The sequence below is a fragment of the Canis lupus genome, chromosome 4 (assembly GCF_011100685.1).
Source record: "Canis lupus familiaris isolate Mischka breed German Shepherd chromosome 4, alternate assembly UU_Cfam_GSD_1.0, whole genome shotgun sequence".
Lineage (NCBI taxonomy): Eukaryota > Metazoa > Chordata > Mammalia > Carnivora > Canidae > Canis > Canis lupus.
This window is the reverse complement of record NC_049225.1, coordinates 71,140,195-71,655,994: the sequence shown is the minus strand read 5'-3', so window position 1 is coordinate 71,655,994 and position 515,800 is coordinate 71,140,195. Positions and strand designations below refer to the sequence as shown.

General features: G+C 42.4%; 3 protein-coding genes, 5 long non-coding RNA genes, 1 other non-coding gene and 1 pseudogene across 13 annotated transcripts; 5 read left to right on the top strand and 5 right to left on the bottom strand.

The window, feature by feature from the left end:
• Positions 1-30,552: 30,552 nt before the first annotated feature.
• Positions 30,553-153,135, top strand: LOC111095629. 2 transcript variants are annotated; one of them, XR_005358557.1, is made up of 5 exons: positions 30,553-30,665; positions 46,575-46,729; positions 53,226-53,367; positions 92,523-92,698; positions 153,025-153,135. It is a non-coding gene; the product is annotated as an uncharacterized LOC111095629 (long non-coding RNA). The 2 variants fall into 2 exon arrangements; XR_005358558.1 differs by lacking the exon at positions 30,553-30,665 and adding an exon at positions 34,592-34,749.
• A 12,641-nt stretch (positions 153,136-165,776) lies between these two features.
• On the top strand, positions 165,777-347,574 carry EGFLAM (EGF like, fibronectin type III and laminin G domains). 4 transcript variants are annotated; one of them, XM_038535273.1, is made up of 23 exons: positions 165,777-166,387; positions 228,901-229,010; positions 230,074-230,157; positions 233,039-233,065; positions 241,397-241,514; positions 242,755-242,890; positions 261,697-261,863; positions 292,675-292,790; positions 293,372-293,690; positions 294,361-294,461; positions 295,559-295,659; positions 297,874-298,018; positions 301,298-301,487; positions 309,838-309,963; positions 311,320-311,563; positions 314,881-314,992; positions 320,569-320,685; positions 323,488-323,668; positions 331,759-331,837; positions 335,416-335,559; positions 342,265-342,348; positions 345,500-345,603; positions 346,405-347,574. In XM_038535273.1, exons 1-23 carry the CDS (start codon positions 166,291-166,293, stop codon positions 346,557-346,559), a joined length of 3,057 nt encoding a protein of 1,018 aa, XP_038391201.1. In that variant the 5' UTR covers positions 165,777-166,290; the 3' UTR covers positions 346,560-347,574. The 4 variants fall into 4 exon arrangements, with proteins under 4 accessions (XP_038391201.1, XP_038391202.1, XP_038391204.1 ...); XM_038535274.1 differs by lacking the exon at positions 165,777-166,387 and adding an exon at positions 183,181-183,204 and having other exon boundaries at positions 346,405-346,910; XM_038535276.1 differs by lacking the exons at positions 165,777-166,387; positions 228,901-229,010; positions 230,074-230,157; ... (13 more) ...; positions 320,569-320,685; positions 323,488-323,668 and adding an exon at positions 328,650-328,689 and having other exon boundaries at positions 346,405-346,910.
• Positions 205,617-211,331, bottom strand: LOC111095628. Its single transcript, XR_005358556.1, has 4 exons — positions 210,826-211,331; positions 208,939-209,131; positions 207,966-208,060; positions 205,617-205,723 (listed from the first exon to the last, which is right to left on the bottom strand). It is a non-coding gene; the product is annotated as an uncharacterized LOC111095628 (long non-coding RNA).
• Positions 276,368-277,411, bottom strand: LOC119876205 (proteasome maturation protein-like). Its single transcript, XM_038535277.1, is given in 2 exon segments — positions 276,368-277,299; positions 277,301-277,411. Coding segments are annotated over 2 exon segments (426 nt in total). The 5' UTR covers positions 277,397-277,411; the 3' UTR covers positions 276,368-276,969.
• Positions 347,575-363,132: 15,558 nt separating the features above from the next.
• Positions 363,133-410,298, bottom strand: LIFR (LIF receptor subunit alpha). Its single transcript, NM_001005760.1, has 19 exons — positions 410,157-410,298; positions 408,191-408,305; positions 405,254-405,393; positions 399,256-399,419; positions 393,543-393,717; positions 392,080-392,334; positions 387,481-387,610; positions 386,259-386,428; positions 384,254-384,399; positions 382,898-383,060; positions 380,283-380,353; positions 377,379-377,592; positions 374,996-375,175; positions 371,966-372,067; positions 371,107-371,274; positions 367,072-367,233; positions 365,867-365,960; positions 364,139-364,217; positions 363,133-363,756 (listed from the first exon to the last, which is right to left on the bottom strand). Exons 1-19 carry the CDS (start codon positions 410,296-410,298, stop codon positions 363,133-363,135), a joined length of 3,294 nt encoding a protein of 1,097 aa, NP_001005760.1.
• On the bottom strand, positions 379,259-379,450 carry LOC119871715. Its single transcript, XR_005358707.1, has one exon. It is a non-coding gene; the product is annotated as a U2 spliceosomal RNA (small nuclear RNA).
• On the top strand, positions 381,504-408,348 carry LOC106558746. The gene is made up of 3 exons (XR_005358554.1): positions 381,504-381,645; positions 382,951-383,021; positions 406,873-408,348. It is a non-coding gene; the product is annotated as an uncharacterized LOC106558746 (long non-coding RNA).
• Positions 410,299-434,376: 24,078 nt separating the features above from the next.
• On the top strand, positions 434,377-436,076 carry LOC119871561. The gene is made up of 2 exons (XR_005358555.1): positions 434,377-434,514; positions 434,814-436,076. It is a non-coding gene; the product is annotated as an uncharacterized LOC119871561 (long non-coding RNA).
• Positions 436,077-479,521: 43,445 nt separating this feature from the next.
• Positions 479,522-514,513, top strand: LOC119871648. Its single transcript, XR_005358553.1, has 3 exons — positions 479,522-479,701; positions 505,419-505,464; positions 514,166-514,513. It is a non-coding gene; the product is annotated as an uncharacterized LOC119871648 (long non-coding RNA).
• On the bottom strand, positions 500,243-500,790 carry LOC612529 (ubiquitin A-52 residue ribosomal protein fusion product 1 pseudogene; annotated as a pseudogene).
• Positions 514,514-515,800: the final 1,287 nt, after the last annotated feature.

Below are 515,800 nucleotides of genomic sequence, written 5' to 3'. Positions count from 1 at the left end.
GAAGTATAGAGTGTATTAATTTAAAGCTACAATTTAACAGATCTAAGCCAGCTGTTCAATCTTAGAAAATATCAGATCCTAAGTATTCTTTCCTTTAAGTTTTAGGCATCGTCCAGAACCATGGAGGGGTGGGAAGGAAAACGGGGCTTATCCAAGTCATTAAAATTTGATTACTGTGTTACTCAGGACATCCCAGCCAAATGAATGCATCAAGTTGTCATTGGCCAATGGCTTTGATCCCAAGATGGGCTATGCCCAAAGATGGAGCTATGCTGCCAAAGACTGTAATCTAAAAACATGGTGGGATTATGTCCAGGAACTGAGCTCTCGCTGCCCCTCAAGCTGGGCTTGAGTTGGATCTGTGGTGACTGCTGTTGTCTAGGACTGTTAGCTTATTAATGTGACTGACGTCACCAGGATTGAGGAGAGCAAAGTGTGCTTTTGCCAAGAGTGAGGCAGTTGCTAGGGGAGGTAGTTTAAGGAGGGGCTCCTGGACCTAACTTCTGTGAAATCTTCTGAAGGAAGGCTGATTAGAGTTGACATGCCATTGTCCTCTAGAAACCTAATAGGACACATATTTTTTTCCAGTAAGTGAGACAATTGCAGAACCCGTATTTCGTAAAGGCTCAGAAGGGGATCTCACACATACAAGAAAGTAAACTCATAACTAATAGCCCTTTGGGGGGAAAATTGTATTTCAATTACCATGCTCAGATGGCCTTCCACTTAATCTTGAACACTGTTGTCGGAACTGGGCTATGAGCCAATTCTCAAAATAGCATAAATGGGAAATAGTTAGGCAAGCCTTGTGATATATACTAGGTGTGTTTGGTTATTTTAACATGTTTCCCTTTAGTGTTTCCAGAATATGTGTGATGGATTATAGGGCTTGAGATTATTATAGTAGGTGTCATTTCCCCTATATGTCATAGCTGGGCTAGAGGTCACAGGAATAGGAACTCACTATTAGCGAAATCAGGGTACATAGGCCTTACTTGGGGAGTGTGCTCAAAAATAACAAAACCTCCAAGTGGAGTAGAACACATGAACATATTTTTAGCTCATCTGTAAAATGATGAGGGTTCATCTCTTAAGTCATTTGCAGCTCTAACATTGTATGTGGAAATAAATTTTCAACCTATTAATTGAAGATTGTCTGTAAGAGGGACAATAGTAGTAGGCACCTTGGGTATCAACCCTTTGCATTGACATGACAGTTAAATGAGTTAGTATATGAAAATAACCTGCTTTGGTGCCTGGCACATAGAATGTGCTCAGAAAGTATTAGAGGTGGTGACTATTTTTATTGGTATGTGTTTTGAGACTTCTCTAAAACCAACACTATAGCCTGTACTTCTGTCCTACTGCCTCATACATAGCCTCATAGAAAGTATATACATTTCTCTCAGTGATGTTGCCATTGGTCAAATATCTCCAAATTTTATCTCTAAAATGAAGAGTTGCTGATAAATTAAGATAACCAAGAAGATGTAAAAAAGATATTTTTTTAAGCAAAAGAGGGCTATTCAAATATAACAAAAAAATTGGAGGCTGGCTATTACTAGTATAGATGCCATATTAAAACTTACCCACTATCCCTTTTTTTTTAAAAAATAGGTTTTATTATTAGTCAGATATGGTGACTCCCAACAGATCAGGAGGTGATGGCTGCTGGAAAGACAGTTTGTCACTCACAGGTCCAAGAGGAGGGAGCATGCCATGTTTTGTGGGACCATATAGTTAAGTACCAGCTAGGGTCATTCAGAAGACTGAAGGAATGAAGGGAGAGCATAAGCAAGAGCTTTTATTATGGTTTTTTTGTTGTTGTTGTTTTGGGTGTTTTTTTGTGGACAGGAATGGGCAAGGCTGAGTAAACAGGCTAGACAGGTTTAAGATTGACTAGTTTGAAGAATTTTAGTAGGCTTTAGCATGTAGGGATCATCCCTGGTTGCCAGGTAGCAGACTGTAGAGTGATTAGGGCAGGGGGATAGTGGGTCAACTTGCAAGAGCTCAGTAAAGGAGTTAGTTGGTAGGTATGGGCTCTAGATTGGTTGGTTTGTTATATTTGAATAGCCCTCTTTTGTTTATAGAATATCTCATGTACACCTTCCCAATTGATTTAATTCTATCCCAATTGCCTTCACTTTAGAGACCAAAATTTGGAGATACTGGGTGAAAGACATGTTCTCAGGGGAGTCATTTGTTATTTTGGGGAATTCTCTAGAGCCCTGGGAGGGGCAGTTTCTCCAGAATAGACAACAACTCCTATGATGCCAGATGCCAGAACACCAGGAATATAGAAAATAAGAAAATACAGTTAATACATCATTTCTTTTTCATTGCATCTTTAGTTTTGTTGTTTGTACCTAGAGGGGGCCAAAGGAGTTTGGGAATAAAAAGAGAATTTTAGCTGGGCTGATTTTGAGCTCCTAGTGAATAAAAGGTATGAGTAAGAGAATCTGATGAAACTTCCCTTCTTTAGCCACAATAGATGTGTATCGGTAAGGCAAGTAAAAACTGTGGCATAGAGTTGGAGAGGAAACCGCCCTTCCCCATCTCTTCCCCTGGTATCTTTATGTGGCTCAGCCCTGTTCAGGTTCAAGAGGAAAGAGATTTGGAGCATCTAGGACACGGTTGGGTCTTGGTGTTCTCAGGATGGGTGCTGACAGTCATGAGACTTTTCCCAGTGGCTTTACAACAGGTGTGAAGAAGTGGGAGCCCGAGCAGAATGAGAACAAGACTGGCACATGTGAGTAATCTCCTTGGGCATTCCCAAGAATAACTTGGAGATCTATCTTATGCCCCTGAACAAATACACATTTAGGCCAAACTATAGAGAATGGCATTATTTTATTTCAGACCTTTTTCTCATTCAATAGTTAACTGGATTCAGTGAGCCGTTTTTAACTGTTACACAAGAAAATTCATCTTATTTTATAGCCATTTCTAGCGTTTGCCCGAAATATGTATTAAACAGATTAACCACCACCCCCCTTTCATGGCACCTGGTGAGAATCAGATGCCAAGAAGGTATTAGATGTGCAAGGAAAAGGAGGATGTAGGAAAGGCAGGAAGAGCCTTCAGACTGCATTGCAGGTATGACACTCGTAGGAGAGAGGGAAGGAAGAAGAGCTGGGTGGGAAGAATATCAGACTGTAGCCAAGTTATAGGAAATGTTCAGCCAGACTGTAGGGGAGGCCTTGAGTCCCATGTCTTGCTGGAAGGGCCTGCCTTTATTTTCCACCATGCTTAGTCATTGTCTGGGAGTTGCATGTCAGATCAGAGGCAGTAGCTGGGGCCATCAGTCATTCATGCTCCCAGCAGCAGGAGATCTGAATGGCACATTTTCATTGCTGCCACCTCTGGGATCAAAATCTGTTTCTTTTTTTTTTTTTTTCTGATGCAAACACACGAGGGTTATTTACAAGCTCGAGCTTGGGTCCAAGTATACCCGACACAGCGGAGCAGGGACTTGGACCCCGAGGTGGGTTTCAGCTTAGTTTTTATAGGCTGTTCTAGGGGATCTTCAGAAGGGGTGGAGAAATTTCTCAAGTTCTGTTTACATTTTGATATGGGGCTTTCAAGGGCGTTGAGCTCCTTTCTTATTCTAATAGGGGCTTAGTGCCCTTGGCTTGGGCTCTGTTCTCATTCTAATAGGGGCTTTCTAGGACGTTAAGCTGCAAGCTGTTTTCCTCCTGTAACTGAAGTAAGGTAAAGTTCAGCTCTTATTCACAGCCTGGGATGGCTGCACTTGTGATAACACTGAACTCAAAGTGGAATGGCCTTAATTTTCTCGGCCTCCACATTTCCCCCTCTCAGAGGAACCTAAGGAAGGACCCAATCATGGGTCCAGGTTGCTCTCAGAGTGAGCCGGGGGAATGATTAAACCAGGATTCTAACCAACCTTGTTGCTATTCTCGCTCCCATTTACATTCCAGGGAAGAAGCAACATCTTACGTTTAAGGCAGCACATAACCATCCCCACCCCACCCTTTGTTGTAAGAAGACTAAGTCTAATCCCCTTCTATTTTGAAAGACAACCTCAGACTAGGGAGTCTTGGAGGTGGGAAATAAGTGAGAACGGTGCAGTCTTAGCTTTAGGGGATTGTCCTTGTCCGGTTGGCTTTTCCATTCTGGAACAGTCCTTGAGAACTGCTTGTGGGTCAGCTGGCCAGACGTGGGTGTAGTGGACCCAGGGAGTAATCCCGTCGACCTTGAGAGCGGTGGGAGTGGTCAGGATCATGATGTAAGGTCCCTTCCAGCGAGGTTGAAGTGTCTGGTGTTGGTATCTCTGCACGTACACCCAGTCACCTGGCCGATATCGATGGGGGACTGGGGTCCGGGGGTGGCCCAGTCTCATAGAGGGCCCTCAGCTTAGGCCACACCTGCTCATGGGTTCTTTGTAACATTTGGAGGGAGAAAAGAAGTTGGTGATCATCAAATTCAGCAAGCACCTCAGGTTTTAAATTGGGGATAACAGGTGGAGGAAGACCGAACATGATCTCGTAGGGAGTCAATCCCATCTTATATAGGGAGTTCCTCACCCTATATAGGGCAAAGGGGAGGAGAGTCACCCAGTCCCCACCAGTCTCCAGGGCTAATTTAGTTAAGGTCTCCTTTAATGTTCTGTTCATCCTCTCTACCTGTCCTGAGCTCTGGGGCCTATATGCACAATGTAATTTCCAATCTGCCCCAAGTACTAGTGCCACTCCCTGTGTTACCTTAGAGATGAATCCTGGGCCGTTGTCTGACCCAATCTTAACAGGAAAACCATACCTCGGTAAGATGTCTTCCAGCAGTTTCTTGGTCACGGTCTGTGCCGTTTCATGTTTGGTGGGAAATGCCTCTGTCCATCCTGAAAAAGTATCTACAAACACTAATAAATACCTGTATCCGTATTTTCCAGGTTTTACCTCAGTGAAGTCCACTTCCCAGTAGGCTCCTGGGCGGTCCCCTCGGAGCCGGGTGCCTGGGTTAGATCCATGGGTGGTGGCATTCGTTAACTGGCATGCGTGGCAGCTTGCCACAATCTGCTCAATCTTTGCTTGAGAGTCTTTAATAGTGATCTTTGCATGTCGTATGAGGTCTTCCATCTTCCTTGTTCCCATGTGAGGACTCCGATGCATTTTGGATAGGACTCGCCGTCCTAGTTCCTCTGGCAAGATGATGCTGGAGTCTGCGGCCCTCCACCAGCCACGCAAGCACTGGGTCACAGGCAAGCGTTTGATCCAGTGTAAGCCAGCATCAGTATAGTTGGGGGTGTCAGGCAGGGTCGGTGCCCCTGGATCAGGTCGCGTGGTTGCTAAGACCTGGGTCACCAAAAGGGCTGCCTCCTTTGCTTTTAAATCAGCTAGCCGGTTTCCCCTGGCTACTGGTGTGTCTGCCTTTTGGTGCCCAGGACAGTGGATGATGGCTAGGGCCTTGGGCAGCCAGAGGGCCCTCAGGAGTTCAAGAATCTCCGTTTTGTTTTTAACAGTCTTTCCCTCTGCTGTCAGGAGCCCTCTCTCTCTATAAAGGGCTCCGTGGAGGTGAGCGGTGGAGAAGGCGTACCTGCTGTCGTTGTGGATGTTTATTCGTTTACCTTCCCCCATGGTCAGCGCCTTGGCCAGTGCGATCAGTTCTGCCCGTTGAGCAGATGTTCTGGCTGCCAGTGGCTCCGCCCAGACGGTCTCCGTCTCCGTGGTTACAGCTGCCCCCGCATATCTGACTCCTTCTTGGACAAAACTGCTGCCGTCCGTGTACCAGGTGGCATCGGCATTCAGCAGTGGCTGGTCCTGCAGATCAGCTCTGATTCTGTGCACCTGTGCCAAAATTTCTTGACAGTCATGCAGAGGCGGGTCCCAGTCTGGGTTAGGGAGTAGCATTGCCAGATTCAGGGTTGTTGGTGGCTTAAGTAAAATTCTGGTGGGGTTTAGCAGCAGGCTCTGATAATGGGTCAGACGGGCATTGCTGATCCAGCGGTCTGGGGGCTGTTTGAGTACCCCTTCAATAGCATGTGGGGTGGTAACATGCAGTTCTTGCCCCATGGCCAGTTTGTCTGCATCCTTGACCATAGTGGCCACTGCAGCAATAATTTTTAAGCATGGGGGGCATCCAGCAGCCACCAGGTCCAACTTTTTGGAGAGATAGGCTATGGGTCTCTTCCAGGGACCTAAGTACTGGACAAGGACCCCTTTTGCCACCCCGTCTTTCTCGTCCACATACAGGTAGAACGGCTTGGCTAGATCGGGCAACCCAAGAACCGGGGCAGACAGTAAGGCCTGTTTAAGGTCATTAAAGGCTCTGTTCATGGCCTCTGTCCATTCAAAATTTTGCTGGTGCCTGGTGGCCCCTTGCACCCATGAAGTTTTGTTTGCCAATTTCCCTTGGGGTTGTAATAAAACCGAATGTTGTGCCCCAGTGTCCACTAGGAATTCAACAGGTTGCCCCTCCACTTTAAGAGTTACCCTGGGCTCGGGGAGGGGTGCCGAACCCTGAACTCCCCTAATTGTCCAGGTCCTCCATTTCCAAAATCTTGGCAGGGGCCTTAGATCTTTTGTTAGGGCAGCTTTTTACCCAGTGGCCCTCCTCTTTGCAATAGGCGCATTGGTTTTTGTTCATCTTAGGGCACTCCCAAGGCGGGGACCAGGGCCATCCTCCTTACTGGTCCCTGAAGCCAGCTTCTTGAGGTACCTTCGTCTTTCCTGTGGGTCGTCCATGGTTGTGGCCAGCAGGATCTTGGCCAGGTTTCGGGTCTGCCGGTCACTTAGTTTGGTTTGTTGTTCTTCCAGACTTTCTCTATTATTATAGACTCGTTCTGCTACTATCACTAAGTCCTGCAAGCTCTTCTCTCCCAGTCTCTCTACTCTTTGCAATTCTTTTTAATGTCTGGAGCAGCCTGGTTAACAAAAGCCATGATAATTGCGGCCTTTGTTTCCGGGGCTTCTGGGTTCATAGGGGTGTACTGTCTAAAAGCCTCTATGACTCTCTCTAAGAAGGCTGCTGGACTCTCATCCTTACCCTGTCTTACATCATAGACCTTGGCCAGATTGGTAGGCTTGCACGTGGAAGCCTTGAGACCTGCCATTAGAGTCTGGCGGTAGACCCGGAGTCTCTCCTTACCTTCAGCTGACTTGTAGTCCCAGGTGGGGCGGGATAAAGGAAAGGCAGCGTTTATGAGGTCTGGGTTTTGAGTCGGCTGTCTGTCCTCTCCCAGGACAGACTTCCGGGCTTCCACCTGAATTTGTTCTCTCTCCTCGATGGTGAAGAGAACCTGTAAGAGTTGTTGGCAGTCATCCCAAGTAAGCTGGTGGGTAAAGAGAACAGTATCTAAAAGCCCGATTAGATCTCTCGGATTAGGGGATCCCTGGGTGGCTTAGTGGTTTAGCACCTGCCTTTGGCCCAAGGCGTGATCCTGGAGTCCCGGGATCAAGCCCCACATCAGGCTCCCAGCATGGAGCCCTCTTCTCCCTCTGCCTGTGTCTCATGGAGCCTGTCTCTCTCTCTCTCTCTCTCTCTCTCTCTCTCTCTCTCTCTCTCTCCGTCTATCATGAATAAATAAAATCTTTAAAAAAAAAAAAAAAGATCTCTCGGATTATCAGAGAACTTTGCATTTTGGGTTTTCCAATTATATAAATAACTGGTGGAGAATGGCCAATATAACATTAGCTGTTCGCCAGTCTCGTCGGGGGGCCCCATGGCGTGGAGAGTAAGGGCGGTGGAGTCGGCCGGCCCTGCATTCAGAGGTGGGGCCGTCTGGTGGGTCTGACTGCGTGTCCCCGCTGCTGGCCCACGCACAGGGACTCCCTTGTCAGGGAGGGGTGGCGCCCCTTCTGTAGCCCCCGGTGTCTCCAGTGGAGGGGCAGAAGGGGGAGGGGGTGCCCGGTAGGGTGGCGGGAGAATCAAGTCCTCCGGGAAGGAATCCTGGAAGACCGGATGAAGGGGCGCTTGGGGTGTAGAGTCGGTCTCCTTCTCGGCTTTCCGCAGGGCTAGAATCTCGGTGGGTCCTGCTTTGGCGGTTAAAAATGGTTTTAGCCAAAGAGGGGGATTCTCGATCATGTCCTTCCAGATCAGGATGTAGGGCACCTGGTCAGAGTGGCCATCCGGTTTGTCCCTGAAGATCACGGCCTTAACCTGTAAGATAAGAGGTAGGTGAAAAGTTCCTTCTTGGGGCCATCCCACGTCAAAGGTTGGCCATTCTGATATGCAATAAATTTGGAATCTCTCTCTCCGTATGTCTATGCTCAGAATACGAGCTATTTCCCTAACATCTGAGAAGTGGGAGAGCATAAGAGACAGGGGAGTGGTTTCTGTCTCCCCCATTATGTACCCGATCCGCACCAAGATACAGACAGTAAAGACAATTAACAAGGAGACAACAACACAGACAAATGCAAAAAAAGTGAACAAGGACATAGTAACACAGACAAACATTCCAGTGCGGCCGCAGAGACAAAACAGAAAGCAACCCGAAGGGCTGGCAGTCGGCCCTCCTTACAGATGAGGACTTCTGTCCTCCTTACAGATGAGGACCCTGTCCTCCCTGTGGGGGCGAGGGATGTCTCCTCAAGACCCCCGGTCGACGGCCCGCCAGCGCGTCCGCTTAAGCCAATGCCGACCTAATACAGATTGGAATTCCTTCAGGTTAGAGCTCTCAGAAATATGCGCGCAAAAGGTGGAAAAGTTGAGTGCACTCACCACGCGTGAAACCCTCCAGATGGGGTCCTGGAGGTTTCTTGGATCCCGGACGAGCCCCCAAATGTTGTGCCCAAGATTGCGAATCCGAGAAACCACCAAGGAGCTGACACTGATGCAAACACACGAGGGTTTATTTACAAGCTCGAGCTTGGGTCCAAGTATACCTGACACAGCGGAGCAGGGACTTGGACCCAAAATCTGTTTCTCAAATTAAATTTAGCTTGAGTAGTTGAAGATTTGGTACTTTTAGAAATAGTAAATGAATGTTCTCTAGAGTTTGAAGGCAGTTCTGGAAGAGGCATCCTGAACAAGGATAACTTTGAGTTAGTAGAGTTCCAGCAGGGCCACTGAGGATGCTGAGTAGTCTATGCACATACATAGGGCAGCTGGTAGAGGGGGCTGAGACCTCACCCCTAGTTTGCTCACTAAGCTGTGTGTCCTGGGCAGGATTATATTTCCCACAAAGATCTCTCTTTATCATTTGTGCAAACATCAGCCTGGGTTCTAATGTGTTCAAAGTTCAATCACATATACTATAGAGCCATACTTGCACATCTCCTTCATGGTGACCTACAAAAAACATTTTCAGTCACCCACAAGACCTAGGGACATCTGTGAAAGAGCTGCCAGTGTCTACCCACTTCTTTCCTCAGTACCTCTTCTGGCTGATAGAAATTTTCCTTACTCACCATTTCTACCCCTGCGTCAGTGTCCCTCCTCTGCTGGTCCCATCTAGGGCTGCCCTGATGTGCTAACCTTTTTATACCGAGACTTGTGTTGTATCTTATCATATACAACCTGGCCAGCTAGTTCTTCACTAGAAGAAAGTTGGACCATGTAGCTTCACCAGAGGGCTTAAAGATTGACACCACCACCTTCTGAGGGAATAGTAATAGATAGCATTTATCTAATTTACTTTGTGTTAGCTGCTATGCCAAATGACTTCATTTCATCTTCACAAGAGTGATGAAGGGATGATGTCATCCCCGTTGTTTTCAGGAGGAAAACCAAAGTTACAGCGTTTAAATAACTCTGCTGGGGTCACATTGTTACTGAGTGGCCAAGCCAGATTTTGAAACCAAGCATTTCCCCTACAGATTCTTTGCTCTTACCCATTGTGTAATACTGCTTCAGCCACAGAAGCTTCTGACACTGCCCCCTTGGCAAATCTTTAAATAGAGAAAACTTCTCGAAAGGAAAGATTTTGCTCAGTGCTTCTTACACTATGCCATGTAAGTCACTGGTTTTCAAAATAGTTGTTCAAATAATATTTCCCAACCAATTTAATTGGTCACAAGCAGTATTTCAAAAAAAGAAAATACAAATAAAAAAATACAATAGAAGAAATATCAGAGGACATCATACATACAAAAGGTAAGTATTGTTTCAGAAATATTTTTTCAGTTTCATATATGTGCACATATGTGTGTGTTATATGACTAATTATATGTATATGTATGTCAGTATGTATGTGAGTACTGAGTTCTATAAACTGCAAAGGCAGTATACTCTTACCATTGATCAAGGTCAAATGAGTTTGTTTCACACTTGGATGCTGAATTAATCTGCTTCCTCATTTATCTGGCCCTAGAGGAGCAGAGAGCTTAGTAGATAGCCATACAGGCCTAGGGTCTGTGCCCTAGGGAAGAGGCCTTGCAGGCAGAGCTGTGCTCCCAGCACATGTTGTCCCGACTTTTCTCCCTACCCCCTCCATTTTAGCACAGCCTGAAGGCAGTGTAGTCATTTGGCGCAGACTTAACGAGGCCTCACCCCGGGGTACCTTCAAATCTGTAGGGTGCCAAAGAAGTGAAATAATTACTTCAAAATATAGTTTATAATTTAAATATTGGTGAAATTCATATGTTGACAGTATATGTTTTCAGTGAATTAGATCCTAGTTACCAAGAAGAATTAAAGCAAAGCACAACACTGTTACCAGGACCAATCTGTGAACAGTATCACAAATTGCAAAGTGAATTTGAGGAAACATGAGGCTGACATTCACATTCTTTGTCCTGAGCATCAGAATTCCTAAGGAGTTATGATTCTATCTGTAAGATAGTTAAGATTAGGGCCACTATGATCAGTTGTTAGGCAGTAATTATGAGTGCTAAGATTGGTTAGTACTTGTAACTTATCAAATGAAGATATGTATTTGTAATATCTTTGACATAGACCAATACATATATATAAAAACTTATCAGATTTTATTATTATCCCCATTTTGCAAGTGGGGAAATCAAAGCTCAGAAGTTAAATAACTTGCCCATCGTCATATCTACTAAGCACCTCAAGCAAGCTCTATTGCTTGCTGTGATTGATTATAAAAATGGCTCCTGTTCTCCCTCAATTTTAAACACATCCCTTGCAATGTGATTGTTGCTTTTCCCATAGAGAGACAAAGCCTTTTTCTCTTCTCCTTGAATTGGGACTGGCCTTAAGACCTTCTATGGTCAATAGATATGGTGGAAGTGACTACGCATAGGACCTGATCCTCAAGAGGACTTGCATGCTTCTATTTTCTCTTTTGAGCCTCTGCTTCCATCTTGGGAACAAGCCTGGGCTAGTCTGCTGGAGGATGAGAGGGTAATGGAGCTGAGATGAATCATCCTAGCTGAGGCTATTCTAGACCAGCTAGCCCCTAGCCAACCCTCCAAACTTCTGACTAAGACATATGAGCAAGCCCAACCAAGACTGGCCAACCCTGACTCAGATGAACAGAATTGTCCAGCCAGCCTACAGGTTAATGAAAAAATAAGAAATTGTTGCTTTTGGCCACCCACTGAGTTTTAGGGTGTGTTGCTATGCAGCATTATTATAGCAATTGATAACAGATATAGTTGTCTACCTGAAGTCATTTCTTCTCTTTTCTTTAAAGGAAAAATCTGCTTCCCACAACAGAGGTTTAAATGGTGTGTGTTCACTTTTCAAACTTTTTTTCAGTTTGGGTGATCCATTTCTATCAGATGTATGGTGAGATCAACTTTGTAGGAGGGGTTTGGGGAGAGAAACCATTTTGAGAAACATTTTCCTTTCTGAGTAGAAAGAAGCTGTCAATGAAACAGAGGCCTTCTCTTTTCCTTCTGTCTGCTTTGGGCACTATATCGTCAAAAACAGGCACTTGAACAATAGCAGCCATCTTGTGACCACTAGGCAACAAGCCTAGGAACAGCAATCTAATACATTGGAAAGAATGGAAAGCTGAAAAGAGCCTACATTCCCAATCATATCATTCAGTTAACAGAACCAATCCTGGAACTCCCTCACTTTCTGACTTCTGTACCATTTAAGCTATTGTGTGTCAGTTACTTTAAGTGTCTCAGTGTAGGAACCAGAGTCCAACTATAGGCAGTCTAGTTTGTAACTATTATAGCTTCACTCGTGGAACACTATTAAGTTATTAATCTATTAAGATTAATAGAACTCTGGACTTGAAAGGCCCAAGTGAATATCTAATGTGGTCGTTGACAAGATGTTTTGTTGGTAAATGCTGAAGTACAGTCTGCTAACCTAGCATGGGCTGGAGCACATCTACAAGGATTTTCACTCTCCTGGATAACAGTACCACTGGGATAGGGTATGAGCTTTCATGGGGGAGTCAGAAAGTTTGCAAAGATTTTCTAAAGATTCAGAACCCGTAGAGGAAAGAACCATAAACTCTATCATCTACCACAAACCTTACCCAATGCCCCTTCCTTGCTCTTATCCCTGGTCCAATCTCTATAAATAACTAGAGTGATTTAGAGATTCTAAATTTGGTTTAAATTTTAAAATTCATTCTTATTATCTTGATTTATGAAATTGCCATATTTTATTATGTTTGTTTCATCAAAGAGTAATACAATATCTTTGATCACATAGATCTACTTAAGAAAAACAGGCTTTGTCTATACAGAAGAGCCCATATCAAACTTCCCACTGGATCCCATGTTTATTACTGGTTTTACCATTTCTTCAGAGCTAAGCCCAGAGACATTTCTGGCCTGGCATTCTGTCTTGCTCTCTCACTATTCCATATCCCCACACCCTCAAGTGGTGGTGTCCTTTGGTCCAGGCATTCTTCTTGCTTTCCTGAAGTCTAATTTCTGTTGACTCTCTCCTGAGGACAGTGGGTCTCTCAGTCCCTATCTTTTCATGCATCATACATAGCTCCTGATGTGCTTCACACACACCTATCTAATTCCTACTCCTTGCCTGGGTCATCCCAGCCAGCCTTGTCTTTGGCTACCTACAACCCAAGTATTTCCATTAGTGTATTCATATATCCCTTTTCTTGCATAGCTAGAGGAAAACCTTGGGTAGATCAGTCATAGTTTTCATCTTAAAAAATATTGTCCTTCCATCTCCTTCCTTCCCATACCTGACCCCACAACACACATAAAAACTCCAGCGTGAAAGTTTCCAAACCCTTTCCGAACTTCCCATAAAATTTTACATTTTGAAACAAAAATTGATATATAGCAGATTGGACAGGGTCTGGTGTGTTTTAGCCTTACTTGCCATCTAGATATTCTTTGTAGGCCCTCCAGATGGTCCTGGATGGTAAGGTCTCTGCTGCAAAGGGAAAATGTCCTGTGGTTGGCAGGGCAATTACACTGCCAGAATTAGGTTAATAGCATTGTGTGTGGCCTTTGAAGAGCTTGTAGTCAGCAGTTTTGTGTCCCCTCTTTTTTCTTTTTTGATAAAACCCCAGGCTGATGATTCTAGATTGGGAGTCCATTTAGCTTTTTGTAGGTAATATAGAAAAGAGGAGCCATTCCTTCAAAATACCCACATGAGCTAATGCTCCTTGAAAGGTCTTCCAACCACAAGATACTTGAAAAATTTTCAAGTTTTTAAGGGACATTGTCTTATCAAGTACTGCCAGTGGGTCATCCAACTGTCCTTCTGCATGGAGGTCAACATGTGGGCCCCACTATCTCTTAGGTGTCCTTACCAGCTGTTATTTTGATTTTTGTGGTTCTGTTTTATTCTTGGGTCTTTTCAAAAGCTGTGTAGCTTCACAGGAAGATCAGTGTCCCTAATATTTCAAGTGCAGTTAGAGATTCTCTATACCTGCATGTGGCTAGAAAACTTTAAGGAACTCTGCTAATTGTTACCATTGACATTTCATTTGTATCTTCATTGCTGCTCAGTAATTATTTTGTTCAACTCATTCCTTCTCCATAGAATCCTCCTCTGAACAATTTCCACAAGCTCTAATTTTCTCCAGCTCTCAAACTAACTTCGCTGCCTTTTGTATCTCAATGGAAGAGTAAACGTCTCTTAACATGAGCTTTCATGTCCATCCTGGAATTTCTTTTTTTTTTTTTTTAAAGATTTTATTTATTTATTTATGAGAGACACAGAGAGAAAGAGAGGGGCGGGGGCAGAGAGAGAAGCAGGCTCCGTGCAGGGAGCCCGATGTGGGATTCGATCCCAGGTCTCCAGGATTACAACCTGGGCCAAAGGTGGCGCTAAACCACTGAGCCACCCAGGCTGCCCCCATCCTAGAATTTCTATCATCTGCACCTTCTCTTTTTTTCCCAGAGGAAGAAATTTCCTTCCCTCTTTCAAACACTAGTCTCACACTATGTGTCCTTGATCCTGTATTTTCCTCATTTTTCCAAGATTTTGTTTCATTAATCTTCCTCTCTTGAGTTTTCAGTTACTCCTTCATGGGCTCCTGCTCCTTCCTTGGCTTAGAAACAAATTCAGGCTTTCCCCATCTAAGAAAATGTTTTTACCTTAACCCTCTACTCTCTTGAGTTAGCATCTTATCTCCCTGCCCTATCAGTTACCTCCAACAGTTTAAAGTGAGTCTAATTGCCTGTCTCCATTTTCTCACTGCTTTCTCCTAATCCCTTTCAGTCTGGCTGTCATCCTCACTGATATACCAAAACTGCTCTGTGGAAGGGAAGAAGGAAAGAAAACAGGGCAAGAAGCTTCATGTTGTGTTTAGAAGCAAATCTATTAGAATCATGAATTTAATTTTAAGAACAAGTTTTTGAGGAGAAAAGCAAGACAAGGAGGTGTGCCTTGTAGATAGTGAGTTAGAGAATGCAGTTAATGACTTCATAGAGTTGGTCATCATCCACACAAAACTGATGTGTATATTATAATTTAGGAGAGTAAAATTCCATTTACTACAACAAACATATTCTAGCAAAAATCACCTTTATAATAAACATAAAGTGTCCAAATATAATTTTTAGTACAACTATGTAAAGGAAGATTTGAGTTATCATAGCTTTGTAGTCAAGGTTTACATTCCATGGGAGATAACTATAAAACTTTTGTGGTTAAAAGCAGAAAATCACGGGAGAGCTTCTTGCCTTTTTCAATAAACAATTCAATTTTATGATGACAAGATACAGAGAATGTATAGATTTAACTTAAACAGGAACTTCCCCCCACCTGGATAATACTTCTTATTTTTTGGTCTTATAACTGGCATGTAAAATTCTCTTCCTTATTTTTACAACCAAAGATGATTCTAATCAAGAACCTTGATATCTTTAAAGAAATTTTGTCAATGGTCTTTTTCTTTCCAAATTGCTTTATTAGTTCCTACTTGTTATCTTACAAACAAGCTCAGATCTTCAGACTCTCAAAAAGACAAAAAAAATCTTACCTCAACCCTGTTCCCTCTTGAGTTAGTATCTTATGCTTGCCTTTCTTTATTCTTAAGATATTGAAGGTAAAGGCTACAGTGCTTATCTCCACCCCCAAATTTCTTATTAACCATTGTGATCTATGATATATAATTCAATGATGATTTTAAATGAGACTGAACCCGTGTTTTATAGGGGCTTATAAATGTTTATTTTTATAGAATTAACTTCAGTACTAACTATGTATCAAATGCTTTGTATATGGTATGTTGATTAAAAATCATAACTGCACTGGGGTGGGTACCATTTCTTTCATTTAATGGTTGAAGAAAATGGTGTTAAGAATCTTGCATAACTGGGTCGAAGTCACCTATCTGGTACATGTGGAGCTTGGCTGTAGCCTATCACAGCCAGGACTCCTAGTTGCGAGCAACAGAAACTAAGTCTGGTTGATTTCAGTAGAGAATTAATTGGTCATGTTAAGTTGTTCACAGAACACCAAGCAAGTCTACAGACATAGATTTAAGGTAGATTTAAGGTCATTCCATAGCTAGGAATGACCTTCATCCATCCCAAAGAGAATGGGTAGTACACTTCTGGCATCATTGTAGCTTTTACTACTGACATCGCCAACACTGTGAAATGGACACTTCATGCCCTCATCAGCACCGCTTTCATCAACTACCCCAGGAATTTAATATTCCTGCAATTCCTGTTATCACCAGGGTGGATTTCTTGTCGTCCCCTGAAATGAGGTAGGTATGTCTATCTACCAGATACTAGATCGTGGGCCTATACTCCTAGCTACAAGTTTTCTTAAGAAAATATGCTGGAATTTTCCATGTATAGTGGAAGATAGGTTTTACTGCACTTAAAGTATTGTGTGATTGTGTGTGTGTGTGTGTGTGTGTGCGCGCGTGTGTGTGTATTGGAGGATGGAGGGGGCTCTCAAATCAAGGAAATCGGATTCATATGTTGGATGGTCAGAATACAATTAGAGATTCCATTACCAGATCTCAAATGTGTCTGATTATGGGTCTTTCTTTTATACAATAAAACATCTTGAAAGTCACAAATGATCTCCTATTTGCCAATTTTAATAACTATAGCTCTTATTCTTTTTATTAGCAGGTATAAAGATTCAACACTATTAAATATACTGCTTTCCTAACTTTGTTTATTCCTTCCTAAAAAGAAATCAGTTTGTTTTTGCAACACAAAAACAGTAGAAGGAAGGAATAATAAAAGAGCAAAATTCGTGGAATAAAAAATAGGCAAAAATAGGGAAAATCAATAAAAACCAAAATTGTTTTTTTAAACATACTAATAAAATTAATAAGTGCACAGGAAGACTGATCAAGAAAAAAAAAAAGAAACACAAGTCACAAATTAGGTGATATCTGCACAGACCCTGTAGACATTTGGAGAGTGATAAAGGGGATATTATAAACAATTTTGTGGTGATACATTTAACAATTTAAAACAATGGACTTTTTTTTTTTAAGATCACTTTCTGAAACTATCAAAAGTAAAAATAGAAAATGTGAATATTCCTGTATTTGTTAAGGAATTAAAATCTATAATTAGAAATCTTCCCAGAAAGGAAATCCCAGGCCCAAATGGCTTCATTTGTGAATACTAACAAATATTTATTTTTTTAAAAGATTTATTTATTTTAGAGAGAGAGAGAACACAAGTGGGAGGGGCAGAGGGAAAGGGAGAGAGAATCTCAAGCAAACTCCACCCTGAGCATGGAGCCCAAGTCAGGGCTTGATCTTATGCCCTCGAGATCATGACCTGAGCTGAAACCAAAAATTGTATGCTCAGCTCAACTGACAGTGCCACGCAGGTGCCCATAACCAAACATTTAAATAAGGAAAAATACAAACATTAAAACCTTTACAGATAATAAAACAAGAGGGAATACTTTCCATTCACCTTATGAGGAAAAAAAAAAACAACCCTTGATATCAAAATTTGACAAGGAAAATACAAAAATGAAAACTATAGATCCAGTGAACCTCATAAATGTTAATGAAAAATTCTAAACAAATAGCAATATGTAAGAAAGATAAAATATTATGACCCAGTAGGATCATTCAAGTTTGGCACAGCATTAAAAATCATTAAATAACACATTGAAAAATAAAGAGAAAACCTATGTGACCATATTAATAGATGCAGAAAAAGCATTTGATAAAACTAAACATCTGTTCATGAAGAAAACTCTCAGAAAAGTGGGAATAGAAGAGAACTTCTTCCATTTTATAAAATCATTTATGAAAACCTGAAGCTAACCTAAAACCTGATAGGGAAGTATTATTTTCCCTGTAATACAAAAATGTTCCTTCTCATCACTTTAATTCAACATTGTGCTGGAGATCATAGCCAGTACAATAAGGCAAGAGTAAGAAGTAAACAGTATAGACATAGGGAGGAAGAAGTAAAACTATTCAAAGCTATCAAACTGCTACACAGAAAATCCTGTGGAATCTAAAAAAAAAAGTTACTGCAAGTTTATCAGGTTCAAGGGATACATAGTATAACAAAGCAGTTTGCATCTATTTATTAGCAACAAACAATTGGAAAATGAAATACTATTTACTTATTTAGTGAAATATGTGCAAGACCTGTCTGCATATTGAAAACCACAAAACACTACTGATAAAAATTTTAAAAGACTGAAAAAAGTGAAAAGATATGATGCTTACAGATTGGAAAACTCAGTATTGGGAAGATGTTATTTCTTCTCAAATTGACATATTGACTGATTTCAGTTCCAATCAAAATCCCAGCAGGTGTTTTGAAGTAATTAACAAGCCAATTCTAAAATTTATATAGAAATGCAAGGACTCATACTAGCCATTGTACCTTGAAAAAAAAAAGAACAAAATTGAAGGAGTCATGCTAACAGATGTTAAGATTTATGAAAGCTTCAGTAATCAAGACAGTATAGTTGGCATAAGGGTAGACAGATAAATTAATAAATTAATGAAACAGAAAAGAGAGTCTGGAGTAGGACTACATATATACAGTCCATTAGATTTTAAATGATGCCAAGTCAATCCAGTGAAGTAAAAAAGGTCTTTTTAATAAATGATGCTGGAACAATTGGACATTTATATGGAAAAAAAGAACTTCTTACACAATGCATGAAAACTAATTCAGTGAAAGCTTAAATTATAAAGCTTCCTAAAGGAAAGATAGAATATTTTTATAATCTTGAGGTAGAGAAAGATTTCTCAATACATAAAAGCACTAATTATAAAAAGATGATAAATTATACTTTATCAACATTAAAAGCTTCTGTTCATCAAAAGACATTTGTTAGGAAAGTAAAAAGCCAAGCCATAGTCTGGGAAAAAGTACTCATAAATATATATCTGATCAAGAACTGATACCCCAGATGTAAAATAACTCCTAAATTTTAAAAGGGCAACAGTCTAAATAAATCATGGCAGATGACTTGAACAGGCACCTGACAAGATTTATGAATGACTAGTGGCATGTGAAAGATGTTGAGCATCACTAGTCATCAGAGAAATACAAATTAAGACCATGATGAGATGCCAAAATAATTAATAGTAAGAAGATTGCTATTGTGGTTGTGGAGCAATTGAAGTTTTCATGTATTTCTTGTGAGAGCGTAAAATAAAACAACCACTCTGGAAAACTTGTTTCTCACTCTCAAAGTTAGACACACATCCATCCTATGACCCAATATTTTCATTCCTAAAAATATTACCGAAGGAAAAGAATGTATGCATCTATTCCTACAGGCTTTTTCAAGAATGTTCATATCAATTTTATTTATAAGAGTCCCAAATTGGAAACAACCCAGTGTCCATGAGAACTGAAAAGCTGGAGGGGCACCTGGGTGGCTCAGTCATTGAGCATCTGCCTTCAGCTCAGGGTGTGATCCCAGGGTCCTGTGATTGAGTCCCACATCAGGCTTCCTGCAGGTAGCCTGCTTCTCCCTCTGCCTCTCTCTCTGTGCCTCTCATGAATAAATAAAATAAAATCTTAAAAAACAAAACAAAACAAAACTGAAAAGCTGGAGTTTGCCCTCAGAAATAAAAAAGAACTACTGACATACACCACCATTTATGTTGATAAATGAAATACAAAAACACTATTTGGAGCTAGAGTTAGATAAAATAGTAATTCTGTATTATTTCCTTTAGATGAATTTTAAAAACAGGCAAAATTAATCTATAGTGATAGAAGTCAGAAAAAGCATAGGGATACTTACCAGAAAGAAATACCAGGAAACTTTCTGAGGTGACTGAAATATCCTAAATTTTGATAAGCTGTTGGTTATACAGATTGAGGTTCACTGAGCTAAACATTAAAATATATGAATTTTGCTCTATATAAATTAAATCTCAATCATATACTCTTAGCATTGAAAAAATCGAAATAAGAAAAAACTGATAAAACCCTATTGTAATAATTCTTTCACATTTGAAAATGTTTATTATTACCCAATATCTTGCCTAGTTCTGATATTTTGAGACACTATCTCTCCGAGCTTTGTGGACATTTTTACATTATCTTCTGACATCCAGTGTTGCTGTGGAGAAGATTGAGGTCAATTTGTGATGGTCTTCTCATGATGATTAGTTTTTTGTTGTTTTGTTTTGTTTTGTTTTTGCTGTCTAGGTATCTGAGAATTATCTAGAAATTAATGATCTTAGCAGTATAAGTGGTTTCCATTAATTTTTTTTCAAAACAGGATGATGTGATCTGCAGGCTAAATTTTTTCATTCCATCAAAATTTGCTAGTATTATATCATCTAATACTTTTTGCATCCATATTTAATGTTCTTTCAGAAACACTATTCTTATGTTGTAACAATTTTATTCTCTATGTCAGTTAACTTCTTTATTGCATTTGCCTCTACTTTTTAATTTTATTTTTTGAATTTGCATTCACTTTCCTATATACTGGAAAGTTTGTTTTTGGGTGTATTTAGCGTGTTTCTTGTATTCTCAAATTTAATCATAGATGATCCTGTTTTCTCCCTTGATTTGTTTTCTTCTGTAACTTAGCCTTTTATTTCATTTTGTTGTTTACTCATCTTGAGTAGGAGCCCTCGTTTTATTGAATTTATCTTCTGATAGGTTTTCTGTACCTCAGAACACTTGTGAACAATTTTCTTGTGATTTGTTTTGCATCCAAATTGGTTTCTTTATCATTTGCATTTTAAATATGTGATTGTGTGTTTATGTATATGTGGATGGATGCCAAGTTGCTAATTTTCATCTTGCTTAACTGTTTGCTTGGTCCAGACTTGTTATTTGCCCTAATGTTGTGTAGGTATATTCTTGTTTTCCTTTCCTTTTGACACTCATCTGTTTTCCTAACAAACTATAGTTTTAGGGCTGAGTCTTTTATGTTATTTCCACTTTTTCTATAGGCATAGCAGGAGAAGACAGAGCCTAGTTGAGGTGCTATACAGACTTTGTTAGAGTATCAGTGTTCAGAAGTCATTTCTAAAGTTGTTAAATGTTTACTAAATGTACGGGGTTTTCTTTACTGAGTTGAAGGTGTGTTCTAGTCATATAGGAATGTACCCTCAAACATGGAACCTGTGCTCCAATTTCATTTTAGTCTTGGAGCCTTCAATGCCATACATACCTCATTATTCATTTCCAATATGTCCCAACATTTTCTGTGACTTCCTGTTTAGAGAATTAGCTTCTCAGTAAGCTTGTCTTCCAATTTGGGGATATTAATGAGATGTTCATGGGTTTAGTTGGCATGCCTATATGGCTCCAAGGGATAGAAATAGGGTTAGGAGCCTTGCCATGATGAACTGTGTCACTTCACCACAGAATTTCCAGGTCTCATTCATTGGCCAGTACTTTTTGAAGTTTATGGCCTAAGGCTATCCACTTCTCCAAGGGATAGAAATAGGGTTAGGAGCCTTGCCATGATGAACTGTGTCACTTCACCATCGAATTTCCAGGTCTCATTCATTGGCCAGTACTTTTTGAAGTTTATGGCCTAAGGCTATCCACTTCTCTGGTTTGGTTGTTGCTACAACATTTTGGAGGCCTGTTTTTTAATGTATCATTTTGTTGATTTAAAAACATACTGGGGCGGGGGTGGGGTGGGTGGGTAGATTCTTACCCTGTGACTTCATTCTGCTTCTGCAACCTTAGAGGTCTTGCCTTGTCTTTCCTCACTTCACTTCCTCACTTCACTTCGTTTAAAAGTTATTTTCCTTCTCCCCACTTCCCTTCCTTGCACCCCTCAGTCTTCTTTCTGGCTTCTTTGCCCATACCAATTAAATTAAAACATTTTCAAAGGTCATTTTGTATTCTTCTTCTTTTTCCAGTCCCTTCATTTACATTCTCCTCCCATGTAATCTCTTAATATGCTCTTTTGTAACCTCCTAATTCATTCCCATGCCTCATTAGTAATGTCTAGGCAGAAGTCACTCACATCTATATTTCATGTCCTGACCTGTCTTCTGTGACCAGGTTTCATTTCTACTCTCTGCTGGATGTCTTACTACAGTCCTTAAAATACCCCAAAGCAAGCTCTTGTGTTTTGTTCCAAACCAGTGCTTCCTCCTATCTTGTTTGCTCTTACTCTTTGAGGCACAAAAGCCTGGCATCTTTGTTTCCTTTCTTGGGCCCCTCCGTTCAGTCATTAATGAATCCTTTCAATTGGACTCTTCCTCCCCTTTATTTCCACTGCCATTCCCCTGGAGTAAGTTTGTACTTTTTTCACTTGAACTTTGTTATAGACCTTTAGTCTCCCTCCTCTAATTTCCTCTTCCTCTAATAAATGTTTTATACAGCTCCAGAGATGTCTTGCTCTAAAACCTTCCATATGAGCACCTAACACTTTCCCCAATATTCAAGGACCTGTATAATCCCGCTCCAGTTTCTATGTGAAGCTTATTTTCCATTGTACCCTTGCGTAAGTCTTAAATTCCAATCAAGGCCAATTGATAAGCGTGTCCTTATTCTTTCCAATTTCAGAAACTCCTCATGACGTGACCTTTCTCCCTTCTCCAACTCTGAACATTTTGCCAGTTTTCTAAAAATGCAAATCAAATATTACCTCCTCTATGAATTCTTCCAAATAAATCAATTGATTTGGAAATGATTTGATCCCTCCCTATTCTCAACTTCTATCATTCTTTATCATTAATCACATGATTCTTCAGTCATTGTGAATGTATCTTAGCTTGTCCCAAGATTGTCATTTCCTTGTCAGGTGGGGATCAAGGTTATGAGAAGTTGTAACATTTAGGGAAAGTCATGATATAGAAAACTTGGACTCAGGTATCACAAAACCTCAGTTCAGGCTCAGTTTTGCTACTGTGTGTGGCTGGGTGAGTCACTTACCTTCTTTGAGCTTTACTTTTGTCCTCCTTGAAAGAGATTATGTGAGTATTAAATGAAACAGCATGTGTGAAAGTGCTTTATATACACACACATATATGCGTGTGTGAGTACATAGACAGGTAAATGAAATACAAATTAAGGTATTACAGGTTTCTTCCAATTCCCTGCAGCACCAAGCCTGATAGTTTACATGTAGGATAGTAATAAATGTTATTGATTGAAAAGCATGAAATATATCTAGCTGCAATTATGCCTGCCTGCAGAACACCAAGGAGATGCTAATGGATAAGGATAAGCATAGAGGAAGTTGATAGTTTGTGTGGTTATGCCAGCAATTTGCCAAGCTGGAGAACTGCTAAAGTGCGTCATCTCAGATTTCATGCACGGTGCAGAGGACCTGCCTAAATGGAGGCAAATGGATTAAATGGTTTGTTCCAGTCCCTCCTAGCCTTTGGCGTCTAGTCTTTCACAGAACAACACATAATAGATGTCATATGTAAAAGTAAAATATTTGTTTATCAGTAGCTATTTTATATACATGCACATGTATACATTTCAGATGTGAGTTTACGCTAAATATATTTCACGTAAATATAGACATTTATCTCCTTAAATGTTTCCTTATATAGTCTTTGTTGACATTCATTCAATCACCATTGTTTCTCTTTTCCAAACTCCCAATTTTCCAGTAGTCCTCCGTTTATAATCAAAGACAGCAAAGCTGGTGTATCCACATCAAAGCTGGGTAGAGAGTGACAAAACAAGTACATGAGAATGGCCATTAAGTAATTCCCTTAATGATTGAGATCATCTGGATCAAATCCTGTGAATGTTCAGATTTTCCATGCCAGCTTCTCTTGCTTTTCCTCCAGGACCACATGCTCAACTGTTTTTAAAATATTCTAATTTTATAGGTTTTTTTTTTTTTTAAATCATACTTCATAGAAAACTATTTTTTTTGGAAAGGATATTAATAAAAGCCAAAGAATGTATTCTGAGAATCTGCTTGTGATGTGATAAATTTAAGACCATGTGTGCAAAGTCCAACTGAATGTTCACATTCATTCTGCACCTGGACAAAGTTTTGGGCAAAAATGTGTGTAGCATCTTTTGTCCTAGACTGAACCTAAGCTGTATTCCTCATTCAGATGCCTCAAACAGTGCCTCTAAGGGCACATTTGCGAAAGTCTATGTGCATAGAGGATAGAGACACTTTCTTAGGAAGCATTTATCCTAAGGGGAGAATGAGACAGGACAAGTGTGTCTTAGTAAGAAGCCTGGCAGCTCTTAGCTGGTCTCTCCATGAATTCATATCTAAGTTCTGGGGACAGAGGAGACTGCACATGAGCATCCTGGGACACACTGAGGTGGCAAAGCCACCTCACCACAGTAGAAACTGCCACCTTCAAAACATCGACATCCTGGAATTTGTAGAAGTGGAAGTGGTGGCAGTGCCATATGGTGGGATCCAGATCTAGAAGGTTCACAGGGCAGTGCATAGGGAGGTGGCAGAGGCAGCCAAGCTCAGCAGACAGGAGTGTTTGCAATGGTGGTGACATACCTTTAGGCACTGGGAACAGTGGTACCTGTACATGGCTTAGCAGGCTTGGCAGGGAGGGCAGCGGCAGGGTCAGAACAGTAGAAGAGAAAGGAGAAAAAAATGTGTAAAAATAATATTTGAAAAATGCCCACAGTGTTTAATATGATTGGGAAAATTATTCAGAACAGAGGGAGCAGGAAAGACAATTACTAATCTGTGAAATTTATCAAATATTTAACAATTTCCAATTCATTTATTCTTTAAAAAAATACTTGTTGGAAGCATTAGCTCTCAAATAGGCACAATCTGAATCTACTTATGTAACTTTTATTAAGTGCATCACAGTTTATTAAATGTTTTGAAGGAAACTATTGAGCCTGACAAATCAAATACTTTTGATTTCCTAAGTAAAAATGGAATTTATTAACATCACTAATAATTAAGATATCTTAAATGATTGCAAGTTTTATTTATTTTTTATTTATTTATTTTAAAAGATTTTATTTATTTATTCATGGAAGGCACACACACAGAGGCAGAGACATAGGCAGAGGGAGAAGCAGACTTCATGCAGGGAGCCCGACGTGGGACTCGATCCTGGGTCTCCAGGATCACACCCTGAGCTGACTAAACTGCTGAGCCACCTGAGCTGCCCTGATTGCAAGTTTTAAAGAAAAAAAAAAATCTCACTGTTGTCACAAATGATCAGATTATGAAACTGTGAGTGTCCTACTGGAAGTGAAGAGGGGTGGCATAACATATAATGAATATGTAAGGGAAAATAAAAAATAAAGACGGGGTGAATTTTACAAAGAGGGCAAAATGACAAAGATGTAGTAACAAAGGGTACTGCATAGAGTTTTTAAATACATCAACCAGCTAAGCTAAGTAGTCTTCTACAAGAGGTGCTGCTTATGTGAGTTGCCGCCACTAATGATATCTGTATTTGAATGTTTCTGCATTAATCACCAACTCTTTGTCACTGAAGACTAGGGAAGATTCTTAACCAACTGCATTCTGGTTAATTGGACAGAGGATGTGAACAGGCAATGTGACTGAAACACGGTGAGGGGTAAGATAGAGGTATGCCCAGAATACTTGCTGACTCACACAGGAAAGGCTTTATTCTGAGTTTAGGTAAAGTTCTCAGAATGCTTAAGTTTCACAGGATAAGTGTAAGTGAGGCAGGCAAATAAAGGTGGGAAGGGACTTGTAGCCAGAGGAAAAGGGAAGAGGAAGGGTACTGAAGTGTGGGGTTATATATATGGTGTGTGTGTGTGTGTGTGTGTGTGTGTGTCTCGGGGTGGAGAGGAGGGGGCAGTCTAATGAGGAGGGTGTAGCACCACATGAGAGGAAATCAGGGTGTGAGGGATCAAGATGAAGAGACTGCAGAATACCAGGCGAAACTGATGTTGCCGGTGTTGAAAACAGATGCTGGGGACGCCTGGGTGGCTCAGTGGTTGAGCATCTGCCTTTGGCTCAGGGCATGATTGCGGGTCCTGGGATCGAGTCCTGCATCGGGCTCCTGCATGGAACCTGCTTCTCCCTCTGCCTGTGTCTGTGCCTCTCTGTGTCTCTCATGAATAAATAAATAAAATCCTTAAAAAAAAAAATTCTGGTTCAAAAAAAAGAAAAAAGAAAACAGATGCTGGAAGACTGACAGAGGAGAAAATCTAAAAATTGGATTGTGTAATGCTATGTGAAGTCATTCAACTGACCTAATTTCTATTTTTGCCTAATTTTTGTCTGCCGGCAGGATGTATGTATATATAATACATATCATGATATAAATTATATATCACCAAATTTACATAGAAACACTACACTAGTTGATTATATATAATTGTATTATATGTTATATAATTATATGCCACAAAATTTGATAATACATATCATTATATATATTATATATAACATATAAAAATCACTAAATTTGTCAAGTTACCTGTATTGTAAATTTGATTGGAATGCAACAATAAGCACCATACTCCTAGGCTAATATTATTTTCTTAATTGTTCAAGTAGTATTGTCTGTTCAGCCATGATGATGATTTTTTCACGGCTTAAATATTTACATGGACTCTTGCAAATGTATAATGCCTTTGGTCTTGCATAATAAATACCTCCTCAGGACAATTTAGTTTTTATGTAATTTATTCCTTTTTGGTAAGCAGGGAGAGTCTTTCGACTGCAGAGTCACAAGGCTTGGGCCTCACTCATTCTCTGCCCAGCTAGGTGGGGGGCCTTGGTATAGTCTGTGCCTTCTTTTTCTCATTTCAAAAAAAGGCAGCTTTGGAATTAATGTTTTCCGGGTGCCTTTCACAGGCAGCACAAATATGGTGGCAAGATGACAGGACCAGGACCTACGACTCCTGGCCAGTGGTTCTGACTCTCCCCTAGCGTACCATTTGTCACAGTAGGTTGGGAGTCAGTCCCATCTTCTGCTCAGTGGGTATAACAACACCCGTTCTGCTGGTTTCATCAGGCTGTCACCCAGATTAAATTAGACTGTGTTAGAGAATAAAGTATTTTGTAAGTATCAGTTCGCAACAGTACTATCCTGGCTGGAAGTTTTATTTCCAAGGCCTATGGGGCTCAAGCAACTTTCCTAGAGTTTTCCTTCTTCCAGTTCCTTCCTGCTTTTTTAGATGAATGTTATAGTGTTAATATGACATATTAATATGCAAGTAATATATATAATGACAATATTATATATTATTCATCCTACAAACTTAGCATGTTCATTATGTTCAGTGTCCTCTGCAAGAGCCAAATATGTCCTTTACTCTGTCATATGATGTGTGGTTTACAACAAGGATAGAACAAAAACATGTTTCCTTTAGTTAAGCAAAATGGCAGAATATTAGTATGGTCTTTTTGCAGTAGGAGCTACCTAAATAATACATACATAAATTAAAAATAAATAAACACCACTTTGAGAATAGAGGTCACTGTTTACCCTCAGAGTGTCTGAATAGGGAGAGGTGAGACTGACTCAGGAAATTAAATTAAAGAATAAATAATGGCAGACCCTGATCCCGTCATCATTTCTCACCAGACCCAATAAGACTTTGAAAGGTGGACTCTGTGGAATTCACTTTAAGTCTTGGGGAAACAAGATGCAATTTAAATATTTGCACATAAAAATTTTGGGGGTGGGTAGGTTAGGCGATGTCAGACAGCATGGGATCACAACCTCACTCCCCAGACCTTTCCCCATTAAGTACAATTATATGTAGTCAGCCCTAGTGGTGACAATGGTGTGATTGGAAGTTCCTGGAACTACCTGTTTGGGGAGATTTTTCCTATGTAAGTGGCAAATCAAGCTTGTCAGTATTTTTCCAAATTTATATAGCTAGAAGAATTATATTGCATTTGAGCTAGACTGTTGAGAGACCTTCAAGAGCTCTCCTTTTTCAAGAAAGAGAACAAGACCCAGAGAGGTGAAAGGATCTACTGGACCCCTCCTGCATCCCTCCCCCATCCTCTCCAATTAAGAGCAGAGTGGAAAATTGAAATGCAAGATCCAGCTGGCTGTTTTACTCTTTTTTTTTTTACCCCTTTGCACACATATTTATGCCATTCCTATATTATGGAAGGCACTTTACAAACCCTGTAGAAATGCAAAGCACTCCCAAGGAGGCTTCCAATATAGACAAGTACAGAAGTAAATTCCAAGGCTAGAGTGAGATAAATTCACCCTTGGTGATGCAAAAATCTACAGTGGAGCCTGAAGGAAAGAAAGATCACTCGCCAGTGAGGCTCCATGGAAGAGAAGGCATTTGAGAAGAGCCTAGAAAAATGGCAGAAGTCTGAGAGATGAGGGTGGATGGGACTTGATAAAGTATAGAAATGTGAAAATTATGTTTATTTCCATTTTGGCTAAAGAATGGCTGAGTAGCAGGGGATGAGACTAGAAAGGCAGGTTAGGGCTTTGTTGTATATAGATGGATTTGTGCCAGGCTGCAGGGTGTATATTGGGTTCGTAGTCAACAAGGGACCACTGAAGGCTTCTTCAAAGGATTGAAATGATTGCAGGATTGAATGATGAGAAAGAGGAAGCAGGATTGAATTGGCAGGCTGGAGTCTTTTGAAACTGCTGGGATGTGGGGAATTAACTGGGGCATTGGTAATACCAACTGAAACTGAAAGGAAGAGAGTTATTTAAAAATTATCATGGAGATGAAATCAGCAAGATATGGCACTTAGCTTGATGATAGGCAGAGAAAGAGGTGGGTTTAGAAGCCAAGAATAGTTGCAAGAGAACTGTGATACGTGGAAGGAATATGATGATGAGTATTTTTAAAGATTTTATGTATTCATGAGAGACCCAGAGAGAGGCAGGGACATAGGCAGAGGCAGAAGCAGGCTCCCCGTGGGGAGCCCGATGTGGGACTCGATGCCAGGACCCCAGGATCACGACCTGAGCCAAAGGCAAACACTCAGCCACTGAGCCACTCAGGTGTCCCCGGTGACGGGTTTTGAATGCCCCTAGAAAATGCTTCAGGAAGAGGGTCTTCAGCAAGAGAGAGTAGCCACAGGAGTTCAAGAGTAGGTATTTATATTGCATTGATCTTTCCAGTGAGTGTCAGTTGCTCTTGGAGGGGAGTGGAGGGAGAGGAGAGCCTGGGAAATTCTCAGAGTCAGGAATCTGAATCAGATAGCCTAGACAGGGCATTGTTGAAATAAGTGCTTTGAAATCCAAGCTGAATAGGGACAGAAATGAAAGCAGAGAGGCCAAAGGAAAAGAACAGTAGGGAAGCCTTGGTGTGGAAGGTTAGACTTGGTAGGAATAAAGGAATAAGAGAGTTAGAAGACAGACAGATGGTGGTCTGTGAGGACAGTTCTTGGTGGTGAAGTTGTTTGGGGTGATGTAAAGGACTAGTATGGGATTGGGCCATGTAGGTGAATATACACACTGGATTCTGAATCTCAAAAGAACTGTGAGGCTGTCAGTGATGAGTGAAGAGAAAATCCCAATAAAAACATTCAAAGAAAGTTTGTGGAAGGCATTTATGGAGTTTGTGTGTATGCATGTGTTTTGGGGGCAAGATGAGTGCGGAATAAGGGAAGGTTGTCGCTGTATCCATGTTGTCTCATACTTTTATTGCTGCTTCCTTAATTCTTCATGAATTGAGCCAACTTGGATCTTACTCTTATTTTATACAATCCATGTGTTTTCTCATGACTTTGAAATATGCCGGATGTAATGTCTTTTTCTTTTATTTTTCTTTGTTAATCCTGTTCCTGGGGAAACATCTATGCGATGTCTTCTGCCAACTTATATTTTTTCTGAAATTAATCTTTGGTATCTCTGCCAAGGTTAATCTAAGTACCTCACACCTGGCCTCAAATATCCAATACAGAGTTCACTCCTCTGGCTACAATAGCAAAGAAGGACAAGGAAAGCAAGAAAGAGAGGCTTCGTTGGAGATGGGGAGAAAAAGGCAAGCACAGAGTTTAAGCCATTGTGGATACCATTTCTTATGAGTTCAACATCTGAAGATTATATTAAATCCAGGGTTGCTTGGTTTTTGTTTGTTTGCTTGGTGGGGTTTTTTTCCTCCTCAGATGGTCTTGATGCAAAGACATGGAATAAAGGCAGAGTTTTGTCCAGACAGGATGGGAATTAAGAGAGAAAAAAAAGAATAATTCAGACTTTATGTTTTGCTTTGGTTCTTCAGTGCTGAAGTCCTGCACTCACTGCAGTTGGACTACAGCCATCCATGTGTGTGCTATGTCTACATACACAAAATAAGGGACCCTTTAACCCTCCAAATCCCTTTTGAGATAGTATCAGATCCTCCCTTCACCGTTTTAGATTTTCAGTGATTGCTAGGAGAGAGGCAGGAAGCTGAAGATGCTTAATTAGGCTAATGAACCCACTTATAATAGAAAGCTTGTCTCATTTTCTTTTTCAACATCTCTGCCCTTCCTCATTCCAAATCTCTTTCAGGAAGATTTTATTGTGGGAGAGAAGTTAGAATGACAGTTTGGTCCTACTCTCTTTCCTCCAAGTTTTTCCTGCGAGAGCCAGAAAGGTGCAGCTGATTTTTTTTTTTTCGGAAGAGGCATTTTTGCTGGAGGAGCTGGCTGGGTGCAGCTCTCATTCCCGTGGGTGAGTCATGGACTGGAAGAAGAGTCAAATTAATGCGAGAGAGAGAGAGAGAAGAGGCTTCTAATGAACAGACCCGGAGAAAAGGAAAAAGTCAAAATCTGAGCCTCGGAAGCTCCTGTTTTCAGCTTATGCTCTGGCTTTCACAACTAAATTTTAGCTTTGAATGCAAATAAAGAACATTAATTTTGTTCATCTTTGTAAACTTCTCCTGCATTTATTTATTTATTTATTTATTTATTTATTTATTTATTTGCAGAGAGAAGAACCTGAAAGGAGGAACAAGCAGCTTCTAAAACATGCAGCAGTGTCATGACTTAAGCTTCATTATTTGAATTCTTTAAGACAATTTTCCTCTTACTGAATCCAGGGTTAGGTGAGAGGATTGTTGTTTGAGGGTTTTTTTTTTCCCCTTCATTCTAATGAAATATCTTTTTCTATTTATCTTTCATAAGCCATGTTTCATCACTTATAAAATGGGATTTACTTTGGTCAGATGAATTTGTGTAACTGAGCTAACCCTTGAAAGGTAAGGGGAAAGAAACTTAAAAAAAAAAAAAAAACCTGTGTTGGGCTGTGCTTACACACACACACACTACGTTTCTTTCACCTGGAGACCACCAAGATCGTATGGATGGTGGAGACCTGGTCTGGTTTTTGTTTGGATTGGGTATTTTTATTTTTAATATTTGTCTTCTGAGTCAGAAGTGGTTATCTCTTAAAAGAAAAATTTGATGGCTTGAAAGCTGGGTGTTTGTGCTTTCCCCTTCGAATGTTAACATTTAAGTAGCCTTCAGTGTGCTTCAAAGTTAGCACCCCACTAAGATAAATTAGTGACCTTCCCCCCACCCCACCCCTGCCCCCATGCACTGGTGCAATTACCTCTCTGAGGCTGGCTGGGAACCCCCTCTGGCCTGAAATGGGCGATTTGGTAGGAGACTCAGTCGATCTGGGTGGCTTGAATGCCTTGCCAGGACAATGGTGGCTTTTCATGAGGATTTAGTAATCTGAAGAATGCAGCAGCCTGTCCTTGAGAGGAACCTGCTTCTGTTGATATGTTTATGTGGTTTCCGGAGGTGGGAGGTGGAGAGGGTAGGGGTTTGGGGGTGGGGAGTGACATGTGGATTGCCTGGAAATTTACAAGTTAGTTTGAACCTAATTTATTGGGACTTTATGAAAAGTTTAAAAAAAAAAAAGTCACCTATCCAGTTTCCTGACACATTAGGTTAAAGATTGATGAAAATGAGGTTTTTCTGTTCAAACACTGACCCTAATTACTGAAAGACCCTACTCCTATCACAGCATACATTTCATAGTAGTTTCAAACAGCATCTTTTTGTAAAATTCTAAACTCTACCTTTTTTGCTTTGCCTGCCTGCTGATTGAGACGCTCTACTTGGTACATATTTTGCCATCTTGGGTGTTTGTGGCTTGTCTATTCCAGAATGGTGCCAGTGGCACCAAGGTTGGTATCTATTAACATGCCTTACCCACCATCGGAGGTGGTAATGTGCCTCCATGCCAGGTTGCCAGGGTGAGGTATGGAGTGGTTCCATGGAGTATGTTCATCCCTGCTGCTGCCTGAAATGCAGTTCAAATCAGATGACCTCCCAGGAGTGTATCCATTGCTGTCTCTATGCGTGGGTGACAATCCTCGTCTCTGCGATTCTAGTACAGAACAAGTTATCAATATCCCCACCACCCCAAGCCTCCAAGGAGGAGCTCTTTTTACAGGATGCTGCAGGCACTCCCATCCCAGGGCACTGTAGCATTTGTAGTAGATACCACACAACTGGGCTCAAATTTCAGCTTGGTCAATCACTTACCCTCTCTGAGCCCCAGTTATCTGTAAAAATGAGGAGGTTTACACTTCGTAAAAGGGCTGTTTTGTGCTTTAAGTAAGATAGTGAGCCGTTTCCCTGGCATATAGTGCCTGGCAAAAAGTAGGTGCCTGATAAATGTTAGTGAGAGCAGTATAGTAAACAAGTACATCTTTTGATGATTCAAGATAACTTTATTTTTGCTTCCCTTGGTACCTTTAAACTCTATTTGAAGGTGGTGTTGATCATGTTCCCTACTCAGGTGAAAAATCAGGCAGGCTGTGACTTTTATGCTCATCCATAGGAAAGTGACAACCTTGAGTTCCCTCGAGTCACGTAGTCTTGAATCAGAAGACAGAAAGCCTCCACTGTAATAATAAATATTCTGCACTTGACCCAGCAGCAAATCTCCCCTCCACCTTCAACACCTTTCAGTGGTCCTGCAGTTATCCTTGCCTCAGCAATCTTCCTTCCCTACTCACTGATTACTTTTTCTTTCCCTTGCCAGAGTGGCAGGATAGAGTGGCATGAGGGGAGAAAATAAGGGGCAGAGCAGTTCCTAGTCAGATTGTTGGGACCTGGCAGGTGGCTAAGGCTCCCTAGAGGGACATTGCCCCGTCTCTGACTCTGCCTTGTGCTGCCTCTGTCATTCCAGGGCAGCTGGCCATCCCCAGCTTCCTTCATCTGAGGCTACCTGCTTCCCAGGTGACTGCATAGCCTCCCACAGTTCCTGGCAGTGCAAACCCTCACAATCTTGGGATCCATTGGGCTCAGTGAAGGGGATCCAGGAAAGACCTCTCATGGTGTACTCCTCAAACCTCATGAAAAGGTAGAGGGAGAGTTCAGAGCACAGTTTTCTTCTAAGATTTCTGCAAATCTTCTCTTCTCTCCATTCTCTGATTCCTGCTTTATATTCCAGGTTCTCTGAGCTGTTACGTTGAGAGAGAGAGAGAGAGAGAGAGAGAGAGAGAGATGGTGGAAGACTCTGTCTCATATCCGCCTTATTATCCTGATATTTATCATATTGACACCTCAGTTTCAAGTTGAAGCAGGAAATTTCCCCTTCCCACATGAACACAGTGACCATAATTTACCATAAAGGAAACTTTAACTGATGGCAAAGATGTAGCTGAATGGAACCTTAGCCATGATTAAAAGCTGGTGTCCCAGAGCAGACAAAGTTAATGGTTAGGGCAGTTAAAATAAATTGGTATTTGATATTTCAAATAGCGTCAAAGTCATCATGATGAGAAAAGAAAATTAGAGCTTTGTTGAGTTTCCTTTAATTTGTTATTCAGTTTTGTTTTTATTTTGAATTTCATGGGTTTCGGGATGAGCAGGGCAGCTTATTCTTACCAGGTCCTGAGAGGCTGAGAAGGTACCAGATTTTCAGGTTCTACCCTGCTAGGGGTTTGGTCCAGGCCACATATACCCTACTCTGCACTTCAACTCTCAGTGGTATTTGCAGCCTACCTCTGTGGGCTGATGTCTGTTATGTGGCTCACGGGGCCCTCACTTGTTTTGTGCCCACTGTCCTCTCGTCCAGAACCCACCCACTGGTCCCTCAGCCTAGGCAGGCCTCTACTTGTTGTGAGGTGGGCACTACATTCCCTAGAGCCTGCCTCACTGGTTGCCTGGGAATGCTTTGGTGCAGCCACATGTGGCACTTTCTCCCTGAGCCCTGCCCTTGCACGGCATGCGCAGAGGTAAGAGGTCAAGGTTTGGAGGCTCTTGGAGTTCTGATCTGACTGCCCATGAGCTGTGTGACCTTGGACATATTACCTAATCTCTCTAAAGCCTCTATTTCCTCAAGCCTAAAACGGGAAGAGTATAAAGAATATCAAGCACATGGAGTTTGTGTGAGGATGCAACGAGGTCAGGTGTGGAAAGCAGTAAGCTCAGTGCTTGGCACGTAGTAACACTGAAAGCATTAGCAATTATTCCATGACCTGGTAAAAAGGCCGTTCTCTGGCTCCCACCTCAGGAGATTCGGATTCTGGACTCTATTTTTCACAACTTTGCCTGGATGATTTGTCTGGAGAGTCAGGTGGGAAACACCTTGTGCCACGTGGCATCATCTTTATTTTCTGTAGCCAAATACCGAATGTTACTTAGGTCGTTGAGGCAGCTGTGCCTCATGATTGGAGCTGGGCCTCTGGAGTAAGAACGTTTGGGGTTAAATTCCTGCTTTGCCTTGAGCTGGTAGTGTGTCCCTGAGGAGGCTGTTCTGTGTCTCTGTTTCCTCATCTGTAGAATGGGGAGAATAATGGTGCCACCCTACAGGGGTGAACATTTAGTGAGTTAATATATCCAAAGAACTTAAAGCAATGCCAGGCATGCAGTATGTACTCACTAAATGTTAGCTACTATTTCTTGCAGAGCTGATTTGGTGTTCACATATTCTTTCAGTTTCTGCCTATCTTGGAAACTCTTTCTCTCTCCTATTCTGAATGACAGCCTTGCTGGATAAAGTATTCTTGGCTGCATGTTCTTCTGTTATAGTACCCTGAATAGATCATGCCAGCTCTTTCTGGCCTGCCACAAGATGCTACACTGGATGTGTACACAGCCATCAGAAAGGACGAATACCCACCAATTGCTTCGACGTGGATGGAACTGGAGGGTATTATGCTGAGTGAAGTAAGTCAATTGGAGGACAATCATATGGTTTCACTCATATGGGGAATATAAGAAATAGTGAAAGGGATTATAAGGGAAAGGAAGGAAGATGATTAGGAAAAATTAGAGAGGATGACGAAATATGAGACTCCTAACTCTGGGAAACAAACAAGGGGTAGTGGAAGGGGAGGTGGTTGGGGGGATGGGGTGACTGGGTGATGGGCACTGAGGAGGGCACTTGATGGGATGAGCTCTGGGTGTTATATGTTGGCAAGTCAAACTCCAATAATAATAATAAAAAATGTTAGCTGCTATTATGTTTACTTACCTTGGAGCACTTACCACATACCCTGAGGAAGTCTTAAAACTCTCAACAAAAATTTAAATTCTTTCAAAAATTACCTTCATAACCAGTTGATTCTTAAGTAACGTACACACCATAATTCTAAATATGAAAATCCAAAATTTCAGAATTTAAACACTAAATATTAAGTAACTAAGGGTTAAATAGTAGTAACTGTAAAACAATTCAAAAATCTAAGACATCACAGAAAGGCCTGCTGCATACAGCTCTCTGGCCCAAGGTTTGCTTTCTCCCACATTTAAACTCTTTCATGGCTTTAGTTTAAAAGGCTTTTTTATTTTTCTTTTTAAATTTGTAGCACCTGTAAGTTCATCTTAAAAAATTTTTAATATCACCTTTTAAGGTTAATTTTCACTAGATGATCCCATTTAAAACATTATTTTTAAAGCATTTTTTAAAAATTTGAAGGTGAAGGTAATTTTTTCTTTATATGTTTTGGTTATTCCTTCTTACAAAAGGATCATGGAGATTATCAAGGAGACTTTTATTCTAAAAACTAAACAGAGCGTGAAAATTTAAATACTCTTTTATTTTTAAAGTCCACAATTCATAAAATTGTAATAGGCTCCAGAACTAAGTCCAGCTCAATTTATAGTTAACTTTGGTGTCTGTACTTGGAATCTACTGAGTTTCAAGTGCTGTTATAAGCAACGATAACAGATTGATTCAAAACATCTTTGCACGTGCCCTTGATGATTTTGAGGGGGATAAATGATTAGAAGGAGAATCTCTGGATCAAAAGATGTGCCCCTTATTAAGGCTTTGTTGCATATAAGGAAATTGCATTCCCAAAATCTCAGCCAGTTCATACTCTAACCAGCAATATATGAGGATGCTTATTTCCCACCCACTCATACTAACACTTGTTAATATTACTTGACAATTTAATAAATTAAAATTGCGGTATATTGCTTAAACATACAACTTTATGCACTCTACTAGCAAGGTTGAACATATTAGATCTATTTATTGACAGTTTCCATTTCTTATTTTTATAACATATCCTCATGTTCTATGGCCATTTTTTAAGGTTGTCCTGTTTTTCTTATTGATTTATAAAAGCTTTCTATGTATTAAAGAACAACATTCTCTTAAAGATATTACAAATATTTTTCCTAGTTTTTTTATCTTTTAACATGTTGATTTTGAGTGTGTTGAAATTTTAAAACTTTTTGGCAACTTGAAATTTTCCTTTATGATTTTGTTTCTTTATGATAGGTCTTAATAACCTCAAATTTCTATAAATATTGTTTTCAAAATATCTCTTTAATAGATTAGGCATTTAGTTACTTTGCTCTTCCAAGTAGTTGAACATTGATCTCAATACCACGTATAAATCACACCAAGAATAGTTGCTAGTACATAGTAGGAACTCAATGTTTGGAATCAATGAATAGATAACTTAGGTAATGTTCTTATTTAGGAGTTAATTTATTGGAGTTTAATCAAGCGTTGCTATATTTGCAGAATGAAGAATAGACTGAAATACTCACATATTATAAAAGATCACAAACCTTGAAGAAATTCATCTGTATGTAGAAGGACTGAGACCATGGATATGGAGTCATTTCTTTATATGACAAGAGCCACTAGTTATCCAGTATACCACCAGTAATATCAAATTCTGAAAAGAACAGGACTATTTTGACAGGATGCAGAACCTGTTGGTTGCCTGCCCAATAACTACTGCCCACTGTTTCTTTTTAATAATAGAAACTCAGAATTATTAGACATGGGTCAACAACATACTAGGAGAAGATGGTTTCAGGACAAAAATCATGAATCACCTAACCATACAATGATATTCTTTATTCTTTTTGTTAGTAATTGGCTTAAGGATAGGCATGTAACTCAGTTCTGGTTAATGAGACTTGAGGGAAAGTCTGCTGGGGGCTTCTAGAAAGTATTTATGTCCCTATAGTGAAAGAAAGCTGTGTAAGGGGAGTTTTCTCCCTCTGCCTTTCCCAACATGTGTGCACATGCATACACATGTGCACACATACACACACCTCTTCCTCTCTTTGGTTATTGTCCTGTGCCAACATGAGATGAAGATCTGTGTCTTAATAATGTTGACTTTCTGAAATAGTCTGTTCTCTGGAATTCTTATTATGTAAAATGATGTAACCCCAATTCTAAAAACCATTTGTAGATTTTTTAAAAAGATTTTATTTATCTATTCATGAGAGATGCAGAAAGAGAGGCAGAGATATAAGCAGAGGGAGAAGCAGGCTCTCTGTGGGGAACCTGATGCAGGACTTGATCCCAGGATTCCAGGATCATGATCTGAGCCGAAGGCAGATGCTCAACCACTAAACCACCCAGGTGTCCCTATAGGGTTTTGTTTTGTTGTTTTTTTTTTTAATGGTGTCTAATACTACTGTCTTGGGGGAGTTACTCAGCCTTTCTGGCCTTTAGTTTCTGTGAAGTAGCATGGATGAGCTGGATGGTTATCTTGGTTCTATCCAGATTAAAAAGTACGATTCCAGCTAATGAGTAGTTGCCCTCTGGAGGATCTTTTTTTTTTTTTTTTTTTTTTTTTATTTATTTATGATAGTCACACACACAGAGAGAGAGAGAGAGAGAGAGAGAGGCAGAGACACAGGCAGAGGGAGAAGCAGGCTCCATGCACCGGGAGCCCGACGTGGGACTCGATCCAGGGTCTCCCGGATCGCGCCCTGGGCCAAAGGCAGGTGCCAAACCGCTGCGCCACCCAGGGATCCCTGGAGGATCTTTATCATCTTTATTCTAAGAGAAATGTTTTAAATCCTGACACACAATGATAATTCACATCTGTAGAGTACTTTTCAAACACATTATCTCTTGTGAGCTTTATAACAACTCTGAGAAGTAGGCAAACCCATTTTGAAGATAAGAAAATTGAGATTCAGAGAAGCTAATGTCATACCCAACATTTCTCTGGTAGGTTGACTGAGACTTAAACAAACCCAGCTTCTATGGCTCTAATTCCATTTCTCCTTCCCCTGTGCCTCACAGCCACAGGCACCATTATCTTCAGTTGGTTTATAGCAGCAGACAAACCTCCAATGTGATTAATTTCTCCTTGCTGTCCACATGATCACCGATCACTTTGAAAACAACTCTGTGAACAGCCAGAGAGTCCAAAAGGAATTTTACCACCCACCAATGGATTCTTTTTTTTAATGAACTTACGGGGTCAGGCTCTGATGTTTATATGAAAGGAGATAAAGCACACCTGTTCTTCTGGGAATATACTTTAAGGAAAGGAGAATATATGACTTATTTTGGATAGGATATTTATAACCTACTAATCTATAAACTAAATGATGAATCACCAAAAGTCAGAGTTCTGCAGGCCTTGGCAGGATGCAGTTTACACCCTGATCATGCTATTCCAGCACCAAGAGGTAGAGGGGAGATCTAGGGATGGGCTCCACGTTCATCACAACCCATTACTGATGAGTCACTACTGCAGAGCTTGGGGACACATACCTGCTGTCTCCATCTCCAGAGCACACAATCTTTATAGCAGGACAGAAGTTGACATAAGCTAGGCCTCCTTTTCACTTTGCAGATGAAGGGATTGCCTTTATGGTTATATCCTGAGCATCCAGCACATAACCTGGCCATAACCTGACTCATAACAGGCACCCAAAAGATGTCTTCTGCATCCAGTTGTTGATTAATGAAATTGAAACCTAAAGAGGTGAAGTGACTTATTCAGAATAAAATAACTAATAAACAGCTAAGCCCCGACTTTCTGTCTCCTCAGTTTCATCTGAATGATTTAACTCCAGTAAAACTGGAAATCTGGACTTTGTTCGAGATCAGAAATCATTGTTTGAATTCTGTCTCAAATGTCTGGGATCTAGTGTAAATACATCATTCACTAAAAAAAAAAAAAAAAAAAAAAAGCCAAATATATCTTCCTAGATAAGTTGCAAATGTGGGTTGAATGACTGGAATAGCTCTGGGAGTATTTAGTGATGGAAATCTGCCTGTCTCCCAAGGCTGTGCATAGGGTCCATGGTGGTCCCTGGTCAGTCTGAGCTGAGCAGTCCCTTCTCTATGGCTGGCATGGCCTTAGTCACCCTTGGAGAGATGCCCACCAGGACACAGTCATAACTTCTTTATAGTTCCTCAGTTTCTAACCACATGTTAATGGCTTAAATGTGATCCTCTGAGTTACCTTAAAGACAAAACAAAGGTACATACTAGAAACATAGATTCCAAGGAGGTTATATCAAAGATAAGGGAAGGATTCAGCTACTTTGACTTGGTAATAAAGGAGAGGAAGAAAAGTGAAAGCACTATGCATCTCTTGAAGGTAGAGACTGAATAATGTTCTTTGTATTCGGCACATAGTTTGTTGAGCAAATGAAAATTACAGTCTTATTATATACATAAGCATATATTAACTCTTCACATGCATGTATATGTGTGTATATTTGTGTGTGTGTATGTACATAGTATGTATATTATATAATTAGATGGAGCAAACACTATCTTCTCTGATCTCTATTAGCTGAATCGTTGGTTTTCTTTCTGTTGACAGTAGCCCTGGGTCTCCCAAACATAAAGTCTAATATGATCAATACAAATGGTCCCATTCTGTGGCTTTGACTAGCAGACAAAATGAGATCCACAAATGTAACAAGATGTTTCCTGAAGGCTACTTGTAAAGAAGTTTCCTCTCTTTTCTATGGAAGCCATCTGGAGAAAGTTCCTCTTTCTGGTGGACAGGGCCATTGCATTGCACAAATCCAGGGCACTGTGGTATTGTGATTCGTAATAAGAATTATATATTTGGTCTTCATGCCCATTTCTGACACAGAGCTTCTAAATCCCTTGGAATTTCCTAAGAGGTGAGTGCAAGAAAGGTATCTTTTATTATACAAATGAGTGACTTTTGGAAAGCACCTGAGGTTTGGGGCTGGTTGCCATGTGATTACAGGGTTGGCACTTTCAGTACCCCCTCCCCCTGCCCTATCCTCTTAATGAAGCCTCCATAAAAACCCAGGACAGGATTTGGAGAACTTTTGGGTTGGTGGACACATGGAGAGGCAGGAGAGTGGCACTCATTCTCAGAGAGGGCATGGAAGCTTGCTGCCCTTTCCCCCTATGTTGCCCTATGCATCTCTTTCATTTGACTGTTTCTGGATTGTGTGTGTGTGTGTGTGTGTGTGTGTGTGTGTGTATACATATTGTAATATATGGTACGTATATGATATATATATATGTACACACACACACACACACACACACACATATTCTAATAGACTGGTAATCTAGTAGGTTAAATGTTTCTCTGAGTTCCGTAAGCCACTCTAGCAGAAAACAAAAAACCCCTCAAAAAACAAGGAAGGATGTAGCCTTTAGAACCTCTGATCTGTAGCTGGCTGGTTGGGAGAACAGATGATAACCTAGACTTGCAACTGGCATCTGAGGTGGGGGGAGCAGGCTTGTGGGATTGGACTCTTAACCGGTGGAATCTGATGCTATCTCCAGATAGATAGTGTCAGAATTTAGTTGAATTATAGGGCACCCAGGTGTCTGAGAATTGCATGATGGTGTAGAAACCTGCCCCCCACCTCCATCAGAATTGGGTGCTCAGAACCTTGTAGGTATCTTTGGCATTATGATTAATTCAGTTCTATGAATGGTGTACTCTGGAGTTGTGCAACATGGTGGACCTGCCAGTGCACGTAAATGAGGAAGCATTTATTCCCCAGTAGCTGCTAGTAGCTTACAGTCACTTTGTGACCGTAAGTGAAACCAGCCTTTGGGTTCAACACAGCATGTGGAAGACAGATTGGAGACCAAATGAAATTGGGTCTTTGGTGACACTGTTGAGCTACTGGAGCAAGTCTTGCTGAACTTATCTACGTCATTATCAGGTGGCACCAAGTTCCCTTTATTGTTTAAGCTGGTTTGAATTCAGTTTCATATTACTTATAACCAAAAAGGTCTGAACAGACAAAGAGCAATGGATACCTTGAATTTGTAGCATTAGTCTCATCAGTGTAGACACCCAGGTCAGACCACTGGATCTCAGAGAGTTTATTTTGTCCTGAGTGTCCAATTTCACACCCTATTTATAGTCACCAGATAATTACTGAGTGTCTGTTTCAGCTTGGAATAGACATGGGAATGTCTATACACATTTAACAATTCTCTTTAACAAAACTTTAGCAAAACTTCCTTTACACGAGGCACTTTGCTAGGTACAAGGTCATAAAACAGAAATGTAAAATATTGAATGTGTTTAAAACATGAACAAGACAAGAATCCGGCCTTCAGGAACTTAGAGTTTCATGGACAATAGGAGCTTGTAGGGGAGGTAGGAGAAAGAAGGAGGCCACAAATGCCTCCTATCACATAAGGCACAATTGTTAAATACAAAAAATGAAGGGCAAATACATAGCCTAGGAGGGAGAGACTAATTCCAAGATGGGCCATCAGTAAAGGGTCAAGGATAAGTTTGCCTATGAGCTGGACTTGAAGAATTCACAGAATTTCCATAGCCAGCAGTGAGGATAAGGGCATCCCAGGCAACAAAAGGGTAAGCAAAGGCCAGGAGGCAGGAAATTACGAATGAATAATCTAGTGTGGCAAATGCTGGTGTGTGGGAGTGACGTAGTGAGGGATCAGGCTAGAAGGTAGAAGGTCCAGAGTGTGGGGAGCCAGAAATGCTTCTTAAAGGAGCTGAACTTCATTTACTAGTAGAATAGCATGTATACACATAATAATAGCAAGTATTTGTTTTGTGTCAGGAATTGGTCTAAGAAGTTTATAAATATTGATTAATGTAATTTTTACAACACCTTCATGAAGCAAGTATCATAATTATTATTCCCATTTTATAGATGAGGAAACTGAAACCCAGAGAGTTTAGGTCACTTGTCCAAGATCACACTGTACTGGTGGAGGTGGGAGTCAAACCCGGGTAGGCAGGCTTCAAGGTCAGGTGAGTAGTTCTGTGTCTAGTGAGGACTCAGGCACTACTGCAGAAGATACATGACAGTCAGATTATTGTCCCTAGTAGCTCAGGTAAGAAATGAGAGTCTGACTATGTCAGTGGCAAAAGGAGAGAAGACAGAGTCAGGAGAGAGATACAGAGGAGGGAGACTCCATACAAGGATTGTAAACTGGGGCATTGACCTGTGTGTTTTACAGATTGAGCTTTGAATGCATTTTGATGTTGAATGTGCTTTCTGTTTTCCTGTATCACACCCAGACTCTTGCTATATTTCTTTCTTTGGGCTGACTTTTGAAAGCTGATACATTTATAACCCATGGGTCCATAGAATTTGATATTAGGGATAAATGAATGAGTCAGAGATGAATTAGAGATGTTGAACTTGGGAGTAGCATGGGTGGTGTTGTAATCATTGATGTGACATGACAAGAGGCCAGGGAGAGAGGACCAGCTGGCAAGTCTGGGATATGGGGAGTTGAGAGATCTATGGAATAGACTTGTGGATGGCCAGTAGCTATATGGAAATATAGTTTGTAGCTTGGGAGCTAGAAATGGTTCTAGTTGTAGGGGTAGATAAACTAGTTAAATTCATGGAGGAGGTATAGGGTGACACATGAGGGCTGGGAAAACATGCCAGGAATGGATGGATACCTTATTTTCATCAGTTTTTATCGTTCATTTGATCCATCATACTTAGCAGGCTTTAACTCTACAAGTTTAATCCAAAGAAACCAGGGGTTCTAGACTCTGCCTGTACATCAAAGTCACCTGGGGAGCTTACAAAATGCTGACTCCAGGCTTCCTCCTCCCCACTGATGAATTAAATTAGAATCATAATTTTGATGCTCCCCATGTTCTAACAGGCAATCTGACAGGTAAGCAACACCTGGGAAAGTCATCAGTGGATCCTAAACTTTGTGGTAGAGAAAAAGAAAAGGAAATGGAAGAGACATCCCAAGCCCCAGTTCTAGAAAGACTTTGGTGTTTTGCCTGTTGCCTTGCCTGGAGCAAAAGAGAGTCAGATGTTTGGTTAGTCAGGCAAAGCACATTACTAGACCTGGATAATGTCTGTAGTAGACAGTAGCAAGGCTTAATGCTTAGACCCTAAAAGTTATATGGAGCCTAGTTCAGCCCTTGCTTCTAAAGCCAGGATTGGCCCCCATGACAGCGGTGGGACTGAGCATTCAGCCAGGCGTGAGGCCCAGCTGTGAAGGGGGATGGGCTAAAGATGTCAGGAACCTGATAGAATATTAATAGTTTTTAGTGAGCACATGGCGAACTTAGCTTATTTTTAACTTTGGAAAATAAAGTCCTCATCAAAGTAAAACAGTAAATAGATAAATAGCTAAAAGTGCTCCAAGTGACTTTAATATGAAGCCAGGTAGATGCTACTGCCATAGCCTGATTGAACTGCATTCCATTTACTATGGATGAATGCAAGTAAAACAGAGTTTACCTCATTCTAAATGTTTAAGGTATGTTTTTTTCTGACTTTAGAGGTAATAGATGTACATTGTTGAAAATTTGGAAATTGGAAAAGGATAAAACACCAGAATAACTCAAAATCTTAACTACTGTGGATAACTATTTTGTTGTATTTTTCCTTCCTGGGGGAGCCTCTTTTTTTAAGTTTTCATTTTAATTCTAGTCCAGTTAGTTTCAGGTGTACAGTATAGTATTTCAACAATTCCATACATTACCCAATGCCCTCACAAGTGCACTCCTTAATCCCCATCACCTGTTTCACCCATCCCCCACCCACTTCCCCTGTGGTAACTATTAGTTCTCTATAATTAGAGTCTGTGTCTTGATTTCTCTCTCTCTTTTTCCCTTTGCTTATTTGTTTCTTAAATTCCACATGGGGGTGAAATCATATTGTGTTTGTCTTTCTCTGACTGACTTATTTCACTTAGTGTTCTACTCTAGCTCCATCCATATTGTTGCAAATGGCAAGAATTCTTTCTTTGTGGCTGAATAATATTCCTTGTGTGTGTGTGTGTGTGTGTGTGTGTCTGTCTGTCCATTCATCAGTTGATGGACACTTGGGCTGTTCCCACAATGTAGCTGTTGTAAATAGTGCTGCAATAAACATAAGGAGGGGTGCATGTATCCCTTTAAATTAATATTTTTGTACTCTTTGGATAAATACCCGGTAGTGTGATTGCTGGATCATAGCATAGATCTATTTTTTTTTAAAGATTTATTTATTTATTCATTCAGAGAGAGCGAAGAGAGAGACAGACTCCATGAGACACAGGCAGAGGGAGAAGCAGGCTCCATGCAGGAAGCCCAATGTAGGACTCGATCCTGGGTCTCCAGGATCACACCCCGGGCTGCAGGCAGCGCTAAACCGCTGTGCCACCAGGGCTGCCCAGGATAGATCTATTTTTAACTTTTTAAGGAATTTCCATAGTGTTTTCCAGAGTGGCTGCACCAGTTCCTATTCCCAGCAATAGTCCAGGAGTGTTTCTTTTTCTTCACATCCTCATCAACACCTATTATGTCTTGTGTTATTGAGTTTAGCCATTCTGACAGGTGTAAGGTGATACCTCATTGTGATTTCAACTTGCTTTTCCCTGATGATGTTGAGCATCTTTTCATGTGTCTGTTGGCCACCTGGAGAATGTCTTCTTTGGAGAAATGTCTATTTGTGTGTTCTGCTCATTTTTAATTGGATTATTTATTTTTGGGGTGTTGAGTTGTATAAATTCTTTATATATTTTGGATACTAACCCTTATCAGATATGTCATTTGCAAAATATCTTTTCCCATTCACTAGGTTGTCTTTTAATTTTGTTGTTTTCTTCACTGTGCAGAAGCTTTTTACTTTTGCTTTAGTTTCTCTTGCTTCAGGAGACATATCTAGAAAACAATTGGCCACATCCAGTGTCAAAGTGGTTACTGCCTCTGTTATCTCCTAGGATTTTTATGCTTTCGGGTTTTACATTTAGGTTCTTAATCCATTTTGAGTTTATTTTTGTGTATGGTGTAATAATGTAGTCCAGTTTCATTCTTTTTCATGTAACTGTCCAGTTTTCCCAACATCATTTGTTAAAGAGACTGTCTTTTTCCCATTGTGCATTCTCTCTGTTCATTTTAAAGTGCATGCATATATAACATATGACTAACATCATACTATAATTATCATTTTATTTTTCACCGGACATTGTATCATAAGCATTTCTTCATGTCATTAAAATATCTTTGGAAACATAGTTTTAAATGGCTTCATAACTTTTAGTTTGTGTGGCTGAACTGTAATTTACTAATTATTTGCCAACCTTTGAGCACATAGATTTTTTTGCTTTTTTATATTATAAATGGTCCTGGTATTCGTCGTGTCCAAATTTCAGATTAATTTCATAGACCAGGTTCCTAAAAGTAGAAACACTGGATCAAGGAATATAAATATTTTTAATGTGTTCACAACTGTGGCTAGTTATGCAAAAATGGGATTATTGGAAGGAGCTTAGGAGGAGTTCTGACTAGCTGAAGTCAGACCCAAATTAGTTGGCAGATAAGAGACACACACATATACACACTCACACATGCACATGTGCCACCAGAAATGGCATTATGAGCATAGCATCCACCTAAACCTGTATCTACTTCATGAAGATACCTAGAAATGACTTTCTGGGTCAAAAAAGTATGAATATGTTAAAAGTTCTTAATAGAAATGGCCAAATAGTTTGCCAGAAATGGACCAATATATACCTTTTTATCAAATCCTGTATCTGGCATTGATTAATATATATATAATACATATATTTAAATACTTATGCATATTTTAATTCTTCCAAAAATTGATATGCAAAGAATTACATCTCATTTTGTCATTTTATTTTACTTTTTTTTTTAACATGCAAGAGTTCTGAACATATTAGTGTTCAAATATTTGTATTTGCCTTCCTTGAGCTGAATCGTTCTTTCTGTCATTCATTTATTGATTGAGATCTTGGTTATGTGAATTAGTCAAAAGCACCCCTCTCTACCCTCGCACCAAAACTCCTTACTAGGTTCTGAAATGGCCATATCATTAAGCAAAAGTATTTGTTTCCTTGAATAATGCAAGTGGTTTCAGTTTATACTTCATGTACCTCTTTAGTGTGCCAAAGATTTGAATCTTATTCCAAAGGAATGTTTAAAAAAACACAAAAGCTCCGTATAAAAGTCTTAAATTTTCCCTTTATTAAACATGATTTAAAAGCTTTTGATTTGTAAAGTACTAAAAAAATCCCTTTGGCTTGTGTGGGAGGTGGGGACACTGTCTTTCACTAGCTGCCGGTTGATTAGTACTTGGAGAAGAAAAATACTTTCCTCGTGTAGGCAGAGGAATAAACCTATCAAAGATTAGCTATCAGCCTGGACTGTTTATGGGTAAGTCAAGGAAGATATCAAAATTATGGGGTTTTTAATTATCGTTAAATAACTCTTGATGTGCCAAGTCAGGAGGTCCTTATTTTTATGTTTCTAAAGAAAAATCCTTTGGGGCTGAACAGTTATTTCTTCTCTCCTCAGAACTTAAGATCATTACCTTAATAAGGAGAAGAAATCTATAAGAAAAGAAAAAGAACCTCACCATTAATAATTAAGCAAAAGAAGACATGAAAGATCAAATGGAAACAAGACCCAGACCTCCTTTTTGACCCTCATTCCACCTTTTGTGGAATTCTGTAAGTTTACATGGCCAGGTGGTTCAATTCATAGTGCTTATCACAAATGTACTTTTTTGCAATAGGTTTGATAAGTCCAAAAAAAAGAAAAAGAAAAAAAAAAAAAAGACTCCAGTTTGTTGAGTCTGAGATCTCAAAGCATTCCTGGTGATCTCATTAGTTCCTAGAATCATGTTGAGCTTGTAAATAGCTGGCCTGTCAGGAACCTCATAGAGATAGGCTCTGTTTGAATTCATGTCCAGTCCTGTCCCAAGGTTCTGTCTGTCAGCTTTACAGGGTGGATGAGGGAAGAGGAGCAGGAGAGAGGAGTGCTGCACACAGCACTTGTATGTCATTAGATTGACCCACTTGGGCTGCCCTTAAAGGTCTTGAATGGAGTGAGGGTAATACTACAGGCATTTGCAATTAATTTGGATATGTATTTTTCTCACATCAAAAAGTTAGAAAAGAAAAGGCTCCAAGGTAAGTTGCCAAGCTCCAGAAGGCTCTCTGCTATCCTCTGTTTGTGAACTACATTTCCCTCATGGCTACAAAATGGCTGCAAGGCCTCTAAAATCTTCACAGGGCATCTTTAGAAACAGAAAGGGATAGAAGAAGGCAAAAAGTTTTCATTCTGTGACTGGCTTCTTTTTCAAGAAAAAAGTCTTTCCCAGAAACCTCCAGCTGACTTCTTATATCTTACTGAGTCACCTGATTTAGAACTTGGTCACCTGACTGCTACTGGTTTCGCAGGTAAAGCTGACTTGGCCTCTTATACTTGGTTTAGACCAGTGGCACTCCTCTCCTGGGGTGAGCACATTGCCACCTAGACCAAAACTGGGGGCTCTGCTAACAAGGAAGGTGAAGGACTGGCTGCCAGGACGCAACCTCCGGCGACTGCCCTGGCTGTCATGGCTAATAACACCTTCCCCTGGCAAATCACTTTACAAGGTATCCTTCAGTATGTGAGATGACTTCACATTATACAATTATAATTGAAGAACCAGGAAGGAGAAAACATGTGGATGTGCTAGTAGTGGTGGGAAGAGGCTAGAGATTAAGAAAAAGGAAGACTGTGTGGACCATCTCAAAGCAAAGAGACCAGTTCACTGAGTACCTCATATGCCTGGTGTAGTGCTAGGCTCTGGTCTGTTTCAAAAGTGCTCTAAATGTGTGTTTGTCTTATGTGCAAGGGACTGTAGAGGCTGCTTTTAGGCAAACAGGCTTGAGCCCTGGAATACAGAAAGGGCCCACGGCGACCACTTGGCTGAATTGACAGGCCCATCAGGCCACCCACCTCAAAATATCCATAGGCCCTAACTCACCAATAAGCTACTTAGAACCAGGCACAGTTACCCAAAAAAAGGGAGAATTCTCTATGTTGCTACATCTCCCCACCTTCCCTCTTTAAAAACAGCCCCCACTCCCACTGCCTCATTGTAGACAGCCTCTCCTCTGCTGTCCTGCCTGCCACTTTCTTGCAGTGCAGTCAGTAAACTATCTCCTTTGTCCTTTTTTAAAATATTTATTTATTTATTTATTTATTTATTTATTTATTTATTTATTTAAGTCACACACAGAGAGAGAGAGAGAGCGAGAGAGAGAGAGAGGCAGAGACACAGGCAGAGGGAGAAGCAGGCTCCATGCACCGGGAACCCAACGTGGGATTCGATCCCGGGTCTCCAGGATCGCACCCCAGGCCAAAGGCAGGCGCCAAACCGCTGAGCCACCCAGGGATCCCCCTCCTTTGTCCTTTTTAAGATTTTATTTATTTATTCATGAGAGACACACACAGAGAGAGGCAGAGACATGGCAGAGGGAGAAGCAGGCTCCATGCAAGGAGCCCAATTAGGGACTCGATCCTGAGACTTCAGGATCACACCCTGGGCTAAAGCCGGCACTAAACCGCTGAGCCATCCACCCAGGCATCCCTATCCCCTATGTTCTGCCTCAGGTGAATTCTTTCACCTCCCACACCGCCAACTTCCACCTGATTGTTGCCCCACATTCGGAGGCCAGCAGCCGATCAAGAGACAACCTCATTTAGACACCACAGGAATTACAAGCTGTCTTGGTACCAGTGAAAGAACAGTAGGAATCATAACATTGCTAAGGGCTAAAATGTGATGTAGAGAAATGGATAGAGGAGATCAAGGTGAGGAGACATCACTGCAGTTTGGAGTCTAGAGATGGCTTCAAGAGTGATGGATTTCAGGGCTGGGCGGGATTTAGGTGAGCAGTGAGGACATTCCAGGTGGGAGAACGTCGCCGATCTGGGGAAAGGACATGTCAAAGACCAAATTAAGAATGAATGTGTATTTGAGGGTAGGAGGACCCATCAGGGAAGAAACCTGAGTTCGGAGCAAATTTGGAAAGCAACTGCTAGAATTCTTGGAATGCTAATGCTCAAAAGTGCACCTCTGAGAGCAAAATGGTGTCTGACAAGTGAGTTTTGCTTCACGAATGTTCCTGGAGGAACATTTTTGTTGTTGTTGGCAGCACAGTCTTGCCTCTAATGCTTACAAACATGAAGCCCTGAGTTCATTGGTTAAAAATGTCACAGATGAGGGTGGGGCCGGACTGCCTCCTTCTGGGGACAAAGGTCCATTTGTTGTGCACGTAGATTGCACAAAATCAGACATTCCTTGTAGCTCTGAACTTACATACCATTGCATTCAAAGGTATAGAAATCCTGCTCTGGGCCCCCCTTGAAGAATAACATCCATCGTTATTATGGGTTTTCTTTTTTCTTTTTTAAAGATTGTATTTATTTGTTCATGAGAGACACAGAGAGAAGCAGAGACACAGGCAGAGGGATAAGTAGGCTCCCTGTGGGGAGCCTATTGTTGGACTCCATTCTAGAACCCCAGGATCACAACCTGAGTCAAAGGCAGACATTCAACCACTGAGCCACTCAGATGCCCCTGTTGCAGGTTTTCTTAAAGAGTGCCTACTGATCTCTTAAGATAGCTTCCCCTTACCCCCCAAAGTTCTCCTCACAGTAGCAGCTGAAACCCTCTTCTTCTCTGTCCGCAAAACAACATGCTTCCATCCTGTTGACTGCCCCCCCCATTCCTTCTTCATACACATGAAAACTTTCCGGAAAGCCTGCCCCCCCACCCTTGTGTACAAAGATCTGCAATTTTAAACTGGACTCCAGAAATCTACCTGGGAAAGGAGAGTGGAGAGCTGACCCCTTCTACAGGGGTTCCAGGGATGGGCGACCATGAAATTCATATAGATCACTTTTATCTCAGTTCATATCCAGTCTACCAACCTAATAGACCTCATTTTTTTTATTGTGATAAAATATACATAACATAAAATGTGCCATATGGACATTAAAAAAAGATTTATTTAGGGATCCCTGGGTGGCGCAGCGGTTTAGCGCCTGCCTTTGGCCCAGGGTGCGATTCTGGAGACCCGGGATCGAATCCCATGTCGGGCTCCCAGTGCATGGAGCCTGCTTCTCCCTCTGCCTATGTCTCTGCCTCTCTCTCTCTGTGTGACTATCATAAATAAATAAAAAAAATAAAAATAAAAATAAAAAAAGATTTATTTTGAGGTGAGGAGAGAGGTAGGAGGAGAGAGAAAGAGAGTATCTCAAGCAGACTTCCCAACATGGGGCTTGATCTCATTACTCTGAGATCATGACCTAAGCCCAAGAGTCGGATGCTTAACTGAGCCACCCAGGCACCCAAATTTGACTGTTTTTAAGTAAACAATTCAGTGACCTTAATTACATTCACAGTGTTGTGCAACACATCACCATATCTATTTCTAAAACTTTTTGATCACCCTAAACAGAAACTCTGTACCTCTTAAGCAATAACTTGACATTCTCTCCTCCCTCCAGCCTTTGGTAACCTCTAATTTACATTCTGTTTCTCTGAATTTTCTTATTCTAGATATTTCATATAAGTAGAGTAATACATTATTTGTCCTTCTATGCCTGGCTTTTTTCACTCAGCATAATGTTTTCAAGGTTCATCCCATATCGTGGCATGTATCAAAACATTTTTTATCACTATATTCCATGTTCATACCATATTTTGGTTATGCATTTATCTATTGATGGAGATGGGTTGTTTCCACCTTTTGGCCGTTTTAAATAATGTTGCTGTGAATACTGGCATGCAAGTATCTCTTTTGAGTCTCTCTTTTCAGTTCCTTTGGGTATAATACCTAAGAGAGGAATTGCTGGAGTGTGTGGTAATTTTGTTTAACTTTTTGAAAAATACGAGACTGTTTTCTATAGTGACTACACCATTTTATGTCCCCACTAGTAATGTACAAGGGTTCTGATTTCTTCACATCTTCACCAACACTTATTTTCTGTTTTTCTGTTGCTGCTGCTGGTGGTGGTGTTATAGCCATCTTAGCAGTTTTAAAGTGGTAGATCATCATGGTTTTGATATACATTTTCTTAATGACTAATGATATTGAACATTTTTTCATGTGGTTATTTGCCATTTATATATCTTCTTTGGAAAAATATCTATTCGTCTATTTTTTAAATTGAGTTGTCTTTTTGTTGAATTAGAGGAGTTCTTTATATATTCTGGGTATTAATCCCTTATCCAATATATTATTTGCAAATATTTTCTTCCATTCTGTGAGGTATATTTTCACTCTTATAACAGTGTCATTTGATGTATAAAAGTTTTTAATTTTAATGAAGTCCAATTTATTTATTTTGTTGTTGTTGCCTATGCTCTGATGTCACATTTAAGAAAACATTGTCCAACCCAAAGTCATGAAGATTTTCCTATGTTTCCTTTAAGAGTTTTACAGTTTCAGCTTTAAATTCAGATCTTGGACTCATTTTGAGTTAATGTTTGTAGATGGTATGAGGGGATTGTCCAACTCCATTCTTTTACATGTGGATATTCCATTTTCCTAGTCCTTTTTGTTTGAAAAGACAGTCTTTTCCCCATCAAATGTTGTTGGCACCCTTGTTGAAAATCAACTGACCAAAAATGTGAACGTTTATTTCTGGGCTGTTGGCCATTGTTCCTATTCTGTTAATCTACATGTCTATCCTTATGACAATACCACTGTTTTGATTATTGTAGCTCTGTAGTAAATTGAAATAAGGAACCCGGAGTTTTGAATACAAAGAAGGCCTTTTCCATTTTGGAAAGTCATACTTTCTTTACCTAAAAATTGTGCCAGTAGTGAGTACAAATATTCCTACCAGCCTATTTACTTGTTGGTCCCTCTACCTGTTACAAGATTGGCCCTAGTTTAGGTCACAGTTGGGGCAGGGGAAAGTCCATCATTTTTAGGCAGCCCAAAATAAAAGCACCGAGGTCTTTCCCCAGGAATTAGGTTGGTTTCATTATTGTTGTTTGTTTATTTCTCTAAGTACAGCCAAAAAAGAATTGAAGATTCAGAGCAAGCCCAAATAAGGGAGAAAATATTAATGAGAGGGCATGAGTATCTGTCAGGTTCTAGCCAGAAATATGGAGACCGCTTCAGATACTATCACCGAATTGAATTCAGGGAACAGTTATGAAGGGATGGAAAATTGGGGAAACTAAACATAGAGGTAACTCAGAGATGAGAAAGAGCAGGAAACTCATGGCTGCTCCCTAAATGGTATGAGCAAAGGAAAGAAGCAATGTCACCAAAGCCTGGGGTTTGGTATCACTCCATGGAGGCTGGGGATTGTCAGACAGGAGGTGGAACCACAGAGGAGATGCAGAGTCAGCAAGAAATGCCACATAAGGCCAGCAGGAAGGGGAGAAATACTGTGACTTTTCCCAGGTGCAACCCCACCACTAGCCGAACCCAGCCAGAAGTCACCTCTGAGGGCCTGGGGAAAGGCAGTCTGAAGGGGTTCTCCTGGTTCCCCTTGCCTTTCCCAACCCCAACCCCCATCAGTGAAGAAGAGGGAAAAATGCTACAGAATGGATCTGAGGCTATAAATAGGCTCAGGAATTGTGCACAAGGAAAGCAGGACCTTCCCCTCATCAGAGTGCAGGGACTTGGAATGTGCCATTAAAGATAATAAATTCAGTAATGACAGCAGTGTTAGGATTATTGAGTATGAGATGTGTATGAGGCAAACTGCTAGGTCTTTGCAAGTTATCTGCTTTCAATTCTGAAAACTTCAATGAGGTCAGTATGATTGACTAATTTTTAAGACAGGGAGAAAGAAGCTCAGTTAACTGGCTTGTCCAAGCTTGTAACCTGCAAAGCCAGAATTGGTATCTGGGCACATCTCTCTCCCCCAACTCTGTTACTCTTAACCATGAGGTTTGCTGCTTCACAGCAAAGAAAAACAAGGCTAACAGTTCCGCAAGCATTGGGATGTGCCCTGCTGCGCTGCTGCTCTTTCCTACTTGGGTGACTGTGACCCCCTGAAAGTCATGGATATGTGAGTTACCCTCAACCAAATTATGGACAACATAGGAAGAGGTGGTGCAAAGGGGAAAAGGGGAATTTAAAGAACATTCTGCCTTCTGGGTCAGCTTGCTGCTACTTCTATAAGTAATTTTGTCTTCTTTCCAAGATGAAGGAAGAATGAGCAACCATGATGAAAATTCCTGCCATTCCTTGGATGTGAGGAGTGAGCGTTCATCTAGATACCATGGCAACCAAGAACTGTCCCGAGGAGGCCCATGGACAGCCTAGCCAGGTGTCAGGCTACTAGGGTGAGTATCTGGGGGAGTTCTGAGGTGCCCATATGAGTTTGACCCATATGTGTGCGTTTCCATTCTTTTATCCTTTTGTCGTCAATCAGTTCCCCATGACTCTTCCTGTGGCAAGTGACTGTCTTCACGAGTCCTTACGGAATGAGATCTGCTGGTCCACCAAAGTGTCTCTGGAGTGAAGGGAAATGTTTTCTTCATCTAATGAGTTAATCAGGTATAGGTGCAACAGGATCTGCCCCCCACACCCATCCCTCTTTACCTTTTCGCTTCTCTGACTTTGTTTTCTGGCACTCTTGCTGGTTCACTTGCTCAAGCCACGCTGACCTCTTTGCTGTTCCTTGGGCACATTAAGCATGGTCCTGCCTCAGGCTGGGCCTTTGCACTTGCCCTTTCACTTGCCCAGAATACTTTTTACTCATATATCTGCTTTATTCTCTCCCTTATCTCTTTTAGGTGCTCTACTCAAAAGTCACCCATGTCAGTGAGATCCTTAGTTCTTCTTTTAAAAATGACAAACAGGGCAGCCCGGGTGGCTCAGCGGTTTAACGCCACCTTCAGCTCAGGGTGTGGTTCTGGGAACCCGGGATCGAGTTCCACGTGGGGCTCCCTGTATGGAGTCTGCTTCTCCCTCCTCCTGTGTCTCTGCCGTGCTCTCTCTCTCTGTCTCTCATGAATAAATAAATAAAATAAAAAATAAATAGATAAAAATGACAAACATCCTTCTCCACTACATTCCATTCCCTTTCTTTTTTTCCCATAGCACTTACCATATGTGCTCAGACCCTGGCAGGTATCAATCACTTAGGATGAGAAGAAGAAACGTGTTAAAATTCAGATTGCTTGCCCCAGTCCCAATTTCTGATTCAGTAGATCTGGAAAGGGGGCATGCTTTTTTTGTTTTGTTTTCAGAAGTTCCCAGGTGGTGAAACTGATACTGATCCCAGGACCACATTTTGAGAACCACTACCATATAACTATCCATTTGTCTATCTTTCTATTAGCTACTTATCTACTAATATATATATTCCAAGTTAATTGCCTTTGTTTTTTGTTAGTAATTTTTAAAAAAGATATTTCTGGGACCCTGAGGTGGCTCAGTTGGTTAAGTAGCTGCCTTTGGCTCAGGTCATGATCTCAGGGTCCTGGGATTGAGCCCCCAGTCTGGCTTCCTGCTCAAAAGGAGTTTGCTTCTCCCTCTCCCTCTGCCTCTGCCCCTCACTCACTTGTGTACTCTCTCTCTCTCTCTCAAATAAATAAATAAATAAATAAATAAATAAATAAATAAATTTTAAAAATATTTTTATCATTTTATTCATTCTCTCTTTATATTATTTGCAATTTCTTCCCCCATTTAATCAGTTATATGAACTTTTCAAAAAACCACCTTTCATTTTTTCATATTCATTATTCTCTCTCTCTCTTTGCCTCATTATTATTTACACCCCTTCTTTTTCTTACTTTTTCCATCTTCTTTATGTATATGCTCTATTACTCCTTATTTTCCTGAGTGTGTGTATATGTACTGTATCTTAAAATCTAAAATTGTGATACCTCTGGTTTTGTCCATTTTCTTGATAATTAGCTATTCAGACTCTTTAGTGGTTCTATACAAATTTTAGGATTATTCTAGTTCTATGAAAAATGCTTCTGGTATTTTGATAGGGATTGCATTAAATCTGTAGATTGCTTTAGGTAGTATGGATATTTTAATAGTACTTGCTCTTCCAATCCATGAGCATGGATTTTTCCATTTATTTGCCTCATTTTTTATTTCTTTCATCATCAGTGTTTTATAGTTTCTAGAACACAGGTCTTTAATCTCCTTGGTCAAATGTATTCCAAAGTAATTTATTGTTTTGGGTACAATAATAAATGGGATTGTTTGCTTAATTTTTCTTTCTGCTACATCATTATTAGTATGTTTCATTAGACTATACAGAAATGCAATGGATATCTGTGTATTGGTTTTGTATCCTATAACCTCACTGAATTCATTTATTAGTCCTAGTAGTTTTTTTTTTTTTTTTCCTAGTAGATTTTGGTGGAGTCTGTAGGGTTTCCTATACATAGTATTATGTCCTCATGTCCTTTGCAAATTGTGAAACTTTGACTTGTTCCTTACCAATTTGGATGCTTTTATTAATTTTTCTTATCTGATTGCTGTAGCTAGGACTTTCAGTACTATGTTGAATAAAAGTGGTAAGAGTGAATATCCTTGTCTTGTTCCTGATTTAGGGAAAAATCTCTCAGTTTTTCACCATTGAGTATGATGTTAGCTGTGGGTTTTTCATATATGGTCTTTATTATGTTGAGGTATGTTCCCTCTGAACCTATTTTGTTGAGGATTTTTATCATGAATGAATGTTGTATTTTGCCAAATGCATTTTCTACATCTATTGAAATGATCATATAGTTTTTATTCTTTCTCTTGTTGATGTGATGTAACATGTTGATTGATTTGCAAATACTAAACCACCCTTGCATCCTGGAAAGAAGGCCCACTTGATTGTGGTGAATGGTTTTTTTAATATGTGGTCAGATTCATTCTTCTAATATCTTGTTGAGGATTTTTATGTCTATGTTCATCAGAGATAGTGGCTTATAGTTCTCTCTCTCTCTCTCTCTCTTTTTTTTTTGTACTTTTTCTGAGTTTGGTATCAGGATAATACCCTCATAGGATGGATTTAGAAGATTTCCTTCCTTTTTATTTTTGGAATAGTTTGAGAAGAATAGGTATTAACTCTGTTTTTAAAGATTTATTTATTTTAGAAAGAGAGCACATGTGAGTGGGGAGGGGCAGAGAGAGAGGGAGAGAAAATCTCAAGCAGACTCCCCACTGAGTGGGGAGCCTGACACAAGGGCTTCATCCCAGGTCCCTGAGATTGTGACCTAAACCAAAACCAAGAGTGGGATGTTTAACCAACTGAGCCACCCAGGCATCCCAGGTATTAATAACTCTTCTTTAAATATTTGGTAGAATTCAGCTGTGAAATTGTCTGGTCCTAGACTTTTGTTTTGGGAGTTTTTTTGATTACTGATTCAATTTCATTACTGGTTATTAGTATGTTCAAATTTTCTGTTTTAGTTTTGGGAAGTTATATGTTTCTAGGAAATTATATTTCTAGGTTGACAATTTATTGGCATATAATTTTTCATAAAATTCTCTTATAACCCTTTGTATTTCTATGGTGTTAGTTATTTCTCTTCTTTCGTGTTTTTATTTATTTGCATCTTCTCTCTTTTTTTTTTATGAGTATGGCTAAAGGTTTTTCAGTTTTGTTGATATTTCAAAGAACCAGGTCCTGTTTCAATCTATTTGTTTTGTTATTTTTTTAGTTTCTATTTTGTTTATTTCTGTCTTAATCTTTATTATTTTCTTCCTTCTACTGGTTTTGGGTTTTGTTTGTTCTTCTTTTTCTAGCTACTTTGAGTATAAGATTAGTTTGAGATTTTTCTTGCTTTTAGAGGTCAGCCTCTGCTGCTATGAACTTTCCTCTTAGAATAACCTTACCTGCATTTGAGAGATTTTGGACCATTGTGTTTTCATTTTCATTTGTCTCCATGTATTTTTTTTTTTTTTTTTTTAGTTTTCCTTTTTATTTCTTTGTTGACCCATTCATTGTTTAATACCATGTTATTTAATCTGCATGTATTTGGTGGCTTTCAGATTTTTTCTTGTGGCTGATTTCTATTTTCATTGCATTGTGGTCAGAAAAGATACATGGCATGACTTCTGTCTTTCTGAATTTGTTACAACTTGTTTTGTGGACTAATATGTGATCTGTTCTGAAGAATGTTCCCGGAGTGCTTGGGTGGCTCAGTTGGTTAAGCTTCCAACTCTTGGTTTTGATTCAGGTCATGGTTTCAGGGTCCTGGGATTGAGCTCCACATTGGGCTCCATGCTCAAAGTAGAATCTGCTTGATATTCTCTCCTTCTCCCTCTGTTCCTCCCCCCTCCCTCCCTCTCTCCCTCTTTTTCTCTCTCTCTAATAAATAAATATTTACAAAATAAAGAGAATGTTCCATGTGCACTTGAAAAGAATGTGTATTGTGTTTTAGGATGGAATGATTTGAATCTGTTAGATCTGCCTAGTCCAATGTGTCATTCAAAGCTGCTGTTTACTTACTGATTTTCTGTTTGAATAATCTATCCATTGATATAAGTGGGATGTTAAAGTCCCTTACTATTATTGTATTACTATCAATTACTTTCCTTATGTTTGTAATTAGCTGCTTTGTGTATTTGGATGCTCCCATGTTAGGTGCATAAATATTTACCATGATCATATCTTCTTTTTAGATGGTTCCCTCTATAATTATATAGTGTCCTTCTTTGACTCTTGTTTCAGTCTTTATTTTAAAGTGTCTAATATAAGTATCGCTACCCTTAAGTTTTCACTTTCTTTTGCATGATAGATAAATGCTTTTGCATCACTGCACTCTCAATCTGTATGTGTTTTTAGGTCTAACATGAGTCTCTTACAGACAGCATATAGATGGGCTTCGCTTTTTTTTTTTTTAAGATTTTATTTATTCATGAGAGACACACACAGAAAGAGAGAGGCAGAGACACAGGCAGAGGGAAAAGCAGGGTCCCTGCAGGGAGCCTGGCATGGGACTCGATCCTGGGACTCCAGGATCACATCCTGAGCAGAAGGCAGATGCTCAACCACTGAGCCACCCAGGTGTCCCGGGCCTATCTTTTTTATCTATTCCATGTGTTTTGATTGGAGCATTTTGTCCATTTACATTCAAAGTAATTATTGGTAGGTATGTACTTATTGCTCTTTTGTTACTTTTTTTATGGTTCTCTATTTCTTCTTTTGTTCTCTCATAATTTGCTGGCTTTCTTTAGTGATATATCTGTATTCCTTGCTTTTTTTGCATATCTATTACTGGTTTTTGATTTGTGGTTACCATTAGGTTTGTATATAACATCTTCTGTATATAGCAATCTATATTAAATTGGTGGTCTCTTAAGTTTGAACACATTCTTTATTCCTGTTTCCTCTATGTTTTAGGTATACAGTGTCATACTTCACATTCTTTTATTTTGTGAATCCTTTGGTGGATTTTTATAGATATACCTAATTTTAGTGCTTTTTTGATTCCTACTTTTCTTACTCCTACTTTAATTAAAGTCTTTCCTCTCCACTCAAAGATTTCCCTTAAACATTTCTTGTAGGACTGGATTAGTGGTGATGAACTCCTTTAACTTTTGTGTGGGTAACTCTTTATTTCTCCTTCTATTTTTGGCTGCAGGTTTTTTTTCCTTTCAGCACTTTGAATATATCATGCCACTCTCTTCTGGCCTGCAAAATTTCTGCCCAAAAAATAAGCCCATAGTCTTCTGGATTTCCCTTATATGTAACTGTTTTCTTATCTCTTGCTGCTTTTAAAATTCTCTCATTATCATTACTTTTTGCCATTTTAATTACTATGTATCTTGGTATGGACCTCCTTAGGTTGATTTTGTTTTGGGCTTTCTGTGGCTCCTAAGATCTGGATTTCTGTTTCCTTCTCCAAATTTAGGAGGTTTTCAGCTATTATTTCTTCAAATAAACTTTTTTTGCCTATTCCTCTCTCTTCTCCTCTGGGATCTCTATAATGTGAATGTTATAACACTTTACACTGAGTTCCTTAAGTCTATTTTCATTTTTTATCATGATTTTTCTTTCTTCTATTCGGCTTGATTGCTTTCTATGACTGTCTTCCGGGTTGCTGATCTTTTCTTCTGTTTCTTTTAGTCTATTATTCCATCTAGTGTATTTACAATTTCATGTATTGAGTTATTCATCTCTGATTGGCTCTTTTTTTATGTTTTCTGTCTCATTGTTGAGGGTCTCACTGACATCCTCCAGTCTTTTCTCAAATCCAGTGAGTATCTTTGTGACCATTACCTTAAATTCTCTATCAGGCATATTACTTATCTTTATTTCATTTAGGTCTCTTGCTATGATTTTGTACTGTTCTTTCATTTGGGACATATTCCAATGTCTCATTTTATCTAATTCTCTGTGTCTGTTCCTATGTGTTAGGAAAGTCAATTATATCTCCTGCTCTTGAAAGTAGGGGCCTTACAAGGAAGAGGTCCTATAGTGTCTTATAGTGTGACATCCCCTCTTCACCAGAACCTGGTACTTCAGGGGTGTCTCCTATGTGTGTTGTTAGGCCCTACTATTGTAGTTGAGCCTCTTTTCCCTTTAGTCACCTGCAGTGGCTCTCTCTCCTTGTTGTGAACAGGGTTTGGTCCCTTTGTTGTTATTGGGCCAGTTTAGGGCCACCTTGGGCTTGAGTTCTGACAGGCCAGAGATTTTCCAAAGACATAGTAGCACTGAACTATAGCATGCTTTCCCTGTGTTTTCCCCTGAAAATTTTTTGTTGGTAGGCAAGGCCTATAGTCAGATCAGATGTCTGCCCCCAGCCCACTACTGTTCTACAGTCTGATTAGTGTGTGTGGTTCTCTTTCCCTCTTCCCAGGTCAGGAGTCATTTTGGAGTGGGCCTGGCCCCTCTCAGGCCTGCTTATACACTTCCAGGCTTGTGACACTACTTTGGATGGGCTCCAGCTAAGAGTGTATTGGAAGGGGCAGGCTCATAGGAGAGTGTAGGGGTAGAGCTCCCAGTACCAGCAAGGTTCATGCAGGTCTGCTGCAAGAGGGGCCTGCAGCTGGTGGGACCTAAGCTGGCTGGATTGGGGGTGGAGTGGGGGGAGTGGATCTCTAGAAGCTTCAGTGGGGGTGGTTGGGAAAGACACCTGGTAGCAAGGTTTGCAATTGTCTGCTGTGGGAGGAGACCAAGGTCTGGTTAGAGGGATGCTGTTAGCAAGTTAGGTAGTGAGTGTTTGCACCACACTAATTTCTGCAGGCATTTGTGTACCTGGGTTGGTGGTATCCCCCAGCTCCTTTGTTGCTGGACCAGTCTCCCAAGGATCAGCCCCTCCTATGCACCCTGAGATTAGTAAACAATCTCCTATTTGTTTATTCCAGGGGTTTTTCTTTTCTTTTTTTAAATTTATTATTATTATTATTATTATTATTATTATTATTATTATTAATTCATGAGAGACACACAGAGAAGCAGAGATATAGGCAGAGGGAGAAGCAGGCTCCCTGTGGGAGCCCGATGCGGGACTTGATCCCGGGACTCCAGGATCATGCCCTGAGCCTGAGCCAAAGGCAGAGACGCTCAACCACTGAGCCACCCAGGCGTCCCTATTCCAGAGGTTTTTCAAACTGCTTCTTCTATACTGTATCTTCACAGGCTGCTTGTTGTGCTGTCTCTTTAAGGGTGGGGACTCAGTTTCCCACTGCCCTCCAGCTCTCCCAGAGCTCAGCCTGCTGATTTTTTTAAGTTCCATGTGTTAAGCCCTGCTGATGGTAAGAACTCACAAAGTTATGCCCCTCTGGTTGTCAAAGCCAAATGTTATGGGGCTTTGTCTTCCCCGCAGGGGTTTCCTGGTGTGAGGGTTTGTTTCTCTCTCCTCTCCCCGCTGGTGGTATTCCTCCCTGCCATCAGTGGTCCTGCAGGTCCCTTTAGCTCCAACTGCATCTTCACTCTTCTTACCCTCTTCAGTGTGGCCTTTTCTCTACATTTAGCTGCAGAGAGTTGCCAGTCTTCAGGTTGTTTGGAAGGTTATTTATATGGATGTGGTGTTATGTAGTTGTATCTGCAGGTACGGGTGAGCTTAGGATCCTGTTACTCTGCCGTCTTCCCTAAAAGTTAGTAGTATCTTTTTAAATTTCCAGTCACATGGAATTTTTAAAAAACTATCGTTTTTATGGATTTTGACATTTACTGCACTGGGTCAGAGAAGTTAGCTGATGATGCCTTGAAATGTCTTGATCTTTTTTTTCTAGCCCAGAACATAGCCAATTTTTGTGAAATTTCATATGAATTTGAAAGGATATGAATTTTGTTTATAGGGAATGAAGGTATACATGTATATATGTTGGTGCTTATAGAATATATATAGGGTTGAACTTATTAATATGTATTAGCACTTTTTATTCATGTTACTAAAATCTTCTGTATATATGCTTATTTGTTGTCTATTTGATCCACCATTTCCTTCCCTCTGTTTCCTGTCAATGGAATTCCTGTTAGAAAGATGTGATGCTTCATGTTTACCTTCCATGTTTACCATGTTTATCTAGCTTTTAATCGTACCTTGAATCGTGCCATCTCTTCAGTCTTTCTTGATATCTACGGGGATAATTTTCCAACCTAAACATCAGCTTGCAAATTCAGACCTTGTATCTGTTTTTTCCTGTCCTGCAGTGAAGACGGGTAGAAATCATGCCAGGGAATGTGAGGGAGAGAAAATGACACAAAGAACAGCTCTTTCCCAGAGGCTGGCTGGTGCTTCAGCTGTGCCCCATGTTCTCTCTAGCATAAGGTCATCATTGCTTACCCACCTCCCCCCCCACAACAATCCCAGCCAGCTGGGTCCCAGTCAAGACTTTCCCTGAGGGTTTCCCACAATGTTTGTGTTATTTGGCTGAGCACACTTGAACTCCATCAACTTCCCCATCTCTCCTGGAGCATCTACAACCCTGGGATCCATATGGAAACCAGCAGCCCATGAAGAGTCACTTCATGTCCATCCCAGCTTATCTGTGGGTCCCAGTTCCCTGTTTTAATAGCCACTGCTTGTCTTAATTTTAGCCTTTTCAAAATACTGCAAGAGAAAAAAATACCAAGAAGTTTGGGATCACTTTATTAGCAACAAATGTCTGTCAATATTAATTTATCCCATGTGTGATGTATGAGTGAGGTAAGTGCCAAACTATTAAATTCAACTTAAATAACAGGGACAGCTAAGAATGAACTGAAATTCTTGGCTGGTAGAGTAGCCACATTTTTTTTCAGCAGACTTGACCTGAAGTTCAGAGGTCTGAGGTAAAAATCTTCAACAGAGGCTGAGATAAGTACTGAATCTGGGATGACAAATTTCTTGGGATTAGTCCCCAGGATTTTAGCAGAGTAGTTCCTCCATCGAGTTGCTAGACCTCACAAATAAAAATATAGAATACCCAGTTAAATTTTAAAAATTGCTTTGACTGCCAAATTTTTGCAATCTAGTAAAAGAAATGGCTGAATACAGGACATTGAAGGGATCTTGATGAAGCCAATATATGACACAGGACAAAAATAATTAAATACAGGCCATACCCTGTATACCCTGTAGTTGCCGTCTGGCAACTCAATTTCATTTCTCCATTCACTAGTGTTACTGGACATTAACAGGCTTAATGGTGGCTTAGGATCATGATGAGAAAGGCTTTTTTTCCAAAAGTGTTATCTGTGACCACAGTGGGAGAGAATATTTGACATCAGGACCATTCAGAAAATTCCAGGGCAAGCATTTGCATAGAACTAAGCTTTCTTTATGGTAGACGTTCTCAACTCTGGATGTATGTACATTAGCATCACCTGGAGATTGGGTTACCAGTTAAAATACAGATGTCAATAAGATTTAAGTTTCAGGTAAATACAAACAATTTCTTAATGTAAGTATGTCCCAAATACTACATAGAATATATTTGCAGTAAAACAACAACAAAAAAAAAAAAAAAAAAAATGAACGGAGGATCCCTTGGTGGCTCAGTGGTTTAGCGCCTGACTTTGGCCCAGGGCGTAATCCTGGAGACCCAGGATTGAGTCCCACATCAGGCCCCCTGCATGGAACCTGCTTCTCCCTCTGCCTGTGTCTCTGCCTCTCTCTGTGTGTCTTTCACAAATGAAGAAATAAATAAAATCTTAAAAAAAAAAGAACGAACCAAAAACCTCTTACTGTTTATCCAAAATTCAAATATAACTGAGTGTTCTCTATTTTTATTTGCTAAATTTAAGGAACTTTTGAGACATACCCTTGCCTAGGCCACATACCTCAAAGAAAATAAAAATGTAACAGTGCAGTGGCACCTGGGTGGCTTGGTTGGTTGGGCATCTGCCTTTGGTTTAGGTCATAATCCCAGGGTCCTGGAATCAAGCCCCACTTCGGTTCCCTACTTAGCAGGGGTCTGCTTCTCCGTACTTGCTCTTTCTTTCTCAAGTAAATAGATAAAATCTTTTTAAAAAAATCTAATGGTGGGACCTATCTTTTGCTCTAGTTAAAGATGTCTCCAGGTGATTCTAATGTGCAACCATATGACTCCTCTGGAGTCTAGAACAGAGCTCAAGCCTAGATTTTATGTGAATCACCTGGGGTTTGTTCAAGTGCTGATTCTATAGTCTGGGGTGGGGCTTGGGATTCTGCATTTCTCACAAGTTCCAGGTGATGTCCCACAGGTCATGGAAATTCTTGTTGACCAGATATTTAAGAGCACCTGTGGGTTACATAGTGCTAGAGGAGCCTGGGGTAAAAAACTATAATAATTGAGAGAGTGTCAGTTCCCCGGCACTACCTGCACTACCTATAATGGTCAACAGGGGTTTGGTGCATTGTCCATGTCTTCTCAGTACTGCAGTGGCACCAGGTAAGATGAAGAGTTCTTTGTTTCAGTTTGTCTTTAATAAACTCCTAATGGTTTTCTTGCTGAGTATAGGATGTGCCTGGGTGCAAGAAGGAAAGTCTGGTGTGTGTGTGTACTTGGAGAGGTGAGTATTAGGATGGGGAGGGCAGTGGCTGATGCAGTGCCTGCCCCCTGAGGACCTAATCTCTGGTTCCACCTGACTTGACAGCCTCTGTTGGCCCAACTGAAGCTAGGGTTTGATCCACAGAAATAATCTGACACAGAAAAGATTTAGACTCCTTAGAATAGCCACTATAGCCCCGCAGAAAATCATGGGATTTCTTAGGGGTGCGTACATATGAAACAGATGGTGTAGAATGGATGTGGATAAAAGTGTGGCAGGGGAATCTGTAGAAATAGGTTATGAAGTCTGTGGTACTAGCAGTGGGATGTGTGTGTGTGTGTGTGTGTGTGTGTGTGTGTGCATGCACAAACTTCAGGTTTTAATCCTATTTCTGAGTGGAGTCCTTGAGGCCTTTGCTCCTTCTGTCATCTAGCTCCTCCCCATCCCTGTTGCTTTTTCTTTGTTTTTGTTTTTTTTAAAGATTTTATTTATTCATGAGAGAGAGGCAGAGACCTAGGCAGAGGCAGAAGCAGGCTCTCTGTGGGGAGCCTGATGTGGGATTCGATCCCAGACCCTGGGATCACACCCTGAGCTGAAGGTAGATGCTCAACCACCTAGCCACCCATGTGTCTCAAGTTCTGGTTGCTTCATGTCATGTCTGTTGTATACACATGTGCACACATACACACACATGCATACACTTTCTTTTTTCAACTCTTTAGGGAAACTTTGAAAGTTTAGATTATTAAGATCACCAGGGAAATGTTGGCTTGTTCTCTGGATTTGTTCAGCCCAGGTTACAATCTTTAAAGCAATGCACATGACAAGGAACTGGTCACTGTGAAGTCTGACAAGTGAGGAAACTGGAAGAATCATTCTGAAAGTTATTACAGGACCATCTGCTAGACCTGCCATTGGAATGCTACAGAGAAATGGGGCCACGTGGGTCCCTGTTCTCATCCTGCCTAGGAGCTGGGGGTAGATTAACTGGAAAAGCAGTGCTGCTCAGAGGAGTAACATTTGATTCCCATCTCAGTTTTGCCAGCCTAGAAGCCATATGACTTTAGGCACGATGCTTGACTGGTCTGACTCAGGTTTCTACTCTAAGAATTGGGCTGGTGCTACCCAAGAGGGCTACTGGAGAGTTAATGAGAGAAGATGCTGGCAAACCCGGCACAGTGCCTGGCACCAGGCAGCTGCTGATCAGTATTAGCCAGCTCTGCCTACGAGGAGAGGTTCTGTTTCCACGACAACTTCGTGACCTTTGCATCTCCAGTGCTTATTCCCAGACACGTGCTCTGAGGGAAGAAGGCCGTAGAAAGCAACAAAAGTGCAGTTCAAAGAGAACTGCAAAGCCGTGTATCAGCAGCCCAGCTCATGTTTATGAAGAATGGCATTTATAGCTGAGCATTTTCCAGGGTAGCATATTTCAATAACCCAAAACAAATCACCCAAAAATACCAGCACACACACACACACACACACACACACACACAGCCTTAAAAAAGTATTTACTATTAATTTTATGAGAAGTTGACTGAACTGTTGAAAGAATGTTGAAATGGAAAGCCACTTCTGAAACATCCCTTCATGCTCAGAAACATTTTGGTGTATTATTAGCATTATTCTTTCTAAGCTGGAGGCTCTTTGCCGCCCCCGCTTGCGTGACTGAATGAGGAAATGCTCCAGGTTGGTGAGCAGGAGTATTGCTGGTTATCTCCTTGGCGAACATTTGTCAATTCCAAATGAATCATCGCTTGGGAATACCAAGAACTGCCATTTACCTATTAGATTCAGCGGAACTGTACTCAGTGAATTAATTATTTGATTTTCATGCCAATTAGGCAGAAAGAAAATTTTTTCATAGGCTGGGGGATGCCCTGATTTTTTTTTAATTTATGATTGCAAAAGTGAGTTCAACTCCTCATTTTTAAACACTGCAAAGTGAGCAAATGGAAGAGGGAGATTTGTTTTCAGTCTGACCAGTGTAGCCAGACGTAGATTGTATTGTTTTTATGAATAATGACCAAGTTCATATAATCCAGATTAAATGTATTCTGGTGTGTGCATACATGTACGTATTCATGTTAGACTATAAATATAAATTATACATATATAATATGTTAAATACATTGTGCTATATATATACTATTCTTTTTCCATATATAGGACTAATGTATAACCCCTAAAAATGAGGTAATTAAAGAATATTCAATGAATGACAAGGGAAGATCGTAAAATAAGTTGAAAAAGGTTATAAACAATATTAGAGGGATGCCTGGGTGGCTCAGTCAATTAAGCAACTGCCTTCAGCTCAGGTCATTGGGTTCCCTATTGAGGGAGGAGTCTGCTCCCCCCCCCTCTGTCCCCCTGCTTGTGCTTTCTCCCTATCTCTCTCTCTCTCAAATAAATAAAATATTTTTTAAAAAACAGTATTAGAGTATTATTCTAGCTTTGGAAAATTACACACGGAAAACATACACAGCAAAAATTATCTGGGTGTTTGGAGGGTGGGTGATTTTGTTTTCTTCAGGTGTTCTGTATTTTTTTTCTTTTGCATTTTCTTCAATAAACATGTGTTATTTTTAAAAACCAGAAAGAGAAATCCCACAACAAATATTCTCAGGAAATGAAATAGAAGCTCTGGTATATTCTCTGGCTGAGGGTCAGTAAGCTGCCGAGACCCTGCCAGCCCTTCCACTGGCATAGCCAGGGCCAAGGGTGACACCTGCCGCAAGATGGTGGCTCTTGTAGAGTTGCCTCCAGCAGCGGAGCCTTGTCCAGGGAAGAGATGGAGGTCCAACTGCCATTGGGCTTTGTACCTAAAGACGCAAAGGATGAGTGGCCCCCGAAGCCACAGAGTTGAGCTTGCACTTGGCGGATGTTCTATTATCCCCTTGCTGAAAGTCTTACCAATTTTTGAACAGAGCCCTGACATTTCATTTTTCACTGGGCCCCGCAAATTCTGTAGCTTGGTCTTGCCTGAAACTCTGACCTCTCAAAAGCACAATCAAAGATAATAAAAGAAAAACAAAAAGAGAACAGCTTAGCATTCCGCCTCATCTGTCTGTTCTGCAAGAACACCACCCAGGTTGTGTTTACTGGGAACACCACATTTCCTCTGCAGCATTTCGCACTATTTCTGATTATTAAAAACACAAAGCAAACCACCTCAACAATGTTGGAGGCTGATGGTGCCTTTCACTCGGCTTGTGGATTGATTTTGTTATCCTCTTTCAGTTATGTGGTTGCTCTGGAGTGTGGCTGTGCAGGACGAGTTTTCTGGCCAAGCACCACCCTGATCGGGGCTGTGGTGGCAAGTGGGTGGCCCTTCTCAAAGATTTTGGAGCTACCCTATGTCATCAGCCGCTGGGCAAGGCTGCTCTCCACTCTCTAGGCCCTGTGCCCTTCAGATTTTTGCCCTAAGACAGTGCTCCCACTCTCTCTCTCCTGCTCTCTTTGGTTAAAGAATGATTTTATTTAAAAAAAAAAAATGCTGTCAGTAAAAATTCACCTGCTTTGTTGGGTTGATGCACTCTTTAAGAGAAAAAAATAAGTTTGCATTTCATATTGAACTAGTTCAGTTAGGGCCACTGAACGTTTAAAATAGATAACAAACAACAGGGTCTGTATTAACTCAGTGCTTTTCGAGAAAGAGGCAGAAAACCAATAGTGAAGCCACCTCCATGCTTGCTGCTATTTTTGGTTTGCAAAATATTTAAAACTGCATTTAAAATATTTATACTGAATAAAACACCAGCCTGCAGCGTGCACCATGTTGCGCTGGCTGCATGCTGCTCCCGGGCTGAGGCTCGCCCGTGGCTGCTGGGCCGGTGGGGTCTGTGGTGGTGACCTCCCGCCTGGCCGCCCTGCATTCTCGCCTGAGCCCCCGGCTTGGGCTTGTCATCTCCGCGTGGGTTCACCAGCTCCGGAGCGCTGGCTCCCGGCACAGCATTCCCTGATTAGTCTTGGTCTCCCTCGACCCTGGCCCAGGAATGGGCTTCTCTTATTACAAAGTATCATCCCACCTCAGCTGTTGAAACCTGGTCATTTCGCACCTGCTTCCATGAATTCTGAGTGACTCGTGTAGTCGACGAACTGCCCCACCTCATAAATTCACCCTCCCCACTTATCAGCACTCGGTCACCACTCAAGTGGGTCCCCGCTCAGCCTTCACGGCAGCCCCAGGAGGAGGCCACTTTGCAAGCCTCTGCTCACGTTCAGATTCCAAAATGATGATGGTTCAGTCTGCCCGAAACCTTTAAAAGGCCTAACTAAACAGAGGATCAAAATTGGACCCGCAGCCTGACCCCGGGGACAGCCACTGACGCGACGTGCCTGCACGTGCTGGAGCACCAGCCAGAGCAGAGGCAGGATTATGTTTTTTCCTAAAATTAAAGTAGAAGTCCGGTTCACCTTCTCACCCTCTCTTGGGGGATTTATTTGTTTGTTTTCCCTTTGTGAAATCACTGCCTGGGTTCTTTTTACCCCTCAAGGATTTTCAACACCACTAATTGCTGGAAATACCAAAATGCCAGGGGTTCCAGGGCGCTTCTGGCATTTTAGGATCGGCTCGGACCAGGAAATACTTCAACTTTGGGAAGGGAACCTGATCTCTTGATGTTTCTAGCCCAAATAGTTTTCGAATCCCAACCCTCAGCAGCCTTGCTGAGGACAAAGCTGCCCTGCTCCCTCGATCTCCTGGCTGAAAAAGAATCTTCCCCCAGGGCAGATTCGGGCAGATTGGCATCGACTGGCTCCTGGATTCTCTGGAGCAGCATTCATAGTCTCTGTGGTCTCTGTAGTAGATGATGATGCGTATGTGTGTGTACGTAGGTGTCTGAGTGTGTATGTGCCGTGAGTGCAGACTATTTGGGAGTCTTCCAAATAAGAAACTCACTGGGTTTACACTTAGGACCCTGGTGGGGAATTCAAAATGTGAACAGTCTGTAGTGGCACAACCCTGGCTGCTACTGACTGACAGCCCCAGGTATCAGTGGTTTGAGAACTCCTTTCCTGACTCTCAGGTATCCTTTTCCAACTCCTTCTAGAGAGAACCAGAAAGGCTCCTTCCTTGGAGCCTTGGGTGAAATGTGGCAGGCCCAGGAAAAACTCAGTCGGGACATCTCCCCTCAGAGTAAGCCCTTCCCGGGGACCAGCCCTGGGAAGTGCAGGGCGCATAAGCTCCCACCCTGTCTGTCTGTTTCCCCTGGCCCTGGGCCCTCACCTGCCAGGAGATAAAGGGACCCACTTCTCAATAAGATGTGCAGTTACCAGCTGGGATCATTTTCTGTTGCATTCCAGATGTCATCTGCCTTCTGAGTCTGTCCACTTAGGGCTTCCACACCAGCCCTTTGAGGACTAGACCTCCAGGCTTCATCAGGGTCTCTTATAGGATCTATCTATCTATCTATCTATCTATCTATCTATCTATCTATCTAATCAAAGCGTGTGAGTATGGAGAGGTGCAGTAGGGACAGAGGGAGAAGAATCTTAAGCAGGCTCTATACTCAGCGCAGAGCCCGACACAGGGCTTGATCTCACAACACTGAGATCATGACCTGAGGTGAGATCAAGGGTCAGATGCTTAACTGGCTGAGCCACTCAGGGGTCCCCATTGTGTGATTTTAGCTCAGAGTCACCTCACTGGCTCCTCCTGCCTTGGACCAGCCCTTCGGACTCTGAACCCCACCCTTGACTGCAGCCATTGGGATGGGGTTTTGGTCACTTGTGTGGGGTTCAGGGAAAGGAATAGTCATTCTCATCATATTGCTGCTACTGCCACAGACAGCCACAGGCTTTGGGGACCTCATTCTCCCGGTAACAGCTGCTCTCTGCTCCCCACTGCAGTCCTTCCCAGAGTGTTCTCTATTAGGAGTAGCTACCTCGTTGTCACCTGCCATCAGTGGGGAAGTATACTTTGGAGTAGTGGCCTCTGGGTGTGATTCTTCTGTAGACTTCTGCTGTTGCCACTCTTGGAAGCCCCTCTCTATTGGGAACTGGGAGATAAATCCCTGGGAAACTCCCTGATACCGCTTCTCAGGGGCCACCATGCCAGAGTTCGTCTGCACTGCTCTACCTGAAGAGCTAAGTTGGCAGGCCCACCCTAATAGTTCCCTGCACTCCAGCATCACAGCCCTTCTCTTGGCCTCTCCCAGGTCTCACACATCAAGAGTATATTGGTATAGTGTGTATAACCCAGCCCACCTCAAATAAGATAAGGGGCCTTGGCCCTAAGATTCTCCTTAATAAAAGAGCTGCTACCTATGCTGTACAGAACTATTGCTTCTCCCTTGCTATCCCCATTCAGCCCCCTTGCAACCCTAGCTGGGGTTTATATGCAAACAACCTCGGAGGCAGTGGACCTGAGCTCTCCCACTCTTCTCCAAAAGCTGGCCAGGCTCAGATACATACTCCAGGGGTGATAGTGGAGATTATCAAGTGTTCGGGCACACCAGACTCACCTCTTATTACAGTGCACATTCCTTTATTTCACTTCAAGAGATTACAGTATGAGTGGGGCAGGGCATCTGATAATTAGCAAGCCATTTCTCTTCCCAGGTGGTTGTGAGGCAGATAGCTTCCAGACATCCTTTTGAGAAATGATGCCTCATGGTCTTTAGATTACATCCTTATTTTTAAGAAGTAAATACCAGGTAGTAGTCTTAAATATCAAAATAATAAGTGGTGATTATGAGTTTCTGAGTTAACTGAGATTTTTGAGAAGTCTGAGATTTTTCTTTTGGCTGGGTGACTTACTCTCTTTTCTATGATTGGATCTCTGAGTCATGGGACCCTAGAGAGAAAGAGACCAAGAAGGTTATAAATGGTTAAAACCTAACTGTATGGGTGAATATAATAATTGTTCTTATATCATGAAAAAATGATAGAGAATCTTTTTTCTGATGTTTGGGGTGGTCTGATTGGGCACTTCAGGAGTCCCCAGAAGAGATGCTAACAAAGCGATGGACAGTGAGGGACCTGGATGGCTCAGTGTTTGAGCATCTGCCTTTGGCTCAGGTCGTGATCCCGGGGATCTGAGATCAAGTCCCATATCAGGCTCCCCATAGGGAGCCTGCTTCTCCCTCTGCCTATGTCTCTGCCTCTCTCTGTCTCTCATGAATAAATAAATAAATAAATAAATAAATAAATAAATAAATAAATAAAATCTTAAAAAAAGAGAGAGAGAGAGAGAGAGATGGACAGTTATCTTCCAGAGTCACCAAAACTATAGTGAAGAACCAACTGGCAGAGACATGCTATTGATATTAAGACACCATGGACAACATGATCATGAGCGTTGGCAAAGCTGTGGAGAAGTCAGAATCCTCCTTCATCGCTGGTGGAAATATAAAATTGTGAAAGTGCTATGGGAAAACAGTTTGGCAGGTCTTCAAGATGTTAATCATAGAGTTACCATATAATGCAGAAATCCACTCCTAGTTATCTACCCGAGGTAAATGAAAAGTTGTGCTTGCACAAATCCTTGTGTGTGAACGTTCATAGCAGTATTGTTTATAATAGCCCCAAAGTGGAAACAACCCAAATGTATCTTAGGTGATGAAGGGAGAGACAAAATGTGACACACCATGGTGTATTATTCAGCAACAAAAGGGAAGGAAGTACTGACACATACCACAATGTGGTACCACATACCACAAGAGAAGCCATAAAGATGCTGTGCTACTTAAAGAAGCCAGTTACATGAGACCATATATCTCAGCTCTGCTGAGACAGAGATCCATAGAATAGACTAGTAACTACTTGGGGTCTGAGAGTGATAATTAATGGGTATGAGGTTGCTTTTGGAAATGATGAAAATCTCTGGCATTAGATTATGGTGATGGTTGCACAACTCTCAACATACTAAAAACCATTACACTTTAAATTGGTGAATTTTATGATGTGTGCCAGTTATATCTCAAAAGGCTGTTTTTTAAAAAGAAGACACTCCAGACAGAAAATATAATCATTTCAATCATAAGCCCATACAAAAGATCACAAGGGCAGACCTTCCAAACTGGAACTATTGATCTAGGCAGAGCTGTGTAACTTGGTCCAGGGTTTTTATTTGGTTAAAGATTCGGCCAAGCAGTGCTGTGTTCACAGCTGGTCTAGGAGAGTAAGTTTTCTGGTGACAGGCTTCCTGAACCAAGGGGCTCAATGTCCCCAAGTGGTGGGACCTTTGCATCCCAGAGGGTAAGCATCCACTGCAGCTCAAGCACACACTTGAGAGCAGAATTTCAGCAGTCCCGTGCTGAGCTCAGAGTGCTTTGCCTCTGACCTGTTAGCTAAATCTGGCCCAGGCAACAAGCCATGATCCAAAGACGATCTTTGTGAAAACTATGTTACTTGTATAAAAACCTTTCCATTTTGAAAAATTGCTCCAGGTGCACTTGCATTTGTAACTTTATTTGGGCCATTTGGCTGGAAAATGGATGGAATTTTTCAACATGACCATTTTATTGCTTGAAAGATAAACTTTTTCTTTCTTTCTTTTTTTTTTTTTTTTTTTGTTCTTCAAATATTATACTTGTTGCTAAGATTATGCCAATGAAAACTGAGCTTTACCCTTAGAATTACTTACATGGTCTTCTGTAAATCACTCTGAGTATTGTCCTAACCTTAGAAATAGAAACTCAAACTTGGCAACTTTGGACTCTGGGATTGTAACATCCTCTTTTTTTGTTTGCTTGTATGTTCTTATGAAATTTTGCTACTCCTCAGCAAAGAACTTGGACGTGATTCTGAATTCTTCCTCAGCTCTATCACTAAACTGTGTGTTCTGTTGAGAAAATATGAATTAAAAGTTAAATAGTACTGGACATGACTTTAGGGAAGCCTCAGTTCACCCTTTCATTCTACAGGTCAGGGCAAAGCTCCTTTGGAAGGCTGTGTCCATGTCTAAAAGCTAGTTATTTCAGGCCTCTGTTGATTCACCTTTAAAATAGGATGGATAATATTGTCCCTTCATTATTAATGTTGCTTCATTCATAGACTTGTAAGGATAGAGTAAGGTAATTCGTGTGGATGTGTCTTGAAGAAAACTTTTTAGAAGAGCTAAGTAAATAGTATTTTTAATAAACACATGGAAACTCAGTTTTTTTTTTTAAGATTTTCTTTATGTATTAATGAGAGACACAGAGAGAGAGAGAGGCAGAGACACAGGTAGAGGGAGAAGCAGGCTCCATGCAGGGAGCCTGATGTGGGACTCGATTCCGGGACTCCAGGATCAAACCCTGGGCCGGAGGCAGATGCTCAACCACTGAGCCACCCAGGCATCCCACTCAGTTTTATTCTGAGAAGGTTTTTATCTCTACTGAGAAAGTGAGACCCTCGGGGAGGTCATAATGCAGGTTAGATTGGGAACCTGTTGCTTTCATCTGATAAACATCTTCTAATGAGAATAGCTGAGTTGAATCAGTGTCTCATGTCCAAGAAGGAAGCTGTATTTAATAAACTGTGTTTCCACATGTTTTAATATTCATCAGCTTTATAATTTTTCACTGAGATTAGTTTGTAGAAATTGGAGCAATGGGAAAAGCTTTGATGTGATTTCCCATATAGAAAGAAGGCTTGAAGTGAAACTTTTCTCACCGTGTCACCATGGGTAAGAGTTGTCTTGAAGAAACCACAGGAGAGGGTTTGAGACAGGCCAAAGAGTTGGTTCCAGAAGATGATATTGGAAAATTTGAAATAGATGTAAACTGTTGAGCTGAGTATTGGGAAGATGGGCAATTTATATGTTCGTGGTTTTAATTTGAATTGAGGGAGTGTTTCTGAGGACTACATTATGTTATGAAAGCAGTGAGATTTCCAAGCCAGTGCAATCACGTAAATTGGGTCAAACATACCCATAACTAAGTGGGGTGATACATTTTAGGAGAGAAATCAGGCTGAGGAACTATAAAAATACTAATAAGACTCCAGTGGAAAATACATGGAAAAAACTTGAATGAAGCTCAGGAATATGCACATCTCTTAATTCATTCTTAAAAAAAAAAAAAAGTGAGATGGTTTGTTATGTTCAAAGAAGTTAGCTCTTCTTAGAGAAGCAAGCAATGAATTGCAACTTTTCTTCCAGCTAAAAGAGAGAAATTTGTTCTGGTAGGTTTTCTGCAAAGTTGAGTGAGGTTCAAAATTAGGTGATTATCTTTATACTAAAGCCCACAACTGAAGATTTTTTTCTGTACAGTTCAAGTGGAGAAAAAATTTGGAGGTGGCAGCCGAACCCATGCTCTGGGTCTCTGAGAACCTCTCCTGCTAGACCCTATGGTATATCTTTATTGTGTAAACTCTCCCTCATTGTCAAGCTGATTGGATGAGTGAGGGACACTCAGGCTAGGTTGAACCAAGCAAATCTTTTTCCCCCAGGATGCAGAATTAGGATTCTAAGATGCTGGCCAGATTCAGCTGAACTTTTAAGCTGAACTTTTGTTGTGAAATAAGATGTCAGGCAGAAGTGTTAAAGGTTAGTGTGCTGAAGGGAAAAATAGAATGCTGCTCCTATGCAGACAAAGGCAGAAACAAGAGGCCATGTGACCCCAGGTGGAGGAACTGACTTTGGGTCTGATAGCTCTACTGTTTCCGGTCTAATTCCTTGTAAGGCTACACTTTTTTTCCGTTATTATAAAATACCCTTCTGGATCCTGAAAATAATGTATCTTGGGTATTTCGTTTCAGAAAACCTTAAACTATAACACATTTTTAAAATGTCATATGAACATCATTCACATTATTACATACAAATGCCACTTTAGCCAGGGAAGGCACGATTCTTAAATTCCAGCATAGTAAGGCTCACTAAATATTTGTTGTTGAATGAATGAATCTTTCTTTGACAGATATTTACTGAGCCCTATTCCAGTATTGAGATAAGTCACGTATTAATCCTCTGTTTCCAAAATTAATGATTAATGCTCTTGGAAGATTGTTGTACCTTTCATCAAAAATACAAATGAAACCTTTTTATGGATTTGCTAGAACACATGGCCTACATGTGCCATGCAGTTATATTTGCATTATTCCCATATAAGAAATTTATTGTCTCATAATAGCAATTAGGAGAGGAAAAATGATGTTGGGCCTTTGTAGATGTAGTTTATGGAAAGAACCAGCAGTTGAATTTTCTATGTGGGAAAGATTTTGCCTAGAATTTATTCACTCCCAATACTGAGATGCTTCGTAGATACCTGAATGCAAGTTAAAATTATTTTCCTTCATTTTAGAATTAGACCTGAAATCACATCCTGTTCAGTGTCTGGGGAGATAAATTCAGTGCTTGTCTAAATTGCATGATATTGTTTCCAGAATTACCTTAAAATTGTTTGTGATCATCATCTCAACTGCCCAGGAGGAGAAAAAGTTCATCTCTACTGGATACCTTTACATTAATGAGTGACCCCACCTGAGGTTGATTTATAAGCATTCTTAAGGACATAGGTGTGGTTCATTAACCTCAGCTGGCCTTCAGACTGATAGAAACCAGTCATTTGATGGAATAAATGGTGGCTTCTGATCATTACCGCATTAGCTACATAGCTTTTTGGTCTAGACAATTTCTGAAAGTTAACAGGGCAAGATATTTCCTGAAATACTCAACTGTAGCTGCCTATTTTAAGCTCCAAATAATTACTCTTTGGTGATTTTTATTTTATTTTATTTTTTTAATTTATGATAGGCACACAGTGAGAGAGAGAGAGGCAGAGACACAGGCAGAGGGAGAAGCAGGCTCCATGCATAGGGAGCCCGACGTGGGATTAGATCCTGGGTCTCCAGGATTGCGCCCTGGGCCAAAGGCAGGCGCTAAACCGCTGCGCCACCCAGGGATCCCTCTTTGGTGATTTTTAAAGGGATAGGTGCTATAAGTTTTCTAAAGCTGTTTGCCATTTGAAGGCTTTCTTATGCCTAAATTTATCTAAGCAACTGTGATTTTTATTAGCAGTACTATTTTTGTTAAATAAAATTTAAATGATCAAAATAATGAGAGAGTAATAAACTTAAAGATGTGAGGAAAAACCACAAAGACAGTTTTTTATTTTATTTTTTCCTAACATGCAGAGTCAAATTCTCATTTAGTTCAGGGAAATAAATGGGTCCGTATTTACCACCAGTCATGGCAGCGAAGATGTTTAAGGGAAAGCAAAGGGGATTTATTTTTCTCATCTTTCAAAAAGTCCAGAAGTAAGTGGTTTAGTGATATTGGCTCAGTAGCTTAAGGATACCAAGGCTGAGGTATCTGGGAAGATCTGGGAGGAACACAGAGGTACATGGTACAGACCTTCGAGGCCTGGCCTCCTTTAAGCTCCACACACAAGCTCTCCTGCTCACACCTCATGGCCTATAACTCTATCTGGGAGTTGTGGATTTCTTGCTGGGTGTCTCACACATCCCAACAAAATGATTTGTGAGAAACAGGAGTGGTGACTAGCAAGTCTGCCCCACTGTCTCTTCAAATAAAGATGAGGGGAATGGCCTCCACATCACTAGAAATGAACACTTCACTGCAGATATATGGCCCCAAATGTAACTAAAATTTGTTTGAATTTATTCTGTCCTCAGCCAATCTACTTAATGCTATGATCAAACTCAAAAGTGGTTGTTTCCAAGGTAGTATTTTTTTGGGGGAAGATAGGAACACAGTGGTCAGACAATTATGAAACTTAACCATTTTGTGGTTCTTGCTCACTTCCAAAAGTACAACATGGGATCATGAATACTTGGAGAGACCTCCCTGTCTCCCCTGCTCCTCACCCACCCTCCACACACATATGTGTGTTTAAACCTTTCATAGAAATGAAATTCCATCCCCCCACCATAAGCCATACTCTGTCGCTGAGGCCACTGGTGTTCCAAGGTCTGGCTCCTCTCAGAGGTTCAGGATATACAACAATTTGTGATTGAACTGCAGCAGAAACTTAAACCCTGTACAGAACACTGGACTAGATTTGTTTTCAGTGTTTCTCGAAGTTTGGTTCAATGACCAACCAGCATTAAAAATGCAAGTTCCTAGACTCCTAGGACACATTTGAAACCAAATCTCTGAGGGAGAGCCGAGGAAAGGTGCTAGGGTGCTGTAGGCTTCAGGAGGGCAGGGGTGATCTGTGTTCCCTCCCCTACTGCAGCACTGCTGTGTGGCACAGTGCCTGTTGAAGGTCGGCACTCAATTATTTGTTGGAGGTGAGTCTTAATGCTTCCTATGTTCTGGGCACTGTTCTAAGGACTTTCTTCTGTATCTACTCATTTAATTCATAGAACAACCCTTTGAGAATAGGCACTGTTGGAACCAGTGGGGAAACCGAAACACAGTTTCATCACAGATGAAATGACTTGCCCAAGGTCTCCACTTGTAGGTGGTGGAGCTGAGGTTTGAACTCAGGCTGTCTGAATAAAATTAATGATGGGCATTGAACTTAAAAATATTAACCTTAGAAGAAAGAAAAAAGAAAGAAAGAAAGTTAGTTACTGACAAATCTAGAGATCCATGATGGTCTCAGAATATCTCTCTCAAGACTGACAGGAGATGGTTACAGTAGACACTGCAGATATAAATATGAATAAATGGGAGAGACAGACAAGTTAATAGGCAATTACAGAAATTGTGTGACATATGTGGTGCGAGGGAGTGGCCCATGTGCTGGAAGCTCTTGCAAAGCCAGAGGAAGGGGTGTGAGAGGAAGCTGGGGTGGGGCCATGGGCAGAGTTGAGGCTGGAAGTTGATAAAGGAAGTTGTTTGCCTAGATAAGGACATACATGGAGCATCAGAGAGCGTTCCAGAACAGAGATGGGTTGCTCAGGGCTTCTAGAGGACATAGGGAACAGAATCAGAAGATGGATGAGCTCAGGAGCATGCATTCACCCAATACCCAGTCATTCTTATGGCCATTCATTAAGGCCAGTAGTTGTTGAGCATCTGTCTGTAGTATACCAGGGACACATGTGTGCATTATCTCACTTCATCCTTGCTACAGTTCTGTGAAATTGTTAGCACTCCCATTCTACAAATCTGAAAAGAAAAGATGACAGAACAATTGACTTAGCCATTTTCAGAAAGAAACCAGATCATAAGGTTGAACCATCAAATTAGCAAAAAGAAAATGTCCAAATGCTTATTATGAGTAAACATAAATGGCATACCAAATCTGATGAAGTCATCCTTTGAACACAGCTCACTGTCTTTTCTCATTCATGTACGCATTTGTCAGTGCATTCTACTGAATGTCAATTTCATGAGTATTTCATATTTCAGATAATTCTGAGGACTTCTCCAAAGCTGAATATTTCATATATGAATGGGATGACGTTCCCTTAAATGTAATTTGATTCTCATAGATGAAGTGGAAACTTTCTTTTGTCGGAGGGACAAACCAAGTCTGTATGAATGTGAACGTGAAGTTTGCATGTGGGCCCGGGTGCCTATGTGTGTATGAGTGCACACAGGGCTGCTGGGTATTTGTGCATGGAGGACACATATGTAAAGGTATTCCTAGTCACAATTTCCCAATTCCCACACAACTGGTTAACTTTTACTTCTAAACTATTACTTCTCTGTGAAAGATTGTAGATATAAAATTGAACAATTTTTGGGAAAAGACCTTTATTTTTTATAAAATCCTTGAAATTCATTATATGTTCAAAGTTAGCAGAAACAAGGAGAAATTACCCCCCCATTCAGTGAACTTTAAAAGGCTTCATAAAAATACAAATTGGCATACATCTCTTAAGTAATTATTAGAAACAAGTTTTAAGCAAACATAATTTAGCAAATTAATTAATGAATGGCTTTTACAGAAATTAATTTCTGGATAATTGACCTAGAATTCTTTCTACATGTATCAGTTAGAATCAAGTTGGATAGCTTACAACAGAAAACACAAGTGACAGTGGCTTAAGAAACAGATTTATTTTTCTTTTTTTATAAAAGAAGTAGGTCTGTAATGCAGACTGTTATGAATGCTTATAAGACCATCAGTGTTCCAGGTTCCTTTTATTCTTCTTTTTAATCATCCTTAGATCTTACCTTCCATCCTTGGGGTCACTTCATCGTCTCAGATGGCTGCTAAGGCTCCAGCCACCACTTCTAGGGTTTAGACAAGAAGAAAGAAAAAGGGAGATGGGAGCAGGGGACAAAAGGGCATATACCAGCCGTCTACTACTCTTTTAAGGAGTTTCCCTTTAAGTCTCACCTGACAAATGCCCTTATGTCTCAGAGGCCACTCCTAATTACAAGGGAGGCTGAGAAATAGTCTTTCAGCTGGTCACATTGTTTCCTGAAATAAAATTAGGGTTAGTTTGGTAAGATAGGAAGGGATAATAGGTGGACAGTCTCGGCCACACTACACCAAAATCCTGAATTGTTTCTGTACATCAGGACCCAAATTTTAAGGAAGGAAGGAAACCTAATGCTGTCCTTTGGGAACTTCCAAAAAGGATGAGTTCTCAGGTCCCTGGCCTAAACAAGGCTTGCTGACAACCCAGCAGGCATCTATTAATCTAAAGTCACAGGAACCTTCCAAATTGGGGTGAGTAGTGAAAAGCTCGCTCAGAGATCTCTCTGGCCTCTATGCTAATGTCTGCCTGGCAATCACCAGATTTAACCCAATCCCAACTGATACGTAAAGGGTGACAAAAGAAAAGACAGAAGAAAGGAGATTACTATTAATCCCCCAAACTTTCAGGGATGACCATGAAAACATGTGATTTTTTTTTCCCCATCAGATTTGCCGAGGGGTAGATCAGATACAGAATTACTTGTTATGCCGTGTAAATGCTTATATTAAGCTACAGCATAAACTGTTGGATCCTTTGAGCTCTTGGTTGAGTTGGCCGTGCTTTGGGACAAGGACGTGGGTTTTTTTTTCACATAAAGCCTCTACTGCTTCAGTACGGGAAGTGCCATGAGTGGAAAGTGCTCCGTGCAAAGGATAAGCTTCCTGGCTGATGAATAGTTCATCCAGAACAACATGGTGCCACTGGCCCATCCTGTGTGGAGCATCTGATTTGTGCCACATCTCCTGTAGTGGTATAGAGTTTCCACTCCAGCATTTGTATTCATATTCACATTTGAAATGGACCTGGGCTCTGCTATAGCTCCAAGCAATCCTGAAAATAGGTAGACTGTGCATGTGTGCTAGAAGCTCCACCATAGACAGTCCCCCACTGTCTGTGGCCTGTAGTGACTTTACAAAGACACACCAGATGAATCTAAGCCATTGACAATTGCCTGCCTTCTTCCAGTTCTACTTCCTTCCCCTTGCACTCTCCTTTTTCTTTCCACCTGGAGCCTTTTGTCATTCTAATCTTTGCTCCCAAATCGCCAAAAAAGTTTCTGTAGCACCCTAAACATGCTCTAGTCCTTTGATGTATTGTGGTCTATGAGTCATAAAAGATTTTTATCCTTTTTTTGGTTTACCCAAAATTATGCTGAAAGTACCTATGTTTGAGAAAATGATAAATCCTTGGAAAGGTGGCTGGGGGAGAAAATACTGTGACAAGGAGACTGTGAGGAAGACAAAGCCAGGGGCCCCTGGGGCTGAAGTGGGGAGTCTGGAGTCCCACAGGCCCCTGAGAGCCTGGAGCTGCACTCAGCAATTGCACAGGGCAGGTCTGAGGACAGCCTTATCTGATGGCTCCTGTGTGTTGGCCATGGACCTGCCTCCCAAGGACGAGAAGCTGCTAGACAGATACATCACCTGCCTCCCCAAAGAAACTCCAGGCATTGACATTGCTGTTAAAGGGTTTATAATTGTGTCAGGACTTGAATTTCAGACTGAGAGTTTGGGGATTGTTGTGGTAGAGATGGTGGAGGGAATAGAAGCCATTCAACCACTTCTCCTGAAGTGTAATAGAAACATAACTTGTTGGCCGCTTGGGTGGCTCAGCAGTTGAGCGTCTGCCTTTCAGCTCAGGGTGTGATCCTGGAGTCACAGGATTGAGTCCCACATCAGGCTCCTTGCAGGGAGGGAGCTTGCTTCTCCCTCTATGTCTCTGCCTCTCATGAATTAATAAATAAAATCTTTAAAAAAATAAGAAGAAACATAACTTGAGCCACATATGTAATTTTACTTTTTCTAGTGGTCACATTAAAAAATTAAAAGACAGATGAAATTAATTTTAATAACATATTTAATGCTATACAGTTAACCTTTGAACAACATGGGTGTTAGGAGCACTTACCTACTCCCCCATACAGTCAGAAATCCACATATAAATTTTGACTTCCAAAAAATAAATAAATAAATAAATAAATACATAAATAAATACATAAATAAATACATAAGTAAATAAATAATTTTGACTTCCCACAAAACTTAACTGCTAATAGCCTACTTCAGACTGGAAGCCTTACCAGTAACATAAACAGTTGATTCACACACGTTTTGTATGTTCTATGTATTATATACTGTGTTCTTACAATTAGGGAAGCTGGAGAAAATAAAATGGTATTAAGAATATCATAAGGCGGGATCCCTGGGTGGCGCAGCAGTTTGGCGCCTGCCTTTGGCCCAGGGCGCGATCCTGCAGACCCGGGATCGAATCCCACGTCGGGCTCCCGGTGCATGGAGCCTGCTTCTCCCTCTGCCTGTGTGCACCTCTGCCTCTCTCTCTCTCTCTGTGTGACTATCATAAATAAATAAAAATTAAAAAAAATATATCATAAGGAAAAAAAAAGAATATCATAAGGAAGAGAAAAAAGATCACGAGGAAGGGAAAATATGTTTACATTCGTATACTGTATTTACCAAAACAAATGTGCATTATATTTCAAATCTGTGTTGTTGAAGGGTCAACAGTACATCTGAAATATTATAATTTTAAAAGGCAATCAATATGAAAATATTAATACTTTGCAATCTTTCTTTTTTCTTTGTACAAAATTCTTCAAAATCTGGTGTGTGTTTTGTACTTACAGCACATTGGAATTCAGACCAGGTGCATTTCAGGTGCTCAGTAGCAACACATGCTAATGGCTGCAAAATTGATCAGCTGCTTCTAAGGAGATCATTGCTTCACTATATCAAAGCTACTTTCATCTGCCCATGTCCCACTCCCTGATCATTCTCCAATCTCTCCTTTCTTTCTGCTTGACCCTCCTTTCCCCAGCTTCTTTTCCAATATTCCCCTACCTTTCTCTCTCTCTCCTTTTCTTTCTTATAGCAATGACCTGATTAAGTCATTTCTAGAATCATTAGAAATGAGAGTTAGGACCAGAAAGAAAGGGACAAAAAAGAGCTTAAATTTTATGATAGAGTAGAAGGAATCTAGAACAAATGTTATGCAGTTCTAGCCCAAACCATGCCACATCAAACTCCAGGAAGAAATAATATTTATAAGTGAATTTTGTATGGATAGGAGTTTATTAAATTAATTTCATTCATAGTGAAAAAGAAATATTAACTCTCCTCTATGACCTAATTACTTGATGCCCATGTCTTGTCACGTTTTCCAGTAGCAACCATATGGGATCTTTCAGTTGCATAGAATCTATTTAATTGCTGAGTCTCTGACTAGCATTCACGTTCATGCAGAACATGTAGGGAACATTTTAGATGCTACCTTTCTCTTTTGCTACTCAAAGCCTTCCAACTCGTATCCCTATTTCTTAGAAAACAGGGAGAGGACATACCCTTTTCCTTCTTTCTCTTTGATGTTCAAAGACAGTTAAGCAGAGCCTGGAGGCTCATGTAATGTGGTGGTTGGCTCTAAACTGACATGTAGGTTTTTTGGAACTGAAAGGTGTTTTTCAAAGTCTTGAATGTGTAGGAAGTCTAGGTTGGGCTCCCAGAGAGATTAGATTTTCCCCCAATTTCCTAATTTCGCTGTGGTCCTATAGTACTCACTAGTACCTATTGTTAAGTCCATCAAAGATGAATTTTGGTTGATTCTGGACATTTTTCTTAATTATCTCAACTCTTCACTCTTGTTGGAATGCACTATATCTATAAAGATCCTTTCCAAAGTTTAGATTTGAGACCCTATTGACATGCTGCCTCAAGGTCTTGATCCATTAAATAAAGATAAGTCAAACCATTGTTCTGCTTCTTAAATAGAAATCAGTTGGTTGGTGGAATATTTTGATTGCTCATTCCTACATTTAGATATAATTTTGCTTAGATTGCCTTTTCCTACCATGTGCTGGCTTGACATTAAACATTACTCTCTTTTTGCTTTAGCTTCACGGGCTATGCTGAGCCAAAGCTTGTGTTGTTTTCTGTCTAGCTTATCCACCACCCACTTCATTTGACCTTATAAACATGTTTAAATAGATTTCTCGGATAATGACCATTTTAGCTGGCAACTTCCCGTTTAGATATTATAGCAGGCACAGTGCAAATTAGAGGGCAGCGCAAAAGCACTAAGAATCATGAGACCCTAGATAAATATAGTAGAACCGCTCAGCCTCGGTAAGACAAGGCTGGGTTCTGATCCCAGTTTACCCACTGACTCAGTGAGTGACTCTGGGTAGGCAGAGTAAAACAATCATTGGTTTCATCCACCGGTGACTAAGTCATGTTGATCTCAATAATGGGGGCCAAAGAAAGAGTTTACTGTCACAAAGACACCTCATTTCCATCCTGGGTGTTTCACTGTTCCCTGGACTTGCCTCTCAGTTCATGCTGAGGAAAACAAAGATACTCTTTATGTACTACAGAGGGGAGACAGGGTGATCACCAGCTGACCTTATCAGCAATAAGAAAAATATTTCTAAAGGTTAGCAGATGGGCAAAATAGGAAGAGCGGGTCAACCTGATATTAAAAGGGGGACTTTAAAAGGTGGCTTTGTTCAGTTTTGTGTTCTCTTGATATAATGCGCTTTACTGCTCTGTGATTTCAGTAATAGCCCAGGTCCACAAATGATTCAGACTTTCAGTAAAAAGCCTAATAATGTTCTGCTCAGCACCCAGCCCCAAATTTTGCATACACTAGTTGCCTGATGGATGTTGAGAGAGTGAGTGAATGAAGAGCTGAAGAATTAGGTGTGAATAAATTGCAAAGGACCTTGTTTACCTTCTTCGACAGCAGCTTTACTTGTGATTTTCCAAGTTGTCAGAGCTCTCAGATCTATCTGAGCTTCAAGTCTTCTTCCTTTTTCTGATTCCCAGAGTAAGGGCTGACTTAGGAAGCACTTTCAGCTACTTGCTGGCCATCTGATGGATCTTTTACATTCAGTTATTTACAAGAGAACATACTTTTTTGACCTAGAAGGGAAATATTTGGCATAAATTTTCACCACTCCTTACTAAATAAACTGAGCACATGCCCCTCCTCGTTCCACAGAAATACATTTCCATATTTTGAGTTGGAACGAAGGAATGAGAAAATATATAAAACTGTACAGCAGTTTAATGAACAACTGGATTTTTTTTTCCCAAAATGCATATAAACAAATCTTTGTATTGGGAAAAAAAAAAAAATTATAAAACAAATTCCAAAAATGTTCACCAATCCATATTTTTCCTTTGGAGAGAGAAGAAGCAAGTTCAAATGGGTGAATGATATTTCTATGGACTAGTTGATAAACATGTCACCTTATACTATTTAGTTCTTTTACACTTTTTTTTTATTTACCCCAAATATCTTTATGTCTTCATAAAAATTGCCTGAGGCAAGTGGGACAAAGGTTAAGGCTCTCCTTGAGCAGAAGTGGTTACTGAGCTTTGCCAGGGATCTTGCAGTTTGTTTGTGAAATTAATAAATTTTTTTGTGTGTGTGTGTATATATGTGGGGGTGGGGTGGGTGGGTGCATATACAAAATTAATAACCTGGGGCAGATTCTGAATGTTCATTAAATGGTAGGAGTTCAAGCAGTGGTGCTACCAGGGAAGCCTTTTTGAAGGAGAGTGTGTTTATGAATGTAAAAGATTAGTGAAGCTAAAGCAAATGGAGGGAATTGGTGTTGGTGGACCAGGGCCGCAGAGAAAGGAGCAAAACCAAATACCAGTAAGTCTAATGGTTTTTCAGGATTCCTTTGACCAGATCAGTTTAAAGTACAGACTGTAACTTATGATTTGTATGTGTACTGATTATATTGAATTTGGGTTCTGTTACGACTGTCACAAAAACCAGATTCTGATAGTTTCCTGAGACAGGCATTGACATCTTTGGAACAAACTTTAGCTAAAGAATATAGCATCTCTGACCAGGAGAGTAGGGGACCTGCACTGCTCTACTCAGATCCCTCTGATCCATTTTACCATTTTGGTGTTCTCTTCTCAGGCTTCTGAGTGTTTTGTGTATAGGTTCACACTTGTGACTCTCTCAGAAGACTGCCCCTTCATTTGTCTGCATCCTGGAAGCCAGAGCACCTGAGGGATTATATCTCCCTGTGGGACCCTTAGCCAATGACTGACTGGCAGAAGAGAGTGAAAGTCCAGACCTATGGCCTCAACTGGGGAGTCTTGGGGGTTTAATCCACACTCCAGAGTTCTCCTGGAAGATCAGACTCAAAATACCCTTTGTGAAACTTTCCCTAAAATCACTGTGGTACTTGGCTTTTCCCTCACCCTGTCCACCATCCAACTCCTCTACCCCCTTATAAAACAAATCTTCAGAATCTGCGTCTGGGAGAATCACCCTAAAATAAAGAAACATGCCTATCTTCCAATGTGGGTATAAGGTCTGTAAAAGATAGCCAAGCGGGAGAGGGTAATGATGAAGCTGAACCTGAAGTGAATCTCTTACTATTTTCTAGCATAGGAAGACTCTGCTGTGCATCCTTTCTTCCTCCAAGTCTAAAGCAATAGAAGTTTGGAGATGATAAACTCTGATAACTATTCCCTGAATAGAAATGCACAAGCCTTTCCCTCCATCCTCAACATCCCCAATACAATCTATGTTCATAATATGCAATTTGGAAATGATGATGACCAAAAGCATAATCATAGTCAAAGCCCTGTATCACTGCTCTGTACCCACACATCCTCTTGCTCATCCCATCGATGTTTACCAGGAGGCAGCTTGCCAGAAAGGAAATCAGCTGTGGGGGCTGCACAATTCCAGGAGCCAATCCATCAAGAAGGCATTTGTGCCTTTCAGGCGTGGGGGTGAACTAGAACAAAAGTAGTGTCTGTTTGCTTGCGTCATGGGAAAAGCAGTGAGAGAAATTGCTGCTGACCAACCAGTGACAGTTGGTGGAGCCCAGACTTTTAACACCAACTAGTTGCCAATCGGAAAGGATTTCCAAGAGATGAACCCACCACCATGACTCTCTTTCCTTCTGTTTGATTTTTTCAGAAGGAGTGCCAATCTGTAATAGGCTGTCCTCATGTGATGATTACTCTATTGTGCATCCACTTACACTTATGATGTACAGGCTTCCCAAAGTTCAGCTATTCAAAATTAATACCATGAGCATTTCTGGGAAAAGAAGGGGAACCACTGTGACATATGGGCAAATCTAATGATTTGTCTGAAACTGATCAGCTGAATGTTTATCTCCTTTGTCCCCTTCTAATCCCTTAAGAAATATGAATCACTCAGTGTTCCATTGTCCAATTATTTCAAAGCAAGGAATAATCAATAGCACTGTATACTTAAAAGAGGAACTTTCAAAGTTTGTCACACAGAATAGGACGTTGTGTAGTCATTGGAAAGTAAGTTTGTATCTCACGAATTTTGACTTATTAAGATGTCAGCCTTAATAGTCATTACTTTTAATTAATGACTGAATTCTAGAATATTTTGTACAAAAATTTATATTTAAAGAAGTGTCACCTAGAAGATTTTTTGAATGCTTTGGTAAAATTAGTATGTGCTATTATTAGTGTCATCATCTACCATTGTAGGAGAAAGTATATTTTGTTTAAAAAAAAGATTATTTTGATACAACTTGGTCTTATTGAATCTCTTATTCCTCAAAGATGGGGTTTTATAATCACTGCTGAAGGGTCCTTATTAATTCTTGATTAGATAAATGAATGAACAAATTATAATGTCATAGATCCATCCATTTACTCATCATTTTATTTAGGACCTCTTTATGCTTTCTAAAATGTTATTTACACTGCGAATTGGTTTTGTAAGATTCTTTTTTTAAAAAAAATTTTATTTATTTATTCATGAGAGAGGCAGAGACACAGGCAGAGGGAGAAGCAGGCTCCATGCAGGGAGCCTGATGTGGGACTCGATCCTGGGTCTCCAGGATCATGCCCTGGGCTGAAGGCGGCACTAAACTGCTGAGCCACCCAGGCTGCCAGTTTTGTAAGATTCTTTTGAAGCAAAGGTAAAATTCAATTAAGTCATTGTCTTATTGAAAATAAGAAATCAGTAAAGCCTAAATTTATGAGATTGACAACTTTACAGTAGTCAACATCTACAGAATAAATAATCTAGACTTTTATAAGTTCTATACGACATCTATAGGACATCAGCAGAAGATAGGCTGCCTTTCCCATGTTATTTGTTTTTATCTGAAAGGAAATCTCAGAATCCTCTAAGCAAGTTCTTATGTAACATTGGTCAAGATTGGATCCATGCTTCTTTCTAAACCAATCACTGGCAAAGGAGATGAAATTACTGTAATTAGTTAAGATTAATCAAGATTTGCTCTCTGAGTCAAGGAAAGGGGGAAGACCTGAACTAAAAGAAAGGAAGGGAGATGCCTGAGTGGCTTGGCAGTTGGGTGTCTGCCTTCAGCCCAGGGTATGATCCTGGAGTCCTGAGATGGAGTCCCGCTTCGGGCTCCCTGCGTGGAGCCTGCTTCTCCCTCTGCCTGTGTCTCTGCCTCTCTCTCTCTTTGTCTCTCATGAATAAATAAATAAAATTTAAAAAAAAAAAAGGGAAGGAAAGGAGGGATGGTGGCCAAGAGGCCAAGAAACCAGCAATGCCTGTTTCAGGTATTCAGCTTCTCTTGCCACTACAATGGGGAGAGAGGTGTTCGAGGAGTGTGATGAGACTTTTGTGAGGGTGGTTTATAAGTGAAGATATGGGACTATTAAGCTATGATTGATGGATGAACCTGTTTATCTTTGCTTCTCACTAATGAGTCTTCGGAAAAGTCTTACCTTATTCCTTTGGGTTAAATTATCTTATCCAGATTACGTGTGCAATTCTGCCAAAAATACTTAGATCTTTATTTTGTACTTCAAAGGTTCTTGGTGGCAGGTCCAGAGTTCTGGAATTCACTTCCCCCAGCTATTTTAACTATGAGTAGAAGTTGTCACCGGGATTTATGCACGACCATGCTATATATGATGGATTCTAATTGAGGATTGGGAAGTGGGAGGTGTTATAAAATAGCAAAATGAATTCTTTAGACCTTATCCATATACATATGCAAAAGGAGATATCTGTAATTTTTAGGCCATTCAATATCAGGGCTGACTTTTATCTGGTGTGCCCTGGTAGAGAATACTGGCCAGCATCCATTCTGTTATTGGTAGTGACCCATATTGTACAATGAGTTAATTGTTTGACTATCGCATTGCACAAAACACTGAATTGCAAATTTAAAGAATAAAACTAATAGAAAAAAATAAGTTGCAACTTCTAACTTGAACACTTTTATGTTGGTATACTCTGTGTTAGAAATGTCACCTACTGGTGATTTTTTATCTATAGATCATTAGGTATTAATACATAGACAAAGAGGAAATTAATGTGGTTCAGAAAAGTAAGTGGTGTGTTCAAAAGATCCTTGGCTTATTAAACATTCTTCTCAACTGGACTTGATAGTTCAGTACAATCAGAAAAGTTTCCAGAAAGAAAATTAACATACGGTTGGTATAATGGTTTCCTATTGCTTCTGTAACAGGTTACCAAAAACTTAAGTGGTTTAAAACAACACAAATTGATTACCTTATGTTTCTGGAGGTCAGAAGTCTGAAATGGGTTTCAGTGGGTTTAAATAAGGACGTTAGCAGGCTGTATTCCTTCTAGAGATGCCAGGGAAGAATCTTTTTCTTTGCCTTTCCTAGCTTCTAGAGGATGTCTGTATTTCTTGGTTCATGGCTCCTTCCATCTTTAAAGTCAGCAATGACTGGTTGAGTTACTCTCACACCACATCACTCTGACACTAGCTATTCTCTCTCCCTCTTCCATAATTAAGGGACCTTTATGATTACATTGGATCTACCCCCCAAAATCTAATAATCTCCCCATCTCAACATCCTTAACTGAATTACATCTGCAAATGTACGGTGATGTATTTATTCACAGATTCTAGGAATTAGGATGTGAATGTCTTTGAGGGGACCATTATTCAGCCTGCCACAACGGGTTTACAAATGTCAGTATTCAGATTTTAGTGTTTGATCTTAGAATCCACCCTGGCCACCATCTCAAGCATTTTCTTTCTGAAGTTTGCAACTGAAAGACAGGATTGTTTTGTCTCTGAGAGTCATGGTGATGTTGAATTGGAAGATGGAAATAAATATGAAAAATAGAAAAAAGTTAAGTGGGCTGGCATCAAGAAATAGTTATCAAAAACTTACTGTGTGCTAGGCTTATGCTAAGTATGATGGGGCAATACAAAAAATAGAAGAAAGCACAAACCTTACTTTTAAAGAGCTTCAAACCTTGGAGGCAAAACACATATATATAAATAATTCATTTGTACATTCACTCCTCATTTGCTGGGAGGTGTAGACTTCCTTGTGTCCTCCAGATAGACTTATACCCTAGAGCCATGTCTTGGAGCCTCTTGATCTTGGGGTTGTGAGTTCAAGCCCCACATTGGGCATGGAGCCTACTTAAAAAAAAAAAGAAGAAGAAAGTAGCAAGCATTAATCTGATTTCTCCTTTTGAAAAGGTGTTCTCTCCAGAGTCATACATCACCTGGTTTGCTAGGATGGAATGGAGGAAAGGAGAGAGCAGAGAGAGGGAATTTACATGGATCAGTCACCTACTGCGTGCCAGCACGGTTCACCCAGCATCCTTTATCCTCCCTGGGAGAGCTATAATATTACTCATGCTTTTATAGATCTAGAAACTGAGGATCAGAGAGGCTTTTAAAAAATACAGGAAAAAAACCCCCCCGACCTCCATCTAGGAGGTCATGCAGTTAATAAGTGGGAGGCATGAGATTTGAAGCCAGAGCCCTCTGATTCCAGAACATGTGGTTTTCTATGATTTCCAACTGCCAACAGGACTTGTAGAAATACTTAATTGAAAAATATATCTTTTTGCATTATGTTACTTTAGAAACTTGGAGAAGCATTTCTTTTTTTTCTCCCAGTCCTACTGTAAGTATCTTCCCCTCCTTATAGGATGTCTGTCTTTTGCTGCTACAAGTAACAAGCAGCACAATTCCCTTAGAAGTGTGACTTGCTCTTCTATAATAACCCAGAGACTATTTCTTCTTTGTGTGCCTTTCAGCGCTTTGTCCCTTGCCTTGCCTCTGGCTCTCATTGCAGTCCATTTAGAGCTATCAACATCTTTATTTTCATTCAATAACAACAGCAATGACCTTGTAGGCTAACTGTTTTTGTGCCAAGTGCAGTGGTAAGCTCTGAGGACACTGCTGTATTCCTTGGACTGCTAGAGCTTATATTCTTCATAGTGAAATAGTTTAAAGCAGGGGTCCTCAACCTTGGCTACACATTTGGCAACGTAGAAACACTTGACAAGTATTCTTTTTTTAAATGCCTGGGCCACTCCCAGAGGTGTAATTGGGTGGTGGGGGGAGGGGGTCAGAGAGGGAGGCCTGGCATGAGCACTTATTTTATACCCAGACAATTCCAGTGGGTAGCTGCCATTGGACGCTCTAATTAATCGGTAGACTTAATGTGTTGCCCATCAAAGGAACAGTCAAAGGATGTTTGGGGCAGGTGCCAAAGGAATATATCCTGAATGTGGAGTTTCAGACATTGTGGCTTTAGATAAAGAAGGTAGTTTGGTGTTTGAAGCTGACAGCTCTTCCCATTGCGCTTCGGTTCACACTGGGTGGTGACTTGAAGTGACATCGATGGTTAAGTCAACTTGGCCCCACGGCCTTTGGATCACAATTCCCCCATGTAACCTGACTGCAGATTATGTGTAGCATTAGTTGCCATTTACTAAGTGCCACCTGCCCATCATTCTCACAATGACCCCGTGAGGTAGGCCTTATGATTCTCATTTTACAAATGAGGAGACAGGAGGGCAGGTAACATGCTAGAGGCCACACAGGTTGGAGGTAAAAAAGCCAGTTCCAATGCTCCACTCTAAGCCATGGTGCCACCTCCCAGGGCCACGAGTGTGGTGCTGAGCAGGCTGGTCCCCTGTTTCTAAGGGGACCAGGAGGTATCATTCCCAGACCCAGTCAGCCTGGAGGCCCTGCAGACCATGCCAGGCTGTGGCCTGGGTAGGGCCAGCTGCCTTTGGGCCTTGACTTGTGCTACACACAATTACCAGTAAGTCCCTCTCTCCCTTCTCAACATCACTGCTTGCTCTTGGAACCTTAGCAGCATTTCCATTCTGCACTATCTGTCTTTCTGGAAATGAGAGTCTAAGAAAGACCTTATGTGTCACATCTTCCCTCCTGCCTTCCACCTGCTTGTTAAGCTGCCAGGGAATTTAGGGCTGGGCACAATTGGGAAGTGACTGATCTACGTCTTTGTCATCACCATCCTCTCTTCTGTACTTTCTTTCCCTTTGTGGAATCTAGGACGTTTAGGCTTTTTAAGTAAAACTTTTTCTCAAGCAAGGGTAGAGTCAGTTCATTAGTCTATGGTGTAAATGACTGATAACGTCCCACATGCCACCTTTTCCAGAGACAGTCACATTTTAACAGGGGACAAATTTCAATTTGGGAGCCCGACACACATGGACTTGAATCTTAGGCTGCTTACTGGTTATGTAATGCTTGGCAAGGAACCTAACCTGTCTTAGTTTCAATTTCTTCATCTCTAAAAAGAGACTGACATCTCAGAGGAGACATCATTGAGGATTAAGAAGATTGGAGGATGAGACTTGCACAGTGCGTGGCACAGAGTAGGTGCCTGTTCAGCGTCATTCCTTTTTCCCTCCACCCAGTTGCAGAATTCATGCATCTGTTAGATAGGAATAAAGTTAGGCAGGGACACATTTCTGAAATCTCTCAGCAGCGAATGACCTTCTGTTACCTTTACTCCGTAGAAAACACAAGGTGTCATGGAGGAATGCTTGAAACTTATCCCCAGTGAGTTCTCTCTCTTTTGCTCTCTGTCTCTCTCTCTCTCTTTTTTGTCTCTCTCTCTTTATCCATCCCTTCCCCCCCTCCATTGCTGTGTGACATACTGGGTCACAAAGGAGAGTTGTGACTATACTTTGCATCCAGGCTTCCTTTTTTTTTTTTTTTTTTTTTTAAGATTTTATTTATTCATTCTTGAGAGGCACAGAGAGAGACAGAGACACAGGCAGAGGGAGAAGCAGGCTCCATGCAGGGAGCCGGATGTGGGACTCCGTCCCAGGACCCCGGGGTCATGACCCGAGGCAAAGGTAGATGTTCAACCACTGAGCCACCCAGGTGCCCCTGTGTCCTGGCTTCTTATCAATCCTGCCTTTCCACCCTGAAGCCTCCCCCAACATGTAAGTGTAAAGATTCATACCTCATCTCTGAGGTACTACACATTTGGATACATATTGGACAAAACAATCTCTTGGTCTTTCTTTCTACAGAGGCTGAAATGCCACTCCTCTGAATGGAAAACTAGCTGCTATGTTCCCGGATAGAGTGGCTGAAATGCAGATGCGCTCCCGGGTTTGCAGCTTTATTCCAGTGCACTGAAGAGCTGGCTGTCATTGAAGAACAATTCCAGCCGCCGCGAATGACCCAAGCTTTCCAGGGAGCCCCGGTGAGCAAGCCTCACTTTCCGTGTCTGTCTCTGTCATCCTCATAAAACATCCCATTAGGCTTTCTACTGAGACAGAGAAACCGAGCTGACAGTGGAAAGTGAGTTGTTTAATTGCTATTACCTTTCCTTTTTTTTTTTTTTTTTTTTTTTAATTTTTTTTTATTTATTTATGATAGTCACAGAGAGAGCGAGAGAGAGAGAGGCAGAGACACAGGCAGAGGGACGAAGCAGGCTCCATGCACCGGGAGCCCGACGTGGGATTCGATCCCGGGTCTCCAGGATCGCGCCCTGGGCCAAAGGCAGGCGCTAAACCGCTGCGCCACGCAGGGATCCCTGCTATTACCTTTCCATGTTTGAAGTGCATTTTTTCATAATTGTTCCAGAAAAAGAAGCCTGGATTTGAGGGCCAGGTTAGGTGAGCTAAGGATTGAGGTGGAGCTGACTGCTGCCATCGAAATTCTGCTGATGTTGCAGATCCTGCCCAGTTACAGCAGGATTCTGACCTCACCTTGACTGGGTGTACAGACCCACGCTGGTACCCTGAGCTCTGGGTTCAGAGTTCAGCTGGGCCACTTACTGGGTGGTAGACTTTGGCCATCTAGTAACCTCTCCATGTCTCAGTGGCCATATCAATAAAATCAGCAGACTGATAATACGTTCGAGGGTCTTTGTGATGGGTAAACAGAACTTATGTAATTCCCTGTCATATTGCCCAGAGAAAAGTCAGCAAATGCTCCTGCCTCTTCTCTTCTCTATGCAACCAAATGTAGTTGGTCCAGAGGAATTACATTTGATGAAATCACATGAAATGGGCCTCAGGGGCCCTGCAGAGGGAAAGAGAAGTCACAGAGGGAATATACCTTGTGTGTGTGTGTGTGTGTGTAAGCCCCAGTTTTTGAAACTCAAAATATAAACTGAAACTCCAGTGCATTTAGGAAAGCTACCTTATGGCAAAGAGTACAAACAGGAGCTCCAACACCAGTGCTAGAAATAAGTGCCATTTACCTGGCCTGGCTCTATTAACTCCCTTCAAAGATGTCATGTTCATAGCACAGGATTTGATGAGTTAATTCAAACCAAGTCAAGGCATCAAATATCTTGTGGAATAAATAACAATGGGTCATGCATTTCTGAGACATGTTTCGCGCTTTTTTTTTTTCTTTTAAACCAAAGTAGTCCTTCCTGGCTCCTGAACACAAGCCATCCTCATCTATTTCCTAAGATAATCCATTATAAATTATGACAGGCTCCCAAGAGCCTGGCGGGCAGCACGGCCCGATCTGTGCCCTGGTCTCACTTTTCTGTCCTGGTCATCTCCGACAAGTTCCATGCGTGACCGGTCAGGAGACGGCTAATTCCAGTCCAGGCATTTTTCAGATGAGCCTCATTTTATTTTTAATTTCCCCACAAATGCATGCCAGGCGCAGATTTCGTCAGTTACAGACATAGCTCTCTAATCTGTGCCGCCCTTCCGTAGCTCAAACTACCAAATGAATTAAGGTCCAGTTACATATAAAAGTGATTATGATCAGCGAAATGTCTGCCCAGAGTGGCCTTCCCCAAAAAGGGCAAAGATTTGAGGCTCTGACACTCCTCTTTGGGCATCTTGGGGCCATACACTCACTGTAAAATAAAAATGAACCCATTGACAACCTTCTCAAACATACATGGCCTTTAGATTTTATGGCTCAGTGACTTCTGGCCACCATATAGTAGAGAAATAAATTATTTTCTCACGTTGGGAGAAATTATTTGTTTTCTGTCTTCATCTAGTAAGATTTCTTTTCAGGAGAACTCACCTCATCCTTTTGAAAGCTTCCTCTTTCACCTCTGCGGGCATCTGGCTTTTGCTTAGAGGCAGATGACTACTCCAAATCCTAACAGTTGAGGGGCAGGACTCTACGTAGTCTTTAGGATTCTTGTTAGGCTCATCCACACATTTTCAGGCTGTGCAGACTCTGTTTTCTCCTCAAGCTGTCAGGAGCCAGGAGCACCTGGAGTAAGCATTGCACAGAAGCTGTAAGTTAATTTAGGACCAGAGAGTGAAGGAATAAAGGCCATCCCCACTTACAAAGAGTTCATAGTCTACCTCGGGGAAGAGGAAATATTCCCAAGGATGCATACTGTGCTTTATCATCTCAATATGTTAACGGGATATGTACAAGGTGAAACAAAAAATCCTGTAGCAGGAGGATAATTAGGCACCAAGGGGAAGTAGGTGGTCTTGGGTGATCTTGATCTGCCTCTCTCTCTGGGCATTGGTCCCCATGAATGTAAAATCTATAATGTATGAGGCTTCTGCGATGAGTGGCGAAAGAGCCAGGGAAATCAAGAAAGCCTTCCTCCCTGGAGTTTCTAGAACAGTGATCACAAAAGCATAATCAGGCTGATCCTGAGGGGGAGATCTCAGTAGCTCCCCCATCAGGCCTCTTTCTGTAGCTTTTCCCCTCCACAAAGCAGATATGGCAGGGTTTGTTCAAGCCCTGTGACACAGTTCTGTTGGAGGGAACCAAGTTTATAAAAGGTCCCACAAACTCAGATCTGAACCCAGAGCAAAGCCTGAGGTGTGGTGATAAAGGCAGGGGGGCGTGCTGCCCCCAGTGGCAGAAGCGTGTTTACACCTGCTTCCTCCTGCCCGCAGGGCCAGGGCCAAACTGCCCTGGGGACAAGCCAACCTTGGTAGGCGCCCAACCTGAGAATCTTTTGAGCTCTTCCTGTCGCCATGCCCCACCCCATCCCATTCCACCCTCGCCTCTCTTTTCTCCTCCCTGGCAGCCACTCTGTTTTCAGATGTTTACCATGAGTTAGAACCTCAGTGGCAGGCATGAGGCCTGGTGGAGGGCGGGTATGTGGGGTGTGTGTGTGGAGAAGATGGTCCTGAAAGAGGATTCCTCAGGGAGGCATCTAGGGCACATCATATGGATGCCTCCTCTTTGTCTCTCTGAGAGATGGTACATATGCATTTTCACTGGTTGACAGTGGTCTGTTTCTCTGGCTGGCAATGTTTTAATCCTAGATTAGCCCAAGTCAGATGCTCTTGGGGAACACCAGTGTAGCCTGTGCTCCCAATGCCCCCATCTCAGTGGTCTCAATTTGATCAGGACATCCGGATTTTGTAACCTCGTTTTGTAACTGTTCCCCCGACCCTGGTGCCATCCTTCAGAGCTCTGAGGACATGTAACTGGAAGCCACTCCGGCTCCTCTCCCCCTCTGCAGTGGACCCGTGTCACCTGCCGCCCTGGCATCATCACCCAAGCATGCACTGTCACACTCCCAACCGGAATGTCAGCTTGCTGTTTGAGATTCACACCGACACGCGGTCCCCAGAGGGCTCCTCCTGGAGCCAGGGCGGCCTGCGCTTGGGAACACATAAAAGCACAGGAGTCCCCTGGCTTTTTGGCAGCACTTCAAGCGCTAGCCCAGTGAAGAGATCTTGACAGCATACTTGTAAACTCCACAGGCCCCAAGGGCTCAAACACCACCATATTTATGCTCGCAGGCTGGAGAGCCAAAATAGTTGGGTTGTTATGCAGACATGGGTCTCTTAGTCCAGGCCAGCATTGCTGACACCTGTTAATTGGCATTTGAAAGAACTGAGTCGAGGGGGATGGGGAGCCTTTGGAGCTGCTGCCAACCTGTACCTGAACAGCAGGGAGTCCAGCAAGATTTTGACCTACCCCTCGGGTAAGAGATTCCCTGGTGGGATGAGCAAATGAGTTGAAGCCTTGCCAGAAAGGATAATCAGAGAAGGAAGAAAATAGAAAGGAGGGTGGGAAGAAGAAAAGGGACCAGGAGGGAAAGAAAAAAATAGAGGGTAGGTATTTTTAGATTTGCTAGCACAGAACTTGGTGTTTGTAGCACCCTGGCCCTGTGTCTGCAGCACCAGTTCTTCTGGCCCAGGTGGGAGCCAGCCCTCCTTGTCCCCTTCTCTCTTGAGGCTGTGGACCCACCCTCCTTTCAAGGTCAGTAGCTGGACCACCTCCTCCAATGAGCCTTTTCTGAAAACCCCAGAGACCCCACTGTCTTCCTCCTTGGTACTCTTGTCATAACATACACTCCCTATTCTCCTGTGTGCCCCTTGGGCCCCTCTCCATTTGTCCCCCTCCCCATTTTGTTGATTTCTTAGGATCTTCCTTGAGAGACTCTCTGGCCCACACTGCCCAGCACAGCCCAAGACTCCAAATAGGGTCTCCGTTTCCAGGCTCATGGGTTGGTGTTCTTCTTCTGGATATCTTTCTCTCTTTTATAGCTCTAGGCCTCCTGCCACAGCTCACTCAGCAAAGCTCTATCCCACTCTGTCCCCACACAGCGTCAAGCTGACTCAGGGGGCCTCAATAAGTCTTTTTCCTTGTATCTGTCCCAAGATGGTACACAGCCTGACCTGAGGGGAGAGTAGGCTTATTAAAAATTATTTCTGTATTTCAGTTATTAGTATGCAAAACATTTCCAGAAGGTTCATATTTATGGACTGACTTACATTTCAAAAGTCAGCTTGAAAATCTGTTGTTTGAATCTGGAAGTCCATAGAAACAGTATTGTAAATGAACTGGTTCATTCATTCATTCATTCATTCAGCAAATACATCTTGAGCATCCTATACAGCAATACTATTCAACCTGCTGGGGATGCTGCAGGGAACAAAGCATATAAAACCTCTCGGCTTCAAGGAATGTGTACTCTGGGCAAAGGAGACAGATCTGCTGCAGTTAAACAAGTAAAGTATGTGATATGTTGGGTGGTCCTAAATGCCATGGAAAGGAATAATATAAGGAGGGGGAAGGAGGAGTGCCAGGATGGGCCTGGGATTATAATTCAGGAAGGCTTTATTTGAGAGATCTGAAGGAGTGAGAGAGGTGGAGGAGGAAAGTTCAGACTCACGAGTGAACTTGGTATGTTCAAGGAGCAAGAAGGCCAGAGTAGCTAGAGCAGAGTGAGCATTGGGGATAGAAAAATGTGGGTTGGTTTTCCTGGCCAACCCGCAGGTGGTTGATTCAGCCCATAACAAGTCTGAGCTATAATTCTAATTCAGTGCGATACACATCTACTGACTGCCTTCTTTCTACCAGGGATTAGTGCTGGGTCCTATTACTAATTCTCTCAACTACCATAACCATGGTTCTATGGGAATATCTCTTTTGAGTGTCAGCTGGGGAGGGTTAGGGACATACAGAGCCCACTCAGAGTAATGTGGGGCCAGACAAGTGAGATACATTGCCCAGTAGACAAAATCTCCCTCCTAGAAGCAACTTGGAACATTAGAACCATCTCTTCTTGATTTGCTCTTATACCAGATGGCTTTAGCCATTCAGGGTGATTAACCATCTCTTGATCTGGAGACCCGGGCACTTGATTTGTTGGTGAGTGTTGGTTTTTGATGCCTTATATATCCGTTTTGATTCTTGATTTCCTGGTAATGATAATGACTGCTTTACCTTTTTTTTTTTTTTTTTTTTTTTTTTAATCAATTGAGGTTAGTATATATAACAGAACCTTGTAAAACCAGTCTACTGTCTGAGTTGTGATTTTAGAGCAGTCACTCTGTCTTCTGCCTCAGGGAATTCAGGGAAAGGACTCAGAAATAGCATCTTTCAGTGACACCTTCATAAATGGAAATTGCTGGTAAGTTTTCTGTTGGCTGTCTAATCTCCTCTGGAAAAAGTGATAAGGATAGAGAATCTCAAGATGGCAAGTAGCTCTGCTCTAAGATCCAAGTGGGAGAAGAAACAGGTTAATGAAAGCAAATTGCCTGACTCTAGGGGAGGTTGTGGAGTAGAAATTAAGGAAAGGTATGTAATTCATATAGAAAATGACAAGCAAGGGATCCCTGGGTGGCGCAGTGGTTTAGCGCCTGCCTTTGGCCCAGGGTGCGATCCTGGAGACCCGGGATCGAATCCCACATCGGGATCTCGGTGCATGGAGCCTGCTTCTCCCTCTGCCTATGTCTCTGCCTCTCTCTCTCTCTGTGTGACTATCATAAATAAATAAAAATTAAAAAAAAAAAAAGAAAATGACAAGCAAGAGGATAGACCCAAATGAACCATTACAGAGGTGAAATCACATTTCTCCTTTGGACACTGCTCTTTTCTCTCCAATTGCCTGCATCTTCAGGCTCCATTTTCCAGTGTTTAAGCCACTTAAATAGCCCTGATCCTACCACCTGGGCCCCAGCCATCCAGTACCTCCCATGTCTGCCTACCTTTCTTCCAGTGCCCTTGAGAATGGGAGACTTTATGTAGGAAGGAAAATTTCTAGTGACAGAACTCACTTCCTTATTTAAGCCAAACCAGGCATTCTGGGAAGTCCTTGTTATTAGGAAGTTCCTCCTTAAAGTCATTTAAAATCCGCCCCAGAGGTTCTGGGTCACCCTCTGAGGGGCTCAGAGATATTGCAACTAACTCTTCTTCAGAGACACAGCTTTTCAGATATCTGAAGACAGGTCCCTATCCCCTTCAGCTTAAGATTTTCTTCTTATCTTTGGCATTCTTCACCTTCATCATGAAGTATCTGCTTTAGTTTTGTTTATTTTTTTTAAATGCTGTCCTGTATACAGTATGTGCTTTCAGAGGATTCATGACCTTCTTCAGTTCTTAAAAATTCTTAGCCATAAAGTTCCACTATTGCTTCTCCCCCAACCACCCTTTCTCTTGCACTGAAATGATAGACACTATGTTGGAACCTATCAGTCTACCTCCCAGTCTCTTGTAGCTCTTTCATGTTTATCTCTTTGTCTTTCCGAGCTATGTTCTGAGTGAATTCTTCAGAACTGCCTTCCAATTTACAAATTCTCTCTTTCATTGTGACCAATGTGGTGTACTCAAAACCATTTAATATAATTTATCTATTTTAATTTCCTATTATTCCACAGAAGCTAAACTCCAGAATTTTCCTTCTAGCTGTGGGTTACTTTACCATTCTGTTTTAAATGTCTCTTGCACAGAAATGTCTCTTAATTTAGAATATAGCCTTTCCTTTTGATGTTCTCCTTTTACATTTTAATTTCCATACATATGTCTTCAGAAAAATAAGGGCCTCAAATTGGGAACTTAACTCTCTGTCTTGACTTTCTCCCTTTAGTCCTTGAGCTAGCCTCATAGGCTTGACCTCCTGAATTTCCCTTATCAGGATCACTGTCCTCTGAACTCACTCTGTGATACCCAGAGTGGAATGCAGAGTATTACAGTGAGTGCTTTGAAAGTCCGAGACAGAGAACACTGAGCAAGCAGTTTCTAATAACACATGTTCTTTTACAGACGTGTCTATAGCAGGATAAAAGGCAGGCACCAGAGAAATGTCTTTGAGGCCTAACCTGTGTAAGTATTAGGGATAGTCACAGGGTCTTCAGGCTTATGATAAACAATGCCTCTTGATCCAGGGGAAATTAGGCCAAATTCTAGGGAAGAAGAAAGGACACTGCAGCAAAGAAGTCATCAAAGGCCAGTAAGAGGGAGCCTGTGGAAACAGGAAGGCCATCTATGCATTGGCTTTGGAGGTGATAATGGTCCAAAATAATCAAATGAAGCATATCCATATGTACCTCACAGCTTCTTGACACTGTATAGGCCCATGTCTGTCTTCTCTCTTGTCACTTCATCATGGTCTAACCATAGGTAAAGTTTGATGGAGAGAAGCTAACTTCTCTGCCACAGGGAAGAAGAGTTTTCCCTGTTCTCAGCAGAAGGATGGCTTTGCAAGGAAAAAGTGATCATGGGTCTTTATGATTGTTTTTCAGTTTTTCAAAATACCTGAGGTGAAGCCATCTGGTGTAAAAGCATAAAGTGCCAACAGTTATTAGCTCTTTTCAAAATAGTGTATGAAGTTACCTGCTGAAAAGAGCATGAGTTCTTGATTCCAAGCTTGTGAAGTCACAGCTTTGTCACTTACTAGCTGTGTGATTTTGGGGTAGTTTCTTAACCCTTCTGAGACTCAACTATTACTACATAGGTTTATGGTGCCTACATTATTATAAATGTAGATTAAATGAAATGATGCATATAAAGAGCATAGAGTTAAGTTCAGTTAACATTCTTTGCACTCATTCCTTTTTATTGGGTGTCATTTGACAGAAAAGGCAATGAGGAGGGAAGCAAGAAGGTGAAAAAAAATGAAGGGGATTTTTAAGAATGGGAAGAATTATTAAGGATGGTTACAAAAGGGCCTGAAGCCACTTTGGCCATGAGCCATGTATGGAATGTAATGCTAAATATTGCCTCCAACATTTAGGGGCAGGTGGATCTTCATGTCTTCTTCCTATACAACCTGGCTATGGGGTGGTGGGCAACAATAAAAACAAGTCTCAGGTCCCATTCTACCCCATTCTGACATTGACCATCAGTCAGGTCCCTAAATGCCTATGCAGTGTCAGATCTCATAAGCTCAGGATGTCCCCACTCTCAGTTTTTTTTTTTTTTTTTTAGGCAATCTGTCAAACACATTTCTCCTTTTAGACAGATTGCCTATTCTCTAGGTTCCCTAGCGTCCAGTGCCCTTCCATCTTTCAAGACTCAGCTCACATATTACCTTCTGTAAAGTCGGAAGAGGGGTCAAAAGCTTACAAGTCATTTTTAGAACCAGAGTAGGGAGGAAAGTAAGGGCAGTTGGAAAGAGGTGGAACTAGAAAAGGAAGTCTTTTCCTCACTCTTGGTTTCTACAAAAGGGGACTACCCACACTCCCGACTGCTGTCTAGCTTTAGGGAGGTGCAATGACTTCCCTGATTGGTGCATTGCAGAAGAATACTTGGGCATGTTCTGCTTATCCCTGTACTCCTTCATCCTCTTGGGATAAAAAAATGTCTACCACATGGAAATCCGCTCCCTTGTGCTCCAGTCCACATGGATGGGGTTGCATGTGAGAGTCTGTCTAATGGGAGGTGGGGGGTCAGTTGGTGGGCCCACTGGTTCTCATACTAGGCTATATTCTCCAGTTTAGCCTTTATCAGTAGTAAAGGTGGTGTTCTGGCCATGTTTGTACCCATGTAGCTATTTCACAGCTTTCCCAGAGCCCATGTGGGGAAGAGGGATGCTATGTGTTGGGTGCCCCATGAGGCAGATGACAGCCAGACTATGGAGGGCTTGGAATGCTCTGCCTTGTGTTTGGAATCACGGGAGGAAAGGGCCTATAGACAGAAGCAATAAATGCAGCCTTTGCAGGAAGAATATGGATCCAGGTGTCAGGAGAACTGGGAGCCAGCCCCAGCGCTGCCACTAACTATCTGGATGACTTTAGGCAAGTTGCTTAAACTTCTCAGGCTTCAATTTCCTCATCTGTAGAATGAGCTGGTTTATAAAAATCTCTAATAGCCCTCTCCAATTATATAAACATTAGAAAGGGAGGATTCCCTCACAGGAGGAGGTTATGGAATTTCTTTCTTTGGGAATCTTGAAGAAGCAGCTGGTTTAGCATTCAGTTTGGATAAGAAATGTTATCTCAAGCATTTTATTACAAGCAGAAGGTGAACTCTGTCAGTTCATCTTCATGCCAGCCTACGAAATAGATGATATTATCATTCTTCATTTATATACAAGGAAACCGAGACTCAAGAGTGAAGTAACTTTCCCCGTAGCCTATGAGTAATAAATGCCAGTTCTGGGCTTTGAACTTGGGTGGTGTGGCACCATAGCTGTGCTCTCCAGCACTCTGCTGCACCACCCCCATGTGAAGGGGTGGCTCTGGGTTTTTTCCCAAAAGCCCATCCCAATTTATGGTGTCTCTAGAGGGACCCAGTTCACAGCTTCTCAGACACGTGCAAAAGGCAGGTGCTTGGCTAGTGAGAGAAACCAAACTCCTTTTGGCTCTCTCATAGCTCTGTGCCCTCAAGTTTGACATTCAGGGGTGAGAAGCACTTGTTTGGCAATTAATAATGCACAGCGTGTGACATCTCTTGTATTGATGTCTTTATTGTTCAGTTTCTACGTGCTTATGATTTGTCTCCTTCCTTAATATTGACACCCGAGCACCATACCAGGAACTGTTCCACATCCTTTAAATGTGTAATTCCATTTGACACTTGCCACAATCCTTCAAGGTAGGTACTATCATTATCTCCAATTTACAGCTGAGAAAACTGAAGCTCAGAGGGGGGAGATACTATTATACTATTGGTAGGGCATAGACATTGACTGTATATCCCAAGTCCTAGATAAATATTTTCAGATGGATTAATTAGTCAAGGTTCATGTTTTTCAGAGATTCTCTTTGCCTAGGTCTTGTATGGTCTTCTATTTTTTCTCTATTTAGCTCTATGTTCCTGTATTTCTTTTGTTGGCTGTGTGTAAGATGCTGATCAAAAACCGAAGCAGCCATCCAAGTTTGAGCTGTTCCTAAATACCTATTCTCGTCAGCCCTGGGGAAGCTACAGGAGGCTTCCAATCCAGAAGATGCAGAGTATCATGCACTCAATAATTATGTAGTAATTGACTGACAGATTGATGGCATTTTGGTTTGCTTTATGATTTTCTGGTAAACATGTTTATTCATTCTTTTATGAATTTTAGGTCTGATAGAATGTTCCTTGCTTTTTGTTGTTACTGTTCTTCATTTCCCCTGACTTTTGGCGTTTCTTGCTACTGAGAAGTAGAAATAAAATAAACTGAACTCAGCAGAATGGGAGCTGCATGGGACAGCCTTACTTTTCTGAAGTGTGTGTGTGTGTGTGTATACTTATTTTTGGAGGAGGCAGGGGGGCTGTGAAAAATAACCTCTCCTCTTGAATGCCCTATGAATTGTGTCTCAATGTCAAAACCACAACTTCTATTTTTTTTTTTTTTTTTACTTTGGGTTCTGTCAATGGGCATTTAGTCTTCTCCAATGGGAATGTATCCACTGTGGACATTCCAGTCCACATTAACATTACACTTTGCAAACCAACCAACCTAACTATAGCTGGGACAGCAGTTTAAAGTGACAGCAGCAATGATTCATACAAATAAGAGGCTAGACAGATTTGCAAACTGAGGTCAGTTTTTCCTGTGTGCCTAGTGCCTCGTGTATCCTGACTTTTTTAAATCCCTGGTGGACAAAATTGGTTTTCCATAAGAAGAGTTAAACAAAAATTCACACAATAAGCTTTTTGCCTCTTCATTGCTGACCCTTCTTTGGTGAACACTGTGCTCCAAAATTGCAGTGAGAGAAATCCCAAATTCAACCTTGGGCATTTCTTTTGGCTTCATTCACTGTGACATGTTGTTAAATAAATGTTAGCATTTTGCAACTGTGAAAAATACCAGGAATACACATTTCTTCATAAAACCCAGGGAATTCTGAGTATTAGAGCATGAGCCATAGCTCCATGACTCTTGCTGTGGAGAATTAGTGTGTACAGCCTCTATCCAGGGCATGCTTAGGCCTCTCCAGATCAGGTGATGCAGGTGGCCATCTGGATAGAATCAGCATCAGCTCAGCAACAAGTGCCATGAGGACCCTGAGTTTCAGTTCTCTAACAAGAGACTCATTCTCCACCTGCACTGGCTGGTGTCAAGAAAATATGGATACACTGAACCTAAGGAAAGATGATGCTTGTCTACAAATTCATGTAGTACAAGTGGGAGCTATGTTATTAATTCCCCACGAATGCATTGCACAATAGTGAGATCTGGTCATACAATTCCTGACTTGCCTGGAATGGAGAGTAAATACAGTCCATCCATGTTAAAACTCAAAGGTAGGCAAAAAATATGAAGAAGCAATTCACAGAGGAGGAACATGAATGAATGACTGTTAAACCTATGACAAAATGAACTAATATGATGGTTATCAGTAAAACACATGTGAAACTACAACGGACTACCATTTTATGTCCATCAAATTGGACATAAGATGCCTGACTTACCAAGTGATGGTATGAATTTTGCACGGTGGGAAGCATTGTGCCCTGCTGGTAGGAATATATATTAGTTCAATAACTTTAGGGGAAAAAAATAGCATTATTTAGTCAAGGTGAAGATGTGCATTCCCTATACCCCAAGTAGTCCACTATTATAAGAAGTATCACAAGTGCTTTGTTAAAAAAATGGAAACAACCTAATATCCGTCAACAGTACATAAATGGTGGCACCTTCATATAATCATTGCTAGACAGGGCTGAAAATGACCAAGTGTTACATGCATCAACGTGGATGAAGGTCACAAATAAGATGTTAAAAGAACAAAAATCACTTGTAGACTCATAAATACGATATGACACTACTAATAGAAAGTTAAAAGCAGGCAAAAATGCCACATATTTTTCATGGATCCATATAAATGTGTACAATAAAAGTGTAAAGAAATGTGTGAGAATGAAAAGCATACAATTTAGGATAGTGTATTTTTCTGGGATAGAGAACACACTTGGGGAAGGATACACAGAAGTTTGTCTATGACACTTATAACCTTTATTTTTTAAGTCAGATAGGTATTTGTGGTATTCTTTTTTTATATCATTTTGTATCTCAAATATTTTATAATACATTTTTAAATGTTCCTTTGAGGTGCCAAAGAATTTGAAAGATAGGCTTTAGAAATAGAAATTAGAAATTAGAAATTTCTAATTAGAAATTAGAAATTTCTAATTAGAAATTAGAAATAGAAATTAGAAATTAGAAATTTCATCAGAGATGAAAGAGGAGACACTACACCTGATACCACAGAAATACAAAGGATCATAAGAGACTCCTATAGACAATTATATGTCAACAAATTGGATAACCTAGAAGAAAGGATACATTCTTAGAAACATATGACCTACCAAGACTGAATTATGAAGTAGAAAATCTGAACTGACCTAAAGCTAGTAAGGAAATTAACTCAGTAATCAAAAACCTCTCAACAAAGAAAAGCCCAGGACTACAGGAGAATTCTACCAAACATTTAAAGAAAAATTAGTATCAGTCCTTCTAAAACTCTTCCAAAAAACTAAAGAGGAAGGAACACTTCCACGCTCTTTTTACAAGACCATCATTACCCTGATACTAAAGCCAGACAAAGACACTACAAGAGAAGAATACTATAGACCAATATCCCTAATGAATATTGATGCAAAAATCCTTAACAAAATATTAGCAAACTGAATTCCGTAGTACATTAAAAATACTATATAGCATGGCCAACTGGATGTACCCCTTGCTATAAAGATGGTTCAACTTGAAAAAAAAATCAATGTAATAAACCATACTAAAGAAGGGAGGTCAGAAATGACATGATCATCTCAATTGATGCAGAAAAAGCATTTGATATAATTTAAAATTCTTCCGTGATAAAAACATTGAACAGACTAGGAATAGAAGGAAACTACTTCAGTATAATAAGGTCATTTATAGAAAGGCCACCACTAGCATCATACTTAACAGTAAAAGCCTGAAAGCTTTTCATCTAAGATCAGGAGTAAGATAAGGCTGTCCACTACTTTTATTTAACATAGTACTAGAAGTTCTAGCCAGAGCAATTAGGCAAGAAAAAGAAATAGAAGACATTCAAATTAGGAAGAAGTAAAAGTATTTCTGTTTGCAGATTACATGATCTTATATGTAGAAAACCCTGAAGATGCCACAAAGAAAGAAACTGTTTGAACAAGTAAATGAATTTGATAGAGTTGTAGGATATGAAACCAGCACTAAAAAGTCAGTTGCATGTCTGTGTATCAACAGTGAATGATTCAAAGAGGTAATTAAGAAAAAAACCTATTTACAGTAGCATCAAAAAGAAAATATTTTGGAAAAAAAGTTAACCGAGGAGGTGAAAGACTTGTACAGTAAATACTGCAAAATACCGATGAAAGAAATTAGACACAAGTAAGTGGAAAGAGATCCCATGTTTATGGGCTGGAATACTTAATATCATTAACATATCCATACTTCCCAAAGCCATAAACCTATTCAGTACAATCCCTATCAATATCCCAAGGGCATTTTTTCCATAAAGAGAAAAAAATGCAAAATTTATACTGCATCTTAAAGGACTCCCAAATAACTGAAACAAAGTGGAGACAAAAGAACAAAGGAGGCCTCATACTTTCTGATTTCAAAACCAGAAATATTACAAAGCTATAGTAAACAAACCAGTCTGGTACTGGCATGAAGAAACATAGACCAATGGAACTGAATAGAAATATAAGTAAATCCTCACATAAATGATCTTTGACAAGTATACTAAGGCTACACAATAGGGAAGGAATATTTTCTTCAACACATGGTGTTGGGACAGCTGGGTATCCACATGCAAAAGAATGAGGATGGATTCTTTTTATTATACCATATACAAAAGCTAATTCAGATGGATTAACAACCTAAATGTAAACCTGAAACTATAAAACTCCTAGAAAACAACATAGAGAATATCTTCATTACATTGGAATAGGCAATGATTTCTTGGATATGACACCAAAAGCACAGGTAACAAAAGCAAAGAAAGGTAAGCAGTACTAGATTAAACTTAAAAATTTCTGCCCAGTAAAGGAAATAATCAATGGAGTAAAAAAGGTAATCTACAGAATGGGAGAAAATATTTGCAAACTCTATATTGTTTGCAAATGAGGATGAGGGATTAATATTCAGAATATATTAACAAAAACTCCTACAACCCAATAACAAAAAACCAAATAATCTACTTAAAAATGAGTGAAGGACTTGAATAGATTTTATCAGAAAATATGCAAATGGTCAAAAAGCATATGAAAAGATGCTCAATATCACTAATCATCAGGTAAATGCAGATAAAAACCACACTAAGATACAATTTCACACCTGTTACGATGGCCACTATATATATATAAAAGAACAAAACAGAAAATAACAAATATTGGCAAGGATGTGGAAAAATTGGAATTTTTGCAAATTGTTGGTAGGATTACAAAATGATGCAGATTGTTATGAAAAGCGGCATAGGGGTTTTTCAAAAAATTAAAAATAGAACTACCTATGATCTAGCAATCTCACGTCTTAGTATATATCGAAAAGAAATTGAAAACTGGATCTCAAAGAGATATTTGTACACTCATGTTAATTGCAACATCATTCACAATGGCCAAGATTGGGAAGCATCCTACTACCCATTGATGGATCAAAGTACAATCCCATAGAAAATATGGCATATACATGCAGTAGGATGTTATTCGGCCTTAAAGAAGGAAATCCTGGGGCAGCCCCGGTGGTGCAGCAGTTTAGTGCTGCCTGCAGCCCAGGGTGTAATCCTGGAGACCCAGGATCGAGTCCCGTGTCGGGCTCCCCGCACGGAGCCTGCTTCTCCCTCTGCCTGTGTCTCTGCCTCTCTCTCTATCTCTCTCTCTGAATAAATAAATAAAACCCGTTAAAAAAATGTTTAAAAGAAGGAAATCTGGGGATCCCTGTGTGGCTCAGTGGTTTGGCACCTGCCTTTGGCCCAGGGTGCGATCCTGGAGTCCCGGGATCAAGTCCCAACATCAGGCTCTCTGCATGGAGCCTGCTTCTCCCTCCTCCTGTGTCTCTGCCCCTCTCTCTCTCTATCATAAATAAATAAAATAAATAAATCTTAAAAAAAAGGAAATCCTGGCACATGCAATGACATGGATAAAACTTGAGGACCTTATGTTAACTTAAGGCAATCACAAAAAGATTGCATGACTCCAGTTATATGAGGTATCTAAAGCAATCATATTGATTGGAAGAGAAAGTAAAATAATGGTTGCCTGTGGTCAGGGGAAGGGGAAAATAGCTGTTGTTCAGTGGATATAGTTTCATTAACATAAGATAGAGAAGTTCTAGAATCCGTAGTACAACACTGTGCATGGCATATGGCTTAACAATACTGTACTCTACACTTGAAAATTGTTAAGAGGGCAACTTTGTATTATGTGGTTTTTACAATTAAGAAACAAAACAGAATGAAAGCAAGGGCCAGAGTGACGGATGTCTTGCCCAAGATCATGAACTAGTTAGTGCTGGGACAGAATTGGGGCTGGCCGTGTCCAGATCGTTGGCCTCTTCCTACAGCCTACGCCTCTCCTTATTTGGACTTCTGTTTTATTTGTGACACCATTTCAGAGATGTGAGATGGCCTTTTCTGGTGATCGCTCTAGAAGAGAATCCACTCTTTGTTGAACAGTGATGTGTCTTAATGTTTGCTTATTTTTTTTTTTTGTGAGGCTTGCCCATCTAGCTTCCATAGGCTCTCAAACCGAGTTCCTGGTTTTTTTTTTTTTTTGAGTTCCTGATTTTATTGCAAACAATCACACGTTAATATATTGCTCCTCTTTCTGTGCCTTTTGGATGTGGAGCTCGAGGCCCTGGGGAGGCAGTTAAGGGCCATGATTTGCTTACTGGGCAGACCTGCGGCTGCCCAGAGCTCTATTATGGAGAGAAGAACTTGAAGCCCAGGAAGGTGAAAGGCCTTCTCTAGCATTACAGGCCCATCATTGAGGGGAGCAAGCTGTATTTTAAGTTCACATTGGCTTCTCACCCTCACTTCAGAGCATGATTATCTACTTCATTCTCTAGCAGCAGAAGATGATTGAAATATAGAAATAAAGAGGCTTTAGGATCTGCAGGCTCACCTTTTGCCCTTGGAAGTGACCTCCTTCCCTACTAGCCTCTGCAATACTCAAATCTTAAGGGTTCGGTGAGAAAAGCATAAGGCATTTCCTTGATTCTAAGGACACTTTTCTGCAGATTTTCATAACCTTGGGGAGCCTTTCAGGGGAGAGGGAGCATGGGTAATCCTACCCAGAGTGGGGATGTTGGCATGTTAAAATAAAAAGCCCCTGCAGATGAAGTTAACAGTCAAAGGCATCCTGAGTCATAATTCAGTCCTTGCCGTGGCAGTCATAATTCATGATTTCCCGAACACTTCGTAGGTTCCTGAGGGTAATTAGGGCTGCCTTCTCAGGGGCCCGTTTGCCCAATATGGGGCACAGTCGGGCACACAGCCCCTCTCTGAGGTTGGGGGCCGGGCGCCTGGTCTGCCAGCCTCCTGGTTCAGCTCAGATTCTCTGTTTAGAACACAGAGGCTGCCAGTTGTTTACACCGCCTTCCCTGATGATTTGCTTCCTTTTTGGTGAACTTGCCTAAGCTGGGTTCCAGGAAAAATGCCACTTTGCAAAACAGAAGCAGTGGCGGAATGGGGGTTCTGGGTGGACCACGTCCCCAGGACCCTGCTGCCTTGCCCTATGGGAACGGCAGGAAGCCCGCCCTTCCCTCCCCACCTCCCAGGAGGTGTCTGCTGGCACCCATTGGGCTCCTGTGACCTGAGCGTTTGTGGAAAAGCTGTGTGCCCTGATGGCCAGGGATCTGGCCCCTTGCATTCCTCATTCTCAGGGCACGTTGATCCCCTTCTGGGCCTCCAGCCTGACCTCTGGGTCCTGGGTGTTGGCACGGATTTATGACCCTGAGCTGCTTTTTATCTCTTCGGGAAGTAAACGTTTTGGTTGGGAAGTTTTTCAATTTCCTCCTGGCCTGGACCAAACTGCTCAGATTTCCAAGGGCGAGAGTCCTCTCTCCTCGTGGGTCCTCCGGGCACTGAAGTGTGATCAGGAGCCTCCCCGGGCCTGCAGACAGGCCCCGGCCAAGGCGTCCACGGTGGAGCAGGAGACCTGCGGCTGCCCAGAGCTTTGGCTGGTGCAGCGGACGTCAAGCCTCTCCCTGCAGGCTTGCACCTTTGTCCTCATGGGACAAGACCTTTCTGAAGTGCATGGGGGTGGGGTCAGGGGCATAGCCAGGGGCCTTCCCTCAGGTCAACCACACATTCTCCCAAGCCACACCTCCCAGGATGGGGCCAGAAACCGACGCCTCTCCCAGCTGCCCAGGCTGTTCTGATACACCCCACGTTCCAGAGCCCCTGGTGTAGAGACCGTTCAGTGGATGGAACAGGGTGCAGCGAACTACAGCCCTCCTCCTCTTAATCCTCCTGAAACCCTATAGCATCTTTCCCAAGAGAAGATGAACCCCGGACGGTCCAATAGTGCCATACGTTGGCTTCTCACCAGTGATATTGCTCTACTTTTTTGTTCCTTGTGTGAAGACATTTTCATCCAATTCCACATCTTTTTCCCCTCCACGGGATCCCCGCCTTCTGACTCCCGTACTCACCCTCCCACGCAGATTGCCCTCTTAGCCCGGTGCCCGACACGACACGATGTCATTTGAAAGTCAGGGAAAGCAGTAAAGTCGAGGCATCCCTTTTATACCTTCGTGAATATCTTCCGTTTGGATGGGCCCTTTTATCCTGAAATGCTTCACCCACTTTATATCCCAGGATAACTTCACCCACCACTGAAGTACCGCCAGCCGGCTCAGGAGGGTGCGTGGCAGCTGTTGCTCTGTGCAGGGCAGGAAGTGAAGAACATGATATTCAATTAAAACCGCGGGGGGAATTCAGCGAGACGGCAGGGTCTAACGGAGACTCGTGGCCCGGGAGATCTGCCGGCCTGAGTTCTATTCCCATCTCCGCCACCAGCTCTCCGGGGTGACCTTGGGCCCCTCACTAAAACTTTCTGGGCCTTCATTTCATCTGAAACACGGTGGTGATGATACCTGCACCCTCACAGGGATAGTGCGGAGGATTAGGGAGATTAGGAAAATACACAGGGCTCCTTTGATCCCTTCAGAGTTAGGAGTGAGGGGTGGACGGATGGCCGTAGGCTGGGTGGAATCGACTGCCAATTACAGGATGTGATTTGAGGTGTAATGAAAAGTCGGCCAGTGCCCAGACACCTCCCAGACCAGTGGCCGTGGCTCTGAAACGTTGCCACTCCACCCGCATGGGGAGAGCAAGCGATGGGTGGGAGGCACAGCTCACCCCACAGCCTTCTCCCAACTTAGTTTCCCAGGAGGGAAAACAGGGCCCTGAGCGATTGAGGCACCAGAACAGGTCCGTGTGAGTGGAGGGGGGTTTGGTGCAAAGAGTGAGAGAGCCAGCATTGGGGTGATCATGGTGAGGGACCCGGTGGGGAAGAGGGTGTGGTAGAGAAACTGACTTGAACGCCACTCTAATGTATGTTGTGTGATGACCAACAGACAGCCTTCCTGAGGCAGTACTTTCTGATGTCCTGTCTAAGACTCTGTACCCGTCATTTCTTACTGACCTTTGCTCTTCGTGGAACTGGCTGTGCTGTACATACATGTTCATGGCACCAAGGAAGACTTGTCCTCGTGAAAGCCACGTGATGGTGATGATTGGGCCGTGCTGGTGTCCAGTAATACCATTCTCATTCCTCCCATCCACTTATTCACCAGCAAGAGTCATACGAGGGCAGGTGGTAGTGTCCTGGGGCTTGCGTTGGGTGATTCCCAGCTCTGTCACTTTGCTCTGAGGCCCTGAATACTTGCCCTTCTGGGACCCCGCTTCATTTTCTGGAAAACTGGGGTAATAGTTCTACGTCACGGCACTTTGGAGAGGATCGAATGGGGTGGTGGGATGTGGGAAAAGCATGTCTGCATGGCAGAGGTGTGCCGGTCACACCACAATAACCCAGTGTTTAATGGCCTAAGGCAACAAAGGCTGATTTCCTACTCATGCTGCACATCTAGGGCAGGTGAACATAGGGATACCCTGCTCACTGAAGCCACAGTGGGATGCAGGCTGATGGAGCAGCCCTCAACTGCATTGGCAGTGAGGCCAAGTCAGCATTGGCTCTTACAGCTTCTGCTTACAGTTCATTAGCCAGAGAAAGTCACATGGTTATATGGACTTTAAGAGGGCAGGGGAGGGCAATCCTATCGTGTGTCAGAAGGGGAAAGAGCCGGAGTAATTATTTCCAGCCCTATGGCAGGCATAGTTGCTAGTCTATAAGGATGGCTAAGATGTGGTCCCTGCCCTCAAGAAGCTTCCGCAGAAATTACCTCCAGATCATTCCCAGAGGCCTCTGAAACATCTCCAGAAGAGTGCACTGCACTTTCTGCTGTGAATCCCCCTCCGCCTCACTGTCACATTATTAGAGCCTTTGCTACAGACAGCTAAGACATCCACCTGTCTCCTTGGCCTCTGCCCCGCTGGTTGTAAAAGAACTCCACGGCCTCACTTTTCATGCTGGTGTCCTGCCTTTGTCCTTCACCTGGACTGTGCGGAGAGGTGCCTGGGCAGCAGGCACCTCCCCAGGCTTCAGCTAATTGCACCATGCTTGAATGCTGCTGGGAAGAACAGCTCTTCACTTGCCTCAAGCCCTTCTTGTTCCAGACACCTGCTGGCCTGCCCATGGCCCAAGCTTGGGTCTGTTGTTCTGACTTTGGGGAGAAACTTAAATCAGGCTTTGCCCCTTCCAACTTCCCTAGGATCATTTTCTTGCTCTCTTGCTGGAGGGCTGACATCTCTGACACCCCCTTCTCCGTCATCCAGAGAGTCCTGCTGTGGTCTGAGACTCACCAGAGTTTTTCCTACTTTCTCCTGAATCATGTCCCTTCTCCTTGGGCAGTTCAGTTGGGACCCTGAAAAAGAAAATTAAAAGATTTAAAATAATATTATTAATAACAGCAACAAATATAACAGCCTTTGATGTGCCAGGTTCTGTTCTTAGAACTGGAGAAACGTGAACTCATTAAGTGTTCACAACAGGCCTACGAGCTAGGGATTATTAATAACCTTATTTTATAAACAAGAAGGAAACCAGTCCAGAGAGGTTAAGTAATTCATCCAAGGTCACACAGCTAGTAAGTGGCGGAGCTGGAATTTAACCCAGCCAGCCTGACTGCAGAGCACACGCAAATCGTTTTTCCAGCACAGCAATTATTTATTCCGTGGTTGAAGTTCTAGATTGCAAGAGGCCATTCACTCCGATGCTCATTTTGTGGATGGAGGCGAGAGAGCGTTCCTGAGGCATTATGAGGGCACGACTGGCCTCTGGTGGTCGTTGGCGTGCATTGCCACTTAGAGTGCAGCGAGCCCAACCAGCCCACAAAGCGCTTCACAGGACACTTCAGAGAATGAACTGGCAAATATACGTGCAGCCTGCATGCAGCGATGGCAGATTGACTGTTTCTTTCCCTCTGGTCTGATGTGTTTTACATTTTTTCCCGGGGGGGGGGGGGGAACAAAGGCACGCAAGCAGCTCTCTACCTCTGTGAGAACAAGCAGAAGAAAACCACAACTATGCAACTATCAAATAGCAAGTCTATGTGTTTCTTGTCATGGAAATGCTATGTAGGGTAGATGCCCATGAAATGTCATCCTAAACAGATGCAAAAGCACATTTTCAGTCGTTTGTAACTAAGTTAGGGTAGAATGCTTTCCTAAATTAATCAGGGTAGTCTTCCACTATAAAACGTTGCGTGCAGAAAGATTTATTTTTCAAGTTCAGCCGTTTTAGATTATCTGTGTTCAAATAGAAAACTGAGGTCGTTTTTTGGTTTGATGTGGAAAGACAGAGATGGCCATGTCTGACGAGGCTGAAACTGGGCAGCTTGGCTTGAGAAGTAGCATTTCAATACTATTTTTTTGCGGAGGAATCTGGCTTCTTAGAAAGCCCTAGCCAAGACCCACCAGACAAGGTGGCCTTGCCCAGTAAGTCTTCAGGGTAGTGGAGAAGGAAGGATGAAGAGGAAAGGGGATCCCCACCTGTGCACACGGAAATCTGATCTTGGAGGCTATGCCTGGAGATCGCCCGGATGAAGCCCCGCTAACAGGTGGCTGACCTGAGGAGTCATGACTTCTGGAGGTCGTGTTTTCAGCCCTCCAGATGGAGAATCATCAGCATTTGCAGCTCGTCACTTGGCTATTTAAAAATCTTGAGAAGATAGAGCAAGGTATTCACATACGGAAGTCACACCAAGAATAGTCCTTCGTTGGTCAGAGATCCTCTGCGTGTTTTTCACCCCCTGCCAACACACTCCACTTCAATTAATGTGGAAATCACAAGAAAATTGCTCATAGGAAGAGTTAGTAAGGGAGACCTACTTTTAGGACATACCTTGGGGTCTGTATGTACTCACACCACCCACAGGTCATGCCTGGACCACATACATTCATCTCCTGTTCTTGGGTAACTACTTCTCCATGACCATGCCTTCAAATCATCATCTCCGTATGGGCAACTAGCAAATGCATTTCCTTACTCCTCCTTCTGTTCTGGGGTCCTGACTTATATCCAACTACCCGACAGAGAACTCCATTCAGTTGTCCCTCTAGACCCCCATGTAACATGTCCAAAGCTGACCCCAGCATCCTGTCCTTGGGAGTGCCTCTCCTTGACTTCTCCATTTATTTTAATGGCATCACCATTCTCCATGTGATTCCAGGGCAGAACCTGAAACCCCTCAACTTTGCCTCGTGCTTCTGTCCCACCCAGTGGACCTAGTTAGTCACTTGCTGACATCTCTTACATCTGTCCTCTTCTTACTGCTATGTACCTTTCCCACCCCATGGCACGATATAGGGGGCAAGTATGAGTTTCAGAGTCAGACTTGGGTTTAAATCCCAACTCTGCTGTTTGTTACATGTACAAATGCAAACTTCTTATGGAATTCATTTAAACCTCTGTAAAATGGAAGCAATATGTGATTGATTCTTTCTGTTCAGTGCTGGTGTTTCTCACCAGGGCTGACTCAGCTTCCTAATTAGTCCTTGCTTCTTGGCCCTCAGTCATAAATTTTGCTTGGGTACTCACTGTTTGCCAGGCCTTGGGCTAATCTCTAGGAAAAGAAACATTGAACAATTCACAAGGCCCTGCCCTCACGAAGCTTGCAGTCCAACAGAGAGCATAAATTCTTTCCTTCCGGTGATTTATTTTCACTTTTCTGTTCAATGAATCTTGCTGAAGCACAGATCACATCATGTCATTTCCCTACTCAGGACTGTCAATGGCTTCCCATTTCCCATCTCATGTGATATCTATTCTTTTGTCTACATTCAAGCCCTCCTAAATTAAAAAAATCTTTACCTCCTTTTGTAGCCTGATTTCCTATACCCTACCACCCAACTTCCTTCTTTCTATCAAAGCAGAACTATTTTCTAGGAGACACTTGTATTTTTAAAAATTACTGATCACTGTTTCTGTTTTGGAGAAATCCCATGACCATGGGTCTTAGTGAGAGGCCCCCTTCACACAGAAGCAGGGGCACACTGTACTTCTCCTCATTGTGTGGATCCTGAGATGTAGGCAGTGACTCAGGCACCAGCAGCCGAAAACTCTCTTCAGGATTCTGAATTTTGAGGGAGTGACAGATCCCTCAAAACACTCAAATGGTATCAGATGAAACACTCAACTGGTTAGCTGCAGATTTCTTAATGAAGAGACTATTTACAGAGGTATAGGCAGGGTTATGGGGGTTAAGAAAGCCAGCAAGAGATGGTGAAGTCTCCTCCACCCTAAGAGTAGCAACACCCTCGGGGGTGCACTTATAAAGGCAAATCTAGATAAAAGCGTGTAGACCTCCACCCCAAAATGTTGCACTTTCCTACATTTGTCACCAAAAAAATCTGGAGAATAACATAAGAATGTATTCTTGGGTTGCCTGACCAAGGAGGGAAGGGGATCATTTTAGCCGGACTGGGTTTATCAGTAAAAGTGCACTTACCAGTGACTAGCTCAATCATCTGGACGTGATCCTTGTTGTTAGCTTGGTCAATAGATTGAAGCTAGTAAATGACATCAAGGTGAGACACATTTCTTTACGTAGAAGAAGAAGTCAAAATGGGAATGCTGGAGTACATTTAGCATGTTCGATCAGTATCCATTCTGTGTTTCTGGAGAGGGTCAATTTAGCATACTCTTCACCAAGGCCTTTGGAAATAACATTGAGAAGGAGATCTACAAAAACAAAACAAAACAAAAGGAGATCTACCATCTTTGAGTGATGCTTTTATGGCTCTTGAATGTGGACTGGGTATGCTAGTGGGAGGCATTACAATTGGAATGTGTCCCCTGATTTCAGTGGGGTTGGAGAGCCACTTGGGCTCTCCATAGAAGCACTTATTGGACACAGACCAAGGTATGATGATGTGTTTACCATACATAATAGACAATAGAGCTGACTTGGTAATTGCAATGATCAGACTAACAAGAATCTTTGGCAGAAGATAATTGATTCTGAAGTTCCATGAATATATGGATAATTCATCAAAGTGCTACTTGATTTGTATAAGTAAAAGTGACTTTCAGACTGAGAGACTATGGATTTGCCCAAAGTGGGTATTATAAACACATGGCCGGAAATTGACCTCTGATCACCAAAACACTCACAGCTCTCTCAAACCCTGACTCCCATCAGGGAATCAGGCCTGAGAATGGGAGTGCCACTTCTATGCGGACAGAGACTTGACACCAGAGAGGCATGTACTGTGCCCATGCCTGACCACTGCCTGCGCTTCAGCAAAGCCAAGTGTCCAACTTATTGGGAAGTATCAGCTGTGACAAACAGAGACCTCAAAGAGCTCAATTTAACTGAGTCATGGGGAAAGTCCGTATTTTTTTCTTCTTGATTTCACATTTTTGCATTAAACGATTAGTTTAATGACAGAACTGAGACTCTATCTAGATCTGTAAACAGTGAAGTGATAGCATGCCCAGCTGATTCACAGTCGACCTATTTAATATAAGGGAGTACCCCTCACATACAAAGAGACTTGGATCTGGGAAGATCTCACTTCTTTCAGATTGGATCCATCAGATCTCAAAGAATCATAGTGCATGGAGAGCATAGGTCAGTCTTCAAGGTCTCCTTACTATTGATGAAGAAGGATGGTATCTAACAGCACTTTGTAATGGATGAGGCTCCTGTTGGCAGTGTGGCCACATGGAAAAGTCCATTGTGTTGGAAACCTGATGGTAAAGCGACATCCCTGACTCAGCTGAAACCTGAAGTATTTTGATAAACTAAATGGAAAACTACTCTCTCAAGCTCTGATGCTTAATTTGAAAGTTATCAATAAGGTGCAACCAACATGATATTAAATAAGCAATTTCCAGGGATGCCTGGGTGGCTCAGCGGTTGAGCATCTGCCTTTGGTTCAGGGTGTGATTCCAGTCCAGGGATCGAGTCCTGAATCAGTCTCCTCTTGAGGAGCCTGCTTCTCCCTCTGCCTAGGTCTCTGCTTCTCTCTGTGTGTCTCTCATTAATAAATAAATAAAATATTAAATAAATAAATAAATAATAAAAATAAGTAACTTCCAGATCTTGTGACTGCATGTCTGACTTAAGCTAGGCCCCCCCATGGCAGAAAGGGATACCAAGTTGAGCCATAGGCAGCACATAAAGGAATTGGGTGCCTTTATGAAAGTCTCTATAGAAACACCTCCAGGACACACTATGGCTTTTCCTCCTGGCTTTCCAAAGATACCTAAAGACCACTTACTGAACTTACCGGGTGCTGGGGAAGACACTATTTTGACACTGATTATAAGCCAACAAATTCTCAGAGACTGAAGAGGGAGCTTATGGAGGCCATTGATCCACGTCAAATACAGCTTAGTGGGATCCCAAGCACATCCTAGTTACTTCACCAGTGCTTGGGTATATAGTTAAAATCAATATTTCTACAAAAGAATCTTTACCTTGGAGTAAGATATTTCATGTTTGGAAGGACCCCAAAGGCTCCAAAAGCCCTGCCAAAAAATTTTTTTTTAAGATTTTCTTTCTTTGAGATAGAGCTTGCATGCAAGAGAGAGCACAGGCATGGAGAGGCAGAGAGAGGGAGAAGCAGGTCTCTGCCTGAGTAGGGGACCAGATGTGGGGCTCCATCCCAGGACCCCGGGATCACGACATGAGCCAAAGCCAGACACTTAACACATTGAGTCACTCAGGCACTGCCCCCAAATTTTTTTTAAAAAGTAATACAGCATTCCTGGGTTGGTGAGGAAGATATTTGCATAAATTACTGCTACTTGAAAGACGCAGGGGTGGTGATTCCCCTCAGGAATGTCCCAGTACCAGCTGTGGGGTCCTTGTGGTTCCAGGACTGTTCCAAGTAAAGGCCCCTGTACCCCCAGCAGTGCAGGAAAATGAGCTTCTTTCTGGCTATGGGTAAGATGGCCCCCTCTTGGTTTATGCAGCCATAGGGATGGAAACTTCTTCCTTAAGTTACAAATCTCTGGTTCATCTGGCCTTCCTGTTTTTGCTTTCCTGGCTCATTCAGTGTTTTTGTAACTAATTCCTGAATTAAACCCTCTATGTTAGAAATGTTTAGCTTGGTATCTGTTCTCCACATTAGGCCCAGAGTGATATGCTATCCATTCTTCAAAATACATCCCTAACGCACTCTCCTCCGTGAAGTCTTCTCTTTGATCTTGCACCCACAGGTAATCTCTGAACTACTTGTGATTAGTTATTGCTTTTTGAACGTTTTTTGGCACTTGCAATTTTTCCTCTTGTATAAAATTGACTTATTTTATCCCATCCGATTTGCATTAGATTGTAATCACATCGAAAACAGCCACTGAATCGTAATCGTTGTATTTTCTGCAGCAACTAGCTCAGTTCCACTGACTCAGCTGATGTTCTTCGCCACCACTGGTTGACTTGAACTGATGTCCCAAATGGTAACCCTAAGATCTTACAGCATCGTCTTTCTTCAGTGATTCTACTACTTGTGCTGTGCTGCAATAGTTGTACTCAGAATGTAATCATTACATGTGTGGGTTTTTTTTTTTTTTTAACTGCAGTTAAATTGCAAGGAAAAAAAATTCTATCCAGTAATTCCCCAAACTGAAATGAAAATATTTGCTCTATTTCCTGTCTTATACTCATTCATTGATACACTTAAAACAGTACTTTCCACAAACGTTATCTCATGTAAACCTCACATGATGATGTAAACTAGGAATTAATACCCTCACTTCACGAAGTGCTGAGTAGCAGAATTTGGCCTCCTGGTCCAGGTCCTTTGACTTAAACGTCCAGCACTCCTCCCCGCCCTTTGTTTGAAGCTGTGGTCTGGCAAGCCAAGGATCATAATTCTCTGAGTGCTTTCTTGCTGCTAACAAATGCCATTAGCCATACAGACTTCCCTGTTTTATACAAAGGTACAGAATAATAGATGATTTGTGATTCCTCTTTCATATGAAATAAAGGGGAAAATGACCGTTTTATTTCTTTGGCTTAGAGAATGTGGACAATCATGTGCTCCATTTCACAGTTCATTGCGCGTGCATTTATTAGATTAGCACTGGTTTAGAAACGCACCGTAGAACCTCCCAATAACTTGGCAACCACTTTCTGATTGCTTTTCAGAACTGTACTGTCTTGTTCTCCCAAGACTCTGACCAAGGATTAGTGAGTTAAAACTGAAATGCTGCAGGCAGAAATTGAATCCAATCCAGGCAAAGCTCAAGTTATTACTTTGCTCCACCTGTTTATTATTTGGTTTTTCATTGGTGCCACTTCTCATCTCAGGGGCTGATGTCATAGAAGCAGATCTCCTTTCTAGGCCAGGAGACGAAGAGCAGCATGTGTGCCTTGGTACAGAGTGGGGAGGTTCCTTCCATCACTATCCCTGTGTTGGCCCCCAAACACCTGAAAATATAGCCCCAGTAAGTTCATCTTGTACTTGGCTGCAGAAGAATTCTTCTCTGGCCAGCTATATGAGGTGTTGTTTGAAGGATACTGGAAATGTCCAGGCATAAATGTCATTCTCTGCACCACACCCCTTGTCTTACTTTGTTGTTAATACCTAAATTCTACCAACAATAAGTCATTCTTTCCTTTCTAGCTGGTTTGTAAATTTGTCTTCCTGAGGAATTTAATACATTGATTCTGCTTCTCTGATCTTATCCAACCCCCTCATCTGATCATACAGCTTTGACTCCAGAACCTTAACCACCGACGTTATATAGGCAGATATACATAGAATACTGCCTGATAAATAATAAGTCCTCAAACAATGGTCATTATTACTGTTGTTATTATTATTACTATTATTAAATTTGTTTTGTTGGTAAAATCAGCAACTAATGGCTACTGTTCATTGAACATGTACTATTTTAGGTATTGTTCTATGTGCTTAATTTACTATTTGATCATTGCAACCACCCTATGAATGATGTGCTATCAGTTGCCACATTTTATAGGTAAGGGAATGGAAGAAGCATCTTTCCCAAAGTTAAAATTTCTAGAAAGTGGCAAAACCAAAATTCAACGTTCTGCACCCTGATAGTGGAGGAAATGAAGACAGAGGGCAACAGAAGTATCTCAACAAGCAAGAGCTCAGAGGCAGAGGAAAAAAAAATTGAGGAAATTTGTCTAGACAAAAGGAAAGATTCACAGGTCTGGGCCTTTAAGGAATGGTGTGGGCCTTCGTTCTCCCCAAAGCCTTCAGAATGAGGTGTACAATATTATGTACCTTGGGAAAGCTTGGAGGATGCATTTGAAGGCAGAGGATGCATTTGAAATATGGTTCTCAGCCTTTCTTTGCATTGGAGTTATTGCTTGGTGACTCCCCATGGGTGTGCTTGGGTCTGTGGACAGCTCCCAGCCTTGACTTATGTATCTCCTCTTTACCCCTCCACTCTGGGGAGCACACTGGAAATTAAGTGAATGAAAGTGATGTCTTTTGGCCAAATAACTTTGGAGAGCATTATCTGGTGGCCCCAGTGGGCTATGTCTGAGGAGAACCCAAACATCCATGCTTCCTGCAGGATATCTGCGGGTGCACTTGCCTTGAGAGTTGGGAGACTTCTGGATCAAAGTATGGGAATGAGGAAAAAGAACAGAGGCATAACTATGCAAAGCCAGATCCCATGAACACAATTTAGATGTGGTAGAGAAAATGGTGGCCATGTCATCTACCCACTTTCCAGCCCCGCAGACATGCTCCACTCCCACCCTCAGGCTGCAGAAGGGAGTCTAGCCAACCATGGGCTCTGAGTGGGGGCTGGGCTGGGCTGACAACTAGCCAACTCCTGTGGCTGCGGGAGCAGGATGAGTGACCATCCCGCAGTGACCAGTCTGGCTGGCTCTTCTTTCTCTTTTTCTCTTTTCTTTCTTTCTTTCTTTCTTTCTTTCTTTCTTTCTTTCTTTCTTTCTTTCTTTTTCTTTCTTTCTTTCTTTCTTTCTTTCTTTTTTTTAGATTTATTTATTCAGAGAGAGAGAGGAGAGGCAGAGACACAGGCAGAGGGAGAAGCAGGCCCCATACAGGAAGCCTGATGTGGGACCCGACCCCAGGTCTCCAGGATCACACCCTGGACCACAGGCGGCACTAAACCACTGCGCCACCGGGGATGCCCTCTCTTTTTTCTCTATTCCTCAGTCATCACTTCCCGGTATCAACACTGTTGGCAGTGGGAGCAGTGGGAGCCCACGTTGCCTATGTCATAGCCTGCCTAGTTCCAACATATTGTCCCAAAGGTGGGCAAGGTGGGTTGGGGTGGACACTGTAACTGTCTGGAATGTACTACAGCATGAGATACCAGAAGTACATGAAATATGCTGCATACGTTATGAAACACAGTTCAGAAATTTAGTGGTTATGCTATATCACACCTTTTGTTTATTAAAACAAACATGTGGGACACCTGGGTGGCTCAGTGGTTGAGCGTCTCCCTTTGGCTCAGGGCGTGATCCCTGGGTCCCGGGTCCTGGGTCCCTGCAAGGAGCCTGCTTCTCCCTCTGCTTATGTCTCTGCCTCTCTCTCTCTCTGTCTCTCATGAATAAATAAAAATAAAATCTTTAAAAAATAATAAAAATAATAAAACAAACATGTCAGTTAGCACTCTGTAGTGGGGAGAGCTGCCTTCCCAGTTATTTTCCCCATCCCTAGCTCCTTGGTGAGAAATCTGTCCCTTTCCCTATCTGTCTGGACTTTTTTCCTGGCCTCCCTGTCTCCCCTCCTGCTCTTACCTACCCACCTCCTTCTCCTCGCTCCTTCCCTCTCTCCATACTTCACTTTGCCACTCCTCTTTGTCATCTCTCTTTTACAGCTGCTATGCGATGGTAAATGAAAAACCCCAAATCCGAGTAAAAGTGACTTCCTCCCTTCTCCTAACTTTTCTCCAGAGTGTTGGAATATGCATGTAAACATTTTTCTCTTCCCACAAGGCTTGTGTGTTTTTAATCTGAAATGGCACCATTCCAAAGCTTGCGTGTGGAGCTATTAGCTGAGTTCCTCTATTATCAACAAGTTCTATGGTGCCCTATGTTTAGGAGAAAGGTGGATGACAAGGAAGCAAGCATAATCAATTTTTTAAAATTAGTTTCAGAGGTGGAATTTAGGGATTCATCAGCTTTCAAAAGGACACTTCTCTACAGTGACCTATTGCCACAAAAATGCTGTATAACAAATAACCCCCAAAATTAGTAGGATTATTTATTTCTGCTCACATGGCTGCAGGTCAGCTAGATGGGACTGATCCAGCCTGGGATGGACTGGGCTGGGCTCGGTTCGGCTCAAGGCTGCACTTGGTTGCAGTTCTGTTCTGAGTCTCTCCTCATCCTTGGATCAGTGGGATTCTTGAGCATGTTCTTGTCATAAGCAGGACAGAAATCCAACTGGTCAAGCACAATTCAAGCCTCTGTTTGCATCATGTCTTCTAACGTCCCACTGGGCAAAGCGTGTCACATGGCCACACTCAAAGCCAGAGGATGGGGAAGTAACACTCTGCTTCTAGTAGGAGGAACTGCAAAGTCACATGATAAACAGTATAAATATGGAGAAGGATGAAAAACTGGGGACCCTGAATTCAACCTACCACATTCCCATCTCCTGGGAAGGAGCTGTCACCCTAAAGCCATGAATAGCCAGGATTTGGATGAAAACTTCATTTTGGTAACTCTGGTGGCATAAGGGGCCCTTTTGATGCAGAGGCAGTGGGGCATGAGGGAAAGCAGGCAGAGGAGTGGCCATGGCAATGGGATGCCACGTGAACATTCTGAACTTCTCACAAAGGATTTCTTTCCAGGATACTGTCTGCCTCCTTCCATGACCTTCATGCTGTCAGTTGTCCACTTAGAGCCTCCATTTTTCACCCATAGAAACAACATAAGGGGAGAGAAGGGCCAGAAGGAGCTACATGGTCTTGAGTTCCCTCAAGACTTAGAAGTTTACTTTTTTTTTTAAGATTTTATTTATTTATTCATGAGAGAGAGAGAGAGAGAGAGAGAGAGGCAGAGATACAGGCAGAGGGAGAAGCAGACTCCATTCAGGGAGCCTGATGTGGGACTCGATCCCTGGACTCCAGGATCACGCCCTGGGCCGAAGGCAGGCACTAAACCACCGAGCCACCCAGGGATCCCCAGAAGTTTACATTTTTGAAAAAATATTAAAACATCCTTACCTCCCTGGCCCCTCCCTCTCTCCCAACACTGTATTCACCCAGCAAGACCTCAACCCAACTTTCTTTTTAAATTTTATTTTTTTAAGATTTTGCTTGTTTGACAGAGAGAGACCACAAACAGGGTGGTGGGGCATGGAGGGAGGGGGAGGGTTGGTGGCAGGCAGAGGAAGAAGCAGGCTCTTGCTGAGCAGGGAACCTGATGCAGGGCTTGATCTTAGGACCCTGGGATTGTGACCTGAGCCAAAGGCAGACGTTTAACTGACTCAGCCACCCGGGCACCCCTCAACCCACCTTTCTGCCTAGTGCATACCAGAACCCAAGCAGGCTCAGTGTTTCTGAAGGGAGTGTGATTCCAGCAGCGTTGGCTAAGCCCACTTCAAACTTATGATCAATAGCCCAAATGACTCTCACCACTGAACAACATCCTACATTTTCCTAGTAAATACACAGTCCAAGTTTATCTCTCCTTGCATTGCCAGTATTTTTTCCTTGCCACATGGTCATTAGGTGACCTCACCCCATGACTTCATAGAAAATATAGAAGTCATCAAAACAAAAATACCTCACTTTCCTCCATTTTCAGCAGGGGACCCTCAGGTCTGCTCCCTTCCTCCACCCGCAGCTGATACGATTAGCCACAGCTCAGGCAACCTGTGAAAGTTGTGTAACAGGAGAAAAAACAGGCCCTTGTGTTAGGTGTGCTGCTAAGACTTTGCAGATATTTGCTACTTCAGCATAACTTAGGGAAAGCTGGCTAATATCTTTTGCTCTTCACCAGATTAATACATACGGCAAAAGCAACTGTGTCATTGAAAGAGTCCATAATCTAGAGTTAAAAGACCCACATTTGAGATCTAGATCAGACATTGAATTTGTTATTTTGGATAGATCACTCAACCTCTAAACCTCATTTTCCTAGTTTGTAAATTGGAAATAAAATGTCGTGGGGTTTTGCTTTTTTTTTTTTTTAAGCATTGTTATTTTTTCTACTATAGTCAATAATCATAATTCCTCCCACTTTTTGTTCTCCCACAGTTGAGTGCTTGCTTACCGGGCACTGGGGCCCAGCACCTTCCATGGGTTTAGTCGTCACTGTAATGTCATGAAATAGGTGTATTATTCCTTTTTACACACTTAGAGCTCGAGGTCTTGCAATATTAAGGAATGTTGCCAAGGTCACACAGTAAATAAGAGTAGACAGACACCAGTACATTTGCAGAAGCTCAATGTGTTGAATTTAGCAAAAATTTCAACTTTACAAGTAGAAAGAAACTCATAAAAGGAATATATAAACTCCAACTCATACATTTTAGAACTGTAATATTTTAAGATTCGTGTTATTCATTAGAATATCTAACAGCAGCATGTGCAAAGTATGAGAATCACACTGTATTTGGTTGTGTCTAAAGACCATTTTTCTCTTGCTTTTACCACGAGATGGCGCCCAAGGCCAACAGCTCTAACAAGTCGACCCTTTTGGTCTGATCACTTCCCAGCACAACTTTGCCGAATATTCTGGCACTTTCAGGACAGGCCTCACACCATGCTCATACCAGAGGGTTCAAGCTAGAACAGCTGATCAGCGTCCTCTTGGGCTGCAGACATCTGGATACCCTAGGCCAACACTCAGACTACATTTGGAATTTTTTCCTGTAGGTTTGTTAACATTTTTCCAAGTAAATTTACCTTGAGAACCTCCCTTTAGAAACTTTAGAGGTCCTCAGCCCAGACACGACACACCTGTCCCTTCTGACCAAGATATATTATTATGAATGTTACCATTTAATGCAATAAAATAGATATTTAAACCACTTTTTAAGGTTTATTTATTTATTTATCATAGACAGAGAAAGAGAGGCAGAGACACAGGAGGAGGGAGAAGCAGGCTCCATGCCAGGAGCCTGACGTGGGACTCGATCCCGGGACTCCAGGATCACGCCCTGGGCCAAAGGCAGGTGCTAAACCGCTGAGCCACTCAGGGATCCCTAAAATAGATATTTAATGTAACTTAAACTTTTAAGTCTATTGTCATGTTAAAAATTGCACTCTATGACTCAAGCATGGTTCAGCGAGAACATGATGGGTAAAACCTGGGAGCATATTAGAAGTGTGGAGTTTTTGGGGTCCACTCCTCACCTACTGGGTCAGATCCCCCAGGTGATTCATACCACCTTTGAGTTTGAGAAGCACACAAGAGCCACAAGCCAAGTGGTCTTCCTGTAAATTAATTTTTAAAAGTGCTTCCCTGCAGGCAGATGTAGCCACAAATGTCTGAGCACAGCAGAATGTCAGCACCCACTAGCACTTTTGGCCAGGGGCTCCCATGCTTGGATTAAATCTGCACAGCAACCCTGATTACTGATTTATCGATGGTCATATTGTGTTGTCTCTCCTTCCCTTCCTCCCTCCCTCCCTGTCTTTCCTTGTTCCCTCCTTCCCTCTCTCCTGGCCATCTCCCATGCCTCTCTACATGGAATCTATACCCAAAGATCCACCATAATATATAGATCATGATAGATACAGTATGTCATTATAATAAATGTATATCTTATACATAATATATGTGTATATAATATATAATACATCATTGTAATATATAGTATGTGCTATAAAGTATATTCATTATATATGATATATGATATATAATATTTGTTTAACCAGAACACAACAGTTTATCTTACCAGTGCTTCTATGGAAAGCACTTAACAATTTTTGGCTACTTGGAATATTTGTGTTATCCCCATTAGCTCTAGTAACCAAGAGTTGGTTCTATCCTAAACCCTGGGATAAACACATGCCTATTCACAAACTCACATGGCAAAGAGGAGGGAAGGGATTGATTAGGCAACCATCTTTTCCCCACCACACTCCCATCAACCCAGTACAATTTGCATATTTCTTTAAATGCTTTGGGATCTTGTTTATAAAATGACAAAATATTCTTGATGGTCTTTTCTTTAATTCTCATCTTGTTCTTTGTAAGTCTTTTCTGTCTGGTGCCGAGCATCTGAGGAATTAGGTTAAATCCTGGCCTGGGTCAACATTCCCTTTGGCTTATTCCCAAGGGCAGTGAGCGACTTGGTTTCACATGCCACCAACTGAGCTAAGTACTACCCAAAAGAAGATCACAAAAGGGCTCCTAGAGGAGCAGAGATAAAGAGGCATAAGTAGATGGGGGAAAGGTGGGTGGAAAGACCAGCAGGGAGAGCAGAGATGGGAGGAAGGCAGAGTGATGAAAAGGTGCACAAAATCAATAATGATGATGATATTCCCCGTCTCATGCACCGTCTCATGACATCCAAGTCTTCACTAGGATCTGTGCCTTGTCCTCCTCACAGTCCCCTGACTCAGCCTTAACCCCGATAGGCACCCTTTCTCCTCTGGGAACACAAATACAGGTTCCTGCCTCTGGCATTTTGTACTTGCTCTGAGCTCTGTTAACACATGCTTGCCCCCTGTATCTCCAGGTATCCACATGGCTTGCATCCTCCCTAGGTGGAGTTTTCTGCTCAAGATCTTGCCCCTGTCCCCACCTCCCCCTCCATCCTGTTTTATCTCTTTTTCAGCCCCTATAACCTCTTGACGTCTTACACATCTGCTTGTTTCTTTGTCTGACTTGCTGGACCAGAATACGAGTTTCAGGAGAACAGGGACTTTGTTTTGTTTGCCACCCAACCTCCAGCCCTGGGGAGAGTGGCCAACGCAGAGTAACGGGCAGTGATGCTCCGCAGAAGTGTCTTGAGGACTTGCCATGTACCAGGGGCTCTCCTAAGTGCTTTATACATAGTGACCTGTTTGCCCACAACGACTGTGTATGGTAGGTTTTGTACTGAAGAGGAGCCCCAGGCAGAGGAGCGAGGTAACTTGCGCAAGCTTTCTTTGGGTTTGTTCTGACTTTCCATGGACTGGTCTTTCTCCAGTGAAGGATGCTCTGGAAGAGAGTTGGGCAAAGTACAGCCTGCTGGCTAAATCCAGCCCGCTGTCTGTTGTTACAAAATTCTAGTGGAACACAGACATGCTCTCTGGTTTATGTATTGTCTGTGGCTGCTCCGTGCTATGGTGGCAGTGTTGAGTAGCATGACAGGGACCATATGGCCTGCAAAGCCTAAAATGTTTACTAACTGTCCCTTTACAGGAGAAGTTTGCTGACCCCTGTTCTAGAAAGTAACCCCCTATGAAAACAAAGCAAAGCTCATTGTGGCCATCTAATTAAATGAATTTGATGGTTCGATCATTGTGTTTGATCATGTCTTTTCTAGGCATTCAGATGAACTAAGAAAAAAAAATTGAACTCAATAAATAGATATCCTCGTCTTTGTTCTGTTCTCACTTAGCTGAGTGATCTTAGGTCATCATTTCATGTTGTGGGATCTGTTTTCCCATAAGTAGCAAGAACAATAACAATAGCTCTTGCTAAATGCCAGGCTCTGTTCTTGGCATTTTACTATAAAATGATAGTGTTTGATACTCCAAGTTAATCCGTTGGGATTTTCATAAATATTCTGACTGTCCTTCCAGGCAGACAGTAGAATTGTGCTTACACACCCACTTGGAAGTAAGTGTGCCCATTGGACTTGCGTTGGTGAATGAAGTGTTGGAGGCATGGTTATAGGAACTTCCGACTGTATGGTAAGAGCTTGTGCACACCCCCTCTCATTCTTCCCGGCTCCCTGCCCCCAGGTCTTTCCTTTTACCATGGCAACCAGAAGTGTTCCAGAAAGTGGATGCTCTGTCAACCGAGTCTCAGAATGTGGATAATGCAGAGCAGAAACCCTGGTTGATCCTCATGGAGCATAAGCATTGAATATACTTGTTTTTGTTTCCCAAGCCACTGAGATTCAGGGCTGTTTATTACTGAAGCAGCAGCTTAACCTGCAGACCAAAAAGACAGCCACTAAGATTGTCTCCAGGCCAAATTCTGGAGTTTTAAGAATTAAAGGGCCTCTTCCTTTTCAGGGTAGGATCTTCATTATTTTTGCCACAGGGAAGATAGTCCCCTGTGATGTGGAGAAGTGATAGGTGACCGCTAGCTGTATCTAGGACAGGGGACAGGAGAGAGAATGGGAGAGGGTTCTTTCTGATTGAAGATGGTACAGTCTAGTTTGCCCTATTGTTATTTTATTTACAGTTCTGGATGATCTTAACCCCAAATATCTGCATCTGTGGCCACTTTAAAATGTCATCACTGCTCATTCCTATGGGTAAAGTACTAAATAAAGGTTCTTATTAAAATGTGTGTACATGCAAATGCATGCAGGTGCATGGTTACAGGAACGGTAATACATTAAGTTATTAGCAGTCATAAATAAAAACCAATGCATCAAGTTTTATTACCTGGAAGGTAAATGAAGGAGGCCTGAAAGAGATACATTTTGGAAAGCAGTGTAGGAACAGTTTATACATGAACATTTCCGGGAAATGGAGAAACCAAAGCAGCCAGGGTTCAAGGTTCCTGGGCTTGTGGGAGAACTGGAAGGGAATTGAGAAGGATGGAGCAGGTACAAATGTTGATCACTCGGACTCAATTTTGAATCTAAGTCAGACCCAGTTTTATTTTTTTTAAGATTTTATTTATTTATTCATGAGAGACAGAGAGAGAGAGAGAGAGAGGCAGAGAGAGACAGGCTCCATGCAGGGAGCCCGACGTGGGACTCGATCCCGGGTCTCCAGGTTCAGGGCCTGGGCTGAAGGCTGCACTAAACCCCTGAGCCACCAGGCTGCCCAGTTTTAAATACGAGAAAGTACAAGGGAGAGGCTGAGCATTTCATCAGTTTTATCAATGCAATTTTTAAAGATTCAAATTGGCACAGAAAAAAAATGTATGGAGAGGGTGACAGGGATTATGTGAATTGTAAACATGGTGTATTGTCTGCATAAACCTTTTGCTTTTTTCCCATCCCATTCTTAGAATAGTTTCAGATTGCACGTTAGATTGAAGGTGTAGGACATCTGATGTGTGGAAGAGTTTGCTGGCTCAGACTGGCCAACTTTCACCACATGTGGGCCTTGGGTGGAATAATTTTACAAGTGGGAGGATTTTTTTCATTGTCTTAGAAGAGACAACTGGTGTCTGTTTTAAGATGAGCCACAGGTCATTCTAAAGTGTGGGTGGACTTCTTTGTAACCAGCATAGACAAAGCCAAGTGGCAGCCACGTTAGGAGGCCTGGCAGCGTCTGAGCAGTGGATGAGACTCCACGGTATGAGCGTGCACTAAGTGCAGCAGAGAGCATGTGCCGAGTGCCTACCCTGTGCCAGCTCACGGTCCTCCTCCAAGCATGCTGGCCACCAAGCCAGCTCTTCACCCAGCTCCCGAGGTACCATCCCCTTCTGTCCAGGGCTGTGTGGATGCTCTTTACGCAGTGTGCTCCTAGGAGTTGGACAAAGTGGTGGACCTTCTTTTTCTCTAACCTTTGATTGACCTATATGCTGAGGAGATTGACCAACTTTTACAAGGCACATAGGTCAACCTTTTAAGGCTAACTCTTCTGGGGTCAAGGCAGGAAGGAGTGGGGTCTCTCAAGAAGCTGAGTGGCTAGGAAGAGATGGAATGCAACCTTGAACTCATGTTGTATAAAGGAGACAAAAGAGGCTCTAGGCCAGAAAGGGATAAGGGGCTTTGAAAATATAGGAACTCCCTTCCCTGTTGGGCAGAGCCAGAGAGGAGGGGACCCCTCCGCCGAAAAGTCTCAAGTCAGGACTCTATGTTTCAGGGAATCCAAATGAATAGTACATATGGTTAACACATTTCAGAAATCTAGAAGGATGAGAAAGATTTGTAGACTAAATATTATTTCTTCCGATGTGCTTTGCTTGCTTGCTTTTTCTTACTTTCTTTTTTTTTCTTTGAGTATATATTGCTTTTATAATCAAAGAAGTCAAATAGCTATTTCTTTTTGACAAAATTAACTCAAGTGTGTTGAAGAAAGGAGGTGGCAGCATCAGTACACACCATTAATTTATTATTAATTATCTGAGCTGATAATGACAATAATTTACATACATATGATCATACAGTAGTTATCATTTAAAGCAATTAATTTACACTAATTATTGATGATGTGGAGAATGCATGAGCATCAGGCATGGCATGGGATGTAGTCACCTCTTTCTAGATGCATGTCTAAAGGTAGGACGTATTTCTGGCATCTGGACCATCAGGACATGAGAGCTTCTTGTTTCCAAAAGTTTGTCATGTTAACATCTGTGCTTGGTATATCCAACCCGTTAGTAATTATTAACTGAAAAGCACCATTTTGATATTCAATAAACCTCTGGTTTGAGGCCAGGTTTTTATTACGAATTTTTTTTTTTTCCTGATGCACCAGTGTTACTTTGATGTGTTCTGGTTTGAGATTCAGAGACCCAAATGCTACCCAGGTTTCTAAGCTTATAGACTTTGGAACCTGCAGCATAGCCACTTGAAAATGTGGACTTTCAAATTAATAATATTTTTGTCTTAGCTGTTTGAATTCAGAATACATGCAGTAGCAAAGAGAACAAGTCCTGTCATGTCTAAAAAGCCCTTGGGCAGTTGGGATTTTTAGGCTTACCTTATTCTCTAGTCAGGGTAGAATTTCTTTAGATCAGTATGTAAATGAAAAATGTAGGAAAAAATTCACATTTCATGTCTTTTCTTCCTTAACATGTTCCTCAATCTCCTTTCCCCCCGTCTCTGTTATTCCATAATTGTGTGACTTAGAGAAGCTCTGTAAAGTGCTTGGATATTCAGTGTATAGGAAAGACGTCATATAAAATGAAGTTGCTATGCGGGCAGCTCCGCTATTTCCATGTGAAGCATTTTGAGCATGAGGAGCACAGACTTTTCGACAGCAAATGAAAATGAGATGAACCAAACCATTTTTTTGATTCATTCTAATAATACTGGCAAGTGATTTCCTGTAGCACTCATGCGGTTAAGAAAACCATGCTTAGTTTCCTCTGCAAGATGAACCAGAAATGTAAAAAGAAATATTAGTTCTGGAGTGGTAGTAACTTCTAAATTTGGAGCTTTAAAGCAGTTTGCATTCATTCAACTTATTCAGAGATGAGAACACATACCTAGATAAGTTAAAAGGTTCACTGAAGACCATCCAGAAAGTGGAGGAGTCAAGCTCAGAACCTGGTCTCCAGTTCCTAGCCACACATTTATTTCATTAGATTTTATGGCCTTGTTCTGTCTCCAGTGACGGTTTGAGTTCATCCAACATCTCTCTTCCACTAAGATCTACTTCACCGTAGCATTAGAATTTGGGTGCCATTTTGACATAAAGCTTATGTCTTCTACTTTCTGTAAGTTGGATAAAGAACTTTGGAGAAAGAAAGGCCATTCTGCTGGCTGAACCCACATGAAGGCAAGCATGAGGAAGAATTATAAAGAAATGAAGACTTTGGATTTTAAGAAGTACTGATAGGAAAGTTTTGGTTTATGCTCATGAGCATATTTTTAAAAAAATTTTTTCTGATTCTACCTCTTTGCAGACTGAAATGTTGAGCAGTTGGATTCCATTTCCAAGCTAAAATTCCAATTCAGTGAAGCTGAGATGAAGCTCTGTGTTGACTCTTGTTTTACTATGACCTAAGTGTTCTATCTATGCCAACTTTTTCATTTTTTCTTTTCTGTGCATTAATGATGCCTTCTTTTTGCCTTGAAATTTAACTCCATAAAAAATCCTATTTAGCTATTCTACTTGCCACAGTCTAAACAATTCTCCAATCAAATAGTCCTGCCTAGCACAATACCTCCTCTCAGAAAGCCAAAAACATAGATATGGAGCAGACAAAGTGCAACTGTGTTAAAGCTGTTTAATAGCCCGCCAATGCACAGCCCACCAATATTGAGGGGGGGGTGTGCAGAGGAGAGGGGACAGGGTCAAGAGGAGGCAGAGACATCCACAAGTAAGAACAACAATTTTGCTTTCAGAAACAAAGTTAAAAAACATGTCTTTTAAAATGATATACGTGGGATAAGAAAGCAAAGTGTGATCTAATAATATAGGCTCCAGCATCAGCACTCCCCAGGGAGAGAAAACTTATCTGGAAAAGTTAAGCAGTTGGATGGCTGTTGCCATGGAGATTGTTAGCTGCCTAGAGCAAAGCTCTCTGGGAGTCTCTGTAACATTTTGGGGTGTTCATTAGATGAGCGAGGGTCTCTTACCAGCCCAGTGAGACCTAAGGAGCAAATCCCATTGGTGTGGACAGAGAGTCTCCACATCCTTAAAATGGTTGCGTATCATCAGGAAGTTAATTCTTTAGTAGTCAGGGAAAAAAGGAATGCTTGGTTGGGGGCAGGGGGACACTGAGCCTTCTGGTAAAAGTGGCCTGAAGCTAAGGAAGAGAGTTTTTAACAATAAGCCATTGATGATGAAGGATTTCAGAGAAGATATTAATGGAAACCATGGCTGGGTGGTGGGGCAAAGCAGAATGGGATTGTATCATAAGTGCCCCCAATACAAATAGCCTTCTGGCCTTTCATGTTCAGGCTTCTGTGGAAATGTGTGCTTCCTGACTCCTGCATGTGCAGATCAGCTGAATGTCACAGAAAGAGATGTGTTCCTTCTCCTGTTGAGTTCTGTGAAGTAGTAGATGGAGGGAGTTTTTGAAGTCAAACTGTACCCTTCGGGTAAGATGCATTTATTTAAAAAGACAATGACACCTAGGCTGTAAAATACTGCTGAATCACATTTTGAGGCTACATACTGAAATCTTTGAGATTTAATTAGTCTCTTCCCCTAAATTATGTTTTTATTTTGGGGAAAACTTAAATCTTCATTTCTTTTTCATTGCTAGAGTATCTTTCCATTGTATTTGATGAGCTTCATCCTGGTGACACACAGATATTCATGCCCCCTTTGCTGGTTTCATAGTTCTGAGCCAGGCTCAATTTTATAAACCAGAGTTAGTTTCATCATATATATCAGTCCTTCTCAAATATTAGTGTGCATAAGAACACACTGAAAGCCTGTGATATGGTAGCTTCTTGGCCCGCACTCCCAGAGATTCTGATTCAGATGGTGAGGGGCCCAGGAGCCTGAGTCATGGCAAACACCCCAGGTGATCCCGATTCTCATGCAGCTCGTCTATCAGTGACACTTTGAGAAACAGTGCCTTGCTTTCCCCTTCCAGTCCCTGTCCCTTTCTGCCCATCCTGTACTTGCTCCATTTCCAGAGCCACACAAAACTCTTCTGGATTCATGTCAAGGGGAAACCTAAGTAACCCCAAACTTCCTCTAAGTCCATCCCACACGTCAGTGTCACCCCAGTACTTGCCCTATCTCCCTTTAGCATCACACTCTAATTTTATTTGCTCTGGAATGGCCCCTGAAGACAGACAGAGAGGGAAAGAGACTGGTAATAGCTGTGCTTTAGGCAATCCCCCAATAGGTGATCACAGTCCTCTCTTTAGTCCTCTGGTCCGTCAATTAGAACATCAAACAATTGGGCAACACCAATAGTTCTCACACTTGTTTGGGAGGCAGAGTACCTAGTCTGTGTGTCATGCTAAAGAATTTACCATTTTCTTACTCCCAGGATATGAACCAGGAACAACTTTACTAAAGAAATCTTGGGGACAGCTGGGTGGCTCAGTGGTTGAGCATCTGCTTTTAGCTCAGGATGTGATTCCATGGTCCCAGGATCAAGTCCCACATCAGGCTCCCTGTGGGGAGCCTGCTTCTCCCTCTGCCTTTCTGTGTGTGTCTCTCATGAATAAATAAATAAAATCTTAAAAAACAAAAAAAGAAATCTTGTCCATGTAAGGTAATATAACCACCATAACCACATGAACAGCGGATTGTCCTTCCCAGAAATGGCCACACTCATCTGTCTATCATATCCCGCATATTCTTCTTATAATGTGGCTGCCACTTTTATATCTGAGATGTGGGTTCTTTGGTTCCTCCCCTTGAATCTGGGCAGGAATTTGTGATAGCTCAGACCCACAGAGTATGGTAGAAATGGTACTTTGTGACTGCCAAGGCTAGGTCATAAAAACAAAGCACTACCACCTGGCATTCACACCTTCCAGTATGCTTACGCTAGGAACCCAGCCTCCACAATGTGAGGAAGCCCAGATAGAACATGAGGCAGTCTGTGATTAAGTAAGCTGTGTCACCCAGCTGTAATGGCTGAGTTAAGGGACAGGCAATTTTTGCTCTGTCAGCATTGGGACAATCTCTTATTGTCTATACTTCGGTTGCTGAGTTAGGTGTTTTTCCTTTATATCCATTTAGGGTATTTTTATGGCAGCCCTGGTTGTCAAAATACAGAGTTGGTTTTATTCTAAGTACAATGGGAAACTATTTGGGGCTTTTAAGAGAAGAGATGGTGCTACTTATATCTGATAAAGATCATTCTTTTTTTTCTTAAAGATTTTATTTATTTATTTGTTCATGAGAGACACAGAAAGAAAGGCAGAGACACAGGCAGAAGGAGGAGAAGCAGGTTCCATGCAAGGAACCCGATGCGGGACTCGATCCCGGGAATCTGGGATCACTCCCTGAACCAAAGGTAGAGAGATGCTCAACCACTGAGCCACCCAGGCATCCCTTATAAAGATAATTCCGACATCATGAAGCATGGGTTGTATAGACAGATGTGGAACCTGGAAGCCTGTAGGAGGTTATTTTAGGAAAAACATGGTAATGGTGTGGACAAAGGTGGCAGTGTGGGAGATAAAGATAACCGGATAGATTTGGGATATGTTATGGAGGGAGAGGTGACAGGATCTCCCATGGGATTTGCCATGGGGAGAAAAAAAAAGTGTTCTCTTAGCTTTTTTCCTTGATTTCCTGGTTGGAAAATAGAGCGTCTTACCGAGATGGTTAAGATGGAGGGAGGAGTAACTTGGGGCTGGGGAGATGCCGAAATCAATAGTTCTTTTTTCAGAACCCATTAGTCCCCCACTCAGGTACATCAGGTCCAAGGGAGGCTAAGTGTGGGGTTGAAGAGATGCGTGGAGGCTGGAAATGTGGATATGAGCATTGGCAGCATTGGGATGGTGCTTGAAGTCTTGGGGCTGGATGAGGTCTGGGAGAAGGGCAGTTAGGAAAGTGAAGTGAGTAGAGGCAGTAGACAGTCTGTCTGGAGAACTGGTAGAAAAGATGGAGCTGCAAAGGAAGCCACAGAGGAGAGCTGAAAGAGGACAGTGTATTTACATAAATGGAGAATAAATGAATAGAGGAAAAAGAAGGTGGAGGAGGAAAAAGAACCACAGAAGCAAAGCTCTTGAGACAGCGAAGGAGGACAGATCCAGGGCACAAATGGAGGCTGGGTGTTTCATAGGAACAGGACAACTTGGGACTGATGGGAGCGGCCACAGCCTGAGCAGGCGTAGAGGTGGCAGGCTGGTGGACTTAGTGTGGGAAGATGGAAGAGTTTGGCTGGAGCCACTTGTGATAATCCTCATGGAAAGCCTGTTTAGAGAGGTCAGCTGGTCTGCAGGAGGATCAGAGGTTCAGGCTGGTGTTACCGGAAGGTGTTTGCATTGCAGAGTTAATGAACTCGGAGCTAAGATTGGTCCTGAGCAAATGGTGAGGTAAATAATGCTTATCTTTAGAAGTTCTCCCTCCCCAACATTCTTCACTCTCTCTTCACCTCCTCATTCCTTTGCTCAACCTTCTCGAAGTACTTGGATAACTCAGGTCAAAAAAGAAAACATCCAATAAACTTTTCTATCCCAAGCTGCATGGGCTCAAGTGTCACTTTTCCCAGGACTGTTGGCCTTTTTAAAGAGAGTTCTGGGAAAAGAGAAGACAGTTCCCAAAAGAAATCCCCAGCGAGGAAATTCAGGCATGGGGAAGATTTGTGGGGAGTGGCTTTCAACCCTTAAATCCCAATGGGGACAGCAATCATCAAACAATGACAGGATTGAGAAACAAAACACCAACTAAACCACTGTAAACAAATCTGATTACTGCTCACAGATGCTCTCTGTTTTATCTTTCCAGGTATTTAAGTGTGACATACTGTAAGCCTTCCTGGTTGGGGGCAGACAAGCAGGGGAAGGAGGAAGGAGGGAGGAAAGAAAATAAACTCTTTGGCATAGCTCATTGACTCTCTCTGGCTGTGTAGTCATACTTCTCTAATAATCCAGTTATATATTTAGTAGCAACCCTGTGGGAGTGTCCAAGCATTGGGATTATAGCGTATTCTAGATCAAAGTGGACTTGGTATGAAGGCTGACTCGGTTATCACCATCCATCACTGCACTTATCTTTAATAATGAGATCTACAATTTCAGACCAAGTGTTATATGTATTGTATCAGAGGCAAAGTAAAGAAATATAGCTCAGCTGTTTCATAATCAGGAGAAAAGCAGACTCATTCTAACACCCGCAACAGCAGTAGCAGCAGCTCTCATTCCAAGCGTCTGCTATGTGCCCAACACAAGGCTGGGTAATTGATATGATCCCATCTAATTACTTTCATTCCATCTTGTAGATATTTTTTAAGCCCATAATCTCATAAATAAGCGCCTGTAAGTTTGCAGGTTTTGGAAGGTCAGGAATAGAGTATTCCTCAAAACTTGCAAATGTCAAGGGACAGTGGTCTTTAGCGTAGGATTTTGTCAAGTCCAGAGAATATCTGTTCACCATGTAGATTTCTGCCTCGACTTTCCCTACTCCACCCAAGCCGAAGGGAACAACATACTTGCTCCCCTCTGCATTTGCTTTTTTGTCTCATTTCTACATCTCTGAATTATTTCCAGACTCTCAATGGATGGTGAGTGCTCTGTAACCTAGGCCTGGCCCCTTACCATTAGCCAGCAGCTCACATTGAAGAATATGCTATTTGAGGTGGAGCAGCCCTGGTGGACAGAAGTCAACAGTGTCTGAATCACAAAACCTGCATTTGAATCTAATCTCAGCTATTTATTAGCTATGTGGCCTTGGACAAGTTCCTTAGCATCTCTGATCCTCCACTGCCTCGTTAAAAAAATAAAGAAATCTTTATTTTATATAAGGACAAATTAGAAAGTGTATGTGAGCATACCTAAATGCTCAATGAAATGAAAAGGAGATGTTGAATTTGTTGATTTGTAACACCTCTGTGTCTTGGAAGGAAGTGGGCCAACAAAGAGAGAGAGAGAAAAGGAGGTGCAGAGAGAAAGAAAGTACTTTGAGGACTGGGAATTGTTTTGCACATATGGGAAACATTTGATTACTGGCTATAGCAACGCATCGATTTCAGCAAAAATAATCACAATAAATAGCTAACAGCTCGCTCTGTCTCCCCCACCCCCAATAGATTCTTCTATCTGCCCCACCGAAACTTTTGTAAAGAGGTAAAATCGCAGATTACATCATCACCTTCTGGGGCTAATCCTGATGAGGGGAGAAGGAAAACAGAGCAGAGGTTTTGGATAATTCAATGGCTGAACAAGAGCTCCTGAGTAATTGGGAATTGGCTATTTACACAGTATTGCTTCATGCTAGTTAGTGAGACGGCCAGTCCAGATGACACACAGCCAGGCACTGTGCACCCCACCTTGGCCGGCCCCAGACACGAGGCACAGGTATTTGACCTTGACCTAAGTTCCAAATCCAGGACAGTCTGAGTTGGGTTTGGTACAGCATATTCTGTGTGTGCTCAACATATATGCTTCATACATATTTAAAACATAAGTCTGCCGTGCTTTCTAATGACTTCAGGGAAAATGAGGCTCCCTGTCTGCAAACATCGCCTACTTGATGCAGAATTAAGAAAATATTTCCACTAAAGTTTCTGAAAAAATGTTATTGGAATGATTTGTAGGCTCTGAACTTAGTAACAGGCAACCATATAGTTATTAAGTAAAACCTATAGGTATACAGATAATAGAGTTATAAAATAAATAAGTATATAATTAAGTGAAATCCATTTAGCCTTTACTGGGGTTTCTTTGGTTTGCCATCTTAAATTCTGAATAAGCTGGTATTTGAATTCCCAGAAGGATTCAAAGAATAAAACTCTCCCATTCTTTGTATTATTCTGGACACTGCTGCAATGGAATAAATAATGCTATCAATCAATGCTGGTGCTATGGAGGCTGTGATTCCTTCTACTCTCCAGCAGAAACCCCATGTCAGGGGGCTCATTAGTAAGGGTTGATGCTGATATCATTTCAGAAGAGCATGGTTGGAGAATTAAACGCTTTCTGAGAATAGATAGGGTCCGCAGCTATCACGCACGTGTCCAAATCTTTGGCGTCTCTCTGCAGTCTGGGAACAGAATGAGGTGGTTTTCCCAGAGGCCACTCTGTCCCTTTCCATGTGTGTCATCACACAGGAGGGGAGAAGTCAGCCTCAGCTGAGTGAGCCCCTCGCTGGCAGCAGGCTCTTGAATGGCTCCAAATATTGATTTGAGGCTGAAGGCTGCTGATTCCCAGTGAAGCCAGCCCACATCCCTTGCAGGCCTTCATCACAGTTTCCCTGTTAATTCTTTTGGTTTATAATTTGTCAGGGTTGTGGAAGATGCACCAGCTTTGGAAATTGTGAAAACAAACTTGTGGATAGATTTGCTGAAGTCTGTCTTCCAGTGCCCAGGAAAATGGGGAGAATCACTGGGGGCCGAGAAGAGGCAGGACACAGGGTCTGTCTACTGGCAACCGAGCAAGTGTGTTTGCTGCAGGATGAAGCCCCGACGTTTTAATGCGGGCTAATTGGGGACTGAAATCCTAATGCTCAGAGCAGATGGCCATTCTTAGGTGTTGGCCCTAGCTGTATGCATAAATATTCCTGAGGTCAGAATCACACTCTGTCCACGATAGAGGGAATCACTGAACATTCAGAATGCAAAAGAGTTTGACTAAAAGCACATCTTTTTCCCCATTGTGAGAATAAAAGCTTCAGATTCAGTCTTTGAAACAACTGTGGTCCACTCTGTTCTGTGATCCTCACATTTTCTTTCACTTAAACCATTAGAGGGTGCTTAGGTGGCTCAGTTGGTTGAGCCTCTCACTCTTGATTTCGGCAGAATGTGGTGATTTCAGGATCCTGGGATAGAGCCTGAGCGGGGGTCCGTACTCAGCTTAGAGTCTGCTTGTCTCCCTCTCTCTATCCCTCCTCCCACTTGTGTGCCCTCTCTCCCTCCCTCTCTCTTTCTCTGTCTCTCAAATACATAAAGAAAGAAATAAAAACCATTAGGTGTTGCCAAAGTCCCAGGCAGGTCAGGAGCACCAAAGGGAGACCTGGCAGCCCAAGGGGGGCAGGAAGCATTGGACAACCCTAACTGAACCAGTCTTCAGAGGCTGAACTGTTGTCCTAGGACTCAGATTCTAAAATGGTTTCTTGGTATCTAAATTACCAAATTTGGGATAAATTCTTTTCTAAAAAAAGTTTGTTTGAAACCATTTCCCTTGGGACGCCTGGGTGGCTCAGCAGTTGAGTGTCTGCCTTCAGCTCAGGGCATGATCCTAGGGACCTGGGATCAAGTCCTACATGGGGCTCCCTGCATGGAGTCTGCTTCTCCCTGTGCCTGTGTCTCTGCCTCTCTTTCTCTGTGTCTCTCATCAATCAATAAATAAAATCCTAAAAAAAAAGAAACCATTTCCCTTAAAATGGAAGTATCTAGAAAAGAGTCTTGTTTGTAGGAGACAGTTTCCTTTCTGAAACTTACAGCACGCGCAATTTCAGGACTTTCTTGCACCCTCTTGAATCACCACGTCTCCTGTGGTAGAGATTGTGTAATCCCTCCTCAGACCCTTGCCCTTTCCTCCTGGACACCCAGTGGGGCTGCCTGTCCCAGCCTCCCTGGCAGTGAGGTGGGGATGGTCCTTAAGCTTCATCAGGCTGCCAAGTGGGTTCCATCACATGAAAACATTTGAGTCTCTGGCCTGGGTGGTGGTGGGGTCACAAGATAGAAGGACCCTGTGGTCCCAGATGACTCTCAGAGCAGGCTTCTCCCACAGTTCACATCAAACTGCCATAGGGGTGCAAGATAACAGATGTGAACGGCTTGTTTCAGCGATCAGCCTACACCTGGTACGCTCTCGTAGTATAAGTAGGGAGGAAGTTCACGTTGATGTTCAAGTTGATGTTAACATTCTGGAAGTTTTCTGCATCTAACTGGCAGGCAGCCAGCTCCTGGGCTTTCACCTCTGAGGTCCTCAGTGAGGGCTCTCTGCACCCCACCAGAAAGAAAGCACTTCGCTCCCCAGCATTCTTAGACTGAGTTCCCCTACATCCATAGCCAAGTCCAGGCTGGGAAGGGGCACAATGGAACTGGCGCTTGTCCCTAAAGCTGGTGTGGGGTCGCATCTGCCTACATACACCGCAGTCTCATGAAAAGACAGCTAACCGGCTCTTGCCCCAGGGGGCTTGGAGCAGGGGGCTGTAGAACACTCAACAGCATTCTCTCGTTTTCTTTTCAGATTGATGCTTCTTTCAATGCAGAAGCCATGGCATCTAAAAAATATGTATTTATTTTTTAAAGTTGGTTTTAAAACAAAAAGAAATTTTGATGTGGTCATCAGATTCAGTAATTAAATGACTTAGGAGATTGACTGCCAGTGGCCAAGCATATGCTTCTGGTTATAAGTTCAGCTGTAAATTGCTTTTTTTTTTTTTCCTTTGCTTTTCCTGGTTTGTTTAACCAGAAAATATTTTTCCGTGGTTCTATTTTAATGGGCTTCTAATGATGTTCTAAGTATTCACTTGTACATTACTGGAGAGCAATGGGTTTATAAATCTAATGAGGTTGATGGTTATAGAAATTCAAATCACATTTGTAGCATATGCAATTCTTCTTAAACCTCAGTCTATTTATCAATAGCTAATGCACCGATACTGTTTGACTTCTCGCCTTTTGTGGAGGCATATGAACAAACAAAACACCATTAACAAGCATTCCTAGGTTCAACACTTGAGCCTCAGGAAGCATCTAACACTCTTAAAATTGGCTTTGTTCTTGAGCTGCCCAAATCTCTTTGGGGCATCTCATTTTTAAATTTTAAAAATAATTTAATTTATTGTTGAATAGATAATATAATGCTTATAATGTCCAAGCAACATAAAAGATCATCTAGTGAAAAAAGCCTTTCTTTCTCCCTTGCTTTCTAGAAACCTAGTTTCCCTCTCTAAAAGCCACCACTGTTACCCATTTCCTATATAAGCTGTCCCTTGAACAACAAGGCAGTTAGGGCTGACCTCCGCCCACCATGGAGTTGAAAATCCAAGTGTAACTTTGACTCCAAAAACCTAACTACTAATAGCCTACTGTGACCAGAAGGCTTACTGATAGCAGTAGCTTAACCCATATTTTGTATGCTGTATTGTTATATACTGTATTTTTACAATAAAGTAAGCTAGAAAAAAATGTTATTAAGAAAATCATAAAGAAGAGAAAATACATGTACTGTACTGGATTTATTAAAAAAAACAAATCCACATATAAATGTTCAAACCTGTGTTGCTCAAGAGTCATCCGTATGTCATTTCAAAAGTATTCTATGCATATTTAAATAAACATGTATATATTCATTTTCCACACAAATGTAATATTATACTATAAATACTCTTTAGAATCTTTTTTTTTAAGATTTTATTTATTTATTCATGAGAGAGAGAGAGGGAGAGGCAGAGACACAGGCAGAGGGAGAAGCAGGCTCCATGCAGGGAGCCCAACATGGGACTCAAATGGGGTCTCCAGGATCACACCCTGGCCGAAGGCGGCACTACACCACTGAGCCACTCTGGTTGCCCTAGAATCTTTTTTTTTTTAAACTTAACATTGTCTAGAAGATTTTTGTATATCAATACATAGGGAACTTCCTCCATTTTCTGTGTATTATTTCATTTTACCAATGTACTGTGTTCTGTTTAACCAGTCCCTGTTCATAGACCTTTCAGTGGTTTTCAGTCTTTTGCTATTTCGATGTTCCCGTGAATAGATTGTCCTCTTAATGCCATTTTGTGCATGTGAGAGTGCCTATTAACCAAATACTGAGAAGCAGAAGATAGAGGCATTTTTTAACCTGATAGGAAGACTACAGTTACATAATAATGGAAGGACTACAGTTACATAATAATGTCTTTCCATTGACCAGTGTTGGACTCCTCCACTAGGGAAAACTTCCTCCAGAGAGTTCCCGTGATGCACAGAGCCAGCAGCCTGTTTGGCCTCTCTGGGCCAAACTGATACAATAGCCTAGACCTAGAGATTGCAAATTTACAAGATGCAGAGATGGTGGGCCTTAGAGGAGGGGGGAAGAATGAGAGGAATGAGAGGGTAGGCCAGCGACATTTAGAATTCAGGCCAGCCTGGTTGAAGGTCCTAGCAAATGCACAGGTTGGGGAAGGACAACTACCTGGAAAAGATCACTGTACAAATGTGGGGAGAGAGAGAGAGAGAGACTGAGATTGACCCCACATGGGGTGAAATTAGAAGATCTATGTTTGAGTTCTGGTTCCAGCACTTACTAGAACTGTGGGACTTTGGACAAATTAGGTTAGCAATGATCACTTTATAGGGTTGTTGTTGGGGAGAAAGAGAGGATGCATGTGAAAATGCTGGGAAATGGTACGAACTTAATGACTGTTTATGGAATCAAAACGAATTTAGGTTTTGACATGTTTAGACAAAGGACTACTCACTATGGAAAGTTCATCAGAACATCACCTCCATAAGAGCAGTGGCATGTCTGCCTTGTTCACTGCTGCATGTGCTAGGCTCAGAACTATGACTAACCCTGAATAGGAGCCCAAAGAATATTCATTGAATGAATGAAGTCCAGGTCATTGCTTTACAACTGGGGAAATGGAAATGCAAAGAGAGAGGCTGATTATGACTGGAGATACAGTTTTGAGAGTTGTGCATTTATAATTAGTCCTAACATTATAAGGAAAACCTAATAATGTAGGTATTTTATGAGAATTTGTTGACTGAATGAACTTTGCATGATGCTTTCAGAAATTATTTCATGAAATGGATGGCTCCTCAGTCCTAGAGGAAGAAGGAAAGAGTATTTTTATTTGAAATATTTATATTACAGTAAGTTGAACTATTAACAAAGTTACTCCATATTTTATTTTCCTGTAGTTTTTACCTATTTTTTGACCCATGTTTTGGTTGAAATAGATGAATGTGTTCTTGTTCCCTTTTGTTGGCTACATAACTTTAAAGCCTGCTTTAAGTATTAATGTGGCTTATTTCTCCATATGGGGATGTATAGATAAGGAAATTCCTCAAACTTTGTCACCAATCAGGGATCAGGTTTTCAAAATTAAATGAAGGAATTTTGTTAGATGGTCTTGAATGCCCTTTTCTGTCCTAAGATTATAGGGTTCTGTGAACAGAGTCAGAAGGGGAAGACCAGGGACTTAAAAAAAAAGTCCAAGGTCTCTGTGGGACATAAGCCTCATTATATTTGATATTTGGGAGGTGATAATAAACACCTCACATTTATAGAGTGTTTACTAAAAGCCAGGCCTCCATACTTTGTTCCACTTAATCCTTACAAGCCCTATAAAAGGGTTGTTGGAAATTCTGCTCGGTGACCAGCAGCTGGAAAGGAGGAGATCTTTCTAAGCACATACCAGCAAAGTTGCCAACAATAATAACCTTTGTAAAAGTAATTGCTGCCCCAAGTCAAAGAACTGTCTTCCACTGAGTTGAAAGGGCTGTTAAATCTGGGGGTGGTCTCTCCAGCCACAAAGACATGCAGAGATAATGTCATCTTTGACTGAAAGACTGGGTTCTGAATGACACGGAAGACTGTGCTGTTAGGACTTCACGAAGCAGGGCTATTTGCTTGCCCTTTGCCTTTCTCTAGAATCAGTTCTTCTTCCCTTAATTGGTGATACTGTCTCCTTTCTGTCTGTTTTCTTCTTCTGTTGTGAACTGTTCTAAGCCAATTTGGCAGCATAGAGTTTTGGGGTTCTTTTATTCATGTTAGATGTATATCCATCATCAGAGGTAGGTGAGGACTACAGATCTCCAAGCCTGTCATCATGCTGCAAGTAAGAAAAGCAAGACTCAGACAGATTAGGCTGCCACACAGTTATTGACAAGTAGGCGTGAGAGCATGCAGTGACTTCAGGTCTTTGCCCTTTTAAATACTCCAATTACTCCCCATTTAAATGGCACATTTGGGGCAAATGCCATAACATAGTAGAAACAGGGCTGTTAACCTTGTAGTTGCCATCAGGTAACTGAATCCCCAAGCCAGCGGTGGGCTTGGGACTATTTTAGAACTCAACCTTGTGAAACAGTCTAAGGAGTGAAGAAATTTTTATCCTTAAGTGATTTCCATTCAAGGACAGGCAGTGTTTCTATGCTATTCTAGCTTAGCAGTTGACAAACTATGGCATACAGGCCAAATGTGGTCTGTGCCTCTAAATAAAGTTTTATTGGAACACAGTCATGCCAGTTCGTTCACATATTGTCTGTGGCTCATTTTTGTGTTACAATGGCAGAGTTGAGTGTATTGTGACAGAGGCCATTTACCTGCAAAAACAGAGATAACATCAAACCTCTTTAAAACAGGTTTTCTGACCTCTGCACTAACCAATCCACGTATATTAAGTATTTTTGGCAATGCAAACCCATTACTAATATATATTTTTCTACCTAGCAAAATCTCTGGTGTGGATCAGGGAAAAGATAGCTGAAGTGCTTACAGCCTCTGAAGTATGGACTACTTATTAAATACTAGATGACACCCCTGAAATGTGCACATCCTATTAGGGTGGCAGTAATAGAATTAGAGTATTTATTAAAACTAACATACTTTTCCAGAACTTTATCAATTTTGGAATTTTAAAAGTAAATAGCCATCATCATAATATTTCCTTTTATTGCTTCTCAAAACCCATTTTCATTAGTGATTATGATTAAACCTTCAGATACCCTTATATCAATAACAATATTAAGCCTAAGTTTTGAAAACTATATTATCCAAATGGACCCCGATGCAGTAGCTAAGTTACAGTAGGTTTATTTTTACCCCATTTTACAGGATAAGAAACCTGAAGTCTGGAAGTATATGTCATTTTCTCACAGTTGCAGAATTGGTTGAATCTGAAGCCCTTCATTTTCCAAACGTGATAGTCTCTCCTCTATACTCCAGTAACTTCCCAGTCACCACTGATGGATCATATTTTTGGAGCAAACTGCAGATTTTAACTTTCAGTCAATAGAAATGTATTCCCTCTTCAGAGAAAAATAGCATTCTTAGAAAGTTCTTGACTGCTTCATAATACACCTCTTTTCTTCACATTTTTTTACTCTTGAAGTGGTGGAGCCTGCAGGATTGGTTACTAGGGGTGGGAAAGAATTTCCCAGAGGAATCAAAGAAATGAAGGGAAATGTTGGAAATAGATCTGTTTCATCAACTACATAAAATGAGACCTGCGGGGTCAAAGAAGCCTTTGAAGGACCACCCTGAGTTAGAGGCCCATCACTATAGCACAGTGTAACAAGGCTCCAGTGCTAGTCATAGATGCATACGTGTTAGAAGAGGAAGAAGCTCATTATTAGGTCAACAGATTCACCCCCACTTCACCCTTACAATGCTGGATTGTTCTCTCAGTTGTGTTTGGCTGCATGGGAAGTTCGCTTACTATTAATTGGCGAGGGGTGATTAGAACTGGTGTGGTGTCTCTGCAGCCTTTTCTTAGCCATTATCCCCACGGCTCTGACCTTCAGTAACCCATAATGTATTTCTCCCCATCCTAAGATACCATCTTGGCTGGATTAAGCCCATAGATGGTGCTGGTGCATTTTGCCTCTTCCACCTACAGGTTGAGTTGGAGCCTTTCTTCCAAGACAGTCCCTTCTTATACATGGGCTCCAGTGGATCTCTGTTATTACCAAAATATCTAGAGAAGAAAAAAGGAGGCAGATATTATATTCAGGAATAAGAATATCAAGATTTGAGCTCAAGAAGTAAGTTAAAGGTCTTCTCTCCAGGCCCCAGAGTGATTGTCTGCCAGTTTCTTGGGTCATAAGTCATATAATTGTTTGGATTCTAATAGCAAACAAGTGGCCCCATTGGAGACTTTTAAAATTCTAAACAACTTTAAAGCAACAACTTAATAGTGTAAAAAGACAAACATAAGTTCAAGTGTGAGTCCACTGGTAAATATTACAACAGTAGTACTGTTAGGAGAAATCCTCATATGTGTGTCGAAAAGATGTAAAGTCTCTTAAAGATAGCTTTTCATTTCTGAACATCTGGAAATCTTCTGTGTGATTCTTTTAGTTGACTTTTGATGATACATGGAAATAACACTATTGGTGTTGGGAACAAGGCAAGACTTTCAAAAATTTGAGTTTGAGATTAAATATTTAAGATCCATTCTCAGTAGAAAAGGGGAAAACAATGAAATCTTAAATACTGATTTTGGGGGAGAAAAATTAATTTAAAAAATAATTTCTTGGGATCCCTGGGTGGCGCAGCGGTTTGGCGCCTGCCTTTGACCTGGGGCGCGATCCTGGAGAACCGGGATCGAATCCCATGTCGGGCTCCCGGTGCATGGAGCCTGCTTCTCCCTCTGCCTGTGTCTGTCTCTGCCTCTCTCTCTCTCTCTCTGTGTGACTATCATAAATAAATAAATAATAAAAAATGTTTAAAAAAAATTCTTTTTCCTATAATACTAACTTTAAGATTATTTAGTGAATCTTTCAAGATGGGTTAGGTTATCCTGTGGCAACACACAACCTCAAAATCTCAGTGGCTTAAAAAAAAAAACACCCAGATCTATTTTTCACCCTTGCAACATATCCATTGTGAGTGTGTTGACTTCACTCAGGGACTCAGGATTACAGAATTGCCACTCTGTGGAACATGGTTAATTATTGTGACAGACAGAATCAAAATGTTGAAGGGTTTGGACCAGCAATTAAGTGCTTCAGCCCAAAGTAATGTTTGTTCTCAACTCATTCACCAACATGGGTCACATGCCCCACTCAATCATAAGGGGCCAGGAAGTGTAATCCTACCAAGTACTTGGAATATAGAGAGCTAAAAATATTTGTTTTTTTTTTTTTTTTTTTTTTTATTGGTGTTCAATTTACTAACATACAGAATAACACCCAGTGCCCGTCACCCATTCACTCCCACCCCCCGCCCTCCTCCCCTTCTACCACCCCTAGTTCGTTTCCCAGAGTTTAGAGAGCTAAAAATATTTGTAAAATAGTACTAATGACTTCCACATGTCATTAAAATTGAAAGGACAAAATTTGACCTGGAGTATGTTCAAAAGCATGCATGTCCAATGCTTCTAATAATGAGGATACTCTGACTTTAAAAAAGGAACAAGGGATCCCTGGGTTGCGCAGCGCTTTGGTGCCTGCCTTTGGCCCAGGGTGTGATCCTGGAGACCCGGGGATCGAATCCCACGTCGGGCTCCCGGTGCATGGAGCCTGCTTCTCCCTCTGCCTATGTCTCTGCCTCTCTCTCTCTCTCTCTCTCTGTGTGTGACTATCATAAATAAATTTAAAAAAAAAATAAATAAAAATAAAAAAGGAACAACTCTGGATCCCTGGGTGGCTCAGCAGTTTGACGCCTGCCTTCTGCCCGGGGCGTGATCCTGGAGTCCTGGAATCGAGTCCCACATCAGGCTCCCTGCATGGAGCCTGCTTCTCCCTCTGCCTGTGTCTCTGCTTCTCTCTCTTTCTGTGTGTGTCTCATGAATAAATAAATAAATAAATGAAATCTTAAAAAAAAAAAAAAAACAACTCAAAATAGGAAGAGGCTCTACCCAATGGTTCCCTGCACTTGGGAGAACGAACATCAGGCTTTCCTCAAAAGTTTAAAAAAAAACTCTGATGCCTGGGTCCTATTTCAGAGAGTCTAATTTAATTAATTTGAGGTGCAGCTTAGGCTTCAGGGGTTTTTAAAGCTCCCCAAAGTAATGACGAAGGTATACCTAGTGCAGAAAGTCATTAGTCTCTTCTATGGGTTGGGGTTTTAGGATGATTTTGAACTCCACTATTCTCCATCCATCTGTGTGGTCTTAAGTCAACTTCTCCAGGTCTCTGTTTTATTATCTATAAAATTAGGAGTGGAATACAATGACTTCGACAGATCCTTCCAGCCTTAAAAATCTCTCATAGACCACGGACTTCTACTCAGGAAGTGTTTCAGACCTCAAATTAATGTGTGAGTGCAACCAGATTACTTTGTAAGTTAATCTGGCTAAGCTTCTATTGTTTCAATAATGGAATAAGGGCAATAATTGGAAAAAGTCTTGATGAGTTAAGTAGTTGTAATTTCCCACCAAACCAGGAAGCTGTACCAGACTTGGGGATAAAGTCACATTACAAAAAAGATTTGGAGTTAACTTGGTCCCTTGGTTATATGTGGACCGAGGGTGAACTTCCTGATCTGAAATGAAAAAATGGTATTACCTAAGGCTATTCAGATAAAAATAAATTTAAAAAAGCCACTTCCCTCAATTCTTCTGGCTGAAAATGAAAAGTTAAAGGTTTCACAATTTCTTCACCATGTAATCCTATCTCAGTGCTGTCAGTATCTTAATAGTGTATTGATTGGCTCATACGCCCGCTATCTTTAAAGAAGCATTATCACTCTGTTGGGCCAAACATGAAAAACTACTTTTAAAGACCTTTTTAAGAGTTTTTTGATTTCTCAAAAGCTTCTTGGGGGCTTATTGAGCTTCTCTGGCAGCTGGAATTAACTCTACAATGCTCTTTCTCTATTTCTGACACAGTGAATTCATCTGGAGCGGGCAAGTTATCAATGACTCACAGGAGGGAGATGATAAGGAGGCCCTTGAGATAAATTCATGTGGTAATTAGTTACATGGACACCTGTATTTTCAGGCTCTTTCTAAGTGCTACCGTTGCATTGGAAACTCACGATAATTATCAATAGCCATCTTAAATATGTGACGTTGACTCCACCATTAAGGGGTAGAAAGTGAGGAGAGGAGAAGATGAATTGTAAAAATTAAAACTGTTAGTGTGGAAAATAGCATTAAACTGATTTTCAATTATCAAAATGCCCGGCAAGCTGAAATAAGACAAAAATCTTCATTTATAACTCCACTGTAGTTATCTAATGTCTGTATCTCTCTTCTTCAATTATTAAAAAAAAAAGCATCAGAATAATTTTTGTTGAATGCTTAGGAAAATACTTGATGAAAATACACCAAGATGTTATCACTTTGGGTGATGGTATTGTGAATGAGTCTTTTTTTTTTTTTTTTTTTCCTTTGGAAACTGTTTTGCCACTTTGTTCCATAAGCACATATATTTTTTGGAACTGGCTTTACTCTTCACTGTGTTTGGGGGAAATTACTTAACAACCCTGAGCCTCATTCTGTACCCCAAAATGAAGATAATAATAGTATCTTCATTGGTAAATATTGTGTTTTTTTTTATTGTGGTATTTATTAAGGGTTGTGGTAAATATTAAGTTTAAAGCACATGAAATAGCTGATTTGAGACCATCTCTTGACCAATGAAAATTGCAATTTGAAATGGTTTAATATAACATTAAACATTTAGCTTTGTACCTGACAAATACTAAGCATGCAAGAAATATTAACTATGAGAGAATGTGAAGGAAATACAGAGAGCAAATTTACAAATAGAAAAGAAATAATAATGCAAGCTTTAAAAAGTCAGGCAAATTGAGGTATAATTTACATATAGTAAACAGCTCTAAGAAAAGTTGACACACACAATTGGGTAACCACAGTCAGTATAGAAAATAGTTCTATCTTCCCCATAAATACATTGTGCCCCTTGTATCCCTTCCACCCACCACAGCCCCTGACCACCGCTAATCTTTTTAATGTCCCTATAGTTTTGCCTTTAATATGGGTATTTCCTCCTTACTTTACTTACCCAAATGTGTTGATTTGCTTCCTTTTTATGTGGTTGGACAACTGCCCCTTCAGAGCCAGTGGGGGAGACCCTATCCCTTTGGGCGGCCACTAATGGAAGTTACATGAGGGAAGGTCCCTTTCAGTTTGCTCTGAAGGGTGAAAGGTGTGGGTTCAGGCTGTGGAGGGGCAGCCAAAGGCTTTTCCTGAGGCTTTCCAACTGGTTCAGTCACAGTTCCATGGAGAAAGAGGAAAGGAACGTGTGCAGATATAGCCCATCTTGATGCTCTCCACCCCCCACCCCCCCCGCCGAGTACCACCATAGGCACCATGGTCAGAAGTATAAGGATCAATTTAAACCCCAGATCCCCAAGTAGACTTTAACCAAGAGTCTTCCTCAGTTCAGCTCTCCTTTGAGAAAAGTGCCCAAGCCCTCGGCTTGTGGATGCTGGTGCACTTTTAGCAGGGTCTAGCTCATGTTTCCTGTTCTTTGAGGTATTTTTTTCTTGCCTTCCTAGAAGATCTTCATCATGATATCATTTTGCATGAATGTAATTTGCCACAACATCCAATGGACCAAATTTTATAATCTTGAAATTAGAGTATCACTGCTTCCCTGCAAAATCTCCAGGGCTCCCTCATAGTTTACAGGGTGATCTCTGGATTCCTCTGTCTGGCAAATAAACCCTTCCTGATTGGACTCCATCCAGATTTGAACAGCACAATGAATAGATTTGATTTAGGGAGGCATATAGAGCCCAGCACCCACCAAATAGAGGACCTAGAACATTTGGACACATAGGTCACTTATTAGCCATAGAACAAATTTCAGAAATCTCTGAGTGTTGGCATCATGGACAGAGGCTGTTTCACATAGTAGAAAATTACATGGGTTTGGGAGCCCATCTGCCTCTGTCTGGAACCTGACCGCTTCTCTTACTAGCCCAGTGATGTTGGGCCACTTACTGAAGCTCTTTGAACCTCAGTTTCCTCATATGTGGAACTCGAAGACTTATGGGAAGGAAAATGGTACCTCAATCATATCACATTCTCCCTGGCTTCTCTGCCTCTTCCCTTGCTACTTTCTACTCCATACTTGTTCATTTGAAAATGCCTATCATCCTTGGAGTTTCAAGTAAAATCCTTTGCTTCCTAGGGCAGGCCCGGGGCTCCCACTGCCTTTTTGAACACATAAGGAGTCCACTGGTGGCTTCACTGTATGGCAGTTGCTGGGAATCTGTCTTCTCACTGATCTGTACACTCCCTGAAGGAGAAATAGCAACTAGAATTTTAGGAAACTCCACTAAGCACTCAGTATTTACAGAATGCTTATTATAGCCCATGCATCGTTCTACACCTTTACATATGTTAGTTCATCTATCTCCATAATGACTCTGTGAGCTAGGTATTGTTATTTTCCCCCACTTTACAGATGAGGAAACTGAGGCACAATGTGGCTGTGGATTTTGCCTAACTTTATTCAGCTAAGGAGTAGTTAAGATGGAATTCAAAGAGTCTACATTTTACATCATTGTATGGTATCCGGATTAGGATTGACTGAATAAGTAAAAGCTATATTCTAGTGCTTTTCAACCTAATTGTGCACAAAATCACCTGGAGACTTTGCGAAAATGCACATTCTGATTCAATAGGTCTGATGTGGCATCAAGATTCCGGTCTGTGAACCATACTTTGAGAACAAGGCCAATGCTGCTGGTCCATGGACCACATTTTGAGAACAAGGTCCTAGAGTAATAATGGTCAAAAGCTTTTTTTTTTTTTTTTTTTTTTTGTGCCAGGACCTCTTACACTCTTAACTGTTATTGAAGACAGCAAAGAGCTTTTGTTTACATGGGTTATATCTGCTGATATTTACGGTCATAAAAATTAAAACTGAGAAATTTTCAAAATATTTAAAAAGTAGTTAAGTAAACCCCTTACATGTACATGTAAATAGTATATTTTAGTGAAAAATAACTATGTTTCTCAAAATAAAAAGTTAGTGACAATGACATTGTTTCTTATTTCTGCACATTTCTTTAGCATCAGGTTTAGTAGAAGAGAGCTGGGTTCTCCCACCTGCTCCTGCATTGTTGTGATATGACATGACATGCAGCCTCTGGAAATCTCCACCCTATACTCATGACTCATGCAAATCAAAAAGGCAAAAATGACACCTAATTATCACCTTAATAGTGTTAACCATGAAAAGACTCCATGAAAAGGTCTCAGAGACCCCACCTGGGGTTCACAGACACCAGTTTAAAAACCACTGCTCTAGACCACTCTGAAGACTACCAGAGGACTTTGAAAGTTATTTCACTTACTGGGCAGTTAGGTTTTTGGTGTTTTGTAAAATCACTGGCTTCAGAAGTTCTGTGAGGATACTCTTTCTGATTCTAGATTTTGCTTCTTTTCCAGTTGCAATTGACAGCCGCATCTTCATCCAGTCGTGGTGCATGGTCATGGTCTCAGCACAGATAAGAATCTCTTCAGTAAACCAACAACCCGAAGGTGATACTCCCTTTTGACAGAATATTTGATAACGAAGAATATCAAAAGGAAAAACATTTTCTTGAATCCCTGAGAGATTTAAAAAGTGCTTTAGAATAAAAACAATATTTTCAAATAATTTTAAAAATTGCTTTAAAGAACAGATCATCCCAATCTAATGTATCAATTCACCTAAAGTTAGTATGATTTTCCTGTGAATGCATTTACTACATTTATCTTTAGTGCTTTTGTCCAAATAAGGTTTCACAATTTTTAAAATGTAAAGTATAAAGTGTTTGAAATCATTTGATATCCTTAAATATCTTATGTCCACTTCTTGTTCCTACTTTTTTTTTTTTAAAGATTTTATTTATTCATGAGCGACAGAGAGAGAGAGAGAGGCAGAGGGAAAAGCAGGCTCCATGCAGGGAGCCTGACATGGGACTGGATCCCGGGTCCCCAGGATCACGCCCTGGGCTGAAGGAGGCGCTAAACCATTGAGCCACCTGGGCTGCCCGTTCCTACTTTTTTATACCTTACTTTGATGCCTGGATTTCCAAGCTTCCACCACGTCTACTCAGAAGAGTGGTTGAGTAGGCTCCTTGGTTCCCTTTGACCTCTGAAATGTTTCCTTAGCACATTTGCTTCTCCACTGGGTCTATAGCAACTTGACTCCTCTGACTGTACAAGGAGGGAGTTATGCTCCAGACAAACCTGTTCATCATCATTTCAGGGCTAGGCAAATAGAGTACTCTGTGGGTCAAGCCTTCAGGCCCCCTCTCTGGACTAATCTCTCCTCTCCAGTCCTATTGGTCTCAGTTCAGAGAATCAGAGCTTCTTAGGATCAGAAGGATCTTCAAGATCATCTAGATCCTTGCTACTCAGTTATGACCTCTGGATCAGCAGCCTGGGCATCATCTGGGAGCTTGTTAGAAATGCAGAATCTCAGGAGCCCACCGGACCTACTGAATTGTCATCTTCTCTTTGATCAGACCCCAAGAGAGTGTACATATTAGGTTTGAGAAGTGTTGCTCCGGACCAGCCTCCCATCCGATTGAGCAGTCCTAGCTACAGCATCTTCCTCCTGACTACCCTCCCTGCAAGTGTTCACCAGCCTTCACCTTCCAGTTTCAAGGTTACACTCTGTTACTCTAGACACTCTAGATCACTAGTTCCTAATGTTGATTGCACACCAAAAATCCCTTAGGGGTTTCTAAAAACCCTAATGCCAAGGCCTTGCCCTGACCAAGTGAATCAGAATCTGTGGAGATGGAACCCAGGCATTGATATTTTATGAAATTCCCTTACACAAGATTCTAATGTGCATCCAAGTTATGAACCCCTTGTTGAAAGCCATCTATTTGCATCTTAGACTATTTACTTCATTTCTTGCTTTGATATTCTGTGAAAATGCAAACATCCCCTCAGAAAAAGCAAAACTGTTATCTCTCATTTGCACTTTGCTTGCGAATAGGGTTCCTTTTAAAATCAGCATAAATAATGTATTGCCGACTCTTTTAATATCATACACGAGTGGGCTTGACAAATCACATAGCAGTACTCTGGGATGGAGGAGCCAGAAGTTGGGAATGAGACAAAAGTGTATGATATGAAGACAGGTTGCTGAGGGGACAGACTTCATGCCTGTGTGTAACCAGTTCTCAGTCGGCCAAATTACCTGGGCAGGAAGGGGCTGGCGGGGCCAAGAACAGGAAGTTCTCCTGTGGCCTGCCCACTTCAGGTCTGTGGCCCATTACTCCTCTGTTCTTGGTCCTCAGGGTGAGAGAAGAGTGGGGAGTTAAGAAGCTCTATAGCTGACAGGTTGGTGAGCTCCATCCACTGAGCTTTGGTTCCCAGTATAGCCCTGCCTGGACAGGTCTAAGAGAAATTTTGCCAATGTCAAAATCTTGCTGGCTTGAAAGTGGCTGATTGTTTTTCATCACTCAGTGGTCCTCTTGAGTAAATACATCCTTTTATTTGTGACATGACTGTTCAAGAAACTGAAATCTGGTTGGTTTTTTGGGTAAGATTTAAGGGAAAATGTTGTTTTGACATTTTATTGACTTAAATTATCTAGTTTTATTTAGATACTGTGTATTAGAGTAATTATTGTTTGGGGATATAGAAGTCATGCTAACAGTAATTTGGAACAGGGTAACTACGTGATAAAATAAAAAAATTGGGGAAATTGAAAAAGTGTTATTTATTTTTAAAGATTTATTTACTTAGGGAGAGAGAGAGAGAGCACATGCAAGGGGAGGGATAGAGGAAGAAGTAGAGAGAGAGAGAATCTCAGGCAGACTCTGTGCTGATCCAAACGAGGGACTCCATCCCAGAACCCTGGAATCATGACATGAGCTTTAATCCAGAATCAGTCGTTCAACCAATTGAGCCACCCAGATGCCCCTGAGAAAACATTATTTTAAAAGGAACATCAGCTTACTACCCATAGTCATATTAATTTACCATTAACAAAAATATAGCACAAAATAAACCCTTAAAAGTAAATTTGGAGGCTCTACCATTTTAGATTCTAATGAGTATCATTCACATATTAAACTATAATTTAGAAAATTTACAGCTTGCAAACTCTCCTAACTTACTTGTTTTATAAACTAAATAATAGTCTAATGAATTTTGATACTTGAGGCTAACATACCATCACACCTTCTCCTCCCTGTCATTAACTGCTCATCTAGCTTTCAAATCTGATAAACTTACTAGAGCATTGTTTAATCATGAATTTGACACATTTGACTGGATTTTAGATCCCATTTAAAAAAGTTGATTCTTAGTTCTTTAACATTACAATAGGTAATCTTAGAAATAATTTGCTATTAAAGTTTACTCTTTAGGCTAAGCAAATGCTGTCGAAGAGACGACTATGTTTCAGTGCCTTGGAAAGGTAAGGAGAGTTTTAGAGTATTTCTGTTCTCTGTTATGGAACATTTCTTCCTAAGAAAATGTGGGAGAGGAAGATGGAGAACATTTTGAGAATGATTTTTTTCCCTAAGTATAATTATTTTCTTCCAATAGTGTAGTATTTGCATTTTTAAATTTTTTAATGAAATCTCAATTTGGATATATACATATCATATATATATATATTTCACTTTTTTTCCACTGGATTACACTTTCATTTCAATAATGTTTTGTCTTTATATTTGAATGCATACAAATTGAAATTAAAGCTAACACTTTAAGTATCTCTTCCACTCTCAATCAAAGCACTTGGAAAATCTCCCTGTAGTGACTACTTTTCCTAAAAGTCTTTTAAAAATCATGAAAAAATCCCAGTTATCCCCTGAAAGAATCTTTTACATAAATTCCAATTTCTTATAGAAGAGCACACCTGTAAAGAGCCATCAGTTTGAACTGGTAATCTTGTTTAGCTACCTGACTTGTCATTAAAATGCTAAATAGTTAAAATTTGAAACTGTGCTATCAAACCGGTGAACTACAATTCTGTGGACTTTTGGGAAAATAGGTGAGACTGCTCTTCCTATCTCTGTATCTTCTCCTTTGTTACTTTCTCCACTCTCAGTTTGTTTTCTTGACTTCTGGGTTTTTTCCTTGTCCTAATTTCCCTCCATATAGTTCTCTCCTGTTTGGGAAAGTCCAGGTGTACAATTGCATGGTGAGGACATATGGAGGCACATATAAATATGCACACATACTTTATTATGCATTCAAAATAAGGTCCTTATATTGCTGTCATCTGCTTTTCACTCCATTGAAAGTAGAGAGTTTGAATTTCATGTTGCTTTTTTCCAATTAAGCCCATGATTATAATGGAGCTTGGGAACAAAGCGATTAAAGCCATCCCTAGAGAGGGATGTAGTTCACTGGTTCACCGACTACATGCAAGTCAACATCTCCACAACTTTTGTCTATTCCTTTGGCTCAGAAGCTAGAGCCATGGTAGCATTTCCCAGGATCAGTTGTTAGGGTCTAGACAAGACTGAGAAGGACCTGCATGGGACTACCATGCCCAAACACGGATGCAAGATTGTCCGAGCCGGAGCTGAACTCCATCCAAGTTCAGCACAGGAAACTAATGTCAGGGAAGCAATGTGACTCATCCAGGGACATATAATGAGTAATAAAGAAGGAAATAGGGAACATGAAAAATACGCATACTGGATCAATTAAGAGACACGAACGCTGAAGGAAAATATGAATAGGCTAGATCTTGCCAGGAGGAGCTAGAGCTACCTGGCATCCTACCAGATGTAGGTCTATCCTGTGTGTATCTTCGTTTATTTTGATGGCTCAGCTATTATTCCTTCCTGGGAGAATTCCTATCTAGGATGTCATAATCTTTTGGGAGAGGTCTTTCATTATCTCAAAATACAAACCTTGGTTTTCCATTATTTCCGGTTCATGCTGAAAGTGTCTGGATCAAAGTTTCATCTCTGCCCCCAAGCCTCCATTGCTCTGCTAGCAATAATCTACTGGTGCTTCTGGAGTTTAACTCTGGAGGGCACTTAGCTTGTCTCTGTGATGAATGTGAGTGATGAAATGAAATAAAGCCAACTTTCAGTGAGTGCCAAGTGCATGGTATGCGTAGTGCACTGGGGCATCCCGTCTGATGGGCACAGCATTTACAGTAGGTGTCACATCCCATTACACAGGGCAGGCAACCGAGGGTAACTTCTCTCTCCTCCTTCACTGTTGATCTTTCTTCATGTTGTCAGTTAACTTCATATTGTCATGAATCTAAGCCATTCCCTCCTACTTTTCAGATCCGCCTTTGAAGCTGTCCCATTCCTCCCTTGTCCCACAGCACTGCCATCCTGACAAGTCACACAACTTCTTCTCTTGCATAAACCTTTTTCTGTCACCCCCACTTTCCTCCCCTGGGGCTGGGTACAAACCAAGTGTTCCCCTCACTCAGCTGTTTTTCACCTCCTTGACACCTTCTGCTTGGTGACACTGATCAAACTCAAACGTACCTTCAAATCTTCCAATCCCCTCCACCTCCTTCTCACTTTCTTTCCTTAAGAATTGCGCAAATAAAAATACAATAAATCTCAGATGGAAAGATTGGCTTTTTGCTTCTTTCCACAGGTTTTCTCTTGGCATCAGGAAATTTGCAGTTATTTGCATTGTCACTAACTAACCCAGAAAGGCCAGCATTCCTCTGCCTCCTACACCCACCACCCAGCCCTGGTCTTCTCGGCCCCTCCTTTCTCACACCTCCCCATTTCCTCCGTCTGGATGGGCTGGATGTGGCCTGCTTGGAAACTTTGAGTTTGCTTCCTACAGCCTTCTCTGAGGCAAAGAATTGCTTTTGCCCTGACATCTCTGGGTGTGTGTACATGCGTGTGTGTGAATGTGTTTTAAATGTTTTATTTTGTTTCGTGTTCTTTTTATTTCTTTTCTTTTTTGGCAAAAGACTTGTTTTCCAACTTCAAAGTTTTTCTGAGAACAAGCCTTTTACAAGACTCCTTTTTGTTTTTAAGTACTGACATCTGTCTATCTTGGGAAAAGTAAAGAGGCTTTTCTGTGGAAGCTGATAACTGTGAGTGCCTGGATAAGCTGAGACCTCATCTTATTCAGCAACCTTGGTTGATAGAGAAGAAAAGTAAGGCCTAAAGAGGTCGATTGAATCACCAGAGTCCCATTGACAGTTAGTGACAGGGCCAGAGCTGGAGTGCAGGTCTCCTGACCTCCAGTCCACTGAGATTTTTCTGGACATTGCATTGTTCCCAAACAAGCCCTACATTTTGAAATGGCATGCCAGTGCTGTAAATAGATGCCTTTTAGTGTGACGAGCAGTTGCCTGTGGCCACTGTGGGGCTCCCGTGTTTTGTTGTGTTGTGTGTGGAACCCCAATCTTCAACGTGCTACAGGGTATCCCTGCATTTCCGGAAGATGGTAGCCCTTTCTTTTTTTCTCGGACCTGAAGTCTGGCACACAGAATCACGTGATTTGTGAGATCTGCCTTTTATACCCTCCTTCCCTTTTGCAGTGCCTGTCTCAAACTCTATTCCTTCCCTCTCTCAAGATACATGAGACCTGTATCTCTTCTCTTGGTTTCTCAGTCCCTATCATTCCTCCTGTTGCTCCACCTAGACTGACGTATCATCTTTAATTTTTTTAATTTTTTTTTCGTATCATCTTTTAAAATGCATTCATACTTTCTTTTTAATCCAGATAGAGAAATTCTTATAATTTAACAATACAATTAATTAAAAAAATAACACATTGCACATTTCCCCTGCATTCATCCCAGATCCCCTAATCCCCTTCCCACCACTCTGTGAACACCTGCACTCTGTTCTGCAGCTTGTTTTGTCTACTTTGTTCCATTTTAGTACATGAAGCTCTAAGTCTATTCCTTTTTCAAGAGCTGGATACACCTCCATTGTATTCCATAATGTGTTTTACCCATCTCTCCTCTAGAGAAAGATTTTTTTATGACTTCCAGAGTTTTGCTATTACAAACAATCCATGTCCTACATTCTGAACCTCACCTGCCACCAATTCTCCTTCCCAAGACATTATCAAATTCATACGCTCCACCTGCTGTGGAACCTGGACCTCATATCATAGGTGACAGCTAAATTAGCTAACAAATTAGTCCTCATTTCTTTGTTAACAAGCACAGTATTAATGAGCTCTTTCTCCTTTTCAGGAAGAATACGTCCATGTTAAGGGAACCACCTGGATAAAAGTTCCTAAACTCTCTCTCTTCCATATTCTCCTGTGCTCTTTGGAATAGAATGGATATAAGTTATTAACAAGTTATACTCTTAACTCATGGGAGTATTTCAAATGGTAAACATTTCAAGGAAACTGAGAGACCTGTAGGTGACATGTTTTGGAGCGGACGGACTTTGTTTATACTACAAAACACATAATGCAAGGTAGCTATCTCCTTAGATATACCTGGTGACAAGTCACAGTGTTAGTCTTGAATATCAGCTTGGCTGATGTTTGCGGAGGAAAAGATACCCTCCCAAAGCCATACTCTGGAAGCCGCATCTCCCTGTGAAGATGCACCTGCCCACATCTAAATCAAGACAGAGCAACCAGTCAGAGAGACTTGAGGACTACCCAACATTGTGCACAAAGACCCATTGCAGATCTAAATGTGGAAGGTAAGCAATAACACTTTCAGAAGAAAACATGGACTATTATCTTCATGACCTTGAGGTAAGTAAAGATTTCTTAAATAGAACATTAAAAATGCTAGCCACTAATGAAAAAGAATTGATCAATTGTACATTAAAACTAGGACTTTTATTCACTCAGAGTCATTATTAAGAGAGTAAAAAGACAAGACAGAATGGGAAAAATATTTTTCAATATAAACATCTGCCACCAACAAAAAAATCCTATGACTCGTTTCCAGACTATATACAGAACTTCTATAATCAATAAGAAATAGGTTGACAGTCCAATAGAAAAATGGGCAAAATGCATGAATAGACACTTCACAAAATAGGGTTCCTTTCTGCCTTCCTCCCTTCCTCCCTCCCTTCCTCCCTCCCTCCCTTCCTCTCCACCTCTCCCCCCTCTCTTTCTTTCTTTTGGGCTCCATTTCCAGTGTACCCTGAGATCAAGACCTGAACTGAGATCGAGAGTCAGATACTTAACCGACTGAGCCACTCAGGGGTCCCCACAAACTAGAATTTCTAATAGCTAATACACAAGTGAAAAAGTACTTGACTTCATTAGTTTTCAAGAAAACACAAATTAAAACTGCAATGTGATATTACACACTCACCAAAATGACTAAAATAAAAAAAAAAAACAAGAAAATACCACATGTTGGTGAGATTGTGGAATGGCTGAAACTCTCATATACTGCTAGTGGAAGTATAAATTGGTATAGCCACTTTGACAAACTGCTTGACATTATCTTCCAAACTTAAACCTGTGCTTACCATATAACCTAGTAATTATGCATAATGGAAATGCATACTTAGGTTTACCAAAGACACATACAAGAATAATTATAGAAACATTTTTTGGTTGTAGCTCCAAACTAGAAAACATCCCAAGTGTTCATCAGCAGTAGTGTGTAAACAAATTGTAATATATGCATAAAATGGGGCACTATACACCAACGAAAAGGAATAACCATACAATTTAGATGAAAATCTTAAACATAATGTTGAGATTATGGACATAAATTATTACATCACTGGAGTAAATTACTCAATTCCATTTATATAAAACTATAATTCCGTGGTCATTTTAATTATGCTTCCAGAAACGTATGCGGAAGGAAGGACAGATTTGGGAATACCAAATAATTTACCCTTAAAACTCCAGTTCTGTTCTTGGTAGAATCCTGTTATGTAGAGAAGCATGATTTAAACATTCATGAGGTCGATGGCTGTATTTTTATACGATACTGCTCCATAGGTTATCATTTGTAATACAAGGTCTTCCTCTCTTGACATGCCAATAGCATGGTGTTCAAATTCTTATCTAGTGCTTCTTTTGTTCTGCTCTGTGGAAAAGTGGGCTGTGCAGTTGTCTTCTCTAAACTGTCTTCTTGAGTGCAGAAGACATTGTATTTTCTTTCCTCTAGTCTTTCTGCTCTCAGCACAGAGCCTTACACATAGTGGGATCAAATCTCAATTAATGCTCATTTCCTAGTGGGGATGAGGAATGCTTACATTTTCCACTGACCTATCTCTATTTGTGTTATTGTAATTTTTATTCGTGAATTTAAATGGGAGGTCTGAACTCTTCTCATCCCTCTTCTAGAACCTCTGCATCTTGAGAGGAAACATGAGGAAGGGTTACTGGAAGTGGTAGTAGTATTCTCATTCTTGATCTGGGTGCTTTTCTTTATATGTTGGGTGATGGCTGAAACATGCAACATATATGGAAATAATATGTGGCTCTAGTTTGATAAGATATTGTGTTGATGAGATTTTGTGGAATTAGTCACATTTTTCTTGGCTTCTAGGAGTGCAAATTTGTATATTCTCCTAGGGAGGAAATTTGGCCAAATCATCAAAATGAAAAGGCAAATTCACTGTTCTGCTGAGCAATGCACGGTCTAGAAGTGTACCCCACAGTCTGTTATGACATGTGCAAACTGTTATTCAAGGTCATGTCCAGCAGTATGGTCCATAATGACACAATAAGAAACAACGAAGAAGGAACAAATAAATTGCCCATCACACAACAGAATATTATTCAGCAGACAGTAAGATGGAGGCAGATCTCTATTTGCTGATGTGGGCAGATTTTCAGGTTGAAAAGCATGTACAAGGTTCTCCTTTTTGTGTTAAGTATATATGTATGTGTTTGCTTGTGTGTTCATAGAATATCTCTGGAAGGACATACAAGAAAACTGATAACAGTGGTTGCTTCTGGGAGAGACAGGGTGAAACATATTTGTCACTATACACTCTGCCTGATGCAAATTTCAAAGTTTATATGTACATATAACTTCCTTCAAAAAAAAATAAATCCAAAGCCAAGTCTTGACTGCTGGCTTTTCTGCACTCTCACATAGGGACCTCCTCAACATTCTGTCATTGGTAACTTTGCCTTTACTTTCAGCTAAACACCTTCAAAATCCATTCCACGAAACAAAGGTCAGTCTCTTCTATGATGTTGAGCAAAGCAGGCAGGTCACTCTTCTTCTGATGACCTTATTAATTGAGTTTAGACCTCCAGTGAATGTGAACAGATTTTTAAAAATGAAACATTCAAAGTCTCTGGCCTCTGTTTCCCCTCCTCCCGGGAAGGAAGTGAAAGGCAAGTGTCCATTTATCTTTAGTCAGATTTATAAGTGTTGTAAACTGGTTATCAAATTGATACGAGAAGGAACCTTGGGGGATGTGATTTGACTCTCAAAGGAAGGAAGGAAGTTCAGTCTAAGGTATGCCCTAGATTTGTAACAAGCAGATCTCTGGAAGTAAGTGCTTATCTCAGTGGGCTGAGGATCCAGAGCATTTGGAGGTGAACTCAAAAGTAAAATATAATAACATAATTGAAGGTAATCCCATAAGGAAGAAACAAGAGGTGCCTCTGAAGAAACCAAGCCAGCTTTCCAAATCACCTACAGCCATCTGCAGAAGATCGAAGGGAAGCCCAGGGCCAGAGATGAAGAGGTGATATGGGCACAGGTCAAGGGTATGCAAGAAGAATGAATCTTGGGCTTACAAAATTTGCAATGGACAGTTTGTTCCAGTCTTTTAGAAGGCACGTTCAGAGCAAAAATGGCTTGGATTAGATGGTGCGATTCATCAGATGATAAAGACAAAGCAAAATCTGGAAGTTATCGATGATTTCATCCAGCCCCTTCATTTTATCAAGATATACTTGAAAAGAGCCTGATATTAAACACCAAGATTTTGTTTTTTGTTTTTTGTTTTGTTTTGTTTTTTTAAAGATTTTATTTATTTATTCATTAGAGACAGAGAGAGAGAGAGGCAGACACAGGCAGAGGGAGAAGCAGGCTCCATGCAGGGACCCCGACTCGGGTCTCGAACCAGGGTCTCCAGTATCACACCCTGGGCTGAAAGCGGCGCTAAACCCAGGAACCACTCGGGCTGCCCAACACCAAGATTTTGTGATCCTTGGTCCACTTCTGTGTCTGCTCTCCCTCTGTCTCCTTAAAAGCCTGGACTCTGGAACCAGACCACCTGGACTCAGTCGAAGCTCTGTCTCTTGGGAGCTGCATGATTTTTTTTTTTTTTTTTTTTTGAGAATTGTGCAGTTAAAGTAACTTGAAGATTTAAGTTACTTAACTTTTTCATGTTTTAGTTGCCTCATCTGTTGAATGGAAGTAATACTAATAACAATTACCTACCTGGTCTGGTTGTTATTGGGATTCTAAAGCATTTCAGAGAGGGTCTGGTACATAGTAGGTGTTAATATAATTGCCAGCCATTATAGCAGGTATTATTACTTCCAACTTTTACATCAGGGAGAATTATTTTTAAGTGGGGAAGAGCAGAACCAACACGGAAGGTATCTTCATGGTAACACTTGCTTGGTTCTGGCTACTACCTTAGATCGGATACAAAACGCCACTTTCTCATGGGGCAGCTGGGTAGCTAGCCAGTTGAGTGGTGGATTCTTGGTTTGGGCTCAAGTCACAGTCTCAGGATCCTGGGATGGAGCCCACCCTCCTGCTCTGTGCTCTGTGGAGTCTGCTTGAAATTCTCTCTCCCTCTGCCACTCCCCCTGCTCATGCTCTCTCTTTCAATTAAATACATTGTTAAAAAATAACTTTCTCATAAAAGGAGCTATCCAACAACTTCTGGGCTGGTGGTAAAATAGGATCTCTTTGTTACAGGTGGAGGTTAAACCCAGGTGAATGATCTGCCAGAGGTGCTGAAGGTAATTTTCTGTGTGAAATGGAGGTAGGAAGGGACTAGATGCCTTCTGGGGGGTCCCGAGGGTCCCAAGGGTCTATGATTCTGCTACTTTGAGACTAGCAGTGTTGGGGGCAGTCACATAGCCTGGCTTCCAAACGTGGCCTTGGTATCCCCTTGGAAGTGAAGAGAACCATCTGTTCAACTTTTCTACTCTAGCTCCGTGTAAAAGGACAAGCTCTGGTGTCACAGCTAAGAGTTGCAGATACTCCAGCTGGAGTGGACTTGGATTTATCATGGGCAGTTGCACACCTAAGAACCCAGATACTAAGGGACCATATTCTCAAGCTTTGCTAACAAACAAGGTTTGTTTGTTAGCAAACAAGGGGCTCATTACAAACCCTCTAGCCAGGGCTTACTTCATTCCTAAAAAGAGGAGAAATCTTGGGGGGGTCGGGAGCGGGAGAGATGTCAGTCAACCTTGTTCCCTCCCGCTCTCCCAGAGGTTAACAAGGAAGGGCCAGGAACCTCAGCTGGGCTGCGCGGTGGGGCGGTTGCAAGGTCCTCCCAGCCAGCCAGCGCTGGCTCCCTCTGCGGGGCACTTCCTAGGATCTTTGATCTTTCCCCAGGAGCCGGCCAAGCCTGTGTTGCCTTCTAGGTTTTTCTCTCTTGGTTTATTTATTGTATCCGCTTTCTCTTCTCGCCGGCTTGAAAATCAGCACGAATCCCGGGTCTCCCTTCTCTAAGCGCCACCAGGACACCCGACCAAAGGCGTATTTTACGGAGTCTTAGGGCAGTAAATCCAGAGGAGAAGAGAGCTGACCCGGGAACCCAGAGTCCGGAATCAGTGGCCAGGACCTCGCACCTGCACCCCACCTGGCCCCCAATCCCAGCTCAGCGGGTGTGGGGGTGGGCGGGGTGCCGTGTCCGGGTCTGGTCTTCTCCATCCGCCAGGGGGCTTGATGTCCCCGACGCCGGGCTTAACCTGGACTTTCATCTCTTCCCCCTGGAGGGTCTCAAGTTGCCTTCCTCTGCAGGGCGGGGTCCCCGCTCCCCCGCGTCGGGGCCCTAATCTCCACCCCGCGTTTCTAGAGGAGTGGCGGGGCCTCTGCTCTCCATCTGCGCGCCTTAAATCCCATTTATCTTCTTAGCGCCCCAGACTCGGCCGGCCCCGCCCCCTCTTCCTCTTATCCTCCCCCGCTTGCAAACCGCAGACGCCCTCCCTCCGCCCAAGTGCGCTGGACAGACCCGAGCAACCTTTGGAGGTGTTAGGAAAAAGTCCCCAAGCGGGGTGGAGGTGACCTGGGGCGGGGGGCGCGGCTGGAGGCGGGTCGAGCCGGGGGAGGGGGAAGCGCCGCAGGATTCCAGGCTCTGGACCACCGCAGAGGGTCCTGGACTGTAGTCCCCTAACTCCCGCCCTGCGCCTCTAAGTGGTTGGGGTCGGGCCCCTCCTAGCGTCCCTATCTAGGTCACCAGCGGGGAAGGGCTGAGCCGGGGGTGGCTGGAGGGCGACGAGCGGGCCGGCCGCCCCAGAGGTGGGCGAAGAGTCCGCGGTGGCCGGGCCTGCCCCCCTCACTCCCACTCGATGGTAATTCCATCCCGGGCGGGTCAAGCCTCTCTCCCTCCCACGGCCAGCCGGTCCCTCCCCGTCGGCTTCCTTCGCCGCCCCCGCCTCCCCCCACCTCCGAAGACGCCGCGGCTCCAGGAGGACTTCACTCCCGGCAGCTGCCCTGCCTCGGCGCACTCCCCGGGGGGTCCTGGGCCAGCGCCCTCAGCCCTGCACCTCCGCACCCTGCTCGCGGGGACCCGCGGGGCCGCCCCCCCCCACCTCCCCCGGGAGACGCCCTTTCCCCGCGCGCCCGGGACTTGGTGAAACTTTGCGGGCGCCCGCGGTGCAATGGATTTGATCCGAGGCGTCCTGCTCCGGCTCTTGCTCCTGGCTACCAGCCTCGGACCCCGCGCAGTGTCGCTCCGAGCAGCTCTCCGAAGGCCAGGTAAGGCGCCGGGCGCGCGGGGGGACCCCAGGCCCCACCGGGGCGCCCAGCGGGCGGCGCACCGCCCCTCTCCCGCCGCACCCGCCGCAGCCTAACTGGGTTCCTCTGCCCGAGCCGAGAGGAGACGCGAACCTCGCCCTGCCCCCAGCTCAGGCGGCTCCAGGGATGTTTGTTTGTTAGAAAGAATAATCTCTTTTCCAGACACAGTAGAGGTGGAGGCTGCGTGTTTGGCCGCAGAGCTGAGAGTAGGGACCGCGGTCATGCTGTCTCAATTACAGAGGATTGCAACTGTGCGAAAGAACTCAAACAGCTCCTCCTGCGTCTCTAAACATCTTTATTGAATTCATATTGTCCAGAGCCCAGCCATTTCCTGCTAAGTGAAGATTTGCCTGGAGGTCCCCGTGCCCATCTCTGGTCCTGCCTCGGCGGCTGTAGGGATGTGGCTCCAGCTCTTCAGGGTGGATGCTCTCCACGCTGGGGCCATTTTCTCCGACAGGGGTGCCCTGGAGGTTAATTTCACTCGTGTCTTTCTTTGCTGGGCCATTTAAACAAAGATGTGCCGTGTAGGCTATTACAAAGAATTGGGGAGCCCTGGAAACACAGTCCGTTGCATTTCCTCTAGGTACACAAGTAAAAGTTGTTGATGTATTTTTGTCTACTTTGATTTGGTCTGGGCTGTGATATTATTCAAAGTATAGCGTTCTAAACAATAAAGTTCTAAACGTCGTTGCCCCAGTAATGCTTTTTATCCTACGTTGCTGAGACTGGTATTTTGAATTCTGAAAAATCTGTGTTCTTCTGTTTTCTGGTTTTGTTTTTTAGTTTACTTTGTAAGCGAGGTTGTCTTATGGGATTAATTACGTCTTAGGAACAATGGAAAACAATACAACTTTATTTGAATGCAGTCTGCAAAACTCTGCAGAAAGTACAGTTTATCTTCACAAATAACGATTCCAAAAGAAAGAGACGAACCAGGGGAAATTTATCAGAGGGTGAAGAAAATAATCTTGGCAGGTTCCCATATGGATGCTTAAATATTTTCACTGCTCAAGGATACCTTCATTTGGAAATATGACTTGTTGCTTTTCAGCTCTGGGGGACACACTCACTCTTCAAGCTGTATCTGTTGCTACCTGACTCGAAATTTAGTCATTATCATAATCTGCAACACACTTAAATTATGAGCTGTTCTATAGCCACTGTTCAGTTCATTTTGGAGATGATAGCAGCACTCCAAGGAAATATTCTATTAAATTGTTTCTCTTACATGCATGCATAGACACATCTTCAAGGATTTCAGTGAAGGGCTTCTTTCTAACTTTTCCTCCGTAAGAGAAGCACATCATGATCAATTGTATTTTGTGGGTTTATTCACATAAAATCATTTAGTCACAATTTTTGAATGATGCCTGGTTGTATCTACAGTTCCTAAGCTTAAGCAGTGTATGTAATATTCTTTTAAGGATAGATTTCAATCCATTTAAGCAGATTTTTTAAAAAAGCATTTCACAAAAGCCTACTGTATAAAACTGCTCATATGGTTCACCATATTTCCTTTTTTATTTTTTGTAGCTTCTCTCCTAAAAATATTTTCGACCTGGTTCATCCAGGGTCTCATTCTGATACTCATGCCATGAATATGCCATCTTGGCCTCTTTGGTTTTATTTGAAGCATGGATAGGGTTTTGATAGTGGAAACTCTACCTTTTAAATATTTTGGCATATTAAGTACATCAAATTTGAGGTGGAAGGGGTGTTTGGACTAGGTTCAGTCTAGAAGAGCTTTTCATTACTTTATAATTTTATCCAGACACTGGTTTTTAGGTTGGAAAGCTGCTCAGATTAAAATGACAGCTACTTCATAAACTTCAGGGGAAAATTTCCTCCTGCGCTCATTTACATCCTTTGGAAAGACTAGTTTTTGATCCGGAAAATTGGTCCAGATTAAAAACTGAATGTGCCCTGCTTGGCTCTGATGTGAATGGCAACCAGCTAATTTATAATCTTCCCTAGACACCAGCAAATCCTGCTAGGATCCATATAGGAGTTTCTTTGTACCTCGTTTTCTCTAGAAATTGGTTTGTGAACAATATTTGAAGGTAGTTTGGTCACCATGTAGGCGTACTGGAACAGTCCTGTTTTCTTTGGATGATCCTATGTGTCTCCTAACACTCCTAAAAGATGGAGGAGTCTTGGATTCAAAATCAGCCTGAAAATTCCCCATCCCCACCTAGCTCTGGTGGGAAAAAAAAAAACAGCAGCTTCAATGATGAGTTTAATTTGGGTCCGAAATAGGCAACCTTTCCCTCCACCCCAAGACAGTTCATCTTCTGCCATTGAGCATTAATAAAGAATCCTCTGCATTCGCTGAGACTAACAAGAAATGACAGCTCTTAAGTCAAATTAAATAATAATAACGAACTCTAATTAAGTACTTGCTACACTGCCCTAAAAACTTGGCACATACTGATATTTAATCAACCCAGCAGCTCTTTGAGATGGGTACTATTATTACCCCTGTTTAACTGAAGATGAAATTGTGACTCTGAGAGATTAAATATCTCCTCCAAGGTCACATAACTAGTAAGTGGTGGAATGGGATTTGGTCCATGATATTCAGGACCAGGAAGGGAGTCCTTAATGGTCCTATTAGCAGAGGTCAGCAGACCTGTCCTGGAGGGCATCTCCCTCCTGGCTGAGCAGGGGAGCTCCCGTGGAAAAGCCAGGTGGAGGGCATTATCCCTGCTGCTGTGTGTGCAGAGCCTGTTCCATGCCGTTAAATGTTGGTACAGGAGATCGTGCCCAGGTCTTCAAAGAGTGTGAATGATACTGAGATGGAGTTCTGGAAGCCATTGTCTACTGACCTCATCTATAAGAATTAGGGGGTGTAACCTTATAGGTTGATGAACCACTTCCTTTCTCTTGTTGAACTCCTGGGTGCTAAGTCTTGTGAAGGCCAGAGGATCCATCCAAGTACCTGAAGGTAGAAAAAGGGGCTTCTGAAAATAGGTAAGGTAGAGGACACCATCATCACCCGGGGTCTTCATGGCATGGAAACATCACATATCCTTCGTTCCTTTTCAGATTACAAATTAGAATCAGAGACCTGAAAGGAAGTGAAAAGGCCTCATCTGACAACGGAGCTGAGGGCGATTAAGAGACTTGTCCAACTTAATATCAGAGCTAGTACCCAGGCCCTCCTGAGTGGTTACTTCTCCCTTATTCAGATCTCCCCAGGAAGCAGGGGAAAGACTGCCATGTGTCTGATGAAGCAGGAAACTGGAAGCAGGAATCCAGACACACGTGCTGGAACCAGCACACTTCCAGCCACACACACGCTCCCCAGGCAGATTGGTAACTTCATGGTGTTCCTTCACTCTCTGGCACAGAGAGAGGGGCTGGAGGACAGCATGAGGGCCCTGCCTTCCCTCCTGTCTTTCCAGTTTGCCTGGGGGCTGTGAGACCAGGCCAGGTCAGGGTTGGGAACTGTAGGTCTTCCCTAGAAGAGCTGGGATTCCACAACCATCTTTAGGGAGAAGTAAGTCTCTAATCTTTTCCTTTCCACTCCCTCAGCATTTCCTTACCCATAAAACTGGACTAGGAGGAAGATCCAGAGAAACCCAGATAGAAAAAACAGAAGTCTGGAAGAGCAGAGTTAGCTGGCGGGCAGTGTATCTTGCTCGTTGATGGTGGTGAATCCATGAGCCTCTAGGTGGCCTCTGCTGTTGCTATAGTAAGGCTCATTGGCCCTCCTGTTCTGCCTCCTATGTGGCAACCTGAACAACGTGCTGGTCACAAGGGCCTTGGTTATGTCCTGACAGCTCTCATGCACATCCTCTTCCCAAAGCATGTATTTTGGGGGGGCTCATCTCTTTTGTATGTGCCTCCTTCTCCCTTTCCAACCCGAAGTACTACAACACGATCCAGATTGTCTTGCTTCTTGGGGAACACTAGAGCTCATAAAGGCTCTACATATATCCCTCCATGAGGGCCATATATATATATATATATCCCCAGCACCTAACTACTGGTGTCCATGCAGTCCAAACAAGGTAGCAGAAATATTTCCTCTGCTCCATTTCATCAGCTCTCCTACCTTCCTGTTTGTTTCTACAGCGTATCTAATCCCTAAAAGAAGCCTCCCTACCACCCCCCCTCCCCGGTCTCCTTGGATTCTCTGTGAGGTAGAAGGACAGAGAGGTCATGGTCGGGGTTAAATGTTGTATAACATGAGGCAGTACTTGTTTCTCAGAATTCTTTCTCATGGAAGAGTGACTTGGCCAGCAAGGAACTGAGTGGTGGTTTTTTTAGTTTTTTTGGGTTTTTTTTTTTTTTTTTTTTTTTTTTTTGCTTTGTGTTTCTTACCCTGAGCCCAAGGACTTTAATAACCTTAGAATTCTTTTGGGAGTAGTTGTCCATCTGTCTAGCTCAAAGTGACCCAGGGCTGCAGAGCTAGATTTCTGGAAGACAGAGACTCTGGTGTCTGAGAGACTACAGTGGGACCTCAACTTTCACAGGGTGGTCCTGTGGATATCCTGCATCTTCCCACCTCACCCACTCAGCCAGCAAGATGGGTTTCTCCAAATCGATTCAATGAGTGATGTGATGTTATGGTTGCAGCAGAAAAGCTCTGGAGCTGGTCAGGACTCTTGCCACTTATTTTGGTCACAGCATGCCAAACTGCAGATATTGGAAGTGTTCCTGCTATTTTCAGGGATAGAAAAGAGGAAAAGATACTAGAGAGCCTAGATGGCCATTTGTAGCTGAAACCCCCAAGCCCAGCTTTGATTCCACTCCCCTTTTGAAGAAAGACCCGAGTCTGGCTTCAGCCTCCTGAAATGAACTGAAATATGTTTGCCTCTTAGACACCCCCCCCCCCCCCCCCGCCCACCAATCTCACATGGTTGGGGGTGGGGATGGGGATGGGGGAACTGGGGACACAGGTGAAAGTCAAGTAAAATAGCTTCCAGCAGAGGACACACTTTTCAGAGCTGGTTCAGAGCATATCTGACTACAGGGGATCTCAGGCCTCTGACCCAGGCAAGTAATTCCTGAACTTTCAAGGAATGAAAGTTCTTGGAATATGTCATAGGCGTACCTGACTTTTTAATAAGAACTCAGGGACTTGAGGTGATTTGCAGTCTACACTTTGACCAAAGAGAGTTTAGGCTCCTGTCAGCCTCCCTCTCCTCCCGACCTTCTCAGATACTCTGTGGGACACCCACAGTCTTCCCTTGCTTCCTTCGTCCACACCACGTGGGGTGGGCAACAGCAACTCATAGCTCTGGAACTGTATTGTAATGTTAGGCTCCTCAGGTCTTCCAAAGGTTGGATTTGGGACCTGTGTGATCTTCTGAAGGTGGCTGAATGACACCTCTTCTGGGCAAGCCCTCCTCCTCCTCCACTCCCCGCCCCCCCCCCCCCCCCCCCCCGCCACCACCCCGCCCAACCTGTTCATTGAGAGATGGCCGCACAAAGGAGGGAAAGCCTGCAGCAGCACTAACAGGCAGCCTCGTGGAACTGTGTAAAACCAATCCTCCGCCCTCATTTCCCTCAGACCCACTCTACCCTCCCACCCCCCATCTGTTCATTCAGCCTCCAAGTCTGGTTTCTTCTTGGGTGAGAGCACAGACTTTAATATTTGACAGATTTGGGTTCAAGTTCTGACACTGTTTTTATTTAGTGCCTTGATGATGTAAGGCAAGTTATGTTAGCTCTGTGGTCTCCACATCCTCATCTGTAAAAATGGGATGAGGAAAGAACCTGCCATGTAAGGTTGCCACAGGATTAAGTGGGGCAAGACATGTGCCAAAGCATTTATTTATTTATTTAGTTAGTTTTGTTTTTTAAAAAATATTTATTTATTTGAAGAGCGAGAACAAGTGGGGAGGGGTTAGAGGGAGAGAGAAGCAGACTCCCTACTGAGCAGGGAGCCCAATATGGGGCTCAATCACAGGACGCAGGAATCATGATCTGAGCCAAAGGCAGACACTAACCTGACCGAGCCACCCAGGCACCCCTGACATGTACCAAAGCCATTTCAAAGGCACAGAAGCCTGAGGCTGGAAAGCAATGTTTATGGAACTGGGATTGTTTAATCTAGACAGAAGAAAATAACAGTGAATATGCGTGACTGAAAGGATATGTTCCAGACATGACAAAAAACACAGACACTTAGGATTTTGTGTTCCTTTTCCGTACATATTAATGTATAATTAATAACGTGATTTAATTTGTACTGAGTCATAAAAATTTTCAGGTAAATTAATTGGCAAGTCAGAAGGACACTCTGGTTGACCACATGCCTTGATTTTTGGTTTGAAAAATGTGGCTTCCACGTTTATGATCTTGCTGGAATGGATTCCCTGGGGAAAGAGTACCCCCAAAGGTGGTGGACAATTTTTGCCTGGTAATTGTCTTGGGGAGGTTTTGCAGGGTGTGGTGGTGGAAGGGGAGCAGCTGTTCCTGAAAGCGAATTACCCAGACTGATGCATGACTGGGAGTTGGTGGAAATCTCCGTGAAGCTTGAGAGCTAAGAAATGATTCCGGTTTGATTGATCAGTATATTGGAGTAATTGATGAGCCACTACCAGTGACGTGGAATGTTAGAGGCCATTGGCTCTTCTTTCCTTAAGGATTCTTGCATTTCCTCAGCTGTGAAACCCCCCACTTGTCCCAGATAACCCCACCAGCTTATTTTAAGAATCAAAGGAAATAAAACAGGCTAGTGCTTGAAAGAGCTGAAGCACTACACAAAGATAGGATATTATCATTCAACAGTAATCATGGTGACTACTATTACCATAACCAACCAAACCAACCAAGAATATGCCTCCTGAAGCTTTCATCTCATTCCCAGTCCTTTCCTCCTCACTCCCCTAAAGACACTTGAAGATTCTTTCTTCGTCTGACTCTGCAAATCCTGAGCAATTTAAATCTTAACACTTGTGTTTGCTGACAGGGCACCCAAGATCCCGAATCAGATTTAATGCAATGTTAATGCTATTTATTTTTCTTGGTGCAATAAGTTTATATTAGCCAGTTAATGGTTTACATTGTGCAAAAGGAGTTGTATCAGCAGGCACTTTTCTGTAACATCTGGGCAATTGGAAACATAATACTTAAATACAACCTGAGTTTAGAGCCTTCCTTGGACAGATGGCTAATTTTATCGATCTAATTTTACACTTAGGAATAGGTCCCATGATCCTTTGCTCGTAATTCTTAGAGTGAGCAGAGAAATAAATAAAATGGATGATGGCTGTGAATTAGATGCCTGTTATATTGCTTGTAGTTTATTTTTAAAATACTTCAGTAAAAATAGTCATTGTGTAAATTACTTTACTTTCTACCCTAAGGGTACTCAATTAACACTCGAAGTAATCCAGCATAGAAGGTACCATTCCTGTGTACGAGTTTACATCCATTTTAATCTCTCAGTAACTGTGCCATACCAGTGGTCAAATATTATGAGCTTTATCTCTGTGCTAGCCAGAAATCCACATTCCAGAGCTAGTTAGCTACCCGTTGAATGTACACTGTAAAGTCCACTCTGAGAGGTGGCTTGGAAAATAAATGAAAATAAATGTTAGCATACATCCAGGCTAGATGGTTTGTTAATTAGCAGAAGCGCTGTTAGAAATAAAGTTTTCATTGGTGAGATATGTGAGTAATATCCCTCTATTTTGGTGTAGACAAAGGATAAGAACCAGTGAATCCAACAGTCAAGCTGCTTTGGAGTTAGGCTAAAGCTCCATTCACTTCTGCATTTTGCTCAATAGTGGACTCATTTGCCTGTTCCCTCTAACTGATTTGCTGTCTCTGCCATTAGAATATTGATGTATCGGCCTCAGCAAGGTCTGGCTGCTATAACAAACAACTCCAAATCTAAGGGGCTTGACATGAAATTTATTTTTCATTGATTCTAAGTCAGAGTGAATATTCCTTGTTGGGCAGCTCTCTTAGACTGCTCTCCTTCAAATGATGACTTGAAAGCTTGAGTCATTCTTTGCAACCTCTATCTTGTAATACCATCCTCTTTAAAATGGGCTTCCAAGATGTCATGGAAGATAAAGAGAAAGAAAGTAGCATGAGAGATTTTTCTTTGCTGGGCCAGAACATGGTCACATGGGCCCAACCTAATGGTAAGGAGGCCAGGAAACGTAGTTTGCTTATGTACACAGGAAGAAAGTGACCAGATGTGGCGGGTAGTTTCTGATGGAATGCTTTGGAATTCCTAAACCCGCAGACAAGGGATGTTAAAAGAGTAAGTTTATGAGAATTTTTGTGACCTTTTGCCAATGAATATTTGTGTGAGTGCAGAATTTGGTCTAGAATTTGCATTCATTATAGTGTACAACCTGGTTGAAAAGCAGATAGTTGCCACCTCTTCATGTGTTGGAAACAATCATAATTTAACAAAAGATCCTGAAAACTGAGCAGTCAAATTCACTTAGATTGGTTTGCAGCAGGATGCAAAAATATGTATATGATTATGTGAATACATGCTATCTGTTGCTACTTATTTGCTCCATTTAACAAAAAGGTAAAATTAATCCCTTTTAAAAAGTAAAATAACTATCCAGTTGGTTAGATAGAGTGAATTCCTAAGGCGCATCAGCTAGAACTCCAGTTATTTTCCCTATAGTTTTCTGGAAGCTCCTTCTATTTGTGTCCCATAACAAAAAGGACTATTCATGGTAGGATAATATATTCAGTGAGATATGCCTCTTAAAATATAAAAATCAGTTTTTAGACACCACAGCCTGCTTTGATAGGGGCTGAAGATGGTGTGGACTGATCCCAACAAAAGTAAATTGATACGTTGGGTTAAACCACTGTATATCTCAAAACACCTTCATAGAAATTATCTCATTTGATCTTGTAACCCTCACCCTACTGGGAAGTCAGGAGCAGATGACTTAGCAAAGAGGAAGTAGGCAGAGCCAGGACATGAACCTAAGTTGTCCAATCCCTAGCCCTTGTTGTTTCCCATCAATCCAGAGGTGTTCCTGTGGCTAATGGCTAAGATCATGATCACTGCAACATACCTGAGTCTAGCATTGTGGGCGGGAGGAAACTTACCAACAAGATTTGCCACTCTTTACTTAGGGAGGCTCCATGCCTGTCGTAGGACACTACGTAGAATGAACTGGTACTGTTTTCATTCATACACATGGCTGGTTAGTGTGCATTTTGCAAAGTACATGTCAACTGAGGGGCTGTTTGCAATTGAGAAGCAGCTGTAGTTGCTGGAGGACAGCTCCAGAATCCCCTTAGATGTCTCCTATAGAAAGAAGACCCTTTTGGAGTCCCAGGGACCACCCAGAGGACTCATCAGGGCCTTGAAACTTTCCATTCCTCTACTATTTAGCCATCTTCTTTAGTGGCAAATGAGGTTTGCTAGACCTTCAGTTTGGCAAATTTAAGGTTTATCATTCAAGTCTCAAGGCTTTCTGTTGGTTTCCTAAACATCTCTTTGATATTCTAGGAGTTCCTAATTAGTACAGTTAAACAAATACATCATTAATTTGAAAAAAAAGAAGCATTCTGCTGATAGCTACTTTAAAGTAATTGATGGGCTCTGGTCACAACCTACACACATAACACACATCTCTTTAACTTGGAGAAATTGTAGCAAGAATCCAATAAACAGAACTGGGTTTGAATCTTAGTTTGAAAATTTATGGCTGTCTGACCCCAGATAGAGTACTTAATCTCTTTATGCCTTAGATTTCCCTCTGAAAAGTTAAGGCTTGTAATACTTATCACATAGATTTTGTGTGATAAATAAATGAGATAATATGATTTCCAGAAATGCACCTAGGAAAGCACTTAAACATTTGGTAATAATTGTACTCCAAAGTTAGTCTATATTAATTAGATTCATTATGGTTTATAGAGTTTATATAGTGGTAGAGATGGTAGCTTTTTCATACTTGAAATAGTCTCAAATATAGACAACATTGACACAAATGTATAATTGAGTTTAGGTTCCCATGAAAACGGAATTGAAAATAATTTCATTTCCTTAATTTTATATTATAGATTTTTGGAGTTTATATTGTTAGATGGTAACTTTTGGTATCTAGATTGGCCATAAAGTTCATGTTATTGATGGAAGATCTGGAATCAGCCTTAGAGTTTAATAAAAATAGCCAACATTCATTTGTGTAAAACTAAGAAGAAAGAATAAGATCATATATCAAGATTATATATAGCCACTGTAGTAGTAACAGATTTTCCTGTATCAGCTGTATGGTTCCTTACCCAAAAGGAGGTTATTTGCAGTCAGAATATAAAGAAATTTCCTTAGCTCCCTTCTTTACTGTGGTATTAAGAGCATAAATATAAAAGGTGCTATTTCTATGATGTGTATTCTCTCCCCATTTTGAGTCAACCATACTCTCTGTTGGAATAATCTTCCTAAAATGCAGTTCTAATCCTGTCACTCTTGTGTTTAATATTCTTTTATGGCTCCTGCTGCCTTCCCAGCTCTAAAGCTGAGCTTCCCAGGTCTGTCACAATATGGCTCCAACTTACTTTTCCTGTCTTCTCACTGAATACACAACCTGTATTCCAACCAAACTAGATTATTTGGTATTCCGTAGACTGCCTCTTCACTTTCCCAATATGAGTCTGTGGGCATGTTGACCTGCCCCCTTGGAATATCCTTCCCTCATCTCTGCCCAGGGAAATGCAATGACCCTTCAAAGCATGGCTCAATTGCCCCCTGTTCTGTGAAGTCTTCATGTGCCCTCCCGGCCAGGAGCCCCATTTGTGATTTCTCCCATTCTCCCTTGTATTGTGTTATTGGTTTGCCTGACTCATGCCTTCGATTAGATTTGTAGCTTTGTCAAGGAAAGCACTATGACGTCTTCACCTGTGGGTCCCCTCCATTGCCTGGTGGAGTGGTTTGCATGCAGCTGGCCTTCCCTAGGCAGCTATGGAATGGAAAGTGATGGCCTTGTTGTGGGCAAATATGTGTTAAGATCATATGATTAATTTGATTCTGCTCCCAGCTCCCGAATTCATTTTCTCCCTCCAGCACAATACAGGAAAGGTGTTGCTTCGATGTGCCAAAACTTTTGCTCCACCTGAGCAGACATTTGAAAATCCACACTGCGGTGTGATTTAGAGAAGGAAATCTCTCAGGACTCAGTCTGCAGCAGTATTGTAATTTACATCCTACATACGTGCTACCAAAGGCTATTGGAATTGTAGGTTTATAAGGAGCGTCCGATTGAGTCCATACTGTGAAATGTGTCATTTTCAATATGTGAAGAACACATAGGGTTTGAAGTAACATGCAGGGTTGCCTCAGATCTGTGTTTTATCATGCCTTGGGAGGTTATGAAGCAAAGGCAGTAATACCCTTTACTTGTACATCAAAAGATAGTGGGGGAGGAGTTAACAGTCTAATGTTCAATTCCCCTCCTTCCCCCATCTGTCTTTAAAACCAAAGGAAAATGAGGCTGTGTGGGAAATGGCACTGGCCATATGATTGAAAAGGTCAGGTTGCAGAAGAAGGGATGAAGCCAGTCCCTCTCTCGTAATGAGATCTGACTGTGAGGTCGGGAGGAAAACAGTACTCAAGTTCTCCGACATTCCTCCTCAGTTTTATTGCGCTGACCCCTGGCTTGCTTACAAAGATCAATTCTGTAATCCCTGGAAGGTAAAGCAACCACAAGCTGGAGTGTTTGCAAAGGTTTCTCCAGTCTTTGTTTTGTATGGACTGGCATTCTTGATGAAATGAATGTCCTGGGCAACCCAACTGAAAGCAACCAGTTGACTGATTCACTCACCGATTGACTGTATATATTACATGTATAATATGTATCTGTTTATATAGAGACAAGAGCTGAAAATAAGCTGCATTATAATAGCAATTAAAATTGAACTCAGTAAATGATTTGCTGCTGAAATATTTAGGGACAAGTGTCCTGATGTCTGAAAGTTACTTTGAAATACATAAAAAATAGATTTCCTGATGGATGGGACAGGGCTAGGTACATATACAACACATGATAAAGCAAGTAGTAAAATGCCAGTGATTTCTATCACTGTGTCCCATGTGGAGAGTAGATGCGTGTTCACTCTAAAACCCTTTTACTTTTTGTATGTTTGAATATTTTCATAATAAAGGGATGGAAATGGTGAACTGAGTATTAAGGAAGCACATGAAATGACTGCAAAGTTTTACCTGTGAAGGCCGAGATTCCAACATCTTCAGCTCTGTACCACCTGCCCATAGGGTTTTTTTTACCTTTGCCCTGCACCTCACCCCACACTTACTCCCTCTCTTCTCTGCCCTGCACCTTGCCTCCTTGGCCGCCTTGCAGGATCACTCAGATTGCTGTGCCCTTGGCTTCTTGTGGGTTCAGCCAATGGGAGACTGGAAGGTCAAAGGGAGCAGAGGAGAGAAGCTGGTGTATTCCTTCCCTGATTCCTCCTGCTTTACTACTGTCTTTCTCTATGATCTCTGCTCCTGCCCTTCCAAGGCTTCCAACTCAGGCCTACTCCAGTAACATAATCTGGTTTTCTCCACTCGCTCTTTCTGCCCTGGGGATAGTGGCAACATTTTACCAGTGCTGATCTCTGGATTGCCTTCAATATCCCTCACTGTCCCTTAAAGCAGCTCATAACCTCTGTAAGAAGTCTTTTAATTAAAACCTTTTTTAATTAAGTAAATTCTTCTTCCTGCTGGGACCTTGATTGATACCTTTGGTGCTACTACTTTGTAATTCATGGCCTATTTCTACAATTTTCCTCCTTCGGCATAGCTATAAAGTTTTGATTTATGTTTACCTTGCGTTCAGGACTCTCTGAGGATCAGGTCTGATATAGCTTAAGGATGCCGGTTGTAAATTTATGACAAGAACAACAGGAACCTTGAGCTTTTGACGATGAGCTTGTTCTCTGGGCCCAGATCAGCTGGCCGCTTAGGATAAGAGCACATTGAGACCAACCTATCCACCGCTGTGTAGAGTTGAGAAATGATCTCAGTGATATCCAGGACTCCTAATAGAAGTCCTGGAAACTCAGAACTTTCTAGAACACATATCAAATGAAGGGAAGATAGTTCTTCATTTCTTGAGAAAGTCACCGTGAACCAAAACTAAGCCCTTGTAACTCCATGAATTTGACCTCAAGGGAAGAGGCCATGGGAAGCTCGGACTTTCTCCCACTTCAGTTAGGTTTGTTGCTGTTTTTTTAGGCTTTTGATATTTTTTTAGACTCCATTCTGATTCCTTGGCTATGAATATCTTAGAGATGAACTCTTAGATTAGAGTTGAAAATGCTTATTATTCAAATTTAAAGGACTTAATTAGGTTACATCCATTGTCTTGGTTTGGATTCCCCAGTAACAGACTAAAACAAATTTGAATAAAAATAGTTTATTTGAGAGATAAACTGAACAAAACATAAACAGAAAATGGGAGCTTAGGGGAGTGAGACAGGGAGTTCACTGAGAAGGCAGGCAGTGCCTGAAGGTTTTCTTGTCGAGTGGGTTACACACTGCGGATGATAGAGCTTAATCTCAGGAGAAACCCAAGGCAATGTTACAGAACACGTGGTCCAGAGCTGTCCTCCCTGAGGGAGGTGAAGGAGTGGGGATGTTCACACCAATTTTACAGTCACTGGGGAAGGGCAGCTGCCAGGAGGGTGCTCATTCCCCCAACACTTGCAGCCTGCCAGGCTGGTGGGCAGAGCAGATTTCTGTGTCTTCTGAGAAACTCTCTGGCAAAAAGTTGCAGAGATTGGGAGCTGGACGTAGGCTGGCCAGCTCTGATGTGGTGAGGCTGGAGAAATTATGGTGGATACTAACAATTCTTCTACACCCATAACTGATGAATTTTATTTGGAAACTTATGACTGACACCCCCTACCCTGCCCCCCACAAGAGGTTCATATACATTATGAGAAAGCAGGAGATGTTTAAAAACTCAAAATCTTAGCCCTAATCTGTACTATGATTTTTGGGAGGCAGGGAGGGGGCATCTCTACACTGCTATATAAAATATAGGCTTATGATTCAATCAGTTCTTTAGTTGGAAGTATTCAGGAAGGGTGACTGCACTTCGTTTTTAGATCAGAGAACACCCCCCCCCCCCAATAACCACCAATAAAAACAAAAACAAGAAAAACCCAAAAAAACAAAACAAAACCTGTGCTAATTGAGAAGGCAAAAGGAGTTAGAGTCTTCATTGCTTCTGGGTGTGCTCTGTTGTTTAGAATTTGCTTCTAGGTTGTTGATTGTTACAATGGGGATAAATCCTCTTTTACCTTCAAAGGCATGCATTGTGCCTTCACAAAACGTAGCAATTGCTAACATTTATATAGTGCTTGCTAGATACCAAGCACTGACTGGCATCATAGAAACCCTGACTTTTAGCACAAGAAGGGACCGACGTCTAACCCTGTCTAGTGAAGATAAGTCACTTGCATAGGGTCATGCATCTCGTTAGTGGCAGAATGAGCACTAGGACCCAAATCTTTTGACCTGTGGCACAAGGCTTTGTCTGCTAGACCCACCGCCTCCATGACCACAGGGGTAGGCAGAGACTCATGTGCAACTTCTGTTTTCATTGACTATCTCTTACTTCCCTTCAAAAGTGGTTTTGCTTGTATGTTTAGAGGTAATGAGCCCTCAAGTCATGCTTGTTAAGACAGTGCCATATCCAGAGAAACAAATGACCTGTAAAAGGTTTGCTCCTGCTTGTCAAGTCATGGCCCAAGCTGCCTTCTTGGCTCCTCCTGGTTAGCTCCAAACTATAGTATCTGTGAAAGGCACCCTTTTCTAAGTCACTGGGACCCACAGGGAGGTAGATAGGGGTATCAACGCAGAGAAAAGAGTAACTTTGTACGGGATCAGAATGTCCATCTGGAATTGTCTTCGTAGCATGCTCTTGAGAGAATCCTTCCAGGAGGCACCCTGAAGGGGAAATTGAGGAGAAATTTGTGTCCTGAAACAGTGTCAGTGGCTTAATCACTTGGCTTGTCTCTTATTATTGGGGATAACCTTGAGGAATTAATCCATGATGGCAAAGTTCCAGAACATCTTTAGAAAACACAGTTACTGTCATACCTTGTAGAGCACTGCCTAGTCAAGAATTGATCCTTAAGAACCAGATTAGAAAACTTTTTCTGTAAAGGATTAAATAGTAAATATTTACGGTTGTTGTTGTTGTTGGGTCTATATTGCAACTACCCAGCCTGGTATTATAAAGCAAATATAGCCATAGGCAATATATAGAGAAATGTATGTGACTGTGTTTTAACAAAGCTTTATTTATAAAACAAGCTGAGGGCCATATCATGCTGGAATTCTGGTCAGCTCTAAGCCTTCAGGTACTATAGGTCAGCAGCCCTGCTGCTGTCTTTTGTATACTCCCTCTATGGTGTCTTTATTCATTAACATTGTCTTTTGTTGCTGAAAGTGTATTGTTTTCTGGCAGATAACTTGATTCAATCCCAAACACCAACAAAGATGGGGCTATTATAGTGCTTAAAATATATGCTGGCTGTTAGAGCAAGCTGGGGGCAGTTAGCCTCAGATGGGTGTGGGGGTCTTACTCTGATTGTAAGTAATCCTGAGACAATTGAGTTATCAACCAATAGATTCTCTGTTTGATGTAGATAACAGGCAATAAATGACTATGTCTAAAACACACATACGTAGAAAACATTATAGACCCGAGCCATATCCTAGAAGCCTCATTCTGCTCATTTTTTAAAGTAATGACAATAACTTTGTTTTAAAGAAACAATAAAACTCAGTTGTTATCAGGAATAACTATTTTCATATAATTACAGTAGAAACTCTCCTATCCAGTCCAATTTGCCTTGGTTAGTTAATTGAAAGAATCAGTTAAGGGGACAATTTAAATATAGATACATTTTATTTTCACTTAAAAGATAGCTATGGAAGATTGATTTGACAATGATGGGAAGCAGGGGGAAAGCTATTTATTTATTTATTTATTTATTTATTTATTTATTTATTTATAGCATGGGCACACTGGAGTTTTTGGTCATCCTGCAAGCATAAACTGCAACAATTGGGTGTTATATGAGTGCAGAATCCTTCTAGATTTTCCAGTCTTTTAGAGTTGCAGCAATGTTGCTTAGAATCACCTTTATTGAGTTAGCCCAAAGCAGTCAATCTAGCTTTTACAAAAACAACTTTTTCTTGTACTTATTTTTTTTTTTTTTTTAAGATTTATTTATTTATTTGTTCATGATAGACATAGAGAGAGAGAGAGAGGCAGAGACACAGGCAGAGGGAGCCGTGCCGGGAGCCTGACACGGGACTCAATCCTGGGACTCCAGGATCACGCCCTGGGCCAAAGGCAGGGGCTAAACCGCTGAGCCACCCAAGGATCCCCTTTCTTGTACTTATATTTCATCCATTGACAAAAGGAAAGATCATGTGATCAAAATAACAACTGGGAACCCTTAAAGCTGAGTGGTAAGCACACCAGTCGGCTGCAGGGGGCAGGGCAGCAAAGGCACAGAGTCTTAGAGAGAGTGGAACCTTTCGGGACCCAAGCCTGTCCAAGGCGCAGGCAGCAGTCAGTAGCAGTATGCTTTGCAGAGGGAATGGACTCCAGAAATAACTTACTAGACTTTCTTTTGCTCACAGTTCTTTAAAAAGTTGTTGGTATTGGTTTGTTAAATCCTGCCCTCTTGTTCACACTTGTATTTTGCACAGGTAATTTCTTCACAGTAGGCTGTACACAAGCTTCTGCCAAACCCTGATGAAATTATCAACTAACTTTGGCTTGGTGGTGTTCAAATCAATGAAATTGTTTTCAGTGAGTAACCTTTCAATTGTTCATAAAACCTGTGTCTTCTGTAATGACAGACAAGCGTAAAAAAAAATATAGTGATTGGTAAACTATTTCATAATTTTAATTTTTAAAAGATTTTTAAATTGTTATTTATTATTATTTTTTAAGATTTTATTTATTCATGAGAGATAGAGAGAGAGAGAGAGGCAGAGACACAGGCAGAGGGAGAAGCAGGCTCCATGCAGGGAGCCCGACGTGGGACTCGATCCTAGGAATCCGGGATCATGCCCTGGGCCAAAGGCAGGCACTCAACTGCTGAGTCACTCAGGCATCCTTAAAATTTATTTATTTGAGAGAGAGAGAGAGAGAGCATGAGCAGGGGGGAGGGTCAGAGGGAGAGGGAGAACCACTGAGCCAGGAGCCTGATGATGGGCTCAATCCCAGGACCCCCAGGGATCATGATCTGATCCCAAAGTAGATGCTTAATCGACTGAGCCACCCAAGTACCCCTATTTCATGATTTTTAAAAAGCTTTAACATTGATATAGCTTTACTACATGCCAACTATTATTTCAAGTGCTTAGAAATAATTATACTTTTATTCCTTTTAACATCCCTTTGAGGTAGATCTTACTCCATGACCATCTTCCCAACGAGGAGACTAAGGCAAGAGGAAGTAGAGTAGCTGATCTGGAATTTGAACCAAACCAAGGCTGGGCTAGAGCTTTTCTTGCCATTTTCTTCTGTCCCTCCAGGGCAATTTGCAAAACTCTTGTCATATTGTTAGTATTGCTACTGGTGGTAGATTTTGGAGTCAAAGTAATTTTTCAATCCTGCCTCCTACATCTGTGACTTTGGTCAAGTTCCTTAATCTTTGTGAACTGTTTTTTTTTTTTTTTTCCATGTGTAAAATGGGGATAAATCATTTACATTTTGGAGTTTCATGAGTTAAGTTCTAGGATGTGTTCGATGTGCCTAGCACAGAGCCTAATCTGCCATAGGTTTAGTGAAGATTTCCTTTATGCATGTGAACAACCAGATCCTACATTTTCTGACTCAGATTAGCAGTCTTTGCACTTTATCACACGTTGCCATTTAATAACCCACAAGGCAAAGAAGCCACCTAGTCAGAGTGGACGCCCAACCAATCAGAAAGCAATGGATCAGTGCTCTGAGTTGAGACTTGGAAGTCAGTATCTTTCACGCCCTGAATGGGGGCAATGACAAATGAATGCGCTTTTGCTAATCACTTATTTATGATTACATATTCATTTATTCATTCACCAATTGTTTATTTAGCAAGTACCATATGCCAGGTACTGTGCTAACTGCTGGGAATAAAGTGAATAAGAAATATAATAATTTCTCTAAAACTCATTAACGCTTTGCAAAATTCCAAGGATATAATGATTCCTGTTGGAAATAGAAATTACTTAGTTTGTAATTTAACTCTATGAGATTTAAATCATCTGATTACAGATTACAGAACTAATTATAAAGCTGAAAGGTACATTATGAACTGCTTTTTCAGTATAACTTCTTAATATAGAGCTTTATTAATGTGTTTTTACATACATAAATGAAAATTCAGTGCACAGGTCTGCAGTTTAAAAAAAACCTGTTAAAGATAAAAGGGCTTAAATATATGATAAGGCTGTTTTATTGTATTACCCAATTTTCCTGACATCCTCTGGCAATTTCAGTATAATTAGTAAAATAGCTGTAACTATTGTGAAGGAAAGATGGTCATTTTTAAAACTGGAAAATGGAAAAAACGTATTGCTGGGAAAGAAAGGATCTCCAGTTTGATATTATCTATTATGCATATTTTTATTCTCATTTTCCGGTCAAATAGAAAGCTCTTATCTCACAATTGTACTTTAACTAAAAAACCAAAACACAACAACCCCCCAAAAAACCCTAAATAATTTTATAAAGTTTTATAATATCAAAGAATCTTGAGTAGTCTATATTTAAGGTTTGACAGTGGGCTTTTGAGTTCTTGAGACTTTGGTTCATAGATTGAGAAAATACAGGACTTCTATTCATTCTTGGGGAGAAAGTGGTGTTCTCCAGTTACATAGTGAAGCTGAGGACAACTCGAGTGCTAATTTTTGTTGTGGTAAAACGGTCTCCCACTGTAAGAAGGAAAAAGATGACAAATATTTGCTTTATTTTCCTAACGAGTTACATACTTCAGTTGTCTAGACAATATTAAATTAACTTCATTGTTGAGCAACTCCTCATCTGGTTGCGTAGACCAGATGTGTGCCTTTTCTTCAATACTGGGGCAGTTTTGCTCGGTAAGAAGAGCAACGGGTCAGAAGGCAGGGGCCCCAGGTACAAGCTATCCCACTGTTCTGTCCTATGATTGGATCCATGATCACCACGCATTCCATGACTGTAACTCTAGGGAAACCCCATGTGGTCCGCCTCATTATTAACCCCCAATCCCAGGAGTCCCCTGTGGGGAGAGGGGATAGGAAGCTATCAGTGATAAGAAGTAGAACCCCTTTAAACTCATGCCTCATCCAAACCACTTTTCTTCTGGATTGCCTTTTTCTTCTATGGCACTATCTTCCTCTCAGTGTTCCAAACTTGTATCTCTGGAGCCATCTTTAATTCTTTTTCTCTCCTCCCTTACTTGCAGATTCTTCTTGCTTGGGAATTACTCTTTCATTTCCCTCCCTCACATTCCAGTTTCTAGGTCTTATTTCCTTTTTTCCTGGACGCCTGCTATAGACTTCAAATTACCTTGCCTCAGTCTCTCTGCCTTCTTCCCAGTTGTATCAGTCAGGGTGACTTAGGTTAGGCTGCCATAACAAATAATCAGAAAATCCCAGGAGCTTAAAATAAAATTCATTTGGCGTTTATGTGACATGGTCATCATAGATTGCAGCGGGGTGGTGGGGGGCTGCTCTCCGCAGCATCTTCACTCTGCGACCCAAGCTCTACTATCTATTTAGAATTCCGTCATTTCTGTTTAAATATTCTGATGCAGCAGGAAGAGGGTCCTGGAGGACCTCATACTGACAACTGTTCAGTGTGCCATACTAACTTTCACTCGCTGTCCCTGGCCACAGGTAGTCACATGGCAGAAATATATATCCCTTTCAAGTGCTTGCAACAAGTGGAGAAATGGATATTGAGGAGCATTAGGGGGCTTCACTATTCTATCCTACAGTGAAGGCCAGAATCCTACACTGAAGGTCAGATCCTCCAATAAAGGCCAGGGACTTGAAGGAAGGCCATGGGTGATCTCTGAAAGCACTTCTTTACTTTATTTTTTAAAAGATTTTATTTATTTATTCATGAGAGACACACAGAGAGAGGCAGACATAGGCAGAGGGAGAAGCAGGCTCCCTGCATGGGGAGCCTGATGCAGGACTTGATCCCAGGACCCCAGGATCATGCCCTGAGCCAAAGGCAATTGCTCAACCACTGAGCCACCCAGGTGCCTTCAAAGCACTCCTTTAAATAAAACCTTTCAGTGGTTCCCACTCCCTGTCTCTAGCAGATGGCCCACAATTCGGGGAGCTCTAACATTTATTGAATAACCAATCTTTATGAAGCTCCTACTAGGCATCATCTTCCCGATATCTCCCCAGCACCTCCAAGGCAGTCATTATTATCCACATTGGACAGATAAGGAAACAGGATGAAAGAATGCCCTACTCTGGATTGCTCCAAATTCAGCCCACGTGGTGGGGCTGTGGGCCCCGGAGAGAGGAGTGTGAGCAGGTGACCCTGGGGCGGGGAGGGCCCTCCACCAGGCGCAGACCCTCCGCGAGACTGGGCTGGTTTCCCAGCGGCTCCCACAGGCCTGTGTTGGGAGCTGCTCTGGAGATGGGGCCCCCGCGCTCGGCCGCGTGTCCTGGAGCCAGCACAGGCTCTCGGCCCTCTGCAGAGCCGAGCGAGCGGCCGCCTTGCTAGAGCCGCGCTGACGACCCAGGGGCCGCAGGCACTGGCAGCCTCTGCCCGGAGCCGGGAAGCCACTTGCCCAAGGGATGCTGCGGGTAGCACTGAAACCCCAGGGCCGTTCCAGAACCGCTGGTGACACCACCCCTCGCTGCTCCCCGGCGCGGGAGATGGACCCGTGCTTTGGCCACGCGGCCCCTGATCACTCCGCAAACCGTCTCCTGCCTTCTCCTCCCCGGCTCCTGCTCACGCGTCCCTTCCACGGGGAGTCTCTTTGCTCTGCGCCTCCCGGAGACCGTCCGCCTCTGCTCCGCTCCGACGCCGCCTTCTCCCCGAAGCCGCCCCGACCCCGGGAAGCGCTGCCCCCTTGACCCCGCGGCCTTGCTGGCAGGTCGCACGCGCGGGCCTTTCTGCGCGGTGGCCGGGCTGGGCTCCCCGTGCGCCCGGCCGCGCCCATGCCGGGGTCTGGGCGCCCATGCCGGGGTCTGGGCGCGGCGGAGTCCGGTAAACAGGCCGTGCACACGCAGTTTGCTGCGTGCCCGAAAGCCGGGTGTCGGCGCACACACGCACCCAGGTGCACACCCCGTGCTAGTTCACTCCCCGTCGGCTGACCCCGCTGAAGGTCACGGCGAAGCCTGGATGTTGGGAGGTCTCTATTTTTTTTTTTAAATTTTATTTATTCATTCATGAGACACACACACAGAGGCAGAGACACAGGCAGAGGGAGAAGCAGGCTCCCTGCAGGGAGCCCGACGCGGGACTCGATGCCGCGTCTCCAGGGTCACGCCAGGCGCTAAACCGCTGAGCCACCCGGGCTGCCCCGGAGGTCTCTATTTTGAGGCAGGCCGTGTCCTCTTCTCCAGTCCCTGGGCTGCTGGGTTGCCGTGCGGCTGCCACTCGGGAGCCTGTGGCGCGCTGCCCTCCACGCGTGTGCCTGGGACACGCACCTGGCACTGTTCCTGCCAGAAATGGGAGTGGAGCGAGGATGGCCTGCCTCATTCGGGTGACGTGACAGCAGAATGCAGTTCAGCTCAAGGTGACGCCCCAAACCGCACCCTGAGGGTGACAGAGCTGGGGAAGGGGAGAGGAGTCCGGGGCGGTTCACCTTGGTGTTTGGAGTTGCCCCTGGACAGGCTGGGGGGGCGGAGGGGGGGGCTGTAGCCTGCAGGTCGGAAGTCCACTGGGCTGTCACCTCAGAGACACACTCCCTGTTACTGAACCATGGCTCTCAGACAGCCACCGCCCGCCGCAGTGACAAGGGATCAGCGCAGGGATGGCCCTGACGGCATCTGCGGTGTCCCTTTTCTCGGTTGTGCACCCATGAGGTTTTGGGACATGGCTAATCCCAACCCCTCCTTGTTAATATTGGCACTCAGTTTTGAAAGGCTTAGCCGAAAGAGGAACTGCTGGTCACAGGTGGTGAGATTTAGTCTAACAAAGAGAGATGACCCTTATCCTTCTCCCCCACAAATGCAAAAACAGATTGCAATCTTTGTCACATCCTTAAAAAAAAAAAAGACATTAAAACGGTAGCAAATAATTTGCCTTAACGATTCATGTACAGCAACTTCTTAAACTGATTTATGTAGGGGACGAAAAAAATGCATTTTCTTTTATCCGTTTTAAATAAGTGGCCTTTCGATTTCATTAACTGCCCCTTTGTTCTTGTGCGGCTGAGTAAGAGTGTTTTAGTAAGAATGGCTTTGTTGTGTTTCATGCGTTTGTCTCAACTGCTTCAATAGGAATCTACAGGGCAGACATTGAAAAAAATAGCAGCAGCTCAGTCATGAGTACTTGCAAACACAAGTCAACTACAAGTTTGCTCCTATATCCCAGATTCTGACATCTGTCCCATTTTTAAATCACTCACGTCTCTCCATTTGCTCTTCTACACTATCCGCAGTCAATGAGTTGATAAGTATCCCTTTATCAAAATCACACAGAGATCCCAGATATACTAAGGGGTCGTGCATGGGTGTACACGTGTAGGCAATTCAAGTACACTTTGCAAAGGTACCTGTTGATATTTTGAGAGTTTTTGGATATACACGTGTTAGCAGGATGGCCAGGGCTGGGAGGATGATCAGTGATTCATCAAGGAGAACTTTCTGGAAGAATCATGTTTTATGCCCATGTTAGAAGGCAAGGACATAATACTCTAGCGAGTCATGTGAGCATTTATAATTATTGTACTTGGTGAGATGGTGGGTATTTCTATGGAGACCATTAAAAATTCGTGAAAAAATATCATTGCCTGCCCTCTGTCTCTTCCTCTCACTATGGAACATAAGACAGAGAGTTGCCCTTGTGAAAAGCAGCTCCACTGGAAATCTTTCCTGTTTTTGTTGTTGTTGTTTTTAGGTTGCAGCTTTTATTTGTCTTTGAGCCTCTGACTCTGTATGTTTTACTCAGAAGAGTGCAAACTGCTATTGACTGAGAACTTTTTGTTCTCAGGCATTTTGTCTTTAACCTTTTAATTTGTCTAGCGTTCCAAACTCAGAAGACCCTTGGCTTTCTACTCTGGGTTGTATCGCAGTTGTCAGCTGTGGTGTGGTGGGACTGCAAGCTCGTTCTGCTTGCCATGTGACAGCCCAGTAAGTCAAGAGGCGAGATGTTGGGGCAAGGAAAGAGACTTTATTTGGAAAGCCAGCAAACTGAGGAGGTGATGGACTATTATCCCAAAGAACCATCTCCCCTAGGATAAAATGTGACTTCTCTTGTATTAGGAAGGGGGAAGAGTGGGAGGGATTGGAGTCAAAAGGTGACCAATGGTCTGTAGACATCTGAGAAAGGCTTTGGCCGGTTGATCTTTGCCTCCAAGAATCTGGTTCTGTTGTTTCTGTAAATCTTAAGCACAGCATAGTCATTTCTGTCCCTACTTCCTTATCTCCTTGAGTGAGGTTGGTGTCAGGTAAAAAAGCAGGTTTTTGGAAGTCTCAGCTATAAGCAAAATTCCTTCTATGATTAACATGCCTACGTGCAGGGTGAAGCAGAAGTTTCTAAGCTAGAGGTCACAGCAGCAAAGGAAATAAAAGCAACATGGAGTCAGATGTGCTACGCTTCTCCCTGTTACTGAAAGAACAAGAGATTTGAATCAGAAGAACTGGGCTTGAGTCCGGACCCTTTATCAGTCTCAGTTGTGTCACTTTAGATAAGACCTTCAACCTCTCTGAACTTCCATTTCCTTGATTGTGGGATAAGTTAAATAAGGATGACAGCACTTGTTGCCCACAGAATTACAGTAAGGATTAAGTTTCATCATATGAATTAAATTTTGTCTTTTTTATTTTAATCATCAGTGCTATAATGTACTGGCTCTGTGTGGAGACTTGGCTGCCAAGAATTTCTCCTTTAATGTCTCTTCCATGCCTGAAATACTTTAATTGTAAACAGTTAACCACACAGAAAACATTCTTCCTTAGCAGTTGCCCTCTACCAGTCCTGGAAAGTGTCTCTGTATGTGGTTCTTCAAGATATGAACAATGGAGCGGACATTCTCTGGGGCTACTTCCTGTAAGGTCAGTGCCTGATGTCAAAATTGCACCAGGAGTCAACATTATTTGAGTCTTTATTATTATTATTCATTAAGTACAGTGAATACGCTTTGATGTCTACACATGTGACTCTCATTTAGGGAGCTGCTTGTAGGAAAAGTATTTCTCTTTAAACTGAAATCACACTCTGTGGGTTTGATACTCACACTGGGAGATGCATGTGGAAATTGAGAAGTATTAAGGACAAATAGATCCAAGACTCTCATCTCACACTCGCTCCAGGTGAGCACTCGACGAGCGCCCTTTATATTGATGTTTCTTTTTCTTCTTTTTTCTCTATTACCCTGCCAGCTATTACTGGGTAGCAAACCACTCCAAAACTCAATGACTTCTAAGAGCCATCATTTATTCTCATGCGTGTCTCTGCAGGTTGGCTGGGGACAGACTGATCTCGGCTGGACTCGGCCGGGCAGTGCTGTTTCAAGGTACAGGTTTCTCTGGGCTTGATTCCTTGTAACAAGTTAGGCTCAGGTCTGCTCCATATATGTCTGTTCCAAGCTGCGGGAGCTGTCATAGCAATGACAGAGGCACAAGCGGCAAACCCAAGTGCACAAAAACACTTCAGGCCTCTCACTGCTTCATGTCTGTTAACATCTCATTGGTCAAAGCAAACAATACAACTAGGCTTAAAGACAAGGAATGGATAAGGATATATGCCTTACATACCATGAAGCCAAAGTGGGTCATATAGCCAAGCCCAGTGTCAAAGGGGGCTGGGAAGCACAGTCTGTGTTGGACTAAGGAGGTTACATATTTTTGGTCAATAATCTAATCTACTCCTATTGTCAAGTGCATTCGTTGAGCTCCTGTAAGAAAAACATATATTTGTGTGGTACGGCTCTACAGTATAAACACAGGAGGTGGGATCCCTGGGTGGCGCAGCGGTTTGGCGCCTGCCTTTGGCCCACGGCGTGATCCCGGAGACCCGGGATCGAATCCCACGTCGGGCTCCCGGTGCATGGAGCCTGCTTCTCTCTCTGCCTATGTCTCTGCCTCTCTCTCTCTCTCTCTGTGTGACTATCATAAATAAATTTAAAAAAATAAAAAAATAAAAAAAAATAAACACAGGAGGTCCAGTGCCCCTTCACAGTGGCCATCCTGAAGTGACACATAAAGAATGATGCTCATAAGATGATACTCCCCTACAGAGTCATTTCCACTGTTTAAAAAAAAAAAAAAAAGATAATAAAGACCCCAGATTTTACAAGTTTGTCTTGGTTATAGCTGTAATTCTACTTTTCTTCTCCCTTTCAAGAAAGTGCATCTCCCTTGACTTATTTTTTAAAAGCAAATAATTCTTAAACTTTGGTATTTTAGGTACAATTAGTAATCGCTTGTGATGAAGCTCACACAGATGGCAGCATGTCAGAGCTAAGAACTACAACTAGATTCCATTAGCCACTAACCAGTGTGTTTGGAGGGTTGACCACACAACAAAGTTCATGGAATGTTGTAATGACTTAGGCTTTTTTTATTCACTTTTTATCAGTTTTTACTTGGAAGGGAAAGCAGTTTTGTGGTAGTAACCAAGACACAGAGAGGCCCATGTCTGATCTTTTAGTAAATGAGTGTTTTAGTGTAATATATATATGAAAAATTTCAAAAATATATGGCTGACAAATAAGGACAAGCTGCCTAAAGTGAGATGACCAACAGGACATTCCTTTTCTTCTTCTAGGTGTATTGTAGAAGAGTCCCAATATTTCATCAAGTAGAAAAAGTTAGAAAATAATCAATGACAAATAGAAACTGAACTGATTTTTTTAAAAAAATGTAGGCTACAACTGAGCGATGTATACTGAATTGAACTTTGCAACTGAGATATGCCTTTCCCCCGGCCCCAAACAATAAATAAGATTGTGGTGATGATTATCAGACAACTGCGAAAGCTACTTTCCACGGTTCTAGTAGGAAAAGACTGCTCATGTAAAGCAAAATGTATTCCATTGCTAAGGAAACCTCCTGCTTCTATTGATAATGGAGTGAGAGGCTATAATAATTCTATACTATCTACATTGCAAAGGCAAGTCTCACGTAGGCAGCACAAGCAGCAATTCTGAAACAGAGAGGATTGTTTGTTATATATTTAGGGTTAGTGCTACTATTTAAACTACAAAATACAATCAGAAGCAAGCCCGAGAATAACTGTTAAGAGTCTGGTAAGTTTACAAGTCTACTTACTGGGGATCCCCGGGTGGCTCAGTGGTTTAGTGCCTGCCTTCAGCCCAGGGCTTGATCCTGGAGACCCAGGATCGAGTCCCATGTTGGGCTCCCTGCATGGAGCCTGCTTCTCCCTCTGCCTGTGTCTCTGCCTCTCTCTCTCTCTCTCTTTCTCTCTGTCTCTCATGAATAAATAAATAAAATCTTAAAAACAAAAACAAGTCTACTTACTTCTGGTTACACCACGCACTCCTGGCCCTGCAATGCTTTAGAAAGATGTGTGGACAAGAATGTAGTATCCATGGGGCTTGATAGGGTCAGGATCGAAAGCAGAGTGGTGTCCACACAGTCCCTTTATGGAAGAAGTCCAGGCCAACAGAGAGAAGGAAAGTCTATTGACTCTTACTGTTTTAACAATTCTAAACCAAACTAAGGAATTGCTCTAGAGGAGGCACATGGTAATTTTTGATGATGATGATGATGATGATGGAATCAACTTGCTGAATGCTTGCCCTGAGTTGAAAAGTTTGCATTCCAAAAGAGGGCAGTTTAACTATGAATCCACTCTCTTTCATCTAGACTCAGTGTACACACCTGCCTCCTACTTAAAGGGAATGGCATCTTTTTTACAGAAGACTTCCAACCAACAGATGTTGAAGGAACGAGAGAAATAGAAAATCACTTTTAGGCAAATGCTGCAATAAGAAGCAATACAGGCAAGATCCATCAATCCGTAGGTAAAGTTTGAAGAGACGAAGGATAATTCATAGTAACAAAGCATCTCCCCACCCAAAGATATTTATTAATTACAAAGAGAAAAATAGTAACTCCACAGTGGAAAGGGTTGGCAGAAACCACCTCATCCAAGTGGCCAAAGTTCACATCAACCACCAGTAATAAGATGTATTCATTCTGTGCTCCTTGATTGCATGCACTGAGAAGGGCATCCTTTCTGTGACCTTCTTGCCCACAATATACATCCTCAGTGTCATCATGAGAAAAATTAGAAAGCCAAATGGAGGTATATTCCACAAGACAACTGACAAGTACTCTTTAAAAGTGTCAAAGTCATGAAAGAAAGGGAAGGATTTAGGAGTTGTTGCAGATTGGAGGAGATTAAGGAGACAAAATTTAATTATTTTTTCAAAAGATTTTACTCATTTATGAGAGAGAGAGAGAGAGAGAGAGAGAGGCAGATACATAGGCAGAGGGAGAAGCAGGCTCCATGCAGGGAGCCTGACGTGGGACTCAATCCCGGGTTTCCAGGATCATGCCCTGGGCCAAAGGTGGTGCTAAACCACTGAGCCACCTGGGCTGCCCAAAAGAGACAAAATTTAATGCAGTAAGGGATCCTGGATTGGATCCTGAAACAGAGAAAGGACATTAGTGGAAAACTGGCAAAATATGAATAAGCAGTATAGTTTAGTTAATAGTCTAGAGCCAATGGTAATTTCCTTGTGCTAGGGAAGCTTGGTGAAGAGTATACAGGAGCTTTACAAATTGCCTGTAAGTCTAAATTCGATAAATAAATAAAGGGCTCAGAAAAATACAGAAAATAATGGCATAGGTTAAATTAATAAGGGCTGTGGATCTTATTGTTTCATTTAGGAGTCAACCTTCTACCAAATAAAGACTATTATCATCTCTTAGTTACTTATCTGAGAACACAGATATTTCTAGAATTTTTAAAATATCTAATCTTGGGGCACCTGGGCGGCTCAGTTAAGCATCTGCCTTAGGCTCAGGTCATGATCTCAGGGTCCTGGGATGGAGGACCACATCAGGCTCCCTGCTCAGTGGGGAGTCTGCTTCTCCTTCTGCCCCTCCCTTCCCTTATGCTCTCTCCCTCTCTCTCAAATAAATAAATAAACTTAAGAAGATAAAATATCTCTTGGCAATGAATTTAAAATTACAGTTTTGTTTTAGCATTTGTCAGTTTGATATGTTACTCCTTTTGATGCTGCCCTGTGGATTTTGGACTTTTTCTAAAGACTAGACTATATGAACAATAAACCACATCAGAAGTGGATGGAAATCTCTTCAGAACATGTCTGTTCTAACCTAAATTTGCTTGACTCATTGAGCCTGTCCTGACTCTGTACTAATTACCTGGTCTTTAAAGTCACACTTCTCAGGCAAAAAAAGCCAGCAAGAGCCATTCTTTAGTAAGTGTGATTGGAGCCAAAGGGTTGCACTTACTGTTCTTGGGCTCACTATCCAAATAACAGCATCAGAAGGTGTTCCAATAATTTCTGGGCCTTGAAAACCTCCCACCAAAGGTTCAGAGTTATTTCTCAACACCTGGTCCCGGGTTCTAGGAGGATACTGCCAGTAGCTGAGGTCCGTGCTCCATCATGTCTAAAAACAATGTCCGTCTGGTGCTTTCTGTCTGGATCTGCTGTCATTCAGCCCAAATCCACACCAACTGTAGATGACACCATCGGGAGAGTGGCCTCTAGGAAACTGAAGTCCTCGAGGGTTTGTGAAGATTCAGGCAGAAGACATCTCCAAGCTTGACAAGATAGGTAATAGAGGAGCTATGGTCTGCTTAGAGAAGGAGGGGAATGATTTTCTAATATTGTTCTAAGAACCTTTCCTGGCGGTACATCTCTCTTTGGTGTCCTCTTTTTTTCCTTCTGTACAGCAGTTGGCATTATTGAAGCCTTCAGTTTTAATTGACTATGACTCCAGCTGTATCTGAGCAATGTCGGAGTCATCTTTAGAGATAATTTCCCAACCATTCACTTCCAGGGCTTTTCGATTAGGGAGATGTAAAACATCCCAGCTTCTTGTACCTTCTCTGCTGCTCCCTGCCAGCATGGCGCTCTGCAAATAGATAACTTGCTCAGTCCTGATGAGTCCATGCCATCACAATTCCCCAACTCTGGACCATCTCTAGGGTTATATAGGTCACTTAAAAAAGCTCATGTGTTATCCCCAAATTCTATACCTGAAACTAATATTGCAATGTATGTTAACTGGCTGGAATTTTAATTAAAAAGGGGGAGTTTAGGAAAAAAAAAGGGGGGGGAGTTTGTGTGCTAGGGTTTTAAGATGGTATTAAGTTCTCTACTATATACTGAATACAACTATTTTCAATACTAATGAATATGAAAGCTAAAATTTCCATTAAATTACAAAAAATATAAAATATAAATATTTTACCAATATTAGTTAAAATTGTTCAACATTTATTATATCTAAGTATTGGTTTGTTTCTTGCCTTGTACGAGCTAATTTAATCCTTATATAATACTAGATGTAGGTTCAGCTATTATCTCCATGTGACAGTTGAGAAAACTGAGGCACAGAAAGGTTAAAGGAATTCCCCCCAGGCACCTGAGTGACTCATTCCCTCAAGCTCTGTCTTGAGTTCAGCTAGGGTCATGATCTCAGGGTCCTGGAATGGAACCTGCTTTGGACCCTGTGCTCAGCGGAGAATCTCTTGGAGATTCTCTCTGTCTGCCCCTCCCTCTGCTCTCTCTCTAAAATAAATAAATGAATCTTTTAAAAAAGAAATTCCTCTCAGTAATTATAGCTAGTGAGTAGTAGCAGCAGACTGTGAACCCAGGAGAAATATTTTCTCCTGGCCACCTGTCCCTGGGCTATGGCTTATATTTTGCAGCACAAAAGTAAAGATGTGTGTGCCTGTTCAGGTGCCCAAACTATGACAAAAATAATGCTTTTTCTACAGTGTTCCCATGCCCACTTATTATTCTTTACTTATAAAGCATCCGTGTACCATGTGGCTTACATAAAGAAGTGATAGCCCAGTGAGATGGAACATAATTCAGGACACTATGACAAATGAGCCTTGGGTATGGCATTGAATTCTGATGGCCAATCTCCTAGCAAGGTGGTACACAGAATTCACTTTGCATGCATTTATTGAACACCTGCTGCGTGCCACCTACTCTTTGAAGTACATGGGATGCCTGAGTGAATAGAAGCAGACACTGAGCTCTACCACCATGGAGATTATGTTCTAGAAGGGACAGACAATAAATAATAACCTGGAAAATTAAGTATATAAATTAGTAGTGCTAGAGGAAACAAGAAATACTGGAGAGAAAGAAGGATAAGGGGTGCCTGGCAGGGACAGAGATGGGCCACAGTTTCAAATAGAGTGTCAGGCTGGTCTCGTTGGGAAGGTTGAAAAGTTAAAGGAGGCAAGGGAGTTAGCAATATAAAGTACAGTCAGTAAAAACATCCTAAGGTGGGGGTGTGCCTGAAATGTTCCAGAAACATTGGGAGCCCAGGATGGCTGGAGCTGAGTGTTAAGAGGCGAGGGAGCAGAGCTGGAGCGGGGGTCAGATCATGCAAGGTCTCAAGAGTCCGGTTTTTACTGAGTAAATGAGGAACCAAGGCGGCGTTTTGAGCAGAGAAATAAACCTGGTTGGATTTTTCTTTTATTTATGTATTTATATTTTATTTTATTTAAATTCAATTTATATACATGCCATTTCCTCTGTGTACTGTGTTTTTTTCCTTTACCTGCATACCTATGATAAGGTTTAATTTATAAGTTAGATTAACAGCAACATCTGATTAAAAATAGAACAGTGAGAACAATATACTGTAATGAAAGTTATGGGACCGTGGTCTCTCTTGTTCTCTCAAAATCTCTCATTGTCCTGTACTCACCCTTCTTCTTGTGATACTGTGAGTTGTTCAAACTCCCACATGATAAGATGAAGTGATGGGAATGGAAGGTGGGCACAGTGCACTTCGGGACAGTAAATTCAGTTAGTTTTGGGGGGCAGGTCAAATCCAACCTGCCCATTACCTTAATGAATGATAGGCACCCAAGCGCTGCTGCAGCACGGAAGGCCACCGCCGGGCCTAATGCCAGACCTAACGCAGCATCAGGCGGGAGCGAGGGCCGGCTCCCAGGAGCCGCAGTGGGGACTGCCGAGTGGCTGCCTCTGCTCAGAGCCCCGAGGGCTGCTGAGGCCTTGAGGAGGGCACTGAGCATGGACACTAGATGGTTTTCAACCCCAGAATGAAAGTTGATTCTGATCTTTTAAAGTGCTTAAACAGATTTCAATGATCTTTTTTTTTTTTTTTTTAAGATTTATTTATTTATCCATGAGGGACAGAGAGAGAGAGAGGCAGAGACACAGGCAGAGGGAGAAGCAGGCTCCATGAAGCGAGCCCGACGTGGGACTCCATCCTGGGTCTCCAGGATCAGGCCCTGGGCTGAAGGCAGCGCTAAACCGCTGAGCCACCCGGGCTGCCCAATTTCAATGATCTTCTGCAGAGGCTTTTCTAGCTCTTTTTTCTCCAAATCCCCAAATGGCATCATCATTCTTCTTTGCATTTATTTAAGGCCTTGTCTTGCACTGAGGGTGCTTTGTTCAGATCAGGAGAGTGGTTAAGAGCTATGGGATCTGGAGTCCCACAGTGGAGTTCAAATCCTGCTGCACTGATGAGCTGGGCAGCTTTGTACTGTGGTTTCCTTATCTGTGAAATGGGGATGATAATGCCTGTTAAACGGATTATTGTGAAGATTACATCCATTATACTTAGTAATTTACTGAGTTAAATCACTCAGACCCTGTGTGACACACAAGGACTCAAAAAGTGTCTGTTATAATTATTCTTTGGTCATTTTCATATGAAGCTACCTCCACTCCCCCCACCCACCCAGTAAGATTTTCAATCTTCTTTGCTGTTCTTTGCTGTTTCTTCCTTCCCTAGGAATCTCTTTGAATGTTATACTTCAAGCTACTATTAAAAAAAAAGGGAAAACTGTGTCTTTTTATTTCTAGTGCCTCAGCATACATATTTGGGCCATTATCATCTACCCTTCTAGCCTGAAATTGTAGGCAATTTTCAAACATAATGTAAAGTTGCAAATGCGGTGACATTGACCTTCCTTAAGATCTCAATCCTGCATAAGGGTCTGACATGCCACTATTTAAACCATTCTGGCCAATAAGCTCTGAGATCTGTTCATGTGTGAAAGCTCCTGAAGAGTGATGGTCTCAGAGTGGCACTCTGTGCCAGAAAGCCTTGTGCTGGGGCCAGCCCAGGGGGGACTGCTTCCGGAGGTGGCCAGATGCAGGATCACCAGCTCCCCTTGTTTGGTCTCTGACCAGCTCCCCTTGCCTTTCTCTCTCCCACTTGGGACTTTGGATTGGTCACTACTGACATTTTGTATGCAGCAGCCACCTGTTCTGGTGTGTGTGTGTGTGTGTGTGTGTGTGTGTGTGTGTGTCTTGTTTGTTTTAATGCAAGCAAGAATGGAAACAAAGACATCTACAAAACATTATAACATTTGTACACTCCACTCCCCGCCGAGATCTTTATCAGATGGTGAATGTGGAGGAAAGTTGGCAAGCCTAGAATTGCAAAGGCTGAGAAAGGAAAGGAATGCAAAACAGGCTGAGAAGCAGCCGGATGACTAGTGAGGGTCTTGGGCAATCGACACACGGAGAAGCAGGAAAAAGGGGCCACAGAGGGAAAAGAAAAAAGTATGGGAGCTATATGCACTAGTTATTTGTGCTGGTGTTAGAAACAAGATTGAGGGGGGAGTGGGTTCCAGAATCAGATTGCCTGAGTTCACATTCACCATCCTTTCTTGCCAGGCCTGTAACTAGGGTCACTTAACATTCTCAGAGCCTCAGTTTTCTCATTTATCAAAAGTGGCTCATTAGGTTGTTACAATGAATAAATCCAACAATCACTGTATAGTTACAGGCGCTGGCTCTGGAAGGTCTTGATTCAGATCTTGGCTCCATCCATCCCAGGCTGACCAGCTGCATGATTTTGGAAAAGTTGCCCTACCTCTCTGTGCATCATTTCTTACCTGTAAAATAGGGATAATAATAACACCGAATGACAGGATAACATATGGGATGAGTCAGAGCACATCCAGCTTAGATGCTGTACTGCTGCCTTCAGTCGTAGGTGCTTCTGCCTTGATTTTGTAAGGTCTTAGCATGGCACTTGACACAGCACTCAGGTATTATTATTAACTCTTAAGATGCTTATTTTACTCTCATAAAAGTGACACATGCTCTTTAGGGAAAACTCACATATAGGGGAAATAGAAATTCATTACTTTGAGCCAACTGTAGTGAACTTTTGCTGAATATTTCTCAGGGCTTTGCTCTGCATAATTTTGTATTATGTATGCATTCATTTTGTAGACTGCCTTGTTTACATAACGTCATACCAGAAACATTTTTCTCTGTTATTATAAACTTCATAAGCATCATTTTAATGATAGACCATCAATTACATATGTTACTGTAATTTACTTAAACATTCTTGCCTGAAGGCATGCAGTCTTTAAGTTGTCAGTGTTATAAATATATTGAGATAAACGTGTGTGTATAAACCCTTTTTTCCATATCAGAGATTATTTATTTAGGAGAGAGTATGAGAAATAATAATACCGGGGCATATTAATATATATTTAAGAGTTCTCATACATTGCCCAATTAATTTCCAAAAGAGTTACACCAAGTTAAGACTATGATCAAAATTATAAAAACACACCTTTAAAAAACTAACTGGGTTGTATCATTTAAAAAATTTTGTTTCAATTTGTAGGTAAGCAGTGGCTCTCAGGGTTGCAATAAGTTGTTCTTTATTTACTCATGAGTCTTGAATATTTTTTCTGGGTATGTGTTTAAACTTTATCTTTTTTAGAAACTTGTCTGTATATCCTCTTTATCTGTTTTTCTCTATGAACCATAAAATGCTGCTGTTGTATTTTGTACGAGTTCCTTATATATTAAATGATATTCATCTTTTTTTCTGTCTGTAAATATTTGTACTAGGCTGTATTTGAACTCTGGTTGTTGTTTTGACAGGAAGAAATGTTTGAAAATTTTTTGTTGTATGTTCCTTTATTTTGTGGATGATTTCTTGTTAACAAAAAAGTAAAAGTAAATATTCTGGGGTGAATGGTGAGAATCTTCTTGTTTTATGGCTTTACAAATATAAATATCTCTAATTCTTTAATCCATCTGGAGTTAAAGTTGTGTTGGTGTGTGGCGTGAATTAAGGCTAGAAATTGATTTTCTCTTCTAATTTGCTAACCAACTGTCCTAATGTCATCAGTTGAATAATTCTTCCATTCCCCATTGATCCAAGATGCCTTTCTTATCATAAATTAAGTTTTATACATTCTAGGGCTATCTGTTCTGTTTTATTGATTTGCCTGTCCATTTCTATGCCAATACTATGGTGTTTTAATTATAGTTGAAGGGTGTTTTTAAGTCCACTATTTCAAGAGTGAGCCCGGCAGAGCCAGAACAATGATGTGAATGTGAGAATATGGGCAGTAGATAGTTATAAATGCCCAATAGTTTTGCTCTCCTTGCCTACCTTTGGGCCTGAACCAGTCAGAGAGTAATTGGTGTTTATTGAAGGGAGATACTCAAGGATGCAAATAGGATGTAGACGTCTCCCAGGTACTAGCTCCCCCGGACAGGGCCTAGATGGGTACCACACTCATTTGCCTCTACCTCTGCTGTTTCTGTGATCCACATGAATCCCTACTTTTCCACCAAGGGACAGCATCTTTCTTCACATCTTGGTAGAATGCTATCATTCATCCATAGAGGTAATCTGTTGACTAGTTGACCATAAGAAGGCCATGTGACTAGTTCTGATCAATGAAGGTGAGTGAGAGTGATATGTGTCACTACAAGGAAGTTTGAAGAGCCAGCACATGTTTCACTAGGCTCTGGATAGAGGCTACTTGTGAGCCTGGGCCCCACCATGGGAATGGCAGGAGCAGAGTTGCAGCCAACCCTCAGCAATTTTGTAGAATGAATGGTAAAAAATATATATATATCTTGTTGTAAGCCATTGTGTTTTGGAAGTCATTTATGATAGCAGCATGACCTAGCATATACTGATGGATTGCAAGAGTCAAAATGTTTAACAGTTGGTATGACATGCACATTGGCTAATCAAAATGGATACCAGCCAGGACACCATAGAGGTGCACCCAGCATGACTGCTATCCTTGTACTTCATTTGAGTCTTATCATCCCATCTCTTTAAGGGGGCTTTGCATATCTCAAATCTCATTTCCTGGGTATTGATTTTCTGACTTGGATTTTATAGTCTTTAGTGATCCTAGCCCCTCCTCTCCATAACCTGTGGCATGATCTGCTGTGCTGCACAGCAGATGACTATTCATATTTCATTGCTTCAGTTCTGTTTATCTTCTCTCCTCATTGATATCATAAGTCCTGACAGGCATGGTCAATGTGTATGCAACTTCTGTCCTTTCAAAGGTTATAGCACCATACTGGACCTTCCCTCGTTCATCCCACAAATGCGTACTCAAAGCATTTTATGTTTCCAAAGTCCATGTGTGAGATGCTCTTATTATATTTTCTTAATTGATTGTAGCAGCTTATTACTCCTAACTGAACAGACCTGCGCAGATGATTTGGAACTAAGAGCTTTAGAGGAAAGAAAGGGTATTAGCACTGTCCCCAACAAGAGGGAGTATAGTAAGCCTAGCGATGGAAGGGCTTGATTTTTGAAGTCCCACTGACCTGGATTGCTAGCTGCCGCTTAGGAGGTGTGTGATTAGGGCAGGTTATTTTATTTCTCTCAGCCTCAGTTTTCCCATCTGTTGACTGGGTTTCTTTGTGAAGATTAGATTAGAAAATACATGTAAAATGTTTAAACACAGAATCTGGTCCTTAAGGAAGTTCTTTTTATTTTATTTTATGATTAGCTTAGCCCAGATGTCTTCAATATGATCTTTGCCAGCAATTACTGGCAGATTACAATTCTGTTTGTTGCTATCACCATTCCCAGGGTTATTCCATCATGGGATCCAGGGGGTAAATTGCAAATATCCATTTTGGAGTCAGAGAAGCCTGGAGTCAAATCCTGGCTACTCTGCCTTCTATGATCTTGAATATGTCAATAAATTGTTCTGTTTCCTCGTTTTAAAAATGGGTATAACAACACCTACCTTGCAGAGCTGTCAAAAGAATTATAAAGAGTAACTTACATAATGTCGGGCCAATCATGTGCAGCCAAGAGTTGCAGAAGTCTGGAATCCAGCTGGGGATCACTTTGTTAATCTTGAGTTTGGCAGTTGCCTGTGGGCAGAAATGTCACCCTCTTTCTAGGCCTCTTCCCCAGCCTGGGGATCTGTGTCTGCCAGGAAGGGAAATTTTTTTCCTATTTGCCTGAAGTGTCCTATGGAGTAGAGTCTGTGGTAGAAGGACCCTGCTTGTAAAATGCTGAAGAGTGCCAGGCTTAGAGATGGTGGTCAGTAAATTACAGCCATTATCATCCTTTGCACATTCGTGTGCCAAAATTCTGAACCTACCGTCTTTAAAGTTTCCAGTGTTTTTGGGAAAGGTATGCAGTTGGCTTCTTTCCCATTTTTAAATGACTCATAATCTCTATTCCCTGAAGGACAAGTCATTTTAACTTTAAGCCTTTTGCGATTCCGTACATGCTTCTGCAGCCCATTGATCATTAAGCTTCATGTTCTGCTAACCCAGTGGCTGCACCAGGAAGAGTCTGGTTTGGCAAAATGCCTTTGCTGCCATCCTGAAAATTGCAGAGGCCAGATTCTGGCCCAGCACAAGGGAAAGGAGAAAGCTGCTTCCTAAGGCAGGTGTAGCCTAGATACCCCTCAACAGATGTACTGACATATGGTGCAGAGCCAGTGTTGGCGGGAGGAGCCTGGAAAGAAACCCAATCCTAAGAATGTGAGAAAGAGTGGTGAATTATAGGGATGATACCAGCTTTCTGTGGTTGATTTTTCAGGGCTCGGGACAGTTGTGCTCCAGGAGAGAGCCTGGCCTGTGAAAGGGGCCCTGCCAGACAGAAAGGGATCTCCTGCTGGGATTATGATGAAAAAAGGAAGGATCTGCAGCTTTTTTCCTTCAGTAATTTTATGTTTGCATTAATTTTAGATTTATAGAAGAATTCTGGCAATACTAGCTTCTAAACGTCTCTCACTCAGCTTTCCCTGATGTTAACATCTTACATTGCCGTAGTCCATTTATCAAAACTGATATTAACATCAGCATAATGCTATTAATGGAAGTATAGTCCTTTTTTTAAAAAAAAGATTTTATTTATTTATCCATGAGAGACAGACAGAGAGAGAGGCAGAGACACAGGCAGAGGGAGAAGCAGGCTCCATGCAGGGAGCCCGATGTGGGACTCGATCCCGGGACTACAGAATCACGCCCTGGGCCAAAGACAGGTGCTAAACCGCTGAGACACCCAGGGATCCCCAAAAGCACAGTCCTTATTCAAATTTTATCAATTTTTCGACTGTCGTTCTTTCTATTCCAGAATCTAATCAAGGGTACCACATTGCATTTTGTTGTATCTCCTTAGTCTCATTCAATCTGTGGCAGATTCTGTCTTTGTGTTTCATGACCTTGACACTTTCGAAGAGTATTGGTCAATTATTTTGTAGACTGTCATCCTGATTTGGGTTTGTCTGATATTTTTTGATGACTAGACCAGGGGCTGTGCATTTTGGGCAGGAATACCAGAGCGGTGAAGTGTTCTTCACATCCAGTCAGATCAGGGGACAGATGATACCCACATGTCTTCTCACTGGTGATGTTAACCTTGCTCACTTGGCAAAAGGGGCATCTGCCATCTTTCTTTATGATAAAGCTACCATTTCTCCCTTTTGTCCTCCATTTATTAGAAGTAGGTCACTAAATGCAGCCCACACTCAAGGGAGGGAAGGTCAGCTCCACCTTCTGGATGAAGAACATCAAACAGTTTGTGGACATGTGTTAAAACCACCACAGTAACTGGTAACTGTCCTTTGAAGCTATGCAAATGTTCTCTTATGTGAAAGCTTCCCCTATAAAAGCCTGCATTCACCCATGGATTTTGCTGGCAGCATCAGGTCACTGTGGTGTTCTAATAGCAATTCTTTTTCCTCATAAGGACCCTTATTGTAGTTACAGTAACCTAAAAAGGTCACACGTCTAGCTGTGAGCCAGAGGAATTATGGAAAAGGCTGCCTTCTGTGAGAACTGGTCATTTTCTTAAGGTCATCTGAGAGAACTATAGAAGAGGGTGGTTACAGACGTTATAATTCCTAGCCCTCAGGCCGCCTGGGTGGCTCAGTCGGTTAAGTGTCTGCCTCTGGCTTAGGTCATGATCCTGGAGTCAAGTCCTGCATCAGGCTCCCTGCTCAGCGGGGAGTCGGCTGCTTCCTCTACCACCATCCCACCCCCCTGCCGCTTGTGCGATCTCGCTCTTTCTCAAATAAATAAATAAAAGCATTTAAAAAAATCCCTAGCCCTTATAAAGATCTCCTACATGGCATGGCTTTAGGCTCATGAAATGGGCAGGATTAATATTAGGAGCAAAGAGGGGTGCCTGGGTGGCTCAGTGGTTGAGTGTCTGGCTTTGGCTCAGAGCGTGATCCCGGGGTCCCAAGATCGAGTCCTGCATCGGGCTCTCTGCATGGAGCTTGCTTCTCCCTCTGCCTGTGTCTCTGCCTCTCTTTGTGTGTCTCTCATGAATAAATAAATACAATCTTAAAAAAAATAATATTAGGAGCAAATATCACCTTGGCCCTTCCCCAGTGTTCCTTTCATGCCTTCTTTGGAAAGATTACCCAATTTTCGGCAGCAGACTCCTGACCCCCAGGGGTCTCTGGAATGACACATTCCCTCTAGACCTCAGATTGGAGCCTGAGCTAAGTCTCCAGTGTGTCTCTGGCCTGGAGCAAATGGCCTCTGGTCCCAAACAAGACAGAGGTCTAATGGAGAGATGATCCACTCTTGCTACCATGACTTTTTTTATTTTTATTTTTTTATTCTAGCAGTCCTGTAGTATTTCAGGCATCTGGAAGAGCAAATTGAGGTTTTGTGGTTATTTGGGGACAGTAGCACGGTTTGATAGAAGGCTGAACTAAGGTCACGGCAGTAGTGCTAGAAGGAAGATAAGAATTTATTCAGGCATTTAGTCCATCAAATACCAAATATTTATGGAATGTCTACTGTATTCCAGAGACTATTGTAGGTGTCAAGAATAAAGGGTGAACACAAAGGTCCCTGCTCTCAGGGAGTCTACATTCTGTGGGCTGTTGAGGGGTAGGGTAGCATCAGGGTTGTATCTGGAAAGTCAGAGAAGAGAAGCAGTTAAAAGTGCTGCACATTTTTGAACCACGGAGAACATGAGAGAGATCTGAAGGTTGAAGATGATAGTTTTATTCTGGAATATTTGGAGTTTGGAGTGTTTGTGGGCCATCAAGGCTGAGGAGCTCACTTAGATATGAAAAGATCCATTTGGCAGAAGCCTGGGGACACTACGAGAATGGATGAGAGGCCCTGCAAGAACTGGACTCACAGTGGGCTCAGCCAAGGGCAGGTGCTCATCAGGAGCATCCAGAGAGTTTCTTCAAACCCCATGCCACAGTGTTCTTGGCCCGGGTGTTGAGTTAGAAATATCTTGTAGAGGCAGCCTCCCTAAACCAGGGGTGTCCTCTTCAGGGAGTGTGATGTATGTTAAAGCAACAAGAAGGGTTGAGAGTTACTGGTACAACCTGGTAAGAGGCCTGGGCCAAACTGAGAGTGCCTACAGCTTCCTGAGACTTAGAAGTACAAGCTTTCAAGCATCTGGCAAGAGATTCAGTACATCAAAGTCTTAGTGTCAGCTCTTCGCTAGTTGCTGTGACCTCGCACAAGACACTGAACTCCTCCAGGTTTTAATTTCTCCATTATTAAACTCTGAGGTTCGGCCACACTGGTGGTTCTCATACTGTGGTTTAGGAACCTCCCCCCCCATCCCTGCCCCCAGGACCCGCATTTGTGAGAACCTATTAGAAATGCAAACCCTTGGGCATCATCCCTGATCTATTGAATCAGCAGCTCCAGGCAGGGCCATCAATCTGTTGCTATAATCTTTTAGGTGATTTTGATTATGCACAAAGTTTGAGAATCACTGAATTAGATGAATTTGAAACTCTCTTCTAGCTTAAAAGCTTCTATACTGTATTCTTGTTCACATGCTTTTGTCAAGTGTAATAGCCTATGCTGCTTTGTCCTCCCTCCGTTGTTGAATGATCTTAACATTTAATCACTAATGAATCATTGTTGAATGGTTTAAAAAAGTTTTCTGCTTGGGGCAGGGAGGATGTGTATGTATGCATATGTGTATATCTGTGTGCACATGTATATGTGTGTGCATACGTGTATATGTGCATGTGTATATGTATGTGCCTGTGTGTGCATAAGTGTGTATCTGTGTGCACATGTATATGTATGTATATATGTGCACGTGTGTATATATGTGCACGTGTGCACATACACGTATATGTGTATGCATGTATATGTGTGTGCATATGCGTGCATGTGTGTGGCAACAGGAGGCTCGTGAGTGGAGACTTAAGGCCCTCCTGCTTGCTTTCCTGGATGCCACAGTGCAAGTGAGCTGTGTCAGAGAAAGCAAAATCCACAATGGGTGAGCTCCCACACTCAGTGGCACTCAAGAGCTGTGTTTTGCCTCAGCCTTCTCTGACACATCTGGAGCTAGGGGTAGGACCTGGAAGTGGTGGAATAATCATTCCACTAAGTTGCCAGCTCTGTGGTGCTAGTGATGTGTTTTCGGAGTAGTGTTGTTGGGGTCCAGAGCCGGTGGCTAAGAAAGAATTCTTTAGATGTCCTTGATGCAAAGGGGGTTTTATTAAAGCATCAGGACAGCACCCTTGGGCAGAAGGAGCTGCTGCCTCCAGACTCTGAGGAGCAACTGATTTTGTACTGTGGGGCTGGGGGAAGTAAAGACAAAGGGAAGTTTCCAAAAGGATTTTCATATGCCCAGGAAGACTCACAGGACTCCTTGGAGGCCTGGCTATTGTCAAGCTAAGTAGTTTTCCCCTCCAGCAAGGCATTAACATGCAGACAGTAGGAAATTTCCTGGAGGAAAGTTCTACTCTGCCTGCCTCAAGTATATGTCAATGGGCTGCAGATAATAAGGACAGTTAATTTTATCTACATTTCCTTCTGCCTTTGTTTCCTATATTATTACCCCCTAACAATTTTGACCTTTAAATCTTGAAGGTTGTTGGGGTGGAAGGTCTTCTTCTGTAGCTTCTTCCTGCTGAATAGGGGCATAGAGATGTCCCTACCTATGGGTCAACATGGGTCAGTTGGGGAATTTTTATATATGATTTACCAGAGGCAGAGGCCACCAATCCAAGGTAGACAACATATGAACCTGCTTGAGTAGAAAGGATCATCTGTTAGCTGAAGTTACGGCAATGAAGGAGTCTTGGCACCAGTCAGGGAGACACCGGAAAAGACAACAAAATAAGATTAGTATTATAATGAAAAAGAGAAGCCCAATAAAAACAGCCTTTAGTTGACCAAAAATTTCTTCCAGTCCAAGAGTTTAACCAATCACTAAAGGAAAGAGAGAGATTGTTTAAAGCGCCAATTTGAATATTTATATCTGTTAGCCATCCTGTTACATTTTTGTGATATCTGGAATATATATACAACATTCTATTTTTATGCTAGTAATTCTTTCACCTTGCACAGCAGTTCAAAATCTAAATCCATTAAAATATCTAATGCCATTTTGAGAGTTATTTAAGGCCTTAACGGCGTAGCAAGTGATATTAACCATCATATCCTCTTTTGTTTACAAAGCAATCAGGTAATTCATAAGAGGTACCTTTTGTAAAAAAAATAAAAATAAAAAGAAAAGAACAGGAAAATGATAGGTTAAGCATTGGAGCAAATTACGAACAGTGTCGTGAGTCTCAAGTGTTTAAAATCTAATACCTACAAATATGTGTTGTTGAAACATTTTCTTTCTGTAATAACCCTCATTTTTATCAAAGATAGCCAAATCAAGACTAATTCGTTTGAAGAACAAGTCTAATTTTAACAGACCTGACCTATCGATTTACATAAGCTCAGCAAGAATAGGGAATGATCATACAGATTTTTTAGAATTGGGTCTGGAACTTTTATAAGAAATCTAGATTGAACTTTTAGTAGCCTCTTTAGGCCAGAAACCAAGCCAAGTGTTTGCCATCAGACATGTCTATGATACCTGTAGATTTGGGTGAATTCCATTTCACAAGGTCCCCAAAGTATTCTGAGGTTCCTGCACCTGCCAGGAAGTGACATTCTTCACTCACCTGGTAAGGCTGCTGGGAACTCTGTAAGCAAGGTATCAGGCCAACGTTTCCAAGGGGCTGTATTGGCTTCAGGCTTCATAAAGTCAACCCTAGGTCTTAAAGCTGTTTGGTCACATCTGAGTCTATGCATGTCTCTCAAATAGGACATTCCAGTTAAAGCCTTAATAAAATAACCAATGTTTCCAACGGTGTCCTGTTACAAGGAGAACAGATTTTTATTGAACTTATGCAAATAACTATGATTGCCAAGGAAGAAAGAATCTTAGGGAGATCTTTTGAATTTCAGAGGGTTCAGGTGGCAAGAAAAGTTAAAAGCTTCAATTTGTTCACAGAGGAATACTTTATCATTATTTCTGTATATCATTGATGTCTTAAGAGAAAGTTTGCTTAATCTTGAAGAGCAAACATTAGAGAACCAGCAGTGTTTCGAACAAGAGTCACAAAAACTATAATCATCCTCACTTTAGTTAGTTCTGGCAATTCTTACCCATTTTAGTTTTAGGATTTTAGTGATATTAAAAACCGGTATTTGTCAAAAGCCCTTTTTATGAATCTCCTTGAAGATGAAACACGTTTTACAAGAGGATACAGCAATGGCTATAAATGACAAAAGACTAAAAAATGGACATGGTTAAAGATGTGATAAGAGGTTAGAATATAGCTGGCAAGGAAACCTGGTTATTTCTGTGACACATAACGCTTCAATAATCAGAATATTAAGTAATGGCCTTATGCCAAAACATATTAAAACTTTAGGAACTGTCTATCATCTCTAGAATAGTACCTAAGCAATACAACGTAAGGCTAATTAACAGTGTTTCCAGAGTAATTTAACATACCAAGTAGAAAGGCCGGAATGAGTCAAAAAGACTTAATTTACAATTTAAATCTTAATAAGTTTGTTAAAAAAAACCTCAGAAAGTTATAAAACACATGCCTGAATAGGATTGCATATCATTACAAAATGTAATTATTATTTAGCCAAGGTAACAATAAGAGATTCCAAAGGCAAATATGTAGGGTTATATAGTTGTTAGCAAAATTTAGCTCCTTTAATACTGAGAAGTTGTAACTAATCAAAGACCTGAGAAAGACAAAACCTAGAAACTAGTTTTCTGGGCAGACAAAAGAGAAAAAATTAAAACCTTTGTTTACATTTTCTCATCAAATGCAAACCAAGAGTTCAAGAAAACTTCATCCCTTGAACAGAGAGAAAAGCAGAATTTCGATCATGCCACTGTACTTTTAAAATCCATTCTTTTTAACTTCAGTCCTGACCGCATATAAAATTCCTTTCCAATGATTTCCCTTCGTAAACCTTTTACACAGAGCTCTTCCCTTATTTCCATCAGTCTTAATTACATTTAGCCGAATTTTAAATCTTAGAAACCTTAGTCTCCAGTGAAAACTAAGTAGTAACCAAGCGTGAAGTATTACACCAGAATTCTTTCAATGGCAAATTTATTAATCTAGTAAGCACCGAGAAGGTTTACCAACACATTGAAATATGCTTACTTTCTTTGCCATAAGAAGTCAAAAGTGCAATTCAGTACTTCAGTGAATCAATGCTTCAGTATTTTATCTCATTTGGAAAAGGCCTATATGTCCAGTGAATTCAATCTCATTTATTATCTAAGCAAAACCTTAAAGTTTCAGGTTACTGAAGGCTTTGGAAGCTATCTTAACAATTCCCCCTGAAAACTTGAGACAGACAAAATTAACCATCGTTTTAAGTCATCTTTTGGCTGACAAATTGCAACGGAGTTAACACGGGCTTATCTGACCTTTAGGAAATGTTGGTACAAAGTTTTAATTAGTTTAAATACTGAATTATGTTCCACCTGGGGCCACTTAAAAGTCAGTTTGTTCCCCATTATCAGTTTTTACCTGGGGCACCGGTGGCGAATTCTGAAGTGGGTTGTGGGTCTACAGCCATACCACCCTGAACGCGCCCGATCTCATCTGAAGTGGGTGGTGGTAAGACCAGGGGGTGCTCTTGACTCCTTGACAGCAAGGGGAGGAGTAGAAGCAAGGGTGTTGGAGCAAGGAGGATGGGCTCAGAAACCAGTTATGCAGGTGGCACCCAAGGTGGTACAGAAACAGGAGGGGGAGGGGAAGGCAGAGGCAGTGAGGTGCTGCCAGAAGGCAGAGAGAAGGTTCCTGGCTCTAAAACTTGTCAGCTCAGATGAGCAGATGCCATGTTTTTTCCCCTTAAATCTTGTTATCTGAATTGTTTCCAGTGGGTTAAAAGGCATCCCAAAGGGCTGAAGAGAGAAGGTCCATTACCAAGAAAAGCCACCCTCCCCTCCTACCCCCTGACACCCAGGTGGCATCCCAGGTGCAGGATATGTCAGAGGTTCCTGGTGTCAAAGCCACCAGAGGCATCCCTAGAATTAAATCACTCTCTGCCTGCTGTAAAGGCCCCTGTAGGAGGGAGACCTGCCCCCCCACCACTCCTGCCCCCTTGTCCATCGCATTCTAGAGGACAATGGGTGCTGGAGTTTTGCCTTGCTCTGATGGCCCCGTGTGAAGGCCACACCCTGCCTTGGCTACCCTTGCTGTGCCCTTGCCCCCTTGTCCATCGCATTCTGGAGGATGATGGGTGCTGGAGTTTTGCCTTGCTCTGAAGGCTCTACTGTGAAGGCCACAAAGAACCTACCATTTTTAACCCATGGAAAACATTAGATAAGTTTTACAAGAGGAAATTACCCAAATTTGTAACTTAGTAGAGGACATTGATGGAAAATATTAGAGATAGAAATCTATCATGGCCTAAACCACATTCCAACACATGTAATATTTAAAGGAAACTTCTCTAGGAAACAGTCCCCAACTGGGTTTTAATACAGTCAGGTACTGGTTTCGGCCGGCTCCCGTTGGAGGTCTTGAGGCCAGAAGTGGCTAGACCAGGGATGTGAAGGGGGTCACATTAGACCAATGAGGAGGAAATCTCACACAGGAGTCTTAACAGGATCTGCAGCCATGCTAGTCACTTAGGTGGCTGTCCTGGTGCCCAAGACAGACAACCTTGTATAAGGACAAGAATAAGAGAAGGCATCAAGTTTCTGGGTCTTATTATCATTCTGCCCAAAATGTCCTTCCAGCCACAGGGCAGGCTTTCTCCCCCATAGAGTAGCCACAGGCTAGAGGCTCACAGTCTGACCAATTGACACGAAAGTGTTGCAGTGAGACCGCACTCCTTGCAGAGCCACTGAAATGGGAGTAATGGGAAGGGGAGGTGAGGGGAGGCGAGGGGAGGGGAGGCGAGGGGGGGGAGAGGAGAAGAGAGGAGAGGGGAGGGGGGGAGGGGAGGGGACAGGACAGGACTTCCCAAGTCTGCATCATGGCTCAGAGTCCAGTTGAAAATATTCAAGCTCCACATAAGGGTGTCAAATGCTATGCTTTTGGAGTAGTGTTATTAGGGTCCAGAGCCCACGGCCAAGAAAGAGTTCTTGAGATGTCCTTGGTCCAAAAGGGGTTTTATTAAAGCATCGGGACAGCACCCTTGGGCAGAAGGAGCTGCTGCCTCCAGACTGTGAGGAAGCAACTGATTTTGTACTGTGGGGCTGCGGGAAGTAAAGACAAAGGGAAGTTTCCAAAGGATTTTCATATGCCAAGGAAGACTGGCTGGGATCCTTGGAGGCCTGGCTATTGTCAAGCTAAGGTAGTTTTTCTGCCTAGCAAGGCATTAACATGCAGACAGTTGGGAATTTCCTGGAGGAAAGTCCTACTCTGCCTGCCTCAAGTATATGTCAATGGGCTGCAGATAATAAGGACAGTTAATTTTATCTACATTTCCTTCTGCCTCTGTTTTGCACATCACTAGCACTCTCTTTGGCATCTCTGCATTTCTGGCATCTGTGTTCCCTTGGGCTTGTTGACTGATTCTTAACAGGAGCTGCAGCTAGGGGCCCTCAGCCCACATTTCCTCGTCAGAAGTCACCAGCTGGGGATCCCTGGGTGGCGCAGCGGTTTGGTGCCTGCCTTTGGCCCAGGGCGCGATCCTGGAGACCCAGGATCGAATCCCACATCAGGCTCCCGGTGCATGGAGCCTGCTTCTCCCTCTGCCTGTGTCTCTGCCTCTCTCTCTGTGACTATCATAAATAAATAAAAATTAAAAAAAAAAAAAAAAAAAAAAAAGAAGTCACCAGCTGGGCCAGAAGGAGTCCTCTGCGGGATCCCCTCACAATCCAGCTGAGCCCAGTTTATGAAGCTGTGTGATGCTCAGAGGCAGGCCTGTCCCTAATGCTAGTGAACCAAGCACAGAAGTCAAGTACCCTTTGTGTAAAAACTTACAATTCATTGACTAAGCCAGCAAACTATTAGATACAGTATTTTCTCTCCTTTACAATGACCTGGAAGACCACATTCAGATTTAGATTTCTTAGACTCCTTAAATTTCCACTTTGAAAAGAGACAATGTGGAGAGAACTGACCTCTGAATCTTGGTGTGGTGCGCCTCTTGCTCTGTCCTTCCATCAGGGATGCTCCCATGCACGCATGCAGACACCCAGCCAACAACCCTAGCTCTGTCCACCACCTGTCCTGGCAGACTGCAATCCAGTGGCCATACCTCTCACCTGAGGTATACACACCAGCAGCACGGTCCACCCTCAGAAGGAAAAGAAGAGGCCACTGGGGATCAGGAAAATCTGGGTGGGGAATCCAGGGTCTTGGGCACTCAAGGAGTGGTCTACACATGGCGGGGTCCTGGCTCTCATAGGCATGTGGCCTAGGACACCATATTCCAGCCAAAGAGTGTGGTATGGCCAAGTGAGGGCCATAGTGGGACTTCTAAAAGGGGACCCATGTTTGTGTGGGTATAAGGGAACAGCCATGAACTGCTCTGAGTGATCCTCTTCCCTCTCCCCTTCACTATTCTGCAGATAACCCCATGTAGATACATAGGGACATATCATCTAATGTCAAGGTGTGAGAGACCCTAGAAATCATCTAATTGAGCCCACTTACTCTTTGGAATTATACCCTGGAGTAAAAAGTTACACCCTGAAATTACTCCCAAATTACATTTGGGAATTACACTGTGTGGAACGGTGGAGTATATTCTGGAATTATGCGCTGCAATGGCGGGTTTCAAAGGGAAGCACAATTGTGATGTGAACAGAACTGCCCCACAGAGAGAAGCTGGCAGGGCTTTAGAAAACACTTCATGCTGCTCCTCAGTGTCTGAGAATGTCTTGAATCCCTGGGTAACTAGAACAAACACTGTTCTGTCTTAAACTCACATTTTTACTGCTGCCTTGCAGGCATCACCTTAGAAGAGGCTCTAGTGGCAGATTTTGGTTATATATTCATAGTACTGCTTTGGTAATAAGAGTTGAGCAAGCTTCAAAAAGATGGAAATAAGGATTTTTTTCCCCCTTGTTCAGAATTTCCTGATTATTTTTAGTTAGTCCGGGCACTTTCCATTGCAGCAAGTGAATATAACTTGGTTCATTCCATGAAAATCAAATAACGAAAAAGCTAGCAATGTATTTCTGTCACAGATGATATTTTTGTTTGCGTTTTGAAGTGTTTTTATGAATTGGATTACAAAACTAACTGAATCGGAGATGAACTTGGCTCAGGAAGTTGGAGTATTTTATGAAATAAAATTACCTTGAGAAATTGACCTAATTATTCAGAAGTTTCTAATGCAAAAACCTAATGCAGTTTTGAAAGCTCTCCAAAGAAGAAAGCCCAAGAATACAGCTCCCTTGTGGCAAAGCAACACTCTTTATTTATTTATCTCTTAAGAAGTATAGCTTTTAGCTCACAAGAACACAGCTTCAGGATATATTGTATAAATGCATTATACTAGTTTTCAAGGCTACGGTTCTTCAAAACTAGTTTTCTATCGTGTAATACATTTCCCCCATCGTTCTAACCATTGTTGGTTAAATATAAGTGCAATTTTCATGTGTAACTGCTTAAATCTTTTGTGCACATGTAAGTGGACCACTGTTTCAATTTTTTTTTTTAATATTGAAGAAGTGCTAGTATGTTTTTAGTTCATAATAGAGAAAATCCCAGAAGACCTGTGTTGTAACCATTATCAAAACTTTCTGCTTCATTAGGAGTTTTTGGAGTGTAGCTTGGGCTTGACTTGCCCTGTTCAAAGATTGGCCTTTCTCCTGACGTAAGGAAAGTCTCCTTAGTTTTACTCACTTAGCTGGAAGAGATTTAGAGAGATACTTTGGCGCTCATCCCAGTTAGGACCACACTCCACCATCTCCTTATCTCTGAGGCTGATGCCAGGCCATGTGTCAGGACTTCCCCATGGTTTCTATGGCCCTTCCAGATCCCCCACCTCGCCCTGTCTGGAATCTATTTCCAGGGCAAAGGAAGCTCTCCTGGGTGGCTTTCTCTCGCTTTTAACTTGCTCCCTCTACATATACTCCAATCATCTACAATCTCAAACAATGTGCTAGCTCTGCAAATACAGCTTCGGACAGCCCGCAGCTGGAGACCTGCCCTACCCTCAAGGACACTTCAAACAAATACAGAGAGAATAAAGCTGTGCTCACAATGCAAATGTGCCTCTGGTGTTTCCTTCCAGCAGATGGCCATTCATACATGCCTCCTACACATCTTTTAGAGCCACCAGTCCTATGACCCCAACACCCTTCATGTTGCATTCCACTGCTTTGCAGAAAGAAAGTTTCACTTAGTTACTAACACATATTCTTCAGAGGAGAATAAATACTGTTTAGGATCTGGAAAGATCTGGAAAGACAAGAGAAACCACCAGGGAAGTCTTGACCAAATGGCAAATAGGTTCCACTGCACGCACAGCTCTGAGCAGTTGGTAGTGCTGCTCTGGGCAATGGGTTGAGGATTCCAAGGTCTCCATGAACAGGAGAAAATTGATACCGCGGGATAAATTTGATGCTGAAAGTGACGCTTCCAGGTTTTTGGAAGTCATGGTAGATGGTGATGGCATTTATCAGGATGGGGATTACTGATGCAACTCAGGGTCTTTGTTTTTGTTTGTTTGTTTAAAGATTTTATACATTTATTTGAGAGAGAGGGGAGGGAGAGAGAGAGCTCATGCACTAGTGGGGGTGGAGGGGCAGAGGGAGAGAGAGAAGCAGACTCCTGAGCAAGGAGTCTAATGCAGGGCTTGATCCCAGGACCCCGGGATCATAACCTGAGCCAAAAGCAGACGCTTAACCTACTGAGTCACCCAGGTCCCCCACAGCTCAGGTTTAAGAGAAAAATAAGGAACTCAGGTTTGACACGTTAAATTTGAGAGGCCCATGTGACACCTGGGTCCACTTGGCGGTTATATACATAGACTTGCCCCCTGAAAGAGAGGGCTGGGCTGGAGGAACAGATTGGGGAGCTCCCAACATCTTTGGTAGTCACCGGCAGAGATGAGGGCACCCAGGAGGAGAGTGTATTGGGCGCTGAGAAGAGCTTGGACAAAATCACCAGAAACACTTCTAGGAGGAAGAGCCATTCTACCTTGTTACTCACCATTTCTGCCTCCTGACCGCTTGATAAGATTTTACATTGGCACACTCTAGATTTCAGTTTCTTCATCTATAAAGTGGGAATAACTTCTCCTTCCTGTATCCCGTATTGTCATGGAGATCAGTTGATTTGTGGTGAAATCAGTTTAACCAGCAGGATAAAAGGAAAGAGCTAGAAGACAGCAATGATGAAATTTTGGAAACTGAAATGCCCATGGACAAATGGCAATGGATTTAGAAACCAAAGAACAGGGCAGCCCCGGTGGCACAGCGGTTTGGCGCCGCCTGCAGCCTGGGGTGTGATCCTGGAGACCCGGGATCAAGTCCCACATCGGGCTTCCTGCATGGAGCCTGCTTCTCCCTCTGCCTGTGTCTCTGCCTCTCTCTCGCTCTCTCTGAATGAATAAATAAATAAATAAATCTTAAAAAAAAAAAAAAAAAAAGAAACCAAAGAACAGAGGGGCGCCTGGCTGGCTCAGTTGGTCAAGTGTCTAACTCTTGATTTTGGCTCAGGTCATGATCTTAGGGTCATGAAATTCTCTCTCCCTCTCTCCTTCTCCCTCTGGCCCTCTCCCTGGCTTGTGCTCTTGTGCTCTCTCTATCTGAAAGAAAAAAAAAAAAAAAAGAACTGTGATTGCCCAGTTAGCAGTGAGGGGAAGATGACTGGAAACTGGCTACTATTTGAGGGATGCTTTAAAGTTTACAAGAGTTTTCTCCTGCATCTCTGTTTCTTTCTCCTTCCTTAGATCTCTCTTTCATTTTAAAGAATAAATATTCAAGGAGGAAAGATATGGGTACCTTGTATGAATAAACGACAATTTCTCCATTATCTTACTGATGGACAGTTAGGTTGTTTCTGGTAAAAATAAAGAAATATGCAGATAGGGGTGCCTGGGTGGCTCTGTCAGTTGAGCGTCTGTCTTCGGTTCAGGTCATGGTCCCAGGATACTGGGATCGAGCCCTGTATTGGGTTTCTTACTCAGTGGGGGGCCTGCTTCTCCCTCTGCTCCTCACCCTGCTTTGCTCTCTTTCTCTATCAAATAAGTAAATAAAATCTTTTTTTAAAATGTGCAGATAAAATAAAAGTATGTAAACCTCCATGGAGATAAAACACAGTAACACCAAATGGTTGTTATCTCTGGAAGAGAGAAGGAAGAGGAAAGGAATAGTGAATGGAGATTTAACTATTTTATTTCCTGCCCCCAGGTTTATTTGTTTATTTATTTATTTTTGGCTTTATTGCGATATAAGTGACATATAACATCATATAAGTTTAAGTGTACAGTGTGATAATTTGATATCCTTTTGTGACATACATGTTGAGAAATGATCACCACAGTAAGGGTAGCTGACACATTGATCATCTCAGTAGGAACTTTAAACACTTACTCTCTTAGCAACTTTCAAGTATTATAAACTGTAGTCACCAGGCTGTATGTTCAATCTTCAGACCTTATTCATCTCATAACTGGAAGTTTGTATACTTGGGCTACCTTCACACATTCTCCTTCCCACCCTACCCCATCCACTGTGACAACCACCAATACTCTGTTTCTGTGAGTTCGACTTTTTTTAGATTCCACATAAAAATGAAATAATGCAGTATTTGCTTTTTTCTGACTTATTTCACTGAGTATAATGCCCTTCAGGTTTATCCATGTTGTCACGAGTGGCAAGATTTCCTTCTTTTTTACAGATAAATAATATTCCATTGTTCAGTGGTGTGAGTGTGTGTGTGTGTGACATCTGTATCCATTCATCCATCAACAGACATTAGTTGTTTCTATGTCTTGGCCATTATAAATGATGCTGAAATGAATGCAGGGGAGCAAGTATCTCTTTGAGCTCCTATTTTTATTTCCTTCAGATACCCAGTCATGGTAGCTCTATTTTTAGTTGTTTGCAGACCTCTATATTTCCATAGTGGCTGTGCCAAGTTACATGCCCACCAACAGGGCACAGGAGAAGTCCCTTTTTTTTCCATTCTCATCAACACTTGTTATCTCTTGTCTTTTTGGTCATAGCCATGCTAACAGGTGTGAGGTTGTACATCATTGTGGTTTTGATTTGCATTTCACTGTTGATAAGTGATGTTGAGCACCTTTTCATGTATCTGTTGGCTATGCATTTGCGTATCTTCTCAGGAAAAAATGTCTTTCCTTGGAAAATTTCAGGTTCTTTGCCCCCCCCCCCCTTTTTTTGATGTACTGGTTTTTTTTTTTTTTTTTTGCTATTGAATGGTAAGAGTTCCTTAAGTATTTTGAATAATAACTCTTTATCAAATACATAGTTTGCAAATATTTTTACCATTAACTAAAATGTTAGTTCTTTTGAAAAAAGAAAAACAAAATCTTCTCATCAATATGCAAGGACACGTGCGTGTATATAAAGGGAGCATGCTCAGAGCACTGGGCCTTCCCACCAGCTCTAGTTGAGAATCTTCATGAGGATGTGAAGCCCAGGACCCTGGTTATGCATCTGTCCCTCCTCTCTTAGACATTGTGAAACCTGGCTCTGGCCATCCTCCAGTCTATGTCCTGTGACGCCCCATGGCTATGCCCCTCTAACTTCCACTGCTGTGAGATCTAATTTAGAATCAGAGCTGCCTTAGAGAATTCAGGGAATAGAGAGCAAAAAAAATTTGGAAAATCCTATTCTAGAATACAGCCAGCCACTAAGGTGGGGAGGAGCAAGAGAACAGAGTAGCCTGTTCTGTGTCCTTTATAAACCAGGTCACCTCGATAGCACTACTGTCACTACAGTTGACAGTGCTGTGCGGCATTGTTCATGGCAGCGATAGCCTCCTTCCTGGGCACTTTCATTTTACTGCGATGATTGACTTATGATACAGGAATGGTATTTTATGCAGATACATTTCCTTTGGTTGTTAAGAGCTAATGGATCTGCTTTGTTAATTGCAAACTATTTTTAGCCTTACATTAAATGGAGAGACAGAATGTGTCTATGAGGTGACAAAGCCTGCCTTAACCCAACTAATACAAGCTTCAGGAAGCAGTGCTTTGTGGATTTCCGTTAGCACACCCGCATCCATACAATGTTTGGTCTTTGACTATAAAAATACTTTTCAGAGTAGCTTTCTAAAATTATAAAAAATGATATACTAGCATTCTGTGAAGCTTATCAAATAGAAGAATACAGAAGGGAAAAACATCATCCTTAATCTCTGCCACCTTAAGGTAACAATTGCCTTTACTCTTGCCTTCAAGTAATTTTTCAAATGAATATTTCCTTATAAATCTAGTAATAGTATCAGTGGCAATTAGGTATACTTTTTATTTAACACTACATCATAATTGTTGCTGCACAGTGACAACAAGCCTCACTTTTAAAATAGACCTTTTTAAAAATATATATTTTATTTATTTATTCATGAGAGGCAGAGATATAGGCAGAGGGAGAAGCAGGCTTCCTACGGGGAGTCCGATGTGGGACTTGATCCTAGACCTTAGGATCACTCCCTGCACCAAAGGCAGACGCTGAACAGCTGAGCCACCCAGGCGTCCCTTAAAATGGACTTTTAATTCTGAAATAAATTCAGATTTACAGTTAGTTGCAAAGATAATAGAATTCCTGCCCATCTTTCACCAAGTTTCTCCTCATAGTCATGTCTTCCATAACCATGGCACATTAGTCAAGTCCAAAAAATTAACTAGTGATAGTACTAATAGTACTGTGTTATCAACTGAACTACAGACTCTTTGGGTATCACTCGTTTTTCCACTAATATCCTTTTCTGTTCTAGATCCAATCCAAGATACCACAGTGTGTTTGGTCAAATCTCATTGTTAATGTCTGTATTACGGTCTACCCATGTAATATACCACTATTGGCCTATCACCTGCTTCTAAGTTATCTAGAGTGTTTCTATTTTTTTCTGTATCACAAGATCACAGACGGAGCATCTTCATGTGAGCAGCCTTCTCTTCTTTTAAGGTTCTTTTCCTCACAACAGACTGTAACCACACTTCTGAGAGGCCAAGGAAAGGAACGTATTTATGGCTCCGGATATTATTGCACATTGCCAAATTGTCTTCCAAAATGCCTGTGCTCATTTACACTGTCATAAGTAATTTTTTGTGAGTAGCACATTCATGTATTCTTGTCAGCATTAGTTACTATCACTTACACATTTTGGCTAATTTAATAGGTGAAAATGACATCTCAATTTTTAAAAATTGTATTTATTTGATAACTAGCAATTTGAATATTTTACCATGCATGTTTACCAGCTATACTTTCTCTTTTCTGAGTTGTCTCTTCATATTTTATTTATTAGGGTCTAAATAAATTTTTTATCAATATGTATGAGTTTTATAATAAAGATAGCCCTTGGCCTGTCATTTTGTTGCAATGATTTATCCTCCGATCTGTTGTTTTGATTTTTCTTTTGCGATTTTTGAAGAGCATGGTGAAAGTTTTATGATGCAGAATTCATCACTTTTCTTTTGATTTATTTTCTTTACCTTTTTTAAGGTTAGAAAGGTTTCTCCTCACAAACAAAAATCGGATTTTAAAATCCGATTCTCTTCTGTATAATTTGATTTTGCATCTTTAGCCATTTGATTCATCTGGAATATTTTTGGTATTTGGCCCAAATGTCCGACCTGGCTGCCTCTTGCTCACCAGCTGCAGATGACCACACCTCTTTCATCATTGACACTAAAAGCCATCTTTGTGTTCCCAAATGAGTGAATAACATACACCCTCTCCCCTGTGTTACCCAAAGCAGAATCCTTGGAGCTTTCCTGACTCTCTCCTCTCCTTCACCCCTCCATATCCACTCAACTATAATGCCCTCATGGTTCTATTATGTGGTTCTTCCTCCTACTTTTTTGAGGAAGAGTATATACTGCTCCCTCTGCTTGGAACAATTTTCCACCCCTACTTTGCCTCATTCCTACTAGCCTGGCAGGTAGGGCCAGGTATATCCTTGCTATGTGCCACAAAAGTGCCCCATATTGTCCTTTACATTTGTCACACCCAATTGTAGTGTCCTGCTAACATGCTTGTAGTGGTCCTCTGTCTCTTGTATCCTTAATGTAGTCTCACTGACTAACCCAGTGCCTGATACAGATAGGAGCTCAATACATATTTATTAGGTATGTGAAAGATCTAATAAATGAATGAATGTGACAGTACAATAGAAGTCATACCTAACTGTGTCCCATCAGGGCTTGATTAGAATATTTTCCTGCAGAATATGAAAGTAAAGGGGATAGCATATTGGAGTTCATGCCTTTTATGGTATGACCATGTCATGGACACTGTAGCTTTGGCTTGTTCAACATCCATTTTTTCTCCTTCTAGGCACCATTACTATAATGCAAAGGCTGGAAAAATTAAAATGATCTTTTTCAGACTGCCTTGCAGCCAGTATTCTGGATATAAATTAGGTCTCACCAGTGAGATGCATTCTTGGGACAAATGGAAAGCAGGAGTGGGATGAAGGCCATTTTCCTGAGGCTATTTCTCCTCCTAAGCGAGGGTATCAAAACATGAGAACTCATCCTTCCAAGGTTCACCATCACTTCTGTGGGTGTCTGAAGGCAGTCTCAGTCTCATGGCAGGATTGAATATGAAGGCAGAGACTTCTTAGTTTTGAGTCACCACTATAGCTAGTTTCTCTCTTTCTCTTGTCTATATATCTATCTTTAAAATAGAGTGAAGGGAGAGTCATGAATTCCATTCCACTGGCCTTCTCACCAGTTTTGTAACCATGCTTCTGCTCAAAATACTTAGAGTGTTTTCTGTTTTCTGTACTGAACCATGGCTGTTACGTGAGGACACAAGGACTGGTGTCCCACTTACTGACCCAAGTAGCCCACCTTGATCAGTTGTGATTTTTCCCAAAGTAAATGGAGAAAGTTCTATTCCTAGGATTTAGGGTGAAGTTGTGTTTATTGGTTATTCTACGGTTCTGTGAGGGTCTGATAAATCATTTCCACTATCTTCCCCCCACTTCCTACTCCCCCATCTCCTTTGAGATTTTGTTAGCATAAACCTCTTAACTTGGCGATATAACTACTAGTAGTGGATAATTATACAGCTAGACCCAAAAATAAAAATACACAGAGAAAATATAAGTGAATGATTAAGATAGTAACATAGTAAGAGTTCTTTTAAATCAATAAGAAAAAAATTAACCCAGTTGAAAAATGCACAAACACATAATTAGAGGATTAAAAATAGCCAAGGAAGATATTAAGGTAGTCAACTTTTTTCTTACCAAATTAGCAAAGACTTGGTGTCCCTGGGTGGTACAGTCAGTTGAGTGTTGAGTGTTAAGTGTGTGCCTCTTGGTTTCAGGTCAGGTCACCACCCTGAGATCAATCCCTATGTTGGGCTCCACACTCAGCATGGAGTCTGCTTGAGTTTCTCTCTCCCTTTGCCCCTCCCACTCATGCTTTCTCTCTCAAATAAATAAATAAAGCTTTAAAAACTTAGGAAAGACTTTTAAGTAATACTCGGATCTGGTAAAGATGTATTACTTCTATTGGGCTTTCTCATACACCTCCGTAAGTTTCTAAATTGGTTAATCTTCTTAGATGTTAGTTTGGATATACTTATAAAAAGTCCTTAAAATATCCATTCTCTAGGATCCGTAGTTCTCAACTGGAAGCAGTTTTGCCCCCAGGAGACATTTAGCAATGTCTGGAGATTATTTTTGGTTTTCACAACTATGGTTGAGGGGTGCTACTGGCATCTAGTGAGCTGAGACCACGGATGCTGTTCAACATCCTGCAATGTATGGAAGAAGTCCTACAAAAAACCATCTAGCGCAAAAGGTCAACAATGTTGATACTGCGAAATTCTGTCTTAGATACAAGAATTTGGCTTTAAGAATTTTTCCAAATGAAATAATCAAATATATTTAAAGATTCATGTATTTAATCCCTTTTGGAGAGCAATAAGTCAGTAACTATTAAAACTTAAAATGTATATACTCATAATTTAAAAAATTTTAATTCCAGTATAATTAGCATACAGTGTATATCAGTTTCAATTGAATAGTTTAGTGATCCAAAAATTCTATATATTACTCAGTGCTCATCCTGGTAAGTGTACTCTTAATACCCTTCATACGTCATCCCCCTAACCCACCTCCTCTCTGGTAACCACCAGTTTGTTCACTATATTTAAGATTGTTTTTTGTTTGTCTCTTTCTTTCTTTGTTCATTCATTTTGTTTCTTAAATTCCACATATGAGTGAAATCATATGGTATTTGTCTTTTTCTGACTGACTTATCTCAATTAGCAGTATATCCTCTAGATCATCCACGTTGCTACAATTGGAAAGATTTCATTATCTTTATGGCTGAGTGATATTTTTGTGTGTGTGTCTTTACATACCATATCTTCTTATCTATTCACCTATTGATGGATACTTGGGCTGCTTCCATAATTTGGCTATTGTAAGTAATGCTGCAACAAACATAGGGATGTATATACCTTTAGAATTAGTGTCTTCATATTCTTTGGGTAAGTACCCAGTAGGGGGACTTCTGGATCATATGTAATTGTTATTTTAGTATTTTGAAGTATGTCTATACTGTTTTCCACAGTGGCTACACCACCAGACTGCTTCCCATCAGCAGTGCATGAGAGGATTTCTTTCTCTCCAAATCCTCACCAATACTTGTTGTTTCTTGTGTTTGTGATTTTAGCCATTCTGACAGATGTGAGATGATATGTCATTGTAGGTTTGATTTTAATTTCCCTGATGATGAATGATGTTGAGCTTTTCATGTGTCTGTTGGCCATCTCTATGCCATCTTTGAAGAAATGTCTGTTCATGTCTTCTGTCTGTTTTTAAATTGGATTATTTGTTTTGTATAAGTTCTTTATGCATTTTGGATACTAGCCCTTTGTCAGATATGTCATTTGCAATATCTTCTCCCTTTCGGTAGGTTACCTTTTAGTTTTATTGATTGTTTACTTTGCTTGCATAGAAGCTTTTTTATTTTGATGTAGTGTCAATAGTTTATTTTTGCTTCTGTTTCCCTTGCCTCAGAAGACATGTCTACAAAAATGTTGCTATGGCCAATGTCAGAGAAATTACTGCCTGTGCTCTTTTCTAGGATATTTATGGTTTCACATCTCACCTTTAGGTCCTTAATCCATTTTGAGGTTTGAGGTGTGTGTGTATGGTGTAAGACAGTGGTCCAGTTTCATTCTTTTGCATGTAGCTTTCCAGTTTTCCCAACACCATTTATTGAAGAGACTGTCTTTTCACCATTGCCTATTCTTGCCTCTTTTGTTGAAGACTATTTGACCATATAATAATGGGTTTGTTTCTGGGTTCTGTATTCTGTTCTATTGATCTATGTGTCTAGTAATATATCTTAAAATCTGGGATTGTGTTACCTCCAGTATGTTCTTTTCTTTCAAGATTACTTTGGCTACTCAAGGTCTTTGTGGTTCCATACATATTTTAGGATTTTTTGTTCTAGTTCTGTGAAAAATGCTGTTGGTATTTTGAGTAAGATTGCATTAAATCTGCAGACTGCTTTGGGTAGTATGGATATTTTAACAATATTTATTCTTCCAACCCATGAGCACGGAATATTTTTCCATTTTTTTGTGTCATTGTCAGTTTCTTTCTTCAATGTTTTATAGTTTTCAGAGTATAGATCTTTTACCTCCTTGGTTAAGTTTATTCCTAGGTATGTTGTTACTTTGGGTGCAATTGTAAATGGGGTTGTTTTTCTTAATTTCTCTTTCTACTACTTTGTTATTCATGTATAGAAATGTAATGGATTTCTGTATATTAATTTTGTATCCTGTGACCTTACTAAATTCAGTTATCAGTATTTTTTGATGGAGTCTTTAGGGTTTCTTATATGTAGTATCATGTCATCTGTAAATAGTGAAACTTTTACTTCTTTCTTACCAATTTGGATGCCTTTTATTTCTTTTTCTTGTCTATTGATTGCTAGGGCTTCTAGTATTATGTTGAATAAAAGTGGTGACAGTGAACGTTCTTGTCTTGTTCCTGATCTTAGAGGGAAAGCTCTCAGTTTTTTGCCATTGACTGTGATGTTAGCTGTGAGTTTTTAATACATGACCTTTATTATGTTGATGTATATTCCCTCTAAGCCTACTTTCCTGAGGGTTTTTATCATGAATGGATGTAGTACTTTGTCAAATGCTTTTTCTACAATTATTGAAATGGTCATATGGTTTTTATCCTTTCCCTTGTTGATGTGATATATTATGTTGATTGATTTGTGGATATCAAACTACCCTTGAATCCCAGAAATAAATCCCTTTTGATAGTGGTGAATGATTTTTATTCTACTGTTGGATGGTTCACTAACATTTTGTATTTTATTTTTATTTTTATTATTATTTTTTTATTTATGATAGTCACAGAGAGAGAGAGAGAGAGAGAGAGGCAGAGACACAGGCAGAGGGAGAAGCAGGCTCCATGCACCGGGAGCCCGATGTGGGATTCGATCCCAGGTCTCCAGGATCACGCCCTGGGCCAAAGGCAGGCGCTAAACCGCTGCGCCACCCAGGGATCCCGGTTCACTAACATTTTGTTAAAGATTTTTATTTCTATGTTCATCAGAGATATTGGCCTTTAGTTCTCTTTTTTTGTAGTGCCTTTATCTGGTTTTGGTATCAGGGTAATGTTGGCTTCATAGAGTGAATTTGGAAGCTTTCTTTCCTCTTCTGTTCGTTTGGAACAGTTTGAGAAAAAAACATTATTTACTCTTTAATTATTTGGTAAAATTCACCTGTGAAGCTGTCTGGTCCTGGACTTTTGTTTCTTGGGGATTTTTTTTTTTTCTTGGGGATTTTTTGATTACTTATTCAATTTCATTGCTGGTAATCCATTCTTTCAAATTTTGCATTCTTCCCGATTCAATTTTGGGAAGTTATATGTTTCTGGGAGTTTATGTGTTTCTTCTAGGTTGGCAATTTGTTGAGATATAATTTTTTTATAAAATTCTCTTATAATCCTTAGTACTTCTGTGGTGTCAGTTGTCATTTCTCTTCTTTCATTTGTGATTTTGAGTCCTCTCGGTCCCTCTCCCCCCCTTCTCTTTCTGATGGGTCTGGCTTTATCAGTTTTGTTGATCTTTTCAAAGAACCAGCTCCTCATTTCATTGATCTGTTCTATTGGTTTTGTTTTGTTTTAGTTTCTATTCATTTATTTCTGTTTTAATGTTTATTATTTCCTTCCTTCTACTTTTTTGAGTTTTGTTTGCTCTTTTTTTTTTTTTTTCTTTTTTCCTAGCTCCCTTAGGTGTGAGGTTAGGTTATTTATTTAAGATTTTTCTTGTTTCTTGGGGTAAGCCTGTATTGCTATAAACTTCCCTCTTAAAAAAGCTTTGCTGCATCTGAAAGATTTGGGACCATTGTGTTTTCATTTTCATTTGTCTCCATGCATTTTTTTATTTCCTCTTTGATTTTTTTTGGTTAACTCATTCATTGTTCAGTGCATGTTATTTAACCTCCATATATTTGTGATCTTTCAGATTTTTCCTTATGGTTGATGTCTATTGTCAAACTGTTGTGGTTAGAAAAGATGATGGTATGATTTCAGTCTTTCTGAATTTGTTGAGACTTGTTTTGTGGGCTAATCTGTGATCTATTCTGGAGATGTTCCATGTGTACTTGAAAATAATGTGTATTTCATTGTTTTAGGTTAGATGTATCTATAATTGTTGATAGGTATCCATCCCTGAAATCCTCAGACATGGGAACAAACAGGCACATAAATGTTCTTCTCAGCATTATTTTTAACAGTGAAATTTTGGAAACAACCTAAATATCAGTCAGCTGATACAGTTAATGTACATGTGTGTTCTGCATAGCAGAGTATTTGGGCTTCCCACCTCCCACTGCTCTTTTCTCGGATCTGATTCCCCTCTAAGGAGCCTTTAGTACTATAGATAGGAGGGATAGAAGTACTATTCCTAAAACTCCCTTCATCCTGTCAGTTCCCAGTTTGGAAACCAGAAAAAAACTGATTATTCCTTTCTGACCCCTTGGTTGAGTCAAGAAGGAGTCACATTACAGAAGTTTGGCCAGCCAGATGGGACTTTAGATCTTGAACCAAGGCAGAGACAGCAAGTAGTTGAAGATCAAATCCCTGAGTGACAACAGTGGTGGCTGTGGTATTGTCTGTGGGCAGAAAAGTGTGGCTGCTGCCTCCTAGACTGGCAGTCCTTGCCAAGTGACAGCACTGAGCCTCTATTACTTGGGCCACCAGAAAGGCTTTGGTTTCTGTTATTAAAAACACAAGTGGGAGGCCCTAGCAGCAGTCTAATAAATAGACGCATTAGACCTCTGTGAGTTGCCGACAAAGTACCTGAACTGATATGCTGGAGAATTATACACAGTTGTTAAAAAGAAGGATCATCAGGACATACTAGCAGGTGGGAAATCAGAATGAAGAACATTCATCCACTCAAGCTTTTTCATTTATTAGTGTCTGTGCTCTCAAATGGACATACCTGGGTTCTGCCCTCATGGAACATTATTTAAAATAGCAAAACACTGGAAATAATTTAAGTGTCTAACAATAGTGGAATGAGAAATACCGTAAATTGTGGCATATGCATTACAGCGGTCCCTCACGTGTCTATGGTTTCAATGTCAGCAATTTCAGTTACCCACTGTCAAACGGTCTGTAAGCAGATGATCCCCCTTCTGACACATCATCAGAAGATCGGTAGTAGCCTAACAGCGATGTGTGGCCAATCATGAGGGAGTATCAGACAAACTCAAATAAACATTCTATAAATAAATGACTATTCTCTTCCAAAATGCAAGCTCATGAAAGAGGAACTGATCAGATTAAAGGAGGCTAAAGAGATGACAACCTAATGCAATGCATAAACTTGGATGAGATTCTAGTGCAGGAGAAAAATAGAAACAAAGGACATTATGGAATAATTGACTGTAGACTATGGATCAGAAAATAGTATTGTCTCAATATGGCTGATATAGACAATGTCCTTGTTTTTGGAAATACATACTGAACACCGAGAAAATGTAGAGATGAAAGAGCATAATGTCTATAATAAGTGAATTATGTAAACAGACACAGCTATACAACATACCTATAAAACATATATATATGTTACTAAGTAAAAAGAAAGGCAAATCATCATCTTCCTTTAATACATTCCATGCTCCTAGAGTCAAGTCGGAAGTGTTTGGTCTGTGCTACCCCCACTCTTCCTTTGCCAGCCGCCGGGGTGTTAGAAGTTACAGAAGGGAAGTAGGTTACAGTAGTTACAGTAGGGAAATAGCTGGGCGGATTTCCCTACCATTGCCACATCGGAAGGGGATAGCAGAGTTCCAGTGAAGTCAGCTGATACAGGTGTGGCATGCCAGAGAGGTGTCTACATTTCTGTCCTGTGGCCTCATCTTGAAGTATGCTGTGCATCTACAAGTACACTCAGGGTGGATGCGTGCAGCCTCTAACACGGTCTTTTTTGCTTTGGGGCAGGCAAGGTGGGGCCGCCTCTCGATATCATGCTGTCCTCATTGAACTGCACAGCTTTCAGCATCCAGTGGAAAATGCCAAGGCATCCCAAGAGCCCCATCATTGGGTATACTGTGAGTACCGGGGCCCAGGGATTTCCATAGTGGGTATCGTTGGGGTAACTGCACACCCTTCCCACCCTTGCTCCTCCTTTATATGGCCTCCTTCTATCAACACTCCCCTATTAACAACTGCCCCAGTCTCCTTACATAAAACCAGAGGAAGTGTTTCCCTGTTGTAAGGGTATTTGTCAGTGCCTGGAACTCAGTTAGGATCTATAGAGTCCTGACTCTGTTCAGGGATGGGAAAATAGAAACTAAGTGGAAGATGTGGGTCCTGCTATCTGGTTGCCCACAGTCAAGTGCGGAGGCTGAAGCAGGCACATGGGAAGTAATAGAGTCACTGTGGAATGCTGTCAACAGATACAAAATACTGTAAAATCTGAATTAAAGTGAAGACATGGATGGCAGAGTGGGGGAGGGAACAGAGAATGTGCTCCTACCTTTCAGGAGGAGTTCCTTTCAGTTCACCAAAATGTCTCATTTGTACAGGGTTTTTCAAAATTAGTCAGCTTTTAGGAGTCAAGAGATTTCAGATAAATACTTGGAGTTCTGAGGTCTCTGGGAATAATATCCAGAGAGCTGGCCACACGGGGTCCACATTCCTATGGCCTGAGCCTGCTGGAGGGGGGCTGCCCATTTTAAATGGGACAGAAACCTCCCCCACCCCCGACTCCCCATTACACCCAGATCTCTAACTACTACTCCTACTGCCTCCCTTTCACCAAAAATAGGCCCTCATCCTATTGTCTTCTGAAGGCAGAGAAATGTGTTTCTGAACTCATGTTACTTATCAAGAGTGGGATGATGGAAGATTACCTGAGAAAGTCATGGTTTGGGGAAAAATAGTGAGAGCTTGGTCCAGCCCCCTCCTTCCCACTTCACTGATGCAGATCCTCCTCCTGGGCCTCCTCCTGAGTTTGCAAGCCCTGCCATGTAGAGCTGATGTTTGCAGTGGAGCTGGTGTTGGCCAACCTCGAACCCCCTGCGGCTGTGAGTGGAGCTAGAACCACAGGCCCTTGACCTAGTAGAGAAGTGCTGGCCCTGCTCTCAGCCTGGATGCCTCCCTCTTTTCCAGGTCTTCTTCTCTGAGGTCGGCAGGGATAAATACCTGCAGGAGCAATCCCACAGCGTGTCGCTCAGCCAGGACAGCCTGGCCATGGTGAGTGTCTGCATCGTGGCAGCCCCTCAGATGCACACCGGGGCTTGGCATCTCAGCCAGATGCAGAAGGCTTTCCAATCCTGTGTGTGTGTGCATGTGCGTGTGTGCAGCTGTGGATGGAATACTAATGTTTGCAGAATTCTCTGGAATTTACACGTGCCTTTTGTGCACATTCCCTTATCACACGCCTCTCCCTCTCCAGGAAGACAGCCTTGTGAAGAAAGAGTTCTGGTGTAAGCACTTCCATCCTGGGCTCAACCCACCCCATTCATCAGGCCACAGAGCAGCCACGTTATAGCTGCTGTTTCACCCCTCCCTATTTTTCCTTCAAGAAGCTCAATTCCAACTTTTTAAAAAATCCCAATAAAGCTTTATAAAGAAAGATGACACATTTGTATCTTCCCAACCACCTGGAGACACAGCGCAGGAGAAAATGATGTCATTTGAAATGTATATTCACACGGTCCAAGTTGTTTATTTTTCCTGCCGAGCTCGGCACCCTGTCCTTCTACTAACCAATTGTTGCCTGTCCATCTTTTTTTCTTTTCCTGTCAAGGTCTGTCTGGGTGATTTTTTCTGCCTTAGGCATGTTCTGGTTCCTTTCCTCCACTCTCCTCCTCCTTCCCCATTCTACTGCAGTTATCCTATAGCTAGAGCCTTTTAAATTGCTCTGCAAGCGGTTAGCACCAGTGCCTAGAACGCTGCTGAAACGGGGTGGCGGTGGCAGTGGCGGTGGCGTGGCGGTGACCGTGCTTCCAGGTCCTACATAAGAGCCTGCTAGGCACAGCGCCAAGAAACCCGTTTGTCAGCCGGGAGAAGTAGCGATCACTTGCTGGGCATCTGTTACCTGCCAGGCACTATTCCTCTGCTTTACCTTTGTTTTTCAATCTCATCTTCACAACTATCCTATGACCTCATTCTATGGACAAGGATGCTGGCCTCAGATGGTGAAATCACTGTCCCTACATTGTACATTATTGAGTAACAGAGTCAACTGTAGACCCAGTGCACACTGACTTCTGAACCCTGCCCTGGCTATTTTTACCCAAGCTCTTCACAAAGCAGAGATCGATGCACATCTGCAGCTTGCATGTATGCTTTTAATCTCAGACTTTTGCTCCAGCTGCCCTTGTTTGCCCCAGAAGTCCTCAGCCCCAACCTCTATGGCTTACTTTATCCTAAAAGGAGAGATTGACTTAGCCCACGCAGGAAGCCACTAATTGAAGTTCTGTCTCACCTCGGCAGCATGGGAACTTTCAGCGAGTTCCTGGACCCCACCAGGGAGCCAGCAGTGTCCCCAGCCGCCAGCCTCCTGTCCTGCAGGGAGTGTGGCTCAATGCTCTGCCTGCAGCACAGCCCAGGCAGTGAGGGCACAGTGCAGATGGCAGGTGTCTCGGAGTCCCGACAATGCCTCTGGAACCCAGATGCAGCCCCACCACATGGACCTGGGCTGAACACTGGCATCTCTGGGGAGGGCACTGCGAAGCAAACATGAAGCAAAGGGCCAGGAGGGAAATAGGCACCCTGGGCTTCCAAGCACCCTTTCTGCACCTACAGGTTGGGTAACTTTGACCAGTCACCTAACCTGGCCAAGTCTTACCTTTCTCCCATGAGAGGGGTAAAATAATTACACTGTGGTGAGTTCCAAATAAAATGGTGTGTATACAAGCCTTTGGTTTTAAAATGTAAAGAAGCCAGATAGATGTTGGTGACCATTCCTCATGATCATTGCCTTTATGTTAAATATATTCTTTATGTTAACTACATCCAGGCATCAGAGTAGGCTATCAAGTTATACCTGGCTGATTTCAACAAGCTTTCTTCGTTGCTCCTTTATGCCCAGCATAGGACAACGCAGGGTCCTTATTCTCAGGGAGCTTTCAATCTTACTGGGAAAATCACGTTCTTGCTGATAAACAGCTGGAAGACCAGATGTCGTTAACATGCTGCTTAATAGGCAGACTGAAGTTTTGAAGAGGGGGAGATTAGTGTAAGAACAAATGGTGGAACCAGGGGTTGAGAATTGAAGCAGGGGCAGTTTCTGGAAAGGCAGAGGAGAGGGACGGGCAGTGAAATCGAAAGGAATGGTGTGAGCCAAGAGGACAAGCATGCACGTGTGTGTATGAGCTTGTGTGTTCCAGTGGGGAGATTTGGGGGGGGAGGCGTTCAGAGCATCCGGAATGGAGGGAGGAAATACTGTTTAAACCTAACGGCAGTGAGTCGGGAGGAGGGGAGGGGTGTGATATAACAGGGTGGGTTCTGGGTTCAGAGACTTGCTTGCAGATGGCTGTATTACAGCAAGCTAGGCCTAATGGACTTAGTTCCCCCATGGACAAAACAGGGATCCGAATAGTATCTCTATTACAGGTAGTATCTGTGGGGTTTCCAAACGGTGTGCCAGGGTGCTCCAGGGCTCTGCAGCAAACTCACAGGGGGCACTGCGGAATGTTGCAGCTTTTCAAAGGAAAGGGTAACAAGTGTGTGAACTACTACTGCCAGGTTGTTTGGGTATAACTACTGAAAAAATGGAACGCTTAGGCGTTTCTTTGGCATTAGAAGTGCTGTAAAAATATTCCAGAGACAGCAAAGGTGCCGTGACAGAGACAGTTTGGGCACCTGTCCTGTATCATATCAGCCTATAGCATGAGGCTGCTGCCATCATTAAATGGGGTCGTGGATGTGGAACCCTCAGCATCACCAATGGCAAGGAACAAGAACTGAGTGAGTGTCAGCAGAACTCAGGCGGGACACTGTGAGTTTGCTGCCCATGGCTGTCTGTAGAAGATTGGGGGGGGGGGGGGGCGGCTATTGTCCGGGTTCATTTTTGACCTCTAAGTTTTCCTTTCTTTCATGTTTTTTTTTTTTTCCCCCTCCTCTGCAGGGACAATCTGATCATCCAGTGATTTTTGTAAGTATGCTTCAGATTCTGGGGGTCTCTTTTCATCGAGATGTTGATTTTCCCGCATCTTGCTCATAATGATTAAGGCCTAAGGGAGAGTGCTTCGTTCTGGAGTAAGCAGTGACCATAGAGCATAGCAGATGAATTTTTAATCATTTAGAAAGAAGTTGCTTTTATTCTCTTCTGTGCTGCTTCGTCTCACATGGCAGAGTAAGGTTAAGAGGAGTATTTTTAAAGGTTGAAGTAATTTAAGCTCCTTTCCCAAACTAGGTGAAAAAGACTGAAAAGGAAAGGATTTATTTAAACGAATGAGCACCGCTGCCGGGGTGGTTCCCCTCACCCTCCTCTTCCTCTCCTGTCCTCACTTCCTCTAACAATTCCAGACCTTCCCAATAAGGCAGGACCAACTCACCTCAAACTGCTTGACTTGCTGGATTCAACGGTAGCAGAAGATGAGGTTGACCGCTGGTTGTATCCTTAAGTGATCTGCCTGTATGGAGGCTTCTGATTTGGTTAGCACTTGACACTTAGCTTTTTTTTCTTAGAAGAATAACCTGTAGGTTTCAACCTGGAAAAATAAGTAGTCAAGCCAACCCGGGGAATTTGGTCATATTTTAGTGTTGGAAATAGAAGCAAGTGTTTCAGCTGGTGGGCTCCATACACTTTCTGATCATTCATAACATCAGCTTTTGATGAAAAAATATTTGACTATGTACCTATATATATGTATATTTACGTACTTATAAGTTATACATATGCTACTCTACTGATATGTTGTGTACTTTATAAGTTCCACAGAATCTTAAAGGAGGAGATAAAATAGAAAATAGAAATAGAACGTTCTTTTCTTCTGGCATCTCAGAGAATTGTCTTGCTCATCTAGGGGGATGCACCATCACCCTGCTTTGGAGTCTGCTGGTCTGGTTGACCCAAAACAGTGATTGCACTTGTGTCTTCCCCAAGGTTAGAGAGAGAAAATGTAGGCAGGAATCATGAGACTTGCATGGAGTCCCAGGTCTGCCATCACAGCCAAGGTCATCTTGGACAAGGTTACAGAGCCCCTTGGAATCTCTGTTTGACTGTAAAATGAAGGGGTGACCTAGTAATGGTTCCCAACTGGGGGTTCCTTTGTTTCCTATGGGGCAAATGGACATTGAATGGACATTTTCATGGACAAGCTTCAGGGATGCTGCTTTCCCTGCAGTACATAGGACAGACCCATACGAGGAAGATTTGTGCAGCCTCACAGTCATTGCTGCCCTTCCTATGCAACTCTGAAAGATACTTTCTAGCCTTCTGTAACTACTCAGGGAATAGAATCCCCCCCAACTCTTGCCTCCCCTCTGACCTGCACAGCTTTCCTCAGGGCCATTGAAAAAAGTGTGTTTGGAAGATAGTACTTCTCTGTTTCTTTGGTGCCTTTCATGTAATGATGATGTTAGATGTTCCCAACCAAGGCCCAGTCTCGACTTGTAGAGTCAACTGTGTAGTCGAATCCAAGGTTATTAGCTACCAACAAGGTCATTTTAGAGCACTCATAGAATTTTGGTGTTGAAACTTTGACCCAGAGAAGTTAAGTGGCATCTCCAAAATCACAAAGCTATTTGGCGCAGAACCTGGGTCTCCTGGCTCCTGGTCCAGTGTGCTCCCACTTTATGCTTTCTTTCAGCTCTGCTCACTGGATGCCCTTAAGGTATAGTAGCTCCCTGTTTGGACTAGCAAGCAAGACAACACCTAACTTCATTTCTGGAAACAAATGACCTGGGTTTCCAGCAGTAGGAGAAAAGTATGGCATGAAAGAGGATAAAGGTGGAATCTGAAATCAGGGTCAGAGATTTAAGTTTAGAGTTATTCCACATGGTTTTATTGTTGCAAAGAGGTATTCAGTTAAGAGTAGTTTCAGCTTTTTAGGGGTTCCTTGTATGTAGCTATCCAGATTGTTTTTGTACATTGGGTCATATATTAATTAGAATAAAAGTCTAACAGTCCAAAATGCCAAGATAATAGTGATCCTAACAAAATGTTCATTCATGTTTCCTTCCTGATATAACCTGTTTGGTTATAACCAGTTTTGGTGGCTTGTCTCTGTCAGAAACCCAGAATCCTTCCATCTCATTGCTCTGCCAACCATTCTGGTCTACTTTCCCATGGTCCAAATTGGCTCACTGGCACATCCACATTCTAGCCAATAGATTTGGAAAAGAGAGAAGAGAACAAGGATGGCCCTTTCTATTAAGGGATAACTCAGAAATTGCCCTCAGCATTTTAACTCAAATTCTACTGGACAGATTTTGGCCACATGGCCACAGTTAGATCAAGGGATGCTGGAAAATGTAGTCTGTGAGTGGTGATGGCCCAACTAATATACAAGGGTTCTATTATAAGAAAGGAGAGGGGCAGCCTGAGTGGCTCAGCAGTTTAGTGCCTGCCTTCAGCTCAGGGTGTGATCCTGGAGACCAGGGATCAAGTCCCATGTTGGGCTCCCTGCATGGAGCCTGCTTCTATCTTCTGCCTGTGTCTCTGCCTCTCTCTCTCTCTCTCTCTCTCTCTCTCATGAATAAATAAATAAATAAAATATTATAAAAAGAAAGAAAGGAGAGAATAGGTATGGGGGACAGTTGTCCCTGTCATACTGTGAATGGAGGAATGAGACCCGTACAGCAGATGTGGAAAAGGCAGTTGGACATCTGAAAAACAAGGTGCTAGCCTAAAAATTTGATATGCTGTGTTTGAGAGTTGGGAAACTGGAAGCATATTATGTTATCATGTGTCTGATGAGGGAAACCAGACCCATCGTTGTGTTACACATGGTGTTGAGCTTTCTTCTTGGACTTAGTGAACTAACTAGCCTTGCTTTTTCTCTTCTATAGATGTAAATTCTTTGATCACATGCCAACCAGTGAGGGTATTGAGAAGACAAAGGGGGCAGATTTGGGGGGTTTTGATTTTAGAAAAGGCTAGGCAAACACAAAGCAGGATTATTTTGCAGCAAACCATCCAGCTTTGCCTCCTCATCCCCCCAAAAAAGGTGTGAGAAGGGCCCAATGGAGACTGTTGAATTTACTCTGGACTCTTCATAGAAGCAATTTCTCTCACTGTTTCTCACTATCTTGTGTAGAAACAAAAGCCAAGAGAGAAGCATTTAGACTTGTTCTCAAACCTCCACCAGGTAACAAAATGCTGAGTTTTTTAATTTCAAAAAGAACATATACACTGTCTTGTCTAGTTTGATGCAAGTAATTATAGAACATTTAAAGATGGAAATAGAAGGTTTGTGGAATTATATGGTATTTTTAAAAATAATCCAAGGGTTATCACTAGTCACAATATAGTGAGAGATTACATTTGGGAGGATTGATGTCAGAGGAAGAAGTGTTGGTTAAATCATTGAGTGCAGTTCCCCTACCCATGGCCCCAGCTCCTCCATGCCCTTGACCCTCACTTCCTTATGACTGTTAATCAGCGGTCAAAACAGGAAAAGACTGGAAATAATTGGCTTCTGGGAGGGTCACCTTTTACCTATCTACCTATCAGAATATACCTGGGCTAAAGGCAGTGCTGATCTTCCATATCTAATAAAGAATTAGTGTTTTTAGTTTAGTTTTGTTTTTTACTTTTTTTTATTCATGAGAGACATAGAGAGAGAGAAACAGAGACATAGGCAGAGGGATAAGCAGGCTCCATGCAAGGAGCCCAATGCGGGACTCGATCCTGGATCCGGGGATCATGCCCTGAGCCAAAGGCAGATGCCCAAGCGCTGAGCCACCTGGGGCATCCCAAGAATTAGTTTTTTAATCTACATAAGCAACTTTGGCAAGTCTAATGTCTCTTGGTTTTCAGTGATAACTTCTAAATTTTCAGTACATAAACTTCCATGTTTGTGGATAAAATAATAATCTGGTCTTTAGTGTTTATGATAAGTGTCTATTGATTTAAATATTATTTATTATTTTATTTAATATTTTCTGTAACCTGTATTATCAAATTAGAACTTGGGCTTTGGAGTAAAACAAAGCAGATTTCAAATCTCCATTTTGTTACTTAATAAGTTTATGTTCTTGAGCAAATCATTAACTTTTCAGGGATTCTGTTTTCTCCTCTGAAAGTAAAGTAGGAGTGATATCTATCTCATAGGACTGAAAGAAGAATTAAATCAGACTATGTGTTCCTGGAACAAAGAAAACACACAATCCATGGTAATAGTAGCTGTATTTAGGATTGGCTTATAGCTAATATCTATAATAATCTATAACCATAGCACTCCTCCCATAGGTCATCCAGCATAAGGACTTCACAGGGGGAAAAGATTCTAAAGCAAAAGGCTGTGAGGGCATTGGTTTGAAAGTGTATTTTTGCTCTCATGGGAAGAGCTGGGGCATGGCTGCCGGGAGAGAAGTGAGAAGCCTTATATCCACCTGCTGCCTCCAGTCTCTTAATCTCTGACTTGATATGGAATGAGAGGACAGATAGTGGAACTGGGATGCACAGATGGAGGGAGTTAGGGCAGGCAGGGGGCTGCCATATGTTCAGCCAAGACCCCTTGTGCAGCTGCACAAGGATAGAGTGGGGAAGAGAGGAAAGGAGGGGAGGATTGGAGACAGCCCCCCTCAGGGAGGCTGTAGAAATGGCGAGGTAAGGAATCAGAGGAAGTGGAGGAAGGCAGCAGGTATGAAAAGCACATGGAGATGGTTGGAGGGAGGTGTGAGTAAGAGAAAGTCAGCGTGTCTCTGGAGTTGCCAACCCCAGGGCCTGGGACAAGGGTGCTGAGGCTGTTAACCAAGATGGAGGGGTCAGCAGTAGAAGCTAGTTCTTGATGAGGTCACCTGCTTCTATTGGACACCTTGATTTGATTTCTTTCTTTCACTCATTCACTTTGCTTCCTTCATTTATTCATTCATCAAAGGAGCATTGCTTGAGCATTTGCTACCTGTCTGGTAATACTTTACTGAGCTTTCAGTTGCCAGAGGAGTAAGAACTTGCTCCTGCCCTCAAGTGGGTGGGGAGAAGGTGACAAATAGACAATTAAAATCTAAGGTGAGTAGTGCTAAGATGGAGGTTCACCAAGGACACCAGGGAAGCATAGAGGAGGAGCGCCTCCCCAGACTGGAGGCTGGGGGGTCAGAGAAGTGAGGTAATGTCTCAGCTGAATTGAGTCATGAAGGATGAGCAGGGGGTGAGCCAGGCAAGTGTGGGAGAAAAGGGCATTTCGTGGAGACAGAGCAGCAGGTTCAAAGGCCCAGAGGCAAGGAATTGAATGGTATAAATTTGAGCCCTGCCAAGTTCTTAAGTATGACTGGAATATAGAATGCAAGGAAAGGAGGGGACATGAGATGATGCTGAAAGGATAGACAGGGGGCTGCAACTATGCTATTCTAAGGTGATTTTATTTATTTATTCATGAGAGACACACACAGAGAGAGGCAGAGACATAGGGGGAGAAGCAGGCTCCATGTAGGGAGTCCGATGTGGGACTCAATCCTGGGACCCCAGGATCACACCCTGAGCCAAAGACAGACACTGAACCGTTGAGCCATCCAGGCATCCCTCTAAGGAGATTTTAAAATGGGAAGTGACACGCTCATATTTGAGGTTTAGGAAGATAAGATCATTGTAGCTGGTGAAGTCTACACTGGTGGTGTAGGCAGCATGGGTGGCAGGGAGAATCGGAATATTGGAAATCACTGTCATAATTATGAGGACTTGGACTTGTGTTTATGAGGACAAGATGGCCTAAACAGATTCAAGTGACGCAAAAGAGTCCTGAGGACGGACTTGGTAACTGGCTGAATGGTGGTTAGAGAGGAGGGATGGACACAGAGAAGAAAATGTCAAGAATTTGTGGTTTGGGTAACGAGAGAGCAAACACAAGAGGAGAAGCAATTTCGTATTTTGTTTTTCGTAGCAGGAGGAGAAGCGATTAGTTGAGCTTTGGTTATGTGGAACAGTAGGGGCTTGGTAGAGAAGTTCTAGAGGCAGTTGCAAACCCACATCTAGATGTCAAGAGGCAGGTCAGAGCTGAGAGGCAGATTTGGGAGGTGTCAAGTGAAGGTGGTGCTCGAAGCTAAGAAAGTAGTAGATGAGCTTACTCAAGTAAGACTACAGAGTGAGAGGGTAAGATGGCAAAGGATGACTCCCTGAGAAAAACCAACACCAGTGGGGCAAGCAGAGAATGGGGAATGCATGGATGATATTGCAAAGGAGCAATGAGAGAAGTAGGAGACCAAGGAGGAGCAGAGTCATGGCTCCTAAGGGAACCAAGAAATTTAGGAAGCAAGGGTAGGCAACAGTAATGAAAGATACACAAAGTCAAGTACAGAGAGTCATTCCCATTGGATTTACTACAAAACTGTGTGGTAATTTTGGTAAGAACAGCTCAGTAGGTTTGTAGCACAGAGAGGCCTGGTGAGGGGTGAATAAGAGGTGAGGAAGTAGAGGCAGCTCCTTTAAGAAAGTTGCCCCTGTGGAGAGGGAGTGGGCACATGGGTGCCAGGGGAATAGTGACCATTCTTAAGGTGGGAGAGACTTGAGCAGCATAAATACTCACATCACACCAGAACTGGGTACGTGGGGGAGGGAGGGAGTTACAGGAGAAGGGGGACAATAGATGGAATTCAGAGCACAGGGGATGAGCCAGGCCCTGGACCAGGCATTTGTACACCTGGATGCCCATTAGCCTCAGCTGAGAGCTTTATACTGACACCAGGGCCCTGCCTTCCATGGATCCTTTTTTTTTTTTTTTTAAAGATTTTATTTATTTATTCATGAGAGACATAGGGAGAGAGGCAGAGACATAGGCAGAAGGAGAAGCAGGCTCCCTACAGGGATCCCCGGACCCCGGGATCATACCCTGAGCCAAAGGTAGACACTCAACCACTGAACCACCTAGGCGCCCCACGGATTCTGATGGAAGTAGCCTGGAGTGGAGCCCAGGTGCCGGTATTTCCTAGTGATTCTAACGTGCACTCAGGTTAAGGACTACTGTCGTGAGTATTCCACAACTCTTTGTTGAATCCTTTTAAAAAGATTTTTCTTGATCAGTGGGTGAATTGTCCTTAGCAACAATGAATGATCATCTACAGAGGAGGTCGTGAAGACATACGAGACAGGATCCCTGCTCTCCAGTGGCTCACCATGCCATAGGAGAAAGAGACATAATTTGTAGTATATAAAAGTACTAAATTAGTGGCACAACAGTTGGTGGGGTAAGATCAGGTCTGCGAGGTCAGGTGTCATGGGGAAGGTTTGGACCTTGGAGGAGTGGGAGAACCGAGGTAAGCAGGGAAGAGGAGGGGCCTCCTACATTCAAGACGGTAATCATTACAACCCATTTCTTGACGATATCCTCGGTACCAGGTACTTTACACACGCTATCCCAGGTATGATAGCTATGCTAGATAGTCCTACATCAACTCCATTTTACAGAAGAGGAAGCTGAGGCTTGGGGGTTGATATCAAGGCCACAACTAGCACTCAGTGGCAGAATCAGGATTCAGGCCCAGGATTGGTTGATTCCAGAGCCTGTGTCTTTTCCATGGTAGTGTGCTGGGATTGATGGGATCCAGACTCCCATGTACTATTTAGCACCATAACCCCATGGGCATGTTGCTTTTGCCAAAGCCTCAAGTGGAGCAAGTCTTCTTCAGCTGGGGCCTTCTGGTCAGGGACATCTGTGCGGTGAAGTTCATATATATCCTTCGTCAATATGGAGTCCGGAGACCAATAGCAGCACTTGGAAACTTCTCAGAAAAGCAAATCCTTTGGCCCCTTCCCAGATGTACTGAATCAGAAACCCTGGGGGCCAGGGAGGAGGGACAGTGGGTGGGGACGGGGGAGGGCAGGCCCTGCAATGTAAGAAGCCCTCCTGGTGATTCTGATGCAGTTTAAAATTTGAGAACCAAAGTTTGAGTCCCTACATTATTGGTACAAATCAAGACCTCAGTTTGCTGTTGTGGCTAGTCTCTGAGCATCTGTGACATGCAAATGGAGAGAACGAACCCATGGATTCCAACCCTGGAAAAGATTGTTACTTGAATTTTAGCAGTTCAGTACTCTGATCAAAGAACTCAAATGTTAAAAGCAAGATCTGATAGTTCTAGAACAGGCTTAGTTCTAGAACAGTGGATAGATTCCTATAAAGGGTAATTCTCTAGTTGGAGGGAATATGTGATGGTGTTTTCCTCTTTGCAAATGTTAAAACTTGGGCAATCCTAGAGAAGCCAGTATAATCTCTATCCAAGCAGCTTCACAGGACCCTCGAGATGCAACCCTTATGGAAATTGTCTGGTTCTGCTCTAAAAGAACTTCTGGTCATTGACGCATTTCCTGTTTGGTTATTGACAGGAGGAAGTGATTGGAGATTTGAAGCCAGGCACTGAATATCGAGTGACCGTAGCAGCTTACAGCCAGACTGTCAAAGGGCGGCTTAGCTCTCCTCAGTATGTTACCACTTTGCCCCAAGGTAAAACAGGTTCAATTCACTCAGAGTAGAAAAGCAATGGGTGCTGTTCATTCATTCCTTCACTTGGTATATATCAGTGAGGACCTGCTACTATGTGCCAGCCACCGTGGTAGGCTCTGGTGGGGAACAAAAACAGGCACAGCCTTTGCCCTCCTGGAACTTAATGGGGTGGGTCAAGATATTACCTCCTTAGTGTATAGTCACGGACTGTGGTAAATGCTATATGTTGCTGTAAGAACATGTAAAGGGAGACACCATGTAGGGGTGAGGTAAGAATTCTCTGGAGAGATGCCGACTTGTAAAGGTCTGACCAGTAAGGGGGAATCAGGAAGGGGAAGGGGAATGGGAGAAGACCTGTCATAGGCAGAGGGAACCCAACAGAGGCTCATTGAGGTGGCACTGTGCTGTGCTGGACACTGGGGCACAAAGCTGGCTCCATCATCATTACTCACAAGCTCATCGTGGAGGGAGAAGCAAATGGTAGGTGAGTAGCTCCAGGACGTCCGTGGTCTTCACAGTGGGCTCTGGGCTCGGGAGCACTTGGAAGGGAGCACCTCCTCCACCCCAAGGCTCAGGGAGGATTTTAGAAAGGTCCATACTTTGGGCCCAAACTTTGAAAACTACATAGGATTCTGCTAGAACAAGACGGCAGGGGAAATGTTTCTGGCATAAGCAATATTATAAATAAAGACTGGGAGATGTGAAAGTCTGTGAAAATAATAACAGCAGGTTCCTTGGGGTGATAGGATTGTGGGTGACTCTTTTATCTTTACACATGAGGGCGTGTCCCAAATGTCCTACCATTGGTATGCATTCTGATGTTGGGGCAACACACACATACACAAAAATTGGACATAAGTGACAGTAATGCTATGCATTTAATTTTCCTTGCAGGTGTCAATTCTGACATGCAAACAGAGATGAAAGGTTGCTAGGAGGTGGGAGTATAGTTGAGGGTTTTAACACACCATTGTGTGCTCCAGGGCCAATGGGGTGCTCATAATTTAGTTGGATTTTTAGTCAAGGGGTTGGGGAAAGGAGGGAAGACCAGCTCTCGTTATCTCAAACCTTACATGGTGAATCCAGTTGTGATTATTTTTTAATGTTTGTTTGGTTTGAATTTTGAGGCTGTTCTGAACACAGATGTTTAGGCTGTAGGAAGCACCCGGGCTCTTTATATATTAAAAGTTTCCAACAGCAAAGACCATAGCCAACTCTAGGTGTCCACTCTCCCGCCTAGATTCCTGCCTGCCTCCAACAGCACCCCAGCAGCCGCACATCACTGTGGTCTCTGATTCTGAGGTGGCCCTATCTTGGAAACCTGGAAAGAGTGAAGGAAGCTCTCCCATTCAGTACTATTCTGTGGAATTCATTAGGTAAGTTTGTGTGTCACGTTCAAGAGCTATGTGTATCGACCTCAGGTACTCCAAGCACAAGAGAATACTACATGGCAAGTGGTCTCCACTGCATGTGTATTTAAGAGATGACAAAAGGGGGCACCTGCGTGGCTCAGTCAGCATCTGCCTTTGGCTCAGGTCATGACCCCAGGGTCCTGGGATAGAGTCCTACATCAGGCACCCTGTTCAGTGGGGAATCTGCTCTCTTTCTCTCTTCTTCCTCTCCTGCTGCTCATGCTCTCTCTCTCTCACAAATAAATAAAATCGTAAAAAAAAAAGAGATGACAAAAGCTTGAAGACCTATATTTATACTCTGTCCCTGGGCCAGTACCTGTCCCATGCCTATTCAGGTCATCTGGTAAACCCAGCACTCACCTTAACCACATCCTCATCACTCCTCCACCATCAGGACTGTCCTAGGCTTTGAGAACTCCTGAGGCATCAATTGCCAACGAGCCTCTTGCATTTCAAGCTTGAAACTTGCCTCCTTGGCTTTGGAACATTATACTTGAAGTAAATATTTGATGGTGATTTTTCTAGAGGGAGAGGAAACACAAATAAATATAAATCATTATTTCTCCCACATCTTTATTGCTGTGGGGCAGATCTCTTGGTTTGGTTTCCACTTTTTTCTCTCATCTACCTCTCCAGTTCTCATTTTTCGGCTTATCAGAGGATAGAAGAGTGATGAGGAATTCTTGCCTAAGCTTCCAGATACGAAAACATGGATTCTCAATGCTGCTATGTAATTGTAAGCCAAAATAAACAAAACAAAAACAATGCCCACATGCCCCTGCCCACATACACACATACACACACACACCAAGCAAGAGGAATTCCCAATCGAAGCCCCTTCCTCTGAGCTCTAGTGGTGGTTGGAGTATGAACCGAAGAGCTGGCTCATGCATGCAATGTCTGTGGAATTAGTGTTCTCTACATTAACGGTGGTGGGGTCTCTCTGAAGTCTGCTGCTTCGTGGATTCAGCAAAAAACTAGTCCAGCACCTCATTCCTGAGGCTCTCTGAAGCTGGGGCCCAGTGGTTTTGCCAAGGTTTTCATGAACTCTGCTCTGTGGCTTGACTTCCTTGCCTATTCCTCCGGAGTGGAAAATAGATTCTTGTTTCTTCAGAGAAGTACCGTGCAGAGTATCTCAAATGCTTGAGTACAGAGCTCGTTTCAGGCAGGACGTGTTTGACTTGCAAGTGGCAGAAGGCTGGAGGGTGAGGCGGTCATGTAGAGGCTCTGTGACTCTAAAGTCCAGGGCAAATCTCGATTCAGGGAAGATCTCATCGGTGCCAAAGTAGCCATTTGTCCCCATCCATCTCTGTGTTCTGCTTTCCCCTTTATTGACTTCATTTTCATGCTTTTCTGGTGTGGTGGCAAGAAGGCCAGTTGGCACCGAAAACTTGCCATCCACTCGTGTAACTCCCCACTGGAAAAGGGTGGCCATTTCTCCGTGAACCCATTGGAGTCTCAGTGTGCACTCTAAGGGGCCAGGCTTGGGTTCCTCCCTCTTCTCTGAGCCAATCACTGTGGGCGGGGAGGGGGCTACACTTACTGACCTGGCATTTGTCATTTTCTGAGCTCTGGAACTAAGGACTAGTGCATCTTTCACACCTGAAGTACATGGATTGAGAGAGTTTAGAAGGATTGGTTCCTCAGAGGAAACCTATGGCGCTATTGATGAAAAAAGGAAAGAACAGATGCTGGGAAAATTAAGGGAGGAAAAAAAAAGATGCCCACTGCAAAGCTCCAGACCGATGTTCATCATTGAGGATAATCTACAAACCTGCTGTTTAGCAAATTTGGTAGGCAAAGCTGGAGTGTGCCTGGAATGGAAAAGATTCTAATCCTGGTTCTGGTAGTAGTTAAACACGAAACACTGCAAGTCCTGAAACTTCGGCTTGCTCATCCACAAAACTCAGAGTGAAGCTTAATTTGTCTAACTCACTTGTCTGGTGCCAGCAAAGCAAAATGTAATGCTTTCAAATTTGGGGAAATACAAAATTTTTTATGGTAGCCCAGCAGACCGTCTGTGTAACCCCCAGCAAAGATGATGATTATCATTTATTTTTAGTCTTGTGCTAAAATGTGTATTTTTAAAACTGGTTTTAACTCTGGCCTATTGGCAAAAGGTAGAAATTACAGTTTCTTAACCTGTGTGCACTACCGAAAGGGGAAGATGAAAGGGACTCATTGGGTTTAGAACCAGAAGAACAGGAGGAAAGCTGTGCATCTACTGCCTGCCGACTGTGAGGCCCTGTGCTAGTCACTTCCTGTCCAGAAACCTCAGAGTTTCTCAGCCCTGAGAAACCAGGGGTTCTCAGAGTTCGGTGTCCCCCACAGGATGGCCTGATACAGGGGCTTCAGTGCAAGTAGGTTATTTTTTTTTTAGAAGCAGGTATGAGAAGGTGGGAGAGCAAGACAGGGAAAGAGAACATATAACTATGTCCCTGAAGTCAGTCTATAGGCAGCAGAGGCTTCTCTGGGGGCTCAATTCCTCTGAGCTCTCTCTGAAGTGTGCAGAACTGCTCTCACATTTGCCTATCAAAAGGACAGATGCCATTTACTCACTGGCTCCTGTTCTCTTCTGCTGATTGAGGGTTTTTTTAAATTTTATTTTAAAGATTTTATTTATTTAAGAGAGAGGCAGAGACACAGGCAGAGGGAGAAGCAGACTCCCTGCCGGGAGCCCGATGTGGAACTCGAACTCAGGACCCCGGGATCATGACCTGAGCTAAAGGGAGACGCTCAGCCACTAAGCCATCCAGGCGCCCCTGATTTGAGGGTTTCCTTCAGGGATATACCTTCCCACCCTCCTAGGGTCTCCTGGCATGTAGATGAAGGACAAAGGTCCCAGGATAGAAGGTGGTGTGATAGGAACAACATGTGACAACATGTGATTGAGGTTGGGTGCTGGTCCACAAGGCAAATCTGAGCTCCTGTGAAACTTTCCACACTGTAGCTGCTGCTGAAATCAGAAGTGGGGCAGAGGGGGGTGATGTGGCCCCCACGGGCATCGAGCACCAGCCCTTATCTGCAACATACGGGTGATAACCTTCCAGCCTCAACTGTGTGGCCAGGAGGATCAACATAGGAGAAAGAGCTTCATGGATGTTGAAACCTCCAAAGTGGAAGGTATATCTGGGTGTTATGTGCCTCCATTTAATAATTCTACTACTTCACCAAGAAAAATGCCTTTTAACATTCAGAACAGTCTCCTACATTTGAGGGCTCAGGTCCCAGATTTTTATGTGTCGACATTTAAAACTTCTATACCATCCGAACAAACTGTTAATTTTTAAAAATCCATTAATCTTGACAAATGTAACTTTACAACTGTTCTGGAAAGTGAACTTTGAAATGTAGAGCTCTTGGACATCTTGGAGTTCCAAATGGAGCATGGTGGGATGGGGAGAGCTGCCCCCCCTGTTTCCAGGCCCCGCGCTAGGAACTCTGCCAGTTATCTCCTCCAGGACATGTAACTTTGGGCAAATGATTTTACCTCAGCACCTCCATGGCCTGGTCTATAACAGCAAGTGCTGGAACCCTCATTGCAGAGTTGTTGGCTGTAGTCTTTACAAAGTGTTTGTGTATCATAGGCACTTAATGTCTGTTTCCTTCCCTCCACATCAGTAATTCCCTTTTACAAAGGAAGAAATTGGAGGCTCAGGATCCCTGGGTGGCTCAGTGGTTTAGCGCCTGCCTTTGGCCCAGGGCATAATCCTGGAGTCCGGGGATCGAGTCCCACATCGGGCTCCTTGCATGGAGCCTGCTTCTCCCTCTGCCTGTGTCTCTGCCTCTCTCTCTGTCTCTAATGAATAAATAAATAAAATCTTAAAAAAAAAAAAAAAGAAATTGGAGGCTCCATTGCTTAATTTGCTTTGCCAAGGTCAGATGACTGGCTGGCGACAGAATCAAAATCAGAAGTCTCCTGACTTCCAGCCCAGTTTTTTTTTTTTTTCTTGTAGAAATAGACTTTTTTGATAAAATTAATCTTTTATTAATCAAATATTTTTTCAGAAAATGAATATTCATTTAATTTTATCTTTTAAAATTTTATTTAAATTCAATTTACCAACATATAGAATAACACCCAGTGCTCATCCCATCAAGTGTTCTCCTTAGTGCCTGTCACGCAGTCACCCCATACCCTCCACCTGCCTTCCCTTCTGCAACCCTTTGGTCCCCAGAGTTAGGAGTCTCTTGTTGTTTGTCTTCCTTTCTAATTTTTTGCCACTCAGTATCCCCCCTTCCCTTATGATCCCTTTCACTATTTCTTACATTCTACGTATGAGTGCTCTTTTTATGAAACCCTACATCCCTTTCATGTCTGTGATCCACCTCCTGAGATGGACGCAGAGACTCTGTCCTGCTGGTAAGGACAAGCGAAGCCTCCTCTTAGACTGCTATTTGCTGTTGTCCCAGAATAAAAGCTTTCACAGCTTGTTGTAGTATTTAATGTTTGGCTGCAGAAGAAATCCCTACATTCATTTGTAAACGTCTCAGAGCCTATCCCATTCCAGATGAGTGCTCCAGGATATGTTTAGAGAGAGCTTTCTTAGCTCTAAATCAGAGACTGCAATTAGTATGAAAAGCTTTATGGGGGCTTTAGTTATTTTTCTATTTTCCCCACAAAGGTCTGCTTAATATTAAATTGCTGTTGCCCAGATACCTCCTGTGTACACAAACACCTGTGACAGGTCTTTGTGTGAACCTAACGTTTCTTGTTATATCTAAGAGGCAGGCCTTTGGCAAGCCAAGCCTAGGAAATGGTAGAAATCCGTTTACTGTGGGAAGTTACCCTCGGATTTCACCAGGTGAAGTTCTCCTGTAAGTCCTGTTTCTGGAAGATGAGCTTTCTTTTCCCTCTCTGGGCCTTGTTAGGTGCTTATACATCAGTTATTCTTCTTATTCAATGAGGATGATGATATCAAAGGCATCGTTAAGAAATTACCTAAAAATGGGATGCCTGGGTGGCTCAGGGACGGAGCATCTGCCTTCAGCTTGGGTCGTGATCCCGGGGTCCTGGGATCTAGTCCCACATTGGGTCCCTGCAGGGAACCTGCTTCTCCCTCTCCCTATGTCTCTGCCTCTCTGTGTCTTTCATGAATAAATAAATAAATAATTTTTAAAAAATAGTCTAAAAATCTTTTTAAGAGGTATTTAACTGACTGATAGATTGACCTGAAAAATTTTTACTAGACCAGAGTATGGGGGGGTACTGACTGCTTATTTGCTAGTTTTGGTGATATTTCAGCAAATTTCTGTTTCTAATCCAGCTTCTGTCCCTTCAAAATGAAGGATACCCCTTGGGTGACCACCCTAAGGGGTGCTCTCAGTGACTTGGTCTGGCTCAGGGAGAATGAAGCTTTAGATGAGCGTAATCTTCTCACCTCCCCGAAAGTTGGCCTGGGGTTATTTATTCGCTTCCTCGATAAGAGTAGATTTTTTTATTTTTAATCAGTGTAGAAAAGATTTGAAGAGGCAGATTCTAAGTAAACCTAGAGGCTGTAGCATATTTTGCAGTGTTTTAAAAACTTTGACCTGCTTTTCTAAAACAGAAAAGCCATGCATTTGAAATGAAAGAGAATATTTTTTTCTATAGTGATACCAAAAATTTCTTTGGGGACAGCAATGCTTACTGTTTATGAAAATAAGAACCCAGCATAAATATAGCTACCTATGATTTGAAATATTTTGGCTATAAATATCTGAGAAACTTTTCTCCTTCTGCCTAAGAATTTCCCCAGGGTAAGTGCCTTTCTCATAAGCAAAAAAATATATACTATGGTAGCAATGAAAACCAAAGGCCTGGAAAAATATTCCTTCCCTCTGATGTTCCAGTTGGGGTGCCTTGCTCCATATATGCTATCTCTCAGGTTGGTTAAAGGTGAAAAATAGTTTTCATTTAACTTAAGTATAGTTTTTCTGTAAGTGTGACCTGATGGGTTAAAATTGCTGGAGCTTTGCATTGACAATTACGGGAAAGGGTAGATTAAAGTTTTCAGTGGCTGGGTTTTAAGTTTCTATTCAAATTCCAGTTTGTTAACATAAAGGTAATATTCTTTTCAGGTGTATAATATACTGATTCAACACTACCATACAACACTTGGTGCTCATCACAAGAAGTGCACTCCTTAATCCCAATCACCTATTTAACCCAGCCTTTCCACCCACCTCCCCTCTGGCAACTATCAGTTCTCTATTGTTAAGAATCTGTTTTGTGGTCCACTTCTCTCCCTCTCTTTTTTCCCCTCTGTTCATTTGTTTTGTTTCTTAAATTCTACCTATGAGTGACAGTGGCTGTTTTAATAAAAAGTCCACCACTGGCTTATTTAGTGTACATGTGAAAGTTTAAAATATTTCTGTGTACGTATTAAGGACACTGGTCAAGAATTATTGATCTCAACCTCGGCCCAAGACAGTTATACTAATAAATGAGAAAAAGCATTGCTTCTTCTCTTTTCTCTTTCATACCTTTCTGCTTAAATAATTCCCTGGTCCCTTGCAGATGCCTTCCATAATGAGACTTGCAAAATTCATCTTCACACAGCACTGCTTCTAAGCCAATTGCGATGTCTACCTATTGGTTTCGCTTGAGAATCTTAAGGTCATACACACTTGGGTGGGTTTTTAAAATTATTTCACAAATTGATATTTTTGTCAAAGTCATCTGTCTTTCCATCCCATCAGAAACTCTTCCTTAATCTGCAAGTAACGGGTGAATTTAATTAGTTTGCTCCCAGGAAGTTACCTTGTAAAGGCTGTTACTAAAATGAAGATGAAATCTGGGATTTGGAATAGAAGCTGAATGGATTATGGATTTTCCTTGAATAGTTTAAGGGATGATGTGATTTGCCTCATGGTCAAGGTCACAGCCTGTGAAGGTCAAAGCTTCTCATTTTGAATTGAGACTTCAGAGAACAAACTGATGGTTACCAGAGGGGAGGTGGGTGGGGGGGATGGGTGAAATGAGTGCCGGGGATTTAGGCATGCACCTGTTGTGATGAGCCCCGGGCGGTGTATGGAACTGGTGGATCACTCACTATATTGTGTACCTGAAACTAATATAACACCATATGGTAACTATACTGAAATTAAAACTAAAATCAAAACATAATAAAAAAACAATTGAGACTTATAGTCCAACTCTTGGTTTCATCTTTCAAGTTAGAGTTTGTTCGAATGTGGAATCAGAAGACACAGCTCAGAGCTGGCCTCTGAACCTGGGCATAAATTGCTCAATTCCAATTCTTAGCTTCCTTATGTATAAAATAAGACTGGACCATCTGCCCTCTAAGTCCCAGTGACTCTGATTGCTGTTCTCATGATAAAGGTGAGGCAGAGTGAACTGGTGGTTTAATGCACAGGCTCTGGAGCTAGCTCCCTGCTCCATCCCTTCCCCCCACCACTTCTAAGCTATGTCATCTTAGGTGGATTATATAGCTTCTCTTTGTCTCAGAAAAAATGGGGATAATGATTCATTTACCTCATGGAGTTGTGAGATTAAATGAGTTGATGCAACAAAATGTACAGAACAGCTCCTGGCACCAAAATGCTCAGTCAGTATGAACCATTGCTATTGTGGCTTTGGTGATAGATCTCTTCTGCCTTCATCTAGAGCCATGTTCTTTCCTGGCTAGAAGTCTTTGTGTTTGCTCTTCTCTGCCAGGATAGTTCTACCTCTTTACCTAGCTAACTTTTACTCATCCTTCTGGACCCCTGCTGAAATACCTCCTCCTCCAGGAAGCCTTCCTTGAACCTCTTCCCCCCTCCCCAGATGAGGTTATGTACACCTACAACATTTACTTGCGACACTTAGCACACTTGTAGTTAATGACGTCCAAGATCTGTCTTCCTCGCCAGGACATGAGGGCAACATCTTGACTTGCTTCCTTTTGTGGAACATAGTACCTAGCCTGGGACAAACATACCACACATCACATAAGTTCTGATGAACATTTGGACAGAGCAGTCATAGGATCAAATTTAGAGAATACCCAAACTAGCTGGACTCTTAACAAGCTCTTCGAGCTCTCTGAGCCCTACTTCCATCCACTATAAAGTATGAATGATGATAGTGGTTACACCAGGAGGCTTGGCAAGATGAAAAGCTGTCTGTACAGCACGTAGTGAGGTAGCTTATGGAGGACTTTTTTATGTTGGTTCCTTTCCCTACCCTGAGCTACATGGAAATGGAAATGTGTTGGCACATGAGCCTGGGGGATGGTGGGTTAGGGGTGGGTTGGTCAATGAATCCTTTACCACTAATCTCAGGAAGCCACAACAGTAACCAATCTACCTTACCAACTGCAGAGGTATAAGCCAGGCAAAACCCAACATGGATCTGCACATACATCTCCCTCCTCTCCCCCCTGATCCCAAGTTATTTATTGCTTTTGTTTCCGTATCATAAAAGGAATATTGGTATATGGCAAAGCTTCAAATAATACAAAATATAAAACTAACTTGGAAGTTCTCATTGTTATTTCATATTGAGTAATAACTTGTGTTTTGGAGCTCTTCATAGTGTGTAAGTGAACTGCCAACTTTTTTCATAGCATTTTACTCAAATTTATAGCAATAATTAGGCAAATGGCTGCAATATTTAACAGTGATGTAGCCCTGTGTTGGTTTTCCTTCCCCTGAAAGTACAGAGCTTAAAATATTTAAAGAATTTTTCTTATACAATTAATTAATTTTGGTGGGGGCGGGAGGTGGGGGAAAAAAATCTTCCTTTCCTTTCAAGTAAGCATTTAGGAAGTTGTGCTGTTGAAGTATAAGCCTTCCTGGGATGCCTGGGTGGCTCAGCGTTTGAGTGCCTGCCTTTCAGGGCATGATCCCAGGGTCCCGGGATCGAGTCCCACGTTGAGCTCCTTGCGTGGAGCCTGCCTCTCCCTCTGCCTGTGTCTTTGCCTCTTTCTGTGTGTCTCTCATGAATAAATAAATAAAATCTTAAAAAAAAAAAGTATAAGTCTTTCCCTATCACCACCACCAGAATTATAAATAAGCAAGAATGGGCTTGCTTTGATGTCAGCTGAGATTTCATATTAATAAGTGGTGCTTCACAAAAAAATTTCCTTTTTATCTTTAGTTTCCAAATCAAAGATCTTAGAACCACCTTCCAGACTGGTAGCTGATCTCAGACATCCTGGTAGCCAGAAGGTTCGTCTACTTAGGCTCAAATGGAAGGGTGATTCTGAATGTTTTTGCAGAAGGCTGACCTACAGTTCTACAGATTGATTCCTTAAAGATTCCATCCTTCCTACCCTGACCTATCCTGATGTAATCCCTGGTCAGATTGATGGGACCTCACATAAATTGAATTCTTGTGTAACAGCATTGGAAGCCATTTGTAAACTGTAAATGAAAGTGTACTCTCCAGTTGCTCTGCCTGGGACAAATTGCCAGCTGAGTTTATCATTACTCCATTCTATCCATCTGTTTGTCATTTGGTTGGTTTGAACCAATTCATAAATAAAGAAGGAAGGCTGAAAGCTGAAGGTTAAACAATGCATTTTTTTTTTTTAAACTGTAACTACTTAGTGGTTTTGGACTTTCCTCCTCAATTCATTTTAGTCTAGAGAAAATCCTGCATAAAATCAGTCTGTAAAATTAACAGAGAATCAGAGGGCTTCTCTGAGTATGAGGTTTTTACCCCACTTGTGTTCACCCTGGATAATCTGTGGAATCATGTCTCTTCCTTTAGAGCAGGGTGTTTAACCTGCTGTCTGTAGATTCCCAAAGGATCCATGGATAGAATTCAAGGGGTCCTTGGACTTTGGTTGGATAGAAATTACATTCTTAGTTTATCAACTGAAATTTAATGTTCCCTTTAAATATGAATGCAGTCAACAAACCATAGTAGTATTAGCAATTTCTGTGACTTTGTTACTAATAAAATCACAGATGTGTTCTTATCTCAGTATAACTCTTGTACATATCTCCAAACACTGGTAGTGCTTATCACTACTTTGAAATAATTATAGTTTTTTAAAAAAGATTTTATGTATTTACTTTTTTTTTTAATTTTTTTATTTATTTATGATAGTCACAGAGAGAGAGAGAGAGAGAGAGAGAGAGAGGCAGAGACATAGGCCGAGGGAGAAGCAGGCTCCATGCACCGGGAGCCTGATGTGGGATTCGATCCCGGGTCTCCAGGATCGCGCCCTGGGCCAAAGGCAGGCGCCAAACCGCTGCGCCACCCAGGGATCCCGATTTTATGTATTTATTGATGAGAGATACATAGGGAGAGGCAGAGATACAGGCAGAGGGAGAAGCAGGCTCTCCATAGGGAGCCTGATCTAGGACTTGATCCCAGGACCCCAGGATCACAACCTGAGCCAAAGGCAGATGCTCAACCAGTGAGCCAGCCAGGTGCCCTGAAATAATTATAGTTCTTAAATCCATTGCTCAGTGTTGTTACTTAATGTATAAACAAAGGTGTGTGTATATATATATATATATGATCATAATCATAGTTTTTTATTGTTTACATAATTGCTTTCAATATAATCAGTGTCGTTTCAATCCTAAGTATTTTATTTGATGAATTTAAAAATATTCTGAGAAGGGTTCATAAGTCTTTCTCAGATGGTTGAAGTGGCACGAAGTTAAAGACTGTTGTCTCTGATCAGGGGTTGGCAAACTTTTTCCACAGGGTCAAATAGTAAATATTTTGTGCTTTCCCCAGCTATATGGTCTCTGTCTCAACTACTCAATTCTGCCATTAGAGCAAGAAAGCAGTCATGGACAATACCTAAACAAATGGTCATGATTGTGTCCCCAAAAAACTTTACTTACAAAAATCGGCAGCAGGCTGAAGTTTTCCACTCCCTATTTTAGGATGTCATGTTATTCTTCAGGTCAAATTTTGAAGCTATTTCAATTTCATCTTAGCCAACCTTTATCAGATACCTACTGTCTTCATGTGATCATCCAAACAGGCACATATTAAGTATCTTCTATATGCAGTGCATGTACAGGAGAATTAGGGGTCAAACAGCTCTGCCTCTGTTTGCACAATGCAGTGGGGAAGGCAGAGACAGGACTAGTTCCAAGTGATGAATGTTGCAGGCAAGAGTGGGGACCAGGAGCCTACAGGAATACCAGCCTGACATCTCGTGCAGTTTTGAAGGGGTCTGGGAAGACTTCTTACAGGAGCCAAGAAGGACACACTGGTGATAACCAGGCAAAGGGGAGGGAAGAACAGCATGAAAAGAGTCAAGCCCACAAGTAGCTACTTGAGTGATGACTTGGAGGCAAGAAGAAATGTTCCTGGAATTACTTAGAAAATCTGAAGCTTTGTGAGGCAACAGACAAGGCTAGATGGGTAAATAAGAGTCAGAGCAAGAAAGGCATAATAACAGAGTCCCTGTCCTGCCTGCAGGGAATAGGGAGCTATGGAGAGTGGTAAGCAAGAGAGTGGTAAGCAGGAGAGAGACAGTATTTGTATTTTTGAAAGATCATGCAGCCTTTCCCAGGAATGCAGAGATGAATAAGACCATCAGCATGCCTAATGAGCTCACAGCCTAGTAAGAGAGACAAATATAAAATAACATTAGAAGGTGCTAGAATCGGTGTGATGTTAGAATCAGATTCAAGGCATGGGAGAGTCCTGAGCAGGGTCTTTCTAGTTGTGTTTTCTGAGATGATGCTTAGAAGAAATAACATGAAGAAAAATATTTAGGAAAGGAGCCTCCAAATAATCTAAGGCTCTCCCCAAAACAGAAAGCTGTGGAATGATAGGTCTGATACTGAGGCCACACTTATCTCTGGTGTACTATAATTAGGCTTTGGGTCCACTCCCTCTCAGACCAGTTGAGTGGCCTCTACTGTCAAGGCCATTCTGGATGTTCTGCTGAATCCCCTGGAGGACTCTTTGCTGCACCAACAAATTCCATTCTCAAAAGTATTTCCCTACCAGGATTTAACCATTCTTAGCCCAATTTCCTAGTTAATGTCCGAAGCATGCTTGAGCTTCACTCCTCAGCCCAGCTCCAACTTTCTAGGGAAAGGGGTCTCAAACTGTGAGTAGTTACTCATTAGAAGGTCATGAGACCAGTTGAGGGATCCTGAATGAGTTTTTTGAAAGTGAAATAGAACAGAAGAGAAAATATCAGAGGGCATCACACATAGTAAAACTAGGAATTATTTTATGAGACATAGGTTTCAGTTGTGTGTGTGCATAATGTGTATGCGTGGTATGTACTGTGTCACAATGTCCAATGTATGTCTAACTGTGGTTCATTAAAAGACCAAAAAACAGTGCCTGAGGAACATGATGTATCTAGAACGTATTTGGAGTTGAACAGACTTTGCCACTTTGGGGACATTTGACGACCCTGTAAGCCATAGATTTCTCTCTCCATGGCTGACAAAATTTGCTTTCTTCATTATCTGAACTTTATAGTTGAAAGCTCCAACTTAAGTATTCTAGGAAAAGAAAACTTCTAGTCCAGTATTTTTCAAATTATGGGTCACAGTACTTCAGCGAGTACTGCGAGTGAGATGGATTTAGTGAGCTCTTAACCAGGAAAAGGAAGGAAGGAAGGAAGGAAGGAAGGAAGGAAGGAAGGAAGGAAGGAAGGAAGGAAGGAAGGAAGGAAGGAAGGAAGGAGGGAGGGAGGAAGAAAAAAGAAAGGAAGAAAAAAAAAGAAAGAAAGAAAGAAAGAAAGAAAGAAAGAAAGAAAGAAAGAAAGAAAGAAAGAAAGAAAGGCAAAGTGAATGGAGTAAGGATATTTTTCCTTGAGAGTGTTCTTCAGTTTAGTTCGCATATATAAGTCATATACATACATACATATTTTATAGGTGTATTGGGTTACTTGCATAATCGTACTTATCACTGTTAGTCTAGATCAGAGTTACTGAACAAAGTCCAACCTGCTGTCCTATTCAGAAAGTCTCTGTTCCATCCCTGATTGATGGCCATTCAATTTCTGCTTCAGTACAGCCATTGATGCAGAGCTTGACCCTTCTGAGGCAGCTGGCTTCATTGTCAACCATTCTTAAGTGCCATTAAAGATTTTCCTTAATGTTGAGGGACTAGTGCTGCCATTGGCTTCTCTGTAAGGAACAACTGGGCCTTCTAATCCAATATGGACACCTGTCTTTGCCATCTTCATTTGGCACACATGTAAAGACACTGTCCTATGCTCAGTATCTTGAGCCAGGCAATACCAGCCCTTTGAACTCTGCCTCAAGTGGAGAGGAGTCCAGAGCACCTCCTAGAGTGATCAACCTAGAAAGCCATGTCTCTTCAGGGTGTGGGCATGGGACCATTCAACAGCAGCTTGTCCAGAGATTTCATATTGAGTGTGTGACCAATTTTTAAAGTCCAGTTTTATGCCCCCTGCCTTCCCAATAGATTTTTGCCACACCTGGTTTTCACTGTCTTTATATCTGGGCTGTTGGCTTTATTAAAAAAAAAACAAACCCACTAATATAAGATTTTGCATCTATCATTGGAGTTGGACCTTTGCCCTGGTGTTTCTGTATATGGAGATCATTTTGAATTTATTCTATCATGCATCTTATTTGTAAGGCCACTTCCCAGGCAACTATTTGCATTTCCTAAAATTCCTCTGGTTATTTTAGATTTTCTTCTCACTTTTACTGAGGTATGATTGACAAATAAAAATTGTATTTATTTAGGTTATATACGATATGATTTTTAAAATCACATAGTTGCCTTTGTGTGTGTGCACATGCCACACATATGTGTGGTGAGCACACTTAAGACCTACTCTCTTGGCAAATTTCAAGAATAACATATGGTATTACTAACTATAATCACCATACTACACATTAGATCCTCAGAACTATTCATCTTAAAGCTGACAGTGTGTACTCTTTGACCAACCTCTTGTATTTCCCACACCCTCCAGTCCTTGCCAACCAGCACTCAACTTTCTGGTTCTTTGAGTTCAACCTTTTTAGATTCCATATGTAAAAGTGAAATCATACAGTATTTGTCTTTCTCCATCTGCCTGATTTCACTTAGCATAATGTCCTTATTTTATCTGTGTTCCTGCAGAATTTTCTTCTTTCTCACGGCTGAATAATATTTCATTATATATAATTAAATACACACACACACACACTCACACATACCACATCAAAGGCAATTATGTTTTAGTCGTTCAGCTTTATCAAGTCTTTCAAAAACATCTAACATAGCTATCACGTTTATTTTTTACTCATACTTCACAAGTTTATCTAATATTACATTAAATAACATAATTATAATACCAAACACCAAAGTCATAAGTAGGTTTGGGAATGAACACAACTGACTCTTGACAAGCCAGTAGCTGAATTAGTGGTAACAAGTGAAGATCATTGGTTAATTTGACAAGTTGGTTAAGTGGAGGTTGATAAGGAAAGCTTTGTGTGTGATATGCACAGAGGTGCCATATATTCATTTACCTACTTATGGCTAATGTTTTTATACATTACACCCATCTTTTATATAGATTCATTGTTATTCATTTCCAGGACCTGTATTATTTACTGTCTTTGGATATCCCGTACTATATTTTACATGTAGCTAGTGTTTAATATGGGCAGATCATCCAGAGAGCTGATGTTACTCTTGTTTCTCCTCTACCCAAAGATACTCTATTCCTTTCCAGTTATCAGAACCCAAATATATTTGAAATCTAATTAGGTTTTTCCTGGTCTCATAGACCAGCATTCCAGTTCACATTGACCCATTCAAAAACAGTTAACTCTTGAACAACATGGGTTTGAACTGTGTAGATCCACTTATACATGGATCCTTTTTTGATAAATACAATATTGTAAATGTATTTCCTTTTTTATTTTCTTAATAAGGTTATCTATTCTCTAACCTACTGTATTATAAAAATACAGAATATGATACTATGTAACAATTAAAATATGTGGTAATTGACTTTATACTTTTTTTTTAAGATTTTATTTATGCATGAGAGACATAGAGAGAGAGGCAGAGACACAGGCAGAGGGAGAAGCAGGCTCCATGCAGGGAGCCCAACATGGGACATGGGACTCGATCCCGGGTCTCCAGGATCCCATCCTGGGCCAAAGGTGGCGCTAAACTGCTGAGCCACTGGGGCTGCCCAACTTTATACTCTTGATAAGATCAACAGTAGGCTGTTAAGTTTTGTGGGAGTCAAGAGTTATACATGGCTTTGTGGCTGCACAGGGATGTCAGCATGTTGTTCAGTAGTCAGCCGTATAATACTTGAAATATGCTATCTTTCACTGGCTTCCCACTGATCCTTAGATATATTATCTCCCAGTTAGATTATAAACTCCCTAAGAATGGAAATGTGTTTACAATTCCTTGGAGCCTCCTAGAACATAGCTTCTGTGATGGGTGCCCTGTTGACAATCAATCACATACCAGTTAACTAGCCCAAGGCAGCCTCCTGCTGGGTTTGATGGTACCAAGAAAAATGATTGTTCACATAAGATTGAAGTGGGCAATAGACAAGGTAGTGAGTGAAAATGCCACAAAAAAGGGAATAAGACAGGAAGATATACCACTCAGTTGTTCTATGGATAAATGACCTTTTTTTAGTGTTCAGATGGGTAGAGAGAGACACCGGACCAGGTCAGTGACTCTTAAAGCTTTTGGGATCATGATTATCTTTGAAAATCTGATAAAAAGCTAAGATCACTTAGGAAACTGAAATGATGCTCACACATAAAATCTTGCATGTAATTTCTGAGAGCTCTCAGACATCTGGACGAGTTGATCTGTAAAGATATCTGATAAACAGGCTGGATTCTAACATTGCCAGTGGTGCAGCTCTTTCCCACCAAAATGAACCAGGGAGTCATTACTTGAGTCAGCTACTTAAGTTTTGAGTAGCTGGCGCTGACTGCATCATATCTGCCCCATCAGACCTCCGCAGCCGAAACACCTTCCAAAGGCATTTCATCTCCTGGTATGCAGGGTGCCCAAGCCAACCCTATCCCATATTTGGAAAAGCGCTAACAGTGCCCACCCTGCTGGTGGCTGCCCATTTTTACCTGGGACGGCAGCACATTTCTTAGTTTACTGCTCCCCCCATGCTTCCTGTTGAGGGGGAAATTGGCAGGCCAATGTTGCTATGAGGATTTGACTGGCAACTGTAGTCAGAACAGAATGATTTTCTTCAGTGGAGAAAGATAAAGCTATTGTTTGTGATCTAAGACAACCCTTTTGCCTAGTTATCTCTCTCTCCCAACCTCACCTTTGCACTTTTGTACCTCAAGAGACTCTAAAAACATTTAAATGTGAAACCCGTGACAAAATCAGAGGCAAAATGCTAAAGGTTTTGAACTGGTATTCAATCCGCATGAGCGTGGCTCTCTCACTTGATATCATGACTTAAATGTTAATGATTTCAATCTCTTATTCCCTGAAAATATAGCTCTCTTCCCTGCATCAAACGAACAAGTAAATATAATCCCTTTTATGTGTGTGTGGGTTCGGGATGGTGCTGTAATTTCTACATGAAGATTGTTGCAAATATATGCAAGTAGTCCTGGCTAGACAATGGCACGGTCTGAGAGCAGTTTCATGGCATTTCCTCTATAAATGCCACAGGAAAGCTTAGCAAAGGAGAACAGGAGAGTATTATCTAAAGATCACACACATCTTTTCTGTCAACTCTTAGGTATCCCTGGTGACTTTCCTCTGTGACGTGATTTGTTCTAATTTGAGTTTGGAAATGTGTTTCCGTCCAGTCACTGAGATTTTCTCTTTGATGACAAAGTTAGTTCACACAAGAAGTCCATCTTTAGGGAAAGGATATCAAGAAAGAGAAATGAGCCCTGCTTCCTCCAGTGAGCACGCCCTGTGACAGCTGCTTCTCCAAACAGATGAATTCTTAGGGGATATGGGCTCCACAGACTACTTGTCTGCCTGGGGAACTTGAGGAAACATCATGGATTAGGCTTAAGGACTCCACTTGGCTTTTAATTCCCACCCATGAGAAACTAAGCAAGCATATATTCGAGAAATCCATATATCATACAGGTATCTCCTTTCGGCAAAATAGATCTCTATTTCCTTGCCTGATAAGTTGTTCATAAAGGATAAATATCACTCTTTTTTTTTTTTTTTTTTGCTCTCTGCCTTTCTCTAAATATCTGTGAGCAGGGGCATTTAGCGACTGAACAACTGAGAAGTGGTCAGGAAGCAAGCTAATGGATGGAGCATAGCCTCCCCGACCATGGTTGCCCCAAGTTTTCTTTCATCCAGTATCAAGGATCTTCTTAATCCAGCCTTTCCTCATCAACCTGAGTTGGCCTCACCATTTATCAGCTGTATGAACTCGGGCAAGTTACTTACTTGCTTAATGCCTCAGTTTCCTCTGTAAAAACAAGGGGAGAAGGATGTTTAATATTAACATCTCCTTCAAAGATACTGTGAACAAGGTTGGTACTTTACAAGCACTTGATAAATGGTAATTTTTATTAGCTATTAATACAGAATATCCATTTAGGCCCTTCATACCATCCCCCAGCCATACACAACCATCTCCAAGTTTCGTCTTGCAGTTCTTACTTCCCGGGATGCTTTTCTCCCCACTCCCCACCCCATGACACACTGGGACACCGCTATGTAGAGCATCACTGTCCGGTAGAAATACAACGCAAACGGTATGTGAAATTTGAAGTTTTCTACTAGTGGCATTAAAAAGGCCATAAGAACAAAGTGAAATCAATTTTAATAACATATTTTAACCCTCTGAATCCAAAATATTACCGTGTCAACATATGATCAGTGAGATATTTTGCAGTCTTTCTTTCCCTCGAAAATCCAATGTATGTTTTACGCTTGCGGCGCATCTCAGTTCAGATTAACCATATTTCAGGAGCTGACTAGCCACAGGGGCCAGTGCAACCGACCACATTGGAGCACACAGGTATAGAGTAGTAAGCAGATGACCCAGAGGTGTCTGCTAGCTCTGTGATGTGGGTAAGTCCCTTAAATAATGGCCAGAATCTGCTGAGTGTTTATAATATGCCAGGCACTATGCTGAGGATAGAGATTCATTTAATCTTCATGATAGTCCTCTTAGATAAGGACTTTTATTCCTTAAAGAAGTTAAATAGCAGCTAGTAGGTAGTTAAAGGTAGGATTTATGCGGCGCTGTCCAATCCTGGTTTGTATCCTTACCCTCTGCTGATTGCCTCCCAGGTGGGAGCTCTAAGTGAGGGTCTGCATTCTCTATAGGGTTCTTAGAAGAACATATGAAAAGTCAGCAAGCTGGCACAGCTGTACAATTTTGTTAAGAGCAAGAATGGCCACAAACAGAATCTTCTTGGGTTTTCCCATGGCAGTTCATGCAATTAGTCACCCTATAAAACTTACATTTGTTTACTTTGTGAACAGATTGTGAATAGATGGAATCTATGCTCTCCTGACCTCTGGGAGTGGGGACTGTTAGGGGAAGGCTTGTTTATGAAACATCTGGAAGGCAAAGTCCTGGAAAAGGAACTCCTATGTGGGGATCTTTCCACCATAGTCAAGCCCATGCCGAGGGAAAGCAGATGATGTTTAAACACCACTTAAAACTGACCCTAAAAATGATCTACTTGCTTTTATAGGCAGAGACCTAAAAATTATGACCTATGATTTAAAATCAAGATGACTCTGAGATGGGAAAAGTTAACTCGTTTTTATGAGTATTGCTTCTAGAGTGTGAATGCTGTTACTTTCCATAGGCAGCAAGCTTCCCTTCCCTTTTGCTCCTCCTGAATTACTGCTTCTTGTTTTGTTTTGTGTTTTTTTGTCCATAAAGACCGGATTTTGAAAAGAGTTGGACCTTAATCCAAGAGCGGATCCAGATGGACTCCATGGTTATCAAGGGCCTCGATCCAAATACCAACTATCAGTTTGCCGTGAGGGCCGTGAATCGCCACGGCTCCAGCCCCCGCAGCCAGCGCAGCCACACCATCAGGACCTCCTGTGAGTACCACAGCCCCTTTGAAGGACAGACGTAGGCTGCTTGGCTGAGGTCGCCTTGCCAGGACTCACTTGACAAGAGTTTCTTAGTGCCCTGCAGTAGGACAGCCTGGCCTGGGGTTATCCTCAGCTTTTCCTGCTGTGCTTTTCCCAGCACTTTGGAAGCTCGAGGCTTTCCATGGGGACACAGGCTGTTTCTGTGTACAGGAGGTCAGCAGAAGGTTTATTTCTGCACCATCCTTGGGGAGTTGGAGGTCAGCGTTTTCACAATTACAGAACAAATCATATATCAAGATGATTTGCAGCCTCCCCCTACCTCCTGCCCTTTGCATCTTTTGAGAAAATGGGTTCATCTTAGAATCATAGGACAAAGCAGTAATGCTCCCCGACTCTTCAGGGTTAGTGTTCACCTGCGTAACCAAAGACACAAATCAGGCCCACTGAATGAGGGGCAGGGAGAATCAAATCTGGTACACTGACATGTAGCTGGGGTTCATCTGATGGCAGAAGTTCCTCCTGGTGGGCTGCGGGAAGCCTGGGCCACTGTCTATTAAACCCCCCAGGGATTTTGTGAGAAGTCAGATTCTGATGATGGTTTAGGGTTTAAGAAGTTCCCGCATGATTCAAGCAAGACCTGCACTTGCTTTGACCACCTTGCCCATCTGGCTTAGAAATCTCTGTCTTTTGGAAATGGGGGGCATATTGCCATAAACTTAGAATGCTCTAGGGGGGAGACCTCAGAGCTGGGATGTTGGCACTTTTTTGTTTGAAAATTGTGTAATATTTTCAGTTTTAACAACAAATGCTTCCAGGTTCCCATGTCTAAAGATCCCTGCTGCCACCCTGGGTCCTCTTTACCTTAGAGAAGAACTCTCAGAAAAGAAGCCTACCTTATTTTGTTTTTCTTTCCCTTCCCCTACGTTCATCTGTTTTGTTTCTTAAATTCCACATATGAGTAAAATCACGTGGTATTTGTCTTTCTCTGCCTGACTTATTTCACTTAGCCTTATACCCTCTAGTTCCATCTGTGTTGCTGCAAATGGCAAGATTTCATTCTGTTGCTGGCTGAGTAATATTCCATTCTTCTTTATCCATTCATTTGTGGATGGACAAGTGGGCTCTTCCCACATTTTGGCTATTGTAGGCATTGTAGACATTGCTGCTATAAGCATTGGGATGCATTTGTCCACATGTGCTTCACTATGTTTGTATCCTTTGGATAAACATTATTAGTGCAATTGCTGGATCATAGAGTAGCTCTATTTTTAACTTTTTGAGGAGCTTCCATACTGTTTTTCAGAGTGGCTGTACTAGTTTGCAATCCTACCAGCTGTAAGAGGGTTCCCCTTTCTCCGCATCCTTGCCAATATCTGGTATTTCATAAGATGAAATCAGAAAGGGAAACAAATCATAAGAGACTTTTAGCTCTAGAAAATAAACTGAGGGTTGCTAGAGGAGAGGTAGGTGGGGGGATAAGGTAAATGGGTGGTGGGCATTAAGGTAGGCACATGATGTAATGAGCACTGGGTATTATATGCAACTAATGAATCACTAAATTCTACCTCTGAAAATAATAATATACTGTATGTTAATTAAATGGATTTTAAAGAAAAAAGAAAAAAAAGCCTACCAAACACTGCCAGTTAGGTAGTGCTTCTATTGGCCAATGCAGAGCCCTATTTATATTGGTTAGTCAATCTGAATAAGCTCCTCACACATGGTGACTTCCAAGGCCATAGCTGTTTGCAGGGGTGCAGATTTACCACATTCCCCAAGTCCTAGGAATTTTGGCTTTTCTGAAAACAGTCCTTACCCAAACCTTGAATTTCAGAGCTTCTTTTTTTTAAATTGAATTGATGAGGGTTATGGGGCTATGGTGAGGCCACTCCCCACACATATGTACACACAGACACAGATATACACTTGTACCCACACAAACATAGGCATATACCCCACATGCATAGACCTATACACACACACACACACACACACCTACGCTCATAGTTAAAGAGTAACTATGATCACCCAGCAATTGTTTCATTCTTCTTCCTTAGGGTTTAGAAGCTAAAACTCCCCAGTCATATGACAAAGAATGAAGCTCCTTTCCAGAGAAATGTTAACGATTCTATTTCAAGTCCAGGAAGGTCTCCTTCCACTTTTGCTAGATGAGATCTGTGGTATAATCTTTGGTTAAGCTTTGGGGGACATGGCCAAAATTGGGGCGGCAGTGGCTGGGGCAGGCCCCAGGATCTGAAACATGCTGTTCGTCTTTTTACATTATGGGCTGAGCGGTTGCTCGGTGTGGTGTGCCTCCCACCCTACTTGCTTCCCCAGAGTCTAGCTCCTCTGTGCTTATTTCCTCTGTGCCTTCCTATCGCCTTCTCCACATAGACAAGGAAGTAGAAGGATGAGATGTGACAACTTGTGCTGGCCCTGGGTGTGGGTGTGGAGACTGAGTCCCGGGAGGAGGGCAGAGGTTGGGACGTCTCTAACTTTTTTTTCTTTTTTAAACGGAAACACTGGTCTGAGTTTGCAGTTACCGATAATTATTTCCCCACTGGTGGGTGGCAGCTTTGTGAATTAAGTGGGATGAGGCATGTGAAATTGCTTCACCATATGTAACGTTGCATATGATCCATCTCCCCTGTGAACTAACACTGTATCATTGCAAAGTAATTATGTGTAGGGGAGGCGGCTGATTCAGTGAAAACTCTCAACTATGAAATATTCTTAAATAAATAAAATTTAACTGTGTTTTACATGTATATAGTGGCTCAAATCAGGAAAACAGAAATAGAATTGATGAGGGGGCTGGTTTCATGAATGCATAAGAATGTGCTCTAATTGGTATTTCAGTTGGGAGTTCTTTTCTCGTGATTGCTTCCAATATGTTAACTCATTGTTAACCTTGTATTCCACTACATTCACGCTCCTTATTCTGCTATTACTTTAGATTATTAGTTTCCCAGCCCATTTTCCATATATAAAATAACCTAATTACCAAATAGCATTTATCTGAAACATAATAAATTCTCAATATCAAGGCTACTGTTGCAACAACCTCCTATGAGCCAGGCACTGTGCTGAGGGCATTACTTAGGAAATGCCATGTCAATTCTTCTTTTTTTAAAAAAAAAAAAAATGTATTTATCTATTTGAGAGAGAGAGAGAGAGAATGCACAGGGGGAAGGTCAGAGAGAGAGAAAGAGAGAGGGAAAAAAAAAACCCAAGCAGACTCTGCGCTGAGCATGGAGCCTGGTGCAGAGCTTGATTTCACAACCCCGAGATCACAACCTGAGTCAAACCAAGAGTGGGCACTTAACAGACTGAGCCACGCAGGCGCCCCTCCATGTTAATTCTCACAGAAACCCTGTGCTGGAGCAATAGTATCCCTTTTTATAAATTTTTAAAAATTGAGTCTTTGAAAGCTTTGCAGTCAGCTAAGTTTGAGTTCAAATCCTGCCTTACAATTAACCATTCGTTTCTCCACTTCAAAGTCCATCCCACAGGGATGTTTTCTTGGTGTAGTAACTTCTTTGCTTCCTCAACAGTGAGCTTCAGAACAGAATGTTCACGTTGACCACCAAGGTGGAGAGGGCCCAACGGGATTCCTCGAGATCCCACCCTGGACACCACCATGGGCAGGGCCCCTCTGTTCCTTATTTTAGGTCTACACCTACCTCCTTTCATAAGGAAAGAGAACATCTCAGCTCCACTGACAGGGCATTGACTTCCCCTGACCTGTTAATGCCAGACCCTATTAGCAGCTTAACTGCTGACCAGGGCCAGTGGTGGATCTCAGTTGCTAGTGTGTATGGTTAATCAGAGCCGAGGCCCAGTGATTTTTGGACTTGGTGCTCACTCGGAGTGAGGAAAGGTTTGATGGCTTCTCTGAAGTGGTGCCCCGTGTGCCCAATGCCCACATCTCACCTCAGCTCCACCAAATTACAAGTGGGATGGGAAGAAAATATTAAGATGTTTCAGCGGCAAGATCCTCTAATGAGAAATAGAATCACTTTGGTGACCTTGAATAACAATGATGCTACCCTGTATTTACTGCCAACCTCTTGCTGGTGACTTTGCACACATATCAGATCCTATTTCCCCTGAGGAAATACAAAAGTAAAGGTCATGGTTTGCCACTCCTTACCCCATCCTGCTCATTTTTTTTTAATTTGAGAAAGAAATGCCAACATTATATTTGCCTTATTGCACTGTGCATTCTTTTTTTCCCTGTGATTGATCTCAGAAATTAGCTGGGTGGAGCAGGGGGCTCTGTGGGGCCTCAGGGCACAGGTCCACTCATGTGGTTTTGTAGGACATGTGTTTGCCCCGTCTGGTGGCTGCTTATTTGCTGGGATCCAAGCTTAGTGTGATTGAAAAGGCTGGAAAGAGTAAAAGAGGGCACACACGAGTTGGAAATAATGGAAATGGTGGAAGTAAAAAGCCAAAATTTGTGTTTGTTTGTTTGTTTTCCCAAAGACAAATGAAATGGAATGAAAAAGAACTCACACGTTTGACCAACTGTAGGGTTACATAACCTTTTCAGAGAATGGAATTTGGTCCGAACACCCTCAGCCACTTCATTTCTCCTGTTCTATCTTCATTATTTAGGCAGAGAAAGAACCAAGAAATTCTTTGCTGAAGTGTCCTTGGTATTGTCAGGGTCTTCTCAACAGAAGGTGCTATTTTGTTCCTCACCAAAGCCATCTTGCTCTTCCCTGCCTTGGGGCTTTTGCACCCATTGTTTCCCCTGCCTGGAACTCTCTTTTCCAGATCTTTCCATGACCGCCGCTCGCACCCCTGCTAGCTCAGATGTCACTTCCTCAGACAGACTTCACTGAACTCCACCCTCCTTTACCTGAGCCCCGTTCCTGCTTTAAATTCCTCAGAGCATGCTCACTGCTTGAAATAAAATGGTGCATGCTCACCATTTTATTATCTGCATCCCTTCTGCAGGATAGGCTTCAGAGTGGAGTTGGAATGTCCTGCTCAGGGCTGTGCTCCCAACACTATGCACAAAGTAGATGCTCAGTAAATATTTATGGAGTCGGTGACTGACTTCTTAACTCTTGTGAGTTAAGACAAGAGCTCATGACTATTTTGGAGGCTGGAAACTTTCTCCTGCTACTGTCTGGGGAATTCAAAGAGAAGATGGAAGGAGAAAGGTAGTCTAGAAACCCACCAGTTTTCCCCACTGGCAACGTTCACAGGAAAAGTCCAACTTCAGAATTGCAATGTGTCACAAAAAAGAAAAAGTAGAATAAAAAAGGGAGGGAAGGGGCCCCTGGGTGACTCAGTAGGTTAAACATCTGACTCAGGTCGTGATCCGGGGGTCCAGGATCGATTCCCGCATCAGGCTCCCTGCTCAGCGAGGACTCTGCTTCTCTCTCTCCTCCCTGTTTGTGTTCTCTCTCACCGTCTCTGTCTCTCTCTCTTTCTCTCAAATAAATAAATAAAATATTTAAAAAAGAGAGAGAGGGAGAGAGGAAGGAAAGAAGGGAGCAAAACCTGGGGGTTTAAGTTCAAGACAGTAAGGATGGAAAAGAGGCCTTTGCAAGAGAATCTCGTGATCAAAAGAGCACAAGTTGCTGATGAGGGGGTGAGGGAGGGAGAGACATTTTCTGACCAAGCCCATGTCTACTCCTGTTTTCTTTCTTGTTATTTAGAATAAGCTGCCGTTAACATTTCTATGCTCAATTCAAGTGCATTTTCCCTTTGGTTCTAGCAAGTCTAATCATGGGCGTAGACCTTCAGAGATGGCATAGGAAGGTGTGAGATGCCGGTGTGGGTTTGGTTGCCAGTGTGGATTTGGTTTCCACCAAATGTCCCCCCATCTCCCAGCCCATTTTCTACAACCGTTGCAGAAACACTCTCTTCTACTGAGCTGAGACAACCCATCCTGGTCCAAATCAATCAAATTTCTACAGTAGAGTTGATTTCATGATGTTCTCTATCCTCCCCTCCCCACCCCGGCCACCCCCTTCTTGTCTCTACCTTCCTGCTTACTGGGACATTGCAGCTGGCATGGGTTGTGTATCTGTTTATATAACCTTATCATGCGAATGTCTGTGAGTGAATCTAATTTTGCTCTGAGGTTTGGATCCTTCCTGACTGTCTCCCCAGAGACCTGCTTAGTGTGCAAGGGTTCCTCAGTGCATGTTGTTACATACCTAGCCACAAGTAGAGTTCCTTTATCCCCAGTCACTAGTAAGGGCTCCTATTTGGTGGCAGTGCCTTGAATTGGCTGCAGCAGTGAGTGGAGAGGGAGCAAGTGGGGAATAGAAAGCAGTGATGTGCACCAGGGATGGGTAAGAAGCAGACAGGAAGGGACTGGAGCAGCTTCTCCCCAAATCCCCATAACTTATATGTATAGCCAACTGCCTCTTTTGGTCAGTGCCTATGAAAAATCCTCACCAACTCTTGAAAAGTTCCTCACTGCCTCCAAATACTGTAACTTTAGGTGGAACAGAATCCGTTAGGCATGCCTGGGCCTGATGCCAGGAGAACGATTCTCTTATTATGTTGCTGTGGGAACTCAGGAAAGTCACTTAATCTTTCTGGGCCTCAGCGTTCTCATCTCTAAAATGGGTACAATAATGTCTGAGATAGATAATATTTTCTACTTCTAAAGATCATTTTGAGAAACACGTGTGAAACAGGGATTATGACCTCTACCCACTTTTCTTTTTTTTTTTTCTTCTAAAGATTTTATTTATTAATTCATGAGACACAGAGAGAGAGAGAGAGGCGGAGACACAGGCAGAGAGAGAAGCAGGCTCCATGCAGGGAGCCTGATGTGGGACTGGATCCCAGGACTCCAGGATCATGCCCTGGGCCAAAGGCAGGCGCTCAACTGCTGAGCCACCCAGGTGTCCCTCTGCCCACTTTTCAAGGTGAAGGAGACATCAATAAGTATTTCCTCCATGCATAGTTATGGGAGGATGGTGGAACTGACCTCCAGGTGACCGCCAGTCGGTCTATCGCTTTTCCTTTATGACTCCACACCCTGAGCTCTGCTCTTGAGCCTTGAGGATATTAGAATGTCAGATTTCAGAAACAAACGGTCAAGGACAAAAACTGCCCTGACATTAAGTGGAAGAATAGAAGAGACTACGAGAATTAGGTCAAGCAGAATCATTAGGATGGATTTGGTTGGTTGGTTGGTTTTAAAAGATTGCAGATTTAGAAGACATTAGATAATTAAAACTACAAGGGACAATGAATTTTGCTAACAAAATTTCTTCTCTCTCACCACTCAAGCACATCTTGAATTCAGGGAAAAAAGAGAAAAAAGAGAAAAAAAAAAAAAAAAAGAAAAGAAAAAAAGAAGGAAAGAGAGAGAGACCTCACAGTTATAAATACTGTACCTCTAATTTTTGTTTACTTGTTTTTAACCTCCCCAAAGTTAACCATTTACTTAGACAGGGATCAGCAGATATTTCTGTAAAGGGCAGAGTAGTAAATATCTTGGAATTTCTGAGTTCACTTCTGCTGTTGTAGTGTGAAAGCAGCCATAGACAAAAAAATAAAATAAAATATGTGTGATTGTGTTCCAATAAAACTTCATCAACAGGCATGGGAAATTGAATTTCATATCATTTTCCCATGTCGCAAGATATTTTTTAAACTTGTTTTCAACCATTGAAGGAAGGAAAAACCACTTAACTCATGTACTATTTAAAAGGATTAAAGAAGATAATTTAGGTGATACACACAAACTTTAACACTTCATGAAATGTGCAGTCTCCGTTCTCAAGATTCCAGAGAACTGCAAAATGGGATGATAAGCAGGAAGCATCTGCAGGGTAAAGAATGAGCAGCAGGAGGAGAAAAATAGAAAATGAATTGGGAAAAAAAGCTCTATACTTATATTGGTATAAGTATAGAGCTCAGAGTTGGCTTGGGCATTTGGGATTGGCTGGCTCAATTTCTGGTCATGAGGAGCATTTACAGGGACACAAAGAAAACCTATGTTCTGTTTGCTGATGTGATACCCCTGGCAGAGGCAGAAGCAGCTCCATCTTGGGCCTAGAAATTTATTTCACGGGTATAAAGACAGGTAACTGGACTAGATTTGGCCTGAGGGTCATAGTTTGCTGACCTCTCTGGTATCTTACTGGGGTTCCCCCACCCCAGATTTCAGGAGATTGTCCGGGAAACTTAGAGAATCTACTTGGTAGCAATTACATCACACTTGGAAAGAATCAATTAGTGCATACAAATGAAATTGTCTCCTTGATGGAAATTGAATTTTCACCTGAAATTTAATTTTAATTTTAATTGTCACATAAAACTTCAGATAGAAATGAGAGCCCCAGAGAGCCTACAACCTAGGTGCATTTGGACAGGTTTGCGCTGGTCTCCAGGAACAGTGAGAAAGCTGAGGATGGTTGTTCTGCTGGGCATCATGCCCGGAACTTGAGTTAGGCCTGTAAATTGGTGAGCTTCATGGATTTGTAAATCTTTGGAATGTAAGACAGAAAAAGAGAACAGGAGGAAGAACAAATCATTTGTTTCCCTCCTAGCCTAGGTAAATCTGCATTTTAAGTGTGCAGTTTGTGCATAAACATAACCTCAAATGCGATTTTACATTCAGGTGCCCTCCACAGTAATCGCCCTATTGATTTGCTAATACCTCGATGCATGTAAATCCGAGTAGGGCTCATTTGCACAACTTTATTTGTTCTAAAGGGAATGATTCACTTTGCTGTTTAAATACCTGCTACCTATTAATTGTTCTTCAGAGGCCTCTGTACATCTCACATTACCATACATTTACTTATAATCACTACGCGGATATTTTACCCCCGCTGGCTAGCTAAGGAAGAAAGACTAAAACAAATGATAAGAAAAATATAATTTTCCAAAGAAGAGGCGCTCGTGATGCTCTAGTTTCAACCGAAGCATCTGTTGAACCGGTCAGCTGCTCTTTCATGGCCACATTGTGAGCAAGGGTATACTACTTACTGCACTCCGTCTCAATGTCTCAGTGGATTTTGAAACATTAATATATTGAAGTAATATGCAAATGTTCTTTACTATTTTTCCTTTTGTTACCTCCTATTTCCTTATTACTCATTTTGTCCTTTCTTTTATACTCCTTATATCATGGTTCATCTTTTCCATTATCTCCTTTGGAGGACGTCTTGCTTTTACACAAAAAGCAAGATCCCCCACCCCCATCCCATCCCCCACCCCCGCCCATCATCTCTTAGCATCTAAATCTATGAATCACTGAGGTTCTTGCATGAGAGAGGAGGACCACAGTGGTGGTTTAGCACAGAGAGAGGAGGCCCATGAAATCAGATGGACTCCGGGACAGACATGGAGTAGGGACAGAGTGCACACTGGCTGAGTTTGATGGAGCTCTTCTGATTATGCAACCAAATATGAAACAAAGATGCACACGTAAGAAGGAACCATGGGAGCAACGATGATTTTTCTAATGATCATAGGTGTCAGCAGGAAACAGAGGCACTCACACTTAGTTAATTTGAAGTGAGTTTAGCTAAGGAACCTTTTGCAAAAGTTTGGGTAGATGTAAGGAAAGCAAAAGCAAGCAATTGCCAGCACCTGGAGACAGACAAGGAGAGCCATCCGGCAAGAGCTGTGACCTTCAGACTTGTGTCGGTGACAACCTAGTAGACTGGAAGTTGGAGGACAGAGATTGCTGACTGCTGACTCCTCTCCTTCCTGCTTGCACTCTCCTGCTGATGCTCCAGATGGTCACATCACCACTGGAAGCCCCATGGGTCAGCCTCCCAGGGCCCGGGGGCCCTAGTGGACAGGAGGAGGGGAAGATGCTGGGGGATGGAAGAAAGGAATCCACCAAGAGAAGTAACAGTATCATTTCATATAATAAGAGATTGGGGCCTTTTAATATAGATCCCAAAAATATGGGATTGTATTTCAGCCTTTCACTCTTACTGATGGAGAACAGGAACCTTATCGCATTCATCTTTGCCTTTTTTAGCATTTGCCTTAAACAAGGGAGGTTGACAGGTCTCATAGCCAAACTTTGGTTGACTGAAAGTTTTATAAACTCAGAGTGGACGAGGACTAATTCTTCATTTGGCAGATGAGGAAATGGAGGCCCAGAATGACTCAACAGTCTTCTCAAGGTCACTTAGCTGCAGATCCTGGATAAGAGTGCAGTTTGGTGATGACCTTGTTTTCAACTTGGTTCCCAAAGTTTGTGGGATTTCTTTTTCCTAAAGAATCAGTTCCCCCAAGTTATTTTTACAACATACCCATTTGCTCTTTCAAAAAATACTTAGTGCCATGGTGGCGAGGCACTGTTTCGAATACTGGGGTTTCAGCAGTGAACAAAACAGACGAAAAGAGTCCCTGACCTTGCAGAGCTTACATTTTAGTCAGGGCAGACAGGCAATGAACAGATCAGTTTAAAAATGTACATACTGTGTCAGATGGGAATAAGGGCTAGCAAAATGCAAAACAGACAAGGGGATGGGCAGTCAGAGAAAGCCTCCTGAGAAGGTGACATTTGAGGAAGAAAGATGGGGTGAATTTTCTGGGTACATGTACCTGGGGCAATAGATCAGTTGATCTATCTACCTATTGTCTATCTAATCTATCCATTGATCCACCTGGGAGAAGAGTGTTCTAGGCAAATTCAGAGGCTTTGATGCAGGAGCATCCTGGGATGTTCAGGGAAGAACAAAGGAGGCCTGTGTGGCTGGATTAGGGGTATTTGGGGGAGAGGTCTGTAAGGAGATGAGGTAGCAGGGAAAGTGAAGTCATGGTAATAGTTGATTAGGATGTTGGAGGCCCTTGGACGTTGCTTTTACTGGAGAGGAGATGAGAAGACTGGGAGGGTTGGGGGCTTGACCAGAGGAATGTAAAGATCTCACTTAGGTTTCAGTGAAAGCACAGGTACCAGTATGGGAAGAGGCCAGAAGAAGAGCAGTGAGACCAACCAGGGAAACCATTGCAATAATGTCAAAGCAGAAATTGCTTTTTTTTGTTGTCTTTAAGTAGAAAAAGTAATCCACACTTAATTAGAAAAAAACATTCAAACAACATTAAAAGTGGAAAAAAATCCAAATGAAAATTATATTTAATTTCAGCATCTAGGCATAGCAGCTATTAACATCGTAGTCTATAATCTTAGAGGATTTTTAAAAATCCAATGCTGAGATCAGAGTACATATAACTTTTCTGTGTAACAAAATGCTAGGCACATCTTTAAATATCAACAAATACAGATCTACATCATTAATAACTATAGTATATTCCATTGGAAAGCTCTACCACATTATTTAATTCTTAATTGATAGACACTTAGATTGTTTCACTATTATATACAAAGCAGGGCCTCCCACTAAGCCCTTACTTAGCTTTCAGCTTGTCTACGTTTATATTTCCCCTCTGACATCTCTGTACAGCAGAGTGGGTCAGGACTGTTATCCCTTCCTTATACTTATTCATGGATAGACTCATGTGTGCAGCCAATTGGTAATATGGATGGCATATGAAACCCAACTATTAGTATTTTGATAAGTAATGTACATAGTAAAGCACATTGTTCACACACACTTTTAAGACAAAACTATGTTTCAAAAGGAAAAATCATCTGCCTCAAAGCTCAGGTCTCATACTGCAATTTTTATTTCCAGCTTTTCATTCCCACCTGTATGTTAAGCTACAGATCCGTCAGGGAATGTGGATTATTAGCGCAGCTATCTTACTCAAACCCCCGTGTCTACCATACTTAAAAATGTAAATGTATGTCTCTTTTGCTCCCATCAGTAGCCCTGATCATCTGGTCATAAAGGAATCGCAAAGGCCAGACGTCCGAAGGATCACAAACCCTGGGGGATGACCAACAATTGCTCCTGGGGAGGAAGTAGGAAGCCTCGCCCCCAGATGGCGGTAGTTCCCAAGCCACCCAGCAGATGGCGGTAGTTCACAGACTTTCACAGCTGGAAGACCTTTGGGATCAGTTTGGCATCACCAGAGGTGGTTGAGAAGGGGAACCCAGGGAAGTTCCCTCACTTGCCTCACATGATTGACTTCTTCCCCAGTTAACTAGTCCCAACCTAAAGGGGAGAGGGCAGCTAATTTTAGATTGTAGTTTCAGCAATAGAAAGAAAAGTTCGCAAGCACAAACTGAAATCTCTGCAGAGATCTGAGGGCTTTGTGACATCCTGCTTGTAACCCATGCTGAGTCTTCATGGTACCAAGAACCCAGAGAGTGAATTTCTAAAATAAAATGAATGAAAGGCCGTCCAGTACAGAAAGAATTAGAACAATGAAAGTTAAAAGAGCAAAGGTTTTTTTTTTTTTTTTTTTTTTTTTTTTTTTTAAAGGCTATGTGCAACTTGAAGTTAGGCCTTTTTTGGTTTTGTTTTTTGCTCTTTACTTCAGACATTATCACCACTGGTAATTATGTTAAGTTGGAAAATGTCTTGAGGATGCCCAAGAAAGTATTTCGTTTCTGAATCTACAGCAATTATTTCACTTGTGTAAATGTTCTTTTGCCAATTCATGTTTAAAATGTATATGTAATGCCTATAATATACTGGGGTCTAGCAGTCAACAGGATAGATGATCCCTGCCCTCATGGAGCCTATATGTTCCAGAGTCAGTCTCTGAAAGTAAGTAGATAATAAAATTAGTCTTCATTATATTACATAAGTAATATGTCTTTAATGATGAGTCTTAAGAGGAAGAGAGACAGAGTAAGAGGGCAGAGAGAATGGAGGGAACTGCTCTTTGGGATGGGCTGTCAAAAAGGATTTGAGCAGCATCCCTCTCTCTGTGTGGAGGGAGCTGCAAACGTGCAGATCCTTGGGTGAGAGCAGGCTTGGGATACTCTAGGAGCTGTAAGGAGGCTCTCGTGGCAGGGACATGGTAAGTGACAAAAATGATAGGAAACGAGATTAGAAAGACAGTCAGAGGCCAGTGGTCAAACACTGTAGGTCTCAGTGAAGACTCTGGGTTTTATTCTAAGTTAGGTGCAAAGACCTTGAAGTATTTTGAGCGGCAGAGTGATATGATGTGATCTACATTTTAAACAGGATCATTGTGGCTATGGAATGGAAACCAACGAGACAGGAGGGGAGACCGACAGTAAGGCAATTCTGTATTGCTTTAAGGAAAAGAAAAAAGTAGAGAGCCAAACCAAGTCATGGAATTTTGGAACTAGCAGGTAGTTTAAGGACATAGTCAAACTTCCGCAATTTTCCGATTAGGAACTGAAGCGTCACCAGATTATATGACTAATTCTAGGTCACAGTGGCTGTAAGTATTAGATTCATGGCACTTCTGGTCAGTTCTCTTTTCATTCCCTACCCACTTCTCTGCTGCAAAGACCCCACTTGCATGGTCAGGCCCTTCTACGGAAGAGTAGTGTCACTTCTTGCCACATACACTTATTTCCTGTATTTCCTACGTACTTGTAGCTTCTTTTCAGAGCAAGGGGACTGTTGCTTCCATGGTCCCAGTGGAAACCCTGCACGTGAGGTTCCTGACATCCTTCTTTCACTGCAAGGCTCTACTTCTTTCAGCTAACAGTACTGGGATTCTTTCTCAGCCCTCTTGTTGCTTCCAAAAAGACCTCCTGACCCCGAACACTTTCTGTGTCCTGCTGTGCACTGCTCTGTCTAGCCACATTAGTGAAAATCTTGTGGTTAGACTGATGATGTTCTGTGCAGTCAGAGAGTGGCCTGTTGGGACCTGGTTGTAAACCTGACAGAGGTTAAGAAACTTTGCAGATTTGTATCCTCAGACCTTCCATTTCAGTAAGTGCCTCCAGGATCTTTGCTTCCGATCGTCTTATGCATTTCCTAAAGGCTGCCTGAATGCCTGAATTATTTGGGGGCACCATAGAGTGGTAGTTCTCAAATGGGGGTAATTTTGCCTCCTAGGGGGCAGGTAGCAGTGCCGGAGGGGCATTTTTGGCTGTCACAACTCTGGTAGGTGCTACTGGCATCTGGTAGGTAGAAGCCAGGGATGCTGCTAAGTATCCTACGATGCCCAGGACGGGCATCCACAGCAGTGATCTATCCTGAAATGTCAATAGTGCTAAGGTTGAGGAACTCAACTTGAAGATAAAAATAAAATTAGAAAATCTAACCTTTGCTCAAAATAAAATGGCAATCAGACTGGAAAATTAACCAGCATTCAAAAAATCAACTAGAGCGAAATATTTCTCAGTTTTTTTTGGACTGCCTCCCACAGTAAGAATATGCAATTTGCACTGTAGCCCGACACACACCACACACAAATGTACGTATAAATACGTGTGTGTGCAACTGTCTCCCAGAACAATACCCACTCATGCTGAATGCAGAGCTTTATATTTTTATACCATTTGGTTCCATTTTATTTTTATTTTTTTTTAACTATAATGAAGATTTATTTTTAAATAATTATGGAATCTGTTCAGGGATACATGGTGTGTGTACATGAATATTGTAATTTTTTTCTATTTAATCATCTTGTGATATATAAATCTATCCATTACAACAAGGTAATCAACATATGCTGGTTGATTTTTCATTTTAAAGACAAGACCAAAATCAAAACCTTTGAACTTATACTTTTCAAATTGAAAGAATCAAATAGCTACAATTCTAAAATAGCATCAATAAACCCAGTATTTTTCTTATAAGTATCAACAGGCTATAGTGAAACAAGGTAAAATATAAATACCCTACTCTGTACTTAATTTGAAGTGTTACCACTGAAATCAATTACAGATATTTATTCTGAGATGCTACTATGAAGGTTGTAGACTCAAATGCTGATAATGGTAATCAAAATTAAATTTATGGGATACCCAGAAAACAGGCTGGATTGAAACCTGTACAATTTTAAAATACTCATTAACAACAATTTTTGAAAGACATATAGAAGGCTATTGTTTTCATATAAATTGGGAGTTTTAAAATCATCTTCCTTTAGTGCTTCAATTGTCACATGGCCATAAACCAAAGACTAAATCATTTCAAATGATCACAAATACTATTTAGGCAAAAATTATCATGTGTCAGTACTTTTAATGCTGTACACATCAAATTATAGTAAAAAGATGACTATAAACAACATGCAGCCCCTCTATTTTCATGAACAGCACAACAGATTACAGTAAACCAAGTTTATATTCCACCATCAAGTGTGGTTCTCCCATTAGTTCACTTTGTGATGGGTCATTAAGAATATCTTCAAATCCAATAGTCTCATCATTACCCCTTAAAATATCCAATGAAAGGTTTGAGCTTGGAAGAAATGGAAGACGCTGAACCTGCTGCACTGCCTTGAATTCCATTTGTAATTTTAGTGGAGCAAACAGACCCTGGATGTTTCTTAATGTAGAAAAATTCATTTTATCTTGGTTGAGCTGGAAATTTTTTTCTGATAATTCAAGAGGATGACTGGGCAAAAGTTCATTTTTCACACAAGGCAGACCTTTTTCGAAGAAGATCATGCTGTTCAAAAGGTCCACTTGCTGAAAGTTCAGTAACTGGAATACTGTCCTTCAGCTGAGATCCAAGTCCTCTGGCATTCATCTTCACTTGCTCTGTGAACAGCCGCTCGGCCCTATTACCGTCAGCCAGCCCCGCCCCATTTGGTTCCATTTTAAAAGAACATGGCCATGCCCACTGAATTATTTTTACTGTTCACTAATGTGTTTGAGATCTGTAGTTTGAATAGTACTGAACAAAACGTGTAAGAAAATTGAACACAGCTTCATATAAATAAAAATTAGCACTGAAAAGCATGAAGCAGGAGGTGTATTCTAGTATAGAAGTCACCAAAAGTATCAGCCATTCATTTCACAAGTAGTTATTTTTACCAAACTTTTTTCAAAGAGGATTGAACTGGCTCTTGCCTTCCTGGGGTTCATGATCTAGTCTGGTGACCAGACTGTCATTCAACTAACTGCCTGTACAGTGATGTGCAATATACAGAGAGCGCTCCGTAGCTTGGAGAGGGGGACAGTGATTGATTTTGTGCATCAGAAAGCTGGGAAGTGGATTGACAAAGGTCTCCCAGTGAGGTGACATTAGGAATGGCTGAGTGGGATTTCTCCAAAGGGACAGGGGATGAGGAACAAGAGAATCCAGGTAGAAGGTTTTCTGGGCTGGGTGTTGAGGGAGATCTCTGAGGATGTGCTTGAGGCCAAAGGATATAGAGGTGCAACGCCAGAACACAGCAAGCTACCCTGGACCCCCGCTCTAGGCTAATATAAAACCACCCCCATTATTAGCATGTTACACTCCTGCTCTTCCTGTTCACAGGATAGATGCCACACTCCTTAACCTGATGTTCACAATCTTTTGTAATCTAACCCCAGCCAGCCTTTCTGGCCTTACTGCTCCCGGCTTCATAGCAGGAGCCCCCGACCCCAGCAGATGGATGGTATATTGACTGTACCCACTGTGGCCAGAAGCCTGTGCTCTTCCATCCTCGTGTTTTCTTGCTCAGCAAATTCCAACCAGATGGTAATTTCTCAAGGTGTAGGTTTCAAACATGGAAAAAGGAAATCCTTCCATGGAAAGCATTGCCAGGATTCCATTTGTTATCCAGACAGTGAATTCTCAGCACTACCATTTCATCGTTTTCTCTCTGATGGAGGTCGGTTTGTGATGCTTCAGTGCTTGCAAACCCTCAGCTGAACCCCTGGCTTCCCTTCACTCTCTATGTGGGTTTAATCAATATGCCAATATCTATTTGAAAGTGAGAACAAATTACTCTTGTTTCCATTTATTTTGGAAAAAAAAAAAAAAGTTTCTTAGGCACAGCTTAATCCATGACCCAGAGAGAGTTTGGCTTGCTCCTGTCACAGACTCCCCACAGGGTTTTCAATCAATTGTTGGACAGGATTGTGGGTCAGAGTAAGGACGTAAGCCAGACTCTCTCCTCTGATTTAAGACTGGCTCTACTCCTATGATGATATTCATAATGTAGAAGTTGTTTTCATCATGACAGCGCACCCTCCCTAGCTTAATTACCACCAGTGGTCTTTTCTATAGCTCATCATTAAGGGCTACTGTCTGCTAGAGCCCTGCAAGCTTTTGGAATGTGAGTTCACCCAAGACATTTGAATGTAGGTTTAAATCACTTGTATTTCACCAATGCACAAAAATTATTTGAGGAACTGTGGAATATATGCACACACATTCACACACCATAATTAAAAATAAGTGTGGTAAGATGAACAGAAATCAAACCAGAAATACAAATATAATCACACGAGGTAAAACAGTCACTTAAGTCTTGGATGTCGCCAAACTCTAAACTCCTTATTAGCAAAGACAAGAAGAAAATCAAGGCCTTAGAGAATTCTTTGTATCTCACTAAAGGATGTAAACCTGCTTTTCAGTGAAAATAAAGGGTATTTCAAAAATAGTTCAGACACTCTCTGAAGGTAGTTAACATCCTTTGCCTTCCTAACTTGCCTATATTAATACACTATCGATAAGTCCCCTTCCCCAACTTGTCTGCACAGAAATCACCGTCCTGGTTCCTATGACTTTTCCTTCTGCTTTAGGAATCTTACTGACTTGTATCTAGGTCTGGGTCTTTTCATTTTAGCAATGATATTAGCTTTTTTTTTTAAATTTATTTATTTATTCATGAGAGACGGGGGGGGGGGGGGGGGCAGAGACAAGGCAGAGGGAGAAGCAGGCTCCATGCAGGGAGCCCGATGTGGGACTTGATCCGGGGTCTCCAGGATCACACGCTGGGCCGAAGGTGGCACTAAACCGCTGAGCCACCTGGGTTGCCCCCAATATTAGCTCTTTTGAACTGTAGTCTATTTTTTTTTCCAGATCAGACGTTTTATTTTTATGTCTTTGATTCATAAGACATTTGAAATGTTTCCATCATTCTGGTAAAGACTAAAGAAGCACCCGTGACCTTGGTTTGGATCTTGTCCTCTACATTCACATCCTTATGTAGTATTTTCTCTTGCATTTTTTCATCTTTCTGGGGACATTTCTCAGGTTCACCCCCATGTCACTGACCGAAGTTACTACAATGTAACTTTTGGTCCTTGCTGTCTTAGATGTGGATTTTCATCCTCCTAATAAAATTCTGGCTTGGTTACATTGCTTATTTTTTATTATGAACAATTTCAAACATAGTAAAAAATGTCAGGAATATCTCTATATCCATGACCCAACTTTGTCAAATCTTAACAGTTGCCATATTTGATTCAGTGTTAGAAAAAGAAAACAGCCCTGTCCTCTGCACCCTGTACCCTCCCCACCCCATCCTCCTGCCTTTTCTTTGGAGGTGTTTGCATTTAGTGTTATGGTTTCCCTACACGTTAAGTCATTGTGCTAACATGTATATGTTTATTTACGAATGATGTGGTATTGTCTTGAATGTTTCTACACTTCTTATAAATGCAATGCAAGTACCCCTTGGTGATGAATTTTTCTCCCCAACATTATGTTTTGACTCTCACACCAGTTGAAGTATAAAGCTCTAGTTCATGCAGCTTCACTGCTGTATAGCGTTCCACCAGATAAATACACTTAGTAATATGTGTTGCATAGATCTTCCACTAGCCTGTGACTTATCTTTCACTGCCCTTACAGTATCAATTAATGAACAGAATTATTTCATTCAATGTAGTTAAATATCTCAATTTTTTCTCTTATGATTTATGCTTTCTGTGTTTTTTTTTTTTTTTACTACTTCCTCTTTCCAAGATCATCAAGCAAAATTTTGTTTTACCCTAAAAATTTGAAAATTTTGCTTTTCACATTTAGGGTCTCAATCTACCTGAAATTTACTTTTAGGCATAAAGAAGGAAGAGCCTAACTTAATATATATATATATATATATATATATATATATATATATATATATATATTCTTTTTTCATATAGATAACCAGTTGCCCCGGTACCAATTGTTGAATCATTAATCCTTTCTCCTATTGATTTTTAATGACATCTTTCTGCATATCAGATCTCCACATATTTGTAAGTCTGTTTCTGAGTTCCACTATAGTCTATTTCTTTAGTCTTTAGACTATAGTCTACTTCCCTAGGTCAATACTGTCTTAATTTATGCAGCTTTATAGAATTGTGATATCTGGTAGGTAATTCTACTTGACCTTGTTCTTCTTCAAAATTACCCTGTCTTTTCTTGTCCTGTCACTCTTCAATATAAATTTTAGAATCAGTTTTTCAATTCCATAAAAAACTCGATTGGGAGTTTACAAATCAGAATTATATTGAATTCTGTATTGAATGTATAAATTAATTCTGGAGGAATTGGCATCTTCGTGATATGGACCCATCCAATTCATGGCTGTGTTATATCTCATCCATTTATTTGGATCTTTCCAAAGCCTTTTAGTGAGCTTTTGTTATACTTACTCTTGTATACTTGAAAGGCTATTTTACAGTAGTTTAATCTGTGGAATTTTCTTTCTTTCTTTTTGTAGTCACAATTTCCTTTTCATGCAGTTTTCCTGTGTACTTTTTTGAAAAGAACATATGTTCTCTTATTTTGGTGTCTAGGGTTCTATGTATGTCCACTTGGTCAACCTTTTTAATATTGTTGTTCAAACTTCTATATTGTCAGCTTGATCTATTAGTTACTGAGAGAGACACATTAAAATTTCCCGCTATATATCCCTACCTATACGTCTCTCAGTCTTCTTCTTGATATATATATGAGATTGTAATATTAGGTACATATAAGCTTAGAATCGTCTTATATTCCTGGTAGCTCCTTTAATCATTATTTAGCAACCATTTTTAACATTAATGATGCTGCTTCTCTTTTCTCTTAAAGTTTATGTTGTCTAATGATAATACACTTACACTAGCTTCCTTTTAGCTATTGCTTGAAACACCTTTTACATTATTTTTCACTTTTGATCTCTCACTGTCTTATGTTGTAGGTACTTTCTAGAAACAATATACAGCTTAACTTGTAAAAATCCAGTCTGACAAGCACTGTCCTTTAAATGGCAAGTTGTTTGTTTTTTTTTTTTTTCAGTTTTGTAATTGTTAACATATTCTATTTATTTCTACCATTTTATTTTGTGTTATTTACTCTGCTTTCTTCTTTTTTCTTTTTTTCTCTGTTTTTTTTTTTTTTTTTTAGTTTTGGTGACAGGGAGGAATCTTTGGTGCTTCTTTCCTGTTTTCTATACAATTGACAATATTTTCTTAGCCCCCCCCTTTCTCCTCTCTTGGAGTGAATTATACACTCTTTATTTACCATCCTTAAGTTGTTAACTTTCAAACTTTTATCAGGGTGCTTGGGTGGCTCAGTTGGTTAAGCATCAGTCTTTTGGTTTCGGCTCAGATGATATACTCAGGGTGGTACAATCAAGCCCTGCAGTGAGCATCCACTTAGCAAGGAGTCTGCTTGAGACTCTCTCTCTCTCTGACCTTCTCCTCCAGCCCCCCCCCCACCATGCTCACTATCTCTCTAGTACAAATAAATAAGATCTTAAAAGAAAAATCTTTTATAGTCTAAAGTTAATCAACATCTATTACCCTCATCACAAACAATAAAACCTTAGCAGCCTCAATTTAAGTCAATTCTTTTTTTTTTTTTAAAGATTTTATTTATTTCTTCATGAGAGATACAGAGAGAGAGAGAGGCAGAGACATAGGTAGAGGGAGAAGCACGCTCCATGGAGGGAGCTCAATTCAGGACTCGATCCCAGGACCCCAGGATCATGACCTGAGCCAAAGGCAGACGCTCAACCACTGAGCAACCCAGGTGCCCTCTAAGTCAGTTCTTTCTTGTCTTACATGTTATTTCTTAATATTTTTGTCCCATCTTGTTTAGTAGCCATAGGTTAGACATTTTTTTTACAGAATGCACATTTAGACTCATCCAAATGTTTATCAGTTTCTCTGTCTAATACATTTTTCATCTTATTCTTTCCTTCTTCCTGAAGCATACTTTTCAGTAAATCCTTGATGGTCTGTTAGTGATAAACTCTCTCCAACTTTGTGATCCAGTCCTTGTTTCATTCTAATTGTTGAAAAACCACTTAATCAAATATAGAATTTTGTGATGGTAATGATTTATCCTAGCATCGTGTCTCAAACTGGAGAGGGGGGATGAGAAAGTATAATTGTCTTTGGTTGAAACCATCTGGTTATCATAATACTTAAAAGAGATGGTTTAAACCATCTGGTTATCACACATCACAGTTGATACCCAAATGTGAAGCTACTTTAAAAAAGACCACAGAGGCTAGTTTGGATGTCTCAGTGGACATTAGTGCCCACTTCAGCCCAGGGCATGATCCTGGAGACCCGGGATCGAGTCCCATGTCAGGTTCCCTGCATGGAGCCGCTTCTCCCTCTGCCTGTGTCTCTGCCTCTCTCTCTGTGTGTCTCTCATGAAGAAATAAATAAAATCTTAAAAAAAAAAAAGACCACAGAGAGTCCACGGTGACAGTCCACAGCCACAGTGGTGCTCCCATGTGCAGAGCATCAGTCATCCCACCCTGTGGGTGTGGGCGTGTCTCCCTCCCCACTGGACTGTGAGCCCTCAGCAAGCTGCCTGTCCTCTTTCTCATCTTGCTCTGTACTCTACCTCCTGGGCCTCAAATGCAGAACTCAGCCCTGTTTTGTAATGACCCATTGGAGATCACACTATATATGTCAGTTTTGTGTTTGCCACCCAGTCTCTGCTACAGGATCCAACATTCAATCCCCGCTTTTCTAGATCATTCTCATGAGCACACAAACATGTATGCTATATTCATAAAAAAGACTCCCATGACCCCAAATGCCTCCCCCTCCCATCTTGTTTCTCTGCTTTCCTTCAAGCTAGAGTTATTATGTTTTCTACACTCATTGTTAACCAGTTGTTTTTTGTTTTGTTTTGTTTTTTGTTTTTACCTCTATACCCTGTTCATCTGACTCCAGTGTGCTTCTACCCCCAGTGCTTATGTGGGAAGGGCCAATGACCTCCATTTTTCCAAACATAATGTCATCCCATGAACATATCACATGCCATCATATTTAAAATGAAGTAATGAACATTTATAATACATCTGACTAATTTCTTAATTTTTAATACAACTATAAAATTGAATAACTCAAATATTTGATATAGATTGCCAAATTATCCCATGGAAAGAGAGAGAAGGAAAGAAGGAGAGAGAGAGAGAGATCTCACTTTTTAAGCCATATCCTTCTGACACGATGGACAATAGTTTTCTCTGCTGCTGAACTCCCAGTGAAAATAACTGGCTGCACAGTTAGAACATTGGCATTGACCAGATTAAAACTGGAGTCCTTCAAAAAATATTTAGCTTGTGTTTACCATATGCAGAGTATACTTAAGATTTGGCCCTTAAAGAGAACATTCAGTCATTCAGTCATTCTCTTATCTAATAAATCAGCATTGAGTGCCTGTTGTATACATAATACTGAAATCTTAATGCTAGTCACATTTCGGCTGTTCAGAAATGTCCTCATTGCCTACCTAAATAATACACCACCCACTCCACCTCGACTCCTGAGGTATCACCATAGAATGTTGTCAGTGAATTGTTATTCATTATTCTTTGAAGTTACAAAGATTCCAAGTCTGAAATCTCTAGCACAGCATGATGAAAATATGGCCTTGGGTTTTCCTGCTGTGTTTACAGCCACCTTTTGCATTATGCTTTGGCTATGTATCTCCTCCATCAGCAGGAAACAAAAAAGTAGGTGCCTAACACCTTGGTTTCTGTCCATTTGCTTAACTTTCCATGGCCCCATTATCTTAAGAAAGGGAGGCTCTGAGGGAGAAAGATATAGTGGCTTGTACTTGGTTGACTGGTTTATATTCTTCAAAAGGTGATACCCCACAGAGTTATGCACAGTTGGCATGTCCTATGCATGTGTATGCTGAAGATAAAGGAGTAGGAGAAGCTTTGAGGTGAGGGCTCTAGAAATCACTTGGCACCTGGGGTATCATCCTGAGCTAGAGTCAGATGGGAGTTTCAGGAAGCAGGAGCAGAAAAGAGCAAACACATTTGCCTCTGGCTGGTACTTAGAGCAGCTCTCTCCCAACACCCCACTCCTACCACTATAGAAACACACCCTGGATTAGTTAGATCTATTCAGATTGGAGGAAAACATTCAGGCAGACAATTTGGGGGAAAGGAAGGAAAAAGGGAATGCATTCAGCATCCTTGTAGATGCTCTGAGTCCCTGTGCTGCCGAGGCTGATATTAAGCAGGCTAATTTTCCGCAGAACCAGGAGTCTCTCCCAGTAACCTTCAGGATCACAAGGGAGCTCTGCGCCCCCACCCTTCAGCATGCACATGGTTGGTAGATACACTTCTTGGGGAGAGGGTCTAATTGTGTCATTTGACTCCCATTCATTTCAGTTAGGAATGCACTGAACTTCTAGCCATCACAACCACCCTCACCGCCAAAGACAATATAGTAGAAAGGAAAGTTCCAAAAGACTTCTACTTACATCTTACCGACCCAGACTACCTCACGGCCACCTCTAGATGCAAAAGAGGTTCAGAAGTCCAATGTTTAGCTCCTGTAGCACCTACAGAGAAGAGGTAAGGGAGGAAGGATTAAGGTTGAAATATCCGCCTTGCCTTCTGATGTGAATGCTGTCTTTTGGTAGATTTTCACACAGGCCTCTCAGAGGTGGTTGGTCTGGATATGATTGTCTTAGGCTCAGGCATAGATCCTGGTTCCATCATTTTTGGCCAGGGTGGCAGGACTGACTTCATTTAAAGCAGATAGCCCAAGCCAAAGCAACTTAATGCCAAAGAGCCACTTGGAAGACTCACCCCAGAAGGGGCACAGGGTATGGATTATTTTCAAGGCAAGGTCTCTGGAATGCTTTCTTTAAGATCTTGGAAAGAATTGTTGATAGCTTTTAAACCCTTTCTATGGGTCCTTTTGTGCCTAAAGTTTTGCTGTTTAAGAATCCAGATGAATGCTGCAGTCATATATTTTTATTATGCCTAAATTATTTCAAAAGTTTACTCTTTTTATTTCTTATACATTTTATAAATTTCTACAATGTTCCTGGGAGTGAGTAAGGTTTGGTGTTATAGTAGAAACCAATATAGACGATATTACCTTCTTTAAGGTATTTTCAATCTATTGAAAGAGTCACTGTTATGAAATCATTCCACAAATAAATATATAATTACAAGTTTAAAATGCTATAAAAGAGGAGAGAACCATGAGAATATATAGGAAGGGAACCTGACCTTATCTGGGATGAGAAAACATCCCCAAGAGGGTGATTTTGAGCAGAGATATAATAATTAAAAAGGCAAAAGATGGGCAATGAGGGATAAGATTTCCAAGCCTAGGGAATGTGCATGTGCAAAGACCCTGAGGCAAGAGAAAGCATGATGTACCTCCCAAATGAAAAGAAGAACCAATGTTTTTTCTGGCTGGAGCAGGATAAGAAGGAATAAATTGGTATGAGATGGGGCTTGAACTGGCAGTAACACAGAGTCTCTAAAGGGACAAAGGCCACAGGTCTGACCTGCCATTTTTCTGTCCAGCCAACCAAATCTTGAATATTTGCGCTGGAGGAGATGACCCAGTTTCAATGACACATTGCCTCATGGGGGACTCTTTCCCTCCAACCATTCTTGTTCTAGTGAATTGAGGTTTTGAGGATGCCCACTTAAAAACACTTATCCTCTTTTTCCATTTTCTGAACCAACTGAGAAATAAGACAACAGAGTCAGCAGATAAAGAATCAAATTGCTATCGTTATTTCTGAAATTTCCAGCACAAGGCTTGGCAGAGAAGACTGGGCAGAGAAAGTAGCTTACTCTAAGGTACAAAGTGGGTTTGAGAACTCCCCTCTGCCTAGGGAAGAGCCCACTTGAAGCAGAGTTTGCATTTGCAGAGAAGTCCCACCTGCCCAGGTCACTGCTTTCCACTTTTCTAGGTTGAGAAGGGAAGTGGGAGGGACCAAATTTGCCCACAACTCCTCCTCCCTCCCCCAGGTCCTTTGATGGATTGGCTTCAGAACCATGGACCAAATACTGCCACCTGGAGCTAGGTTACTGTCTCTACCCCTGTAGGGAGGCAGAGGGGTTGGACAAGAATTCAACATTATTTTGGGAAACTCCCTGCATGATTACAACTTCAGGAGTGGAGAATATCTTTTCCTCTCTCATCCATTGCCAAGAGCTGTTAAGAGAAGGGACTCACATACCCTGGTCCTTATGAGTGAAGATGAATTCTGATAAATGATATCCTATCTTCTAGGAAGCTAATAACATTGAACACAAAGCCACAATCCCCAAAGCATATAACTTCCTTGCTGAACTAACTCCTTTTTTTTCCTTTTTATCCACATAAATAAAATTCCCCAGCTGTATCTTTTTCAAACCTTGCTTGAAGTAACAGATGCCAACAATATGTCTAAATCAAAAGTGTAAACTTTAGGGTCACAGAATGTTAGTGCTGGAAAGGATCCTGTAGGTCATCAAATCTAATCCCACTCCTTGTTTTATTAGAAAACATGAGACCCAGAGAGATAAGTGTCTTGTCCAGGGTCACATAGTCGTCCGTGTGCCTCTTGTAATTATTTGGATTCCGTGACCAGGGGTATTTCCAACTACACCATGTTGATACATCAGAGAAACTCACTATTTGTAGAATGCTTGTGATGCTTTTATAAAAATAAATATACAGGGGCTCCTGGGTGGCTCAGTCGGTTAAGCGGCTGACTCTTGATTTTGGCTCAGGTCATGATCTCAGGGTCCTGGGATTGAGCCTTGAGTCAGGCTCTGTGCTCAACAGGGAGTCTGCTTCAGGATTTTCTCTCTCCCTGTGCTCTCTCCCCACCCTCAAATAAACGAATCTTTAAAAAAAACAAACATACAGGTTTTTGCAAAATAAGTCACCTGTAATTTGTTAGTAGTCATTTGTATTTTGTGTATTACTTTTTTCTTGTAGTGGAATAACCCTTGAACTTCTTTTGCATTCAGTGGTTTGACTTTTCTGGTTCTAAGTAAATGCCTTCTTTTTAATGTTCTCTTTTCCTAATTAACAACATGCCAAGTAGAAAGAGATAAGTCATGCACTTTAATTATAATACCCCAGGCTACTGAGAGAATTCTTATCACTCTCTCAGACGGCGCATTCTGTGTTCACTGAGAAATGGCATTGGTAGAAACTATATGTAAGCCATGGTTTTGAACTCTGAGGTGGAGAATTTTATTCCATGTTTCTTCCAGTCATGCTGTGCTCCTTCCCTTCCTATTAAAAATGACAAGTAACGGGCAGCCGGGGTGGCTCAGCGGTTGAGCTCCGCCTTCACCCCAGGGCCTGATCCTGGAGATCCGGGATCGAGTCCCACATCAGGCTCCCTGCATGGAGCCTGCTTCTCCCTCTGCCTGTGTCTCTGCACACACCACCCCCCCTCATGAATAAATAAATAAAATCTTAAAAAAAAAAAAAAAAGACAAGTAACTACTACCCAGGTTATTATAAGGGATAGGGAATTTAAGAAGCTGTAAACAGTAGTGGAAGCACCATGGGGAGCTCAGAATTCTGAATCAGCTATGCCACCAATGAACTGTTTTTGGGCAAATCACGTCAACTCTCTGAGCCTCAATTTTTCTCTGAGTCTCGGTTCACCCGTCTATAAAATGGACTTGTTGTGCCAGCTGCTCTCTCAAGTTTCCCTATAGAAGTAAAATTTGACTCTGAGTCCTCGTGATTCTATATTCCTTTCTCCATTCTTATCTCACACCCTTCATTTTCCCAAACCAAGCAGTAGCCTCTGGCTTCAAAGAGATATATGATTTCCTGTCAAAACAGAGCAGTTGTTATAAATACCAAAGGACTTTATCCAGTGAATAATATACGCCTTATTCTACTCATTAGGAAGAACAGAGAATCTGGCATCATTTCCATTTTCATCATGATAACAATGTCATAGTTGCCACAACACATCCGTGGTCCTTTTCTCTAAGGACTTTCCTTCAAGACAGACTTCCTAGGTGGACTAAAGGGCAGGAGGAGACCTTGGCTGCCTATACCCAACCACAGTGTCTTTATGTCCTTCCAGCTGAAGTATCTTAGATAGTTGGCACCAAAAAGTTCATGATAGGGTGTTATGGATACTGAACTAGGGGTCATATGATCCAATTCTGGACCTAGATCTTCTAATGAGATGCAAGACCTTAATCTCAAGTCACTTGTCTTCTGTGACCTCAGTTTGCACATTTATGAAATGGGAAGTTTGGACTTGATGGTGTCTAAGGTCTCCTTCAACTTTAAAGTATGTGAAGTGTTACTTAGATGGACTTTAAGGGATGATGGAAAGGTATCTCAAGAAATTTAGAATTATGGCTCCTGCCTTCAAGGGACTCACAACTGGGTTGGGAAACACAAGGAGAGCATTCCAGGGCCAGGAGTCCAGAGGAAATAATATTTTAACATCTGTTGATTTTATTAAGCTATGACAGTTTATTCTAAGCTCATATTCAGGGGCATGTATCCACTAGGATATGGAGTAGTATCCAACAGGTCTTGGCAGTTCCATCTTTTGTGGAGTCACCATCTTTTTTCTAGAAGTGTCTGATCTCTTTTTAAAATATCACTTGATTTTGACCTTTTGATGATATACATTCAGCTCTGTCTCCACAGGATGCATGCAATTGGAAGGATGTGTAAGCTTTGTGAGTAGAATAAAGGAGAGGAAGAAAAGATGACAATGTGGAAAGAAGCAATAAGCAGTCTTGGGATCAGAAAATACAAGATGTATAAGAAGACAACTGGTTGACCAGTTTGGTCATTAGGACTTTTGAAGCAGGGAAAAAAATGCTAAAAATACAATTTGAAGTCAGATTGTAAGTAGTATGATGTAGTCAAAAGAGAGACCAAAGAGAAGTTCTAGCTCTGCCATTTGCCATCTGCATGCCTTTAAGCAAGTTATTTAATCTTTCTGAGTTTATTTCTCCACATGGTAGAATGGAGATAATAATACCGATGACACAGGAATTTTTGAGGACTAATAGAAACAATGTATGAAAAGTTCCTGGCACAGGAAAAATGGTCAATAAGTGTTAATTTTCTAAATCCCAGGCTCTTTCCACCTCCACAGTGGCTTCTTCTCTGACAGGCAATTGGGAAAGTAGCAACCGGACAGACCCTGGCTTGGAGTTAGTCTTGGCCTGTTACAGTCTTTGATCTTAGTCAAATCATTTAATCCTTCTGAGCTTCAATTTATTTACCTGCAGAGTGAAATTAACCATACTTACTTTGCAGGATTATTGTAAAGTCTAGAAATGTATTATGTTATGCACACAGCCATATCTGTTAATTGTGAAGAGATAGTAGGTTTCCATAAATGATGGTGACGGGGGAAAGGAGGAGGAGAAAGAGGAGTTACCAATGAGATCCTTGAACTCTTGACCAAGAGCCTAGGATTTATCTTGTAGGTAGTGGTAGTCTTTGAAAGTTTTTATTTTTCAGATAGGGTATCATAAGATGAAATGAAGAGAATCTTGACTTTGACGAGTGCAATACAAGAATGGCGAGAGTGGGCCCAGGGCAGAGAGAACACCTTGGAGGTGGGAAGACCTGGAGATAAAACCCAGCTCTTTTCATGTATGTGCTGTAAAGTTCTTTTATTGCGAAATGGATTCTTTCCTCCTTAATCTGACGATTGTGAATATATGAGAGAGCCAGACCTAGAAACAGCGAGTGAGAAATGGACCAGAGAAAGAGGGAGAGTTGAGGAGAGAGGTAGAAAGATACAGATATGGAGAGACAAGAGAGAGGAAAGCTGCGTTCAAGGGCTTCCTGGCTTTTTGTGGGAAGACATCTGGACCCAGCTGTGCTGGCTGGATGCAGGTAGCTTAAGAGAACTTGCATCCAGGTATAAAACTGGAATCAACAGGCTTGAATTTTCAGCTGACAGGTGGGCTATCTTAAATAAAACTGTGGAGAGTTGAAATGAGGGTGGTGAGAACACCACCTCCCCTGTGCTATCCCACCTCTACCAAAATGTGCCTTAGCACCTGAGAACAGCTCCTTCCCTGGTGGCTCCAGATTACCTGCTCACCATAGTTTCTCTCTTCCTGGTCCAGAGATTTCTGGTCAACAGTGCGCCCACCGAGAAGGCTTCCCACGCCCTCTTTCTGTCATGTCTTTCAACTCTGTTTTCAATCTGCTCACTTTTTTTCTTTTTTTTTTTTTGGTTAAAGGAGAGTGAGTTTGCTTTTGTGACAAAGGTGCTTATTTGGCTTAGCTTATTATGAAAGCAAACATCTTTAAATTCAGTTTATTTTTTTCTTATCTTTCTCCTCCTCCCGCCTTCTCCTCACTTCTCCTCCAACCAGTCATCCAAACACTGAGTGTGTGATGGGCATTGGCAACCTACAAAAGTCCATTTCTATTGCCAGAGTTGTTTCTGCTACAAGGGCCGGTGCCCGGTGTGTCCTGTTTAGAGAATGCAGTTGGTACCTATGCCCAAACCAACTGGGAGGAAATGGGGGGTTATAGAGCAGCACTTTGAAAGACTCACATACCCTGGTGAGTGTTTTTTGTGCCCATCCCCCAAAGGACAACATCATGTATTATCTCCTAAGAGTTTTCCTCAGCCCACCTTCCAGTTCTCAAAGATCCCATTGTCCTGCTAATGTAGATGGAAATGGTGGCACCCAAGATACCCATGTAGGGGCCCATTGTTCTGGGTATAGGAGTGTTTACTCTAGTGCAATGTCTCTTTCTTGCTTCAAAGAATTTGTAATGAAATATTTCATACATGAAGGGTTCATATAAAAATCACATGAACACTCACAATTATCCAGCACCTGTCTTAAGAAATAGACTGTGATAGGTAGCCCCTCAAAGGGCTCTGGGTCCCACAGCTCATTCATATCTGTCTTCTAACTTCCCCCAGATATTTTGTCATGGTCTTAGTTTTCTTATGAGTTAAAAAAATATATATATTTTATATATATTTATATTAATATATAATATATAGTAATATATATTTGTATTAATTAATTAACATATTTATCCTACATATACATATTTAGAACTATATGTATATTTACATATATACATATTTAGTTCTATATAGTTATACACATGTAACTATACATATTTCTCCCTAGATAATATGTTAAATTCTGCTTGCTGTTGAATTTTATATAAATGGTATCAAACTGGATATGTTCTCTTGCCACTTGCATTTTTTGCATGGAATAATGTGAGATTAAGCCATGTCGATGCATTAAATGCTCATTCATTTATTTCCCCTGCAATATAGCATTCCATTCCATAGATACAGTGTAATTCACTTATCTATTCTCTGTTGACAGATATTTAGGGTGTTGCTTGTTATAATAGCCAATTTGAAATGTTTTTTACCATTGTAAATTCTGAGGCTATGAATGTGTTTTGCACATGTACAGGTTCACATGTGGGAGAATTTCTCCAGATTTTATAAGTTGGGGTGACATTGCTGGGTCAAAAGGTGTGAACATTATCTACTTATTTCCAAGTATTCTTGCAAAGTGATTGTACACATCTAACATCAGTGTATAAAGAGTTGCCACGGATCCCATCTTTGGTCATATTCTTTTATTGCCCACATTTTACATTTTTGACAGTTTTGTCAGTATAAAATGGCAGCTCTTTCTGGCATTGATTGGCATTTCCTTGGTACTTATGAGATGAAACATTTTTAAATTTTTTGGTCATTGAGACTTCCTCTCTTATGTTGAATTCTTTGTGTTTCCAATACATCCCGATCTATTTGACAGAACTCTGTATATGGCTCAGTTAGGATAGAAAGGGGAAGGCAGGCATATGGTGACTGTGTGTGCTCTTTTCTCTGTGAAGGCCCCGAGGAAGGAGGAAGTGGCCGCTATGGACCTTGTTATATCACCAACATGGGCGTTGGTGTGGATGATGAGGGATTTGAAGATGACTTAGATTTGGATATTTCCTTTGAGGAGGTAACAACAATCTCTGCTTGTAAAACCTGGGTGTTTTTGTTTTCATGCTGAACAAGGCAGTTTAACCAATGGACCATGAACATTTTACTTAAACTTACTTAAATTGGCCCGTTAGCTCTTAACACAAATTTTCTCTATTAGGCTCCAGGTGCTCATAAATTAGTAGTAACTAGGTACCAACCATGCTAATGTTCTGTAGCCAGCCCCTGCCTGCTGACTTCACAATCTGGCAGAAACATATTTAGTAAAATGTATGAAGTCAAGTATTAGAAGGAAATGAACAATTCCTTGACAAAATAACACATCTTTGTGATATTATAATAATAAAGATCATGCAATATCAGCTTTACCATTGATTTCCTAAATAGCACAGGGCAAAGCACTTAAAATCCTTGAGCTTAAGGTTCTTATCCACAAACTGGGATCAGTACTATCCGCTCCATTTACATCCATCCTAGGGTTTTGAGAAATAACAAAAGCATCCATATTTTTAAGTATTAGACATCAATCAACCATAAATAAGGCTGTCTGAACACTGTCCTCTGTGTTAATCCTGAACCATTTCTCTTCTATGGCTGTAGGTGGAACCACTTTATGCTACTAAAAGAAGAAATAGGAAATTTTTTGTGGAATCCAAGATGGCACCCAAGTCAAACCCAAAGACTGTTTCTAGGCTTGTCCGCCCTACGCTAGCATCTCTCCCAACAACTACAGTGGCTCCCCAGCCCACTCCATTGGAGAGGAAAGGAAAGAATGATGTGGCTATAATGCCAAGGCTCTTTGACATGTCTTGTGATGAAATTCTCTGCTCTGCTGATAGCTTTTGTGCCAGTGACTACACCTGGGGGGGCTCACGGTGCCATTGCAACCTGGGCAAAGGTGGTGCGACCTGCTCAGAAGGTAGGCCTTCGATGAGGGGAACATGATGAGGGGTTGGCCCCAGTGGGAGCCAAAGGGCAGTTTTGTGCTCCACACATTGTTCCTTCTAGCCCTTTTCCAAGATAAGCAACTTTTCCATGTATTCATAATTGAATTAGCTATCCAGGAAAAATGTAAGACCACTTCCATTGCTTCTAGTTGAATAGCAGCCCAGTTTCTATGTGTGCCACACATGCAGTACTTTTGGAGAAATTAATAAGTCACCCTAGTGGCACCTTGGAGAGGTGGACTTTACTTGGATCACATCTCTCCTGAAAAAGTGCAGCTGAAAACATGTACATGAAGGTTAAGAAAGACAATAATTGAACCAAGTCACATTATACAAATGTACAGCTGGAAGCTAGGTGTCAGTGGTCTTGAAAACATTGATTTCTTTTTAGAGTAGCAAGTTAACAATCTCCAGTTTCTCCCTAAGAATTTCAGAAGCTCAAAGTTCCCAAGAATGATAATCGTAGATGTGTAAAAAAAAAAAAAAAAAAAAAAAAAAAAGAGAGAGAGAAAGTAATAAGCCAGGTTTAACAGATATTCAGAGTTTTCACTTAAGGACATCCAGGCAATGGCATATATTGCTTTTTGCATTTGAAGAAGTAAGGAAATAGTGTTCTTTCATGTTGTCTTTTTCTTTTTTCAGATATTGCTATACAGTATCCTCAGTTCTTTGGCCACTCCTATGTAATCTTTGAACCTCTGAAGAACTCCTATCAGGCATTTCAAATTACTCTTGAATTTAGGGTAAGAAGGATTAGTTGTTTGAATGCCTAGCTGAAGGACACCTTAGCACAGCTTTGTGCCATATCAAACGGGGCGGGCTGGGAGCGCAGGAAGCACGGAGGTAAATTTAGCAAAGGTAAGTATGACACAGAGTCTGTCCTTAAACTGGCTCACAGGATAATAAGAACAGTGGGCGCATTCACACATTCGAGGGTGCCAGTGAGTGGAGGGTGGGTTCTGTTCACTACTGAATGATGGAAATGGCTGGCTGGCCAGTGAGAGCATGTAGGCCCAGCCCTGCACCTCACCATTGTGATTCCTCACGGACCAGAATCTCAGAGGCATAATGCCTTCCCCATTCCAAAATCCCTCTTAAAGGGAACTCAAATGGCTGCCCTCCTTGCTATGACTGTAACTGAACAAATAGACTGCTATAAACCACGCTGGCACGTAGTGAGGGCCCAATGGATGCTCTCTGATCTGAGTCAACTGTAAATCAGAATTCAGTCAGTGACTTCAGCTTTACTTTGGGCATCTCAGACAACACCATGAGGTTTGAAGATCTGGAAGCGAGTCCCCTTGAGGTCATGGTCGCAGTGTTGAGTGTCCAAAAGCTGATCTGTCCCAGTCTAGGGCAGCCAACATATGGGTGAAGACCAGACTAGTCAGTCTATCAGCAGGGTCGGGTATTTTATTGTCCTAACTGAAGGAAAGGAGCAAATTTGCATGCTTCTCCAGAGGGAGGGGAATAAAAAGAGTTAAAAAAAAATGCTCTTTGGTGAAAATAGAATTCGATGGACACACAAACAGCCTCTCTGTGACTGTGGTCTCTGTGCACATGGTTTTCCTGAGGCTCTGCTGGTGGACCCATGAAGCCAAGGGAAGAGCAGGCCAAAGGCAGAGCCAGCTTTCTCTAAACTGCCTGCCATTCCTCACACTGTGTTTATCACTGCCATTTGTTTAGGGGAAAGGAAATGAGAATTGGTACCTGGGAATTAATTGGAATCCATGTGCTTGCCCCTTTGTAAATAGGACCACAGAGAGAATGCTCGTGTTGCATAGTCATGAGTGTTTCCACGTGATGCTCACTGTCCATGTGGCTTTTGTTTATACAATAGGCAGAGGCAGAGGATGGCTTATTGCTCTACTGTGGAGAGAATGAATACGGGAGGGGCGACTTCATGTCTCTGGCCATTATCCGACGCTCACTCCAATTCAGGTAACTCCCACCAAAACCTTATGGAATTTTAATACCATCCTACATTGTGTTTACATTTTTACAGTGTGAGTAACACATAAATGGGATGGATTCTTGTAGATAAAGGAACAGTGTATTTAAGGTGACCATGGAGCTGTTTATTAAATAGTGTTATATCAGGATTGCGAGTTGCCCTTGAAACTTGAGTTTTGGAATCTTGTAATTAACCATCCGTTCAATCAACAGGAAATGTTTCTTGAGCACCTGCAGTATCCCAGGCACTATTGTAGGTTCTGTGAATGTACCAGTGAGCCAAAGCCATCCAGTCCCTTTGCTCCTGGGGCTTGAGTAGATGTGATGGGAAGGAGGCTGTGATCTTCTTGTCTCTTATGGCAAATAGGACTGACAGCCATGGAGAGCAAAAAGGAGCCGACAACCTCCTCAGGGTTCCCAGAGGCTTAAAGCCCATCCTTGTCTTCCCCCTGGGCCATGGCAGGCTGGCACTCCTCCTTAGCCCTGGTCTTTTCTCTCCCAAGATACCTTAGAAGCTGCCTTTAGTTTGTGTGCAGTTTTCTGGGGACAGAATTTTGTGGAGGCATGAGTGTTTTAACGATCCTTGTGGAGGTGTCCATAGCCCCTCTTGGAGAATGACCAGTGAGGATCATCCTTGTCTTTGTCCCTAGTGCACTGGTTAAGGTCCTGATGGCACCATTCCTCTGCAGCCTGACCTGCAAGTGATGCAACCTCTCTGAGCCAGCATTTCCTCCCAGGAGCCTTGTGAGGATGCAATGAATTAATACATAAATGTGCTTAGAGTGGTGTCCAGCCCATAGCAAGCACTCAGTAAGCATTAACCTGATCGTCTTCGGATGATTCCAGCACAAAAATTACTTTAGGTTAAGCTGGAGAAGACTGTTGGACATCTCACTTGGGGCAGACAGTGGTCCGCCATCCTTTGCTAAATGCCTTGATTCATGGGCCTTTGATGGTGGGCCAGGGTCTTGGGCAGTGGTTCTCACACTTGGAGGATCTGAGAGACTCACAGTAGCTTGGGTACTCTTTTGCTGGGAGCCGCTCTCCAGCTCCACAACTCCTATGGGGTGATTCTGTATCCCCCTCTATATAAGCTACTCTGCAACACCTCCCTACTCCATCCCTCTCCACCAGCGATCGTGGAGACACAGAATCCACGAGAAGGAGCTGTAGTTAGCACAAGTCCTGGGTGTGTGTCCTTTCCCGCTGGCCATCTCAGGACCTATGCGGAAGTGGCAGGGTGTCTGTCTGGAAGTGGACCAGAAAAGGTCAGAGTTCTAAATGTAAGGCGTGACTAGTGACTAGTGGGTACCCTGTGCCATAGGGAAGTTGGAGGAAAAACAAACCAAACCAAAACCAAAACCAAGAATAAAGCAGTCGTCTGCGAATGTTCCCCCTCCGCTCACACCTGCCCCCCAAGTTGGGGCCTCCTGTGGAAACCGCACCTGCCTTTGGGCTCAGCTGAACACAGATGGCAGTGCCAGCCAGCTTGCCAGAATGAGTGTGAAGATTTGTGTTTTTTACGTGTTATTAATATCGCTGATCCTGTCATTTGCGAGTTGGGGGAAGTCCCCAGAGAAATACCTGGAAGCAGAATGACTCAAGTTCTCAATTCACTGTACCTTGGATCCACTTGAAGCATCTGGCAGTCACAGAGAAGGCTGAGGTTGGGGGAGATATTAGTTGCCCATCGTTTTTGAAGCTTCAGAGAAAATCAGGTTGAGGGGCATCTGGGTGGCTCAGTAGCTGAGCATCTACCTTCAGCTCAGTTTGTGATCCCAGGGATCCTGGAATCAAGTCCCACATCAGGTTCCCTGAAAGGAGCCTGCTTCTCCTTCTACCTGTGTCTCCCCCCTCTCTCTGGGTGATGATAGATAGATAGATAGATAGATAGATAGATAGATAGATAGATAGATGAAAATCAGGTTGAAGAAGACCCCACATCTCCACATTTGAAGGGTCTATGGGCAAAATTAAAGAAAACTAGACTGAGATTGGCCCAAAGAGCAGGTGTCCAGCTCTTTCATGTAGAGATTTAAACAGTTCTCGATATTCATAAACGCAGCTCTTGATATTCATAAACATAACTGAACAGATTGGCTCTCAAAGAAGCCATCACCCCAGAAGTGGTGTCCACAGGGTCTGAAAACACGATGAGATGGTTGAACCTTTTCCTCCTTGTCCTTCCTTTCCTCCCCACAGGTTTAACTGTGGAACCGGGGTTGCCATCCTCATAAGTGAAACCAAAATCCGACTAGGGAGCTGGCACACGGTGATGCTCTACAGAGATGGGCTGAACGGGCTGCTGCAGCTGAACAACGGCACCCCGGTGACCGGCAAGTCCCAGGTGAGTGCCAGCCCCTCGCCCGGCCCACCCCCACCATGCACCATCAGCAGCCCCCACACAGGACAGACCTGTAGGGCTTGAGCTCCACTGGGCTGGGCTGGTTTTCATGGTGAACCCAGGCAACCAAGCTCTGAGGTGCCCCTGCTGGATTTTAGCATTCCGGGTGGGCTTTTAGAGCCCACATCCATCCACATCTACATGAGAAGAATCAAATTTGCAAACATCATCATTGGGAGAGGAGGGGAAGGGGTGTGCACAGAAACATGCACTTGGCCTTCCTTGTGCTCGGGGGCATGTTCTTTTTTCCACAAGGACATCGAAGCCGGGCTAGAAGAAGGCCTGTATTGTAAGAATAGAAGCCATTATTAGTGCCAAACACAAAGCTTGCTTTTACAGCAGGGTGTTGCAATTGTGGCTTTAGAAAATAGTCCCAAAAAGTTCATTTGGTTGAATATGCAGGAATGATCCTTTCATCTACCATTTTGGGGAGCCATGATTATAGGAAGCGGCAAGACAATTTAACTGGTGGGCCACTCAGTAAACCATCTAGGTATTCACATATTGGTCATGCTTTAGGCAATTTTAGGTCCACGTTTAGAACAACAGTTTGGATTAGCAACCTGCCAAGGAACTGAGTCTGTAATTATAATCAGGCAGGTGTCTGTATTCTCTGAGGAAAAAATGTAGGAAGAAAGCCTTTGTGTGTATGTGTGCGGCTTCCTCCCTACCTGGACTTTTCACTATGTTTTATTGACAAGACATGTCTCACAAAGGGCCATGGCTTGTTGATTCCCAGTTGGGACCCAGTGGTTTCAAAGGAACAAGAATCCAAATATAGTGAATATGAATCCAGGGAGGTCACTTATGCATATGTGCATGTATTTCTAAGGAAAAAAAGACAGGATAAATGAACTATAGAATCACATAAATGCCAGAACAATAGCCCTAATATAATTAAATTTGATAGGAATAAAGAAGCTTTGAACTTGGATCCCAAATACTGATGGTGAATATAGGATGGAGAAGCTGTAATAGAAGCAATACATGTGAAAATGTCTTATGGTTTAAAGCAAGGTAATCCAATAGAGGTTAATAAGCAGAGCCACGTGGTAACAACAAGCTAAAGAAATTGTAAGTTGCATTAATAGAGGCATAGCATCTAGAAAAATGGAGGTGATAATCCTATTATATTGTGGTAGCTCTGGATATAGCTTCCAGTGTTCTAATGGTGACTCAGATCCTCTAAGAGGCTTGCATTCAGATCTGTGAATGCACCCTAAGAGGACCACAGACAAATTGCAGCATGTTTAGACAGCAGCCATTGAAACAGGAAACTGACTTGAAATCCTTAGAATGGTTGATAGAAGGAGCATTGTTTAGTTTGGAGGAAAGAAAAGAAGATGAAGGTGTAGATGATGCCTTTTTATCATAGACTCAGAAAGAGAGTTTTATGGAAGAAGGACTTACTCTGTGGACCATCAAGGTGAAGTTGAATGGGGGGAGCCTAAGAAAGTTAATTTTAACTCCCCTTAATCATACAAAGGTGTACAAACGTGCAATAAACTATCTCTATCTCAGGAGATGGTTCCCTGTCCTTGGGGGTGTTCAAAAAGCATGTTACTAAAACCTTTTGGTAGGGAAGTCGAGAGCTTGGACTCCATGAGTTTTTGTATCTTTTCCAAACCTAAGGATCAATACTTTTAATGAATATAAGAATTGATTGCAAGAGGCATATAATTTTATGGATTCTCAGGACAACATTTGCCTCTCTACTACCAGGACTTGCTAGCGAGCCATATACGCAGAACAGCAGCTGTGGAATGTTCAGTAAACTGTCTTGGGAGATAGTGATTCTGATTCTTAAATAATGGTTTACAAAGTTTTTCAGGGTCTGGCTTCAGCCTGATTCTGTAGGGAAACTGCAGTATAAGTTACACCTCAGAGTGATCCCAACCCAAAGCAAGGGAACTGGACTTTCACACTTCGGCACCCATCAAAAACTAAATGCAGTCCTGGGGGAAGGCAAACTCCAAGGCACTTCTCATTCTTTGCATAGCAGGTAAAGTAGGTTCCAGAACCCAGAGCAACCCTCGTCAGAGGACAGTAAAGGCCAGGCTTTACTAGACTATTGCCTGGGATGTTGTAAAGGATGCTCAGAGGAACCACCTACCCCTATGATGCACATAATGGTCCAGGAAAGGAAAAAAGGATTGGGTTGTCAGGCCCTTGCTGTGGTCCTGGATCAGGGAACAGAGGGGAGATGAATTCCAGCAGTGAATTCTGAGGACAGGGCGCTCAATTCATGTAACGAAAGTAGTATGCCCAGTGGCTGGCAAACAATCCTTAAAATCCACTGTAAGCACTTTAAAGCTGCCCAGCTCATATTCAATCTATTATTTATTAAAGATTCTTACCTATTCATTAGAAAAGATAAAGTAATGATTAGCCGTTCTATTTGTTGGCAACAAAAGTATAAAAGATAAAGATTACATTTTAGTGGCTTACATTCCGGACTTTTTATAAATTCTGGTGCCATGCTTTTCCCCCAGTCCCTTTAATCCAAATGAATGCAGTATATCTGTAATAAAAAACAACAACAACAACAACACATGACCAGTCACCTTAATTTTGTTCCACCTAATGTTCAAGTCTGTATTTTGTAACCTTAAAACCTGCAATCCAGATTGTGGTTTTCTCTAAGATTAGAAATGTCCCTACCTACCTGTAGATACACACACATACACACAAGTTGTATCCATGAGCTAATTTCAAAATATTTTGCAACACTGTGTGACAATCCTGCCCCCCACCCCCAAACACAGCATTTCTCGCAGGACCTAGTGTGAGGGCCACTAGGAGAGTGAAAGGTAAGTGTTAGCGCACATATATACAAAATTAGCATTATCACCTTTTGAGACACACAAGAGCCCTATGATTCATCCAAGGAACACAGTAAGTTGGTGTCAGGACTGGAAAGAGAAAGTTTTTTTTGGATGCCCAGCACGGTGCCCTGCCTGTTGGGTTGCTCTTGGCTCTGACCTACCTTCCTTTCCCTTCTAGGCGTTTCAAAACCATTCCTTCTCCAAACACAGCCCTCACTGGGTTTCCTACGGTAACTGTGGGTTTACTTTTCCAGTAGGGCAATGTTGTAAACATAAATACAGATGGAAGAAGGCAGTGGGGCTGTAAAGTGCATCTTAACCATGTCCCTCATTAAAATCTGCCGTGTTTTGGCTTTTGATTTTGGTTAGTGAGTTACGGTTTTCATCTTTCTTAAAGGGCCAGTACAGTAAAGTTACCTTCCGCACGCCCCTCTATCTTGGTGGAGCTCCCAATGCATACTGGTTGGTCAGATCAACAGGAACAAACAGAGGCTTTCAAGGCTGTGTGCAGTCGCTCACCATTAATGGGAAGAGAATCGACATGAGGCCCTGGCCCCTGGGAAGAGCATTCGGTGGGGCCGACGTGGGTAAGTGGTTGCCCAGTGGGCCAGGGTACTCTTGTGGGATCGCCTTTCTGGTGTGGGCTAGGGAGGTGAGCAATGTCATGGATTGTAACCCTAGGCCACTGGGTTAATGCAGAACTTCAGGAGGGAGGTGGGCCCAAGTGGTGAGGTTAGTGCTTTGCACACATGATGACCTGAGCCTGAAGAGCAAGGCATGGTAAACAATATGGCGCAGCAAACCCTTGGTTGTGTCCTGCTACCCTTGGCCTTCTTCATGAAGCATGGCACGGTCTTATCCGACAAAGCAACAAGCAATTCACCCTTCCTCACGTGGTCCAGCGGAAAAGCTAACACAGTAATGTAAGAAGAGCCTTCACAGGCTCTCTGCTTCCAAGAGGCATTCCCCTTCCAAGTTCTAATTTTTAGCCACTGTGTCCAACACTTTCTCCTGTGCCCTCCCTTAATTCCTTGCACTAGCTCTCAGAAGTAGCGATTATTATTATTTCTTCATGTATAAAATATGAAGAAACTGGAGCTTGTAAAAATCAAACAGAACTATCCAAAAGAGCAGACAGAGCTAGGACTTTTTTTTCTATTTTGTTTCTTATTAAGACTTTATTTTTTCAGCAGTTTAAGATTCACAAAAAAATTGAGGGAAAGGTACGGAGTTTTCCCATTTCCCCCCTGCTCCCACATGCACAGCCTCCCCTGTTACCAGCATGCCACCGGGGTGGTATTTTGTTACAACCGATGAACCTGCACCGACTCATCACTATCACCCAAAGTCCACAGTTCCTGTTATGGTTCACTCATGGCATTGTGCATTCTGTGGGTTTGGACAAACCAGTAATATATATCCATCATTACGGTGTCGTACAGAATGGTTTTGCTCTTCTAAAAAACCCTCTGTGCTCTGCTCATTTTTCCTTCTCCTCTCTCCCCACCCCCAACCTCTGGCAACCACTACTTTTTAAATATTCTCTATGATTCTGCCTTTTCCAGAATGTCACGTAGTTGGAGTCATATAGTAAGTAGCGTTCTCAGATTGGATTCTTTCAGTTGGTGACCTACATCCAAGTTTCATTCACGCCTTTTCATGGATTGATGGCTCATTTCTTCTTGGTGCTGGGTGATTCCATCATCTATATATACTGCTGGCATGTCTATCATGCCTACTGAAGGGCATCTTGGTTGCCTCCAAGTTTTGGCAATTAGGACTAGAACTGCTATAAACATCAGTGTGCAGGTTTTTTGGGTGAACGTGAATTTTCAACTTCTTTGGGTAAATACCAACAAGGAGAGTGACTGTTGGATCACATAGTAAGAGTATGTTTAGCTTTGTGAGGAACTGCCAAACTGTCTTCCAGAGTAGCTGTACCATTTTACATTCCCACCTGGAATGCTTGAGGGTTCCTGTTGCTCCACACTTTGGTTGGCATTTGGTGCTGTCAGAGTTCTGGATTCTAACAGATGTGTAGTGGTATCTCATTGTTGTGATTTACATTCCCTTAATGACATACTATGTGGGGCCTCTTTTCATGTATTTATTTACCATCTGTATATGTTTTTTTTTGCTGAAGTATGTCAAGGTCTTTAGCCCATTTTTAAAATCAGATTGTTTGTTTTCTTATGGTTCAACTTTAAGAAAAAAAATTAGGGATCCCTGGGTGGCGCAGCAGTTTGGTGCCTGCCTTTGGCCCAGGGCACGATCCTGGAGACCCGGGATCGAATCCCACGTCGGGCTCCCGGTGCATGGAGCCTGCTTCTCCCTCTGCCTGTGTCTCTGCCTCTCTCTCTCTCTCTGTGTGACTATCATAAATAAATAAAAATTTAAAAAGAAAAAAAAATATGTTGGACAATAGTCCTTTATCCGATGTGTCTTTTACAAATATTTTCTCCCAATCTGTGGCTTATCCTCTCATTCCCTTGAGAATTGCCTCTCATAGATTAGAAATGTTTAATTTTAATGAAATTGAGCTTATTTTATTTCTTTCAAGGGTTGTGCCTTGGGTGTTGTCTCTGAAAAGTCATTGCCTTACCTAAGGTCATCTAGGTTTTTATCCACACTACCTTCTAGAAGTTTTATAGTTTTGTGTTTCACATTTAGGTCTGTGATCTATTTATTTGAGTTAACTTTTGCAAAGGGTGTAAGGTCTGCATCTAGATTTTTTTCTTTTTTGCATGTGGATGTCCAGTTGTTCCAGCATATTTTTTTTTTGAAAGACTAGGATTGTTTTTAAAGCAATAAAGACATTTATTCCATCACTGAAAGCAGATAGATAATTCTAAGATTGATTCAGTGATCATTTTAATCTATTAGAGCTGCCACAACAAAATATCACAGATTGAGTGGTTTTAAGAATATTATTTTTCACAGTTCTGGAAGCTGGAACTCCAGGTTTAGTTTCTCCCAAGGCCTTCCTCCTTGGCTTGTAGATGGCCATCCTTTCACTGTGTCCTTTTGTCTGTGCCTATATCCCTGGTGTCTCTCTCTTCTTATAAGGTCACTGGTCAGATTGGATTAGGTCCCACCCTTAAGACTTCATTTAACCGGGATCCCTGGGTGGCGCAGCGGTTTGGTGCCTGCCTTTGGCCCAGGGCGCGATCCTGGAGACCCAGGATCGAATCCCACATCGGGCTCCCGGTGCATGGAGCCTACTTCTCCCTCTGCCTGTGTCTCTGCCTCTCTCTTTCTCTCTCTGTGACTATCATAAATAAATAAATTTAAAAAATTAAAAAAAAAAAGACTTCATTTAACCTTAATTACCTTCTCAAAGGCCCTGTCTCTAAATACAGTCATATTGGGGGTTAAGGCTTCAACCTATGAATTTGTTTAGTAATTTCCTCATCAGATTACTTTGTTTAGAGGAGTTGTGGTGGATATAAAGTACTAACAACAAAACCTTACACATAGCAAACAAGTTGTAAATATTTCTTGTTATTAATATTATTATTCTCATTCTGACTCTACCCATCAAGCAGAGTATAAGTTCTTTTTTTTTCTCTTCATTGACCTAACAGGGAAACAGCCCCTAAGGACAGATCTATAGTCTCGAGGCTACATGGTAACCTCTGACAGGTAGTTAAGACATTGTGAAGTTGAGCAAGGACCAATTTCTGGCAGCGTTTTAAAATCCTCACATGGTATGAAACCAGCCTCTCCATCCATTGCGCAGATGGCACGAGGCAGGCCCACCTTGCTGGCTCTGGGCTCCCCTGAAGCAATTCTTTTGTTGTTTTGTTTTGTTTTGTTTTGTTTTTCCCTGAAGCAATTCTTGGATTATTTGATGACTAGGAGCCCTCTAAGGAACCTTAATGGCAGGCATCAGTCACTTTGCCTTTTTTTCATTTTTTTCCCCATTTTTCATCCTGGCATACTAGAAAGGGCTGCTGTTCTCCCTCAGCCTCCATACTAGCCTTCCTCTGAGTCAGTCCTTCAGAAATTCAAGTGCTTTTAAATTAAATGCATGCCACCATGCGGAAGACAGGCTCCTACAAACAGCAGTGACTTCCTGGTAGAGATGCAGGCTTCCAGAAGAAGGTAATGATAGTAGCAGAGTCATGGTTCCTCTGTCTGGGCCCTCTGACTTGGCACTGCTGTAGGCAACCACAGCGTTTTCTCTGTCCTCCTCTCTACCTCCCCTCAGCATGCCACCACTCCTCAGAAGGGCCTTTCATTCCTCAAGCCTTCCACATCCTCTCCTTCATTTGATTATTCCTAGTGATTGGCCTCTCTCTAAACTCATATTCTAGACTAGTCAGCAATCTCAGCAAAACTTTGCATGCTCTGGCCTAGACTTTTCTGTTATCATTCCCACCCACATTCTTAAACCTAAGCCACCAGCACACCTTTTTTTCCAATCCTGTCTTGGATCTTCACATCCCGCTGGGTTAATATGACAAAGCCAGGTTCCTAAGTTATGTGAGAGTTGGGAGGTCTGAGGTGTCCATGGGTCTCACCATGGGCTTATCACTCTTTTAGTCATTCTTTCCTTCAAGATACTTCTTAAAAAAAGAAAAAAAGATTTTATTTTTATTTATTCATGAGAAACACGGAGAGAGAGGCAGAGACATAGGCAGAGGGAGAAGCAGGCTCCCTACGGGGAGCCCGATGCGGGGACTCGATCTTGGGACCCTGGGATCACGCCCTGAGCCAAAGGCAGAAGCTCAACCACTGAGCCACCCAGGTGCCCCAAGGTACTTCTTTAAGCATCTGCTTAATGACAATCATGATGCTGGGTGCTGGGGATAAAGTAATGAATAAGAAAGATAAGATCCCTGGCTCAGCCCTTCTGTAGCTGCCCCAAGGAGAGACCAAATTGATCAAACAATCACACAAGTAAATGTAAAATCACAATTTGGTGTAAGTGTTACAAAGGAGAAGTGACAGCACAATAACAGTGTGTTATAAGGGAATTTTCTGAGCTGGAGGTCCGGGAAGGCATTCCGAGGATATAATGCGAAGTTGCTATCTGAAGCATTTTTCTTTTAAGGCAGATAAGAGAGGGAAGAACATTCCAGGCAGAGGAAATGGCTTGTCCCAGTGGGAGTCTAAGGAGGAGGTGGGTACTATGATGTAGTCTGTGTTTTGAAAAGATCCCTCTGGCCGTGGACAGCTTATTGGAAGCAGCATTCAGGATGCACATGTAAATTGGCTGGGAGGCCGGGACGATAGTCGATGATGGATCATGATGGATCAGATCAAATGGTGGTTTGCTCCATGCTGGTGGTGGTAGCAGCGGTGTGGACTGAGTTGACAGATCCTCAGAAGGGGAAACAGAAAGGCCTCAGTTATGGATTGGGAGACAAGGTTCCTCACTGTCCACATGTCCTGGATGTATTTCACCCCATGATATTCCAGCTTCACTTCTCTCCTGCCCTCACTTCATTGTCTTGTGAAAACACAAGTTGGCATCTGGTAGGTTCAATGTCAACAAAAGTTATTTTATATATTGATGAGGTCGGACCAGTGCGCTAGGCACATGACCTTGCAAACCAGCTTCTTTTCTCCCATTTTCAGAGTTGAAAGTTTTCCTGCTTTCTAAAACTAGCCTTTTAATCTCCACTCTGCACCCATCCTTCCCTATATCCCTGGACCTTGCTACCAGGATTATCACTTCAGTAACCCAAGGGTTCTTAACCTTTTGTGTGCCATGAATTTCTCTGGCAGTCTGGGGAAGCCAACGAACTCTTCTAAGAATGATGTTTTTATTATTTTTTTGAGGTTTTGTTTTGTTTTGTTTTGTTTTGTTTTGAGAGAGACCACAGCCGGGGGGTTGGACAGAGGGAGAGAGAGAATCCTAAGCAGGCTCTATGCCCCCATTTGAGAGCCCGACTCAGGGCTCCATCTCACGACTCTGAGATCCTGACGTGAGCCAAAATCAAGAGTTGGATGCTTAACCCACTGAGCCACTCAGACACCCTAAGATTTTATTTTTAAGTAATCTCTCCACCCACCATGGGGCTCAAACTTGATCCTGAGATCAAGAGTCACACGTCCTACCAACTGAGCCAGCCAGGCACCCCTCAAAATGAATATTTTTAAATGCAGAGAGTAAGATCCATGATAGGAAACACTGAATTTGAAATAAAGCTTACAATGTTTTTAAGTTTGTTATTGTAGTCATGTCTGGGTTTCTTTATAAAGCATTAAAGAACAGGATTATTTAATGGTGAGTGCAATAGCTATCGTGGTTTCAAGGTAGTAATTAGCATAAACAGACATTTTGAGATATTTGCAACAAATGGAACGTGCTGTGACAGTTACTTGGGTCTGTTGCTCACAGGCCACAAGAACTGCTAGTCCTTAGAGGTTTGCTGCTGAAGGAAACAGTTCTAATTGGAAGTGAGGGAAAATAAAGATGAATGTGTTTCCCACCTAACTTCATGGACACCCCCCCCACACACACTCTGGCCTATTCACACTTGCCTCAGGTACCCCCTAACCCCCTCTCCCCCCCCCCCCCCCCCCCCCCGCCACCAACCAGTGATGCCCTTCACACAGTCCTGCTACCCTCCCAGCTTGGAAAGCTTGCTCCGCTCTTTCTAGACCCAACTCTAGCAGGCCCCTGTGTGAATTCCTGTAGTGGGGCTTCTGCCTTCCACTGACAGCAAAATAGCTCTCCTAAAACCATGCATGGCCATCTCTTTACAAAACCCGCAGCTTGGGACACCTGGGTGGCTCAGCGGTTGAGCGCCTGCCTTCCACCCACGGTGGGATCCTGGAGTCCCGAGATCGAGTCCCGTGCTGGGCTCCTGCATGGAACCTGCTTCACCCCTGGAACCTGATTCTCCCTCTGCCTGTGTCTTTGCCTCTCTCTGTGTGTCTCTCATGAATAATAATAATAAATAAGTAAAATCTTAAAAAAAAAAACAACACAGCTTGTCTCCCTGGGCTTCTCAGCAGCATTAACCCGGACCCCTCCCTGAGCTCCCAACAACCAGCCCTGCTCCTCCGAGCCCTCGGGCCTCTTGTCCCTTTGTCTTCTCTGCTGGCTCCTCACCCTCCGCTGCTTCCCTGGGAGTTCCACGGGGCCCTATCCCCGGGCCCTATCCCCGCCCTCTCTCAGGAGGCCCCATTGGTGGCATCAGGGTCACCCCGTGTCAGGGTCGCCCCGTGTCGCCGCTGCCCCACCTGTGTGCAGGGGGCTGGGCCAGGGGCTGAGCGGGGCAGGTTTCCTCGTCCCTGTAGGCTTAGGCCTGGAGCCAGCGAGGCCCGCCCTGTGCCGCCGAGCAGCCACTTCCCGCCGCTGTCACCCAGCCGAGCTAGGACCCCCGAGGCTGTGCTAGCGTCTGCCTCGCTTCCACCTTCCAGAAGGAACCGGCTACTTCTGCCTTCCCCGTGTCCCCGCTTTCTGTCCCGTTCCTCTGCTACCACCCTGCCGGCCGGGAGCCCTCCCCCTGGGATTTCGTCCCCTTTTCCCTGCCTCCTCCCGTCGGCCCAGACGTGCTTCCAGGAGGAAACACCCCCCCCCCCCGCCCTACTCCCACCTCTTCAAATATAGTCACAACACAAATATATAAAGTAATATTTTCCCATGTGCATCTAAAATAACCTGAGGACCCCATGTCCTCCTGTGGGAGGAGTCCGAGCCCCCGAGATCCGTGGGGCGCGGGGGGCTGTGGGTTCAGCTCCCGTGGGTCTAGGTGAGCCTCCCCCCGGAGCTGGGACGCTGGCCGTGTGCTCAGGCCGTGGCTGCAGACCCCTCACTCCACCTGAACTTCCGAGAGCCCCGCTGGAATTCGCCGAGGCCAGCCCACACCCCGGCTGCAGCCACGAGCCTTCTGGAAGGGCCCTGAGGTCAGCCTCCTGGCCTGGGTGCACACCTCTTCCCAGTGAGGCTGAGCATAGAAGCAAAGACTGCATCAGCTCCACACACGCAGAGGGCAGAGGAGGAAAGGTGAAGAGGCTTGCCCTGCCCAGATGACAGCACCAGACCAAGGGGGCTTCCAGCTCAGGCGGGCACAGCATCACCGCCTGCAGGGCACAGAGCCGAATCCTCAATCAGAGATGTGCCCTTTGCCTCCATCCGGGGAAGAAGTGTTTTGTTCTGACATACGTCGTTCTGGGCTAGGTAGTGGCCCTCCTATTTCTTATATACAAAGAGAAAAAGAAGACCGAAGAAAGAAGAAAAGCCACATAGGAGAATTCCATTTGTTTCCTCTTCATCTGATGAACTTGACAATGTTAAAATGCACTCTGTATGGGCCCCTCTGATACGTGTTTGGTAAAGAGAATGGTCCCCCAGGCCACCTTCCTGTCTCCCATAAGATCGTAACTTTGGAGGTAGAAATAGGGATTCTGGAAGGCACATGCTGAGGTATTATGGAACCCCCCACCCCTCCCTGCCCCAGACAAAAGAGTGGACAGTTCAGGCCAGATGATACGTTAGACATGGCACCAGTGCCTACCTTATTGCCTCAGCTCTGAATCCACAGGGTGGCAGCACTTATGGTAATTGGGGCCATACAAACTAGAACGCTTTTAACAGAAATACCATATTGACGTTGGAAGAATTGAAACACATTCTTGTGGGAATGAGAGAGAGATGAATTAAAGCAGAAACAACTCATTCATCCTCGTCAGTGGTCATAAAACTCTCCAACAATTTAGTATTTGATTTATTGTGTCCACCATGTTTTAAAGATTCTGTGGCTCTTCATAAAGAACAGGCCAAAATCAAATTAAAATGAAAGGTACGTTCCACTTATCCTGAAAGCTCTTTTGCAGTTGTGCAGGGGTACAAATTAACAGGAGTGGGAACTGAACTGCATTTATTCGGAGCTCTGAGCTGTTGACATGATCAGCATCATCGCCTGATGATCGCCTGGCTCACATGATGGATCGGTTTTGTAATTCCTGTTCTGTATTTAGGGGAATGCAGCAGTGGACTCTGTGACGAAGCCTCGTGTATCAATGGTGGCACCTGCATGGCAGTCGACGCCGACTCCTACATTTGCCTCTGTCCCCTTGGATTTAAAGGGCGACACTGTGAAGATGGTGAGAAAGAAGCAAGTTGATTGCGATTTCTGTCTGCACTGTTAATTCATGTTGATGTAATTTTTTATGAATGTGCTTTTAGCAAAATCCCATACATTTTTATGGGACTAAAATTCATGCATTGCTGGGAGGCATGAGAGAATTTTTAAAAATATTTTATTTATTTATTTGAGAGAGAGAGAGCGTGCGTGTGTGCTCATGAGTGGGAGGGGCAGAGGCAGAAGGAGAAGCAGACCCCCTGCTGAGCAGGGAGCCCCAAAGTGGAGCTGGATTCCAGGACTCTGAGATCATGACCTGAGCTGAGGTCAGATGCTTAACCAACTGAGCCACCCAGGTGCCCCTCCTCTTTTAAATCAGGTTGGAATGTCTATGAGTGTCAAAGTGTCAAACCAAGCAAAGATATATTCATTTTAGGATGCTCTTGGGCCAGGCTTTGGGGGCAGCTCTTCTTGGCCCTCAAATAACCTTGGAAAGCTTCTATGTGTATGGTCTGTACCAGACTGAATTTGGAGCATTTGCAGCTCTTGCTCCTTAGAATATCTGACAGTTTCAGAGAATAGGTTGGGAGGATATACACAGAATCATTAACAAAGGGATGGGACATAAGTCATCTTGTTTCTTTGTCTTTATACTGTTCTAGTGAATTATTCCACTTCTCAATACTGTCTGCATTTGTCGCAATACATCTATATACCAACATGTGTATATATACCTGTAAACACACATACATACACAAACACATAGAATAATGGAAAGTTTTAAAGATTTAAAAGACTTTGGAAAACCATGCCGAGTTGCACATGTTTTAACTTTTCTACCAGTGATTCAAATTTGGACCTAAGACACCATCCTGGGAGAAATTTTTTTTTAATACTCTACATAATCCCAAACAAATCTCATTTTACCTAAAAGAGGGCATATGATTTCCACTAAGCCAAAGCTGTAACACACCATGTCATATTTTGTAGCCTAACATAATAAAGGTGGAACCTTGCTCGCATCACGCATCACTGCAGGTCAGTAGGGGGGCGGGGAGGTGGCCTCGGAATGTAGTCATTCAGGCTCCCGCCTTCTAGTGGCCCTGCCAGGACCTTAGAATCGGCACCCCTTGCTTCCTGCATTCCACTAGCAGTTGAGGGACAAGAGGGCTCATGGAAGATGGAAGGGAGTTTTAGGGGTCAGACCTGGAGTGCTGTATAATACTCCCACCCACATTCCACTGACCGGAATTCGGTTACACCAGCCAACCAACAGAGGGCCGCTGGGAAAGGTAGTTTAGCTCGGTGCCCAGGAGGAAGAGAGCGTGGCTATTTCTGCCATAATTAGGGATTTCTAATAACATGCTTCTTTCCTCAGCTTTCACCCTGACCGTTCCTCAATTCAGAGAGTCCCTGAGATCCTTTGCTGCAGTGCCCTGGCCCCTGGAACCCCAGCATTACCTTTCCTTTACGGAGTTTGAGATCACATTTCGGCCGGACTCGGGCGACGGCGTCCTCCTGTACAGCTATGACACAGGCAGCAAAGACTTCCTGTCCATCAGCATGGCAGGGGGCCACGTGGAGTTCCGCTTCGACTGTGGCTCTGGGACCGGTATTCTCAGGTAAGCACTAAGACCTTTAGGGGACCCCCTCACCCCAAAAGCTAAACAGCAGTCACTTTGGAAAAAACGTAACTTTGTCCTAGTAGCTTGCACCCTTCCTGTCTCCCTTCCCCAATTGTCTTTCCTGAAATTTGTCCTGGTGTTTACAGATGACGTGCTTCCTTATGGATCATGCTTTCCTCCTGGCAAGATTTCCTTTTCTCAAATAACTACTATAGCAGGTAGTGAGTCTCTGCTTCAGCCTCTGGCCAACGGGCTGGCTTCAGACGTGAGGTCACACAATGCCATCGGGAGAAACTCAATGAATTGTAATTAATCAGCCCCTGCTCAGAGCAACACTTGGTGGGCACTCAACAAATATATGATGACGAATAAAGAAGTATTAACAGAAACTGAATGAACAGAAATGTCCTTGGACATTTCCAGAGGTCCTTGGTGACCTCACTTTCCATTTTTAGTGTCCCCTTGCAGTGTTTGTTTGATGGTAACAGTTATTTAGCAAGTCTCCTACCATTCTCCATTTAAGAGAATGACAAGGAATCACCCATCGCAGAGACTCATCCCTGACCCCTATGCTCAGGAAGGCTGTGTGATGAGTAGTTTCAATAGGGTGGCAGTGAATAGGTACTTCTGAAAGTACTTGCTCATAGCTGCAGAACTGACTGCGAGTCATCAAACCTTTCCTCCTGTTATCTAGCTTGTTCTATTAATCTACTTAGCGGATCGACGGTTCCCATACAGTGTGTCACTGTTTTTATGGTTCCCTCAGAGCCTGTGGATGGTTGGTACAGATGTTCTTATTTGTTTATGCCTCTATCTCCTTACTGTCCTCCTCCCATGGTGGATCTCACCTTCAAGCCAGAGGCCCTGCCAGTTTATCTAATGCAGACACGGTCCTCGTTCCCACATTTGGCCAATTCTCTTTTGAAACTCACTACTATGTTTCACTCGATGGTGCCCCGCAGCAGGAAATGAGTTGGTGCTGGTTGTTTCAAAGGAAATTGCGGGCTGCATTCAATCATAATTCATACTGCTAGACTGTCATTTTTAGGAAGAGCATGCGGGAGAGATGTTAGGACCATACATCACCCCTTCACAGCTGGTCATTTTTCATGGCTGATGGGAAATGCCTACTGCATTAGTTTTCAACAGTTCTTTTTTTTTTTTTTTTTAATGTTTCATTTAATTTATTTATGGGAGACACATAGAGAGAGACAGAGACATAGACAGAGGGAGAAGCAGGCTCCCTGTTGGGAGCCGGATGTGGAACTTGATCCAGGACCCCGGGCAGAGCCGAAGGCAGATGCTCAACCACTGAGCCACCCAGGCACCCTAGGTTTCAACAGTTCTTAAAAAGGACAGTTCATTTTTGTCCTGTAGCTGAATTCCTGCACATCAGTGATGTGCTTCCTACCTTGGGGCACAGACAAACATTTTTGTACCTCTGGTTATGCAAAAACATCCTAGGTCTCAAGACAACTTTGGTTGGTCTTTAATTGACTCAATTTACATATGATTATGCAAAACAGTCTAAGGAATTCATGTAGAACTGTTTGTCAAATGGAGAAGGGAAGACACCTTGAATATCACCTTGTGTTTTCAGATGGCCTCCTCCTGGGTAAGGAGTGACCAGAGAGCATGAGGGGAGGGTCAGGGCTCATCATCCCTCCTCCTGGACAGATTGCCCCCTCCCCATCCCCCCAGCCTCTCATCCTGTACCTCCACAATGGCAGCTCCAACTGCAGGGTGGGGCACAGCCACAGAGGACCTTGGTGTCCAGCATTTCTCTCCTTTATAATTCTGTGCCTATTTGAGACAAGGGGTGGTTTTAATTTTTTTTTTTTTTTTTTTTTTTTAAACATGAGTTACTGTTCCCTGCCTGGCAGGAAAGCACCTGGAGGAAGGATTCTCTGTATGGGTTGTGATGAAAAGGAAGCCAGTGCTCAATGTCTAAGGGACAAAGAAAGCACCCCTGTCTCATTCCCTCTCCAGTGTAACCTGAGGACAGTGATTACCGCTGGTGTTTCAGGCGCCCCTTTGCAAGATGTTTATTTTGAAAACCATTTCAAAGACCTCGCGCTTGATGAAGAACATTCAGTGAAAGCCCAAGCCAAAGGAAGTTGTGGAATTGGCCAAATCATTTTAACTTTAGGAAGAGGATAAGGTGGTCAAATTCATTACGAGCTTGATTCAAAAATCGAGGCAATTGAAATGAGCTCGTGATGGCTGAGATCAATCTGAGCGTGCTGAGGACGGCAGGTATTGACAGAGAATGACCTCTGCAGGACAAGAACGCCACCAAGGCGCTGTTACTTATCATGAAGATGGGGATGCTGTAAGAGCGCCTCTGGTTTCTTTATTGCATATCGATTTAGCCAAGGTGATTAAATTCTAATTGCTAAGGACAAATCACAAAAGCATTTGCCAGAGCAAAAAAATCAAGTAAGGGGGTGGAGACCTTTCAATAATTGTGCCCATTGGTATTCCTGACAGTTTTCTAAAGATGATCCAGGACCAAAAAATAATTAGGAGGTTCAGTGAAGGCCAGGAACTAGACACTGTTAGAAATACAAATGCAATAATTATACTCTTCTTGCATACCTCACTATCCAAAGTAATGTGTAGAACTCCTACGGGTAACATTTAAACATCAGGCCCTTCCACCTTGAATTAATAATCAAATTTTTAAAGTGCCTTTAATCCTTTTCACAATATCATACAATATAGAATCCTCCCGCCCAATATTTTATTATGAGAAATTTCAAACCTATAGAGAAGTTGGAAGAACTATCCAGTAAACATCCTTATACCCTCTCATCTGTCATTTACAATTAATATTTTGCTATTTTTGCTTTATCACATGCCTAGTTATCCTTATATCCATCCATCTGTCCGACCATTCATCCATCCATCCATCCTATTTTTAATGCATTTCAAAAGATGCTGCAAACATCAATACACCAAAGAATCTGTGTTTTACACCATAACCCAGGTAATTTCCTCTTTTTCAAAGCTTACATGCCACTATGATCACATCTCACCCTCCTGTCATCTCTCATCTAGAAAACCAGGCTCATCTTACCCACATTTCAGCCTTGTTATAAGGAATAAATAAAATAATAATTGCAATGTTCCTACCATAAGGGAGTCCAATAAATGGAGCTAGAACTGTGTTTACTAAGCAGGAATGATTGTTTTCTTTTGACCAGATGAAACCAGGTATCTAAGGTTGGCGTCAGTTGCATCAGAGCAGATTCATGAATGTTATCCATAACGCCAATGATGCTAACCTATGTTCAGTTTCCTTCCTTCAACAGGAGTGAAGATCCCCTAACCCTAGGCCACTGGCATGAGCTGCATGTATCTCGCACAGCAAAGAATGGTATCTTACAAGTGGATAAGCAGAAGGTCGTGGAAGCAATGGCAGAGGTAAGAAGGACACACGTTAGTGTGAACTGAGTTACTGTTTTCTTCCTGTCCTGCTGGACACCTGAGGAAAGCAGCAGTATAGTGGTTAAGTACATGGTCTCTAGTGCCAGACTGGCTCCCTTAAAACCCAAGCTCCCCACTGGGCAAGTTACTTAATTTTTCCTATTTCTTCACTGTGAATGGGGTAATAAGTAGAGGACTCATAGGGTTGTTGAAAGGATTAAGTGAGCTCATACAAGTAATGCATTTAAAAAATTCCTTGCCACCCCTACCATCAATCCCTGCCTTTGTTTAAGTCAGTGTATAATGTAGTAGGTCAGGACACAGACTTGGAGGTCAGGCCAGTGGTGTGCGGATCACACATCTGACAACACAGCTCTGGGACACTTGAGTGACTCAGTTGGTTAAGTGTCTACCTTTAGCTCAGGTCATGATCTCAGAGTCCTGGAATCGAGTGCCGTGTCGGGCTCTGTGCTCAGTGGGGAATCTGCTTCTCCCTCTCACTCTGCCCCCTCTTATGCTCTCTCTCTCTCAAATAAATAAATACAATCTTTAAATTAAAAAAAGAAAGAAAGAAAAGAACACAGGTCTGATACCAGGATCCTGGGTTCCATCTAGCACCATTATTTAGCAGTAGTGTAAACTCAAATGGGTCACCTGACCTCCAAGTGTGTGTTTTCTCGTCTATAAAATGGGGATAATGGTGATGATAATAGTGCCTACTTCATAGTGACTCCATAGAGCTGTGCAAATTAGAAGAACTATATATGTAAAACACAATGGTACCTGGCATATGGTCAACACTATGTAGCTTTACTTGTTATTTGTTAAGAAAGTACTCTCGTGACCTCAAGAGCACAGAATTTCTACTCAAGTTTATAACTTTCATCCATGATTTTGTGTCTAAGGTCATGTCCAAAGCAGATAACATTTTTAAGAAGACATGAGAGAGATTTTTTTAAAATTATAACCTATTAGGATTCTTTACACACAAAAAGTTTAGTCTCCCCAAAACAGAGGGAACTTTAGATTTTCTGCTATCTTAATTCCCAACAGTCTTTGTTCTGTACATCACCAGATTTAAAGAGTACATTAATGAATGTGGGCATTCTGATAAGAAAATAGATTGGTAGGGGGCAGCCCAGGTGGCTCAGTGGTTTAGTGCTGCCTTCAGCCTAGGGTGTAATCCTGGGGATCTGGGATCGAGTCCCACATCAGGCTCCCTGCGTGGAGCCTGCTTCTCCCTCTGCCCATGTCTCTGCCTCTCTCTCTCTCTCTCTCTCTCTGTCTCTCATGAATAAATAAATAAAATCTAAAAAAAAAAGACAAAAGAAAATAGATTGATAGAAAAAAGAAAAGGAAGAAAAAGAAACTTTGTGTGAGGAAAGAGGTATTTGGTTGAAGAAGTGAAAAGGAAGAACACGTATGTCCAGAGGCCAGCATCAGGGATGGCAGTGGTGGGAGGTCTTGTCAGAACCAAGGACCTCCTCAGGATTAGAAGAATTCAAAACTGAGTTCTGCTTCAAGAGGTGAGCACCCTTCAAACCTACAAAATATTCTACATGTATTTGTGGAAAGAAAGAGGGAAGGAGAGAGGGAAGGAAGAAAAACAGGGAGGAAGGAAGGAAAGAAGGAAGGAACGAACAAATGAACGAAGGAAGGAACGAAGGAAGGAAGATGGATGAAGGAAAATGGATTTTATTTTTTATTTTTTTTAATAATTTTTTTTTAATTTATTTATGATAGTCACAAAGAGAGAGAGAGAGAGAGAGAGAGAGGCAGAGACACAGGCAGAGGGAGAAGCAGGCTCCATACACCGGAAGCCCGACGTGGGATTCGATCCCGGGACTCCAGGATCGCGCCCCGGGCCAAAGGCAGGCGCTAAACCGCTGCGCCACCCAGGGATCCCCCGGAAAATGGATTTTAAAGGGAGAACAGGAGTCACTTCTGGTATGATCCAGAAAATTCTAGGAGCCGACTTTAGTCCAAGATAGAATTAAAAGCTCACAACTATAGACTTGACTGTGTGTTGACTTAATATAAATTCAAAAAAGCATTGTATCTCCGTAGGCCTGAGCTACAAACATTGTCTAACAGGAACAGAAGTACAGAATGGGAATATTTGTAGATAGTGGGGTTAAGGCCTTTGATTATAGTAAGGAACTCTTCAGGGCATGGTATCTACCATGGGGATTTACCATGGGATTTACCATTGGGATTCTACAGTGAAGAGACAACACTAAGGTAGAGACCACACCTCAGGATTTCTATTGCTACCATATCAGAGAATGAGAATTAAACCAATACGGTAGAACCAGTGTCTCCCTGTTGGCTTTTGGAACAGACTGGAGTGCAACTCCCACGTGGAAAGCAATGGAAACATGAGGGTAAAGGTGTAGCTATTTTGGGTATGTGTGATGTGGTTTTATGTTTGTTTGGAGGCAACTCTGAGACAGGAATGGAAGGCCCCAGGCTTGACCTCAGTGACTGAGCCTTACTCACATCTTCCCCCAGGGGTTTCTGCTCCCCAGCTGCCCATACCATGGCCAGAGGCCTGGCCAACCCTCTTGGGTATAGAGCAGTGCTATTAGCAATAGTGGTCTTAGGACTTAGAGGCAGGTGGAGTGAGACAGCACTTCTGGGGGTTAACCCAGGACATAGGCCCCTAGGTGTCTGCACTAAAGCTGAACCCAACCCTGGGTCGCTAGGCTGAGAAATACCAACAGTGCAGGGTTGAGGCTATGCCAGCCTTGAAGGGATGTGTTTCTAAAGGCTCCAGAAACCCCGGACCAGTGGCTTTGCTCAGGTTTTCCAACCACTTCCAGCTAAAAAGAAGTGGCAGATCTGGACACAAAGCCTCATTTTGGTGGAGTCTGTTTGCTTTTCTCTTGCGGTTCCCCGTGGGTGGGGCAGCTGCAGCCCTGCCTCTTGTCAACAGGGGGGAGGTGGGGGAGGATCTTGATGAGCAACCAAAAGGAAGCAGCTCTCACCCCATGAGGCCTGGTCGTGTTCACCAGATATCAAACTGTAACTCAAAGGGTTTTCAAAACAGCCTGTTTCTCTGAAATCCCTTTTGACCCTGCAACCTTCCTCCTTTCCTCTTATTATCTTATCTTAACTTTTGGATAAGAACTAAGAGGAGCCCGTGATGGGTGCCTGTGGGTGTGCGGTGACAGCTCTGGCCTGGGGCAGTATTCCATGCAGCCACTAGAATTCCTCAAAGCCCTTCTTTGATGAGTGCCGCCTCCCCGCAACCCCTGTCCAGTTAAATAAGAACTCTGGAAGCTGCTTAAAAGGTTCCTGACAGAAGGCAATGCTGTCTGTATTGCAGTCAAGACCTCCTGGCCATTACCTAGCCAGACCTGGCCCCTGCGAGCGATCCCTGGGATGTTGCACCTCCCTCTCTGCCCTCTCTGTCTCCCCTTCTCTAATCTGACCTGACCCCAAATCCATTCCTGTCCCTCTCACCAATGATCTGCCTAAAACACAGATAGGGCTATTTTCTCTCTGCTTAAAACTCAGTGCCTTTTGGGTATGGGGCAAGTTTCTATGCCTGCAGGACCTGGTCCCTCCTTGCCTCTGCCCTATACCTATTATTTCCCCTCGAGCCCTGACTGGCCAGTTTCTTCAATTCTGACTCTTCCTTGACCACCTCCTCAACTCTCTGTATCTAGGGTAGGATATGGGACATCCCCACCCCTGCCCCCACCTGCCCCAAGTGCATCCAGAGTCACCTGAACAGTCCTTGCTGAGTGAATCCCATCTGCCCATGTAAGCCTCTGTAGGGCAGAGACTGGTCTTCCTTATTTCCTGTTGTTTGTCCAGCATTTAGAGCCTGGGAAACAGTTATGTCCAGTAATATTTGCTAAATTAATGACTAAATACTGCTACTATTTATTTTCTTTTTACCCTTAAGTCAGAGGAAACATGACTTAGGCTACCTCAAGAGTGGTCATCACAGAGCTCCCAAATGTCAATTTATCTCTATTTGTTATCTTAGGGCATTTTAACCTTTTGCTTACGGCTCATGTCTGAAGGAGTTTTGACATGAAATATTACACGTAGCATAGCTTGTGTCTAGCCCACGCACGAAAGTTTAAGCTGTTGAAATAACCAGTAACAGGGAAAGCCTTTGGGGGTTTTCTCAGAATTTGGAAAATAGAAGAATTTCTCTACCCATTCTTTAGTTGATAACAAGGAAGGCCTCCCACTCACCATGCCTTCCTTCTCTCTTGGCCTAAAGAGATTCCATCTTTACCACTGCTGAACATAACAATAGCTGGTCAGACAGGAATGCCGATTATGCATCCAACTGTGGGCAAAGTGCTCGGTAAGCAGGATCTCAGCCTCTAAGAGAGGCTAGACTGTGCTAAAGTCAATCACAAACAGCTCCAAAATATCAGCAGCAACAATAAGGGCTTATTTCTCACCTACATTACGTGTCCATCAATGGTCAGGTGCAGCTTCTTTTTTTTAAAGATTTTATTTATTCATTTGAGAGAGAGAGAGTGGGGCGGGGGTGCACAGGCAGAGAGGGTGAGAATCTTAAGCAGACTCCCCTGAGCAATGCAGGGCTCAATCTCACCCCCAAGATCATGACCTGAGACAAAACTGAGAGAGTTGGATGCTTAACTGACTGAGCCACCCAGGTGCCCCTGGTCAGGTGCAGCTTTAATCTGACACTGAGGCTGAAGGAACAGGGAGAGAGGAAGAGGGCACCGTGAGCCACTTTCTGGCCCTGAAAACTTCTGCGCACAAGTGATTCATTTCTCTTCTGCTCATGTTTTATTGACTGAAGCAAGTCACCTGGTCCCACTCAAGATCAACAGGTTGGGGGCACCTGGGTGGCTCAGTCTCCTTTGGCTCAAGTCATGATCTCCAGGTCCTGGGATCCAGCCCGTATCAGGCTTCCTGCTCAGTGGGGAATAGGCTCCTCTTTCTCTCTCTCTCCCCCTCTAGGCCTCCCCCACTGCTCGCTCTCTCTTTCTTAAATAAATAAATAAAATCTTTAAAATTTAAAAAAAAAAAAAAAAAAAAAGATCCACAGACTGGAGGTGATCTTCCTGCAGAGAGAGGGGTACTTCTGGGGAAGCACTGAATGATGGCGGATAGTAATGCAGTCTACCACATTCACCAGGACACATCTATGTGGTACATATTATGGTTCCCATTTTATAGATGATGAAACGGAGTCTCAGAGAGGTTAATACATTTACAAACATGCAAACCAGGTGGTAAGTGGCAATGCCAAACAATGTGAAAATCCAGCCAGCCTGTTGTGGTGGGAGTCTCTACCATTTGGTAGTCTTGACTATCTTTAAAAAAAAAAAAAGAAAGAAAAAGAAAGAAAAAGATTTTATTTATTTATTCACGAGAGACACAGAGAGAGAGAGAGCCAGAGGCATAGGCAGAGGGAGAAGCAGGCTCCCCTTGGGGAGCCTGATGTAACACTTGATCCCAGGACCCCGGGATCACGACCAGAGCCTAAGGCAGACGCTCAACCACTGAACCACCCAGATGCTCCTTAACTATCTTTTCCGAAGCTATACCATGTTTTGTTTTTAATCTGTTGCCAGGGAGGCTTCACACAGATTAGGTGCAACACGGACATCTTTATTGGCGGAGTCCCCAATTATGATGATGTGAAGAAGAACTCAGGCATCCTGAAGCCATTCACCGGGAGCATCCAGAAGGTACAGGCTTCACATTTGCATGTTTATGTGACCTTGACTACAGATGATGGAATTGCAAACTTTGTTCCGTGTAATCTGATGCATCCAAAAAAGAAGCCCTGGAGAAAGTTTTAACATTTTTTAAGATTTTCTTTTTTAATACTAACAACATAGCTTTCCAACCCCACTTTCTTATAATGTCTGCTCCTGGGCCTCTGTCCAGCAGACATTCCATGAATGCAACTCAATGGAGATGAATCTTTAGAGCAAATCCACCAAAGGATCCAGGCATCGCTGAGGGAGGGACCAGGCATCAGGTAGTTGCAGATGTTTCTACCCCAGGGAAGGAGGCGAATGGAGTCTCCTAGCAACTCTTGGCTCTGTGCTTCTCTTTGGGGTTACTTTGAAGTCTGCTCAAGTCAAGAGCCAACCCTCATTCCCATCTGCACCCCCATCCCCACCCCCACGATTTAGCAGTTGTCATTCATCAATCACATAACCAAGCTCTTAAGAGCAGACATGAAGGAATCCTTCTATAGAAGGTTCAGAAAAAATCTTTCAGCTAGTAAAAGATACAGGGCATTGACCTCACCCATATTTGTCTGTTATTCCTTCTGTTGGGGCTGCCTGTGGCCTCTCCAGTTATGATAATATATTTTGTCTGTAACAGACATGCAGGCTGACTCATCAAACCAGATTTCCAGGACCTCCAAACACAGGGAGAAAAGGGATTTGAAGAAAAGCATATTCGATTCCTGGATATTAGCATCCTCTTGTTTTCCTTTAGCAACCGATGGTGGGCAGTGGGCCACCGATCCTTTCTAGTCTTGGGACGAAGCAGGAGGGAGGCTAACATGAAGGCAGGCCAGTGAAAGGAGGTCCTGTTATGATTTGCTGCACATCCGGGCACTCTGAAGGGCCCCGTGGGGGCTCTGTCCTTCTCTCGTATCCCAGTGTGGGTCCCAGGAAAGGGGCCTAATCAATACTTGCTGACTCTAATGTGTTCCCCTTTGTTGCTGAACCACGATGTCAGTGAGCCCTTAGCTCTGCCCATTGTCTCCCATCAGTGGGGTTGGCCATGTTTAGTCATGTGCTTGAAATTCTCACTAGAAAGCCAGCCAAGATACGAAGGGCCTCACACCCTCACCCCCACCCTTGTCAGGCTTTGCCCTTCCCTACTTCACAGAGCACACATAACCCTTTCCTCCACACCTCCTGGGAGGGTCACCCTCCCCTCTTAGAGGCTGCGTCACTGGCTGTGTCATGTCCTGCCATGGACGGTAGCATCTTGGCTTGTCTCAGACACATATGACTCAGTTTCACAGGCTTTCCCTCGGAGCGTGGAAAGGGGGTGAGGGTAGAAGGACTTTGGCTATGGCTCTCGCAGCTTGCAAGATTCAGGACTAGGAAAAAGTGTCCTCCCAACACTCCTGACATCCTCCAAGGACTTAGGCAAGCCTGTGGAACCGAGCATTAGTGGCAGGAAGGACCGTGGCTAACCTCTTAGGGACCCCCTGCAGGGCAGCAGTCTTTCTGAGAGGTGTTCTGTCCCCACGTTCTTTTTTTTTTTTAACATTTGTTTTTATTTAAATTCAGTTTGCCAACCTATAGCATAACACCCAGTGCTCATCCCATCAAATGCCCTCCTCAGTGCCTGTCACCCAGTTACCCCAACCCCCCGCCCACCTCCCCTTCCTCAACCCTTCGTTTCCCAGAGTTAGGAGTCTCTCATGGTTTGTCTCCCTCTGTAATTTTCCCCACTCAGTTCCCCTCCTTTCCCTTATAATCCCTTTCACTATTTCTTATATTCCACATATGAGTGAAACCATATGATGATTGTCCTCCTCTGATTGACTTATTTCAATCAACATAATACCCTCCAGTTCCATTCATGTCAAAGCAAATGGTGGGTATTCATCTCTTCTGTTGGCTGAGTAATAGTCCATTGTGTCCCCAGGTTCTGCAAAGCCTGCGTGACACGGAAACACCAACAGCTCACAATAAACACACTCTCCAAGTCAAGGGCTGAACATGTTGGATCCATTTATTTGGGGCTGGAAGGCCCAGTAACTTCTCCCTATAATTCATCATTTTTACTAGAGCCCCACTGCAGGGAAAAGGAAGTGAAGGCAAAGGAGCTTGCTGGTCCCAGTGAATATGCATGGCAGGGCTAAGAATGTGATCTGAGTCCCCCCCTCCCCCTTTTTTTTAAATGGTGGGGTGGGGAATGTGGAGAGGAAGGGAATCCAAGAGTGTCAGGGAGGGAGGGTAGAGGAGTGGGTGGGACAAGTGGGGAGACCCAGTGGATGGAGCTGTAGACTACCCCAGGCCATTGGCTAGGAGAACACAGCAGTACCTTATAGAAGCTGCTCCCAGCCCCATTGCCACCAGGAGCCTGCAGCCCCCTTTGGTGCCTGCCTGTATGAGACTTTGTTTTGTATTCTTCCCTAGTTGGCTTTATAGCAGCACCTCTCAACCTTAGCTGCACCTTAGAATCAGTTGGAAAGCTTTTAAAAGTTGCTGCTGACTGGATACCACCCTCTGAGAATCTGATTCAACAGACCTGGGTAGGACCTGGGCATGAGCACCTTTCTTGAAGTTGCTGAGTCCATGCTAATGGGCAGCCAGGGTGGGAATCCTAACTTTGTATTTCTCAAGACTTCTTTAAAACCTCCTGGAATCTTCCAGAGCCAGAGGATGCTTTCTCCTCTGCAGCTTCTCCCAAGGGCCACAGGTAACTACCTAGTGCAGGTCAGGGTACCCAGGGAAGCTGCAGCAGAGGGCAAAGATGTTCTGAACATCTTGACCTTCTCTGCCCTGAAGATCATCCTGAACGACCGCACCATCCATCTGAGGCACGACTTCACGTGGGGTGTGAATGTGGAAAATGCGGCCCACCCCTGTGTGGGGGGCCCCTGCGCACACGGGGGCAGCTGCCGGCCCAGGAAGGAGGGCTACGAGTGCGACTGCCCCTTGGGCTTCGAGGGGCTGCACTGCCAGAAAGGTATGCAGGGTGAGGTGGGGGGTGCGGGTGGGAGTGGGGAGCCAGGGCGGACTCTTCCGAAGGGGCTGGGAACCCCGGCCAATGATTCTGAGCAATGCTTTCAGGAATGTGTTAGGTGGTATGTGCCATGGTTAATGAAAGAAGAATTAAAATGAATTAAAATACTGAAATATACCTGTAGCAGTAGAGAAATGGCTTCTTCCCTGAGAATCCTCTGATGGTCTAGCAATCAGAAGGTTTCTCTTCTTTGCTTTTTGTTTTTTAAAGATCTTATTTATTTATTCATGAGAGACATGCAGAGAGAGGCAGAGACATAGGCAGAAGCAGAAGCAGGCTCCCCTTGAGGAGCCTGATACAGGACTCGATCCCAGGACCCAGGGATCACACCCTGAGCCAAAGGCAGATGCTCAACCACCCAGGTGCCCCCCAGAAGGTTAAATAATAGTGGGGGGGTGGTTCTGGGACCCTCTGTCTCTGAGCCATGCCCAGAGCCTATCCTGATTGTTGGATGCCTGGGCTTTGTGGGCTGATAACTATTTTGACCCTTACCTGTAAGCACTCTAAGGAGAAATCTGAGAAATCTTGCCCAATACAGAAAAATATAAATTCTACTAAAATATAAGTAACCGTCTGTAAAGTGCTGTTTTTCATGCTATTTCCTCTGTACCTGGGTTTCCTCATCTGTAAAATGAGAATAATCATGCAATAGCGTCTATCACAGGGGGTTGTAGCATAGATTAAATGAGGTGACACATATTCCCAAGAAAGATGCCTGGTAAGTACTCAACCAGTACTCATACTCGCCATTATTGTTATTGGTGAGAAAAAGAAAATCCACTACAGGTCCTGTGAGCTACTCAGCTTCCAACCTGCCCATGTCTGAAAGATAGAGCAGGTCACAGGCCATAAGTCCCTGCTGGATGGAACTTTCCACACCTGCCTTAGGGAGGCGTTGACCACAGACCTGGTGTCTAGAAGTGGCCTACCAGCATATGGTCATCATGTTGGGCCATTGGATCTTCATGCTCAAACATCAGTATGGCCTACCCTATCTGGGAACTAATAATAAAAAAAAAAAGCATCGGGCCAAAGGAAATAAGGCAGTGAGCCTAAGTGAAGGAATGTGCTCTCTCTCTTTCCTATTTGTTTCCAGGTTCCTGATCTCTATCAGAGTTAGCTTAGGGGAAGATCGGAGGTTACACATGGATACTGTGGTATATGGAATTGTAGGACAGGTTGTTTTGCAACAGTCTTGGGAAATATGAATGCTAATTTGCTAGTTGGAAGCCTGAGTAGTAGTATATTTAAATGGATTTTGAAAACTGCATGGCAAATTATGTGAAATCTATTTATTAACATAGCTCACCACAGTGATGACCCTCCAAAGAAGACTAATTGATCCATTTCTGAAAGATCCTGATTACAATTCTAACAAGCAAATTGTTGTTTAGCTAATAGCATGTACTTGCAGAGATTTAGTTCAAGAGTAGCCCATTCATTCGGAAAATTGAGTTTGGATTTATCCCTTAGTGTTTGAATTTCCTGCGTCTCCATTTTTACCACAGGCAATACCAGTTGGCTCCTGCCTTAAATGCTTACATTAATGGTCAGTATATAAAGCCCAGGCTTAAATGAACATTAGCTTTGAGAATTAAAAGAAGAAGGACAGGATAATTGATGAGCTTGTTAACCCTCGATTTCTGCTCCTGAACATTGGCCATAACAGGTATAAAGTGCTCACATTTATAGCTTTGTAACTGTAGGTGCAGATTCAGTGAGAAGCAAGCATCACCGGCATGAGGAGTCAGATCTCTGGGAAGGGCCTGGGCCTTCTGGCAAGATCCAAGGGGATGGACAGTGGCCAGGGGAGCTGGGGGGCATTTAGGCCTTTTTTTCTGCAACATGTGAGGCTCCAACCCAGAGTAAAACTCAGGCCGACTATCAGCTCCCCTCGTGTTGTATCAGTATTTCCTTATGCTTTCAAATGAAGATAGTACTTCTGCCAAAATGCCAGCTGTTGCCAATCCTAGGAAGGCTTATATATGGGGGGCATGGCCCATATCACGTCATTTCTTCTCCTGTTATATGGCTTGAGAGGATTAATGGGAGTCTGGGCGCAGGTTAGGGGCATCAAGGACAATTTTTTCCAGGCCCTAGTGGGCACACGGTGGTGTGCAGTTGCCATATAGACTGCTGTAATATCGGGGTGAGCACCTAGCCCTGAGTAAGGATTGGAAAGAGAAGGGAGAGAGATGGGCAGCTCTACTATTCCACAGAGATGCAAAACATTCTAAAAGTTTGGTTAGATTCTTCCAGAGAGAGACCAGGAATGCTCAGAGGCCATCCTTGGTTGTCAGAATGAATCCTGACGGGTAGACGGGAGTCTTGTCTGATCCGGCAAGGTGACCCATAGCTTCATATATTTCAAAGTTTGGATTTTTTTCCTTCTCCCTGATAACCAGATTATGTTTCAAAAGCAAGAACCAATTCTTAGTATCCCCTCCAGAAGTTAAACTGGTCCTTTTACATTGCATAACACATTGCAGAAGTCACCAGCGCCAGGCTTCATTCAATCCATACCACCTTCTCCTTCAGGAATTTAGCTTCAGGGATCCTCAGTGAGTCTGGTTTTCTCTAACCTGGTCAGGGAGTTTGTGGCATGCAGGAGATTTCCACTAGAGCCCTCGTTGGGAGATCGGCACCTGTTCTCACCTCTTGGTGGCACGGGAGGGTTAGAACAGAAACTCGTGCAAATCCTGGAGTGGTCTAGACACCCAGGCTATCACAGTGGTTTGGGGACCCCACCACCACCACTGTCCCTGCAAGGCTGAGCCCACGCAGAAGCAGGCATGGAGCTCCCACTGAGCCCCTCACTGCTCCCCGGACACTGCGGGCTCCCTGTAGCACTAGCAGCTACGGAAAACTGAGCCTTTCCATCCCAACCTGGGGAACCCACCAGGACAGGAGAAACCAGAAGTTCTTCTGACTCCCAGCCTTCTTCTAACTTCAGGTGCCTACAGAAATCATAAGGCCTGACTTTGCACCTCATGCAGCACCCCAATACTGAGAACTCCCCTTCTCATCTCACCAAGGCCTCCCTCCTCTGAAATGGCATGCCCTATCCTTAGAGATTTCTCTTCTTTCTCTTTATTCTCATCCACATTTACTCATCTGTGTCCAGTCCCTCACAGGTTCTTGTATCTAAGTAAGTTACTAGTAAGTTAAAGCAGAATTTCACGAAGCTCGTGTACAAAATTAGGTTCTAAGGAATATTAATGGCTGTTTGGGGCCCACCTACAAAGACAGGCGACATACACTCACATACACAAAATAGGGGAGGAGCTCTGTGGTGGAATAAGCTTGGGTAATCCTGAGTGTCCCCAGTTAAACAGCTCTCTCTTCTGGGGGACTTCTCAGCACCTTGGTTATGATCTGAGTGTCCAAGACAAGGGTACAGGGTGCAGCCGGTTCCCCCTGGGCTTCTCCTAGCCAGTAGCATGCAGGTCTTTTGGGAAAGGACTCTAGGTCCTGGTTCTCCCTTCCCTTCCCTGCATTACTAAAAAGTTTGGACTCTGAGCGCACAGCACCCTTCAGGCCGCTAGATGGGGCTGTGTCTCTGCCGCAGGTCGAGTCGCTCCGCACTCCCAACTGACCATGAACCAGGCTTGGGCACACACTTAGCAATCCTGCAGGATCGGATCTCGGCTCGTCATTACTCATCCACCACAAACACAATTATTTCGAGCATTTTATAATGTATTTAGTAAATTCACAGCACATTGTTAGGTCTGATTTAGATGGTTTTACTTTTTCTGGTCCCAGTGTATGAAACAATAGCTTCAGGAAACATAGGCCATAATTTAACAGAGATTAATATATACAAACAAATTATTTTTTTAATTTTTTAAAAAGGTTTTATTTATTTATTCAGGAGAGATACAGAGAGAGAGAGAGAGAGGCAGAGACACAGGCAGAGGGAGAAGCAGGCTCCATGCAGGGAGCCTGATGCGGGACTCGATCCCTGGACTCCAGGATCACGCCCTGAGCTAAAGAGACGCTCAACCACTGAGCCACCCAGGCGTCTCTAAAAACACAAATGAATAAAACATATCCATTATGCATACCACAGGGCGTGTTTATTCCTTAGGACATTGTATCATCAAACAATGGGAAAATGTGGGGGTATCCAGCCTGGATGTTGATCTTGAGAGGGTTGAAGGCTGGTCCTGGAGAGAAAGATCTGTGTTGTTGTTACTCTGGCTAGAGAGTCAGCGTCATGTAACCAAGAATTCTGGACCACGTAGAACTGTCCAGCAAAGGAGGGTGCTACCCTGTGGATGCAGGCACTGCCTTGGGCAGGGCGGCCATCCATCAGCACATTGGAAAAGTCAGATTCCAGCCCCCGGGTCCTTCCTTCACTGTGGTCCTGTGACTGTGTGAAAGAGCCAGCGCTCTCGTCAACTCTTTATAGTCTGTTGGGAATTTCAAGTCCCTCAAGTGGAAAATTTGCCTTGCCTGGCTTGGAAGCTGCTATTCATTGGGGTATTTGTATGTGAGTGTCGGCAGATGGCACAGGCTTTTAGAGATAAATGTGAAGATGTGACAAAAACACTTTTCGACCAGTGCCTTTGCCGCAGAAGAAAAGACAATGTAGAAAAAAAATGAGATTCGGATAAAATATCATCATGTTTACAATATCTTAACAAACTACAAAGGGCCAGGAGGGGCTAGATGGTCACTTCCAGCTCTAGTGTTTTAGGACAGGATTAATATTTCTCCATCTAGACGGCCTACAGTGAGTGTATTTTCACCACCTTGTATTCAGTCGTGCCATTCCTGGAGCAGTCGACTGCCCTTTGTTAACCACAAAGAAGCAGGGCTCTGGAATCTTGCGAAGAGTGGGTGGGGTGGGAACTGGGGGGATATTTTTCCACCACAGAGAGAAAAGAGGCAGCTGGCTGGCTTATCATTCCTCTTTCCCATGTAGCCTAGAGGCAAGAAAAGTAATAATCCTTGACGAGGTAAGTAACTCTTTAGCAAAGGACTGTTTCTCGGGGTTGAGAGTCCATGGGGATTATTAGTTCAAGGTCAGGGGCGCTAAGGAGTGTCAGATGACTTCCACATCTTCGTCCCCATCCCAGCCCCCAGTATTAGGTGGAGACTTAGGGAAGGGAGCTGGGTGACTTGGTGCTGAGAAAGATTCCCCTGGGAGGGGGGCCAGTGGACTCAAATTCATGTTCCCCTGAGAGGACCAGCTGGGCCCTCGACAGGGCTTTTGGAGCAAAACAAGGCTGGTTTCCAGTGATCCCCAACCAAGGTACCTGGGATTTTACGATGACTGTGGAATTCTGACTTTCCCTGTTCTGTTCCATGCTGGCACGTGGCAGAGTGTGGGAACTATTGCCTCAATAGTAAGTACAGAACGTTCCAGAGACCCTGGGAAAGCGCTCTGGGCTCATGCCAGGGTGGGCTCGGCCGGGCCATGGGCACCGACAGGCAGCTCCATGCAGAGGGTAGGGGGGTTAAGTGGTGGGGGCCTTGGCCACTCCACCGGGGAGGCGGGCATCGTCCCTCTGAGCCCAGCAGCCCCGCCATCCTGCTTGTCTCCCAGCTCGACCTCGGGCGAGGGACGTGCCTGAACCTCAGAGCTAGGGCCTCAGCTGGGACAGGGCTCCCACAGACCCCTCTGAGGCTCTCTGTGTGCACAGCTGACCACATGTGACAAGCACATCTGATTTCAGGGAGTCCGGGGGAACGAAGGCTGTTGGCCACAGGCCCACGGCCATGGCCAATAACAGCAGGGGGACAGGCCCTGCTTGTGCCTCTCGGCCTGGGGGTGAGCCAAAGCCGGTGGGGGAGCCTTGGCTATGTTTAGCTCTGGGAATGTCTCCTCTGACGGCTTGGATATCCTCTGCTTTTCCCTCCTGGGTGCTCGTGTCCTGAATTAGGGGCCTGCATCCCCCCCAACTCCAAGCCCCCTTTCACCTCTTCCTCTCTCACTGTCCTCTGGGTCTTCCCTTCCCTGCCTCTCTTCCCCACCCCCTCTCCTTCCCCCACCTGAAGGCTCCCCTGCCCTGAGCCTGGCTCTCCCTTTTTTTTTCTTGCCTCCTCCTTTCCTTCCTTGGCAGCTTCTCTTCTCTTCCCACCCCACCCCCCCCACCTTCCTGTTCGTTTTTCTCCTCAGCTCCTGCTGTTGTATATCCCACTCTTTCTTTTTCCTCCCTCTGCCTCCTTGCCTTTTCTATCCCTCTTCCTCTTACCCACTTTAAGCAGAAGGGTTACCCCCCTTATCTGCAGAGTAAGCACCCCCAGCCCCCCGGTGGATGCCTGAAACCACAGCCAGTCAGGGACCCATATGTTCTATGTCCCCCCCGTACGTACTTACCTACAATAAAGCCTAGTGTCCAAGTTAGGCCCAGTAAGAGATGAACAACAAGAACGGATAATAGAACACTTAGAACAACATATGGAATCAAAGCTATGTGACTATGGTCTCTCGCTCTCAAAATCTCTTATTGGACTGTGCTCCCCCTTCTTGTGATGCTGTGAGATAAATGCCCATTCGATGCGCTGAAGTGAGGTGAATGACGCAGGTGCAGGCTCGGTGACCTAGCGTTAGGCTCCTGTTGACTTTCTGAAGATAGGATCATCTGCCTCTGGACCACCCAGCCGCTCAAAGAGTGGATAAGCAAACTGGCGAATAAGTGGGGGCTGCTGTACCAGAGCCCTTCTGGGTTCCAGTAGGCCGTCTGGGCTGGCAGCGCCCTGTCCAGAGCTGTGCCACGTCAGAGAGCACGTAAACAATGTCTCCAGAGTTACCTCAGAAATTAATAAAGGTTCATTTTCCTTCCTTCCTTCCTTCCTTCCTTCCTTCCTTCCTTCCTTCCTTTTTTTTTTAAATTTTTATTTTTTACATAAAGATTTTGGGAACCTGCCATGGGTGACCTGCTAACAGAGGAAGTTATACTTGCGGTCACTGGGTTTCGGGTTTGCTGTTGCCTCTCTCCTTCCTCTCTGTCTCTCTCTTTCTCTTTTCATGTTAGAAGTTAAGTTTAAACTCTCCAACTGTTCATATATCAAGTAGTTATACATTTTATGTCTTGGGTGTAGAGTCAGCTCCATGTCTCCTTTGCATCAACCACATATTTTTGTGAAACTCCTAACTGGTTTTATAAGGTGGCTTATTCTCTCTCGTTTTGCACATTTCTTTGAAAAGGATTCTTTTTACCTTAATTTCCTTAAACCGTCACTTCTGTGTCTTTTTAAAGAAGAGAAAGATATTGCTTTGGGGAAAAGGGTGATTCCTTGGGAAGGCAGAGGGGTGAGAAATTAGGAAGAAGGAAATATGGTTCTAAGATATTGGAAAATAAAAGGTGGGCTGAGGGCCAGAATTAAGAGCCTGTCTGGTTTAGGGTCTTTTACCCTCTTCTTAGCTGTATGATCTTAGTCAAATCCTTGATGATTCCTGTGCATTGTCTTCCTCTTATGTGAAATGGGAATAACCAACCCTCTTCCATATTCCCTGCTGCTTCACGAGAAGGTGGTGAAGACCCTGTAAAACAGGACATTGGAAGGCCATTTGTAAAAAATGGGTCAAAGCCTTATCCCGCCTACTTCACCAGTCCGTTGAGGTCATGGCTGAAGCAGTTGGAGTCCTGGGGCAGATTGGCTTCAGTTAAGGAAATCCTGGTGGGCTTTGTTTGGGGATTGTTTTCCCTGCCTCCCTAGGAGAACATCTAGGGCTATCCCCAGCTGTTCCCCATATGGCTCAAGACCTGCTCTTTGGCTTCCAAGAATAATTGGGCTCTGTTCAAGTTTCAACATACTGCAAGGACTTCTCAGGAGTGCCGAGGCCAATAACAGTGACAGCCAGCCCCAGGGAGGCGACCACAGGGAGACACCAACCCCAGGCCATGACAGGCAGCTCCGAACCTGGCCAAATGCATGTGTAGCCAAGAGGAAGAGGCTGACAAGTTGTTAAATGTCCCATTTCCAGGAGCTGGCTTCCTTTGTATTTTCCTGCCCTGTGGTTGAGGGCTGGGTCAAGAAAGCCATATACCATGTAACCTCCATTGTCTGTTCTATCACAGCCATCACAGAAGCCATCGAGATCCCGCAGTTTATCGGCCGCAGCTACCTGACATATGACAACCCAGATATCCTCAAGAGGTAATACGTTACAGCATGTACCTTCCTTATCTCTGCGGGGGTAGGTTTCTCAAAGTCTTTGCCAGGACTTTTCCTTATCTTACTTGCCAGAAGATAGTTCTCAAAGAAGGCCTTTTAGCCATGGCCTCAGGGAGAGAAGAAACACAAACTAGACATAGAAACTAGAATAAAACAAACAAAAAACAAACTAAACTTGAAAAATGCTGCCTTTCAAACAGCCCCATTACAAACAACCCAAACCCTTTCTGGTCAAAGGGCCTGGAGAGAGGAGCATGCTCAGCCCCAGGATTTCCAATATTGGGGTTTTGAGAAGCAGTGAGAACCTGACACTCCCGGAGCCAGGGCTATGAGTGTGATTCCCCAGGCAGGGCAGTTAGCTTCGTGCTGTTCCATGACCACAGTGTGCAGCTCTGCCTGGAGCTGGCAGCAGAAGTGCCCCGGTGTCCCTGCAAGCACTCGGTCCTCAAGTCCCTGTGCTACCTTCGGTCTTCCTCGCCGAAGATCCGCTCTTCTCTTCAGGCTCTGGCCAGTTCAGTGAGGGCTTCTCAGCTCTCCTCATATGGATGAACATGATACAAGGAGATGCCCACATCCCCGCCCTGGCTCTTCACGCCTGGTGGCAGCAGCTCCGGCCCAGCTCTGGAGTCCAAGCTCCTGATTTGGAATAGCATGTTTACCTGACGAGGAAAGGCTGGCCCTAGGCAAAGTCCTCGCACTAGTGAAGCTCATCTGTGGTGCTTTCAGTTTGCCTGTCTCTTTCTTTTTCCTCCTCTAATTCTTTGTAGTTTATAGGGTGCCGTCCTCCACCCTGTCACCAGCACCATCATTCTAGAATTATCCTTCCTCTTCAAGCTGACTGCATCTTAACAGACTATAAGGCAAAGCTTGAAGCTAAAGGCACCCAGTTCTTAGGGTAGAGTTTGGGAGCTTTTCAAGGGACAAAAATAGTCAAGAGACTTTCCTGGGGTCTTGGATGTAGCTGGTAACTCTGAACACACACCAGATAGACATGCTTGGTTTTGTTTGTTTGTTTGTTTGTTTGTTTAATTTCATGTTGTATTTATCTAGGTTGTTGTGACAGGGGGCCTTAGGCAAAATAGATTCCCAGCCCAGAGAGAGTTTCTCCCTTCTTAAGCCCTTTCTCCCAAAAGATGCAAGAGCATTCAATCCCCAGAAAACAAGGCATTGTGAAAGGGGCCCAAGTCTTTAGCCCTCTGAGGCTTAGTAAGAGGCATCAAGTGGCTGTGGGGAGTAGAGGGGTTTGGGGAGAATAGGGGGTGCAGGGCCCCAAACCAAAGCAATTATGTACGTGTGTGTATGCATGTAAGTCAACCTCAGGATCTGTTTCCATTGGATGCCTTTGGCTGCATGTAACAGAAAATTCAACTCAAAATGTCTTAAACGTGAAAGGTATTTATTATATCATGTAATAAGCAGTCCAGACGTAGACTGGTTCCTGAGTTGATTAATTCAGAGATTTAACTGTATCCTCAAACACCTAAGTCTCTTGCATCTTTCTGCCTTGTTAACCCCAGGTTATTCTCTGGGGGCACTCCTTTTTGTGGTTGTCTATAAGATGCTCATAAAATTGCTATAAATCAGGGCAATATCCAGGGGAAGTAAGAATTTCTTTTTCATGCAACTCTTTCTTAAAGGAAAAGAATCGTTCCTAGAATCCTTCTGATAAATTCCCTCTATCTCATTGGACAGTATTGGTCACATGCCCACCCCTAAACCAATCACTGCAAGAGGAATGGAACCATGATGGTTGGCTTATTCTAATCAATGCATCCAGAGCAAGTGAAGGAAAAAAAGGAACTCAGAGTAAAAGATGGAAAACAGCAGGTCTCTAGGGAGTAGGCCAGGGCTGGATTCTCTGCACCTGGCCTGGTGGCAAAGTCACCATTATGGACGCTGCTCCTCCCTGCCTCACTCTGAAGCCCTGCATGGGGAAGGTCAACGTGATCTCTTCCTGTCTAGGTCAGGCCCTGGGGAGCCTAGACAAAAGTCCCCTCCACTGTTCGCTATAGATCATCCCCGAGCTATGATGGTTCGACTTAACGATTTCACCATGACAATGGTGCAAAAGTGTGCATTCCATAGAAATCATAATTTGAATTTTTATCTTCTTCCAGGCTGATGATTATGATACGATCCTCTCTCACGGTGTTGGGCAGTAGCAATGGCTACAGCCACACCATCACAAGGGTGCCCTTACCACCATTCTGTTCCCGTAAACTTATTCTGTTTTTCACTTTCGGTATGGTACTCAATAAGTGACATGAGATAATCAACGCTTTACTATAAAATAGGCTTAGTTTTAGATGATTCTTCTCTAGTGTAGGCTAATGGAAATGTTCTGAGCACATTTAAGGTAGCCTGGGTTAAGCTACGATGTTCAGTAGGGTAGGTGTACTAAATGCATTCTTGACTTAGGATATTTTCAACTTATGATGGGTATATTGAGGTGTAACCCCACAATAAGTCGAAGAGGGTCTATAGTGAATATACAGTACAGCTCCTGAGCAGGTATATGAGACAGAGAGGGATGGTACAAGGGATAGGAAAATAGAAAAGGAGACTTTCCCAGTAGTGTCATATTAGGAACAATACTATATTAGGTTTAGCCTTATGTCACCTTTTATTTAAAGACTTCATGCTGGGGATCCCTGGGTGGCGCAGCGGTTTGGCGCCTGCCTTTGGCCCAGGGCGCGATCCTGGAGACACGGGATCGGGTCCCGCGTCGGGCTCCCGGTGCATGGAGCCTGCTTCTCCCTCTGCCTGTGTCTCTGCCTCTCTCTCTCACTGTGTGCCTATCATAAAAAAAAAAAAAAAAAAAAAAAAAGACTTCATGCTTGCTCTTCTCCTTATATTAGATGAAACCCTGGTAACCTTAGAGAGACTAGATTTCTCAACTATTCTGTACCTAAGAACTGATAAGAACATGTAAGCATGTGGTCCTATCACCAGCATGGCTGTGAGGGCAGGAACTGACCTGTCTGAGCACAGCTTCCTGTTCCTCTCCACCCTGCCTCCACTCCAACAGCTCTCAGGATCATTGTCCCAACAAGCCACCTTCCTTGTCTGACACTCGGCCCCCTGTCCAGTCACTCCTCCTCTTCCCTCAAGGACAGTCACTGCCAGAGTGGGTCATCCACAGCCATGATTATAGCCCAGAGAGCTGCCAACTTGAACCTCTTGGCAATTAAGAAACTCACTTTCTGTTGGGGAATGAGAAACACTATTCCAAGGCCCCTTGAGGATGGGACAGGGAAGAGGGAAGACTGAGGTGTGTATTGGTGGTATAGCCTTGATGCTGGCTGGCATTGGCCAGAGTCTGGCAAAGCTGTGGCTCATCAAAATGCCCTCTCGTGGGGTTTACCACATGTGGGGAGGAGGACGCTGCTCTAAAATGAGCAACCCAGAATTTTAGGCCCATAGTGCAGCTTGTGGTGGTGATGCCATTTTTAATTTCCTGGTAGTACGTTTCAGAAATGCCAGGTTACCCTTACACCTGGCTCCTCGGTGTATTCAGAATGGACGTGGATTTGTTGCAATTATTTGTATATTTTCCCCAGGGTATCTGGATCAAGATCAAATGCATTCATGAGGTTTAAGACAACTGCCAAAGATGGTCTGTTGATGTGGAGAGGAGACAGCCCCATGAGACCCAACAGTGACTTCATTTCCTTGGGCCTTCGAGATGGAGCCCTGGTGTTCAGGTAACCCCTTGCCGGTTGTCTTCAGCACCACCTTGTGATTTTTCTCAGGCAGTGCCAAACAGAGTGATGCCAAAGTAACAGCATACACTGCTGGAACTGACTGTTGGTCCAGGCTTATTTGAGGCTCCTGGTATTTCTTTCCAGCATCCATCTTCTAGAGCACCGGTGGGCAGATTTTAGCCTTAGGGCCATATCTAGCCCATCACCCACTTTTGCAAATGAAGTTTTATTGAAATTCTCCTGTACTCACTTATTTATATATTATTCCATTACTTTCATGCTACAGTGACACATTTGGATAGTTTCAATAGGGACTATATGGCAAGACCTAAAATATTTCTCATCTGGCCCTTTACAGAAAATTTTTTGGCCCTCGTTCTAGTATGTTGCTTTCATATCTCCCCACTTGCAAATTAGGCTGTGGTAGAAAGAGGCCTCTGATAGTGCTGAGCATGGATGTGAGCTGAGCCCTCAGCTCAAACTGGCTCAGCAGATGTGACCATCTGAGGTCAGAGACCTGGCCATAAAATTCTGACCCTGCTTAGCTGCGCAGCCCTGGGAAGGAGAATGCCCACCTTCCAATCTCCCCCTGCAAAGCACAGATTCACACGTCAGTGGATCAACCCAGGATTCGGATTTTTTAAGTGTTTCTTGGGTGATACTGATAAGGCAGTCCCGGAAGTTCCTACCTCTTTTGAGCGCCATGAGACTATTCTCAAATTTGTCAAATGGAAGCTATGAAGTAGCTAGAGGATTACCTAGACCACTTCTGCCCACCACAAAGGGTGGGAGCTGGCTTTCCCCAGGGCAGGCACTGGCTTGTGTGATATGAGAAAGCCTCTGTAGAGTTTGTGATGATACATCCTCATTTGAGGTTAGAAATAACTTGCCCAGACCCATGTTTCTTGAAGCACAGTCCCTGGACCACTAGCATCAGTGTCCCCTGGGAACTTGTTAGAAATGCAAATTCTCAGGCTCCATCCTTGACCTACTTACTGAACCAGAGTAACTATAGGGGTGGGGCCCAACCATCTGTCTTCACTGTTTCTCCAGGTGATTCTGTGTCCCCTAAGGTTTGAAACCCCTGCCTGGTCCCGAGATCCTCTCTCTGCTATGGGGTGGGTAGGAGTTTCTCTGGTTTTTCCTTCTTTAATTCTCCCTCTGGTGACTGGCACAAATGCACTAAGTGATATGGAATCAGTTGGAATTAAAAGAAAGATGATTGGCCTGTGGAGAAGATGAAGATTTAATTCTGGGGCTTCTGTGGATCATGCGCAGGGATTACTGACAGCCCGAGTAGAATAATGTCAGTCTTGGCAGTTTGAATAAAAGGCACTTGGGGAGGCCCTGCGCCTCGGCCCGCCCCGCTTGCCCGGACAGCAGAGCGTGCGGGGGCGGCCCTCCCGGGGTTGTGGGGCCTGTCGGGGCCCGGGAGACAGCGTGTGCTTGAGGGCTCGAGGCCGGGGCTGGCGGGTGGGAGCCGCTCCCCCTTGGCCCTGAGGTCACACACGGAGCTCTTCACACCCCACTTTCAGGCCGGCTGCCGCGGAGCCATTTTCTTGTGGTTTTCCTGTGGTTAACCTCGCCGAGGCCTCAAGTACTTGATTGTGCCCAGAAAGGGAACTGAAACAGTAGCTCGGCCGTGGGCGGGAGGCCCGGCGTCCCCCTAAGCCTGAGCCGCGGCTCGAACCTCTCACTAGCCGCCCCCACCCGGCGCCACGGGGACAGGGAGCTCGGCTCGGCCCGGCCGCCACGCAGCTGGCCAGCCCCCCGCTTCCCTCTCCCCGGACACCCCTCTGACGGCCCCGCCGCATCCCGGACGGTTTGCTCATGTTAGCGGTTCTCCCTCCGGATCCGGAAGATGGGCCCAGCGTGTTTCTTCTAGCCCGGAGCCGGGGCTGCGTTCCCTGCGGACGCCCAGCTCGCCCCGCCGAGCCCCGCGGCTGCTGCTGGCGCGGCCCTGCCCGGGTCCCCCGGCCTGGAGCTGCCAAGCTGCCACCCCACGTCCACTTCCTTCCTCCGGGCAGCGACTTCCCACATCCATTCACCCAGCACAGACGGAGGAAGCGCTGCGGGGGGCCGGCGTGGAAGGGGATGAGAGCGCGGCCAGTGGTTTGAAAATGTCAACGGACTGAGTCAGCCGGGAGCTGGGCTCGAGGTAGATTCCTGGGACCGCCCTCAGAGGCTCTGATGGACCGGGTCCTGCTGGGGGCCAGAATCCGATTGGAAACAAGCAGGAACCACGCCCTAAGAAACAGGGTCTGAAATGGTCAAGGGCCCGGGCTTCAGAGTCAGACGTGACATTCCCACGGCCAGGCGACCTCCCCAAGCTACCGCATCTCTCTGTAGAAGCCAGAAGCAAACAGTTGTGAGGATCACATGAGTTAATTCACATAAAGGACTTAGTGCAGGGTCTAGCTGTTAGTGGTAATGATTATTTAAATTCTTATCTTGGGATCCCTGGGTGGCGCAGTGGTTTGGCGCCTGCCTTTGACCCAGGGTGTGATCCCGGAGACCCGGGATCGAATCCCACGTCGGGCTCCCGGTGCATGGAGCCTGCTTCTCCCTCTGCCTGTGTCTCTGCCTCTCCCTCTCTCTGTGTGACTATCATAAATAAATTTAAAAAAAAATAAAATAAATTCTTATCTTTGAGCAAATGTTTTCTGGGTTTCTTTGTGCAAGATTAAATAGAAGACAGGGAATCTAAGGGTTCAGCTAAAAGTGTAGTTTTTGGTTGTTTTGTTTCATTATGTTTTATGATTGTGTATGGGACAAAGTGAACAGGTGAACAGGTTTGTGAAGACCACCTGATTGATAATCTTTCCCACTATTTCCATGTGACCCTGATAACATTTTCATGCAACAGAGAAAAGGAAGAGATCTGACATTAGCAAAATGCTCTGTGCTACAGTTCAAAGGGGGTAAGACTAAGTTGGTGTGTCATCATGTGGAGGCAGCCACTGGTTTCCAGAAGGCCTTACATGGTGGCTTTTCCCAGAAGCCCCATAGCTTCCTGCGCACAGCAAGTTGAGCAGGTAAATTTGGATCAGAGTAACCAAGTCATGCTAACCAGATTTACAAGGCGTTGATAGAGAAGCCAGACATGCATTCATTTGTTCATTCATTCATTCATTATGTTTCTACCTTTTTTTCTTTTTTTTAAAGATTTCATTTATTTATCAGACACAAACACACACACACACACACACACACACACAGAGGGGCAGAGAGACATAGGCAGAGGGAGAAGCAGGCTCCATGCAGGGAGCCTGATGTGGGACTCGATCCCAGGACTCCAGGATCACACCCCAGGCTAAAGGCAGCGCTAAACCGCTGAGCCACCGGGGCTGCCCTCTACCTATTTTTTAAAAGATTTTATTTATTTATTCATGAGAGACACACACAGAGAGAGAGACATGGGCAGAGGGAGAAGCAGGCTCCCTGCAGGGAATCTGATGTGGGACTTGATCCCAGGACCCCAGGATCACAACCTGAGCCAAAGGCAGACACTCAACCACTGAGCCATCCAGGTGCCCCATGTTTCCACCTTTTTTAAAACTGAGGTTATAACTTACATGAAGTGCATAAATATGAGGTGTACAGCTTGATAAATTTGAAAAATTTTTAAACGTGTAGACACCTGTGTAACTACCACCCAGAATAAGATAGAAAACATTTCCCACACCTAAGAGAACTCCCTCATGCTCTCTCCCAAAGCAAATAACCACTATTCTTGGTCTTTTATTATTGTAAAAAAAACCAAAGAGATAGTCCAGGGTAACAGGGCGTCTGGGGAAACAGGAGGTTACTTGGAAGGTCCGAGAGAGTGGTGGGGGGTGTTGGAAAGTCAGGCCATGGAAATGCCAACTAAGTTCCCGCCCCAGCCTCCACCTCACAATGAGGGCTGGATTCCTGTCTGCTAGGTTCAGTGTTGACTCCCTTGAGCACATTCTGGCTCTTTGCATAAACAGGAGCGTTATCAGGTTGGAGAGCAGAAGAAGAAAGCCCGTCTTTTATCCAAACACAGGTGAAAGGTTTCCATTCACCGAATTACAGTCACATTCCAGCCTAGTGTCCCTGAGATTATAACCAAGTCCCTTTGATTCTGAGATCTGGGTGTTCCTGACCTTTTTAGTTACAGATTTACAGCCTGTTGGTTCACTCTCACACATGACTACTCTTCCAAGAGAGGCTTGATGAATTTAACTCTTGGTGGCAACTTTCTGCTTACTGCAGGTTCCTCCAGGTGTATTGTTAAGGTGGACTCTAAGCCACTTCAAGGACTGCATATATGTAGGGTGGTGGGGTTATTTGTTTGGATCTTACGTGCTGTGCTCTTTTATGTAATATTCCCTACAGTCCTTTAGGGAAGGAATTATTACCCCCACTTCACAGATGAGGAAAGAGTCTCAGAGAGATGGGGCAAATGGCCAAGGTCACAGAGCTAGTAATTGGCAAGACTGGGAATCCAGGCAGGCCAGTCCAATCCAAGTGCCCACGCTTGGTGACCCTGAGTTGCCTTTCATAAAAGCCACACCTGGTAAGTCAGCTCAGTTTCTGCCAACCAGCTGTCAGCTCTGCTTCTTGTTCATTCATTTCTTCAAGAGGTAATTTGGCCACTAAATGATGAGATCTGAGAGTCCCACCTCCGGTCTGCTGCATGCAAGGAGACTCCGAATGTGGAAAATTCATTAGGAAGCAGTAAACTTTTCAGGATCAGCGTGACAGCTGAGTCTCCCAGCTTGTCAGGTCACCCAAGTTGTATGCTTGGCTCAGTGTCGATGGGCTGGGTGACTCCTTGGAGCCTCCATGATTACAGGAGGGACCCATAGGGCATTCCCTGGAGAAAGCCAAGGGCTTTCTATTTTTGCTCTTTTTCTCAGAGCGAGTGCATGGAAGAGCTCAGTAACTAAGCCAGGTTTCCTTTCAATGTTCCTGTTTCTTGGCCAGTGAAGTAATGGACAGACATGTCCTCTTACAAGATGAGGAGAGAGGTGCCCTGGTGGAACACATTTTCTTTGAAAAGCATGATCACATAGGCTTTATTACATTATCAAGGGGAGGGCTAGGCAGTTGGCCCAGCGCCCAGCCCGGAGTAGTCACTCACGAAATATTTGTTGAATTGAATTAAATTATAATTATTAAATGAGCACTGGACTAAGAGGAATAGTTCTCTCTGGTAAACAACATGTGCACATCTTCTGGTACCCTTAGGGTAGGCGAGGGCATCTGGAAACTGAAATAGGAAATACGAAGCTACCGAGTGGACCTGATATCAGAGTCAAGCGGGGAGGGAGGAGCAGATAAGGCACCAAGTTACATCCTACACATTCGCTTCGGGGTTTTAGGCAGATTGTCCTGATCTCTCTGGGGCTCAGCCCACTCTGCCTTGTTCTGTTTTGTTCTGTTTTTCAGAAAGTGAAAACACATGTATTAGTTTCTGAGAGCTGCCATAACAAATTACCACAAGTTGGATGACTTAAAACAATAGAATTGTCTTCCCTCACAGTTCTGGAGGAGAGAAGTCCAGCACACAGGTGTTGGCAGGATTGGTTCCTTCGGGGGCTTCTCAGGGAGAAATGTTCTTTTTTACTTTCTTTTTTTTTTTTTTTAGATTTTATTTATTCATGAGAGACACAGAGAAAGGGGCAGAGACACAGGCAGAGGGAGAAGCAGGCTCTCTGCGTGGAGCCTGGTGTGGGACTGGATCCCAGGACCCCGGGATCACACCGCTGAGCCACCCAGGCGCCCGTGAGGGAGAATGTTCTATCCCTTTCTCCCAGGTAGTGGTGGTTGCTGGCAATTCTTGGTGTGTCTTGGCTTCTAGATGCATCATTCCAATCTCTGCCTGCATCTTCCTGAGGCATTCTTCCTTACACGTCTCTGTGTCCAAAAATGTTCTCTTGTTCTAAGGAATATTGGATTTAGGGCCGCCCTAACCCAGGATGACTTTGTCTTAACTAATTACATCTGCAAAGATCCTCTTTCCAAATAAGGTCCTGTTCTGAGGTTCTGAGCATTAATTTGGGGAGGACAGTATCTGAGGTTCTGAGTGAGCATTAAATTGGGGGAAGGGGAGAGACAGTATTTAAGCTAGTACAACACGTTACAAGTGATGAAGCCCTTCCTGTCCTGATACTACAGTGTTGATGCTTCTGTATGTGGGGCCAACACAAACAAACGAACGAACCCTTGAGGACGTTGTGCTAAATGAAATAAGCCATTCACAAAGGGACAAACACTGTATGAGTCTACCTAGATGAGGTATCTAGAATAGTCAAGGCCATAGAGAGAGAAGATAGAACAGTGGCTGCCAAGGTTGGGGAAAGGGTGAGCGAGGAGCTTTAGTTTCAGGGGTGCAGAGTTCCAGGTTTGCAAGATAAAGCCAGTTGTGAACATTGCTTGCACAACAATGTGAACGTACTCAACACTAACCAAACTTATCCTTGAAAAGGGTTGAAAAGGTAAATGTTTACTACATTTAAAATGAAAAGAAAACTTTTTTTTTTTTTTTTTTTTTTTTTGGATCATTCATGGCCTAGCCTGGAAACTCTAATGATTTTTATAACATTGTTTTGTTTTGTATTAAGGAAACTCTAGTCTGAGTTCCAAGGAATTTTTGCAGTGAGAATCGTTTGTGGTTGCCCGGCTGTCTGTACTTCAGCACCTTATTCTGTCTGTCTGTTTCTTCTCTCCTGCCATTAGCTATAACCTGGGCAGCGGCGTGGCATCCATCATGGTTAATGGCTCCTTCAATGATGGTCGGTGGCACCGAGTCAAGGCTGTTAGGTGAGTCCCCACCACAGGGGGAGACAGAGCCAGAGCTCAGCAAGGGGTGGATGTGCCTTCCAAGTCCCTGTGGCCCCAATGTCCGGTTCCCCAACCTCGCCTGGCATCCTACTACTTCCGACCCCAGTCGTTCAGGGCATTCTGTTCCTAACTTACCCCTTGCCTTTCCCTAACACTGACAGGCCAGACAGGCTGGACTCCCAAGTCTTCACTCATTAGAGGACTTTCAGAAAAATAACGTCTTGATGACCGAACTGGATCTAGATCTAGTGAGATCTAGATATCTCTAGTGGGATAAGACTTCAGGGCCTCTGGACTTTGAGGAATGTTTTAAATCTCATTGTGGAGGCAGTTGCCCACTTTTTTCTTTTTTTTGACATTATATTACCGGAGCTTTAGAAGTTGTGTGTGCCCTGCCTCAGTTACATATCTCCCCGCTCACAGAGGTCACTACCTTGACTTCTGATTAACTTTGGGTGAATCATTCCTTTATTTTTTTTTTAAGATTTTATTTTATCCATTCATGAGAGAGAGAGAGAGAGAGAGAGAGAGAGCCTGCTTCTCACAGGCAGAGTGAGAAGCAGGCTCCATGCAGGGAGCCTGATACAGGGTTCATTCCTGGGACCCCAGAGTTACGCTCTGGGCCAAAGTCAGACACTCAACCACTGAGCCACCCAGCTGCCCCTCATTCCTTTAAAATTAGTTTTACTACCTGTGTCCATAGTCTTAACAGTATATTCTGAGAAACCAAATAGCAGGCCCAAGCTTAGCTCTGTAAAAAAAAGGTTAGTCTTGCCACATTAGATGAAGGTTCCAGAAGATGAGCTGAATAGAGTCTGTGTTTCTTCCCTGAACATTTACCATAGCCCTTCCCGGGGATGTCCGTAGGTGAGGTCATGAGTGCGGCTGAGGAAACATGGGGCTACCATGGTCACTGTCCTCCTCAGCTCACACATAGGCTGTGGTGGGAGTAGCCTGGCTGGACTCCACTCTCCTGCCCATTACTTATTACATTAGAAGTTGATACAATGTTTTCTTAAGCCTAAGATGCCGTTAATTATATGACATATCCTCGTTTCAGACATAGAAAAAAATGAAAAATTCTTAGATGAATTAAAGTGGGAAAAAATGGAATTTTTTAGAGTAATGGTTGGGAGGGGGGGTAGCATGGGAGAGGCAGGTCAGGTGAGGCAAGCTGGGGGGCCGGAACTGCCCATCCCAGCATTCAGGCATGAGATTCTGAAAAAGCGTATCCAAAGTGAGGAGGCAGTGTATGGTCTCGAGGGTGAGGACAGAACAGAATTACCTCTGAAGTTAGTTATTAGAAGAGTTGTTACCAAGACATGAGACCTGGGCAACCAGATTTATATTATCATATCCCCCAAGAAAGGGTAGAGCCAGAAACCATTGGAAGGTGAAGGAGGAGCTAAAAGTGGGAAGATTGGTTTTAAAAAACTTACTTGAATTTACTTGAGGAGTTAGAACTCAAGCCCCTCTTCTACCTCATATAGTGGGCACATTGCCCTTTCCCTACCCAGGGGAAAATAATGAAAGGCAGTTTTCTGGAGAAAGTAAAACAAGGGTCTGAACTGGTGGCACTGTATAGTGTCAACTATACAAACTAAGGCTGGGGACTGTGAACAAGCTCATATTTTGAATATTACAAACCCCATGATTCTTCCCCTGGTGAGATTCCAGGATGCTGGGACCCAGGCCTATACCCCACAATAAGGAAAGTAGAAAATCCAGGTGTCCCCCAAGAAAATGATGGAGCCAAATCCCAGCACTATGAAGCCCCAGTCAACAGAACCCATCCTGCACACAGAGCTCCCAATCTGCCATTTAGTGCTTTTTCTCTTTTTTTTAAAGATTTTATTTATTTATTTTAGAGAGAGTATGATCAGGTGGGGGAGGGGCAGAGGGAGAGAGAGAGAGAGAGAGAGAGAGAGTCTCAGGCAGACTCCTTGCTGAGGGAGGAGCCTCTTGCTCAGTCTCATGACCCTGATAAGATCATGGCCTGAGCCAAAATCAAGAGTCAGACGCTTAACCAGCTGAACCACCCAGGCGCCCCAGTGCTTTTTCCCTTCACTTAACCATAAAGTGGCAGTCAGGAATCCCTAGGCATTTGAAAAGTCTCCAGTATAAAAGATGGATGTCAGAACAAATCAATGTAACAAAGCAATTTGAAGGAAACAGAGACTTGAATGAAAAAATGAACATATTACTATTGTCAGAGAGATAAGGGGCTAGAAACCCAAGAAACAAGAACAGTTTGCTATAAAAAAAAAGACTATGAGAAGATCAGTAATGAGCTGCTAAAAATAAATAAATAAATAAATAAATAAATAAATAAATAAATAGATAGTGCAGCCTGAGTTGGTTCAGCCCTCCAAGAGCTATACAAACAGGTGGCTTTTTTGAAGAAGATCCCTGGTCCTGGATAGTTTTGGAGACCAGCTTAGAAAATGGCAAGGCCCTTGCTGCAGATGAACACCCCCACTCCACTGTCCTCACTGTCACTTTTGGGCGACTCTGTGGGTCCTTTAGAGACTTCTCAGCCATTCTTTGTCCTCTCGTAGAGTAATCCTCTACCTACAAAACCTGCTTCATTGGCTTCCCATTTTGTTTTGCTCACCGTGTGTCACGTTACCACCATTCCTTCCTTATAGTTCTTCTCTGGTTCCCTTTGGGAGAAATGCACTTCACCATCTGCTTCTGGCCACTCTGCTCCCACCTCCAGAATTCTCTCTGCCTGGCCTGTACCAACCCCCTGTCTTTTCTCTCTTTGGCATTTCCACTTCCTGTTCGTGTTACCCTCCTCCTTCCCCTGACCTACCCAGCCTTTGAAGCTCATCTCAGAATCTCCTTTGCAGCTTTCCCCAACCCCCTCACCTTCTCCTGTGTTCCATGGCATGCTGGCATTCCTCTGTTGCAGAGTGGTGACACGCTGTTGTTATTTACAATTTGATTTTTTTTGTTCACCTCAGGAAACCATAAACTCCTGAGGGCTAAGAACTTTTTTTCTTCTTTCATTTCTTGTACTTCCATCATTTAACATAGTGCCTGGCACAGAGGTAGGTACAGTTGAATACAGTTTTATTAAAATGAATGAATAATTGAGTGAAGCTCCCAAAAATGATGGTTTCTACAGGGATGGCCAATCCGGAAAGATAACTGTGGATGACTACGGGGCCAGAACAGGCAAATCACCTGGCATGATGAGGCAGCTCAACATCAATGGAGCTCTCTATGTGGGTAAGTGACCTCTGACCGAATCTAAATTACACCAGTGCCTTCTCATTAATCCTCCATTTGTCTTGGTGGGGTTCCCCAAAGCGGTGCACTTCACTGGATCAAATACTTGGAAGTTGGGAAGCTTGCCAGATAATTCTATTCTTCCATTTTCTGAACTTGTGACTCAGGGCTGAGGGGGCAGGAAGCACTTAGATGCTTTTGTGCTTTGGACTGACCCACCAGGAAAACCATGCTTTTCTTGTTTATAGAACAAGAACCTGCTTAATATAGCTCCAAAAGTGTTCTCTGAGGAAGGAGGATCTTTCTTGTCCCCTCTCAAAATTAGGATGAGTAGTATTTCTGTAAATAGTGTAGAACCTGCTACTGTAGATGCATAAATGTGAAAATACATCTCTATCCAAATGATATTTCCTACAAGTGAACCTGACTGAAAGCTCTCACTCTCAGTGTATTTCTTTCAGTTTAAGATGACATCATGCTTTAACTGCATGCTACTTCTTATTGACATTATATAAGATTTCAAAATTTACCAGATGCTATTTGGTTTTAAGTGGTCAATTGGGTCAGAAATCACATGTGAGGGGGTATTTGTAGCCTCTGGTTGTGGGTCAGATCGATACAAGTCAATCTGCTCCTTCCAGGGTAATTATGAGACACATGCCATGTACTGAGCAGTTGGAGAGCTTCACAGCCCTCACTCCTCCTGTCAGCCAAGGGGCACCTTGGTCAGAAGACACTCAAGTGTCCTAAAGAGACTTGCTCCCCTTTGGCTCACCCCATCTCCTTCTTGCTTCCTGGCAGGTGGAATGAAGGAAATCGCTCTGCACACTAACAGGCAATACATGCGAGGCCTTGTGGGCTGTATTTCTCATTTCACCCTGTCCACCGATTACCACATCTCCCTCGTGGAAGACGCCGTGGATGGGAAAAACATCAATACTTGTGGAGCCAAGTAACACCAGCTGGCCTTGCCCAAGGGACATAGCCTTCTATGCCGAGAATCCCAGGGGCCCCAAGACCCTGCCTGACGCCATACACAGAGGCACGGGGACCAGGTGTGTATCTTCTCATCAAGGAGAAAGTACCCCCTGATGAGAAACTAGAACCAAGACAGGAGTCCCTGTGTGGCCTTTCCTGCTGACTCTCTGTGGGCCAAACCCAACGGAATACTCTGTGTAGGAAGCATCAAACTTTGTCCATTGAATGTGTAGGGGCTGCCAGAGATCACACATCGATGCAAATTCCAGAGCCTGTCTGCTGTAGCTCAATGACTGTGTTGTGATTCATAGTGTATAAAAAAAAAGAAAGGAAAAAAAAATAGAGACCCAAAGGGCGGTATTAAAATACTTCCCTCCTTCCCTGACTCATGACACTCTTACTGACAGCAGAATAACTATTTGACCTTGAACCTTGAATTTCTCACCTTGGCCAATGAATTATTAATCCCTTCCACTCCTCAGTGGCTGGTTCAATGTGCTCTGACTGTTCCAGGAAAATAAGGTTGGGGGACAGCCGTGGAGTCACAGTAATAATGCCACCCCCCCCAAAGTTGATCTTTAATGAAAAATCCCTACTTTTTATAATGCAAATCTAAGAAAGTGGGCACCATGATTTTGTAGCTGTCTTTTTGTATGTGTATATTTTTATAGCTGCAGATTGTCCACACCATATACTTTTGCAAGTTTGTGTGGACAACTCTGAATTCTTTGCACATTTCCTAAAAATTTTCCCCCCAAAGAGACTTGTTCGGGCCCTTTGCGGCATCCGTTGGAGTGGGATGGTTATCTTGAGGTGCGCACCTTGGGGAAGCTGACTATTCTCTTACGGAAAATGTGGATGGCTCACGGAGATGAACATGAAGCTTCCAAAATAAGATTAACGGGCACGTGTTACTGAGGAGGGTCACTGTCATTTTTAAGAGAGGGGGAACGTCTGTAGTGAACTTGAATAAAAGAGATGAAGAAGGCTAGAGCTCATTCATTCAGTCTTTTATTCACCGGGGGGAGGTGTGTACTGGTCCTCGCAGAAGCCGTGTCCACAAATGGGCACCGATACACTTGGTCATGAACAGTGGACATGATCCCCGCGAGGACAGTGTCATACTTGGTGATTCCAAGGCTGTTCCGGGCAGAGGGTGCCCTCAGCATCTGAGCTGCTGGGCAGGAACCAGAGGAGCGGGGCTGCCTCCTCGGAGCCTGGGCTGCGATCCCACAGACAGCTGGCTCGGTGGCCGAGCCCCAGGACGGGACTTGCTGTGGGGGGGGGGGGTGAGATGGGTGCTGTCCCCAAAGAGGAGGGAAATACGATCTGACTCCATCAGAGCCTATAATTAGTCCGTCATGACTTGCCTCTCGTGTGTGCAGCCTGTGTTCAGTGAGGACTTTGGGCGAAGCACAGAGCCGGGCGCCCTGAGATCTCTGGAAGATGAGTAAGTGAACTAGAGACGGTCACTGGTGCCTCCGCCTGTGCTCCTGCCTCTGGGACCCCCGGTGGGCAGGACCCCGCTCCCGGAGGACCACGTGGTAGCAAGCGGGGCGTTCTGTGTTTGCTTCTTCTGTTGTTCTCCGGTTTAGTCAGTTGCCAGACCTTCCCGCTGGCGTTCAGCTTCGAAAATACGGAGTCACCGTATTGCTGCGTGTGTTCCCGTTGCCTTCGGTCTGTCCCCTGCACGGTTCCCAGAACTCCTTGTGGACTTGCACGTCTTTGCACAGTTCTCTTGTGCCAGTTCCCTGGCCCAGCATTTTACATTTCTTAATCCAACAGATCTGTATTCTCTGTCCCCTTCAGGGAATCCAGAAGGTTCTGCCCCACGACGTCTCAGGAAACAGGTTTTACTGCCTCCCAGGGGGCCTTTCCCTTGGCGACTGCCAGGAGCCACACTCCCCAAGATACAGTGGAGGCGCGCTCCTAGCCCAGGTGGAATCCCTGCCTCTAGACCCCCCAAAAATAGAAATAAAAAACCACCCCAAAAATATAAAACATTGCGATGTTAGCAAAATATGCAGCTGCGCTAAAGCCAGAGGGGTTGTGCTGTAGATGAGCCGGTGGTCCCTGCAGGTGTCATCCAGAGAAAACTGCGGTGACCCGGGATCGGGACCTGGGAGTGTGTGTGGGAGCGGAGGAGAATCGTGGGCCGCACCCCCGCCCCCGCTGGGTGGGACCAGAAAGGGTTAGGAAGGGGGAAGCCACGGTGGCCTGGGGGCAGCAGAGTAGGGTGACCCCCGAGCAGCGGAGCCCGTGGGAGCTCGGGGTCAGAGAAGACGGTAGGAGACGGTGTATCCCACGCCAGGAGCCGGGCTCTTCACCCTCTCGGGGGACGAAACCCCGGGGACCCAGGATGGGGTGGTCGAGGGGCTCGGTCGTGGCTCTGAAGCTGAGGGGTTAGGGCCTGGGCTCGGTGGCGGGGGCGCTGGGGTGAGCGCGGGCTGCCGCTGGGTCCCCCAGGTCCCGCTCCAGGTCTGTCACCTGGCGCCACAAACCCTGCCCGCCAGCCGGCGTCCGGGGCCAACCGCACGGAGGGTTCATCGCTCACGGGCCCTGAGCGGACGGCTCGCGGCTCCGCTGGGCTCGGCCGGGCTCGACCCGACGGTTCTGGCCTCGGCTGGGCCCGTCCACGCGGGCCTCGAGTCCGGCCAGGGGACCGGCTGGCGCCTTCTCTCTGGAGAGGAGCACAGACCGAGTGAGGGCAAGGCCTGGGAAGTGTCCCCAGGCGCGTCCCCCGCTGCCTCCGGGAGCAAGTGCACAGACTGAAGGGACAGGAGCCTGCACCTCTGCAGGGAGCGACGGGGACCAGGTCACTCGAGGAAGGGCGAGGGGCCGCGGGGCCGAGAGAAGTGGTGGGGTCGGCCGGGGGCCCCCACTCCGGAGACGGGGCCCCGTGCCCCTCCACCTGCCGCCGGGCACCTGGCAGCCGCGCTGTGATTCTGAGGACGGGCCTCGTAGGCCCTGCGTGGTGGCTCCCCCGGGAACGCTGACGACGCCGCCGGGCCTTGGGCTCAGGGAGGGCTGAGCGCGGGCGCTGGAGGCGAGCCTGTCCCGGGGCACGGAGAGCACGAGAGCACCGTGAAGCCGGGGCCCGAGGACCTTCTGTCCCACGGTCAGGGTCTGAGACGATCCTCCTGACTCCCAAGTGTCCCGAGCAAGGATGGGGGGGGCAGGCGAGGGCGGGGTGTTCTTGCCTCTGCTACTGACCTGACTTCCACACACCCGCATGTTCCCCCTGAGCCCGGCCGCGGGGTTTGTTTCCGGAAGGCCCGCGGGGCCTTGGTGGCGCCCACGCTGTCCCCGAAGCCCTCTGGAGGGCCGCCCTGCTCCCCTACCCTCTTGTTTGCTTTTCCCTTCCGGCCCCGGTGCTGTTCCAGCCTCCGGGCCGCGCCAACCCAGACAGGCCCCGGGGTGCCCCCCCCCGCCCCCCGCCCGGCTGCACCACCCACCTCAGCCCCTCTCCGCCTCGCGAGCGCGGCCTCCTCCCTGAGTGGGAGGAAGGATCTCGGAAATGTGCCCGGAGCTGGCAGGCCCAGTGCTTTCCACTTGGAGGAAATGCTGCATTTTTCACCTTTAACCCAGAAAAATATGGTTCTCAGAAAGCTTGTTTTGAGCACTGAGAGTTCCCAAAGGAAGAGGACGAGGGAGCGGGGGCGCCCCAGCCCCCTCGGCCCACGCCGCCCCTGCCCCGCAGGCTGGCCCCTGGGAGGGAAGCGCCAGGCGGCCGGCCGAGGCCCAGCGGCCGGAGGACATAGAGGCAGAGGATTCCAGCTCCAAGCACAAGGACCGTTCATCATTGAGGCGAGAGGCCTGGACAAAGCATCAGCCGCTCCCCGTTCCCTTTACTGCCTCCTCCAGCTCGGCCGGTCCGGCCACACACGGTAGCTGCCCTGCGGGGCGGGGGGTCACGGGGGCGCCCCGCCCGGGCCCAGACCCTCCGCTGAGAAGGGGGTGTGACCAGCGGACCAAAGGCACGAAAGGCTCAGAATCAGAATCCCGAACAAGGGCTCGGCGGGGCGTCACCCCCTCCCAGGTGGCTTTTCCCCGGACGGAGGATGAGGGTCACTCAGGGCCCCCTTTCCAGGTGTTGGGAGCCGGGGCGCGGCGGCGTGGCTGCCACGGGATGGCCCGGGAGCCCCACCGCAGCCTCAGGGTCGCGGGTCGGCCTAGTACGAGCCCCGCTCTGAGGACGGCCAGGCCAGGTGCGCGGCCGCTTGGCCGGGAGGAGCCGCGGTCCCAGCAGGAGGACGCAGCCCCGATGGAGCTTGCCAGCCCGTCCCCCGGCCCGCCGCCGGCCACGACCAGGATCGCGGGGTGGCCTGCTGGGGCTCCCTCAGGTCGCCGGGCGCCCGGGCCTGGGGGGGGTGGGCGGAGGCCAGGCCCGGCGGCTGCTTGCCAGCTCCCCGTCGCGGCTCCACGTCTGCCTTCCTCCAAAGTTCTCTTCTCCCGAGGACTCTGGGGGGATAATGCTGGAAGCCCGGACGGGAGCCATTCGGTCGGGGTGGGGTTCGGGGAGCCGCAGCGCCGCGAGGTCTGGGTGTGAAGTGTGTCCCCTTCTCCCCTCCGCCCCCCCCCCCCCACAAGCCACCTCCAGCACTGGGGACGTCGCCAACTGCTCCCAAGCAGCGGAGTGCCCCGGCCTGGCAGCCGCTCCTCCCCTTGAGGCCCTGCGGAGCCCGAGCCGGCGCGGGTCCCAGGGAGCGCTGGTCTTTTCCTGGAAGGACGCAGGAGGACACTGGTCTCGGTGTTTGGGATGAGGTGGCTGCTTTCCACTTGCCTTTGTCTCGCAGACCTGCTCGAGCTGCAGGTGGTTTACAGGGGCCAGGAAGGAAATCTCTAAGCATGTGGTCGGGGGGCGAGGGGGGCCCGTGGGGGGTCCGAGCGGCCTACCTCCGAGCAAGGGCCCGGCCTGGCGACGGCCGCAGCTCTGCTTTAGCTCCAAGAGGACGGGATTGGAATGTCTCTGAGAAGGAAGGCCAGGGGGGCTCAAGAAATTTGCTCAAATAGCTTCATTTAGCAACAAAAGTAACAGGCGCCAGGCCAGGGGCTGAGGGGCCAAAAGCCCTGTTAGGACATGGGCTTCTGGAAGGCAGAGGCCGGTGAGGGGCTATCAGACGGAGAGAGTTGGGGAGAAGGGTGTGGATGCGAGGCTGCCGCTCGGTGACCTGGACCCCGGCTGCACGTGTCCCGTGTTCCCGCTGAACTTCAGCTCCCAGCGGGGGGAGCGTGGGTGTGACAAGGGGGCGCCGTCAAGTTGAGCAGAAAATGCGCCCACTGGTTGCCCGGGCCGCAATTCTACCCCCCACGGATGAAGGAAACGGAGTGATCGCCTGGTCTGGCCCCTCAAACAGGGTTGGGGAGGTGAAGCGATTGGCCAAGTGTTGGGGCCTTAGTCACTGTGACCCGATTGCCTCTGGACTGGCAACCTGAAGCCCTCGGGGTTTGCTCAGGGGCTTTGGGGCTGTGAGGCGGAAGGAGATGACATGACCTGGGGCCTCACAAGCATTGCTTTAGCGGCCCCCCTCACAGGCACGTGCCTACACGCATTGGCTTCGAGAACATTCACTGAGGGTTCGCTACGTGGGGGCCAAGCCCTGGATGGGACATGGGCGAGAAGACGAAGGATGGAGAAGAGCCAGCTCCTCTGGTCAGCGTCGGCCGGGGCTGCGGCCTCATCCGGCAGGCTCACCGGCCACCTGCTCCCGCAGAGCCGCAGGAGACCCCTTCGCAAGGCCCAGCGCTCCTGTGACAGCTCTGGTTAGGTGTAGGCCCACCCTAGATAATCGTCTTTTTGTGAACACAAGTCGTTGATGAGTAGCCTACTCATCTCGTCTCACTCCTGAGTCGGGCTCCCACTCCAGGGGTGGGGTGGAAGCAGGCCTCGGAGGCTGAGAATCTCGGGGACCGTCTTAGAATTGTGCCTCCTACAACCCATCAACCCCAACTCCCCGGCTGTGCCACGTCCACACAGTACTTCGCCGGAACCCGGAGCTGTTTTCCTCAGACACTTTAGGTCATGTGCTCTCCCCTTCATGCCACGGTCGGCCACTGCCCTACCCTACAGGTCAAACCCAGACTCCCTGGGTAAAGGAACTTCTATTCCCAGAGTGCATCAAAATCTTTCAAAATCCCTATTATAGTTCCTGAAAGTTGTGTTTCCCTTGGGTCCAGGGACCCTTACCAATGACCAAGGGCTCACAATGTTGGTGGGGGTGCCCTGAGGGATGGGGGAACCCGAGCCAGGCAGCTGCCTTTTCCAAAGGCCACCCAGCAGGAACCCCATCATCTTAGAGGAAGTGGCACGTAAGCAGAACTCTGCAATAGGTTGGCACCTTCATTAGTCAGTTGGCGGTAAAAGACCACATTTTATGGCTTAGAAAAGTCGACTGGGGAGTGCTTGACTAGTGTGTCCGTGGCGCCCAGTGTGAAGCTCGAGTGTTGGTTTCTAGTGCCAACCAAATCAATGCCAAGCATCTTTGCTGGCTTCCAGAGCCATCCTCTATTTAATGCAAGGTATCAACAGTTTTATAAATGAGCAAGCACAAAGGAATTCAATAAGGAAATTTAAATAATATATCCATACAGTAGAGTCTACTATGTCCATGAAAGAGCAATGCCGTGTAAATCCTACTGATATGAAAATATTTTCAAAATAAGTTATAAAAGAATCCGGTTTGAAAACAATATACAGTGTGACCCTCACAGACACGCACACGCGCATATGAAAATGCATCACTTTATGTACACATATTCACAGAGGAAAAGTGTCTGAAAGGATACAAGGCAAAAGTGTTAGAAATAGCTACTGTCGGGCAGCCCCGGTGGCCCAGGGTTTAGTGCCGCCTGCAGCCTGGGGTGTGATCCTGGGGACCCGGTATCGAGCCCCACGTCGGGCTCCCTGCACAGAGCCTGCTTCTCCTTCTGCCTGTGTCTCTGCCTCTTTCTCTCTCTCTCTGTGTCTCTCACGAATAAATAAAATCTTAAAAAAAAAAAAAAAGAAAAGAAATAGCTACTGTTGTACAAGATAGTATGATTTTTTTTTCCCTTTTACTTATTTTCTAGATTTTCTTTAGTGAGCCTGTCGTGAATATTGTTTTGTTCGCTCGGAATCTCCCTTCCCTTCTTTCCGGAGACTGGTCCACCTCCGACTTGGAACGTGCAGTTTTTGTAAAAGTGGCCCGTGAACAAGGCCTCTGTCCGGCCACGTGAGTGCCCAGGGACGGACACGAGGCTCAGCAGGCCCCCCGCGTCCCCACCGGGGGCCTCTGCCCTCCCTGACGGGGAGGCCGTGGGCTGGGAGGAGCCCCCTGACCTGAGAGAAGGCAGTTTGGGGTGCAGAGAAGAGCTGTGTCAGCCCCGGAGGGCAGTGGGGGGCTGCGGCCCAGTGTGGAACTTTCCAGGATTTACCTGCCCCCCAAGCCCATGTCTGAGACATGAGGCCAGGCTTGTCTTCTGGGGAAGCCGATACCATCCGAGGCCGAGGAGGGGAGGCGAAGCCTGGACGGCGTGGAGGGCCTAGCTGTGCAGCTGGTCACTTAGGGGGGGTCCCCAGAACCCGACCTGGAGAACGACATAGGTGGCGAAGCAGGAGATGCTGGGGTGGCAGCAGGGGGCTCTAGCCCGGGTCCCGGCTGCCGTTGCCAAGGAGCGGTGGGGAGGAGAGGGGGTCTCCGGGGGGCACAGGGGTGACCAGGGCTGGGCACCTGTGCCCTCGCAGTGGCCCCTCCTGCCCTCCCGGGGCCTGCACCCCAACAAGGCCCCGGCCTGCCCTGGGCGCCGCCAGGGCCCCCGCGGGTCACTGTCCACCAACGTGGCTCGGACTCCCCGGAACCCCGGGAAGCCGGCACCCGAGGTCCAGTTATTCCCGGAGCCGCTGCGCCCATGTGCCACCCTGCGGTGGAGAGGCGCTTGGGGGGGCCCCGGCCCAGGGCCACCGACGGGGAGGGCTCAGGGAGGCCTGGCGCCCGGAGGGGACCCTCGGAGCCGCAGGCCCGAGGCTGGGGGAGGCTCCCGGGAGGGCGGGTGGGCAGCGGCGGGTCCCCTCGGGGCCACGGGGGTGGCGGTCGCACAGGCCCTGCCAGGGGCTGACACAGGGCCGCCGGCTTTCCTGGGGCTTCGGGAGGCCAGAGGTCAGCCCCCCGCGTCCCGGACTCGCTCTGGAATCCCCCCAAGAGCTGGGCAAGGGGAGGCCGCCCGGCCCCAGGGTTCAGGGAGGAGGAGAGCCAGGGCTCAGCTGCCCCCCCCCCCCCCCCCCCCCGGCCCCGGAGGACGCGAAAGGCGCCACCAAGGGGGACAGAAAATTCAACTCCAGGCCCTTGGTGAGGGGCGCTGCGGATGGGCCACCTGGGAGCGGGGGTGCAGGTGCCTGGTGCGACCCGACCCGCCGAGACGAGGGCCCGGCTCCAGGCCTGGGTGCTGTCTGCCCAGAGGCTAGGCCGCAGCGGGCAGACAGAGGGACGCAGAGCGACGGCGCTGGCCCCGCACACTGCTGTCCCCTCGGGGAGGCTGAGGCCTCGGGGAGGCTGAGGGGGCCGCAGCCGCACCCCGCACACTCCACGCGCACTCACTGAACACGACTTCCACCTCCCAGTTTTTATCAAAATCATCCTCAACGGCTTTTCTTGTCTCTTTAATCTGAGACTAATCGCTCCGGGACAAAAATCCGCTCCGATTTAATCCCAAATCAGCTCAAGACATCTCCTGTTACATCAACTCCCTGCTTCTCAGAGACTGAGGAAATACTTTTAATTCGGTTTTTCCATTAGTCACTCCAGGCGAAGGGTGATGGATCAAATTTATAGGCCATTCAGAACCAATTCTCACACAGCTCTTCTGTAAAGACCTGGAGCCTGTGAACGAGCGTCAGTGACGTTGAATACTACACGTTAAAAGAAGTGCATCCAGCTGATACATATACCATTCCTGTCCTTTTGACCTTTTCAAAGTCCTTAGGGCTGATGGTGTTATACATCTTGGCCCAAGAATCCACCATCTGGGAAACAAATTATGCACGGACATCCCCCTGAAGGACAGGCCGTACGTACGTGCTCTACTAGACTTGAACACGGACGTGTGTTTCACAACTAATTCACAACTGGCCCATAGTTTCTTCAGGCTGAGTTGGAGCCCATTCATATTCTAGTCCTTACTCTGGGTAAAAGCACAGGCTACCCAGGTAGGACTAGAGACTTCTTTCTCTCCCTTATGAAGAGAAGTCACTTAAGATCACTTTCTACTTTAAAATTACCATTTTGCTGAATCAGTGACTGTTATTTCCAAACTCAGTGACTTTAAGTTAAACTAATTTTGATCTATTCTTAGAATCTTCAGAAATGTCAGGTTGTTTTCAGAGGAAAAAAATTACAAAACCATACTTTCAGGACCAGTGTTCATTTTTTGTTTTATGATGCTGGATTCCCACTTCGGATTATTTTTATGCTAAGTTCTCTTATACACAGAATACAGATTTAGTGCAACATATGGAAGAGTATGTCAGTGGCATGCCAACGTATTAAAATATTAAAAACTTAGGGGCACCTGGGTGGCTCAGTGGTTGAGCATCTATCTGCCTTTGGCTCAGGTCATGACCCCAGGGTCCTGGGATCGAGTCCCACATTGGGCTCCCCACAGGGAGCCTGCTTCTCCCTCTTCCTATATCTCTGTCTCTGTGTGTCTCTCATGAATAAAAATAAAATCTCTAAAAAAAATTTAAAAATGTAGTTACAACCCTATGTGATTGTCTCATAAACCCTGTTAATTCTAATGAGAAGTAACAGAAGTATTAACAACAAAACAGAGGCTACTTTTTCCTAAGTGCTTAAAACAGAAAACAAACAACAGTAATGCCCAAATCCATCAGTATAAGTTGTAAGAAAATATATTTATTTTTCCATGACAATACTATGATAAAATTGTTAAATACATGCATTTTAAAAACAAACATAAGTAACATCTTTAGAATTAAACAGCCAAGCACACTACTTTTACGTTTAAGGTGTCTTAGTAATAGGTTACTTATATTCTATGTTCTTGATATAACCATGTTCTCCAAAAGATATGGAAATTAAATTCTGAAATTATATGATATAAAATGTTCAAATTTTCCATTCTAACAGCAACGTAATCTCCAAATTTTCATAAGGCAGAAAATACTTCAGTTGTCATCTCTGTTAAGTCGAGTTGTTTTATTTCATATTAAACTTGGAATTCTGTGAATCAAACTGAATTACACAAATATACTGCAACCTATAGTTTGCTTCCTACTACAAGTGTATTTAAAGGTTTCCTTATATGATTAAGCAGGATTTTAGGTACAGAACATCACAAATGATAATTCGGGTTAAAAAAAAAAGTCTGTAGTGGTAACAATTCAAGAAACAGGAACAGGAACCGTTTGGGATGTGCAGTTTCTCCCTATCTTTCAGCTACATTTGCACACACCTGACCAAACAAAAATTAGTAAACAGTTATACTAGTATTTATAAAAAAAACAAAACAAAACTGAAAATATTTAACATATAACAACTCCTTTAAAAAGACACTCATTCTACAGACAACCTTATAAAAGACAAAAACTTCCTATCTGTTCACAGTATGTGTATTTTGTAAACAGTAATTCACTATAATGCAATTTCGAGAGTAAAAAAATGGCAATTTCCTAAACAAGAAGACGACCTCTGACTTATGGCCAACTAATGAGAGAGAAGAAAAGGCAACACATTCTTTTTGGGATAGTTGAGTATTTTAAAATGATTTTCAACCTCTGGACATACTTTTAAGGTGGTACCATCTCAAATTTTGTATGTCTTTATCCAGGCCAATATTTTTCAAGCAATTCTGAATTGAAATATATTTAAGAAAAAGTCATGCTCCTTTTTGAGAAAATAATAGGAAAGCACAAATGCGAATGCACAAATGCTAAGCACAAATGCACAGAATACTTCCCCTTCCACAACAAAAGGAATAGGGGTTTCTTATTGTGTTTTGTCTTCAACTATTCATAACATATTCACATTTTTCCAAACCATTATTTTGGAAAGAAATTAAATAGAAGGGTATATCATAAATAATGGGGAAAAGTTTTGGAATCAAATTGGCTGAATATTTGAGAAAAAATTTTTATGAAAATTATTTAGTATTGTTGTCTATGATTGATCACAAAAATACTAACGTTAAACCTAAGTTAACTTGTCCATGTTCCAATTTTATTGAAACGTACTGAATGTGGTACTGAAAACTGTATTATCACCTAGAAATCTTACCAAATCTCTTACAATGGAATGTTTAGGAGAAACAGTAAGTTCAGAAATTCAAAGTTACCCATTTTTTAAATGGTGTAATTCTGAAGGGAGGTACATTTTAGATGTGTAAGGAAATTCAGTACATTTAAATAAGCCATCCAACCAAGTATACAAAATATTTTTGGCTTAAGGGCAGCATAAGGTCTATGTTGTTAGTTGTTTGGCTTTTTAAAGTTCTGATTGGCTATTGCAAAGAAAATCTTAGAAATTATATGTCAATACAATACATATTAATTTCCTTATCAATTAAATATTAATTTCCCCAATTCACATCTAAAAACACATAGTTTTTAGGGTGTTCGGTTATGGCAACCAAAAAGTAATGTAAGTTATTACTGTTTTGTATGTGGTTAAATATTCAATCAGTGATAGCTTACTTATTTGAGAGATTTTGATTTTATTGTTTCTATGGTTCTTCAGCTGGGCACTTGTACAGTACAGAAAAACATTCAGGTTTCCCTCTTAAAACACTTTTAATTTTCACAAAAACGTTGCACAAAATTCGTCTTGCATTGGTAACTTCGGCCTACAACTTGAACACTTATAATCCAAAATATTAACATTCTTCATATAGGGAGAAACAAGCACTACTCGTGGTTTAAAATAACAGAAATCTGTCATAACTCAGTATCATAATTGTAAGAATTTGAATATATTCTAAATCAAATCACATCCCATGGAATTTTACCACACACAATAAAGCCTGACATATCAATAACTGAATGTTTGCCTTAATCCTCCATACAGGCATTAAAAATAGCTCATTTGTATTATAATTGGCATGAATATAATCATGTAATAATTAAGACAAAGGCACAAGTTGAAAAGAAATAAAAATCTCACCACCCCATCAAAATAAGAGGTTTAAATATTAATAGCCCTGGTACATAATCCATGAAGACGTAACTAGACCGAATTCAAACCAAGTGACTTGCAATGATATTCTAAGGTCATGTCAAAGGATGCATTTCCAGTAAGTTAGAAAATCAGTTTCTTCTGTGAAAAATTTTCTTCTGGAGATAAAAGGTAAGATGGGCATGGTACCCTAGAATTTTGTTTCAGCAGGAAATACCAGTTTAAAATAAATGCTTTGAAGAAATAGTTTTTAGCAAGAGAATGAATGAGTCCTTTTATTAAATAGTTAAGCTCACACATCAATGTATTATTGTTGGTTTGCTAGAACAATGCTGGTTGGTACAAACAGGTCCCAAGTTCTATACCCATCAAATAAAAAAGACACTATGGATACTCACAGTGAGGGAGTAATACGGTATCTAGGGATGCTTTTGCCTGAGTCTTTTTCCCAAGTTTTCACTCAAACTGGAGCTACTTCTCGAGGAGATTTGAATCTTTCAGTCTCAGATCTACATGCACTAGGCCCTGGTATATACCACCCTTATGAAAACCATTCAATCTGCACATTCTGGAGTGGGACTCAGAAACAGTTACTCACTGAACTTCTACCATGTAGCTAGTCATCTTTGTAATGAGCTAATGATCTCACATTTGACTTTTGAGATGCCTAACTTTAGACTTTCAAAATAAGAAAAAGGCATTTTAAAAAAGGTATGCACATTTTAGATGGTTCAAAACAGAAAACAGTAAAAATTACTTTAAATAGGAAAAAAAAAGTCTTATCAGATTATGTGCCTAAGCAGTAGAAAAACTTGAGATAACATTTTCTGCATTTTGATAAGTTAGGGAGTAGTTTAATTTCAAAATACCATGAAACACGGATTTCAAATTCCTTTTGGAAGAAAATATTCCCTGGTCTCCACTAACCTACAGTTATTCAAATGCAGACAGGACTGCAATGTTCTCTATACATGGGCCTATGGAGACAGTTAAGAAATTACAGGACTAATGGTTTCCAAGGAGAATACAAGCTGCATGAAGTTTTAACAATGTGACTCTTGCCACAGTTTCTGAGTGCAACAGTACTAGATGTTCTCTACCCGCAGTCCTTCAGATCCATGAGCCGTGAAAGTAATGCTGGTATGGAAAACGAGGCCGATCCTTTCGCCCTTAACCTTTTCCATGAATGGCTGCTTCAGAGTCTAAGCTGTAGAACACAGCACCCCTATCACCTAAGCACGCAAACACAACCATCCAGATACCCGGGGCCAGTCTCAAATCCAGGCTTCTGTAGTTCAACACAGTGATGATTTCAACTGTACATGGGCACTAATCCATGCAGGACATAATGTACAAGCTCTACCTAACGTCAAAATTCTAGCTAAGTCTTCTAAACATACTTTTATGCTAAATACTGTTTATCTAGGAGGGCCGCTCACAAGAGCAACCACCAGAATCTCCATTCCTCACAAGAGAAGCTCGATCTGAAATTGGCTTATGAGATATATGAAAATGTGTCCTAATATGAGGGCACTATTAGAGTGGGGCATAACTGAGTTCAGATACTTAGAATTTCTAATCAATGGCTAGGCTTTAGTTGAGGAGAGAGGGATTTCCCAATTATTTTCCCCGTCAGGAAGGGCTGAAGGGAACACATCTAGCCTTTAGCCTTCCCTCCCCCGCCACCCCAGGAAGAGGAGTTAAAATGATTGGACACAGCATGACCGCTACAAGCCTGCTTTTCACACCTGAGACTGGTCCCAGCATTGGCAGACAGTGCACATTTACCAGGGTCTCCAGTGCCACAAATGAACGGATGTGTGACCAAGGACGGTGTCTTCTCTCCTGGTGTTCAGGCGGCCCCCACATGCCCAGGTAGGCCAGCAGGGGCGGAGGAGGGAAGTGAGAGGTAATGACTTCGGAAGTGCACAGTGGGTCTGGCTGTCTTCAATTTAGAGGGTAAAGACAAAGCAACTTGCTTTGGCCTCAGACATAAGCCACATGCTTCTAGGCATACAGCAAGTTAAAAAGAGCTTGCCCAGACTAAGTGTTACTCGGCTTCCCACTCACCTAGTGATCACTGTGTGCGGAATTCCAGGGGGGAGGGGAGAGGGGAGTAAGCAGCACTCTGAACCTTTTTCATGCAAGAATAGCAGTGAAGTCTTGGAGAAAGAACTGGAGAGCCAATGATATTCACTGTGAGCCAAACAAATGAGTCATCATCTAGGTTAGAAAGGGCCCCGGATCCGCATGGCCGCAGCTGCAATGCATATATACTGATGACAGAGCTCAAACAATTTCTCCTGGCCTTTTCCCATTCTCAGTTTAGTGTAGTTCAGACCAATACCCTTTGACCTTAGCCAACACCTATCCTAAAGAGATGAAGTACAGGATCCACCGGTTTCAATGGGAGACAAGGCAGGAGTTGGGAGCAGGAGGGGCACGGAAATGACAAGCTTCAGCAGGGAATGAAGGCAGCCCCAGGTCTGAGTGTCTGGGGTGCAAACGAAGGAAAGGAGCCCGAGAGGATAGATAAGAAGAGCGGACTGTCAGGGATTGCTCTCGTTGGAGACATTTTTCATTGCTGAAAACCTCCAGGAGCTACGACAGGGTTTTAATATATACTGTCTGTGTATAAAATTGGTTCTGTTTCATTCCACCTGTCCATATGTCATGGAGCTCAAGAATTTAGGTGAACTCTAGCAACTGAAATCAGGATTTTGAGAACGCCCAAATGGATTCTACTCCTTGTCATCCTGCGGCTTTTTATCATGACGTGGGTGTTTTTTTTTTTGTTTTTGTTTTTTTTTTAATAAAGAAACACTAAGACCTAGAAGAAAAGATACACAATCCATGATCATCACAGAACCTCAGAGAGTAAAAAAACAAAAACAAAAACAAAAAAAAAACCAAGCAGGCACATCTCGATGTATTCGGGTATTTCCATTTTTTTCTAGTACTTTGCCTTACCTGTCAAAAGACAGAATACATAGGCGACCTGGGGGTTGGGCAAATATAAGATATGCTTCTTAGTTTTTCATTCTGCTTTTCCAAAAACCACACTCACTCTAGGCATCACTCATGAAAAGCAAGGGTGGGCAGGTGAGGCTGCGAAGACACGCGGTCCTGGACAGCTCGCACAGCAACCGCTACGCCCTCACCACGGTGTGCCCACGGAGCAAACGGACACCGAGGCGGGCCCTATGAAACAGCCCTTGAGGACTGTTCCAGTAAGGAAGCATGATCTTTTCAGTTGCATATTTAAAATTTTGAGGACTGGATCAAATAGTCTAGACTGATGATCATCTCACAGGGAGAAATTGCCAAACTGCCTCATGAGGAACCTTTGCTACACGAAGTCAAAGATCATCACTGCCTGGGTGACTGGGGTTCCAGGGCATGGGGTTCTCGGGAGGTGATGAAACCGGTCAGGACCGTGCAAAGAGCTAATGCAGCGAGTCTGCTCAGGAATCACCTCAAATTGTAAATCACTGCAATTATGTTTATCAGAAATATTAAGTTTGCTCCTACACTTATAAAACTGACACGGTGTCACACAAAAAACCAGATTTAAAACAAAAAAAACTAGGTCTACAGTCTTTAAAAATTTGCCCTTAAATCTTAGGGCAACCAACCGCACTAAGGGAAGCTAGCATGCAAGCCACAAAGTAAGGGAAAGGTTTGTAAAACCTCCCGAAGCAAGACGACAGGATTCTAATTTGGGCTGGTCAGTGTCACGCTCATTTTCAAAGTTTGTACCCCTGAGAAAACTCTTTGATAACCATGATACAGTAGGCACAGAAATCAGCACACTTTATCAAACAAAACACTACAACAGCTGTCACTACATTAAAAATTATATTAATTTTGTGTAAGTGCCGCGGATAGAGGAGAATAATGTTGAAAGTTTTGAAATCTGTGCTTGGTTTTCCTCTAGCATGGAGCAAGTGTCAGGCAAATAAACATCGTCTGTTGCTTTTTGACATTTTTCTCCTGTGCCTGTAAATCGGCTTGCAATTCCATCCAGTACCCATAGGAGAAAACCATGAGCAGAACAGAACACGTTGCTGGGGGATTTGGATTGCATGGATGGGCTAGACGGAATCGGCCACGAAGTGCTTCCTGAAGGCAGAGCACGTGCGAATTCTTTGGCTCCCATCACAGATTGCTCCAAAACTTGAGTTGCAGGGACTGAATTTCTGGGTTACACTGCTCTGGCTGTGAGACTACGTTAAAAGCACATGAACACTTTTGAGTGTGACTCGCGCGCGGTGAGGCCCCCTCGCTAACAATACTTCACAGGATCCCTCCAAGATGCCCCGTGCTGGCACGGCAGCGCCAGAACCCAGAGCTCACTGAGATGGCAGACTGAAGTGACAAGGTGACTCTGTTAGTCATTTGGTTTGTTCTGAAAGAAGTTTGTAAAGGACCACCCTCCCCCACTGGATTTCGGAGAGTCTTCATCTTTAGGAGGAATCAGAAACTGTCGGGAGTTAATGGAGCAGGGGCTTCCAAAGGAGACAATTTCACTGTTGCTGTCCGTGGACCTGGGGGAGTCTGGAGATACTAAGTTCCAAGTGTTGACATTTGCCTGAGGTCTGTAACCCGCAGCTTTATCTAGGTCGTCCTCTGCAGCGAGGTCTTCTACAGTAGAAGTGACGGGGAGGTGCATCTGTGGCTTGTAGCCGGCCCCCCCGACAGGGTCATTTTCCTGTTCTTCCTCTGGTTTCGCTTGAGGCTGGTACATAGACTGGATGTCAATGTAAACGACTTGAGAGGCTCCCCCCGCCTCATCTGCGCCGGGGTTCGGCGTTTCCTCCTCAATGACAGGGGGGCAGTAGGACACCACCACGTGGTTCTCAGCTTCCGCATCAGAGCTCTCTTCCGGACGCTCAGCTATGGGAGAGATTATTTCTGTGTCTTCTATTTTCGGAACTGCTGATCGAGTCTCCAGAACCTCAACGTTATTTGGGGTACAAGGATTCATTTCCAATGTTTTGAGAGCACTGTTTCCCTAGAAATAAATGATAAAACAATGATTAAGAAGAGTGCTAAAAGCCGCCGCCACAATGCCCTTCCTACAAAAGGGGCATTATCTTCAATATTTTTCACACAGCTACTTATAAAAATTTATCTCTACTATTCTGCAGTGCATACTAGAACATAGTTCCTTTTTTACATATCAATATGTTCCTTGCTATTAATAGCAGTGGAAAAAAGAGCATGGTGAAAACAAGTTAAAATGCAGAATTGTAGAAGTTCAGCAGATGTTAAAGCATTGCTCTTTGCTTCACACATTTTATACTGGATGATATTTGCATGCTAAAAACTTTTCACAAAAGATGAAAAAAATGAAGCCAGTACTAAAAGATAAATGTAAGAAAATAAAGGATTACCTCACAGACACTCTTTTGAAACTGTAAAGCTTTACAATTTTCTGGATTTGGAATATCAGGGTAGAAGGTTTCTTTAATCCTTTAAATAAAGATGATTAAGTACATTTAATAATTAAGATTATCAATTAGACAACAAATAAATTAGAAAATCATTGGGCTTATTCTGACATTTCATATGATGCTTTAATGAACATCTGAGATAAAAATGCAAGATCTAAAAGTTTTTAGTGTGATCATTCACTGAGCTTTCTGTACATAAGGCACTGAGGGGCTCCTACTTGAAAACTATGAGCAGTATCTCTATTTCTAGAACCACGATATCTTCTGTATCTCATGAAAATGGAAAGCAAAGGATTAAAATGGTGATTGTGCTCTCAAGTCAAAAGTAAAACAGAGGTACTGTTCATCTAAGCTAATGTCCACAGTGCAAATGGATTACTACACAGGGCCCAGTACTTCAGGAGTGTATTTGTATCATGCAGTTCTCTACTGCTCGTAACAGGTTCCAGACTATTAGGAGAAAAGGCTACTAATGATGAGCAAAAACGAGATGCAAACAAAAAGATTTGCTCCGTCCCAAATCATATGTATAGTTGTTAAAAAGAAGTTTAGTATTTGAAATTCCTGCAGAAAAAACCCAACTTTGTTAATACAAGTCTGACACGCCCTAGCTTCTAAACTCTCTCATTTTATCTTCTGTATTAAAATCATTTTTAAAATGTGATTTTTGGTAATGAGAATATGGTCATCAAGACAGCATGTTCTATAATTAACTAATACTATGTTAACTTATAAGCCAGGATTACTAGAATACAGTCTCTTCAGTTTGCCAGAAAGGATGGCATCTTTAATGCCAGTGAGGGCCATCTAGGCATGAACACAGCCATCTGCCCAGCCCAGGGCAACTCCTGCCAGCTGGCCATGAGGTCTTCTCTCCCACTGAGTCCCGGCTCACCTCACCTCTCCTCTCCTCATCTCACCTCATGCCTCTCTAGCTTCACTCAGACCACAGTTCTTTTTGCTTCCTCCTGATGACCAAGCTCTTTCCAATTTCTGGGTCCTCAGGAGCTATTCATCTCTTTCTCTGTGAGAAAGAGCTATTCAACACTCTTTCTCCTCTCTTTACCCTTTGGGCCTCAGCTCTAATGGAACTCTCGTAGGGAAGCTGTGGTCAGCCACCTCCAGTGACATAGTTCCCCTGTGATTCCCCTCGTGGTGCACAGTGACCTTCCTAGCACACATATACTTATGAGCATGTATTTACTAGATGATTACAGTTTTAATGTCTACCTTTCCCCAAGGTGCTCTAAGTCTATAAGGATCATGCTTATTTAGTTCACCACTATATCACTCTTCACATGGGAAGAGTCATTCATATTTGTTGAACAAACGAATAAATGACAATATTTTCTCAATAGGTAACCAGGACAAGTGTAATCCTAATCAGTAACCTTGCATATAGCTATTGCCATATTTATGCCTGTAGGTAATTTTAGTATATCTGCTATTACTTTAAATTATCAGTAAACACAGTAGGAAAAAGTTTACCTCTTATTACTTTAAAAACATTTAAACGATTCTTGCTTAATATTAAATCCAATTATTAATATAAATCTAGTAATTCAGACTAAACCAACATTTTTTACCAAGTACTTATTTCTTAACACATAAAATAATCATGCTCTTAAGAACACAACAGCAAGGGTAAACGGATGTAGGTACCATTACCATTCTCGTTTCCGATAGCAAAGGATACTTGTTACCACTCCCACAATGACAGCCACGGCCACAGGAATGAGAATGGCAATAATTAATCCCACAGCTGAAAAGAGAATATTGGATATATTCAAATCACTATTTTAAGCAGGACATACAGAATACATTTGTATTAGAAGATACTTAAGTTGGTAGATTATTTAAAGAAAAGAAGTACTAACTGTTCCAAGGACACTGAAAAACTATTAAAATGTGACCTTCAAAAGCATTTTAATAATTTTTACACTAATACTTAAATTCCTTAGAACAGGACAGAGCGCTACTAACACACGAGGCCAGGTTCTTCTCCCCGGTGTGTGGGGCTGTCAGATGTACTACAGGAAGTTTAGCCACATCCCTGAGCTTCTACCCACTAGATCTCAGGAACACCCACAGTTCTGAGATCCAAAACTGTCACCGGACATTGCCATGTGTCCCCTAGGAGGCAAAATTGCCCCAGATGACACCGCACCCTCACGGTGCTTCACTGAAGTGTGTATGTGAAGTCTTTCTCAGGGCTAGAGACTATGCCGCCATTCAACTCAGGCTCCTCACTGGGGACAGTCAAACCCGTCTTCCTCGTTCTCCATCTCAAATTTGTGAATGCTGGGGTTCACAGGTTTTTAAAGGATATTTCTTTTACTCTTCCCTGGATAGGTTAAAAATCACATTTAGAACAGTCATGGCAAAAAAATGCTAAAATGGAGGGTTTCTAGGTGGCTCAGTGGGTTGAACATCTGACTCTTGGTTTTGGCTCAGGTCATGGTGTCAGGGTTGTGAGAGGGACCCCACTTTGGGCTCCCAGATCAGTGAGGAGTCTGCTGGAGATTCTCTCTCCCTCTCCCCTTGCTTGTGCATGTACTCTCTCACATAAATAAAATGTTTTAAAAAAATGTTTAAGTGGGTCAGCTTTATATAGATTCAACATGAATTTAGAACTCCAAGACTTAGGATGTATCCTTCATGCATTAATTTAAGTAGTCTTAGGAAATAGCTTCAAATAACTGACAAGAATAAATATGAAGTCATCCTGTGGCCTTTTAACATTGTTTGACACTCACTATAAATATGCACAATACATGAAATCTTTAAAAAAGGGTTCCTACATAAACAAAACTTGCTGGAAACACTATGCATTTAAGTACAGAAAGCACCTCAATAGGCAGTGATTAACTTACAATTCTCCTTTGTCACCACAAACATGCTCTTCTCCGGGCCCATCCCACCGTCTGTATAGGCTCGTAAGACCAGATGGTAACTTGTTTTACCCTGAAGATCAGCAATTCTCAGGGTCTTCTGGGATAGGTCAGTAATGTTCTTCACCTTTATGTCGGACCGACCTATTTGTAAAGTGAAGACCATCATTACTGACCTCTACGCCACTTTAAACATCTAGTTATTCATACCTGTTCTACCCATATCCCTTTCATGTGAGTCGCTGCTGGCCGCCCTCAGCGTCAGGGCCAGGACCTGCGGGGTCAGCCAGACCCAGGTTCAAGTTCTACCTCTGCCACTTAGCAGCCACACGGGCTGGACCTGTTATTTAAACTACTGTGAACTTGAGTTTCTCTAACCTATGAAACAGATGATCACGATTTATCTGCCAGAGTGGTGTGAAGTTTTCATATATTCTCTAGAATAATCCTGGAATATAGCAGATAATCAATACAAGTCTCTTCTTTACCTAATGGCATGAAACACACCACAACCCCCTGGGAAGGCCCCTGGGGAGGGGGTCGCTGTGCCTGCCTGCATCCAGAGAGAAGAGCACACCTCATTACAGTGCTCTCTCCAAACCACTAGGGAAGAGAGGCAGTGCATCGGAGTTCTCAAATGAACCGCTAGCGAGGAAGCCTTTGAATCATTTCCAAAGAAGAGAATTGTTTAAACTGTTGTTTTACAGTTTTAATCAAAATAATGGAAGACAACAGTTTGAAAAAATGAACTAAATGGCCAAGAACAAAAAGTAGCAGTTCTGTGCCGGCACCTTCCCCTGCCACCTACAGTCACTGCAACATCACGTTATCGGTTTCTTTGGGTATTTACTTAGGTATTTTGGAATAAACTCACACTGGCAGTACTTTGATTTAAAAATTGTAGACATTATGTATGCATGTTCTACAAAGAAGGTGAAGCTTTAGTGTTTTCAGACCCCCTCGCCCTCCCATCCCACATCATCCACACAGACACACTAAAACGTTTGGGAAATTCAGCGTTTATGTTACTATGATCACATAAATATGGATTCCTGCTAGACAAATTGCTTAGTCTGCTCATATTTCCTTTCTTATTTTTCTGTTGTTTTAATTATGCTTTTTCCTCATTTGCTTAATGTACCAATTCCTAATTCCTCCCACAAATTTCTGTGAACATTCAGTGCCATTTTCCACATGGCCCAATGCAACAAAATCCAAGTGCCCAGTGCGGTGACTGGCCACCCAACCCCTGCCCACGTCTCCCAGGGGCGTCCTCCCCAGGGTATCTGCTTCAGACCAAGGCCTCCCTGGCTCCGGCCCCCCTGGACCGCCCTTGCCCTGCTTGTTTCCTCAGGCTGAACCACCGTTCTGAACCACCACCTGAGAAGGGGACACGGGGAAGGAAGTATCTGTAGCTCTACGGGCCTGAAATCTGAAAATACTCTCATTCTGCTCTCACACTGGCTGCCACCAACGAGTACAGACTTCTAGAGAGAAAAGAATTTTCACTCAGTACCTTGAAGACACAGCTGTGCTACCTCTGGCCTCTGCTGTGCTGTGGAGAAGTCCGAGGCCACTTTCATGCCTGAGGCCTCGCACCTGAGTGACTTTTCTGTCTATAGGACTTGTTCTTTATGTATCAGGTGCTGAGAAATTCATGACAATCTACCTCAGTGTAGATTTTTCTTCTATTTATCTCATTGTGTAGTTGATGGGTGCTTTCCTCTGTGTATCCTGGTCTTCTAGCTCTGGGAAATGTTCTTAAGCTCTTTCTTTGGTTATTTTCTTCTATCCTCCCACCCTCACCCCGAAACTCCTATAAAGCTTGACAGCTCAAGTCTCTGATGCTCAACTTCCTCATCTTTTTACCAAGTCGTCTCCTCTGCATCTAACTGGAGAAAGAATTTCTCTATCTCTCATTCAATTTCTCCATCTTCTATTTAATTCTTTAGACTTTTCTTTGATCACATTTCTAATTCTAATGAGTTCTTACCTATCTTTTGACTGTTCTTTTTTATAACATCAGGTCTTTTCCATAAATACAGTGTAACTCAACTATGCGAGGATAGTTTGGTTTGAAATTTGTTTCCTTACACTGAATCTGTTTTCTCTAATTTCTTCTGGTTTCTGTCCTGTTAGAATCTTCCTCAACCAGCTGGTTATCCCGGCTGCTAGTCATGGCTAGAAGTGAACCACGGGAAGGTCACTGTGAATGGGTAGAGCTTTCCGGTTGGTGGGCTTTCCTGCTCACTGGGGCCCCAATACCAGCACTTTTTGTGTCTTTCCTCAGGAACCATTGCCTTTTTCTAAAGAAAGATCCTCTAATCTCATCAGGGAAACAGGGCCAGCTGAAGATGTCCTATTAGCCCCTTATAAGACAAAGGAGGCTCAGGGAAAGTCACGTTCACTCTGGTGTCCCTCTCGCTGGAGGCTGTCTGGTTCAACTTCTCCAAAGAATGATCCTCTCGTCTTCAGGCAGGGGAGAACGCATTCACATTAGCTGCATGAAGTTGGCATAGGACCCCCATGGGGGTTCTAATCACTCCTTAAACACTTAGAGGCAGCTCTCAATGTTCAGCCCATGTCCATCCTAACATCTGCCCCCAAACCTCACCTAATAATGGAAGTCAGATTACTTCTCCCTGAAGCCTGAACGTCCACCTGGATTTCACCATCCTTCATCCTCCAGGTCATCTGTCCCACTCCCATCAGCCCCAAAATGTCCAAATCTGGTATACTCTTGCCTGTCTGGTTCTCTTTTTGTGGCATCATACTTTTTTCCCCCCTTCTTTAACTTTAGTGACTAATTTACCACATCTAAATGGAAGTCTAAGTGCTCAATTTTAACTGGTACAAGTGTAAAATTTCTGAACATTTAAAAAAAAATTCACTAGACTCTGGATATTCGTAGAACTTTATACTTAGGGTTTTTCTCACAGGCAATTGTGAAGGTTCAGGAAAGCAGACCTTAGTGGTGTGGGGGAGGTGCACATTTAATGCAGCTGCTCTGAGAAGTAACTTAGCTAATGCCTGCTCGGCATCTCCATGCAGCACTGTTGTTCTTGACTTGTTGGACAGGCATTAAATAATTAAAATGTTTTTTTCTGAGGAGAAGTCATTAAGGGAAATGAAAGCTCTCAAACTGAAAAGATGGCATGCTTGTGTTATGTGGCTATGAATAGGAAACATCTGACTCCCAACAGAAATATAATTTAGGGAGAAGCCAAAACTCTATAAACATTTCTGTATTTGTAAATCTGAAAATTCTCTAAGGTCTTTGGACATATACGCTTACCAACTGTCAAGGATTGACTGTACTTTTAAAGATCTAATGGGGGATCCCTGGGTGGCGCAGCGGTTTGGCGCCTGCCTTTGGCCCAGGGCGCGATCCTGGAGACCCGGGATCGAATCCCACGTCGGGCTCCCGGTGCATGGAGCCTGCTTCTCCCTCTGCCTGTGTCTCTGCCTCTCTCTCTCTCTGTGTGACTATCATAAATAAGTAAAAATTTATTAAAAAAAAAAAAAAAGATCTAATGGATACACATGTCCCTAGTCAAGTCAATTAAGCTTGCCAGCTCATTAAGGCCCTAACTGTGTGGACGGCTCTTTTTCAGGTAACAGTGGAGGCTCTGGAGCCATTCTTGGGTTCCTGAGCTTGTCTCCTCCATTATTAGAATTACAGGAAGCCTTTTTTTTTTTTAATAACCTATATAAGATGCTACGTTATATATCATTCAAAATTACTAAGAGATGGTCTCTTTCCTATGGGGCTTATAATCAAAGTGCAGAATAAATAATTTAAATGAAAGACTGTACATGCCTTTTATCACATAGTAAAATCCTAAAATTCTCACATTCATATATATTCATTTACCAATTTTTCAGTTTTGGAAACCAGTATTATATTATTCACTAACATGTTTTTTCCTTGTTTTTTTTTTTTTTTTTTTTTTTTTTTTTTTAATGGTTAATGAGAACTTCTAGGAAATACTATTCTCACTGTAGTAAGTTACTTACCTGACTCCAAACCCCTTATCTTAGAGGTGTCTCTCTCTCCTTTTTCAAAGTAAAATAAATATCCTCTTAAAAAGCCTCTGAGCTCTTCCACAGGAATATCTTCCCATTTTACTAATATTGAATCTGCAGATGTATCCTCAACAGTAAAATTTGGCGCCACAATTGGAGCTGTAATAGGAAAAACATCCATAGCTAAAGGAGAGTTCACTGATACAGAGTAAGATATTAACATTTAATGAGATTTCTGTCTTCAAAAATAATTAAATCTAAAATTAAGACTTTATTCTCTACTAAGTCACACTTTCAGAGAGCTATCACAGGCGTTGCTCCAGTGAAGCTTGCATGCAAATGACTAGAGGCACACGGGGAACTTACAACATAAACACACTGTATACAGTCTTGAAATTAATGTTTTTTTAACGTGTTTAAGTGCAAATAAGTCTTTTGACATCAAAATTAAGATTTAATTTTCTCAATCACAAGAGTAAAACTGTGAAATATTAAAGATATGAAGATTAGGCAATCACAATTTTAAATTTATCATACAAATTATTTTTCCTTCCTTGAACTAAACACCTTAATCTATTTTTAGAATTCAATCTTGATGGGACGCCTGGGTGGCTCAGCGGTTAAGCATCTGCCTTCAGCTCAGGGCGTGATCCTGGAGTCCCAGGATCCAGTCCCACATCAGGCTCCCTGCATGGAGCCTGCTTCTCCCTCTGCCTGTGTCTGCCTTTCTCTCTCTGTGTCTCTCATGAATAAATTAATAAAATCTTAAAAAAAAAATTCAATCTTGCAATTGTTGAATTTCTAATTTCTCACATTACCCTGGACTCTAAGACTTCCCCAATTAACTTACCCAGTTCTTCTATATATCCGATTATAGAACGTAATAACTGATATCCTTCATTCCTGCACCCATACAGGAAAAAACTGTATCTTACACCTGGTCGAAACTGATCTACAGGATAAACACAATTAACTTTCGTAAGTACACATTACTATGAGCATCTATTTTATAAACATCAAACTTACAATCACTTACTCTGAAATTTACAAAGCTAATTTTAAACAGATGTTTTCTTATCATAAAAAATACTGATATTCAAAACTGATAAATATTCAGAATGAAAAATGACTAAAGAAAAATTACACATACTCACTTCTGTTGTAATGAATTGTATTATAACATGATATGACCTTGAAGGGAGGAACAGTGATCAAGGTTTTCATCTTGTTTCTTAAAATCAAGCAACGATGACTTCCCAGATTTGGGCCAGGATCAGTTTACTAGATAATCCCAGGTCCGCACCAAGCCGCTGTCTGGAAAGCCCTTCCTTCCCTAGCCAGTGTAATCTCCTACTTTGCTCCAAAAAGCAAAAAAACTTTGCTGCTTCAAGGAATGCTGAGCCATAGCATCTGTTTCTCTTTAGAGCATTGCTATTTCGTGCCCTTGAGTTAACTTCACAAGGCACACAAGAGAAGCATCTTAACTTTACTTCAAAGAGCCCCTTTGGTACATCCTTGATACAATGCAAAGTGTGAGATGTTGGGAACACAGAGGTGGACATAGTGTGGTCCACGGCCTAGAAAGGCTGGCAGAGTGGTGGGGAGACAGATGAACCAGGGTAACCAAGACACAGTGTGCTAGACTGGAGGGACCTATCCTAGGCTGGGGCACCTTTACTGTGGGACCAAATGGGTCTAAGAATATCACAAAAAGCCACCAAGAAGCGACATTTGAAGAGGGCCTTAAAAGGCAATGAGGAGCTCACCAGTGGTGGTCTAGGAAAAAGATCTCGCTTGGGGGAGCTAGGGCAGTCTGTGGGATTGTATCTAATTTGTGGAAAGCAACTATTCTGGTGTGGTCAGAGCACAAGTTCTCCAATTCTGTGCCCACAGAACACCAGCGGTTCTACAAGCCCAAAAGTGAGATGGCCAACCTCTAAAATCATTATGAAACTTTTTTCTTTGGGGGTCAGGAGTGCCTGAGGTTATTTTAATCTGCCTGTATGTTGGTAAATCTGTACCCAGGGTTATGTTACAATGATGTAGATCAGTATTCTATAGAGTTCTGCTGCCTTAAAAAAAAAAGAGCCCAAGTGGGAATTATGGCATTAGTTCCATGTTTTGAGATCATAAAATAGGACAATTGAATGAATCGATGACTAGGTTGAGAAAGGAACGAGAGAAGTGCCTCCTGTGGCCATACACTGTCCCAGAGGCAGTAAATAAAAGAGACAATGACTGGCCTCCTGAGGCTCTGAACTGCTTTGAATCTGAATTCTGGTGCTATCACACACTAGTTCTGTGACCTTGGGCAAATCATCTGACTTCTCTGAGCCTTTGTTTTTTCAAGTGTGGGGCCTTTGCTCATCTGTCTCGGCATGAGAGGTTCTCCCTCTCACCGTATAGGTCTTAGCTTAAAATTTATGTCCCCAAGACACTCTATCTAAGGAGACCCCTCTTCACACCACCAAGCCTGCCCCCGGGCCACCCTGATTATTCTCAAAGCCCAGGTGAGAAAGGTGGAAGAGAGAGGAGAATTCATATGGCACATGCTAGGACAGCCTAAGGCTCAGGCAGCTACAAGTGGAGGTGCAGGAGAGGAGGGCAGGGTGTGCAGGCACTCTGATAAGGGAGGTGGGTTCTAGGAAATGATAAAGGGAACCACCAAGTATTTCAAGTAGGACTGGCAAATAATCTAAACCCACTTGGGAGTAATCTAGTGGATGGGACTCATCTTCCCCATCTGATGGTAACAAAAGCAAGTGGGTAGCACCGGTTCCTAGGAGAGAAGTATTAGCAGTTGCTTGCTCTCCTGAGCTTCACCTCCACGTGAGGGAGAACCATGACCATGGGATGACCTTGAGAAGCATCACCAAGGCTGCAGGCTCCAGAATTCCCAAGGGTAGAGGCACAAAACACTCATCAGCTACTCAGAAGGAACAACGATGGTCGATGGTCGATGGTCGAAAGAGGGCTGTAATATCCCAGGACAAGGCTCGCTTAGCCTGCGGGTTACTACATACTCTTCAGGGCTGAACTGCAGGCTGCTCCTACCCAAAGCAGCTCGCCTTAGGGGACTCCTGGCTCCTTATAGCCAGGCACTGGGGGGTGCCCCCTGCCCCATGGATGGCCCCTGTCCTGCATCAGTGGTGATGGGGGCAAGGCGTCTGTCCTCGGCTCTGCCTAGCCCCAGTGAACCTGCGCTCCGGCCAGCAAAGGCAAAGGACCAGGGGTGAGACCACGCTGCCTAGGGCTCTGTGGTCGGCTTTCTTCAGGAGCATTCCTCCACATTGTTGTACCTGTGACCCAAATCTACTTGACATTCCACTGTACAGATACACTGTAATTTACTCATTCTCCTATTTGCTATGGCGGTTTTCAATTTTTGTGATTATAAATCACATTATGGTAAACGTTCTTAGATGCAATCCTGTGTTGATTATTTCTTAGGATAAATTCCTAGACAAGCAACTACTAGAGCAAAAGATATGAAGCCTTTCACACACATACTGCTACAAAACACCTTCCTGAAAGGTCACCAATTCACACCCGCCCTAGTGATAAGGGGGAAGTGATCACTCATACCCAGTCACACCATGTATTGCTCTTTTAAAAATATTTTTTAACAGGGGCACCTGGATGGCTCAGTCAGTTGGGCATCTGCCTTCAGCTCCAGTCATGATCCTGGCTGGGGTCCCAGATCCAGTCTTCCATCAGGCTCCCTGTCCAGCAGGAAGTCTGCTTCTCCCTCTCCTTCTACTCCTGCCCCCTCTCATGCTCGCATGCACATGTGTACACTCACTCTCTCTGATTCACTCTAATAAAAAATCTTAAAAACAAATGTTTTTAACTTTCACCGAGAGGTATGAGCTCATCTTACCAGATTCTATTACAGCTTCAGTGCTGTTTGAGGGGACTTTTTTCCAGTCCATAAGGCAGGGTTCAGATCGAGATGAGTTACACCATTTAATAACATAGTCACAGGTCATATTGGGATCGTAATTCCAAGTGAGGAGAATCCCATTTCCCATTCCGACAGCCTGCTCTACTTTGAGATCATCTACAACAAGAAAGAAGTACATTTTACTTGTATTAAAAACAATAATATAAGATAAATCTCATAACAATGGACAGGAGTTAGAAAAATGTCATTGGACAGAAATTTTAAAATCATGCTCAAACTAGATAAGCCTCTAGCAAAGTTTAGAAGTGTTGCTGTTATTTTTGTTGTAAAAAAGTAATTACCTGTACGTACAGAAAAACTCAGAAGCTCTAAACAGTAATAAAAGAGCACGTAGGTTAGGTGGTAATATGCTGCAGGCCGGGCTGTGAAAGTCAGGGCCATGAGGGATGGGGCTGAGGGCATGTGGGCACGAGAGAGGGTAGCAGTGCAGGGGCAGGCAGCCCACAGGCAGGTGCAGAGCTCAAGTGGACAGTCCAGACCTCCTCTCGTTGTCCACTATGATGTGAGCTCTGTGAGAGCAGATGGGGGCTTATGCCTGCAACCCCAGCCCTGGGCCAGGACCTACAGAGTAGGAACATGGAACATGTGGTGAATAGGGGGATGGATCAGCTCTTGTCTTCCTTTCGAGCCTATGGGTGGGCTGAAGAGGCTTCTGGAGATGAGGTGAGGAATGGGGAATCTGCTGAAATGCAGTGCGATCTGAAGCCGTGCGGCAGAATGGCCGGCCAGTCGGGGCACAGGGAGGGAAAACCCAACACAGGGCAGAGAGGTGAGGTGTAAGAGGTTGGCGGGAACGGGGCAGTGCCCAGGTTCTGTTTTCCCCATCCTTGTCAGATCTCGGTCTCGGGATGAGGGGGCCCAGGGCTGGGGGTAGGACTGTGTAGGTTAGGCCCAGAGGGAGAGGGAATTTCCCACAGTAACAGGAGAAAAGAAGTTATTTCTATAACCGATTTCTATTCAAGGGTTCAGTAAAAAGCTGCAGAAAGGTTTTTGGAGAAAAAAATTGTATTCATAAAGCAACTACTACCTAACACAAGACAACAATTTGGCTTAGAATTCAGAGGACACTGGACACGAGAGCGTTCAGGCTCAATGTGATTAAAACTCCACACCATAAACCTGCTGAGGCCCAGGGCCTCCGTCTCAGGAAATTGTCAAGGAACAATGATTCTGTGGCTTCCGTAGCTGTCTAGGAGCTGATGCTAGGCCATTGTTAGTTCCGTAAATCACTATCTTCTGAAGGACACAAGGAATACGGTTCTTGAATTAAAAGACAACACGGCTATTGCCTATCAGTATGAAGCAATGAAATACAGAATCTAAATCAGAAGGTATCTTCTTAAGGGTGTTCACATCTTCTCTCTCTTTCCTTTTCTTTCTGCTGTCACACCTCTGCCTGAAGACCCCTCCTCTCTGTGTGTGCTGCTGTCTGGGCTCTGCGCTCCGTGTCTCTAAAATGTAAGGTGCCTCCACCCCCACCCCCAAGTCCCTGACAGTTGACAGAAACTAAAACAAAGAACCAGCTAAGTAAGAAGGTGCCTCCATTGGGAGTTGAAAAAATACTTGGAGGACCCTAACTGGACCAACTTTTCTTTCTTTACGAGTGGGTGGTCATAGACAGGAGCCCCATATTGGGGCGGGACAGCAAGGTGGGGGAACAGGAAATGAGCTGGAAGAGGAATTAACTGAGAAAAGAGAGAGAAGTGGCTATGGATGAAGTATTTGGGATTACTGGTAATCCCTAATATTTAAAGGAAGACACTAAGTTAATTTTAAAATTTCACTACAGTGACTCTTTTGAAACTTGTATTAAAGATCTAACTTAGACTTTTAGACTTCTTATCAATAAAGGATTCCTATTAATAAGGAATGTCTTACCAACAAAGCTGCCATTCAAAAAAGTACTTTTTCCTCCCTGGCAGTTTGTAAAACAGCCCAGCTGTTACAGCATCAGCTCCCATGGTCTTGGAAGATATATGAAAACGGTACTTAAATAAATGGTTGAAACATTTCTTACTAAGAGTAACGTCCACCACATAGCTCTCCAACATTACACACTAACATAATTGGATACACTAATTATTTTATCCATCAGTGCAGATGTTTGGAGTCAACCCTAATGACTAATGGCTGCTGTCTCTCAATGAATTCTGGACATTAATCTGCTTGTTCCTCTGTATGTATCAGCAGCAGCAGGAGGTAGGAGAAGAAAGCTGACATTATAAGAGCAAGTGATAACCTTTAAAATGTTTCACTTTAATTTCCTGTTCTTATATCCTACATTATTTTAAGTACTCACCATTTGGAATTTCCATACTAGCTATTTTAGAAGGTGGCGATGAGCCAACAGAATTTTTTGCCACCACACTGATGATATAGTCATTTTTATCAAGTTGAAGTTCCGCCTTGTGTTGAGGATCAGGGATCTCAGAAAGGGACTGTGTCTCTTCATCTAGTGAACATGATACATTATAGGAAAGTATTTTCCCATTAGCTTCATTAATGGGTAAAGGCTATGAAAAACAGAAAAATAAATTATGTCAAGAAACCTGCAAAACTGGCTGTGTGATGAGCAAAGACCATGAAGTCTAAACCAGGCACTACGTTAATCATGACAAGGTAATGTCAGAATAGATGGGAGTTGTTAACGGTGTAAAACACAGATTTAAAAGGCACCAAGAAAAAAATAAAAAATAAAAAAATAAAATGCACGAAGACCAGGATAAATCAGAAGCATGATACAAAAGAAAAACTGTACTTACCGTAAGCAGTAAGATCACACAGAAATTTAAAAATTAAGTAACTACAAACTAGTATTCAGCCTCACATTCTTCAGAAGCAAACAAAAAAGTAACAAGAATCACTGCCCTACCAAACAAAACATAGAAAATTACAGAATGGGTAGGGGGGGCGGGCTGGCTCAGTCAGTGGAACATGTGACTCTTCATGTCAGAGTCATGAGTGTGAGCCCCGTGTTGGTAGTGTAGAAATTACTTAAATAAATAAAACTTAAAAAAATTACGGCATCACAGTTTTTAAAAAATATTTATTCTTTTCTCGAAATAGTCCATGCCCATTACCAGAAAGTTTGGAAATTATACACAAGTTAAAAAAAAAAAACCCTATAAAATGCTCCCATATTCTTGTCTCTTAAATATGCTTTCATTTTGATATTTTTTTCAAGTTGGTTGTCTAAGATGGAGATGTTTTTTGTTAACATTATTTGAATCATACTATATACCATTTTATCTTTTTTCACTTTTCTATAATATACTTGTCTCTAATACATATATTTTAATGGCTTTATATTTTAAGTAGTATTTTTACTAGTTTTTACTTGAATATTCCTTAAATAATGGAATTTAAGTTGTTTCCAATTTCTCACAATGCTAAAATAATATTTTGGTGTATCTTTTACTGCCAATTTTTTTTCCTTTTTCATAGTTAGGATTAATCCTTTCATGTGGATTTACAAATGGAAATTATTGGGTATTAGGAAACATTCAAACTTTTTCATTTGTGTAGCTAAAGTAAAGTGCCTTTTAAGACTATTGTTCCAATTTATACGACAAGGCATGGGACCCTCTGATCCTGACTGACCTTGATATTAATACTCTGCTGAAAACACTGCTCCATCACAGGTCCCCAGTGACTCTCTGATGGCCTGTTCCATTGGACCCATTATCATGTTACGATTTGAGGGCTTCATTTGATGCTGCTGATAGCTCACTCCTTCACGGAGCCCCCTCTTTTGGTTTCTGCTTTACCAATCTCTTCTGGTCTTCCTGTCCCTCTAACCTTCCCACTCTCATCTACTGGATCCTCCTCCTTTGCTAGTCCTTTATATGCTGCTATCACCTACGAGTCCATCCTTGGCCTCTTTCCACCATGCATGCTCTCCCCGAGTGATCCCATTTATATGCTACTCAAAGCTATGTCTTTAACTCTGACTTCTCCCCTGAACTCCAGAGCCTTACATCAAACTACCACCTATTAGACTCTATTTGGATACCCCAGTGGCACATATTTTTAAAATACACTGAAAACAATTCAACCCTAAACAACTTCATTTTCCACCCAAATATGCCCCTCCTTGGCAAATGGCAGAACCACCAACCTCATCACTTCGGTGTTTTTAATCTTTGTTTAGGCATTCATCTAGTATGAACAACATCCCAAACTTTCTCTACAATGAAGTAATGGTACTGCAACACCCGGTTGATAGGTGGAGTGGAGAGAATAAGCTCCTATCCTATCTCCTAATTCCAAAAATCCATGTAATATATTGTCTCTGGATAGAGGATATATCAGGTATTAAATTGTTAAGAACAGATACTACGCTTGATCTTAGCCAAAAGGCTGACAAGTGATACACTGAAGTGGCTGCAATATTGTCACTACACTATCATGAAATCTGACACACAACTGTGAGTAGCCAGCGGATTTTCTAATCAAGATTAAGAGGGGTACACAGTCATACACAGACCATCACAAAGAGAACTTACAATGAACTTGCAAATAGACTTTACTCAAAGCTGTACTGATGTCAAATTTTTGTAAAAATAATGTTTTGCTTTATAATAACCGAATTCACTATTTAAAAAAATCCAATTATGATTGCTCTTATAAATCTGATATAGAAAACAACTGTTTTTGATCCCTGCAAATCAGATAAAGAATACAGAAACAAAAATGTTCTAGTAAGAGAAAAACTAGTGAAAACATAATGCAATTTATATTATATCTAAAGATTTTACAAAATGATGCAAACCTTTTTAAGTGGCATATAATAATGTCATTAGGGAAAACAAATTACATTATGAGATACGTAAAAAGTTTCTTATTCACTGAAGAAAAAAATGTAACATCAACACTACGGAGATTCTAACTTGTAGCTTCTTCCTGTGTTTCTGATTAAAGTGAGAGAGATGGAATTCATGAAATCCTCAGGTCCTTTACAGGTCTCATGAAATCAAACTAAAGAATGCTCAGATCTGACAAAGAAGATTCCTAGCAAACTGACTATGGTGAATTAGGAGTAATGAGTCTGGGGGGTTGTAGGAGCCAAATTAGATTCTCAGCAGTACTTCGAAGAGCCAGTCTGGGAAACAGGGGCTCCTTGATAACCCAAGTACTATATATAAATTAAATAGTTTAGCACAATACTGTTATTTAAATATTTAGGGAAAAAGCAGATACTTACCTTCCAATAGATGATTAAATTTTTCCCATCAGAACTCCACTCTCTCCAAGTATCTGGTCCCTTTGAAGGAACTAGGGAAGAGATTTAAAAGTTAGCATTTGAAGATGTGTATTGTATGTCAGTTGATAATATCAATAATTGACATAGTGGTGCTTAAGACTTTTTTTTCTAGGTTTTTGGAATTCTCCATAAAAATATGAGGCAGTTTCAGTGGCTTCCACTTAGAAACGAAACAATGAAAAAACTGAGGTCTCAATGTCTGGAAAACATAAGGCCCCTTAGAATGGATTAAAATCACCCTTCAGGCTCTAAGGGATACTCTGGTGCTGCCCCATTTCACATCCTCCTACCTCCGCTTGCTTAAGTGGGCTCTGGCCAAATAAAGGCGCCCTGGCACTCCTCCAACATGCTGAGAACACCTGCCTCAGGCATCCTGTGCTTTCTGAGACCTCTCCCTGTCTGCAGAAACTCTCCTCCCCTGGATTACCCATGCAGGTACCTCACCTTCTCCAGATCTCAGCTCCAATGGTGCCTTACTAGCGAGGTCTTTTCTAGCTACCCTATTTAAAATCGCAATCCCTCCTCCCCTGTCACCTTCTTTCCCTAGTTCTCCTTCTAGGCTGTCTTTCTCCATGGCACTATCCAACATACTACTTTTAAACATTTATTTCTAAACCTCTATCCTATAAACTCCATGAGCAGAGACTATTTTATTCAGTGCTATATCCCAGGTGATTACTACAGTTCCTGACACACGGTGGGTACTCAAGTACTTGTTTTTAAGATTTATTTGAGAGAGAGAGAGAGAGAGAGAGAGCACGCACACACACGAATGGTGTAGTGGGGAAAGGGAGAGATTCTTCAAGCAGACCCCTCCGCTGAGTGGGGAACCTGCTGTGGGGCTCAATCCCATGACTCATGAGATCATGACCTGAGATGAAACCAAGAGTTGGTCACTCAACTGACTGAGCCACCCAAGCACCCCTCAGTAAGTATTTGTTAAGTGAATTAATGCTATCATCTTAATGAGGTATAAATACAATCCTTTCTCTTGGCAACAACAGCTCCTCAACTGAAGGCAAAAGCTTCTGTGGTAGCTAGTCTCCAAATGACCGATGATATTGGTCACACCTCCTGGTATGCCTGCCTGTGTGTGGCTCCCTCCCACTCCATATCAGCATTGGCCTGTGTGACCAATAGGGTATGACAGAGGTGATGGTATCTCTCTTCTGAAGCTAGGTCATAAAAGACATTGTGGAGGCTGCCATGTTCTCTCTCTCCTCAGTAAGTCTGGGAGGAGCTAGCTGCCATGCTATGAGGCCACCCTGCAGCACTATGGAGAGGACTGCGTGGTGAGGAACAGGTACTGTGAGCCATCTTGAAAACAGATTCTCTAGCCCTGGGCAAGCCTGTAGTCCCCATCCATGTCCACACTGTGGCCTCATGAGAGACTGTAAGCCAGAGCTACTCAGCTAAGCTGCTTCTCAATTTCTGACCCAAACCCACTGTGAGATAATAAATGTTTACTGTTTTAGGCCACTGAATTTTAGGGTAATTTGTCAGGTAGCAATGGATAACTAATATACTCCCCCTTTCTGGATTTTTTTTCTTTTTTTTTTTTTTTACATATTATCACAAAGCTCCTGTCATCTTTTGAAGATGGATGTGGAGGCAAAAATCTGGATTAACATCTATCATTTTTTGTTTTATTGTTCATAAATCTTTTGGAAGAATTTTTTTAAAGACTTCTTTATTAGAGAGAGAGGGAGAGAGTGCACACTTCAGCTGGGGGAGGGACAAAAGGAGAGGGAGAAAGGGAGGGAATCCTCAAGCAGATTTCCTGCTGACCGTGGAGCCTGACATGGGGCTTGATCCCACAACCCCAAGATCACAATCTGAGCTGAAAACAAGCACAGATGCCTAACCACCTCTAGAAGAAGTTTTATATTCCCTATATTATCTAATACAAATAAAGCTTTTGCTATCTTTGGCTGAATGACTCCTAAAAATTATACCTATTTCTAAGTTTTTTGTTTTTGATTTTTAAAGCTGACATATGATTGTTTAAGGATAGAATCTCACTCCATCTTTGGAAATTATCATATTCAGAAAACCAGTTACCTAATTTTGTACCTATTTTAACCTCTGTGTACCGTAGAAAATGAAGCTCAGGAGCACTGGCCTCATCCATTTCTCAGGCCTTGGTCATAAATAAAAATTCCAACAAATTCTCTTCATTAATAATTGTCTTCAGTAAAGAGGCAATTTAAACAGAGTTTTAACACTAGGAAAGGAGGAAAGTGTCAGAAAAATTGTCCATAATCTTACCACAGTTTTGAATTTGTTTCCTCTGCATCATTTTAAGACAGCTGCAAATACACTGCTGATAGGGCCCAGTCTTTCCACACAACACAGGCTAAGCAGCTGACTGTATTATCACAAACCTTAGAGCCACCATTTAAGGTGTCTAGATGATACTATCAGATATTATTACATAATTACACAATTCAAGTCGCCTCCTTTTACTCACTTTGCTGACATTTTCTTTAAAAATAAGCTGTCAAATTTCAGGATCCATAGCAATAATCAGCTTATAAATCATTTAGTTAACTTACTGGCTTCTGTGGTTAAATATTTTTTTTCATTGCTCCATTTGCTCCATTTCCAGAAAGTTTCAGTAGAACAGCGAATCCGGAAAGTATATATAGTATATGGATTCAACTTGTCCACGGCTACAAGGTAACTTGAATTTTCTACTCCTTTGATTGTGACATTCCGCTATTAGAAAGCAAATAAATATCTGTATGTATGTATATGTAATGTTATGTAAGAATCCACATATATATATATATACACATACATACTTTTTTTGATAAGAAAGCCACCCGAATTTATAACAAATTGACCAAATATCCACATGAGTTTGCCTTTATAAAACTCTTTACAATTCATTCACCAAAAATATTTTAATTTTTACATAAATACCAAATCAGTGAATTTATGCTCTGTAATAACAATAAACAAAACCTAGGTGTCATTTTAATCTAAATACTGGATCTAAGTAACAATGATTAAGTAAATTTTGCAGAGAGGATGATATAATCTTGACCATTGGTCAATGGCTAATGGTAATACAACAAGGCTTAAATACACTTTAGTAATCTAAGTTGTCCTTGAGGATTAAATACATCGTCAGCTATATTTGGAAGCTTCTTTGAGATAGACGTCGTCTTATGGATTTTTTTAATAGGGCACTTAGAACCTCTAGTATGGTGCTAAACATGTAGAATATTCAACAAATTCTTATTTAAATTAAATTAAAATAAAGCAATTTAAACAAATTTGAGGATCTGCATGCCTCAAGAAATCCTCTGAGCTCCCAATTACTAATTACGAAGGAGTTTTTTGGTTATATTTTGGCAATTCACTGATTTTCCAGCGATCATCAGTAAGTTTCCAAATGAATGTTTTCATTACAGTACCTTTTACTTTGGATTTACCACAAATCACAAGGTGGCATGGTACAAGAGTCAAGCTAGGTATCTAAAATGTATTAGAAAGTCATGTTCTGACTTAGAATGATCACATTCTGACTTAGAACTTGCTCCTTTTGTGCACTAGGCAATTTTAAAAACCGCATCTTCTCTGGTGCTTATCAGTCCATGAACTGATGATGCTGAAGGTTATGGCAAAAACCATTCATTCACTTACAAATTTACTGAGCACCAGCCATGTTCCAGGTACTATACTAGATCTGGAAACATTATGAGGAGTAAAAGTCAAACTCATGTTCTAAAATATCCAGTATTACAACTGTTTTCAAGTGCTAAATATAATGTTATTACATTGACACATAGTGTCTCAGTTCTTAGTAAATCTCTATAATAAATCATCTGAGAGCTTATGCATATCAATTTACTTTTTGAAAACTATTTTATCCAAAAGGAGGTTTACAGAAAAATCTTACTCACCAATTCTTGTACTGAGTTAGTTTTATTAATTTCAATTTGACATAAAAGTTTAATCTTTGCAAAGTTGCCTGGTAAATGCCAGGAAAGCATAACAGCTGTTGAATTAATGTCCTTCACTTTGATTGAAGTAGGAATACGAGGATAAACTGTAAATATAATTTGTAAAGACTACTTTAAAAGCTACTTTCTAAAATAAATAAATAAATAAATAAAAGCTACTTTCTAATATGACAAATGACAATTAAAAAAAACCCCAAAACTAAGAGAGGTATCATTAGTACTGACCAACAATATTTCATTCAGTACCTGTGGCATTCACAAACCTCACTTTTACTGCTAATATCATGACAACAGTTTTTATAGACCAACTACACTCAAGGTTCCTATATTGGCATCAGGAATACTAAAAGGTAGTAGGATCATAATCTCTACCATTAAGGAACCCCTAATTTATCTAGAGAGTGACAAAAAAAAAAGAGAGAGAAAACTAACAAGAGTATATATGCTGACTTTGAAATGTCTGGTACAGATATTAGTGACTAAAAGAATTGAGAGATAAGTGGGGTAGGGAAAGTCTTATGGTGAAGATGGGACTTAAGATGAGCTTTGAAGAAGAATCTGACTAAAACTGGCACAATGGATGCAGAAAAAAATTTGAAGTTGGGGTCTTGGCAAGAACAAAGGTACAACAGTGAAACACACTGCACATGATACTGATGATAGTGCATGACAACTGGGAACAAAGAATCATGTGAAAATAGGTTGAAAGGCAGAGGGCAGACAGACAAATACACACAAACACCGCCAGTCAAGTATAACATGTAGCTGTTCTGACCTTAGGAAAACCAGGAAATAACAAAAATGATGAGAAGGAATAATTAATAGACATGGGTACTTATGTTTCCAAATAAGGCAACAAGATCATCTACTAACCACTTGCCAGTCTCTTAACACATTTGCTTTAAGCCTTTCTATAAGAAGGCTGCTATGCCAGTCCTCTGTGTGCTACAGAGCATGCTATGGAGTTGTACAGTGGGATGCCCACAGGAATGAATGCTAGGAAGATGGATCGTATCTTATTTCTATTTTGAGCTATATATTGATAGGGCTGGTAAAAATCCCAGAATCATCAGCAATAAAAGGGAACAAACCACTTACTGATATATACAGCAATCTGGATGGATCTCAAGGACATTACCCTTAGTAAAAAATACCAATCTCCAAAAGGTTATGTACTGTAGGATTCCATTTATGCTACACTTCAAAATGACAAAACACAGAGATGAAGAACAGAGTGAATGATGCCGGGGAACAGGGATACAAGAGTGTGGGGTTGGGAGTGGCAGAGGTGTGGGGAGTTTTGCTAATCAGGCAGCAAGAGGAAGTTCCTTTGTGGAAACAGAACAGTTCTGTATCTTCACTGTGTTGGAGGTTCCGTGAATCTATATGTGGATCCAACAGCACAGAAGCACATACACGTTCACACACCTCTAAATGCACACAGAAACTCGCAAAACCTGAGCAAGGTTAGTAGTACAGTTCACTGGTCCGCTTTACTGTATTGTATAGCCAACTGCCTCATCTGGAAATTGTACTGTAGTTATTAATAAAATGCTGCAAGTGGGGAAAGCTGGGTGAAGATGTCACAGGGCTTTATCATATTTGAACCACTTTTGACTCTAGGATTATTTTAAAATAAAAAGATTTTAAAAAAATAAAAAGCTTTTAAAAATTAAGCAAAAAATTTTTCAAAAGTCAAAAGTTTTTACCATTAGATAAAGCCAATTAAAGTTTCTATGTAACAACTAATTCAAATTTTTATCTAAATTCAATGAAATGGTGAAACTTGAAATAAAATATTTTAAAGATTTTAAAATAAAATTTGTAAAATTAACTATGAAGAAAATTATTTTAAAAAAAGCCCTAGAAGCACTTTTCACTAATTTCAAAATATTTTGCCACTTCTGAAACTGTTTTTATGAAACTGGTTTATGCAGCAGCTTACCTTTTTCAGTTATGTTAATCAAAATAGTTGATTCTGATCGACCCAGAGGATTGCGAGCATTCAAAGTAAAATTATAGATTTCTTGATTTGGACGCATTTGAAAGAATAATTGATAGCTTTCATTTGTTGGTGCTTCAACTCTTTTAAATCTAACATATTTCCCTGAGAAACTATGAAAAGAGAGCAACAATAAATATATATACATATATATATATTTTTAAAGATTTTATTTATTTATTCATGAGAGACACACAGAAAGAGAGAGAGAAGCAGAGACACCAGGTAGAGAGAGAGGAGCAGGCTCCATGCAGGGAGTCCAATGTGGGACTCGATCCTGGGACTCCAGGATCACACCCTGGGCCAAAGTCAGGCACTAAACCGCTAAGACACCCAGGCGTTCCAGCAACAATAAATATTAAAATAATTTCAAAGTGGCAAGACATAAATACTTCATGAAAAAAATGAATGTGTAAATTTCTAATAATCTTTTTTAAAAGTTTTTTATTTTTTTTAAACTTATTTAAACTTTTTTTAAAAACTTATTTATTCATGAGAAACACACAGAGAGAGGCAGAGATATAGGCAGAGGGAGAAGCAGGCTCCCTGTGGGGAAGCCAGTGCGGACTCCATCCCAGGACACTGGGATCTCGCCCTGATCCAAAGGCAGATGCTCAACCACTGAGCCACCCAGATGGCCCAAAGTTTATATTTCTAAGTCTAGATGTACTACTACATACTTGGTGAAGAAAACGTATGTGATACAGAAAATAGAGGAAAATAATCAGCCATAAGCCTACTATCTAGAAATAGTTTGTTCATATTTGAGGGTTCTTCTAGGATTTTTAAAAAGGCATACGAGGGCAGCCTGGGTGGCTCAGCAGTTTAGCGCCTGCCTTTGGCCCATGGCCTGATCCTGGAGACCCGGGATCGAGTGCCACGTCAGGCTCCCTGCATGGAGCCTGCTTCTCCCTCTGCCTGTGTCTCTGCCTCTCTCTGTCTCTCATGAATGAATAAAAAAATCTTAAAAAAAAAAAAAAAAAGGCATACGAATCTAGTTTGTGTGCATATTCATTTGCAGTATTCACATTTATCCAATTTTACACAGCATATTAGGTTTTATATCTTACTCATAACATAAATTAGATAACTCCATTTCCCTCTGTCATTTAATACCCTCCAATGTACCCCTTGCTGTTTGACACATTTCCCTGGTGACTTTTACCTTTCAAATAAAGTATAACTTGTATTGCGAGGGCCCACCAATGCGGTTGGTCTTCCTGGATTCCAAGTACAGACAATCTCTTTTAAATCGTATGTCTCACAATTCACTTTTTGAGGAATATCAGGTGGATCTAATAGGGAAAAAAATGTAGTTACTTATGGATTACATATATTTTCCCTGAAAACATGTTTTATAAATGTAAATTATATTTATACAATTTCCTTTAGAAGTGAAACAACTCATTGTTTACGTTTTACCTTTTGAACAATGCAGGAATTGCCATGCTTTCTGTAGCATGTTTTTCTGGAGTTCGTATTTTGTTAGAAATGATGGATTAAAATATACTGCAGAATGACTACTCACTCATTTGCAAACTCCCCAACAGCAACCTGAAGACATTTTTCCCCCTTAAATCCTACCAAATCTCTCAAAGGAAGCTGTATCCAACAAATTAGAAAAACCTACTGGGTTCAAGTATTATTATCTATCATGTATATACTGTGATTTGAAAAGTGGTACCAACTCAAATTAAAGGTCAACGCAAGCCATGTTACAAGTTTCAGAGTTCTTAAGAAAGTTACAATGACTATTATTCACAAAGTATCTCTTGGTAAAATTCTGCATCTTCCTATGTTCAAAGTGACTACTGCTCTTCTGTTTTTGTTCTTTATAGAACATTCCCTCTGGCTTTGCAGGGGCATAACTAGAAAAAAGTAAATATTTGCGTGTGTCTTAGACCTTTAATAATGGAAAATTCTGCAGTTGGACACTACTAATTATAGAAATCGATATTTCTGTATTCATGTTTAATCAAGTATACACAGAAACTGGTGTTCTCTGTCATATTTATCCAAACTATCTTTCACTAAGTTTTTAAAAAACAATTATCTACTTGTTGAAAAATTCTGTAAAATAATTGTTTTTTAAAAACAGTTCTTAGACTGTCTTAAGAGACTTAAAAGGACATAGAAAATTTCACATACCTTCTCGAGATAGAAAAATGCCTGTTAACGGCATTTTAGGTATTAAGAGGAATCATGAGTATTTAAAGTCTAACAGCTCCATTATCAGACTAACACTGACATACTTGTTTTGAAAATTGTTTCATTTTTTTTTAAAAGATTTTGTTTATCTGAGAGAGAGAGATAGAAACAGAGTATATGAGCAGTGGGGTAGGAGGAAGAGGGAGAAGAGAAGCAGGCTCCTCGCTCAATGTGGGGCTGGATCCTAGGACCCTGGGATCGTGACCTGAGCCGAAGGCAGATGCCCAACTGACTGACCCACCCAGGCACCCTGAAAATTGTTTTAAATCTAAGGCTAAACTTTCAGTCATTTTATTAAAATCACATACCAAATTTTTTAGTATACTTAAAATGTTGATTATCTTAGTATTTGGCAGATATGTTAAGTTGAATGGTTAAAATCCAAGTAACAGAAGCACATTAGAAAGAAGTGGAAGCAAAGATGGAGGGAGAAAGAACATGAGAAGGCAGTATTTGAAAGGTAATGTACTGTCTTCTCAAAGAAAATAACTTACAAAGGAATCAGCTGAAGCTGGATAAAAATTAGGTATATATCAATTGCATTACCATAAAATAGAAAATGCAATTTAAAAAACCAAGCCATTTTTATGAAAATATTTTCAAATGAGAAAGTATAAAATTTGACATGTGACATATTTATATGCTCTAATTCTATGTCATGGTATAGTATATTGAAATTCTTAAGTATGATGAAAGATTAATATTTAGGTCAATTTTAAATGCTAAAGTGGTCCTATCTATGAAAATAACAGTGATTATTCAATGCATGGTGTTTATAAAAGATTCTGCTTTAACTGAATTAGCTCATGCATAAACACTGACAAGTACTGGTAAGTAACTATTCTGTCTGCTGGATAACAAATGCATTTGCAATTATAATAATAAACTAAAGAGGGAAAAAGGCCATTTTTACTAGTATCAAACATCAAACTCTTAGGAACAAATTCACTAAAAGATATAGAAGACCTCCTATCACTAAAATAAATCAAAGATGACATAACTAAATGAAAAGATATACCATTTCCTGGTCTGGATAACTCAATATAGTGAGAATGAAAAGTCTCCCAAACTGGTCTCCTAAATTGATAAATCTAATGTAACTCGAATCAAAATCCTAGCAGGTTTTGATTGTGTCTTTTCAACATATGGCCGATTAATAGGATCTCTCTAAGGGAAAGAAAATAATGAATCTTAATCCCTAACTCACGCCATACACTGCCCCTGCTGTTAAGTTCCTAAAGAAATCCCTCTGAAGGGAAATTCTATTGCTGCTTCTGAGTTAACAAATATTGAATATTTCCACTTCCAAATGCCATATATGAAGGTTAAGTCATGAATTAAGTAGGCTCATTCTACTATTATGATAGAAGATTAGAACTCTATTGGAAATAATAAAAACCTGATGAATAATCTCATCTTCTGAGTTTTAATTTTTTGTCTTTCATACTTTTAAGTGGGTATTTCACTTATTGGTATCACTTATCATAATGTAGCCTCACTCCACATACACTGGTTCTCCACTTTTATTCCAGATCATTTGTGAAGAACATTGCAAGTCATTTCCCAAAATTCCATCAGGAAGGAAATTTCTAAAGTTTAAATTTGAATATAATCTCACTCTCACTTGAATTCCAAAATGTATAACTGGGAAGACAAAAAGAGTAAGGTTATAACTATCAAAACTGAGAAGTGCATCTAATCCTGGTTATTCCCTTGGGAATATATCAGCAATTCAACAAACTTCATCCTAAATTTCACTGGAAGAAAATGAGAGATGGAGAGCTGCTGGTCTAGAGCACAGCTGAGAATCAAAAAGAGGGTAAGAAAAATCACCATACGATCAAAATAAAATCACAAAATTCATCCACTATATTCCATACACTTTAATCAAGAGACCAGGCCGACCAAACTCAGCCTCTAATTCAGAATGCTGGGGAGAAAGGAACCAAGCACTACTGTGGGCAAAGCCAGGAGTGCACCACATCACAGTTACCCTGGGAGAGGGGACAGAAAAACTCAAAACACAAAATTCTCTGTGGCTATTCAACAAAAGCTATATAAATAGGGCAGTCCCCTATCACTTTTGGAAATGTCATGGAATTTTACAACTGCAGGAGTGACCATGTTAATGAAGATGGCCCTGCACTATGGAGCATATGTTACACATGGAGCAGAGAGAGAGAGAGGGCCGCTTCTCATGCACGTCCTCCAGCTACTCTCTCCTTCTCAAATATAGGACTTTAAAGGTTGGAGAAGTATAAATTATGCTATTGAAAGATTTTGCGTAAAATCATGGTTTCTTTAATTGGTGTATGTTTTAAAAGTTAGGTATTAAATTTTAATTTTAAAAGGTATGTTTTAGGTGGGAAATTGATTAGAGTTGGCTCTTGAGCAACACAGCAGTTAGGAGCACTGACCTTGCATGCAATCAAAAATGTACTTACAAGGGCACCTAGTTAGCTCAGTCAGAAGAGTATCCGACTCTTGATCTTGGGGATAGCGAGTCTGAGCGCCACACTGGCTGCAGAGATTACTAAAACAAATAAACTTAAAAAAAATCTACACTGGGCAGCCCGGGTGGCTCAGCGGTTTAGCGCCACCTTCAGCCCAGGGTGTGATCTTGGAGACCCGGGATCGAGTCTCACGTTGGGCTCTCTGCATGGAGCCTGCTTCTCCCTCTGCCTGTGTCTCTGCTTGGGTCTCTGCCTCTCTCTCTCTGTCTCTCATTAATAAATAAATCTTAAAAAAAAAAAAATCTACACATGGCTTTTGACTCCTCCAAAACTCAACTACTAGTACTTTACTACTGACTGGAAGCCTTACCTATAAAATAGACAACTGATTAATACATATTTAATGATGCCATATGTATTACATTCTTACCATAAAATCAGCTACAGAAAATGTTAAAAAATCATGAGAGAAAATGCATTTATAGTATTGTACTGTAGTTAATAATAAAAAAAAAATCTGTATAGGGACACCTGGAGGGCTCAGTTAAGCATCTGGCTCTTGGTTTCAGCTCAGGTCATGATCTCATGGGTTGGAGGATTGAGCCCATCAAACTCCATGCTCAGTGGGGAGTCTGCTTCTCTCCCTCTGCCCCTCCCCCCAACCTTGCCTACATGCTCTCTAATAAATAAATCTTAAAACAAATCCATGTATAAGAAGATCCATGCAGTTCAAATTTGTTTTGTTCAAGGGTCAACTGTATATGAAATAATTCCTAAACAATATAGGATTAAGAAATATTATATACAAACTACTCTTGTCTCAACAAAGTTGTTAGCTAAGAATTTAAAAATAAGCATCTGGATGTTTCAAATCTTAGTACAAAAGCTACAAGTTATATGAATACAAGTATATAGAAAACAAGACTATAACTCATCTTAAAATAAGCAAAAATTCTGGTGCCTTCATATATCATTAATATATATTAAAAATTTTTTTAAAAAAGAAATAGAACCATCCCCTTTCCCTTGGAAACATTATTAAAACTTTTAAAGAGGACCAAAACATGTCAATAGAAACTCTTTCTTTAATATTATATACTTACATCCTACAAAAATAACCGTCCCAAATATGTTATCTTCTGTTGTGAAAACCACATTTGTTCCACTATTTGCAGAAACAGAAATATTATGGATCTTGATTGCAACATTTTCCCCATCAAGATGGATAAGGGGACAATTCGTTTGGCCAATCTGTGCTGAAAGCACTTTTTCTTGAGTCACACAACAAAATGTTATATCTGAGCCTACAAGTATCACTTTGTCTTGAGGGAAAACCTTAGTCTGAGAATCAGGTGACCCTAGAAAGAACAAAAGGAATTACAAATACTTTAGAAGTCTTTAGCCATAAAATAGCCTAATAAAACATACTACAAAGTGTTTTGTAATAATGGTGGCCTAAAGAAGCTTTCAAAGGAGTAAGATATATACTAGAAATAAAATCAAACCATGTATGTTTTAGATACTTTTGATGGATGATGATTGGGGAGCAGGATTGAGGAGCAGAGAGGATTGAAGGCCAATGCCTAAGGTCACAGGTTAATGTCTAAGAAGTCTGAAGGTTCAAATTAAATGGGTTTATATCCACATGTGAAAAATCCACACCAAGAAAATGTCACTCATGGAATAATTCTGTTCCTTTGAAAGGATTCTATGTATTTAGGACAGACTTCTTTCTTTCCATCAGCCTGAATATATGTTTAAGTATTCACATCCTAAACAGCACAGTTTTCTTTACCTCCAGCTCTCTGCAGGTTAAAGTCACACCTTTGTTTTTATTTTCCTAAACTTCCAATCTTTTAAATTATCTCTAGTTTCCTTTCTACCTGCTTATTCTTTAATCTACTGCAATCTGGCTTTCATCCCGATCACTCACTGTCTTTTGCTGAACTGCAACAGGATCCTCCTTACTTATCTACATGCTCCCAGTCCTTCCTTCCTCTGATCTGTTTCTCCATGTGGTCACTAGAGTGGATAATCTACAATGATAAGCAGCCTTTTCAAGGGCTTCATTTCACCATCAACAATTTTCCAGGTCTTCCTCATACTGCCAACATTCTACCTGCATGAAGTTTCATTCAGTGTACAGATGATTTGGGGGATACTTACAGATCCCCATGTTCTCTGTAACAGCTCTGTAGCTGACAGGGATCTGCTCTGTGGGCAAGAAACTAGGAGCCATTTTTTTTTTTTTAATATAGACTTGATCTCAATAACATCTACATAAAAGTTTTAAAAGTTTTTCCATGCCTCCCACAGTGATTTTCAAACTTGGATGTTTATCTAATCACTCAGGAAGATCTTTAAAAATACAGATCCTGAATCCTATTTCAGAGTTTTTGTATCAAAATGTTCTGGAATGGAGACTTAGAAGATCTCCAGGTGACCCTCATGAAACTAAGTGGCATTTGGAGAACTCTCCTGCTCTATGAACACTGTAGCCATGTGAACCCTAGATTAGCCGAATCTAACTCATTTGAAAGGAAAGCTTTTTAAAGTACAAGCCTACAAGAAATGTTCTTCAATGGGCTCCAGTCACTCCACTCTTTGCGACCAGAGAAATGAGGATCATCAACATAGCATCTAATTCCCACAGAATGAATGGCACACTCCAAGGGCATGTCTGAGGTCCAACTCCAGTGATGAACTGTATCTTTACCATTCACAGTTGTGTTGTGAGTTATCTAAAAAATGAACACAAATGAAAAATAAGATTTCTAAGTAGTGATATGCTCTGCTTCCCTTTCAGTTTAAAAAACACAATAAACTGCATACAATCGCCACTAAGTTAAAGGTTTGCCCTTTTGTACAACCATCTCAGTTTGCTGTAAGACATAATAGGAGAGTTATAGGAACATCAATCATGATTCATTTATGTCTACTTCTTTTTCTTTTAATTCCAGTATAGTTAACATACAATGTCATATTAGTTTCAGGCGTACAATACGGTGATTCAACACTTCCATACGTCACCTAGAGCTTATCATAAGCGCACTTGTTTATTACTTCTTTAGCTTTAGGTTCCATTGCATGATTATACATGATGTTAATATTCTAAAACATTCAATACAGTTCACAGAGAAATGTACCATTGCTTAAAATTATCTCCATTTGTCATTGAGAAAAAATAATGGGTATTTCCAAGAGTTAAAGGCAAAGAGAGGAGCAGCATTTCAACAAAATGTTTCAGATTAGGTTATTATATGTGTTACAAGTTTAAATTTTTATTTTTAAATATGCAGCTTATAAAAAGATAAAATAGTAATCTCAACTGTGAAAAATGGGAAGGATTTCAATCAAATATCAAAGATCTAAAAAAAACCTTGGGACCTCCAGTTAAAGACAACAGATTAAATAATTGTATTTCCCTCCCTCTTACCTTCTGAAATCTCTGTAAAACAAAAGCACACAGATTTTTTTTTAAAGGCATAGATGCACAAGGGCAGAAAACAGAAGAAACAACAGCTGTGAAATTCTGGATACTGCAGAGCTTATGGACAACAGTAATGGACTCAGAATATGTGAGAAAGCTGAATCTTAAGCCTCCAATGGAAAAGGCAGAAATAACCTGATTTCTACCACAGAAATGTCAAAGGGCTCAGGAGGGGGCTGTACCCGGCTTCCCTGGAAATGCATGATGAAGGTGAGGTGCAGACAATTGCTTGAAAGTTGTTTGAAGTTATGTTAGATACCCAAATACCCCTCCTACATTCTGTGCTACCAAAAGACCACCCTTCTTCATCTTGGCAGAATGATGATTTATGATCTGGAAAAGTAAAACACAATATCTCTGGAATGAAGAACCTCAGAAAGAGTGGAGAAGGGGGAATACTGTACCAAAAAAAGAGGCACTGCTAACCTATGCACTATGAAGGCTGGGGTTCTCCTGCCTTCTTCTCCTACTCAGCCCCCAGGATACTGATGGCAGAGAGTTCCTACTTACCAGATAAAAATGTAAGTTAACTTTTCTGGGGCATATGAACAGGTCAAGATAAAAACCTAAAATAATAATAAGATTTTGCCAACTATATGGCCCATCCTCACCTATAATGAAGACTCAGTCAACAAGTCCCTGGATGGCAAACAAAAGTTCCAATTAGATTAAAAAAAATTTTTAAGAGCCACTCACTTAAATACAAGCAGCAACCAGGATGACCATAAATTGGAGGAAAAGTTCTAATATGAGAGCCAAAGATCAAAATAAAGAAAAAAGGAACTTGAAGAACAGACTACACAGAAAGAAAAAAAAATTAAATAACTGATGTCCTCAGAGATAAGAGATATTGCATCCATAAAACAAACAAAAAAATAGACAAAAGGGATCTCTAGTACATAAAAAATATCTGTTAATAGAAATTCAATAGCAAGACTGCAAGATAAAGTTTAAGAAAAACTGTCCAGAAGATAGAGCAAAATAAAAATACAGATAGAAACTAGGAACAATTAAGAAAACTAGAGGATCAGTTTAGAGGGTCCAATTTCTGAAGAACAGAGTTTCTAAGAGAAAAAAAAAGGAGAAAACAGGTATGAAGAAATCAAAGACATAAGGCATAAAATAAGAAAAATTTCCAAGCTGACATGTGTTTTCAGATTGAAAGGGGCCCAATGACTGTCCACACAACAGGGGAAGACAGATGCAAGAACAAACAAAAGGAACAATGTCTTCCAAATCCTGAGAAAATTCCCCAATCTACAATTCTGTACCCAGCTAAAGCAGCAATCATGAATGAGTCCATAATGACATTTTTAGAAATGCTGTGTCTTAATGAATTCATCAAGTAGCATTTTATACTCCCATCAGAAGTGTAGCAAAGTTCTAATTGTTCTGCATCTTCTCAATATCTGTCTTAAATTTTGTTAGAAACTAATTACATTAAAAAAATTTTTAAGTGTATCTGTAAGCTACTGTTACAGGTACCAGAGTATTTATAATAAATACAGATACCTACTAGAATATATGCTTCCACCCAAATGAGGAAGAGGAAGAATTCATGAAAAAGAGGATCTATCATTAAAAAAAAGGTAAAAAGTATCCCCTGGATGATGATAGAGACCCCGTGGATCACAGCTTCCTAAGAAATGCACCAAAAAACCACAGAGATTTGTCCTGAATGGGTTATAGGTACACCCAGGTATTAATCTCTTCAAACCTAGGGTTGGCTGGTAGGAGTAGAGACTGCTGGAGCTCCTGAGAAACCTCTGGCCATAAAAGCCCTCAGATATTTACCAGTCTCCTGCTCCATGAAAATTATAGCTATGTGAACCCCATGTAAGAAGGATTGAGAGGTAAGTCAGAAGGCCTCACCAGAGAGCTATTTATAAACATATACCTGATAAAATACTAATGTGTTTGAACATTTCAACAGGAGAGTCATACAACTTGGAGAGAATTCAGGATTGAATTAATGGGGCACAAAAATAAAACTAAAAATACAAGACAATACAAGAAGCTATACCCCAAAAAGGAAAATGGTTAACATATACTAGTTTAGCTGTAAATAGTGTTTTTATAACCATAATACAAACAATGAATGCCAGTCTACCAAAAATTACAACAGAAAGATAGAACAATACTGGAAAAAGATGGGAAATGTAAGAGTGAGCAAGCGAGCAAGGACACAAGCATGCAAGTATGTGTGCCCAGGCCACATATTACACTGCTGTCAGAAGTGTATGAAGCCCCAGGAAGTGAGGGACTAAAATCTCACCTCCCACTGTTATAATAAATCATTGCTAAAAACTGAAAAGAAAAATTAAGAAAGAGCAACAAAAGCATGTTATATGGACAATGGAAATACATAAAGAAAGAAATGAAATTTACTGTGTACATGGAGAGAAAAATGGGAAGGGAGCAGGGTCCTGCAGAACTTCCAGGTGTCATTCCCACCCTGGCCAGTGTAGCGCACCACTTCTGTGCCTGTATGTGAGGCCATGGGCAGAAACTGTCAAATTCTAATTGAAACACCAATGTACAGTATTCTTGATTCTTAAACAATCACAAAATAGCAAAGTGACAGGTAATAAGCAACTGTCTTAAATAATGATATTAATAATATATAATTATAGGATCCCTCAGTAGCTCAGCAGTTTAGTGCCTGCCTTTGGCCCAAGGCATAATCCTAGAGTCCCAGGATCGAGTCCCACATCAGGCTCCCTGCGTGGAGCCTGCTTCTCCCTCTCCCTGTGTCTCTGCCTCTCTCTCTCTCTGTCTCTCATGAATAAATAAAATCTTAAAAATATATACATATAATTATAAACAAAAATGTCACATTTTACTGTAGACCTGTAACACTTATCCTCTCACATTTTACTTTTTAAAAATTAATTTGTTCTAGGGCAGCCTGGGTGGCTCAGTGGTTTGGCGCCGCCTTCAGCCCAGGGTGTGATCCTGGAGACCCAGGATCGAGTCCCACGTCGAAGTCCCTGCATGGAGCCTGCTTCTCCCTCTGCCTGTGTCTCTGCCTCTCTCCTTTGTCTCTCATGAATAAATAAATTAAAATCTTAAAAAAATTAATTTGTCCTATCTTTATTTTTCTTGCCTCTTGCTCTATTTCCACATATAAAGATTTTTCTTCAAAAATCAGATCCCAAAAATACAACTTTGTCACTGCCTTATTGTGATGCACCTTGTGGCAATAAGTTATATGACCTTAAAAATAATACTTCCATTCATTTATGCTTGACTTCACTTACACTTCAAACAGTAGCCTCTTATTTTAGCATCCCTTAGGTCGCCCCCCAAGGAAGTATTGACAACTAGTCATTGTTTAGTAGCTTTATAGATATCATCATCATTTATTGAAGTAAATATTTGGTACCACTTCACAAATGAGAAAAAGGAGGTTTGGGGAAGTTACCCTAAGCCAGGAAGTGGTAACCAAGAACACAGAATGTCAGGCCATAATTAAAAGCTACACGAGACAATTTTTGATAAGCAATAGTGTTAAGACAACAGTGGTAGAGCTGTATCAAAGCTACCTGCAACTTGGATTTACAGGAAAGAATTGCCATTAAAATTCGAAAAAGAGAGCATTTAGGCTGAGGTGATTAGAATGGGCTTTAAACTAAAGGGCAGGATTTGACTTAGGTCTTGAAGTATATATTCAATCTGCACAGGTGAAGAGGAAGAAAAAGCATCTTCTATGAAAATAAATATATCTGTTTTGTAACAGAAATTGTAGTGGTTAAGAAAGAGAATAGACTCTGTAACTCTGAGTCCTGGCTCTACTACTTAATATCTTCCTGTGTCTCTGTATCTTCATCTATAAAATGGGGATGATGTTAATAGTGCCTCCCTCATGGGTCTGTTGTGAGGATGCAAAGTGATGAACACATACAGAGCTTTTACAACAGTGTCAGCAATGGGGGAAGTATGGACACACCCTACCTACAGTTACAGTTGCCACTATTTTAGGAATGTAAAATAGAGTATCAGAGAGGAAAAACAGGACAACTATGAAAAAGAATAATTCTATTTTTTTTATCTTTTATGATCTATCTTATCCATGTACTTAGGCAAATAGTTGTAAAATCATGAGGCAGTCTTCTAATTCTTAAATCTGTAATTAAGTGGATTTCAAATCTTCATCAAGGAGGAAAAGAGTAAAAGGACAAAAGAGGGAATTACCATATACCCTGTCAAAACTTTTCACTACTATTCCTCTTATCTAAAGGATAATAAAACTAAAAATAGATCATAAGGAAACCATTCATAAGCAAAACTTTTTTAAAAACTGAGAAGAAAAACATGTGCTATTAAATGTAAGAATGTTATTTCAGATTCAGATAAATTCAAACTTATAAGCTTATACAAAATTTCCCAACAATTACTATGACTAAGTATGTTTCAAAAACATTTTTATGTTTATAGTATTAGACAAAAATAAAAATAGTAAATTATACATATACATTTATTTCACTTATGTAAAAACATTCATATAAAAAAACAGAAAACACAAAAGTAACATTTACTGTGGTCAAGTGGTGGAATCATGGATTATTCCTCCCTTAATTTCCTAAACTTACTTTAATTAGAAAGTTATACATGATTTTAATAAGTGATTTTTGAGTAATAGCACATCATTTTTAATGAATCCTGAAAGGATTTTTTTAACTATTTCCTTAACCATGTAAAAGCTCTCTGATATCACCTTTAAAATCTTTTAAAAATTACTTGGTTTCTTTAATGTCATAGGAAAAAATCTATTTTGGTTCAAACTTACTAATTTTACGATTTCCATATTTTCTTTACGTAGAATTTTAATTTCCCAGATGACAGTTAACTGATGTGGAAAAACAGAACCCCTGTCATTCCACTTTAGGTGTATTGTGGAAGTTGAGAAATCAGCAGACAAATTCAAGATCTCTGGCGTGTCTGGAATTAAGGCTTGAAAAAAAGAAAACAAGATACAACTTAGTAAAATAAGTAATGGTTTTTCATATTGTAATTCCATTAATTGACTACTTTTAAACACAATTCCATTTTGGTCAAAAAATAATCAAGAATTAGGGCAGCCTGGGTGGCTCAGCAGTTTAGCACCGCCTTCAGCCCAGGGCATGATCCTGGAGACTCTGGATCAAGTCTCATGTCGGGCTCCCTGCATGGAGCCTGCTTCTCCCTCTGCCTGTGTCTCTGCCTCTCTCTGTGTCTCTCATGAATAAATAAAATCTTAAAAAAAAAAAAATCAAGAATTAAAAGCAAACTTTGGGGGTGCCTGGTGGCTCAGGGTAGTTAAGCGTCTGACTCTTGATTTCACCTTAGGTTGTGATCACATGGTTGTAAAATTGAGCCCCACATCCAGCTCCACGTTGGGCATGCAGCCTGCATAAGATTCTCTCTCCCCCTGCCCACTTCTCCTCCTGCCTTGCACATGCACACACACACACACACACACACACACACACACAAAACCTCTCTCTAAAGAAAGCAAACTCTCAAAGTGATTACTGAAAAAAAGAGAATATATGTATTTATTTACATAAGCAGCTCCTAATGATTCATCAGTCAAATCTGAGAAAATTACTACCATATCCTAATATGCCTTCTAATACAAATAATCAGATTCCCACAAAACTCTAGTTCATCAGTTTGGAATCTGTAAGTGGGCAAAATCAGAGAGAAGTAAAGGAGCTTCCTCTGTATGACTGTAGGTCAGGCCCAAAAAAATGATGGAATACGGAAAGCTTGCTTTGGTAGAGCTTTCCATCTGTTTTCTCTGCACCCTTCCCAATCACCTCACAGTGTCAAAGCCCCTGATGCTACTTGGGGATGCTATGAGCTATTATTGGCTTAGGTATCTGTAATTAGCAGTAAGAATGACCAAGGCATTGAGTGAGGGAGTCAACAGGGTACTCAGATGTGGCAAGTACTCAGCAGGATAAGAAGTCCTTTGGAAAGGTTAGGTGAGCTGTGGCGTGTAGTGTAGTGCAAGGAGCTGAGAGAGAGAGCATGATTAAGTGGGAGACCACTGGAGAAAGGCTGACCAGAGTCGCAAGATCATGTCTCGTCACGTGCGTGAGGGATATGGAAAAGGAAAAACTCTGATGGGCATTTCAAAGAAATGACCAGATCAAAGAAATGAAGGATTACTACAACGAGAAAGGGAAACACTTAAGATTTCCTCAAGTTTCTAGCTTAGAAAGCAGGCACAAGGAACCATGGACATTGTGAAGAAATGCAAGAGACAGGCTATGAGTGACCAAGTGTCAGAGGAGCGACAGAAGATCTGTGGAGAGGTCCGCAGACAGTGAGCGAGAACGGGGACCATCAGCACCATGGACACAGACTCAAGAGGAACTCGCTCAGGGCAGCTGAGGAAACAGACTTAAAAGCAGGACTCAGAGAACAGCTGAAGCTTGTTTGAGAGCTACCAGTATAGACAGTCATACCTTCAAGGAACCAGAGAACCACAGCAAGAATCCTGAGAGGCAGAAGGAAATGAGAGAAGATCCAGCACTGCTGAGACTAAAAGAAATGGGTTGTCATTTTAGGCCAAATAAAAGAGTTCATAGAGGAAAAGTGAGAAAAGACCAGTAGCACTGGCGATGGTACTACCCTTGGCGAGAGAGAAGTCTGGGAAGATAGTGGGCCCAAAGCTGCAGTACAAAACGTAAAAAGGGAAGGACACCTGGGTGGCTCAGTGGTTGAGTGTCTGCCTTTGGCTCAGGGTGTGATCCCAGGGTCCTGGGATTGAGTCCTGAATCAGGTTCTCCACAGGGAGCCTGCTTCTCCCTCTGCCTATGTCTCTGCCTCTCTGTGTCTCTCATGAATAAATAAAATCTCTTTAAAAAAGAAAAAGAACCATGTTTTAGGATACAGTATCTCGCACAGGGAGAAAATGGTAAATTAAACAAAAGGGGTTGGGGTAGAAAAAGTGCGGTATTCTTTAAAATCTTCAGGTCTCCCTACCTATAAGGGATGAGTAAATTACTCAAATAGTTTGGATCAAGGTGTGAGCCTGTTCCATTCTGTGAAACGTAGGCTTTCTGGTATGAAGGGCAGACAATGTGGGGACTTTTTCTTGCTTGTTCTCTCTTCAAGTAACAATAAGTGAAGGTAAGTTAAAAGAATTTGAGAGAAAAATGCTCTTGGGCCTCATACCTACCCTACCACTTCCTCATGAAGCCCAAGGGCCAGTTAAGTAAGTCACGGAAGTACATATTTGCAGGACTTTACAGAGGTAGAGTAGCTGAAAGTGTTAAATAACAAAAAGGGCAGAGCAAACCAATAAAAATTAGTCTTATAATTTAAAAACAAGTTCTTAATAAATTTAAATAAAATTTGCTGGCCACAAGTGCTCTACATTGGATTTTGTAAAACATTTACAGCTGTACAGGAAACAGTACATGTGGCTCCAAAACCAAAACACTATACGGCAAAGTCAATGGTTTCACAGCTACGTAAGAACAGTGGAGGATGCTTGATAGGACAAGTTTTAAGTAGGAGCTGGTTTTAAAACAGAAGGAGCCACTGTATCATATACCTGAAACTAACATAACAAACACTATATGTTAACTAACTGGAATTAAAAACTTAAAAAAACAAAACAAAAAAAACAGAAGGAGCAAATGAGCAAGAAGTTGCCTTAGTGCCAGGAGAGGGAAAGTTCAAGGTCCGGTGTGACCTGAGAGCAGAGGTTTCTAAGAATATGGTTCTTTCAAATGTTTCAGGCTAAAAAAAAAAAAAAACAAAAAACAAATGTTTCAGGCTGTCACAATATAGTCTAACTTAAAAATTATGAAACATAGGAGCATTTACACTAAAGCAATATTCATCTATTAAAATGTTCCCTCCCTGAAAAGTACACATAATTTACATTTTGTCTAAATAGAAGTGGGCTATTCTTCAAAACACAAGTCATATCTGGTATTTCAAGCTAAAGACAGAAATAATCACAATTACACAAATGAAAGATTTAAATACACACATTTTCTTTGTTACTTCTTAGTACACTTCCTCCCAGTAAAATGGGAAGTATCCCTAAGCTCCCATAAACTATCATCTGCATTTCTTTCCAGCTAAAATAGACACTTGAGGACAATATTAACTTGCTTTCTAGAAGACAGGAACTTTTCATCTGGGAAATAAATTTAATCACTTGTGTTTATTTATTTTTTAAAGCTAGTCCATCTTTACCCATAACCTCCATGCTCTTTTTTGCTTAAACATCAGAAGACGGGAACTTTCCCAGCTCATTTATAGGATCCACATTATTTATTCTGTCTCAGACAGATCCATATTTTCAGGTCATTTTAAGAAACTGAGGCACTAAAAGTCTTACAAAGCCTTATTTTTGTGTTTGCCCTTGTCAATTAGAAGCTTATTTTATATATGCATATATATATTAAATATACCTTGTTTGCTTCATATGTATAGTGTTGAAAGCATCTGGAGAAAAGTTAACTTCTCATATTTTTATTCATAGCAAACTGCCAAAAAACCCAGATCCTCTAACATACAGGTACACTATCATTTCATAGCTCCTTCCGAACACAGCAGGTACTCAAAGATGTGCTGATGCATCCATCTCTCTTGTATTCATCTAGTTTGCTTTTCAGTTTTCTTATCTGTATTATAGTAGTAGTATTAGTAATATCTTACTATTGGGATGCTGTTAATTTAATATTCTGATCATAATCAGACCCAATATATTAAAATTCTATCAACAAATTACCTGATATGTAAAAATAACAAACTATTCATCTCATAAGTCATCTAGAGTCTGTCTTAATGTGCCCTTCTAGATCTTTCTGTCAAATACTATCACTTTCAAGTAGCTTCCCGGGGCAGAACTTTCTCAATATCTGCTGAAAAATCAGACAATACAAACTGGCTCTCAGACAGAGTCCTGGGGGACTTTTTTAAAAATCTGGAATAAAACTAAGTTAGATTCCTTACACCTTACTACAAAATAAGTCTAGATGGGTAAAAGATTTAAATCAAGTATGATAACCAAACCAAAAGCTCAAAGAAAAACAGCAAATGAGTCTATTTATATAAAGATGAAAACCAATGAAGTTTTAAATTTTAAACTTGGAAAATTATTTGTAGCAAATTATGACAGAATTAATAACCATAATATAGGGAGCGCTTGTGAACTGACGAAGGGAATTCTGAATTTCAACACAAGAGAAAACTGAGAAAGAATACAGACAGTTCAGAAAAGAATAAAAATGACTGATTTTTTTTTTTTTTAAGTAATCACAGAAACGCAAAAACAAAATGCTATAATTAGGGGCCTTCAGACTGAAATGGCAAAACTAAGAGAAATGGACAATATCAGCAAGGAAGTAAAAAACAGGCCCCTCTCATAGGGTATCTGTGGAAATGCAAAGAGACTCAAAAGTTCTGAAGAACAACTGCCAATGGACATCAAAAGTCCTAACAAGAAGACTATCTCTAGGGCAGCATTCCCAATTTTAGGAATTTAGGCCTAAGGAAATCATCACCGAAATTAGAAACATACATGTATAAAACATGCTCACTAAAGCACTGGTTATAATACTGAAAAACCAGAAATAAAAATCTCAATGTTAATAATCAATCGCTTAACATAATTACAGTACCTCTATTCAATGGAATACTATGCAGCCTATAAAAATAATACAGATTTAGATAACACATTGAAAATCTATGCCTCTGTTAAGCAGGTTATAAAGTAAAATGAACCTTACTGTTTATATGAATATGCATAGAAAATATATTTACGTGTTAACAGTATTTCTCTGTGGGTATTGAGGGCTGATCTGTATAAAACATTCTCACATTCAGCTACAGAAAGAAAACAACAAACATGGCTCTTCTTTATCTTGAAAGGCAGTGAGACAGATGCGAAGTTCCTGGAAAGCTTGCTTTGCTATTATCCTTTCAGAATCTGTTCTATCTCAGACACAGACCACTCCAAACAGGCATCTTATCCATGAAATTGGACAGGTCACCAAGTTAATTGTATTTTTTCCCCTTGTTTCAAAGTAAGTCATCTTTATAAAACCCATTATATGATTATGATGCCACGCCTATAATAGTTATCAAGAGCAAACAAACCTGCTTCCCCCACCATTAAGAGTCAAGACTCCTGGGATTTCTAAGGTCTCACTGTGTAGCACAATTTCCACTTCCATCAGCCTGGGTCTATTTCATGACTCCACTCAGCCTGTAACCTAGATCGTAGACATTCAATCTGTACAAGATGCCTGCCACATGCAAGGCAGTAGGCTAGTAGAGAAACTCCCTGCTCTACTGAACCTATTTTCTTGTAGAAGTGACACAAAATAAGTTCCTTATCACATAATACATTAGTAATGCAACTGTAAGAAATGCCATAAGGAAAAACACACATGCCTAAGGGAATGTTAAGACAGGAATAGGGTCTCCTCTAGGAGAGTAAAACTACTTCCTAAAGCACGGGACACCAGAGAAGTTCTGAAAGGTATGCAGTAATCAATGAGGCGAAGAGGTGACAAGAAAAGCATCCAAATGTAGAAAGGATCCTTTACTCTGTGACATCTACTTTGACTAGAAGGCAGTCTGCTTCCTTCCCCATCTTAGCTATGCTCCATAAGTCACAGTCAATGGTTGCTGGGAAAATCCAAGTGTTAGTCTAACAACTGAATTTCAAAAAAAGAAGAGTAAATTTCTGACAATTATAAAGCACTGCAATACTAAACAGAAAGGCACTGTACTGAGTTATTTTCAAATCAAGTTTCTTTTCAAATACTTACAAACATTCTTTTCATTCAGTGTGAATTTACTTATAGGATTTCCGAAATCATACAGACGGTTTATTGTTATTTCATGATCACCAGGTAAAAGAGCTGGAATTTTAGTATTTGTTTTCTCTGATTGATAACAAGAATGGGACCTGCAACAGAAAAAAAATCAAATTTTAATTAGCAGATAAAGTGACAGTGCAATTTTCATAAAAGTATGATTAGCACAAAATGTGCTGGAAAATGCTTTTTTTTTTCTTTTTTTTCTTTTTAATTCATGAGAAACACAGAGAAGGAGGCAGAGACACAGCAGAGGGGGAGAAGCAGGCTCCCTACAAGGAGCCCGATGCGGGACTTGATCCCATGACCCCGGGACCACAACCTGAGCCAAAGGCAGAGGTTCAACCACTGAGCCACCCAGGCATCTCCTACTTTGTTCTTTTATACAAAAACATGATATGTTATGCTGCATCTTAAGATTGAAAAAAAGTTGGGGGGGTGGTGCCTTGGTGGCTCAGACAGTTAAGCATCTGCCCTCAGCTCAAGTCATGATCCCAGGGTTCTGGGGTTGAGTCCCACACAGGCTCCCTGCTCAGCTTCTCCCTCTCCCTCTGCCTCTCCCCTCTGCTTATGCTCTCTCTCTCTCATAAATAAATAAAATCTTAAAAAAAAAAAAAAAAAAAAAAAAAAACCCTGAAAAAAAGAGGTTAATTACTGGTAGTGCATCAACGTGGAGGATGAATAACCAGACTGTACTAGAAAGTCGAGTGATAAGAGGGATGATTATTATCAAGAAACTCAGGATTTTAGCATGCCCTTCAAACTCCCACCAACCTCCCCCCTGCAGCCTTCCCATCACCCTGCACTTCTACACTTCTACATCATCATAGGTCTCATGCTGAGATGGCGCTCCACACAAATACTGAGGATGGGGATGAAACTGGCTGCTTGCGGCCTCAGACACACCTTCGATCTGTCCACTGCTCCTTGTTTTGACCCAAGGTTTAGCATGAACAACACCTTCTCACCTGCTCTGCTTTCAAAACTCTTCTAGTTCCCCACCCATAAGCTCCTCCACAAAAGTCGCTTTTTCCCCCCTGGTTCCTTTGAACCTTCACAAAGCCCATTTACATTCTCTTTATTGCATTTCACATACACTTCTAACCTCCCATGCAAATCTGAGCTCAAGCAGAGGGGCTGTGCAGTGTCTCCTGCAACCCTGCACAGGCCTCTTCATGTTCTTTACTCTGGACTCTGACTTAACAGGTCGGCTCACTGCTTCTCATCCTCACAGGGGCAGGCCTCCTTAGCTGCCAATAACACAAAACCACCTGAATTCACTAAATGGTGCTATTTCATAAGATCATGCCATTGAACCCATATTCTTTCAGGCTGGAACGTTCTCTGTCCTTTTTCTGAGAAACTGGGTATTCACACTCCATAATCACACCTCTGACAGCCTCTCTGGAGCCCCACACTCCTCAGTCAGTGCTCCCTCAGCCCTTCACATATAATTTCCGTCAGCACTTAAACCCACAGTGATTTGTTTCTTGTGAACTCCTGGAGATTCTGAACAACCTCCTCTCTCTTTGGCCTGAGATAGTCATTTATGTTTTTACCAAATTTTTCAGGTTCTTCCCTTCTGGATTCACAGCAGGATTACAGTCCCTGCTCCTCTGAAGCAACGCATGGCGAATTGACTTTATTTGCAGAGAAACGTGAGCAAAAGTCACATCTATCTCTTCGGGAGGGAAGCTCTGGAAGCCAGCATAGGCTGTGTTGCCTCTCCTTCCTATCTTTATGCACTGGAGGGTAAGAGACCCCTAGGCTTGGGTGCCTGAGGAGAGACTTGGGGCAGAGATGCCAGCTGACCCAAGGTGGACACAGAACACAAGGAGGAAATAATCCTTTATTTTCACAGCAGAAAATAAGGAAATAAGATGTTAGGGCTATTTCTAATACACAAACAAGCTCTTCCTGGTTGACAAATCACGACAAAGCTTAGACCAATGCTCAATAAACATATACCAAATGGGAACAAAACACCTGAGTAGTACCTGAATGCCCACTTATGTCAGTTTACATTAGGACCACCCATCAGCAAAACAGGACTTGGAGCTGCTGTGCTGAACTACTCTGGTGATGCTGAACCACTTAGAGCCCTGATGGAATTGGGGGCAAGGGGAGAAATGTTTTGGTTTGCAGACAGTCCAAAGGCCTCACCTCTAGGCTTCAGAGCCTGTGGCCCTCTCCAAGATTACCTGAGAGGGGAAGGTGGTGTGAGGGAACCTGTCACTGACCTCCTAATGTCCATTCCCCCTTTCCCTTAATAATAATAACTCAAGGTTTATCCAGGCACATTGCCCGCCTCTTATGCAAATAGGCTTCATCATTTGACTAAATTCTTCCAATGAGATGCAAGCAGAAGTGTTGTGTGGGACCTCTTAGAGGTCTCCTTAAAGAAAATCATCCTTTTCCTCACTGCTTTCTGGAATGAAGCCATGACAGCCACTCCTCAAGCATTCTTGAACCATGACATCACATGCTAACGATGGAACGGCAGCTTGATAAAGAGGAACCTGGGTCTTTCATCAATGACCATGCCAGCCTTGAACTCCCCGCTCCAGAGCTGACATTTCCTGTTAGGCAAAGTCAAAACCTGAACCCAACTGATCTAGACAGATGTTGATTTGGGATGGACCAGTAAAACTTTATAGCAGATTAGAATCCACAGTAAAAGTGTATTTCATACTTAAAATTCATATAATACAAGAATCAAAGTTTTGGAGAAGGGTTTGTTTCCACCTTGATTGATAGAAGATTCAGAGTTTTTAGGAAATAGAGGGTGAAGATTTAAAAATTTCATTTAAAAAATTTCTAGAATAAAATATGCTCTAATATTAAAGGCCTTTAGTCATAGCTATTAGTTAACCAAAGTATTTCTTTTACCTGTTTTCGATGCAAATTTCATAAACAGTACCATGGCCTGCTGCAGAGGGTGCTTTCCAAGAACAGTCCCATACTCGCAAATTGTTAGTTATACACTTCAAATCACGAGGAGCCCCTGGAGAAGGAGAAACACAGAATATGCTTAATAATTTCATTGCACATCAAACCATCTTTAATCATGAGTATGAGCATATGTGTCTGCACACGATGCAGGTCCTCTGTGCAAGGATGAGCCTGTAGTCACAGAAAGGGCTGGTTTTCTTTTCTTTTTTTTTTTTTTTTTTTTTTTTTTTTTTTTGTAGCTGTGGATCAAAAAATGAGAGGAAATCAATGGAATTGGGCCAAGCATGAGACCACTCAGGGACTGAGCCTCCATCAAAGTCCTACCTTTAGCCACTACAATAAATGGAGGGAGGGACTGCAGGTTCGAGGATGAGACCCAGAGAGAGCCTGGAAGAATTTTATCTCCAGTAGCTCCACTGGCCCCTCTTCCTCCCTGCTAAATACAGTAACTCTAAGTAAGAATTATGTGCTTCGCATGCTCACAAACACTACTTCTAAGCACTCCCTCCCAGCCAATGCTGCCCTGCTGCCTATAACCAGACTGCCACCTCTATAGAAACCCCACAACCAATCTTTAAATTTCTATGAAGTAGGGATGACTGGGTGGCTCAGTGGGTTAAGTGTCTGCCTTCAGCTCAGGTCATGATCCCAGGGTCCTGGGATTGAGCCTGTCGGGATTCCTGGCTCAGCAGGGAGTCTGCTTCTCCCTCTATCCCTGCCCCTGCCTGCCTCCCACTGTGTCTCTCTTTTTCTCTCTCCCTCTCTCAAATAAATAAAATCTTTAAAAAATTTTTTCATGAAGCATATTATATTTAAATAGTAATGAACTCACACAAGCCTCTGAAAAATATGTCTTTTGTGTAGGCCTAAAAAACTGAAAAGTAACAAGTAACTCAGAAGATTATAATTTCAATAGTATTTATTCATACTATAAAAGAATACTAGGTCATGGAATACATTAGCACTGTACAATGAAAAACTGAAAAGAGAATGAAAAGAAAGGAGGGGTATGAGAGGGAGGACAAAAGGAAACCAGAAGAGGGAGAGGGAAGGAGGGAGGAAGGAAATAAAGCAATTAGAGTGTATAAGAGGTTATTCCATCTCAGACTCTCTCTATAAATGTCTCTGAAAGAGTTTTTTAATTTTTACACCATTGGCATGACATTTACAATAGCAATAAATTATAAAGCTACTTACATGAGACAGAAAACAAAAATGTTAGAAGCACTCACATTAGAAATCATCAGTAACCATAACTAGAGTTATTTAAACAGTGATCTCAGAGGAAAAGAAGAGATCTGTTTAATTATAGAAATAATAGAAAACTAAACTCAGGGGCAGAAGGATGATAATGTTTTTTATAGAAATAAGCTAGATAATAACATCTACATAAACATTCGTAATATATTTAAAGAACATGAACACAACATGTTATTAAAGAAAGAGATTTAGATTTCATTTACGTGACATTCAGAAAAGCAAAATTATAGACAGAAACTAGGCCAGTGTTGGCTTGAGAGAGGGAGGAGAGGAGCGGAGGATAGAGGAGCATAGGGAATTTTCTGGAATGGGGAGTGTTCTGTGTCTTCATTGTGCTGGTGGTCATGTGACTGTACACATTTGTCAAAACTCACAGAGTTTTATCCTAAAAGGGTGAATTGTATTGTATGTAAATTATACTTTTTTTTTTTTATGGGTAAAGAATATTTAGACCTAGCTTTAGGGGCCTTTTAAAAAGAGGGCAATAGTGTATAAAAAAAGAAAATGACAAAGAAATTGATTTTAACCACAGAAAACCTGAGGGGTTCAATAAAGATACAAGACCACCTCATAATCAAAACAGTAATTGTGAAAAATAGCAACAGCATTGCATCAGTTCATTTTAAGACTCAGATGCACTTACCCCTTTTCTCACTAGTCACTTGGTTCATTAAATACAGGAGAATAAATGTTAATAAGAGCCACTGGAAATGTGAAGTCATCCTCCGTCCGTTACTATCCACCATCCAGGGTGGTCTTCTCAAACGTAAGGAAATGTTCATCATCCGTGCAAAAGTAGTCAGTCCTAGATGAGAAGAATTTCAAATGGTGTTCAAAGTGCTACAAAGACACCTCTTCCACTGTGCACAGCCACAGAAACTTTGCAGACATTAGACTCAAGCTGCCCTGGGTTTAGGAGATGTGAATAATCGAACACAGCTGTTGCTTTAGGGATCCATTATAGGGTCAATTTTCAAATGACAGGCTTCAAGTTCAAGATTATAACCAAACACATATTTCTCAACTCTCCATTCCAATACTACTACAGTAGCACACTACTACCAAAAAGCAGTGCGTGAAACTGAAGTTTTTACAATTTTAAATTATCTGGAATGACAGTTTTTATTTTAATTAATATAGTCATTTCTGGTAATATTTTTTCTTTTTCATTTATGCTGTGATATAGTTTCTATTTCATATAAATTTAAATAAAGGAAAAACTAGGATAAATAATAGTATAGAAGGTTTGCAGATGTGGCAAAAATAGTGACCAATACACACGAATGCCTAAAGTGTAACAAACACCACAACAACTATAACGGGAAAGGGACCGCTAGTAAATGAAAGATGTCAACACATGTAGGTGAGCAATGACTGAATCCGATGCGCCGTGGGGGAGGGGCCGCAATGCAGGCTGGTGCTTTCAGCCTAAGAGCTCCAGGGACGCTCACTTCTTAGCAAATGACTAGAGACAGCCTACCACATGCCAGGTCCCCATCCAGGCACTGGAGGTACACACTGAACCAGACAAAGTCCCAGCTCTCAAGGAACCTGGAATCTAGTTGGGAAATACATATACATAAACCACTAAGAAATTTAAGATCTTTATATGTGCTTTAAAGTAAATGTGCGTAGAGTGTGAGTGAGTGAGTGAAGGTGTTACTTGAGCTAAGGCCTAATGAGAAGATGGCCATGGTAAGCCCTGGGGAAAGAGAAGTAGCAGCAAATACAAAGATCCTAAGAAAGGACAAGCTTACTAGGTTCGAATGTCAGGAGGAGGAGCTGCGGCCAAGAGGAGATGGGCGGGTCAGGCCACGAAGGGCTCTGGGCCATGGAAAGGATTCAGATTTTAACTAATCAGGGGGGAATCCATAATCTGATCTGCACTTTGGGAAGATTTCTCTAGCTGTTACATCGAGGGTGGACTCTAGGGGAAGAGTAGAGGTAGGGAAACCAGAGTCCAGGTGAGACCACGAGTGGTGAGGACTAGGGTTCTAAGAGCAGAGATGGAAGAGATGGTCAGATTCAGGATCTGTTCCAGAGATGGAGGGTCTTCCCAATGCACTATATAGGCAGAACAATGTGGTGATTTAGGAGCATGGACTGGATATCTGGGCTCTTTCCATATCTTGGCTATTGTGGACATTGCTGCTATAAACACTGGGGTGCACATGCTCCTTTGAATCATTATTTTTTATCATTTGGATAAATACCTAGTAATACAACTGTTGGGTCGTAGGATAGTTTTATTTTTAACTTTTTGAGGAACCTTCATACTGTTTTCCAGAGTGGCTGTGCCAGGTTGCGTTCCCATCAAAACACGGACGGAACTAGAGTGTACGACGCTAAGCAAAATAAGGCAGGCAGAGAAAGACATATACCATGTGATTTCACTTACATGTAGAATTTAAGAAACAAAACAGACGAACATATGGGAAGGGGTAAAAAGCAAAAAAAAAAAAAGAGAAAGGGAAACAAACTATAGGACACTCTTAAAGATACAGAACAAACTGAGGGTTGCTGGAGGGGAGGTGGGCAGGGGGGATAAATGGGTGATGGGCATTAAGGGGGGGCACTAGTTATAATGAGTAGTGGATGTTATATGCAACTGATGTGTCACTAAATTCTACCCCAGAAACTAATAATACAATATATGTTAACTAACTTGAATTTAAATAAAAACTAAAATAAAACGAAACAAAGATAGACCAGGGCTGATTCACAGCTTTGCTACTCGTTGTGTGGCCTTAGCCTCTCTGCGCCTCAATTTCTTCATCTGTAAAGTGGGGATGGTAACAATATTTTCCGTTAGTTGTAAAGATTAAAAGAGTAAATATGTGTAAAGCACTTAGCAGAGTGCCACACATGTAGTCAGTGGTGTAGTACAGTGTGTTGGGTGAGATATAAGGAGAGGAAGCAAAGATGGCTATAGGATTTGGTGGAAGCAGAACAATGGATGGGTGGTGGTACCATTTAAATCCTTCCTGGGTTCATCAAGAGGGAGGCAGTGATTTACTATTTATAGGCTGTTTATAGGCAGTCTGTTTATAACAGAGGTCTAAGGACCTTAACCTTGACATGTTCCTACTTCCAAAACAGAGGCATTCCCTACAGAATGTAAAAGAACTGCCCAGGAAATGAGAGCAGCTAACAAAGACACAGGTGTCCAAGAGGAGAGACTTCCACATCTGACACTGAGGGCTTCCTCAGAATAATGATGTTCCCATCCACTCCAGCTGAACGAAGCCTGCCAGCTGACAAGCCCTCTCAATGCACTGAAAACTCTGTCAGACTTAACAGTTCCTCATTTTTATACTAGAACAAATAACCAAGGATCATCACACATACAAGCAAAGCCTGCTTTTAAAACAATAAAAAGAGATTCAGAGGAGAGAGGATCCCTAGGAGGGAAATAAAAATTACTCCCAGAGAAAATGGGGATAATATAGAAAAGAGGAAAACTAAAAACAGAAAAATTGCCTCTAAACAATATTCCAGAGTGAATATGGCATAGCCATAAAAACTAGAAGAAGATGCAATGAAAAAGCAATAATCGGAAATAAAAATAGCTCTTACAAGTGAAATGTATTGGCTAATATTAAAAAATTTTAAAAGACAGATAAAAAATATTGGGCAATCTTTCAGGAAAAAAACCAAAGATAAAAACATGTGAGAAAAGATGTATGAACAGGGGAAAAAGATCCAACATCTAAATAACTGGAGTCCAAAAAGATAGTTCAGAAAACACTTTCCTTAGCAAAAGGAGATGGGAAGATCTCTTCCTGGCTATTGCTGAGTACTGTCAAAAACTCAGGAGACAAATCTGGAGTAGCCTACGTAATCATAACCAAAACAGACACAAGGCATAGGCACACATTTCAAAAATGGTCAACTCTTTTTTTGCTGAATAACTTTCTAGTCACTTCTGGTGCCACTGAGCTTATGTATTAGAATAAAAATGTATTCACGGAATGTCTAAAATGCCAGCTGCTAAAGTTATAGAATTCCACAGCATGGGCAGGAATAACAACTGAATAAAGGAGTCCCGAACACGACCAAACCAGGACTGAAACAATCACAAACCATATTCGCTGATGGGCTAAACATCATCTTAAAATGAAACAGTCCCTTGCTACAAGTTTACAGTTGTTCCAGAAAAGAGATGTGTGTCCCATGAAGTGGCAGGAGGGGTAGGGCCGCCACCAAGGTCCTGGAGCAGGTCCCGTGGATGCAGACTCTCATCCTGGCTCCACTGCTAATTAGCACGACTGAGGCCAATCACTTAATCCCTTCCGGCCTCGGCCTTGGGAGCTGCAGCACAGGGCCAACCCTGCTCCTGGTCCACATGAGAAACTTCCCAAAGCTACGGTGTAATATTCCACTCCTGTGGGCAGGCAGCGAGCGAGCAGACACATGAGCACAAGGTCAGCGCCAGCATCAAGGACACCACCGAGCAGGCCAGTGAGAGGCAGGCTGGGGTGCTGGGTGTGCTGGGACAGGAGAATCAATGACACTGTCACCACACCTGCTTAACTGAAAACAGGCAGGATAAAGAAAACTTTCTTTTGTTAACATTTATGTCAAAAATGTTGAGCAAGTCACATAGGCCATATGATATGCTTGTAACAGATCTGACTTCCCTACTTAAGCAAACATTTCAAATGGACTCACCTGAGGCCAGAGCAGTACACGGAGAGCTTTCTAACGTACTCTAAGGGGAAAAGGACACATGAAACTTGTCTCTGCTCCCTTCTAAAAGAAACATTGCCAGAATTTATTTTTCCCCCATCGATGCCTTATTCCTCGAGAACACATTCTTAGAGAGTTGCAGGAGCTAATTTCCAAAATTAGGATCACTGTCACTTGCTGCAGCAGTAGACTGCAAATGCACATACCTGGAAGGCAAAACAGGTGACAAACTCCAAAGGCAGGTGCAAACCGGAGCTCACCTGCCTAGCCCAGAGGTGCAGCCATAGGTCTTTTGCCAGATTTCTGATTTTTTAAACCAAAGTAGAAGCCTGGGAATTTATATAAAAAACTCAAATTCGTCAATGTAAGGAACTAATTTGTAGTTCTTAAATATTCTAAAGGCCAAACCAAGTAGGTCTTCAGACTGTATCCTACCCGAGGGCCACCAGTCTGTATCCTATGCAACACAATTATGTAGGGGATCCCTGGGTGGCTCAGCGGTTTAGCGCCTGCCTTTGGCCCAGGGTGTGATCCTGGAGTCCTGGGATCGAGTCCTGCACTGGGTTCCCTGCATGGAGCCTGCTTCTCCCTCTGCCTGTGCCTCTGCCTCTCAAATAAATAAATAAATAAATAAATAAATAAATAAATAAATAAATAAATAAATAAATTATCTTTTAAAAAAATACAATTGTGTTAAAAGATTTAAAAATGTCAACAAACCTTTTTAAGAAAACGGATCAAGCAAAATCAGCTTATACAACTGTTGGAATCGAAAGAAAAAAAATCTGTGTTTTGCTTGTTTTATTTATGTCGTATCCTCACTTCTGCCGTAGGACGTCAGAAAGCACCGGCTCCCCATGTGCAGAGCTTGTGAAAATGAAACAGCCCACAAATGCACACTGCTTTGCTTTCTCCTCAGCTTTGAAAACTCTGGTTCCAGTCTACATGAGGTTTTGGTCCTTTCTGCCCGGGATACTTAGAAAAGAGAGGTGAAAGAGGAAAGTAAAGGCAGAGGAGGACCAGAAACTGTGGTCCAGATATGTTTTGTTTAGTCTTTTCTCTTTTTGGTGGGGCAGAAGGGGAAGGAGGTGGAGGGGACGGGGACAGATGACAGAGGGCTAGTGCATTCTGCCGGCAGGACTGTCCCCAGCAGCACCAAAGTCTGAGGGAAGGGTCTGAGAAACACCTGTTCAGTCAGAAAGACGTGAGTAAGGAGGAGCCAGAGAATCTTTGATCTCGAGAACCTATTTTTCTGTCATCACAATGAGATACTTCCCTTGTCACTGATTCACAAAAGGAACTGCCCACGGGAGGGAGAAAAGCCACTTAACTACAACATGAAATAAACATGTACCCAAACCTACAGTAGAGGAGATGCTAGAAGGTCTGCCCCAAGTGAGAGGCCGAATGGAACGTAAGCAGGATCCATACTGCTCCTTCATATTCTTACTGTCCCCTTCTTTACTCTTTTCTATTAGGGGACAAAAAAAAAAAAAAAAAGAAGAACTGTGACCAGCAGCTACTTACTCTAACTTCAGTCCTCATTCCATTCCCCCTACACACGCTATCTTCAGTTCCTGGAGCACAGCCTTTGAAGGCGGCTTTTCAGGAACATAAACTTTGCAGTTAGGGAGACATCACTGTACTGTAAAGTGAAGTGTGGGGGTTTAAGGAGAGTGAGACATACCCATGAAAAAACACAAATCTGGCCGGTTTGGGAAAGTCGACTGAGACTAGACGGTGCAGGGAGACAGTAAAGGTTTTTTCAGGAAGAGGGAAGCTCGAAGGAAGTGGGGTTTCAAAGGGAGATTAAGAGACAACTGCAGGGGATCCCTGGGTGGCGCAGCGGTTTGGCGCCTGCCTTTGGCCCGGGGCGCGATCCTGGAGACCCGGGATCGAATCCCACGTCAGGCTCCCGGTGCATGGAGCCTGCTTCTCCCTCTGCCTATGTCTCTGCCTCTCTCTCTCTCTCTCTCTGTATGACTATCATAAATAAAATTATAAAAAAAAAAAAAAAAAGAGACAACTGCAGTAACAAAGACACACAAAGAATTACCAATATATATTCAGCAGCAAAAAATCTAGTTCTCCATATAGTGAATTTACAAAGAGTTATAACAAAGTATATCATTGAGAATAAGTGTATAAAAGAAAATCTTAAAAGCTTCCAGGTTGGGGAATGGCAGCCATACAAGGGCTCTGAAATGAGAACAGCATGGAACAGTTCTCTGAAACCAGGACTCTGGGCCTCACTGTGTGAGCCCAACAAGCCCTCCGCCCTCATGCAGGGACAGTGACAGTGACATGGCTATCTTCGAAGCAGGCTGCGGGTGTAGAGGAGACCCTGGGTGCATGCTCCATAAACATGGTGGGGGTGTAGAGGGGATATCAGACTTCTTGGCCCTGAAAGCTAAAGAGAACAGCTCCAAAATTGCACATGAAAACTACTGTCACACTTGAATTCCATACTCAAACTACTAATTGAGAGGATACGCCACAACTCAAAAGATACACCTTCTGCCAAAAAAGTGAGGTAGAAAAACAAAAAAACAAAGAAACAAAAAAGGGGGGGAAATGAGAAAAATGATCTATGACACTGTAATCCTGTGCCCTCCCCTCCAATCCTTACCATTTGCAAACTGCCACTTGCAAATGAATAAATAATCTTACAAAAAATACAATTATGTTAAAAGATTAAAAAATGTCAGCAAACCCCCCCCCAGAATTTTCCTCCTGCCTGGAATTCCTTTCTGTACTGCCTTCTGCCGCCTTCCTCCGTTCACCTGGGAGACCCAGGGAGGAGGAAGAAGAGCCCATCCTGGCCTCTGGGGTCCCACGGGAGGGACTGCTCAGCACATCAGCAGCGCAGCTCCTCCTGCTCCACAGCACACGAATTACACCTCTACGTCAGGGGCTGCACAAATGCTGACCTGGAGGGGCCATCCCGGCTTTAGAGCGAAGTTTCACGAGGACACAGCCATGCCCACTTGTCTAGGTGCCGCCTGGGCTGTTTTCACATTACGGTGCTCACACTGAGGAGTGTCACAGCCACTCGCGTGGCCGCCAAAGCCTGAGGTAGTCACGTGCTCCCTGGCCCCTTACGGAAAGCTTGCTGACCCCGGCTCCGCCGCATCACTTCCCAACTCGGTGATTCCTCCAGGAGACTGTCAGTCCCCTGCGCCGATGCTGCCCCTCGTGAGGGTGAGGCCCCCGTAAGCCCCGCAAGCCCCCGCGCCCGGCGCAGCGCCGGGCACCAAGCACACACTGAGCTGGCTGCTGGCTAACCCCACGCCGGGCCCAAGTCAGGGCTCTAGTCCCCAACCCATGCACCGAAGTACCGCAAGGCACAGGAGCAAGTGAACTGGCATATGACAGTGTATTCGCAATTTTCAAAGGAAATAACTGCTCAACCTTATCACAACCTCAACCTTATCACAACCTTTAGCTCCGGGCAGTTCAATTTCAACACCAGGCCACGCTCCATTCCTCTCGATGATCTCGTATCTTGCAAACACGGGTCACTGGTTACTGTGCCAAGACACAAGCACCATCCATTCAAAAATCAATGTAGAAATGGAAATGAGGGTGGCAGTGTCCGACCTATTCCCAAGGTTTGTGAAGCTATGCAGTGTCCCACAGGTTCACACATGTGGCTTTTAAGGAAGAAAATAAAAATAGGATTTTTCTTCTAACTTGTTATGCATTATTTTTCCAAACTACTACTAAAGTGTCAGCTCAGAAATACTTATTAAGTTGTTTGGAAGTAAATATTTCATGAGAAGAACTGTTAGGCATTTCTTTTGACCTGGGGGCACCATAAAAACAACGAAACTCCAAGAGCACCGTGAACCAAAACTGTGGGAATCTAGGTTAGAGGCCAGCTCAACTGCCCAGGGATTCCATTATCGCATCTAAATCTGCACGCAGGAGAACACGACTGAAAGGTAACTTTCCCTATGTTAGAAGAACAGATCTTTGTGGATTCTTCAGAATAGTGTTTCCCCAAAAGAACTGCAGTTATTTCTTGGTCTGTGACTTTTTATCTCTCAGGATTCTTACATTCCTCTTCTTTGGCTTTGGTAATCCTCACTCCGGTGAGGACTCCCCTGTCAACTGAAGAGCCTGTTCACTATCAACTGCAGCATGTCAAAACGGATTTGAGGACATTGCTCTGGTGCCTGAAATCCTTTGAAGACTCCCCAGTGCTCCAACCTCAGGTTCCTGGCCAGCCTGGTAGACAAAACCCTTCAGTCCTCTCTACTCCCCACTGCAGCAGGCTGCCTGCCTCTAGCTCCCCACATTCCCACAGGGACTCCCCTCAAACCACTGCCTCTGTGGAATGTGCCTCGTGATGTTCTCCACACCTCCGTTCCGCCTACGCTGCAGGATCCACCGGAACCCCCCGCCCACACCCCTGACAACTGATGTCTGTACACTCGCCTCTCGTCTCAGCTGGGCTGTCGGGGTGCCTGGCATGCAACAGCCTTCAATAAATGCCTATGTCTATCACACAAGTGAATTTGTTTTTGCCTTCTCTCACAAGGGTGAAACACTCTATTATTATAATAAAGAAACAACCTGAAGAATACTCCTTCTTGTTCCCAAAATACGCCATGGGATCTTTAACACGCTGGGGAAACACACAATAGAAGCTCACTTTCAAAAACAACCAGGGACGGCTCTGTTCCCCAGTACATGCTTCCCCATGCTCTCATCAAGATCAAGATTTTCTTTTTAGATTTTAATCTCTTCCACTTGTTAGGCCATAAATGGCATTTCCTTGATTATGTGGTCAAAAATACCTTTCATATGTCTCCTCGTAATCTGCAATGTTTTATATACAAGATGCTTATTCTTTCTTTTGCTCATTTTTCTAATTAGACATTAATCTTTTCTTCACTGCTTGATAAGAAACAAATCCTAACATCATTCCATAATATGCATATGACCTGTTATCTACATCGCAAATATTTCCAGTTTGTTTCCTTACTTTTCAATGTGGTTTCTGTTTGACTTTCATGAAGTTAGCTTTCCCAATTTTGTCCTTTATGGTTTCTGACCATAAACTCTTTCTCATGCCAAAGCTGTATCAATTATCACCTATACAGTCTTCCAGTATAGTCAAGGCTTTTAACATCTGAAACTTTAATCCAAATGAAATTAATTTTGGTGTGTAACAAGAGTCGGGAAGCCAGGTTCCCCCCAGTCCCCAAAGGCTACATATATCCTAACACCACGAATTAAATAATCCATTCCTTCCCCCGTTGACTAGAGATGCCCTTAAGAGAGCATTCCTTTTCAGCTTCCTTGTGGGCTCCTTTAGCCTACTGCTTTTCCATCTTTATTTCTTCACTGAACAGCATTATCTATTCTGCAGCTCTCATCAGGCACAACTCGAAACTTCCAAATCTGTTTCCAGGACCAGCCTCTTCCCATTTACAGATTAACCATCTGCTTACTAGGCAACTGCTTATCTACATACATCCATGAGGACCAATGGGGTCCTTCAGGGACGACAAAACATTTTGACACCACATACCACTTAGGTATTTCATAGATCCTTCAACATCTCCACAGGGATAAAAATTAAACTCACTTTCCCCTCTCAATCTGCTCTCTTCTGCCCCAGTCCTTGTTCATGGCACCAGTGTCTCCTGGGTCACCCAAACGCAAGTAACCCTTAACTCCTTCTTCCCCAACCCTTCCACCTACTCGTCAGTTTTATCTCTTAAGCAGGACCTGTCTCTCTCCCTATCCCTTACCCCTCTCTGCGCATCCACTGCCCTGGCCAACCCTCAGCAGCACTGCGGCACAAGTACTTTAATCACAGCTTAATCCAACCCGTGGCCTCTGGCTTCCACGGTGACTCCTCTGGCTTTAATTAGCTTCTCCATTTCTAACCCTCACTGTCCCTTCAAGCTTCAGGCCAAGGGCCAGGAGCTGCCTGACCAACTGTTCAGACTGTAGATCCAAACTCAAATTCAAACTTCAGCCCCACAATCCCTTCCCCCTCCTCAACTCCCTGTCCCTTGGACATCTTTGTCTCCTGGCTCCCTCACAGGTCATCACGCCCAGATACTGGCATTCTCTTCATGCTCCCACTGCACTCTGTTCAATTTCCACTCTGGGCATTTATTATATCATACCAGGTATTATGGAGATTATTCTTCCCTTTCCTCCCACCCTCTCTTTACAAAAAATTATGAGCTCCTCAAGAGCAGGGATTTGTTTTTGTAACTCTCTTGCTTCTAAAAGGGCTTTACACACACTATATATTCAAGATCTATTTAATAAATTGAACAAATCCACACAAACGGCATCCTGGGTGAGGAGTGAAAAATACTTTGATGACACCTGTTTCTTTACATTCCGAAGAGAAAGCTGAATGGTATGCTTTTGAACACATCTCTGTGCTACAGAAAAAATTATGAATAAAAAGATAAAATTGGGTCAAATTTTTGGAGGCTTTTTTTTTTTTTTGGAGGCTTTTCAAAAGAATACATGGAGCAAAATTATCCTATAAATCCTTCCTAAATTCTAAGAGGAAGAAAATATTATGCATTAGTATTGTGTGGTTGAAATGCTACTTTTAGCTAAGTCTGCTGTGATAATACACAATTTATAAATGTTATTTTTCAGGTATCACGCAGTGTTAATGCACTATTTATTATCGGCAGGCACCATTTTAAGTTCCTCAAATGCAGTATCAGATTAAATCCCTATACCCACCTGATGAGGCCAGTATCATCATTCTCCCCTTCTTTATAACAAGGAAAATGAGGCACAGACAGGTTTTTGACACTTGCCTGAGGTCACACAGCTAGTCAGGGGCAGAACTTGGATTTGAGTCCAAGCCTGGTTACCAACCTCATCTCTAGCCCATTACACATAAGTGAAAAACATGGAGTGGAAAAAGAAAATATCACTGAACCAGAGTCACGTGTCCTGGGCTCCGGTCCGTACCCCACCACTGATCAGGTGGCAGGTATGTGACCTCCTCGGACAAATCTCCTAACATCACTAAAATCCCATGACAGCGCCCTAGGGCCTACCTCCCCTACTTTCCACCTCCCCTAAGAAATGCACAGCAACTCGATTCCTAGGACAGCCTGCCTGTCGCCTTGAACTAGCAGATCTAGAATGCCACGAGGGAGGCTGCTCTCCACACTGCCCAGCCGAACACCGCTCCTGGGAGAATTACCCCACTTACTTTCCCAAGCACTGCCAGTCCTCACATCATGACCGAGCTCAAACAACCTACGTTCAGGGAACAAAATCTCAAATTGCTTCCACCTTACTATTCTCCTCCCAACCTTGAGGTATACTTTTAGTTAGCTAGCTCTCTGACTCGGCAGGTACGAGCTCAAACCCACCCTGAGGACCAGCCCGATGAAGTGAGTGAGGCTGGCCACAGGGACGGAGTAAGGAGTGCACAGCGGCGGTGGGTAGCCTCCTGCTGGTGCTTTACTTCTATACAACCACCATGTAGAACGTGGTCCAGTGTAGTCATAGACCATCAAGATTTTCAAAAAGGAACAGGAATGCAGGTTTGGTTTTATAACGTGAAATCTCCTTATTTTTAAATGTTGGCAACTAACTCTTTATGAAACACTATGTGAGCCAAAGAAAACATATTTGTAGGCCAAGTACAGTTCTTAGGGCACCAGTTAACAACCTGTTTTCAAAATGTATTGGCATTAAAAAATTCTGGACTTGCTGTTGAAATAATCTTAAAATATAAACTGTTTGAAGATTTATATTTCAGTGCACAGATATTGACCAAAATGTGCCTGAATGTTTTCTTAACACTCTTTGGGGTCAGAATCTCAAAGCTCTCTCCTCTCCAAAAGAATTCAAATGGTCCTTTTCTTTTCTTTATAGCATTATTTAAATCCAGATGTCCAAGTCCTAAGCATTATTTTAGAATGTAAATGCTTCTCAAAAGGAAAACAGGGAAAAAAGAATTAAAACAAAATCTTTAGCTTCTGACCATAATCTATGACATCTTTTAAGCATGTGGAAGCGCAATACTTCACCTTACATTCACTCGAAACTTCTAAATAGAGCGAAATAGAGAATGAAAAATACAACAGAAATAACTGGTTTCTGGCCAAACTGTTTTTGGAAAAGGATGTTCTGTGGGATATCCTGTCAAGAAAGCACATTCTACAGATGAGAGAAGAGACGTGAGCTTGACATTGATGCTGGGTAAGATTACAGAACATATCAGGAAAGGGACCCTGGGCCAATGAACCTCAGCCCACCCATACCCCCTTACTCACCTTACCTTCTTACTTGATAAGGCAACTGAACTGAGAAAACCAAGTGTCAGCAAGAGCTTTTCTAAATGCTTTAAAGATATTTATGAGCAAGATGAAGAGACACATACTGTATACAAAAGACTATAGAGGGTTGTTTTGTATGCTTGAAAATTGCTATGAGACTAGATCTTAAGCATGCTGACCCCCTCCACACACAAAAAGGTAACTGTGAGGCGATCGACATGTAGATTAATTTGATGGTGCTCAACCTTTCTCAAAGGGCACTAATTATAGGATGATGTCAATTTGGCCTGTTTTTCTTGTGCTTTTCATTAATGAACTCGATGATGACCCAGGAAACCCATTTCTCAATCTGTAGATGAAAAGAATGGGCAAAATACCAAATATATTACAGTGTAGTAATAAGGATTCTAATAAGTTAATCCAATAAACTAGTATGAAAGATAAATCTAGCATCAATAATTTCAGGGTCCAAAATAAAATGATGCTGATGCTGACAATGGCAACATGTGCAAAATGAACAAATACAGGTCAGAAGAGATGTGATCTAGCTGTAACATGTGGGAAAAACGCAAAGGGCTGATCAGTGAAATGGGCCCACAATGTAACATAACTGCCAACAATTAGTAACAACAAGGACAACTCTTGTGTCTCCTCATTTTATCACAATGCCTAAAATCCTATCCTGGTCCAGCAGCATTAAAATCAGAGGATTCACTTTTAGCCTGAAAACTTCACAGGTAGGTAATCCAATAGTAAGGTATTCTTAATATTACAAATAAGCTATTATTGACTTTACTAATGCCCAAATTATTTTAAGTTCTTGCTTTGGTGTAAATCTCACCCCATTTATTCTTATCCCATCTCTCCCTTAGTGTACCTACTCCCTATTTTTTTCTCAGCTTTCCTGAGGTGTAACTGACAAAACTGGATACATCTCCAGGGGACAACTTAAGGATCTGATATACACTGTGAAATGACTGCCACCATCAAGTTAATCTACATGTCGATCACCTCACAGTTACCTTTTTGTGTGTGGAGGGGGTCAACATGCTTAAGATCTAGTCTCATAGCAATTTTCAAGCATACAATACAAAATTAACTGCAGCCACAATGCTGTCCATCAGATCCCCAGAATGTACTCATCTTAGAGCTGAAAGTTCGTAACCTGTGACCAACATCTTTAACTCAAGCAGCTACTCTGTCACTACAGACTTCACCTACTCCCTATTTTACAATGCCACCCACACTTAGGGACCCCTCATTTAGCAATGTAAGGGTAAGGCGTCCACTAATCTGTGTTTGGAAGCTCTAAACACACTGAATGTTTCTGCACTGAGTTTAATCAGAAGCTTTAAAAAAAGGCACGGCAGACTGAGCAGGAGAGGAGCTTGCAGTCTCCGCTACTCCATTTCACTACCTTGACATTGGAAAATACTGACCAGCTTCCGGGGCTGGGCATGGTGGGGGCCCTTCCCCTCAGCCTACACGACCACAGCGCTCCTCACTGGTCTCTGGATTCACAAGCCCTTCACGGCACAACCAAGGGTCATCTTTCTGAAATGTTGGTCTCACGTGCCCCAAGTTTTCCACCGCTCTCCCTGGCCTACTGGAAAAGGTGCCGACATTAGCATGACATGGGGCTCTCCACTGTTTCAGGCCTCCTAACTTCCCACTCCCACCTCTGCCTGTAGCATCGCCTCTGCACTCAAGTCCCACCAAACGTGCCAGACTCTGCTGTCCTCTGTGTCCCTGCACACACTGCAACCTCTGCCCAGAATGTCTGTCCCTCTCTCTCTTCCTTGTCCAATAACAAACACCAACCCATCCTTCCAAAGTAAGCTCACACTGTCCCACATCCAACCTTCCCCAGTGTCTTTCCTTGCAGGCCCCCCCTGAATGAGACAAATTTCAGTTACCATTTTCCATCTAGATTATCACTGCTGTCTATGTTGTAGTAAAAAAAGATGTTTCTTATTGTTTCTATCAGAAGCATAAAGAGAGCAGGCCGATCAGACCCACTCAGCAAGGTACATGACCTCCATTGCACCTGCAAGCATCTGAGGTTTTGATCCCAGCAATACATCCCATGGTAGGTGTGAGTACAGCAATCACAGCTTTGACTATTCGTAAGTGAGCTGAACAGTTCCAAAACAGAGACATCTGAAATTTTATTGAAGCTGGCATTTGAGAAGGGGCAAGCAAGCTAAGTTCAATGTCTAGCCAACAGCCTAATGTCTGTATGTCAACACAGCTTGCTTGCTCTCTACTTGCCAATGCGTACTCAGTACATCTCACTGAGAGACATAAAGAGGGTATTTCTTTCTGAAAAGTGATCTCCCTTCAACAAAAAAAGCAAGCAAGCAAGCTGACTGCTGGTTCCAGTGGGAGCAGGATGGAGGGGGTAAAGTGGACCATGGAAAGCAAGAGAATATACAGAAAAAAACCTGAGATAAATGAGGAATAAAATGCTGGCTCTGCTGGTGCCTCTGACCTGTGACATGCATTTTACACAGGCACAAGAAAAAAGGATTTGTGGAACCATCTTCTTTTATTAGGCTGTATGAGGGAAATGAAATGCAAGGTCACTGCTTGTCATCATGAAAGTTCTGAGGCTTCCTTTGTGACTGCTGCATCTACTTTATATTAGAATTTTTCAACTGTTACCAACTTAAAAATTGCCCTTACACTAGGAAATTACAAAATTAATGTTATTTTATATATTTTAGGCTGCATGCTTTATTGTTCTCATCCTCTGTAAGATTATGTGTTAGAATTTCTCAAATGGGAGATCTATGAATTCCATTCCTCCTAAATTTATTAGTAGGAGCCCGTCTCAATAATTTTATAAAAGATAATCTCAGGGCAGCCCTGGTGGATCATGCCCCGCCTGCAGCCCGGGGCATGATCCTGGAGACCCTGGATCGAGTCCCATGTCAGGCTCTTTGCATGGAGCCTGCTTCTCCCTCTGCCTGTGTCTCTGCCTCTCTATGTCTCTATGAATAAATAAATAAAATCTTAAAAAAAAAAAAAGATAATCTCAAAAAGGCATGCCCTTCACAGAAGATATACAGTAGCAATTTTAAGACTATTAGCCTAGGATATTCTTACACATGTATAAGGTAAATCAGCAAATCCTCAGCAAAGGAAATAACCTAGTCAGATTCTCCTGGAGTTTGTAGAAGAAGCAATGTTTGTGTTCACTGAAAAGTAACATCAAGACAAAGTTTCTTTTAGAATTGCAGGAGAGGAAATAAGTCCTGCTTGGCTGTCAGCAGTGGTAATACCATTTACTAAGTGTGTGCCCGCCTCCTGGCCCTGCACCATACTGGCCACTTGCCATGGCTACTTCCCATATCCTGCAAGTGAAGGGGGCACGTCTGTCTGGGACTGCTGTATATGTGATGCCTACCCACTACCCAAGGGGTGAAAAGGCCCCTAACAATTACTGAATGAGTGAATGACATCTCATTCTACCTCTACAAAAGGGAAGAAGATCAGATCCTGACCTTCAAGAACTTACCACTCATGACTATTAAAGACAAATATAAGAGCCTTCTATTTAAAATTTCTTGGCAATGGAAAGCATTTCAGTTTTAAAGTAAATAAATATTCAACAAAATATTTCCCAGTGACCATAAACAACAAAATATTTTGTCAGAATGTCCTGAAATGCTTTTCACAAAGGTTTGATATAACTTGTAAAACAAGTTATCCTGCTTAGAAATTCTGTATTAATAGGAACATAATATTGACTTTAGTCATACCAGGTTGGTGGGGTCAAGGTAACATTTATCAAACACTACCTGTAGGCACCTTGAGCTGGATAATAGTATTACCATTTTACAGATAAGGAGACACATAGAACTTGCCCAAGTTCACACAACCAGTAAATGGGAAATAGCATCTATTCCCTTTCTCTGAGCTATATAACATGCTTTATATAATGGAAATCAGGAAAATGATAATAAAAAATAATAGTCACTTGTAATTTCAACACATAAAGATAATCTCACCTAACATTCAGTGTATAATTTCCTTGGCATTTTACCAAATAGGTAGAAAATTGTACAGACACACACACACAAACTCACTCTCTTACATTCATCCTCCAAAACAACCAAAAAGCTTAGATCAATTTATACATGCAATTTGCAATCTTTTTCAGTTTGCAAATTTTGATTTTCTTTCACATCAATAAATTATTCCCCTACCTCACTGTTAATAAATAAAGGGCTCTCCACTACTTGTACATACTACAAATTGTGTAGCCAATCTCCCTATTATTAAGCATTTAAATTGTTTCTAGTTTACAACTGTCATAAACAAAACTACAAAAACCATTTTTGTAAAACAGAGGTTGGTTTTTTTGTGTGTACTTTGTGGGGAAGTCACCAGAATCTGGAGATATGTTTTTCCCAAACTTCAGAGAGCAACCAATTTTGAGATACTCCACTAAGTAGACTTCCCACCAAGTTAAGAATCACTGTTGGGGAGAAAGCTACTGACAAGAATATGGTATCTATATGTACTGTGTAGGTAAGGCCAGATGCTATAGACTGGTCTCTGTACACATGCTTATTTCTTTTTCCTTCGTTTAAATTCCTAGTGATGGAAATGCCTGACTAAGGGACATGGCACATTTTTGAGGCTTTCCATGAGTAATACAAAATTGCCCTCCTGGAAAGTTAAAACAATTCAAACACCCACCAGCAACATTTGAAGTGACAATTTCCCCAAATCCTCCAGTTGGCTAGACTTGTTTTTAAACAATGAAATCACCATATAGCCTTAAGTTTTAAAAATAGTGAAACTCCTAGTAAAACATATCTAAAATTCAGATAACAAATGCCATATTTTAAAATACATATATTTTCAAATACAAAATATAAAACTTTCACGAAATCGGATCCCAGCAGACTGAGCTTATAGGATGACAACTAGAAAATTTAGTGAAACCAGGCTCGGAAGGTGCTCCATTAGTAAGTAAAACTCCACATCTTCACTTACCTGTCTGGCTAATATTAGGCTTAACATTCGAGGCTTTAATAGCAACATGCCATATTTTTTAACAAGAAACTCATGAAATTGTACATTCTTTCAAATTTTATAAATATCTTAGAGCCAATAAGGCAATCTGAAGTTGTTAAAATCCTGTAGGTATTCATTTATCAACAAATATCTGAATGCGTATTATGGGCTGGGCAATGTTCTCAGCTGAGGACATGGCGGTGAACCCCACCAAGTCTCTGCCTTCAATGAGTTACTACTGGATGGGGGGAGGGAACTCAGGACCCTGCAGGGAAGAATCAGCAGATCATGGTTACAATGCCAGTCTGGAACCCCTGGATTCTTGGGCAAATTAAAACATCTCTGGGTCTTGGTTTCTTTATCAGTAAACTTAAGAAGCTGACCAGATGACCTGAGATAACTTCTGGATCTCCAATTCTAGACTTTCTTTGGTTTTGTTTGAATGTTTAAGTTCTCCATTACTAGTAAGAGCTCTGCATTTTAAGTTCTATATAGTTCCACATGGATCTCCACAGGAAAAAAAAAAAAAAAGATAATTTTACATCTACAGTAAAAACCCTGGTGATCCGGGTATCTTCAAAGAATAAACACAGAATAGGTTCCAGTTCAACGAAGATTTATGCTTTCAACTTAAATGGTTTCTTTGACGAGGTTTCTAGAACACCCTGGCTCCTTCACTTCTGCACTTGACTATAAATACTGAGTCATGAAACGTGACACAGGACCTCACCGGTATGGTAGGAGGGGTCTCCAAGCTTGTGGACAGGAGTGGCAGGCTTTAAGGTGGCACAATGGTGCCTTCAGGGGCTGGGGCACTGAAGTCCTGGGGGATTCTCACCTCTCTCCAGCTGACACCCACTGACAACTCATAGGCACACACATTTCTGTCCACAGCATGTCTACAACTGACTGCTCCATTAGCATTTCTAATATTAGTAACGGGAAGCACTACTTCTGCCACCACTTGTTATTTTCCACCAGATGTTCCTGCTACCACCATCTCCACTGTCCGCAGATCCAGAGTCTCCTTGAAGCTGCTTCTGAGGGCGTCGCAGGAAGGCACCGGCGAGGGATGCAGCATCCCAAGCCACTCCCTTCTAGGGAAGCCACACACACACACACACACACACACACACACACACACACACACACACACACGCTTTCAGGAAATGATATCGCCTCCTTGTGGTCCGTCAGGATACTGCCACTTAGTAATAAAGCTAGATTCTCAATTACAGGCCCTTAGGATGATTCCAAGTCTTCTGTACCTTGCCCTACAAACCAGAAGAATGGGCAAAAGCCAAGATTTTTTTCTCACCTCTGTGCAAAATTCCATGAAAAATTCACCCACCAGAAGTTTTTCCTCACCTTTCCACACAAAACCATAAAACGGTATCTGAGAACCACCACCTTTGCACGCGTGAGTGACATTAGCAGCAACAACTAGTGAAAAAATATGTGCTGTAATTTTAGACAATGTTAAGACAAATTTGGAATTCCTGCATCTCTATAGTTCATAAAGGAAATATAAAGGAAGTAGTAAAAGTACTTTAACTCAAACATCGAAGCCGCTAAATCACCACAACCAGTTACATATAAAACAGATGCTGGGATCCCTGGGTGGCGCAGCGGTTTGGCGCCTGCCTTTGGCCCAGGGCGCGATCCTGGAGACCCGGGATCGAATCCCACGTCGGGCTCCCAGTGCATGGAGCCTGCTTCTCCCTCTGCCTGTGTCTCTGCCTCTCTCTCTCTCTGTGACTATCATGAATAAATAAATAAAATCTTTAAAAAAACAAAACAAAAACAGATGCTTACATGCTTCTGCTATACGAAGAACTTTTACTGCAGGGACAGTGACAAAGGACAAAGCTGACTTCACCTAGGCCTTAGAGGAGTCACAGAATCCATCCTTTACACAGTGTTTGAGCAGAGCTCATGAGAAAAAGTTGGAAGATAAACCTAGAGACAACTTATTGGGTTCTGGCATCAACCAATTAGAATATCAAATTAAAAAATTTAAAACCCTCATTCTGCAAGATGACAAAACTCCTAATATCAAACAGAAGTCAAAAAGTCACAGTCAAGAGAAAGATAACAAAGATTCTTATTAGACATCTGTAACAATTACTTGGCAAAAACCTCATTTCCCACGCTTTCAATTAATATAAAGGAACATGTATTTAGAATGACAAACAGATTAGAAGTTGGGAAGAGGAAATACCACAGTTCCTGATACTCCCTAAAATAGAACATGCACACATTCTTCCTGTGAGAATAAAAGTACCTGCATAAAGTACGTATATTTTATTTGCTCATTAGTCTGTCATTGGCCCCAAGGAATTAATGTATGTAGTATCCCTCCCTACCCCCCCCCCCCCCCCGCCAAAAAAAAAGGTATCTGAAAATTTAACACCGGCCGCTAACAAACCTACTGAAATCAAAGATGAAACCTCTGACTAAATTACTCAGAGATCACTATCATGTCCTGGAAAATTAGGTATGCTTTTAAGGCTTCATACTTTAATTTCATGGAAAAGCAATCAAATACAACCAACATAAAGCAATACTTTGAGAGGACGTGCATAACAGATTTGGTAACGTGAAGGGCCAGAGCCAAGATGGAAAGGTCCAGTAAGACTCCTGAATCTAAGTATTTTGACCAAAATCAAGCAGGATTATTTTTTTAACTCTCAGATTACTCATTAATTCAACAAATATTCACAGCCCACCCTGACTGAGGCTGCTCTTGGTGGTGAGAAAGGATGGGGAGCAATCAGATCCTCCCGCCCTTCTGGAGCTTCCAGCAGGTGGAGGACTGCCACCAGCCAGGCCTCTAGTCCCCGTCTGCAAACATTCCTTCGCACGTGCAGATACACAGGGCGCCCAGTGCAGCGCCTGCTCTCTCCTGCCTGCCACTTTCTCCATCTCCTCTCCATCTTAAACCCCAGCTGCAGAGACAGCCCTCTGTTCCTCAGGCAAGAGGCTCAGTCTCCCTGGAGGGCCTCTGCACTTGCTGTTCCCCCTGCCTGAGCCACTCTTCCTCCAAACATCTAAACACAGCCTTCCCTGCATCAACTCTCTGCTCAAACCTCTCCATCTGAGAGAGAGTTCCAGGACCACTCAATCAAAAACAATGGCCCCCATCCTGCCCCTCTTTACTACAGCAAGTCTTACTACTTTCCCAGTGCATATCACTCCCTGGTATTACCACCTTTATCGCTTCTCTGCTTTCTGTTCCTCTCCCCCAGGGAGAGGTGAAGCCACTATAGCAGGGTCCGTCTACTCTGTGCAATGCTATACTTGCAGTCCCTATAGAGTTCCCTGCAATGTAACAGATGCTCAAGATGCATTTTTCAGAAAAGCAAATATAGGCAGTATTAGCAGTTTTGTACTACAATGGCAGGTGACACATAATAAAGGGAAAACACCTTAAATGCTAAAAGAGTTAATCAGCTTAAAATTATGCTTAAAGGACTCTTGAAATACTCTAAAAAGATAAACGTAATGAACATATAAAGGTCATCACTGGCTAATATTCGACTTTTATAATGTATCAAGCTCAATTTCCAGGATTAGCATTACTTCTACAACTAACTGTGTTTTAAAAGCACTCTGAGATGTCGATTTTTAATTTAAAAGAGTCAAATATTTTCTGAAAGCATATCCCCCTTTAGGAGTTACTCATAACCTTCTCCTAAGCTGTACAATTTGCAACCATATTACATAACAACATTACAATGTAAGATATTGGAGATAATCAATGAAAGGCAGGCATTTTAGTGCCTAATGGTGAACAAAAACGGCCTTCATCTTCAATTTAATCAAAGGTACAAGCCTTTTCTCCATGTTCAAAAATATTTACTCTCAAGAATTTTTCTTACAGATTATTCTAAGAAGTTTCCATTTGCTCTTTAATTTCTCAAAACAAGGAAGGTGTTAATCAAGATATATGACTTTATTTACTGGCCATCATAGCTCAGGCTTCACCACGGAGACATCAAAGATCCTTATGGATCACTATGAAATTATACAAAGGCAGATGATACATATTGGAGAGAAGGGGCATTTGTTTCCTGGAATGTGAGGCAAAGAAGTAAGTTACTACTGCCTTCGGGCCTCTGGGAATAACTGAAATCCATTTAAAAACCTTAAAAACTAATGTTTTACGATAATTTTATAACAAAATATTAGAAACAACCTACATATATCTCAATAAAAAAGGTTAAATAAATTATGGTTCACCCTTGCTTGGAGTACTCTCAGCAGCTCTCCCAGAATGAGGCAGCTCTCTTCAGTACTGATAGAGAGACTGCCAAGATTCAGCACTCTAAGGGAAGGGCGGGGAGCTGGTGCAGAGCAGCATATACAATGTGTCCTCGTTTGTGGAAAGACAAATAAAAAGAACACATATGAAATGTTTATACTAGCATAAGCCATATCTGGAAAGATATAGACAAGGAACTAGTAACCCTGGTTCCTGGGGAGAACAAGGTGCTGTGTTTCAGAGAGGGGAGAGAGATACACTTCCCACTCCAGAGCTTTTTATATCTATTCAATCTCCTACAAGTGTGCACAGATCGCCTGTCCCACAAATTATTACAATACATTCTAATATCAGAATAATTTATACCATTGCCAACATATGGTTCAAGGATCATCTTCAAAAGTACAAGCTTTCAAAAATGACAAAAGTTGTTCGGTTCGGGAGCCTAGTTCCTGATCCTTAATTCCCAGAAGAGAATCCAAGTCTCCACTAATTAGAGAGGCACGCTTGTGATCTCACCTATTACAAAGCAAATAAGCCTCAATTCAATTCTTGGAAGGGAAATAGCTGCTAAGTTCACCTTGAAAGCATACTTCGCATTTAAATTGAGCTTGTTACTACCTAATGAAGCCTTCAAATTAACACAGTTTCCACCTGGCGGTAAAACAGAAAGTCAATGTAAAAAACAAGAGGAGAGTCTGGAGTTTCTGAAAACACTAAGGTTTCCCTTCTTCTGCCAGGCTTAGCCAAGGAATCCTCTGATATTAGTGAAATAGGATTTCAGATCTGTAGCAAAATAGTAATTTTAAGGGGAGGGGCAATCATCGTTTGCACTATACAAACGCCTTATTTAATTCTTCGTTCGTAGGGGATGGGAATTTGCCTCAAATTTAAGATTCCATTGTGGACCTCTGACTCAATGATACTGTCACATTAATTTTATTCCAAACAAAACTTTTAATCAAAGGCAAATCTGAAACTGAAAACAAACACGTCAGAAGACAAACCTTAAACTGGAACCCTTCTGTTGAAAAATGCATGTTAAAAAAACACATAAAAAGAAATGCAAAAAATTTCATTTCCATACAAATGCTACTCAATAATCATACACACACGTTGTATCAACATTTGGCTGCATTAAACACACCCATATGAAGAGGAACACAAAGATACTCCATTGAGAATGAAGATCTCATATACACACACGTATATAATTTTGGGGGGGCGGGGGGGGGGTAGCTGAAGGTGGGGGCCAAAACCACGTTATTCAAGCCCAGAAGTAAAGGCACAGCCGCTGGATAATGCCGTTTTCTGTCGGGAGCTCAGAACCCAAAAGATTCCAGCTCCATCCTTTGAGACAACCTCCGAAGTGGCATCTCTCCTCAAACCCAACTCCGATCGCTGACACTTTTAACTTTGGGTTTTTCGACTTTAGCAAGTCTTCGGACAGAAGCACGCAGAAAATACAGGTAAATCCAATACACACTATGCCCAAGGGAAGAAGGGGTTCGAGCAAGAGCTGAAGCACGCTCGGGGTCACGAAGCCAACCGGGTGCTTCCATCCCCAAAGGAAAATAAGAATTAAAGCTCCTTCCCATCCCCCAGGTAGCCTCGGGTCTCAGAACCCAGCGCCCTCCGAGGGGCACGAGTCGGCGCCCTCGGGGATGCGGGGTGGCCCGAGGGCGCGCGGAGAGCGGCGTGACCCGGGGCGCCCCCCCCCCGCGGACGCCCCCAGACCTGAGCCGGCCGCCCGGAGCGCTGCCCCCGCCCGCCCCGCGCCCCCGCGCCCCCGCCCCCCGCCCCCCGCACTCACGGGCCGCTCCCGCGCCGCTATCTCGCCATCCCCCGCCGTCCGCTCGGCCGCGCCCGCCGCCGCCCGGGGGCTGCCCGGAGCCCGCAGTCGCCCGGGGACCCGAGGCGGGAGGAGGAGGGGGGCCGGGCACAACCCGCCGCCCCGCCGCCCCCGTCCCCGCGCCGGGCGGGCTGCTCCAGGCGGCCACGGGGGTCGGGCGGCCCGCTGCCCTCCGCGAGCCCCGGGAGTCGCCGCCGCCGCCGCCAGAGCCCGCCGGAGGCAACGCTAACGGCCACGGCCACGGCCGAGACGCTCCAGCCCCGACTGCGGCGCGCGGGGGCGGTGCCTGCACGCCGCTCGGCTGGGGGCGCTGCGGCCCGGCCCCGCCCCCGGCCCCGCCCCGCCCCCGGCCCCGCCCCGGCCCCGGCCCCGGCCCCGCTCCGCCCCCGGCCCCGCCCCCGCCCCCGGCCCCGGCCCCGGCCCCGCCCCGCGCGCCCCCGCCGGAAGCCGCGCGCGCGCCCCCGCCGCCCCCGGCCCCGCCCCGCGCGCGCCCCCACCGCCCCCGGCCCCGCCCCCTCCGGCGCGCGGCCCCGCCCCCGGGCGCACCGTCTCCGCCCTGGCCACGCCCCCTCCGGCGCGCGGCCCCGCCGCCCCCGCCCCCGCCCCCGCCCCCGCCCGGCGCGCGCGCCCCAGGGGCCGCCCCTGGGAGCCCGAGGAGCGCGGCGGCGCGCGGGGCCCGAGCGCCGGGGGTGGCGCCTCCGCCGAGAGCCGTGTCCGCCGGCGGATCTCGGAAGGTCACGGAGGAGGCCGGGCCGGCCCGGCGCGCGGCGGCCCCCGAAAGCTCTCGGCCAGCGAGCGTTGCGCAGAGGACTGGAAAGCGCGGGGCCGTGCCTCGGCCTCCCCTTGCAAAAACGCGGAAACCAGCTCCTGCGCCTCGGCGAGGGTGGCTATGGTTGCGGGGGGAGGGGGGTTGCTTAGATGTCATGGGTTACCTAAAAATGCGCCCCGGGCGGGGGCCCTGGCGCCCAGGCCACCTTCCTTCTCGGTGCTGCGGGGCTCCCTCCGTCCGAGAGGGCCCGCGGGGCCAGCCTCGGCATATCCTGGAGCCACCTAGTCTTGCCTCCAAGGCGTGGTGGGCTTATTTGTGCAGAGAAGAAACGGATCCCTTAATGGGGTGAGATTTTTTCCCTCCGTGCATTGTTCCCATTTCCGCAGTTTCACTTGGCCTCGATTTTCTTCCAGAGTAATGCACCAAATGAAATTAGCTGGAGAGCCCTTGATGGCGCAGAATCACGGCTTGAAGATGTTTACACTCCACGCCGGACGCGTTTGATGGTGTTCTCTTCGGCACAATTAATTTTGCAAAGTTCAGAAATGTGCCAGATAGAGCCCCTGGCACGCAGAGTCACAGGGCCCTGCAGACACACCTTCAATAGGAAGCCAGCTTGTTTGTGTCGTTTGTGATTTATTTGATACACCAGCACCAAGGCCCATGTGTTTTCTAGAGACGTTTGGGTGAAATTCTAAGCAGTTTCTAAATCGGCGAAATGAAGTTTATTTTCTGAAATAACATTTCCCTGTTGATAATGTGACTAAAATGGGCAACAAGACACGTGCAAGAACGTTAATTCAAAGTAAGCTTCCGAGACAAAAACGTGCATTTCACAGTAAGAGGTGGTCCCTATTAGTGTCCTACTGGCCAACTCCATCCACGTGCATATTTAGAACACCAAAAATGAATGCTTCCTATTTTGTCCCTAAGATCTTGTCTGGAAAACATGCTTCTACTAAGTGTACCTGAAGCTCTGTTTAAGATGTACAGCACTGCTTTTTGTTTACCCCCATTCTTGAGCCCATGATGGTTTGGGAAATTTATCAGTATTCCATATTGGAGAATCCTCTGTCTTTTCCAATAAGCACAGTGCCTAGGGCCCATAATAGTTTTAGGGGCCCGCAAAAATGGTCTAATTTCAAATCAGAAGGGAAGAAATTAACATTGAGGTTTAAGAAAGTATTTCAATATATATTAAAGTATTTGTCTTTACATTAATACAATGTTAAAATACAATTTTTAATTTTGTTTTAACCGAGGAAGGGATTCAACAAAGGCAAAAGTGCCTAGGGCCCCAAAAATGATGCGGTCCCATTGCCTGGGATTGAAAAAAGTTCCTTTTCATGAAACAAATTTGCAGTTTTAAGCACGTAAAATGCTAACTTCTGTGACTGCTTTCCAGCTAGGAAGTAAGAAAGAAAGAAAAAAAGGAAAGCTAAATGGAGAAAGGAAAACATTTGGGAGCAATAATGCTTAACCTAGCATCCATTGGGTATACACACCATGTACCCGGAACTGTTCATTACTCATTTAATCCTCCAGACACACCTGTAAAATAGGTACTGTTATCATACCTAGGCGTTGATGCAGGTTTTTGTTAGGCCTGAAATTTATGCATTTGGGGTAGTCCTCTTAAAAAAAAAAAGAAAAAACAAATGCAGCATACTCATCCTGCTGCAGCGACACCCAGCACAAGAGAATGTGACAGAGGAAAAAACCCATATGCAAAAGGACCTCAGTCTCAGCTGATTGTGGTTAAAATATCTTACTTTTGCCAAGTGCACAAAAATGTACAACCATGGAAATGTATTGCCAGGGTTCCTGCCTCCGCCTTGAATGGGGATCTGGAGAAGATGCCTTGAAACTAAGCTTTAATTAGCTTCACTGAAAACTACCTCTGATGTATACCCAGTTCATAGGGCAAGAAACTTGTGAATTTGCTGCAGCTTCTAAGGATCACCATAGTGCTCACCCCATACACCCCATACCCGGGTCTGGTTTGAAGAGGCGGGTATATACACTTCTCACAAGAAAGAATGGATTTTATATTTCTACACCAAGGCAATGGCTTTAAAAATACATTAGCAATATTCTGATTACGACTAGGCCATAATTCAGTTCACTTGATATGATCCTATCTGTGCTGACAGGAGTAAATTTTTAACTATTGTGTAAAAAGATGTATTAACTCCACTGTAGATTCTTAAAGGAATCTCAGCTTAATTTCAAGCTCCATGGAGTTCACTCAGCTTTAGGTGTCATAGGCTAGTCAACCTGTAGATACTGTTTTATGTAGTATTTACTTTTTTTTTTTTTTTTTTTTACAATTTCCTGAGATGTTGCAAAATAAATATCAGAATAAGAATTTGTTTTGTTCGATGCGTATATCTTACAATATGAAGAACCTGACACATAGTTCTCACTAAACGTCAAACAAAGGATGAAATAGAAAAGATCATGGAATTAGAAGTAAAAGGGTAGGTTATATTACAAGCTAAAATTAAATGGGAATGAAGTAGCAAGTTGCTAAACTTTAACTTCTTGATGGATAGCAGAATTAGCTTCTTAGTTATTTTGTGCCCAAGATTTGTGCTCTTCTTTCCAACTCTTGGCTATTTCCCCTATTTTTCTGTTTTCTTTCTTTCTTTTTTTTTTTTTTTTTGTAAATAAGATTTCATTTGAAATGCTTAAAATATAAAATAATCTCTATGTGAAACAGAAATCATAATCACACCTGTAATGAAAGTTCTGGAAATGAAAGGCTTTGTTCTTTGAAAGGATCGATCACCCACGAAAGGAGCAACCTTGAGATGATAAGGTTTTATTATTAAACTACTTCCATCTTGGCCCTTAAACTGGCTTCTTTCTTGGGATGTGTGATCTTAACACGTAGTGTTTATCAACCAGTGGGATGAGACTTGGCTGTGCTCCTGAAAGAAATTTTGGAACTGAATAGAAATCTACAAATTAAGTATAGTTATTAACTAGTAAATAGTTGAAATGAGTGAAACTGTTCTTTGTCTTAAGCCTGGCTGATAAATGTAGATTTAAATTGGTTTATTTTAGAGCACAGTTTTGGACAAGATTCAAAACTTTAATTAGATCCCTGTAACAAGAAGACATATGTGAGCAATCAGCTAGTGTTCTTTTCCCAAAGTGGTCTGGAATGCTATTTGAGGGGCATGAAAAATGTTATAAACACCACGAAAGATAGTATCTGCCCAGGATTCCATTTAGAATATTATCTTTCGGATAAAAAGATTTCAAGGGTGTTGGGTAAACTATTTTGGTAAATTATTATATACCTAGCATAGCCTCAGCAGGATTACATTTTGTTTGTCTTTTGTTTGTTTTTATTGTGCCTTCTCCAAAGAGAATTAAGGTGGTTTACAATGAAAGGCAAATATTAAGAAAAAAAAAAAAGTCAAAAGAAACTGGCTGAGACAGACAATAGCATTTTAGCACAAAACTTAGTTCCAAGGTTCCTCATAGCCAAGTGAAACAAGGGAAATGAAGATTTTCATAACTCTCATTGTCAAATAGAAGGAATCATCCAATTTATTTAGGAGAAAAGTCTCTCCCGGCCCAAGCTCTGAGAGGAATTTGTTATCAGGGTCTTTATATAAGAGATATTTAAAAATCTAAGTTAAGAAGGACACTACACAACAACAGTTTTGGACATCTTTTGGTGGCAAGCACTAATATGTATATATATATATATTTTTTTTATTTCCCCCCCGCTGGTGAATAGCTTTGAAATTGCTATTGTTGAAAATAAGTAGCAAGATGCCCACAGAGTTATTATTATTATTTTTTATACTGACCTTTGAAGATAAGTCAAGGACGTAATATTAAATCTTGGTTTTCCCAGTTTTCTTCTTTATAAAAAGGAGTTATTAAAAGTACCTGCCTCATAACAGCGGTAGAGGGAACAGATGAGTTAATTTCTATAAAACCACTTACTGCCGTGTTCCTTCTGCTAGTTTTCCTCAGCCAAGGTGTGCATATACATAGTTCTTCCTGCCCTTTTATAGTTTATCCGGTACTGTAAGCAGCCTCGAGACCCTTTTGGAAGACTATGTTGTCTATATGCCTGACACAGAGTAAGCAATGAACATTAGCTGTGAATATTCTCATTATTACGATTTCTTTTATTCCTCCTAAGTCTATCAAAGGAGATATAAGAGCCTGCTTTGGGGCTAAGTGTGGTTATAAAATCTTGTTATCCTTAGTGGGTAAAAAGCTTAGAGGGTTAGGAGGGGTAGATAGCTATCACTAAGATGCCCATAAAAATCATCTTTGTTCTCTTTTATTCCCTTTTACTGTTTGCCCATCATCTCCTGTCCTACATGACTTCACTTAACTATTTGATTTAAGGAGCACTGAGTAAGGGCCCTGTCCCTCAACAGACTTACATTTAGTTAACTCTCTGGATCTGAAGACCTGTCATATTCAAAACCATGTTAAATTTCTTATACCTCTGAGAGGTTAAATGCCTCAAGCTGTGAAGGCTAACTCCCAGAGTCAGAACCTAAGAAGGGTGAATCCCAGGGATGGAGAGAGACCTGTGCAAGGAGAAGGGGGCACCCTTAGCAAACCCTTTTTTTCTGGAATAAACCCTGCCTGTCCCCTCTGCTCTGTGCCCTCCTGCATATGTCCCAATTGACTCTAAGAATCTTCCTTTCTAATCTTTGTACTTCATCTCTGTAAATTCGACCCTGCCTTCCTGCCTTTCAGATCTTCTCTTTCCATGTCTACACTTAACCTCATGTGATCTTATGATCCTCCATCCCCTCACCCTTTATCTCTTCTGTCTGCCTTAGTGAATCCTCATCTCTGGCCCTGTTTTTCTCTTTCTTCTGCTGTATTCTTTATCTGTTGTCTCAAGTCATTGTGGGGCAAAGCAAGACACTAAAATTCATGCTACCTTATTCCATATAGTCTGTCATAGTCCCAGAATCTTGTGCTAATATTCTCAGTTGAGCTAATGGATCCCACAAAAGAGCAATTTACTCCATGCTCAGTGGCAATATTAAGCCCATTATTTAATTTCTTCCTACAGCTACTGCATTCACTGTGTTGCCAGAGGCCTCTTGCACAGATGGAGAAAGAAGCCAAAAGATTAAGGAATTGAGCTGAGGTCAAAGCCAGAGGTAGTGGAGTGGTTCGAAATTGGACCCAAATTCCTTAAATCCTTGAATATATTATTCTAACTAATGAACTTAATCCACAGACTTCAATGGTCTGTGCAAAACCAAAAATGTAAAACCAAAAGAAAGTTTTTGTTTCCAGTTTCTGACTGTGAAGAATTTTCTTTTTTTTTTTCTTCAGTTTATTTTTTTTAATTTATTTTTTATTGGTGTTCAATTTACTAACATACAGAATAATCCCCAGTGCCCATCACCCATTCACTCCCACCCCCCGCCCTCCTCCCCTTCTACCACCCCTAGTTCGTTTCCCAGAGTTAGCAGTCTTTACGTTCTGTCTCCCTTTCTGATATTTCCCACACATTTCTTCTCCCTTCCCTTATATTCCCTTTCACTATTATTTATATTCCCCAAATGAATGAGAACATATAATGTTTGTCCTTCTCCGACTGACTTACTTCACTCAGCATAATACCCTCCAGTTCCATCCACGTTGAAGCAAATGGTGGGTATTTGTCATTTTTAATAGCTGAGTAATATTCCATTGTATATATAAACCACATCTTCTTTATCCACTCATCTTTCGATGGACACCGAGGCTCCTTCCACAGTTTGGCTATCGTGGCCATTGCTGCTATAAACATCGGGGTGCAGGTGTCCCGGCATTTCATTGCATTTGTATCTTTGGGGTAAATCCCCAACAGTGCAATTGCTGGGTCGTAGGGCAGGTCTATTTTTAACTCTTTGAGGAACCTCCACACAGTTTTCCAGAGTGGCTGCACCAGTTCACATTCCCACCAACAGTGTAAGAGGGTTCCCTTTTCTCCGCATCCTCTCCAACATTTGTTGTTTCCTGCCTTGTTAATTTGCCCCATTCTCACTGGTGTGAGGTGGTATCTCATTGTGGTTTTGATTTGTATTTCCCTGATGGCAAGTGATGCAGAGCATTTTCTCATATGCATGTTGGCCATGTCTATGTCTTCCTCTGTGAGATTTCTGTTCATGTCTTTTGCCCATTTCATGATGGGATTGTTTGTTTCTTTGGTGTTGAGTTTAATAAGTTCTTTATAGATCTTGGAAACTAGCCCTTTATCTGATACGTCATTTGCAAATATCTTCTCCCATTCTGTAGGTTGTCTTTTAGTTTTGTTGACTGTATCCTTTGCTGTGCAAAAGCTTCTTATCTTGATGAAGTCCCAATAGTTCATTTTTGCTTTTGTTTCTTTTGCCTTCGTGGATGTATCTTGCAAGAAGTCACTATGGCCGAGTTCAAAAAGGGTGTTGCCTGTGTTCTTCTCTAGGATTTTGATGGAAACTTGTCTCACATTTAGATCTTTCATCCATTTTGAGTTTATCTTTGTGTATGGTGAAAGAGAGTGGTCTAGTTTCATTCTTCTGCATGTGGATGTCCAATTTTCCCAGCACCATTTATTGAAGAGACTGTCTTTCTTCCAATGGATAGTCTTTCCTCCTTTATCGAATATTAGTTGACCATAAAGTTCAGGGTCCACTTCTGGATTCTCTATTCTGTTCCACTGATCTATGTGTCTGTTTTTGTGCCAGTATCACACTGTCTTGATGACCACAGCTTTGTAGTACAACCTGAAATCTGGCATTGTGATGCCCCCAGATATGGTTTTCTTTTTTAAAATTCCCCTGGCTATTCGGGGTCTTTTCTGATTCCACACAAATCTTAAAATAATTTGTTCTAACTCTCTGAAGAAAGTCCATGGTATTTTGGTATTTTGATTAAACGTGTATATTGCCCTGGGTAACATTGACATTTTCACAATATTAATTCTGCCAATCCATGAGCATGGAATATTTTTCCATCTCTTTGTGTCTTCCTCAATTTCTTTCAGAAGTGTTCTATAGTTTTGAGGGTATAGATCCTTTACATCTTTGGTTAGGTTTATTCCTAGGTATCTTATGCTTTTGGGTGCAATCGCAATACAAGCATCCATTCAAAAACTGGAAAGAACTCAAATACAAAAGCTAACCTTACACATAAAGGAGCTAGAGAAAAAACAGCAAATAGATCCTACACCCAAGAGAAGAAGAGAGTTAATAAAGATTCGAGCAGAACTCAACGAAATCGAGACCAGAAGAACTGTAGAACAGATCAACAGAACCAGGAGTTGGTTCTTTGAAAGAATTAATAAGATAGATAAACCATTAGCCAGCCTTATTAAAAAGAAAAGAGAGAAGACTCAAATTAATAAAATCATGAATGAGAAAGGAGAGATCACTACCAACACCAAGGAAATACAAACGATTTTAAAAACATATTATGAACAGCTATATGCCAATAAATTAGGCAATCTAGGAGAAATGGACTCATTCCTGGAAAGCCACAAACTACCAAAACTGGAACAGGAAGAAATAGAAAACCTTAACAGGCCAATAACCAGGGAGGAAATTGAAGCAGTCATCAAAAACCTCCCAAGACACAAGAGTCCAGGGCCAGATGGCTTCCCAGGGGAATTCTATCAAACGTTTAAAGAAGAAACCATACCTATTCTCCTAAAGCTGTTTGGAAAGATAGAAAGAGATGGAGTACTTCCAAATTCGTTCTATGAGGCCAGCATCACCTTAATTCCAAAACCAGACAAAGACCCCACCAAAAAGGAGAATTACAGACCAATATCCCTGATGAACATGGATGCAAAAATTCTCAACAAGATACTGGCCAATAGGATCCAACAGTACATTAAGAAAATTATTCACCATGACCAAGTAGGATTTATCCCTGGGACACAAGGCTGGTTCAACACCCGTAAAACAATCAATGTGATTCATCATATCAGCAAGAGAAAAACCAAGAACCATATGATCCTCTCATTAGATGCAGAGAAAGCATTTGACAAAATACAGCATCCATTCCTGATCAAAACTCTTCAGAGTGTAGGGATAGAGGGAACATTCCTCGACATCTTAAAAGCCATCTATGAAAAGCCCACAGCAAATATCATTCTCAATGGGGAAGCACTGGGAGCCTTTCCCCTAAGATCAGGAACAAGACAGGGATGTCCACTCTCACCACTGCTGTTCAACATAGTACTGGAAGTCCTAGCCTCAGCAATCAGACAACAAAAAGACATTAAAGGCATTCAAATTGGCAAAGAAGAAGTCAAACTCTCCCTCTTCGCCGATGACATGATACTCTACATAGAAAACCCAAAAGTCTCCACCCCAAGATTGCTAGAACTCATACAGCAATTCGGTAGCGTGGCAGGATACAAAATCAATGCCCAGAAATCAGTGGCATTTCTATACACTAACAATGAGAATGAAGAAAGAGAAATTAAGGAGTCAATCCCATTTACAATTGCACTGTGAAGAATTTTCAATGGTTACACATTTGCCAACAGATTTAATTCAAGGTCTCTAACACATTGGAAAATAATGAGTCAGTTAAATAATTAATTTCGGCAACGTCCCTAGGGTTGCCTTCAGATACCTAATCTGGTACGCTGCTCCGGGCCTCATATTGGAAAACAAAAGTGGCCATCCCTTGGCAGCTCTGGTCAACAGGGACATTTCTGTTGATGATTTGCCTACTGGAACCTGAGGTAACAGAAGACACTACCTCAAAGGAAAAAGTCAGCAACTCTGAGATTCTCTTCTGTGACATGCCCAAGAAATCTGGGGTTTCTGGCAAGTCTGTTTAATCACACAGAATCCTATGCTCAAAGAGCAGACAAAAACTTTACCACCACCTAAATCCAGTTCAAAGTCAAGTGCTCATGGAATCTCATTCTACCCACCTAGGTTGTCCAATCCTGGACTACACCAATCAAATCAATCTAAGCTTCCTAGATTTTTTTTTTCTTGACTCTAGGGAGGAGAAACAGGTGTACATATGACTCTCAGATTGGGAGATTAATATTAATTCGTTATTAACCAATTAATAACTATAAACAGTCCCAGGGCCGGGCATTTTCTTGGTGTTAGTGTTATTAGTCCTACTTTACAGATGAACAAAAACCAAACTCAAAGAAATAATAAAGATTTGAACATAGCGGGATCCCTGGGTAGCGCAGCGGTTTGGTGCCTGCCTTTGGCCCAGGGCGCGATCCTGGAGACCCGGGATCGAATCCCACGTCGGGCTCCCAGTGCATGGAGCCTGCTTCTCCCTCTGCCTATGTCTCTGCCTCTCTCGCTCTCTCTGTGTGTGACTATCATAAATAAATAAAAAAAAATTTAAAAAAAAAAAAAGATTTGAACATAGCAGCCTAATTCTGAAGTTACTTTAATGATTCTGAAGATATTGGCTACAAGGAGGGTTCAGAACATTTAGTTGATAGATAATAGCAATGAACATTTATAGAGCATTTACAGTGTGCCAGGTACTGCACACCAACTCACCCATCCTTTGCAACCCCTTTACAAAAGAGGCCACACAGATCTTGACAACAATGCCATTCAAACCACTGAGGATTGACTGGAACATCCACACTCCTAATTCCTGGACCCTGCTCCACCATCAGTGCTTCCCAGTAAATCTTTGCCACTTCTAGTTTCAGGAGCTGCTCTGGGACCTCACCTACAACTTGTCGCCACCATAGGTGATGCTTTGACTAAGTTGGGTTTTGACAGGGCACCATGCAAACCCTTCCCAGCCTGAAGGAATGCTCTGAACGTTCCCCAAAGCAACTTGGGAACTGGTGTTCTAACTCATTCTCCCCATTCACTTCCTAGGGTACTGAACACACTGAGGAACTCCCTCTTCTCTATCTACCTACAAATCTGAATTGGCAACTATTTTCTAAAATTCTCACAGCTGTTTGGATTCCACATATTCTGAATGAAACTCATATTTTCTGCTGAAAGTACACTTCTCCTATGTCCCCAATTTTCATTAACTTATGCACTAATTACATTCCTGACCAGGGACACACCAGTGAGGAGCATAAAGTTCTTGGCTAATTCTAGAACACAACAAATAGATAAGTAATAAAATGTCTATCAATTTGAAATATAAACTTTGGAGAAAAATGAAGTGGGCTTAAGGGATGGAAAATGACAGGGGCTGCTTTTCTTTTTGGAGGAGGCAGGGGGAAGAAGAAAGGCAAAGGAATAGGAAGAGAAAATCTCAAGCAGACTCCATGCTGGACATGGATGCAGAGCTTGATGTGGGGCTCGATGAAGGGCCTGATCCCATGACCATGAAATTATGACCTGAACTGAAGTCAAGAGTTGGATGCTTAACCAACTAAGCCACCCAGGCAGCCCCAGAGGCTGCTTTTCTAAATGGGGGGTAACTGGGGAGGCCTCCCTGAGAAGGAGTTCTTGAAAGATGAGATAAATGAGAGATAAAGTCTTGCTAATATGTGGAGACTGACAGGTGCATGGCTAACATGTCCCAGAACTGCAAGGAGGCCAGGGTGGCTTGAGCTTAGAGCATAGAGAGACCAGAGAAGCATATAATCAGGACTTTTGATTTTCTTCTGTATGTGATCTCTCTAGCCTATAGGTGGTCAGGAAGGGAAACGGATATTCTCAAGGGGCCTATGACTGTTGTCCCAGGGAGAGACCATGCTAACTTAGACCATCATCCTTCTAGCTTCTTTGGTTGGCCATCTTCTTTGACTCGTCCCTCTCTTTCACTTGCTACATTCCTGCATAGATGCCCAACTGTGGGTTTTGTTTCTACAATGCACTCTGCAGCCCCTGAAAGCTGATTGAATTTCCCAGGATACAGATCTTAAGAGATTAGCAAGGAGAAGTTTTATTAGGAAGTGTTCTTAGGATGTTGAAGAGAAGGAAAGGAAGCCAGCAAACTGGGCAGAGAAAGAAGTTCAACTGCAGTACAGGGGTTCTGAAGCTGAGATGACTGTTCAGAGCTGTCTGAACTCTGGTGGGAGGTGGTGCCTTTACGCCCCTGCAGTCATCAGCCATTGGACACCAACCATCCCAGGAAGAGGGTATGACTGTGAGTAATGGGTCTTGACAGCTGAGGGCTCTCTGTTGGCAGCATTCTCAGTGACTTGGGTAATAAGACTTTTACTCTTTCAGAGGGTCTGAGAACCATTTCACAACACCCACCACATCATCCTTCTTTATATTTGTCACTGAAACCGCCCTGATTTAATTCCCCATTCCTCCCACTTACACTACAGCCCGCTATGCTATCTCAGGAGTTATATTCCAAGTAAAGGCCAAATTGCTCCTATTGCCCATAGAATCACATTTAGACTCCTTAGCACAGCACAGAACCTTCTAAGAGCCAAACATCGTCTCCCCACCGTATGTCTCACAATCTGTGCAGACAGGTCTATTTGGCACGCCCTCAAACCCATGCTATTGCTTGAATCTGAAATGCTCTTCACTTTATTGTCAAAATCCTATTCTTCAAGGCTAGCTTCTTCTTTCCCCAGGGCCTCTAGTGGTTTTTGTTGTTGTTTGTTTTTGTTTTTTATTGGAGTTCGATTTGCCAACATATAGTAGAACACCCAGTGCTCATCCCGTCAAGTGCCCCGCTCAGTGCAGGGCCTCTATTGTAAAACTCCTTTCATTCTGCCTGGAGCAAGTTGCTTATTTGCTAGCTGAGTAGGAGCAGCAGTGAGGCCACCATCATTTCACCTACACTCGGTCCCTAAACAGCGTTTAGCATCGTGGGCTCCCAATAATGTTGGGATAATAAACTTGGCCTACATCAGCTTTTACCAACGCCTGGACCATATCCTAAGATGGCAGTATGCAGAACAATGAAGAGCAGGGCTTCTGGATCCATACTATGGGGGTCCAAATTTGGCCCTACCACTTACTAGGTCCATGGTCCTGGGCAAATTTAATGTTTTATGCTTCAGTTTGCCCACCTCTAAAACAAGGATAATACTAATATGTACTTCATAAGGTCCTTTTCATGATTAAATGAATTAGTATAAGTACAGCATTTAGATCAGCAGCTGCCACTTCATGAGCATACATAGTGTTGGCTCATAATCGTGCCTAGAGGTTATTGGGGTACCTGCCTATGTCACCAGTCCCCATGCTGGGGTGACCCATGCTCACTCGTGCCCAACAAGACTGCCCCGGAGTAAACTGCTTCTTCTTACAACTCTTCTGTAGGGAAATCTGTTAATAGAGCTCTTGTTTTCCTCTTAATAGCATTCCTTTAATGAGTGAGGGTATTCTTGCAAAACATTCTGGAATTCTGTGCTTTCCTGGGGCTCTTTCAATCTGGACTTGGACCTGGTTTTATAATGAAGATTATACACTCTTCCAATGTTGCAAGAAAAAAAAAAAAAAAAACAAGCACAAAGCATCACATTTATGAGTGAAAAGATTCACAGACACTTTTGAACTGAAAAGAGGCCTTAAAGATCACCTAGTCCAGAAGACAAAAACCAAGGAGATTGTGTGACTTGTTTAATTCATACAAACTTATCCAAATTATTAAAAGGACAAAGTTATTTAATAGCATTATCCAGTTTATGCCCAAAGACATTATTTTCTTTGGTATGCATAATTCAACAAAGGTAGATCTAACTTGCTAAATCTCCACAGAACAACAACAAAAAAAGAAATCTTGTTTATTTCTTAGGCTTATTGTGTTATTTAAAATTTCTCCTGGGTTTGGCACAATACCTACTGGCCTCATAATTACCTTTTCTTGTGAGGACAAGTAGTGACCATTATTATTCATTCAGTTATGTATTCATTCATCGACTCAAAAGATATTTGTGGTGTGTCTTTTATGTACCAAATGCTGAGCTAAAAGTTGGAAACTTTTTCAAATGAATGAGCCTTAGTGTTCTGTGACCGGCCCGCTGCTGTGGCATCTGTGTTCTGCTGGATAGTCCAAACTCAAGCAACTTCAGAACGTGGGCTCTGGCTAGGAGTTGATCTTCAACAGACAGAGATCAAACACTGTCAGTCACAAGGTCAGTGATTAGATTCACAGCAAACTTGCCATATATAAAACCAATAATCATTAAGTGAGAACGGTTCTCTAAAAACAAACAAATACTGCGTACTGGTGCCCTTCTCCCTCTCTCCCACTGATTGAGCTCTACAAAAGCCAGGACCAAAAGAGGTGGTATTACAAATTTTATAGCACAGCATCATGCTACGATAACACAATCTTAATGCAGATATTATCGTATTTCTATGAGATGTTAATAAGTGTTGGGTTAAAAAAAAATCCACAGTCACATCGATTTGGAAAATCCTGGATGCAACAACATAAAAGATTTCTTTCGGTGTGCCTCCTTTTCTGAACCTTTAACATGTTGATTTGCAGCAGAGATCTCTACAAAGGGACACAATTATTTGACCTAAGTCTAACTAGGAAACCTTTGTTTGCTATGCGTTGCCCATGGATATTTCCAAATGCAAGGTCAACCCAGTAAATTTCTATAATCCACCATTCAAGAGGTATTGCTTTTACCTAATAAAACATCCTTTTGTAGTTTAAGCCTATCTTTTTGTATCATACTAGATTTCATATTATATTTTAAATTTTTATATTGAGAAAAAATGACTCAAAATCATCTATATAAGAATCTTATCTTTCCTTGCAAATCATCATTAAGGCAACTGTCAGTATGTGTGTTACCAGCTGCTTATCCAGAGCTCATGGCAGACACGGCTAATCCGCTGCAGCCCTCCCCCATGTAGGTCTGAAAGACGTTCAGTATCTTTCTCAGTGCCATGCTTTAGGCAGCAGATTCTAAGCCATGCAATTTGTCCTTCTAGGTTGAAATGAACATGGGTTTATGGTAGTTCTTAACAATAACTACCTCTTACCACGTGCCTTCTATGTGCCACGCATTTTTGCAAGTTCTTTTTACTTAGATTCTCTCATTTCACCTCCATTTTAAATGCCATGACACTGGTCCAAGTGGCCAGAATCCCTCAACCAGACTATTGTGATCACCTCCTAACCAATCATATCCCTTCCCTTTACTAAAAACAATCCAAAACATGTCCATGGTCCACAGACCTGCAGCATTTGGACCCTGCCTACCTCCCTAATCTTTCCACTCATTACTCTCCTGAGGTCCAGTCATTGATCCCAGCTGGATTTGCAGGTTTGGAAGCTCAGTCTTCTTAGTCCACTATTAAGGGATGGAGCCCTTGAGAACTGAATCACACTAATCAACTCACAAGAGATTAATGTGTAATGCACATTGCTAATGTGTTGACTTAAACTGAGAAATGGAGCAATCAAACCAACCAGATGTTGGTGTTGGCTTGTCTGTGGCCTCTTTCTGGAGGCTATGAAGAGTAGTCACTGAGAGCCTGTGGTCTGGGAGCAGACTGCCTGAGAGAGTTCTGGCTCTGTGCTTACTAACTGGGTGATCTTGGGCAAGTGGATCAGTGCACTTTTCAGGGTCTACTTCCTCATCAGTAAAACGAGAATGATAATGAAACTCCTTGAGTTGTTGTGATGAGGATTAAATGCGAGAATGCACCTGTTGGGCACTGCTTAGAATGGAAGTTGGTCCATAGTAACACCATAAATACAAGCTACTTTTCTCAGAATGGAAATCTACTTACAGAACTAATATCAGAGCAATGGGAATGAAATAATCTTAAACAAATTTCCTTATAGATTATATTAATCTCATAAACTATTATTTATATATCCTCCCAGTCACTATTATTGATACCCAGATAATTTCATGCATGACCAGATTCACTTGGTAGTACCTCAGCCCATAAATGTATTTGAACACATGAATGAACACAGGACTGCAAATTCATGAATCAACCTATATCTTTGCACTTGTGTGACTCTGCCACCACTCCTGCTCCTTCCCCCAGCCCTCTCCTTAATTTCAGTTGAAAGTGCTTAGCAGTTGATGTAAAGCTCATCCCTTGAAGGCAATGCCTGCCCTTCCCATCAAATCTGCCCATGCTCTTCCATTTGCATTCTGTTTGCACGCTCATTGTCTCTTTTCCTCACACATACCACACTCCTTCCCTCCTTAGATTTCCCTCATCCTGTTGCATCTGCCTGGAATATCTCACCTGCAACTCTTGGCCAGACTCATGTCTACTTGGCTCCAGAGAAGCCACTCCACCCCCAGTTTAGGTTAGACTGCTTCATCATACTTACTATAATTATAATGATATAATCATTGTTTACTGTATTTGTTCCCAGTAAAATCAACGAGGTCAAGGACTCTTTTTTGTTATTTATTTATTATTATTATTTTTTTAAAGATTTCATTTACTCATGAGAGAACACACAGAGAGGCAGAGACACAGGCAGAGGGAGAAGTAGGTTCCCCATGGGGAGCCAATATGGGACTCAATCTCAGGATTCCAGGATCACGTCCTGAGCTGTAGGCAGATACCCAACCACTGAGTCACCAGGTGTCCCTTGTTATTGTTTACCATTGACTTGCCAGGACCCTACACAAAGGTAGATATCCAATCAATACTTGTGGAATGAATGGATTTAATCTTTCAACAACCTCTAGTTCCTACAATGGAAAGCCAAAGCTTTGAGCTGTCAGGTGCCACACAGTCACACCTGGCTGAGCAAGGTTGAAAGTCAGGCCTGTTTGACTCCTATCCAAGCCCTTTACTACTCCATACAGCTGCCACTCAATTTCCACAAATGGCATGCCATCCTACACACATCGTTTTCCTCCCCAGCTTAAACCACACTCTTTGCCTTTTCTTTCCTGAGCTCTGGACTTCTTTTATTCTGGAACTGACTCATACCTCCCCTATCATATCTGTATCTGTATTTTTCCTGCCCTCCCTACAATATGCTACATTTAATCTCATTAACACTTCTTTTTTTTTTTTCTCCTGTAACCCTGCGATTCCACTCTTACATGTACATCCAACAGAAATGTGTATATGTTTACCAAAAGCATGCACTAGAATTTTCATAGCAGTGCTACTCATAAGAATCTCAAACTGGAAACTCTCCAAATGCCCATCCAAGGAATATAGATCAACTGTTTTGTTTCACACTGTGGCATATTATATAACAATGAGAATGAATGGCCTGGAACTCAACATGACAACACGGATGAATCTCACAAACATAATGTTAAAGGAAAGAAGTGAAGTATATACTATATGATTCCATTTATTAAAAGTTCCAAAACTAGCAAAAAAATGTATAGTATTAAAAATTAGAAGAGTGGCTATTCTTAGAAGAGCGGTGAATTGGAGGGGGTGGAGGGGAGGTAGAGGAATCTTTAGGGTACTGATCATGTTCTATTTCTTGATCTGGATGCTACTTATGTATTGATGTTTTGCATATGAAAATGCATTCGGATGTACATTTGTGATATGTATACTGTCCTTTATGTACATTATACATCAGTTATAGTTTTTACAGAAAAACTTCCTGTTTCTTTATTTTTTTCAAAGATTTTATTTATTTACTCATGATAGACAGATAGAGAGAGAGAGAGGCAGAGACACAGGCAGAGGGAGAAACAGACTCTATGCAGGGAGCCCAATGCGGGACTCAATCCCGGGACTTCAGGATCACGCCCTGGGTCAAAGGCAGGCCCTGAACCGCTGAGCCACCCAGGGATCCCCTTCCTATCTGTTTCTGATGACTTCAATTTACAGTGACCAGTTTGAAATCTAATGCCACTGTCCAATGTACCGGCCACCCACTATTTGGCCAGATGAGAGCTTCATCGGCATGTAAAGATGCCACTCTGGATTGTTTAAAGTCTTAATCAGGACAAGCAGCCTCCAGTTGTGACGACCAAAAATGTCTCCAGATGTTGCCAAATGTCCCCTCGAAAACACAAACTGATCCCAGTTGAGAACCACTGGCTTAAAAGGGCTTAGAGAGTTTCCTCACCTCCATTCCCAGCTGCTTGCTCCCTCCTGTCCTTCTGCTTTACCTCTCCCTTGTACAAACCCAGGGGTCTGGCCTCTGTGCTGTGCTTTGAATCACCTCACTTCTGCACCTGCTCTTTCCTCTGCCTGTGAAGTCCTTTCTCCAGGTATGTGTGGCTCATACTTTTTCCTCCAAGGATTTGCCCAAAGGTTACCTTCTCAGCAAGGCTTTCCCTGGTGTCCTTATTCAAAAATTTAAACCTCCATACTTCCTATCTCTACCTTGCTTTATTCTACTTCAGAGCATTCATTACCCTCTAATCTAGCATAAAGTTTGTTTATTTTGCCTATTGTTTATATTCCCTGTAAAAAATGTAAGATCCAAGGAAGCAAGGATTTTCTTTTCTTCACTGCTCTACCCCCTGAGCCCGAACAGTGTCAGGCACAGAGTTGATGCTCAATTAAAACTTGTTGAATAGATGAATGACTAAATCTATATAGCCCACCTGGGTGGCTCAGTGGTGGAGCATCTACCTTTGGCTCAGGTCATAATCCTGGGGTCCTGGGATCCAGTCCCACATCCGGCGCCCTGCAGGGAGACTGGTTTTCCCTCTGCCTCTCTGTGTGTCTCTCATGAATAAATAAATAAAATCTTAAAAAATAAATTAAAAAAGTAAAATCTATATAGCCCCATTCAAATCCTGAGATGAGATCAATGTTCCCTTTTCCTCACTCTTCTGTGACCAAGCCACTGTAAAAACAGGATTTTTCAGGATTTAACCATGGTTCTTTCTCTGTTTTACTGCTCTTCTTGTAACCTCTAGTCCCCCCCTCAGGATGAGGGGCTATCCTGTAATCCCAGATGGTGCCATGATTTTGGCTGCCTGGTGCTCTCCACCTGACTACCTCTTTTCCACCACTCCTAGTTATGCTTGGCCCATCTGCCAGGATGTTCTCATACCTCACCTAGCCTTCCTAGTGCGGATTGCCACCTTTCTGTTCCCAGATCCTCGAGGTTGGGTGACCCTCTCTCTGCTAGCACTCCTTCCTCCACGCTGGGCCTGCACACTGACCTTATCCCTCTGCTCCTACCCTACCAGCAACATTCTCACACACCACCTGCTCAGAGAGGAGGCAGGTTTGATCTCCAGTTGCAACATGACCTACCCACATCTCCAAGTCTACAACTTCCTCTGTCAAAATCCTGGAAAAGTCAAGACAGATTACATCTCCCTTTTCTTTATTCATTTACCAAGAAACCTGAAATTGTGGCAGGCCTGTCTTTCCATGAAAGGCTTTGTCTGAATTTTCCTGCTTCCACTTGACTGTAATGCGAGCCAGCACTCGGAGCCATAGAAACCTGACACTGTTCAATAAGCAAACAACTGTAAATGCCAAGAGTCAACAAACTGCTAGAGTCTCCAGTGAAGGAGGCATCACAATCAAGTTAGCAGGGACTTCTCTGGATACAGTAGTTAGTTGCCTGTGATAAGAAAGAGTCAAGTAACCAAACATGTAGCATTTCTACCCTAGCTGTGCTCATATGCCTGTTGTGGGGAGAAATCTGGGGCAAAATCCAGACATATCCAAAGCATAAACTTGTGAAAATTGGTAAAGCGACATTCTGAAAACTAAATTTTTACTGGAAACAGATCTATGGATATAATCCCAAAGTGTTCACCTAAGCAGAATAATTGATTGAACCATAAAGCACTTGTCTGGGATAAAATTGAAGATTGTCTACCGAACTGTCCGTTAAGTCCATGATTTGAACTGACGCTGATGATATAAACAGATATTTGAGGCTATAAGAATTCCATGAATAGCTCAAGGAATTCAAGGACACCAGTTGAAAAGACTATTATGATTTGGTTTCTGGACATCTGGCCATGGTCTGCAGCCAACTCACTCTCCTCCCTCCTCTGTCTTCCCACTCTGACTTCTAACAGCTTTGCTACAAGCTACCAAAGGAAAAGGCTGACACAGATAAGCCTTCCATGCCCTTGAACTTTCTAGTTCCTGAATGCTATGTGGGATAACAGCCATTATTACCTTCGCGATGGCCCAGGGGCTGCAGGGGCAGGACAGGAGTCTGGCTTCCTGGCTGGTTCTATGTTTTCTACAATGGCCTGAAAATGATAAATACACCTGTTACTGTATCAGCTCTAGCAGAGGAGGAAATGTGAAGTGAGAAAGGGCAGCTATTGCTCGTTGTGTACGAATGCATGTTATATATGAATTATATGCATCGGAGATATTTCTCTGCAGTCAGATGTTGAAATCTCGAGTGCCAAAGCTATCAACAATTAGATAGAATTTCATAGTCATCTCAAATAAACCTCACTTTATTGGTTGCACTCCACTTTATATTTTGAGCATTAACAAATAAAAGTAGCTGTTATGTTTTGATCTTTTTGAAAAAAGAGCCACACTTTAAAAAAGAAATCTCATTTTTGGAATTTTCCAAGTCTCTGGTAAAATATCCAAATATCTAGATCTTGGCAGAGCTCTGAGTTGTCTCAGAAATGACTCCACAGTGCTTCAGTGAATGGTGGCATAATGCAAAACATGTTGATCTTCGGCTGAGTCATTAATTAGTGACATTTATTGAAACACTCATTGTACACAAGGCATCATACTAAGTATACAAACAAAATACAAGAATGGGAATCTACTTCTACCAGGGGGACAAGCAGACAAAGTTTTCTTTAGGTAAAAGAGTAAGTCGATGGAGAAATAACTTCACTTATAAACTTCCTTACCCTAAAATTGTTCCATAATACTAAACTAAAGTGAAAATATGAGCTATAAATAGAAAAGCACAGCAGAGTCCAAAACCTTCTATTGTAAAGACACTTGATGAAGATCATCTTGGTTAAAACTCATGAGTGAGTTAATAGAAGTCATAATGAAGACTGAACTGCTTTTCTCCATGGAGCTTTGAGAACTCTATAGAAAATGGCTCTGGATTCTCGCCTGTAGTAATTGACTTACTAGGACAAGAGGTTGCCAGCATTTTCCCTTTAAACTTTATGTGTATGTAGAAAATCCAGCTTCCATGAAAACTACACAATAGTGAATTTAAAGCAAAGTTAATAAGTATGCAGTTTCAACACATTTATTGTAAAAATTTTTAACAGGCAATCTTGGAGTAGAAAACACAGGTTCTTATGACTGCAGTTAGACCAAACTGAGGTCTATAACACTGAGATCTTCTCTGATATTTTCCTGGAAAGGAGTAGATATTATTTGCTTATTTTAAACACTTTGCTTGCATGCTTTCTTGCTTTGAAATTGCTTGTTTTATTCATTCATCCTCCCTTGGGGGGGAAAAATAAATACAGTGTGGGAGTTCCCTTCCCTGTCAGATTGCAAATCCAGAGTAGGAAAACTATCATTAAGTCTACAGTGGACAGATTGAATTTTCCCTGAACAGTCTTCATTGCCCCCTTGCTGCTGGGAATAGTGGCCTGATATCCTTTTGGGAAACCTTTGTGATTTAGATAACTGTCACTTCATCTCTGTCTGCAGGGATGGGCACATGGCCCAGTCCTGGTCAAACAGGGCATCTCTGGCCACAATGATTAAGCCAAAGATGGGCCTTGACCCAAGCCAGACCAATGAGACCCAGCTTGAAGATTACTAAATTGATGACCACCATCTTGCTCCTCATGGGAGAGTCTGCCTGAGAGTGAAGTAACATGGAGGAAAGCAGAACTGAGAGATGGAAAAAACTAGATACTTGAAGCCATCTTTTGAGCATCTAGATCCAACTATAAGAGAAGCCTTGATTCCAACTGATTGACACTCTTTACTCTGTCTACCTCCCTCCTCTCTTAACGGGCTGCCAAGACTTTTGCCTGGTCACAACTTGGCAAACTTCCCTGGTGCAAAACACCTTCATAGACTGCTCCTTCACCTGTCCCCACACTCTCCAGGTAGTGCCTTTCTTGCTGGGTCTTCCTCCCACCAGAACCTGTGCACCATCCTCCTTTGGCCCTCTTACCAACAACATCCCCCACTCCCGACACCTTCCCAAAGGCAGGTCTGGTCTCCAGTTCTAACATGTCCTGCCTGCTTCACCAGCAACAAACTTCATCCTCTCAAAGCCATGCACGTTTTAGTTCTGTAACCAATAAACTTGTTCTGCTTAAGGTGGTTTGAATTAGGTTTCATTCACTTGCAACAGAAATAGCCCTTGATCATCACTGATAATAAAACTTAATCTTTTAGAACAGATTGATTTTTTTTTTGAAAGAGCCAAGGGTCACCTAGAGTCACATTTTCTGAAAAAGAAGGCATTCAAACATGAGTACCATTTTGTGCATAAAGTATTTTTCTAGTAAAATACGATGAAATGTAATGAATATAAACTAAAATGTAATGTAACTAATTTCATACATGCCCCTACCCATTCAAAAAAGGAGTCTCTATGGTGCCTACTTAAACTGAAATGGCATTTATTGAAATGCATGGTACCTATAACGGGTAATCAGATGAGTGACTTTAGAGGAATACACTCCCCAAAGTATTGGTGGTAGACCACTTATAATAATAATATCTTGGGAGGCTGGTTCAAAATCCAGATTTCTTGGATCTACTCCAAGCCCACTGAAACAGAGTTTCTGGGAATTGGGCCTGGGAATGTCCATTTTGGTAATTCCAGGTAATTTTCTAGGCATAGAAGAGTTTGAGCACTATATATATTTTAGTTTACCTTCAAGTGTTACTGGCTGAACCTGGAGAGGAATTCTAAGAATGTCTCATCATTTATGAAATTGAAACTGAATGAGCACACCTATAAGAAGCAAGTAATTTAGTAATGTAATTTAGAAATGCTTAAAGGAAAAATGGAGTCAGCTTAGGCTAAGTTACTGTGGTAACAAATGACCTAAAATATTAATGGCTTACAACAGTCAACAGTTCGTTGCTTATATATTTACATTTTGATCACAGGACATTCCAGAACTCTGGGCTATTGGAACAGTCTTTATCTGGCATATAGTTGGTGTTGTGGCAGAGGGTAAAAAGAATAGGTGGACTACAGGCCAGTTCTTAAAGTGTCTGCTCAGAAGTGACCCTCGTTGCTTGTAGCCACATTGCATTGGCCAACGGAGGTCCCATAACTGTTTCTGTATTCACTGGAGTAGGGCAGGACAGTCCTATGGGAAAAGGATACTCTAGGAAGGAGCCGCAAACATTCTGAACAGAAAGAGAATCTACCAATAGGACATTCAATAAGATAGGTCATGTGTTCTTGGAAAAACATGGGGAATCTACGGTCAGATAAGTTTAGGGTTGTTGTATACTACATCCATCTCTAAGCTGGTTCACAGTATGAACCAACATATTCAAGGCTCCCATAGCCCTGCAATGGGGGAAAAAATTAAGATCGTTTAACCTGAGGTTTCCAAGCTTTGTTTCCATGGAACCCTTTTCAAACATCATCTCAATGGACCTTAATAATTTCAGGTGCCCTGGATGTCATTTGTGTCATAGACGAAATGATGTTCTCCTCTTCCCCTACTACAAAGCATGCATGTGGGCTATTCCTAGTAGACTATTGCATAATAAATTATGTGGCTTCAAGCTATTCATATGTTAAAAAATTATGATATTGTACTAAGTCATCTAAAAACCTGAGGAATTCTATGCAAATATCTTTAATATGATTCTAACTAGTTATAGGTTGTTGAAACTTAATATTTCTGGGGATCCCATAAGAAGTGAATCTAATAAGCTGGTTCTTCCAGGTATGAGAGTGTTCTAGAAAATGATTTTACTTTTAAATCTTTCTCATTACCATGTTTGAAGTCAAATTCCTATAAATTGAAGCAATGTACTTTTTTTTTTTTAAGATTTTACTTATTTATTCATGAGATACACAGAGAGAAAGAGAGAGAGAAAGAGGGAGAAGCAGGCTCCATGCAGGGAGCCTGATGTAGGATTCGATTCCGGGTCTCCAGGATCAGGAGCTGGGCTGAAGGTGGTGTTAAACCGCTGAGCCATCCAGGCTGCCCAGAAATGTACTATTTCTTTCTATTTATGGGAACCTGATGTTTCAAAAGTTCATTAGGAGGTCTGCAGTAAGTATAGTCAACTCTCTGAGAGTCATGACTGGGGAAGCCCATTTTCTACGTCTCTGCCTCCACCCAATGCACCCCCGTACCTGCACGGCGATGCTGCTGATATACAATGCTTGTGCCATGGTGTAAGCAGAGGTTCTGGTTTCTCAAAGCCGTTGTATGGCTGGAACAGGCCAAACAGAAGCAGCCATAGCCATCTCCCAATTTTTCCAGTTTTAAGTCATCTTGAGCTTGTGTTCTCTGACACCCTTGTCTTTCTCATCACTGCCTCCCAATCTTTCCCTGGCTCTTCCTCCTAGATCTACTCCTTAAATAATGGGGTTCTTCCTACCTTGCCTTTGGTCCTCTGCTCAGTTCAGTCTTTGCATCTGCCCGCTGGCCTTCTGCCCTCCCTGGATCTGCCTCCACCCCACATTCTCCTGAGCTTTGGGACCATATTTCACGCCAACAGGTCATCTCTACTTGGTGCTGCATATTTGCCTCTAAATTAATGTATCCCCAACAAAACTCTTCATTTTCCTCCCCAAACTTGTACTTATATTCTGTTTCTGGTCATTGTTTCTCACCTATTTAGTCTCCTAAGTAAAAAATGGGGCATTACCTCCAGCCTCTCCATCTCTCTCTCATCCTTAAGCTCCAATTCATGCCCACGTTCTGCACAATCTCAGAAATATGACTTGATATGTTCCTCTCCATCTCCACGTACTGCGTTAGTTCAGACGTTGATTATCACTTGGCTACATTCTGAGAGAATGGTGTGGCGATGTAGAGTGTGGCTTCTGGCACCCAGATGGCTTGGGATGGAATTCCAGTTCCACTGCTTCTTATGGAGTGGCCAAGCCAAGTTATATTTACCTTCTCTGTGCCTCAGTTTGCTCATTTACATATATAAAAAAGTCTTATAATACCTACCAGTTAGGGTTACTGTGAGGATTACTTTAGTAAATAGACACAAAATGCCTAGCACAGTAAGTGCTACTTATTCATATCACAACAACTTTTTTAGCTGATTCTACTGGTGCTGGTCCCTTTCCACTCCCTTTAGAATCATCTTCCTAAGAAATAAATCTTACCATGTCACTCCTTAGCATTACTGGCTTCCTATTCTTTAAATAATACCATTTAGCTTTCTCAGAAGGGTACTTAAGACCCCTCAAAAATCTGTTCCCAACTACCTTTCTGGGTTCTATTTTGGCCACACGGGCTCTAACCAGTGAGTCTACACTCTGGGCTGTGCTAAACTTACCGTTCCTCAGACACTCCACACCCTTTCATAGTTCTGCGCCTTTGCATATTATGCTTCTGTGTCAGTCAGCTCTCCTCAGTTATGCTATTATAACCACCATCCCCAGGTCTCAGTGGTTCTCAACAACACAACTTTATTTCTTGCTTACATTACATGTTGTTAAGAATGTTCTTTACTCTGAGACCCACATTGGATGAGCAGCCCCTTTCTGGAAATGGTTTTCTCATGTGACAGAGAGAAAGAATAACTCTGGAATGGCATGATGTCTCTTTAAGGTTTTGTTCAGCAGTGGTACAAAACACTTCTATTCACAGCTTATTGGCCACACCTGCCCTTAGTTGGGGCAGAGAAATCCAAACTTCTTGCAATAATATGGTCTACATGGTTCCCTATATTTGAAAGGCCATCACGTGTCCCTCCTTTTCTCCATTCTTCAAAATTTCTAAAGCTTTATCACCTCATTTGGGAAGTTTTTCTGTGGGTACCAGGCAGCCCGTTCACCCCCTCAGGAGCCTGGGTCCACTTGTAATAAAGTGTTTGTCACACTGTACTGAGAATATCTGTCTACCTCCCCCTTTCTCTCACGGGCAACGACCACAGCCTCCTGATTTCTCTCTTCCAGGTTCCAAGCATCCTAGTGCTCAGAACGTGTCAACAGAATGGATGAATGGGGCAGTTTGTTGCTTGGCCATTTATAGGTCAGGTTGGGAAAACTTTTCTACTAATATGCAGTGGTAGGTAACCAAGTAACTCCTTCATGCAGGCAGAAAGGAGACCAGTGAGAAAGCCAGTTTGGTGTTTTCTCTGCACCCACCAAATATTATGTCATTTTCTTATTTTGCCCTTAGCCCTTTGCTACAAACCAAAAATAAATGCCTTGAAAAGACACTATTTATGCATATAGCCCTGGGCATTTATTTATATACATGTAATATTCAAATGAGAACAGATTGTGCCCATATGATGTTTGTCAAAACTTTGCTTTAAGTCGGGTTATCTGGGCAGCCCCGGGGGCTCAGCGGTTTAGCGCTGCCTTCAGCCCAGGACGTGATCCTGGAGACCCAGGATCGAGTCCCACATCAGGCTCCCTGCATGGAGCCTGCTTCTCCCTCTGCCTGTGTCTCTGCCTCTCTCTCTCTCTCTCTCTCTCTCATGAATAAATAAATAAATAAATAAATAAATAAATAAATAAATAAATAAAATCTTAAAAAACATAAGTCGGCTTCTCTATCGAGAAGACAATACTAGCAAAATCATCTTGATGAACTATCAAAAAATCTCACGTTTGGTAGTATTTTGGGAAGATACGAAATGGAACAAACAGCTGAGGTGTTCGGTTTTACCTCCAAAGTATTACAGATTCATCCCCTCTCATCTCCTCACAGCACTGCCTCAGCTCAAGGTCTCATGATCACTTCTTATCTGCACTCCTACTGAACACCCACACCCCTACTCACTTTCCCTCTGCCCAGAATGCTGTCCCTGCCACTCCTCCAGCCCCCCTCCAATCAAGAAAAGCTTTTAATCAGGCGTCACTTTCCTTTTGAACTCTCTCCAATGCCTTCTCTTCGCCATCCTCCAACAGAGTTAAATATCTTGTCCCTGTGTATCTTTTTATCATTGCGTTTTACCACACAGCATTGTAATTATTTGTTTACACGTGTTTCCTCTTAATGGAATAAGATGTCCTGTGAGAGCAAGTATTGTGTCGTCCAATTTCTCTCTTAGAGTAGACAGGCTTTGCGCATACATAAGGTACTCAATGAATGCTACATGGAGCTGCTGTTGAACAGAAGGCAAAAATCGTGACTCACACATTTTGTGGTAAGCAATGTGGTACGATTGAAAATACTTTTAAAATCTAGTATTTTAATGTATCCTACTATTTTCATGATTCATGGAAAATGTAGTATTTCTAGGATTAGCCAATATATACTGAGTTAATTAATGTGAATTTTAATTTTCATATATAAACTTCATGCAAAAACTTTTTGGAAATGAGCCAATTCTCATGAGACCCATTCAGTACACTAAGAAAAAGGCTTTAGAAGAAATAGTCTTCATACGGTGTTGTTTGGCTAAAGGAAATTTTAAAGATACTATAAGCCTTTTTGTCATCTTTGCCATGGAAAACAAAAGTGAAACTTACACTGAGACATGAAATCTAAAGAATTAAAGAGAATTGCAGTTACGTGTGCCTTAGGAAAACAGTACAACATGCTAATTTGGCCAGATCTTCTCAAAGAAAAGAAGCCAAGTGCATATTACATCCATTTAATTAGCTCAAGAGTGAAATTCTCAGTTTTGCTAACTCGTACATGTTATGTAAGAAATAATGAGTGTAAGAGGGAGAGAAAGAGGGCAAAAAAGGTTGTAATCAAAGTAAATCTTCCCAGAACCCTGGATTGCACCAGGAACGTGGCCAGAATAAGCAAGGCTACTGACTTTTGCCAGGGTCATGTTTGGAGGTTACTTTATCATAGCCCTTGCTTGAAAAACATAATTTGAGCATAGAAGGGCTCCCAACGTTCAATGATCTCCATGTGCTTCCCATTAGGGTCAGAAGAAGAAATGCTGCGGTGGCTTCTGCAAATGGAATGGAATGGGACTTTTCAGATCTTTCCGACTTGGCCAAAGGGCTGTGTGCCAGCCTGGACATCAGGAAGGCCCAGCTATTTCTAGAACACAGGGACACACAGTCATACAAAGTCACCTCTGAACCACTGCAAATAGCTAGCCACTCATCTTGGGTTGGATGGCCTCTAGCTCAGCTCAGGATGGCTATATCTCTTATTCTAATTTACACCATAGCTTTTAAACAGCTTTTTAGTTAACAGCAAAATATTACTAATGAATGCCCTTGCTAGCTAAGCTATTATGGAATTGGTCTGTTGGATCTTCCCCTATTCACCGGCTTCCTACTGAGGTAGCGTGACCGACACGTACATCAGTCTACCCCCTTCCCCACTTTCCAATGGCAACCAGGATAGTATGAAGACTAAGCCAAGCGTAGCATCACTATTAGCTGCTTATCTAAGGCCCATTTCCTCTTTTTCATCACCAAACACTTGTCCAGCTCAATATTCACTTTCCCATGCAATGAGACATAAGTAGATGTTTGCCTGGGAGTTCTGGTAAAGTTTTTTATTTCCTGTTAAAAGGAGACAGATACACCATACTCTTCCTCTTTTCCAAGCAGATGTGATGTTCAAACTACGACAAATATCTTGGAACATGAGGCACTAGGAATAGCTGATCAGGAGGATAAAATGACCTAGGTCCCTCATGGCCTTATGAGCTATAAACAAAGCTAGCAACCACCTGCCTCTGGATTACTGAGATGTGTATACAATAATCTCATATTCGTTAAAACCACAGTTGTTTGGGTTTTCTGTTACTTGCAGCTAAATACATCCTTAACTGATACACCAGGTGTATTAACAGAAGCTCCTCAGGGATGTTCAGAGGAAAAACCAACCTCAGGATACTAGCAAGAGGGATCATAATTTATAAGAGGTAGAAGCTAGTCAGGTTTCCCTTCCTCTTTCCAAATGTCCCTTTGCTTCTTACCTCCTTTTCCCTCCATGAAATTTTGGACCAGTCCTAGAAAATGGAATTAAGAGTTCTCATTTTAAACTTGGGGCACTGGGGTGGCTCAGTCAGTTAAGCATCTACCATCAGTTTGTGTCATGATCACGGGATCCTGGGATCAATCCCTGCATGGGGCTCCCTGCTCAGCAGGAAGTCTGCTTCTCCCTCTCCCTCTCCCCTTCCCCCCTGCTCATGTCCTCTCTCTCTCTCTCTCTCTTAAATAAATAAATAAATAAATAAATAAATAAATTTTTCAAAAAAGTAAAACCTCACTCCTGATACCATAACATCATGACTTCCTTCCTTAGAATCATAAAGTTTCTTATAACTATAAGAATCTTTAGTATTTATCCTGCCCATGTTAGATTTTCAGCAAAATATATAACTGACCTGGTCAGTTGAAAATGAAAGAAATCTTACACTAACTTTACAATCTTTTAATAAAAGAGGATGCAACTTGATCACACAAAATTTTACATAATCTTGTCTCCATCCTAAAAATCCTACCTTAAAATTCCAGCTGTAGGTATAGTATTCACATTTGATTACTCAAGTATAAGACTTTCATGTGGATTCCATAATTATCTTTTGCAAATTATAGTTTTATAATATTCACTGCAGTCATTTTGCAAGTGATAACATGTAGGTTTCTATAGGCAGAGATCATGTTTCAATTAAAAAAACAAAAACAAACAAAAACAAAATCTCCCCAAACCGGTCACATCTGGTTGATGAACTGGGTTATAGATGTTTGCACTTGGAACATAGCCAGACCCAAAGCCCATGCAAACACATAATCACACTAGATCCATCCATCACATCAAAGCTATTTCTGTCCTGGCTTTAATTTTAGGTTTGGCACATTGTTTCATCTCATTCCACCCTAAAACTCTCAAATAATAATCAGAAGAATGGGTACAAAGAATTTAGAAATGAAACAAATTCATCGCTTAAACCTTCTTTTTTGTGATGATAGCCACCACTGACTGAGACATTTGCTGTGTGCCAAGAGTTGTGCTAAACTCTATGCATACATCCTCTCCTTCAGCACTCACAAGCCTATGAGTGGATATTGGTGAGTAGATATTAGTGTTCTTCATGCACCCAGTCAGTGAGTATTGTGAGCAGCCACTGGGCTGGACCCTGAGACCGCAGCAGTCATGCCACTCCTACTGCGCACCAGCCCCGTCCTTTATACACACACTTACATCTCCTGGAGTCTTATGGCGGGGGGGGGGGGGGGGGGGGGAAGAGACATCACAGCACAGTGAGAATAAAGAAAGAGGCAAACTAAGGAGCATGTAACAGGGGTCCTGACTGAGACATAGAAAAAGGAGGGAATGTCTCACTGGGAAAATGATGTTAAGACTGGACATTCAGGGTTATTCAGGTAACAGGAGAGGCAGTGCTGGTGCTGGGGGCAAATATCATTCCCAGCAGATGACACAAGAGGTTGTTGGAAAGCCTGGGCAAGAAGATGCTGGATAGCTCTGGGCCACTATTGCTGGAGCTGAGATAACCAAGGATACAACCATGAGAGAGCCTGGTGGGCCGGGACTTCATCTTGGATGCAGTGTGAAGCCATTCAGAGTGGTACTGCTGTCATTGCTCTGTGTGTGTGTGTGTGAGTGTGTGCATGTATATGTGTCTGTGTGTGCGTGTCTATATGTGTGTCTGTGTGTGTGTGTTAACACCTGGGAGCATGGAATAGGAAGAAGAATGATCAGATTTAAACCCAAATTCAGAAAACTAAGCACCTTTGTCCAAAGTCATTCCTAACCTAGAATTTGAACACAAGGTGCTTGACTCCCATCCTTTGTTCCCAACCCATCATCCTCTACTATCCTCTGATTTTACCAGCTTCATTCTAGTCAAAGTACCTTATCTCTATCAAATCTGACTAAAAAATTATCAAAACATATGTGTCTAGTGCATACTATGTACCAGGGTCCACATTAGGGTTTCAAAGGCACTGCCCAGGACATTTACAATCTGTCTTCTGTTCCTTCTCAGAGGCTAGAATTTGGAATCTATTTTTGACCCTCACCATTAATACATGCCCCAAAGGCCACTTGATTTTTGATCTATTGCAATATTTTGTCCAAGTGAAAGTTCATTGCAAGTAGGGGCCCCAGAGAAACCACTGTCCTGCCAGCAAAGTCTCTACTGTCTGATTTGGTTTTAACAACAAACCTGCGAAGAAGTACCCTGTTGCAGATGGGTAGACTGAAGTCCAAAAAGTTAAGCCACTAGCTGAAGACCACAGAGGTAAAAAGCTCCAGAACCGGGAAACAGGCATCTGTCCTGGGAACCAAACTCTTGGGGTCACGCAGCCAAGCAGGTTCTCTCTGAGCAAGAAGATGCTCCCAGCAAGGGGGAGAGGGCGAAGCAGAGAGGGGAGGAAGCTTGGGGAAATGATTTGAACACTAAGAACACAGAATGTGACATGATATGAGACCATCCATCATTCCCCACAGGTTTAGCTATTTCTAACCCGCCTTATTGTTGAAAAGCCATGCAGAAGTCATTGCTACCTAGAAAGGAAATGAATTCTCAATTCTAACTAAATCCCACAGCATGTTTTTTCTTTCCTCTCTCTCTTTTTTTTTTATTTAGGTTAAAAATTGGCTGTAGTTAGAGTTATCAACAGGACATATGATTTTGCTCAGACAGATAAGAAAAAAGAAAATATTTCTAAAATTCAGAGGCTATACTTGCTTCAGTGTTTGAGAATCTTTTGAAAAAGGCCTTAAATGCCTCTGAATGAACCAAATACCTCCAGATCATGTCCTTTCAATGCTCAGGAAAAACTTCGCACGGGTTAAAAGCTACCTTATGACTTGAACTTGAATTTGCCTGAAAATTTTTCTCTAGAAGTCAGTGAACTCTAGTAAGGTTTATGAAATACTCCAGGCTTTGTATTTTATTTTCCAGATCACCTACCCAATCCTCTGCCTAAACCATGAATCTAGAGGTTGGCAAAATTTTTGTATATCCTACCCATCAGAATAAAATGGATCAAATTATGCACTATTTTTTAGTATTCATTTTACTTTCACACTGAGGAGCTCCAGGATACTACTTTCTTTTTTTACAGTTATGTCCTTTGGGATACCCCCTTCTTTGAATGTCACGCTAACCCCTTCCTCCATTTATTTTTTTTTTTTTACAAGTTAACTACTGATCTTGCTAGATCATGTTCAAACAAGAAATAGTAATGCATAGTTCAAAGAACAATGAATATTTAAGTGAGTGTTCCTTAACTGTAAAAAAAAATAATAAAAAGGATCAAAGCAGATTTGCTTATTAAAAATAATTTGATTTTAATAACAGTTCTCAAATAAGTGAAATTGAAATCATCATGCAAAAATCCGCTCCTGAAAATGCCATAAAATTCAAATCTACTGTTATTTAATCCAGAAAGTTGGGGAGTGGGTAAGAACAAGATTTCATGACCTTATTCCATTAAAGAACAGTATATGGAAACTACTGAAATGAAATTATGGCATGGTTTGAGTTTTATTTACAAATTAGAAAAGGAGCCAGAAGGCAAAGAAGAAAGTGTGTGTGTGTGTGTGTGTGTGTGTGTGTGTGTGTGTGTTTGCCTGCTTGCTCTTTGTCCTTCCACAAGAAGTAGCCCCACCCTTCAAAAAGGGAGTGAGGGAGAAAGGAAAAAGCCTTTAGCTCACCCTCCCAGATGAATTTGGAAACACAGAATGGCTAGAGTTGGGAGGCTGTGGGTAATAGCAACATTTCTATGTTTCACAATTTAGCAACTCTCTTATCTTAATCACAACTAGTCCCTTTACATATTCATTGAATGTTCACAAGCCCAGGGGGTAGATCACATATTGATTATTTCCACCTGATATTATTCTGAGACACAGTTAATCTAGTAACTCACCAGAGGTGACTCAGTAAATGTAGGATCTAGAATTAGCCTCGAGCCTTTTCTCTTATTCTCCCTTCCTGTCCTGAAGATAGGAACACAGGCTTCTATTGTTTACCTTCTGGCAATAAACTATTTCTACAAGAGAACAGGCTTCTGGAAAGCATCTTTTAACCGTGATGGGAGGAGAGATTCTATAGGGGAGGCTGACTTGTAAGACAGGGACTTTCAGGGAGGATTGGTCAAATAGAGATGAGTGGAGGGTGGAGGAGACAAGGTGGTAAGAGAGGGATGAATGTAAGGAGGTGGTAAAGCATTCTGTTACTTCCCTTGGGCCCTATATACCCATGTGGTCTTGAGAACATCATTTTGGTGTCTTCTTGGACACACTGTCTCTGACCCGGTACCTGGCATAGCATATAAAGGGAAAGTAATAGTATATGTAACTGAGGACCTCCAGATAACTGATATTTCAATGGGCAAATGCTCCTTCAAGAACAGTAGTAATCCTAAGAAGAGGGACTATCATTTATGAAGTGCTTGTTACACATCAACTATCATCATTTCCATCACCATTAAAAATCATTAACATTCATTGAGTCCTCACTATGTATCAGACACTGTTTTGAGCTCTTTGTATGTATTACTTCACTTAATTCTCACAGTGATTCAATCAAGTTCATACCATTATTATCCTCCTTTGCAGAAGATGAAACTAAGGCACAGACAGGAAAGCTGCTTGTCCAGGAACACTGGATCCATGCCCAGGGATTTGACTGCAAGGACTGCAAATGGCTTACCTGTTTTATTCAAGAGATTTTTGTTGACTCCCTACTACATGCCAGGCTTTGAGCAAAAATGGCCATAGACCCTGCCTTCCTGGAACTTGCAGTCTAAGCTAAGAGAGACAGCAAACAAGTGAGGGTATAAACCAATGTCTAATCGCAATGGTGGCAAGGACTCTGGAGGAAGGGTTTGCAGTGCTCTGTCCTTGTGTCACTAGTCATCACACTGTTCCTATTGTATACATGGGGCAGCAGATGTGAGGTGTAGGCACGGAAAGGGAAAATACTTGGGCATTTGACTGAGAACAATCAACTCAGACCCTCCCAAGTTATGAATCAATTATTTCACTCTGGGGCATGTCACATTTTAGTTGCCATTAGCAAATCATTTCGCTTGGAAGCCTAAGTGGTAATTATATGCACATTAAGAGTCCAGAACATGGACTTTCACTTCAGCACAACTCACCCTATTTTTATAAGCAGAGATTTCCTGCTGCTTATGTAACAGAGACCAGGCATTTGACTGACCACTCACATGGGCATGTAGGTAAGAGATACTCAGCCGGGAGTCCATGTTTATACTTTAACATTTCATCTGTGGAATGTAGAAACTGGATTAAAGACTGTTTATTTCTGTTCAAAGCACTGGAAATAAAAGGTTTGTGCAGATGTTTTAAGGACATCATATAGACTATGCACAAACTCCTGTGGTCAGTTTCGCCGCTATAGTCAGGACCGATGACTCACTCTGACCTGGGTTTTGTTGGCTCTTGAAATATTGTTTTGGTCTTGTCCTTAGCAGAGTGGATGTGCTCATCGCAAACATTGCTAGTGGCGAAGGGCGGGTGGGGGTGGCACTATGTGAAACAGTCTGTGTGACAAAAGTGGTTTCAACATTCCTAGTTATTCCCAGACTACTTTGGACCCAAGGAACGCTTTAGTCTGGGAGAGACATTAAATTGGAACATCTGGTCAAAAGCCTGCATGTGATGCAGGAGAAAGCTGAGTCCTGAGAGATGAAGTGATATGACTAATGTCATGAGCCTGCTGGTGGCACACATGTCCTCAGAATTCCAGCCTCCTGAGAGCCACAGCCCAGAGCTCTTTAGTCACCCCGTGCTGACTCCGGAACTGAAATTTTTAGCTTCTTTTGATATTATCTTCTCTTCTCCTTCTTTCAGGCCTTAAATATTGTGCCATAATCAACTAAAATGACATGTGTCAACACACGGACAATGGCTTATAGTTACTGCCAACAAAAACACGAGTTATGTCATTTTCTGTTTCCTATGAGTAGATAGTTTTGAACAGAGAACATTTAACAGAGGGAGATGTAAAAATGCGTGGACAAGGAATATGGAAAAGCCTCATAAATTAAATCTTGTAAGCTACCTTACTATTATGTTTTAAGAGAAGAATATGCATGTATCTGATGGTGGTAAACCTGGGAGAGATGCATTCCACCCAGGGGTCAGACAGGATTCTTGTTTCTTTCCTAACTGGGGCAGATTTAAGGGGGAGGGGAACATTTCAGATATAAGGTTGGGGAAAGTTTACTTATGCTATCACGAAGGGTGATCTTGCAGTGGCAAAATTTACATGCTTGTGCTCTCCGATACAATAGTCTCTAGCCACACGGGGCTCGTTCTGTTGAAATTATTAAAATCATTTTAAAAAAGCATTTTATTTATTTATTAACGAGAGACACACAGAGAGAGGCAGAGACATAGGCAGAGGGAGAAGCAGGCTCCATGCAGGGAGCCGGATGCAGGCCTCGATCCTGAGACCAGGATCAAGCCCTGAGCCAACGGCAGACATTCAACAGCTGAGCCACCCAGGTGTCCCGAAATTATTAAAATTAAACAGAATTTTAAAATTCAATGTGCCCGGTGGCTCAGTCAGTTAAGTGTCTGCCTTCAGCTCAAGTCATGATCTCAGGGTCCTGGGATCGAGCTCCACAACGGGCTCCTTGCTCAGTGGAAAGTCTGCTTCTCCCTCTCCCTCTGCCTCTCCCCCTGCTTGTGTTCTCTCTCTCTCAAATAAATAAATAAATAAATAAATAAATAAATAAATAAAATCTTAAAAATAAAATTCAATTCCTCCAGCACACTAACCACATTCCAAGTACTCAGTAAATAGCCACATTGATCTGGTGATTACTATATTGACCCGGACAGACGTAGAACATTTTCATCACTGCAGAAAGTTCTTTGGGACAGCACTGACATAGAAGATGCATCACAGGCGGGGAGGGACGGATGCATGAGGGGAAGGGGGGCATAAGGTAATGCTGACCAGGAAAAGGATGGACTAGAGTAGGAGATACAAGGGAGATGGGATACACTAAAGTGACCCAGTGTAAGATCTTGAAATGGGTTTGCTCTTAGACACAAGGCATTGGCTAAGTTTTAAACATGATGCACCTCAGGGCAGAAGCGTCCCTGTGGTTTTGGCGGATAGATATTCTTCTGTACAAAGATAAAAATGTACCTTCTGTAAAATCATGGGGAAAAAAAAGTTTGGTGGTTTCCCAGGACTGGGGAAGGGAGGGAAGGAGGAAGGGGTGTATGAGTGATTTTTTTTTTTTTTTTTGTATGAGTGATTTTTGGGTGAAACTATTCTATAGGATACAAAAGTGGTGAATACATGTTATTTTATATTGATCAAAACCAGTAGAATATACAACACAGAGTGAACCCTGATAAAAAACAACGGACTTTAGTTCATAATAATCTAGCAGTATAGTTCATCAGTTGTGACACATGTACTACACTCCTGTCGGATGTTATAATAGGCAAAACTGGTGGGGTGGTGGAGGGAGTGGGTAAGGGGCCCTTGGAAACTATACTTTCTGGTCATTTTTTCTGTGAACTTAAAACTGCTCTAAGGAATAAAATCTACGAGTTAACTATTTCCCATAAAATATTTTCAAGCACTCAGAAAGTCTTCATTTTTACATCAACAATGAGATGACAGCAAAGCACATTAATCTAGTCTCAGCTGATAATCTTATGTAATTATGTACTTATATAAATATTTGTCATAAAAAAACCACAGTGCATTGTCCTCTTGATGTCCACAGCACAGTGACAGGCACTCATCTTGGTGAGTAGAGTACAAGCTGGATTTTAGTCTATACTTGCCCTCTTTCCCAGGTGTCTACCTGGGAACTGTGCAAACTGCACACTGTACACAGTGGCTCTATTGGAACCCCATCCATTATGCGTGGGGCTCCAAATAGAGGCCAGTGAGGTTGTAGTGACTGGGGACAAAGGATGACCATCTCTGTAGGGTGCCAAAGATTAACTGAAAAAAGGGTGTGGAGCACAGATCACAGCGAGCCATGTGAGAAATACTGTCTTTCATTAGTGGAGAGCCAAGAACAGAGCCATGAGAGACCCTGAGCAGTAGCAGAAAAGTGGAGTGGTAAGAAATCTAAAGGGACATGAGAGACAAAGCCGGGAAGGCAGGAGGCAAATCAGAGCAATACTCTACCTGGAAGCTGAGTTGATACCCAGCAGCTGCCTCTCTGAGCTGGGCCCAATTCAGTTGAGAGCAGTCTCGGCCAACACAGTTCTGTAGAGACACAGCTTCTGGGAGAGAGGTTGGGATTTGAGATGTTCATCCTAGGAGCCTGTATATGCACACATGGCATAGTCCAGGGGCTGGAAGGAAAGAGGAGAAGGAAATGCATCCCAACAATGACTGGAATGCATCAGCTGTGCAAAATGAAACTCCTGGGAAAACCTAGCCATGTCTTGGATTGTGGTTCAAGGAACTAGTAATGGGATAAAAAGCTTTCGCTTCCAGGCCGGTGGCGTGAGCCCAACCCAGGTTAGGAGTTAGCAAAGTGCTTCAGATGTCAGCGTGAAAGGAACTGATGGGGCCGGTCTACCTTCTAGTATTGGAGTAATCCTGAAAAGAACCACCTGCTACAATAGGTAATCCTAGCAGCCAGTTTCACGGAATGACTGGGGAGGGAAGCTGAATTGTGATACCCACTCATTCTTTGCTGTGAAGGGAGTCCCTTCAGAGCAGGACTGGAGCACTATGGAAAATTTCTACTGCTCCTGAGTGTGCAGGTCAGTGCTTCCCTAAGCTCGGCCCTTGGACCCTGGTCTCCAAATCATGCTGGGATGCTTATGAATCAAACCCACTTCCAGGGCCCACTGTAAACAAAGGGAATCTGTATCTTCAGGGATGGGGTCTGGGAATCTGCATTTTAGTTTCCTGAGTCATTCTTGTGCACGCTGCAGTTTGAGGATAATTAACCTAGATGTGTCCTTCTCAAACTCAGGCAAGCTTCAGAATTCCTGGGAGGACTTGTTAGCACACACATTGCTGGCCCGCCCCCAGAGCTGTCAATTCGGTATCTGGGATGGGGCCTGAGAATTTACATTTCTAACAAGTGCCCTGAGGATCTTGCTGGATTTAGGACCTGCACTTTGAGAACCACTGGTGTAGATGGAGAATCTGTCTTCACCTGGCAATTTCTTAAAAGCCAAGAAAGCTGTAAAATTCCACTTATTATTCATCCGCATAACTGAACTAGCTTCTATCACCCTGTTATTTAGATGACTAACACCTGTGACCTCTTTCTCACCTTGTTAGATAACTTAAAATTTAAATTAACAGTACAAATGGATCTCACCTGGCCAGCCCTAATCTTGTATGTTGTCCTAATTCCAAATATTTATATCATCATCCGGCTTGTCATTCTCTCCTGCTTAGTGGTGTCCTGCAGAAAACCGTTCAGCTCTGTTTTGCCTAAGGCTCCAAAAGCTAAATCAGCCTCTTTTTTTCACTTGCCATAAAGAGATACCCTGGAAAAACAAAAAACAAAAAACAAAAAAAAACCTTACAAAAAAAGAGAAACCTGGAAATATTCTGAAATTCAGAAAGTGTTATTTTGGGGCGCTTTCTGGGACAGGATGTCCCCACCATCAGCTAGAGGAAGCCCAGCTTCTGATAAACACTATTTTGCCTTGCACAGATCAAAGGGAGCCATTTATTGAAGGAAGGGATGGAAGTATTTGATGAGGCCCTTCTGCAGACTCCCCGTAAACAGGATAAGCCCTATCAATGAAAGCTTATCCACAGCCAGGCCACAGTCCCCAGTAACAATGAGCAGCAAGAACAGTGGGTAGCAAGAAAAGGTCCTGGCGAGATTGTTCTGCCAAGAGAGTGGCCGTAAACAGGATTAGTTGTAATGAGATTATCAACTCGGGACCTGGAGGTCTGAGCTGGAGGGTTCAGTGTTGCATGAAGAAAAGACACAGAACTAGCTGGTAGGTGAGAGGATTACAAAACAAGGGGCGAGGGCTTTCCCCTCCTCGCTCCCTCTGGCCCAAGGATGCCATCTGTCTTGGGGCGAAAAATTAGCCATTGTAATTGCAAATATTGCTTTGCAGGAGCAGAAGAACCAGCAGTGGTGGTTGGAGGGGACACCGGTGATGTCTGGAGATCAGGGGACACTGGTGATGTCTGGAGGTATTTTTGGTTGTCCCATCTAAGGAGAAGGTGCTACTGGCATCTAGGGGCAAAGGCCAGGGATGCTGCTCAACATCCTACCCTGCACAGCCCCCTGACCCCCACAGTACCCTTCTTGGGTCCTAAACCTCCCCCAGGCTTATGGCTAGGAAACACAGAATGAACTGGCTTCCCCCAGGAGCTGTGTCTCCAGCAAGAGCATGACTTAGAAACTGGTCACAGAAAAAACAAAGAGTAGAAACAGAAAGTGAATCGGGGGTATGGGTGTTGTATATATAAGGCCTCTCCGTAAACTTTTCTGAAGCGGAGCTCGGGGTCATGTCCAGGTCTCCAGGAAACAGAGTTTGAAAACCGCTGCCTTAAAGTCCTAAAGCTAAGGGAAGCATTTGTAGTAAAGTGGTCCCAAATTTGACTTTAGGTGTTCTGGCACCAATACGAAAAGGGTCACGAGTGCAGCTCTGGAATCCATGGGGGAAAATCCTGGGAATGGAGATGAGAGCACCCAGAGCTGGAGACTGGAGGCCAGGCCGGGACCTGAGGCACATCTTGGGAGTCATCGTTAGTACCTGGGGCTTATGTCACAGGTGGTCTCTGAAGCTGAGGGACTGGAGGAAATTAGAGACAGACGGAAGTGTGGCACGAGAGCAGGACTTAGGATTGCAAGTGGCAAACAATTGTGCAGCACCTTGTATTTTCAGCTTTTTCTGTGTAGCTCACCTTCTCAGTTAGACTTGGTATTGGGGCAGCTTTAGACACTTTTATTATTTTTTTTAATTTTGATCATTGTAGTGCCTTGAACAGAGTAGATGTGTAAGAATGAAAAGAATTACATTGACTAAACTTATTTCCTTCACCGTTAAACCTCTGGAAAGATCTTTCTTTTTGCCTTCACTTCCTTTACCGTTACCTGGTTGTGCTCGGCCACCACCACACAACTAGAATGTCTCTTTAGCAGGTTGTCTGGCTTCTGGATTGCCAAGTCCACTGGCCTGTTCTCAAGTCACCCTCTGCAATCTCTGCAGTACTCAGCACCATGAACACCCCTCCGTCATTTACCAGTCACCGACCATGCTTTCCATAGCGCTGTGTTCTCTTGGTTCTTTCTCAATCTTCTTGAATATTACTTTATAGCCTCCCTTGTTGGCCGATCTCCCTTCTAGTCCCCCTGAAAGTAGATAATGGCTCAAATTTCTTTTTGACCCTCTCCTCTCCTTTTTCAAGTTCTACCTTGCTAATCTCATCCATGGTCTCAACTCTAGTTTCTATGAAGATGCCTTCTAGATCTGATGTCTTTCCTAATCATTTTGGGCCTGGTTGTCTGGAATTGGGGGAAAGAGCGAGAGTAGGCATGCTTCAACAAATAAACAATCAGCTCTGCGTTGATGCTGGAAGCCAAAGTTGGTGTGGCCGGGTAGACAAGGACAGGGGTAGAGTAGGGGACACAGCAGGAAGGTTGACCTTGGTGGGCCAGCCAACCAGCACACAAACTGGAAGGACTGAAGCAAAGACGGGACGAGGGAGAGAGGCAAGGTGCAGCCAGGTGATCTGGCATCAGTTCATGACTTCTCTCATGGACCCTGAGTTCTGACCATAGCATGGCTCTGACATGGTTTCCTGTCCTTCCTGTAGGATTAGGAACAACACACAGGTACTGATTTCCAGACCATATTTCCATGAGGCTTTGCCACATCACTCCACTGGCACCTCCTGACTCCCTCTTCCATGCCCACTTGGCATTTGTTCTCCAAGAACACTCATGCTTCACCTACAAATAGTGGCTGTCTCTTGAATAGTTGTGCTATTCCTAATTCTATGCCTTTGTGCTTGAGTGCCTTCTATCTGGGGTGCCCTTCCCTTTATCCTGGTGGATGCCAATTCACCCTTGAAAACTCAGCTCCATATCAGCCTCTCTTCGAAGCCTTCTCTGAGCTGTATTGTCCCTATGAGCCCTTCTGCTCCCACATCCCTGCACACACCTGCCATCGAGCACTTAGCCGACTACACTGTAATTCCTCGTTTATGGTTTTGTCTTCCCCAGTAAAATCTGAGTCCTTGAGGGTAGAGCCTGTCCCAGGATTTCTTTTTCCTCTGCATCTAGCCCAGCACTTCTAAATGGTGTTCCTCAGAGTTCTAGTTAACATGGATTCCTCAAATGAGAGTCTATAGCCAAATATGTTTGAAGAGAGCTGCATACAAACAACCCAGAAGCTCAAGGATGTCTTCAGCAGAAACCTGTTGCATCTGGTTTAAGTAGATCCTTAGGAAACTTGTCCAAATTGCAAAGCGGAGAATCTGCCCAGGGTGACCTGGGAGGACAGAGAAGGGGCTAACTCAGGCTCAAGCAGCACTGGAAGCATTTCTGGAGGAAGCACTCTCCATCATTCACAATAGGATAGCCACCAGTTTAACCCCTAGGAGGCAAACTCTGGGGTATCTTAATACTTCCAGTGACTGAACTTCAGGACTGGATGTGGATGTCAGGCGAGTCTCATTATGCAAAGAAAGTCCAGGCTTCCAGCATGTCCTCTTCTCATATCCATTCCTGTGGGCAGACTCTACTTTGAATTGTCCTGCCACAGGCTGAATCACATCCCTAAACTCACTCAGCACCTTCCATCTGTTATCCTATTGTTGGTTATATTTTCCTGTGTATTTCCTAGTGCCCTCCAGTCGCAGTCCTTAGGCTTCCTGGGGGTAGGTGCTGGTCATTTAGACTGCTTTCCCAGGCATATATTGGGCACCCAATCAATGCTTATTGGATGCAGTAAACAGCATAATTCAACAGTTCGTGTTTGCATGGAGCAGCAGAGGCACAGGTATGATAAGATAGAACATGAGCTTGGGTATGGGGAGGCCCAGGAGGCATTTTCTGCAACTGCTGAGGCTGAGCAGAGCAGAGGCTTTTTCTTCTGCTTCCATCTGGAAGCTAATGATTCTGTGAGTTCCTGTTTAACTCCCAGACCTGAGGATGGGAAGATCTCTGACTTGGATATCTAGCACATTCCCCTCCTGAGAAGGCCAATTGTTTTCAAACCACCAGGCGAGACTTTCTAGTTTTGTACAGAGGCAGCTCTGCACAGAGGTTTAGGGCAAGCACTCTGCTTCGCGTGTGGACTGGAATCCTGGCTTCGCCACCTGCTGCCTCTGTGACTTGGAGCAAATTCCTTGACCTCTCTGTGCCTCCGTTTTCTATAAAATGGGGATGAGAATCACGATACCTCCCTCCTGGGTTCCTCTGAGGACTAAATGAGTTACAATGTATGTGGCATTTAGAAGTGTGCCTAGCATGTAGTGAGTGCGATAGAAGTGTTTGTAAAATCAATCTGTCTGCATTAGATTCTATGTCGGGGCAGATGCTGGATGGGACAATGAATAATGGTTGGACAGGGCAAATTACCTACTGTTTAAAAATAGTAATAAAAGCTAGCACTTCTGTTGTCTGATGCCACCCCACCATCTACAAAATGGGTGTTCCTGTCATGGTTTATAGAGAAAACAGGCCCAGAGGTTAACAGGCTCAGGGCTGTACAGTTTTTCCACGTTAGGTGATGGGACCAGGTTCCTTGCTTGGAAGCCCAAACCTTCTCATCACGTGACATTCTCTCATGAGGGATGTTTGAACTCAAGGCAACCCAGGACTTCCCATGACCTGCTGGTTGGGAAGTGGTTCACAAACCTCTTAAATTGCACATTTCATGTCATATCTCACCTATATGTCTAGAACTAACTAGTACTTAAAAAAAAAAAAAGGATTTTATTTATTCATGAGAGACACAGAGAGAGAGGCAGACACACAGGCAGAGGGAGAAGTAGGTTCCCTTCAGGGAGCCAGATATAGGACTCGATCCCAGGACACTGGGATCATGACCTGAGCCGAAGGCAGATGCTCAACTGCTAAGCCACCTAGGCACCCTTAATTAGTACTTTTATTACAGAGGTTAAACTTGCATGTTTGTTTGTTTTTTTTTAACACACTACAATAAAAAGCAAGCCTCTTTCCACCTTTACCTTCTCTATCTATCCCTACCAGTTCCATTCCTAAAGTCTCAGGATCACATTTCCAAAACAGCCTATGCCTTTGTCAATATTTTCTTGATCATATGCAGAAATGAGGTCATACCTCATACCCAGGTGGCTTCCTTTGGTTATTTAACATTTTAAATCAAAATACTCTTACTTGTAGAATCTTCTTGCACTCGTGGGGATGTTTTTGCTGCAAATCTACCAATGGCATTTACAGCTCAGGGTCCCAGTCAACATCACAGATCCTAAGTCTCACTGGGCCTCACATCATGTCTAAGGAGAAGCCTTCCAATGTTCTTTATGCACCTCACACCTCTGCAGATCAGAAGAGTGGCCTGTGCTGGAACTGTGTCTTGTTTTCACTCAACAGGGCTTTCTCTGGAGCATGCAAGCTTCAGCATTCAACATGTCTTTCCCAAATCTTCCCACCCCTCTTCTCTATCACCTGGACACACACACACACACACACACACACACACACACACACACACACACCAGCTCAGAGCCTCTCCTTTCTCCTAATTGTATGGAAAATTCCTGTAACTTCTTCTAACAAGATAAGAGACTCCTGTAGGAGAGTGAGTAGAGCAGGGCATCAGCACACAATAGCCAACTCATCTTGACCTTGACCATTAAATGGGAGAGCTGGAGGCCCCAGAGATTAACCTACTTCTCTCTCTCCATTCGGCAGAGCAAGAATGGAGAGGAAAGCAATGCTCAGAGAGGGTGAGTAATTTCCCCTCAATCCACAGCAAGCCAGATGCAGAACTAGGACTAGCTGAAGATTGGTGAAGTCAGGTGCATAAGGTTATATGCAGTTGTAGAGGTAATAGATGTGATGAACTTGGAATTAGCTTAGAGGGGATCATGATGCTACCAACAACATTTTTCAACCCATCATTCAGAATATGGGACTGTGCATTAACTCTACCTCTATCTCTTGAGAGGATGTCTTTCAGAAATGCTCCATGCATTTATATACATTTTTTTCATGATTTACCAACGAGGTCATACTTTCATAGTGATACAAGCTTCATTGCTTATATCCCCAATGTACAGATGAGGAAGAGAGGCCCAGGGAATGACTCAGCAGCTCACCACAGGAATCTCTTGGATGTCTGCCTGGACTTTTGTCAGATCTACTTGGTTGACTTTCTATTCAGTATTATTACTGAGGTCTGATTGTTAAGAACATGTTCTTTGGGTTTCCTGCTTATCTCTGAGCCGAAGAAAATGTGTGTGTGTGTGTGTGTGTGTGTGTGTGTGTGTGTGTGTGTTTTCTGTTTGCTTTTCAACCTTCAGCTTCCATGACCTTAAAAAAAAAAAAAAAAAAAAGTAAGCACAAGCTGAGCTGGTCTAAAAGCAGCCTGTTTGCAACGTGATATGGGACCTGGATCGCGACCAGCTAAACCTTGGTGTAGTGTTCTCCAAACACATTTCAACAATTTTTCCAAGTGGCAAGTAGTTTATTTCCACTGAAACACTTGAAGATGCTGAATTAACAGTACATTTACTAAACTATTGGATAAGCAGTGGTAAAATGGCAGTTTCTAAGTCTGAAAGGGAAATGGCTAAATATATATACGTATATTTAGCCAAATGCATTTTCAAAGTTAGAACCAGCTCATACAACATTTTCATCAGTTCATAGTCTTTATTAAGATTGATAGTTGATGAACCATAACCTCTAACATCACTTTCTGCTTTAAAATTTATGATTCTCTATAAAAAGAAAGTCACATGCTCCCTAAGCCCAGAAAACCTGATGCATTATGTGACCCAATTCTGGAAAATGTTTCTGAATTGCCTTTTGTTTGTTTCAAGAATTAACTGTACATATTTTATAATCTATATATTATTATATATACAAACTATATATATAATGAATTGTATATATATACACAAGTGTGTGTGTGTATATACATATATGTTACTGTGTGTATATATATGTGTTATCCATCATTTTACCAAAAGTGACAACTGCCTCTGTCAGTGTAGAGGTAAGGCGGGATCTTGCTATATGAGAATATCCTAGAAATGCACTGATGAAATGATGGTCCCTTCTGAGCCTATATGGTAGAACTACATGACTTAAATTATGGAGTCAGGACTAATCTTAGGCTTTGAAAATCACTCCCTTTTGTTCTTTCTAACCTACTTTCCTCTTTTATCAAAGGAGGAAGAGTAAGTAGGTAAATACGACTGAATTTTTGAGGGTGAAAGGAAATGTGGCATAACTTTTCAGGTCCTACTTCAATACCTATGACTAATGAAACATTAATTATAGTGTCAAATAAATCTTGAGAAGATTTCAAAGCCAAGCCTTCTCTTCTTTTCATTCCATTGACTTACCATCTGTGAATCTTGCCTTATCAAGGATAGCTGCTTCTCATTGGCTGTTCTCAAGAGTCTGACCCAACTGTGACATGTCAGTCCTTCTACTGTGGCATTCAAGTCACCTACCAACACTTCCACACACTTTTCATGTTTCCTGCCACCAGCACCAAAGTTCAACCAACACCATACCTCTTTTTGAAGAGTCTGCACCTGCTCCCCACCACCTGGCTCCCTTTGTCTGGAGCCTAGCTTCACCAGCTGAAGTCTCTGTCACCACCCACTGCTGGCCTACAGTCACGGGCACTATGACTGCCTTCAGGGTTTCCCTTGCTGCTTTGGCCAAAATTGTCATTTCCACCGATGTTTTCACCAACAAGCCATATTTGCCTTCCTCGGGCAACAGTTACCACCAAATTAGCCATCAGAGCCTCTGCTGGTGGGTAGGTCTAGGCTATGTCAACCAGGGGCCATTCCCTGTTCCCAGAGGGCATTTGGAGACATTTTATAGTTGTCACAACATCTAATGGGCGGAGGCCAGGTGTGCTGCCAAACATCCTATAATGCACCAGGCCGCCCTTGACAACAAAGAAATATCCAGCTTCAAATGTTAATAGAGCTGAGGTTAAAAAAAAAAAAAAAAAACACAACAATTCTGCTCTCAGAGATAGTGGAGGCCTTTGTTTCTCTTTTTTTTCTTCACGTTTGGCAGAAAGACTAAAACTAAACAAAACAAAATCTGTCTTCCAGGCACACACCTGGAGTTGCCATTCTCTTCTCCACTCCTCAGCTCAGGATTGGAAAACATGAATAGGCTCTGGTAGTACCAGCCTTGTCATCCTTGTCATTCTGCATAAGGGACTGGGACAGAGCAGCTCCGTCTGGGCAGAGGAACCCATTCAGACCGGTGGTTTTCAACCCAGGCTAGATATCAGGTTTGTGTCATTTCAAATATTTTAAATATGTAGAATACAGATGCTCAGAATTCAAATTGGATTGGTCTGGAATGAGGTCTGGATGATATATTTTTTAAAAGTCTCAGCTAAGCAGGAGCAGCAGGAGCTAATCACCCCCCTGTACTGGCATCCCGCTCAGTGAGGAGAGAACAGATCTTCCCAAAGAACTATAAGATACCACTTTTGGGGACCCTCTAGCCCTGTAAGACATGCAACTTTCAAGTAGGAGAGAAGTCTTTTAACTGTGTGGTCAGTCTGGGTCATCTGAGAAAATTCAAATTAATTGAGGGTCTTTGTTCAGAGTCTCTCTATATCTTGACCTGGGGCTTACACTAACTTTTAATATTTATCAAAATCAAGAAAAAAAGGGTAGGGGATCCCTGGGTGGCGCAGCGGTTTGGCGCCTGCCTTTGGCTCAGGGCGCGATCTTGGAGACCCGGGATCAAATCCCACGTCAGGCTCCCGGTGCATGGAGCCTGCTTCTCCCTCTGCCTATGTCTCTGCCTCTCTCTCTCTCTCTCTCTCTCTCTGTGTGACTATCAATAAATAAATAAATAAATAAATAAATAAATAAATAAATAAATAAATAAATAAATGGTAAACCGAAAGTTAAAATCTAGCTTTATAAATAAGCACTTTCTGCTAGCTATTTATTTGTCTTGGGGGAATAATGCCTTTTTCCTATTGTAGAAAGATAAAATAATCATAAATCAAAGCCTTGAGATGAATTATGTCTTATGAAAAATAATGGGACAGTATCATAAATCACAAACAGTGTCTCTATGAAATATGACCAGTCTAATTCTGTACATTTCCTCCCTGTTTTGATACAATGGAGTCTTTATGAGGCAAATTAATTTAGCATTAACCTTGAAATCATTACTGTGCTTTCGCTGATGAAACTGACAAAATAAAAATATTTTTCAATGCTCAAGAATTTCATTAAATAATCTATAACTTAAATGAATCATATCTAATTTCTTTTCTTATCTTTCTGCAACCACACCCTCAGCATCCTACAGTAGAATAAATATGGGAGCCCAAGTTGGGAATACCAGAGCCTAGTTCCTGCCCTGGTACCACTTTAGCAAGACACTTATCTTCTCTGGACTGTTTCCTTGTCTGCAAAGTGAAGGTGTCACCAGGTGATAGGTAAGACCCCTTTCAGATTTGGGAATTAGCAAGAAGGCAGATTACCACTTTGACACCCCTAAATAACAATGAAGTACCAGTGAAGTACCTGATTTTATGCCTTGACATACAGGGTAGAAATATGGTATGTATCAGTCAACATTTACTGAGCATTCTCTCTGCAAAAAATATGGCGCATTGCTATGGAATACTCAAAGAAATGGCAATTATATCTCCAGGATTTTACTTTCAATAAGATTATAATTTAGTCGGGGAGATAAACAGCTCCATCATATCAAAAAATTCAAAAGTGACAATTGGTATTTCATTAAATATGTAAATCTTTATTGGACAACTACTGGATGAGTTAGACCTTAATCTATCACAGAAAATCATGCTGATATGCTCAGGGAAAAGTTGGGATTTTCTTCCTGTGTACAAACTACAGTAATATACCTACATTACCGCTTCAGTTAGTGGCATGGTGTTATCTACTATCTCAAGTACCTCTCAAACATACTACTGCAAAATTAACATTTGTTTATCCTATTTCTGGGTAAATTCTAAAAAACTCTCTCCTGATGATCTGCTCCTCCAGCTGAGATGATCATCTCTCTTGTGTTTCATTGAATGTCGCTAAGTGGAGAGCTGGTGATCATCAATAATTTGGTAGCTAATTTGATTAAATATGCATTAATTGAGTACTTAGTAGGATATGTGGATCTTGAGCACTGTGTTAAATATTGGCAATATATTCAGAAAATAATATTATTTATAACCTTCCTATAGAGTTCATAGTCATAGGGAAAAATAGATAGGAACAATTAAATTTACTATGACAAATATAATGACATCTGTTCCATGTTTGAAGGTAGCTCATCCATTCATTCATTTAACAGATACGTGTTTTGTGCCAGTTTCTCTGGTCACTATCCAAGGCATATAGTATACATGAGGGAAAAAACAGACACAATGCTTACCTTCTCATGAGCTTGCAGCTTAATGAAAGAATAGACACTGAACAAGTGAACAAACAACAAAACAGTATATAATTTCAAAAAATACTAGGTTCTGACTGTAAAGGAAGCAAATAGGGTAGAGTGATCATGGCAGGGGTAGCCTTAGGCTCCCAAAGTGGACTGGAAAGCTTTTCTTGATGTTTTAGTAGAGAGATGAACAGAGGGGCCCATCATTAAAGAGCAGAGGTGAGGGCCCCCAGGTCAGGGGACACAGCATAGGGTAAGGTTGGAGACAGGAGGGAGTTGGAGGACTTGCAATGGGCTTTGTAGTTAAAAGAGGAGAGTGGTGGAGATGAGGCTGGAGGCAGATCATGTGGGGACTATATGGACCACAATCATGAATTTTATTTAAAACCCAATGAGAAGCCATTAAGGGATATTAAATTGGGGATGGCAGTGATCCAGGTTATAGGTGGATTTTCTGTTTATCTGATTTAGGTTTTAGAATATTATTTTGGGTGCTAAACAGAGACTGTATTTGTGGTTATGTAGAGACCATATAGGAGGTTGAGGTGGCCTGGATTGGGATGGTGGCAATGGAGATGTAAAAAAAGGAGGTAGGGGGGCTGGATTTGAGGTTTACTTTGGAGAAAGAAGCAACAGAGCTATGACAGATGGGGGAGTGTGGGAAAGAGAAGACCCACAGGAAGGTGTCAAGGAGGCCACTGCACATTCAAGTCTGAAGCTTAGGGAAGACCTCGGGGCTGGGAACTTAAATAAACAAGCCTCTGGCAACTGCATGGTGCCAAAGGGTAGGAACAGATGAAGGCACTTAAAGAATTAAACAGAGACGGAACCTGGGCCTGAGGAAGTCTGACATTCGTTGGAGCTAAACAATGTTAAGCTCAAGATCCCTTACGCAATATCTTATCATATGTGTATAAAAAGCAACATGGTATGAAAGAATAGGCCAGGGTGTTGGAATGATCATTTCCTGTTCTCATAAGCAGAGTAGGAGAAAGCTGGAAGCTCCTTGCTATATAGGGGGAGGACGGATTCCCAGGTTTGCTGGGAAATTAAGAAAGCACGGGCTTCGGGCTCCTTCACTAGCATGTGTCCCTTGCAAGGCCCTGAGCGTAATTACTCATTTCTAATGTTGTACTTCTCTTTTCCAAACTGGGTCCCAAATTACATAAGCTCAGGCTAGGTCTGTCCCTGATGGGGAAAATTAAAGAACAGATCATTAAATCAAAACCCACCAAGGACCTGACACTTTGGCTGCCGATGGGCCCCTTTAGATGATATCTGTGCTGGGTCACCTAGAAGTTGTGAGCAGATACATTCTTTTAAGGAAAGATTTATGGTTCACAATTATTTCCTGATCTATTCACATACCCCTTAACCAGAAGCATGGTGACAACACTGCAGGAGAAGAATAAGGCCTAGGTCAGGACTGAAAAGTAGAGTTCCATCATCGGCCTCCCTAGGGCCACCAGAATGCCTTATGGGCAACCTATGGAATGAGCCACCTGGGTAAACAAGAGGACATCTAGTTCTTCAAACCCAAAAAGTTCAAGAAAGGGGCAAAAGAATAAAAAAAAAAATGGGTAAGCACATTGGCTGCATAATATGTAGGGCTCAGTGGAAATTGGAAATGTGGATGGGTCCTTTGTTCAAAAAGTATTAACAACTTTAAGATGGTGCCAGCAGAGCATGAGCCCAAGGGTGGGGGGCTCTTTGAAGCATGGAGCCCTGTCTGGCCCCCACAACTGCATGCCTGTGAACCAGCCCTGGGGACAGGAAAAAAACTTAAGGTTTTCTTAGAGATCAGGGTTCTCAACATCATTTAGACACACTTTATTCCAGACACAGGGCAAGATATGTTCACAGTTCATTTTATCCTCAAAACAACTCTGCGAGAGAAGTAGCATTATCGGCATTTCAGAGGTGCAAAAAAAAATCTCAAAAAGGTCAGTTTGTTTGCACAAAGACATACAGGTGGTATGTTCCTGTGTGCTCAGGGGAGAAAGAGAAGAGACCAGAGGTCATTGTGCAAGTATTGGTCAGAGGCAGGATTTGGGCTTCCATCATTCAGCTCATTTAACAAAGCCAAAATGTCAAAATGGCTTGATTACTGTCGCTGGGAAGGACAGCTGAGTGGTGACTAGGAAACTGAAAACACCTCTGGCTCTTACCACTTCTCTGAACTATTTAGCTTTGTGCTGCAGCAGGGCGACTGTCATTCTAACAAAAGCAGACACATCTGGAAGCTTCCAGACTTTCGGTTTTTGTATTTAGCTACTCTGGTTGGCACAGGGTTAAACGACTACTGCTTTATTTGCAATTTATTTATATTAAAAGTGAAATGTCAAGTTCACACAGGGTGAAATAAAGGACTCTTTATAAACATGCAAACAAACGCAAGTGTTCACTGCCAAAAATATCCAAACAAACCAAACCAGAGACAAGAAATATCTCCTTGGCTGAAAGGGTACAGTTCCTCCACATGGCATCTTCAATAGAGGAAAGGAAATCCTGACATTTAAGGCCAGACTCAGTCAAATACTAATTTCATGTTGTTCCTTAACATGCAAGGAACCATCTAACTTGGTAGACACCAAGTGAAGGGAGATTTGATACTCTTTTGAGTAATTCGAGCACCAAGGACACCCATATTACAAACTGAAGCCAAAAAAAAAAAAAAATCTAGTAAGGGATAGGGATTTTTTGGTGTTTTGCCAATCATCTTCAGAGTCCCTTGAAAATTGCCTTATCATCATTCATGCTGTCTATTTATACATTTTATAATGTACAATAAAGAATTATTTTATGAAAAAGCAAATTATTTGACTACAAGCATACACACACCAGCTTATATAGGAGTTTCAAACGTATAGGTGTTCTTTGCCTTTATGATGTTTAAATGCAGAGAAAAACAGTAGGACCTGCATACCCCCAAGTCCCAGAGATGGCAGGTATGTGACTTCTAAAGTACATGTGGATCTGGCATGATTATCACCCAGGAGACATGGCGCCATATCAATATTAGGAACTGGAGTTGAGCCCGTAATATGCCTGGGCCAACTCTGTGGCCTTGAAACTGGTGAAACGGGTTTACTGCTTACTTTGATCTACACACATGAAACTCAGGGCTTCCATTGACAGGAGAGTTTATGGGATCATGGTTCTGGTACCTTTTCTGAGAAGGAAGGAGATGGACATTGACATCTTCTCTTTCAGCCATCACCCTATAGAAAAGCAGCAGGCATGCCTCCAAATGGGGTCACTCAGTGTAACAAAACAGTCTGCCATCAGGAGAGGGACAGCAGGCATGACGTGTTTGGTGAACAGAAAGGAATTTAGGCTGTTCTCATAGGCCGGTGATGTGTTCTGGCCTACTCCATGAATAAGACACAGCTGAGATCTTGTTCCTCATTTCAGAGGTGGGGGAAACCCTGCATTTCTTAAGCAAATAGTATCACATGTACACAAAGCTCGATACTTATTCCAGTAAATCTTAAATCAATTTCCTAGAGTATATGTCTGCCTATCTATCTATCATCTATCTATCTATCTATCATATACATATATATGTATATATAGTATGAAGATCAGTTTGCTGACTTCCCTGCAGGAAGGAAATCACTGGAAGAAAGTCTTTATTGATCTTGCAAAAGAACAGGCCAGAATATCCTGTTCACATCTGTTTTGGGGGAATGTCACTACCTGTGATGCTATGCAGGGGCACACTCCTCAGAGCAAGGTGCCTTCTGCCGCAGCGAGAAAGTGCACAGGGACCAGAGCCAGGTAGCTGGCTCTAATCTCATCTCTCTTAGTTTCTAGTTTTGCTAATTCCTCAGCATTAGATTCCTTATCAATTAAATAGGGTTATTAATGCTATCCTCAAAAGGAAAAATAGTTTCCTATTCAGTGCATCTGCTCCCTTTCTTCCTTTTCCCACAACCATGACTTTCTTTGGTTTCCTGATATTTCCAGTTAGAAACACTCATTTCCCAGATGTTGGTAGAGCTGGGGTGGCCACATGACCTGATTCTGGTAAACAAATGATAAGCGGGTATCATTGGGTGGGGCTGTCACAATGGAGATAGGTTCCACATGCACTAGCTTTTTTCTTCTCATCCCCCTTCTTCCCACCCAGAATGTGTTACAGAACTCAGACATGGAGCAGCCACTGCAGAATGAACAACATACCCAAGAGTGTTGGAGTAAAGTAGGATTAAAAAGCATTGCTCCTTGGGCGCCTGGCTGGCTCAGTCAGTAGAGCATGTGACTCTTGATCTGAGTTGGGAGTTTGAGTACCACACTGGGTGTAGAGATTACTTAAAAAATAAAATCTTTAAAAAAAATTAAAGAAGCATTTCTCCCTGAATGGACCCCTATCCTGACTGTCTGTCACTGGATTCCTTGTGATGGGAGAACAGATAAGAGGGAGAAGCAGCAGCAGCTTGTGAAGCTAAGCCACACCAAGCCAAATGCAACCTCTAACTAAGCTGCTAGCTGGCAAGGTTGGCATGAAGGGTATCTTGTAAAGTGCCTCATCCAGGGCCTGGTATAAAGAGTTCAGGAATAGTGATGTATGCATAGATACCTATAGGAAGGAAGTATTAGTAGAGGCCTAGCATGGAGGAGTCATTCCCTGCTGAGGTGGGTCCCTTCTCCCACCTGACTGCTGTGAACCAGCCGACCCAGGTTTGGGCAGCATTTCTCCTCTCATGACATGCTTCTATCTCAGGGGAACGTGTCATTTATCTCTCCCCCTTGCTGCCACCTGCAGTGGTGCCACATCCAATGTCATTCCAAGACTGGTGGACCCAGTATGGTCTTGAATCTCATTAGAATTTTTGTCTGTTTTCTTTAAATTGCACCTCATAGGGAGTGAAACAAAAAGAACCAGATGCGGTACCTAGCAAAGGTTCATGGCCCAGGAATTGGCCTAAAACTTGACTTTAATGACTAATATTCCCCTTAATAACTTCCACGCCCAAAGAGTCAAGAAAGGTAGTGAAATGGAGAGATTCCAAGAATAGAGAGATTCTTCCAACACTAGCAGTACTGGGACACGTGATAGCAAAGCCTTACGGACCCCACAAATGTAACATAAGTGATGAGCACAGTATGACCTTGACCTTCCTGGTTTCCCCACAGGTTTGAGACCACAAAGAAACAACTACAACTTGAAGTAAACTTATATTGCTGTTCAGATGCAATGTCAGCTAGTCACCATAAGCATCTCACTTCTTTACAGAGAGAAACCGGTTTGTCTACATCTGGGTTTGCTCTCCTTTTCTTTTACTAACAGCTTCACTGAAGTATAATTTTATGAAATTTATTAACAGCTTCATTGAGTTATAAGCTTTATTGAGGTGATACACAATGACCTACATGAGTTTAAGGTGTATAGTTTGATAAGTTGAGGCATATGAATGACACCCACTGAACCATCACCACAATCAAGATAATGGACATAAAACCATCACACCCAAAAGTTTTCTTGTGCCCCTTTTAATCCTTCCCTCTTTCCCTTCTACTGTCCCTCAACTCCCACCCTACTGGTCTACTTTCTATCCTTATAGATTAGTTTGCATTTTCTATAATTTCAGAGAAATGGAATCACACACCGGGTACTCACTTTTTTTTTGTCTGGGTTCTTTCACTCAGCAAACTATTTTGAAATTCATTCATACTTTGCCAGTACAAACAATCCATTTCTTTGTATAGCTGAATAGTTTTTCACTGTATGGATGTACCATAGTTTGTTTATCCATTCAACCGTTAATAGACATTTGAATTGTTTCTAGCTTTTGCCTATTACAGATAAAGCTGCTATGGATATTTGTATACGAGGTTTTGTATGGACATATGCTTTTGTTTCTCTTGGGTAAATACCTTTGTGCACTATTGGTGGGAATGTAAACTGATACAGCCATGATAGAAAATAGCAGAGAGGCGACCCAAAAAAATTTTAAAAATTGAACTACCGTAAGACCAACAATTTCTCTTCTGGATGTATATTGAAAGGAAATGAAAAGAATTTTGAAGATATATCTGCACTCCCTTGTTTTTGGCAGCATTATTCACAGTAGCCTAGATATAGAAACAACCTAAGTGTCCATTGATGGACGGATAAAGAAGTAGAATACAGAATGGAATATTATTCAACTATGAGAAAGAGGGAAATCCTGCCATTTGTAACAACATGGATGGACCTCAAAGGCCTTATGCCAGAGAAGGATAAATACTGTATGGTATTATTTATGTGTGGAATCTAAAAAATCTTGAACTCATGGATACAGAGAGTAGAATGGTAGTTACCAGAGGCTGAGAGGTGAGGAAAATAGGGAGATGTTTGTCAAAAATACAAACTTCCAGTTATAAGATGAATATGTTCTGGGAATCTAATGTATAGTATGGTGATTATAGTTAATGATACTATATTAGATACTTGAAAATTGTGGAAAGAGTAAATCTTAACTGTTCTTACAACCAGATGGCCTTCAGACACAAGAAAAGGTGCTCAACATCACTCATTAGGGAAATACAAATCAAAACCATGATGAGATAATACCTCACACCTATCAGAATGTTAAAATTAACAACAGAGGAAATAATAAATGTTGGTGAGAAAGGGGAACCCTCTTACACTGTTGGTGGGAATGCAGCCACCCTGGAAAACAGTATGGAGGTTCCTCAAAAAGTTAAAAATGGAACTAACAGAAGACCCAGTAATTGCACTATTAGGTATTTACCCAAAGGATGCAAAAATAGTGATTTGCAGGGGCATCTGCACCCTAATGCTTTAAAAGCAGCATTATCAACAATAGCCAGAATGCTAAATGTTCATTTATGGCTGAATGGATAAAGAAGATGTGGTATATGTATTTATATATATAATGGAATATTACTCAACCACCAAAAAGAATGAAATCTTGTCATTTGCAGCAATGTGGATGGAGCCAGAGGGTATTAGGCTAAGTGAAATGAGTCAGTCAGAGAATGACAAATACCATAGGATTTCACTCACATGTGGAATCTAAGGAACAAAACAGATAAAGATAGGAGAAGGGGAAAAAAGAGAGAGGGAAACAAACCATAAGAGACCCTTAGCTATAGATAACAAACTGTGGGTTGATGGAGGGGAGGTGGGCAGGGGATGGGCTAAATGGATGATGGGTATCAGGAGGGCACTTGTCATGATGAGCACTGGGTACTATATGTAAGTGATGAATCACTAAATTCTACTCCTGAAACCAATAACCAATATCACACTATATGTTAACCAACTAGAATTTAAATAATGTTCTTACCACAAAAAAGAAATGATAATTTTGTGTTAACTAACCCTAGGGCAGTAATCATTTTGCAATATAGAAGCGTACCAAGTCAACTTGTTAAGTGTATCAAATCAGTACCTTAAGCTTATACAATGTTGTATACATCAATTATATCTCTATAAATTGAAAAAATACACATTAGAAAAAGAGAGTAACCAGCAGACCATTTACCTAAGTGGCTGTACCATTTTGCATCCCTAAGAGCAGTGTATGAGAGGTTCAGCTTCTTCACATCCTGGTCAATGCTTGGTTTAGTTAGTCTTTTTCACCTCTTCCTTTTGAACCAGTGTGCTGTGGTTAGCTCATCGGTTTTAGGGAAATTTACATTTCCCTAATGAAGAATGAAATTGAACATCGCTTCATGTTCTTCTGTGACACACATGTATTTCCTTTGGTGAAGTGTCACCAAAATCTTTTGCTCACTTTTGTTGAGTTAATTGTGTTTTTATTATTGAATCCTAAGAGTTCTTTATCTGGTTACAAGTCTGATGTGTGCCTTGTAAATATCTTCTTCCAAAGCCTGGGTTTATCTTTTCATCCTCTTAACAGTGTCTCTCAAAGAGCAGAAGTTCTTAATTGTGATGAAGTCCAATCTTTTCCTTTATAGATTACTGATTTTGGTGTTGTAACTAGGAAATTTTTGCGTAAGTCAAGGCTATGAAATTTTTTTTTCTTATATTTTCTTCTAGAAGTGTTACCATTTAGGTCTCTGATCCATTTTGAGGTTATTTTGGTATGTGGTTTATGAGATATGGATCATACTAGTTCATTTTTTTTTGTTTTTGCATATGAATATTTTATTGTTCCAGCACCATTTGTTCCCTTTCTGTAGCAACTTGCCTTTGCACCTTTGTCAAAAATCACTTGTCCATATACATAAGAATCTATTTTGGATTTTCTAGTCTATTCCACTGACCTGTTTTGTCTATCTTTATACAACACCCTACTGTCTTAATTGCTGTAGCTTTGTCTTGAAATCAGTTTATAATTCTCCAGCTTTGTTTTCAAGGTTATTTTGGTTTTGGTTTTAATTTTAATTTGCTCTCCTGTTTTTCAGCTTCTCAAGGTAGAAGTAGAGATCATTAATTTGAGATCTTCCTTCTTGCTTATTTTTTTCCCAAGAAATCTGCTCTCATCCTTAGCTTTGTTATTGTATTTTTTTTTTAAGATTTTATTTATTTATTTATTCATGATAATCACAGAAAGAGAGAGAGAGAGAGAGAGAGAGAGGCAGCGACACAGGCAGAGGGAGAAGCAGGCTCCATGCAGGGAGCCCGATGTGGGCTTCGATCCTGGGTCTCCAGGATCGCGCCCTGGGCCAAAGGCAGGCGCCAAACCGCTGCGCCACCCAGGGATCCCAGTTATTGTATTTTTTAAAATGATTTCTTTTACGATTTCCTTATTGTCACTGGTTTATAGTAACTTTATTATAATTTGTCTAACTGTGATTTTCATCATCGTTCTTACGCTTGGAGTTCATTGTGTTTCTTGTGAGTTTATTGTTTTCATCAAAGTTGGAAACTTTCTGGCCATTATTTCTACAAATATTTTTCTGACTTAGTTATTTATTGCTGTGTAACAAATTACTCCAAAATTTAGCAGCTGAAGATAATATACACTTATTATGCCACACTTTCTATGGGTCAGAAATCTAAGTCCAGCTTAGCTGGACTTCTAGCTCTGAAGCTCTCATGAGGTTGCAGTGTAGGTTTTGGCCCGTAGCTACTGGCAGATCTCAGATGATCCAGTTCCAAACCCATTCACATGCTTGTTGGCAACCTTGGGTCCTTGCCAGATAGACCTCTCTACAGGATTGCATCATGACATGGCATCTATTCCCCCAGAGAAAAGAGATCCAAGAGAGAGTGAGAGAGAAAGCACCCAAGATAGAAACCAGAATCTTTTTGTAACCTAATTTTGGAAGTTCTGTTTCGTCACTTATGCCATATTTTACTCATTAGAAATGAGTTAATAAATTAATCCCACACTCAAGAGGCAGGAATTAAAGAAGACCATGAATACCAACAGGAAAGAACCATTGGGGGACCATCTTAGAGGCTGTCTGCTATTCCCATCCCACTTTTGGGAATAACAGTTACACATTTATTTAGCTGCTTGAAGTTGTCACAGCTCAATCATGCTCTGATTGTTGTTGCTGTTAAATTCATTGTATTTTTCATCTGTAGCAGTTCAATTTGGATCTTTATTGTATCTTCCAAATCTCTACATAACTTTTCAAGCATATGGAATCGGTTATAACTGTTTTAATGTTCTTTGCTGCTGATTCTAACATCTGTGTCAATTCTGGGTCAGCTGCAATTGATTGTTTTTTGTCCCTACATTTCCCTGCTTTTTTGGGTACTTTTTTTATTGGATGCTACATACTGTGAATTTTACCTTGTTGGATGATGGATATTTTTGTATTCCTATAAAACAGCAGCCACATCTGTTGTTTTGGAATAGAGCTAAGTTATTTGGAAAGAGCTCAATGTTTTTGGATATGTTTTAAGATTTGTTTGGTGGAAATGGAGAATATGTCCAGTGTTCAATAATGAGAACTAATTATTCCCCAATACTGAGGCAAGAGCCATCTGTGTACCCTATCCAGTTCTCCATGAATCATGATGGTATTCAGTCCATATTGTAAAAAATAGGCATTGTTTCTGGCCCTACAGTGGGAGCTGAACATTGTCCCTTCATATCCTTTTGGGTGCTTCTTCTTCTGGCCTTCAGAGAGATCACTATCCTTTTTTGCTATATTACTGCCTTCAATACCACTGTTTCATATACTTTTTAGGTTCCTGGTTGTTTCAAGAGGGAGGGTAATTCTTGTCCTTGTTACTCCATCGTAGCTAGAAGCAAAAGTCTGGTCTCCAGGTAAAACATTCTGAGTGGACATTAGCAACCTTGCTGAAGTAGCATGCCAATGTTTATAGTGGAGAGGGATAAAGGAGAAACCCTACTGTGGCTGGAGACAGGTTAGGGGAGAAGGAAAGGATCCGGTCTTCTCTCCAAGTTTGGAAGCTGTTTCTTACAACCCCACCCACATATTATCTTTCTAAAACTCTTCTCTCTCACATACTGTCACTGGATTTCTGTCATAGGCTATCCACCCATGGTTTTGAGGCCCACAGATGTTCAAACCTTTTGCTTAGAACCTAGCACTAGGTTAAGGCTGCATTCTGGCTCCAAGTATCTTAGAAGATAATCTTTCTAAGTTCATGTCTATGAGCTTAAATTAAGGAGCTGAAGCATATCTAGCAGTTACACCAAACCATTTGGTGCTACTCACAGTGGCCATTAATATGTCAACGGCACCTCTGTATAAATCCTATCTTCTCCCTGTGAAAAGAATACTGATTAGTTTGACTAAACCAGAATCCAATTAGCTTTCCCTCTTCTCATCTAATTTCTTAAATGTAATTTTGTTAATGTGAATTTTAATAGTGATTTATGGTAACAGCACCCCTTTACCTTCTCCTATAACTAGGTAACTTCTTCTTGAGGTCAAAGGGTGGTAAGAGCTGCCTTGCTCATAATTCTCATTCTTTTCCATTTCCTGCTGCAATATTTTTGTAATGTTTTTAATCTTCTACTTTTAATCATATTTAACTGTACCCCATTCTCAGGCTGTCTTCGTGCACTCTTAATGTCAGACTTCACAAAGCACACATTTCCTGGAAAGGCTGTTCTTCATTAGCTGGGAAGGACAGGAAATGTTCATGTCAGTGCTCTAAGAACCATTGTCTCCTATGGCCAGGGGCAGAGAGTTCACATCAAGTTATGTAATCCAGAGGGTTCATCAAATGCTTTGGTCAGGACAAGGGGACAGTATCAGCTTAAAAGCAGCTTGGACATTTCCGAAGAGGGGACAAGAGCCTTGATAAGCACATCTGGTTAAATATTTTCTGCTTTGGACTATGTTATGAACGCGGACATTTGTCTTAGTAGTACACTGACTGCCACAATCCACATAGATAAGTACCAGAAAAATACTGCTGCAGTGTGGGAAATGGCACCCTCCCAGTCTGAAGGAGCCAGTGTGCATCCCTAAGCCTTGACTGCAGAATCACCAAAGCATGAGGGGAAAACAGATGTGACAGCCTTGAGGTCAGAGGAAGCTTCTTAGAGCTACTGGAATTTGAGGCAGTCAAGATTGTTGTGGTTAAGAGCAAAAGTTCTAGGGCATGACTCCCAGTTCAAGCTTCAGTTCTGCTACTTTCTAGCTGTGTGAACTTGGGCAAATTACTCAACTTCTCTGTGCCTCAATTTTGTCTTCTATAAGATAGAGATATAATAGTATCTACTTCACAGGATTATTGTCCCTTGATAATTCAATTAAAAGCAGTTAATATATGGAAACCCTTGGGGCAGTGCCTGATATATACCAGTGTTGGCTACTATTATTCTTTATTAATTGACACGTGTTTGACATACCATATTGTGTAAATTTAAGGTGCACAATATGTTGATATATCTTTTTTATGTTATAATAGGAATGTCATTGTAGTGATAGGTAACACCCCCATCATGTGGCATAATTATCATTTATTTTTGTGGTAGGATAATTAAGATACAGTCTCCTAGCAAGTTTGAGGATTATAATCCAATATGGTGTCTGTAATCACCATAGTGCGCCTTAGATCTCCAACACCTATTTGTCTACTAGTCTTGGGGTTGTGCTCTTTTTTTTTTTTTTAATTTTTATTTATTTATTTATTTATGATAGTCACACAGAGAGAGAGAGAGAGGCAGAGACACAGGCAGAGGGAGAAGCAGGCTCCATGCGCCGGGAGCCCGATGTGGGATTCGATCCTGGGTCTCCAGGATCGTGCCCTGGGCCAAAGGCAAGCGCTAAACCGCTGCGCCACCCAGGGATCCCGGGGTTGTGCTCTTAACATTTCTCCTATTCCCCTACTCCCCAGCCTCTGGTAACCTGCATTTGGCTCTTTGTTTTTACAAGTTTGACTTTTTAAAATTCCACATAGAAGTGAGATCATACAATAATTCTTTCTCTGTCTGACTTATCTCACTTAGCATAATGTCCTCCAGGTCTTAGGGAGAGACTGAACCAGGGCTTAGAGCTGTGCTGTTCAATATGGTACCCACTAGGCTATGAAGTGCTTCACGTGGCCTTAATGTGACAGAATAATTGGATTTTAAGTTTAAATTTTAAATGTGTTGGGATCCCTGGGTTGCTCAGTGGTTAAGCATCTGCCTCCAGCTCTGGCATGATCCTGGGGTCCCGGGGTCTAGTCCCACATTGGGCTCCCTGCATGGAGCCTGCTTCTCCCTCTGCCTGTGTCTCTGCCTCTCTCTGTGTCTCCCATGAATAAATAAAACCTTAAAAAAATTTTGTAATGTGTTTAATTAATTTTAATTTAGACCAACACCCAATTTAGTTACTAAAAAAATTTTAAGTATGTTTAGGACAATTTGGGTAGGTGAATTTACTCCTTAAAGGGTAAGTTTTATGAAATCTGAATCCCGGTAAGTATTTCTGATAAAAATCCACTGTCCCGATTTTGCATATAAAGCATAAGAGAAAAAGACAGCAAAATATCTCAATATTTTAAAAATATTGACTGCATATCAAAATGATAATATTTTGGATATGTTCAGCTAAATAAAATATATTAAAGTTGCTTTTACTTATTTCTTTTTACTTTTTAAATATGAGTACTAGAACATTTTAAATTCTGTATGTGGCTCACGTCACATTGAATCATGCTGGACTAGGTCATGGGGGAGCTTATTTGCCCTGCTAAAATGTTTGGACTTTATCCTAAGAGCAATAAGAAGAAACAGGATCAAATTTACACATTAAATATTTCCATACCAGAAAAGTCACCCTGGCAGCTGTGTGGGAAATGGATTTAAGGAAAATAGGACCAGAGTTTTGGGGATCAATTAGCTGAAGAAATGTAGGCAAGAGAAAACTGTGATCTGGATTGTGGGTGGCTATGTGGATGGAGGAGGCGGACATAGAGGAGGAGGCTTCCTTAGGAAGACTGGGTGGGGGAGGCCACGTTGACCATAGGTGTGTGCCTTGGAGAACAGCATAGAATCTCTGAGTCAGAGCCTAAAGGATGAGGAGTGGAATGTAACTTAAGTGTTAATCTGAGTCCCTTTTTAAAAAAGCCATCCCTGATTCCTTCCACTTAGTTAATTAGATTACAGAAGCTCCTACAGCCAAAATACTGCTTTTAGGAGCTACTGGCTCTCATATTCTTTCCCTATTCTACTCCTAAATTAAGAAGCACAAAATTAAGTCCCAAAATTGTCCTTGTCTACCTCTCCTTTTAAAAAACACCAACAAATAAAACAGACATATCCCAATATCATCACTACCATTTGGTGAACATGGTTAATAGTTCTCATTTTGTGCCCAAAGAGCTTCCAGAATGCAAAGGGAATATTTTAAAAATGAGGGTGAAAGCAAGGGCCCTTTGGAGACATTCCTTCCTAAGGGAAGCAACACAATTCCATGGACAGAACACAGGCTTGGAATCCAGCTATACTCACCCCTGGGTCCTGGTTCTGCCACTTTTTAGTTTCTAAGTCCTGGCACATGAAAGATACACAATCAATATTTGTTGAACAGATGAAGTTTACGTAATTAACTCCTTTGAGCCTCAATTTCCTGATCTGTATAAATTAGACGATTATTTTCACCATGAAGAATTGTTTTACTGATGAGATCATCTTGTACATGAAGGGTCTGGCACTTAATCCATACTCATTCATTGATAGCATTAATGATCACATCTTGGAATAAAATTAAAACAGAAGGCAAAACTGTAATAGCACATTCCAAATACTGCCCATGGCCTGCTTTGCCTTGAGACTACCATTTTGTACATTTCCAGGGCAATAAGGACATGGCTGGCACATATCACCTAAGTCTTGGGGTGATCCAAAACCTCAAACTTTTGTTTTGAGCCTCAGCCTTCAGCCCTCTCTCCGGCCAGTCTCCAAGCAGGGCTCCTGTGACCACTAACAACATTGCCTTTGTTAATTGTCTTCCTTGTTCTTCTTCCCTATCCTTCATGCCCTGGGGAAGAAATCTTAGAAGTTCAAAATTCTAAAAAGAGGTCAGGAGGGATCTGAGCCAGAGCAAAGTCTTGGATTACTCGCATACTGATTAACTAAGGTTGGCTATTCTGGAAATGGCAACTGACACTACAGTATTAGCTGAAAAAGATCACCATCCGACCTGCCCTCCTTTCCAAAGTGAATGTGGAGTGGCAGTCTCCAAGTTTGGCTTTTTTATCACAGCTTAAACAAATATTTATGTATAAAGTACAAAAAGTAGGCAATTGCTCTTCCCTGTCTTTTAAGAACAATGCAACTCTTCTTCTCGAACATTTTACAGGGAACCAGTGTGCTCTCACCCCTGGGTTGGAAAAAGAAACTGAAGAGCTATTAAGAAGTCTGAGGCAGGCTGTGTGGTGGTGCCGATGACATGGCCAAGAAGTGGAAAGCTTGTCCAGATGGGGATGCTGGGCATTGTAACGTTCCCAGAGAAACAAAAGTTCTGAACCTTCCATCCATCTAACCATTGTTTGCGATGTGGACACACTGTTTCCTCCTATGTCTGATCCTACTGGAAGACATTACTCTGGTCCTCGAAGACCTTACCATTTATCAAGACCAACAAAACACACACTTGAAATAAATAGAAACCGAGTAATTTAGCGGGTGATATTAGCCAGTAGGTGGAAGATGAGTTTCCAGAAAGGGGAACCAGTGATGGCTGGTGATGCTGAAAAAGTCTATGTAAAGAAGATAGAGGGTAAGATAGGCTGTGAAGGATGAGTAAGATTTCAGTAAAAGAAGGACCAAAGGAAGAATGTTGGAAAGGGGTGTATGTCTGTGTCTGTGTATGTGTATGTGTCTGGGGGGAGGGAGATTCAAAAGCAAGGAGGTGCTGATAAATAAGGTACATTGTCTTCACTCAAAATCTTCGACTTCACACTGTATTTCTCCCAATCCTCTGCCTACCTTCCCTCTTCTCTCAAGCCTCACCTCACAGTTGTCTTTTGTTAACTTTAAATTCCCTCTTCTATTTTGTATCCACCAACCTCACCAATATATGGACTTAAAATCGTGTCTAATGTTTCAAACATGGAAGTTTTAGTTTCTGAACCGAAGCAGAAGGCCTTTGTGAGTTCCCAGCACCAAGTTGATTCCATGCTCAGTAAATATTCCCCAGTAGCTGAACTTGATTTCTTTGCCTCCACTGCAAGTCTCTGAGAGGACTGAAGAGATTCCTGACTGCCATTTTGCTGTTCTGAAGAAAATATGTGGGGGACCAAAATGTTGCTAAAAACTATAAAAGAATACTCAAGGGGAGATTAAAGCTCTGAAATTGTAGGGTACCTTTAATAGACTCATTTTGTCTGTCTTTCTCTCCTCTTCCCTCTCCTCCTCCTCCTTCTTCTCCTCCCTCCTCCCCTGCTTCTGCCTCTTTTTTAGAATTTTTCACAAATGGGTTCATTCACAAAGAGAAAGCCAAGTCTTAGATACAACACCTTCACAAAATGGAGACCTTTGAAAACATTGGCCTGGATGAAGGCACATTCCTACCCCCCATCCCTAAATTACTCCCTATAATTTGTTCCGCTTGATTCTACCCTGTGTGTCCAGGCGGTTGGGACCCACAGTCCCTCTGGGCCCTGAAGGGAAGGCATCTTTCCTCTCCCTTCCTCTCTGAGGCGGCTGGCTCTCTGCCTGGCTATGCCAGAAAGTGGCATGACCACCAGGGCGACTGTGGTCAACACAGGAAGAAAATCTCGGGTATTCACAGCTAAACTATGGTTTGAGAAATGCTAGTGACTGAGGGTTGGCTGGGGAAAGGAGCAAGAATAGCAGCAGAAATGCACTCTTTGACTTGCTTCTCCCCAAAACAGGCTCTGAAAGAACCACAGAAAGGATCTCAATGTTCATGGCTGGGCTTAGCACAGTCCTAGCCCAACAGAGGACCAGGGCAGGCTCAGCAGGAGCCTCCCTTGGGGCCTTTCTGAGGATAATATAAGGATTCTCAAGGACCCTCCCATTTCAGAGAAGCATTTCTTCGACCTTAAGAAAGACCCCAGAGAGCCCAGGATTTTTCCAATCCAGTTCAAAATTCCAGATGCCTCTTCCAATGGAGACAATGTGGCAACATTACTGTTATTTCAGTGGGCACGGCTTGTTCTGGTAAGACCCCAGGATCTGCACTACCCAGTCCAGTAGGGACTCTACCCACAGTGGTTGGGTTTTTTTCCTTTCAATTGCTCCTCTCACAGTGAAATAGAAGTGGAACCTGCTTCCGTCATGGTACATGTGTCCGGCCTCTTCATAACTAAACTTGTTCCATCCTAACTTACCACCCCATGTAGGCTGCCCCCAAACTGAGGAAACAGAGAAAGGAGGTATCCCCTTCCTGTTCCATTTTTTTTTCCTTAAAACAAATGGGCCTGGACATGGGCAAGCATATTTATAGCAAAGGATTGCAGACTGGAATAGGGTCAGGGATCTATGCTACTTAGTTACTTTAAAAAAAAAAAAAAAACAACCATTGTATTTATTTATTTGAGAGAGAGAGAGCTGGGGGAGGGGCAGAGGGAGAAAGAATCTCGGGTAGACTCCACACTGAGCACCAAGTACAACATGGGGCTTGATCTCATGACCCTGGGGTCATGATGTGAGTTGAAATCAAGAGTTGGATGCTTAACCGACTGAGCCACCCAGGCACCACACTACTCAGTTACTTTTATTCACTGAAAAGAATCAAGAAAAAAGCACAAGAGGCCCTCAGGACATGCAAAGGAAATATGGGAGCATATTTCAGATTCCTATTTCAAATGAAACATTAGCATCTTTGGGAGCAGCTCAAGCAGGCTGGCACCCACTAGGCAAAGCATCTAGAACGAGTTGAGACTGCTCCATCCCAACTGAAGAACACCTGGGGAGGGTACAGTGGTTCCCCCTCTATCTGTAGTTTCAGCCTCACACAGTCAGCTGTGGTCTGGAAGCAGATGATCCTCCCTCTGACCTATGGTCAGGTCAATAGGAGCCTATCGCTACATCACCACGCCTACGTCAATCTCCTCACTGCACCTCCTCACGGAGGCATTTTCTCATCTCCCATCACCAAAGAAGAAGGGAGAGTAGGGCACAAACAAGACATTTTCAGAGAGAGAGAGACACCACATTCACGTAACTTTTGTTAGAGTATATTGCTCTAATTGTCCTATTTCATTAGTGGTTAATCTCTTAGTGTGCCTTGTTTATAAATCAAACTTTATCATAAGTTCGTATGTATAGGAAAAAACACAGAAGGTTCGGGACTGTCTGCGATTTCAGGCTCCCCTGGGGGGGTCTTGGAATGCATCCCTGCAAATGAAGGGGGGACCACTGCAGTTTAAAGGAAGCAAGTCCCCTTTGCTTCGGACCAAGCTTGCACACTGACTTCCAGCTAAACAGAAGGGGGTGGGGGGGTGCAGCTTGCTTTTTAAAGGGGCATTTAATGTGGCTGACTAATTTTTCTCCCATAAAGACTCATGTTTAAAGAAAATCCTTCGGCAGGCTGATTGCAATCTGGTTTGTACCAGAGCAATAGAACCCCTGGTTCTAAATACGCAAGGCATAATGAAAAGATTACAGCTCAGCGGCCGGGTGCAAATTGGCCTGGGTTGTTTACTGCGTGAGGAATGCCTTCCCGCTCCCCTTCTCTCCCAGTGCAATCCCACACACGGAGGACAACCCAGGAGCACAAATACCTGTCTGTGTCCCATTTCCCTGCTTCCCAGAGCTTGGACCTGGCCCTGTGGAAGGGAGGGCCCACACCTGGGCAGGAAGGGCAAGGTAGAAGGTGAAGGAAACAGGCTCCATGATCAGCACCGACCTCGCTGGGCCTCTTCTGGTTCTGCAGAGCTTTTGGCTCCCAAAGAGTGCGTTGGCGCCACACCAACCATGAGTTTGAGTCTGCCTCCCCCATCTCCACGAGGTCAAAGGAGGAGGGCTGAACTTCCCCAGTGTCCACTGTGGCTTGATGTGCATCTTTATTTTTTTTTTTTTATTTTTTATTTTTTTCCAGTCAATGAAAGGGAAACTTTATTGAGGCCCCAGGACCTATTGAGGCTCGGGCAGGAGGCCGCCCTGCGGGCAAAGGAAGAGCTGGTGGAGGGGCCTTATTTGACCTTCTTTTTGGGGCGCAGGTTGTTGGTGTGGCCGCACTTCTTCTTGCGGCAGTTGACAGCACGGGGGTGCAGGCGAGCATAACACTTGCGGCAGATCATCTTGTCGCAGTTGTATTTCTGGGCCAGCTGGCGGAGTGAAGGCTCAATGATGCCACCTCGCAGGCGAAGCACCAAGTGCAAGGTGGACTCTTTCTGGATATTGTAGTCTGACAGAGTTCGGCCATCTTCTAGCTGTTTGCCCGCAAAAATCAGACGCTGCTGGTCAGGCGGGATGCCCTCCTTGTCTTGGATTTTGGCTTTGACATTTTCAATGGTGTCACTGGGCTCGACCTCAAGGGTGATAGTTTTGCCCGTCAGGGTCTTCACAAAGATCTGCATCTCTGCGTCTGCTGGAGCGAACTCGCAAGGCCGCCGCCACCAAACCGCTCGCCCACCTCGTTCGATGTGCATCTTTAAAGCCAGGTCAAATCTGTCCTAGAAGAAGGTGATTGACCAGGTGATTAAATTCTAGGGTTGGAATCCTGGCTCTGTCCTTTGCAAGCCCTGGGTGCTTGGGCCAGTCTCCGGCCTGTTGTCCCACATCAGCTTTGTCTGTCCTGTGAAGCTGAAATGAGCCCACGCACACAAAGCATCATGCCTGGGACATGGCAGGTGTTTCGTCAGTGAGGCTGCCGCTAGAGTGCAGGACACAGACATGGCGGACGATGGTAGAAATGGCCGTTCATTGGCCCATCTGCCGTGGCCTCCAGGGAGCCCAAGTTTACGTGCAACTGTTTTCTTGGCGTTGCCCTGCTGAAGCCTCTGGTTTCAATCTCCTCTCAGCCTGGGCCTGCTCCTACCTGCTGCCATTCTGATGCCAAGTCTAGGTGCTCACCACCCTCTCTTCATGGCAGCTTAGTACTTTTAATCCTTCTCTGCTCCAGTCTCTTGCCTTGCCACTTTCCTCAAGAAAACAACACCATTATACTGAAACGAGGTAGGGGTTTCCTCACGCCATTTAGAGTTCTGTTTTAAATCTTTGAATGCCAGCTCCCAGGGATTTCCTAGTACATGGGTGCCTCGCTTGTGTCTGTGAGAACCAGATCTAGATTTTGACTCCTAACCAGGAGAGAAACAGAAGGAGAATCATTCTGACAGGGGCTGGGCAGTGAGCTGTGGCCCGCTCGAAACGGATGTAATGGATGTGAGGGGTTGAGGAGAGGACTACTGGCAAAGATGTGGGCAGAGTGTGGGGAGCTCAGAAGGGATGATGCAGAAGCCTGGAGCAGGGAACGGTGGGGGATGGCTAGCACCCCTATGCCAAGGGGGGCCAGGTAAGGGGGCTGTTTCTTGAACACAGATTCCTGGAGCCTTGCAGAGGGGCTCTCTGACAGGAGCTGTGCCCTTCTGAGATGGGTACATCTGACCTGTGGTGACCTCACAAGAAGATATGCTAGCCCCACGCCCCTCCCTCCCTCAGATCTCCTGCCCAGGCTGGGCTCCCCACTGGCCGAATCCACCCAGAAGCTGGAAAGCATGAGATCCCGGTGGAAATCCTACTGCTCAGCCTTCCCTCCTAGGGCAGAGAGCAGGTGGGACAAGGGGCAAGAGAGCATTGGGAAAACAGAAGACAAGACAGTTTGGGAGAAAAATCAGTAATACACAATAAGATTGCACTGATCTTGGCCAGTGTAAACTCCAGATACCCAGGTGGGTGAGCCCTCACGCTCACCACCTACAACCTACTAGTTGTTACTAATTCTGCCCCCCCCCCCCCCCACTTTCTGTCTCAAGCAAAACAGCAAATTTCTATGGAACCATTTATTCTTTTAAAGAGGCTGCCCGCTGTTTAGTAATACATTATGGAAATTACAAACAAGAAATAATTAAGCTAGGGTAATCACAACCCACAAAACACTGTATAGCAATAATATCAAAGTGGCAGGAAACAAAGAGCCTTACCATAATATTTTTCAATATTGCTCATCCCCCTCAGAAAACGGAGATATATAAAGTGTACCTACCCTCAACACCTTATTCCTATTAATGCCCCATCCACGAAGCAAGTAGTCATGATCTCCCAGCTACCTAATGCTTTCTTGACACATTCAGTTTCTCTTTGCAGCCCCTAGCGAGTCAATCAGACTCACTGACGCCAGGATTTTTCTTCTTCTTTTTGCCTTCATCAAAACTTACTTGTCCTGTGTCCCATCACCTAGAGACCACATTCTTCTGGGAAACTACTAAACTAATTTGTAAACAAGATTTTATAGTAATTTCTGTAATATCTCTTTTTACTCAAGCTTTTTTCTTAACTTCCTACCTCAAAGTTTATAATATTATAAGTTTATAATTTTTAGCTTTTCTCTCAATGTGGTTAACAATAAAGAGCATGGACTCCTCTCTGGCCTTTTTTTTTTTTTTTTTTTTCTGTGTTGATTAAAGAAACACAGGATGGAAAGAACTTCCATCCCTAGATGGAAGTTTTTGTTAGGTAAGCTTCTCTGGAAACAGACTTCAAGACAGAGAATTGCACGCAGAAGGTTATTGGGAGACTGTCTTGGGAGATATAAGGACCTGAGGAAGGCAGGATTGGGGAAAAGCAGGAGCCGATCCACAAAGCAGCTGCAACAGAGGCCTCAGCCATTCCTATGGGAAGCTCTGGAGCTGAGAAGTCCCTTCAGAGATGCCCTAATTGAGGCAGAAGTGCCAGCGCTGACATCTTCACATCAGCCAGCTAGTGGCTGTCCCTGAAAGTGTAACCCTAGGTGAAGCAGTTCTCTGTAGCTAAGGATAATTCCCAGTAAGCCATGTAGCCATGGCCTGACATTAGCTGATAGTCCCAGCAGCTGAGTACGTACATACTCATACATACTCAACGTATGAGTACGTTGTTCCTGAAGGGGGACCTCTACAGAGCTCCACAGCGTCCACTATGAGCTGCTCACATCTACTTGCATCTAATGGTAACTTTGCTTTGTCTGGAAACAGCTTTTCCAGGGTCTTGGCTAGTCTTGTTTCTTGTAAAAACTAAGAAGTGCTAGTGAGATGAACTATAGCCCTATTGCTGCACTTGACCTTGCATTCATGATTGATGCTCAGGGTAAGGAGTAGTAACTCAATCTAGATGTCTCTCACCCTCAACCAGCAGATCTACTGATCTAGGTAGCTAGCTCAGTGGGGGGACCCAGACCCTCTTTCGTGAATTCCCACGTCCTTCTCAGGCTGTGGCTGCTCTGCGTGTGCATAAACCATTATCTCCAGGAATAGGAACACTGAAAGGTGTCCAGTCAAGGCCCTGCAGGCAGGAAAGGCAAACCCATATACCAGGAATATGTATCAACCCTAGTCAAGATAAATTGCTCCTCCTTCTAAGTTTGAAAAGATTCAAAAGAATTGATTTGCTACCAAATGACTGGCAAGGGTGCCATATTGGAGACACAGCATTACTCTTTGTTACTGGCAGGTCAGATGGACGCTCAGCAGCATCATTAGTTAAATCAGCCTTTGTGAGCATGTTCTTGGCCAATGCATAAGCCTTCATATTTACCATCATGGCTACTCTGTTTATGAATCCACTGCACAAGCGCTGGGCTTGAAGGGGACAGAGGCTGGCTGACACCTACCAGCTGAATCAGTTGGTTAGTTACTAACTCTTCTGTAATGTATGTTATCTGGTTGTGCCTACCCACATAGGTCCAGCCATGTGCCTCTTCCCCAGATTCACTTGTCCCCAGTCTTTTAATTGTTCTCTTTGTAGGCCCTGGCAAGCCAACCAGGCCACCTGCCATATACTCTGCTTCCAAGGACTATCCCAGGTGCCAACAATTTCAGGTTTGGTGCTCTGGAAACCAGATTCTAAGATACAGAGTTGCATGTTGAAGATTGATTTTTGAGTGCCCTCAGGAGATATATCTTTAAGGAATTGAAGGGGAGAAAGCTTGAAGCAAGGGAGTTAGTAGACCTTTTCACCCCTATATCTGTTAGTCATTGGCCACAAGCTATCCCAGGCAGGGGATCATAATCTTGGGTGAGACATACTTTCAGCTGAAGGCAGTTTCTAGTGAGGGACATCACTCTGTGTTGCCAAGATATAATATTTCTAGGAGTTGGGATATGGTTATTTCAGTCCTGAAGAAGCAATCTAGGGAGTGTACCACAGTGTCCACTATAGTGTTAGACCATCAGCTTGTTCTAATATAGATTCAAGTTTTATGTATTGCTGGGTAAGGAATTTCCTGAAACTTAGTTTCTGTGGATCAGGAATTTAGGAGCAGTTTAACAGGTTGGCCTTGGTGCAAGGTCTCTTACAAAGTTGTAATGAAGATGCTGGCTGAGCCTGCAGTCATCTGGAGGCTTAACTGGGGTGGGACAATTCACTTTCAAGATGGCTCACTCATATTGCTAACAAGTTGGTGGTGGCCGTTGCCAAGACGCCTCAGCTCCTGGCCACATGAACATTGCCATAGGGCTGTTATAAGAATCCTCATAACAGAGCAGCTGGTTGATCCCTGAACAAGTGATCCAAGAGAAAGTGAGGCTGAAGCTGCAATGTTTTAATGACTCAACCTCAGAAGTTACACACTATTGTTTCTATACATCCTGTTGGTTATGCACGGTGGCCCTATTCATTGTGACAAGACACTACACGAGAGCATGAATAGCAGAAGGCAAGACCATTGGAGTTGTCTTAGAGACTAGCTACCATGAAGAGATTTCACAGATAGAGAAGTCTTGAACCAAAAGTTCTTCTATCAAATTTCGCATGTCATTTAAATATTTAACTGAGTGTCTGAGAGGGGGTTAAAGGGCTCTAAGTAGACGGAACTTAAAGCTGGTTGGAATCCATCCTCCTTGAGGACCATCACTTCTCTCTCTGCTACATCTTTTAATGCAGTACATTAAACAATTTTTTTTCAGAAAGCAATCCATCAATGCAATATTAGTCTGCTGTAGCAGATTATGCTACAACTTAAATACGTATAATTTATTACCCTAGAAATAGATTGAAAAGTCATGTCATTGTGCTCTGAAAGCTTATGCCATGAGGTTGCATCCATTCTGATTTATGTCTTCTCATATTTTCCAGGACTCCATAGAGAAGTTTATATGTCATCATCTTGGAAATTGAAATGGTAACTGGTGGTTTTATGATTATTTTATACTTCTTTTCAAGACCAAGTATTTACCTTATGAGTGGTAGTTATACTCATAAACAATTATTAAGCCAACCCTCCAAAGGTAGACAGCTAAACTTGGTTTGAGACAATATAAGAAGAGAAAAACACACGGTTTGTGCTTTTGTTCTTTTTGTTTTTTTTTTTTAATTTTTATTTATTTATGATAGTCACAGAGAGAGGCGCGCAGAGACACAGGCAGAGGGAGAAGCAGGCTCCATGCACCGGGAGCCTGATGTGGGATTCGATCCCGGGTCTCCAGGATCGCGCCCCAGGCCAAAGGCAGGCGCCAAACCGCTGCGCCACCCAGGGATCCCTGTGCTTTTGTTTGTTTGTTTGTTTTGTTTTATGAATAAGCTCCATGTATGGAGTCCAACATGGGGCTTGAACTCGTGACCCTGAGATCAAACCTGAGCTGAGATCAAGAGCTGGACACTCAACTGACTGAGCTACCAAGGTACCACATATGGTTTCTACTCTTAAATACATTGGTATCTTGTGAGGGAAATAGCACAAACCCATCATGAGCCTATAAGAACTACACAGACACAGCAACCAAGCCAGAAAAATCCACAGGAATACAATCCTAGCAAAGATCTCTGTGGTCTCCATCTCTCAGCAAATGCTTTTTTTAACCTAGAAGCAAACCTGGTTTGAAAATAGAAGAGCAAATCCCTTCCTCTGCTAGCTTCATGTCAGGGATGGACTGGAAGAGAGGAGAGCAGAGGCCAGTCCTTACTGCCCATCACCTTAGTGGCCAGGAGGAGTCAACACCAGGTATAAATAGAATGTTGCCTCTAACATGCACTCTCTACCCACCAGATCATACCATATCCCCTTGACTGAGGGATGCCCTTTTGCCCAAGGCTGTAATTCACTTCCACGACTACCAGGAAGGCCAGAACAAACACATTTCTCCCAACAGGAGATACATTTATTTTGCAGATAGAAAATCAATATCCTTTATTTTGTGGAGACATGTGCAATTGAAGCACTGTCCTCAGGGCTGATAGGAAAGGTCCGTGTGACCTGAACTTAATTTACATCCTGGACTTGGCATCAAGAGGAATGAGCTTTCATTTACTCATTCATTCAACATATTTATTGCTCATGCAGGTATTTTGTTGGACAAGAAGAATACAGAGCTTAAGACAATAAATGACACAGAGTCCCTGTCCTAAGAAACTCAAACTCTAGTGGGAAAAACAGATAAACACAATGGAAATAAATACTGATAAAAATTCATACTGAGCTTTGGGAAAAAATCTTAGACTTTGTTAGATGAAGATGGGAGAAGAGAATGTGCTCTAAAGGAAACAGCATTTTCTAAACGTGTAAATCAGAAAGAACATGAACTTGTTCAGTTAACTGCTAACTGGAGCTGAAGTTAGAGAGTTTGCTGGAAAGGAGCAAGAGACAATGCTGGCATAATTCTGGTCAGGAGAGCTTTGGTGAGCCCTGCCAAGGAGAAGGTGATTGGAACCTTCAGAAGGACCTTAAGGGGAGTGAAATGATTAGATTTGCCTTAAAAAAAAAAAAATCACTCTGGGAAAAGCAAAGAAAAAGGATAAGAACAGATCAGAATGGATCCCTGGGGAACTCCCACATTTAAGAGAGAAGCAGAGCCAAGAAGACTGCGAAGGAGTGGCCAAACAATTAAGAGGAAATCCAAGAGAGTGGTTTTGTGGACTAGAAGGAGAGTGTTTGGGGGTGGGGGCCAGACAAGAGTGCTCAATGCCACAGAGAGGTAAAGGAAGGCAAGTACTGAAACCTGTCTATTAGATTAGCAACCAGGGACTGGAGCCCTCAGTGAGAGGAATGGCTGTCAGGTGGGAGAGGTAGACTGTAGTCAGGAACAGGAGACAGCAAGTGCCACCTTCTCTAAAATCTTGGCTCTTCTTGCCATGGTCCTAACGAAGGTCCCTCGTTAGAGGAATCAGGAAGTCGAGGGGTTTTATTTTATTTTCTTAAGATGAGACAGATTGGAGCACATTCCTCTTTGAGCAGAAGGTACAGGAAAAAGCATGGGTAATTAAAAGAGCAAATTCTTGAGGATGTGGGAAAGGATGAGATCTAAAGCATGGGTTGGAGGGCTTTGCCTGAGCCTGGAGGAAAGACACCTCTTCCATGGTCTAATGAGAAGATGGAAAGAGGGATGGTATCGAAGTGAAGGCTTTCCCTCTGCTGCCTTCTCCACTGGCTGTGAAGTACAGGCTAGAGTCTCTGCCAGGTGCAGAGGGGAAGGTGGAGGTGGGCTGAAGACACAGAGACGGGCTAGGAAGTCTGAAATAGGCAATGAGGAGAATGAGAGAGAGAGGCCATCCAGGTATATTTGGAAGAATTCCCGCGACACCATGAGGGCTCCCGTCCTCTGGTATGGGAAGGAAGGAGAAAGTCAGATGCAGCTAGATCCCATGAGGCTGGCCAACACAGGTCCCTCCCCTGGGTCTCTTCTTCCTTGTGTGAATTCTCTCTGAGGTTTCGGCAGTTTTAGCTCTCACTTCTGTTTCTTTCCTTGCTCCTTTTAGAAAAAGAAGTAACTATGCATCCACTGGCGCTGTGTCATAACTGAGGAGAGATGGCACTTCCTTTCTATGTGCCTGAAAAAACAGAGTGATTCAGCTTCTGGTGTATTAATTAGAGTGCAGTCTACTTCCATGAAAATAGAGTCTATTGTATGATCTTTATATATTTAAACCTTTAGTGACAACAACTCTTGGAACGCATCCAGAGCAAAGAGCTCAATCTACTACAATATTTGTTTTCAGAACACGTTAGATAGTTCCATTCAGTTCAGTAAGTATTTATGAAGAAATATCTGGGTACCTACAACCATTTTTATGAAAAAAATCTGCATAAAATGCTGCAGTTTTGTTTGGGGTACAGATAACAACTCTAGATCATTTTATAGCTCATTTGTGGAAAATTTTACAAACACAGTCATGGTATAATTCTTCAAAGTTTATTTTTGATCATTCTTCCTTTCCAAAATTCTTCCATGATCTCAAAACAAAACAAAATCAAAAACAAAACCCAAGGCCTCCTCCAGCTAACACTGCACACTCTGACTGACCCCCCAAGGACCAGAATGGGGGAGGGGAGGCTTGAAGATGAAATCAGTGCATGAGAGCAGAGATAATAAACTCAAATCCCCAAACCAATTATTTCTCCTTGGCCTTGCTTTTATTTTGGAAAACATAGAATCCCTGGGCAGGAACAGCCTTTCCTTCGACTTGATGCAGGGGCCACTCCTACTGACAGCTCAGGGAACCACCACAACTAGTACTCTTGCGTTTGGGGAGCTGGGCTCCCTAACATGGTGGGATGTAGTGATAATCCTTTGGTTTGTGCAACAAGCACTTACTTGTTTTATTTATATTTAAGGGAAGAAGCATGCATCTCGTAACCCTTCAGGACAGGCATGGTGCTGCCTTCAATCAAAGGGCAGGATTGGAGAATGGGCTCTCCTACTTTTCTCATTCTGGGGACTTTATTCAAGACCTACATTCTTTCACAACTTTTAACAATACTTTAGAAGCTACACTACACATCATTTATCTGTGCACTTGTTGGGTTTGCTGTCTGTCTCCCTATGGAACTAATTCCCAAGAAGATGGGGTTTAGTCTCTTTCCTTCACTCCTATTTCCCCAGTACCTAGGACAGTGCCTGGTACACATAGGTACTCAATAAGTATTAGCTGAATGGATGAAATCAACATTCATGTTAGAGATCTTATGTTGATTCCCTTTCTATAATCCTACATTCCCAGAGGTGGGTGGAATATAGGGATGAGTGAGGGCCTTGAGTCCTGAACATCTGAAAACTGTGAAGTTCCCAGCTTTGATGGTGGAATGAGGTTGTCTCTCCTCTAAGACACATAGCTGCAAGTACAAGCTTTCAGTTCCAAATGAGGTTGAAGAAACATGTGGGTGGATGTCCATGCCGCTCTCAGAGGACGTGTAATTGGTGTTTTGGGTAATGTCAGGAGTGTCACACAATCATACATTTTCAGGTTAAAAGAGCATCAGCCTAGGCCTGTTTTCCCCACAGCAGAGTCTTTTGAGTTACTTTGTAAGAGTTTATGGAACTCCATATCTACTTCCCAAATCAAACCATGCTAGGACAACCATATACCTTATTCTTCAAATGGAATATTTAGACATGGAATGGGGAAGCTATTAATAATTACGCAAGACAAAAAGCATAAAAGGAGACTATCGTAGAAAAAAACAGGGTGAATATACAATCATTTAGCAAGTGGAAGTGATTCACAGGATTTTTAGAAACATGAGTTCTGTGAAGAGAAAAACAGTTTGAACTGGGGAGAAGAAGGCTTTAAGGGGTCTTTCTGCTGCTGCCATCAGGCAAAACTTTTCACTAATTACCCCAGGTCAGAAAGACCAATCCTCAGTCACATTGGAAATCTCTCCCACTTCAACAAGCTCCTTGACATTCATACGTTCTTTCCACCTAAACTGCATGTTTCATGTGAAGGCTTAGAAATGCCAGCTATCAGCAATTCAGAACGACCTTTGTTTTTCCATGAGTTAAGTAAGTCCAAGGCCTTTATGTCAGCATTTTTCTTACCTTATTTTCCAATGTTTCAATCAGATTTGTTGGTCTCTTCCAACAAGATCTTGTTAAAACCTCTTCCAAAGTTCTCCATGGGTTCCACGAACATTTGGTATCCAGAGTCAAGCGTAGTATTGCAGGAAGGAGAAGGTTGACATTATTCCTATTGTACTATAGCTGTGAAAACTATCTTGCAAAGAGAATGTAGCCCTTGATTCCAGCCTGTTATAGTCCAATATATCCATGAACCTTCCTTTAAGAATTTAAAATACATCAGGGCCACCTACTAAGCCTCTACCACGCCCCACTTTTCCAGACAGCAACAGCTTGTTCTTAATCTTTTAGAAATGCGCTACCCACAGAGACCCTCAGCTTATCTTGTCTGAACATTAGATATAAATGACTTTTCTAATTTTGTGATTGTAGAGTGCTCCTTTCCCAGCTGTTCTGATATGGAGAAAAGTAGGTAGCAGGCAATGTTGAGAATGTGGGACGTGTGCAGGGACAAGTCATAGCTCAGAAGGCACACTTGGCAAGAGGAACACACCAGTTGAATGCAAGTATTGTGTCATTCTTCATTTCTGTCTGGCCCACCCGGGGAACACGGACCCCAAGACTGACAGGGGCTTGAAGACCAGTGGACGCAACCTCCCAACCCATACTGGAACGCCAGTACCAGACAGCAGCTTCTTCCTGTCAAGACAGGTCTTGGAGAAGATGGAACCGTGTGTCTCCAAACATCATTTCTGGTTTTAGTAAAGTCTGTGCCTCTTTCATCTGATCTGGTTCTTTCCAAAAAGCAAGAACTCTTCCTATCTTCCAGATCTCTTTCAACGCAGTAATTTGCATAAGACACTAAAGAAAACTGTGTTTTGGTTCGTGCTGAAGACTTCTCCTAGGGCAGATGAAGCAAGCAGTGCACATTTTTATTCAAGCTTCAACAAGCACCCGAACGAACGTTGAATCTTCCCTCTACCTCTGTTTACAAAGTAGATGGGTCCACAAAGGTTTGGGGAGAATTGAACTATCTTACAAGGCCAAGGGCGTTTGTTAGTCAAATGACCCCCGCAGATTTCTTTTTGTCAGAGAGAAGATTTCTCACTCCATTCCCTTTTTTTTCTCTCTCTCTTTGATGTTTGGGAAATTATATTTTCAGATATTAAGGATGTGCAAAGTGAAGACAATTTGTACTGTTTCAAAGTCTGGAGTTTATACTTAGAAATAATTGTTGTTATGCCAAAGGATGTGGTGACATTTCTTTCTTCCACACAGACTCCCTTGAAGAGATGTATCTGCTTCTCTGCCTGCTACCACCTCCCACACTGATTCAAATCAAAGATAGACTTCTTCGATGGCAAGATGATTATTCCAAAATCAGTAATCATCATTTTCCTTGTGCGCCTCCCCTCCCGTTCTCAGCTTCTGGGGGCAGACTCTGAAAACCAGGGTTTGCTTAAGTGATCACACAAACTGAAAGTACACTTCAGTCCTGTCACCCATCAGTGGCTTCCTCCTGATAGCAGGAGTAACCCCAGGTCTTGTCAGGAATATAGACACATAGATGTTGAAATCATCACTCTGTACAGTTTTTTAAATGGGGGCCAGGAAGGAATAGGCTTCATACTTGAGGGGAGTGTCACCTCTAGGAACCCAATCTCGCATTCAAAAATACCTGATATTCATCTGGCTCAACTAGCAATTGTAGATAAGACGGGTAAATGATGACGGCTCTTTATTTTCCATTCTTAGTACTGTATTGACTGACCAGGTGTGGGAGTCCTCCAGCTTGAGTGAACCAGAGCCCAGGAGGGTTTCTGTGTTTGCCTATAAAATGTGTTTCTTCCCTTCCCTCCCTCCCACTTTCCCTTCCTCTCTCCCTTCTCTCTTTCTCGCTCTCTTCTTCCCTTCTTTCTTCTTTTCCCTCTTTTTCCCTTTTTGAAGAGAAAAGTGTGGTGACAAGCAGCGAATAAAAGGGAACTACAGTCCCTGGAAAATCTTGTTAGTGAAGGGGCAACCTAAGAATTTGCCAATTCTGTGGAGGCCAGATAATGACAAAGTTATTGATTGGTTCCTTTTATTTTCTCTAGAATAAAAATACCTCAGAGGCAGAGAATAGATCCCTTTTACATGAGATGCAATATCAGCAGATTGTAGGAGGTTGATAAAGCTTGTTGATGTTTTACAGCAATTGTTAGTTGCCTCCCAAGTTCCTATGTCCCAATCTGACTTTCCCAGTTTTGGCTTGGGGATCTTTATCACCCCAGGGAAGCTAGGCCAAGCTAACCTGTATATTGATACTCATTTCTATGGGCACCACTGGGAGTGAACATACGATTTAAGCTAGATGCTCTCTTCTGGAGTGAACAAGATGCACACGTTGTTCCAGGAGTAGTGAGCAGCCATCCTTCTATCAAAAGAATCACGAGATAAAGCCAACCACAAGAATGGTAAAGCAGAGATACAGAAAATCAGGTCATTTTTACATTCTTGAGCCACTTGGTTGAACCTCCCTTGAAACCTGATCTACAAGATTTTTTAGTTATATTGAGCCAATAAACTCTTTTTATTATTTAAGCTGAGTTGAGTTGGAGTTTGTGGTATACACGACCCAAATATTACTAACTTTGATAAACCACATCTTTGACTAAAGGAACCAATGGGGATGGGGTGAAATACACACACAAACACACAAAAAGAACACTCCATCTCTGCACAATGCATTATAGCTTCCTTTGGAGGATACACAATGTGTAAGACATAACTGGGTTAAAGTTTAATTGTAAAATAAAACCAATGCTTATGTAACCTAAAAAAATAACACATAGGGCAGCCCGGGTGGCTCAGCGGTTTAGCGCTGCCTTCAGGCCAGGGCCTGATCCTGGAGACCTGGGATCAAGTCCCACATCCTGCTCCCTGCATGGAGCCTGCTTCTCCCTCTGCCTGCATCTCTGCCTCTCTCTCTATCTCTCTGTGTCTCTCATGAATAAATAAATAAATAATTATTAATTTTAAAAAACCACATAGATGGCATTCAGTGGTACCAAATGCAGTGCTTTCAGAGAGGAGGTGATCAGTGAAAGAGGATGGCAGTCTTTATAGAGGAGGTGAGATTTAGGCAAGAATATGTGAGGTAGATGGAAGAGACATATACAAGGGGAACAATATAAGCCAAGAGGCTCTGGGCTCTAAGGCATCTTTAAAGTACCATGACTGTCAAAGCCATAACCCCCATCAGTTTGGCTTTATATAATATTCCCCATAGCTTCTAGTGATGTGATAGTAATGAGCTGAAACTGGCCCTCTTTGCTAAGACTGCCAACACGAGTTCTCTCTGGGTGTGCTCCATCAGTTTCCCATATGCAGAAGTCTGGGTGAAATTCAGCTGTCTAGTCTCTTCCCTTTGTTCCCTGCATTATTTCTGCCTCTGAGTTACAGGAAATTTCTTTCTGAAAAGCCATTTGGAGACAGATTGTAATATAATGCTCTTGAACATTCCACTCTAACAATCGATAAAGGCAGCACTCAATGCAGAAATAATCAAACACAGGATGGAATCTAATATGCACAAAGCTGATATTTTAACTAGACCCAAGAAGCTCAGTGATTCCTTGCTCAAAGCTGTGGCCTGGATCGTTTTCCTGCCTTTGTCTTATATTTTTATATACTTTTAAGGTCAAGCATTTTGAAGTAGCTTATAGTTATTCTATTTTAGTTGTTCAAGGTTACATCCAAGGGCAAATCTACATAAAAATAAGCATGTTGGCAACCAGCAGAGAATATGTTATTCTAGGAAGAAATAAAATGGCAATTGTGACCCTGAATCCCCTGCCACACCCTCCTCACACTCTCCTTTGACTCTTTAAGGAAGAAGGCTGAAGGTTCACATCAGTATGTGCCAAGCAAATCAGAACTGCTTTCTCGGGAAAGATAAGCTTTTCTAGCAAAAAGACATCCTGTCCTTGCTGAATCACCATCGGGTTGGGGGATGGGAGATAGTGTGGGGACATCATTTGCATTCTATAATCTGGATTGGGAGCAAGATGGAAAACTGTTTCTTCTCATTCTTTCTCTTCTCACCATGATTAGGTTCACCTTGTCTTTCTGGAGCTGTTCTATGTGGATATGTCCCATGGTAATCAGACCAACGTCCTCAACCTGTGTTTTAAAACCACTCTTGGAAGATGCTGAATACATCTTAAGTAACAATGAGTCTAAACAATAACAACATCCTCTGCATAAGACTTAAAGAAAATTATTCTCATTATGATCATTGTTTTGATCCTTAGGAAAGGTAAAGGGATTTATAGTACAGTAGCTGAAGAAATAGGATCCTTCAATTATTCCATAACTCACAACAGTATTCATAAGATTTGTGGGTAAAGGGGATCCCTGGGAGGCTCAGCGGTTTAGCGCCTGCCTTTGGCCCGGGGCGTGATCCTGGAATCCCGGGATCGGGTCCCGCATCGGGCTCCCTGCATGGAGCCTGCTTCTCCCTCTGCCTGTGTCTCTGCTTCTCTCTCCCTCTCTGTGTCTCTCATGAATAAATAAAATCTTAAAAAAAAAAAAAAAAGATTTGTGGGTAAAGGGATTTTGGTGTTACCTTTCAGTGAATATCCATGTCACTATGATTTATTAAATCAATGTTACTCTTACCCCAACCCCATCTATGCCAACCACTGCCACCACCTCCATACTCATGTACATATAAAACTGGGAGAGCAGAGTGACATTCCAAACCCCTACCCAACCAAACTGGGATCAGAGAAGTTCAAGAATGTAATGGTAATGCAAGGATTTACTCTCTGGCTAGGTTTGAAAAGCCAGTGTGGGGAATTCCTGGGTGGCTTAGCAGTTTGGCACCTGCCTTTGGCCCAGGGCATGATCCTGGGGTTCGGGGATCGAGTCCCACGTCGGGCTCCCTGCATGGAGCCTGCTTCTCCCTCTGCCTGTGTCTCTGCCTCCCTCTCTCTCTCTCTCTCTCTCTCTCATGAATAAATAAATAAAATCTTTAAAAAAAAAAAAAAAAAGAAAAGTCAGTGCGTCATTAGAAGTACTGAAGCCGTTAAAGACTCAGAAGTGATCCAGTTAAGGAGACTCCTAAATCTTTACCATGGTTAATCAGGATGAAATACAATGGATTACTACTCAGCAATAAAAAGAAGGAGCTATTGATATGGTGGACAACACTGATGAATTGCAAAATAATTATGTTCAATGAAAGGAGTCAGACAATAAAGAGTACATATGGTATGATTCCATTTATACAAATTTCTGGAAAATGCAAACTAATCTATAGTGACAGAAAGCAGATCAGTGATTGTCTGGGGTAGGCAGGAGGTGTGAGTAGGGGCAGGAGGGAGGAATTATGATGGGGCACAAGGAAACTTAGAATTTAATTATATAATCATTATATTAATCATGGTGATGGTTTTCATGGGTATATTCATACCTGAAAAAGTATAAAATTGTACACTTTAAATATATGCACTTCATCATTTTTGTATGTTACCTCAATAAAGCTGATTTTAAAATTCAGTGATGGAAATAACAGGGGATGAGGGATTTGCCTAGGGAAGAACAAAAGGCAACCGTGGACTGTGTCTCCTAACACAGCCCAGACACTTTTATTGGTGTTTATACCCTTCCAGTTTCAACCTAGTGCCTTAAAAAATGAGTTCTTATCCTGCTATTTTACTTTGTGTCTCTAGAAAAGAATTATAT

What these genes read in the sequence shown, in the direction of transcription:
- EGFLAM (XM_038535273.1), top strand. Translation starts at nt 166,291, where the DNA reads ATGGATTTGATCCGAGGCGTCCTGCTCCGGCTCTTGCTCCTGGCTACC. An exon ending in AGGGCGACACTGTGAAGATG is followed by an intron (nt 309,964 to 311,319) that starts GTGAGAAAGAAG and finishes TTCTTTCCTCAG; the next exon opens with CTTTCACCCTGACCGTTCCT. An exon ending in TCACCGGGAGCATCCAGAAG is followed by an intron (nt 320,686 to 323,487) that starts GTACAGGCTTCA and finishes TCTGCCCTGAAG; the next exon opens with ATCATCCTGAACGACCGCAC.
- LIFR (NM_001005760.1), bottom strand. Translation starts at nt 410,298, where the DNA reads ATGATGAACATTTCCTTACGTTTGAGAAGACCACCCTGGATGGTGGAT. An exon ending in AGTGACTAGTGAGAAAAGGG is followed by an intron (nt 408,306 to 410,156) that starts GTAAGTGCATCT and finishes CTCCTTCTCCAG; the next exon opens with GGGCTCCTCGTGATTTGAAG. An exon ending in GAAATTTGCATCGAAAACAG is followed by an intron (nt 405,394 to 408,190) that starts GTAAAAGAAATA and finishes TTTCTGTTGCAG; the next exon opens with GTCCCATTCTTGTTATCAAT.